This window comes from Prionailurus bengalensis, chromosome X, assembly GCF_016509475.1.
Source record: "Prionailurus bengalensis isolate Pbe53 chromosome X, Fcat_Pben_1.1_paternal_pri, whole genome shotgun sequence".
NCBI lineage: Eukaryota > Metazoa > Chordata > Mammalia > Carnivora > Felidae > Prionailurus > Prionailurus bengalensis.
The window spans coordinates 17638712-18190294 of NC_057361.1; the positions used below are offsets into that span (position 1 = coordinate 17638712).

The 551583-nt window shown below is 37.7% G+C and overlaps 3 protein-coding genes and 2 pseudogenes across 7 annotated transcripts; 2 read left to right on the top strand and 3 right to left on the bottom strand.

The window, feature by feature from the left end:
* The first annotated feature begins 54363 nt into the window (after positions 1–54363).
* CNKSR2 (connector enhancer of kinase suppressor of Ras 2) lies at positions 54364–355726 on the top strand. Of its 4 annotated transcripts, XM_043570940.1 has the most exons (22): positions 54364–54934; positions 127187–127350; positions 146020–146222; positions 160721–160808; positions 188309–188350; positions 206096–206215; positions 214656–214715; positions 217472–217540; positions 232008–232154; positions 242318–242451; positions 247089–247300; positions 264485–264574; positions 266105–266319; positions 290002–290050; positions 290472–290644; positions 293405–293478; positions 293772–293843; positions 301368–301435; positions 308341–308441; positions 310787–311339; positions 350944–351140; positions 354436–355726. In XM_043570940.1, exons 1-22 carry the CDS (start codon positions 54871–54873, stop codon positions 354649–354651), a joined length of 3111 nt encoding a protein of 1036 aa, XP_043426875.1. In that variant the 5' UTR covers positions 54364–54870; the 3' UTR covers positions 354652–355726. The 4 variants fall into 4 exon arrangements, with proteins under 4 accessions (XP_043426875.1, XP_043426876.1, XP_043426878.1 ...); XM_043570941.1 differs by lacking the exon at positions 264485–264574; XM_043570942.1 differs by lacking the exon at positions 232008–232154 and having other exon boundaries at positions 54366–54934.
* On the bottom strand, positions 352649–352759 carry LOC122478055 (annotated as a pseudogene).
* A 1855-nt stretch (positions 355727–357581) lies between the features above and the next one.
* On the bottom strand, positions 357582–361300 carry KLHL34 (kelch like family member 34). The gene has a single exon (XM_043570944.1). It carries the CDS (start codon positions 359950–359952, stop codon positions 358000–358002), a length of 1953 nt encoding a protein of 650 aa, XP_043426879.1. The 5' UTR covers positions 359953–361300; the 3' UTR covers positions 357582–357999.
* A 91420-nt stretch (positions 361301–452720) lies between these two features.
* On the bottom strand, positions 452721–475664 carry SMPX (small muscle protein X-linked). Of its 2 annotated transcripts, none has more exons than XM_043570121.1 (4): positions 475454–475664; positions 471053–471109; positions 459055–459141; positions 452721–452902 (listed from the first exon to the last, which is right to left on the bottom strand). In XM_043570121.1, the coding sequence occupies exons 2-4, from the start codon at positions 471089–471091 to the stop codon at positions 452768–452770; spliced, it is 261 nt and encodes an 86-aa protein (XP_043426056.1). In that variant the 5' UTR covers positions 471092–471109; positions 475454–475664; the 3' UTR covers positions 452721–452767. The 2 variants fall into 2 exon arrangements, with proteins under 2 accessions (XP_043426056.1, XP_043426057.1); XM_043570122.1 differs by lacking the exon at positions 475454–475664 and adding an exon at positions 471458–471523.
* A 62740-nt stretch (positions 475665–538404) lies between these two features.
* On the top strand, positions 538405–539826 carry LOC122477244 (annotated as a pseudogene).
* Positions 539827–551583: the final 11757 nt, after the last annotated feature.

A 551583-nucleotide genomic window follows, 5' to 3' on the forward strand; every position in this document is an offset into this window, starting at 1 on the left:
ATACAAACTTCTTAAATCTTTACAAGAAATTGCTCAAATCTGGAGAAGAATCCACAAGAAAGATGGTAACTCTAAAGAAGTAAAAGTCAACAGAAAACTTAGTGCATCTCCGTAGAAAAAAGAATGCTTCACTTATTCAAGAATATTGTTCTTTTGCTTTATAAAAACATGCTAAGGCCAGAGGAACCTATACTATTTTTAAAAATTAAAATTGACTTAATTATGAGTATCTTAAGCCATGCTAGTATAGAACATACTGTGTAACTTTTGTGTATCTCAGTTTAGTGTTTGTCTTTTCTTTCTGCTACCTATATGGTTGACTACAAAAAAACCTTATAAATTATAAATATACTTTGTTAACGAGGAGACATTAATATTCTTGAAAAAAAATCATTACAGTCTCATATAATAGTGGACCTTACCGACTTTTGTTTGATAGAAACGTGAACAGTTTGATTTGATGAAAGTAGACAAATGAGCATGAAGATAATACTAGAAAAGTAATTTGAAATCAAATTGGAAAAGGCTTGCTGTACAAAGGAATTTGAACTTTACACCGGTTGACAGCAGGAAGCATTGGAATTAGGAGTAGGTTTACAAAGTAAGATGATTAAAGCTGTGGGTTTACAAGGATAACGTGGCTGCAGTGTATGGGGAAATTTATGGGAGAGGTAGGGGATGAAGAGAATGGAAGAAGGATGGACAAAGGGTAGGCTGCTAGGCTACCTTACCTAAAATGTACAGTAATAAGGACCTGAAAGAGGATAACAACAGTGGTAATAGAGATGAGGAAAGAGATGACAATTATATATGCAGTCTTATATCATCATTACATATACCATGAAGTGGGAAAATAACTTTCTTAAATTATTTGATCTCCTCAGACTTGCTGGACATTGTTTTGTCTAAATTCTCCCAATGTTAACTGAATAAATCTTTCCTATAATGGCAAAAATATATGTTCAGTAACATTAAACAGATGAGTAAGATTATTCTTTGTCTCTGAGAAGCTGGTAGTCTAATAAAGAAATGTTCTATATGCAATTGATTAATAAAAAAGAAATGGGAAAAGATGGTATAACAAAATATTTATTCTTTCTGAGGCATATCTTTAAAATTCCATGATGTATTTTTACACTTGTATGCTCATACATGCATTTCTCTAGAAGGAAACAAATAACAAATAATGGGTATTATCCCTAAGGAAGAAAACGGGGTGGCTGGTGAAGGGTTATAGAGAGACCTGCTTTTCAACACATGCTTTTTAGTACTATTTAAATTTTGTACCATCTGAATATATTAGCTTTAATTTTTTTTTAATTTTTAAATAGGCTTTATTTGTAAGTAATCTCTACACCCACTGTGAGGCTCGAACTCATAACCCGAGATCAAGAGTCACATGCTTTACTCACTGAGCCAGGCAAGTGCCACTAAAATATTTTTTAATATATAATTTTCCAAATTCTTTGTTGTAGAAAATTATGAGTACTTGGAAAAACATAACACATTCTATAAATGAGAAGTAGTTATTAAGACAAGTGGTAAGGAGACATAGTTGATTTGGAAGGCAGGTAAGAGAGGAATATGTTATACTCTGATATACTAGCATAGATATTTAGACTTGGATATCAATCAGGGATTTAAATGCTGATTTTTTTCACATAAAAGGTAGGGGAGCTGGTAATTACCAGAATTAAACTTTGTTCCATTTCCTAAAAATGCCATTTTAAAAAGAGATTTCTTAAAAATCTTATGCATAGCATATATAGAAGTAGGATCTTTTAAAAATCTAGTAGTTTAAAATTTTTTTAATTCCAATATAGTGGGCATACAATGTTATATAAGTTTCAGGTGTACAATACAGTGATTCAACACTTCCATACATCACCCTGTGCTCATCACAAGTGTGCTCCTTAATCCCCATCACCTATTTCACCCATCCCCACCTTCCTCCCCTCTGGTAGCCATCACTTTGTTCTCTACAGTTGAGAGTCTGTTTCTTGGTTTGTCTCTCTCTTTTTCCTTTGCTCATTTTGTTTCTTAAATTCCACATATGAGTAAGTCATATGATATATGTCTTTCTTGGGACGCCTGGGTGGCTCAGTCGGTTAAGCGGCCGACTTCGGCTCAGGTCACAATCTCTCGGTCCGTGAGTTCGAGCCCCGCGTCAGGCTCTGTGCTGACAGCTCAGGACCTGGAGCCTGTTTCAGATTCTGTGTCTCCCTCTCTCCAACCCTCCCCTGTTCATGCTCTGTCTCTCACTGTCTCAAAAATAAATAAAATGTTAAAAAAAATTTTAAAAAGAAAGATATATGTCTTTCTCTGATTGACTTATTTTGCTTAGCATTACACTCCATCTCCATCAATGTCATTGGAAATGGCAATATTCCATTACACTTTATGGCTGAATAATATTCCATTGTATATGTATTACCACCTCTATATCCATTCATCTATTGATAGACACTTTGTTTGCTTTCATAATTTGGCTACTGTAAATAATGCTGCTATAAACATAGGGGTGCATGTATCCCTCTGAATTAATATTTTTGTATTCTTTGGGTGAATACCCAATAGTGTAACTGCTGGATCACAGGGTAGTTCTATTTTTAACTTTTTTAAGAAACTCCATACTGTTTTGCACAGTTGCTGCACCAACTCGCATTCCCACCAACAGTGCACAAGTGTTCCTTTTCCTCCGAATCCTCAAGAACACTTGTTTCCTGTGTTTTGATTTTAGCCATTCTGACAGATGTGAGGTGATATCTCATTGTGGTTTTGATTTGTATTTCCCTGATGATGAGTTATGTTGAGAACCTTTTCATGTGATTGTTAGCCATCTGGATGTCTTCTTTGGAGAAATGTCTGTTCATGTCTTCTGCCTATTTTTTAACTGGATTATTTGATTGTTTGGGTGTTAAGTTGTATAATTTATTTATGCACTTTGGATACTAAACTTTATCAGATGTCATTTGCAAATATCTTCTCCCTTCAGTAGTTTGTCTTTTAGTTTTCTTGATCATTTTCTTCACTATGCAGAATCTTCTTATTTCAATATAGTCCCAATAGTTTATTTTTGCTTTTGTTTCCTTGCCTAAGGAGACATATATAGAAAAATGCTGCTATGGTCAATGTCAAGGACATTACCACCTCTGCAGTCTTTTAGGATTTTTATGGTTTCAGGTCTCACATTCAGTTTTTAATTAATGGTGAGTTTATGTTTGTGTATGGTGTGAGAAAGTGGTTCAGTTTCATTCTTTTGCATGTAGCCGTCCAGTTTTCCAAACATCATTTGTTGAAGAGACTCTTTTTCCCATTGGATGTTCTTTTATGGTTTGTAAAAGATTAACTGACCATATAATAGTGGGTTTATTTCCGAGTTTTCTATTTCACTCTATGGATCTATGTGTCTTTTTTTGTGCCAGGACTATACTGCTTTGATTACTACAGTTTTATAATATAACTTGAAGTCTGGAATTGTAATATCTCCAGGTTTGCTATTCTTTTTCAAAACTGCTTTGACTATTAGGGGTCTTTTGCAGTTCCATGTAATTTTCAGGTTTGTCTTAGTTCTATGAAAAATGCTGTTGGTATTTTGATAGATTTTGCAATAAATCTGTAGATTTCTTTGGGTAGTATAGATATTTTGACATTGTTCTTCCAATCTATGAGCATGCAATGTCTTTCCATTTCTTTGTGACATCTTCAATTTCTTTCATCAGTGCTTTATAGTTTTCAGAGTACAGGTCTTTCACCTCTTTGATTAAGTTTATTTGTAGGTATCTAATTATTTTTGTTGCAATTTTAAATGGGATTCTTAATTTCTCTTTCTTCTGCTTCATTATTAGTGTATAGAAATGTAAATACATTATTAGTGTATATATTAGTGTATAGAAATGCAACAGATTTCTGCACATTAATTTTTTATCCTGTGACTTTACTTAATTCATTTATCAGCTCTAATAGTTTTCTTGTAGAGTCTTTCAGGTTTTATATATATTCCACAAATAGTGAAAGTTTTACTTCTTTTTTTTTTTTTTTTTTTACCAATTTGGATGCCTTTTATTTCTTTTTGTTGTCTGATTTCTTCAGCTAGGACATCCAGTACTATGTTAAATAAAAGTGGAGAGAGTAAAATACTGATAATTTTGAGATTAACTTTTTTTAAAACAAAGTCCAAGTTCATTGCTTAATGTCATAAAAAAATCACATAGCAAATCAAATTGCCTGTTTGATGAAGACAGATTTCTTGACTTTGCATAAATGATATTATTTAAAGAAGTACCTTTTAATAGAAAATTGTATGATATACAATAATTTTGTTTTCTTCAAATTAAAACAGAAGAATAGAAATTGAAAAGATTCTGCAATCATTCTGCAAGTTTATTGGCAAAATGAATGAACGTGTGTTTTGGTTGCTCTACAGAGACAACCTGACCTAATTGAAAGTGAAGTATAGGGGCGCCTGGGTGGCGCAGTCGGTTAAGCGTCTGACTTCAGCCAGGTCACGATCTCGCGGTCGGGGAGTTCGAGCCCCGCGTCGGGCTCTGGGCTGATGGCTCAGAGCCTGGAGCCTGTTTCCGATTCTGTGTCTCCCTCTCTCTCTGCCCCTCCCCTGTTCATGCTCTGTCTCTCTCTGTCCCAAAAATAAATAAACGTTGAAAAAAATTAAAAAAAAAAGAAAGTGAAGTATAATGCCTGCTGACAGAACTGAATAATTATCTTTTAGAAAAAAGAGTGGAATAATTATCCATCTTCTATATTTCTTCACATAGAATTTATGATAACTGTTTCAATCCTGGAAAATAATTTATGCCCCATGAAAGTCCAAAGTAGAGACTCATATTAGTAGTTTAATTCAGGACCTTTATTAGTAAAACAAGTACTTCCTTACCACTACAATCATTGATGAATCTGGAACTTTACCTCATCTAGAAAGGTGATATTACTGCCTTACTATCTATAAGACATGGACTCTAAGGTCAGTTTTGGTTTTTGGTTATTTGTTTTCATTTTTGGATTGTGCTTCTAAGTTGTTGTTTTTTTTGTTTCTGTTCTCCCAGTGGCTGTTTAAAATTTTTCTTACCTATGCACAACCCCTGGCTGTTTTCCTCCTGACCAATGAATTGATTTATTACGATGAGATTTCAGCCAGAAACAAATTGATGCTAAAGAGGGATATAAAAAAATCAATCAACTCTTCCTCCTTACCCTATAGCCAAAATAAGACACTGTTCCTGATTATTAGCTCATTTCTCTTTAGTACTCAGGAAAGTTATGAGCTTTGAGAATTAATCTTGTTTATCTTTGTATTCTCAGTTCCTAGATGATGCACTCAATAAATGTTGGTTTGTATAGTGGAAAACTTAAGCTTCACAAAAATGCTATTACAATGGAGCAATATCAGTTATTTGACCAGGCTGCTAAACCAAGCTCATGGAAAAATACAGAAGTTGAAAATACTTTCTTAATTGAGTTCTCACCCTTGTTATCATTTGGAATGACAGTTTTTCACAAGCTTAATTTCAAAACCAGTATGTGATTCTTTATACTCTAATGTCCAAGAAATGAGACCTATGACATAATAATTAAAGTTGTTAAAATGTCAATTATGTTGATGAGTTCAGCTTCACATAAGTAAAACCAACAACCATTCATTCAATTCATTTGATAAATATTTATTGAATTGCAGGTTATATACTAAATGTTGCAGATACAAAGATGAATGAGAGATAAACCCAAGTTTTAAAATATTATACAATCTAGTTGATCAAAGAGATTCCTACAATAAAAGTCTTACACAACAGGGTATTAGGGGATGGCAGAGGGAGGGCACCTATTCCAGATCAGAGGGTTTAGGGAAGGTCTAAGTCTAAGAGAATGAGTAGGGAGTAGTCAGGCAGAAACGATGATTAAAGCAAAAACTTAAAAAACAGAAAGTACACGGGGTGTAGGGAGAAAGATAAACATTTATGTGTCACAGAGGCACAGTGAAGAAAGGCGCGACAAAACATGGCAGAAAAGGCAAGCAGCAGCTGATGTAAAGAACAAAGGCAAAAGGAAGTGTAGAAAAAAATTAAATTTTCTTACAACCTGCACCCCATTGACAAGTACTTAAGTAAAACAGGCAGAGTGACCTTGCTCCAGGAACTCAAAAGCCTCAATATTAATACTAATATTTTGCTAGAGGTGAAGGCAATCTTAGCTTGACGTTAGCCACATCTACATGATCCTGTAAGTCTTATTTAACATATAATAATCCCTTTTGAAACTTCCTTTATCTCCTATCCCTCAAGATATATATTAGTAATCAACTTCCAAACATATGGCCCACTGACAGGCATCTGAAGGGTCTCATGAATACTCTTTTACTAGACAGTAGTAAATAATCTTATCGTAACAGTAGCTAGCGCCTCAAAGTCCTGAAAATCATGCTCCCAAATTCCTTAGAGATTTATGCTATTCCCTAAACTCTTCCCAATTTATAAGTATATAATCAGTCATTCCTCACAACCACAGTGCAGCTATTTCTGCCCACAGGTCCTGTCCCTGTGCTTTAATAAAACCACTTTTTTTTTTGCACTGAAGACGTCTCAAGAATTCTTTCTTCACAGTTTGCTCCCAGATTCCAACATATCACATCAGTAGCTAGATAGCAGAGAGCTGAATTTTCCATATTATGGAAAGTGGAAGTAAATGGAACCCTCAAAAAAATTTAAGCAAAGCAATGTCAGGGTTAGGTTTGTATTTTAGATGGATCATTTGAATTGGGATTAGGATGAAGTTGAAAAGTATACTATTGAAGATAGGGAAAGCAGTATTACAATAATAAAGGTGAAAGATTGTGAGGGCGTAAATTTGGGGGGGAAAAGGGGGATGAGTTCCAGAAATATTTAACAGGGTTTGGTGATTGATGGAATGTGAGCTGTGAGGGAGACTTCCAGGTTTCTAATGGGGGCAAATAAGTGAGTGTACTACTTGCAAAGGAGTTACAGATGAAAAAGGGGGAGATGGTTTGAGAAAAGGATGAGTATAAATATACATGGCGAATTTGAGATAATGCTAGGGCATCTGATTGGAACTGTATATCAGAAAGTTAGATATGTAATTATCACCCCATGATCTTTTGGCAGTTGAAACCATGAAAGTAGAGTTAAGGGTGAGCAGAGAAAGTGTTAAGAGAAGTAGTACCATGGAAGATAACAAGGGAAGAATTTCAAGGAGGAACTTACCCATATGTCAAACACAAAGAGGCCCAAATGGATAGGAACTGAAAATGCTCAGTAATATTTGATAATCACCAGGTTTTCCAGAACATAATGAGAGAATTTTCAGTGGGGATAAAGGCAGAAAACTGACTGCATTAGCTTCATTGAAAAATAATGGGTGAAGAACTAGAGTTGAGTTTAGATTTTTTAGAAGTTTGTATGAGAAAATAAAGAGATAATGGTAGCTCCATTTATTCTTTTATGAATTGTACTTTTGATGTCATATCTAAGAACTCTGCCTAATCAAAGTCACAAAGATTATTTTCTTATGTTTTCTTCTAGAAACTGTATAGCTCTAAGTTTTACCTTTAAGTTGATGATACAATTTGAGTTCATTTTTCCATAAGGTGTGAGATTTAGGTCAAGGTCTATTTTTTATATATAGATGTCCAATTGTCCGAAAACCATTTGTTGAAAGAATAATCCATCCTCAACTGGATGCTTTTACCTTTGTCAAAAATCACTCGGTTGTACCTGTGAGGGTCGAATTCTGAACTCTATTCAGTTCCATTGATTTACGTTTCTTTTTGCCAATATCATACTATCTTGATTAGCTTATAAAAGCTATCTTACTAGAAAGTAAGTCTTGAAATCAGATAGTGGTGAGTCTTCCAACATTTTTTTTTTTTTGCAAAACTGTTTTTGGCTATTCTAGTTACTTTGCCTTTCAATATAAATTTTAGAATCAGCCTGTTGATGTCTGCAAAATAAATGCTGGTGTCTCATGAAGATTTTGTTGAATCTACAGATCAATTGGTAAAGAACTGACAACACTATCAAGTCTTCAAATCAATGAACATATTGTATGTCTCCATTTTTTTAGGTATGATATTGTGATTTCTAATACGGAAAGTATATTTGGTCTTCATTCCCCATTTTTGGCACACACAGAGCTGCTAAAACCTTTGAAATTCCCTAAGTATTGAGAGTACTTAAGGTGTCTTTTGTTATGTTAATGAGGTGGCTTTGGGAAAACCCCCTAGACCAACTAAGGATGGGGGCTAGTCAGCAGTGGAACCAACCAAGTGATTAGAGGGTTGAAACTTTCTGTCCCATCTACAACTCCCAACCCTGGGAGGGGAAAGGGGCTACAGACTGAGCTCAATCATCAACAGCCATTGATTTAATCAATTGCCCACACGTAGCAAAGCCTCCATAAAAACCCAAAAGGCCAGGGTTGAAGAACTTCTAGGTTGGTGACATATGGAGATTTGGGGAGACTGGCATGCTCAGAGAGAGCATGAAAGTTCCATGTCCTGTCCCTATAACCTCCCCTATACATCTCTTCTATCTGGCTATTCTTAAATTATATCCTTTTTTATAATAAAGTGGTAATCTGTTAAGTAAAATGTGTCTCTGAGTTGTGAGGTGTTCTAACAAATTAATTAAATCTAAGGAAGAGGTTGTTGGAACTTAAGATCTATAGCCAAGTGGTTAGAAGCACAGGTTATCACCTGTGCTTGCAACTAGCATTGGAAGTGGGAGAACAGTTCTATGAAACAGAACTCTTAATCTGTGGGATCTTATGTTATCTCTGGGTAGTAGTGTCAGAACTGCACTTAATTATGGAACACCAGCTGGTATCCTGCGAATCTCTTGATGGTGTGAGGAAAAACTCCTGTCCACATATTCGAAATCAGGAGAGAACCCAATTATAAGGTGTCCTTGATTTCTTTCATTAGGCTTTTAGTGTTCACCATACAGATTTTACATAGATTCTGTTAGATTTAAACATAAGTATTTCAATGTTATGATACTGTTCATTCAATTTTGTACTCTAATTGTTCATTGCTAATATATTAAAATATAACTGATTTTTTAATGTTTATTTAGTTTTGAGAGAAGAATAGACAGAGTTGAGCAGGGGAGGGGTAGAGAGAGGGAGACACAGAATCTAAAGCAGGCTACAGGCTCCAAGCTGTCAGCACAGAGCCTGATGTGAGGCTCGAACCCGTGAACCATGAGATCATGACCTGAGCCAAAGTCAGATGCTTTATCAACTGAGCCACCCAGGCGCCCCATAACTGATTTTTTATATTGATCTTGTATCCTTCAACCTTGGTAAAGTCACTTAATAGGTCTTTGAGTGTCTTTGTAAAGTCCTTAAGACTTTCTATATAGACAACATATCATTGGACCATAGTGTTAGCTTTGTTTCTTTCCAGGCTGGAAGTCTTCTTCTTTTTTCTAGACTTACTGTATTGGGTAGGACTTCCAGTATGCTGTTGAATAAGAGTAAGGAGAATAAATGCCTTTGACCTGTTTATTCTTCACCTTATGGAGAAAGATTAGTCTTTCATCATTTAGTATGTTGACTGGGAGTAACAGCCTAAAATATATGAAGTTGACTTTTATTCTCCATCAGCTGAGATTTTTTAAATTATTAATAAACATTAAATTTCATCAAATACTTTTTGCGGATTACTGAGATATGTTACTTTTCTTCTATAGTCTGTTTATATAGTCAATTACGTTGATTTTTTCCAGCTTTATCGAGATATAATTAATATATAACATTAGTAAGGTATACAACATGATTTTAAAAATGTATATACTAAAAAAAGATTACCACAATAAGGTTAGTTAATACATCCATCATCTTACATAGTAACCAGTTTGTTGAAGCACCTGGGTGGCTCAGTTGGTTAAGCATCTGACTTGATTTCGGGTCAGTTTATGATCACAGAGTTATGGGATTGAGCCCCAGGTCAAGCTCACTGCTGGTCAGGGAGTCTGCTTAAGATTTCCTCTCTCTCTATCCTTCTACCCCTCTCCATACTCACTCTCTCTCTTTATAAAATAAAAAAGAAAGAATAAATAAAAAATAAAAACAATCACCATTTTGTGTTGTGGTGGTAGTGGCAAGAACATTTAAGATTTACTCTGACTTATTTATGTCTTTGCTCATATTGTTTGTATCCATACTTCTGACTTTCAATGTTTATTTATTTATTTTGAGAGAGAGAGAGACAGAGAAACAGAGAAAGAGAGAGAGATCACCAGCAGGGGAGGGGCAGAGAGAGAGGGAAAGACAGAATCCCAACCAGGCTCCACACTGTAAGAGCAGAACCCAATGCTGGGTGGGCTCAGTCCCACAAACAGTTAGATAATGACCTGAGCCTAAATGGAGAGTTGGAGCTCAACCGACTGAGCCACACAGGTGCCCCCATACTTTTGACTTTTTGAGAGTGTTTTATACATTCTAGATGTTAGTCTTTTGTCATATATGTGCTTTGCAGATACATTCTCAGAGTCTGTAGCTTTGTCTTTTCATTCTCTTCATATTGTCTTTCACAGATCAGAAGTTTTTAATATTCATGAAATCCAGTTTATCAATTTTACCTTTTATGTATCATACTTTTGGTATCAAATCCAAGAATTCTGTACTTAACCCTGAATCCCAAAGATTTTCTCTGAATTTTTTTTCTAAAAAAAAAAACATTGGGAGGAGTTAAGATTTCAGAGAAGTAGGGGGACAGGCATTTCCCTTATCCCTCAAACACATCTGTACTGAAATCAGATCACTTGGGACACCCACAAAATCAATTTTCAGAGTAGCAGAAGGATCTCCACAGGTGGAGAGAGACAAGTCAGTGGTATCATGGTGCGTGTATGTGAATTGGGGGAGATGAAATGACATAGGCATGGTGGGGAGGGAACCCCTTCTGTAAAGAGACAAAAGGGAAAGACAGAGAGGCTGTGGAATTGCAGTATTGTGTTAGTACAAGAGAAAAATCTCTCTGGATAAGGGACGGGGGAATGAAAAATAGAGAGACTTCCATTTTCTAGTTTGCAAACAGCTTAAAGAGCTGAAGATTGGAATTTTCAAAAGTGGGTGACTTTCTCCAGAACAAAGCCACCGTGTGCACACCTGAGGGGGAAGAGCTGGCCCAGGGGTGTCATAGTGATAGCAGGGGCACAATGGGAGAAAAGAGTCCCCTTCCTCGAATACTGTGGAAAGAGAGTTCATTGCCTTCCCAAGGACAAAAGACTCTGGAGGCACCAAAGGCCTTTTATTGGCAAGGCTGAGTGGTACTGCACCAGAACAGGGTCCACATGGCACAGGATCCTTTAAGACTTCGGGTTTTCAATCCCAGCCAAGTGCTCGGAAGGCTCAGAACTGTGGAGCCGGCCAGGCCGGCCATCCTTGCTATTTTGTGAGGAATGCCTGAACAGCATGGTTTGATAGGATGAGAGACTGGGATGTTGCCATTTTTCTCCCCATAACCAACATGGTGGAGCTTCAAGGAGCAGCACAGCAGCCCCCAGGGGAGGCAAGACCTGCTTACACCAAACCCAGCCCTCTGTGCCTGGCAATGGCTTATCTACTGAAGGAAGACTGACCCAATTCAGATGGGTTCTCCTCCAGATCGGCACAGCCACCTGTCCCAAAAGCCAACAGACAACGATCTTGTGTTTTTATCTGTTAGTCTGTTAGGTTGTTCAACTTTTTCTTTTCTTTTATTTACTTTTGTTCTCTTCTCTTTTTCTTTCAATACTCTTCTTTTTTCTTTTGGAAACAGGCTCATAGTTTCTGATTTGGTTTTTAGTCAATTTTCATTTTATATATATACATATATATATTATATGTGTATATATATTATATATATCAATATATTTCTTTCTTTGTTCAATCATGCATTTTTACTCTATTCTTTTTATACCTTTTCTATATCTCCTTCTTTATTTTCCTTTCTCTCTCTCTGGATTAAGCCTTAAAGTTCTTCTTGATTCCCTACTTGTTCTTTTCTTCACCCCTTTAATTTTTCTCTTTGTATGGGATCAGCCTCTCCCCTCTTTCCTTTTTCCAGGGTTAATTCAACATACAAATCAAAGCATACATGGTGAAAGGTCCACTCTACAACTACAAGCAATGAGAAGCTCTACAAGGGACTAATGAGTAGGATAGAGTAGCCAAAATACAACAGCAAAGTGTACACAACATATACCAGAAATACTTCCTGAAGTGCCAGGCCCTAGAGAGTCTATGATACCTTTTTTAATATAGTGGTACTCTCAGGTACAGGACACATAACAAGTTTTTAAAATGCAAAAGACAGAAACTTAGCCAAAATGACAAAATGGAGGAATTCTCCCAAAAAGAAACTCCAAGAAGAAATGAAAGTCAGACAATTACTCAAAACAGATATAAACAATATATCTGAAAAAGAATTTACAATAACAGTCATAAGACTAATAGTGGGGCTTGAAAAAAGCATAGAAGATAGCAGGGAATCTATTGCTGCAGAGATCAAAGACTTAAGAAATAGTTATGATAAATTAAGAAATGCTACAAATGAGATGAAAAATAAACCAGAATAGGGAGAGAAGGTTTATTTGAACAAATTATAGCTGAGAACCTCCCTAATCTGGGGAAGGAAACAGGTATCCAAGTCCAAGAGCAAAGAGAACCCCCTTCAAAATTAACAAAAAGAGGTCAACACCACGGCATATCATAGTGAAACTGGAAAAATACAAAGGTAAAGAGAGAATTCTGAAGGCAACTAGGAACAAATGGGGGTTAAACTACAGGGGTAGACACATACAGGTAGTAGCAGACCTGTCCATTGAAACTTGGCAGGTCAGAAGGGACTGGCAGGAAATATTCAATGTGCTGAATAGGAAAAATATCAGTCAAGGATCCTTTATCCAGCAAGGGTGTCATTCAGAATAAAAGGAGAGATAAAGGCTTTCCCAGACAAACAAAAACTAAAGGAGTTCATGACTACTAAACCAGCCTAGCAGGAGATCCTAAGGGGGACTCTGTAACTGGAAAGCAGCAAAGACTACAAAGGACCAGAGACATCACCACAAAAATGAAACCTACAGATAACAAATTGTACTAACTCCATATTTTTCAATAATCACTCTGAATGTAAATGGGCTAAATGCCCCAATCAAAAGACATAGGGTATCAGAATGGATTAAAAAACAAGATCTATCTATATGCTGTCTCCAAGAGGCTCGTTTTAGACTTGAGGACACCTTCAGATTGAAAGTGAGAGGGGGATGAGAACCATCTATCATGTTAATGGGTATCAAAAGAAAGCCTGAATACCCAACTTAAATGAGACAAACTAGATTTTAAAACAAGACTATAACAAGAGATGAAGAAGGGCATTATATAAAAATTAAGGGGTATATCCATCAAGAGCTAACTGTAAATATTTATGCCCCAACATGTGGCATAAACATTACACTTAATGAAGCTAGAAATGCAGTAGCAAAGAAAGCCCAAATCCAGCAGAAGAGAAATAATAAAGATTAGAGCAGAAAAAGAAAAAAAAAAACAATATAGAATAAAAAAAAAAAACAGTAGCACAGATCAAGGAATCTAAGAGCTGTTTTTTTGAAACAATACACAAAATTGATAAACCCCTAGCCAGACTTCTCAAAAAGAAAAGAGAGAGGACCCAAATAGATAAAATCACGAATGAAAGAGGAGCAATCATAACCAACACTGCAGAAATACAAACAATTATTAGAGAATACTATGAAAAATTATATGCCAGCAAACTGATCAATCTGAAAGAAATGGACAATGTACTAGACACACAGTACCAACACTCAAACAGGGGGTGCCTGAGTGGCTCAGTTAGTTGAGCATCTGACTTTGGCTCAGGTCATGATCTCGTGTTTGTGGGTTTGAGCCCCGTGTCAGACCTGTGCTGACAGCTTAAAGCCTGGAGACCGCTTCTGATTCTGTGGCACCCTCTCTCTATGCCCCTCCCCTGCTTGTGCTCTGTCTCTCAAAAAATAATATGTTAAAAATTTTAAAAAAAAAACCTCAAACGGGAAGAAATAGAAAATTTGAACAGACCCATAACTAGGAAAGAAATTGTAAGTTATCAAAAAATCTCCCAACGAATAAGAGTCCTGGGCCAAATGGCTTCTTAGGGGAATTCTACTAGAGATTTAAAGCAGATTTAATATCTATTCTTCACAAACTGTTCCAAAAAATAGAAACTTCTAGAAGGAAAGCCTCCAGACTCATTGTATGAAGCCAACATTACCTTGATTCCAAAACCAAACAAAGACCCCACTAAAAAGGAGAATTACAGGACAGTATCCCTGATGAACATGGATATAAAAATTCTCAACAAGATACTGGCAAACCAAATCCAACAATATATCAAAAGAATTATTCAGCACAATCAAATGGGATTTATTCCTGGGCTGCAGGGTTGGTTCAATATTCACAAATCAATAAATGATACATCACATTAATAGAAGAAAAGATAAGAACCATATGATCCTGTCAATAGATGCAGAAAAAGCATCTGACAAAATACAGCATCCATTTTTTAAATTTTTTAATGTTTATTTTTGAGAGATAGAGAGATAGAGTGCAAACAGGGGAGGGGCAGAGAGAGAGAGACACACAGAATTTGAAGCAGGCTCCAGGCTCTGAGCTGTTAGCAGAGAGCCCGACATGGGACTTGAACCCATGAACCGTGAGATCATGACCCGAGCTGAAGTCATACACTTAACCAATTGAGCCATATAGGCGCCCTAAAATACAGCATATTTTCTTAATAAAAACCCTCAGGAAAGTTGGGATAGAAGGAACATACCTTAACATCATAAACACCGTATATGAAAGCCCCAAAGCTAAAATCATCCTCAATGGGGAAAAACTGAGAGCTTTCCCCATGAGATCAGGAACACAACAGGGATGTCCACTCTCACCACTGTTGTTCACCATAGTGTTGGAAGTCCTAGCTACAGCAATCAGAAAACAAAATGAAATAAAAGGCATCCAAATCAAGAAAGAAGTCAAACTTTCACACTTTGCAGATGACATGATATTCTACTTGGAAAACCCAAAAGATTCCACCAAAAAACTGCTAGAGCTGATACAGGAATTCAGCAAAGTTGCAGGATATAATATCAATGTACAGAAATCGGTTGCATTTCCATATACCAATAATGAAGAAACAGAAAGAAATATCAGGGAATCAATCCCATTTATAGTTGCATCAAAAACCATAAAACAGTGGCACCTGGGTGGCTCAGTTGGTTAAGCATCTGATGTCAGCACAGGTAATGATCTCATGATTCATTAGTTCAAGCACTGCATGGGACTCTACGTTGACAGCTTGGAGACTGGAGCCTGCTTCAGATTCTGTGCCTCCCTCTCTCTCTCTCTGCCCCACCACTGCTCGCACTCTGTCTCTCTCACTTTTTCAAAAATAAACATTAAAAATTAAAAAAAAAACATAAAATACCTAGAAATAAACATAACCAAAGAGGTAAAGGATTTGTATGCTGAAAACTATAGAACATTTATGAAAGAAATTGAAGAAGATACACATAAATGGAAAAACATTCCATGCTTACGGATCATAAGAACAAATATTGCTAAAATGTCGATACTATCCAAAGCAATCTACACATTCACTGCAATCCCTATCAAAATAACACCAGCATTTTTCAAAGAGCTAAAAAAACAATCCTAAAATGTTTATGGAACCACAAAAGATCCCAAATAGACAAAGAAATGTTGAAAAAGAAAACCAAAGCTGGAGGCATCACAATCCCAGACTTTAGCCTGTATTAGAAAGCTGTAATCATCAAGACAGTATAGTACTGGCACATAGAAACAGACACATAGATCAATGTAATATAATAGAGAACACCACATATGGACCCACAAATATATGACCAACTAATCGTCAACAAAGCAGGAAAGAGTATCCAATGGAAAAAGACAGTCTCTTTAGCAAATGGTGCTGGGAGAACTGAACAGTGACATGCAGAAGAATGAAACTGGACCACTTTCTTACACCATACATAAAACAAATTCAAAATGGATGCAAGACCTAAATGTGAGACAGGAAACCATCAAAATCCTACAGGAAAAAACAGGCAGCAACCTCTTTGACCTAGCCCACAGGAGCTTCTTAGTTGACATGTCTCTGAAGGCAAGGAAATAAAAGCTAAAATGAGCTATTGGGACCTCATCAAGACAAAAGGCTTTTGCACAAAAAGGAAACAATCAACAAAATAAAAGGTAGCTGACAGAATGGGAGAAGATATTTGCAAATGGCATATTGCATAAAGGGTTAGTATCCAAAATCTATAAAGAACTTTTCAAACACCAAAAAACCAAATAATCCAGTGAAGAAATAAGCAGAAGACATGAATAGACACTTTTCCAAAGAAGACATCCAGATGGAAAAGAGACACATGAAAATAAGCTCAACATCGGTCATCGTCAGGGAAATACAAATCAAAACAACATTGAGATAGCACCTTGCACCAGTCAGAGTGGCTAAAATTAACAACTCAGGAAACAACAGATGTTGGCGAGCATGTGGAGAAAGGGGAACCCTCTTGCAGCGTTGGTGGGAATGCAAACTGGCACAGCCAGTAAAACAAAGTGGAGGTTCCTCAAATAACTGTAAATAGAATTATCCTATGACCCAGCAATTGCACTACTAAGAATTTATCCAAAGGATACAAAAGTGCTGATTCGAAGGGGCAATGCTCCCCATGTTTATAGCAGTGCCATAAACAATAGCCAAATTATAGAAAGAGCCCAAATGTCCATCAATTGATGAATGGATTAAGAAAATGTGGTATATATACACAATGGAATACTACTTGGCAATGAAAATGAATGAAATCTTGCCATTTGCAACAATCCGGATGGAACTAGAGAGTATTATGCTAAGGAAATAAACAAGTCAGAGAAAGATACATGATTTCACTCATATGTGAATTTGAGAAACTTAACAGATGATCATAGGGGAGGGGTAGGAAAAATAAGATAAAAATAGAGAGGGAGGCAAACCATAAGGGACTCTTAAATACAGAGAACAAATTGAGGGTTGATGGGGGTGGGGAAAATGGGTGATGGACATTGAGGAGCACACTTACATTTAAACACATTGTGAAATGATCACCACAATAAGTCTATTTGCCATCTTTTGTATTTGTCATATAAAAGTTAATATAGTATTATTGATTATATTCCCCATACTGTATATTGAATACCCATGACTTACTTATTATATAACTGGAAGTTTGCACTTGAACCCCTTTTTATGCCCCACAAGCCCCACCATCTCCCCAAGAAACCACTGTTCTCTGTATCTATGAGTCTATGCTTTGTTTTGTTTGTTTGTTAATTCCACATATAAGTGAAATCATGTGGTATTTGTCTTTCTCTGTCTGACTTATTTCACTTAGCATAATACCCTCAAGATCCATCCATGTTGTCACAAATGGCAAGATTTCATTCTTTTTTATGGCTGATTAGTATTCCATTTTATACACATACCATATCTTCTTCAACAGTACATCCATTGATGGACGCTTTGTTGTCTCCATACCTTGGTTATTGTGAATAATGCTACAATGAGCACAGGGGTGCTTATATCTTTTTGAATTAGTGATTTCATTTTCATCAAACAGATACCCAGTAGTGGAATTACAGGATCATATGATAATTCTATTTTTAATTTTTGAGGATCCTCCATACATTTTGCCACAGGAGCTGCACCAACAGTGCATTCCCACCAACAGTGCATGATGGTCCCCTTTTCTCCACACACTCACCAACACTTGTTATTTCTTGTCTTTTTACTTACAGCCATTCTGACAGGTGTGAGATGGTAACTCACTGTGGTTTTGATTTGCATTTTCATGATGATTACTGATGTTGAGCATCTTTTCATGTGTCTGTTGGCCATCTGTATGTCTTCTTTGAAAAAATGTCTGTTAAGATCCTCTGCCCATATTTTAATCAAATTGGGGTTTTTTTTTTGTATTTCGTTTTATGGGTTATTTATACATTTTGGATATTCACCCTTTATTGAATATATGATTTGCAAATATCTTCTCCCATTCAGTAGGTTGCCTTTTTGTTTTGATGATGGTTTCCTCCACTGCAAAGAAGCTTTTTATTTTGATGTAGTCCCATTTTTTAATTTTTGCTTTTGTTTCCTTTGCATTTAAAGTCAGATCCAACAAAATCTCTAAGACTTATGTCAAGGAGCTTACTGCTTAAGTTTTCTTTTAGGATGTTCATTGTTTCAGGTATCACAATCAAGTCTTTAACCTTCCTTAATTTTTATATGTGGTATAAGATGTGGTCCAGTTTAATTCTTTTGCATGTAGCTGTCCAGTTTTCTCAAAATCATTTATTAAAGAAACTGTCCTTTCCCTGTTGCATATTCTTGCCTCCTTTGTTGAATATACTATATACACATGGATTTATTTCTGAGCTCTCTGTTTTGATTTATTGATCTATGTGTCTGTTTTTGTGCCACTACCATAATGTTTTGATTATTATAGCTTTGTAGTATAGTTTGAAATCAGAGAGTATGATACTTCTGACTTTGTTCTTCTTTCTCAAGATTGGTTTGGCTAATCTTGTCCTTTTATGCTTCCATATAAATTTTAGAATTATTTGTTCTATTTCTGTGAAAAATGACATTGGATTTGTGATAAGGATTGCACTGAAAATGTAGATTGCTTTGCATAGTATGGACTTCTTAATATTAAGTCTTCCAATCCATGAGCATAAAATATCATTACATTTATGTATGTTTTCTTCAGTTTCTTTTACCAGTGTTACAGTTAGTGTACAAGCCTTGCTTGCTTAAATTTATTCCTAGGTATTCTGTTCTCCTTGATGAGGCTGTAAATGGTATTATTTTTTTATTTATTTCTGGTAATTTGTTACTAGTGTATAGAAATGCAAAATATTTCAGTATATAAATTTTATATCCTGAAATTTTACTTAATTCATTAGTTTTAACAGTTTTTTGTGGTCTTTTTGGTTATATATATATATATATATATATATATATATATAGTATCATGTCATCTACAAATAGTGACAGTTATACTTCTTTCTTTCCAATTTGATTCCCTTTTATTTATTTCTTCCCTACGTTCTGTGGGTAGGACTTCTAATACTATGCTGAATAAAAGTTGAGAGAGTGGACATCCTTGTCTTATTCTTTATCTTAGATGAAAAGCTTTCACCTTTTCACCATTGAGTGTGATAATAGCTTTGAGTTTGTCACATATGGTCTTTGTTATGTTGACATGCATTTGCTCTTATACCAACTTTGTTGAGAGTTTTTATTATAAATGCATGTTGATTCTGCCAAATGCTTTTTAGTTTCAATTGAGATGGTGATATGATTTTTATCTTTCAATTTATTGTGGTATGTCATGTTGATTGATTTGCAGATGTTTAATCATTCCTGCACCCCTGAAATAAATCCCACTTGGTCATGGTGTATGATGCTTTTAATGTATAGTTGAATTCTGTTTGCTAATATTTTGTTGAGGATTTTTGCATCCATATTCATCAGAAACATTAGCCTATAATTTTCTTTTTCTTTCTTTCTTTCTTTCTTTCTTTCTTTCTTTCTTTCTTTCTTTCTTTCTTGTCCTTGTCTGATTTTGTTACCTGGGTAATGCTGGCCCTATAAAATAAGCTGGTATCTTTATATTTAAAATGTGTTTTTTTTGTAGACAACATACTCTGTTCTTGTTTTTTGATCCTCTCTGAGAATCTTTGTCTTTTATTTGGCACAATCAGACCACTGACATTAAAGTGATTGATATAGTTGGAGTAATATCTAGCATATTCATTGTTTTCTGTTTGTTGCCCTTATTCTTTGTTTCTATTTTTGTGTTCCACTTTTTTTCTGCCTTTTGTAGTATAGTTGGGTCTTATTATTTTATTCATTTTGACAGTCTCATCCTTTAAGTTTTAGTGGTTAAAATATACATTTACAGTTAATCCCAGTACACTCTCAAATAACAGTATACACTTCTCAGGTAGTATGAGTGCCTCGGAGTATAGTATTACTAATTTCTCCCTTTTACATCCCTTATAATATTTCACTTATCCACAAGCTATAACCACCCCATATATTCAGTTTTGGAAATTTCTATTGATTCATGTTCAAGCTCACTAACTTCTCAGCTATATTCAGTCTACTAATGAATCCACCAAAGGCATTCTTCATTTTTGTGTTTCTAGAATTCCCATTTGATTCTTTCTTAGTTCCTGTCCATCTATTTAAATTATTTACTTGTTCTTGCATGTACCAACTTTTCTATTACAGCCTTTAGGATATTAATACTTTTCTATCTTAAATTCTCATGTTGATCATTCCAAAATCTCTGCCATATTTGGGTATGGTTTTGAGGCTTGATTACTCAGAATAATTTTTTGGTTTGTTTTTGTTTTTGTTTCATTTTTCCTTTTTGTATGCCTTGGTGTTTTGTTCCTGTTTTTGATGAGACCCAGGCATGATATGTCAGGAAAGGAACTGACGTGAACAGGCTTTTAGTGTGAGGTTTTACACTTATCTGACAAGGAATTAGGCTGTGTTTATTGTGTGCTGTACCTGTAAGTATGAGAAACTAAGATTTCGTCTTGCTTCCTTCTGTCTGTCTTCTCTATTGTCTTTGGATTACCCTAGAAATTCCCTCTTAAATACAGCCTGAGCCTTGTAATTCCTTTAAGTTATAATCCCCTATTATTATAGAAGGGCTATGTTGATATTGTGGAAAGATTCAGGGGAAGGAAAAGCATTATATATCCTTATAAATAGATCATCTTTTCCTTGGCCTTTGCCCCTGGGGTGTAACCTTCATGAGAGCTCTGCAGCTTTTTCCCCTTTAAGTGAAACAGGAAGGCTAGAGGGGGGCTGGAGATGGGTATTTCCCTTCTTCCACACTGGTTAGGCTCTGATAAAATCCATGTGTGTTAGGATCTGGTAAAATAGTTTCTCTTAAGACCAAGTGTTAAAACAGAATGCTCTGGGCATATTTCAAAATAATTACTTTTCCCCTTCTTTTGCCAAAAGAGAGGATTTTTCTCCAATCTTTACCCTGTGAATCTGGTGGTGTTCCTGGAAATCCAATTCACAGAAGTATGGGTGCCTCCCTAAGGATGAGTCCCTAGTAGTTTTTATCTCTCAAAGTAGTCCATTCTTAGTCTCCAGCAATTTGTCAATTACCCTTTATGCGTTCCTACCAGACTCCAATTGCAGCTTCTGATACTGGTAAGCTTTTATTCTCTATATTCTTTTGTCTCTCTAATTTGAGGGCTTATTATTTGCCCTGTGACTTCAATCTTCTGATAGATAGAAGATGTATTGTTGATTCCCAGTCTCTTTAGTATTTTTATTCTAAGGATAGGAATGACAAATTCTAAGATCTATAAGTGTTGGACTTGAAACTGAAAGTGGATTATGGGAATTTTTTAAGCTATTCTGCCGATCTCTTTTAATTGAGGCATATAAACAACTTACATTTAATTATTGATATGTTATAGCTTAAGTTGGCCATTTAATTATTTGTTTTCCGTTTTACATTCCTCTTCTCTTTTCTTACTTCCTAGAGGGGTATTTGAACATTTTGAAGGGTTCTTTCCTGATAAATTTATAGTGTTTTTGAATAGATTTCTCTGTATAGTTTTCTTAGCAGTTGCTCTAGGTATTATAATATATGTACATAACATCACAATGTGCTTGTTTCAACATTTTACCACTTTGAGGTAAGTATAGAAACATGACTTCCATTTAGGTCCCTTTACCCTCACCACTTTAAAAATATATTTGTTTAAAGTATGTCCTGTACATATGCTAAGCATTACAGCAGCTGGTGTCATAATTTTTGCTTCATCCTTCAAATATGATTTAAGAAACTCATGAGAAGTAGGATAATCTGTTATATTAACCCTATTTTTACAAATGCAATTTCTTTCTGTTCTGAAGTCCCAAGCCTTCTTTTATCATTGTCTTTCTGATCAGAGAAGTTACTTTAACCATTCCTTAATGGGAGTTTTGCTACCAAATATTTATCTTACTTTTCCATTGTCCCAGAATGTGTCTGTATTGCCCCTTTACTTCTGAAGGATAATTTTTTCAGATATAACCTTGCTCTTGACAATAATTTTTAATTCAGTGCTTGAAAAATGTGCCACTTACTTCTGATCTCCATAATTTCATACTAGAAATCTGCCGAAATACCAATCACTGCTCCTGTTTAATGAAACATTTCTCTCTTGCTGTTTTCAAGATTTTTTTCTTTGTCTTTAGCATTCAGAAGATTAATTATGATGTGTCATAGCATGAAGTCTTTAGGTTTATTTTATGTGGAACTTGCTCAGCTTCTTGAATCTGTAGGTTTACTTCTTTTGCCAAAGTTGGATTCATTTTCAGCCATTATTCCTTGGAATAATATTTCAGACCAGGTGTCTCTCTCCTCTCTTTTTTCTAAGTTTATTTATTTGAGAGAGAGAGAGAGAGAAAGAATGCATGTATGAGTTGGGGGGGGGCAGAGAGAGGGGGAGAGAGCGAGAATCCCAAGCAGGCTCTGTGCTATCAGCATGGAGCCCAAGGCAGGGCTCGATCCCACAACCCTGGAATCATGACCTGAGCCGAAATCAAGAGTCAGACACTTAACTGACTGAGCCACTGAGGCACACAATCTCCTCTCCTTTGCGAAGTCTGACAATACAAATTCTGTCTTTTGCTATAGCCCCATAGATCCCTGAGACTGTTCGTTTTTTTTTCTATTTTCTATTTTCTCACTGATGTTCAGATTGGGTAAATTCTACTGACCTGTAGCCCATTTATTGTACCTGTTTTCCTTACTCCTGACCCACTTATTTGTACATTTTGATTATTATATTTGTAGTTCTATCATTTCTATTTTTTTCTTACAACTTCTTCTTTGGTCAGCTTGTTTCAGTTTTTTAAGAGAACTCATAATTGCTTGTTAACACATTTTTGTGATGCCTGCTTTTTAAAATGTTGTCAGATAATTTCACCACCTGATCTGATGTGACTGATATACATCTATTTATTTTTTTCCTCATTAATATTTGATTTTCCTGGTTCTTGCAGTGGTGAATGATTTTTTTTTATTATATCCTCAACATATTGAAAATTGTATTATGAGACTATGAACACTATTTAATCTTTATTTTAATCAGGCAGTCCACCTATTGAGATACATCTCCCATACCTGGTGGAGTGTATGTTTTGCTTTCTGCTGGGTCCTGCCAACTCCACCCTGACAAAAGTGGGGCAGTGACTCACACTGCTTCATTGCAGATAAGTGGGGTGTAAGGTCAGCTCCTCCTTCAGTCCTGCTGACACCTTTTCTGTGAAAGTAGGATACTAGAAGGTGGGTGTAGAGGCTCAACTTCCTACTGGCCCCCTTTGGCACTGTTAGTGAGAGAAGAATAGTGCTGACTAGCCTTGCTTAGTACCTTATCATTCAGTCTCTGTGCTACTGGGTGAATTTGAAAGTTCAGTTCTTCACTGGCTTTACTGATAAGAGAGGTAGGTGGAAAGTGCAGTGCTTACTAACCCTGACTTTTACCAACTTATTCAGTCTCACTGATCCCAGATAGGGTAGGGGCTCAGCTTTCCACTGAGCTCTGTAACGTGGAGGAGGTGGTAAACCCTAGTAGTGACAAGCCCCACACCCTGCCACCTCATTAAGCCTCAGGACTGCTAAGTATGACTAGATGATCAGCTCACCTCTGAACCACACTGAAACTAGCCTGTTGGGGAAATGTGAGCACTGCCTGCTCTGCCAGGTGGTAGATGGAAGATTCTCTACTCAGCCCCACGAATAGAATTACAGCACCACTCACTTCCACCAGGCAGGGGATGGAAGATCAACTGCCCAAGTGGGCCAATCATTAGTGTCTCTACAAGAAAATCATGTAACTGCTCCCTGTTTCAAATTCCCACTCAGCTTGTTGACACCACCTAGTGGAGAAATCAGAGCGCCACTTGCACCAAGTGGAATACCACTGAAACCACGGGGGACGAAGCGCACTTTTTCTCTTACTGTTTCTCTGGTATAGAGGGGGTATTGCCCAAAAGGTGTTCTGTTCTTAGGCCATCCTTTTTCTGTACCTTTGGCTAGAGCATAAGAAATGGCTTTTCTTAAATGTTTTGTTTTGTTTTGTTTTGTCTTTGCCTGTTTGGGGAGGTAACAAGGAAACCCAGGGAACTCACCACTGTGTCTTCCCTCAAGTTACAATGTACCTAAGCCATCACCCTTCTTCTTTCTACCCTTCAGTGTCTCTGTGATTGTACTATATCCATGTTTTTTTAGGTTTAAGAGGGAAGAACCAGAAAGAATGGAGCTACATTATCTTGCTAGAACAAGAAGTCTCCCAAAAAGCTATTTTAAGAAGACAATGTTTTCTGTTTGTACCTTACTAGATTTTTTTTATTTAAAAAAAATTTTAATGTATATTTATTTTTGAGAGAGAGAGAGAGAAAGAGCGTGAGCGGGGGAGGGGCAGAGAGAGAGGGAGACACAGAATCTGAAGCAGGCTCCAGGCGCCGAGCTGTCAGCACAGATCCCAATGCAGGGCTCGAACTCATAAACTGTGAGATCATGACCTGAGCCGAAGCCGGATGCCTAACTGACTGAGCCACACAGGCACCCCTAGAGTTTTTTTTAAACAGGGAATCAATATTTAATTTTACCAAATTCTTTTTATATAGAGGTTAATATGTGTTTCGACCTTTGATTTACTAATTAAGGTTAGGATGGATATTTAGAAAACTACGCATGATGGCATGAACTTTTTTTCTATGAAGGAGGTAAGATGGTGTACTGACAACTAATTTTTAAAATCTAAAAATGGATTTTAAGATTCACCACTTTTGTAGAGAACTTGATATAAGTACTAAAGGCTTTAATATTTGATGTTTTTAAGATAAAAAATTGATGGCTAGAAAGTGCTAAAGAATCTATTGAAGCTAGAGTCTACCAGTGAAGCTGGAAACCTCCCAAACAGAAGTATGTACAAGTTAACTGGGAGCCATTTTAATGGCTATATGTGCAGTATATTAGTATGAGAGCAGCTGCTCAGCCAAGTGTCTCCCAAAATTTGTTTCAGTTAACATCAGATGCTCTTCCTCCATATCTCATCTGACAACTGCTTAAAGCTTACTTTATTTCACAATGTTTCAGAAATATATAAAAATTATGATAGAGGCGACACTCAACCGTTAATTGGTTCCTATCAAAAGTCGATCCTAATTTCTTGTATGTACAAAATTACAAAATAGAATTTCATTATTGAATATAAGTTATATACCACAAACAGATTGATATTGATCAGCTAGATAGAGTAAATTAAAACACAAATATATGACCTTAAAATCATGCATTAAATAACTAAAATTAAACACAACGTATAAAACCTTGAGGCATAATATTTCCTCTCAGGGATATTTCAGAAACAAAAAGAAATGGACTACACATCCACATCCCAATATGGACAAACCTCAAAAACATTATACTGAATAAAAGACAAGACACAAAAAAATGCATACTGTATAATTTCACTTCTATGAAATTCTAGAATGGACAAAACTAACTTATGATGATAGAAATCAGATCATGGTTATTCTGAGGGACATTCACTGAGATAGGCATAAAACAACTTTCTATGGTTAGGAGAATGTTCTGGGTCTTAATGATAGTATAGGTTATATAAATTTATGCATTTGTCAAAACTGAACAGTACACACATACTATTTAGCTAATGTATTTAATTGTACTTCAATAAAAAGCAAAGTCAAGATCTATATATAAGACTAAAAGACTTAGAAAGTGTACTGGCTTCATAAGTTTTCTCCTCCTCTCTGTAAAATAAAAGCCTTAAATGTTGCAGGGCAAAGAAGAAAGGAAAATTTGAAGAGCAAAAACAAGACAGCCAGGTGTAGTGGAGGACTGTGTCCTTGCCTCTAAGCGCTAAAAAGAATCCTGCCTTAAGTGTGAATATTTGAGAGAATATAAAGAATACTTGTGTAGGGATGCCTGGGTGGTTCAGTTGGTTAAGCGCCTGATTCTTGATTTCAGGTCAGGTTATGTTCACGATTTTTATATTGATCCCTGCTTCCAGCTCTTGCTGACAGCACAGAGCCTGCTTGGGATTCTTTCTCTCCCTCTCTCTGTGCCCCTCCCCTGGTCAAACATGCACTTGCTCTCTCTCCTTGCTCTTTCATATATTGTTTAAGCTTCCTTCCAGCTTTACATCCATCTTGGAGAGGAGGAGAAGGTGAAACTTGTGAACTTCCTTAAGAAAAATAACAAGAGTAACCAATTTAACCTGCCTGTGACCAAATAAAACTTTCTCAGACATAATTTTTCTGTTACTAGATAAAATTTTCTGGGAACTTCATTTAGAGGTTACATTTAGTTATATAAATAGTAAAGCTTCCCTATTCATATGTATGTTAAACTTACAGAAAATTTGCAAAAGTAGTACAGAGAACTCCTTCATAACCTTTATCCATCAACTTACTCCCCCTATCATTACCATTTTATATAACCATAGTTTGATTATCACAAACAGGAAATTAACATTGGTACAATATTATTAACTAAAGACTTTATCCAAAATTCACCAATTTTTCCACTAATCTTTTTTTCTGTTCCAGGATCCTATCCAGGATCCCAAACTGCTATCACAACTGAGTTTGTAGCCTGAGAAATATATACCCATTATATAACCACAGATATTCTTCATTTCTCCAATATCTTTTTTTTAATATATGAAATTTATTGTCAAATTGGTTTCCATACAACACCCAGTGCTCATCCCAAAAGGTGCCCTCATCAATACCCATCACCCACCCTCCCCTCCCTCCCACCCCCCATCAACCCTCAGTTTGTTCTCACTTTTTAACAGTCTCTTATGCTTTGGCTCTCTCCCACTCTAACCTCTTTTTTTTTTTCCTTCCCCTCCCCCATGGGTTTCTGTTAAGTTTCTCAGGATCCACATAAGAGTGAAAACATATGGTATCTGTCTTTCTCTGTATGGCTTATTTCACTTAGCATCACACTCTCCAGTTCCATCCACGTTGCTACAAAGGGCCATATTTCATTCTTTCTCATTGCCACGTAGTATTCCATTGTGTATATAAACCACAATTTCTTTATCCATTCATCAGTTGATGGAGATTTAGGCTCTTTCCATAATTTGGCTATTGTTGAGAGTGCTGCTATAAACATTGGGGTACAAGTGCCCCTATGCATCAGTACTCCTGTATCCCTTGGATAAATTCCTAGCAGTGCTATTGCTGGGTCATAGGGTAGGTCTATTTTTAATTTTCTGAGGAACCTCCACACTGTTTTCCAGAGTGGCTGCACCAATTTGCATTCCCACCAACACTGCAAGAGGGTTCCCGTTTCTCCACATCCTCTCCAGCATCTATAGTCTCCTGATTTGTTCATTTTGGCCACTCTGACTGGCGTGAGATGATATCAGAGTGTGGTTTTGATTTGTATTTCCCTGATAAGGAGCAACGTTGAACATCTTTTCATGTGCCTGTTGGCCATCCGGATGTCTTCTTTAGAGAAGTGTCTATTCATGTTTTCTGCCCATTTCTTCACTGGGTTATTTGTTTTTCGGGTGTGGCGTTTGGTGAGCTCTTTATAGATTTTGGATACTAGCCCTTTGTCCGATATGTCATTTGCAAATATCTTTTCCCATTCCGTTGGTTGCCTTTTAGTTTTGTTGGTTGTTTCCTTTGCTGTGCAGAAGCTTTGTATCTTCATAAGGTCCCAGTAATTCACTTTTGCTTTTAATTCCCTTGGCTTTGGGGATGTGTCGAGTAAGAGATTGCTACGGCTGAGGTCAGAGAGGTCTTTTCCTGCTTTCTCCTCTAAGGTTTTGATGGTTTCCTGTCTCACATTCAGGTCCTTTATCCATTTTGAGTTTATTTTTGTGAATGGTGTGAGAAAGTGGTCTAGTTTCAACTTTCTGCACGTTGCTGTCCAGTTCCCCCAGCACCATTTGTTAAAGAGGCTGTCTTTTTTCCATTGGATATTCTTTCCTGCTTTGTCAAAGATTAGTTGGCCATACGTTTGTGGGTCTAGTTCTGGGGTTTCTATTCTATTCCATTGGTCTATGTGTCTGTTTTTGTGCCAAAACCATGCTGTCTTGATGATGACAGCTTTGTAGTAGAGGCTAAAGTCTGGGATTGTGATGCCTCCTGCTTTGGTCTTCTTCTTCAAAATTCCTTTGACTATTCGGGGCCTTTTGTGGTTCCATATGAATTTTAGGATTGCTTGTTCTAGTTTTGAGAAGAATGCTGGTGCAATTTTGATTGGGATTGCATTGAATGTGTAGATAGCTTTGGGTAGTATTGATATTTTGACAATATTTATTCTTCCAATCCATGAGCAGGGAATGTCTTTCCATTTCTTTAATTCTTCTTCAATTACCTTCATAAGTTTTCTATAGTTTTCAGCATACAGATCTTTTACATCTTTGGTTAGATTTATTCCTAGATATTTTATGCTTCTTGGTGCAATTGTGAATGGGATCAGTTTCTTTATTTGTCTTTCTGTTGCTTCATTGTTAGTGTATAAGAATGAAACTGATTTCTGTACATTGATTTTGTATCCTGCAACTTTGCTGAATTCATGTATCAGTTCTAGCAGACTTTTAGTGGAGTCTATCGGATTTTCCATGTATAATATCATGTCATCTGCAAAAAGCGAAAGCTTGACTTCATCTTTGCCAATTTTGATGCCTTTGATTTCCTTTTGTTGTCTGATTGCTGATGCTAGAACTTCCAGCACTATGTTAAACAACAGCGGTGAGAGTGGGCATCCCTGTCGTGTTCCTGATCTCAGGGAAAAAGCTCTCAGTTTTTCCCCATTGAGGATGATGTTAGCTGTGGGCTTTTCATAAATGGCTTTTATGATCTTTAAGTATGTTCCTTCTATCCCGACTTTCTCAAGGGTTTTTATTAAGAAAGGGTGCTGGATTTTGTCGAAGGCCTTTTCTGCATCGATTGACAGGATCATATGGTTCTTCTCTTTTTTTTTGTTAATGTGATGTATCACGTTGATTGATTTGCGAATGTTGAACCAGCCCTGCATCCCAGGAATGAATCCCACTTGATCATGGTGAATAATTCTTTTTATATGCCGTTGAATTCGATTTGCTAGTATCTTATTGAGAATTTTTGCATCCATATTCATCAGGGATATTGGCCTGTAGTTCTCTTTTTTTACTGGGTCTCTGTCTGGTTTAGGAATCAAAGTAATACTGGCTTCATAGAATGAGTCTGGAAGTTTTCCTTCCCTTTCTATTTCTTGGAATAGCTTGAGAAGGATAGGTATTATCTCTGCTTTAAATGTCTGGTAGAACTCCCCTGGGAAGCCATCTGGTCCTGGACTCTTATTTGTTGGCAGATTTTTGATAACCGATTCAATTTCTTCGCTGGTTATGGGTCTGTTCAAGCTTTGTATTTCCTCCTGATTGAGTTTTGGAAGCGTGTGGGTGTTCAGGAATTTGTCCATTTCTTCCAGGTTGTCCAATTTGTTGGCATATAATTTTTCATAGTATTCCCTGATAATTGCTTGTATCTCTGAGGGATTGGTTGTAATAATTCCATTTTCATTCATGATTTTATCTATTTGGGTCATCTCCCTTTTCTTTTTGAGAAGCCTGGCTCGAGGTTTGTCAATTTTGTTTATTTTTTCAAAACACCAACTCTTGGTTTCGTTGATCTGCTCTACAGTTTTTTAGATTCTATATTGTTTATTTCTGCTCTGATCTTTATTATTTCTCTTCTTCTGCTGGGCTTAGGCTGCCTTTGCTGTTCTGCTTCTAGTTCCTTTAGGTGTGCTGTTAGATTTTGTATTTGGGATTTTTCTTGTTTCTTGAGATAGGCCTGGATTGCAATGTATTTTCCTCTCAGGACTGCCTTTGCTGCGTCCCAAAGCGTTTGGATTGTTGTATTTTCATTTTCGTTTGTTTCCATGTAGTTTTTAATTTCTTCTCCAATTGCCTGGTTGACCCACTCATTCATTAGTAGGGTGTTCTTTAACCTCCATGCTTTTCTCCAATATCTTTAAACGGAACTGAAAATTTTGGCCAACTATCATAAACACTCTCACTGATTATATAAGTACAAATACCTCAAGTCTTTATATGATAACTATATGGGAAGGAGCAGCTTGCATGGTGATTTCTTCTGTTTCAATGAACCCATGCATATGGTTTGATTGTGCAAACAACTTTCTAGGAGGCTTGCTTTCTACTTCAATGATTCTTATTCGTTCTGGAAAATCTTTTTTTTTAGTTGTTTTAAACATTTATTTTTTTTTTTGAGAGACAGAGAGAGACTGAGCACTAGTGGGGGAGGGGCAGAGAGAGAGGGAGGCAGAGAATCCTAAGCAGGCTCCAGGCTCTGAGCTGTCATGTCAGCATAGAGCCTGACACAGGGCCCGAATTCACAAACTCCGATATCATGACCTGAGCTGAAGTCGGATGCTTAACTGACTAAGCCACCCAGGTGCCCCACATTCTGGAAAAATCTTTTATGTATCTCTATAGGTAGTTAAAAATTTTTGTGGAATGACGATGCTATGACAGCAAGATTTTCTTCTGAAATAATCAAACCTTTTGCTCATGATGCTGATGTGTCTGTACATTAACTCTCAGTTATCTTGAACAGCAAAATGTTTTGGCCACGTTTTTTGCCTGGATTTGAGGCATGCAAATTCACTGCATTTAATCACAGATCTATGCAACCAGAAGTGTCTTTACCTGATAAAGCAGCCCATCCCAATTCAAATGATCACTAATGATATTGGTACTCCTCCCAAATTACTTGATGGTAGAGCTTAGCTGCTATCTATATCTGAGGAAATCTTTAGATATTGGTGAATAGGGAAACAATAGGTTTTGATTACTCATTTGGGAAAACAAAGGTCATTAAAGCAGAATAATCAAAGTCAAATCGTCATAAATATCTTTGCTTGAGAATATTTTTATAATCAGTTTACAGGAAAATTTTTACATAAGTTCTACTCACCTTAAGTTTTTTATTTTCTCTACCAATCTTGATAGATTTCTTCAAAAGCCTTCACTGTAGGAAATATCTAAGGTGATGAAGGGTAGCAAAATATGCCACCTCAAAATATGCTGCTTGGTATATTGATTATTTTTAACCTAAAGTGATTAAAGAGGAAAATGCAGGGAAAGGTTTTCTCTGAACTCCCCTAAATTCCTATGAAGATAAATCCTCCAAAAGGAACTCAATTGTCAAATCCCCTCCCCAGAAGTTTTATCAACCTGATAGGACTGACTCATCATAGGAGAAAAAACTAGAAGTCCACACTACACTCATGCAAACTCTGTCACAAATGATCATACCTCTCAATTATTCTCTTAAGGGCCTACCTTCCCTAAAAATCATTTAGTCGCCCCTAAGAAGCCTATGACCTGCCTCCTCTTTCCCTATTAAGATAGTATTTAGTCCTGAATCCTAGAGCTACCTCTTTTATTAATTTGCCTTTGGCAATAGGGGTCTCAGCTAAGAGCTCAGAAGGGTAGAGGGAAAATTATTTTTCCTCCCCTACAGTGATAATCGCAGCTATATTAAATCTGCAGAAACCAACTTGTAAGAAGCATAACTAAAGTGTTACCAAATGATTTAATTTCTTAATTCAAAGTGAATGCAAAACACAATCGTATAAATGGCAGGTATCAGTTGGAGTCATCTTTGTCAAATGGATACAAGAAATCTTTGTATGAATATTTGCTTTAGTTTGCTTATTCTGTGATTTACAAAACAGGTAAATTAGTGTTAAAAGATTTTCTATTTTTATATGGCTGCTGAACCAAACTTTGGTAAGATTCCATTAGAACCCAAGTATCTTTTTAATACTAAAAATCAGGTACACTGCATGTTATTAGAATACTTTTGATTACACTAAACAGTTTTTGAAAGAGACTTAATGCCTTTCTATTTGTTACATATTTATGTTTCAATGAACAAAGAAAAATTGGGTAATCAATACTATATTAAAAAGCCATGATAAAAGAGAAACATACTGCATATCAGAAAATATCCCTTCCCCCAAAACAAGATCACAATGGGTACCTCATATAATTTCTGAATAGTATTTTTTAAACTAAATATTGGTTTTCATTAATTCCATCATCTTTATAACCTATCTTTCCCTACTAACTACAACTTCATATTCCTGTTCAGGAATATATTTTGTATGTGATCAGTCTTTCTTTTTCCATGAGATTATGCATACCAGAAGCTGTGCCATTAAGAGAGTGAATTTCTACATTTTATAAGCATGGCACAATATTTTTCTGAGAAAATTGTTTACAATAATTCTCTGACTTCTGTCTCCCCATGCCATGTAAGGATTCTGACAATGCTCTGTAGGAACTACAGGTACCTAGGTTGAAATGGGGAAGACTGAACCACAGTTTACTTTCAATCAGCCTGAAGAAAGTGTATTTACATATATGGAAAACAAAAGCAAGGTATACCCTTTTAAGACAATTTTGTTTTATGCTGCTATACATTTGAATATATTCACATTGAATCAGTACTTCAGTAATTCAAACATTTTCCTTCCCACTCTCTTCCTTTCTCTTCAAATCTTTACTCATAATCCTGACAAAAGAAATAGTTTACAGGAGGTGATCAATTATTTACCTTCCTATATACCCACACAGGATAAAATACATAATCACTGAATAATTTATATGTCTCATTTTAAACAAACATAAATTTACTTGATTATTTTGTGCTTTACCTTAAACTTCCATAGAGTAGTATCTTAAACCAAACATGTAGATTTAAGATATCTAAAATTCTACGGAATAATATCTTAAAACAAACTTGTAGATTTAAGATAAAATAACATAGGGGGAGGAGCCAAGACAGAGGAACAGCATGGAAGTTTTGTGTGTGTCTTGTGTCCATGAAATACAGCCAGACCAACACTACACCATCCTACACACCTAGAAAACTGATCTGAGGATAACACAACAATCTGCACAACCTGAACCACAGAATTCAGCATTTATGTGGCGCAGAGAGGTGAACTGGGGGAGAGAGAAGCCAGTGGAGGGCAGGGAGATGCTTTGGCATGCAGAGAGAGGACCAAGACTGGTGGGGGGAAAATAAAGGAAAAGGGGGAGAACCCTATCCATGGGGAGAACCAGTTCCCCTGCTGGGAGGACACCTGGTAGAGGCTGTGTGGATCCCCCAAAGGCAAGGCACCAGTGGACCCAGGAGAACAACCACATTTGCTGGTGCTGAAACAAGGTAGCTAACGGTGAAGCCTGGTACCAGATGTGTGTTGTGATTTTCCATAATCCCTGAAATGCTGCTGGTACATGATCACGTGAACTTTTCCTGGGGCAGGCTGGCACCAGACCACAGTCTCTGGGCATTGGCAGCAGCATGGTCCCACAAAAGTTCCTGGGTATGGCCGGCCATTGCTTGGTGAGACCCTCCCACAGAGATGAAGAATGGGTCAAAGCCGCAGTCCCTTGGAGGTAAGGGGTCAGGAGAAACAGCTGCATCTGAGACAAAACTCAGGAGGGAATTGCTGCCTGGGGATTGGTCACCGACTGTGTGGAAGCGGGGAAGGGACAAAAGCCTAAGACAAAGGATGGGTGTGCGATTGCTGATCAGGGAGAACAGAATTCCAATACTAGAGACTGGGTAGGTGGGTGACGCCATTTTCTCCCCGTGCAAGCACATACGCACCTAAAGCACCACAACAATCCACCCCAATAAACTAAGCAGCGCCATCCAGTGGAGAATGGAGCCATTACACTAAGCCCTGCCAAAATGGGCCAACCTTGCTCTTAAGGAACACAAGGCTTTCCGCCTACCTAGTTTACGGACTATAAAGTGCTTCATAGTTTGATTTCTAGGAGAAAATGAAGTAACTTCAGTCGTATTTCAGTGTGTTAACTGGTCCATCTATTAAATTTTCTTTCTTTTTTTTTTGTTTTTTCTCTTTCGTTTTTTTTTCAATATAGAAAGAGAAAAAAAACATTTTTGTTTTCAATTGTCATTAAAAATATTTTTCTTTAAATTTTTTCTGCTATATTTTTTTACTTTTGTGTAATTTTTTTCAAATTCTATTTTACTCCATCATTTCATTTGGGTCTCCTTCAGTGTATTAATTTTTCAAATTGTCAAACGATTTCCTTTTTTTTATTTTATTCTCTCATTTTTTTCTCTGATCTATAAGCCTCTTTCAACCCCCAGACCAAAAAACACCTAGGATCTAGCATCATTTATTCGATTTTGTGTGCATGTGGGTGTTTAATTTTTTTAATTTTAATATTTTTTAATTTTAATTTTTTTACCTCATTAATACCTTTTCTCCCTTCAAAAAGATGAAACAAAGGAATTCACTTCAACAGAAACAGCAGGAAGAAATGACAGCCAGGGACTTAAACAACACAGATATAAGCAAGATGTCTGAACCAGAATTTAGAATCACAATAATAAGAAAAGTAGCCAGAGTTAAAAATAGATTAGAATCCCTTTCTGCAGAAATAAAAGAAGCAAAAGCTAATCAGGATGAAATAAAAAATGCTATAACTGAGCTGCAATCTCAAATGGATGCCACGGTGGCAAGGATGGATGAGGCAGAACAGAGAATCAGCAATATAGAGGACAAACTTATGGAGAATAATGAAGCAGAAAAAAGATGGAGATTAAGGCAAAGAGCACAATTTAAGAATTAGAGAAATCAGTGACTCATTAAAAAGGAACAACATCAGAATCATAGGGGTCCCTGAAGAGGAACAGAGAGAAATAAGGGTAGAAGGGTTATGTGAGGAAATCATACCAGAAAACTTTCCTAACCTGGAGAAAGACAAAGACATTAAAATTCAGGAAGCACAGAGGACTCCCATTAATACAACAAAAACCGACCATCAACAAGACATATCATAGTCAAATTCACAAAATACTCAGGCAAGGAGAGAATCATGAAAGCAGCAAGGGAAAAAAGGTCCTTAACCTACAAGGGAAGACAGATCAGGTTTGCAGCAGACCTATCCACAGAAACTTGGCAGGCCAGAAAGGAGTGGCAGGATATATTCAATGTGCTGAATCAGAAAAATATGCAGCCAAGAATTCTTTATCCAGCAAGGCTGTCATTCAAAATAGAAGGAGAGATAAAAAGTTTCCTAGACAAACACAAATTAAAGGAGTTTGTGACCACTAAACCAGCCCTGCAAGAAATTTTAAGGGGGACTCTCTGAGGGGAGAAGAGATGAATGCATCAATGAATGAATGAATGAATACATAAACTAAATAAATAACAAAAGCAACAAAGGCTAGAAAGAACCAGAACACCACCAGAAACTCCAACTCTACAAGCAACATAATAATATAACGGCATATCTTTCAGTATTCACTCTAAACTTCAATGGGCTAAATGCTCCAATCAAAAGACAAAGGGTAACAGAATAGATAAGAAAACAAGATCCATCTATATGCTGTTTACAAGAGATGCACTTTAGACCTAAAGACACCTTCAAATTGAAAGTAAGGCGATGGAGAACCATCTACCATACTTATGATCAACAAAAAAGAGCCAGAGTAGCCATTCTTATATCAGACAATCTAGACTTTAAAATAAAGACTGTATTAAGAGATGCAGAAGGGCATTATATCATAAATAAGGAATCTATCCACCAAGAAGACGTAACAATTGTAAACATTTATGTGCCAAATGTGGAAACAACAAATATATAAATCAATTAATCACAAACATAAAGAACCTCATTGATAGTAATACCATAATAGTAGTAGGCTTAAACACCCCACTCACAGCAATGGACAGATCATCTAATCAAAAAATCAACAAGGAAACAATGGCTTTGAATGACACACTGGACCAGAAGGACTTAACAGATATATTCAGAACACTTCATCCTAAAGCAGCAGAATATACATCCTTCTCCAGTGCACGTGGGACATTCTCCAGAACAGACCACATACTGGGACACAAATCAGCCTTCAACAAGTACAAAAAGATCAAGATCATACCGTGCACATTTTCAGACCACAATGCTATGAAACTCGAAATCAACCACAAGAAAAAATTTGGAAAGATAGCAAATACTTAGAGACTAATGAACATCCTACTAAAGAATGAATTGGCTAACCAAGAAATTAAAGAGGGAATTAAAAAGTACATGGAAGCCAATCAAAATGATAACACCACAGCCCAAAACCTTTGGGATGCAGAAAAGGCGGTCATAAGAGGGGAGTCTATAGCAATCAGGCCTTCTTAAAGAAGGAAGAAAGGTCTCAGATACCCAACCTAACCTTACACCTTAAACAGCTGGAAAAAGAACAGCAACTAAAACCCCAAACTAACAGAAGACAGGTAATAATAAAGATTAGAGCAGAAACTAATGCTATCGAAACCAAAAAATAAAAAACAAAAAAACAAAACAGTAGAACAGATCAATGAAACCAGAAGCTGGTTCTTTGAAAGAATTAACAAAAATGATAAATCACCAGGCAGTTTGATCAAAAAGAAAAAGGAAAGCACCCAAATAAATAAAATCAAGAATGAAAGAGGAAAGATCACAACCAACACAGCAGAAATAAAATCAATAATAAAGGAATATTATGAGCAACTGTATGCCAATAAAATGGGCAATCTGGAAGAAATGGACAAATTTCTAGAAACAGATATACTACCAAAACTGAAACAGGAAGAAATAGAAAACTTGAACAGACCATAAACAGTAAGGAAATCGAATTAGTAATCAAAAATCTGCCAAAAAACAAGAGTCCAGTGCCAGATGGCTTTCCAGGGGAATTCTACCAAATATTTAAGGAAGAGTTAACACCTATTCTCTTGAAGCTGTTCCAAAAAAATAGAAATGGAAGGAAAACTTCCAAACTCTTTCTATGAAACCAGCATAACCTTGATTCCAATCCAGAGACCTCACTATAAAGGAGAACTATAGACCAATTTTCCTGAAGAACATGGATGCAAAATTCCTCAGTAAGATATTACCCAACCAGATCTGACAATACATTAAAAAAATTATTCACCATGACCAAGTGGGATTTATACCTGGGATGCAGGGCTGGTTCAGTATCTGCAAAACAATCGATGTGATTCATCACATCAATAAAAGAAAGGACAAGAGCCATATGATCCTCTCAATAGATGCAGACAAAGTATTTGACAAAATACAGCATCCTTTTCTGATAAAAACCCTCAAGAAAGTAGGGTCAGAAGGAGGATACCTCGAGATCATAAGAGCCATATTTGAACAACTCAACGCTAATACCATCCTCAATGGGGAAAAACTGAGAGCTTTCCCCTAAGGTCAGGAACAAGACAGGGATGTCCACTCTCACCACTGTTACTCAACATAGTATTGGAAGTCTTAGCCTCTGCAATCAGACAACACAAAGAAATAAAAGGCATCCAAATCGGCCAGGAGGAAGTCAAACATTCACTCTTTGCAGATGACATGATACACTATATGGAAAACTCAAAAGATTCCACCAAAAAAACTGCTAGAACAGATTCATGAATTCAGCAAAGTTGCAGGATATAAAATCAATGCACAGAAATCGGCTGCATTCGTATATGCCAACAATGAAGCGACAGAAAAGAAATCAAGGAATCGATCCCATTTACAATTGCACCAAAACCCATAAAATACCTACGGATAAATCTAACCAAAGAGGTGAAAAATCTATACACAGAAAACTATAGAAAGCTTATGAAAGAAATTGAAGAAGACACAAAAAAATGGAAAAAGATTCCATGCTCCTGCGTAGGAAGAACAAATATTGTTAAAATGTCGATACTACCCAAAACAATCTACATATTCAATGCAATACTTATCAAAATAACACCAGCACTCTTCACAGAGCTAAAAAAAATAATCCTAAAAATTGTAAATAACCAGAAAAGACCCCGACCCCGAATAGCCAAAACAATCTTGAAAAAGATAACCAAGGCAGGAGGCATCATAGTCCCTGACTTCAAGCTATACTACAAAGCTGTAATCATCAAGACAGTCTGGTACTGGCACAAAAACAGACACTCCAATCAATGGAACAGAATAGAGAACCCAGAAATGGACCCACAAACGTGTGGCCAACTACTCTTTGACAAAGCAGGAAAGAATATCCAATGAAATAAAGACAGTCTCTTCGGCAAGCAGTGCTGGGAAAACAGGATAGCAACATGCAGAAAAATGAACCTGGACCACTTTCTTACACCATACACAAAAATAACCTCAAAATGGATGAAAGACCTAAATGTAAGACAGGAAGCCATCAACATCCTCGAGGAGAAAACAGGCAAAAACCTCTTTGTTCTTGCCCCCAGCAACTTCTAAATACATCTCCGGAGGCAAGGGAAACAAAAGCAAAAATGAACTATTGGGACCTCACCAAAATAAAAAGCTTCTGCACAGCCAAGGAAACACTCAGCGAAACTAAAAGGCCACCAACAGAATGGAAGAAGATATTTGCAAACAACATATCAGATAAAGGACTAGTATCGAAAGTCTATAAAGAACTTATCAAACTCAACACCCAAAAAACAAATAATCCAGTGAAGAAAATGGCAATAGACATGAATAGACACTTCTCCAAAGAAGACATCCAGATGGCCAGCTGACACATGAAAGAATGCTCAACATCACTCATCATCAGGGAAATACAAATCAAAACCACAGTGAGATACCACCTCACACCTGTCAGAATAGCTAACATCAACAACTCAGGCAACAACAGATGTTGGCAAGGATGCAAAGAAAGAGGATCTCTTTTGCACTGCTGGTGAGAACGCAAGCTGGTGCAGCCACTCTGGAAAACAGTATGGAGGTTCCTCAAAAAATTAAAAATAGAACTACCCTATGACCCAGCAGTTGCACTACTAGGTATTTATCCAAGGGATACAGGTGTGCTGTTTCTAAGGGACACATGCACCCCAATGTTTATAGCAACACTATCCACAATAGCCAAAATATGCAATGAGCCCAAATGTCCATTGAGGGATGAATGGATAAAGAAAATGTGGTACATAAACACAATGGAGTATTACTTGGCAATCAAAAAGAAAGAAATCTTGCCATTTACAACTATGTGGATGGAAGTAGAGGGTATTATGCTAAGCGAAATTAGTCACAGAAAGACAAGTATCATATGATGTCACTCATATGAGGACTTTAAGACACAGAACAGATGAGCATAAGGGAAGGGAAGCAAAAATAATTTAAAAACAGGGAGGGGGACAAAACATAAGAGACTCTTAAATATGGAGAACAAACAGAGGGTTATTAGAGGGGTTGTGGAAGGGGAGATAGGCTAAATGGGTAAGGGGCATTACGGAATCTACTCCTGAAATCACTGTTGCACAATATGCTAACTAATTTGGATGTAAATTAAAAAATAAATATTTTTTAAAAAGATAAAATAACATAGGAACTTATATGGAAACATTAGTAAAATGTAGATAAACATATTCCTTTAAGAAACATAACCAAAGAAGTATAACCTATTAGTGTTAAGCCTTGTTATCTTTTGGATGCTAATACAACTCAAAACATTTTGGGAACTTTTAAAAAATTGCCTTCAGTAATTTTATGTGGCATGCTTCTAAAAATGTCAATTTTATAGCTATTTATTTTTTCTTCCTTAACCAAAAATAGTATTAGCTAAGTGCAGCATCAACTTTACTGGGCAGACATGGTTTCACATAAATTTTGATTAGTAAAGTTATCCTTAAAGAAAAAAAAAAGGTTGCCAATTTTGAAGATATTTAGAAGACTGTGCTATGAATTCTATGCAACCTGAAAAAATATTAGCTTATATTTGTATAGTTTATAGTGATTTTGAATATATTTTCTCATTTGAGCCTTATGATAATTCTGAGAGACGGGAATACCCATTTTGCAGATAAAAATACTGAAGGTTAGTAGAGTTATATGATTTGCCCAACATTACAGAGCATTGAACTTGAAGTTTACACAGGAGGTCCAACTCTTCTCACTCCTAATTTAGCTCTCTTTCTAAATGCATCATATTCCTTTGCAATTCTACATATCCTGGGAAGCTTATGACTATTCTCATAATTTTATATGAAATTTATTCTAATATAAGTTGTAATAACATAATTATGCAGCTGCTCTGAGATAATTTTGATGAGAACATATACTTCAATAAAAATTAATGTTTGCTACTGAAAACATACTTAACTTTGCCTTTGAATTCACATATTCAGATTAATACCTAAGCAGATGTAAAACCTCAAATTGTCATTTCCAAATTTCTGGACATCTGGTACTATAAAAGTCATTGTATTAGAATAACCAATCCTTGATACCAATTTAAAATCTGGACGCATTCAAAGGACAATAAACTATAGTTCACTCTTTCTCTTAATGGTTATAATCTACCATGAAATAAACCAAGAACTAAGATTCCTTTGTAGAATATAAAAGTAGCCATTCACCAATGGAAAAAGGCTTGGTAATTATACTGTCATATAGGACTTCTGCTAAAAGTTATTTGCTTGGGAAACAAGAAAGTGCTGTCAGAATCTCATTATCAATTGATTCCAGTTTCTTCTATCACATTCCAAATCCCATGAAAATTGTGTTAACTTATAATAATGACATGGGAAAAAGTTTACCTGCTATAACTAAAAAGATGTGCTGCTTCAGTCAAGCTCAGAAATAATATATTGTTCTAAATATAAGGTTTCTGACTTAGAAGACATATGGTGAATCTTCATGAAGTCAGGGAGAGAGGACGAGTTCTCATGAAATATGCTCCATTAGAATTGCCAGGGGGACAGGCTGTACTTTACTACTAACAAACGTCCCTTTTTAATGTGGTTGTCCCCATATTTTCTTATTACATACACAATTCCTTTACTTTTTCCCTGTGAATATGTGAAATGCTTTCTATTTTGAATTCCCAGAATTTATGTTTCTATTTACTTATTAAAACTCAAAAGGTTGTATACCCCATTGCATACAAAAGTAGAATTAAAAAAAACATGCTGGAAAGGAGATAACAATTCTGTCCCCAGGGATGGAGAGTGGCTGGTTTAGAAAAGGCTCCAAAGAGGAAGTTACATTTCAATAGGGTCTAGATGGGTGAGAAGTGTACTTGAAGAAGAGATAAGACACACAAGACTATTTTTTGATGTGGCTAAAACAAAGTGTTCTAGGAAATGACCAGAAAAACTAAATTGGCTATAAACTATTTCAACCACCATGCATGGAATTTCAGTCTTTATGCTCTAGTCAGTCACAGTAGACACTTCTGGTTTTATTTAAATATTTTTTAAATGCTTGCTACAATAATACATGCAGGAGATTTAACAATCAAGTAGGATAGAAGGATTTAAATGAGAAAGCCATAGTACTTTGCCCCACTCTCCTGTATTCCTATTTTAACGCATTTAAGCTGTTGTTACTATTAATAGATTTGCTAATTTAGGACATTATCCATGGACTTTCTTCCAGGGCAAAACAGGATTTAACTAATCTATACCATACCTATACTGCTGATCCATTCCCTCCAATATGATTATTTTCAGCTCGTGTGTTGCTTACCATTGTAACTTTAAAGAATATATTTACATGTTTATTTTCTTTACCATCTAATATATAAAATATCCCATCACTCTTTCCCATGTAAGATGAATAAACCAGCACCTCTACTTTTCTCCTTTAGTTTTTTTTCCCTCCTTGACATCTACTTTATCTGATATTAATATAGCCACCCCTGCATTTTTTTTAATTAACATTTGTTGAAAATACCTTTTTCCATCCTTTTACTTTTCAACCTGCCTGTATTGTTATCTTTGGAGTTTCTGACAGCATATAGTTGGGTTATGTTTTTTAAATCACTCCACATATCTTTTAATTGGTGTACTTAGACCATTTATATTTAAGGTAATTATTTTGTTGGAACTTAAGTTTGTCATTTTATTTTTTTTTTCTGTTTGTTCTCTCTGTTTTTCATTTGTTCTTTTTCCTATATTCCAGGGGGTTACTTGAATATTTTTTAGAAATTCATTTTATCAATAGTGTTTTTAAGCATATATCTTTTTTTTTTAATTTTTTTTCATGTTTATTTATTCTTGAGGGAGAGACACAGAGTGTGAGTGGGGGAGGGGCAGAGAGAGAGGGAGACACAGAATCCAAAGCAGGCTCCAGGCTCTGAGCTGTCAGCACAGAGCCCCATGCGGGGCTCGAACCCACGGATCATGAGATCATGACCTGAGCTGAAGTTGGACATTTAACTGCCTGAGCCACCCAGGCGCCCCTTAAGGGTATATCTTGTACAACTTTTTAGTGGTTGCTCTAGGTATTATATATACATAACTTATTACAGCATACTAGTATCATCATTTTACCAGTTAAACTGAAGTTTAAAAACCTTACCTCTCTTTGTATGACTTCACTCTCTTTCATTTATACTATAATAATCATATATATATATATATATACACCCTATACACACATTGAGAACTATATTAGACAGTGTAATAATTTTTGCTTCAACCATCAGCCATAATTTAAAAAACAAGAGAAGAAGGAAAGTTTATATTATATTGTATTTACCCATATTTTTGCTTACTGTGTTCTTTCTTCCATCTGGATGTTCCTTCTTTTATCATTTCCTTTCTGTTTAGAGAACTTCCTTTAGTCCTTCTTTTAGGGTGGACTTGCTGGCAAAATTTCTTGTCTTTCATTTGAAGATGTGTTGATTTATCCTTCATTCTTGAAGGATATTTTTGCTGAATACAGAATTCTGAATTTTGAGTTGATGGCTCTTTCAGGATGTGAAAAATGTAACATTTCTTTCTGGACTTTACAGTTTCCTCCTTTTTTTTTTGCCTTTTCTAAGAATTTTTTTATTGTGATAAAATAGACATAATGAAATTTACCATTTAACCATTTTTAAGTGTAAAATTCAGTGGCATTAAGTACCTTCACAATGTTGTATAACCATCACCACTACCCATTTCTAAAACATCCATTAAAAAATCGACCCCTCATACTACCCTCCCCCAGCACCTAGTAACCACTATTCTACTTCCTGTCTCTATAAATTTGCCTATTTTAAGCACCTCAAATAGGTGGAATCATAATAGCAGTCCTTTTGTGTCTGGCTTATTTCACTTAGCATAGTGTTTTCAAGGTTCATCCAAGTTACAGCATGTGTCAGAACTCTAGTCCATTTTTCAAAATATCCTTTTAATTTTTTTAAATTTTTAAATGTTTATTTATATTTAAGAGAGAGGGAGAGACAGAGCATAAATAGCAGAGGGTCAGAGACAGAAGGAGACAGAATCTTAAGTTGGCTCCAGACTCAGAGCTATCAGCACAGAGCCCGACACGGGGCTCAAACTCATGAACAGCAAACAGCGTGATCGTGACCTGAGCCGAAGTTGTATGCTTAACCGACTGAGTCACCCAGGCGCCCCTAAAATATTTTTTTTAATTTTAATTTTTTTAGAAAGAGAGAGAGAGAGAGCAGGAGAGAGGGGCAGAGGGAGAGAGGCAAAATCTCAAGCAGGCTCCGTGCTCAGCACGGAGCCTAATGCGGGGCTCAATCCTACAACCTCGGGATCAATCCCACAACCTGGGGATCAAGACCTGAGCCGAAATCAAGAGTCAGACACTAACCAACTGAGCCACCCAAGCACCCCAGAACTCCAATCATTTTTAAGGTTGAATAACATTCCATTGTATGTATATGCCATATTTTGTTTATATATTCATCTGTTGATGAACATTTGGGTTGTTTCTACCTTTTAACTATTGTGACTAATTTTTCTATGAACATTGGTATACAAGTATCCGATTGAGTCTCTGCTTTAAATTCGTTTGGGTATATACCTAGAAGTAGAATTGCTAAATCATATGACAATTCTATTTTTAATATTTTGAGGAAATGCCAAACCATTTTCCACAGTGGCTGTACCATTTCATATTTGCATCAACAATGCATAAGAGTTTTAATTTCTCCATATCTTCACCAATTCTTTTTTTTTTCGTAGTAGCTCACCTAATGAGTGTAAAGTGGTATCTAATTGTGGTTTTCATGTACATTTCCTTAATAATTAATGATGGTGAGAATTTGTTCACTTTTTTAGATGGGTTTTTTTTTTGCTTGTTTGTTTTTAACTTGTAAGAGTTCTTTTTATATTCTGGATATTTTATTTTTATTTTTTAAGATTTTATTTTTAAGATTTTATATTTTAAGATTTTATTTTTTAATCTCCACAACCAACATGGGGCTTGGACTCACAACTTTAAGATCAAGAGTTCTACCAACCAAGCCAGCTAGGCGCCCCTGGATATTAATTCCTGATCAGATACGTGATTTGTAAACATTTTTCCCATTCTATAGGTTGTCTTCTCACTATTTTTATAATGTCCTTTAGTGCACAAAAGTTCTTAATTTATCTATTTTTTCTTTCATTGCCTGAGCTTTTGTTGTCAGACTTAAAAAATCACTGCCAAATTCAATGTCGTGGTGATTGTCTCCAGTGTTTTCTTCTAGGAGTTTTATAGTTTCAGCTCTTACACTTATATCTTTGATGTATTTTGTGTTAGTTTTTATATATGGTATAAGGTAAGTATCCATATTCATTTTCTTGCATGTGAATTTCCGGGGTTTTTGTTGTTGCTGCTGTTGTTTTTTAATGTTTCTGTGGGGAACAAGAACTTGGAGCTTCCAGGTAGCCATTTGGCTGACATCCTTCTGGATCCTATGGTTTCTGATAAGAAATAAGCTATTAAATCATTTTCCCCCTATGAGTAAGGTACTGTTTCTGTCTGGCTGATTTTTTTCTTTGCCTTTAGTTTTCAGGAATTTGACCATGGCATGTCTTGGTGTGGGTTTGTTTGGGTATCCCGTTTGGAATTCATTCAGCCTCTTGAATTTATAGGTTTATGTCTTTTATTATATTTGGAAAGTTTTTAGCCATTATTTCTTTGAGTCTTTTTTCAACCCTGCCTTCTTTCCCTTCTCCTACAGGACTTCAATGACATGAATTCTGGATCTATTATTTTTGTACCACAAGTCCCTGAGGCTCTATTCTTTTTTTAAAATCTATATCCTCTTTGTTGTTCAGATTTGGTAATTTTTTTAATGTTTATTTTTAAGAAAGAAAGTACGGATGCACATGCACAAGCAGGGGAAGGACGGGGGGGTGGGGCAGAGGATCCCAGGAAGGTTCTGTGCTGACAGCATAGAGTCTGACACGGGGCTTAAAGTCTTGAACTTGAGATCATGCCTTGAGCCAAAGTAGAATGCTTAACCAACTGAGCCACCCAGGTGCCCCTAGATTTGGTAATATCTATTATTTCAAAAAGAGAAGAAAGAAAACCAGCAATGGAACTCATATCCAAGGAATGACATGCTGGTGAGTTCTCTGGGTTTTTACATTTTTGCTCATATATTACAGAGCTGAATAACACAGCACCCTGGAAACCTGGAAGGTGCAAACAAAAAAATCTCAGGAAGAGCCTGCTCTCTAGCTAAGTGACCAGGAAAGGGGCAGCCTAGCAAAGTAGAAAACATTGAAATAATAACCACTCTGCTCCAGCCAAATACAACAGAAAAGATCTGTGACCCTACTCCCACCTATGCCAGCAAAGGCAAAGTAGGGAGCCTACACTTCTACTTTGCTAGGATGTAGCATAGCACTCCAGTGCCCCTGCCATGGTGGTATCAGACAAGGCCAAGTGGGAACTGGAACACTCATCCTTGCCAGGCAGTAATGATCCCCCTTTTACTTCTTTCAAAGTCTTATGTTTGTTTTATACATAATGTCCAGGGGTTTTAGTTGTATTTAGTGGGAATAATAGGGAAAGGTACCTCTACTTGATCCTTCTGGAAAAAGAGGTCCCCCTCAATTTACAAATATAAATCAGACCATGTTTCTGACCTGCTTACAAGTCTTAATGTCTTTTTACTGCACTACAAACTAGTTACCACACACTTACAAGATCCTGTTTTCTCCAACCCCATCCTATTTCTCTAGCCTCCTTTATGCCTTTGCTCATTCACTATGTTTCAGCCACAGTAATTTCCTTTCTGTTCCTCAATCACCTCAAATTCTTTATTGCCACCTGGACTTCACACATGATTTTACTTCCCCCTTGAATGAGCTATTTATGATCTTTGCCTGCTTATATTATTACATCTTAAAACTGTGCCTAAGAAGTCACCTAGTCAGAAAAGTCTTCTCTGATCACCTTTAGGAGTTTCCTCTCTTCCTCATCTCAATAATTCTCTATCACTATACCTTGTACATTTCATATCAGTACTTTCATAATTTGCATTTTGTCTACTTGTATATTGTATATTTCTCACTATGTTACAACTATGTTGTAACTCTTTAGGGTCATGAGCCATATCCATTATATTCACTAGTTTATCCACAAAGCTTAGCCTATTGTACAATGTACAAATTACATTGCCATCTTATAATCTAGAAAGATGCTTATTTATTCATTTGGTATGAATTCATATTTCCATATTATGGAATATACTCAAAATACTTTTGTATGTCTCTGTCATTTTGCTTACTATATTTATCAAAAATATATACTGGTATGCTTTGGTTTATAGGATTTGAGGACAGCAACCATATTTTACTCATTTTTGTAATAATGCTTAGCACAAAATATATACAGAGTAGATGCTCTTGATGAAAAATCAATAAATGGTACCTTGCATTGTGCTACAGAGTATTTCAAACAGTGCTGAAGAGAAACTAAGGAAAATATTTTCATTAATTAGATCACCAAAATCACTAAATTTCCTTTCAAAATCAAGAAAATGTCAAAAGTAGTGACAAACTTACATCTCTCTCTCCTTCAGGATACAGTTCCTGGTCAGTGAAAATAAGTCATTTGTTCCACTTGGTATGAGCATCCTTAATATGCCAATTTTCCTAGAAGTAAATAAGACCCATTTCAGGAAAACAAAGACAAAAATCCATGGAGAAAGAAAGCAATCTTCCTTTCCCACTCCCCACCTTTATGCCTCTGTAGTCTGTCAATTATTAGACAAGGATTAAACAATTTGTCTCCTACCTTAAGTACTTTTTGCATTTAAAAAATATGATCTATAGGGATGTACCATTTACCTTATAAACAGGACCTATGAACTTATCTAGCACCAGTTTTGCCAGTTCACATTTTCCACTAGAAAATAAGACTGATAAATGTTCAGAGGAAAATGGACCTAACATCTTGAATATGAAGGAATTCCCTAAAATCTAGGTGTTTTATAAAAAAATAATGTCAAACCTCAGAAGAAAGTGTTTAGATCACGGTTTTGTTTTTATCATGCAACAGTAATAGAGTTTTTTTAATTAATTATGGGGTTAACTTAGGGAACTCAAATAATTAGGGAAAATGCAGTCTTTCCCAATTTGAAATCAAGTTGCTGCTGCTGCTACTTTACTAGGCCAGGGCTGGACTGCCCTACTTTATTCAGACAGAGGTTCAGCAGAGCTCACTTTTTTGGGGAGTACTTATGGACTTCCTAGATCAGATCTGTGCCAAATGGTCAAGCAATACCTGAGCAACAGAATGGTGGCAGCTGCTAGGCTGGCTTATCACACTTCCATAGATTCACTGGGTAAGGTGAAAACAACCCCACATGGATTTAGAAAATGTATTATTTACACAGACAGCAATGCAAGATCAGCATGTCTCAACTCCAAATGTCCCTAGTCTCAGGATGATACCAAACCAGAGGGGCCAGAGGATACAAGTGATGCATTGCTCTGTCATCAAGGAGCCAACTCTAGGCTATAGCTGAACAGTTCTTTAGTCTGAACTGTTTATACCTGAAGCTGATGCCTCACTGGAACCAGGGTGGCAAATGAGAAATGGACTTGGGATAGCTCTGCACAAGACTCTGTTGCCACGTTCCAAGGAAGATCACAGGGCATTTTGCCAAGAAATGTGTCTTACTGAGGTTGAGTCTTGCCTACATGGCCTATGTAGAGATGTGCAAGATCGCCAGAATGCCATGGCAAACATGTTCTACAGTCTGATGAGGAGAGGAATTCAAACCTCGCCTAGTTTAAAAGATGCTACCATTCTATAAGTGGCAAAAATATAATCAGATAAGAGTAGAGATCATCATTAGTGTCTGGAATTTCATCAGAAAAGAGAAATGTAAGTGGTGGTGGTAAATTGAAGGATCATTAGCATTCATTGTGGAGCCATCTGAATTAGATATACACAGAGGTGGCTATGAGGAAGAAGAAAAATTGACTCAAGAAAAAGTTAATGCCCTATATATACCAACACTCCCCATTTTGACATCCAGTTCTTTTGCAGATCTTAATAAGGCAATGAAGGATATCCAAACTAACAAAACCATCAGATTTTTCTCAGTTCTTACTGGAACAACATCATTTTTGCACTTCCCACAGCTTTCCATGCCTTTCTACCTGAAATTCTCTTCTCACTGGGCTATCATGACATTCAATTCTCTTGGTTCTTCTTATAATTCACTTATTTTCTTTTTTTCTATGGGCTTCCTCCAGGGGCATCTCACACTCTTCCTGTCTCATTCATATTCTTGTTTTAGTAGTGACTCTCAAATCTTTATATTCAGCCCAAACTGAGTTTCACATTCATATATGTGAATGCAGAAAATGCCCACTGGAAATCCCTTCTTGGCTGTCCATAGGAATCTCATGTTTAGAATGTCCAATACAAAACTAATTTCTCAGATTACTTCTGCCTCCCAAATCTTCTGCTTCTATTTTAAGTGGAGAAGGAATAATTTATTCAGTCACCCAGTCTAGAATCCTGGGTATCATTCTTGATACTGCTCTTTTCCTAACCTCTCATTTCTAATCAATCACCAAGTTCTGAATATTTATTAAATCCATCCCTTTCTGTCCATACCCACCTCTACTATTCTATTGCTGACCCAAGACATCTATTCACTGGTCTATTGCCACATCCTCCACATTGACCTCCGTCCTCAGTATTGTCCCTCTCAAATCTATGCTCTCCATAGCTGGCAGTCAATATAAAACATAAGTATATAAATACGAGCACTTCATTGCTTAAAATTCTTAAATGGCTCTATCTTTTTAGGTTATATTTTAGTTTGAGTTTCTTCCCCTGATCTGCTGGTGTTTTACCTCTCCCAGTCCATCTACTCTCACCTCTTTTCAAATTTAGGCTTCCAGGTATCTCTACATAGTGCTCTGTAACTTTGCTCATACTGTCCTGCCTATAAGGTCTTTTCCGCATTATTGTTTGGCTGTTATCCTTTAAGACTTACAATAGTCATTATCTCCTCTATAAAGTCTTCCTCCAAGGAGTTACATACTCCTCAGCACATAGTACTGGGCACATCTATCATTGCACTTATCACATTATCCTATTGAATTAACTGTGAATGTTTCCGTTCCCCTACCAGTCTCTGAGTATATTGGGTTATCTTTGCATGCGCAAAATCAAACTAATTTTTCTGATCAAAAGATACAACTTGGGCCAGCACACTGGTAGTGTTTAAACAATTTTTGTTGAATAATTTTATATGCTCTTAATTAATGGCTGCAAAGTACACTAGAAACTTCCCTGATGGGCTAGGGCTTCGTGTGTTTAAAAACAAAAAAAAAACCAAAAAACAAAACAAAAAAAAAAAACAAAAAAACCTAGGTTTCCTAATCTAGGTGGGCTTTGGGATTTTTATTAGACTATGATTAGTATATCAGGGAATACCTAGAAAGAATCCTTAAAAAACCCTATTGGGATAACCTGAACTCAAGCCATTTTCTCCTTACCTAGAGATGACTGCTGTGAATCTTGGTCTGCAAAGGACAAGGCTTGATTTAATAGTTTACCCTAGTGGCAGAGCAGCAAAGAAAGAATTTTACTAATTTAATTATAGTCTCTGGGTGCTTCTCCCTGATAATCTAAAGGGAGATTTGGACCAGAGCATCAAGTTTATAGCCCCATTTACATTTCAAGGTCTCTTCCTACTTCAATCTCTGACTATTGGAGGCAGGGGAGATTGTTATCTCCTCAGTTATATCAAAGACTAGTTATTAGCTATTCATAGCTGAATTGCACTGCAAGAAAATGAAAACATTGTTCCAAAAATTGTGCTAAGCCTTCTCTAAAGCAAGTTTCATATACTGTTCTTGAAAATAACTTGTATTTTGTTTTATCACTACCAGTCTTACCAGAAGTGCTTAGCTAATTTTTCTGATCAGGGTATACAACTTGTGCCGGCATAGAACACCTGCTTTTGAAATTATAGTAAAGGTCTGGGCAAAACTAAGTGGAAAAAAAGGGCTCCTATCCTTTCCTGTATTTTAGGACATGGACTATCCTCATAGCTGTTCTGTGTTGTGACTTCTCACTCATCATTCAAAAATGAAAGATGTAAGAGAAAAAAATTATAAAATATTACTCATTAAAAAAGAAGTCTAAAAATTAGACAGCTATAGCAAAAACACAACCTAAGCAAACTGGAAAAATCACCAGAAAAGGCTCTACAAGACATTTTCTCTAAATGTTAAATAACTGAAAACATTAAAATATGTCCTGCATGACAAGTCTGAGGTCTAATGCAGAGCTAGCTTCTTAATAAAAGAAATAGGAAATGATTATTAAGGCCATTATAAGATAACCTAGGTTGGAATGTGTGGAGGTTAGAGATATTCAGCTTGCAGTTCCAGAAGAAGCATTCACATTATTTACTTCTGTCTACAGCCGCAAAGAGACAAAGGCTTGAAGATCCTTCCAGTGGAAGACTTCCTCCCTATCTGACCCAAACCCTAAGAGTCACACCCATTAAGCACTTAGATTCCAGTCTGAGAACCTTTGTAAATTTCACATCTGAAGTACTTAGACTTATTATATATACTATAAAATCTTAACTGAAAATATTTTGGTCAAGAGATTTTAATCTTTTATTGACATCTAGAAGGAGAAGAATAAAAAGGCAAAACTAGAACAGCTGGATGAAAAGATTATTTTAAATGATTTGTTTTGATATGGTTGCAAACATCTCACAAGTTTTATGTCTCCAATTAATTTAACTTAGTATATTTACCCTCTGCCTGCTTCCAAAAAGAATCCAAGTTTGTTTCCAAAGAATCAGTTTGGCTTTTATATCTACATTGTTGAAGTGTATGTGATATCATATAATTTGGACCATTATGTTTTGATGTGTATTTTATGACAACATAGCTTTTCCCCTAATCTTTGGGATTGTGTTGTGCATTAAGAGAAGGCAAAGTTAGGCTGCCAAAGTTTGTACATAATCACATTGTATTATACTTACAAACATGGGGCCAGGTATCAACATTTTAAATAATAGGCAAAAAAATATAAAGCCTAGTTTATTTGAAAAGCTGTAGAAAGAAAAGTGAAGGAAAGATTTAGCTGAGTCATTCGGAGTTAGGAATAAAAGAGTGAAAGCAGGGATGACTTAATCCTTTTTCTTCTCCAAATTAAGGATATTTGAGTGAAAAGCCAGTTATGCTCTGAACTAATTCAATGAAATAATTAATGCCTATTATATTGTCAAAATCAAAGGCAATTCTTTTGATTTTTTGAATGTTTTGTAGAAGTCTTGAGGAGGAGAACTTAGAACATGTAAGGCCTTGGTGAACTCTGTAAGATAGTGTAACTCCATACCAACATTTTCGCTCATTCTTAGTTCTTAGAATTATTTATTTCAGGTAATTAGACTAAATAAATTCCTTCCTGTAACATAAATAGGAGAATATGTACAACTTAATTCTGATGTAGGGTCTTCCTTAAAATCCTCTCTCCCTGGAATCTTCAGCACCAATCTTTTCATGAAATACATATTTTTAAATTTTACTGCATCCTGGTCTTTGGCATTTGTTTCGATTGATATTTCATTCATTATGCAAACAATATCTCACTCTAAACTTCTTTGCAATATATAGGCTGGTTGCTTGTTAAGCATACCCAATCAGAATATGCAGTTTGGAGTTTCAGTCAAATTTGGTCACTTCCTACATTCTCACAGTTGCTGGTCAGGAACACTTATGGTGACTGACAGACTCCTTTGTAGTTAACTTTCTGATGAGACATATTCACTTAACATTCAATGGACCTTCTCCTTCCAAAGTACTGTTTCGTCTTATGATACATAAACGTTCTTACTAGTTTTAAAAGCTCATATTCTGGGGCGCCTGGGTGACTCAGTTAAGTGTCTGACTTCAGCTCAGGTCATGATCTCACAGTCTGCTGTCAGCACAGAGCCTGCTTTGGATTCCTGTCTCCCTCTCTCTCTGCCCCTCACCTGTTTGTTTTCTCTCTCTCGCTCTCAAAAATAAATAAACATTTAAAAAAAATTTTAACGTTCATATTCTGGAATCACCTTAACTTGGTATTACAATCATGTATCATGACCTCAAACAAATTACTTACCCTCTTTAAGCCTTATTCATTTTTTTTCAACATGTATTAAACAATGTGTAATAAGCTCTGGGAATAGGAAGTGAATGTGATAGCCAAGATTTTCTCAACTGTAAAATGTGACTAATAACAGAGCTGTTTTGAGGATAAAATGTATGTAACATACTTAGCACACTGCTCAATAAAATGTTGTTATTATTAGCAGTATTACTTTGATGAAATTACTTTTAACGTCTCCCTATGACTGTAACCTCTGATTCATGATGGATTTGTATCCATTCCACTTCTGAACATAAAGCTACTCCATAAATTACTGATGCTAAAAATGATCTTTTCTAGAAAATACTGATGCAATGTTGAAAGTCAATTGGAACATAAGCACTCCAAAATATCTTGCACACCTGATTAGCTAAAAAAAAAATTGTAAATCACAGCTATTATCTGGATTGTGAATGGAAGGTGCTATATCTCTGAACCTAGACTTGTCTAGATAATCTTCTAAATTTCTTCCCATATACTTTTAAGTTTGGATTATTAGAAAAATAAACAAGTGTACAGACAGGCCATCTTAAGTTTTACTTGGTTTATATCATTAGCCTGAAAACATCAAAATATTTTAACTACTGTGGTTTGAGTTCTTTGTGTGTGTGTGTGTGTGTGCAGGGATGGCAACTCAAGTCAGTTGAGAAAAGTGGCAGTTCTGCAGCTCATGCAATAGAACTAGAGAAAATGGGTTACTGCAGGAACTGGCAAAAACAAATGACATTATTGAAATGGTTACAGAAATAAAATGAGTTTCTCTTTTACTCAATGGGGCTATTTAAGAATGACAAAGAGAAAACATCTATAATGGTGGTAGAGAGTGTGCATCTATACTTTCCAGGATTATTTGTCATTTACAGTGGTCTCATTAGACAAACTGTCTTTTACTAAGGGTTCATAGTAGCCTCCAAACATTTCTGAAGAACATGAGTTTCGAAGAATCATGTTTACAATTTGTTACTCATTTAAATACCAGTGTTACCCTTTGGTTCTTACATAAGATTATCTGAAAACAAAAGGACATCCTCTAAAATAGGTACTGAGCACTCTCGGCTTTGAAGGAGTTGGCCAAAAACCCAACACAGCGCCCTTTCAAAAGGCACGTGGAGCCGAACCTGTCTCCGTATCACCACGACCAGCAGTTGCAGGTTCCAGGCTCCACGCCTGACTTCCCAGGCCCGGGGCACCACCAGGGGCGGTCCGACAGCACTGGCCATCCTGCCTCGTCATCGCTGCGTGTCTGGCTGGCGGAGCCGGTCACCGTCCGCAGCATTCCTCGCCTAGGTCTCCGCAGGCGTGCGCGAGGCTCGGGAATCACCTCGGAAGCCCACTCAGCAGTGGGGAGGGCGAGAGCGAGGAAAGCCCGGGCTGTCGTTGTAACCCCCGCGCTTCGGCGGTGTCCCCCACCCCTCGGCAGCGCGGCCACAGGTACCTCCTCAGCCGCCTCAGCCTTCAGCGTTCAACTGGTGGGCGGCCCGTCCCGCAGCCGCCACGTCCGCTCAGAATCCCCTCCGAGCCGCCAGCACCTGACTGACCGACCCAGGGCTGGGACTCGCGCGGACACCGCTGCGCACGCGCTCCTAGCGCGCCTCTGTCCCGGGGCGGCTCGCGGGGCGGGAACACGAAGCTGCTAGCCGCCCGCACCTGCCTGACTGACAGACCCCGGGCTCGGGCCTCGTGCTGGAGCGCGCACGCGCACACGCCTCGCGCGCCTGCCGTCGGCCCCGGGGGCGGGACCGCGCGGCAGCGAGCAGGCGGGGGGCTCGTGGCGCGCGCGCCCCGCACCCGAGGGCTGCGGAGAGATATTTTGGGTGGCAGGAGGCCCCTCGTCATTTCCGCCGGGCAGCTTGTGGTGCTCGGGGCTTCACTCCCGCGCTCGAGGCGAGCGAGCAAGTTGGTTGCGGGCGTGCGGCGGCGGCGGCTCCTTTCCTCACCGTCTCGACCCTCGGCGGTGCAAGGCATGAACTGAAGCCCAGGAAGGACGGAGACCCGAGCGGAGTCGGGGAGCAATAGCAGCAGTCGTCTCTGCGGGGACCAAGCAGAGAGTCTGCACTGAGCCGCGACCCCGGCGCGTTTCTCTCCCCGTCGCCGTTCCCACCGCGCTGTCGGCCGTTTGTTAAGAGACATTGAAGCCGCGATACCCAACACACAAAAGCCGTCTTCTCGCCACCCGCCCAGCGAGGCAACGGCCAGCAAAGGACCCCACCTGAGGGCGGCTCGGGCTGCCGAGTTCGTTTTGTGTCTGATCTCCGCGCCCCGCGCGGTAGCGACCCCGTGCTCATGGCTCTGATCATGGAACCCGTGAGCAAATGGTCTCCGAGTCAAGTAGTGGACTGGATGAAAGGTAATGCCCGCTGTGCGGAGGGCGAGGCGATTCTGGGGTCGGTGGTCCCGGAGCGCCAGAGGGATGGGGCGCAGATCAGGGCCGAGCACGCCATCGGGGCTTCCACTGGCTGATTTGTGGTGCGCCGAGGCGACGGCGGGGTCCTCCAGGGCAGGCGGGGGCTCGGGATCTCGATCTCCTATTGTCTTCAGTGGTGGCTCCCCAGCCACAGAGGGGCGCGGAGAGCGCCGGGGTTGCCGGCGCTACCCGATAGGAGGTTAGAAGGCGGGCCGCGGAATCCCGGTGCATCTCGCCCGCTTCCCGCTCCCCACGTCGCCCATAGGCTGGGAGGACGTGGCCACCCTTGTCTCTTCCCCTCAGGGAGGAGCCCCCAGGGACCAGCTCCTCTGCTCATTCCTTCCCGGGCCCCTTTGTTCCCGGGAAACCTAACGCCCCCTCAGCGACTGCCCCTGCCAGGTGCCTTTTCCAGCGCCAACTCTTCCTCCAACTTTTAAGCCCATATAATGGGGTCAGGACGCGGCTGCCTGGGTTTGGATCCCGGTAGCTTCCCCAGGTTGAGCCGAGGATGCTGGGCGGATGCGCTACTTTGGGGGAGAGGAAAACGTGCTTTCCCCTGGGACAGCATCCGCGGTGGTATCTGTTGGCTCCCTCCTGCGCAAACCCCTGCCCACCCCCGCAAACCCTAGCGTCTTTTGCCGCCGCTTCTTCTGACCCGTTGAGGCTTTGGACCTCATGGCTTTTTTATTGGGGCCTCGACGCCAGGTGTAAAGTGATACGCATTCAAGTGCCCCCCCCCCCATTTCTTCCATCTTGAGGGCTCACCCTTTTTTTTCCCTGGCAATTTCTAATAACCGGTTGTAGACACTCGCCCTCCTAGTCGCAAACGTGGGCTTTTTCTTTAGTCCCTGGGCTTTCCTGCCTCACTATCTCCCTCTGTTGTCTGAGTTAAGGGGCTTGTAGAGGATTGCCCCCTCCCCATGAGCACTTCCTCCCCTCATCACCCAGATTCCTAAATTTTGGGGAATTCTGACGGGGATGGATGGGTTGAAATAAAAGACTCTTGACCACACTTGGGAGATGTTAGAGCTTTGCTCGTGGTTATTCCTAGGCACAAACTCTAGTCAAGGACCAAGGGATTACTATTTGTAAAAATGCACGTTGCAAAGATGAGGGAGCCCCTTCTGAGGGCTTGCTTAGCCGACTGACTTTCTAAGCTCCGGGTACTTTAGAACGAAAGGTAGGGTCATTGGAAGTGATTAAGAACGACAGAGAGAAAGTCTATTTTTTTGCCCCTTTTACGAACCTTTTCAGCCTCTTGCTTATTCTTACGGATTTTCCTTATTACATTTGTTTTCTTTTTATTCCCTTGCTTGCCCCTTTATTCCTCGTTTAGTTTTTTTCTTTTCTAATATGTGAAAGTGCTTCGTAACTGCAAAGCACAGTACACTTGAGAGTCTATTGAATTAAGTGGAATTAATTATCGACTGCCCCCCTGTGTGCGATGCATTGTGCTAAGGTGCCATGGGTGCCATGACTAAGACAAAGTCCTGCAGTGGCTCATCTTTTCTGTTTCTTCTTTTCATATTTGCTATTGAAATTCTGCTTTCCTAGATTTCCACCAACCCCCACCCCCTTTGGATTGTCAGAGACAAACATCTGCCTTCTCTGTTTTTCAGTCATGGGATAAACAGCCAGGCTACACGCAAGAAGCAAGAATGCTTAATTAAAACCTTTTTTTCAATTTGCCTAAAAGGTTACTTTAGTTGGAATCTATACTGAAATACTCAACAAAAAGCTATCTTGGCTCCATGGGAGTCTGATTACCTTCAGAGACTACCTCTCACAAATTCCCATGATGCTTGTAGTGAGTGATGCATACTCCATCTTCTTTGCCTCCACTCTCCCAGTATAATCTTGCAGTTCTTCTTTATCTACAGTTTAGGTCCACTGAAACAAGTAGAACATGTGATATACATATTCTGACACGCGTTATTAGTTTTCCAGAACACTACTCCTTTAAAGATCTCTCCAGCCCTTTAAAAATCTCTCCAGTCTAAAATGAGCATCTTTGAAGTTGGGCTAACATTGTTAGCTGTGATTTTAAATGATTGTCATATGTAAGTTGAATAACTTGTTTTCATACCTGTTGGTGATACATTTTAGAGCTATTTGAAAAGATCAAGCAAGTAGCCAAGATATAATTTGTGTATTTTTGAACACATTAGACTGGAAGAAAAAACCAGTGTCATTATCTGTATATTTCAAGTCCCAAACTGCTTACTGCTGAAATTTCTATAATATTCATATAAATTTGATTTAAGATATTATCATAAAATAAGATTTTGAAAAATAGTTGGATAAAATGAACATTTCCTCAAGTTGTAATTACATTGTTACCTTAATTTTTTCTCCCTACACTTTTCCTCAAATAAGCTTTATAAAACACATTAAAAATATTTTCCCCCTTTTCTCAGATGCAGTAATGTTTAAAACTCAACTAATTTAGGCTGTAGCTTTGGAATGACTAAACTTCATTTGGTGTTGTATAAGATATTGTGTTACAAAAACAGTAACAAAGAATGAATAGGACTTTTAAACAACTGCAACATTGTAGGAGTTCTTCAAAGCATGCTCCTATGTGACAGTTTCATCATCCTTAACATTTAAAATATATGGCATAGGCTCTCAGCTAGTCACAATCATAAATAGTTGTGGTTTTTTTTTAGTAAGGTACATGGTTTATGCTCTTTCTAGGGTATTTTTCTCTTTACTAAACAGGAAAGGAGCCATTGAGCATATAAAAATAGCATGGCCATATATTCATGCTTCTAGACAATTTATACAAATGGTATAGAAACTCAGCAGAGATGGAAATGAAGGGGAAAAAATGAGCTAATGAGATTATTAAGCTTTGGTAGCATATTTTCAAGATTATTCATGAAGGACCATTTCTACATTGCAATTCATTTTGATCTTTTTTATTAAAATATATTTGAGGGAGACAAATATTAAATTTATATATTAATTATGATTAAAGATATAAGGAAACACTTACATTATTTTTTGCTCACCCCCGACTCCACTATTTGTAAAATCCAATACTCATTGAATTTTCTCCTGATAATAAAAATTTGATGTGGCACACTGTCAATGTTAGTTACTGTAAATATATGAACTCCTCATAAGTCAGTAAAATACGCAGTTACATTCCAGAAATCTTGATAGTACTTCAGGGAATTTGGAAATAAATAACCTCAAAATTAATTTTGAAAATTAATTATAGGGGTTCCTGGGTGGCTCAGTCGGTTAAGCACCGACTTCAGCTCGGGTCATGATCTCACAGTCCGTGAGTTTGAGCCCTGCATCAGGCTCTGTGCTGACAGCTCAGAGCCTGGAGCCGGCTTTGGATTCTGTCTCTCTCTCTGCCCCTCCCCTACTCATGCTCTATCTCTCTCTGTCTCTCAAAAATGAATAAATGTTAAAATTTTTTTTAACTCATTTTATAAAAGTATTTTTTGAGAAAATCAAGTGTTCATCATTTAGCATTTGAAACAGCCCTTTTTTTCAATAGGAAATTGCATTCGATCCTCTTATAGTTTTGACAAAATTGTGAAATGTAAACCTTTTTAGAGTAAAGGCCAAGCCTTTATTGGAAGAAGGTATAGGTTAAAAAGTAGGCCAGTAATGGTTTCTAATTTTTGCTCAGTGTTTTACTCTAAAATACATCATATCTCAGTTCTTATCTGTTCACTTGCAGGACCTGTAGAAATACTTCATAATCTGTAGTTGTTTGATTTACTTTTTTGCCAACTGAAATATAGCAAAAATGTTTGAACACTTCAGGCCCCTATTATTAATTTCATTATTAATTTTCCTTGTCCATGTCACACCCAATAATTCAATTTTCTTCTTCTCACACTTTTTCCAACTTTGAAACTCCTTCAAAATATCCATATGACTAAGATATTTTCTGTGACCAGCTCCCTTCATGGCATTTTTTTTTTCCAGTGCTCTTTAATCCCTTTTCTGATCAAACAAAATGCATTATTGTTTTTGGAGTCAATCAACAGGCCCTGCTTTGCTGGTCTCCTCTTATGGTCTCTGTGACTTAACTCTTTCTACTCTTGTAATATGATTCCTAAAATTTTAAATTTTAAGATAGCTTTTTGCAAACCATCCCACAGTTAACTGCTCTGCTCTTTCCTGTTTACTATAAACCATTTTCTTTAAAAACCATTCCCTAACTTCTACTTTCTGTCCTGATGACTCAGCCATCTTGAGGATAGAAAATGAAACACATTATTTTAGGTATAACAAACAAAGATAAAGCCAACACTTTGCATACAACCCTACAAAAGAGGAAAATGCAGTGATAAAGTAAGGCCTATTTATTATTAAAGTTAAATGCTACAAGGAGAATGTATCTGATAAAGAAATTTTGACAGGCACAATGCTCTCGAGTAGTTCCCGCACCATAGGACCTAGAGCTGAGGTTGAAATTTATTTTAATTAGATAAAAAAAAAATGTCAAATTTTTGAGTTAAACTGTCTTGAGAGAAACAGAGGAAAAAAATTTCTGGCAGGAACTTGAGAAGTTCATACTGTGCATACAGTGCATATGTAAGAAGAAAATATGTTAAACTCAAATGATCAAACTGGTCGTATCACTTACTTTTGAAAAATTAGGGTTTTTTTCTCAATTGCAGGATGACTACATAGTCAACAACAATCACCTGCTTTGGATTTGACATTTTTTGAAACTGAATACTTGTCATTTCACACAAAGAAGAAACTTACCTTTTCTGTACATAGAGTTTAGTTCACAGGGAACATCATTTTATTTATACTATCTTTAACATTTGTTCTTTAAGGTAACATTCATGATTTAGTGCAGATTAGGAAAAAAAAGTATATTTATGTAGGTATATTCTGGTGCTTAGAGATTATTTACTCAGTACTTCTGCATGGAAGGGGCTTTAATGGATTGTTTTAAATAAATTATTCTCTGCTTTGGTGAAATTAGTCTCTTGTAAGGGAAGGCAGTGACATTGACAAGCCTAAGCCAAGACAGAGACCGGTGCCAACTACAACATTTGCTAAATTTAAAAAAACATTTGCGGGGCGCCTGGGTGGCGCAGTCGGTTAAGCGTCCGACTTCAGCCAGGCCACGATCTCGCGGTCCGTGAGTTCGAGCCCTGTGTCAGGCTCTGGGCTGATGGCTCAGAGCCTGGAGCCTGTTTCCGATTCTGTGTCTCCCTCTCTCTCTGCCCCTCCCCCGTTCATGCTCTGTCTCTCTCTGTCCCAAAAATAAATAAACGTTTAAAAAACAAAAACAAAAACATTTGCATTATGTATACAAGCACCAATGGAAAGACAGGATGATGCTTTTAGTAAGTCGGAGAAATCCATGGGGAAGGTGGGGTTTTAACAACTTTTTACACAATTTACTTAACTAATTTATATTCTTAGATGGATTTAGTCCATATGCAGAGGCACAGCAGGAGACTCTAGAGTTGAAATGAGGTTATTAACCAGAGGGGTTATGTCTAAGTTTGTCTGGTTGAAGGAGAGAGGTGGGCAGTAGAGGGAAAGTGAGGGTGGAGCCATGAGTAGGTGGCACAAAAGTACAAGAACAAATCTGCATTTTACAAAGACAATAAAACTCTCATCATGTCCTGAGTTTAAATAAATACCACATTATAAAACCTTGGCTGCCAAAAATAAGCCCACAAAGAGTGTGTATTGAATTAGTACAGCTGTTTCAAATCTGTTTCTTAGGAATAATTTGGAAATAATGTTTAAGTGAGTTATTTTGAAAATTAATTACATCATTAACATTATGTTGTTGGATATTTAGAATTTTACTCATCCAAATTCTGATATGAAAAATGAAGATAGACTTAAATATTGCTATTGTTCTTAAAACAATGATAAATTTTCATTTTCATGTATAACAGAGTGATCTCAGATTAGGACTTAAATTTGTTCTTAATAACTTTTAGATTTCTATGTGACTTCACTACAGCCCTCAACACATAAGGTTTATTGTGAAAGATGAAGGATTAGCTTTTATGAAGAGTGCTAGAAGAATAGATCATCTGTAGTAATTTAAGAAAGGGAAGTGAGAGTAAGTAATTTGAAAAAAAATACAGTCTAAAGATTTTAATTTTTTTTATTTTTGTAAATGTTACCCCCTTTTAAAATATTTTATTTCCTTTTGAGAGAGAGAGAGAGAGGGAGAGAGAGACACACAAGTCGGCGAAGGGCCGAGACAGAGAGAGAGAGAGAGAGAGAGAGAGAAAGAGAGAGAGAGAGGGATGGAGAGAGAGGGAGGGAGACAGAGGATCTAAGGCAAGCTCTTTGCTGACAGCAAAGAGCCCAACGTGGGATTCAAATTCACGAACTGTGAGATCATGATGTGAGCTGAAGTCAGACGCTCAACAGACTGCGCCACCCAGGCACCCCAAAAGCTTTTTATTTTTTAAGACTTTGCCATAGTTTAGTGTCCACTAAAGAAAAGCAAATAGTCTTCACTACAGGATCTTTGTGTTGAATAACACTCATTGAGTGAATTCACAGTTTTCATGCATATCATAGCTTTCTGTTCCCCAAAATGGAACATTTCTGTTGTTGTGGGAACTAAATGATCAAAAGAAGACAAGGAGTTGATTTTTGCTAAGTATTTTAAAACATTGTTTTTGTATTAAAACAAACATAGATATTATATTCATGGTGTAGAGGGTGCCTGGGTAGCTCAAGTGGTTGAGCATCTGACTTCTGCTCAGGTGATGATCTCATGGTTGATGAGGTCGAGCCCCGTGTTGGGCTCTGTGCTGACAGCTCAGAGCCTGGAGCCTACTTCAGATTCTGTCTCCCTCTTTCTCTGCCTTTCCCCCACTTATGCTCTGTCTCTCTCTGTCTCAAAAATAAATAAACATTAAAAAATTAAAAATATATATTCATGGTGTAGAAAGCAAAGTTGGCATGATTTTAAAGATGAGACCAGAGGCTTTACAGGAATTTAAGCTTGCAGCAAGCTGTTTCAAACCACATTTCCCAGACCTTCCAGGGTTATGAGTATACTTCATTCAGCAATTATGGATACATCAGTGGAAACGTTTGAGAAACGCTGGTTTGGGTTTAAGAAAGGTAAAATTAATGTCCTTCCTCTTTTTCTCCTATTGCAAGGTACCAAACTCAGTCAAGGTCATGATAATTATAGTATCTTACTTTTTTGTTTGTTTGTGTGTGTGTGTGTGTGTGTGTGTGTGTGTGTGTGTGTGTTTGATCCATAAACTTCTTGGGAATGTTTTCATCTTATCCAATCCTCTCACTTCTCACCCCATCAGCTTAAAAATTTTAATGGCTTCTCCCTGTTTTTAGGATAAAGATCAGAGTCCTTAATATGGCATGTAAGACCATTGAAGGTTGGCTATTGCCTTTGAAGTAAGCCTTATTCCTGGTACTAGTTATACTGGCTTTCAATTTTGTTTGCCTACCACTGAGCCTTTGCACTTAATACAGTATCTCTTGCCTCTTTTCTTCATCCATTTAAATCCTACTCATCCATCAGACACATCTCAAGCCTCCCCTACTACACCACAGAAAAGCTTTCTCCATTGCCACAGTCACATCAAATCCTCAATTGTGTGCTCTCCTGGTACTATTTGTATCTTTGTCCCATATGCCAGTTTTATTTTTACATTAATTTCTATGGTTATTTGTTGAGGGCAGGGACATCATCTTATTTGCATAACAATTCAGAAGAAAGTATCTGGTGAAAAGCAGGCACTCAGGAAATATTTGTTGAGTGAAGAAATACATACGTATTCACAAATTACTGGTCTGAGAGCAAATCTGCTCTCCTAAATGACGATGCATGTAAAGTCCCTTATAATACTCTAATGAATACTTCAGTGCCAAGTTGTATACTGTGTGCCAGAATAGAGTGGAAGGGTTGCTTTAATTCATAGTTGTATCACTCTAGCCAATTCATAGTTTAGATTCATTATGGCCTAAATCATAGTTTAGATTCATTTTGTTAAGAAATGTTAATAATTTCAATGAATCTACGACACTTCTGTTTTTAAGCTGTGAATATTATTTGCTGATGTCACTTAATTGGCCAACACAATAGGCAAACATTGCTTAAAAAATTAAAACATACCCCTTAAGAATTTAAATTTATTTTTTATGCAGATTTTCTAACTGTTTCTTCATTTTGGTGTTTTTAAAAGAACTCTATGCATTTTGGAATGCATGGTAGAGTGAAATTGATAAATGCTTTAAGTTTCTCTTATGAAAAGAAAAAATTCATGTAACAAATTAAAATGTATTTTTCTCTTGTGAGAAGAAAATGTCTTTTATTTGTTAACTTGGAGGATAAAAATGGAAAAATTGCTTTTAATTTAATAAGAAGCATTATGTTTATTACATTTAATGTTGAATTGATATTATTTATTAATAGGAATAAAACTCAGATATTTAAAAATGCATCTTAAATCAGAATTTTTTATATAATTTTCCTTCCCTCCTGATTTTGGTAAATGAATTTTAACTTTTTAAAGTAGGTATAAATTTGGGCTAATTTTTGAACGGCACTTGTTAAGAACCTATGTAGAGTTATTGTGAAGCGTAACTTTTTGAATATATGTGCCTCATTTGGATTTTTTTGTTAATTACATGTTACTGGATAATCAAATAGAAAGTAATAGGAGATTTTTCTAATAAAGCAAGCCCCTACCTACAAATTTACAATGGTTACAGTATAAATCAGAGTAAATGAAAAAATTCTTAAACTTTTTTAACTGTTTATTTATTTTTGAGAAACAGAAAGAGAGAAAAGGAGAGAGAGCACGAGTGGGGGAGGGACAGAGAGAGGGAGACAGAGGATCCTAAGTGGGCTCTGTGATGACAGCAGAAAACCCAATGTGGGACTGGAACTCACTAATCATGAGATCATGACCTGAGCCAAAGTTGGACACTTAACCAACTGAGCCACCCAGGCACTCCAGAATAAGTGAAAATTTTAAGACTTTAACATAGCTTTTTGTATATCTGTTAACTCTTAAGAAACACCACCTTTAGACTTAACCTTTCTAGTTAGTAGTATAAAACAATGTTTTGCAATTGTGCCCTGATTTAAATTGCAAATAATGTACAATACACTAAATACAAATAAATTGCAAATACAAATTACAATATGATAGAATTTTTTAAACTTTAAAGATGTATTTAATTTCTGATTGGTTTTAATTTACATTACAGTCATTAATTTTTTTTTATTTAAACAAATTTTTTTAACCTTTATTATTTTAGAGAGACAGAGAAAGACAAAGTGTGAGTGGGGGAGGGGCCAAGAGAGAAGGAGACACAGAATCCGAAGCAGGTTCCAGGCTCTGAGATCATGACCTGAGACAAAGTCGGACACTCAGTCGACTGAGCCACTCAGGCACCCCCAGTAATTAATTTCTAATAAAAGTTTTCATTAATCTTACTCTTGCAATTTCAGGAAAGAAAGGGTAGTGGGTATTTGCATAAATTTATTGAATTTTAAAATTTACTGAGTACGATAACTGCAATTTTAGTTTTCTGTGTTCATCTACTGAATACTTTGTCACAACATAAAATTGTTTTAAAAACTATTAAATAAGCCAAATTCAAAATGGCATTAAGGTATTATAGTTTGCCAAGATAAAAAGATTGTTATATCCACTACTTTTTATCCAGCGGAAACAAAAATACTTCTTTGAAAAGATATATGCGCCCCAATGTTTTTTGAGCATTATTTACAATAGCCAAGATATGGAAACAACCTAAGTGTCCATCAATAGGTGAATGGATAAAGAAGATGTGATACACACACACACACACACACACACACACACATACACAAACACACAGATGAATATTACTCAGCCTTAAAAAAGAATGAGATCTTGTCATTTATGATAACATGAATGGACCCAGAGGGTATTATGCTAAGTGGAATAAATCACAGAAAGACAAATATCATATGAATTCACTTATATATGGAATCTAGAAAACAAAAGAACTAACAAAAAACACAAACAGACTCATAAATACAGAGAACAAACTGGTAATTGTTGGAGGGGAGAGTTGGGGGATGAGTAAAACAGGTGAAGGGGATTAAGAGGTACAAACTTTCAGTTATAAAATAAGTCATGGAGATGAAAAGTACAGCATAAAGAATAAAGTCAATAATACTGTAATAACATTGTATGGTGACACACAGTGACTATACTTATAGTGGTAAACATTACATAATATACAGAATTGTTGAATAACTATGTTGTACACCTGAAATTAATATAACATGTCAATTATACTTCAATAATAAAAATTTTTAAAACACATAAAAGCATTACATAACTAGTATCAAGTATAACACAATCTCTTTTATATTTACTTGACATTAATGTTCTTGGAAATTAGTTTCATTAGGTGGGTTACAAAGTCTTCTGATAAGGTGATAGATAAGAAGAAACCACATTGTTAGTTGTTTTTAAAGTGTTGCCCAATACCCTTTTTTTGTTTGTTTGGATTTTTTATTTTATGTCAGCTACATCTGCTATTTTTAAAATGGGCTTGCAACATGTTTTCTCAAATAATATTTACAACAAATCAGTTGAAGACTGGCTTTGATCCTGGATTTTACTTTTTTCAACTTGTTCACCAAAAATTATGAAAATCTATTTTCTAGCAAGTCATTAGATTTATAATGTGATTTATTTTTTAAGTTAAAGAGAGAATCTTTTAATGTTTATTTATTTTATTTTTGAGAGAGAGAGAGAGAGAGAGAGAGAATCTGAAGCAGGCTCCAGCTGACAGCTCAGAGCCCGACACAGAACTCGAACCCATGAACTGTGAGATCATGATCTGTGCCAAAGCTGAATGCTTAACTGACAGAACCACCCAGGTGCTCCTATAATGTGATTTATTAATAAAAACTTTTAAAATACTGACCTTAAATAATTACACTGAATGATTAATTTCAACATTAGCTGAATTCTTATTATAATTTTAGTATATACTATATATAGTATAAATTTAGTATGTTATATATATATACATATATATATGAGTTTATTTCATATACTTTTTTTTGCTTTCAACCATCTACATTGTTTTCAAAATGTTTGATAGTCCTGGGATGTTGTGATTTTTTTTCCCTTGGCTGAACAGAAAATTCATACTTTAATTTCATGTAATTCATTTATATATTAACTCTCAAAGCAAACCACTGAGCTGTTAAAAACATATAAAAGAGAAAGTGTTATAGAGTTTTTGTTAATGGTGCTCAAAACAGACATGTAGTTCAGTTGCTGGTTTTCCTTCCCACTTGCCAGAACCTACGTGGATGCTGAGTTCAATGTGGTAAATATCCATTGTGCATGACAGGGCTTAGCCGCTCCTTCCCAGTTTCCCTCCATAGTAGACTCCATGGTGAGTCTGTGGCAGTCTCTGTTGACATCACTGTTGTATTAAATCAGTGGCAGAGGTTTTCTTATCTAAAAGACTGTTCTTTTCCTTCTACCTGTCAGATCCAAGGTTTTCAGTTTGATGTTGAATTGTCACACACAGAGAAGCTTGATCTATTAAATATTTAGGAGTAGATAATTTTTCTTTCTACTCTGTCTCTAGACATAATGCTGTAAGTATATTTATGGTAAAAATATGTTAATTCATATCTCATCTATTTGGGATTTGTGATAATTATAGTAGGTTCTTATTGAAATTTACTCTTAATATGTGAAGGAAGGGTTTGCTGATCAATCCAATAATGCAAACAAGATTAGAAAGAATTTGACCCTGGAGGATACAGTGTTTTCAAGTACTGTACTTTGCCAGGAGCCATTTCCATACTGGAAATCTGCTAACTAGAAGTGAGTTGTATTTTTAATTAGAATTTCTGCATATTTGGAGTCATGATTTTTAATTTTTTTCAGAATATTTTTGTAAACATTCTGTGATACAGCTTGTTTTTTCCTCTCATTCTCCAAAGTTAGGAAGTTTTCATGTCTATTTTTAGTAGTAGTCCTTAAAACAAAGAACCATTATTGACACCTTTTTACAGGTAAGGTACAGAGAAATTAAGGAGCTCAACAGGGATTATACAACCATTCAGTGATGGAATGAGGTTGGACATCAATTTTTTTCCCCCTGTTGGATTGGATTTACACTTTAATAGCTCAAGGACACAATTCAGGTTTGTACATGATTATCTTCATACTTGACTTTTATTTTTTTTAAGTTTTTGTTTAAATTCCAGTTCATTGGGGTGCCTGGGTAGCTTAGTTGGGTCATCATCTGACTTTTGATTTCAGTTCAGGTCATGATCTTGTGCTTCACGAGACTGAGCCCCACGTGGGGCTCTGCACTGACAACATGAAGCCTCCTTGGGTTCTCTCCCTCTCTCTCTGTCCCTCCCCTGCTCTCATGCTCTCTAAAATAAATAAATAAATAAATAAATAAATAAATAAATAAATAAATAAATAAATAAATAAATAAAATTCCAGTTAAAATGCAGTATAATATTAGTTTCAGGTGTACAATATAGTGATTGAACACTTCCATACCAGACTTGATTTCTAAAAAATTTCCTAAATTTTCCACCCTGTAAAAATTGGTACCATATAGTATACAGTAAAGAGCACTTTGGAATCAGATGCCTGGGTTAGATATATCCAGACTCTATTACTTCCTAGCTGTGTGATTTTTGAGGGAGAATTTAATTGCCAGATTTTCTCATTTTTGTAAAATAGGGGTGATAATATTACCTACCTTGTAAGGTTTGTGGTATACTTAAAATAATGCCTGGTACATAGTAAGTTCATGGTAAATGTCAGCTCTTTTTTTTTTTTTGCATTCTGTTGGTAGTCTTCAGAGGCACAACTAATAATAGATAGTATTTATTCAGTACTTACTACATACCATTTACTGTGCTAGATGCTTTCTCTGCATTATTTTATCCCTATTCTAGCCCTGAAAGGTTGGAATTATCCCTGTTTTACAAATGAAGACACTTTAGCTTAGAAACATTGAATGACTTGTTCTATATACTCAATTACTTAGTGTGCACGTGTTCAATAAATATTTTAAAGAATGAATAAATAATAAGTGGAAGAAACAGAATTTGAATTTGAATAGGTTTCTAACTGGTTCCAAAACATATAATATTTCCACCTTGGCTTTCTACCAGAGATAGATGTGAAATGAGAGGACTCCTGGGAATACTTTCAAAGATGTGCATGTCCTCTCCCTCAGACCTACCTTCTATTGTGTGTGGTAAGATAGACTATGGTTCTTGGGTCCTTTTGGCCTCTAGAGGTAGGTGGGTGTGTGTTGAGGTATTTCTGCTTCAAGTAGGACTTTAGCCAGTGACAAAGATAACACATATAATTGTAGTCTTGGTGACATTTTCCTGATTTGACATAAACCTCAGGAGTTTGATTCTCACCTCTGCTTAGTCTAGACCTAGGCAAAATATCTGCTTAAGACCACTGCTACTACCCACCCAGTGCTAGATGCTTTGTTCTATATTGCACTGTTAGGTTATAATATGTAAAGTAATTAAAATTTAAATAAAAAATTAAGGTATTAATAAAAATACATGGTGCCTTATAATAGATGTTCATAACAGCTTTACATTATACCAGAAGTAATGGCTTCTGTTATATTCTTTTGTTCAGCTTTACTTAGCAGTGGTTAGCAATTGCTATCTGCATTTCATTAGTGTGTCTTTGAACAGAAGACTTTAATCAGTGCATTCCTATAGCTTTGAAACCCTTACCTACCTATCAGATAGTAGGTTTTCCCCCCAAATTGTTTTGTTTTGTTTGGAAACTCTTTATCATCAACGAAATTGTGATATGATATGCTAGCATAGTTAATCACAAATTAATTGTAATGGTCAAAAGCTACTGTGAAATCAATGTAAAATATGGAGTGGTCAAGTTGAAGTAGAGATGTTTGATCAGTTGAGTACTTATAAAATGGTAATGAAAGGTAAAATTCCATCTACATTATATTTTAAAATGATACACAGGGGAAACAAAACAGATCAACATATGGGAAGGAAAAACCAAAGAGGGAAGCAAACCATGAGACTCTTAACCATAGAGAACAAACTGAGGGTTGATGGAGGGGAGACAGGTGGGGGATGGGCTAAACAGGTGATGGACATTAAGGAGAGCACTTGTGATGAGTACTGGGTGTTATATGTAAGTGATGAATCACTAAATTCTATTCCTGAAACCAATATTGCACTATATGTTAAGTAGAATTGAAATAAAATTTTGGAAAAAGAAAATAAAATGATACACATGGTTTTGCATGTGTGTGATGTGTGTGTGTGTATATATATATACACATACACCTATATATACACACATATACATATGTATATACACATATATATATACATATGTATATATATATTCATTCTAGTATGTATATAGGAACATAAAGTTGGATTTGTTCAGAGCAAAAACACAAAGATAATATTTCTTATTTTTCTTTGTTTTTCTTTAATGGAATTGAGGTGAGTTTGCTTTAGACTGGAAGTATTAAAATAAGGGAAAACAACTTAAATTGTTCATTGCTTGTGGAGAGAATAATTTAAAGTTTCTCACTTTGAAAGTTATGACAGTACCCAGGACAATAAGCAAAAAAAAGAAAAAAAACTCTGGTAATTACCAGCTGTTTTGAAGTTGCCTTAGTATTTTGTCCATTGGGTATGTAAAGCACCTTTTCTAAAGTGCTCATTATCTTTTAAAATACATACGAATTAAGATTAATTTTCTTTGGGGATGTTTGAGAATTTTATTACTTTCCTTGAAATAATTATTGACATTCCATGTTAATAAGCATTCTGGTAGAGATAGACTTTTAAATATGCTAACACCATGAATCTCCATCTGCATTAATTTTAAGATGTTTCTTATTTAATGTTTAAAGGAAATGGTTTCTAAGTTGGGGATTTTCTTTCACATGAGGCTGCTTTGCCACCTTATTCTTATATTTGTCACCAATACACAAAGAAGTTAAATATATAAGAATAATAGCTATGGATCTAATAACCTTTCTCTCCCGAGTGACACACCAGTAATTAGAAAACAAAAAATTAAAGCTGGTATGTATTTCTAAAAAGTAAGGACTTAAAAATATATGCATCACACCCATTCACCCCTATAACACGATTATCACACCAAAATTTATTTCTTTATATCATTAAATATCTAGTGGTTCAAATTTCTAGTTTCAGCAATGTTATAAACATTTTTACAGTGTTTTTCTTAAATCAGGAAGAAAAGTGTAAACACTGTAGTGTACCTTATTTTTTCCCTACATCAATTCTTTAGGACCCAATTACCTTATGTAATATCTCCTGAAGTAAAACTCATAAATAATATAGCCTAACTATTAGTATAATATTTAAAAATTACTGTAATGACCATATTGTAATAAAAAATAATTTGTAAAAATAAAATAGATTTCTATGTGTAGGTGCTCAATATAACTATATCAGGAGAAATTAATTGATATATTTCCCTACTTATAATGAGCATTTCTGGATTTAAGAGAAGTAGTAAGTTCAGAAGTCATTCCATATAAATACAAGAATATGGAAGAGCAGATGACATGATAGACACTGGACTAAAAGTGATTATTAGGAGAAGTAGTACAAGCTAGGCTTGTTTGATATGTCATCCTAATAATTCCCATTGAGTATTTAAAAGTCATGTGGGAAGGAACCACAGCTTTTGGGAGGAATGGCAGACTCTGGGGTTGGGACAGAATATTTAAGGTGAGCCTGGAGCATCTTTCATTGCCAGAAAGTAAGGAAGTGCTCAAAAACACAATGAGAGCATGTCGAAGACTTGGGATCCATTCTGAAGGAGGTCTCACTGGTTAAAACTGTAACAATGTGAGCAAGAAAGTAGTATTGGATTATAAATCAGTATATAAAACAAATATCCATGAATCCATACTGATGTAAATAAACATCTGAATAAATAAAGAAATGAGGGAAAAGAGAAAAATCTCCCATACAGAGAAATCCTTGGACATAAGAGTGTGCTATTTCTAAACTTGTTAACAAAACCTGATTCCCAATACTCCTTTTAATTGTAGTTTCTGAGTCTTGCAAACACTATCTAGGAATGTTAAACAAGGCATGAAAATTTTTGAGCAAATAAATGTTGTAGGTTATAATAATGGATTTTAAGCTGAATATATAAATGCGAGTGTAAATACATGCACGTATTTACTTAGGGCATATATTTGCCTGGGGCAGATATACTGAAATTGAATATAGCTAAATGACCTTTTCTCACTGCTTTTCTGGAAAGAAGTCAACATTTTTCTTTTTGTCATTAAATATTACACCTTGTTTTCGTTGTATTATGGGATCGTGTAGTGTGTTAGTAGCTAGGCTTGGAAATTAGGGTGGTTATAACTTAAGGCCTCTTTTGGTCACATATCTAAGAAATTATATTTCAAAATAGAACTACTTTAAAATTTATTTTTGCGAAAGGGAGAGAGAACTGAGCAGGGTAGAGACAGGGAGAGAGAGAATCCCAAGCAGGCTCCGAACTCTCAGTGCAGAGCCTGGTGTGGGGCTCCATCCCACGAACGGTGAGATCATGACCTAAGCTGAAATCAAGAGTTGGACACTTAACCGACTGAGCCACCCAGGAGCCCCCCAAAACAGAACTACTTTAATACTTGCACTTTATTCCTGTATCTTTTTGATTAAGCTCTTCCATGTTTCTTAGTTTACTAGTGTGAACATTCTAAAAGGAGCAAGCTCTGGTAATAAGTAGATAAAACTGACCAGGAATTTGATGCATTAACCTGATAACTTTTCTTGCCACAATAATATCGAAATGTTATAGTTATCACAGTTTCAACTTACTTGATTCTTTGTTATTAATCCACATCTGTAAAAACGTGAAGTTTTGCTGATGTTGATGTGAATGTATTAGAATTGTCTTCCTGGATTGCTACTAAATGTCTTCTTCTTTTTCCAACTTTATGCTCTATGATTATGAGCCAAGATAAGCCTTAATGTGTTCTCTGTGAAATGCTTCTGCTTTTTGTACAAAGTGGTGTTTCTTAAGCTACATGCACAGGAATGAAGAGGAGTTTGTTTTGTTTGTCTGCTTTGTTTTAGTAAGGTAAGAATGCTTTGCGTGCAAAAAAAAAAAAAAATCTTAAAAAAAACCAGCCTGTGTAGTTTATACACTAAGTATCAAGGGTTTGAAGCTATCTTTTTTTTCCAGTATATGAAGTTTATTGTCAAATTGGTTTCCATCCAACACCCAGTGCTCATCCCAAAAGGTGCCCTCCTCAATACCCATCACCCACCCTCCCTTCCCTCCCACTCCCCATCAACTCTCAGTTTGTTCTCAGTTTTTAAGACTCTTATGCTTTGACTCTCTTCCACTCTAACCTCTTTTTTTTTCCTTCCCCTCCCCCATGGGTTTCTGTTAAGTTTCTCAGGATCCACATAAGAGTGAAACCATATGGTATCTGTCTTTCTCTGTATGGCTTATTTCACTTAGCATCACACTCTCCAGTTCCATCCATGTTGCTACAAAGGGCCTTATTTCGTTCTTTCTCATTGCCACGTAGTACTCCATTGTGTATATAAACCACAATTTCTTTATCCATTCATCAGTTGATGGACATTTAGGCTCTTTCCATAATTTGGCTATTGTTGAGAGTGCTGCTATAAACATTGGGGTACAAGTGAAGCTATCTTCAAATATGTGACTGGAAAGGATGTTTTAACTTTCCAAGATTCTTCAATATATATTCCAGGATAGAGTCTGTCTCAAGATAGGTGAGCAACATTTGCATTGAAATTATTTTCACAACCTTTCAATGATACTTTTCATAACAAAATGTATAGATTTAGGATGACTACCTATTTCAATAATACAGTCTTATAATAATTAAAACCAATGTTAGAAGCAACTTGTGTCATTTGCATGACTTATGAAATACAGATGGCTTAGAAGTAGACTTGGAAACTTTTTTCAGAGTGCAGATGGATATGAGTTCTTCAGTGAAGTTAATTAAGAATAATCATTGTATAGTAACCATTGTCGTGTAGGTTGCCATGAATTTAGTATTCTATTGTCCCAAATAAAAATGCCAAATGATGCTTTTCAGGGCTGCTGAAAACCTCTTTATCACCTTTATCTTTATCACCTGTACCCATATCAAAAGACTTAGTCTCCTACCTACAATCTTCTCTTCATCTATATTTCATACCCATGGGTAAAAAAAGATTAAAGAGACAAGTATCTAGCAGGAAGCACTTTATGTAAAAGACAATACAAATTGTCTGTAGTATTGAGTTGGAACTGAAAGTCTCTCCAGTTGTAGCCCAGCCTCAGTTCTGTCCTGTATTTGCCTTATGTGTTTTATTCATTTCTTCTCAAGCCCTCAGTTTCCTTATTTAAAAATGGGATAAGGAAAATGTGCTTCATAGAGTATTGTAAAGAGTAGTCAGTCAGGATGCAGTCCACATAGAAATGGAGTTAGCATGTTGATACTGGCAAATAATAGTTTATTAATAACTGAACATGATTTTAAAATGACCTTTCTGTAAAGGTTATTTTAAGAATTAAATTTCAGTTTAGAAATAAATTACTGGATATAGCTCACATGTGTTTGCTTTAAGACATGGCATAACAGGGGCACCTGGGTGGCTCAGTCGGTTAAGCATCTGACTTCAGTTCAGGTCATGATCTTGTGGTTCATGAGTTCAAGCCCCGTGTCGGGCTCTGTGCTGATAGCTCAGAGCCTGGAGCCTGCTTCGGATTCTGTGTCTCCCTCTCTTTCTGCCCCTCCCCCGCTCACTCTCTGTCTCTATCTCTCAAAAATAAATAACAAAAAAAAAAGAAAAAAGTATTAAAAAAATATTTGGCATAACAAAGAAGATTATACTGATTAAAAAATGTATGTGGGGTATGGATTCAGGTAGCTAGTTCTCTAACAGCTTTATTGGAGCATTTCTAACTAGACGAGTTTTTTCTTGAGTCAAATGGTTACTTAAGTAATTCATCCTAATTATTGGAATGGTATATTTCACTATTCCGGGGAGGGAAGGCAGTACGAAGGCCCCCTAAGGTGTTGCTATTGATTACTGCCATTCCTGCCTAAGTCTGAACCGGTGTAAGCCTCATCTCAGTAGTAGGCTCTGCATATCATAGTTCCTCATAGTTCTCAGCATTATTTAATCAGAAGGTTCACGATCATTGAAATCTCATTTCACTGACTTTGTCAGAAGATTGGAATATAAGAGTTTTGTCATCACAGGCATATAAATGGTGATCAGTATTATTAAACACTGACTTGTGCAATGAAAATTAAAGGCACTTCTGAGCACTAGAGCTCCATTTAAGTGATAAGAATACATTGACTTTTCATAGGAGAAACAGTCAATTGTAAGAAACAAATGAACCAATTCATTTGAGCTTGGATCACTGAAAACTAGAGAGAATCACTGGCAAAACAATGCCTTTTCTTATTCATGTGTCACAAGTAGTATTTGGATTGAGGACAATTGAAAAGCATTAAGAGAACAAATTAGTTCCCATGTTGTATAGAATGGTTGTTGGAAAATGTACTTTCCTGAAGCTAGTATGCTGGCTTTTTTTTTTTTTTTTTTCATTACCAGTAGTTTTTTGTTTTTTTTTTTTTTCTCTTGGAAAGACTTGGATAAGTCTTTCTTTGCCTGACTTTGGTAATATTTTTAAAAATATTTCAGTTGGCTCTAAAGTCCTACTATATAAAAATAAAAATATGAATTATAAACGCACTCACAAGAGCAAGGAAAACAGAGTAGTAAATGTAAGTTGTAGAGAATCTGTGAAAAACCAGTGCATTTTGTTCTTGATGTTCATTTTTAAATCATACTTGTAGGACACCTGGGTGGTTCAGCTGGTTGAGAATCCAACATTGGCTCAGGTTGTGATCTCATGGCTTATTAGTTTAAGCCCCATGTTGGGCTCTGCACTGACAGTGAGGCTCCTGCTTGGGATTCTCTCTCTCTCCCTCTTTTTCTGCCCCTCCCCTGCTCATGCTGTCTCTCTCAAAATAAATAAATAAACCTTGAAAAAAATCATACTTGGTAAAATCATGGTTTATGTAATATAACAGTGCTTACAGTTAATTGGCATTGAATTTATAGGATAAAATAAAAGTATACCTTCTAAAAATTCAGAAGGTCCAAGTATCTCTAGGGGTAATTAAAATGGAAATAAAAAAATAAGAAGGCTCATCATTCATTGCTTCTAAAACAAATATGAGAATGCATTAAAAATTTAGAACCACAGAAATGCAAGAGTTTTAAAGGAGAACATATCACCCAACTTTCTTTTATAGTAAAGAAAACCAGATATTCAAATTATTTTCCGTAGGTAACTGATAGAAGTGGAGCTGTCTCATGATACCATTTTTTAAGGCACTCATTTAGTTAAAAACTTACATGGTTTTTTAAAAGTGAGTTATATATAGCTCAGGGCCAACTAAAAACAATCCAAATGATCTTCAAAATTTGAATGAAAGAAAAAATGTGGCATATTGTTGACCCATCATTCAGAAACATGTCAACATCAAAAGGATGGAAGAAGCAATAACAACAAAATCATAGTGAAAGATACTTCTCAAAAGCTTTAAAGTCAAATACTGTTACACTGTTATTCTGATTAACATATATATATATATATATATATATATATATACACACACACACACACATATATATATGTTTGAAAGATCAGGCCATTGAATTATTTTAATATTTGTTCATAGAGCTTGCTTACTATGATATCCTCCTTTGGACTGTTTTAAATATTGCTTTCTTCCTCTGTATAATAGATACTGCATCATTGATGCTGTTCTTTTTTTTTTTTTTATTGATGCTGTTCTTATCTCTTTCCAGCTTTCCTATGTTTCAGAGTTAAAATCTTAACAGTTAGAATCTCTTATTTCAATGAATATTTATTTATTTAAAATCTAGAGTAGGGGCACCTAGGTGGCTTAGGCAGTTAAGCGTTTGACTTCAGCTCAGGTCATGATCTCAAGGTTCATGAGTTCAAGCCCCACATCCTGCTGTGTGCTGACAGCTCAGAGCCTGGAGCCTGCTTTGAATTCTGTGTATCCATCTCTCTCTGCCCCTCCCCTGTGCACACTTTGTCTCTCAAAAATGAATAAACATTAAAAAATAATTTTAATATTAAAAAAATAAAATGTAGAGTATAGCAGTGTGATATAAGCATTTATCAGTGATTTGATATGGTATGTAAATTACATGACCATAGTGAGATTTCTGGTAATTATTTGTTAATAAATATATGGATGTCAAATAGGGAGAGGTGACTAAATAAAAGTATTTAACAAAATGGAAGCAAACATATTAATGGATATTTTAAAAACAGTTTAATGGATTTTTCCAAGTTTAATATGTGTGTGGGTCTTATGTGTGCTGTCAAGTATTCAATAAGTAGATAAAAATGGAAAGTACTTTTCCTTTACTGAAATATCATTGTATATTTTCTATTGTAAATTTCTTTTTTTTAGTGTAAATTTCTTTATAATGGCATTTACTGTCCTTCAGGAATTACTTTCTTTTACATGTTATTTTTTAGGTATTTGTTGAGATTTGTCTCCTTTAAGAAAGGCAAAATTAGGGGCGCCTGGGTGGCGCAGTCGGTTGAGCGTCCGACTTCAGCCAGGTCACGATCTCACGGTCTGTGAGTTCGAGCCCCGCGTCGGGCTCTGGGCTGATGGCTCAGAGCCTGGAGCCTGTTTCCGATTCTGTGTCTCCCTCTCTCTCTGCCCCTCCCCCGTTCATGCTCTGTCTCTCTCTGTCCCAAAAATAAATAAATGTTGAAAAAAAGAAAAAAAAAAAAAGAAAGGCAAAATTATATTACTTAATTACTTGAGAATAAATGTAGCATTATGTACTTTTTCTGATAGCTGCTGTCAAAGATGGAGTAATAATACTTTTCTTGCCACTATAAGAAGTGTGGTCAACTCAGGACAAGCACTGAGTCATACTTCTGGGGTCAGTAGGAAAAGTTTGCTTCATTGGCAGCCACCTGGGATCTTCATGTTCCATGACAAATGGCAAACTGGCACATGGTGTAACTGAAAAGTTTCTCAAATGTCTGATTCCCCCCCAAAAAAAATAATGTTAAGGAGTATAGAAACAGAAGCCTATAACTTACTTTGAACCAGTAGAGTTTAATTCTTAATTTAGGTATGTTAGTTGCAAAAATTTGTAGTTGTGTTTTAACTTAGCTGAATTTATATTATAGCTTGATATGGTAAAACTTAAAGCACCTTGTACAGTAAAAAGCTAAAGAATTGAGTCTTGTTTTTATAGTTTTTAATGTGTTAACCAGTCTTATTTTTTTAATTTTTCACTTTCTAGGGTTTTTTTTTACTAGTCTTAATAACCTAGACAACACTGCACTGTGACACTTAACATTTTTTATATTTTATATCTAGACTGTTAATATAGCCTAGATAATTGCTGGACTTCTGAAGTATTTATACAAGTTTGAAGAATAGTAATACAATATTAGAAAACATAGTTGATTGCCCTGATAAATACCAGTAAAATTTTGAATCACAGAAAGTGTCCACCTCCACCTACTCAAACAACCTTAAAGCGCAAAAGCTATTTTGGAGTATTTTACTAATAAGATTGTCAATATCAGTATGATGAAAATAAGCGCCCTATAAGACCAAACCCTTTAAAGGAATGGCTTCTTTTTGAAGGTGTATCCTCAAGTTTTACTTTGTATTTTTGTTTGTAAAAGTTAATTATATATCCTTCAAATGAAAGGAAATTTGTTTTAGAGACATTTTCCCGTCTATCTTTATAGTCGCACTTGAAACTTGTACTTTGCTAATTGTAACAGGATTCTTTCTGTATGTTTGGGTAATATTTATATTTATATATGGATTGTTTAGTATTTTATAATAAAATATAATGTGTTGCTATATAATTAGGTAGTGTTAAAAAAATGTTTTTGATGTTTATTTTTGAGAGACAGAGACAGAGACAGAGCACCAGCGGGGGAGGAGCAGAGAGAGAGGGAGTGACAAAATCCAAAGCAGGCTCCAGGCTCCGAGCTGTCAGCGCAGAGCCCAAACCGGAGCTCAAACTCAGGAACCATGAGATCATGACCTGAGCCGAAGTTGGACAGTCAACCGCCTGAGCCACCCAGGCATCCCCATAGTTAGGTATTTTTAAAAGTTGCCCTACACATTGGAGCCTACACAACCTTTTGACAGTTTGGTAGGGGCACTTAGCTGACTCAGTCAGTGGAGCATGCAACTCTTGATCTCAAGGTTTTGAGTTTGAGCCTCACTTTAGGTGTGGAGTTTACTTAAAAAAAAGGGATAGTGCAGTTATTCTTTTCTTTAGGTGATCAGAATGTGCATATTCTAATTCTGAACTTTGTGAGAATTTCTATATTGTTTAATCACATCAATTTGAACTCCTGTCAGACCTGAACACCATGACGGTTGTATAACTAACCACCTCTAGTTATCTACTTGAGTGATCATTCTTTTACAGAAACCACTCTGGTAGTCACTACATTACATTGGGGAAAATTTGGGCTTTGAAGCCAAATACACTAGGCCAGCTATACCTAGCTTTAAATTTCAGCTTTGCTGTTTACTTGTTGTATGGATTTGGACATGTAATAACCTCTTGAGTTTCAGTTTTCTCCTTTTTTTTAAAGTTTATTTATTTACTTGTTTACTTATTTATTTATTTATTTTGAGAGAGTGAGTAAGCGAGCATGAACAGGGGAGGAGCAGAGAGAGGAGAGGGAGGATCCCAAACAGGCTCTGTGCTGACAGCACAGGCTCTGACAAGGCAGATGTGGGGCTTGATCCCATGAACCACAAGATCATGACCTGAGCCAAATTCAAGCGTCACTTAGCCCAGGCGCCCCTCCTTTATAAAATGAGTGAATAACAGCACCTACCTCTTAAAGACTGTTGAGGTTTAAATGAAGTGATCTATATAAAAGTCATATACCTCAGTCATTGGTACTTGGTAAATTCTAAATAAACACTGACTATTGTTATTATCACCACCAACAACACCTATAAAAGAGGGTTGTAGTTGGCCTGATAATGTATGCAAAGGTCATAGTAGGTACTGAAAGGTACTGGTTATTATTTGTTACTGCCAGGTGTCATGCCAGTGGCCTACAATTACTGTAATTGATGATAAATGTAAAGAGATTTTTTTGAGCCACTCCAATTTAACTTCATTGAAATTACAGAATGAAACTGGAGAAAAATAAAAGATTACCATAGACCTAAAGATTCCATAAGTACTTTTATGTTGGAGTCAGAATCAAGAGTCTTCAAAGAATGGACCACCAACTCAGCATGACTTCATATAAAAATTTCTCATTAGGTGGCTCATGTCTTGATATATTGGATAACCCTGTTCTAACCACTTAAAAAGCCATACTTCTGAAATGGAGAACTCTACATAATTTCATCTGGCTATAGGAAATATTTTGTTCAGACTTACCAATATCTGAGTTTTAGAAGACTTTAAGAATAGCATCTAGCATATCTGTGTAATAAATACTTGTCAAATGAAGGAGGAATTAATGAAATCAACCTACCTATTATAACCCAATTGAAGATAACGATAATGTCTACTCTTAAATTTCAGTTTCATATGTAAATTTAGGGACAGGACCAGGAATATTTTTTTCGTCTCTTTTTAAGATCTAAGAAAGGGGCACCTGGGTGGCTCTGGAAGTTGAGCGTCTGACTTTGGCTCAGGTCATGATCTCACAGTTCATGAGTTTGAGTCCTGCATGGGGCTCTGTGCTAACAGCTCAGAGCCTAGAGCCTGCTTCAGATACCGTGTCTCCCTCTCTCTGCTCCTCTCCCACTCATGCTCTCTCTCTGTCTCTCAACAATAAATAAATGCTAAAAAATAAAAGATCTAAGAAAGATAGTTTTTTTTTATTTCAAGAGCAAATATTTCCCCTTTTTATGTTTGTGTAGATTAAACGTTTTATTGAGAGCTTTTCTTCTATGAACTAAAAGTTCAAAGTTTGTTGTCTGAATGAAAAATCAGATCAAAATATATAAAGAAAACATTTTTATTTTTTTAAGTTTTATTTAAGTAATCTCTCCACCTGACATGGGGCTTGAACTCACAAACCATGAAATCATGACCTGAGCGGAAGTCAGACACTTAACCGCCTTAGCTACCCAGGCACCCCAGAAAACATTTTTAAATGAATACATTTTCTTAATTAATTTTGGGCAGATACCTAAATTTGGAAAATTCATTATGAAAAGAAAGAGTAGATGAAAGAAACATTTTAAAACTAATATATATTTTATCATTCCTTTCTTCCTTAGGTCTTTACAAGTATTTTGCAGCAGTATAAGAATGCAAATAAGTTTTTAAATCTTTTAGTTCTGCTTTTTAAGAACACCCTAGAATTGAAACGTACAGCTATACCTGTTCAAGCTTGTTCCTTTTGGCAAGATGTATCTTTTATGAGCAGTGATTAGTTAAGTTAGGAATTCCATTACAAGCCTGGATGTTATCAATACTAATAGTATTAGAATGAGTACGTTTGGAAAACTTGGTTAAATGATCAGGAAACAGTCAGAAGGCCAGACAGTCCAGACTAAAAGGATAGTCTTAGAATAGCTGAATTTGTAAAAGCAGATAGTAAGTAACCTTTTGAGGTTCTATGTCTATGGTCAGAAACATAGGGTTTTAAAACTGGAAATAATATATGTTCCTGTTTATTGGTATTTATCTAACTGCAAACATTTCATCAAAATGGTGAGGATATGAGCTCCTAATATCTGGCTCAGACATAATTCATTTTTACTTTTTTCAAAGCCAGACAAATCACTTGTGGGTTCAGAAAGTGTGTTACAGTTAGAAATCTGTATTCGCTCTTCCTTCATTTTAGTACCTAGAGCTCCTAAAACCCTTGTAATTTCCTAAACCATGAGAGTGTTAAAGGTGTCTTGTTATGTTAATGAGCTGAATTGGTCCACACCTAAGGATGGGAGCTGGTTGCCAGTGGACCCCCAACCATGTGATTGGAGAGTCGGAACTTTCAGACCCACCCCCCAACTTATTGGAAGGGGAGAGGGTTTGAGATGAGTTCAACCAATAGTGGCCAGTGTTTTAATCAACCCTGCCTATGTAATGAAGCTTGCATAAAAATCTGAAAGGACAGAGTTTGGAGAACTTTTTTGGGGTTTTAAATTCGTGGAGATTTGGGAAAAGTGGCCAGCTCAGGGATAAGAAGGAAGCTCCATGCCCTTTCCCCATACTCTGTCCTAGGCGTTTTTTCCATCTGGCTTTTCCTGAGTTGTAATAAAGCAGTAATCTAGTAAGTAAAATGTCTCTAGTTCTGTGAACCACTGTAGAAAATTAATCAAACCCAAGGATAATGGGGGTCATGGGAATCTCCAATTTATAGACAGTTGATCAGAAGTAGAGGTAACAACCTGAATTTGGGATTGGCATCCTGATTTGGAGGGGATTTTTGGAACATCCAATTTGTAACTGCTCAGCCAGAAGCACAGCTAACAACAAACTGGGTTTGCAGTTAGCCTCTGAAGTAGAAAGTGGTCTTGTGAGACTAAGCCCTTTACATGTGGAAACTGATGCTATCTCTTACACACTCTGGGTAGTGTCAGAATTGAGTTGAATTCTCTGACACCCTGCTGCATTTGAAGAAGTGCTTTTTTTACTCTGATAAGAGAAAAAAGGCAAACACATGGCTGCTGCATTCAGTTGTGTAGCTTTTTACTATACTGTATATGGTTGTGCAGGTTTTGCACTGCACAACTGTACAACTTGAATGTCTTTGGCTAAGTAAAGGAAACTTCATAAAATTATTGATTTCACTTTTCCAGTAAAATTGAGAAAATACAAATAAATCATTTATATTTTAGAATGATTTTGCATAAGTCCATACTTAAATTAGGTAAATGCTTATGCCAAAGGCTGTATTTGAATTTTTTTTAATTTTTTTTTTAATTTTTTTTTCAACGTTTTTTTTTTTTTTTAATTTATTTTTGGGACAGAGAGAGACAGAGCATGAATGGGGGAGGGGCAGAGAGAGAGGGAGACACAGAATCGGAAACAGGCTCCAGGCTCCGAGCCATCAGCCCAGAGCCCGACGCGGGGCTCGAACTCACGGACCGCGAGATCGTGACCTGGCTGAAGTGGGACGCTTAACCGACTGCGCCACCCAGGCGCCGGCTGTATTTGAATTTTAATGATACTTAACAGATTTAATATTTTTAAAGAAAACAATGTTGGTATAATTTTGTTTTTAATCTAGCAACTAATCTGAAATTTTAATGGAAAATGAACATATAGATTATACTATAACATTTTACAAATAAAAGTACATTTTTTGGTATCCCAGAACATGAAAATAATTGACATTTAGTTAGCTCTTAAATACTAGAAGATCATGCTATTATAGTAGACAGTGAAATTTTCGTATTTATTTAACAATTTAATTTTTTGTGCTTAGTTTATGTTTAGTTTATGATTACGGCATAATTCTTTTTTTTTCTTTTTTTTTAAATGTTTGTTTTTGAGAGAAACAGAGTGTGATCAAGGGAGGGGCAGAGAGAGAAGGAGCACAGAATCAGAAGCAGGTTCCAGGCTCTGAGCTGTCAACACAGATCCCAGGGTAGGGTTCGAACCCACGAACCGTGTGATCATGACCTGAGCCAAAATTGGACACTTAACTGACTGAACCACACAGGCGCCCCTAGGACATAATTCTTAAATTAATCTGTTGAATCCTTAAGCTTATAATTGAGTATGTCAATAATGAAACCTATAAACCTTTCAAACCTATAAAGAAAAAGGAGAGGTAGGAAAACACTGAAAAAGAAAAACTGTGAGGGGATTAGTTTTACCAGACATTAAAACATTATAAAGCTCCTATAATAAAAATAGCAGGGTGCTGCCACATGCATAAACAAATATACCAGTGGAATAGAATGGAAAACCTAAACTAGACCCAAACACACAGAAATTTACTATATGTTAAAGGTAAAATTAGATTCATACCTCATACCATTCACAATAATAACTTCCAAATGAATGAAGAATCTAAATGTAAAAGATGAAAGCACGAAACTACTAGAAAAAAACAAGATTTTACCTCAGTCTTCATTTTTTTTTTTTAATTTTTTTTTCTCAACGTTTATTTACTTTTGGGACAGAGAGAGACAGAGCATGAACGAGGAAGGGGCAGAGAGAGAGGGAGACACAGAATCGGAAACAGGCTCCAGGCTCTGAGCCATCAGCCCAGAGTCCGATGCAGGGCTCGAACTCCCGGACCGCGAGATCGTGACCTGGCTGAAGTCGGACGCTTAACCGACTGCGCCACCCAGGCGCCCCTCCTCAGTCTTCATTTTTAATGAAAATTTCCACATATTAGGAAAATTTTCTCTTAAAATTGGACATTTTCCCCCTCATTTTGCAGATGTCATCCTTGTCAGGTAACAGACATAGTGGAAATCTGTTCTCCTTCAGTATTCTGAATCTTATAACCCAGGGCATGTATTTTATTTTTTTAAACATCACTACCAAAACTGAATTCATACTGGTACTAATTTAAAATTAGACTCACTCCCAATGACCAACATAGGTTTGCATACATTAGCAATTCTACCCTGTTTTTTTTTTTTTACATGAACTTTGGTGTCAGCTTTTCTAAAATTTTTTTGAATGTTTATTCATTTCTGAACAACAGAGAGAGACAGAGCACAAGCAGGGGTGGGGCAGAGAGAGAGGGGGACACAGAATCTGAAGCAGGCTCCAGGCTCTGAGCTATCAGCACAGAGCCCAATGTGGGGCTTGAACTAAGGAACAAGATCATGACCTGAGCTGAAGTGGGACACTTAACCGACTGAGCCACCCAGGCTCCCCTGGTGTTAGCTTTTCTAACAACATAAAACAACAAAGGTAACTCAGAACTCATATTCCATGATGGTGAGACAGGGAATGTATGTTAAATTATGTGACTGTGGCTAATGAGCGTAAAGTTGAATTCTAAAAAGGAGTTAACTGGTGATTGTTCAGTATATAAAGGTTTCAGAAGGAGAAAATCGTAGATAAAATTTAGTTGAAATCTGTGTTGAATTTTAAAATAAAGCAGAAGAAATATTCATTATGCAAATATGTATTAAGTGCCTTCTGTGAGCTAAGTTCTGCTCTAGAAATACAGAAATGGTATATGTAGTCCCATAGCTGGTCTTACTAAATATCTAAAATTAAATGTAGAATCATATCCTAAGTAAGGGTCATTATATTGACTCCAGTATATGACTTTCCATTCTTTATTCTGTAAAGAATAAAGCTGCTTAGCTGCTATATTTTACTTAAACCACATACTGCTTGTCATAACAAAGGTTAAACTGTGGTACATTTTCACTGCATGTAGAAAATAGCATTATGTAACATACTATTCCACATAGGGTCTTTCTTTTTTTTTTTTTTTACACTATTTTTTTAAGTACTCTCTCCACCCAATGTGACACTCAAACTTACAACCCCAAGATTAAGAGTCACTTGCTCCACCAACTGAGCCAGCCAGGCACCCCCCATGTAGGGTCCTTCTTGGTAGCTTCTATATTCATAAATAGAAACATACAGCAACATGTTCGTAAAATCAACTAGATTGCAAGATTAGCTTAATTAGTTAAAGAATCTGTGCACTTAATCACTAACCTTTCACAGAGTCTGCTTTGAAAGAAAAGAAAAAAAAAAGACTGATTCTGGGATCCAAATGCAACATGCAACAGTTCTAAAAGAAACAGTGAGTCGCTAAAGCTTAGCTTCTTAAAGGACTGAAAGGAGAAAGGGAAGATGAGATTTTTGTCCGAAGCTAGGGCTCATGTGTGTAGTTGAAAAAGTCCCCTAAGTATCTTTCATTAGAAAAATACTAAATTTTAACGTAGCTGTATCTGTCATTATTTTCCCCTTTTTATGACAGCTCGGTCTTGTATCTTGCTTAGGAAGACCTTTTCCATTCCACTATTCTTAAATCTTTTTCTATTGTTCCACTACATTCATTTTTTTGAACCTTAATTTAGCTTTTCAATATGAAAAAAAATTTAAAAAGTACAATACATAAAGTAGGGAGTCTGACTTTATATTTTTACCAAATGGATAGCCCTTTGTTCTAACACAACTTGATAGGATAGTCTTTCTTTTCCTCCCATTTATTTTAATTGCCAACTTTATAAGAAATTAAAATGATAAGCCTCAATCATGTAAACTAAAATTCATATGGATAGGTCTGTTTATGGGTTCTCATTTTGTTTCATTTATCTGTTTTCTTTCAGTGCAGTTAATGTTGCTTTATAGAACATTTGCTGTCTGAATGGCAGGCTTCCCCCCAACCCATATTTTGGTTAATTTGGGGAAAATTCATATCCCATTTGCTATTGAATTTTCACATCCAGGAATGTATGTGTTCTCTATTTACCTGGATCTTATTTTATAGTCTTCAGTGAAATTTGATAGCTTTTTAAAAAATAAATGTGTCCTGTGTTGCCTGGGTGTCTCAGTCGATTAAGTGTCAACTGTGGCTCAGGTCATGGCTCAGGTCATCATCTTGCAGTTTGAGCCCCGTATTAGGCTCTCTGCTGTCAGCGCAGAGCCTGCTTCTGGTCCTCTGTCCCCCTCCATCACTGCCCCTCCCTTGCCTGTTCTCTCTCTCTCTCTCTCTCTCTCAAGATAAATAAACTTAGAAAATGTCTTCTACATTTCTTCTTAAGTTTATTCTTATGTAGCTTATTTTTATTTCTATTGTCAATGGAATTTTTTTCATTATATTTTCTAATTGGTTTTGCTGTGGGTTAGGAAAATTATTGTATACTGGTCTTATATTTGGTCACTTTAATTAACTTGTTGATTAGTCTAATAGTTTTGCAGTTGATTTTCTTGAATTTTCTAAGTAGTTGATAGTTTTTTCTCATACTGTCTGTAACTCTTATTTTTTTTCCTTTTTGTGTTTGGCTAGGGCCACTGCTCGATGTTGAATATTCTTGTCCTTAGAATACTTTTTGAGTTTCATTTTTATATTGATCATATGATTCTGAATTGTTCTAATTGTGCCTCTGCATTTGACAAGGTCTGGTTAATTGATACGTTAAATTTAAGTTTATAAGTAAGTTTTCTAATTAAAAAGTATCCCATATATAAATCCTAACAATTGATTTAGAAAAGTTTAAGGAAATGATCATTAATGGTCTCTGACAGTTAAGGAATTTGCTTCCTATCTCCTAGGAAGCAAATTTACGTTGAGGATGATTTATACATATTTTCACTTAGTTTATCAAGTAACTGGCTTTCAGATTTTATGATAAAAATGCAATTTTAGCTGTAAAACAATTCTATTTTGAGTTGATTTCAGTTTATATGTATTGATGGTATCATTAATATTTAAAAATTGAAACATTAGGGCCCCTAACTATGTGCCCCCATTATTATGTGCAAAGTTTCTGAAAACTGTTTTTTGTATTCCTCTGGAAATTCATAAAGCAAGCCTCTGAGAGTAAGGGCAGAATTGAGACCATTGGACCACTCTCTCTATTCTTTTGTTTCAAGGCAAGAAGAAAGAAGACATGGGAGTAGAAGAGTCAGTATTATGTCTTTCTTCAGTTTATAGAATTGGTGATTTCAAGTCCAAGATTGAAGTCCAATCTTCTTGAGGTCTTCTAAATATGTGAGGAATATTAATCTTATTGCTAATGTAAGACCTGCTTTTAAAAAATAAAAGTGAGGGGCACCTGGGTGGCTCAGTCGGTTAAGCATCCGACTTCGGCTCAGATCATGATCTCACAGTTCATGGGTTCAAGCCCCGTATGGGCTCTGTGCTGACAGCTCAGAGCCTGGAACCTGCTTCTGTGTCTCCCTCTCTCTTTGCCCCTGCTCATGCTCTGTGTCTCTGTCTCTCAAAAATAAGTAAACATTAAAAAAGGTTTTAAATAAAAATAAAAAAGAAAAGCGAAGTGTTGTCTGTATTATCCTCCATTTTTTCCCTAATAATCACACTGTGTAAAGAACCATAAATTGAAAAGTGCCATTGCTTCTGCTCCTCATTGTAACCCTTTTAGATTTTGTAACTTTACTAGATCATGGTCATAGAGTAACAGTACTCTTTTTCCATTTGATGGACTCTGGTGAGACTTTTAGTTGTGGAACATGGTTTAGAACTTTATTAATTTCTAAAATAAATTTAAGACTTGTAAGATATTTTGAAACAAATGTAAAATTGTAGTTAACATTGTACTCTTAAAAATGATTAGAAGCTTGAAATGTATGATAAATAAATAAATCTGACTTCAGAAGAAATGCCCCTAATTTAGCACCAATATTTAGGTGTTAGGATCTGCCTAAGTTTGAACTAGTCAACCTCAAGGCTGGAATACAGTGTATGTATTGGAGAAAAGATGGCATAGTAAAGCATTGGAGTAGTTGTGATAGACTCACAGTATAAACCATATTTTGATGCAGAGGACCAATTTCTCCAGATTAGTTCCACTCTGTTTCCTATGGTAGGCTTTTATAATTTTTAGTTTCTTTTTTTCACCACTGCTGTGTTCTTGCAAGATATCACCAACTACATGCCCCTGCTATTCAAGCAGAAATAATTTCGGTTGGTTTTCCTCCTTTTTGACAAAGTTAAAGATTGCCATGAAAAGTAATGAAATCAGCTCTTTTTCTATATAATGCTTTGCTGGGATGACATGACTCAGTTTTGAATAGAAATGCACAGTTTCATTTTGAATTCTTTACCCTTTTTTTGACTTACAGCTCTGGGAGGTCAGGATCAGTGTGCTTTGTTCATAAATAGAGGTGTCCAAAATTTTCACAGGAATTTAAAGTTGTCTTTATCATTATTGAATGAATCACACTCTTCCTAAATGACTTCTAATCTCTGATGCTGTAACTAAAGAGAACATGTTTCCTAGGAGGCTGCTGACAATAAAAATTAATTGTAGGTTTTCTTGCGTTGTTATATATTTTAATATATTTCATATTTTCTTTATTCAAATGTGAAATTCTTATTCACTCTAGGTTCCTTCAAAAAACTTTCCATTTCTGGAAAAATACCTTCAATTCAGTAGCCTACTGTTAAAGGTTATGAATAGTGAACTATTGCCTTTGGGAAAGGAGCAGTTTTGACTCAAGTGTAAAATTAAAATAGACAATATTAATCCTACACACTTAGAAATATCTACCAATATTTTTATATCTTTCACTTGGATTATTTGTAGTGCTTATTACACTTTTACTTTTTATATTTATAACATTTGTGAAACAGTGCAGGAAATAGCTCTTAGTTTGTGGCTACTCTAGATGACTTGGTAAGTGCTTAGCTCCTTTCACAGGTGGACATACAGCTGTTGAGAATATAGGCCTGTGATGCAGTCAATGGTAGTATATTTATATACGTGCAAATCTTGAATCCCTCGGGATCTTTCCATTGAAATTCACGAATGGAGAGACTTGAGACTGAATTGAAATACAAGCTTGATGAAAGATTGTTTGCACAGCTGCTTTCAGGCATAAACCAGAGTCTCATTGGAGTGTGAGTGAATATGCTCTTGTTGGTCCTAGCTCGGAAGTTTTGGGGTAGCACTTTGCATAATATGAAGTCATTACATGTATTGGGTCTTTTGCCCTTGCCCAAACTTCCCCAACCCCCACACTCCTTTTTTCTTTCTTTCTTAGTTGCCTTTCCCTTGTAGAGATAATTGTTTATGCTTTGTGTCATCTGGAGGTAATTTTTTAAAAACTGTCTTCTCCTATCTAGTAATCTTAAATTACATTTCATGTTAGACAGTTTTTAAATTCTCAGAACTGAGTGAAGATGATGTCCATGTATTTCTTTTTTTATAAACCACTGTCTATGAAACTAGGCTTTTGAACAGTAATTTAATGAAGAGAATCACAAGGACATTAAACTCCATTAACTGTTGGATTGACAACAATATGGATCTAGGATTAAATTATGACTTGGAACTTTGCAAATGTCATCTAAAAGTTAATTCTTAAATTCCTGGCAAGCTCTTGCAATCTGCTAAGAAACAGATGTTATGGAGGTTAATTTGTGACTAGAGAAGCAATGTTGTCTCTTCAGTAAGGAGTGAGTGCAAAATTTTTTTAAAAGTGCGCCTGTCAAATGATTTGACACAGTTTTAGTCAAGGCCCTGGAGCCCTCCCTTGCCCACTTTTTTCCTGATTCATATGCGTGTCTTTAGAACTTTTTTCTACTTTCTACTTTTCCAGTACTTCTGATTCTGACCCACACAAAGGAATTTGACATCTGGAGGGAACACAGAGAAAGCAATGCCTGCTGATACCCTTTTCCAGTTTGGTGACAGGAGAAACCCTGCTTCCTAACAGATTGTGATTGCCATAGAATGCTATCATAGTGAAGGAGGATTTTACTGAGCAGAGAGGAATTATGAGCAATATGAGAAGATTCTCCCATTTTAGGAGCTCTTTGAGAAATGCTTAATGATAAGGAACATGAGTTTGTATTGTTTGTGGTTTCTTTTCCTTTATTTTTGAAGTACCTCCACCACACACTCTTTTCTAATTGATAACAGTTGTTATGGATGAGACTAATTGTGCTCTTTTAGGCTGATGAATTTCTCCATGGGCTTCACATTTTGGAAAATTAGGAAGTTTTCTAAATGTATATCCTGAAAACATGCAATTAAGGATTTATTTAAATAAGTATAATTACAGTTAGTTTGGAATAGCCTTTTTTCTTTCCACTTAACATAATATGCCTAGTTTATGGTTTGACAAATTTGTTTTTCTGTGGTTTATAAATTTATAATGAATATTTGTTGATCCTTGGGTATCTTTATAAATGTGTATCCAAATTGGGACTGGTAAGCCCATAATGAATTTGGCTAGATATTTAGCAACATAAACCTACTTGTGTCTATGTGTATTATCAGTCATCATAATTGTTTTGTTTCATCATGACCTCATCACTTGTAGGAAAAAAATCAAGTTTCTTTTTGTTTCTGACAAGCATTGCTCTCTGGTAATGCCCATTGTTACTTGGGAGCTTGTTGGAAACACAAATCTCAGGCCCCATGCCAGACAAACTGAATCAAATCTACACTTTAATCAGATCCTCAGGTGTTTTGTGTGCACATGAAACTTGAGAAGCAGTGGAAAACTGGTGTTGTTTTGAATTATAATTATTAGAATCATTTTGAAAACGTCTTAGGAATTTTGGGGGAAAAGTCAGCCCCTCCATATAGCCTATTTTCCTAGGTCAAATAAAATTTACATCATAGGCTAATAAAAATTATTTGGCTTTTAATATAACTATATGCTATTACATATTGATTCTGACACATGAAGAAAAATGAATATAAAATTCAATATCACCACTTATGTTTTTATTAGACAACCTAGAAATGGCTATGGAATAAATGTAGGATTCCTTTTAACTTGAAAATAAATCCTTACGAAAACATTTTAACTTTGTGTTAGAAGGCCAAAATTCATAGCTTTTAATTTTAATATTAAGTGAAACTAAGTGATACAAAAATATTAGGTGGAAAATACATGTTGACTGAAAATTAAATTGGGCCTAGTATTTTAGAACCAGTTTTAGGAGACATAAAGATTTTAAAACGCCAAAGGTTTCTTTTTTGCTTGATCCTGTGAAATTATTGGTTAGTAATGCTGACATTGTTTTATAGTGGGAAAGTGTGTGTGTGTGTGTGTGTGTGTGTGTGTGTGTGTGTGTGTGTAACAGTAGGCTCCAAACAATGGATATGAAATGCTGAAAAGGATTTGTCTTGTATTAAGGAACAGTCGTAGGAGATGAATTGAAATTAGGTTTAATAGTGGATAGTACCCTTTGTTTTTATAGTCACTTTTATGCTAGTTTTCTTTTGTGGAAGTTATTTCAGTCAGAATTCATGAGTTGCCTGTGTCTGAATTAAAATTATCTAGTGCAGGGGCGCCTGGGTGGCGCATTCGGTTGGGCGTCCGACTTCAGCCAGGTCACGATCTCGCGGTCCGTGAGTTCGAGCCCCGCGTCGGGCTCTGGGCTGATGGCTCAGAGCCTGGAGCCTGTTTCCGATTCTGTGTCTCCCTCTCTCTCTGCCCCTTCCCCGTTCATGCTCTGTCTCTCTCTGTCCCAAAAATAAATAAACGTTGAAAAAAAATTAAAAAATAAAATAAAAAAATAAAATAAAATTATCTAGTGCAACTTCTAAAAGCAGTTTTTAGCTATTGCCATACCGTTTTTCTAAAATCACCAGTTTAAAAGATGTTTCAACCTTCTTATCACATTCTTCTTTTTTTTTTAATTAAAAAAAAATTGTTAGGTCTATTTATTTATTTTGAGAGAGAGAGAGAGAACATGAGCAGGGGAGAGGCAGAGAGAGAGCGAGAGAGAGAGAATCCAAAGTAGACGGTATGGAGCCCGTGCAGAGTTTGAACCCATGAACCTCAAGCTCATTACCTGAGATGAAACCAAAAGTCAGACACTTAACCGACTGAGGCACCCACATGCCCCATCTTCTTACCACATTTTTCTGTTGATTTTGATTTGTTTTTAAGGAGACCATGGATTTAGCTCAACATAACATATGGAATAGGTTCTACTTGTAGGTCTCTTCCTTATCTTCTTTTACCAAGAAAAGAGTAAGAGTGATATAGATTAGCACAGAGGAATAACATGGCCAAAGAAAGGACATGTTTGGGAAATCTTTATGCTTCAGCTCACATAGCTGAAATAACATACAAAGTGAAGATGCTGAGCAGGAAGATGAGTTCTTACCAAGGGTGATCCTTTCTTTTTATTTTATTTTATTATTATTATTTTTTATATAATTCATTGTCAAGTTAGGTAACATAGAGTGTATACAGTGTCCACCTGGCGTCAGGACTACATTCCCATGATTCCTCGCTTACATACAACACCCAGTGCTCATCCCAACAGCTGCCCTTCTCAATGCTCATCACCCATTTTTCCCTCTCCCCCACCCCCCCCCATCAACCTTCAGTTTGTTCTCTGTATTTAAGAGTCTCTTATGGTTTGCCACCCTCTCTGTTTGAAACTGTCTTTCACCTTCCCCCGCCGCGCCATGATGTTCTGTTAAGTTTCTCAAGTTCCACATAAGAGTGAAAACATACGATATCTTTCTTTGACTGACTTATTTCACTTAGCATAATGTATTTTCAACATTACTTTGTTATTCAGGGTCATTTGTGGTTCCATACAAATTTTTTGTTGGAATACAAAACATATAAACAAACAAACAAACATCCATCCAAACAAAATTGTTTGTTCTAGCTCTGTGAAGAATGCAAGTGCGATTTTGATTGGGATTGCATTGAATGTGTAGATTGCCATGAGTAGTATTAACATTTTAACAATATTTTTTCTTCTAGTTGATGAGCATGGAATGTTTTTCCATTTCTTTGTGTCTCCTTCTATTTCTGTCATAAGTTTTCTATAGTTTTCAGCATACAGATCTTTTACATATTTGGTTAGGTTTATTCCTAGGTATTTTATGGTTCTTGGTGCAGTTGTAAATGGTATCGATTTCTTAATTTCTCTTTCTGTTGCTTCATTATTGGTGTATAGAAATGCCACCAATTTCTGTACATTGATTTGTATCCTGAGACTTTGCTGAATTCATTTATCAGTTCTCGCAGCTTTTTGGTGGAGTCTTTCAGGTTTTCCATGTCATGTCTTCTGCAAAAAGTGAAAGTTTGGTTTCTTTTTTCCCAATTTGGATGCATTTTATTTCATTTTGTTGTCTGATTACTGAGGCTAGGATTTCCAACACCATATTAACCAACAATGGTGAGAGCAGACATGCCTGTCATGTTCCTGATGTCAGGGAGAAGGCTCTCAGTTTTTCCCCATTGAGGATGATACTAGCTGTGGGCTTTTCATAAATGGCTTTGAGGATGTTTAAGTATGTTCCTTCTATCCTGACTTTCTTGAGGGTTTTATTAAGAAAGGATGCTGTATTTTGTCAAATGCTTTTTCTGCATCTATTGACAGGATCATATGGTTCTTATCCTTTCTTCTGTTAATGTGATGTATCACACTGATTGATTTGTGAATATTGAACCAGCCCTGCAGCCCAGGAATGAATGCCACTTGGTCGTGCTGAATAATTCTTTTAATATACTGTTAAATTCTATTTTCTAGTATCTTGTTGAGAAATTTATATACATGTTCATCAGGGATATTGGCCTGTAATTCTCCTTTTTGGTGGGGTCTCTGGCTTGGGAATCAAGGTAATGCTGGCTTCATAGAATGAGTCCAGAAGCTTTCCTTATGCTTCTATTTTTTGGAACAGCTTTAAAAGGATACATATTAACTCTGCTTTAAATGTCTGGTAGAATTCCCCTGGGAAGCCATCTGGCCCAGGACTCTTATTTGTTGGGAGACTTTTGATAACTGATTCAATATCTTGGCTGGTTATAGGTCTGTTCAAATTTTCTGTTTCTTCCCATTTGAGTTTTGGTAGTGTGTGGAATCTGTCCATTTCTTCTAGGCTGTCCAGTTTGTTGGCATATCATTTCAAATAGTATTCTCTAATAATTGTTTGTATCTCTGTGGTGTTGGTTGTGATAACTCTTCTTTTATTCATGATTTTATCTCTTTGGGTTCTCTTCTTTTTGAGAAGTCTGGCTAGGGGTTTATCAATTTTGTTTATTTTTTCAAAACACCAGCTCTTAGATTTATTGATCTGTTCTATTTTTTTTAATTCTATATTGTTTATTTATGCTCTAATCTTTATTATTTCTCTTCTGCTGACTTTGTGTTTTCTTTACTGCTCCTAATTCCTTTAGGTGTGCAGTTAGGTTTTGTATTTAGGATTTTTCTTGTTTCTTGAGATAGTCTGGATTGCAATGTATTTTCCTCTTAGGACTGTCTTTGCTGCATCCCAAAGGGTTTGGGCTGTTGTGTTTTTATTTTCATATACTTCCATATATTTTTTAATTTTTTTCTTTAATTGCCTGGTTAACCCATTCTTTCTTTAGTAGGATTCTTTAACCTCCATGCATTTGGAGGCTTCCCAAGTTTTTTCTTGTGGTTGATGTCAAGTTTTATAGTGTTGTGATCTGAAAATATGTATACTATGATCTCAGTTTTTTATGTTTATTGAAGGCTGTTTTGTGACCCACTATGTGATCTATCTTGGAGAATGGTCCATGTACACTCGAGAAGAATGTGTATTCTGCTGCTTTTGGATAAAAAGTTCTGAATATATCTGTCAAGTCCATCTTGTCCAGTATATCATTCAAGGCCATTGTTTGTTTATTGATTTTCTGCCTAGATGATCCATCCATTGTTGTAAGTAGAGTATTAAAGTCCCCTGCAATTACCGTATTCTTATAAGTAAGATGTTTGTGAATAATTGATTTATATATTTGGTTGTTCCAAGTTGGGGTCATAAACATTTACAATTGTTAGCTCTTCTTGATTAATAGACCCCATAATTATGATATAGTGCCCTCCTTCATGTCTTGTTACAGCCTTTAGTTCAAAATCTAGTTTGTCTGATATAAGTATGGCTACTTTTGACTTCCATAACATGATAGATGGTTCTCCATCCCCCCCCCCTCACTTTTAATCTGAAGGTGTCCTCAAGTCTAAAACGAGTCTCTTGTAGACAGCATATAGATGGATCTTGTTTTTTTATACATTCTGATACCCTGTATCTTTTGATTGGGGCATTTAGTCCATTTACATTCAGAGTGATTATTGAAAGATATGGAGTTAGTGTCATTGTATTATCTGTAGGTTTCATTTTTGTGCTGATGCCTCTGGTCCTTTGTAGTCTTTGCAGCATTCCACTCAGAGTGCCCCTTAGGATCTCTTGCAGGGCTGGTTTGGTAGTCATGAACTCCTTTACTTTTTGTTTGCCTGGGAAAGCCTTTATCTCTCCTTCTATTCTGAATGACAGCTTTGCTGGATAAAGGATTCTTGGCTGCATTTTTGTCCTATTCAGCATATTGAATATGTCCTGCCACTCCCTTATGGCCTGCCAAGTTTCAGTGGGCAGGTCTGCTACTACCCTTTGTGTCTCCCCTTGTAGATTAAGGCCCATTTGTCTTTAGCTTACTTCAGAATTCTCTCTTTATCTTTGTATTTTGGCAGTTTCAATATGATATGCTGTGTGAAGATCTATTCTTGTTGAATCTGAAGGGAGTTCTCCGTACCTCCTGGATTTGGATGTCTGCTTCCTTCCCCAGATTATGGAACTTCTCAGCTATAATTTGTTCAAGTAAATCTTCTGCCCCTTTTTCTCTCTCTTCTTCTGGAACTCCTATGATACAGATATTATTACATTCCATTGAATCACTTAGTTCTCTAATTCTCCCCTCGTAGTCTAGTATTTTTACTAAATAAAATACTAAATTCTAGGATTTTCTTATCTCTCTTTTTCTCAGCTTCATCATTTTCCCTAAGTTTATCTTCTCTTTCACTTATTCTCCTGTCTGCTTCCTCCATCCTTGCTGTCACTGCATCTAGTTTATTTTGTACCTCATGTACAACATTTCTTAATTCGTTGTGACTATTTCTTAGTTCCTTTATCTCTGCAGCAATCGTTTCTCTGTCTTCTACGCTTTTTTCAAGCCAGCTATTAATATTGTCTATTATTCTAAATTCTTGACCAGATATATTGTTTATATCTGTTTTGAGCAATTTTCTAGCTGTCATTTCTTCCTGAAATTTCTTTTGAGAATTCTTCCATTCCGTCATTTTGGCTAGTTTTCTGTCCTTTACATGCTTTAATAGCTTGTTAAGTGTCCTGCACCTGTGAGCGCTACTATATTAAAAAGGGATTATAGGGATCATAGGGATCAAAGAGCCAGGGCCTGGCTCTTCAGCATGTGTTTTTGGAGTGTGTTGTGTGCTCTGTTGTGACTCTGGTTGCTTTATCTTCCTACTCATAGTTGTGGTTTGGATCTTCCACCAGGTGTGCTTTGATTTGTTCGTTGGAGTAACACTGGAAAAAATTTAAAAGGTGGTGGTGGTGGTGATGGTGGTGGTGGAAACCTTATCCCATATAAAGACAGAAATGATAGGGACAGGGAAAAAGAAGAGAAAAAAAAATTGGCAGGGCAGAGAATCAGGGAAACTATACGGCTTAATCGAGGAAGTGAGAGGAAAATAAAGAAGGAAATATAAAGAGGTATAAACGAATAGATTAAAAATGTCTGCTTAACCAAACCAACAACCAGAATAGAGAAGGGAAGAAATAAGAGGAAGAAAAGAAATTATATATATATATGTATACATATGTGTGTGTGTGTATATATATATATATATACGTATATACATATATATATTTACTATATATAGTATAGTATATATGTATATTATACTATAGAATTACATATATATGTATACTATAAAATTACATAGTATACATGTAAATGTATACTATGTAAAATGACTTATATGTATAGGTATACTGTGTATAGTATAATATATATGTATACTATATATTATACATATATATATATATATATATATATATATGTGAGAACTGTTCAATAGTAAGAACTGTTCAAGAATCAAATCAGAAAATGCAAAACTGCTGGACCGATATCTGGTGTTGCCTTGGAACTAGTGGCTACACTGGTCTGGGAGAGGGGCCATCTGGTTTGGTCACTGTCAATCTTGCTCTGGTAGATATGCATTTACCAGGCACAGAGGGGTGTGTTTTGGTGTAGGTAGGTCCTGCCTCTACTGTGGGTCTGCTATCCATTCTCTGAAGCCCCGCCTTGTTGGTGATTGGGATAAAAATGGGTCACCCCAGTCCCTCCTTCCTGACCGGGTGTCCCAAACCGCTCTGTTCAGGTCATCCACACAGTGCCTTGGAGGTGCAAGCAGGCTAGTTTGTCCTTTCCACAGTCGCCTGCACCTTCCAGGCACTCAGCTGCGATTCAAACCCTGATGTCTTAAAGGATCTTACTCCACATGCTCCAGATCCGGGATAGAGCCACTCCACCCAGCCGACAGAGAGCCTCTGGCTGGTGGGCATCTGTAGGGATTTTGTCCTTGGAGAGGTTGTATACCTTCTTCCCACAGCACTCAAGGAAGGGGACTGTTCTCTCCAACCTCACCTCTGAGCTCACTACTGAGCTGGGGCTGGCTCCCCCCCCCCCAGGTGCGTGTACAGAGAGGCAGGCCCCAGTTTGGAGAAAGACCTGGGTCTTTCTGGATCGTGTTAGAAATTGGTTCTTTCTTGGGGCGCCTGGGTGGCTCAGTCGGTTGAGTGTGTGATTTTGGCTCAGGTCACAATTTCGCAGTCTGTGGGTTCCAGCCCCGTGTCAGGCTCTGTGCTGACAGCTCAGATCCTGGAGCCTGCTTCAGATTCTGTGTCTCCCTCTCTCTCTGCCCCTTCCCTGCTCAGGCTCTGTCTCTCTGTCAAAAATAAATAAACATTAAAAAAAATTAAAAAAAAAAGAAATTGGTTCTTTCTCCATTTTTTCTGTTTTGTGGTCCATGCTTTTTCTCTTGTCCAAATACAATCCTACACTTCCACAGTCTCTCTTTCTCTTCCTTTTATTTCTCCACAGAAGGGGATCCCTCCCATCTGGGCTTATGCTGCCCTTTTTATCTCTCCCAATTTGCAATCACGCACCTATGGCCCTGTTTACCCCATGGGCTCCTGCAGATGTTTCTGTGACTCTGTAGCCTGGATTCCTGGAATTCCTAGTCTTCTGGCCTCAATGCTTCTGTGTTTGAGAGATGAGGTAACTTTGGATCCCCTTAATTCTCCACCATATTAACTCTTCCTTCAAGGATGATCCTTTCTATGGAAGAAAGCAAACTGGCCACAAGTGACTGTTCTACACATCAAAACCAGAAGGCTTTTTAGAACACATTTCTGAACACAACCTTTAGACTTCCTGGCTTTCTTTCAGTGTCTCACACTCTATCTTGTCTCCTACCCCTGTGTCTTTGCTGTTTCCAGAGTCTAATGCTCTTCCCTCCCTCTTTGCCTTATTGACTCCCTCTTTTCCAGACCTCAGTTCTTGCCATACTTCTCCCAGAACACCTACTCTTAATCTGTCCTATTTGGTCAAATCCTCCCATTACAGGCTTTTGGAGCACTATGCACAGGCATCTTTCCTTCCCTTCAGATTACTTGCTTTGGTTACTTGTGTGATTCTTTACTAATTGTACTTTTTTCCCAGTTAACTACTAGCTCATCGAAGGAGGAGACTACATCTGTTTCTGCTCGCCATTTTATTCATACTTCCTAGAATAATGCTTACCTCATAACTAAGCATTTGATAGATATTTGTTGAATGAATGAATAGAAGTTGGTATCAGGAATTGGAAAATCAGTGGTGTAGATATCTTGAATAGGGGACAGGAAGGGAGGGCTTCTGTAGCTCAGCAAGCTAGCTGGTTAAGACCCAAGTCACATGGAGGTGTGTACTATGGTAAAAGTATAAGGAATGGACAGTTACTGATTTAGGAAGAAATCAAGGGGCACCCAGCTGGCTCAGTTGATGGAGCATGTGACTTGATCTCAGGGTCGTGAGTTCAAACCCCACATTGTGTGTGGAGCCCACTTAATTTTTTTTTAAAAAATTTAAAAATCTGAAGAAATTAAGGGTACTAAGGAACGACAGGGACTGAATAAGCCAGGATTAGATGTGTCTCCAGAAGAAAGGTTGAATCATCAAGTTTTGCTCTTTTCAATTACATGACTCAAGAGTTATCCCCATCACCCAACTCTACCGCCCCTTCTCACTCCCCATGAGAGACAGCGTCCTTCTACCCATGGGCATTTCCTGCCTGGAGGAAGGGACTCTGTCCTAGCATTCAGACAAAGATGACTGATTAATCCTTTGTGCTACTGTTCCTTCACAATTTTTCTAGATGGCATTTGGATACAAAATTTCTTTTTTTTCCCTCTTGGTATATCTGATTTACAGTTTTTTGAAAGTTTTAAAATTCCCACCTTGCTGAAAAGTTTTTGGCATGTCTTAACTTTCAACAGTGTTGTTTAGACATTAAATTAAAAAAATAAAAAAGATGGCAGCTTTATTAATAAGTCCCACTGTGATTAGGCAAAGTATTATTTGTTTTAAGTAGGTTCTATGCCTAATATGGGTCTTGAACTCACTACCTTAAGATCAAGAATTGCATTCTCTACAAACTGAGCCAGACAGACACCCTTAGGCAAATTAGTTTTTTCATGATCAATTCGTTTGGGTGAGATGTCCTATTCATAAGTTCTGTGTAAGATTGGTTTTTTTTGGTTCCATGTAAGATGTACTGAATTTAGTAAATCATTGCCTTTGATGATTTCTTTGTAGTCAGTATAAAGGAAAGTTGTGTTTCTGTCAGAGAAATTTGTTTACCCTTGAACATAGCATTTATAATCATGTATAAAATACTAATTTACATTTGTGATGTTCATATACCCATATACTTCCCCAGATGCCTAAGTCTAAGTAAAATTTGAAAGTAGCAAATTTAGGCTATTAGGTAACTTGTACTTTTCTCATTGTGGTATAATATGTATAATTTACTATTTTTACCATTAAAATTTTAATTATAAAGTACACATAACATCATACTTATTATCAATAATTTTTAAATATACAATTCAATGATGTTTAAGTGTTTTCACATTGCTGTGCTACCATCACCATCATCTATCCACAAAACTCTCTTCATCTTCCAAAACTAAAACTCTTTACCCATTAAACAATACCTCCCCATTCCCCCTCACAACCACCATTCTGCTTTCTGTAGTTGTGAATTCCAGGTACCTCATATAAGGTATTATATAAACTAATTATTATTAGTTTATTTCACTTAGCATAATGACTTCGCAGTTCATCTATGTTATAGCATATGTCAGAATTTCCTAATTTTTTAAGACTGAATAATATTTCATTATATATATCTGTACACACACACATACACACTGTATGTTGTTTGTCCATTCGTCTGTCTGTGGACACTTGGGGTGCTTCTTTTTGGCAGTTGTGAATAATTTTACTGTGAACACAGGTGTGCAGGTATCTTTTCAAGACCTTGCTTTTATTTCTTTTGTATATACATCGAGAAGTGAAATTCGTGGCTCATATGGTCATTCTGTTGCAACTTTTTTGTTTTGAGTAACTACCATACTGTTTACCTGGTGGCTACACCATTTTATATTCCCACTAACACTGTACAAGTGTTCCGTCCAGTCTAGTCACATCTTTGCAAATGCTTGTAATTTTCTGGGTTTGTGTACGTGTGTGTGTTTGCTATTGTTGTTATTGTTTAGATAGTAGCCATCCTAATGGATGTGAAATGGTATCTTATTGTGATTTAGACTTGTATTTCCCTAATGATTGGTGGCTTTGAGCATCTTTTCATGTGCTTATTTGTCATCTGTATCTTCTTTGAAGAAGTAACTATTTAATATTTTTGCCATTTTTAGTTGAGTTTCTTGTTTTCATTGCTATTTAAATGAAATTACATGCATTCTTTGTATTTTCTCAATATTAATACCTTATCAAATTAATGATTTGCACATATTTTCTCCTATTCTGTATATTCCCTTTTTCTCTGTTTATAGTGTCCTTAGCTGGACAAAAGTTTTTAATTTTGATAAAATCCATTTTATCTATTTTTTGTTACCTGTGACTTGTACTTTTTATTTTTTAATTTTTAAAAATTATTTTAATGTTCATTTATTTTAGAGAGAGACAGAGTGCAAATGGGGGAGGGACAGAGAGAGGAAGACACAGAAGCATGCTTAGGTTCTGAGGTGTCAGCACAGATCCCAGTGCGGGTCTCAAACTCACGAACTGTGAGATTGTGACCTGAAGTCAGATGCTTAACCAACTGAGCCACCCAGGCACCCCTAACTTGTACTTTTTAAATTCAAAATCTTTAAACATGCTTTTCAAGATAAGAAGTATGACAATAGGACTCTTTAATTTTATTTTATTATTTTTTTAAGTAGACTTAACACCCATTGTGGGGCTTGAACTGATGACCCTGAAATCAAAAGTCACATGCTTCACTGACCAGGCTAGCTGGGAGCCCCAGGAATATTTCATTTCGAATTGCCATTGTATTAAATAAACATATAGTATGTATCTTCAAAACATTTTAGGCACCTTTTGACAAACTACCAATTTTCCAAAGATGATTCAAATACACTGTGCCTCTTTGTTTCTTACCCTTATAAAAGAGAAACACTGCTAGCTATTTTCTCCATAGAATTATAACCTCTGTTGATAAATTGAAACCTCTTTAAAGCCAGTAAACTGTAAATATTTTTGATGATAATGAGTTGTTATTTGGTATACAATACAATATAATTATTGGATAAAATATTTCAGCATCACTGTAGGAAGTCCAGTATGGGGGGGGGCGGGGTGCCTGGGTGGCTCAGTTGGTTAAACATCAGGTCGTGATCTCATGGTCCTGAGATTGAGCTCTGTGCTGAGTGTGGTGCCTGCTTAAGGTTCTCTCTCTCTGCCCCTCTCCCCTGCTTGTGTGCATTTTCTCTCTTTCTCAAAGAAAAACAGAACAACAACAACAACAAAAAGTAGTCCAATGGGAACATATATTTATTGAAACTGTTTATTATTGAAGGTAGTGTTCGTTATGTTACACAAGAATTTCTTAAGAAATCTTTCTTTCTTTTTTTTGGTTTCAGTATAGGAATGGATGAGTTTCTCTGAGAAACTGGCTTACTTTTATCTAATGAATGTTATTAACTATGTATCTACTGCTGTTTTCCTCTTTATGAGCCTCTAGCTAACTCACAACCAGTGTTCTAGCACTTCCCACACTTTCACAAGTGTAATATTTTTCATTGGTATGAATTTCTTGTATTAGCATTATTTCTGGCTTCCGGTTTATTACTAATTGTATTTTCCTTTAACCATATTTTTCTCATCTACTTTTAATTTGTGTTACCTTGGCGAATAGTGTGTGGGTGTTTGTGTAAACAACATACTTAAATCCATTTTGAAGCAAAGTGTAATTTAAATAAGTGTTTTGTAAAACATTGTATTTAAAGTTGTAAATGGAAAATGAAAACAATATTTTTGGCATAACATCTTTTGGTATGGTACAGATGATTAGTTTAAGAACAATTCTGAGGTTTGGAAACGACCCTTTACACCCTTCACCAACTTCCTCTAATTTAGTGCAGGCTGTAAGGGCAGGGATTTGGAGTCAGAAGGACTTGGGTTGAGACCCTGCCTTACTATTTAATAAGCTGTGGGATTCTGGATATGGTCTCTAAAACTGTAAAATCAAGGTAACAATATGTAATTCATAAGATTGTTCTAAGGATTAAATGAGAATATTTATACAGTGCTTAAAAAGTTTTTGGCACATGGTGAGCCCAAAAAATAAATGAAAGGTATTACTGTTAATCAGCATCAATTCTTCCATTTGGAAATAATGGAAGATTATTGCCAGCTTAACATTTTCTAAAAGAAATTACGACAGAGTAAATGAGAACACGCCCAGAAGAAAATTGTCCTTCTTTTCTCTTATATTTGGTTTTATTGGGCACCCTCATCAAAAAATTCATACACTATTTGTTATAGAGCAACTGTTTGCTTGTAGGAGGTGGGTGATTTGCGTTAAAGAACATGGGAAGATGGAAAGAAGAGTTCTCAAGTCAGCATGTATTTCATCGATTTCAGTGACATCTAAAAACTGTTATGCATTGTTTCTCCTTTCATTCATTTGAATGCAACTTCATATCAGATGTCATCTGGGTATTGTACATTGTGTTCAGTTCATCAGTGTATAGTAGCATGGTTTTCAGTCCTTGGTAGTTTTTTGTTGTTGTTGTTGTTGTTGTTTTGTTCTTTGATTTTGTTTTTATTTTTATGAAATCCAAGTTAGTTAAGATATAGTGTAATAATGGTTTCAGGAGTAGAATTTAGTGATTCTTAACTTACATATAACACCCAGTGCTCATGCCAACAAGTGCCTTCCTTAATGCCCATCAGCATTTAGCCCATCCCCCCACCCACTTGTCTCCAGCAACCTTCAGTTTGTTCTCTGTATTTTGTTTGTTCTCTGTGAGAGTCTCTTATGGTTTGTCTCCTGCTCTATTTTTATCTTATTTTTCCTTCCCTTCCCCTATGTTCATATGTGGTGTTTCTTAAATTCCACATATGAGTGAAATCATATGGTATTTTTCTTTCTCTGACTGACTTATTTCGCTTAGCATAATACATTCTAATTCCATCCATGTTGTTGCAAATGGTGAGATTTGATTCTTTTTGATCACTGAGTAATATTCCATTATGTATGTGTATATATATACAATACATCTTTCTTATCCATTTATCAGCAATGGACTCTGGGGCTCTTTCCATACTTTGGCTATTGTTGAAAGTGCTGCTATAGACATTGGGGTGAATGTGCCCCTTCGAAACAGCACACTCCTTTGGATAAATATCTAGTAGTGGCATTGCTGGGTCATAGAGTAGTTCTATTTTTAATTTTTTGAGGAACCTCCATACTGTTTTCCAGAGCGGCTGTACCAGTTTGCATTCCCACCAACAGTGCAAGAGGGTTCCCCTTTTCCTTCATCCTCACCAACAGCTGTTGTTTCCTGAGTTGTTCATTTTAGCCATTCTGACAAGTGGGAGGTGGTATCTCATGGTGGTTTTGATTTGTATTTGCCTGATGATGAGTTATGTTGAGCATTTTTTCATGGGTCTGATAGCCATCTGGATGTCTTCTTTGGAAAAGTGTTCATATCTTTTGGCAGTTTCTTCACTGGATTATTTTTTTGGGTGTTGAGTTTGATACTTTCTTTATAGATCTGAGATACTAACCTTTTGTCTGACAGTGTCATTTGCAAATACCTTCTCCCATTCCATCGATTGCCTCTTAGTATTGTTGATTGTTTCCTTTACTTTGCAGAAGTTTTTTATCTTGATGAGGTCCCAGCAGTTCCTTTCTGTTTTTATTTCCCTTGCCTCTGGAGACATGTCTACTAAGAAGTTGCTGTAGCCGAGGTCAAAGAGGTTGTCACCTGTTTTCTCCTGTAAGATTTTCATGGTTTCCTGTTTCACATCATTAGGTCTTTAATCCATTTCTTATTTATTTTTTTGTATTGTTTAAAAAAAATGGTACACTTTCATTCTTCTGTATGTCACTGTCCAGTTCTCCCAGCACACTTTGCTAACGAGACTGTCTTTTTTCCATTGGATACTCTTTCCTGTTTTATCACTGATTAGTTGGGCATATGTTTGTGGGTCCATTTCTGGGTTCTCTATTCTGTTCCATTGATCTGTGTTTCTATTTTTGTGCCAATACCATACTGTCTTGATGATTACAGCTTTATAATACAGCTTGAAGTTCCAAACTGATGCCTCCAGCTTTCGTTTTTTTCAACATTACTTTGGCTATTTGGGGTCTTTTCTGGTTCCATACAAATTTTAGAATTGTTTGTACTACCTCTGTGAAAAATGCTGCTGTTATTACGCTAAGCATTGCATTGAATGTGTAGATTGCTTTGGGTACTATCAACATTTTAACATTTGGTCTTCTAATCCATGAGCATGTAATATTTTTCCATTTCTTTGTGTCTTCTTCAGTTTCTTTCATAAGCTTTCTATAGTTTTCAACATACAGACCTTTTACCTTTTGGTTGGGTTTATTCCTAAGTATTTTATGGATTTCTGTGTAATTATAAATGGGATCTATTCCTTGATTTCTTTTTCTGCTGCTTCATTATTGGTGTATAGAAATGCAACCGATTTCTGTATTAATTTTATATTCTGAGACCTTTCTGGGGCGCCTGGGTGGCTCAGTCGGTTGAGCGTCCAACTTCGGCTCAGGTTATGATCTCACTGTCTATGAGTTTGAGCCCCACGTGGGTCTCTGTGCTGACAGCTCAGAGCCTGGAGCCTGCTTCGGATTCTGTGTCTCCCTCTCTCTCTGCCCTTCCCCCGCTCATGCTCTGTCTCTCTCTCTCTCTGTCAAAAATAAATAAACATTAAAAAAAATTCTATTCTGAGACTTTTGTTAATTCATGTGTCAGTTCTAGCAGCTTTTTGGTGGAGTTTCTGGTTTTACACATAGAGTATCTGTCATCTGCAAAGAGTGAAAGTTTCCCTTCTTTCTTGCCATTTTGGATGCCTTTTATTTCTTTTTGTTATCTGATTCCTGAGGCTAGGACTTCATCACTATGTGGAACAACAGTGGTGAGATTGGACATCCCTGTCGTGTTCCTGACCTTAGGAAGAATGCTCTCAGGTTTTCCCCATTGAGGCTGATATTACCGGTGGGCCTTTCATATATGGCCTGTATGATCTTGGGGTATGTTCCTTCTATCCCTACTTTCTTGAGGGTTTTTATCAAGAAAGGATGCTATATTTTGTCAGATGCTTTTTCAGCATCTATTGAGAGGATCATGTGGTTCTTATCCTTTCTTTTATTAATGTGATGTATTACTTTGATGTATCATGATTGATTTGTAGATACTGAACCAGCCCTGCAGCCCAGGAATAAATCCCACTTGATCATGGTGAATAATTCTTGCTATGTATTGTTGGATTCGGTTTGCTAGTATCTTTATGAGAATTTTTGCATACATGTTCATCAGGGAGATTGTAATTCTCCTTTTTTAGTGGGATCTTTATCTGGTTTATGAGGTTATCTGGCCTCATAGAATGAGTTTGGAAGTTTTCTTAATTTCTATTTTTGGAACAGCTTCAAAAGAATAGGTATTAACTCTTCTTTAAATGTTTGGTAGAATTCCCCTTGGAAGTAATCCAGCTGCTGATTCTTCTTTTTGGGAGATTTTTCATTACTGATGCAGTTTCGTTATTGGTTATGGAGCTGTTCAAATTTTCTATTTCTTTTTCTTTCAGTTTTGGTAGTTTATATGTTTCTAGGAATTTATCTTTTCTTTCAGATTGCCCAATTTGTTGCCATATAATTGCTCATAATATTCTCTTATTATTGATTTTATTTCTGTGGTGTTGGTTGTGATCTCTGTTTCATAAGTGATTTTATTTATTTGGGTCCTTTCCTTTTTCTTTTTGGTAAATCTGGCTAGGGGGGTTATCATCAGTTTTGTATATTCTTTCAAAGAACCAGCTCCTGGTTTTGTTGGTCTGTTCCACTGTTTTTTTAATATCATTGATTTCACTCTAATCTTTATTATTTCCCTTCTGCTGGCTTTGGGCTTTATTTGGTGTTCTTTTTCCAGCTCTTTTAGGTGCAAGGTTAGGTTGTGTATTTGTGACTTTCTTCCTTCTTTAGGAATGCGTACCTTGCTATATACTTGCCTCTTACAACTGCCTTTGCTGCATCCAGAGGTTTTGGATTGTCATCTTTTCAGTTTCTTTGGTTCCATGTACTTTCTAATTTCCTATTTAATTTCTTGGTTAACCCATTTATTCTTTAGTAGGCTGTTCTTGAAACTCCAAGTATTTGTTGTCTTTCCAAATTTTTTCTTGTAGTTGATTTCAAGCTTCGTGGTGTTGTAGTCTGAAAATATGCCTGGTATGATCTTGATCATTTGTACCTGTTAAAGGCTGATTTGTGACCCAATATGTGACCTATTCTGGAGAATGTTCCATGTGCACTGGAGAAGAATGTGTATTCTGCTGCTTTAGGATGAAATGTTCTAAATATGTCGGTTAAGTCCATCCGGTCCAGTGTGTCATTCAAAGCCATTGTTTCTTTGTTGATCTTCTGCTTAGATGTTCTCTCCATTGGTATAAGTGGTGTGTTTAACTCCCATACTAATATCTTATTATTATCAATGAGTTTCTTTATGTTTGTGATTAATTGATTTATATATTTTAGTTCTTCCATGTTGGGGGCATAAATATTTACAATTTTTAGGTCTTCTTGGGAGGATAGACCCCTTAATTATGATATGATACCCTTCTTCATCTCTTGTTATATTCTTTGTTTTAAAGTATAGTTGTCTGGGCAGCAAGACGTAATAGTTTTTAGCCAGTAGTGCTACAGCCAGATTTTACTGCAATATCTAAAGAGTCAAGTAGTGATTTTGTACCACTATTATTTCAAATTTGAGTATTCTGCCATGGAACCATCCATACCAGGCTGGAACATGACCTATGAAATCTTCAATATTAAGATTTCTTTCTGCTTGGCAGCTTCTTAGGGGAATAATGACAGTTGCGATTTTGACTCTTGTGTTTTTAGAATTCAAATGGCATATCTTTCTGAAATGAATTTTTCAAGTTTAATAGTTCATAGTAGGAGTTTTATGACTTTAATTTTAGTGTTCTTGTTTTGTAAAAAAAGAAAAAAATATATATCTATCTATATATATATGACTTTATGCCAGTTTCCCAGTAAGGCTCATATTCTTTTATTCACTACTCAATCATAATGTGTTGTTACAAATACTGTCACATGAGTAAATAAAAGTGAATACTTACTTAGAAGATGGAGAATGTTAAATTATATTTGTGTGATAGGAAGCTTATATATATTCTTTTGGTTATTAGCTTCCATTGCCAATTGTATTTCAAATACATAGGGTTTTCTTCCCCCCACTTCCCAAATTAACTTTTTTAGCTAGTTAGCACCTGAGGAAAAAATACACATTTGTACTACTTCACTATTGTAAATAACTTTATAATAATTAAAAAATAAATCCAGTGGCCATATTAGAATATAATTTCAACGTATAGCTTATCTAGATAGCTTCCCAGAGTATTTTGAAATTAGATGTAGCTGGGAGGATAACTTTGCTCAGCACAAAATTGAAACATAACCATTGACACCATGCATTTATTTGAACTTAACTGAGAATCTTTTTTTTTTCTTCTTATGCCTTGTTACTTTAGTGCACTTGAACTTGTGTTAATGCTTTGGGCTATCCAGGCTATCTGATTTCAGTTTGGATCTGATTGCCCATCCTAAATTCAATGTTATTTACCTGGTCTCTTAAAAAATCTTGCTGTTCCTAGTTTGCAAAACAAGATGTAAAAAAAATCTTTATTTTTGCCAAGTTGTCTTTAGCAAAACCTTTCTGAAGTTGTTTTACAACTTATAAAATGTGAAGAAACAACTAATATAGTTGATTTGTATATTAATAGGAAAATTAAAGTATTTTATGGATACTTTTGGGCAGAATGTGAAAAGGAACTTGGCATGGTGGCCTTTTTGGTGAGGCATTCATTTACTGTCTTCTAAAGTGAGTCTGTGCTTAGCTTGTACACAGTTTTTTGAAAGAAATCCCATAATCTTTATTCATTCTCTTACCTTTATATCTCATATGGCACAAGTAAAGGGGGAAGCTAAGGAGGAAGTTTATCACCTTGCTATGCTTGAGTGCCTAAATGTGGTGACCAGCACCTGAAATAACCTTTTGAATTCCTGATGTCATTTTTATCCCCCTTCAACTTGTCAACCAGCAACTTATTTTTCCTTACAGAACCCAGTAATGTTATGATTGTTGAGGGCAAACTTCATTGTTGTTAGTGCAAAGTGTCACTGTGGTGGTGTATATTTATTTTGTCCAAGTTTGAGTACCTGATTGTACAGTGTAATTTAAGCTGGTGGCTGACACATATTGATTTGCTGTGTGCAAACAATAGTACTATTTTCCTGAAAACTATTAAATAAAAATGCAAAAAAAAAAGAGAGAGAGATAGAGAGAGATAGTTGTCTGATATAAGTATGGCTACTCTGGCTTTCTTTTGACATCCATTAGCATGATAGATGGCGCTCCATCTCCTCAGTCTGCAAACCTTCAATCTGCAGGTGTCTTAGGTCTAAAATGAGTGTCTTGTAAGTAGCATATAGATGGGTCTTATTTTTTTTATCCATTCTGATACCTTATGTCTTATGATTGGAGCATTTAGTTCATTTGCATTTAGAGTGATTATTGAAAGATAGAAAGGAATTTAGTGTCATTGTGTTGCCTGTATAGTTGGTGTTTCCTGTGATATTCTGTGGTCTTTCTAGTCTTTGTTGCTTTTGGTCCATTTTGTTTTGTTTTGTTTTGTTTTGTTTTCTCCACTGAAAGAGTCCCCCATAAAATGTCTTGCAGTGCTGGTTTAGTGTTTACAAACTCCTTTAGTTTTTGTTTGTCTGGGAAAGTCTTTCTCTCTCATTCTTATTTGAATGATAGCCTTGCTGGATAAAGAATTCTTGGCTGCATATTTTTCCTATTCAGCACGTTGAATATATCCTACCCCTCCTTTCTGGTCTGCCAAGTTTCTGTGGACAGATCTGCTGTGAACATGATCTGTCTTCCCTTGTATATGAAAGACTTTTTTCCATTGCTGTTTCTATAATTCTTTCCTTACCTTTGTATTTTGTGCATTTGACTATAACAGGTTTTGGTGATGGTTGGTTTTTGTTGAATCCATTGGGAGTTCTCTGTGCTTCTTGTGTTTTGATGTCTTTGTCCTTCCCCAGATTAGGTACGTTTTCAGTCATAATTTGCTCACATAAACTTTCTGCCCCATTTTCTCTCTCTTCATCTTCTGGAACTCCTGTGATTTGAATGTTACTCCTTTTTAATAAGTCACTGAGTTCTCTAAGTCTTTTATAATGATCTTTTGCCTTTGTGTCCCTTTTTTTCTGCTTCATTATTTTCCATAATTTTATCTTCTTTCTCACTAACTTGCTGCTCTGCTTTGTCCACCTTTGCTGTCATGGCATTCGTTCAAGATTGCATCTCAGTTATAACATTTTTTTATTTTGGACTGACTAGACTGTAGTTCTTTTATCTATGCAGAAAGGGATTCTCTGGTGTCTTCTATGCTTTTTTCAACCCCAGTTTGTATCCTTATAATCATTTTAAATTCTAGTTCCAACATCTTAATTATATTTGTGTTGATTAAATTCCTGGCTGTCATTTCTTACTGGCTTTTATTTTGGTGTGAATTCCTCCATCTTTTAATTTTGAAGGAAGAAAAAGATTAATAAAATAAAATATTAAAATTGAAAAATTAAAAACAAAACAAAGTAAAGGAAGCCAGATCCTAGGTGTGTTTCAGTCTACTTGTTGAGAAATGCTTGATAGAATAGAGAAAAAAGAGAAAGGAAAGGAAAAAAAAGGTTAAAAATGTTTTTAATAAAGAATTTTAAATAATAGCATAAAATAAAATATAGTAAAAAAATAAAAATAAGTAAAAAAGAATTTGCTCTTTCTGTATCCAAGAAAGAGAAAGAAAAGAAAGAAAAAGAAAAAAACAACTTAAGCAAAAACAAAAGCAAAGTAAATGAACAAATCAACCAGCAAACAGAATGAAACTCAAATGAAGTGACATCCAGTTTCCCCTCAAACTGAAACTTTGAAGCACTCTATAGTCCATAGACTAATAAGCAGGTGGAAAGGGTTTGTACCCGTCTTCTGGGGGATGTGCCTGGAGGTCACAAGTGGGCAGGGCTTGGCATAACTGCTCCATTCTCCACTTGGTGGCCCTGCTTGGCTTACTGGGTATGATTTCTGTGTGGGGACACATGTGCATGCTACAAGTGAAAATGACTTCACCCTACTTCCTAGTTTTTGGCGCAGGAAGGAACCCTGCACCTTCACAGACCTGCGATCAAGCACCCCTCCCTTGTTTCAGGGGTCATCCACTCCCTGCCTCGACCCTGTCCTTGTCCAAGCTGTCTGCCTTCCAGGTGGCACCTCACTCCAGGGTTTTATCTCAGATGGAACTATATTTCAAAACCCCACACTTCAGAGACCCCTGCAGCTGGGGAAGTGTCTCACCGAGCAATGGCTGGGTGTCAGCTTGTCCCAGAAAACATTTGTGTGATTGCACAGTGGCAGAGGCCCAGAGTTTATGGCAAATCACAACACAGAGCCAGTGTCAAGGTTTGTTGTCCTTTGGCATCATTGTCCCATTATCAGTAAACGTGGCTGCTCTCTGGGGTCTGCTGGGCTTTTGCCCTCAGGGAAGCCGTATGATCTCTACCACATGCACTCTAATCAGGGGATCCACTTCTCCTTGTGTGGCACACAGACCCCTCATACTTCGCTGCCTGCTCTTGGGGATTTGACCTATTTCCTCACCAGAGCACCACTAGACACTGAGCTCCAAACCTTCAGACTCTGCACTCCAGTGTTTATAGAATCCTGGTGGTATTGAAACCCTCTCCTTTCTCCTCATCAATGGTTCTGGGAAATAGATATTTTGTCCAGTCCCCTGCGAGTGTTTTCACTCTTTCTCTCCAGCTACTTTTTTTTTGGGGGGGGTGCTTTTCTTGTGCGATCCTGATGTACTGCATTCTCCCCCTTTCTCTTTTCTTTCTCTGTCCTCTCTCTGCAAAAAATGGCTCCCTACCCTCTACATCTTTTCTCTCCCCAATTCACCTTTCCACACCACATAACTGCCAAGTTCTCTGGCTCCAGTTATACAGATTGTTGCGTCAATCCTCATATCTATTTCTTAGGTGTTCAGAATGGTTTGATGTTGGTCTAGCTGTGTTTCAGGGATGAAACAAGCTCAGGGCCCCCATACTACTCTGCCATCTTAACACCTCAATCCTTGGTAATTTTAAATACTTTTTCTTGTAGGTCTGGAAGATTATGATTTTACTAGCCACTGTCCTGTGTTATCCCTTCTTTGTTTTGATAACTGTATGTTTCAGTCAAGCTCAATTTACTCTTTTTTGAAAGCATATAAATCCACTTGATTGCTAAGATATATTTTTTTTAGTTTTGAAAAAGTCTGATATAGTCAAAACAGATTGGATTTAAGAATCCTCTGGGACTAGGTTTTCGTCCTTGCTCTGCCAGTCAGTTACGTACTGTGTAGATTTAGGGAGCTACTTAATCTCACAAAGGTTTTTTTCCTTCATGTCTCAAATTGTTACAACAATAATCTCTTTGACCCAACATGACACATTTCTATGCACTCTATTTGTGTCATTACAATACTTTCTGGTTAAAGTCACTGATAATCTCCTAATTGTCAAATTCTTGGTAGGCTTTGAATTCTAGTAATCTGACCCATAAGATTTGTTTGTTTTTTTGTTTGTTTGTTTGTTTGTTTGTTGTGTTTTTACCATTGTCCTTTACTGCCAATCTTGAAACATTTTCTTCCGTTGGATTCCATGACACCACTTTTCTTCATGTCTTTTTTTCATTCCTCTCTGGATGCACTTCCTTAGTTTTCTTTGTAGGTTTCTCTGTAACAAGTGTTTCCATTTTGGAGTCTTCTGGTTCAATTCTAAATCCTCTTTTCACTCTATTCCTTTTTCCTATTTAGTCTCAGTAATACTCATGGCTTCCATTTTATACTTGTATACCCATAACTTTTAACTATACTTCTCCAGAGCAGACCTTTATTTTTGACTGACTCCTCAACATTGATACCTGCCTGTCTCAAAAGAACTATAATCCCAAATGTCCAGAAGACAGCCAGCTACCCTAAACTACTTCTGTGGTATTTCCATTGTCTGTGAATAATGTCACCATTAATCCATTTCTGTAATTCAGAAATGTAGGTGTCATCTTCCTTCCCATGGTCTCCCCTCCATCACATCTAATCCAGCACCAATTCCTGCATGATTTTATCTTCTTTCGTCTTCTCTTCCTTTCCTGCCATCATCCTTGGACAAACAACTACTTTTTGATAATTAGATTATTTCAAATGTCACCCAACCTGGGGTGCCTGGATGGCTCAGTCAGTTAAGCCTCTAACTTCAGCTCAGGTCACAATCTCACGGTTTGTGTGTTAAAGCCCTGCATTGGGTTCTGAGCTGACAGTGTGGAGCCTGCTTGGGATTCTCTCTCTCCCTCTTTCCGTGCCCCTCTCCTGCTTGTGTTCTACCTAAGTAAATAAATTAACATTTTTAAAAATTTTAAATTAACAAAAAAATGTCATCCAACCTGCCTCTCTCTCTTGGCAGCCTACAATTCATTTACTATACTACAGCTGGAGTAATGCTCACAAAACACTTTTAATGCTGTCTCGTTCAAATCCTTCAGTGCCTTCTCATTGCTTTTAGGGTCATGGTTAGGATTCTGACCATGGATTACAAGATCCTGCATCATGTTGCCTCTGGCCCATCTCTCTAACCCCCTCTTGCTTCATTGACTTATCTCTGCATTTCAGACACAGAAACTTCTTTCAGTTTTTCAAATGTGTGGTGTTTCTTTTTGTAGCACACAATCTTTGCATATGTTGTTTCTGTTGGTTGAATTTTCTACTCCTCCTCCTTTAACCATTTTTAAGCTTGTGGATCATAATATAGTCATCGATCTCTCAAGTAAGCCTTCCATTCTTGACTTGCCACCTCAGTATATGGTTAAGTCTACTTTTTTGTTTCTCATAGCGCTGTGTATTTTTTTTTCCTTCATGATGATTATCATAGCTTGTGTTTATACATCTATTTTGTCAATCAAATAATTAATGTTTAATGGTCACCTTCAGTATTATATCAACTCCATAAAGTCAATGGCCATGTTAGTTTTTGTTCGGCATTTGATTCCCAGTGCCTAGCACATAGTAATTACCTCTGTAAATATTAATTAAATAAAGGAATGACTGAATATGTATCAGATGCTTGCTCTGCCCATTGCTGTATGGAGGGAGTCAGTGATGCTATCCTTCAGGGTTCTATAATCTGTTGGGGGTAATAAGATACTAATACAAACATTATAACAAACAGCGTGAGTAATAAATAAATGCCATAAGTGTAAAATCCATAGATATAAAGAGAAGAGAGATCCACCTGATTCAGTGATCAAAACCTGGCATGATCTCAACAATTAAGTATGTAGAATATGTAAATATTATTCTGGGTAATAGGAATAATCACATTAAGGAAATAGTTGAGTTGTTGACTTTGGCTGCAGAATAGGATATATGAATGTGTTAGAGATAATGTTATAAAAATAGGTTGGGGCCTGAACTTGGAGGTTCTTGAATGTTAGAATGAAAGATGTAAGGCTTAGATGCCCTTAAGCTTCCTTAAACAAACAAACAAATAAAAAATGATTACCTATTAAGTTGTAAAATGAAAGACTTCACTAATCTCTAGATTTGCAGCTAATTCCTTATGCTTGGTCTACCTTTTTTATTAAAGTCACTTTTCTGTTAATAAATTATTATTAGTAAAGACTGTAAAGACTTGCAAAGAAACAAATAGTTTCAGTGTTAGTTACAACCGTCTCTGTAGTGGACTGTTTTTTTTCTATTTTATTTTAGAGCACAAGCTGGGAACAGGGGCAGAAGGAGAGAGAGAGAGAGAGAGAGAGAGAGAGAGAGAGAGAGAGAGAGAATCTCAAGTAGGCTTGCTCCACATTTAGCACAGAGCCAGACCTAGGGCTCAATTTCATGACCATGGGATCATGACCCGAGCTGAAATCAAGAGTCAGATGCTCAACCAACGGAATCACCTGGGCACCCCTGAAATGGACTATTAATTTGAGGGAGAAAGTGTGATCTTTGAAAAATATTCTATGTGAATTCTTAGGTATCTAATAGCTTTAAGCCTCACTATAAAAGCAGTCTGTCTTTGTTTACTGAACATGTCATTAAAATCATTTTAGACTTTGTTTTTAAAATTAAAATATGAAAGTGCAGAATAATCGTATAAGATTTAGAGTTTATTTTGTGTTTACTTAAAGAGCATTTAAAAGTTTGTTTGCAAGCTGTCCTGAAAATCAGTTTGAGAAAAACTGCTTGTCCAGCTCCTTTACCACGTTTGGGATACACAACTTTAAAAATTACAAAATTGGAGTTGCGGCAAGATGGCAGCTTAGGAGGACGCTGGGCTCACCGCACGTCCTGCTGATCACTTAGATTCCATCTACACCTGCCTAAATAACCCAGAAAACCGCCAGAGGATTAGCAGAACAGAGTCGCCGGAGCCAAACGCAGACGAGAGGCCCACGGAAGAGGGTAGGAAGGGCGGCGAGGCGGTGCGCTCTCCACGGACTGGCGGGAGGGAGCCGGGGCGGAGGGGCGGCTCGCCTGCCAAGCAGAGCCCCCGAGTCGGGCTTGCAAAAGCGGAGGGGCCGGGCGGACTGTGTTCCGACAGCAAGCGCGACTTAGCGTCTGGGAGGTCAGAAATTAACAGCTCTGCTCGGAAAGCGGGAAGGCTGGAGGACAAAGGGAGGGAGAGCTGCTGAGCCCCCTGACAACAGAGCTCAGTTTGGTGGGGAACAAAGGCGCTCGCCAGCGCCATTTCCCCCGCCCATCCCCCAGCCGATATCCCAAAGGGAACCGGTTCCTGCCAGGGAACTTGCTCGCTCCGCGCAAACACCCAACTCTGCGCTTCTGCGGAGCCAAACCTCCGGCAGCGGATCTGACTCCCTCCCGCTGCCACAGGGCCCCTCCTGAAGTGGATCACCTAAGGAGAAGCGATCTAAGCCTGCCCCTCCTGCCCCCGAGCACCTTGCCTACCCACCCCAGCTAAGACGCAGGATCCCCAGCATCACAAGCCTGGCAGGGTGCAAGTAGCCCAGACGAGCCACACCACCCCACAGTGAATCCCGCCCCTAGGAGAGGGGAAGAAAAGGCACACACCAGTCTGACTGTGGCCCCAGCGGTGGGCTGGGGGCAGACATCAGGTCTGACTGCGGCCCCGCCCACCAACTCCAGGTATACACCACAGCACAGGGGAAGTGCCCTGCAGGTCCTCACCACGCCAGGGACTATCCAAAATGACCAAGCGGAAGAACTCCCCTCAGAAGAATCTCCAGGAAATAACAACAGCTAATGAGCTGATCAAAAAGGATTTAAATAATATAACAGAAAGTGAATTTAGAATAATAGTCATAAAATTAATCGCTGGGCTTGAAAACAGTATACAGGACAGCAGAGAATCTCTTGCTACAGAGATCAAGGGACTAAGGAACAGTCACGAGGAGCTGAAAAACGCTTTAAACGAAATGCATAACAAAATGGAAACCACCACAGCTCGGCTTGAAGAGGCAGAGGAGAGAATAGGTGAACTAGAAGATAAAGTTATGGAAAAAGAGGAAGCTGAGAAAAAGAGAGATAAAAAAATCCAGGAGTATGAGGGGAAAATTAGAGAATTAAGTGATACACTAAAAAGAAATAATATACGCATAATTGGTATCCCAGAGGAGGAAGAGAGAGGGAAAGGTGCTGAAGGGGTACTTGAAGAAATCATAGCTGAGAACTTCCCTGAACTGGGGAAGGAAAAAGGCATTGAAATCCAAGAGGCACAGAGAACTCCCTTCAGACGTAACTTGAATCGATCTTCTGCACGACATATCATAGTGAAACTGGCAAAATACAAGGATAAAGAGAAAATTCTGAAAGCAGCAAGGGGTAAACGTGCCCTCACATATAAAGGGAGACCTATAAGACTCGTGACTGATCTCTCTTTTGAAACTTGGCAGGCCAGAAAGAATTGGCAAGAGATTTTCAGGGTGCTAGACAGAAAAAATATGCAGCCAAGAATCCTTTATCCAGCAAGTCTGTCATTTAGAATAGAAGGAGAGATAAAGGTCTTCCCAAACAAACAAAAACTGAAGGAATTTGTCACCACTAAACCAGCCCTACAAGAGATCCTAAGGGGGACCCTGTGAGACAAAGTCCCAGAGACATCACTATAAGCATAAAACATACAGACATCACAATGACTCTAAACCCGTATCTTTCTATAATAACACTGAATGTAAATGGATTAAATGCGCCAACCAAAAGACATAGGGTATCAGAATGGATAAAAAAACAAGACCCATCTATTTGCTGTCTACAAGAGACTCATTTTAGACCTGAGGACACCTTTAGATTGAGAGTGAGGGGATGGAGAACTATTTATCATGCGACTGGAAGCCAAAAGAAAGCTGGAGTAGCCATACTTATATCAGACAAACTAGACTTTAAATTAAAGGCTGTAACAAGAGATGAAGAAGGACATTATATAATAGTTACAGGGTCTATCCATCAGGAAGAGCTAACAATTATCAATGTCTATGCACCGAATACCGGAGCCCCCAAATATATAAAACAATTACTCATAAACATAAGCAACCTTATTGATAAGAATGTGGTAATTGCAGGGGACTTTAACACCCCACTTACAGAAATGGATAGATCATCTAGACACACGGTCAATAAAGAAACAAGGGCCCTGAATGAGACATTGGATCAGATGGACTTGACAGATATATTTAGAACTCTGCATCCCAAAGCAACAGAATATACTTTCTTCTCGAGTGCACATGGAACATTCTCCAAGATAGATCATATACTGGGTCACAAAACAGCCCTTCATAAGTTTACAAGAATTGAAATTATACCATGCTTACTTTCAGACCACAATGCCATGAAGCTTGAAATCAACCACAGGAAAAAGTCTGGAAAACCTCCAAAAGCATGGAGGTTAAAGAACACCCTACTAACGAATGAGTGGGTCAACCAGGCAATTAGAGAAGAAATTAAAAAATATATGGAAACAAACGAAAATGAAAATACAACAATCCAAACGCTTTGGGACGCAGCAAAGGCAGTCCTGAGAGGAAAATACATTGCAATCCAGGCCTATCTCAAGAAACAAGAAAAATCCCAAATACAAAATCTAACAGCACACCTAAAGGAACTAGAAGCAGAACAGCAAAGGCAGCCTAAGCCCAGCAGAAGAAGAGAAATAATAAAGATCAGAGCAGAAATAAACAATATAGAAACTAAAAAAACTGTAGAGCAGATCAACGAAACCAAGAGTTGGTTTTTTGAAAAAATAAACAAAATTGACAAACCTCTAGCCAGGCTTCTCAAAAAGAAAAGGGAGATGACCCAAATAGATAAAATCATGAATGAAAATGGAATTATTACAACCAATCCCTCAGAGATACAAACAATTATCAGGGAATACTATGAAAACTTATATGCCAACAAATTGGACAACCTGGAAGAAATGGACGAATTCCTGAACACCCACACGCTTCCAAAACTCAATCAGGAGGAAATAGAAAGCTTGAACAGACCCATAACCAGCGAAGAAATTGAATCGGTTATCAAAAATCTCCCAACAAATAAGAGTCCAGGACCAGATGGCTTCCCAGGGGAGTTCTACCAGACGTTTAAAGCAGAGATAATACCTATCCTTCTCAAGCTATTCCAAGAAATAGAAAGGGAAGGAAAACTTCCAGACTCATTCTATGAAGCCAGTATTACTTTGATTCCTAAACCAGACAGAGACCCAGTAAAAAAAGAGAACTACAGGCCAATATCCCTGATGAATATGGATGCAAAAATTCTCAATAAGATACTAGCAAATCGAATTCAACGGCATATAAAAAGAATTATTCACCATGATCAAGTGGGATTCATTCCTGGGATGCAGGGCTGGTTCAACATTCGCAAATCAATCAACGTGATACATCACATTAACAAAAAAAGAGAGAAGAACCATATGATCCTGTCAATCGATGCAGAAAAGGCCTTCGACAAAATCCAGCACCCTTTCTTAATAAAAACCCTTGAGAAAGTCGGGATAGAAGGAACATACTTAAAGATCATAAAAGCCATTTATGAAAAGCCCACAGCTAACATCATCCTCAACGGGGAAAAACTGAAAGCTTTTTCCCTGAGATCAGGAACACGACAAGGATGCCCACTCTCACCGCTGCTGTTTAACATAGTGCTGGAAGTTCTAGCATCAGCAATCAGACAACAAAAGGAAATCAAAGGCATCAAAATTGGCAAAGATGAAGTCAAGCTTTCGCTTTTTGCAGATGACATGATATTATACATGGAAAATCCGATAGACTCCACCAAAAGTCTGCTAGAACTGATACAGGAATTCAGCAAAGTTGCAGGATACAAAATCAATGTACAGAAATCAGTTGCATTCTTATACACTAACAATGAAGCAACAGAAAGACAAATAAAGAAACTGATCCCATTCACAATTGCACCAAGAAGCATAAAATACCTAGGAATAAATCTAACCAAAGATGTAAAGGATCTGTATGCTGAAAACTATAGAAAGCTTCTGAAGGAAATTGAAGAAGATTTAAAGAAATGGAAAGACATTCCCTGCTCATGGATTGGAAAAATAAATATTGTCAAAATGTCAATACTACCCAAAGCTATCTACACATTCAATGCAATCCCAATCAAAATTGCACCAGCATTCTTCTCGAAACTAGAACAAGCAATCCTAAAATTCATATGGAACCACAAAAGGCCCCGAATAGCCAAAGGAATTTTGAAGAAGAAGACCAAAGCAGGAGGCATCACAATCCCAGACTTTAGCCTCTACTACAAAGCTGTCATCATCAAGACAGCATGGTATTGGCACCAAAACAGACACATAGACCAATGGAATAGAATAGAAACCCCAGAACTAGACCCACAAACGTATGGCCAACTCATCTTTGACAAAGCAGGAAAGAACATCCAATGGAAAAAAGACAGCCTCTTTAACAAATGGTGCTGGGAGAACTGGACAGCAACATGCAGAAGGTTGAAACTAGACCACTTTCTCACACCATTCACAAAAATAAACTCAAAATGGATAAAGGACCTAAATGTGAGACAGGAAACCATCAAAACCTTAGAGGAGAAAGCAGGAAAAGACCTCTCTGACCTCAGCCGTAGCAATCTCTTACTCGACACATCCCCAAAGGCAAGGGAATTAAAAGCAAAAGTGAATTCCTGGGACCTTATGAAGATAAAAAGCTTCTGCACAGCAAAGGAAACAACCAACAAAACTAAAAGGCAACCAACGGAATGGGAAAAGATATTCGCAAATGACATATCGGACAAAGGGCTAGTATCCAAAATCTATAAAGAGCTCACCAAACTCCACACCCAAAAAACAAATAACCCAGTGAAGAAATGGGCAGAAAACATGAATAGACACTTCTCTAAAGAAGACATCCGGATGGCCAACAGGCACATGAAAAGATGTTCAGCGTCGCTCCTTATCAGGGAAATACAAATCAAAACCACACTCAGGTATCACCTCACGCCAGTCAGAGTGGCCAAAATGAACAAATCAGGAGACTATAGATGCTGGAGAGGATGTGGAGAAACGGGAACCCTCTTGCACTGTTGGTGGGAATGCAAATTGGTGCAGCCGCTCTGGAAAGCAGTGTGGAGGTTCCTCAGAAAATTAAAAATAGACCTACCCTATGACCCAGCAATAGCACTGCTAGGAATTTATCCAAGGGATACAGGAGCACTGATGCATAGGGCCACTTGTACCCCAATGTTCATAGCAGCACTCTCAACAATAGCCAAATTATGGAAAGAGCCTAAATGTCCATCAACTGATGAATGGATAAAGAAATTGTGGTTTATATACACAATGGAATATTACGTGGCAATGAGAAAAAATGAAATATGGCCTTTTGTAGCAACGTGGATGGAACTGGAGAGTGTGATGCTAAGTGAAATAAGCCATACAGAGAAAGACAGATACCATATGGTTTCACTCTTATGTGGATCCTGAGAAACTGAACAGGAACCCATGGGGGAGGGGAAGGAAAAAAAAAAAAAAGAGGTTAGAATGGGAGAGAGCCAAAGCATAAGAGACTGTTAAAAACTGAGAACAAACTGAGGGTTGATGGGGGGTGGGAGGGAGGAGAGGGTGGGTGATGGGTATTGAGGAGGGCACCTTTTGGGATGAGCACTGGGTGTTGTATGGAAACCAATTTGTCAATAAATTTCATAAAAAAAATAAAATAAAATAAAAAATAAAATAAAATAAAATAAAATAAAAATTACAAAATTATAAAACCATTCAGACATTGTTTTGTGTGACACACATTTTCAAGTTGCAATCTCAGATTACCATATATCAGTATTTTAAAACTGAGAAATTTTAAGCAGCTTGATAGTATGTCCATGGGTTACTTTGTCCTCTTTAGTTGGCCTTCATGTAGTGTATCACTGGATATATTTTAAGTACTTTTTTTGTGAATATTCTGATTTGATATGTCATAACAAAAACTTAATTTTTATATAGTCAAACATATCTGTCTTTTTTCTTCACTGTTTCTTGCTCTGGTTTGATACAGAACCTAGATTTCTTCTAGTACCTTTTTTATTTTGTAACATTGCATCTTTAGTCTGTCTTTTAGGTGGTTAGCAATGTCTCCTGGTTTCAGTGCTGATAAAGTTTTCTTCTTTATTTTTGCTTTCTGTTGGTCTTTTCTAAAGAGGGGAATTTTCAACCAGATATTTCTTTGAAATTCATTTTAAAGTTGCCTGGCATTAAAAATCTACTCTGGTTTAAAATGAAGAACCAGAAACAGATTGCAAGGAGGCTGAATTATTTTTGCAAAATGGAACAATTTCATATTGTTTCCCAGTCTTGATTTTTTTAGTTTGTATCTTAAAGACAGCATTATATTGTTAGAGAAAAAAATTAGGTCTGAGAAGAGTAGAAATGGCAATGATCAGCAGAGTGGGGCCTGGCCTTATAAGACGTCTTCAGAGACAACAGGCAGTGATTCGTTTTCTAATGCATTAGTCTGCATACCCTGCCTCATATACAGCTTCTCAGAATTCTGTTTATAGCTTTCAGCTCTGCCAGACAGCAGAGCAAAGCAGTCTTTTCAAAGGTAGTTAAATGCATTAATATACACGACACTAATCTTAGTAGGTGCTTAATATATAGTTGCTGAATACACTGCCAGAAACATTGTTCCCTGGTCTGGGTCTTTTATATCAAATGCCATGATAAAATGCCAGAAGGAAAAATTTTTAACTAAATTTTGAGTTTAATAGTATTTTCCAAATGCTTGATAGCCTGTAATCTATTTGTAATTTAATTTTTTTAATTTACAGAGTAAAATTGAGTTTTTTGGTGTTAGGGTTGTATGAGTTTCAACATATTTATAGAATTATGTAACCAGTACCACAGTCAGGATACAAAACCGTTTCATCACCCCCAAAAAACTCCCTCCTGCTGCTTCATAGTCATAGCCTCTTTACATTCCCAATCCCTGGCAACTACTGATTTCCTTTCTGTTGCTATAGTTTTGCCTTTTTCAGTATGTACTATAAATGAAATCATTGAGTAACTTCTTTCAGATTTGCAATTTTCACTCAGTGAGATCCTTGAGATCCATCCAAGTATATATCATTTTTTTATTGCTGGGTAGTATTTCAAAGTATGGTTGCCCACATTTTGTTATTCTTATTCATGTTGTTTCTCACTTGTTAAAACAGTTACTGCCTTTTTTTATTGGAATTTAGAATTGTTTAGTGGCATAGGTGTTTTTGAGGAAAAATGTTTCTTATTTTCTTTTTGGTTGAACAAAATATAAACTGGAGTATAATTAAAAGAATATCAAGGAGTAAATATACTTCTATTTACTACGTAAGAGTGATGGGCTGCTCATCTCTGAATTAAATCAAGAATCTATAAGGCTGTATCATCCCAGAACTGCATGGGAATTATTAAACAGATTTTTAACTTTATAGGTTCTAAAGAAAATTTTCATTTTTCTAAAATACTTCAGGAATTTGATTTATTAAATATTCTGGGTATCTTTTAAGTAGTTTGTATATTACATACATAGGTTAGTGATTTTTCCAATAATTAGAATACAGTAAAGTCATTTAGTGCCAACATGCTGTTGAATATAATTTCATCCTTTTCAGTTGGTTTAGGGAGTACTACAAGATCTTATTTTTTTAATTTTTAAATTTTTTTTTAGTTTATTTTTGAGAGACACACACACAGAGACAGAGAGACAGAGTACGAGTGGGGGAAGGACAGACAGAGAGGAAAACACAGAATCCCAAGCAGGCTCCAGGCTCTGAGCTGTCAGCACAGAGCCCGATGCGGGGCTCGAACTCATGAACCACGAGATCATGACCTGAGCGAAGTCAGAGCTTGAAGTATCACAAAATCTTAAATGGGAATTGTCTTTTGCTGGATCAATTATCATTATATACTACTTGTGCATAGAAGAAAAACATGGTAATATGAACTTTCTGGCTGTTTATAATGTATAAAACGCTTTTATTGTCTTGTAGTAGTTGCAATTAATAAATGAGTGCTAAGTGATAATGATATCCAAGACCTCTCCCTTAAAAAAGCCTTAAAAATTAAACATTTTTGAATTTTAACCTTTTGGCAGGAAGAGTCCTTGATATTTTTGAATTGGGAAATGGCTTGATCAAAGAGTGTTTTTAGAGATCTGACAGTGATATACTGAACAGACTGGTGCCAGGGGGAGTAGATGGGCATCAGGACAGGCTGTACAGCATGAGTAATCTGATGACAATGAGATCAGAAATGAAAGGGCAGAGCAAGAGCTATTTTGAATGAAGAAATTATGTTTCTCACTAACTGACAAGATAAGAGATTAAATTGGGGAATCTTCTAAGATGGTTCTAAGACTGTAAAAATGGTTGTAGAAATAGATAAATAACTTGCTTATGGAGAATGAGATTGTAAATGAGGCATTTGAGTCTGGTGTGATTTTGGTCATTGGTGATCTTGGGAAAAAAGCAGTGTCAAGTAAAATAAGGGGACTGAAAACTAGACTAAAACTAGATGGATCTTCTGCCTCGAATTATCATTCATGTATTTGAGTAAGCAAAAGGAAATCGGACTGATATGTGTTTGTTTTAATTTCCTAACCTTATTTTGCAGAAGGGACAGAATCCTCACAAATCTTCATATGTCTGTCGATCTTTATTCTTCACAGTAAATAGTGGCAACAGAACTCTAACAAATGAATTTACATTTTTATTTTTTGGTGTAAATATTAGAGAGTGTTCAGTTTATAGATACGAGCACATATATTATGTATAAAATGGTGTATAAAGTAAAATTTCCTGTAGTAGGAATAGAGTCATCCTCTTAATACCATTTTAAATGGGTTTTTAATATTTTGAACACTAAATGTAATAATTTACACCTCCCTTATCTACTTCCACAATATACTGGATTAATTTATTTTACTCAATCTTTTGGAATATCGTTGTTTTAGTGGAAATGTGTACATCCTTAAGACATCTCTCAAATGTCATAATTTTGTAAATGTTTCATTATTTTTGGAACATGTTTCTAGATCCATGATTATGTTCATTCCTCTTCCCTAAAGATGATGGAAAGCAGTGTAATTCATTGAAAAAGTCAGAGACACATGTCATAGTAATGATTTCAAGCATTCTTTTTAATGGTTTTTGGGTGTCGCTTTAGACACAATAATGCATGTAGTTTAATGTTTCAGTTGACAAAAGTGCACAATTTTCTTCACGATACACTTGTGTGGTTTAGAGTATGGATCTAAATTTATTTTCTGTATGTTTTCTTAAAAAGAATAGGAATTTTTAAGTAGAGGTTATAAATTTTACTTATAATTATTTAGAAATATGTCAACAAGAAAGTAAAATTTGATGGAAAGTGAGTAAATAATTCATGCAACATTAGAGCTTTAAAAAAAGGGTAGACAATATTTTTAAAATTTGGTATATATTCTCATTTTATCTAGTGAATAAATATTAGAGTATTGAAGACTAGTCATATGATCCCTAAAGAATTTCTCATTCTTGAAAATGGGACAGTTCCACTTTAAATAAAATTGTGTATGAGTGAGTGAGATTTAATTATTGCATGTATGCTGTATAGATTCTGGAATCATGACATTCAGGCCTATAGCCCAATATTATAATGTATTGATTTTTGTGGTTTTTGTAGATAGCTTTTGGGGCCGTATTTTCTTTCTTTTTTTCACATATTTTTTTTTGTTTTTACTTTTATTTTTATTTTTTTATTTTAATATAATTCATTGTCAAATGGGTTTCCATACAACACCCAGTGCTCATCCTAACAAGTGCCCTCCTCCCTGTTTGGGCCATATTTTATGCATATACAGATTTCAGATGTTGATTTTGGCCTTTCAATCAAAACTCTAAAATTATAAGGTCATTAATTATTTGTAATTCAAGTAAGAAAAAAGTGTACATAAAAGTACCTTTTGGTTTATAAATATGCATATTATCACAAAGTGGGATTACTATAATTGTATTATAATATCCTAGCTGTATATTTGTCATATATTTTACATTTTAAATATGGGAGCCAAAATGCTATATTATGGAGTAGTATGCCTTGATAGTTAACTTAGGCACCAGTTAATGAGATGTAAGATAAGCCTCTCTCCCTTATTTCTACACTGCCACATATTATGTGACTTGGTCTATAACCTTAATGATGATGTTGGTGGCATTGGTGCTCTAGGAGATCTTTTATCATTCCTTTACATAGAAGAATCTAGAAAAATCAACTCAAAATAATAACATTTGTCTCATATTATTCTGCAATGTATCAAGACATGAGTGCCTCAAAATGCCATGTACCAAATGTTCTTTCTCTCCACTCTTGATTTTAGATTTAGCTCTTATTTAAAATGTTCCGGATGGAGGCAAACCATAAGAGACTCTTAAAAACTGAGAGTAAACTGAGGGTTGATGGGGGGGTGGGAGGGAGGGGAAAGTGGGTGATGGGCATTGAGGAGGACACCTGTTGGGATGAGCACTGGGTGTTATATGGAAACCAATTTGGCAATAAATTTCATATTAAAAAAAATAAAATGTTCCTGATTTTCCCCAACCAGGTGATATAGCATAAAATTACACATCTGATTTGTTCATTTTACACTTATTGAGCCCTACTCTGTGTTAGTCACTGTGCTCAGTCCTGGGTTTTCATTTAGAAGATACACTGCCAAACTTCAAGGAATTTCCAGGCTATGTATTGGGCACACAGAGATGAGAACAAAATTTAATACAATGTTGACATTTTTGTAATGGAGATCTGTAGACTGGGAGATTGGGAAGTGTGGAGTCTGTATAGGAAGGCAAGGTCCAGATCAGAAAGGGCCTTGAACACTATATACAGGAGTTCAGATATTATTCCATCATAAATATGAGGAAACTGAAAAGTTTTGAGGAAAAAAATGACAAAAATTTTTAGGGGCACCTGGGTTGCTTAATTGGTTAAGAGTCTGATTCTTGGTTTTAGCTCAGCTCCTGGTTTGTGAATTTGAGCCCTGCTGTTAGCACAGAGCCTGCTTGGTATACTCTCTCTCTCCCTCTTTGTGTGCCCCTCCCCTGCTCACACTTCCTCTCTCTCTCTCTCACTCTTTCTCTCTCTCTCTGTCTCTCAAAATAAATAAATAAACTCAAAATTTTTTTAAAGAATTTTTATGTTGGGGAAGATGAATTGGAGGGGATAGTGAGTGACTCAGCAGAAAAACCATAAAACTGGTTTAATCTAGATGGACGATATTTAATCTAGATGGCCTGATTTAAAATCAAGACCTGTTAGTTTTTGCTAATTGCCTCATTTTCTTGGTATCTCTTACTTAAAAATCTAGAGAGAAGTAATCTTGTTACTCCAGTTCATCATTTGTTCATCATTTATATCATATGTATGAAATTCATAGGCGATTGATGCTGACCCAATCTGTAGCCAAGCTAATCACTTATGAAGTGCCCTGAGTAATCCTGAAAAATGTATCCACTCTGGATTCCACTTTTGGATTTTGATGAAATCCAAATGTTAGTGGATTAGGGAGTTTATTGCAGGTGTAGGGGGGGAGGTAAGGGGCTTGGCTGTGTAGGAAAGAACAAACTAGTGGGGAACACAGGATCAAAAAAAACAAGGAAAAGTTTTTGTTTTGTTTATTTTGTTTTTTAAGATAGCAGAGGTTCGAATATAGGAGTCATTGGCTAGGAAATGGTTGAAATAGAGTGTTTAATTTTTTAATTGTTGAAGTAATGTTAATGTGGCAGAGGATGGGATTCCAGAGCACAGGAAGATCAATAAGTCTTATATAGGAAGAAAGATGCCTCTCCCTCTGCAGTGGAGTTGAAGAAGAAAGGGGGAGTGAGGTGCAGATAAGTTTAGAAGTGGGCACAATCTGCTTACTAACACACTTTATGAAATAAGCAACAAAGAGAGCTGCTTAAGTGACTTAAAGATTTCCAGTAATTACTGAGTAAAATTCAAATAGGAGCCTAACAACTAGGGATATGATGAAGTGGGTTTTTTTTTCCTCCTGCAGCCAAGATGTAGGTTGGAAAAAAGTGGACTGGTCCAGAGTTGAAATGGAGTTAACTTGTGACTTGGTAGGAGTTAATGCTTATTTTATTTTTTCTATTTGTTTGGCTAAACTGTTTCATTCTTGTCTTCCATATTTTTTCTTTTGCAGGTCTTGATGATTGTTTGCAGCAGTATATTAAGAACTTTGAGAGGGAGAAGATCAGTGGAGACCAGCTGCTGCGCATTACACATCAGGAACTAGAAGATCTGGGAGTCAGCCGCATTGGCCATCAGGAATTGATCTTGGAAGCAGTTGATCTTCTGTGTGCACTGGTAAGGACATTAACTGGTGGAAAGTGAAATTTGTTTTATTTCATTTAAAATTTTTTTCCCTTTTTTTGTTTCTTCCCTTCTTTTTTCTTCTCTTTTTAAAATAATTTAATTTTTTAAAAATTTATAACTCTCCTAATTCTCAACTGACTAGAAGTGGTATTTTCCTCCTTCATTAAATTTGATATATTATATAGTGCCAAATTACAAATTAAAGAGGCTTATAACCCAACTAGTGACATTACATTTAGTTACTTCAAAACCATATGTTAGAGCTCACCAAGGAAGTGTTCACAGCATCATTTGGGGTATGCAGGTGAATATGATCAGTTATAAAGTCCATTCCCCTCTGAAAGTTTTGATTTAGTGTCACAAATATTAAGAAATCCTATTAGAAACATCATTGATAAAATAATCAAATTATTTGAATGTTCTAAATGTATACCTCCAATAAAAATTGAATATTATACATTATATGGTCTATTTTGTCAACTTACAAGAGAAATCAATGTCAAAATAATCCTTCAGGAGTCTGATAACACATTATATATTCTGAAAGGAACATTTTTTTTCCATGTTGGGTAAGGTGACACCGGATTAATTTTAAATTTTTGTAGATAGTTGCAAGGGGGCTAGAGCTACAGTGAGAAAGAAAACGTGAGTCTTGTAATATAATCATCTGTGATTGACATTTGGCTCAGTTACTGACACTTGTGGGCAAGTAATTTCATCACAACCTTAGTTTTTTATTTAAAATGTTGATAATAACAACTGCCTTTTGGATGTGTTGTGAAAAGCACATGAGATAGTGTTTATATAGTGCCTAATTCAGTGCCTGGCCCACAGTAGGCATTCAATAAGTAGTTAACTATTAAGATGATAATTAATAAGAAATGAGTAGATAATTCTTAAAAATTCAATTGTCAGTTAATACTCCCAGGACTTGTGTGTCAGATGTAAGTTCCTGCCCTCTTGAAGAGCCTTAGGGGTGGAGAGTAGCACACAAATAATCACAATACTATAGTATAATTACCAAAATAAAAGTATAAGCTAAGTATTATGAGGGCACAGAAGAGAAAATAGCTAGCTTTGACTATGATAGATGGGTTCATATTGCAAAAGCATCCTAGAGTAAGATGAGCATGTGTTTGGAAGAACAAGAACAAAGGGCTTTCCATGTAGGTAAAACAACACCTACACAGGCACACACAATAAAGAGCATACCTGGTAGGTTTGAACTGTGGTTAACTTTTTGAGAGGACAAAAATACATGGGAAACATTGGCAGAAGATTAGGCTATAAAATATAGAATAGGCCCAGACTATAAAGTACCTAAACATCATGGTAAGAGATTTGTACTTCTTTTGTGGATATTGGAAAACCATGTAGGAATGATCGAATACTTATAGTAAAAAGGTAACTGATGGTAGTGAAAAGGATGGGATGGAGTGGGTGTAATCTGAAGACCAGGTGAACTGTTTGGTAATGTGTAACATACTCTACTTAGGCTACCAGTAGGGCTTAAACTAAGGATGTGGAACAGGAATAGAGAAGATGTGTTGAATATGAGGGATGAGATAAAGGGAGTTGAGAAAGATTCCATGCTTTCTAGCTGCAGAGATAGAGTAGATGATTTTGCAATAATGAAGATGGACAGTAGTATCAAGAGTAGATTTAGCTGGGAATATAAATTGAGTTTTAGATTTGTTGAATTTGAGACATCTCTGAGTTATCCATGAAGAAATCCTCATCACATAGTTGAACAAATGAATTTGGAGGTTGAGAAGTGGCTAAAGATAGAGATTTAGGAGTCTCCAGGATATAAGGATTGAATCCATAGAGAAAGAGCAGATCTACCCAAGGAGGGTCTGTAGAATATAATGAACAAAGGACTCAGCTCCACATTTGGGCTGGGAAGGAAGAAGAGGAAGCTGCAGGGGAGGCTTATGGTGTGGTCAGAAAAGCGAGAAGATAACTTCAAAAGAATTGTCAGAAAAGCAATGGGGAGTACTTTTCATTAAGGAACATCAATAATATCAAATTTCACTAAAAGCCATTAGAATAAGCAAGTAAAAACGTGATTGAGGGGTGCCTGGCTGTCTCAGTTGGTAGAGCATGTGACTATTGATCCTGAGGGTCATGAGTTCAAGCCCCACATTGGGTGTGGAGCCTAGTTAAAAAAAAAAAAAAAAGAAAGACCTGACTGAAAACAGTTTCTAAAAAAGATTACAATGTGAAACCAGATTGATTGAATATTACCTTCCACTTAGACATCTCAGTCTTAACCTTAATTGTCATTTCCTCAAAAAGACATTCTAATTATTCTCTCACCATTGACTGTTCTAAAATTAGCCCCTTACCGTTATTCTTTTAACCTTCATCTCATTTTGTAATTCCACATTTGTCAGTTTAATGTCTGTTTCATCTGGTAGATTGTAAGCTTTGTGGCAAAAGTAACTATGCTTATTAAACACCTCGTGTATACCACAGATCCCTGGCAATAGTGGATGCTGAATAAATATTTTTTGAAAGTGGCATTGTAAAAGTCTTGAGACATTTTTCACATGATAGTTTGGGGATCTTATTTTCCTATTGCTGAGATAAGAGAAATCAGTTTAGACTCGAGCATGCACTTGCACTCTATCCCTTATCAGAATCAGATCACAGAAATTATGCTGGATATAAGAGATGGTACTCAGGGTAAGGTAAGAGTCTTCCATGGTTTTGCATACTAGTCTCCAAATATGAGTCAGTGTGGCCATGAAGGTACACTGGAAGTGGCTTGGACATGAGCACACCATCTAGAAGTCCTCTATCTGCCACGTCTTTTATAACAGTAAGTAATTGGGTGTGTCAGAGTTCAGGGTGTTATGTCTCATAAGCAGGACTCCACAGATGAACCACTCATGTGCTGAACTTTACACTGTCAGTTTGAAGAAGGAAATAAGATTGATGATTACAATTCTACCCACAAATAGTCTGAACCTACAGGCTTTGGAGTTTGGGTCATTAACAATCTCTGCTGACCTAAACTTACTTAGAAAGATGACATCAGGGGGCGCCTGGGTGGCGCAGTCGGTTAAGCGTCCGACTTCAGCCAGGTCACGATCTCGCGGTCCGTGAGTTCGAGCCCCGCGTCAGGCTCTGGGCTGATGGCTCAGAGCCTGGAGCCTGTTTCCGATTCTGTGTCTCCCTCTCTCTCTGCCCCTCCCCTGTTCATGCTCTCTCTCTGTCCCAAAAATAAATAAAAACGTTGGAAAAAAAATTTAAAAAAAAATTAAAAAAAAAAGAAAGATGACATCAGAGGGGCACCTAGGTGGCTCAGTCGGTTGGGCATCCGACTTCGGCTCAGGTCATGATCTCACAGTCTGTGAGTTCAAGCCCCACGTCAGGCTCTGTGCTGTCAGTTCAGAGCCTGGAGCCTGCTTCGGATTCTGTGTCTCCCTCTCTCTCTCTCTCTCTGCCCCTCCCCCACTCATGCTCTATCAAAAAATCAATAAACGTTAAAAAAAAATTAAAAAAAAAAGAAAGATGGCATCAGAGATATATGTTTAGACTATTTCAATGTTCTCACCATGGAGCTGTGGTAAATCTCTTCATATGTTGAGTTTTAATTCCTCCACAGTTCTGAGTTTAAGCACTACAGTGTTGCATCATTTTCTTGGGGAAAAAACACATTAAATTCATTCTTTCTGTGTTTATTCAGCAATAAATTGGTTACATTCCCCAAGGAAGTCAAATATCAAACTTCCCTTCTACCACTTCCTAATGACTATACATCAGGAAGTTAGAAGTGCAGATACCTTCTAATTTATGCGAACGGATATTTTCCAGTGAATTTAAAGTAAATTTCTAGGCAGTGAATTCTGATTTACTTCTACATACCATTATAAAATTAGGGGATGAGATCCCTCATCAGCAAGCTGAGTTGACTAGACCAGGAGGTGTGCTGTTGGGAATGGGGTATTGTGAAATATCTCTTTGAAACTTTAATGTCTCTACTGGCTTTCTACTTTTTCCTTACATCTACTGGTTTTATTTATTTTAACAATTATATACTCATGATCAAACAGTGATACCATGGGAATTACAAAGATGAAAAAGGCACAGTCCATGCTCCTAAGATGTATACAGTCCAGTAAATAAGACAGTAGTCATTAAAAGATAATACAGATTTTTTTAAATCCCAGAGGATTGCAGAAGGAAATAATGAATCCAGAGATCCAGGAAATGTAGGTGGGGTTTGCTTTGGGACTTGCAGGATGAGTAGATGTTTGCCAGACAAAAAGTCGGGGAAAAGTTATCTAGGCAGAAGAAATATCATGTAAATACATAAATGTGAAAGAGTATGAAGTATTCAGAGAAAAATGAGAATTTTGATTTGGCTGGTGCAGAGAGGGAAGTGAAAGGAAGAAAGGCAACTTACATTTTGTATCACATTATAATTTTTCCCTTAGATGGGTTATTTTGGTTCTTCAGTATGCTTTCTGCCCGGTGCTTACATGCAGAAGATATTAAATTAATGTTATCTTACTGAATGAAGTTCTCTGCCGTTTTCCAGAGAACTGTAAATTTTTCTCTTGCCTCTGACTCTGAAGTTTCTGTTCCTAATATAAGGAAGACACAAAAAATTCACCAAATTTCTTTGTTTCTTTAGAGCTATGGAATATTTTCATCTGTCTTATTTTAAAGTTAGTACTGATGGGGAATAAATGTTATGGCAGTTGATGAAAATCAAAGATTTCTTTAGTAACATGTTCATTCATGCAACATGTATTTATTTAAACACCAGCTATATTGTTTGTACCATGTTATTCTAGAAAGAAGTAAGCTGTTCATGATTTGGAGGTATGTTAACTCTTTCCTGCTGTTATGCTCTCATTTAGTATGCCTCAATAGAGAGCTTTGTATATTAACTGCAAGAGTAAGCATAAATAAAATATATAGCTTAATGTATAGCCCTTAATTTATGCTCTGACAATACACCTTGTTATTGGGAAGTGTAAGTGGATCATTTATGACAGGATAAGAACAGCTTTCATTTGATTCTTCATTTACTTTTCATATAATAGGTATTTTGCATGAAAATTTAGATGTCTGAAATTGCTAGGATTTGTTTCTTTGCAACATAATTGCTCGGTTCGTTCATCTCAAAATAATTCATTTCTAAAAAATATTCATTAAAGCAATCTTTTTACGACTCACTCATATTTATAAAGCAAAGTATTATAAAACCTAAACACCTGCTATGTGATGCAATCAAATTAAGAGCTCTGAATAAAATAGCATTGACATTGTAAAATGTGTGGTGCCAATATTGAATATTTTGTTAAGTGTTTAGAGAATTTGCTACTAGTGAGGATATAGCAAATGTGATCTTCTAAAATGTTAAATATATCCTTCATTTCTTTCTTTCCTGTGCTTTCACATGCATATAATTAAAAGGAAGAACAGTACGAATAGACTGGCTGTGTTAAATCACTGTAGCCACAATTGTTTCCTGGCAGACTACAAATAAACAAATAGGTAACATATAGGACAAAGAAAATAGCTAACTACATTTCAGGGCTAAGCTTTTGTTTTCGTGATGTAGTCCTTTCTATATCAGTAATAATACATAATTTCCCCATGCATATCCAGTAAAAAGCAAGTCTGTAATGAATAAATCTGCACTTTTTAAAAGTTGAGAGAATAGGCAGGAGAGGAAGATGGTGGCAGAGTAGGAGATCCCTAGCCTTGTCTTGTCCCAAGAACACAACTTGATAACTATTAAATCATCCTAAATACCTCAGAAATTGACCTGAAGATGGACACAACAAACTCCACCACTAAAGGGAGAAAAGAGACTACTACATCAAAGAACATAGGAAGTGTGGAGATGTGGTTTAGGTGAGAAACAAATGGCAGTGCTGTAGAGGGGCAGGAGCCCTGGTCATGGAGAAAGGCTAGAGAGAGAGAAGCACATGGGAACACACAAGAAAAACATTTTCCCACAGGCATTGTCTTGGAAAATAAGAGGGGCTGAATTTCATGACTTCTTGAAAACAGCAGGACTTAAATCCAGGAGTTTTAAAGGTCAGCAGGCTTGGCTGTGATAGGGTCCAGAGGGCACTCTACTGCTCCTGAAGAGAAGGTAGGCAAACAACCCAGGGGTAGACAGCATGGAAACAATGATCTGAGGAACACGTGGGGTAGACAGGGGAGAAAGTATTCACTCAGAGTGTATCCCTGAGAGGCAGCTTTCACAGAGCTGTCTCCCCAGAAACAAAGGAGCTGGCTGCTACCATTTCCCTTGCCCATCCCTCAATATAAACCCAGAATACTTGCAGGAAGTAGTGAAGAATGAACATTGGCTGCCTAACTTGCTTATACCAAGCCCTACCCACCCCCTGCATCCTAGTGGGGCTGCCCTCCTCAGTCAAGCTTGCCTCAGTCCCTACACAGTGGGCTCCTGCCCCAGAAGACCAGCATAAACCCCTGCCCCCACCATGTTGCCCAACCAGAGAGCCTTGCCAGGCCTCAGTTCTGGTGGAGCTAGTGTCAGGTCTCATTTCACAAGCAGACTAGAGCACACCTAGTTAAAATTTGTCACATTCAGGCCAGGGACCAAACACTGCCCACAGTAGGCAAGAAGAGCCTATGCAGATGACTGGCCTGAGGATAGAGCAGCCAAAACACAACAGCAGAGTACATGCACCATACACCAGACACCCCCTGAAGCACCAAGATAAGGACACTACTTGACCTCTTCTTCATAAGGCCATTACTTTCAAGGGCAGGAGACATATTGGCTTTTCTAACACAGAGAAGACAGAGACTGAGACAAAAGGCTAAGATGGAGGAATTGATCCCAAAAGAAAGAACAAGATAAGTCCACTGCCATATATCTAAGTGAAACCAATAAAAGTAACATGCCTGTTGGAGAATTTAAAATAATAATCCTAAGGCGACTCACTGGGCTTGAGAATAGAAGACATCAGTGAGACCCTTACCACAAAGATAAAAGAGTTAAAAAGAATCGGAGATGAAAAAATGCAGTAAACAGGATTGGAAAGAGGCCTGATGAAATGAACAGCAGGCTGGAAGAAGCAGAGGAATGAATTAGTGACCTAGACCACAAAATAATAGGAAAGAATGAAACTGAACAAAAGAGAGAACGATTATGCAACACAAGAATAGATTTAGGGAATCAGTGATTCCATCAAATTTAATAACATTCATATTATAGGAGTCCTAGAAGAAGAAGAGAGAAAAGGGGGCAGAAAACTTACTTGAAGAAATAATAACTGAAAACTTCCCTAATCTGGATAAGGAAATGGACATCCAGATACAGGAGGCACAGAGAACTCTCATCAAGATCAACAAAAGCAGGCCAACACCAAGATGTATTGTAATTAAATTGCAAAATATAGTGATAAAGAAAAAAATCTTAAAAGTAGCAAGTAAGTCCCTAACTTACAAGGAAACACCCATAAAGGTAGCTGGAAATTTCCTAACAGAAACTTAGGAGGTCAGAAGGCAATGGCATGATGTATTCAAAGTGCTGAATAGGAAAAATCTGCAGCCAAGAATACTCTATCCAGCAAGGCTATAAGAGTAGAAAGAAAAATGAAGTTTCCCAGACAAACAAAAACTAAAGGCATTCATGACCACTAAACCAGTCATGCAAGAAATATTAGAGGGGACTCTTTGAGTGAAAAGGAGAGACCAAAAATGACAAAGACAAGAAAGGATCAGAGAAAATCTCCAAAAACAATGAGAAAACAGCTAATAAAATGGAACTAAATAGATTTGTATCTACCGCATATTACTTTGAATGTAAGTGAACTGCTCCAATCAAAAGACATAAGGTGTCAAAATGGATAAAAAAAACAAGACCCATCTATATGCTGCCTACAAGAGACTCATTTTAGACCTAAAGAAACTTGTAAATTGACATTGAGGGGGCAGAGAACAATTTATTGTACAAATGGATCTCAAAAGAAAGCTGGAGTAGCAATACTTCTATTGAACAAACTAGACTTTAAAAAAGAGACAAAGAAGGGCACTATATAGTCCTCAAGGGGACAAGCCAACAAAAAGATATAATAACAATGTGAGTATTTATGCATCCAAATGGGACCACCTACATATATAAAACAATTAATAACAAACATAAAACAACCTAGTAGATGACACACTAATACTAGGTGATGTTAGCAGCCCATTTATACCAATGAAGAGATCATCTGAACAGAAAAACAAGGAAACAGTGGCTTTGAATGGCACACTGGACTACATAGACTTAATATATTCAGAGCATTCCATCTTAAACCAGCAGAATATACATTCATCTTAATTGAATAGGGAACATTCTCCAGAATAGATCACATATAAGATCACAAAATGGATCTCAACAAGTACAAAGAGATTGAAATACCATGCACCTGTTCTGACCACAACACTGTAAAACTAAAAGTCAACTAGAAAAAAATTTGAAAAGACCACAAATACATGCAGGTTAAACAACATGCTACCAAACAGCAAATGGGTTAACCAGAAAACCAAAGAAAAAATTTAAAACTACATGGAAACATGAAAATGAAAACAAAGGAGTCCAACAAAGCAGTCCTAAGAGGGAAGTATATAGCAATACAAGCGTAGCTCAAGAGGCATGAAAAATCTCAAAGAAACAGTCTAACCTTGCACCTAAAGGAGCTAGAAAAAGAACAAAAAATGAAGCCTAAAGCCAGAAGAAGGAAGGAAATCATACAGAATAGAGCCAAAATAAATAACACAGAAACTAAAAAAACAACAGATCAATGAAACCAGGAGCTGGTTCTCTGAAAAACATCAATAAAAATGATAAACCTCTATCCAGACGTATCAAAAAGAAAAAAGACACAAATAAAATAAAAAATGAGGCGAGAAATAACAACCAACACCACAGAAATACAATTATAAGAGAATATGATGAGAAACTATATGCCAACAAATTGGACAACTTGGAACAAATGGAAAAATTCCTGGAAACATATAACTACCAAAACTGAAACAGGAAGAAATAGAAAACTTGAACAGACCGATAACCAGCAAGGACACTGTATCAGCAATCAAGAAACTCCTAACAAACAAAAGTCCAGGGCCCGATGCTTTACATGTGAAATCTATCAAACATTAAAAGAATAGCTAATACCTATTCTTCTCAATTATTCCAAAAGCTAGAAAAGAAGGAAAACTTCCAAATTCATTATATGAGGCCAGTGTTACCCTGATACCAAAACCACACAAAGACTCCACTAAAAAAAGAAACCTATAGGCCAATATCTTTCATGAACATAGTTGCCAAAATTCTCAATAAAATGCTAGCAGATAGAATCCAGCAGTACGATTAAAAAAATCATTCACCATGGTCAAGTGGAATTTATTCTTGGGTTTCTAGGGTGCTTTAATATTTGCAAATCAATCAATCTAATACAGGACATTAATAGAAGAAAGGATAAGAACCCTATGATCATTTCAATAGTTGCAGAAAAAGCATCTGACAAAGTACAACACCCATTCAAGATAAAAATTCAACAGTTTCCCTTAGGTTTCAGTTAAGGAGTTCTCTCAGGGTATCCTTCCAGGTTTTGTCCAGAAGATTTTTTATTCTCTAATTCTTGAGTTGCATTTAAAAAAGTAATTTGAGTATGATCTTAAATTTTGAAGGCTTCAAAGTATTTTTACTTTGCCTTCATATTTTTATTTATAACAACTGTATTATCCTTTTTAAATTATTCTGACCTTTTCTAAAAAAACTATTTGAAATGTATTATATATAAAGAGACAAATTAATGTTTTATAGGTGCTAATGGCTATAGAGTGAATGTTACATTACAGGTTGATTGATTAGGTTCCTCTCTTTTTTTAAAATGGACTCTAACTTTATTTTTTTTGTTTTTTTGTTTTGTTTTTAATTTTAATTTTAATTTTTTTAATATGAAATTTATTCTCAAATTGGTTTCCATACAACACCCAGTGCTCATTCCAACAGGTGCCCTACTCAATACCCATCACCCACTTTCCCTTCCCTCCCACCTCCCATCAACCTTCAGTTTATTCTCAGTTTTTAAGAGTCTTTTATGCTTTGGCTCCCTCCCTCTCAAACTTTTTTTTTTCCTTCCCCTTCCCCATGGTCTTCTGTTAAGTTTCTAGGGTCCACATAAGAGTGAAAACATATAGTCTCTGTCTTTCTCTGTATGACTTATTTCACTTAGCATAACACTCTCCAATTCCATCCACTTTCCTACCGATGGCCAGATTTCATTCTTACTCGTTGCCAAGCACTATTCCATTGTGTATATAAACCACAATTTCTTTATCCATTCATCAGTTGATGGACATTTAAGCTCTTTCCATAATTTGGCTATTGTTGAAAGTGCTGCTATAAACATTGGGGTACAAGTGCCCCTGTGCATCAGCACTCCTGTATCCCTTGGGTAAATTCCTAGCAATGCTATTGCTGGGTCTTAGGGTAGATCTATTTTTAATTTTTTGAGGAACCTCCACAGTGTTTTCCAGAGCAGCTGCACCAGTTTGCATTCCCACCAACAGTGCAAGAGGGTTCCCGTTTCTCCACATCCTCTCCAGCATCTATAGTCTCCTGATTTGTTCATTTTGGCCACTCTGACTGGCGTGAGGTGATATCTGAGTGTGGTTTTGATTTGTATTTCCCTGATGAGGAGCGACATTGAGCATCTTTTCATGTGCCTGTTGGCCATCCGGATGTCTTCTTTAGAGAAGTGTCTATTCATGTTTTCTGCCTATTTCTTCACGGGATTATTTGTTTTTTGGGTGTGGAGTTTGGTGAGTTCTTTATAGATTTTGGATACTAGCCCTTTGTCTGATATGTCATTGGCAAATATCTTTTCCCATTCTGTAGGTTGCCTTTTAGTTTTGTTGATTGTTTCCTTTGCAGTGCAGAAGCTTTTTATCTTGATGAGACCCCCATAGTTCATTTTTTCTTTTAATTCCCTTGCCTTTGGGGATGTGTCAAGTAAGAAATTGCTGTGGCTAGGGTCAGAAAGGTTTTTTTCCTGCTTTCCCCTCTAGGGTTTTGATGGTTTCCTGTCTCACATTCAGATCCTTTATCCATTTTGAGTTTATTTTTGTGAATGGTGTAAGAAAGTGGTCTAGTTTCATTCTTCTGCATGTTGCTGTCCAGTTCTCTCAGCACCATTTGTTAAAGAGACTGTCTTTTTTTTTTCCATTGGATATTCTTTCCTGCTTTGTCAAAGATTAGTTGCCATACTTCTGTGGGTCCAGTTCTCGAGTCTCTATTCTATTCCATTGGTCCATGTGTCTGTTTTTGTGCCAATACCATGCTGTCTTGATGATTACAGCTATGTAGTAGAGGCTAAAGTCTGGGATTGTGATGCCCTCTGCTTTCGTCTTCTTTAATATTACTTTGGCTAGTCAGGGTCTTTTGTGATTCCATACAAATTTTAGGATTGCTTGTTCTAACTTCGAGAAGAATGCTGGTGCAATTTTGATTGGGGTTGCATTGAATGTGCAGATTGCTTTGGGTAGTATTGACATTTTAACAATATTTATTCTTCCAATCCATGAACACGGAATGTTCTTCCATTTCTTTGTATCTTCTTCAATTTCCTTCATAAGCTTTCTATAGTTTTCAGCATACAGATCTTTTACATCTTTGGTTAGATTTATTCCTAGGTATTTTGTGCTTCTTGGTGCAATTGTGAATGGGATCAGTTTCTTTATTTGTCTTTCTGTTGCTTCATTATTAGTGTATAAGAATGCAACTGATATCTGTACGTTAATTTTGTATCATGTGACTTTGCTAAATTGATGTATCAGTTCTAGCAGACTTTTGGTGGAGTCTATCGGGTTTTACATACATAGTATCATCATCTTGAAAAAGTGAAAGCTTGACTTCATCATTGCCAATTTTGATGCCTTTGATTTCCTTTGTTATCTGATTGCTGATACTAGAACTTTCAACACTACATTAAACAACAGCGGTGAGAGTGGACATCCCTGTCGTGTTCCTGATCTCGGGGAAAGCTCTCAGCTTTTCCCCATTGAGGATGATATTTGCTGTGGGCTTTTCATAAATGGCTTTTATGATCTTTAAGTATGTTCCTTCTATCCCGACTTTCTCAAGGGTTTTTATTAAGAAAGGGTGCTGGATTTTGTCGAAGGCCTTTTCTGCATCGATTGACAGGATCATATGGTTCTTCTCTTTGTTTTTGTTAATGTGATGTATCACGTTGATTGATTTGCGAATGTTGAACCAGCCCTGCATCCCAGGAATGAATCCCACTTGATCATGGTGAATAATTCTTTTTATATGCCATTGAATTCGATTTGCTAGTATCTTATTGAGAATTTTTGCATCCATATTCATCAGGGATATTGGCCTGTAGTTCTCTTTTTTTACTGGGTCTCTGTCTGGTTTAGGAATCAAAGTAATACTGGCTTCATAGAATGAGTCTGGAAGTTTTCCTTCCCTTTCTATTTCTTGGAATAGCTTGAGAAGGATAGGTATTATCTCTGCTTTAAATGTCTGGTAGAACTCCCCTGGGAAGCCATCTGGTCCTGGACTCTTATTTGTTGGGAGATTTTTGATAACCGATTCAATTTCTTCGCTGGTTATGGGTCTGTTCAAGCTTTCTATTTCCTCCTGATTGAGTTTTGGAAGAGTGTTCTCAGCTATTCAGGAATTTGTCCATTTCTTCCAGGTTGTCCAATTTGTTGGCATAATTTTTCATAGTATTCCCTGATAATTGTTTGTATCTCTGAGGGATTGGTTGTAATAATTCCATTTTCATTCATGATTTTATCTATTTGGGTCATCTCCCTTTTCTTTTTGAGAAGCCTGGCTAGAGGTTTGTCAATTTTGTTTATTTTTTCAAAAAACCAACTCTTGGTTTCGTTGATCTGCTCTACAGTTTTTTTAGATTCTATATTGTTTATTTCTGCTCTGATCTTTATTATTTCTCTTCTTCTGCTGGGTTTAGGCTGCCTTTGCTGTTCTGCTTCTAGTTCCTTTAGGTGTGCTGTTAGATTTTGTATTTGGGATTTTTCTTGTTTCTTGAGATAGGCCTGGATTGCAATGTATTTTCCTCTCAGGACTGCCTTTGCTGCGTCCCAAAGCGTTTGGATTGTTGTATTTTCATTTTCGTTTGTTTCCATATATTTTTTAATTTCTTCTCTAATTGCCTGGTTGACCCACTCATTCGTTAGTAGGGTGTTCTTTAACCTCCATGCTTTTGGAGGTTTTCCAGACTTTTTCCTGTGGTTGATTTCAAGCTTCATAGCATTGTGGTCTGAAAGTAAGCATGGTATAATTTCAATTCTTGTAAACTTATGAAGGGCTGTTTTGTGACCCAGTATATGATCTATCTTGGAGAATGTTCCATGTTCACTCGAGAAGAAAGTATATTCTGTTGCTTTGGGATGCAGAGTTCTAAATATATCTGTCAAGTCCATCTGATCCAATGTATCATTCAGGGCCCTTATTTTCTTATTGATCCTGTGTCTAGCTGATCCATCCATTGTTGTAAGTGGGGTATTAAAGTCCCCTGCAATTACCACATTATTATCAATAAAGTTGTTTATGTTTGTGACGAATTGTTTTATATATTTGGGGGCTTGCTCCCATATTCAGTGCATAGACATTTATTATTGTTAGCTCTTCCTGATGGACAGACCCTGTAATTATTATATAATGCCCTTCTTCATCTCTTGTTACAGCCTTTAAAATCTAGTTTGTCTGATATAAGTATGGCTACTCCAGCTTCCTTTTGACTTCCAGTAGCATGATAAATAGTTCTGCATCCCCTCACTTTCAATCTGAAGCTGTCCTCAGGTCTAAAATGAGTCTCTTGTAGACAGCAAATAGATGGGTCTTGTTTTTTTTATCCATTCTTATACCCTATGTCTTTTGGTTGGAGCATTTAGTCCATTTACATTCAGTGTTATTATGGGAAGATTTGGGTTTAGAGTCATTGTGATGTCTGTAGGTTTCATGCTTGTAGTGATGTCTCTGGTACTTTCTGGTCCTTACAACATTTCACTCACAGTATCCCCCTTAGGATCTTTTGTAGGGATGGTTTAGAGACGATGAATTCCTTCAGTTTTTGTTTGTTTCAGAAAACCTTTATCTCATGTTGTATTCTGAATGACAGACTTGCTGAATAAAGGATTCTCAGCTGTCTTTTTTTTTCTGTTCGTCACATTGAAGATTTCCTGCCATTCCTTTCTGGCCTCCCAAGTTTCAGTAGATAGGTCTGCTACTATTGTTATGTGTCTACCTTTGTAAGTTAGAGCCTGTTTATCCCTAGCTACTTTCAGAATTCTCTCTTTATCCTTGTATTTTGCCAGTTTCACTATGATGTGTCGTGCAGAAGATCGATTCAAGTTATGTCTGAAGGGAGTTCTCTGTGCCTCTTGGATTTCATTGCCTTATTCTTTCCCCAGATCAGGGAAGTTCTCAACTATGATTTGTTCAAGTACACCTTCAGCCCCTTTCTCTCTCTTCTTCTTCTTCTGGAATTCCTATGATACGGATATTGTTCCATTTGATTGCATGACTTAGTTCTCTAATTCTCCCCTCATACTCCTGGATTTTTTATCTCTCTTTTTCTCAGCTTCCTCTTTTTCCATAATTTTATCTTCTAATTCACCTATTGTCTCTTCTGCCTCTTAAATCTGTGCTATGGCCGCCTCCATTTTATTTTGCCTTTCATTTATAGCATTTTTTAGCTCCTCACGAGTACTTCTTAGTCCCTTGATCTCTGTAGCAATAGATTCTCTGCTGTCCTCTATGCTTTTTTCAAGCCCAGTGATTAATTTTATGACTATTATTCTAAATTCTTGTTCCGTTATATTGCTTAAGTCGTTTTTGATCAATTTGTTAGCTGTCGCTATTTCCTGGAGTTTCTTTTGAGGAGAATTCTTCTGTTTAGTCATTTTGGGTAGTCCCTGTGGTGGCTCCAAACTGCAGGGCACTTCTGTGCTGTCCGGAGTAACTTGTGTTGGTGGGCGGGGCTGCAATCAGACCCAATGTCTGCCCCCAGCCCACCGCTGGGGCCACAGTCAGACTGGTGTGTACCTTATATTCCCCTCTCCCAGGGGCAGGACTCACTGTGGAGTGGTGTGGTCCCTTTCTGGGCTGCTTGCTCACTGCCAGGCTTGTGGTGCTGCTTCCATGGGATCTGGCCAATGGCGTATTAGCTGGAGTGGATAGGCAAGGTGCACAGGGGTGGTCGGGGCTGGTTTAGCTTGCTTTGCCATGGGTGGTCCCCTGTGGGAGGGGCCCTGCAGCACTGAGAGGGAGGCACGCCCATCGGAGGGATGGCTCCACAGAAGCACAGCATTGGGCATTTGCACAGTGTAAGCAAGTTCATTGAAGGGAACTGGTTGCTTTTGGAATTTTGGCTGGGTAATGGGAGGGGGACATGGTGCTTGCCAGCTCCTTTGTTCCCCCGCTGAGCTGAGTTCTGTCTTCTGGGGCTCAACACTCTCCCTCCTGGCATCCTCTCACCTTTCCCACTTTCTGAGAGCAGAGCTATTGACTTTTAACTTTCCAGACGTTAAGCCCTGCTGGCTGTCGGAACTCATGGAGTCCAGCCCCTCTGCTTTTGCAAGCCAGACTTCAGGGGCTCTGCCCTGCCGGGCGGGCTGCCCCTCCACCGCCCCGGCTGGCTCCTGCCAGTCTGTGTAGCACACACCACCACCTCTCTGCCCTTCCTACCCTCTTCCGTGGGCCTCTTGTCTACGCTTGGCTCCCAAGGGTGCATTTTGCTAGTCTTCTGGCATTTTTCTGGGTTATTTAGGCAGATGTGGGTGGAATCTAAGCGATCAGCAGGACGCGGTGAGCCCAGCGTCTTCCTACACCACCATCTTCCCTGGTCTGGACTCTGTGGACCATTGGGAGGTGAACTGAGAGCTTGGAAGACCCCCTACCACAGTCCCTGGAGCACAGGCAGGGCCTGATTAGGTTCCTCTCTAATGAACTATTACTATCATTGAGCTTCTCTAAAAAATTATTATAATGTGTTTGTAAACAAATATTTCTTCATGAAAATCATTAATACACAAAAATTAAAAATGAAAATACTTTTCTACTTCAAGAAAAATGCTTTGATACAGGGGAAAACTTCCAAAAATATGTCAGGAAAGCATTTCAGATATATCATTTAAGTTTAGTTCATATAGTCTCCAAAGGGCAGCTGGGAATGAGCTTTGGAGGGGACCGGCACATGTCCTTCAACTTGCAGAAGGCCTTATCCTTCCTCCAAAGAGTGAGCAATGTGCATATTCAGATGTGATTAAAGATCTTTACAAGGGGAGATTATTTGCGATTATCCCTGTGGGCTCTAAATCCAATCACAAGTGTCCTAATGAGGGAGAGGCAGGGGGATTTGGCCCACACAGAAGAGGTGGCCATGTGATCTCAGGAGCAGAGACAGGAGTTATAATGGCCACAAATCAAGGAATGACAACAACTACCAGATGCTGTCAGAGGCAAGATTAGAGCCTCCGGAAGAAGCATGGACCTGCCAACACTGTGACTTCAGCCCAGTGATAGTGATTTTGGATTTCTGATCTCCAAAGTTCAAGAAAATAAATTTCTGTTGTTTTAAGCCAAATAAGTGAATAAATAATTTGATATAATTATAAGTTGTTGTTATCTAGCCACTAGAGAGTATCCTTAATAACCTTATAAAAAGATTTCCTACTTAATATACTGCCACACTGGACAAAATCTCCCAAATGCTTCACAGATAATCCATACTCAGATGCAAGAGAATCTGAAGAGAATGTTGTTTTATTTGTGCAAACAAAACCTTTTTACTTGAGAGAATATTGCAATTCATATTTAGTAGTGAATGTTGAATAGACTATTTTTTTAAAAAACAAGCCCATGACTCCAAAAGGAATGTTCTTAAATTCTTAGCAAAGAACATTCAGACTTGTATCACTATTAAATCTTCACTGGTAACATACATAACTTGGCATTTAATGTTTAAGTGTGCAAACTCCTCTGATCCCTCCTTTTTCTCCTCTGAGTTACTTTTCTTAAATTACTATAGAAGAAATAAATCGAAATTTCATATCAAGTAGGTACCCAGTGCTTGTTGACTTAATAATACAGCTAAATTTATTCTGCCATTTGCTTCCTTTTTTCATACCCCTAGTATTTTATCTCCCATTTTGCTTATGCATCCCCTCACATATAGCCTGGTGACTTGTAGTTCCATTCTGAACTCTGTCTACTCTAAGCTCTCTAAACACAGGGGAGAATCTCTTTGTGCCACATTGTTCTCAACTGTAAAAGGAGTGTAAGTCAAAATTAGAGTTTATTTGGGCCTCAGAGGCTATCTAAAATTCTTTGGGTCTTATGATTTTCTATAAGGTAATAAATAACATTTTTTATTTATATGTGACAATAATGTACATGCTGCTGAATAGTTTGATCAAGGTCATCCTTTGGGCAGGTTAACAAGCTTTTTTTGGAGATGTTTTACAAGTCACAATTAGCTGTTTTAAAATTTAATTGTAACTGGGGCACCTGGGTGGCTCAGTCAGTTGAGCATCCAACTTTGGCTCAGGTCATGATCTCGCAGTTTGTGGGTTCAAGCCCTGTGTCAGGCTCTGTGCTGACAGCTCGGAGCCTGGAGCCTGCTTCGGATTCTGTGTCTCTGTCTCTCTCTGCCCCTTGCCCACTTGTGCTCTGTCTCTATCAAAAATAAATAAAATGTCAAAAAAAATTTAATTGTAACTTATGAAATCTTTCCCTAAAGTTTATTTGTGGAGGTCTTATAGTATTTCCTATTGAATGCAGTAAAAAGAAAAAAGCTTATTTATAAATATTTATTCATATAACTTCTTTCCACATTAATATATAGGCAATATTTATGGTGAAATAATAAATATTACTAGAAATTCAAAGTGAGACCGAGGAAAGTAAGAAAACATACTTAGCAAAAAATCAGTATAATTGCTTTAGATATGCTTCGTATTTGTGAGCTAATGTAACCATGACAAAAATAAAAATGAGTTTAGTTTCATAATTTCTGTGATAAAAAGGAGAAAGTTTATTGGTTTCACTAAGGAATCATTTTTTTCTTGTACCATATTATAGAAGAAATTTTTTATGTGAGTCATGGAGAGGACACAGAATAAAGCTATATTGGATATGATTTATTTCTTGCTTTTTCATTTTATAGTTGAGTTGTGCTTTCTTTACTCACTTTGAGACTACAGAATTTTTAATAGCATCTACATTCATGACTATGCATGTGCTAATAGAATAGATACTAAAGATAATTATTGATAAAAATGAATTTCACAACTAAATGGACTTGGTTTAAAAGAAAAACATTTATGTGTCTTAGTGATCTTTCTTTCTTGCGTGGCAGAATTCCAAGATATAATGCCCTCATCTTTGCTTGTTCTTATTAGCACCTAACACATTTTATTGTGATTTGTTTATCTGACATTTCCCCAGATCCTCACTTAACTGTGGGTTCTGCTAGGCCAGGAATACTATCTTAGTCATTTGTAATTCTAAATACTAATTTTGTTACCTGTACATAGTAACGTACTCAGTAAATATTTTAGTGAATGAATGTAATACTGAATTTAAGTTTATTTGTTTTCTCTCTTTTTATAATTCAGAATTATGGCTTGGAAACAGAGAATCTAAAAACCCTTTCTCACAAGTTGAATGCATCTGCCAAAAATCTACAGAATTTTATAACAGGGAGGAGAAGGAGTGGCCATTATGATGGGAGAACCAGCCGAAAATTGCCAAATGACTTTTTGACTTCAGTTGTGGACCTGATAGGAGCAGCCAAGAGTCTGCTTGCCTGGTTGGACAGGTAAAATCTTCCACATGTTTCATAAGTAATCCTCCTCAGGTACTAGCTTGAATATAACATTATTTCATGTATTCTTGTGAAAGGATTGGACAGGTAGAGGAATATCAAGTGACAAGTGTCTAATTATGATTCACCACAATATAAGGGTATCATCAAATAGATATTAATTGTTTGTAAAGTTTTATATCTACGTAGCCAATTAATAATTAGTCCCTGACACTTTCAGAATATCTTAACTGCTTTATAAGCAAAGTCATTTTCGCCTGTCATAACAAGATTTATAGAACTGTTTTGTCTCCTAATTTTCTTTATTCTTTGAATTAATTGGTCATATTTAAGGAAGTGACCATTAGGATTCTATTTGCTGTTTTAAGTAAGGTAATTAGACACTGACATTTTCATAGATTGCATTGCATGTTTTCTTACCCTTGCTTTATTCATCCTTTGTTATTACCCACGTTGCACAATCTTAGATATCATAAACATAGTTTTAGGTTTTTTTTCTAGTTTAGTTTTTATTTGTCTTGGAACACATAAAATAACAAAAGTTTTCATGATATAAAATGAAAAAGATTAAAATTGAATATGTGATTAAACATTGTAATGGTAAAACAAATTACAATTTAAAAAATTAAGCTCTTTATTTTCATTTTGAGAATTTTGTTGTAAGAGATATGTACTATGTTATAATGGTTACATAACCAAATTTTAAAAAACATTTTATCTCTCATAAGAAACTCCAGCAATATAAAATTTTACCAGAATTCTTTCTTGAGTAAATGTCAGTAGGATATATATTATATATAACATTTTGGCTTTTTAAAAATATGAGGCCTTATATTATAAATAAAGTATTTGTATTTTTAAAGTAAAAGTTAAGATAATTTAACTTTATTCTATATTATCTAAATTTATATATATTAATAATAACATACAGCATGATGATAATAAATCCAGATCTTAATACTAAGCTCTGTGTTATTAGCTTTTTGACAATTAACTGGTGGACAGCGTGTTTCTTTTCCATTATGACATGATTAAAATTTAATTCTCATCATTGTCTAAACTACATTTATCAACTGATTAAATTGTTTACATTTTAAATATATAAATTCTACAAGTTTCATAATGATCTTTAGGTAAAATATATTTAACATATGGCTTAGTCCCTAAGCAGTGTAATATATTTGTTTCAGAAGGCTTCTCACTAATTAGAAAGTGTAAAGAACACATACTCAATTTTTGTTACATCCTCTTAAACTATCATCTGTTCTATAATTGTGAATTTGCTCGGTCCCAATATTTGTATTTAGTAAATTTCATTATATATATTTTTTACACTGGTACTTGTGAAATATATTAATAAAAAGAATAATTAGAGAATGTTGTTACTTTTTTGTGGCAGATATGGCTGTTTATAAAAACATACAAAAAGCTTCTAGAACACTACAATAGTTTCTCACATTTTATTGTATTACATAATTTTTTATGGTAATGTTATTTTTATCATGTAAGAAGATGCTTTTAGTAAATGCCAGTTAACCTACAAACACATATGAGTGCATACACACATACAAAAAACACATACAAACACATGCATAAAAATCCATCAATGGTGTTTTGAGTTTGTTTCATAGAAAGAGAAAACATGATAAAAAGCCTGAAGGAAATAATTTAAATCATCTGCTTGGCTTTCATTGCTGCAAAGGTTTTCACAATGCTTGTTTTGTATTCCATCATACCACAATGATTGATTAAATCAAAGACCATTTAACATTTTGACCGTAAAAATGAAATATGTACTTGGAAGAAAAAAAAGACAATATTATGATAACTTTAAAATCATCTGCTGAGACTGTAAATTGAAAAAAGAAACTGAAGTTTATATTTTGAAGATCTTTCACAGAAAAGTTCAGGTCCAGGCTGGCTTGACTATAATGATGACTATAATGATGATCCTTTAACAAGCTTAAGTTTTAAAGAGGAAAGAAGGAGAAAAAAATTTTTTTGCCATGCTAAGGCACTTGGACTTATGCTGAAGGCCTTGGGAACCTGTTTAGGGTCATTGTGTTTAGACCTGTGGATTTTGATAATTACTAGAGCTGTAGTTTTAGGAAAAATTAAAGAAGAGTAAGGGTGAAAGAAGGAAAACTAACTTAAGAGGCTATTTTAGGAATTAATCATGCTGCTGCTACATCAGTTAATCATGCTGATGATTCTGATGCTAATACCTCCAGCCACACTCATTTAATCAAAGCAATCCTAGGAGGGTTGTCTTCATTTCATAGATAGGACAACTAGCACTTATAGAGGTTAAATTCAAAACCAAATGGCAAGTAAGTGGTGGAGCCATGATTCAGTCCAGGCATCTGACTACAGGGTTGATCCTGCTCTTTACTGAAGTTTTTAATTAGAGAAACAACAGTGAAGATGGAATAATGTCAGAGATATTTATGCAGACAAATAAGAATCCAGGACAGGTAAGATCTAGAGACTATGGGAGGCATCTAGGTATCTGACTTGGCTGGCCCAGTTGATGTTGATGCCATTATCAATATAGGAGGAACAGGTTATGGTGGAAGATGAATGTTGAATTGAGTGTCAGGCATGATAAATTGTGCAAAGGTCTTTAGAGTATTGCTGCTCAGAAAAGATGTATGATCAATAGAGATTTGGGAATAGTTAAAATAGAGATGATAAAGTCATGGATATATTAATATGGTGGTTTAAGGAGCTTTTTAGAATGGATTCCTTTTATCCTGCTCCATTTGTGTTCCATAACACTTATACCCTTCTAAGACTATATAATTTACTTATATATTATTGTTTCTGTCTGATTATATGATGTATGCTTCAATAGAGCAGGGATATTCATCTGATTTGTTCACTGCTGTCAGAATTATCTAGAAGAGTTCCTGGCCTGTAGTGGGTGCTCAATAAATATTTTGAGTAAAAGAAGAGAACTGGGACAGGGAGTGAGCTTTGTGAACCACCAACAACTGAAGGTTGAGTAGAAATGCTGCTTGTGGAAAAAAATGAGAAGGCATAACCGAAAAGGTAGGAGAGAATTAAATGAGACTGGGGTCATGGAAGCCAAGGGAACAAAGAGGTTTTCTTAAATTTTTGTGGGTTTTTTTTGGAGAATTCAGTATTGGTTTTTTTTTTCCAACTTTATTGAGCTGTAATTGACATATAACTGTGTAAGTTTAAGGTGTACAACATGGTGATTTGATACACATATATATTGTGAAATGATTACTGCAGTAGGATTACTTAATACATCCATCACCTTTTTTTGTGCGAGTAGTGAGAACATTTAAGATGGAAGTAAAGAGTTTTATGGGGAAAAGGAAGAGGTCTGTAAGATCAAATGCTGCTAAGTGATTAGGTAGGGTAAGGACTGAAAGTGTGTGGTGCATGAGGGAATCAGGATATATGTGTTGTCCAGTTTAGTGGTTTTATTTAGAAGTCATGAAAACTGGATGCATGAGTTGGTTATGAGTTAAAAGTGAGAACTCCTCTATGGGGCGCCTGGGTGGGTCAGTTGTTTAAGCTTCAGACTTCAGCTCAAGTCATGATCTCAAGGTTCCTGAGTTTGAGCCCCTCATCAGGCTTTGTGCTGACAGCTCAGAGCCTGCAGCCTGCTTCCGATTCTGTGTCTCCCTGTCTCTGCCCCTTGCTCACTCACATTCTATCTCTCTTTCCAAAATAAATAAACATTAATTTTGTTTTAAAAAAAAGTAAGTGAGATCTCCTCTTTGAAGAAATTTTTCTTTGAAGTGGTGTGTAGTTTGGAATAGTTTTGTGTAATATTAACTTCCCCTTTTCATAAATTCTTAATCCCATAGTGGTGCTAGGAAAGAGGAAAGGTAAATGATGAATGGTTACTTCTTTATTTGGGAGCTTAACTTTGCTTCCTCCTCTACCATGGATTGTATGAATATTTTAACTGTTCCTTGGCTAAATTTCAGAAGGTCCTGAAATCAATTTAAATGTAATAGAACTTTATCTGTAACCATGCCAGGTGAAATGTTTAGGCTGTTTGTTTTCCTGACAAGTAACCCAGACTTTTGTCAGAGATTATTAGTGGGTTTGTATTTAAGTTATATTTTTATTCCTTTCAAAGAAAAAAAATGTTTTCTAGGTAGCAACAAGAACACAAGACAACACTTCACATGTCCTCTTGTTTCATTATGTCCTACAAGCTACACAGGAAACAAAACACATAATCATTGCTAGAATAGCCACAAGAGCAGTGTTCTAAATTACCATTATTTTGAGTCCCAGCCAAAATGCATCATGAAATAGTGCAGAGGAGTAGAAGGCTGAGAAAGAGTTGAATTTCAGCTCTCCCTCTAGTCCTGGGTAATCTTGAACATTAACTTCTGTTTTTATTTTCTTTTTAGAAAAGGATGTAAAACCTGCAGAATTTGAAGTTCTCTTCTAAGCACTAATATTCTATAATTCATTGACCTTGTTCACCAAAGCTATATGAGCAATATATCCAACTTATTTCCTTCTAAATAATATCAAAGAATGAACACTAACAACATTTGTTAATTACTTATAGAATCATGATTTAACTCCCTGTCTCTTCTCTAAATAAATTTAGTTAATATTTTTAAGTTCTAGAACAAAACTAATCTCTTTATGCTTTCTTTATAAAATGTAAGACTGTGCCTTGTTTATTTTTGTTTGCTTTTGAAGAACATAAAACTTAGGTATTTAATTATAAAATTCCATAGAAATGATGTTGACCAAAAATTCTTAATATTTTGATCTGTTGATGTAGATTTATTTTAATTTAAAGAAACAGTGATATATATTTTTTCATCAAAAATTTTTTTGCATTTGGGGAGAACTTGCATGCACAGCAATATGATATGGGTTTATTACAATTTCCTTTGTATCACTTTAAGGGGGAAAAAGGAAAAGAAACAATAGGTGAAAATCTTTAATATATTTGTAGATACTGAACTAGATGCTTTCTATATATCAACTCATTGAATTCTCTTAAGGCAGGTATCATTATCTCCATTTTACATATGAAACAGTAAGTAATTTGCCTAAAGTCATTCATCTAGCATGAAAATTAAAATTTGAATCTATTTTTGTCTGATACCAAAGTGCTTCTTGTTTCTCATTTGTGATTTTCCTTTGTCATGCTACATCTCCTTTCGAATGTTGACTAATTCTCAGAAACTTTGAGGAAGTTATTCTTAGAAATGCTGCATAAATAAACATTTATTTTCATTTTGGTATTGCTCTTCAAGTGCTGAACAAGAGTGCAACTTTTCTCTTTTTTTTTTGCCTGGATACTTAAAAATCACTATATAGAATTTTTATTTGTATAAAGTGTAGTTCACATTCTACTTTGAAGTCCTCAGTGAGATATCTTTTAAATCGTTGAAAACCTTTTGAATGTTTAAGAATTAAAAGTTACAGAAAAAATGTTTGCAGTTCACAAAAACTTCAATTTCAGTGGAGCTTTCATTCAAATAAAATTCATTTTTAAATACCAGCTCCTTACATTTCTTCTTAAAAATTTTTCTTTAATGTTTATTTATTTTTGAGAGATAGAGAGAGAGAGAGAGAGAGAGAGAGCGAGCACAAGTATGAGAGGGGCAGAGAGAGACACACACACACACACACAGAATCCCAAGCAGGCTCCGGGCTCTGAGCTGTCAGCACAGAGCCCAAAGCGGGACTCGAGCTCAGAACCATGAGATCATGACCTGGGCCGAAGTCTGACACTTAACCTACTGAGCCACCCACGCATCCCTACATTTGTTAAATCATATAAAATCAAATGGTGACAAAATTGCTTTTTTTCTCCCATTTTAAATATTAACTTGAATGAAGCAGCAGCCTTTTCCAGAGGAAAAGCTTCAGACATGAATCACATTTGGTAGCTTTACTGTTTATTTTCAATGCATGGTTTACTTGTCTATTTTTAACCTGAATCCCGCTGTTCTTCACACCTCATCTTTCCTACAGTTTTATATGGCTTTGCCAAGTCAATCTATACTTGGGGGTTTATGGATTACTGTATTTATCACGATGTACAGTAACATCATTAACAGTATTCTAAGTATAATTTATAGAAAAAGTTTATTTTGCTATTTATACTGAAAGTTTATTATTTTCTCTCATTTTTAGTATTAATATATAATTCTAATGTTTCTAAAATACCTTTCAAGACCATTCTGTTTTGAAGTGATCAATGAGATATCTTTTTGTGTCATTGAAAACCTTTTAAATGTTTAAAGCATAAGAGTAGGGTGATAAGAAAAAAATATTTTCTTTGAAATCTTTAGCCTTGTCTAAAAAAATGGTTGAAATGATTTCTTTCATGATGGGAAACTATAGGACAAAAATGAATTCTATACCAGGAAAAAAATTATAAAAACCAAACTACCACAAACAGTACCACATACTGTGGCCTATTCTTTGGTCTTCTTTCTTCTCCTGTGCTCACTGCTCTCACTTGGTACTTGTTCCAGAGAGAAGCACTAATGTTAGCACTGCTGCTGTTCATGGACTGCCCCTCAGGCTCAGCAGTGCCAGCCTGAGAAATAGTAAGGCATTCCAGATGTCCTTTTTAACTTCTTAGCTTTTTAACTTTCCTTATTGGCTTCTAATTTGCTTAGCATTTCTGAACCATTAATAACTTTTCCATAAATAATACTTTTGTTTGAAAAGAACATATAAAGAATACTGTCTTAGAGGGTCATCAACATTTGCATTTGCAAGAGGTATAAGCATTGTATTCTCTATATGATGATTTAAGAGGAACAGTTGCTTAACTTTTAAGTTCTAAATAGGATAGTTCCTGTAGTGGCCATTTATTAATGAGCCAAGAATTTCTTTTTAACTTTCTGGCCTCAAGAAGCTTTCCTGCCATGAATTTAATTTCCTTTACTTGGAGTCACTATGTTCTTTTTTTAAGTAGGCTGAGCTCTAGCTTGGTTTTTTTTTTCCAGACTGAAGAATAAATTCCTCTCTTTTTTTTATGTTTTGTTTATGAACTCATCATGCTCATTTACTCTACAAAGATCTGTTTCTGTATCTCAGATGATCTTTAAGTCATGATGGAGTAATCATCTTTGGTAACTCACAAAGATTGGAACTCTGTCATTCTTCATTTATTTATGTATGTGTATAGCCAAAAATCATCATACCAAACATTAATATCTTCACAATAAGAATAGTTCTTTAGTATGGTTGTACATGATTTGCCTTTGAAATAAAAACTTTAGGGGAATTCACTAAAATAGAAAATCAGTGTTTTCTTTGGTTTATGTCTAGTTTTCCCCCAGATTTTTTGACATTTAATTTTGAGCAAGAAGCTTGTGTTACATGAAATGTGAGTGGTCAAGAAAGTGGAAAATGCCTTAGAATTCAGTTTGCTACAGGCATTCTGTCATCAAATAGATTCTTCATTTTATATATTTTGAAGATCAAATTTATGGGAAAAACCATGCTGTATTTCATCTTATCACTTTTGAAGGAAGTTTTGAAATTTTATTAACAGACTTTGACCTTTTCGAACCTAGGAACCCAAACTCTTTGTACTCATGCCGGAGCATTTTGAATTCTTAATTAAAATGCCAATTTGTATGCTTCAGTGCAGTAAAAATGGCCTTTAGTTATTTTTTAATGATTTTGTCTTAGAAGTGTTATATTTTACATATATTTTTTAAAATGGTTTAGTGAGGCCTAATTTACATTCTGTAAAATTCACCTGTTTTAGGTGTACAATTTAATGAGTTGTAGTAAATTTAGATACACCTATGCAGTAAATATCTCTACAATCCATTTTATAAAACTATCATGAGAATAGATTTTTTAAAGTTGTTTCCTCACAAAGAGGTTAATTTTTTTTAACTGAGAACATAGATTAATCAATTACATACATTTTTTTCCAATTGAATTCTTAATGTCTCTTTCTGTTTTAGTAAATTATGATGAAAAATATACTGAGTTTTGGAATATAGATTAGTGGAAGACAGCCCATAATAGGCTGTGCTATATAGAATCATTTAGAAAACAATATGTTAAAACCACTGACAAAAGAAAGACTCATTTAACAAATAGTATTGGGACACTAGGTAAAGTCTTTGGAAAATAATAATAAAACACTACCTTTTGTTTACTAAATCATTTTAAGTATATAATTTATTTAAGTGGAAAACAAATCCATAAGAAAATTATAGAAAATATAGACAAAAAATAATTGCTAGATGTACAAAGACTTAAGTGTTTTAAATATGGAATAAAATACAAATGAACATACTAATTAACTTCTACATAAAACTGAAAAATGTGTCAAAGTATAAGACAGATGACAAACTGGAAAAAATAAATACTTGCAACAAACATATGAAAGAAGCAGAGTATTGATGTGTACTATGTGAATATTACATGCATATTTTTAATATCAAAATGTAAGAGATAACATATAGACATTTGAAAAAAGAGGAAACAAATTGCTAAGATGTATGTACCAAACAATAGAGTTTCAGAGTACATGAAGTAAAAATTGATAGAACAAGAAGAAAAAGGCAAATCCACAGGTATAATCAGATACTTCCTATCCACTCTCTCAAAATTAATAAAACTACCAGACATAAAGTCAGTAAGAATTAAAAGAACTGAATATCACCACCAAACAACATTATATAATTGACATCTTTAGAGTATTTAATCCAACAAGAGCAGAATACAAATTATTTTTACGTGCCCGTTGGCGTATTCTCCAAGATAGACAATATCTGACTCATAAAGCATACTTCAACACAATGCAAGAGAATTAAAATCCAGTTAGAGTGTATTCTATAACTATAATGGAATCAAACTAGAAATCAAACTACACACTTCTAAGTAATCCATGGATAAAAGAGGAAGTCTCAAGGGAAGTAAAAAATATGTTAAACAATGAGAAGAGAACAAATCATAATTTTTGTGGCACACAGATAAAGCAGTGATGAAAGAGATGTGCATAGGACTGAATGCTTATATCAGAAAAGAGATCTCATCAATCAGCTAAGTTTCCATCTTAAGAAAATAGGAAAGTAATTGCTAATCATTGTGTGTAAATTTTCAGTTAAGCAAGATGAAAAAGTCCTAGAGGTCTTCTATAAAATATTACACCTGTAGTTAACCCGTAGTTTTTATTGTACTTGTAGTTAACAATATTTTCTTGTACATTTAAGGTTTTGTAAAGAGGGTAATCTTGTGTTAAGTATTCTTACAATAAAATAAAAGAAAATGGAAAAATAAGAAAAAAAATAAGCCTAAAGCAAGCAGAAGAGGGTAATAATGACAAAAGACCAAAAATCATTGAAACTGAAAACAGAAACACAATGGAGAAGTCAGTCAAAATAAAAGGATCATAAAGGAATACTACAAATAATTCTTTATACATAAATTTGACAGCTTAGATTAAATCGACCAATTACAATTCCTTGAAAAACACCAACTGTCAAAACTTACCTAAGATCAGATAGATACTGTGAATAATCCTGTAAGTATTAAAGACATTGAATTAGACTTAGAAACCTTGTGTAATGGGGTATAAAAGGTCCAGGCCCAGATGATTTCCATGGTGAACTCTATATATTTAAAGAGGAAATAACACCAATTCTACACAGTCTGTTCCAGAAAAAGGATAAGTAGGTAATCTTCCATCTCAATTTATGAGATGATCATGATCCTGATCTCAATACTCGATGAAGACCATAAAAAAAAGAAAACTACAGACCAACATTTCTCATGAATTTACATGTTAACTTGTTAACCTACAAGTTAAAATCCTCCACAAAATATTGGTAAACCAAATCCAACCATATATAAATAAAATTATATACTGTGACAAAGTGGAATTTATTCCAGGTATACAAGGCTCCTTTAACACTTAAAAATAAATCACTATGGGGATGCTTGGTTGGCTCAGGTAAGCATCTGACTCTTGATTTTGGCTCAGGTCATGATCCAAGGGTCGTGGGGTAGAGTCCTGCATTAGAGCCTGCTTAAGATTCTCTCTCTTCTACCTCCCTCGCTCTTTCTCTCTCTAAAAATAAATAAGTACATAAGTGGATTTAAAATTAAATCAGTGTAGTCCACCTCATAAGTGAGTTAAAAAATGAAAATCATATGATCGTAATCGTTAATGTATAAAGAGCATTTGGTAATGGTAATTGGTAATTTGGTAATTGGTAATGAATGCGTATCCTGTACCCATTCTTTAGAAAACTACTCAGAAGTGTAGCAACAGATTGGTAATACCTGAACGTGATATAAAGCATATATAAAAAGGAACAGCTAAACTTCTACTTCCCTTAAGAAAATGAATGGTTTTCTCCTAAGACTGGGAATACAGTAATGCTATGTGCTCTCACCTCTCCTATTTAATAATCTGTTGGAAGTCACATTCAGTGCAGTAGGCAAGAAAAGAAATAGAAGGACTAGAGATTGGAATGAAAAAACAAAACTTCCCCTATTTGCAGATCATATATATCCCTGTGTAGAAAATTCCAAGCTATCTACAAAACATGTTAGAACTAGTAAGTAAATAGCAAGGTTGTAGGATACAAAGTCCGCACACAAAAGTTAATTGTATTCCTACATACTAACAATGAATAACTGGAAACCAAAATTAAAAATGTACAATTTACAGTTGCTCCAAAAGTAGTGAGTTGCCTACATATAAATTTAGCAAAATATCTATGGGATCAGTATGTGAAAACTATAAAACACTGATGTGGAAAATCAAATGACATAAATGAGACACATACTGTATACTGTATTCATAGGTTGGAAGTCTCAGTAAAAATGTCAATTCTCAAGTCTCCCTACATATATAAGGAAATTCATATAGAAATTCCCACAGGGGTTTTTAAAATTTTTTTTCAACGTTTTTTTTTTTTATTTATTTTTGGGACAGAGAGAGACAGAGCATGAACGGGGGAGGGGCAGAGAGAGAGGGAGACACAGAATCGGAAACAGGCTCCAGGCTCCGAGCCATCAGCCCAGAGCCTGACGCGGGGCTCGAACTCACGGTCCGCGAGATCGTGACCTGGCTGAAGTCAGACGCTTAACCGACTGCGCCACCCAGGCGCCCCCCACAGGGGTTTTTTAATAGCCACAGGCTATATGATTCTAAATTTATATTAAAGAGCAAAGAAACAAGAATAGATCATCAATTTTGAAAAATAAATTACTCAATTTTAAGTATTATATAACCATTGTAATCAAAATTGGTATTGGTGACAGGATCAACACCTAGATTTTTGATCGTGGAGAATGGATAGCCTTTCAGCAAATGGTTTTGGAACACTTGGATAGGCATCAGGGCAAAAAGTGAAACTCGAGCCAGACCTCACACATCATATAAAAGTTGACACTAAAATGAATTACAGAGCTAAAGGTGAAACATATAACTATACAAATTTCGTTACAAAATATGACTTTGGGTCACGTGAAGATTTTCTCAGATACAGCCCTAAAGGTCTAATCCAGAAAAATTATCAAGTTTGACCTCAAATTAAAAACCTGGTATGCTAAAGTTCCTGTTAAGGGGTTGGAAAGATAAGCTATGGCTCATTCTAGGGACTGAGAAGAAATATTACAGGTCGCCTATTCAACAAAGAATTTGTATACAAAATGTGTTAGGAACTCTAAATTCCATAGTAAGACTACCAAAAATCCAAATAGAAAATTGGCAAAGGGCTTAAGGAGACATTTCACTAAAGAGTGACATATATATGCATATGAAGATGTTCAGCATCACCGATTAGGAAACCATTCAGGAAATACAGATAACTCTTAGATATAAATATATATAAATATAAATTAGATATAAATATAATATAAATAGATTTCTAAGTAAATATAGAAAAAAACACCTTGGGGGATTAAAGACCTGAATGTAAGACCTGAAACCATGAAAATCCTAGAAAAGAGCACAGGCAGTAATTTCTGTGACATTGGCTGTAGCAAGTTCTTTCTAGCTATGCCCCCTGAGGTAAGGGGAAAAAAAGCAAAAATGAACTATGGGGACTACATCAAAATAAAAAGCTTCTACACAGTGAAGGAAACAACAAAACTAAAAGGCAACCTACTGAATGGGAGAAGATATTTGCCAATGACATATCCAACAAAAGGTTAGTATCCAAAATATATAAAGAACTTATAAAACTCAACACCAAAAAAACAACCAATTAAAAAAAATGAGAAGACATGAACAGACATTTTTCCAAAGATGTCCAGATGGCCAATGATCACATGAAAAGTTGATCATCATCACTTACCATCAAGGAAATGCAAATCAAAATTACAATGAGATATCACCTTACATCTGTCAGAATGGCTAAGATCAACAACAGAAGAAACAAAAGGTGTTGGTGAGGATGTGGGGAAAAAAGGAACACTCCCACACCCTTGGTGGGAATGCAAACTGGTGCAGCCACAGTGGAAAACAGTCTAGAGGTTTCTCAAAAAATTAAAAATACTATTACCATAGGATCCAGTAATTCCACTACTGAGTATTTACACAAAGAATATGAAAACACTAATTCAGAAAGATAAAGGCACCCCTATGTTTATTGCAGCATTATTTACAATAGCTAAAACATGGAAGCAACCCAAGTGTTCATGGATTTATCCATTCATGGATAAATTTATCCATTTATCTAATGGATAAAGAAGTGGTATATATACACAATGGGATATTATTCAGCCATAAAAAAGAATGAAATTTTGTCATTTGCAACAACATGAATAAACCTGGAGGATATAATGCTAAGTGAAATAAGTCAATCAGAGAAAGACAAATACCATATGATTTCACTTGTATGAAATTTAAGAGTCAAAAAGAAATGAGCAAAGGGGGAAAAAAGACAAAGCAAGAAACGGACTCTTTTTTAATATTTTTTAATGTTTATTTTTGAGAGAGAGAGAAGGAGAGAGAAAGAGAGGGAGAGACAGAGGATGAGCGGGGGACGGGGAGGGGCAGAGAGGGAGACACACACACACACAGAATCTGAAGCGGGCTCCAGGCTCTGAGCTGTCAGCACAAAGCCTGATGCAGGGCTCGAATTTACTGCAAGATCATCACCTGAGCCAAAGTCGGTCGCTTAACTGACTGAGCCACCCAGGTACCCCCAGCAGACTCTTAACTATAGAGAACAAACTGATGGTTACCAAAGGGGAGGTAGGTGGGAGGATTAAGGAGTGCACTTGTCATGATGAGTGGGTGATTAAAATAAAACCAGAAAAAAATGTCTTGGGAAAATAATTACATAGCTAATAGAATGGCCAATATGAAAAATACATGAGTGAAATATAAGCTTAAAAATAGCAAATAAAGGACTTCTCTCTTATATGAACCCATGTGAGAGTGGGAGGTGCTTGAGTTATAGTTTCCTAGAAGAAACAAATTGTTTGTAACCAGGAAGTGGTTCCATATAAGCCTTCCCAGTAAATTGCCTGAAGAGATATCAAAGAGTAGGCCTAAAGCACTAAGGATTCAATAATTTTACTAAATTTTCACCTCCATACCTTCTTTTATATTACTGACTTATTTTCTTTTCATTAAACTGGGCCTCCTAAATCCTGTAAGCTTTGGCCTTACAAAACCTCATTGTCATTCACAGATGAGAGAGGTTAAGAAGTAATGGAAAGTCATTGTGAATTCATTTGGTGACAAAACGCTTGCTTGCTTGCTGCTGTTTGTTCATAACAGCCTTGTAAATATAAACCTTATATCAGAATATATTTATTATATATGTACCAAGTTGTTTTAAAAAGGCTATGAAGTGACATAAATGATTGGTTTAGTACAAGATAAAACCTAGGTAAGTCGATAGAGGCAGTATATTAGTGTTTAACTCTGTTGCCTTGTGGGCTCAGACTTCCTTGGTTTGAATAGCAGTTCTACAACTTACTAGTTGTTACCCTTTTTGTCAGCGTTCTCATCTGTAAAATGGGAATAATAATAGTGCCTATTGACATAAGAGTTTTTGTGAAAATAACTTAGTACATGTAAAGCATTCAGAACAGTAACTGGCACATAGGTCTTCAGTGTTGGCTGTCAGTGTTAGCCCTGAATTGTGAGTATTTCAAGAAGGTAATGTATTGAAAATCTTCATTTGAAAATAAACTAAAATGTTGTCTTTGCCTAAAGTACTCCTTTATTTGGTGTTTTATTGTAGACGTAGTGTAGACGCCTTCTACATACCAAAGAACCAATAAATATTAAGAACTAAAAAAAGAAATTTGATAGAAAGCAAACATTATGTTTCTTGAATTTAATTCTGTTCTAAGCCATTTCCTGAATCTTTTTTCTTAAATATGCCCTGAATATTGTTTTTCACTACGTAAACTTCAGAACAACTCATTTCCTATTATTCAAGACCTTAACTTTAGGCATTGCATTTTAGGACTTTTCAAAATCTGTTCCTATTATTCACTATTTTTTTTTCCTTTTCCCTTTATAGGTCACCATTTGCTGCTGTCACAGACTATTCAGTTACAAGGAATAATGTCATACAGCTCTGCTTGGAATTAACAACAATTGTGCAACAGGTATTAGCTGGCAACATTTCCTTCTCTTAATTTATTATCTATTTCATATTCAAACAATGAATAGTATTCCTTTTTACCAAGAGTTTGTAAGATACTGGTTTGGGAGTTTCTACTTAAAGACAAATGGTTCTAAATAAACCAAATATGTGGTTTGGGAAACTATTCATATATCCCAATAAACAAGCATTTTATTTACCAGAAGATGTAAAAATGTAAAAGTATACTGAACTTCCAGAGAAATCATTATAAGATCATAAGTCTGGTAATCTCACATTTTAGTGGGGAGGACTGTACTGCCTTTCACAAAATTAAATTTCCCCATTTAGATAACAGTCTAAGACTTTTGCTCTAAGACACTGTTCTTTATTAGTACAATTATTAGTTTCATTTATATATTGCACATATGAAAAAAATACTCATAATAGCTTTTAACAGTGATCCCTTTATGTGACCTGATTTTATTTTTACTTTGAATATTATCCAAACCAGGGATCCCCAAATCAAATGCCTTCAGGAGTACCGCCACTAATATAAATCAAGCCAGGCATGAGATATGGAGAAATCATAGAGTGATGAATTGACTAGTACATATTTTATAAAATTTAATTAAATCTAATAATGAAACACATCTGAGAAGTCTGAAACCTACAGCCACCATGCTGTGTAAGCCCTGATGGCAGCCTCTTGCTGACGCTGCTTTCTTGGGTGCTGGTATTTGTTAACCTATCCAGTGTTTCAGAAAGAAAGCAGACAATAAAATAAGATGATACAGGAGATTTGGGGGAAAACTGATGATTTAATTTTTTATTCTACTCCCTGTCTTTTATTACCAGGGATAATTATAGGAAGGAGGGTAACTTTGTGACTTTTAATTGTGGAACACATCAGACATTCATCAATGTTATATCATGGCAATGATAAAGTCAACAACTGTTTGTTACTCAGAGACATGCATGGAGAGAGTGAACATTTTTTATGAGCTTTGAGATACCCTAACAGTCTCACTGCATGTCTTTATATTTGATATCAGTAAATGTAATTTCTGAATTTACAAGGTCTCAACTGGATGATGGGGAGAAGAGTGGGGTTTTAGGACAAGACTCAGCAAACATTTTGTAGAAGATAGATATTAAGTATTTAAGGTTTTATAGGCTGTGTAGTGTAGGCAATAAGGGCCTTTTGAAACTACTCAACTCTGCTGTTTTAGTGCAAAAGCAGCGTTAGACAATGTGTAAATGAATGGGTGTGGCTATGTGCCTATAAAACTTGTTTTGCAAAAAAAAAAAAAAAAAGCTGCAGATTGAATTTGCCCCTTGGGCCATCTTTTGCTGACAAGCAAACGTTCAAGGGCATTGTTAGTCCAGTGTGGTCTGTGGACCAGCATTATTATGATCCCAGGGGTAAAAAAGCAATAATATAACCTATGGGTTATTATTCTTACCCATGACATTTTTTTTAAAATGTATTTTTTAAAACTCGATTTCTTTTAAAGGCATTAAACTTAACCAAAGATTTGAGATATGGACAACAGTGTATTAGTTTCTTTCTTTTACTATGAGAGAGAAATTCTCTCTGATTTAGAGATGCATATTACACAGTATTTTTATAGTACTCTTCATACCTTTTAAAAAAATTTTTTTTCAACGTTTATTTATTTTTGGGACAGAGAGACAGAGCATGAACGGGGGAGGGGCAGAGAGAGAGGGAGACACAGAATCGGAAACAGGCTCCAGGCTCTGAGCAATCAGCCCAGAGCCCGATGCGGGGCTCGAACTCACGGACCGCGAGATCGTGACCTGGCTGAAGTCGGACGCTTAACTGACTGCGCCACCCAGGCGCCCCCATACCTTTTAATATAGATAGTGCTCATTAGCAATCTGTATTAAACAATCATAATAATATAAGAATTATTAACTGCTACATGAGAAGATCTGTGATAACTGTATTATGTGTGTTATTTAAGCTTTTTATTTATACATGAGACCCAAAACAATGAACAGATGGTGAAGTTGAATGTGAGAATTAAAAGTTTATTTTTCAAGTTTTTATACATGAGAAACTCCTATTGTCAATTCTATGAGAATGCCATCCATCTGATATCATCTTGCCAAGTAACTTCATTTCCAAGCATAATTATGACAGAAAGTGGGAATTTTTCAGTTCTTGTGTCTCCTCCAAACATCTGGACCTGGATAGCCTATTTAAAAGTTTACTTTTGAGTAATTGGCTGACTCTCTGTTGCCTTAAAAACGAAGACTGCAAATCTAAATGGCAATTATGATGTTTTCTTGAAAATCTTGAAGAAGAGTACTGAGGTGTATTCATTTTCCCTTAATTAATGCATAATGTTTTCTCACATCAAAAAGGGATCAACAAAGTGATCTTGAAAAAAATTACCTTTAAGTGTACAGTGAGATCATATATGGAGAGTTTTCTATGTTTAGAACTCACAGGTTCCAAAACATACCTTTGTCATTCTAACCTTCAGATGTTACATTGAGAAGAATGGCTGAAATGATTTTCAGTGAATTAAGATTTCCTGTAGAGAAATTGTCCAGTGGTGGAAGTGCGATTTCTGTCAGATATGACTAACTCCCACCTATTCTGCTATTTTTAAGAACATACCATCTAAATAACAAGTGATTCAGCTTTTGTTCCAGAATGTATGAATACCTGCTATTGACAACTACTTCATAACAAACATATGCCATTCTGATATTACCCACAAAGGCTTATTTGTGCTGTCAACGCAACCTTTAACAGATGTACTATGTGGCTCAACATTCTCCTTAGGAATTTACTTTAAGACACTAATGGGTTTAAGTTTTGCTGTTTATAGCTCAGGAAACATGGTAGAGTATAGAGACATGCTTTCAGAAGTTGAACTTGATGTACATTCTGTCTTGCCCAAATACAGAATTATTGAAAACACTCCAAATAACTGAAATATTCCAAATATACTCAGATGTAGAAGGACCTTCTGTACTTTCCACCCACTGTACACTCTGGTTTAAAGAGGATGCCTTGCCGTTCTTAGGACATTTTGTTCTAACATTACCTGTTTCTATTTTTTAAAGTTCAGTAGCTCTTTTGCCACAGTTCCTTCTACCTCACTCTCATTTTCCTATCACATGTCCTGTTCCACTCATCAACTTTAAGATGCTTCTGAACAAAAACCTCTATACATAGGTAGTTTTGGTTCTTGCCTTGCCCACTCCTTCCCAACTTGTACCTGACCAGATTACTTAATTCATCTACTTTAACTACATCCTTTCTGTTGTATCTTAAGGGAAATGTTAAGATACCAATTTCTCTTCATAAAATACATCTTCCTGACATCCTGATGTAATTTACTTATAAGTATAGAATTGATCACTTTCAGACTAGTCATCCCAGAGCCCAGCTTTAATTTTGTCACTTTTAGCAATTTTCCTCTAGTTTCCAAATTGATTACAAACTCCTTTCTTTGGAATTCAAGGGCATTCCAAGTATGGTCCTACCATAATTTCAGTTTTACCTTCCAGTACTACCATATATCTTAATTGTAGTCTACTTCATGTGGATGACTTACTGTTAATAAAATAGATTTTGTGTCTCATCTTTTTATGGTGTGTGGTCTCCTCAGAACATGTCCTATATATCTTTCTCTCAGCCTGGTAAAATCATGTTCTATTCTTTCAGGCCTCTAGGAAGTGCCTCATTCATGAAACTTTCACTATATCCCACAGCTCTTTGTACTTTCTTCCTACTTGACCATTTATATTTAATGTAACTATTGATATGGTTGGAATCGTAACTGCCACCTTGCTGTTTGTCTTCTATGTTTACCATATGTTCTTTATTCTTTTTCTTTTTTGTATATGTTTTCATTAATTATTTTTTATGATTCCATTTTGTCCTGTTTGATGACTCATTAGCTATAATTCTTTGTTGTATGTTGTGTGTGTGTGTGTGTGTATATACATGCAATGGAATATTGCTAAGCCATAAAAAAAGAATGAAATCTTGCCATTTGCAACAAATGGATGGATCTACAGGGTATAATGCTAAGTGAAATAAATCAGTCAGAGAAAGACAAATACCGTATGATTTCACTCATATGTGAAATTTAAGAAACAAAATTAACAACAAAAAAAGGGAGACATACACTCTTAAACAGAGAACAAACTGGTGGTTAGCAGAGGGGAGGTGATTGGCAGGGGGAGGGGAGGATGGGTGAAATAGATAATGGGGATTAGAAGTACACTTAGCATGAAAAGAACTGAGTAACATAGAATTGGTCAATCACTGTATTGTACACCTGAAAATAATGTAATGCTGTATGTTAATTATACTGGATTTTTTTAAAGTCCTAATATGAACAACACAATAAAATTTTAAAAACTATGGCATAATACTAAATACTACTTTACATAGCATTTCACATCTTACCTATGAAAGTTATATTCTGCTTTGAATAATAATTATCTAACTTCCATTAGATTATGAACTTCTTAAAGAATGGTGTCTTGCTGATTTTCATATATAGTAGGTGCACATTACATACTTGGTAAAATAAATTGACCTGAGATCCAGTTATCCCCTCTGGTTAGCACATGCTCATTTGTACTCTTCCAAGAAAAATTTGGTATTAGATCCTTGAATTGGTACTCATTTTATTTCATCTCCTGTGTAAAAGCTGTCGTTCTTTCTCTGCTAGTTATGTAAAGAACCCCAGAGAGGGGTGCCTGGGTGACTCAGTCACTTAAGTGTCCAACTCTTGCTTTTGGCTCAGGTCATGATCTCACTGTTCTGAGATCCAGCCCTGCAACCGGCTCTGTGCACTGACAGTGCAGAGCCTGCTAGGGATTCTCTCTCTCCCTCTCTCTCTGCCCCTCCCCTGCTTGTGCTATCTCTCTCAAAATAAATAAACTTAGGGGCGCCTGGAGTGGCTCAGGTGGTTAAAGCGTCCGACTTTAGCTCAGGTTATGATCTTGGAGTTCATGAGTTCAAGCCCACATTGGGTTATGTGCTGACAGCTCAGAGCCTGGAGCCTGCTTTGGATTCTTTGTCTCCCTCTCTCTGTCCCTCCCCTGCTCGCTTGCTCTCTCTCTCTCTCTCTCTCTCAAAAATAAAATAAACATTAAAAAAATAAAAATAAACTTAAAAAATATTTTTAAAAAAGAACCCCAGAGATATCTAAAGATACCCATCACTTTACATCTTAGTTTATTCACTGAGTTAAAATAAGAGTATTGATCCTCATAACTACTTTCCAAGGTAGAATGAAAGCGAACAAGACTTCTGAAACACTATGCAAATATAGAATGCTAACAAAAAATATCTTTTGAGGAAACAGTTACAAGCATGATATATTAGTGTTTGTAAATCATCTCTTAAAATAATCTATTATTTTTCTACTGTTAGGTGATGTCGTATCTTTGGTACCAAGTTTTTCTGGGCTCTAGTCTGTTACTACCTTTCATAGCAATAGGAATGAGGTTGATAAAATAATGAAATAAAATAGCTAAGTTGATAATGAAACTATAAGTGGTTTTATTTCATTTCGACTCTACTTTTCTGTATTTTCCAAATTTTCTAAAATGAATTCAAGTTGTCAGAAGAAAAAAAAATGTTATATAAAGTAATACTGCTTTGTTTGATAAAAGAGCACAACATAGACAAATACTTACATTTTAAATGACATAGTTTACAGTCAGTGTCCATCTAATGGTCTCATTCAGCCATTGTATACACACTAATCACTGCATTCACTTGGAATTGTATGCAGTATCTGAAGATAGGTATTAAACTTAAGCTACCAGTAAAAGAGGCCAATTTGAATAAGCAAAGTGTAGATTTAAAATATATATATATATCTAGGGCATGCATTTATTGCTAGGCTTTCAAGAAATCTCATCTGAACAGTTATGATGATAGTTATGCTTTGAAATATGCTGTACTTCAAATTATTTTTCACTCAACTTTAATTATTTTTATTCCCATTGCAACAAGAGGAGATGATCAATATCTAAAAATAAACTGTCACAAATAGCTTTTTTCCCTTCTTAACACAAAGGGGGTGGTACTATGAAGTAAGTGGAAAGTGCTTCTTGGTATTGGCTACTTATATTTAAAGCGGTACTAACATTAGAGGTGAAAAAAATATAAATTTCTTTTAGCAAGCTCTATTTGGAGTGATTTATTTAATCCTTTATATCTATTTTACTTATTTACAGTTGTGATGGGGTTAGATAGTTATATTTGAAGTCTTTTTAAAGAGATCCCTCCCCTAGTACTTTCCTTTCCACATAAGATTGGTTATCATACCACATTTGAGAAAAAGGGGAAAATAGTTTAAAATCTTAAATAGAAAGAATTCTCAAAGAACTGAATCCTCATTTAGAGCACTGTCAGCAGAAAAATGAGGCAGATACCCACACACTTCATGCCAGTACTGAAATAATTGCCATGATGCCTGCCCTAATGGGTTGCAGCTTGACCTAAAATTATTCTACTATAACGGTTTTTTATTTTCTACCTCAAACACAAAAATGATTAGATTGTCACTAGTAAAGAAACTGACACAAAAGTATCAGTTTGCAAAGTGAAGCTTTGGTGGAATTCAGAATACTTGGGAAAAGAGACAGAGGGTAGGGATAGTGACTATTGGAAGAATTGAGAATTAGGCCCATCGCTTCATGAGCATTTCACCTTGGACAAACCATGTACATTTACTTGTGCCATCTATAAACAGAAATAATTCTATTGTGAGTATCAAATTAGATGTGTTAAAAATTGTTCAAAAATGTGAAGTGCAAAACAAAAGTAATATTTATAAAATTGGTAAGAAATACAGACTTGATAAAAGGAATTTGTTTTAAAAAATGAATATACACAGATATTTTTTCTCATTTTAGTGTTCATTTTCTTCAGCTGCAGTGAAATTCAGTGAAATCTGAATTATATGCTGAGAGAAAATTTTCAACATGATGTGAAACATTTTAGATCAGATTTTGAAATGATAATATACCAGAGTGAAAACTTCCTTTTAAAATTCAAGTTCCAGTAATATACTTTTACCTGAAATGTCTCCTCTAAATTGTATATATTAAAATGTCTTGCTGTTTTCTTATGGGCTTACTCATTTCTTAGCCTTTTTAGATCCATTTTCCCTGTCCTTAGATATCACTGGTTTTTTTTATAGTATTTGAAATGTTACTTTAGCTTACCATTCCCAGCTAAAAGTTGGGTAGAAAAGAGAAAAGATTAGTAGTCTTTCACATGAGATTGTTTAAATTAACTTTTGAAAAGAAATGCAGAGTAGAAGGAAATTTTAGAAAAAGTTCTTAAAACATCCTATTTTAAGTATGTAATTGTTACCTACTGCTTAGTCCACACTTTCCTTCCCCACCCTCTAAAATTTGAAGAAATGTCATGTACTGTTCAAAAAATCTTAACTGAGAGAATCATCACCAAGAACTGAAAGTTTATTTAGATATTGAAAGAGTTTATTGAAAGAGATATTGAAAGAGATTATGATCTTTGCTTCCATTCATTCCACTGATGCTGTATGCCATAAATATAAACGTTTGTATGTAGTATATGCTGCAGTATATTTTTCTACATTTTTTAAAGTAATATCTTCTTCATAGAAAAATTTGGAGTAATGAAAAGAAAAGCATTGCTTTTAATCCTTCCACCCAAAGAAAATCCTGTTATTTTCCCTTTTTATTTCAGCCTGTTTTCATGTATATACACCTATATATTTTGAATATAGTTTTTTTCATTTAGTATTATTCCAGAATTTTTTTTATTTTACTGCATTGTCCATATTAGGACTTTAAAAAAAATCCAGTATAATTAACATACAGCATTACGTTATTTTCAGGTGTACAATGCAGTGATTGACCAATTCTATACGTTACTCAGTTCTTTTCATGCTGAGTGTACTTCTAATCCCCATTATCTATTTCACTCATCCTTCCCTCCCCCTGCCAATCACCTCCCCTCTGGTAACCACCAGTTTGCTCTCTGTTTAAGAGTGTTTGTCTCTCTTTTTTTTGTTGTTGTTAATTTTGTTTCTTAAATTTCACATATGAGTGAAATCATACGGTATTTGTCTTTCTCTGACTGATTTATTTCACTTAGCATTATACCCTGTAGATCCATCCATGTTGTTGCAAATGGCAAGATTTATTCTTTTCTATGGCTTAGCAATATTCCATTGCATGTACACACACACACACACACACACCACCTCCTTATGCATTCATCTATCAGTGGATACTTGGGTTGCTTCCATATCTTGGCTATTGTAAATAAGCTGAAATAAACATAGGGGACATAGGGGCACATATATCTTTTTGAATTCATGTTTTTGTATTCCTTAGAACTTTGTTTTTTAAAAAAGTTTATAACATGACAGTATTCATTAATTTTTAAAAATACAGAAAACCATAAAGAAAAGTGATTCGACATTTCTATACATGATTAAATGAGCTCCATAGTAAGTCTAGTTGGTATCTGTCACCGTGCAAAGTTGTTACAATATTATTGACTGTATTTCCTATGCTATACACTATATCCCCATGACTTACTGATTTTATAACTGGAAGTTTGTACTTCATAATCCACTTCACTTATTTTGCTTGTGTTCCCAACTTTTCCCTGCTCTGGTAACCAACAGTTTGTTTCCTATATCTGTGAGTCTGTTTCTGTTTTGTTTGTTTGCTTCTGTTTTTAGTTTTTATTTTAAGTTTATTTATTTTGAGAGAGAGAGAGAGAGCATATGCGTGTGTGAGAGGGGCACAGAGAGGGAGAGACAGAATCCCAAATAGTCTTGGTGCTGTCAGTGTATAGCTCAGTGCAGGACTTGAACCCATGAACCATGAGATCATGACCCTAGCTGATACCAAGTCGGACACTCAACTGACTGAGCCACCCAGACACCCCTGTTTGTTTGCTTTTTTAGATTCTACGTATAAGAGAAATCATACAGTATTTATCTTTTTCTCTCTGACTTATGTCACTTAACATAATGCCCTCTAGGTCTCTCCATGTTGTTGCAAATGGCAAGATTTCATTCTTTATTATGGCTGAATAATATTTCATTGTATAGATACAAAATCCTTATCCACTCATCCATCAATAGACACTTAGTTTGCTTCCTTATCTTAGCTATTGTAAATAATGCTACAGTGAACATAGGGATACATATATCTCTTTGAATCAGTGTTACCATTTTCTTGGGATAAATACCCAGAAGTGGAATTGCTGGATCATATGGTAGTTCTATTTTTAATTTTTTGAGGAACCTCCATAGAGTTTTCCATAGTGGCTGTACCAATTTACATTCCTACCAAAAGTGTATGAGTGTTCCCTTTTCTTCACATCCTCACCAATACTTGTTACTTTTTGTCTTCTCAGTAATAGCCAAATTGACCAGTGTTATTTTATTTTTAAATCTTTATTGAAGAAAATGGAAAAAAATATTCTTCAAAGATCAATTTTGAAAGTGTTTATTTTTTAATGTTTATTTATCTTGAGAGAGAGAGAGAGAGCGCTAGGGAGAGGCAGAGAGATAGGGAGAGAGAATACCAAGCAGGCTCCATAGTGTCAGTGCAGAGCCCAATGCGGGGCTCAGTCTCAGGAATTGTGAATCATGACCTGAACCAAAATCAAGAGTCAGATGCTTAACCAACTGAGCCAACCAGGTGCCCTGAAACTGTTTTGTTTTGGGTTTTTTTGATGGACAATTCCCTCTAAATTATGTATGTTTGTTTTCTAATCATTTTTCTTACCTGTATACTATTTTATTTTTTTAATGTTCATTTATTTTGAGAGAGAGTACACACATGCAAGCAGGTAGGAGCAGAAAGAGAGGGAAAGAGAGAGTCCCAAGTAGGCTCTGCTCAGCATGGAGCCCAACGCAGGGCTCATTCTCACAAACCTGAGATCATGAACTGAGCCAAAATCAAGAGTTGGATGCTTACCCAACTGACCTACCCAGGCACCCATCCGTTATACTTTTTTCAATACAAATCAATAAAAATAAATTGTTTATGAAGTATTTTCTAAATATACATTTTTAAATAAAAATTTTCATAAGATTGTCTCTCTCTCCCTCTGCTCCTCTCCCCTGCTCATGCTCTCTTTCTCTCAAAAAAAAAATGTATTAATAAGCATATTTTTTTAATATTTACTTTGGGGAGAATGCAAGTAGGGGAGGGGTGGAGAGCGGGGTACAGAGGCTCCGAAACAGGCTCTGCACTGACAGTCTGACAGCAGCAAGACCAGTGTGGGGTTTGAACTCACAAACCACGAGATCATGACCTGAGCTGAAGTTGGATGCTCAGCTGACTGAGCCACCCAGGTGCCCCTGTATAAATAAGCATATTTATATTGAGTGTATTGCCCTTTTTAAAATGTATTACTGCTGTTTAATCCAACCCGTTTTATCTTAATCAGGTTGTTATTTACTCAAGGTAAATGCTTGAGAGAAAAGAAGAGCTTTTCTAGGATTTATTGAATTGATATTTGTGGTTTAAATTCTTAGACCATATTATCTGTGAATACTAAAAAATTAAAAATAAAGATTGCAGAATTTTGTAAAAATAAATATCCTAGAAGTGATTTTTTTTTCTTTTGAGAGGTGGGGAGTGGGAAGGGTCAGAGAGATAGAGAGAATCTTAAGCAGGCTCCACGCCCAGCACAGAGCCTGACATGGGGCTCCAGCTCACAACTGTGAGATCATGACCTGAGCCGAAACCAAGAGTCAGACGCTTAACCAACTGAGCCACTCAAGCACCCCGATAGCCTAGAAGTGATTTTTAAAATTTCATTAAAGAAAGGTGCCTGGCTCAGTCAGTTAAGCATCTGACTCTTACAGCTCAGGTCATGATCTCAAGGTCTATGAGATTGAGCCCTGAATTAGGCTCTGTACTGGCAGTGCAGAGCCTGCTTGGGATTCTCTCTCCCCCCTCTCTCTCTGCCCCTCCTCCCTGTTCACTCTCTCTCTCTCTCTTTCAAAATAAATAAACATTTGGGGCGCCTGGGTGAGTCAGTTGAGCATCTGACTCTTGATTTCAGCTCAGGTCATGATCTCACACTCATGGGATCAAGCCCTGTGTCAGGTTCTGTGCTGACAGTGCAGAGCCTGCCTGAGATTCTCTCTTCCCTCTCTACCCCTTCCCTGCTCATGTTTTTTCTCTCTCAAACTAAATAAATGAAAACTTAAAAAATAAACATTAAAAAATAATAAAATACAATTTCATTAAAGATTTTTTTAATGTTTATTTTTGAGAGAGAGCACGGGCAGGGGAGGGGCAGAGAGAGATGGGGACAGAGTATCTGAAGCAGGCTCTGAGCTGACAACAGCAAGCCCAATGCAGGGCTCAGACTCACGAACAGCAAAGTCATGACCTGAGCTGAAGTCGGACACTTAACCGACCGAGCCACCCAGGCTCCCTTCATTAAGTATTTACGCAAGGAAACGTGCCCTATAAGTTTTCTGACAATAGCTATTATATTTTGCTTCATTACATTTTATATGTGTGAATGGTACATCCTTTACCTTCTTGGTGGACATTTTGTATCATTTACATTTTATGACAAAATAGGGTAGTGGGCTTTGATATAAAGTATATCTGAGTTCATCATCTTGGCTCTGCTTTTTGACAGGCTATATGAACTTGGACAAATTGCTTCACATCTCCGATACTCTTTATATGTAAAAGAGCATCACACCTTGTTGGATCATTTTAGGGTTGCAGTGAATTAGTAGAAGATCTAGCCCATAATCTGGCATTTAGTGGAAACTTAATAAATGGCCATTTTACTTACCCTATATGCAAAAGAGCCTTTGGAAACTCTAAACTTAGCTAGTTTTTGCTCTGCAGACACTTAAAGGAGTGTTGCCATGCTTACTTTGGGTATTGAGTAGCAGTGAAGGAAGACCTATTTCTAGAAGGAGTGCTTTTTTAAAAAGGACTTTGCTTTAATTTAGGATGTTCTTTAGATTTTAATGCAAAATGATTACTGTGCTTCATATTCTGGAAGATATTTTGACGTAAACTGGCACAAATTTTGATCACCTGTGAACCTGCCATCCCTGTCCTACACATTCAAATTACCTAGAGTTGAAAATGGAGAACTCAAAACATACAAAGGTAAAATGCCAGTATGTAATACTCAGTCCTACAGAATGTGTGTTGTAGAAGGGATATTAAGATTCAGGTAGTAAATATATGTAAAGTTCTAAAGTGGGGGGTATAAATTACTGGGGTAGGCACTATATATATATTCTATGGTTCGTATAGTCAGTATTAAAACCTATAAAAGCCCAACTAGGAGAGTCTCTCATTCATCTCAGACACAACTTTAAATAATATATTTGCTATATTAGGGTTAGTGTTTAAGCCTTCCTGAATGAGACATTCTAGGTGACCTGAAAATTGGACTGGGGCTTTTGAGATTAAAACTGGGACATTTCAGATCAAAAACCAGGACAGATTTTATATGTAAATTTTAAACAATATGTATTATATTACTTAGTACACTCGTTGATGGAAACATAAAAGGTGATTCTGTTTTATTTTGTGTTTAAACAGCGTATTTAATTCAGTGTAATTATACTTAATCCTTTGTTTGCTTTCGCTGTTTTAGTTGATCATGAAGAAGCAAAACTAGTGTTTTTTTTTTAAAACTTCTATATATAATCCTAATACAGTGAATCAGAAGTTATAGCTAGAACTATTAGGCATAGTAGCCAGATAACTTGAGGACTTTTATTCTAAAGACAAATACAAAACTAAAAATATATAGAATTTGCAAAGCCGAGATTATATTATATATGTATGCCTGTATCTCTTAAAAGACCTAGAAGGTAGTCTGAAAACAAATATAAACACACACCGAAATCCTCATTCTTGATATAAAATATAAAATGTTTATTGGTAGCTGTAAATTTTCTGAAGGCTCAGAATGAAAAGGTAATTAAGAGTGATGAAATTACCACATGCTAAGACTTTAGCAAAGCACTATTTAGAACATTGGGACATAATCATTTATTATTCTTCCAGCTTTCTGACATTGGCCTGACTTATGAACAAAAACTTCAAATCTTATGTAAATTATATGAAAATTAATTCTGAAATTGACTCTTTTCAAAGCTTTATTTTTTTAAAACACCTAGACTATATTATGTGAGCATCCTGCCAAAACACTTTTAAAGATGTAGACCGTATCACTATCACCAATAACAGAAGACGAACTAGAGGTGTTGTGTACTAATCAAATTCTTTTATATGGCAAATAGCAGGCTACTATTTCTCAGACATCTTTTTTCTTCTGTGTATTATATTTTTAAAGTTTATTTATTCATTCTGAGAGAGAGTGCATGCATGGGAGGAGGGCCAGAGAGAGGGAATTCCAAGCAGACACCATGCTGTGCTGCTAGTGCAGAGCCCAGTGCAGGGCTCCAACCCACAAACCATGAGATCATGATCTGAGCAAAAATCAAGAATCAAATGCTTAACCCATTGAGCCCTCCTCACCCCACTAAATATCTCACTAGGCTTTCTGTTTCTTCACATTTAAACTTTCTGCACAAAGGATTATATTTTTAAATTTATGTAGTATTTTATACATATACAAAAGAATGCATGTCATAGATGTGTGTGTGTGTTTGTGTGTGTTATGAAGCATAACAATGAATACTCATGAATCTGTCATATAATAAATAGGACATTACCAATATTATTTTACTTACATTTGTGCTCCTCCCCAATCTCCTCATGCTGCCTCTTCTCAAAGTGTTTGGTTTTTCTCCTTAAAATAGTTTTATATACTTTTCTAAAACCCTTTTTAATTATACTTGTCTTTGAGTTTGTAAAAATGGTATCACTGTGCATAATTCCTTTTTCACTTGATTTGTGTTTCTGAATTCATTCATGTTTTGCCCAGTTACTGTAGTTCATTCACTTTTACTTCATATAATACTTAATTGTGTCTATATACTCCAATATGTTTATCCCTTTTTGTGACCATGAATATTTGGACATATACCTACTTTTAAGTGTATTACATAGGAGTGTAATTGCTGTGTTGTACAGTATGTACATGCTCATCTTTATAATTGTACCACATCCTGTTCTGAAAGTTTTATTGCTCATTTATGTAATGTACTTTCATTGTCTTTCATTGTCTGAAGTACCGTCTGTTCATCATGCTGTCTTACGATGGAGTTCATCTTTCAAGAGGCTATTAAAATTTTCTCACAAAGACCCTATAAAGATAGAACTTTTACCATTATTGCTATGTTGTGTACATGGAAACATGTAGAAAGGTGGGTTAGGTGATTCTTAACCCTATAGGTGATAAAATAAACTTCAGAAGAGAATCCTGATATGTTACCATTTGTATTGTACTGTGATTATTATCTTTAAAGAATAAAGCCAAAAGTAATACCAATCCATTTAAGAAAATATTTGCTGTGGGAGACTTAGTGAAGGCAGGTATCTGTATCATGCATCTCTGTGTTTCTAGTGCCTCGAAAATAAATGATTGTTGAAATAATTCATTTTCCCCTTAAAATTTCACCAAAAAGGGGCTACATATTTTTGATTTAGCTGCTGTAACTCTCTGTGATACTGGTGAAGATCTAAAGAGAGCTAAACAGAAAAAAGAAATGATCCTTCAAAATTGATGAAATCCAGGTATATTGTAAGTATTACAAATATACAATTAGTGCTTTACATTTTAAGGTTGCTCGTTCCTATTTCTTCTCCTATTAATTCTTACAACTACAGGGAGATGAATGGGGGTGGGAAGGAAGAGTGGTGATAGTATCAGTCTTCTCCATGAGACAGGTAATGCCCTAGTGAATTTGAGGAGGGAGAGGTGGGCTGAGGGGTTACTTTGGAGAGGACCAGAGCCTAGGAGGAAAGGGCTGGTGTTGGAGCTAGAAAAGGGTACCATTACTGTCTAGTCTGCAAACCCTCCCCAAATAAACCCATGTGTGCATTTCTGACTATCATTAAGCATGCTTTTGTAGCTTAAAAATTTCAATTTTGATTTGATACCAAATATGGAAACCTGAGCCGTAAAGGAATATATAATATAATGCTGTGAGACTATGTAATGCTAGAGTGGGAGTTATAAAATACCTAAGCTGGAAAAATCAAAAGGTTCGATTAGATACCTTTATGGGTTCTGGTTCTGTAACTATTTTATGTATCTGGCTCCAATTTAGGTGCCATCCCCAAACTTTTTTAATGCCTTTTTGTCTATAGTTGGGCTATTTAGCAGTTACTAATAATATAACTGTGAATTTTTGTTTTAATGTCTCACTGTTTTCTATAGCCCTCCTTACCCTACTAAATATGTCACTAGGCTTTCTGTTTCTTCACATTTAAACTTTCTACACAAATATTTTACTGCTGTCTCTCCCCACAAGAATTCTGAACAGCCTTTTAGAAATGAAATGTATACTGCCCTGGGCTCTTCTGTTCACCTTTGTAACCCCTCCCTTAAACCATATCATCTAAATGCTATTCCTTATGATGTTTAAAAATTATTAGCAAGAACAAAGGGTCTCTATAAAATTTAATGGGCAGGGAATATTAACATTGATATTTTGAGGTTGGCCAAGTACTTTTACAACATATTATCAGATTTGTTTCTTACAATAATCCAGTGAAGTAGGTAGACCAGATGTCATTATCTCAATTTTGTAAGTGAGTAAATGAAATTTAAGATAGGGAGAGTGACATTAAGTGTCATGGCCAGGACTTAGATCCATGCTTTGACATTGTAATACTTTCTGCTCATTGCTCTTCAAATTGGCTTTACCTTAGAATGAAGTAAGGAGCCTTTTGGGGCACCTGGGTGCTTAGTTGGTTGAGTGTCCAGCTTTGACTCAGGTCACAATCTCGCAGTTCATGAGTTCGGGCCCCACATCGGGCTCTGTGCTGACTGCTCAGAGACCAGAGCCTGCTTCGGATTCTGTGTTTCCTTCTCTCTCGCTCCTCCCCTACTTGTGCTCGGTCTCTCTGTCAAAAATAAACAAACATATAAAAAAAAGAATGAAGTAAGGAGCCTTTTAAACGTACGATATCTGTGCCCCATAAGACCTACTAAATTAGATTCTTGATGGTGGGGCTTGGCATCAGGAGTTTTTAAATGATGGCTCCATTGATTCTAACATGGAGCCACTGTATTCATACTTAACTAGTTTATTATGAGATGAGTATGATGTGAGAAGAAAATGTATGTGTTCAAGAACAGTGTTTTCTCAAAAGCAGGGCCATGGACTATAATTCACCTGGGGAAGCTTTTTAAGATGCAGATTGTTCAGACTCCACCATAGGTTGAATGACTGGGTCCTATGGATCAGCAGGTTCAACTATTTATAGGTGATATCAGCCCAGAGGCCACACATTTACAAAGGAAGCTAGTTAAAGTTTTGAATATGTAACTCTAGTTATCAGTTGTTCATAGTCAATCTGTGCCATAAATGCTTATCCAAAAGGATTAAACGTGTTCTTTAAAACATCAAATGTAAGATATTAATGAAAATGGTCATTGGCCATTTGTCATAAGGGGAGGATTGGAATTAGAAACTAATGTGTTGGGAACTAGGGTTAATAAAATAAGGAGGAATAATAATAACATTTTAGCATGTTATGAATCATTATGCCTTACATGGATTATGTTATCTAATCATCATAAATATAGATTTTCATACTTATAAAAGGTTAAAGCATACCAAAAAAAAATATAGCTACTAGTTGTCGACAGTGATTTTTTAAGGCATTTGTCTCTGCTGACAAAATAGTTCTTTTTTTTTTCAAAGTAGTTTTTAATAACCCAGGCCCCTTGGATTGGGTCAGCATGACCAGCAACATCAGATAGGTAATTCAGATGAAATTAGGCCTTAACACAAATGAAATAATGGATTGAAATTATAACTGGAAGTGGCAGATTGAAGAACTGATCAGAATTAAGTAATTAGGATAAGTGAGCATGAATAAGACTTATAAAATGAGGCAAAAATTATATATAAATTCAAGATGGTAAAAGACTAGATTTGCATGAAGGTGACAGAATATTATCTGAGGCTGACTTGCGAATTATATTGTGTGAGGAGTGACATAGCACCTCTGAAAAGTAGAACATTTCCTGAAATGAAGTACAGGATATAAAATTCATGGATTTGGGGAGGGGCACTCAGTCTAGAGCATGAGACTCTTGATCTCAGGGTCATGAGTTCAAGCCCAACGTTGAGCGTAGAGCTTACATAAAAAAATTTCATGTAATAGTTATTGCATTAAATTCTGCTTTGGTTAGGTCTTCATTTGCATGTGTGTTCTATTTTTGCCCCTTGCATTTAGTGGAAGATTGTATCAGTCAAGTTAAGCTAGATTATGCTGCAATAATCAACAACCTGGAAATATTTGTGCTTTTAGTATCATTCATGACCAGTGCTCATGCTCCATGTCCATTCTGGGTTACTATAGCTCTACTCCACATCCTCTTCACTTCAAAGCCGAGAGTAGCCTCTTCTTGAACACTGCTGGTCATCACAGCAGAAAGGAAAGAGAGCATGGTGAACTATGCACTAGTTCTTAATGTTTCTGCATGCCAATGGGACACATCACTTCTGCTTGCATTTCATTAGACAAAGTAAGTCATATAGCCATGGCTGACTTTGGTGGCTCCAGGATGTTTATTTTTTTCTTTAAAAAAAAATGTAATGTATATTTAGAAATCATAATACAAATCTGACACAGTAATGAATCTATAAAGAATTCCAGGATAGCATTATACTAGAATTTTAAGGTGAGTAATCTTTTTTATGTGAACATAAGGAAAGCACAATAAAATTAAATTATGTGGAAAAAATTTTTAAAGATCCCAAAAAATATCTTAGTAAAGGTTGAGTTTGAAGAGTTTCTTCTCTCCTCAGTGGTGTGGTTATATGCATTGGTTTGTCTCTTAGTAATTTAACTGTATTCTACTGCAATAGTGGTGGGAGGGGAAGACCTTTTGGTTTTCCAAAGCATAAAATTTTCTTTATAAATCATGCAGTGCTACTACCAGGAAACCCTAAATGGATACTGATTATTTATGATAATGACTTTTGAGTATATACAAAACTAAGCCTAGATGTGGGCTGGTACTGTTGCTTGGGCAATTTAGTATTCATTAGGATTTAAATAATTTATTATCCTCAGTGATCTAAAAATATTTATTGAGTGCCTGAGTACAAATGTTATTTTTTCAGATGTTGCATATAATGAAAAGAAATGCTTCCATTTTGTCAAAGTAAATTCAATGTAAATAGATAAAAAGGACAAAAGTATGTAGGCTAAGGAACTTTTAAAATTAATACTTGGAATTTGTTTCAAATATACCATAATTTCCATTTATTTTCTGGCAGCCAGGTGGATGATATTGAACTGATGAATTAACGTTTAATTTATATTTTCATTTATGATGTGGCATGGTATTTATCTTTGCTTGAACTCCTTAGTTGAATTTGTCATGGGGGAAAAATTGTCTCTTGTCATTTAGACCCTATAGATTTTCTTTCCCTTGTGATATATTAGATGGTCATTATAGTAAGTAACTTGAACATCCGGAACCTATTTTAGCTTTTTATTACAACAAAATGTTAGCTTTATTGTATGAATATAAATTCTTGATATCTTTTACATAATATGAGTCTGTATGCAGAGAAAATCTATTTTTGTTGAAAATATCTGCTGAGATCATGCAGATTAATGTTTAAAACTAAACTCATATTTAAAATTATTTTGAAACTGAAACTCAGTCTATTTTTGTACAAAATGAGAGTGTAAAGAAACTAAATGTACTGTGCTAGTTTGGCAATTAGAAACTCTGTTTTTGAAAAAATGGCTTTAAATGTTTCATTTGTGTATTTAATCTGTAGAGCCAATGTGAAATGTGTATTATGGAATGTGAAAATAGATAATCAATGGAATAAAGTATTCATAACTGATAAATTCAGACAATCTTTTTAGAGTGTACAGAACACCTTCAGAAATTAAGGAGACAGTTCCTTTCCTGACAGTCTAATGGGAGAGACTAACAAATAAATAACTGGTGGAAACATTAAAAAATGTACAGTTAGTAGTTATCAGATAGGCCTTTCAAAAATATTTGGGTTGACTCAAGACATGCAGAATAAACAAACTTAGCTCATGATAGGGATTAGCTCACTGCCTTTTCAGGTTGTCAAAACAAAGTGATTAAAGTTACAGGGATCACAGTCTAACCCTAATGAGTTTTCTGGTCATTTATACCTTGACTTGACATTTTTACTTTTTATTCCTTTTGACACTTGAATCTTTGCAAGCCTCGGTGGTTTTTGGATTTGTTAAAGAGCCATTTGGATGCTGCAACAACAGCCTTACTTCTGCCTGCATTTCCAAGTCCCTGAATGCTAAAAGATTAGTTTCTACACCCATTCAACTATTGGGACAGTAGTATTTCATTGTCAAGTGAAAGGCCAGAATAATTAAAGCCAGATGGGGCTTCATTTTAGATGACCTCTTGGGGCAGAACTGGAGCAGAATTTTGAAGGGCACTATGGTGCAAGGTGCAGAAGAATATGGCTATGTTCACTGACAGAAAGACTATAGACAACCTCTAAGGTCATACCCACTCACATTCTCCTCCCATCCCTCATTTATTGCTCTTTTTATGTTACAACTCGATACCTTATTTGACCTAATGAAAATCTTAGCCAATTCTTTTCAAAATGGGTCATTTTAAAATTTCAATAGATACCATCCTTCATGAATTCTCCTCTTCTCATTCCCAAAACAACAGCAAGAAGACTGTTCCAACAAGTTTGTGGTCATTAAGCCAGTAAAATGTTGAAGGGTTTGCCAGGGATGTACTTGTGGGATGATTATGCTTCTGTCTACCTTGTTTGCCAAGGACATTTATAGCTCTGAAATTAAACAGTAGCATTTTGAAAACACATTTAAGAAGACCAGTGACTCTCTATTCACTATGGATATTCTTCTTTTCACTCAGAGCACCCAGTCAGCTTTTGGTCTTTGATGAATCCAAATTTAGTTTGGACTTTGATCTTCCATCCATTGCAAATCTTTTATCCCTAGCACTGCTTCCCTATGTCCACAAAGCTAGGTGATGACTACTTTGAATTCCTTTCAATAGCTCTATTCTGTGTATCATCCTACAAAGAGAATTGCTTTCATGATACTATGCTGCTACTGTAAATGTCACAATAGACTGGAATCTGCTCTTGCAAAAGGGAAAAGAAAGCGAATCATCTGGTCAATAACTGGGAACTAAATTTCTGCATGTTTTTCTTTTCAGATATTGCTTTTATTGTTATTTGATTGAAATTCTTGTTAAATGGCTTCCCAGTTTGTAACTGTTGGATGGACCATAGTATATTTCTCCAGACCTGACCTTCTGACTAGCATGATGACCACTAACTGCATGTGGCAATTGAAATATAAATTAATTAAAACTAAATAAAATTACAAATCCACTTTCTCCTTTGCACATTTTAATTGCTCAGTAGCCGCATATGCCTAGAAACCACTAAATTTTAGGCAGCACAGACATAGAACATAATTAGGATAATTCTATTATCACTGTAAGTTTTAATAAATATGTCTCTGTAACATCACTTTCTCCATTTACTCCTGGCTATGCAACTAACCCTTTCTTATTGCTCCTAAATACTAGCATTGTCTGAGCAGTCTTCAGTTATCATCTCACTATACATTTTCTTTTTTAATGGATTTGTTGTTGTTTTCTTGTACCTTTAACTATCACTTCAGTGTAAATACTCCCAGATCTGACTCTATTTTAGATCCAAATCAGCTTTTTACTTGCTTACTGGACAACTTTGTATAAAATGACCTTTCAGCCACTTCTAATTTCACATGCCCCAAATATAATTATTTTATTCTCCTTAAATTTTCTTCTACCATCTCTACTTGGCCATTCATCCATTTGCTCAGGTTTGAACCCCTGGAGTAATGTTTAACTTTCCTCTCCACATTATTCTCTGTGTCTAATGTATCAGTCACCCAATTCTCATTCCTGGCTACATGTATGACATCCATCTCCTCATCTCCCCTTCCACCATCATAACCTCCATTCAAGCTTTGATTATATATTATATTTTCTATTGAAAGAACATTCCAACTGATCTTGCTGCCTTCAGTTTTTTTTTCCCTTCCAAATCCACAATTTCTTCCCCATTGTTTTCATAAAACATGTATTTGATCACATAGTTCCCATGCTCAGAAGCATGAGCGCTTCCTTGTATCAGAGTAAAGTACATACTCCTCCATCTTCCCTAGAGATGAAATGTCTACTTGGTATATTTAGGAAGATACACAGCTTTGCAGAGATTCGTTATCTGAGACATGACATGAAAGTTTCCTCCACGGGAATGGAAAAAGAACTATTAGAAAATGAATAAGAAGAGATACCTATTAGAGTTGTTAGCTAGACCAGAGAGTTTGGACTTCACTTCTCCACCCCCTACCCTGATACACTCACTCACCATTTTATCATTGCTCTTTAACACCAGCCATGGCACTATGGCTATGAAGTCAGCTACCCTGACTTCAGCCCCTCCCAAAATAAAATCACAAGAAATTATCAGTTGATCAAGTTAAGTGCAATCCTGGTGGAATGGGACTTCAAAATAAATTATTACAGAATAATAAAAATTTTATTCCCTTCAAAACAAAATTTCTCCAGGTTAGCATTGGTAGCTCTCCACAATATGAACTTATGTTATTTTCTAGGCTTTCTTTCCTGTCGCATTCATTCCACATATCTTATGCTATAGCCTGGCATGCTTACTTCTGATTATGCCTTGTTAATCATGTTTGCACAAAGTGAAATGGTCTTTCCCTGTGAACCCCTAATAAATTTACAGATTTAAAAGCTATTTAAAGTCAGTAAAATATCTCCTCTAGAAGGTCATTCCAGAGTGAACAAGTTAGAATTTATCTCCTTTTTTATGGGATCTTCTGTTAGCATTTGTCATGTACCTTATATTATTATTATTTGAATGTTTTCTCCACTAAATAATTAAGTGATGATGGCCAAGGACCAAGTTTATCTTTGATCACCTTAATAGTGCCTGATAGTGAATTGCATTTAGAAGATGTGCAAAAAATACCCTTTTTTAGTGAATGGAATTGTGACTTGAGTAAATGAATGAGTGAATGAATAAAAGTAACAGTAACTCATGAATTAGTTACTTAAGCATTGAAGACATTTTGATAGCTTAGCAGTAGAATATGTGAAGTATTTGGTATGACGGTACCATTATTAAAATTTTGCATAGATGAATCATTTAAATACTACATGCAAGCAAAACAATATTCTTAAATTATTTGTACAAGTATACTATAATATACCAAAAAGAGACATATGAAAATTTATGGCATTTATAGTTCCAAAGTTTTGTGAAATATAATTATATACAGCATTTGAGACATACACTATTTCCCTTCACTCTCTTGCTTTATGTATTCAGTATTAATAACCTGTGAACTGTTCCTATGACTCTAATACACAGTTGATGAGAAATATTACTTTTACTGAACATCTTGACCCCAGGTTGCTTAAAATTGTTGACAAAGTATGGAGTATCAATGATAACATACAGGATAGAAGTGTTTCTTTGTATTTTTCTCAGTATGGCAGTTGCATCACTGTTTCACAAAAACTATAACTGATTATGATCCTGTGTGAGCACATAGCTCATCTGTGGGAGACAGTTTCTGTGCACACTTATACTTTTCAAAAAGAAAAAATGATGAAAACTGAATAAACACTCATTTTTATGAATATTGTCTTGTTAGGAATTTGATGCATTTAAATGTGCATCACATGGTTTGTAGAAGCATTATATATAAAAGGATAAAGAAGAAATTGCAAGTGTCATTTTGCATGCATAGTAAAAGACAGCATGAGCTTCTGAAGAGAATTCCTGGGAGTATATACTGGCATAGCTCTAAATCCAGGTTTGAAAATCTAAATTTAATCCTAACCTAAAAATAAGTAGAACGTCAGAGGTGTACCTTTCCTTAGCATGAATAGGTTGTTAAAAATGTGGATTTCTCCATATTCAGTGCTATTTTCTTTGTAAAACGTGGGGTATGATCTTTTGGGAAAATATTTGGCCCTAAGTGTTAATAAAACCATACTTGAGAAGCAAATATTTTAAATTCACATCTGGATGGAAATAAAATAACTTATTAATAAAATTAATCCCCTAAGGTACCTAGGGCTATTTAAATACTTAGCATGATAAAATGAACTCCTTAACATGATAGCTTAACTAAATAAAACACAGTCATTTAGTTTCTATTCTTCTCCCTAATATAAAATAGCAGGTTAATATATACTTTTTTTGTATTGTTCTGTTTTGTTTTTATTATGCTGTGTCCAGCCTTTGTGAAAGCCTTTGGCTTTCAGTAATGAACAGGCCAGTCTGGCTGAAAGAAGGCAGAGATATAAACAAGTAGAAGCAGTTATTCAGAGTAGTAAGTGATTAAAGAAAGAAATAAGTTTAATAGGAGGGAAAAAAGAGAAACCAACCAATAAATTGGGGGAATGTGTAACAAAAGCACAAAGCTCTGAGGAATTGAAAATTGGAATGAGCCACCAGATACTATTTTTAAATCAGTCTACTGTCTTACAGATTTTATATTTTTGATCATTTTTGGTTTGGCATTCTTCTATCACAGTATTTCCCGTAAAATAGATTGTTTTTCACAGTACCATCTTTATCAAAATCATGCTAGGACCCCCACTCCAGGTCTACCCTATCTGTATATCTGGAGCTGAACCTGGGAATATGCATTTTAACCCACTTTCCAAGTGATTGTTACATGTATACAGAGTAAAATCTGAAAATTACTGCAGTAGTTTAACAGTGTTTGAGTGCAGTTTTATTGCTTTTGCAGTAATGCCTTTATTTTCTTTGCCCAAAAACATACTTTTTCCAAAACCCAATTAAAGCTGTCTTTATTAATTTCTTTTTAAGGCAGAGCTAGTTGTTTTCTCCTCTGCTTGCCCAGCCCTATGATCCTGCCTTTATTATAGTGAGTGTCCCAAATATGTTAGTACAGATTTAAGCTTTAATACGTTCACATGTGTGAATATGCTATAAATGTAACACACACATCCTTTGCAAATTTAATTATTTCAATTTATTTTATAGTCCTTTAGTATTGTTTATTTCAGATAGTTTTTAATTTTAATATTTGTGACAGTTTTTTCGACTGATGTAAAACCTTGGCCACCTCAGTCACTTGATGTATCTCTTTTAGACTTTGTCTTTTGGAGTCATGTCAGAATTATCACGTATGGATCAGTACTTCATTCTTTGAATAATCTTAAAGCTTGGATTATAGATGTATTTCTTTTAGTCACTGAGGAGCAGCAGCTGATGAAAAATTCTACAAAGTTTGAAATTTGACTTGAGCAATGTATAACACAACACAGTGGTCACTTTGCATTTTAATGAGAAATATGTCAATATTTTAAAATTTTAAATAATTGACTTTTCACATGTGGATTTGTATATTTTTGTCGCATTTATACTTATAAAGTTATTGAAACAAACTTCATGAAGACTTTGGAATTCTACATATTTTAACTTACTTATGTGAATGCCTGTCTCTTTAAACTGTGCTTTTCTAAGTCAGGGGACATGTTTTATTTATCTCTGTATCATGAAGACAGTTGATTAATATTTGCCGAAACAAGAGGAAAAGTACATCTATTATGCATTGTCCAATTTGCTTAATATATTCAGTATTACACAAGTATTAGTAAATATATTTGGATGTACTTTATATATTTAATGTTTATTTTTGAGAGAGAGAGAGAGAGAGAGAGAGAGAGAGACACTGAGCGTGAGCAGGGGAGGGGCAGAGAGAGAGGAAGATACAGAATCTGAAGCAGGCTCCAGGCTCTGAGCTGCCAGCAGAGATCCCGACACAGGGCTTGAACCCACAAACCGTGAGATCATGACCTGAGCCAAAGTCAGATGTTTAACCAACCCTTGATTTCGGCTCAGACTATGTTTTCATGGTTAATGGGATCAAGCCCCGCATCAGGCTCTGCACTGACAATACCGAGCCTGCTTAGGATTCTGTCTTCCTCTGTCTCTGCCCCTCCCCTACTTATGCACACACACACACTCTCTCTCTCAAAATAAAATTTAAAAAGGACTTTGTAAAGCTAATAAGTGATTTTTTAATTTAGTATCAAATGTATTAATACATATAAATAAAACTAATATTTAGTTTACTGTTTCCATCTATTGCAACTATTATTTTTTTAGATTCCCAAATTGCTCCATCTTTGGCCAGTGAAAATCTCTTCATGTTGACTTCTGAGTCCTACTGACACAAACAATCCTTGTATAGTTTGATAGCTTCTTTCTATGTGTGTCACAGTATAATCCAGGCTCATCTTATACATTCATATCCCAGATCTGGAATCCACCATTTTCCTTAACCAAAGCCCCAAGAAATAGTATTTGAAAATCACTAACTGTGAGGAGTTTATTTATTACTCAGTTATGTCTTTTCAGTGGGCCTAAGAAATACATACACACGTGTGTACATGATGCATTAAGAGACTCTAGGTTTTACTGACCTTCTTATATATGTATCTGCTTTGTCTCATGCTAAAATTACTTAGGACACCAAAAATGATAGAATGATAGTAGTATCACATAATTGTTCATTTGCTTTATCCTATGGAATGCAGTAGTTTCAGCAAAACAATAACAGACTAGCAATAACTAACCAACAATATGATTGCTGCCAATAGTGTAAGATTTTGTTTAGTAGTTCTCTTGTTATGTCATACTAGGGATATGCAAGTAAAGTATTATATTTTAAAGAACTTGAAATAGTTATTCTCTGTGTAATTATTGCTGTGTGATCACTGGCAGGATATACATTTAGATCATATTTACTTTTTTCCTTGAGGAAAATTCCTTTGAAGTTTGAACATTTAATCATATTCTCTGTTTCTGGGAAGGTAGGTAAATAATCAAACTTGTATCCATTATAGCTGAAGCAAGTTGTAGAGGCAGTTTGGGGAAACTGGGCAACTTTCCAACTTTTCCCAACTCATCTCTTACCAATGTAATTGTGTCTGAAATTAATTCTATAAAATTGCAGTCTTCCAAATTCGGATGTAAGTACGGTGCACTTTTCCAACATAAATGCTTTATCTATACCTTTCTTCCTCTGTACACATAATTCATACTTAATTTGTAAAGACATAGATATGGCTATATTTGTAACAGACTTCTTCTTTGGCACAGAAGCCCTGCAGAATTGCAAGACCCAATCCTTAAGTATTTCATTTAGTCTATGAAATGAATCAGACCTATATTTAACCTTAAAACTTTTACGCCTGATAAGAATATGTACTACTTCTGACAAGGTATTGTGGTGAAATGGCATGATCAAAAACTATGTTCAACAGTATTAATTTTTGTTAAAATTAAATTCAGGGAAAGAGATGAAATGGGCTGTCATTCCTTAAAATATGCAGTACTGTGAAACATGGATATTTTTTCAAAATTAGATAGCCAAATAATAATTAGTTAACTTTCTACTTTGAAGTAAAGGTAATTAGTTTACATTTTAAAAATAAAGACACAGAACAACAGTAATTCATAGTTAAAATGTATTTATCACTGTATGCCAGATACTGTGCTAAGCCATTCATCCATCTTCTCACTTAATCCTCACAACACCCTTATTGTGTTACTACTAATGTCATGCCCATTTTATGAATTTCTTCAGGAAACTAAGCCATAGAAACAGAAGTTTCTAAGCAAAGATCACTTTGCTATATGTTTGCTCATTGTAAGTCTAGCAATTGCAGGTAAAAAAACAATGGTGATTTTTTAAAATAATTTTTTTTACAATTTCAAGGATTCAAATTTATGTTAAGAACTATGAACTTGATATGTACCAATTTTATAATATTAAGGATATTTAATAGCTGGAAATAATTGAAAATATAAAAGCATTTTTGAGATTAAGATATGACTATAGAAGTAAATATTAGTATTTTTCCTAATGTTCCAATTTATAATAAATTAGTATTTGAAATGTTGGAAATATTTCAATGAAATGTATTTATCAGATGTAAAAGTTTAGATAGAAAATGGTTACAATATTTTTTCTGATGTATATTATTCTGTATTGTATTCTGTGTAAAAGTAGAAAATATAGTTAAGCAAATATAAGAATATCTGTGTAACTGACCATCAGAGCTAACCACTATGAAAATTTTGTATATAGCTTTCCAGATTTTATTCACATTCTTATTGCTGGTTTTGCTTGAATTGTCAAGATTTTTTCAAATTGTTGTACATTTCCTAAGAAAGTATTTTAAAAGGAATGCTTGATTTGTTTTGAAAACTAATGTGTATGTTTCTTTTTTTAAAGGATTGTACTGTGTATGAAACAGAAAATAAAATTCTTCATGTGGTAAGTTTATTTGGGTTTATTTTCATCTTCATTAGAAAATGGTTCTTTGTTTAACTAGTAATTAAATAAAAAGCTATAGCCTATAAAAAATGAGACCTGTATATTTTATAGGAAAACTACAAAAGAACATAAAAAGTATAAAAGAACAGGTTATATTAGTTAAAATCATTCTTTTGTATCCTAATAGGAAAATATCATATAATATGATAAAAATTTTTAGATTGTAGTATGTAGAAAGGTTGGAATGAAGAATCTAGAAAAAAAGAGAACTTGAAGTCAGTATTTTTTACCATTCGTTTGAGAAAGATATCAGAGAAAAGTATTTGGTTGTATAATGGGGTAAACAACCTATCATCATTTGGGTGAAATAATTAATAAAATAATCAATTTGCCTTTGATCAGATTCTATACTCCCCAAACCTCCTTCCAAATTTTAATTTGGCAATATTTGTTGAATCAGTTAATCATTTTGTAGATATTACTAGAAACAGGGTATGAATACACTATACTTTTATAGAAAAGTATCTCCTTTTTTGTTAATGAACAGTTTACTGCTTTTCTTTGTAAATCCGTATCTTGGTTGATGCTCATCTGTCCTGATAACTTCTTCACCTCTGTTAGAAATGAGTGACAACATAAGTAACATTAAAGAAGTTTAGAAATGAATGCTATATATTTACTTTGTCAATTTTGCATTCAAGCTAGTGACAATTTAAAGATCCTGTTTGACGATGATTGAGACTGTGGATGGCATTAACCAAATAGTTCAGCTCAGAAAGCACTTGTATTTTCTTTCTTTTTTTTTTTTTACAGTTCTCCTATTCTTTTATTTATTTTTTTTGTTAACATTGTTTTAAGGTTTTTTTTGAATTCCAGTAGTTAACATACAGTGTAGGATTAGTTTCAGGCATTATAAAATAGTGATTCAACACTTCCACACATCACCCGCTGCTCATCACAAGTGCATTTCTTAATCCCCATCACCTATTTCACCCATCCCCCTCACCCCTCCCCTCTGGTAACCATCAGTTTGTTCTGTGTAGTTAAGACTCTGTTTCATGGTTTGCCTCTCTCTCTTCTTTCCCCTTTGCTGTGTGTTTGGTTTCTTAAATTCCACATATGAGTGAAATCACATGGTATTTGTCTCTTTCCACTTCTCCCTTCCCAGCCTTTTAATGTAAAGATGGGCTAGCCTTTAGTAGAAGGTTATATTCTTGTGTGCTACTTTTCTCACAATAAGAATTCTTTTTAAAAAATAATAAAATAGTATACTATACCACTTGGTATATATGATGCTAGAATACTTTCTTGGAAACAAAATATTCATAAAGTATCTTTCCAGATTTCCTGTAATGTAGAGAAAATCATGTTAAGTCTAAAGGACTGTCTGAACCCTAATTCTTTTTTTAAAATTTTTTAATGTTTATTTTTGAGAGAGAGAGAGAAACAGAGTGCAAGTGGAGGAAGGGCAGAGAGAGAGACACACACAGAATCCAAAGCAGGCTCCAGGCTCTGAGCTGTCAGCACAGAGCTGAACATGGAGCTTGAACTCAAGAACTGCGAGATCATGACCTGAGCCACCCAGGCATCCCTGCACCCTAATTCTAACAGTTTGTATCTCAGTGACCTTAGTCAAGTAGTTTGTCTTTGATATTTTTAAGGTAAATTTTAACCATTAAAAAATTTTATTGTTGGGGCGCCTGGGTGGCTCAGTCGGTTAAGCGGCTGACTTCGGCTCAGGTCATGATCTCGCGGTCCGTGAGTTCGAGCCCCGCGTCGGGCTCTGTGCTGACAGCTTGGAGCCTGGAGCCTGTTTCAGATTCTGTGTCTCCCTCTCTCTGACCCTCCCCCGTTCATGCTCTGTCTCTCTCTGTCTCCAAAATAAATAAACGTTAAAAAAAAAATTAAAAAAAAAATTTATTGTTGATTTACACATAACATTATATTAGTTTCAGGTATATAACATAATGATTAGATATTTGTAGGTGACTTTGTTCTTAATATGTAAAATGAGAATATTAATTTCTTCTAAGTACAATTGTTTATAGTCTCATTACCTTCTTTCCAATATTTATTTATGTTTTTTTTTATTTTCCCTTTTTCTTTTTTATGTGTACCAGAAAATAAAAAGCCTGAGTTTTGATATAACTTGTTTAGAATCAAATGGTTACTGACTCTGAATGTTCTCCTTGTTCCTATGAGACTTGAGTCAGAGTGCTCATACAAATGAGTAGAGATTACAGTAACTTGAGATAGGCACTAGAACATCAACTGTCTCAGCCCAGACCCATTCCCTATATCTGTATTTTGTCTGGAGGCTAGGGGAGGCATTTATAAAGAGGAAGGATAACTTATCATTTATGAAAATCTGCTCTATCTTGGGAGTTACATAGGCAACACAAGTATCAGAGTATTCTTCAACAGCTGCGCAAACTAAGATAGTTAGGAAAGTTGTGAGGTGTATCTTTTCCTGAAATAGATCTTTATTTAGGGATGAGTGAAGAAAAAGAATGGGAAGGAGAAGGGGAACTGTCCCTCATATGTCAGAAGAAAATCTTTTTCCATGAAATAAGTTTATTAAGAACATCTATTTAATGATCTCAGTAAGAATCAAAAGAATACTGTTTGCATTAAAATAGAATACCATACTATAAAGAAAGTAAGGCCACTATAAACTGAACACAAAATAAACTTAAAAAAGTCTTTAAAACTGAGAACATGGAAATAGAAATTAAACCATGCTGAAAGCAGTAAAAAGCATATTAATTATTACAGAAAATTGAAACAGTAAGACCAAAATAAACTTTTTTATTGCTCAGATTATTAGTAAATTAATAAAAAGACAAAAAATGAGAGAAGATAATGGCTATAGAGGATAGATTATGGTTAGCCCACCTTCAACTAATTATTAGTTTCTAAAGAAGAAAACAATAGGAAATAATTAAGGATATAATAGAATAATTTAGGAATAAAAATTGGGAAAATTGAATTTCTCAACAAGTTAAGAAAGTGAATTGGAAAGATCACGATTTCAAGATATTTTGTGTTAATATATTACAGTTTCTATGTCAAGAAGCAACTACGTTTAACTAGTAAGAAGAGATACATGAGAAGTTTCACTTCAAAGAAATTAAACTTATGTTATATTCAAATGTCTACTCTGAAACCATAACTTCCAGAAGACAATGAAACAAAATCCACAAATTGTTTTTTTCTGTTTACTTTATATTATTTTTTTATTTAAATCCAAGGTAGTTAACATATAGTATAATAATGGTTTCAGGAGTGGAATTTAGTGATTCATCACTTAATATAACACCTGGTGCTTACCCTAACAAGTGTCCTCTTTAATGCATGTCACCCATTTAGCCCATCCCCCCACCCAACACTCCTCCAGCAACCCTTAGTTTGTTCTCTGTATTTAAGAGTCTCTTATGGTTTGCCTCCATCTCTGTTTGTATCTTAATTTTCCTTCCCTTCCTCTGTGTTCATATGTTTTGTTTCTTAAATTCTACATATGAGTGAAATCATAAATATTTATCTGACTTATTTCACTTAGTGTAATGTATTGTAGTTCCATCCACGATACTGCAAATGATAAGATTTCATTCTTTTTCATCACCAAGTAATATTCCACTGTGTGTGTGTGTGTGTGTGTGTGTGTGTGTGTGTGTGTGTGTGTGTCTGGGTGTGTCTGGGTGTGTCTGGGTGTGTATACACACACACAGAGATACCACATCTTCTTTATCTATTTGTCAGTGGATAGACATTGGGTTCTTTCCATAATCTGGCTATTGTCAATAGTGCTGCTGTAAACACTGGGGTGCATGTGCCCCTTCAAATCAGCATTTTTGTATCCTTTGGGAAAATACCTACTAGTGCAATTGCTGGGTCGTAGGGTAGTTCTATTTTTAATTTTTTGAGGAAACTCCATACTGTTTTCTAGAGTGGCTGTGCCAGTTTGCATTCCCACCAGCAGTGCAAAAGTGTTCCCCTTTCCCCGCATCCTCACCAACATCTGTTGTTTCCTGAGTTTTTAATTTTAGCCGTTCTGACAGGTTTGAGATGGTATCTCCTTGTGGTTTTGATTGTATTTCCCTGATGATGTGTGATGTTGAGCATCTTTTCATGTGTCCATTAACCATCTGGATGTCTTCTTTGGAGAAGTGTCTGTTTATGTCTTTTGCCCATTTCTTCACTGGATTATTTTGTTTTGGGGTGCTGAGATTGATAAGTTCTTTATAGATTTTGGATACTAACCCTTTATCTGATATGTCATTTGCAAATATCATCTCCCATTCTGTTGGTTGCCTTTTAGTTTTGTTGATTGTTTGCTTTGCAGTGCAGAAGCTTTTTATCTTGATGAGGTCCCAAAGGTTTGTGTTTACTTTTGTTTCCCTTGCCTCTGGAGACACATCAAGAAGTTGCTGCAACCTAGGTCAAAGAGTTTACTTCCTGTTTTCTCCTCTAGGATTTTGATCATTTCCTGTCCCACATTCAGGTCTTTCATCCATTTTGAGTTTATTTTTGTGTATGGTGTAAGAAAATGGTCCAGGTTCATTTTTCTGCATGTCGCTGTCCAGTTTTTCCAGCACCGTTTGCTGAAGAGACTGTCTTTATTCCATTGGATATTCTTTCCTGCTTTGTCGAAGATGAGTTAGCCATATGTTTGTGGGTCCATTTCTGGGTTCTGTATTTTGTTCCATTGATCTATATATCTGTTTTTGTGCCAATACCATGCTGTCTTGATGATTACAGCTTTGTAATACAGCTTGAAGTCCCAAACTGTGATGCCTCCAGCTTTAGTTTTCTTTTTCAACATCACTTTGGCTATTTGGGGTCTTTTCTAGTTCCATACAAATTTTAGAACTGTTTGTTCTAGCTCTGTGAAGAATGCTGGTGTTATTTTGATAGGCATTGCGTTGAATGTGTAGATTGCTTTGTGTAGTATCTACATTTTAGCAATATTTGTTCTTCCGATCCATGTGCATGGAATGTTTTTTCCATTTTGTTTGTGTCTTCTTCAATTTCTTTCATAAGCTTGCTATAGTTTTCAGCATACAGATCATTTACCTCTGTGGTTATGTTTATTCCTAGGTATTTTATGGTTTGGGGTCCTATTGTAAATGGGATCAATTCTTTGATCTCTCTTTCTGCTGTTTCATTATTGTTGTATAGAAATGTAACCAGTTTCTGTATGTTGATTTTATACCCTTCTCCTTTGCTGAATTCATGTATCGGTTCTAGCATTTTTGGGGGGAAGTCTTTCGGGTTTTCCCCATAAAGTATCATGTCATCTGAAGAGTGAAAGTTTGACTTCTTCCTTGCTGATTTGGATTCCTTTTTTTTTCTTTTTGTGGTCTGATTGAAAATCCATAAGAAAAGTAATGCCCCAAAATATTTATACCTAAATTATCATTCATGTGTGAGAGCAACAAAAAGATATTTCCAGATCAGCAAGGTCACTAAAGTACCTTGTTGAAAAATGGATTTGAGTAAGTTTACTAAATAAATGAAGCAAAAGTTTCAAATTCTAGAATAGGAAACTTGTGGTAGCAAAGGGCTGGAGACGAAGAACAAAACCAGATGCTATGGTGTCTTAGTCCGTTCACACTACTATAACAAAAATACCTTAGTCTGGGGGGCTTAAACAACACACCTTTCTCACATTTCTGCAGGCTGGGCAGTCCAAGATAAGGGCACCTGCAGATTCGGTGTCTAGTGAGAGCCTGTTTCCTGATTTATAGAGGGTCTTCACATTGATGGAAGGGGTCAGGGAGTCCTCTGGGATCTCTTATAAGGACATTAATCCAATTTAAGAGGGCTCTGCCCTTATGGACCTAGTCACCTCTCAAAAAGGCTCCACTCCAAAAAACCATCACAGTGGGGGTTAGGTTTCAACATAAGAATTTAGGGGGAAGCACAAACATTGAATCTGTCCAGATAGTGAAGAATAAAAAAATATATGAGTGCTGTTTTTTAAATGAGGGTTGTTAAATAAATCAAATAGATAAATATCATTGGAAAATCAGAAAGATAATGCAAATATCATTGCATTTATATATTTCTTAAAGAGACAAGCTCAGCATCCCTAAATTAAATCACAAAGACTACCATTACTTTCCAGTGGCAGTTTCCCTCAGAAAACAAGGAATCCCTGTAACACAGTAATGAAATTCAAACTTTCACCTATCAATTAATAAACACAAATACACACACATACACAAATACAGACTAAAAATAGTCAAATGCTGGCAAAAATCTAATGAAATTGAATGGACGTACCTTACTGCTAAGCATGTGCACTCATTAAACCTTTTTAAGTTTTAGGCAATTTCAAGACTCAAAAACATTAATGCTAATATTTTTGTAGTATTTATAGTATGCTGTAGGTACTATTTCAAGTGCTAAATATAAGCTAATCATTTGGTCCTCATAACAACCTTGGAAAATACGTATTAATACCATCATGTCCATTTTACAGATGAGGAAACTAAAGCATAAAGAGGTTAGTTGACTTTCCCAAAGTGACACAGATGGAAAGGATTTAAGGTAGGATTTAACTCAAGCAGTCTGGCTCTAGAGTCTATATTTCTAAAGTATCTTGGGAATCTGGTCTAAAATAAATTATAAAATACAACAGAAAGTATTTAGAGTAGCATTATGTATAATAGTGAAAAACAGAAAATAATAGGGTGATGCTTCAGTAAATTATGGTGCAATTACAGGATGAAATATTTATTATTCATAGTTACTGTTTCAAATTGTATCTGATTATATAATTTAGGAATAAGTGATATTTATAAATATACATAAAATATGTTCCAAAGTTAAAAGTAAGATTCTAAATAATAATGTTAAGTAAAAACTAGATTAAAAATATTAGGGGCGCCTGGGTGGCGCAGTCGGTTAAGCGTCCAACTTCAGCCAGGTCACGATCTCGCGGTCCGTGAGTTCGAGCCCCGCGTCGGGCTCTGGGCCGATGGCTCAGAACCTGGAGCCTGTTTCCGATTCTGTGTCTCCCTCTCTCTCTGCCCCTCCCCCGTTCATGCTCTGTCTCTCTCTGTCCCAAAAATAAATAAACGTTGAAAAAAAAATTAAAAAAAAAATATTATAAACATAACAAATCATCACTGTTGAAACTTTGAAAAAATATTCTATATGAATATTTATTGTGTTTGCTTGGTAAGGTAACAGCTGATTTTTTTAATTTCAAATATCTTCCCAATTTTCTTCAATTAGTTTGCATTGCTTTTATAGTGGAAAATTATACAAGTATATATTCTATTATATTCATAATTCTGATAGTTTTAAATGGATAATTTTATGATACACCTGCTGGATTTCTTGATGTTCACTGTTTTTATCTTTGAAATAGGATTTTTTTAATGCTTAAAATTCAAAAGCAGTAGACTCTGAAGACCAAAAGACTTGTTAGAAAAAAGTTGGTTGGTTGGTTGGTTGCAGTGGTATATGGAGATGTCTGTTAATATGAAACGTGAGAAGGAGCAAAAGGAAATGACAACTTGGGTTTCCTTTAATTTGTCATTAAGTATAATGGAACTGATGGCACAGTGCAGCCATAAAGGACAGAAAGGAAATGCAGATCATATGTGCACTATGTATCTACGTGATTGTTGTCTAATGATAAGCAGTAAGCTATTTCCCCTCTGTTGATCTGGTATTTCCCTCTCAGTTAGGCCTTGGCCCTGATTACACATTCTCTGATAGGTTACAGCCCATCTCATCTGTTTTTGCTCTGCACAGATGCTTGTTTTGTACACAGTAAATCAGTTATAAGGAATCTGGAGTTCTCTTGAGTTCCGTACCCTACTTTCTCCTCACTCCCACCTTTCACAACAGTCTTTGAATGTGGAGAGAGGAGCACTCCTGGGAAGCTATTTTAGACGCTGTGCTTCAGCAGACTTAAACTGTGCTTGTCATAGCCCTGCTGCTCTCGCTGATGAGCCTGGAACACTTGCCAGCTTTGATAAACTCATGGAAATCTCAGACCAGGCAAGATCATTAAGTTACATTGTTTAAATCAGATTATACTGAGCTCAAATGCACCTTTTACATTGACCAACTGTGTGGTCTTGTGTATGGCACTTGCTTTGTAGTGGCATTTTATCCCCTATTGCTTCCATAAAAATAATGAGAAGAATAAACACAGTGAATGCCTACTTTATTATGTTAGTGTTAAGATTATCTTTTTGTTATACAGTACTTTACAGTTTATAGGAAGGAAATTCTCATAAATGCTCTCTTCTCTCTTTTCTCTTTTCCCTCTAAGCTATTTTTTTTCTTTACTAATTTAGGTTTGATCATGAATTAGGCTGATTTTGGCATGTTAACTAATTGTTTTATTTCATAAACATTCTGTGTAATTTTTTTCTGTCTTTGCATGTATGAGTTCTTCACTCCTAAACTCCATCTGGACTGAAAGTATTATGCCTTCTCTGATATCTAGTCTTGAAATGGCTAAAACTACACAGAAGCAACAGATCCAAGGGAAGAGCTTGGAGGGGAAAATAAAGAGCTCATTTGAGATTCTTCCCCACTATCTATGTCATATCATTTTTGTAAGCATAGCTTTCTTCTGATTGTGTCAAACCTTGAGGATATAGGTACCAGGTAGCAGCATGCCCTATAATAAAATAAAAATGATATTAATATTTTAAATTTAGAGATTTCTTGAAAATAGTGGCACTCAAATGACACCATAAAAATAATTTTACATTGGTTTTCAAAAGGTCCCTAATGCTTTGAAAAGGCAGCTTTGGCAATTATAGCTAGACTCTTCTCTTAAAGCTGTGTTTTGGAGCCATTGCAAATGGAGGGGTTTTTGTTTTGTTTTGTTTTGTTTTGTTGCATGGTTGACATTTTGGTTATAATGGTAGCATTTGGACATGCAAATTTTGAGCCATCTCATTAAAACATGAATTCTAACAGTTTTATAGTGAAAAGAATTAAGATATTTCTTTGTTGTCACAGTTAATGTGACCCTTCTGTCTTGGCCCCCTTCACTGTCATTTTTGTGGTCACCCTGAAGATACATGCTAACACTATTACTGAAATAGGCATTGATTTCTTGAGTGTTCTATTAGATTATCTTCAGGTTTTGACATTTTGATGGTTAATTGCCTTATAAATTATTTTAACTGTAACTTCCACAATCAATGTTTTAAGGAGGAAAGAAGAAATCAGATAGAATATCATGGAGGTAAAAAAAAATCTTTGTCTTTTCTGAAACAAAAAGAAAATATGTGTATACACTAAAGGGAATGTGGCCATACATAACAAATTAAGATAATCTGTTTTTAATATGTTTTATTATGATCTGCATAGACAGTATGTACATCAGTATATTTATATGGTTGTTCTTGCTAACATTACATTTGCTGATCCCATTATACATTATAAAATGCTTATGCAGACTGGGTGTGCAATCCTTGTTCTCCGAGAATATTTGTTTTTGTTGAGGAGTCAAGTGAAACAAGAGTAATGTAGTAGAAAGAGTATCAATTTGAGAGTTAAAGAGATTTGGTGTCCCGACTGACCTCATTCTGGCACTTACTAGCTGTGAAGAAACTAAATTCGCCTTTCTCATTAAGTTGGGTTATAGGAGTAAGATCTAAATGCCATAATTCTTTGGTGATAATTCAGAAAATCAGTAGAAAACAGTATGGTCACATGAAGTGATAAATTGAAGGGCTATCTTCACCTGAGACCATTCTTTTTGTGATCGAAGACACTATGGATGTTTTTGACACTATGAATTTTTTTTAACTACAGTTACAGTCACTGTAAATATCAAGATTTCTTCATCAAGACAATGGGATCAGTCTGGAGGCAGAAATCAAACTATAACTTAAACAACAGAAGCTTAATCTAAATAATTATTAAGTTATCATAGAAAAGTACCTATGTAAAGACACTGTAAAACATTCCCTAGAATGAAGGAGGGTGGTATATACAATGAAGGACAGCTGATAGGCAAACACCCTCCCACCAGGCTGAGGTGGATCAGAACTCATTAGAGCCAGAGGGTTGCCTAAGCCAGAGCTGGTCCACAGTTTCCAGGCAAGCAAGAGACAGCCTTCTAAGATATAGGCAACTGTTGCTGGTAGGAGACTCATAGAGAGAGTAGAGTGCTGCTGTGGGTATGAGGCTGAGAGGGCCCCAGGATGATGGTCACTGAGCCCAGGCTGAGACTTTGAGTTCACTGAGGGACTGCATGATCATGGAACCACTGGGTGTTGTCACACACATCCATCACTGATGGACCATGCAGCAGTAACAAGACCAAGCAAAAATGCAGCACAAGGGAACCTGAAAGAGAAGCCTCGTTCCCCTGGTCACATTTCTTTAGTGCCCTCTACTGATAAAAGCTTAACATAATGCTTGGTGTAAAGCAGAAATTCTTGACAAGTCCCAGCCATTATCACAGAGCAAGCACTGAAGGGTGAATTTGGAACTGAGAGCCAGTAAAGTCATAACTGGCACAGTGCAATTAGTTCTTTCCTCCAAAAAAACCCACATATGGCAATTTTGAATTTCTCAGCTGTAAGTGAAGACATTACCCTCCAGGTCTCTGCTATTTTTCAATATTTGCCCATAAACTAACTCTCTCTCTCTCTCTCTCTCTCTCTGTATGTATGTATATGTGTGTGTATGTATACCTATACCATATGTGTATGTGTGTGTGTGTATGTGTGTGTATATATATATATATATTAAATGAACTGCTGGAAAATCCAGGCACTGTGTGTGTGTGTGTGTATGTGTGTGTGTGTGTGTGTATGTGTGTATAGTGTGTGTGTGTGTGTGTGTGTGTGTGTGTATGTGTGTGTATATATATATACACACACATACACACACACACACACACACACACACATACACACACACACACACAGTGCCTGGATTTTCCAGCAGTTCATTTAATTATAATGAACTCCTTCAGTCTTGCTATTTGACTCTAAAGTAAAAGGGCATCCTCTTCCTAATAACCCACTTCTTAGTTGAGCCACTAGCATGTCCAGACCCTTGTTAATTTTGAGCCTGGAAATTTTCACCCTAATGAGTGTTCTCTCAACTATCTGGGGACCCACTGCAAGCCTGTCTGGCTCTATTTCTCGCCCCTGAGAGAGCAGGCAAATATAATGGAGATTTTCCTAGATTAAATACTGGTTTCCAGCTGACTGTTTTCCTGTCAGAAACCAGAGAGTGGAGCGTCTTGTGTCAACTTTAATTCAGACCAGGATGCTTCAGAGATGCAGTTGGAAATAATTTGGAAGTGTCATGGGTCCACTTCTTGCTCATCAAAGCAGGTACATATTTGGCACTGATGTTCTCTCACTGTTTGGTACTGACCTCATCCTTCATAGCCTCATCATTCGTGAATGATGGTTGTTTTAAAGTGTTATTGCCTCTTTTCCATTATCAGGAACACAAGGACAACATGTTTAATGTAAGTGACATTAAGGACAAAGCCAAATAGATTACCTGAAACACCAGGTTGTGAAATCCTTGAATGTAATAGTGGGCATTTGAATCATTAGCAGATACTCAGTGATTGTTGAATGAATGAATGGCTGTATGAAGAGTGGTGGTGGTTTCTTTTCATTCTGTTAGTTGTTTTGTTGTGTTTTTCTCCCCACCATCAGAATTTGAAACCTAAAGGAATTGCAGAGCTTTCTAGGCCTTGTTGGAACAAAGTTCATAAAACCTTTATTTATTTGCTCCTACAGTTGTATTCTGAAGCTATTTGAAACTCTTAATCTTCACTGTATATAGATATGATTTTTTACATTGGGTTAAAATTGAAATTTCATTCTATTTGTTTTTTAGGGTTAAAAGATTGTTTCTCCTTCAATTCTGTTTACTCATATGAGCAAGAAATTCTTCCTGGGTTGGGGAATATTTACATAGAATAATGCTTTTGAATACCAATTTAAATTCTGTTTGTGGATTTTACTCTTTCAAAGTTACCTCTGATTCTTTACTCCTTGTATCTTATTAGGGAGCCATGATAATTAGAACTACAAAATTGTTAGCTCAACAGAGATATAGGAAGTATTAAGATACTAAGAATACTATATTTCCGAATGAGGCTTATATCATTTAGAGTTCTCACTATTAATATTAGAATAAATGTATACTATTTTGTAAAAACAAAACCTCTCATTCACAAAATACAATGCAGATGTTATCCTAAATTGTCACAGGATTACATGATTTGTAATACTGAATTATACTAATAGACAAACCAAAGTAAAAACGTGTTCTGTCCTCCAGACTATTTTAATTGAAATATCAGTTATATTAATACTTTTACTGTGTACACACTGTCAAAATAAAACTTTTGTTGGGGCACCTGGGTGGCTCAGTCAGTTAAGCATCTGACTTTTAATTTCAGCTCAGGTCATGATCTCATGGTTCCTGAAATTGAGTCCCTCACTGGGCTCAGTGCTAACAGTGTGAAACCTGCTTGGGATTCTCTCTCTTCCTCTCTCTCTGCTCCTCCCCTGCTCGTGGTCTCTCTATGTCTCAAAATAAATAAAATAAAAAGTTCATAAAAAATAAAACTTTTGCTACTATTTTCCATTTTATTGATAATAAACCTGAATCATTTAAGCTATTCTTAAATCGTAGCTTTACATCAATGTTGCTATTTTAAAATGTATATGCATCTGTTTGTTGTTTCCTCATTTTATCTTTGTTTTATATTCTTGTCCCTTGTATATATGTATATACCTGAAGAGTTTCTAGAAATGTCCGTTTGTAAAATCTTTTTTTGGGGGGTGGTAGAATCTCTTGTTCAGCTTATGAGCCTGAAGTTCTTTCTTAATTGAAACGAATTTCTGATTTTTTAACCTAAAGATAGTTCCATTCATTTCCTCCAATACATTCAGAATAACTGATTCCAGCACTTCACTTATCTAGAAAAACAAATAAAAATACTTTAAGTAGCTCAATCATGTCTGAGTATGTTCTGATGGTAACTAATATAGGAAAGATTTCTTTCCTTTCCCTTAGGTTTTCACTATTGTTTGTACTTAGAATACTTTTTGTGTTCCCTTTGTAAAACATAATCACTGAAACTTTACATAGTAATCTAAAAACTATTTGATAAATTCAGTGATAATGAAATAATACTGTTATTATTAGTTAATATGTTAATGTAAGGGTGCTGTTTTTTCAATCTCCACAGTGACTAAAATGTTGCTTTTACAACTATTTTAAAACCATTAATTTTATACTAAACCTGCTGTGTTCAGGTGTTTTTTCCATTTTGAACTTTTAGATTTGGGTGAACCAGATGTGTGTGTGTGTGTGTGTGTGTGTGTGTGTGTGTGTGTGCAAATGTATGTAAAATATAAGATGTATATAGAATGGAATATGAAAACTTCCCATTTCACTCTGAGAACATGCTCTATTAATTCATAGTTGAAATTAATATGAACAGTTGGAGAGAAAAAAGTCACAGTACCATTACTTCTAGCCCATGACCCTCTTTTGTTTTAAAAGGTTCTTAAGTCCTAGCTAGCCCTGTCACCTGCTATTTAGTCACTATTTTTTGTTACCATCATGGGTAGCTCATAACAGAATCCACAAGGTCAGTTATAATATTCATTGCTATCTTAAGTTTTCCTTTAACTTTATTAAAGGCATATTATTTACTAGGTTTAATTTTAGGTTCAAATTTTCTTTCTGTTTTTAGAACTAAAGATAAATAGAATTAAAAATTCTTTGGTATGAATATTGCAGAAATACCAGAAGAATCCCCTTAATAAAGGTGGTTACCAAGTCATCTTCTAGCTAGGATAGAGTTGTCCTGCTGCTGCAAATATGGCTTTACATTTTCCCAGAGAGCTGTGTCTTTCACACTCTCAGATCTACTATTCCTTATCTAAATGGCATTCTAGATTGCAAGAATGTTTGCAGAATTGCCTTGTATTTCATTATAGTATATAGTTTAAACATACTATGTAACATCCATTTCATACAGACATAGGATTAAGCAATATAAAAAGAAACTGATCAAAACAAGTTCCAACTTAGAGATTGAAATGAGAGATGTTAAGCATAACGATGAAGAATTCAAGTCCTTTTTCTTCCAAGGCAATGGACCTTGATCTGTTTATTTAGCCTTGCTTTCTCCTCTGCTATGCTGGCTATAATAATATCTACTTCAGGAAGTTGTTATAAGGATAAATGAGATAATGAATATGAAGTATAATTGACCCTTGAACAATGCACCAAACTGCTATGCAGTTAAAAAAAATCCATGTATAACTTTTGACTCCACAAAACCTTAACTACTTAATAGCCTACTGTTGACCAGAAGCCTTACCTATAAGACAGTTGATTAACACATACTTTGTATGTTTTATGTATTTATAGTATATTCTTATAATAAATTAAGCTAGAGAAAAGAACATGTCATTAAGGAAATCCTAAGGAAGAGAGAATACATTTACAGGACTGTACTATAAAAATTCTGTGTATAAGTGGGCCCACGCAGTTCAAACCCATGTCATTCAAAGGTCATCTATTTAGCATTGTGCCAGATATGCTATAGGTGCTCTGTAATATTGATGTTCACTTATAATAATAGAAGATGTATTTTTCTTGCTATCTTATAATTTTCTTTTTCTAGAAATTAGGTAACAGTAGATAATGCTGTGTTTTAAAATGTTAACAACATAATATCTCGTGATTTTACTGAATGAGCAAATTTGCTTTTTACAAGAATGTGTCAAATAACTTCCCTGGAACTTTGCCTAGTACTTTTAATGTGGTTTCCTGCAGTGGCTTGATGTATGATGCAGTAATGAGTGTAGAATTAGCATATAAAACCAGGCTTTATACCCCTTCTAATTGGCTTATTAAGTCAAGTGCCAAATACTATAATATAAAGGTTCTAGTACATTATCTCTAAAACAGGCAGCAAGGTTCTAGTGGAGTTTCTTTTCTAAGTCTTTTTATTATTTTTTTCAAGATCTTTAATCTGTTAAATCCTGATGGCTTTTCTGGTAAAGTCATTGTTTTACTCATCTTTTGTATTCCAGCAGACCTTGCACATAGCAAGTATTTGGCAAACAAAATTACTCAAGAAGAGGAATCTGAGAAAATGATTTGCAACTTAATACGGTGGATTTAATTGGTATTTTCTTTTTTGTAAACATGTCTACAGTCTAGTATTTCTGCCTTTCCTTCTTCTACCCCACTTCTAAGTGCTTCCAGTGCCTGAATTGGAGAGCTGCTATTGCTCATTACCAGTGTGTCGTATGAGGCCCTGAATGTTGTCATGTACACATGTTGAGCCATTTAAATATGTCCATTGCTTTCCTATTTATTTATGCATTGGACTTTTAAAATAATTCAATTTGTAGAAACGACAAAGGTTTCTTTTTAGTATACTGATTTAGTACTGATTTAGATTATATCTCCTTTAGATTATCATGCAATCCAAGTATCCTATTTAGAAATGCTTAAGAATTAACAATATTATCACCCTCTTGAGATAAAGAGAAAATAAGAATGAAAATGTAGCCATACATGGGAGGAAAGGAATAGCTAAAAGATTTAAATCTGCCCAAAAGTGTTTTCTTTCCTGTAAACATCAACAATTTGAAATGCAGCCAGTTTTTGTATGTTGAGTACTGCCATTCTATCCTTTCCCCCATGGCTGCTGATGAATATTTTCAAGAGGAATTAAAATGCTCGTGCACACACACAACTAGGGTGCCAAGATGTGCTACAAACATGTGAGATCTAGTGCAAAATGAAAATGTTAAATCCCTTGTTCAAGAACAATGGAGAATTCCAAGACCTCAACAGCAGAGCATAATGTTAAGGTACAGCCCCCTATGCAATTGCACAGGTCAAATACATCAGGCCCTGTAGAATTCCCAATTTCTAAGAAGTGGTATTCCTCTTGGCACTATGCTTAGCAGCTTTTCGGGGTAAATACCTTCATTGTATCTGAGCATTGAGATTTGAACATCAGAAATAGTAAAGAGATGTGAACTCTGCCATTATGGCCATGCAGTATGATCACTGGTCATTGTAAAATGGTCAACACGGCCATGTAATGAAGAATAATGAGATTATTCATCTCATGAGTAAAGATTAAGCCCTCTGAGGGTAGAGAAAGCAACAGGGGGAAAATAAGCATTTATATAGTGTCTTGTTTGGATTGGAGCCATATTACGCTCTTTCTTTATACCTTAACCTGATTTGTCATATAGAGCAATTTTTATCACCCCATTTTCTACATGAGGAAATTGAGCCTCAAGGATATAAAATAACTTGCTCACAGTTACACAGCAAGTAACTGGCACTGTGATGATCGCCCACATCTATCTTTATATCAAGCCCATGTTCTTTCCATGGTTATTGGTATCTTACCAGCTAATGTCTCACTTTGGAGGCTGATAGCTGCAATAAAAGTGCAGCCTTGAGAAGTAGATGCAAAAAGGAGTGAAATTACAAGGGAAATTTAGTTTGGCAGTTTTTTTGGTATGAGGAAGCTGAACCCAGTGCAGAATGAGAGGCCACGGGCCATGTACAAAGAGTGTAGCAACTAAGAAGAGAGTCATTATTATCTTGACCAGACAGAGAGAACTGTCTCCCTTACAATTGAGTAATGTAGTGGTCACAGAACAAATGTAACATGTTGGAAATGGACAGAAAATGATACCTTGACTGCTGAAAAATAATAGCTCTTCCTACAATAAAGGTAAATAATAATAATAACAAGAAGAAACCAAATGATGGACACCTGGTTCCAGTAAGCACAGTGAGAGTCTGAAGTTTCTAAGGGCTAGCATATTTGAGGAAAGTATACTCCAAGCGTCATTCACTTATGTTCCACTCTTCATGATTTTACCATGTCTCACTCTAACATATTTATATCTGTTCTATAGCAGCATGAATAGATTTATCCTAACCTAAAGTATTAGCTCTCTGTCCTCAGTCAAGCCACTCTACTAAATGCTAAAGCTCCTTTGTTCCTCAGTTTATTCAGCTCGTATTTACTGAGTACCTTATATGTTGTAAGATCTCTCTACCTGGTGTGGAGGTGTGGGGAAGGGGGAGGAAGAGAAGTCAGAGATGAGTAGGACATGGCTTCTGCCTCAAGGGATTCAGAATGAAGCAATTTTAGAATTTTTGCAATTTTAGACTTCATAGAATGCTGAGAAACCAGTATTGAAGAAGTGGCAAACTTTACCTGAAGGACATAGGAAATTTATAGAAAGGTAACCTTGAACAGTAAAGTATATACAAATAAGTAGGAGAAGTTCACTGAGCAGACTTGGAACATTCATCTTCTTGGTCGTTTACTGGATTGTTTTTAAACTTTTCTGATCATATCATTGGTGGTTTTGAAATTATTGAGTTTAGTTACATCCAGAGGTTGTTACCAAGAAGTTGTGTGGTTATTAAGATTATTTAGGAATAATGATTTGATTTTAGGTCTGATGAATCAAACAAGAGAAACAAAACCATAACTTTCTTGTATTTTGATCTTTAGTTCTTGTATCCATAATTTAGAATATAGGTGTGTTGTGTATGTATTATGTTTTTTTCACCTGAATACCTATTTTATGCAGATTTTATAGAAAAAAAGTCACCTGCTTATGTTTCTTTATTTTTTTCTTGTAAGAAAGTTATAACAAAAAGTGATTCACGTGTTACATACAACATGTGTTCATCCTAATTTTTTTTTTTCAGTGTAAAACTCTTTCTGGAGTCTGTGACCACATCATATCCCTGTCATCAGATCCTCTGGTTTCACAGTCTGCCCACCTAGAAGTGATTCAGCTGGCAAACATCAAACCAAGTGAAGGGCTGGTAAGAGCTACCATGTTTATCAAAGCCACCATCCATCATTGGATGGCTAATGATGTGGGCAAAGTAGCCTCCAAATATGGGAATCCATAAATTCTAACAAACTTAGAATATTTTGGTATTTTTTTTCCAGAGGTAAATTAAAGTAGTGGGAGTTTGTTGTGAAAAGAAGTTTTATGAAGATAAGTGAAAATGAAAAGGAATTTAAAATAGCGATTTCTAAATTATCCTGTGATAAATTAGCTTGTATTACATTCTTTCACCCCCCCTACCAAAGTTCCTTAGGTTTAAAGGAAGTTCAACTGTTTTATACTAAGAACTACATTGTTACCTGCCCATGCCAGTAGGTGTTTTGTTTGTTTTGCTTTGTTTTGTACTGGTTTTAATAGGACTCTTTTCTCTTAGGTTGTATAAGCTAAACAAACCCAATATTGTTTATAACTCACATCCATTCTTTCTTAAAAGAGTGAGTAAGCAGGTGGATTTTGCCAAAACTAGGCTGGCATCTAGAGATATATTTTTTTATTATGTAATAATAATCATCTTCTATATTTTATTCACTTGATTAAAAATTATATTGGTTCTAAATTTAACCCAGAGGTTAAATTTCTTTAATGGGCCTCTAGAAATAAAACATATAAAATTAATATTAATGAGAGAGACAAAAAACAGGAAACTGACTGGAGAACATCTTACCCCCTACACAATTGTAAATTATTAGTTTGGTGCTCCAGTGTTTCTCCTTTCTCCTTGCAGATGAATTTTCATAGGATATAATTATTGATATTTAGAAAATAGAAGTCTTGGAAATAATATAATTCAAGTAATATATTCTTAAAGATCTATAAGCAAGTTTAGCTTTTTATGTGGCTTTTATCCAATGCATAATAGTGATTTTTCACTGTGAAGCCATCTATATTATGAATGACTTTTCTCCTGATATTTGGCAAATTACTTTTTGATAACTATAGTTTCTCCTGCTTTTGTACCTTTTATCAGTGTTTTCCTAGGAAGATGGAAATCAGTATATCAAAAAGCCAGCAAGTATACCATCATCATAGCCTATAAGTATAGTATCTAAATTTAATTAGTTTTAAGAGTTTATTTTTAATATTTATAAATTTATTTGAAGTAATACTTATGATTTTAAATTCTTACTGTTCCCTTTGGCTATCTTTACACAGTCCAGTTTCATTTAAAGCATCTTTCAACCTGTAGTATTGAAGATTTTCCTTTTTATGTTTCCCTTTTTAGTAGTTATATTTCTTTAAGTTTATTTATTTTGAAAGAGAGAGAGAGAGGGGGGAAGGGGCAGCAAGAAAGAATTCCAAGCAGGCTCTGCACTGTCAGCACAGGGCCCGATGTAAGGCTCAAACTCACAAGCTATGAGATCACCACCTGAGCCAAAACCAAGAGTTGGACGCTAAACCAACTGAGCCACCCAGGCACCCCGTTTTTCAGTAGTTATAAAGAAAGGAAGCTCTCTCAGCATGATTTGTGGAGTGGGAGATTAGGAATTAGTATATATTCTTTTAGATTAGGAGTCAGGACACCTAGTAACAAATCACTTACATAAAATATAGCCGTGAGTGTGATCTTGAGGAGTTGGAGGAGTAAATTTAACCTCCTTGGCCTTGCTATTTTCATGCATAGAATGTTGGAGGAAGAAAGGGAGGGTGGACTAGATCATCTTTAAAGCTTCCTCTAACTCTATGAGCCTGTGGTTCTAAGGACAGTATTTGGAGAAAAGAGCCTGATTTTTTCCCCCACCAATTTCCCCTGAAATCATTGGGGAAAGTAACCTTGTGAGGTGAGTCAACACAGTGCTAATTAATGGACATTATGAAATCTTGATTTTTTAAAAATTTTTTAATGTTTATTTTTTTCCGAGAGAGAGAGGGAGCGAGTGAGCGAACAGGTGAGGATCAGAGAGAGAAGGAGACACAGAATCTGAAGCAGGCTCCAGGCTCTGAGCCATCCACACAGAGCCTGATGTGAGGTCAAACTCACTAACCATGAGATCATGACCTGAGCTGAAGTCAGATGCTTAACTGACTGAGCCACCCAGGTGCCCCAAAATCTTGATTTGTTTTAATGGAAAGTATAGCCCTGGACAGGTCTTTTATTTTTTAAATTTGAAAGAGGTAGATATGGGTCTGCTCTTTGGAACAGTCATAAACTTAAAATGCTAACAACCAGATTCAGTTAGTCTGAGAAAGACTGGAAGAGAAAAAAAAGACGAGTGTTTACCATTTGCCAAGTATTTTCTCACAACTCTGTAGAGTAGGTACTTTCTTATTTTCCAAATGAGAAAATGGAATCACAGATCTTCACCAATTTGCCCTATATCACATAGGTAATAGAGCCAGGGTTTAAGTCCAGGTAAATCTCAATGAAGTACACGTTAGCAAAGCTTGTTCCATTATCCCACATTTAAAGCTGGAATTGCTTAACGGAAGTGTGAGAGAATTAGGAGGGTGACTTTATTTTTTTAAGTTTATTTATTTATTTTGAAAGCCAGATGGCAGGGCAAGGGGAGCGCCAGTAGGGGAGGGACAGAGAGAGGGAGAGGGACACACAAACCCTAAGATCATGACCTGAGCCAGAGTCAAGAGTCAGAGTCAGACGCTTAACCAACTGAGCCACCCAGGTGCCCCTCAGAGGGTGATTTTAAAACTGGAACCACCTAGGGAAATCATTATTAAAGGACAATTGGCAGCACTTCATTGGGAAAATATTTCCAAAGGAGGAAAAGAAAAACCCAAAATGTTGAATATTAGTAAAAAGTTAAGTAAAAACTATTTCTTGTGATTCGTATTAAAGAGATGCCTAAATATAAATTTTATATGATTCATTCAAGGTATCATTTTAAAAATCATTCACTGGGGCGCCTGGGTGGCTCAGTAGATTGAGCATCTGACTTTGGCTCAGGTCATGATCTCATGGTTCATGGGTTTGAGCCACGTGTCGGGTTCTGTGCTGACAGCTCAGAGCCTAGAGCCCAGCCCGCTAAAGATTCTGTCTCCCTCTCTCTCTTTGCCCCTCCCCTGCTCGTACTCTCTCTCTCTCTCTCAAAACTAAATAAACATTAAAAATATTTTTTTTAATTTTTAAAAAAATCATTCACCACATAAACAAGTTTAGTCAGTCACATTTGAAATAAATAGATTTAAGAATTTTGGTAACATTTAGCATGTGCTTAGCCATAAGAAATGTCTAAATGGTACTTGAAGGAGAGAAATAGAAAGAGGTAAGAGTATACCAAGATTTAAAGAAGTTTAATTAGCTTACAACATCTGCAGAAGGTCTTCTGCCAGTTTCAAAACAACATCTTTCATAGGCAAAGGGTAACTGGTTGGTTCTTCCACTGATGAACTAGATAAATTGTTCATCAACTTTATACCTGATTAGTCAAATCCCCTAGGATTTCTTAGTTTTGAGAGTCATAAGCATTATAAGGAATGATGGGAAACATACTTAGTTATGATTAAAACATGAAACTAGCTTCTAAAATGTTTTTAAACAACAATGATTAGCAGAAAATTAAAGGAGGCAAAATGAGAACTATTGCAACATATCGAGACTAGATCAGAACCAAGAGATGAGTTGAACAGAGAAGAAAGGGCTTGGGGGAGACATCCTTGGGGAAACCTCTTGGCCTCAGAGTGTCCTTTTGAATTAGACACTTGGATTATCCTCAAATATGCCCACCTCCATTGACTTGACTGTGAGGTTGCTCTGGCTCCCATTAGTTGACATTTGGAGACCAAGTGAAGCAAATGTCACTTTGGCAAGCTAAGCAGGAGAGAGGGAACTGTTCAAGTCAGCTCTGGAATTAATTAATTGGTTTTAAAAAAAGAAAAAAAGAATAAGGAAGAATGAAGGTTTTGATGAAATGGAAGACCAGATTTGTCTCTGTTCCAGAAATAGAGCCATTTGAATTACATGTCCTCCTACTGTTTGACCCTTTCTGAAAGGTGAACAAATGATCAGATGTATTTCTGTGGACTCTTCATTATTTGGAAGATGATTAACTTGAAACTCATCCAAGCAACTTGCTTCTTTTACTTTCTTTGGGCACCTGACTTTTTTGGCCATTTTTCTCATTAATACTACCAAAGGGAGATAAAAACTATGAAGTCTGTTTTTATTATTAAAAGACGTTACAACAAATGGTGTATTAGGTTTGAAATGAAAATATTGCATAACACAATATCTTCATTCTTTGTGGCAGTTTTAAAATGTGCTTTATTTGTATCCTATTGCTTCCATGAAGTTGCTAGAATTAAACTCTGTATACATAACTAGATCCTTCTGTATTTAAGCATTTTAAAAATATTTTGGGGGGCACCTGGGTGGCTCAGTTAGTTAAGCTTCCAGCTTCGGCTCAGGTCATGATCTCATGGTTCATGAGTTCAAACCCCTCACTTGGCTCTCTGCTGTCAACACAGAGCCTGCTTCAGATCCTATGTCCCCCTCTCTCTCTGCCCTTCCCCTGATTGTGTGCATTCTCTTTCTCTCAAAAATAAGGAAACATTGAAAAAATCATTAAAAATGAAAAATATATATTTTTATCCTTCTGAACAAATTAACTTTAATATAAATCGTGTAACAGTTATATATAATTAATGGTGAGATTTTCTTCCTATAAATAACAGATACCTGCTTTAGCTTATAATTGCCAGTCTTGAAGTTCCTAGTTTGTGTAATAATTGCTCAAAATTTTGTTTCCAGAGGCACAACTAGAGTATGTCATGAATTTTTATTATCTGCATGACTGTACTGCCTTTTCTAAACATTTATCTTAGAATATTAGACTTTCTCTATGCCCTAACCATTAATGAAACTATTTAGAGCTCTTGTCGGACACCTTAATTTGTAATCAGTAATGAACAATATTGAAAGAAGTGTAGAGATAAATATAGTCAACTTCTGCTTACCATTTTCAGAAGAAAAGATAAATAAAATAAGTTTGTAAAATGCCCATTAGTCTTTATAACCACATTGCACATTGTGCAGGTGGGCTAAAGAGGTCCTCAGAATATGTGTTAAACAGTCAATGGTTGAATTGAATATCTACAATTGCCAAATATTATGTTATAATAAAAGTGAAGGTGCACAACTCTTCTGTTAATAAATCGGTAAGTCAGGAGCCTACTGGTTGAGAATGTCGTCTGGAGTCAGACTGCCTAGGCTTGAAACCTGGCTTCACCACCTTGGACAGACTCCCTAGCTTCTCTGTACCTCAGTTTCCTTATCTCTAAAACAGAAATAATGATAGTTTATACCACATAGGCTATTGTGAAATGAATAGAAAACAATTAAAACAGTCCCTGGCACATGCTAACAAGTAGGTATTTGTGATGATTGTGATAGAGAATGATAAGTGATGACTGTTGTATGTCCAAGTAATATATATTATTTCTTTCACTGTCTTTTCCCACTTTATTCTATCACAATACTTCTATGTAAAAAACCTAAAACAAAATTTAGTGTTTATCTCTTACAAATATACTTCAGATCCTTTATTAATCTGATGTAATTTTGTTAATGCCTAGAGAAAAATGATGGCAAGGATCTTGTCCTCTTTTAACTTCTATAATAACACCATTAGATTTACCTTCCCATAAATAATGAGATGAATATTAACTTAGAAAGTGAGTATGGTATACACTTGCCACCAGTGTAAGGTTGAATATTACCATATGGTCATAGGCAACAACTACTAGCCAATTTCTTAATTAATTTCTATTTGCACTTCTGTTGAGGTTAGTTAGTTATTTTAGATGAAGTAATGAACTTTCATTTAAGGAACTAGAGTTCACAGGTAAATACATACCTTTTAAATTATATTCATTTTGTTTCACATTAGTGATCCAGGCTCAGCCATTTTTGGAACAGATATCAACATTTTATTTTTTTTATTTGCTCAATGTTTATTTATTTTTGAGGCAGAGAAAGACAGAGTGTGAGCAGGAGAGGGCCAGAGAGAAAGGGAGACACAGAATCTGAAGCAGGCGTCAGGCTCTGTGCTGACAGCTCAGAGCCTGACGCAGGGCTCAAACTTACAAACTGCGAGATCATGACCTGAACTGAAGTTGGACACATAACTGACTGAGCCACCCAGGCGCCCCTCAACATTTTAGGTAGAAGACATTACTGAAATGACTTCTTAATTCAAATCTCAGTGTTTTTTTAATGTTTGTTTATTTTGAGAGAGAGAGAGCACATGGAGGAAAGGGAGAGAGAGAATCCCAAGCAGGCTTCTGCTGTCAGTGCAGAGCCTGACATGGGGCTCAATCTCACAAATTGTGACATCATGACCTGAGCCTAAATCAAGAGTCAGGCGCCTAACCAACTGAGCTACCCAGGCACCCCCAAACCTACCCAGTTTTTACTAGTACTATCCCATGAACTTTTCTTCTTCTTGTTTTTATTTCTTACTTATTTTCAATGGAAATACATGTACATTCAGTTATCTAAATACACAATTAACCTAAAGGTATGAGAAATTAACATATAGTAACCGTCTACATAAGTGCTAGAATAAGTGCTTTTCTGAAAAGATATTGTTGGTTCTTTTTTTTAATGTTTATTTATTTTTGAGAGAGGGAGAGACAGAGTGCAAGCTGGGGAGGGGCAGAGAGAGAGAGGGAGACACAGAATCCAAAGCAGGCTCCAGGTTCTGATCTGTCCACCCAGAGCCCGACGCAGGGCTCGAATTCACGAACCATGAGATCATGACCTGAGCCGAAGTCGGACACTCAACCGACTGAGCCATCCAGGTGCCCCTATTGGTTCTTTTTAAGTCCATTATATTTTATACTTCAAGTTCATTAAAATTCGTATTTTTTTTTATTTTTGAAATCAATATTTTGAAATGCAAAGCACTTGTATTAGTAAAACTTCATGTAATTATTTTCCCAAAGAGAAAAGTAACAGAATCTTCATTAGAGAGGAAAAAAGGCCATAAAATATTAAATATTTTAATATTTAATTTTGTTTTAAGTTTATTTATTTATTTTGAGAGAGAGAGCAGGGGAGGGGCAGAGAGAGAGAGAGGGAGAGAATCCCAAGCAGGCTCTGCACCATCAGCATGGGGCTGGACATGGGGCTCAAACCCACCAACCATGAGATCATGACCCGAGCCAAAACCAAAAGGTGGGCATTTAACTGACTGAGCCACCCAGGTGCCCCCATTTATAATGTGAATATTTTCTTGTGATATTTTTTCCCTTCAAGTTCTATCACTATCCATAATTTAAAGTTTTTGTTTGTTTTTACAGTTTATACAATTTCAAGATACCTAGATAACTTTAAATTGTAATAGAGAGTTTCCATATTTAATGTTTTTTTTTTTTGAGAGAGACAAAGAGAGTGAGAGAGCATGTGCAAATGAGGGGAGGGGCCGAGAGAGAGGAGAGAGAGAATTCCAAGCAGGCTCTACACAGGGCTCAATCCCACCAACCATGAGACCATGACCCAAACCGAAATGAAGAGTTTGACATTTAATTGATTGAGCTACCCAGATATCCCTAAAATGGACTTATTTACATGGAAAATGGAGGGCTGCTTGGGTGGCTCAGTCCCTTAAGCATCTGACTTCGGTTCAGGTCATGATCTCGTGGTTCCTGAGTTCAAGCCCCACATCGGGCTATCAGGCTCTGTGCTGACAGCTCAGATTCTATGTCTCCCTCTCTCTCTGTACCTCCCCACCTCACGCTCTCTCTCTCTCTCTCTCTCTCTCTCTCTCTCTCTCTCAAAAATAAACAAACATTAAAAAAAATTTTAATGGAAAATGTAATCTCACCCTATTTATTTGGAGGAGGATGTGCCACACATTACCTCTTAATTATTGATATAGAAGTGATTGGATATAATTGTTAAAATTTCATCAATAAAAATGAAGGCAGGAAATACAGGGGTCCACAAAAGAGCTGGAGAAAAAAGTTTACATTAACAGTATTCTATTACTCATCTGTCTCTAGTTAGTTGTACTTGAAGTGTCTCTGTAGAAACCTATTTTTTATTGTGTAATTTGTTTCAAGTACAATACGCTAATAACCAGTATTTGAATTTCCCATTATAACTTTTATTTTGCCACAGAACAAATAGTAAGAATCGTTGGGGGAGTGAGCTGTGTTCTTTCTTCAGGATATTGAATTACCATGCTACATTTTATAAATTTTACAGGCAATTTACTTAACAAGTAGTTACTTGATTAAGTTGAGTACAGGCTTCTTCAGCCAAACTTTAAAAACCAGAACATTCAGTTAGGAATTTTTTACTAGTTTAAAGACATCATTATTGAATAAGGATTCATTGGGCCTGTAGCATTTTGATAGGATAAATTTTTTGTGTGTGTAAATGAGGTTATAATATACTTGAATATTCCAATATTCTAGTCACTTCACTTGTTTTTATGATGCTGTCTTTTTCTTAGGGTATGTATATTAAATCAACATATGATGGGCTCCATGTAATTACTGGAACTACAGAAAATGTAAGTATTGTAACATTCCAGATTTTGGTGTGTGTATTTCTTTTTATTGTTAAACAACTTACTTACCACACATAATTGAGGTTGACTTCTGAGGACATGAACAGATTAGGAGAAAAAACTAAATAAGACACATTGAGTTAGTGCTGGTTTGGAAAGAATTTCAGTCATTTCATTTAGTTTAGAATAATTGGTTACTTAGAGTAAATCAGATGTTTTCTGTTTACAGCCAGATATTTGCCTTTTTAAGTATTTCCTGGTTTATGACAAGTTATTGTGACATCTGAAAGAATCCACTTCCATCTGTCAAATAGGTTAGTTATGTTAAAAAAATTTATGTAAGAAAGAAGCATCAGATAATTCAGGCTTTCTGAATACTGCATTATAATTCAGCTTAATTCATTGGAGAGACAGCATGGTATAGCTCACCAGTTTTCACAGTGAGGTCCCTCTCTGGATGAGCAGCATCACGCTCCCTTGGCAACTTGTTAGAGATACAAATTCTCACACCCGACCCTAGAACTACTGAATCACAAATTCTGCAGACCACCCTGTTTCTTATTAAAAGAGAGTATGTTTTAACAGGTGATTCTGAGACATGCTCAAATTTGAGAACCTCTGCAAACCATGGGTCAGAGTCCCTAGACCTAAGTCCCACAATTAGTTCTACATCTTAATGGCAGTGTAATTCTTGGCAAGTCACTTACCCTATCATTGCTTTAGTTTCTTCAGCTGTAAATTGGAAATATTATCTGCACTACATACCTCACTAAGTTGATACGAAAATCAAATAAGCTAATAAATGTGTAAGGCTATGCTGTAAAGAGCTACAGAAATGTGAAATGATCGTGTTGAGCCTGAACACTATCAGTATAATAGATTTGAATAGTGTAATAAATCATTATTCCCATATTTGTTTGTCCCAGATTTCCATCTTACTCTTAAGTAGGTGCTGAGCTATGAATTGTTTTTCTTTTAGAAATTCTCACTAACTGCATATTAATGCTGTGTTCCTTCAAAGACTGAGGCGGAGTTAATCTCTAATTATTATAGATCTCAATATCTTACCAGCATTTTCTTTTTTTAAAAAAATCAACATTCTCTTCATCTAATTCACTTATTAATCATTTATTGTTTTTTTTTCTACTCACTTCTCTTGGTTTCTTGAGAATAGTGAAACACATTATATAGATTGCAGTTGGATTCCTGTACTGGTTTCACATTTGGTATTAAGTATAAATTATATGGGATCAGAAATATCAGTTATATGCTTATTGTCAACCATTTAAAAAATTTAAATGCAGTGATATACTGTAAACTATACTCCTGTCACTGATCATTCTTATTTTTTTGTACATTCCTCTGACCCTTCATTTATTCATTTGTTCTTATAACAAACTTTTGCTTCATGTCTGCTGTGTTCCAAGCAAGGGGCTAAGTATTGAATTTTTAAACTAAACTAGCTTGCTGTTCCTAAAGAATGCAACTAGGGGTTTATGTGTGTAAACAGGTAGTGAAATTTGCATAGACAGACAAAGGAAAGAATCATAAATTCTGCCAAGTAAAACCAGAGAAGGAATCACAGAAATGTTGATGTGGAACTGTATCTTGAAGAAATTGATAGGAATTCATCTCTCTATTGTCTGAAGTCTGTAAAAAAGTTAAACACTATGTACAGCTCATATTAATTACTCAGTAATATTTGATAAATGGGTGAGTGATCACAGAAAGATTGATTTTGTGAGTAGTTCAGATATGAACCATATATTAATGGCTCATCACTTAATTCTTTATTCTTGAAAGTATTTCATACTTTTTGGCATCCTTAGTCATTTATCATTAGGAGATCTGTGTTGAGTCTTAGTAAAGAGCTGCTCACTAAAGTGGTTAAGTTACTTTGCTCTGCTCTGCCCTAGTTTCTTAATTTTCTCATAGGTAAAATGAGAAGCTTGGACAAAATGATCTCTAGAGTCCCATTTAACACTGAAAGTCTATAATTTATATTATTCCCTTTTTTACTTATCTGTGAAAGAGGTTGGTTCAGTTTCTTTCAATTTTATATACCAACTATCATTTTCTTTTTACACCATGACTAGAGCCATTGGCTTGATGTTTTTCTTCTATATTCTCCTTTAAAAAGATCAGTTATGAATCAGATAGCACAGGAACTGAGTATAGTTACAACTCTGTTACAGTAATGATTTACAAACTTGTCAGAATTATTGCATCATACTTGTCTGATTTGGTAATAAGCCTACCTTCTAAAGGTGCTATGAAAAAATACATTTTTTTCTTGTTACAATACCATTCTTAGGGTTGAGTTAATATCCTAGATGAACTACCCTCTTAAGAGTTTACTTGTATTATAACTTGAGTAACTGGATTTGTCTGAGATATCATCTTACCTTGAATTCTGGCCTATGACAGATAATTCTTTTGCGAATTTCAAAATTTGTTGAATTGAGGTTAATATTACTTCAAGACTTCTTTGTTTTGAAATAATTGGAAATTGGAAATGAATAAAAAATAAACTGGATATCACTTTTCAAGTAAATTTTAACTTTCAATTATTTTAGTTATCTATAGAATACAAACAATATATTAAACACTTGTAGTGATTTGTATTAGCTTAATTTTTTAAAGAAGATAATTGAAGTCTTGATCTAATTTAAAGATGTATACTTACTGTAGTATTTTCAGGGAAAGGAAATGACTGATAAAATTTGTGTTTTTTATCATTTCCATTATGTTAAATTTAGTCACCTGCAGATCGGTGCAAGAAAATCCATGCTGGCGATGAAGTGATTCAAGTTAACCATCAGACTGTGGTATGTATAATTACCTTATGAGTCAATGGGAGGAACTAATATAAATATTTGCTAAAGCTTTAAAAGAATAGCAATTGAAATAAAACACCTGTTGTGTACAAAATGACTGAACAGCCTTTCTTAAGATAGCTGAATAAATATTCATATTTGATAGAAGGTAAGGCATAGTTTTTTAAAAAACATGGTTTTAATATAAGGCTTGGAAATATTGGTGTTGACTGAGGTTACATATGCATTTCTACATGGGCAGGTATGGGATAACGTTATACACCCCATGAATTGAGATAATAATTTTGGGATAGAAATTAATGTAAATGCATACAAATTCAACCTTTTCTTGATAAAACTTTTTAAGTTTTACTTTACAAACTATTGAATTACCTAGTAGGTATGTTTTGTAACAGCATACATTCATTCAACTACTTTAACATTGATTTGTTCACTGAAGTGTCTGGTAGAATGGTTTATTTTAAATGTCAATTTTTTTTTTAATTTTAACATTAATAGCTAAATTGGCTCTTCATTTCCCAGAAGGAGACTACAGTTTTTGTTTTAAAACTGTTGCACTTAACTAAATAAGTTCCTAAAATTTTCTTGCTCTGTGAACCTCATGAATCCATTTCTAGGCTAAGATCTTGACAGCGGCACTTTTGTGTAAGTGTTAGACTTTCAAGGGCCTTTTTCTTAATGTTAGGTTTAGAAAATGAACATCGTGATTTTTCACTTTGGTTTGTTTTCTGTCTCAGTTGATTTACTTACTTCTTCTATATCTGCCAAAATAAAGTGTATTGTTTAAAACAAATGAAGTTAAAATAATAATTATTAATACAATAAGCTTCATTTGGAAAAAAATGTGTTTTTTGTGGTAAATATTTACTTATAGCTCACTAATCCTTTAGAATTAATAGTTATTTCTTATTGTACCCTTTAACCAAATTTTTTTGCCTATTCTAGTCATAGAAGAAACTTTTAAAAAGAAAGGCTATATTTTGGGGATAAGAAGACTGGCGTGAAAAACTCCAATCTTTCTAATTGATACTAATGTCGAGGCAGAAGCCATTTCATTTTTGGCTTTGAGTGAACTGAGAACTTTGTGATATTGTAGAGAGGCTCCTGAACACTGATAATCAAACTTATGCTGTTTCTTCAATGAATTCACTAAGTGAATAAAAGTTAATAAAAGTTTAAAAAATTAAACGTATAGGTGTAAGGTTAATACTAATTAATGCAGAATTTTGGTAATCAGCAAACCTTTCCACACTATAACAATTTTGATAATGAGAAAGTTGTCATTACTAGAAACTATACAAAGTGGCCGTCCTAACTAAAGTTTCTTGTCCCCTCGACTGAGGATTTGGGCAGTGGGATAAAGCAGGTACTCCAGTAGACAGGAAACTTCTTCCTCTTATAATGTTCATGCTGCCTCCATTCTTGCAATGTGACCTTAACAAACATGACATCTTTTCAATACTTGGACCAATATCAAGTTGGTCAATCCTAAGAGAGTAGAAATTAGTCTCTGATGAAAAATAAAATTGTTCAAAGGATACTCTTTGTGGAGCAAAGATTCTGATGTTTACAAATGAATATGAAAGTCTTTAAAGGACTACAAGTGAACTAATAAAATCTATATGGATTGGCAATATGTAAATACTGTGAAAATGTATAAATACATCTTTGCATCACAGGTATATTCTAGAATATTGAAAATGACAGAGAATGATGGTTGGGGAAACTTGCTTCTAGTTTTTGCTCTGAAATTGACTTATGGCTTTAAGCAAATCATACTAACTAGTTAAGCATCACCTTACCATTTCATAATAATAATAACCATAGCCAACACTTACTGAGTTCTTACAGAGTACCAAGCATCATGCTAAGTACTTCATGTATTTTATGTCACTTACTACTTAAAATAATTATATGAAGAAGGTATTTGTGGAAATTGAGACTCAGAATGTTTGACTCACCTGCAACTCAAAGCTCTCTGACTCCAGGGCCTTCAATTTTGTTACATTCCCTCCCCAAACTCAAATTATAAAAGTATTAAACAAAGGGGAAGAATTCTAAGGATCATGTAAGTAAAACTCAGGATTCAGTGAGAGATTAAGCAGGGGTGAAAGGTAAGAAATTTAACTTTATTGTTACTTCCTCACTCCTTTCTTTCAGATTGATACGTAAACACGTGTCACAATGCCAGGCACTCATTAAGAACTCAATAAAAATTAACTTTCCGACCTCCCTTCCTCCCTTTTACCTACAACAGCTATTGGACCAATTGGAGTCATATTTCTTGGCAAACTGCTACTAGAGCCTACAAATTGATTCTGGGGAGTAACACAGACATTCCCTGACAGGAGAATACATTGAATTCCCTGAAAGTAGACTTCCTTAATAACGTGATCAATTACCAGATTTTCTTCTTTACATTCAAATGAGAAGCATATTTATGTAAGAATGGTGCATTGTATTAAAGGCAGCCTAGTCTGCCCTCTCTTGCTGTTGCCTCCTTTGTGGTCTATACAATGCTTTTAACTTCTTACTAGATAATATACAGAGGTGATAAAATGGAAGTTATCTTGTTTTTGTTACTATAAAAGGTTTGGTAGGTAGATAAATTAGTTGAAATAGATATAAATTATTTGTAGTCTACAAAGTCCCCTTCTATCCCTACATTAATTAACAGAGATATTCGGGGTTGGTTATGATTTAATAATTATGTTAAGGTATGACCTAAAACATTGGAAATACTTATTTAATATTATTTTTTAATCCAGTGATTAATTGACCAGTATAGTGAGATATTGCCAATATTGTTCAAAAACAATTTAGACCTAATAATGAAGAGTAATGTTCAATCTTATAATTTGAATGTTATTACCTCAGTTAGTATTTTTCTGTAATTCTAAAATTTTCTACTGCTAAAGTTAGTAATGTACAATATAAAATCGGACAACTTTTCTTATTTTAAAACCCATAGAAAAGCAATTTGAAATTTTTCCCTAAGGATATGAGAAAGTTGAATAACTCACAGATGAATTCTAATATTATTTTTTGAAATTGCTAGTATGGTATATCTTCAAGATGTCCAATTAGGTGTATGTGTTTTCTAGTTTGCTCTTTTTTTAAAAAGTATATTTTCTTATTTGAAATGAAACTGGAAGTTTTATGTCCTTTTTCATATTGCTATATTCTTTATTATAAATGGCTTTTAAGCTTTTCAAATCAACACACTTCTGTGGCTGAGAAACTGTGGCTGCCAGGTAGAAAGAAGAAAAAATCATGAACATCCAAGCAAAGCAGACTGAGTCCTATTGCATGTCTTGCCCGCCAGTGAAGATCCAACTCCTCACAGCTGCTGGAATCTCCCAAGATTTTTTCCACTTCATCTGCCACACTACATCCCTCTCTCTGGGAGATACCTCGGCATAGTTTGAACCAGCAACTCTGCCCTCATGATGCACTTTTAACACGTTTTTTTAGCTGATGAGACTATAGTTATTAAATCTATTTGGGCATATTCCTAATGAATCTGTTAAATTTTATGTTAATACTGTTTTTGGTGTGTAAGTGTTTTAAAGATTCTATCCATACTAAAAACAAGTATTTTCTTCTTACAAATATCAGTTAAAAGGAGTGGGGTATGTGGTGGTTGAATCCAACATTTGGAAAATTTCCTTTCATTTTGTGTAAATATTCAAACATATTCACTCTTATTTTGAAAGGTCTTCTGGAACCTGAGTACCTTCTGGCAAGAAATGGTTTAATATATGTGGCTTTTATAATATATGTGGCCTTTATAAGGCTACTGGAATGGAAAATAACTAGGTTGGGATAGTAAAAAAGATAGACATTAATAAATAGCTGGGATGTTGGACACTGATTAGTGAGAAATGGAAGATGAATTCTATGAGCTAGTGGTCTTTGTTACCCCCTAAATGGTAAATAATTGCTCAACAAGATTTGCAGATGGTGGCAGTGGGGGCTGGGGGAAGGAGAACATATTAAAGAACTATTGAATCATCTGGAAAGGTCATTCTAACTTCATTTATATAATTCTCAAAGGTGTCTCCCTTATTCTATCTTATTCTCACCTCTAGTCTCTCCTTTTTGACTCTGTCCTCACCCTTTTGTTCCTTCAACCCCATAACAACAGGAAGAGTATTGTTTAAAAGGGAAGCCAGCATATTCAGAATGGATGCAGTATGTGGTGACCCATTAAAGCCAAGCTTTCCCTTCTCCTCCCTCTCATCCTACCACCCAGTCCCTGGACTTCCACAAGGAGTGGCTTAGTCAGTGAAATCAATACCATGGTATTGACTAACACCACATGTGCTTTTTTTCTCTCTCTCTCTCTGTCTCTCTCTCTCTCTTTTAATTTACCAAATTATTGTCTTTATTTTTTAAGGTTTTTTTTTTCTAATTCTATTTTCTTCTCCTTTCCTTTGCCATCCTCATCACTTCTCACTTGACTGTTTCTCCTCCATTCTTCATTGTTCATTTTTTTTTATTCTTGCCTATTTTATTCTGTTCTTCCTTCTAAGATGAGAAAGTATTTACCTTATAATTCCTTATGCCCAATATATTGAAAACTGAGACCTCAAATGGTAGTATTTCTGGTGCACCTCATGTCTTATCCCTGTAAACACAAGATGTTGCTGGAATACAGACATTGATTATATTAGCATGGTGTTTCACATATTGCTAAATGAATGATTATGATAATACCATAAAATAACTCTGTTAAGATTTTAAGGAATTGGTATTCTAAAACAGGACGTGAATGTTCTCTTTTCTAAGGGAAAAAAAAATCATGAAGAGTCATTTACCAAAAATTAAAGGATCCAGTGCATCATGGATTTTAGTTACTCATAGTAATATTGAATTTCAGATCACCTTATATAATAGGTAGTTTATGAGGTTATAATAGATTTTTTCTTCTTTTTGGCATTAAACATTGTAGATTTGATGAGAATGTGTGGAAACTGGTTTCAAAGTTCCACATATTGATTTAAGCTATGTATTTTATTTTGCCTAGAGAAATTAATTCATTACTTTATTATCCAACATAATACTTTATGTGTTTTCTATTACCAACTGAAATTTATTATATTAAGTTTTATATAAAGGAGATAATTTGTATGATGCCTTAGTAATGATAACTTCCTGTTAACCAATTTATTTTTTCTGCAGATTTCTACATTCTGACATTTTTTTCTTAGCTTCACCAGGAAAACATAATTGCTTTTGAAAATGGTTACTCCAGTTTGTTGTTATTAGTAGTATACATCTTTGGTTTCAACATACAGTTAACATGATCTCATTATTTTTACATGCAATTTTAAGAGATTTTCTTATAAGTGATTATTTTGTGTTTCAAATGTATCTATTGGCTGATGTTCTTACTTACTAAGCTTACTAAGTGTGCAACTCACTTGCAAATTAGTATCAATACCTGCAGCCCTTTTCCTACCCCTAGCAAAAAGGCAAAAGTCAGCCAGTCACAATTGCCTCATTCACTGTCTGTCTATAATAGAGGTGGGCAATTAGTAGATAACATTTAAGTGCCTGATAAAGGAAAAAATTATCGCATGAAAGGGAAACACATTAGAGTATCACAAAATAGGGAATTTAAGAGATAATGATAATAATCTTAAATTCTTTTTTAGGTTACTTAGCCTTAAGATTCAAATGTAGACTTCATCCACTAAATTAATATTCTGGTCAGCCTGGTGGCTGAAATTTTAGGTAATGTAACAACTGATTACTTTTACATTTCACTCATCTTACTATCCTAATACTGGGCAATAAAGAGTTTTTTTTAATTGGAACAAATGGCTTAGAGAGTTCACTCTGGCCCCATTTGGAGCTGACATTGAGTTACCTTTTTTGTCTGAGTTATTAGGTTTCTGACAAAATTATTTCTAAAGATAACTACAGCAGTCAAAGTATTTACAGCCATTATGGAAGTTTTTAAACTATATTTTTTATTAATAAAGATTTAAAATGCTGTTTATTTAGTTATATCTGCATATATACACATGCTTTGGGGTTTTTTGCTACATATAGATAACTATTGCACTGTTTGCTTATATTTTCAAGTAAATGTGTCTTTGTTAAATGTCTAACAGTAAATGATATTATAAACATTATTCATAGCAAAAGTTGTACATTTATAAGCCTGTTATTTTTTGAATAGTAGGGGTTTGGTTACTTTTAATTATATTTTCCATTTGGATTCCTAAATGAAATTTAAGCATGATTTTTCATAAATACACGTGTTTTCTTCATTCCTTCTCAAAATTCTTATAAATAGGAGCTGTAGATTTTTAGATAACAATGCTCTGTTTCATTCCTTAGTTTCCTTGACTAAGACTCTTTGTTTTAAAATGCCTATTTCCAACATCTTTACAATAAGAACAGAAATGGAATATAAGAAGGAATGGCTGATATAATAATTTCTTAATATGTAAACACAAAATTGTTTAAAATTTAACTCATGTAAATATCTTTTAAAATTTTAGTTAAAAACCTATATTATTCTGGTTCTTTTAAAATGTTATTGATTTTGGGGAGAATGAGGTTCTGTGGTATTATTCACCCCCAAAGTGAATGTGATTTGTCTTCTTCCTCCATCTTTCCCTAGCAGAGGCTTTCAGATTCACTCAATTTTATGTTAGAATGAAATAAAAATAACATTGGCTTTTATTGAATTTTCTATAGCATATATGAATGTAAACCATTAATCCCCCAAAATAAACCTTTGGCCTTCAGAAACCACAATATTACCAAACACCATATGGAAGTGGAAAAGGGGAAAGAGAGCTTTATGCTCAAGATGCTAAACTGTACCCACAGTTTTTAAATAAGCCTGCCACAGAAGCAAAGACACCAGTGACAGAAAGGTTGCAGTTAGTATATGTAATAGAAACAGGAAATTATGCAAGTAACAGGATATGTAAATCAGTCACTCTTGGTGAAAACTATGTGGGTGATTCGTAAAACTTACAGGAAAAAAAATGACTTTTCTTCCTCCCACGAGCTTCCCCATGAGCCAACCAAGAAATTCTGATGTAGCCCTCAGAACTTGTTGGTTATGGAGAAAAAGGTTCCAGGAAGGTGGTGTGCAGTAGGTAAAACTACTAGTTTATTGTAGTCCTTAAGTTGGCTTTGTGTCTTGGACTACTTGTTCATTTTGTAGCAGTGAGAAATTGTGTTCTCTGTGCTTTCTCCTTAAATATACTACACACATTGTGTATATGACTATCTGTGAGGTTCACATGAAAATATTAGGTACTAAAACATACATGTAAATCAAATTGTGAGCAACTCAATATGGTCCAAGTTTCACACTAAAATGAAGCCACATAAAAAACAAATGCCTTGACATCATCTTATTTCACTGGATAAGTGACCTGTAAAGTTAAGGAGGACATGAGATGAATCATGGTTCAATGAATAAAGATGTAAAATTGTGGAATTTTTTCCCCTAATAAAAGTCAAACTTTTAATTCCCATATTCCTTCTTTTCAAATGCTTGTTCCCTTTATCTTCTCTCTATATTACCTTTCCTAAACTAATGTTTGTAAAAATAACAATACTAAGGTTTTGTTTAAAGTTACTTCATGGGGCGTCTAGGTGGCTCAGTCGGTTAAGCATCCGACTTCGGCTCAGGTCATGATCTCGCACTTTGTGAGTTCGAGCCCCGCGTTGGACTCTGTGCTGACCGCTCAGAGCCTGGAGCCTGCTTCAGATTTTGTGTCTCCCTCTCTCTCTGCCCCTCCCCTGCTCATGCTCTCCCTCTCTCTCTCCCAAAAATAAACATTAAAAACATTTTTTAAGTTACCTCAGTAACTTTTAGTAATGCAAAGGAATAGAACATTATAATAAATATCTCAGCCAGAAAAGATTTGGTAAAAATTGAGTGTCATCAGTCACAGCATGGTGGATTGTGTATTGAATTAAGTCTATTCAGTGCTTTTAAAAAGAGCAGGACATTTGGGTATAGCATGGCTGATGTCATCAGACATTCATATAGGCACACCTCAAATCTCTTCGAAATATCCCTTGTGAAGAGGTATAATTTATACATTACAACTTGTGAGTAAGAGTGTGTGTATACACAAGAGCATGTGTAAATGTTAATGAATCTATTACTTTGTCTTGTGAAGGATAATAACTTTAAAAATAGTTTAAGAAATGTCCTATCTCCCTGTCTAGGTATAGAGATGCTTTCTTGTAACTTCAAATACAGCTGTGACAAAGGTAAAGAAGTTCTGGGTTGATAGGCCTAAATTATTCCTTTATGCTTATTTTAACTTTGGCTTCTTGGTATAGAGATTATTTTCATGTGTTAGTCAAATAATTCACCAGGTGTTTGGGAATCAGATAGGCTAGGTCATGTACTAAAGGGATCAGAGACTACTTCTTCCCTCTATGTACCAAGAGGAAAGGAAGCCACTCATCTCTTCAGCACCAACCCCAAAACCTCTTATGCACCTAATCTGGGCAACCCATTGTCCAAGGACCTGCCACTTATGGTGCCCTTCACCCAAGGAACCCCTGGTGTCTGCTAAAGCCTGATCAAAGCAATTACAAGCCCCATCTACAAGAAAGCAGAACCTCTGGCTTTTAACACTTGGGATACCTTAAAGACTCTCTTGGGAAATTTTAATCCTGTTTGTGTTGCATGTAAAATACATTTCAGTGTGCAAGTTGGAGAGTACATCTAAACTAGTAAGTGGTAGGACTTGCCATTGCTTAGAGACACTGGCTTGTGCTACCTTGGACAGTCAGGGAAGATAATATTAGTAGTTCAACATGTGAAAAATATACTATCTATAACTTATAATAATACATAATTTGTATAACATGCATATGGTGGTTTTTAAAAGATTCATTCCAGACCATGAAGTTAATATGAATGAAATATTCTAATGTTGAGAAAGAGAAACTTGGACTACTTACAACCACTATAAACATTTTACTGATTAAAAAAAAAACCTTCTTAAAAGTGTTTCTATAATGTGTATGATAAAGCAGAGTCTTTCTATGACAAATACATACTTTATTCACTGTTACATTTCTTGTCATAATCACATCACTATGACTTTAGGTCTGGAGTATCCAAGATGCAAATGCTATTTTTTTTCAAATGTTCATTTATAAGAAAGTTTATTTGGTAATTTGGTGTAAAGAAAGTCTCTTATAACTTAAGTATCATCAAGTATATTCATTTACAGAAAAATTCAATACATCTTGGTTTTACACACAAAACTAAACTCCCATTGGAGTTTCAAAGCACCTTATTGTCTCTGAAACACATTCTCCTGTTACTATATCATGTCACTAGTCGAGTTTTTAACATATATTAAGTGTCTGCCGTTTGTAAAGCACCTTATTGATTGCATGTATATCCAGACAAATAAGACTCTAGTTTTATTTAGAAATGTTTAGAATCCAGGTGATTTTAACACATGATGAAGTCTGAGAACCACATGAAAGGGAAATAATAGACAACTATGGCCATATTGACAAAGGAACTATTTGAGGAGTTGATTCTTTGGTTGGGCCTTCAGAGAAGGGAAGAATACTTTTTCACTGTAGCAGTATTTTGGAGCTGCAAAAGTATAGAGACAGAAAGACCAGTTAGGACCCTATTTTAAGTCTAGCAAGCAAAGCAAACCAGAACTAAGTCAGTAAGAAAAGACATTAGTTGCTATGATCTATTCGTTAGGACACATGGATTAAAAAAGGGGGAAGTGGTCATAGGTAATGCCATACTCCAAATTTGAGAGGATGAGGAGGAACTTGTTATTGATGTTGAATGAGGGCAGGGAGATACTGAGTTTGATTTTCAAAATGTTGCATTCTTGAACTACCAGTGGGATATTTAGGGAGTGGGGCATGCTTGCTCTCATAATACTTTGTGCTTTCGAATCAAACTGACTTGAATATGAATTCGGGCTTTGCCACTTAACCATATTTGTAATAGTAGCTGAGAAAACTTAATCTCTTTTTGCTTCAGATTTTTCACATGTGAAGTAAGTTTAATAGTTCACCTCATAGAGCTGTTAAGAATTAAAATATAAATAAAAGCAATGTAATATAGATATGAAGAATATAGCATAGTGAATTATTGTTGCTTGATTAGTAAGTAGCTATTAGTATGGATGAACTGAACTCTTGCAAGTATGTCACTAGAGTTCTTCGAGGAAGCAGAGATGATTAGATTTGAGAGTCATATACACAAAGTTGTTAAAGGAATCTCTGGGAAGAGAAGAGATCATTGTAAGAAGACAGCATGCAGTATTAGGGGTCTAACAGCCTAGGGTAAATACCTACATTTATTGGTTGTGAGGAGGAAGAAAAGGTGGAGAATGAGCAATCTGAGAATATGCCAGTACCTAATCTGTTGTTTCATTTATTTCCATTTTCCTACCCATTCTGTGCATTAGAGTTGGAATGTATCGTGGCTTTGGAAATCTGTTGTAATCATTTAGCCTCTGCAAGAATATTGAAACATTTCTCGTGGTGTTGAGCTCACTATTTCACGAGTTAGCTGATTCTGTTTTGGATGTCTTTAATTATTAGAATGTTTTTCTTCATATGTATCTTTAGCCCTTTATCTCTTAAAATTTTGTACCTTATTTAATGCCTTTCCATATTAGTGGATTAGTCTCTTGCGTTAGCCACCACTAGGATCCCTTCTTCCTTCTTTCAAAGCTCCATCTCCTGGTACAAAAAGGCTTTCATTGCAGCCAATGTAAAGAATACAATCGTTCTTTAAAATTACTTTTATATCTTTACATGGTTTCTTGGGTCTGTCACATAATATGTTAAAACTATAGCCAGAAACAAATGAGAAAAGGAAAAACTAATCTTGAAAAATGAATAGTTTACTTATTTTCACATGTGTGTACCATTACCTTTAGATCCCAACATGGAGGCTCCAAACTTCTTGAAGTTGTAACTCACATACTTGCCTCTTTTTATCATACCGCCTATAATCTGTCAACCATAAGTATCTCAATAACAGTTAAAGAGAAATAAGTTAATTTCAAGAAATCACTACACTTAATTATATGGCTAAAGATATGTTAGGATATCATAGAACCAAAGATGGGAATCATTTTCCCCAGAACTGTAGTACCATGTCATATTTGCCCTTCAATAGAACATGGTACAATGCAATAAATGGGTACAATTGTTAAGAATTGTATGTAGTAGACAAGATAGAAACTAATGAAGAAATGAACCAAATTAGAGAGTTCCAGATAGGACTAAGGAAAAGGACTATTTGAATGAGAGATGAAAGATCTAGTTGCAACTAGCAAGCACTGGATGGGACTGATACAGCTATAGCCTACCCGTGTTCATAGAAAAAAAATGTCACACATAGGCTGTGAATTACTTAGCCAGCTTCATTCCCATTCAGTAAATAACGTATGAACCTGACTTAACACTTAAGTTTATCTACTGAAATCATTTATTGAATCAAAAATCAACAGATAATATAATTCTTGACTTAGTAAGCACTGCTAATAATCTTTTTTGCTAATCATCTGAAAGGATAATTAACAGCAGACATGATTACCCCATTGCCACCTTTCATTTTTTTAAATAGTGTTGTCTTTCTAGTTCTATACTTTTTGTGGAAATTGTCCCTCCATAACAAACAGTCCTCATTAAGTAATTAATAAAATTCATTATTTTATAACTGGAATATTATATTCATGGGCTAAACCCATTTATTTTGTTGATTTTGTTGTTTATAATGATTTGTGTTTATCACTAAAAGTTCAGAAAATAAAAGTATAAAGAAGAAAATGTATATTTCAGTCCTTACTTCCATTTAGCATAACCACTGTTAGCGCTGTTGTATATCTATGTTTTCTACATTTATATACAATTTTTTTACAAAATAGAGTTGAGTTACATTTGCTATCTTGGAACTTTTTTCCACATAAAAATTTTTATTTCCGTTACTAATGGACATTTACATAATGTACAAATTTTGGTTGGTTTTAACAGTACTGTGACACACATGTTACACATTTATCTCTGCTTTTATTCAAATCATTTCCTTGTGGTAGTGGAAGTAGAATTGGGAGGCCAGAGATACATACTTTAATGAGTCTTCATGGATATTTGTTTACTTTCGTTTAAAGTACTACTAATGTTATGTCAGTGAGAATGGGAAGGCTGATTAAAACATAGAAAATTTGTGTTGTATGTAAGTGATTAATCACTGAATTCTACACCTGAAACTAATATTGCTCTGTATATTAACTAACTGGAATTTAAATAAAAAGTTGGAAAAACACTGAAAAAAATACTAAAATTATGTACTTTTCTGCCATTAAATAACATTCAGCTATAAAATTAAACTCTAACAAAGTTATTACTTTCTCATCAATAAACAATTCCAATTTCTCATGAAAAAGCAATTCCATTTTGGAGAATTTCATATTCAAAAAGAGCATAGAGAAAGTTTAAAAGAACAGGATGAATCAAATTACAGTGAATATTATACAGGAAAACGCCATCTAGCCTTAGAAATTTTCAACTAGTCACCATGATCATATCAGAATAAAATGGAAAGAAATTGGTGGATAGAAATGTGTAATTTGTTGTTGAGAATACATATGCTGAAAGGAAAATATGGCCATCATATTCAATGCTTTAGTATAGTTAGTAATTCTTTGAAAAAAATAAATGATAAAATGTGGTTATTATTAATAATTTGCTCATAAATTCTTTGTATAAACAGTATGTTTTCTCCATCCAAACTTTGAACTCAAAAATCTGTTCACATATTTTTTGACAAGCAAAATGAACACTTGGATTTGAATTCACTTTGCTTTGACTCTTGGCTTATCAAAATGGCTTATAGAGACACTAGTTGGCTATCAGAGAAATCAGATTCAATGTAATATACCTTTGGGCACATAATAATCCTCACTTATATGTAATGGGAGATATTTGACCAGTTTCATTACTTTAGTGATCTGCATTAATGTGATTTTTTAACTGGCAGCCTCTTATTCGTGTTAGGCAAGTATCATAATGATCACTTTGATTCATATCTGAGACCCCTGAGTTTTTAAGCATTGTAACATCTCACCTCTTTTCTGTCCTTTTTCTCTTCACCATCACTCCATTCAGCTGCAAAAGAGGTTATGATTTAAATGAATGCCCACTCATTAGATAAGCCAGAGTCACCCATTATCCTACAGTAGCTGCCATCCAGAGTACCTCTTCATCATAGTCTCAGGATCTGTGGTTCTTTTGGTAGAAGTACTTATTCTTTTCAGCTTGATCATTATCTTCCCAGCAAAAAACATGATGAATAACAGGCAAAGGCACCCATTCCCTTACACTTGGGTGCCTAGGAAAAACTACAGTACTGTTCAGATGATTTGCTAAATCCCACTTGTAATCCAGGATAAATTTTGATCCAATGTATTTATATAACATCCTGGAAATTTCTAATCCATTAAAGTTGGGATAAAAGGTTCTCTCTTTTAAGTGTGAAGTGTGTGTTTTTTTTAATCTTGGAATCATAGCTATTTTTAATATGTTTCTTTAAAGCATAGTTAGAGGATTTCAGTTACCTGATAACTGCATAACTAGTCCATCTTGAAGCAAACTAAAATTATTCTATGTTTAAAAGCTTAAAGGGATGACGAGTGAAGTAATTTAACATGGATAACAGTTGAGCCAGGTTTCAGGACATTTATCAAATACTTCAATTTAATTATACATTATGTTTTGAGGTGATATTCAAGTAGAATGGCTTCATTAAATTCAGCACATTTTAAGTTTATAGGGTTGTTTGGAACACATGTCCAATAGCCGCAGCATGGGAGTAGTGTTACGTTGTCATTTTTTTTTTATCCTTATAGCATGGGAAAGGATTGATTTTACTGATGCTGTCTTCCATGCATCAGAATGTTGCCTTGGTTTGTCAGTACCAGCTAATGGTAGTATAAAGTCACTCTAATTTAGAGACACTTGTACCACAGATCTCTAAAAGATGGTGATGAGAAAGCATGTGGTATAGGTTGTAAGCTCAGGACATTGCCAAGTCCTTGTGGATTTTTAAATTGTACTTGTCAGCAGAGCTTGGATCTAGACCTTGAACAGCATTGATAATGACATAATTTCTTTAAACTCTAAATTACTCCATTGGTAGAATACCGTTTTAGTCTCTCCTTTGACATGGTAAATGTCCATTATGTTATCTCATAATAAATAACATGGACTCTAATGCAATAACATGGTTGGTTAACCAATACAGAGATAAAATTTCTTTTGAGTATATATCTCCTTAAAATTGATAGGATGGTACACCAATTATGTGATTTTCTTTTTTTTTTTTTTACTAATCTTATTAAAGGGGGAGAACATTAAATCTTTGAATACTGTACCTCAATTTTATTGTAATGATTTTGCTGGTTACCAGGTGGGGTGGCAGTTGAAAAATTTGGTGAATGCACTACGAGAGGACCCGAGTGGTGTTATCTTAACTTTGAAAAAGCGACCTCAGAGCATGCTTACCTCAGCACCAGCTTTACTGAAAAATATGAGATGGAAGCCCCTTGCTCTGCAGGTAATGAAGCTTAATCATAAGTCATACACCATCATTTTAGCCATAGATTATCTCCGTAATGCTTCTTTATTGTGCCTCATCTCAGCAGCATATGGATTAATCTTGTATGCTTTTGAAAATTTGTTTGTGAAATTATCTCTTCACAGCTTATCCTAATAGGCTTAATGTGATGAAATCTGTAAGTTACTCTAACTAAAACCCAAATGATAAAGAACTCTGCCTTAATTTGTAAACATTTAAAGCATAATTACAAAAGAACACAAGTTATTTCAAACCAAAATGTGAATAGAGATGAAAAGAGACGTTTCATTTGTAGATGTAATCTTCTATTTCAAAGTTATACTCGTACACTTTGAAGAAACTAGATGACAGTTTGTCGAATTCTTTTAAATCAAGTCATAAGATAGTAATAGTTATTTCTAAACAGTAGGTAAAGAAAGTTTTATTTAGTAATTAAAATGTACCTACTACATTCCTTCTGACTGATCTTTTTTTTTCTTTTCCACCCTGTAGGGTAGCAAAATAGGGAAGTTATTGCTTTAGAATTTCTACATTTTTCTTCAGCATGAAACCACTCTAAAATATTACTCTGAATGTTGGTAAATGACATTCGTTAAGAAGCAGAGTATCTAGGAAGTTATAAAAATATGATTCTGATTAATGAAAGACAAGGAAGTAATACGTTTCCTTCTGTTTCAGTCAATATAATCTTTAAACACATCATAAAAGAAATTGTCTTTCACAAAACATGCATTTTTAAAATAGGAAACTATTAGCTTTCTTAGAAGTCTAATTTTTTAACAACTTAATTGCCTGTTGAACTAGAACATTGCCAATTGTTCAGATTAAAAAGAAAAGCAATATATGTAAGTGCCATTGCTATCACTGCTTTGTAAATTATTTCTAAGTCCTGTATTAGTACCTTATACCATTCTTAGATTTTTTTCCCCTAAAATCCTAAATTCTCCATTACACATGAATGGCCTTATAGATTATAATGATTTCTTATTGTTTAAAACTTTACTACTTATTGGCCTCAGTGTTGCATTATATTTAAATAACATAAAATGTTATTAACATTAAACGTTAAAATGTTCTAACATTAAGGTGTTTAAATTGTTGATGTTAATATTTAATTTTTCAAATAAATACATGTACACTGTATTAATATGTCCAAATATATTTGACTTGCAGTATATGTCTATTATCAAATATTTTTAATGTCATTAAAGTTCAGAGTTTAATGTTTTTTGACTCATTAAATCATAGATAAGCAGAACAGACTTTACCATCATATCATTTTATTTTCTTGCTGTATTATAAGTTGCTTTGTTGTTCCACCTGTAGTTTTCCTATTGACATGTCTTCTTCAAAGATCCTGAGAAGTGGGAACACTGAAGAAGAGTCCCACAATTTCAGCCATTAGGTTTTTTCTCTGTATATGTGTAGTTAAAGTTAACAACTTCTCTCTAATCCCTTCTATTTCACCTTGAACACCAAAAAAGACACTGTTTTCTTGTTGATCCATGGACACTGAGGGACTATCTCTAGGAAACAAATTGATAATTTGGTCCCTTTTTAGATTCTTTTCCACAAACACAAACTGGAGAATTAAGGTAATGACAGTATCCAGTTAGTCACTTTTATATAAAATGCTGAAATAATTGAAAGACCAACATTTCTTTTTTGCTACACATTTGATGTGTATATTCAGTGCTGGAGAACAAAGACTTTAATTTTTTAAATTATCCCACATCATTTTAAAATTATAATTATAATAGGTTACTAGCACACTGTTTCTAGGTCCATTCCTAATTGCCAAGAAATATGCCTCACCAGATCACTAATTATATTTATTCCTCATTGTCTGTTCAGTTACTCTCAGTATAAATTTACTGTTTCAGATTGCTGAAGTCAGAAAAAAAGAAAATCAGCATTTCCATAAGTGCTTATATGTATCAACATTTTTGTAAATTTGTTATTTCAGCTGAACTTAGTTCAACTGAAATGTATTGTCAAAGCTCAACTCCTTAACGATAAACAATGCTGTTGGGAAGGTGGGGGATTTATTTTCTGTTTCTTTACAAATTGCTTCAGTGGTTGACCTTTTACAGAGCAAAAGGAAGAGTATTAGTTTTAAATACTTCGTAGTAGTGGTAACACAACATCTTGGTGTTAAAGAGCAATGGATAAGTCCTCTAACATACTATACCACCACCACCACCACCAAATATCCCTGAAATTTTGAAGACCTGAAATTGTACCAATACAGAGTTGTTTCTTGATCGTACAGCTTTGGCCTACTCTAAAATACTAAGACACTGGAAGCATAATGGGACCTACCTGGTCAGAATTTTTAAACTGTAGATTAACCAAAGATGGACAAAACCGGATGGTACCAGAATCTGTAGATTAAAAGTAAACTGCCTCCAGAGGAGGAAATGTCAAAGAAATCATGAGATAAGAAGGTCTTACAGGCAGTTTGTGATTCCTTTGTGACTTTGCCTGAGGCCACATATTTTTTCCTAGTGGCTGAGAAAGGACCTGAGGTGAAATAAAATGCTTAATGTAGGAATAACCCTCTATGCAGACATAAGTACCAGTCTTACTGTATTCTTGCTTCTGGTATGTGTACAAATACGTTGGTACTAAAATCCCCATTAACTCACTTAAGTATAAATCTTCAGTGTTCACACCTGAAGAATTGGACCTTAGGTTATTTCTTTTTTCATTGGGCATACTAACATTCTACTAAGAATTATTTAGATATTACAAAAAGAAATAATTTATGTACTTTGTTTAATTTGATATGTCTATTTCAACTTTTTCTTCTCTACCAGGCTTACCTACTAGCATTTTCAAATAAAATATGGCAAAGCTTATGTAGTGTGGAAACAGACACTAATACATGTACCTTAAAAAAGAACAACTTGGGGCGCCTGGGTGGCGCAGTCGGTTAAGCGTCCGACTTCAGCCAGGTCACGATCTCGCGGTCCGTGAGTTCGAGCCCCGCGTCGGGCTCTGGGCTGATGGCTCAGAGCCTGGAGCCTGTTTCCGATTCTGTGTCTCCCTCTCTCTCTGCCCCTCCCCCGTTCATGCTCTGTCTCTCTCTGTCTTAAAAATAAATAAACGTTGAAAAAAAAATTAAAAAAAAAAAGAACAACTTTATTCTAATGTAAGGAATAATTATTTTTTAAACTAAGGAAATAATTTGTACCTACACAAAATTTAACCTTATCGACCCTAAGGTAGAAGATTGTTATGGAATACCACATTGTAATGAAAGAAGTTTTATTCCTAAAAAATATTTTGAAAGGATAGTAACTTCTATTAATAATCAACTGCAATGATGAATTTAGATTTGGATTTTCTTTTGAAAATTATTTATGAAATAATAGCAAAATAAACAAATAAAAATAAACAAAAGCATACAACTAAACTTCATGCTCACAGAGCAATTTCATGAGTACATTTCATGAAATTTGGCAGCTCTTCTAAAATTCCTGATTTGTCAAATATTTTACAATGAAATTGAAAGACTTAAAGATACCTTAGTCAAATACTGTGAACAGATTTAATCTGGAGTTGAATTCTGTTGTCATCTGCACCCATTTATAAATAGTAGAGATGTTTTACCTGAGATAAAATCTTTTATTCTATGAGAGCAAATCAGGGATTCCCTGCTTTCCAATAACTTGTTTTTAAAAACATGTTCTTAGTAGCACTTCTCATGTCCTGCATTTTGGTGAGCTTGGTGATTGCTTATGGTCAAGTTCTTAACAATTTAATGAAAAAAAAAATCCCAGGGAACTCTGGATAAATCTCAAGGTATATTTTTGGTGTTTGTGGTTTTACGTTAGTGTGCATAGGTCACAAGCATGTGTAGGTGGTGTCATTTTCTTCTTACAAGAGATGCACGGGAGAATTAACTGGATACTACCAAGAATGTTGATTGAAATCATCACTGAGAATCAGCATTTTTGAAACCATTAAAGAACCCAGCTTTTTTGGTAGGAATGCATCTCAAATGATCACTATAATTAGTGTTGGAATTCAACATACTGATAAAGGTTTCATTAAACACATTTTTATAAGAAATAATATCAAGCTGTATCATTAGAATTATGTTCCTAAACTGCATTCTGATCCATAAATCTCATACATCCATGTGGTAGTTTTCTTGTGTGGTTTTGTGCTTTTCGTTTAAAATTTTATTGCTTAGCATTACCTTGATGCCATTTTTACAGGATATTTAACTTTGAGCAGAAAAAGAAATGGAAAGCAAATAGTCATAACAGTCGATTTTGTCTATCAACTGGTGTAACACCTGAAGAACACTTAATTGATTGTGTTACATTTCAAATACCTACAGATATGAATAGTTAAACTCATTCTGTAAAAACCAAAACATGAGAAATAATAAAATTTATTTTAATATCAAAGTTATGGGTCAGGGTGACTGAAAAATCCATTACTAACAAAATTTATGTTTCTGAGAGTTTTGTTTTAAAAGCATTTTTTGAAGAGGAAGATAACCAATATTAGGTATGACACTAAAGAAAAAAAATAAATCTTAACTGAAAATGTAATTGTGCTGACTGAGAGGCAGAAACAATTATATGTTTTACATGCTCAAATTAGTAAATAGCTGTAAGCAATTGTCACATCAAATTTTTGGTCAGCAGTGTTTAAGCAAATTAATTAAAGTATCTAAATGGCATTTGTGTTTTTCAGCCAAATGCTTTCAAGTGTTACACTGACTACAAATGATCACCTAAAATGCAAAAATTATTTTTTATTTTCTTTATTCTTTACTTTTTTATTCTTTAATTAATATTCTAAAAATTATGTTTACTGTAATTTGAAAAAATTGGAAGTCCAGTTTTAATGTTGCAGTATTAACTATGCCAATAAGTCTGGACAGCACAAGAGTAAATACAGTCGTAGTAGTCTCAGTACAATGTGCAAAATATGATGACTCAGTGGATAAAGCCATTTTGTAGTGTGACTGTGAAGTCTATATTTCTTGTATATCTTGTATTTTTAAACCTATACAGATATGGTTTCCTGATCACATTAATGGTCAGGAAAAAATGTTTGTTTTTTTGGTGGTCTTATAGGAAAGGAAAGATTACGTGTTTATAAAAGAAGACTCAAATCTTTTGTATTTATGAATTTAGATCCTAGAAAAAACTGTGAAAACACAGAGTAGGAGAATTTAAATACATGCATTTCCTTTGCTTAGACTTCCTTCAGATAAGTTACTACTTAAAAAAATTTTCCCAGGGAAAAGTATGCCCCAAATTTTCCAAATTATATCTAGCATTTTTTATATGGTCAAGAAACATGTATGCATTGTCTTGCCTCCCAAAATCCAGCATACATTTTCTCTGGAGTGTTTAGATGATTAAGAACAGAGTTGCTAACATAAACAATATTCTGGTACTTATGTTGGTAATTATAATAAAAATGTGTTTGAACTGAGTAAGGACTTGTGTGAATGTTCTGTGCTAGAATAATGGGGTATTGTGATACCTCTGAGTCTGTGCTTATTCCCAAGAGTGAATAAAATAAATGGCCAGGTTTTATACTTGATGTAATCATGCATATTTCAATGGGTCTGTTCCCCCCGAAAGGCAAAGTAAGCTCTTTGTGATCTTTGCAGTAGTGAATTTTAGACGTAACCACATAATGTGTAACACACTGTTTTAATCTTTAATGCTGGGGCTGTCTTTATGTCACTGGTATCATTCAAGACTTTCTATAGCTCTATGAAAGCCAGGTCACTTACCAGACAGAAGGACAAGTAAATTAAGATAAGCTTGCCACAAGTTGTTAAAATGAAAAATGTTTCAAGTAAAACCTCAATGTAAAATGTAGTTTAAGTATGGAAGTTCTTTTCTCATAATCTTTAAGACCGTAGGGGTTTCAGAGGTATACCTTCCAGATGTGCTCACGTGTTAGAATTGGGGACACAAGGGAAAGACCTGAGCCATCAGAGGATTTAAAATGAGATCTCAGTGATCCCTTACAAAGGCTGAAAACTTTATTTTACATTAATCACAATCTTTCATATGCTTTTTAAACTGGATGAGTAGGGTATTATTACTAAAGTCATCACACATGATTCAGAGGAAGATTTGTGCCGTACCATATTGTAGGATACAATTTGAAAGTATTTTATGTAGTTCAAACTGACAATATGAAAAAATGTACGTATGTCTTACCTAGTAGATTTCTAGTAGTAGTCCTGTTGATGTAGCAAGTTATCAGTAATTGACTTAAGTTTATCAATGTATATTTAAAGAGATGCATATGATCATTTTATTTAGAACCTGGATATTTTAAGAGATGCATGCCTGTGCCCCCACTTATCTATCAGAGCTGTTTTAGCAGAGTAATGACATACATGCAAATGCCTCTTCCCTTATGGAGCCTCACTGGATCTGTGAAAGGAGAGCTTTAGGTCAGTAGGACCATTTATATATGAAAACTAAATATTTTGGCAAGACTCTTCCAGGAAATAAACCTGTTTGCATAGAATCCAAAATGGATCCATATCATACTTGATTACATACTGTAGTCGACCAAGGTATACAGAAGCTTCATGCTTACTTGAGTAACAAGATGCAGCCTTAAAATAACCTTGTATTTAAATGATGATAATTCTTAATTCTCTTTCCATATTTGCCAATATAGACAAAGTAGCAAAGTAGCAAAATGGTAAGATAAAAAATATTACCCTTTATTTCTACTTTTTGCCTTAAATTGGAAATTCTTCTTAGTGCAGTGGTAACTGCTCTTTTACAATGTTATGAACAATTATTGAAAGGAAATTTTGTCAAGATGGGAGAAGCTATCTTTCTGCATTTTCATGCCAACATATTTGGATATTTTTCCTGAAACTAAGAAATATGTATATTAAAATTTGAATTGGATGCCGAGAGAAGTCCTTTTTTGATCTGAGGGAAGCTGTATTTGTCACTTTTTGGGTATTTCCACACACTTAAATTGTTATTGGTGGTGGTTGTAATTTTAATGCCACTTGTTACAACTAGGAATTTCTTGCTGGTGATTTCAGCTAATAGCATCATTTATTCTGCGCTTGATTTAGTCAAATTTTGCCTATCTTTCTAATGCTCTTTAATGCCTTTTTTTCATTCTTTTAATCATTTAATTTTGTATTCTTTCAGTTCTTGTTCAAAGGTAGAAAAATTTTTAAGAGATTATAATTTTAAATTATCACAAAGACGTCCTCTTCCGTTAAGTAGCTATTGCCATTTTCCCATGAAGTTTCTATTTTACCATACTTTATTTTCTCACTGCTTAATGTGTATTTTTTAAAATAAGATTCTCAAAAACAATGTTTACTTTTTTAGTGTGGATTAGCTTGACAGAAGTAACACAATGAATAGACAAAAATATGCCAAATATATTTAATCTTTACTGTGTGTTTCATTTGGTACAAAGCATTCTGATTATCCAGATGATATCTGCATGATAAACCATTTGAAATGTTTTCTATGATTTATCAGTTAATACAATAACTAGCCAATTGAATTGAACAATAGGATTAACTAATTTCCATTTTCTTTGAAAGAATAAGTTGTGTTTTTTTAACCAATTCAATTTATTGAACCAGCTGGCACAATCAAACCTGTTATCCATTTAAACTTATTTAAGAGTCTTTCTTCTGTGTATTTGCTAATTTAGCTAATCATGCTAACTGATGATATTAATAGCAACTCTTTCCTGAAAATAGAAACCTAGAGAAAATAGCAATTTGAAGGAAGCTGACAAGGCTAATATTTAAGTTTACTGGAAGGGGAAAGGCACAAGTACCCTAAATAATCCTGGTAATAATTTGGATAGAATCCTAGTAGTAGTCTAGGCAAAATAAAATATTCTGTTCATATTTACCTCACACTTCACAGCTATTTAAAATACACTTGTAACCACTGTTGTTTCTCCTTTGTTCCTTCCATTTTTCCTTTCTTCCTCTTTGTTTAGGGAAGGCAGAAATAGGTACTAACCAAGAAAGATTATCTTTAGTTCTATTGATGGTAAAATAAAAGGAGAGAGAGGTCTTCAGAATAGAAATAGTGACCCTAAAACAAAAGAAAAAGAATAAAAATTTGTTAGATTATTTTTTAATTGTTTGTGTTTTTAGAACTTGTTTTTAATTTCACTTGCAGTATTAGAATATTTTAAAATAAAAGATACTAGAGCATTTAAAAAGCATACTGAATATACGTTTTTCTCTCACAGTACATCTGTTAGACAGTTTTGGAAAGTAATGCACTGAATAATGGGGTTTTCTTTATATTTCTATAATAATGAAACTTAGTCAGACTTTTTTTATGTCATCTGTATTTAATACCAAGATGTCCTGATGAAAAGCAATTATAGTCATATCACAGTGACTATATATATAGTGTGTCTAAAGACTTATCTAAAGAACCTATCATTAATTCAAAGATCTATTGTAGAGGTATCACTAGAAACAATACAATTCTTCATTTCCTCAGGCTTCATGGTGTTCATCCATACAAATGATTCTTGATTGCCTATATAATCTAATAATTTCCCACTGCCAAGATTTTTGTTTCTAAAAGACACATATAATTTAAGTGGACAGTATTTCAAAATCAGCATAGTTAAACATAAGTCTACTGCATACTTTCATAATATTTCAAAATTCCTAAACATGTAAAATATCTGACTTTTTTTTACATCATAGAAGATAGAATATTGTAGAGTCCCCAGATAAGTTATCAATTTTTTTCCCTTCTCTCTCTCTTTAATTTCTATTTCACATAGATTAAAACTTAACCGTCATTTTGGCAGGATGTGTGATTTCAACCTGTTAAGGTGAGCTGTGTAATAAGGAAGGTCAAAAACTGTGAACTGAATCATAAACTGTGTAGCCTTCCCCAGTGGCCTACATTGTACATTGTATTTATGCTTGGTTTTTTGAACATTTTGCTTATCTGTACAAAAGCATTGTCACAATATTAAATAGTTGTAATATGCCATTTTGTCCAGCAATACATGTTAAAGTAATAGAACTGCGGGTCTATATAGATTTGCTAAAAGTGTTTTCATATTGGCTAAAATGGCAACATCTTGTCATGTGAAGATACAGTTCATTTTGTGATCATTACGTTTGTGTTTGCAATTGCACCAAAATTCTTATTTTTATTGTTATTGTATACATAGCTAATCAGTAAGATCTGTAAGATAAACATGAAAATTTGTGAATTTTAGTCTCACTTTAGAATAATTTTTTGATCCACAAGATCATTTTCAAATGCTGTGAAGCTTAGAATTGGGAGTGGTCTTAAGTTAATGCATCCTGATGTATCACTTTATTCAGTATACATGCTATCTTAATTTTTAAAAGTATTTAATACTTAAGCAGGCATGAAAATGGAATCTATAGATCTGTATCTAAACATTATTTAAACAGTGACAAATGTGTGTACCTCTGAAGGATGAAACGATTGTGTTCCACTAGTCACCATACTTTTGAAGATGTACCATAAATGACCTTGAGAGGACAGTTCATTGTGTTTATATTTAAAAAAACAAAATACAAAAAAAGAAAGTATTTTCTTGTATTGGCCTTTCATCCTCCATTTTTGTAACCTTTTCTGAGAATGTGTGACATTCTGCTAACTAAAGAGTATGGTGTATCTTTTTGGGAAAAAAATGAAACATCTTTCTTGTATATCAGTCAGGATGTGAGTGAGCTAATTCTTTTGAAAGTTCCTCTTTATTATCTTTCTTTCAAAGGTGGGATTCCAACAAAGCAAATTTGATTTAAATAAGTTTCTGACTATAAAACAAATCTTACCATTATGAAACACTGCATGGTGCTTTTACCTTATAAATAGCTTTTACGTTGTTATGCCATAGAATAAGGTGAGTTGAGAACTAAGCGAAGCCTCTAAAATAATAAATTACTTGTTTTTGGACATTCAGAGGAATATCGATGTGCTAAATAACGTGCTTCTTGATTTCAGCCAAGTTCAGAAACTTTGCAGAAATAGATAATTTTAAAATGATAACTATATGTCGTTGTTGTTGTTGTTGTTGTTGTTGTTGTTGTTGTTTTGTGTGTTGTTTGTGTGTGTATGTATTTTCTTTTTCATTTTAACCAGCCTCTTATACCTAGAAGTCCCACAAGCAGCGTTGCCACGCCTTCCAGCACCATCAGTACACCAACTAAAAGAGACAGTTCTGCTCTCCAGGATCTCTACATCCCCCCTCCTCCTGCAGAACCATATATTCCCAGGTACAGTACCAACTATCATGTTGCTGTGAGCAACTTCTATCCAGAGACTAACCTAACCGTATGTAAACTGTGAAGTAAATTCTCAGGGAACACCTTGAATATTTTCTTAGATAGGAATTCTGAACACATTCTGGAAAATTGTTGCATTGTAGAGAATGCGTTTTGGTTAATAATAATAATAACAATAACTAATCTGTATTAAACACTATGCATTAAATATCTCATAAACATGTCATATGATAGAAAACAATAGGAAAGTAATGTTAAATAACAATTAGGATTATTTTAATAAGGAAGGAATAAGCGAGGGTCTTTAGCTAAGAAGCCCCAGGAAATCTCAAGTTACTTTGAAGCATTTCATACATTTTTTTTTCTAAAAGAGAAAGTTACAGATAACTTTTATGCCCTCTTAAATGTATGCAGTGAGGGAACTTTTGGTGGGGGGAGATAGATGATGAGAAGGGAGAATATTGTTTCCCCTAATACTTATGTATCTACAGTTTCTACCTGATCAGTTCATTAATGTTTCTGTCAGGAAGTAGAGACAATTTGCAAGAGAATGAGTTGCCTTTAAAGTCTGTTTTCTAGATTTCTTGAGGCTATATCTCCATTTCATTTCCAGATTTCTATTTGAAATTCCTGGCGGGTGTGAAAGAATACAACTTTGTGCCATAATGCATTCTCTCCAAAAGCATTCTGATACCCAGCCTCATGGAATACAAAAATTATGGAAAGGGGCCCACACTAAATGGGGATAATTAGTACCAATCACAAAGAATTTGGTTCCATTTTTAAATTAGTTGTGCATTCATTCAAAAACAGTAGATTAAGGTCTCTTATTTTCAAGCCACACTTAATATTAAATTTCTTCAGTATATAAAAGAACTGAAATATCTTGTGTTAATTTTCATCATTCTTTAGGGCACCTAATGTTTCATTCTCTAAGATATGATGGCACTGACATTTTATGATTTAAATGCTACATGACATGGTGTGTCTGCAAATACTATATAGTCTGGTAATAAAACTGTAGTCCATTTTATAAACATTTTAGTTTTTAATTTTTAGAATTAAATGTAGCTGTGGGAACATGGTTTATGAGAAGATTTAACTTACTGAGCTGTCATTTCACAAGTCTTTCAAGTATATAATTTATAGTCTTATGTTAAATTTATAATTAGATGTACAGATTCATTTGATATCCTAGTCAAACGCAAGTTGCATTTTAATTCTATTAAGATAGTGTCAGACTTTCTGAATATTCCTGCATGAGGAGCAATAAAAATATGTGTTTTGAATAGTGACTTTTTTGGTTTGTTTTCATTTTAATTGGAAAAATTTTTAATTTCAGTGCAAATGATTATTTAAGAGACCTTATTCCAAGGGCTACATGTACAGATAAACATCAGAAAATTATTTTTATCAAATCTCTGCAGTTTTTTCATGCTTTTTCCTTTTCTTTTGAGTAGGGAGGAACTTATGATAAAGAAAATATTTCCTAGACGTAAAATATTTAAAATACGCTTCAGAAGACAAGAATAAAGTAATTGGGTTCTGTCCTCTCAGTGTGGTGGCCTTATGATTACGGCAATGTATTGAGACCAATGAAAAGTTTGAACATGCTATTTAAAAATACTTAAAAATATAAGAAGTTCAAGTATCAACATGGTGGTATTTGTTTTATCAGTATTGCTTCATACTCTTCAGGAAAATTCATAATTAGAGGTGTTATCTCACTTTAATTGATTCTTAGTCTAGTGTATAATTTAATGGAATATTCTAACTATATTTTGAGTCAAATTATTAGTTATCCAAGTTACACAATAGTTTGATATAGCACAATCGGAACAATGCATGCATCAGAGTCCCTTTTTACACCAGCCTGTATAAATTATCTGCATTTTCTGGTTTGACTTGAAGTTATGGCCATAAAACTGTTGCAGTTGTCATTCTTTCCATAGATACAGCCCCAGAACTTTTGTCCCATTTTCTCATTTTGATGTTTAATGTGGTTCACCTAATGTAACTCATCTGAACATTTGTTTCTTCATATAGTAAAAAATTTTGTTTATGTAGGATAGGCATTTTAGTGTTAATTTAATTGTAAATAATAAAAGCTTTCTCATCTTAAAACCAAAAAATACATAAAAATGTCAGGGCTAGCTGTCAAGTTACATAGAATTTTTTTCATGTAATTACCATTCTTTAAACACATTTATTCCAGAAGAAGTACCTTTTTCTCTGAAAGACACTCATGTATGTAGAGTGAGTGAAAATTCATCAGTTTTCTATTATATGTCTTGTGACTATATGCAGTTTCATTTTCATAGTATATACTGCATTACATACTTAACCAAATTTCTTTTTCTATGATAAAAATCAAGAATTTGTAGGTCTTTGCACAACTCTGAAGTTTAAGCACTAATTTCTCTCATTAATTTTACTCTGAGCCATTAAATGTAAAGAAAGTCCACTAAAGCAGTGTTCTGACTTTTCATCCATTTCCTTAAATCCTTTTCAGAGTAAAAGTGTAGATTTATTACATACATAACATTAAGAAAAGTTTTCCTTCAATCTGTACAGCAGAACGAATTAATACATTGAGTTATTCAGGGACTCACGATGTAAGTACATACATACAAGCACACATACAGAGATACACATGCAAATGGGCACATACTTTATATACGCAATGCATGTATTACTTCATTCTACTGCAAAAATTGTTTTTGGTGCATACATTTCTTAACTCAGCTTTATTTGTATTCGTTTCATATATACATGCTTTAATAAATCTTCCTTGTTGGTATGAGTCCCTCCTTTCATATCATTACAGAGTAAATAATACCAGCCCTTCCAATTTTCTGCCACAGGAATATCCATATAAATAGAGCATGGTGAGTTAACTAGGGCTGAATCACCTTCTGATCTCAGCTGCATTAACATTCACGTAACAGGCCTGATAGAAATGTCTGCCCATTTATAGATAGGCAAAACCTTAATCCAGTGCCACGAGTTCCTTAGGGCTATTTTCAAGCTAATTGCAGTGTCAGTAAAATTCTATCTGCATTTTTTTAATATGCTTTCTTCATGTTGCCTAAGACCTAGCTATCCAGTTACAACTTTGCAATAAGCAATACTTTTATTTTTAAAAGTAGAAGAGTGAATTAGCAATGTAAATGACAATCGCAACTTCAGATGAGTTAAATACATGGGACAGCTTGCTGATTCAGTTAGTCTTGACAATAATATTATTCTACTTTTGATATATTTCAAATACTGGGAATGTAGTTCTCATTTGGAGAGACCTAATCTAGACATTCCCATATACCTACGGAAGTGTACTGTACCATAGTATGAAAGTATGGAAGTATAGTGTTCTTGTTGAAACATAACTCATCTTTTTGAATTGACATTAGATTTATAAGCTCATCACCATTTTATAAGACATAGTGTAAATTAAAATTTTGTTCTTTTTATCTTTCTTGTTATAATTTACTTTATTCTATTGATTTAAGATTTAAGTCTTGGTACTTAACATAAAATTAATTTTTTTTAGCATTCATGGCACTGTTCAGTGTAGAACTGGAAACAATTAAGAAGTGGTAGGAAATAAAATTAATGACCTTCAAGAGAAGAAAATATTGCATTTACATTCATAGCTGTGTTCTAGAAGACAGGCTTTTCTAACAAAGAGTTCATAGCTAGTCAGTGAAACATCATAAAATAAACAGGGTTCAATTTAGCCCATCCTAATGGAGTATTTCTACCAAAATACCACTCATAAGGGGCCCAATTGCCTGGACTGTGTAATACTATATGTCAGTAACAGTTTTAGGGATCCCATAAATTATTGTATTTTTCTATTTTAGAATACTACAGAAAAAAAATCACCTTGCCATCATCTTAAATTCCATATTTTATCAGGTTTCTCTACTCTCTTTTCACAAGAAATGTTGCTGATGTGTAATGAAATTTTGATCTATCCATTTAGAATTAGTTCTGTGAATTTATATTTTTACTATTAAATGAGATGCATAGAGTTTAAATACTCTAAGTAATTCTTTTCAGTAAGGTTTATTTTAAATTAATAACAAGCTGTTTGAAATTCTTACAGTATCAGTTTATATCATGTTAATTTGGTTCTTAAGGCTGCAAATATTGTTACAGAGGTGGTAGTTCTTAAACACATCTTTGTTTTTAAGCAGTGCTAATGTTACTATGAATCAATTAGTTACAGTGGCAGAAGAAAGGTATGTTGTTAGCAATGTTTACCTTATACCTACTGTCTTGAGCCCTAAAAGTAATTTATGTGCCAAGATGATTTTCTTTATATGACATAGTACAGTGAAAATGGACGAGAGCACGAGTTAGAAGATCCATGGCCCATGTCTAGCATTGTCCTTTATTAGCTGTGTGACCTTTAGGCAAGTCATTTAACCTCTCTGATCCTCAGCATTTATTTTCTTGCAATATAGCAATAATTAAAAACTGCCCTAGAAGCCTCAAAGAAAGTTTGAAAAGATTAGAGGACACATTGTATGGAAAGGATATGACTACTTTTTTAGAACCTCTCTGCCATTTTACCACCCTAACACTTCCCTACATTCTTCTCCTTTACATTTCCCTATTTTTAGGGATGAAAAAGGAAACCTTCCTTGTGAAGACCTCAGAGGACATATGGTTGGCAAGCCGGTGCATAAGGGATCTGAATCACCAAATTCATTTCTGGATCAGGAATATCGAAAGAGGTTTAATATTGTTGAGGAAGATACTGTCTTGTATTGCTATGAATATGAAAAAGGAAGATCCAGTAGTCAAGGAAGACGAGAAAGCACCCCGACTTATGGTAAGAGTTCTTTTCTTACACTGACATAAGAACATATGTCTCATATGAGAACTTCTACTTCTTTTCATAGACTTTTGGGTTATGAAAATTACTTGATTTACTTGATAGCTTTTGAATCTTTATAATTGATCTGTGCCTGTCATGTGCTTCTAATGGAATTACATTGATGTGCTTCTAATGCAACAATACGAAGCATGACATTAAACAGTATTCTAAAATTTCCAAAGATAGGTAAGAGCAATAAGTAGCATTTTAGCTCTTTAATGATTTATGGAAACCCTTTTGAATCACATGTAATTTTTATCATGTCAGATTTTGCCAAATTGGAATCATTCAAGGATTAATTTTTTTCGATGAATGCTCCCTACTAACATTACTTATATAATAGCTTGCTATGTGTTCTGCACCTGTGACCACTACTATATTAAAAAGGGGTCACACACTGTCCAGGGCCTGGCCCTTCAGGAGGTGTTTTTGGAATGTGTTGTGTACTCTCTGTTGTGACTCTGGTTGCTTTAGCTCCCTACTTGTAGTGGTGGTTGGGACCTTCCAGGAGGTGTGCTCTGACTTGTTCATTGAAGTAACCCTGGAAAAAATTTTAACATGACTTATATAAAATCAACTCCTTATTCCTCAGGGATTAAAAACTCTTTAGATATACATTCTGGGGAAAATCTCACCTCAATTTTTTTTTTTTCTAAGAAGTTAGAAAATTTGAATGAAGTGGATTCTAACTAGGAAGTACACACCATATTTAAATCAGAGATGGCCTTACAGTTACAACATACCTAGCATTTTTCACCTTTGACTTCTGTTTTCCCATGCATGACCAAGAAAGCAACCTGGTCACACATGCTTTCACTTGATACATTGTATCTGAAAGATTTGCAGATAAGGCTGCCTAAAGTTAAAATAGTAAAGCTATGATCCTATTCCAAGAAAGAATGGACTTATTTGGAACTCTGTGCTCCTCATTTTCTAGTTTTCAAACTAATCATTTTTAGTGAGGAGCATAGAGAAGGGGAAATATAGGATCCTTGATGATTAATACAGATGAATAATGGGAGCTGAGCAGAAGGAAGGTTGTTTTAACTTTTTTTTCCACTGGCCCTCCTTACTTGCCCAGCATGGCCATATGCCTCCCTCCTGTGGTCCCAAATGATTAGTCATCATGTACCTTACTACACATGCCTTATTTCCTTACAGCTCTTTGGTAATAATTATATATGAGAAATTTTACTCAAAATGGTCCTAAAAAATAGGAACCATACTTACTTTACTTTGTGTTATTCTCTGTACATGTGCTTTTTTATCATAATAATACATAATGATATTTTTTAGCATAGCTCCTCAATTATACCACTCTGGTGGCAATTATTTTGAACTGTCATAATTTGAAGGTATTTACACCGTTGCTTTCCTCCCCTATTATACTATAAACGTCTGCAGTAGAGAGCAGTGTAGAGGCCTGACATCTTTGTTATCCCTACCCCTGCTTTATAACATAAGATCTTTATTTTTATTCATTCATTCCACAAATACTTATTGACTGCCTGTTATTGGATAAGCAGTAATGTATATCAGATCTTTTTTTCTGTCTTAGAATTCTCTGGCTATTTTCTGCTTATTTTGAAGTATGATTAGAATTTTAGAGGGGAAATTATAGTCACCAGATGAAGCTGATTACTGATAGCTTTATAAAAAATTGGTTACTTGGTTCTTACTTGAATGGATATGAATTGTTAGTCTCTTCAGGCTACAGTTTAAACCACCTAGTGTCATCATGTTCACAAATCCTCTCTCTCCCAATAAAATAAAATACTGTTTAAATTTTAGAAAATTTAGATATCTTACAGATATTTGATATATTTTTATAAACAACTTAGGAGAAAAGAAATGTATATATGCCCAAAAGATTGATACAAAGTAAAAAAAAAGTCTTTTACTTTTGATCCAGAATTTTTTTTAACTTTTCAACATGAAATATAATCTGAACCTTCAGTGGAGATTCTTACAGATATATTTCAGTGAAGATCTTCTAGCACAGCCTGTAGGTTGCTCCAGATCACTAGCGGTTTAATGTATTAAAACATTTTTAAAATCAGATTGTAAATAATAAATTCTACCTGTCACACACATGAATTTGTGTCCTTAATTTTTCCAAAGATTAAATTTTTTCTTAACTCATTCAGCTAATATTTGTTGTGTACATAAAGTCATCCAGTCACTGGGGATTCAAAGGTGAATAAAACATAAATTTTCCCTGGAAGGCATTCATAACCTAGAGAGAAGAAACAAATAAAGAGATGTGTTGGAATCACTTTAGGAAAGTAGGAAAATGTGAGCAAAGTAATACCTATAGCCCAGGAGCTGAAAAGTGACACGCTGTTTTAAATGATGAATAGTCATCCTCTATGGTTTCTAAATGTTAGTTATCCCCACCAAATACCTGGCAGCTTCTCAAACATAGGTCTGAGATCTGAGGGTTCATATAAATCTCTCAGCCCAGACCCTGATGTTTCCAGTACAAATTACTCCAAAACTTTATAAGCAATTATCAATAACTTCTTTATTTAACCTATAAGGTGGTCCCATTGCATACACTCCCAAGTGTGACAGTATTTCCTTAGATTTAAAAAGTAATGATAATAAAAATACATGATTCTGCTGAGAAGTACATTGCAAAAAAACATAGAGTACAAAAAAGTTCATATTTTATATTTTCTGGAAATGACCGTAATTTCACGTGTTAGCACTTGTATGATACCTTAAAATGTAATTAATAAGTCCTTCAGGCTTACAGTGCTCAACTTAGTTCTTAGTCGCAAATACCCTTATCTTGAAGTATGTGAGCTTAGCCACCATTCTTTCCTATTAACTCCCCAGATTACCTGTTTATTCAAGGAGGTTTAGAGTTAACGTTGTAAGAGTATAGATAGGATTTTGAGAAGCAAAGAAGAAACATGATTCAGTTATTATTATGTGCTTGTGGTTAAATATGTATATACTTGTCATATTCTCTTAGTGCATTCATATTTTAAAGTTAGATATATAAGGGGCGCCTGGGTGGCTCAGGTTGGTTAAGTGTCTGACTCTTGATTTCCACTCAAGTCATGATCTCATATTTTCTGAAATTCGGGCTCCACCTTGGGCTCTGCTTGCTTGCTTGCTCTCTCTCACACACAAAGTAAATAAATAAACTTTAAAAAATAAGTAATAAAGTTAGATACATAAGAAAAAAATATTTAGGGAAACTCTGTTTTTAGACAGTGACAAAGAAAAGATGTAAAGAAAAATGCCTGAAAATATCCTAATTGTGGGCTTTAAAAGACATTTTTAATGAAGGTTCTCATTTTATATTGTAGACCTACTAGTTGTTGCTAAGAGTGAGTTTAAAAAAAGAACAATTATTTGCTCTAAGCTATCAGACAAGTATAATATGGATAGACAGTGGATGGCCCTTCTGGAAATAAGTAAATAATATTTATAAATGCCAGGCACTGTTCTAGACATTTAAAAGGCATTGACCCATTTAATCCTTACAATAACCCAGTGAGGTAGTTGCTAACAGAATCCTTATTTTACTGATGGGTTAAGTAACTTACCTAACTAGTAAGTGGTAGAGCCTGTTATATGTACCCATGGATATTTGTGGACTCTGTTAGTGATACTAGCTAACTAAATGTGATGAAAGTAATTTGCTAAATTATAGAGAAATAATTTTCACAAATTGTATTATTCCTTCCCAATCCAAGCATTTGACTTCAGGCAAGCAAAAGTAGGTCTGATTTTGTATGTGCTGTTTATGCTTGTATATGCTGTTTAATATTTAGTGGCACTAAAGTAAACATGTTTTTACAAAGACATGGCCCTGACAGACCTTAGGAAAAGGTAGCTAAATTGAGGGGAAAAATTAGTAACAATGTATTATGTCCTTTTTAAATCAGAGAAAATAAAATAGGTTTTACTTTGCTAAAAAGATAGATGAGAATAATTTCTGGAAACATGGAGACAGTAGGGGAAGCAGCCTAGATAAGTGGTTACTAGCCTTGGCTGTATCATCAGCCCTACTTGGTAATGCTGTCTTTTATCTAATTACTCTAGTGTGAGCTTGGGGATGTTGGTCTCAATTTTCTCCTTGGTTAAATGAAGATGATAATACCTGCCTCATAGACTTTTTGTGAGAATTTAATGACAGTGCATTGTAAGTTGCCTAGAAAGTGCCTAGCATGTGCTAGGTATTTATTTTCATTGTTGTCACTGTTGCATAGAAGCTTTAATATGGTGAAGAGAATAGATGTTAAGTATTCTCACCCCACACGAAAAAAAAAAGAGTAACTATGTGAAGTGATAGATGTGTTAAAATAGCTTGATTATGGTAATCATTTCAAAATTCTATTTATATTAAATCATCATGTTGTATACCTTAAATATATACTATTTTTATTTGTCAATTATACCTCAATAAAGGTGGAGAAAAAAAAACAAAATAACTTAAAGATCCCAACAAGTAAATAATAATATCAGACATTTGAAATTATTTGAAGAATAAGATGGGGTGAATAAACAGTTCAATTTTAAAAAGAAACTTTAATGAGAAAATTAAAAGAAGGGAAAAGAGGACAGCATTAAATCACTTTAACTGTTTTGTCTCATCTGCTCATGCTTCAAAGGCAAAGGTTCAAATTTGATGAGATCATTTGCTTGGCAACTTTTCAGAATGGTAATAATCCCCATCAGCTTTCCCTTTCACTCTTCAAGACTCTTTGCCCTTGCTATTCCATCATACCACATTCCTATGCATAGAAATCTGCTGAAAGGTAGTCACAGTTGGCTGAGGCTCTTTGTGGCTGTGGCACATTTTATAATATGTGGCATATTTTATAATATGTGCCATATAAAATGTGGCCTATTTTATAATAATAGGAGGAAAACATATTTTTTACAATAATATCACATAATAGTATTGGCTTGAAGGCATCTAGACCTTTTCTGACTTACTGAGAATCCAGGACCTCACTAAAAAAAACACACGAATGAGTGCAAAGCTGTTATTTTAGAAATGCTCCTCATAAATGTTATTTGTACACATTTTGCATTGAGGAAAATTAATTTCTGTTACATACCTGCACGTTTTCCATTCAAGTAGTTGGGACAAGAGAAAACTAACTACCATGTCCCTCTTATCCACATAAATAGCAAATGGCTTGAAATGACTTACTTACAATAGCATTGTGAAGGACCTATGGGCAATAACACTATAAACTATTTTATCAGTGTGAGGAAAAGAAATTATTTGTAGGCCCCAGAGTCTTTTATCATACCTCAACATCATCTTTCTCTTTGTCGTACAACATCATTCCAACTTTTGGCCATTTCAATTATAATTAATAGCACTATTTAAAACATTTCTTGGGTGGCTCAGTCGGTTGAGTGTCTAACTCTTGATTTTAGCTCAGATCATGATCTCACAGTCCTGAAATCGAGCCCTGCATCAGGCTCTGTGCTCAGCATGGAGCCTGCTTGGGATTCTCTCTCTCCCGCTGTCTCTGCCCTTCCCCCACTCACATGCACACGCTCACACAATCTCTCTCTCTCTCTCTCTCTCAAAAATAAACAAATATTAAAAAATAATAATGATAAAATAAATAAAAAATTCCCTAAAGGATCATGTAATACACTGCTTTTTCCTGTGATTCTCAAATGTAAATTGTCTTTCTAATCAGATAAAAGTTCAGCTGTCATTCATCGGCTATGCTAGAAAGAAAAGAAATTGAGATTCTCACCACAGGAAATGTTTGTGTTTAAGTAAAATGTACCACTTCCAAGGCAGAACTAACCATAGAAATAGAAATTAGTGAATCAAAAATGTAGAAATATGAGATGTATACTCTACTCATAGGAATTCTTACTCCTTTGGACTTAATACAATTCATAAAGACTGCATATTGATCAGTTTCACAAAATAATTTTCAGTATCAAGCTGATGGTGATAAAGGACCATGTAATGGATAGAAAAGTAGTTCAGCAGTATTTTGAGAGAAATAGAAAATTTTCTGTTCCTAATGTAAAAATCAGAGTAATCTGCAAGGGAAGGCACTCTTCTTTAATTTGTGTAATTTTACAAATAGAAATACCAGAGCATGAGTTTTGATGTCATATAGATCTGAATTTGGTGGTACAGATTGGCCTTTTAATAACTGATTGACCTTGAACTTGAGTCTTAGCTTCACTATGTTTTTTCTTTACCTGTAAAATGGGATAGCAACACTACCTGTGGTATTTTTATGAGGATTAAATGAGATAATGTATGTCTAGTACTTAGTACTCTTGCTGCCACGTGGAAAATGCTCAAGAAATAGTATTTAATGCCATAATATATTACTCCTGCTCATAAATAAAAGTATACCAAAGATTGTCAAGTGCCTTTGGATCAAATTAGCACTTCTTCTCCCTGTGGAGGGATTTAATAAAGGACAACAGGGCTAGAAGTATTTCCTTGGTTTGGTTCCTCTAGCTACCCAATAACTAGCCACTTAAATCCTAGCAATTAAAAGAAATATGAATATGGGGCACCTGGGTGGCTCATTTGGTTAAGCATACGACTCTTGATTTCAGCCAGGTCATGATTTCACCATTCGTGAATCCAGCCCCACATCAGGCTCTGCACTGACAGCATAGAGCCTGCTTGGGATTCTCTTTCTCCTTTTCTCTCTGCCTCTCCCCTGCTTGTGTGTGCTCTCTCTCTCTCTCTCTCCCTTTCTCTCTCTCTCTCTCTGTCCCGCACACCTCTCGCAAAATAAATAAAACAAACTTTTGAAAATTTTTTTCAAAATAAATATGAAAAGAGTTCATCTGTTTCTTTTGGTTTGGTTTTGAAAAGCAGAAGGAAGAGTGTTCAAATAGGTAATAACACTAGAAACTACCCTGATCCAAGCCTTCTTTTAAGTTCCATTATGGAAACCACTAGCTCATACTCTGGGCAGAAGAGCCTGAATATAACCTTACAGCATCAGAATTCTGAAAACAGTTCTGATGCCATACCTTTTTTTAAAATTTAAGATTAATTGCTAGGGGAAAAAAGGAGAGCAAAAATAATATATAAAATAGTTGGAGACTCTTAAAAAAAATGAAACCAGGCAAGAAAAAAAGAATAGCCTGAACAAATTAAATCACTAGGTAATGGATAAAATAGTAAGATTAAGAAAAAGGAGCTCTTAACCAAGTTCCAGAGTATCAATATGTGGATAAAATGGAAAGATTAACAAACCAAGTCCACAAAGCCGATGCAACAACTATCAGAGGAAAAAAGTAACTCTTCAAATGAATTAATTGACAAAAAGATATGAAGGTGAAATAGTGCATCCCTTAAAGACAAAATGGGAAGCCAAGAATAGGAACCATCTAACTCAGTGATTTTCATCTGGATCAGTATTGCCCTCCAGGGGACATTTGGTAATTTGGGGGGGGGCGTCATTTGTAGTTGTCATAACTGGGTGTGGAAATGCTACTGGCATCTAGTGGGTAGAGGCCCAGGATGCTAGTACACATCCTACAAAGAACAGGACAGCTCTGAACAATAAAGAATGATCCAGTCCACAATGTCAACAGTGATGCTCTTAAGAAACTCTTAGCAAAAAAATAAAATAAAATAAAAAGAAACCCTTAGCTAATTTAAGAATCAACTGTAGAGAGATTTAATACAGAAGCAGGTATATAAGACTAGAAAATCAAAGAGCCCTTGTATGACACAGGGCCAATTGCCTTTTTTTTTTAATTCAAAAAATCAATGAAATTATTGCCCTGGAAAGATAGACCTACATTTATTCACAATTAGCATATTCTCTGGGCAGAAGTAGTATAATGTTGTGAGTGTCTGGGATGACCTACCCTGCTGTACCATAGAAAACCTAATCATGACATTCCCTGGAGCAGGAGGAGTCCTATTGTCCCTAGCTGAAATCAGAATGCATTTTCCCCTATGGAAAAAAAAAATGTAATAAATGGAAGCAAGGTAAAATTTAAATAGAGTGGTTAGTGTTAGCTTTCACATCACAGTGTGGCTTAAGGATCCATCATTTTCCCAAATATGTTCTTTAGATCTCTAGTTCTGAAAGAGGATGTTTGTAAAAGAAAGAGGTTATCTGGTTAAATATAATTGAGAAACTCTGAATATTTTATATCTTTCTTGGCAACTAATAAGTCCACATTAGCATACTAAAGGCTTTGAAGGTCTTCTTGAATTTGGATTAGCTTATTGTTTCCCAAATGTATTTGTACATTGAATCTTTTTTGGTTTGGGTCACAAAATACTCATTAACCTCCCAATGAACTAATGTTTGATAGAGTATATTTTGGAAAATGCTGAAATAGACTTTTATAGCTCCTCTTAAAGACCCATATACTGGGGAACCTGGGTGGCTCAGGCAGTTAGGCGTCTCATGTTATGTTAGGCTCAGGTCATGATCTCCCAGTTTGTGGTTTCAAGCCCGGCATCGGGCTCTGTGCTGACAGCTCAGAGCCTGGAGCGTGCTTCAGGTTCTGTGTCTCCCTCTCTCTCTGCTCCTCCCTCACTTGTGTTCTGTCTCTCTTTCTCTCTTTCTCTCTCTCAAAAATAAACATTAAAAAAAAATTTTTAAGGGGCGCATAGGTGGCTCAGTTGGTTAAGCGTCTGACTTCGGCTCAGGTCACGATCTCATAGTTCATGAGTTCAAGTCCCATATCAGGCTCTGTGCTGACAGCTCAGAGCCTGGAGCCTGCTTCCGATTCTGTGTCTCCCTCTCTCTGTCCCCCTCCCCCGTTCGTGCTCTGTCTCTGTCTCTCAAAAATAAATAAACATTGAAAAACATTAAAAAAAATTTTTTTAAGACCCATACACCAATGATAAAAATCTCTTTGTGTTTTAAGTTCCAAACAGCTGACTTAATAGATAAGCATTTGGAAAAGCCTCTATTCTTCAGTTGAAGCCTACCCCAGCAGACTAATTGTTGAATGTCATCTTCATTTTTATCTTCCAGAAAAGCCATTTTCTAGAGTAAATCTTATTTTTGATAAAAGTCCGAACTCAAGTAATAAATACTAACTAAAAAGATCAGTGCATGGTGTTCTATACTCCAGGCTCCTTGTAGAATTACTGGTATCACTGCAAAACAATTTACCAGAAATCATAGAGGAAATAGATCCTCGAGGGTGGGGGGTGGGGGTAGAAAATGTCAACTGTTACATTGAATCTTCTTAAAAAAGAGATAACTAAAAATTGTACATTGATCAGCTTAATGACTAGAGACATTAGAGCAAATAATTAAGACAATATACAACCACTTATAAGTATACATATGGTAACATAGCATTGTTTTATAAGTCTCTAAGCTTATAAGTTGACACACCTTTTTACAGCAACGTATTTTCCATCTTTGTTTAAGGCAATGGACAGCAAATACAAAGTTACATCCACAGTTTATGTTCTTATCCTCCATTAGCTCTTCACATAGCTTTTAAGAATTTTTTTACAAGACTTACAAACTGGCAGAGAGGACACTTAAACAAAAGCAGTAATCATACATCTCATTAAATTGTTTTTGAAGAAAAATGAATCGGATTTTTGTGTAATGCAATGGTCTTGAATTCATCACCAAGGCAATCTCATGTAGTGAAGAGAACACTGATCGGAAGTTAAAAGTATACTCAGTTAAGCGTCCGACTTCGGCTCAGGTCATGATCTCAGAGCCCCACATCAGGCTCTCTGCGCTGACAGCTCAGAGCCTGGAGCCTGCTTTGGATTCTGTATCTCCCTCTCTCTCTGCACCTCCCCTGCTCAGATTCTCTCTCTCAGTCTCTGTCTCTGTCTCTGTCTCTCTCTCTCTCTCTCTCTCAAATATAATAAACAAAAAAATTTTAAGTATATTCATGGGCTGACTCTAATACAGACTACCAGTGAAATCTAGAGAAATTAACTTCGGTGTGTCTTATGATTTTCATTTTTCCCTTTCTTGCTAGTTTCACTGAGTAATATAATCCCAAAGAGAAATATATTTGAAAGGAATTATAAAGTTATTACAAGATGTCATTCTGGTTTATTTCAAAAGAGAGTCTTCATGTGACAAGTCTTAATCATTGTCTTTTTTACTCTTCATGAAAAAAGTTGACTCTTTTCCGTATGTTGATAAAGATTTTCAAGATACTGCTTTACTAAGATTTTTTTAAGTAGAGTGACTAATATTACACTGTATGTTAACTAACTGGAATTTAAATAGAAACTTGAAACTACAAAAATAAAATAAATGGAATAGTTTTTAATTTGTAGTTGTTTAACTTCAAAATGCATTGTTTTAAACCAAATAATATTTACATACTCATGTAATCTTTCTTATCCACTACTATATTAATTCTGAGCACAGCACAGAGCAAGAAGAGTTTAGCATAGCTCATTTTTTTTACCCACCAGAGCCTTCAGAGGAGGATGCAGAATTCTTTTGCCACTTAAACCAGATTTAAACCATCTGAATCCTTCCTAGTCTTCACATAGCCTTCTACTGTAGAAGAATTGATTCTATGCACAGTGGCAAACATTTCAACTTGGAACAACCTATCTTTCCAAACTCCAATGTGTATTCCACATGTGCTTTCTTGGTAGAATGTTTACAAAAGGTGATTTGGTTCAAAATATAATTAGCCTTGGAATCAAGTGTTAAAAGCTCCATATAATTTTTGAAACACTTCAAAATTTTCTCCTTCAATAGTTTTTATGTTAATCCCCATTTAAAGCCTAGATCACTTTTAGAAAGCAATAGGAAAATTTACAAATAAGATGTAGCTTATTCTTTGAAATGAGATTTTAATTGTTTTTGTCCTCCATTAATGAAACTGAAAAGGCTTGAAGTTAATAATAATTGGGTTTTATTTGATTTAGATTGTTAGAAGGCTTTACAGCCAATACTTAAATCATCACATTGCAATGTTTACAATCCTACTTTTTCTCAAGCTCTTTTATCCAAAAATGAAACTTAAAAAATATGGCCCTAAAGATCAAAGTGCCTGTTTTTACTTATTTTATTAGATCCAGATATATTGCCTTTATTCTTAAAAAATTACTGACTTTCCATTCAATTCCTTTTATTCCTCTTTAAATGTGTGATTATCTACCTTAAATTACCTCGGGATGTTTTCATAGAAATGCAGTCAACCATCTGAAAGTAATTTTTCTGTCTGGTATGTAGGGAGTTTGATGTGTGTATGTGGCATGCTTGTAGCTTAACATTCCTTACTACTCTCATTCTCATCAAAATATTGGCTAAAATAGTCAAAACAGATGTGTTTATGTGTGTATGTATGTATATATATTTTTTCTCCTTAGACTCTAGAGAAAACTTTTTTTGTGAGTGTTAAAGGGTTTTCAGACTTAAGGAGAAATTTCTGTTTAGTCTTTTCTTAAACTCTTTGGTAACTGTTAGAGAGAAGATTGCTTCTAAGGTGCTATTTATCACCCTGAAATTTAATGATTTTAGCATGTTTGAAGAGAGAGTTTAAAAGATAGGGGGATAAATACAATTGAAAAAGGCAGCAATTCAATAGTATTTCAACAGACATCATGGGTAGCCTAAAATGGGAATGTTTCTACATATCCAGAGGCAGGACTTCTCTAGTTCTGACGTGATTACCAAACATCTCTCTAAGGTTTAATATGTTAAAAATGAAGGAGGTTAGTCAGGTTGACATCCCTGGTTAGAAGGAAGCAAGGGAGGGAGGAAGGGGAAAGGAAGGAAAAATGACGGAGGGGAATGGAAAGTTGACAAAGAGGGAGGAGAAGGGAACTATGAAAATAAAAAATTGATGATATAGCTCCCACCCTTTTCAGTCCAGTGTGTGCGGAATGTCCCATTTCCCTTTTAACAAGTTATCAGTCAGTAAATATTGAACAGTTACTATGTTTAAGGCACTGTGCTATGGGCTGGAGATACCACAGTAAACAACAGAGAAATTTTCCTTGTGAAATTTACATTCTAGAAGAGGGGCAGAATTCAAGCAACTGATTTAATAAATACTTATTGGACTATAAATGGCATGCTATGAAGAAAAACTACAACAGAAAATGAGAACAAATACAAAGAAACCCAATCAAGAGTAAAGTCAAGGAAAGTATCCCTGAAGAAATAACATTTTTGCTTAGCTCTGAAGGGTGTGGGTGTGAATTTTTAGCAAGAGGAAAGGAACACCAGAGGAGGACAGAGTCCTGGGTGCCATATGAAGATAATTTTACAAAGAAGGGAGTAGTCCTCTGTGTTAAAGCTAAGATAGATCAGAAAAGTCAAGGGACCTAAGAATTGTCTACTGGATTTTGCAACATGAAGGTGCTAGTGACCTTGACAAAATAGCAGTTTTGGTATAGTTTGGGGGCAAGAGCCTAATCAGAGTAGGTTCAAGAAAGAGAGAGGAGGAAATTCCACATAAAAGTGAGATCCTACACTATTTGTCTTTCTGTGTCTGGCTTATTTCACTTAGCATAATGTCCTTTGGATTCATTCATGTTATCACAGATTGAAGATTTCTATCTTTTTTATGGCTGAATGATACCCTGTTGAATACATATACCACATTTTCTCTATCCATTCATCCATTAATGGACACTTAGATTGTTTCCATATCTTAGCTATTATGAATAATGCTACAATGAATATGGGAGTTGATATATTTCTTCAAGATACTAATTTCATTTCCTTTGAATATATTCCCAGAAGTAGGGTTGCTGGATCACAAGATAGTTCTGTGTTTTTTTGAGGAACCTCAATACTGTTTTCCATTTTAAAGTTGAAATTTGAGAGTAGTCCTCATGTGTTCTCACCACACATATACTACACATATAAATGGTAACCATGCGAGGTGAAGGATGTGTTACCTAGATTTTGGTCATCATTTCATATCATATATGTATATTATATAATCATGTTGCACACCTTAAAAATCATTTTGTATGTATGGCCTTAATATATAACATTTTTATTTGTCAATCATACCTCAATAAAGCTACAGAAGAAAGAAGGAGAGGAATTAGAGACTGAAAATATAAACAAGGCTTTTAGGAGTTTTTTCTGTAAAGGGGAACAGAGAAATGAGGTGGTAGAGTGGTAGTTTGTGGGTGAAGAGAGGTGGCATTTTGGTTTTTCAAAATTGGAGAATTACAGCATGTTTCTTTGCTAATCGGAATCATTGGGTAGAAAGGGAAAAATTGATGCTGCAGGAGAAAGAAACGAACATTGTTCAAGAGATACCTTTGAGTAAATAAGAGAGACTAGGATCCAGTGAACAGCTCAGTAATTTGGAATATCCATAATGTCTAGTATCCTTCCATTCAAGCATTCAAAAAAAAAAAACTTTAATCAGTACCTGCTCTGGGTCAAAGTATTTGCCAGGAGCACTTATAACAAAGATACCTAAGACCTAGTTTCTGCAAAAAAAAGTAGAAAAACCTCTAACAGACAGATATATATATAATACAGTTTAATAATATATAATAATACAAATATACCAAAAGCACTAGGAAGGAGCCCAGGACAGTGGGCAATTAGCTCTGCCAAAGGGCATTGTGGCATTTGCAACTGCACTAAATATGCTTTATTATCTAAGGAAGAAGTTAGTTTATTTTCAAGCAATTCTGTACAGTAGTATTAAAACATAGCAATTCCATTTTAAAACAAGTACTTTAGATCAATATAAAGTACTTCATCCTTGTCAGTGTTCTTAAAATTATATTTAGTGTTCTATTTGTGTTTAATTACAGCTAAATATAGTTCATAATAAAAAAGACTGCTTACCTTTAATTTCAGAATAAAATTCAAACAAAATCTAAAAATAATGATTTTTCAACTCTACTACATTTATTAGAATACAGATACCCAGTGCACAATTCTCACCTGTCTGTAAATCCAAGTTAAAAAGGTCCAGATGTGCAATAGATATGAAAGCCAAGTAACAAAGTAGTTTAACTGTGTGACACTAGCACAGAGATATCACAAGGCTTATGATAGGGTATCAAATGTACTCTACAGTTAATAAATGCTTTGTGCTTAGAGGAGTAAAACAATTATGAGGTAGTGGTCAGCAAAATTCTTAAATGGGCTCTTTTTTTTTTTACTATGTTCTTGGCTATAATTATTAATTTTCATCATTAATTAGTAAATGTAAGTGTCATTACCTAAAGAGATGTCTTAAAAATTTTCAGATTATTTTTAGAGATATTATTAATTTATGTACAGTTACATAAAGAATGAGTCAAATGTGTTTAATAAGCCTTTACAAACCATACAAACCTACAAGTATTTTTACTTTTATTTTATTTAAAAATACTTTTAGGTTTGTATGTATTAAAATACATATATTAATAATAGTGTACATTTGATTTAAATCTAACAATGATGTTTATAGTACCCTTTTATTTTTAGCCAGTAGTACTACAGCAACAAGCCGTAAAGTTGTTTTTCCATTTGAACTTTGCTGTCTTGTGAAATTAAAATACTGCTATACATGCAGTAGCAAACATTTCTAAGCTGCACTCAAAGATCTCTGTATTTGGAATTAGAAATAATTTAAGCTATTGTTTCTTTTTCAACTTGCCAAGGACTGCTATTTATGTAAGAATGTTACCTCATTCTCTTATTAAGTCTGTTTCAATACTGCAGCACAATAAAAAAAATTATAAAAGGAGCAATAGTTATAAGAATATGATTTCTTAATTATTAACTAATACTTCTAAAAATGGTTATTTTTACTTGCATTGCTAAATTCATAGCTTTATAATCAATAAAAGCAAAAGCCTGATGTCTTACAAAAGTACATTTTAATTAAGATTTTGATGTTTTTTATTTAATTCAATATCTTTTTCTCAATTTTATGTTAGCAATATATAGTATACTTCTATTTAAAAATCACCAAAAAGTGTTTAATCTTCTGCAAAATTTCTCCTGTGGTTAATAATAGAACCAGACATATCAAAGGTTTAATTACATACCTCAATGACTTAGCTTATTGAGAATCTTAGAAGATGACCCAAAATACAACAAATACAATTATGTATTTCATATTCTGTGTGTGAAGTATGTTTCTTCTTGTTTTTGTACATATATATTTGACTTTAAACAACCAATCAATTCTTTGAAAAGCATCAAACTACTTTCAAATAAGATATAGAGCACATAAAACAACTGCTTATTTATTGCATTATTCACATTCTGAAAGATTTTCTTGGTGACATGTAGAAACAGTGTTAGACTTGTTAATTGCTTCAGTTTCAGTGCACATGATGAAATTGAGTTTATTTTAAAAACCAAATTCTGAAGAAATAAGTTGTAGTTTTGAAAACACAGAATTCAGAACATTGAAAATCTGCATAACTGAATATGCCAAGCAGTTGAATAGACATGACAAAAGAGACCTTTCCTAAAACCTTTACACCACGCTGGAAGGACAGAATATATCGACCTGCATCAGCTCTCCCTAAGCTTTCCCTTTGTAAACAGATCTACTCCATGAGAATTTTGGAATCTTAGATGACTGTCTATAAATTCATTTGCATACTTTGAAAAGAAGCCATTAAATAAACACTACATTTTTTGGCTCATTTATAATTTTATCATATCTAGTTCATTTTCAGATTTTCCAGGAGCTTAGCAAAATATACTACGTAAACTCTATCATTCATTGTACATAATATAAATCCATAATGTTACATTTTCTGTAGGAACAGAATTAGAAGTCTCCTAATGGAATTTTTTTTAATACATAGACTGATCATAGTAATTGATCATGAAATTTAGCTGGGCAAGGAGGGAAATGAAGAGGATATACAGTGACCCAGAGGTGTCGCAAGGTGAGAAGATCAGTAGACTAAGGGGGAGGATATTTGGACTTGGAGTGCTGTAGGGATGCACTAGAAATACAGAAGGTGGTAGTGAAAAGTGGGATACTTGAAGGGATTACAGCCTTGGGAGAGGACAGGATTAAGCATATGACTACGGGAAAGGGAGAAGGAGAGAACCTCGAGAAACTCAGTGACCAGAGTATTGGAGGGTGAATATTGAAGTCCCCAAGAATCATGGCACAAGTTTCAACCCTGGCAGTACATACTTCCCAACTGTGTGTCCTTGGACCAGTTACATAACTTGTCTCAATTTCTTCATCTGGTAAAATGAGGGTAAGGATAATATATTTCTCATAAGTATGAGGATTAAACAATTTAATATAAAAGCACCTTAGTATTGATATATGAGTTAGTACTGTTGTCATGATCATCAAAATCATTGTTATGATCCAGTCCTGTGTGTGTCTTTGCTTTTCATTTAAAGTGTATTTAGCAATTATTTTATGCCAGGCATTGTGCTCGGTATCCTTTTTAAAGTTTTGTATGATTTTCTTTGGCCCTTTTGTGCTTCAGGAATTTCAAGTTGGTCAAAAATAATACACTGAAGCCTCACCAAAAAGTTATCCTTGAAGTCTGTGCCATGAGTTCTGCTTGCTTAAAGTAAAATGCTGTTTAGTAAGAATATAGACCTAGAGGGGAAGCAGAATAGACCAAAGCAGTGATTACTTGGATCTGGAAACTAGACTTGTTCACAATAGCAAAAGAGATGCTTGGGGAGAGAGCCAGCTATAGGCCATAAAAGGGAATCTAACCATATTGCTGAAGCATGGTGGTATATCCAGAATGTATTGTGACAGGAGTTGGGGGGCAGACAAGATGGGAAGTTAGCATTGTAGTGTTTCAACATGAAACAGTGGATTAATGTCCTTGCAAGCAGGTTAAACGCAAGGGGCTAGTATCTTGGAGATTGGCTATCAAGATGTAGGCACTTGGGCATTGGAGAACAAGACAGAAGATGAAGTAAAATCCCTAAAATAATGTACTCTTTGTAAAGAACCATACACTTAAAGTCAAGGGCTCCTAAGAAAGTAAACCTAGGCTATTCTTAATTATTTATAAAAGAATGCCTTAAGATTGCATTATCATCTGGCCAATTACTACAGGCAGTTTCACCTTCTGGCTCAAAACACACATTTTTCATCTACACAAATGCCAACCATAACGTTGCATATGGGTGAGTGTGTTTTGCAGACTGTAGCTAAAAATCAGTGTTAAGTTTGAGCGGACATGGGGAAGAAAAACAATGTGATGTGAATTTTGTTCTCTGTGTTTAGGCAAGCTACGACCTATATCTATGCCAGTGGAATATAATTGGGTGGGGGACTATGAAGATCCAAATAAGATGAAGAGAGATAGTAGAAGAGGTAAGTGTTCTAGAATTTCAGTGTAGGCTGGGTTGTTGGAACAAAAAGCAAATTTAAATGTTCTTTAAATAGGATGTTATGGCTTCAGTGGAAAACTTCATTCTGTCATTGACTTTATGATACACCCAAACCAACTCAGACCAGCATTTAACTATCTTGATATGGTATTAAATAGATATCTTCTCTGAATGTCTCTTAAGGGATTCAGGGTAGATAAGAACACTGTTAAAAAATAAATATCTGATTGTTATTTGAAAGTTACTATTTGGAAAACAAGGTCAGAAGTGTGAAACTGCATAAAAGAGTTAAGTTCAGTGAATAGGAAGAGATTGTAATCAGTCCCCATTGGTCCGCAATGCAAACTCATTACTTTTGTATTAGTAAAATCTTAAAATGAGCATTGACATACATGAGTAAAGCTAATGGAAACTGGGCCAGTGACTCTAATGAAAACCATATAGAAATGGAAAAAAAAATGCTTTGCTTTTTTTTCTCTTCTGTTTGCTGTTCAGGGTTATCTTCTTACTTGGGGGTGGGCTACACTTGAAGTATCTACCAAAAGTAAGTTTTTATGTTCACTTGTCCTGCTATTGAGGTGAGCCGTAAAGAGAGCTGCTGAAAGTCTCACTACTAAGTGGGATTTGACCAACTGTGGATATGGTAGGCTACTTCTGCTTTCAGAAATAGAGAGCCATAAAGTTGTAGATAAAAAATAAAACAAAGCAAAAAAGTATTCATAGAACCTCAGCTCATTAAGCTTCCTTCATAAATATTGAACCCATTTGCCTGTTATTTCTAGCCACTGTACAGAATTTGCCATACAGGGATAACCAAGCACGAATATTTGCTTTATTAGTTATTCAACACTGGTTTTATGGAGTGAGCGTTTCAGAAAATGTTAGTGAATACAGGAACATTGACAGATTCCTTTACATCTATGTATTCATTCCATTTTCCAAACTTTAGTTTCTAACTTCATTTGTTTTATAGAATTAATCAAGAAAAAATAAAAAGAGAAACGCTTATCATATGCCATTTCTGAGTCACTGTTTTGGGAGTTCATATGATAGTGCTATCTTGGGGGAAAAATGCCTTATGAAGTTCTAAGTGCTGGCTATCAGTGTAAGCATAGATTTTATGAACTGAGTTTCCTGATTCAGAATGTGGGCCTTAAGTTGTCCAAAAATGCTACCTAGTCAGTTAGAAGTCAGTGTTTGTCATCAATTTTAGCAGAATCCCACTGGGGGAACTTGTTAAAAATTGTATGAGCCACACACCCAGAACTACTGATTCAAGCTTCAGTGATTCTCATGTAGTTGGTCCAGAGATAAAATCTGGAGAAATAATCTATAGGCTATTTCTGATTGCCCTATGATCCCAAATAAGGTTCTCTATATTTTCACTACATAGGTATTTTATAAATAATCCAGTTACATTTCTGAAATGACATCTAATAGCACAATTAGGAGAGAATGGTAAATTTGGAATATTTGCATATTTATATTGGTGTATTTATCTGTTTTTATATAGAAAACTCTCTACTCCGATATATGAGCAATGAAAAAATTGCTCAAGAAGAATACATGTTTCAGAGAAACAGCAAGAAGGACACAGGGAAGAAGTCTAAAAAGAAGAGTGATAAGAGTAATAGCCCAACTCACTATTCACTGCTACCTAGTTTGCAAATGGATGCACTGAGACAGGACATCATGGGCACGCCTGTGCCGGAGACCACACTATACCATGTAAGTAAAATTTCAAAGACTCTGTGCTACAGCTTTTATTGGGAGCCTGGCAAATGACTCTTTGGGGGTAAATTCCAGATATTGTATGTTTATCCCTTTGCCAGATTTCGACAAAAGATCCTAAGTTTAGAAAATTTTTAAAAAACCTTGATGGCTTGATTTCTTCTTTAGTTCATCTGTTCAGTGAGTTCATATGTTGTACCAGGTTCAATTTTTTAATGAAATCATAGGCTCAAAGTGACAGAGAATGATAATTAATTAGTTGATTAATCACCTAAAATAATAAATAGTAAATGGATGGCTATCAAGTTCAAATTAAAGATAGGATTTTTAATATATTCATGATTTCATTTAAAAATGAGCATCACGGGGTGCCTGGGTGGCTCAGGCGGTTAAAGCATCGACTTCAGCTTAGGTCATGATCTTGCATTTCATGGGTTCGTGCCCCACATCAGGCTCTGTGCTGACAGCTCAGAGCCTGGAGCCTGCTTCCAATTCTGTGTCTCCCTCTCTCTCTCTGCCCCTCCCCTGCTTGTGCTCTGTCTCTCTCTGTCCCTCAAAAATAAATAAATGTTAAAAAAAATTTTTTTTTAATGAGCATCTCTTGGGGCACCGGGGTGGCTCAGTCAGTTGAGTCCGACTTCAGCTCAGGTTGTGATCTCATGGTTCGTGGGTTTGAGCCCCGTGTCAGGCTCTGTGCTGACAGCTCATACATAGGCTGGAGCCTGCTTGGGATCCTGTGTCTCCCTCTCTCTCTGACCCTCCCCTGCTCATGCTCTCTCTCTGTCTCTCTCTCTCTCTCTCTCTCTCTCTCTCTCTCTCTGTCTCTCTCTCTCTCTCTCTGTCTCTCTCTCTCAAAAATAAATAAACATTTAAAAATTTCAAAAACCAAAAAAATAAAAATGAGCATCTCTTACCTATTAGTCTTGGAGCATGGTGCTCAAGGCAAAACTGAGAACACATAGATAGCGCATTATTATATGGAGAGAAAGAAACACCAAGAGTTCTGATGTAAATTGATTGTTGTAATGGGTGGGTACAAGAAGTGTAGGAGCGTTAGGGGAGGGGGGCAGCCTTAGCTTTCTGGGAAAGTGAGAAAAGATTTAGAATGTGGAGTGTTTGTGTGAAGAGTGAAAGATAAGTAGCAGTAGTATGGGGAGAAGTATATGGAAGTGCACCACATTCTCTTGTGTGAGAATATGGTATGTTCCAGGGACTTCATGATGCTCAGAATTACCAGTTCACTAAAAACAGAGGGAAAGCACATGAGGAGGGGCCAGTAGATGGGCCTAGAGAAGTAGGCAGGGCTTAGATCAGGAATTTCAAGATAAAGTACTTAGGCTCTTTCTTGCAGTGAAAAAAAAATTATTGAAGAATTTTGAACTGGGGACTGAAATGATGAGAGTGGCTTGTTGTATCCCTCTGTTGCATAGCACTAATGAAGAGGTAGGAGGCCAAAGTCAAAGCCATTATACCCAGGCTAGGTGGATGATGAGAAAGTAGGACAGTAGCACTGTGGAGACTGAGAATCTTGTTAGCCAGAACATTCAGTTAACAAAATCAACCCATTGTATGCCATTTTCATTAAAAGGGAATTTGTTGTGCCAATGTAACTGTAGCTTCTTACTAGGAGCCCTTAAAAAACATGGATTACAAGTTTTTAAGTAATTTCAACAACTCTTCTTGGTGATCAGAATATTAAAAATTTTTAATCTGTCACATGGTAGAAGGTATACCATCTAGGTATATAAAGTGTGTAAGATTTAATCATTTATACTTGAATTACTTTTCTCAGCAAATCTTTTAAATCATCTTCTTATTCTATAGCTCTCTCATAAAACTAGAGTGTAGAAAAATATCTTCATTTATTTGGGTTGAAGTAGGAGAGCAGTTAGCACTCCTAGGTATTCATTCTGTACCCTCTCCAAGCGTCTTCCCCTCTAAGAGAATAATGCCTGTCTCAAAACCTGATCCCCTAAGTGACTGACAAATCAAATGATTATATTTGCCACAAACATTCGTAGTCAGTCTGAATCTTAGTTGCGTGAAGGGGACCACTTTCGCTCTCACTGTCAGAAATGCTGTCTGAACACCAGGCTCCCTCTAGAATCTAGTGCTCCAGTCAAAAATCCTAAACATGAGAGACAGCTGATCTATTCAAGAAGGAAGTTGGTAGTGAGAGATGGGACTCAAAAAGGAAGAAGAGGCCACTTCACCCTGAGCATGTAAACTATTGAAGAGGTTGGATTTATCCTAAAAGCAGCAGTAAGCCATTGAAGGCACTTTTAAACACTCCCCCTGTGCCATCCTGTCGTGCACATCTGGACAGTAGTATACTGTGAGGGAAGAAAATAGATGAATGTTGTGGATTGTGGTTTTACCTTATGGAATATAGTAAAAAGTGAATCAAACTGGTAATCAGGAATATCCCTGAGTATTGAGTATTGTAGAGGAATATAAACTGTTACCACTTTTCTGAAGGGCATTATTTAGTTACATGTTATCAAGAGGTAGGTCTAGTAACTTCACTTCTAGAAGATTATTCCAAGAAGGAAATCAGTCTCCTTTTGCCTCCTACTTTTATTAATGTGTCCTGAGTCTGTAAGAAGGTATTTCTAAGACAGGTGATATTTATCCCAACTAACTTTTGACAGAGGGACAGCATGTAAGGAATATTGTTAATTATGTCAGGGGGTGGGGAGCAGGGGAGTCCTGCATTGTAACACTGACCCACTAATCCCGTAGTAGAAGTATTGACACTTTCTAACTCTATTCCTTGTTTTAAAATAATTGCTAGCCCCAAAATGTATGCCTAACCAATGTTCAAATGCCTATAACCAACATTCAAAGGAGAAAACATTTATTAGTGAGGTTTTCACTAGGCTCTGAGTTCCCTTGAGGACAGTTATCAAGGGAGCTTCCACATTTATTGTCTTTCAAACCTCATAACAACCTCATTTGCAAATGACAAAACTCAAACTCAGAAGGATTATATGATTTACCCAAAACTGTGTTGCAAAAAGTGTGAGCGTAAGGACTGGAACCCAGATCACCTACTCCAGTGATCTTTGCACACTCTACCCTGCTTCTCTGTGCATGGTAGGATTCCTTCCACAAATGAATTTATGCTTTAACAACTAATTGAATGAATTTTCAAAAAGTTTAAGAAACATGTGTGTTCATATGTTGATTTTGATAACATTTTCAGTACCTGGATTGATTTGTACCCAGATTTCTCTTTTGCTCTGTGTTCCTATTTTTTATTAAGTTCAGAAAAAACATACAGAGGCACTGCTGTTATAAAGCACAAGTAGTTATTTGGCATGATATATTGCTGAGACTGTGGAAGATTGTAATTAAAATTGCCTGGACCTTGGAGACAAAACAACATACACTTAAATGATTGCTTTTTATATTTTGCAGGAATACTTGGTTGTTTTTGTTTATACACACCTATTTAAAAATTAAAGTATTTTTCCTTATGTTAAATTGTCCTAAAACAGAAGATCAATATCAGTATTTCATCACCTTCATGATGAACCACTCATCTTCATTCTTACAGTTATTCATTTGGATAGCACAGCCATTTTGAATGGAATGGGGCTGAAGTGGAAGTGGACTATGAAACCTGAGTACTGAGTTTCATAGACTGCTATCTCTGTTGTAATATAGTAACTCCCTGTGCTCTGGGTTCAAATTTAGAGAAAATTTAATTGAATTTAATGGCAGGATTATATCAATTTTAAATACCCTTTAAACAATTTACGAAAAGAATGGTGTGTGTGTGTGTGTGTGTGTGTGTGTGTGTGTGTGTGTGTGGCAGAGAGGGAAGACGGGGTTCCCTCTAAGCAGAACCAGATTATAATCCCCAGTGGTCTGTTTTGGAAGGCAGCTCAATAAAAATACACAAAACAAGGCAAATACAATTTGGTTTTACTGTTTGACTCATTGCGCTTTGCAATTATAGCAGAAATGTTTATTTCATAATAGAGAAGATTGAGACATCTGTGGTATTGTAAAATACACAGATTTTTATTAATTACATATATTTGTTATTCCAGTTTATATATTTTTCTTAAAGTTACTTAAAAGGAAATCACTCACTATGCTCTAACCACCCTGATCATCTACTTTTTGACATGCTGTGCCCTATACTGAAACTGTTTTTACCCCTTTTTCCCCTCCTGGCTGACTTCTATCTAAATGTGAAATTACACAGAGGCTTTGCACGATTACTACTACCCTAAACTAAATCAGCTTCTTCTATTACAATCTCTTAGCACTCTCTATATTTTCTTCAAAACCTTTTTTTATGATTTGTAAGTATATGCCTAGTTATGTGATTGTCTGCCAAGTGTCTTTCTCCCTTGTACATAGTAGGGAGGACATGTCCACATGCATGACAGAAAAGGATAGCTTTCCCATTTTGTTCAGCATTATATTTCAACACCTAATATAGGTATAGTAACTTATAAATGCTCAGTAAGCATGTGATGAATAAATGAATGAATGAGTAAATGTGACAATAACTTCATTGCCTGTCTCAGGATATCTCCATTGTTGTCCTCAGCCTGCAAACAGCTACCTCCATGTCGTAGGCCAGCCCTGCTCAGCACAAACAGGCCTTCACTTGGAATGTATGCATAATGGGAATTCCCAGGAACTTATTACCATAGGCTCAGTGTCCCATGTGCCAGAGGAGAGTCCTAGGACTCTGAATATCCTCTCTCATGTTTATCTAGTCCACATTACTAAATTCTGCTTTGGTTCTTGCTTCTTATTCATCACTACCATCTCATTATGGAGGTCGCAATATACCTTTCTGCCAAGCATGTTACTTTTTGAAAAGACTGTAATTTTATTTTACCTACTCACTGATTCTCTGTCTGAAAATGTAGGAGTTGTTAGCTACCAAAGCCCTCATCTGACCTTGAGAGCAAAGGAAGAAAAGCCAGACAGCAGTGTGTGTGTGTGTGTGTGTGTGTGTGTGTGTGTGTGTGAGAGAGAGAGAGAGACAGAGACAGAGAGACAGAGACAGAGACAGAGGGAGTAGGAGAGGGAGAGAGAGGGAGAGAGAGAAATTGAAATGTAGTGATAAGCTGGGAATGCAAATTGGTGCAGCCGCTCTGGAAAGCAGTGTGGAGGTTCCTCAGAAAATTAAAAATAGACCTACCCTATGACCCAGCAATAGCACTGCTAGGAATTTACCCAAGGGATACAGGAGTACTGATGCATAGGGGCACTTGTACCCCAATGTTTATAGCAGCACTCTCAACAATAGCCAAATGATGGAAAGAGCCTAAATGTCCATCAACTGATGAATGGATAAAGAAATTGTGGTTTATATACACAATGGAGTACTACGTGGCAATGAGAGAGAATGAAATATGGCCTTTTGTAGCAACGTGGATGGAACTGGAGAGTGTGATGCTAAGTGAAATAAGCCATAAAGACAAAGACAGATACCATATGGTTTCACTCTTATGTGGATCCTGAGAAACTTAACAGAATCCCATGGGGGAGGGGAAGGAAAAAAAAAAAGAGGTTAGAGTGGGAGAGATCCAAAGCATAAGAGACTCTTAAAAACTGAGAACAAACTGGGGCGCCTGGGTGGCGCAGTCGGTTAAGCGTCCGACTTCAGCCAGGTCACGATCTCACGGTCCGTGAGTTCGAGCCCCGCGTCAAGCTCTGGGCTGATGGCTCGGAGCCTGGAGCCTGTTTCCGATTCTGTGTCTCCCTCTCTCTGCCCCTCCCCCGTTCATGCTCTGTCTCTCTCTGTCCCAAAAATAAATAAAGACGTTGAAAAAAAAAAATTAAAAAAAAAAAACTGAGAACAAACTGAGGGTTGATGGGGGATGGGAGGGAGGGGAGGGTGGGTGATGGGTATTGAGGAGGGCACCTTTTGGGATGAGCACTGGGTGTTGTATGGAAACCAATTTGACAATAAATTTCATTTATTGAAAAAAAAATAAAAATAAAACCCTTTAGATAAAGAATGATTAGATTCAGGTCTTTTTTTTCCTTGATATGATATACATATGACAACTTGCTCTCACATTAAAGCTGCTGTACTAAATCCATAAACAAAATAATAATTTATTTTAAATCTACATGCTGACATGCCAGAACAAGTAAAATTTGATTATGGATCCATACAACATGCAGGTATAGTTTCATAAACTGATTAATTTAAAATAGATTTAGAGTAGGTGTTCAAAAATCTGGATAATCTTTTCATAACATTCCAACATTTATATGGTTTGTCTTAGGATATAACAGCAAACATTCATTTGTTGTTTTACTTCTGATAATTACTTTTATCCATCCTCTTCAACTTGTGAAGGTATTTTTGGTGGAACTCCTGGAGGAAGGAGGTGGAGAACGGTCAAAACACTTTTTTTAACTTAACATTATGAAACAGACACTATTCTAAGTAGTTTATAAATCTTAACTTATTTAATCTTCATAACAGCCTTATGAGGAAGGTGCTGGTGTTATTCTCATTTTACAGATTAGGAAACTGAGGCACATGGATTAAATAAATAGCAAGTGGTACAGCTGGAATTTGAACATTAGCACTGTGCCTCTTACCATTCTATATTGCCCCTCAAAAAAATAAATAACATAATTTAGCAGAAACTCTACAGCAATTCTAGTAGTATCAACCATGTGTAAAGCTCAATCTAAATAGTGTAGAATATATATTAACTAATAATAATGCAACTGCTGCTATTAATGAGGGCTAACATTTATTGATTGCTTTCTCAGTTCCTATCCTAAGAATTTATACACATTATCTCATTGAATCCTCAAATTGACCTTGTGAGGTTGCTACTATTTTTATATCTATTTTGCAGAACTGAAACACAGAGTTTACCTTACTTACAGTCACACAGCTAGAAAGTAGCAGACTTAAGATGTGAGTTCAAGCAGTGTGGCTCCAAATTTCACATTTTTAGGTGAATAACGCCATTTCTACTCATAAGTGTCTTACCATCTATTAGAGAAGACAGACCTATTATCACAATGATGCAAACTATGCTATATTGTCAAGATATAAACATTTATAATGAAATTTATCTGTATTCATAAAGGTTAGTTTGTCTAATCACTACCTGACTTGGCTGCATTGTTTCAGGATCAATGAAACAAATAAATTTTGGTGGCTAAAAGCCATCTCTGACCTAACAGTTGTTTATAACAACCACTTTTTCTGCATTTTTACTTTACTCACTTGGACAGCAGCCATAGTACAGTGTTACATGATGTTTTCTTCACCAGGGTGCATGCAGACATGTTAGATATACATTATAAACATTATTGTATTCCCATTTGTATGTTTTCTTTGATTCCCTATGGATGACTTGATTATTTATAGAGTGTTAATGTCATATTAAGAGTAGTTTAGGGCACCTGGGTGGCTTGGTCGGTTAAGCGTCCGACTTCAGCTCAGGTCATGATCTTACAGCTCCTGGGTTCAAGGTCCTCATCAGGCTCGGTGTTGACAGCTCAGAGCCTGCAGCCTGCTTGGGATGCTGTGTCTCCCTCTCTCTCTTTCCTTCCCGCACTCACGCTCTGTCTCTGTCTCTCAAAATTGAATAAACGTTAAAAAAAATTGATTTTAAAGAGTAGTTTTAGCAAAACCCTGCACAGGAACAACCTGGACTGTGAAAAGCCTTTCCTGTTGGGCCATTTTACCAGAGCAGTGATTCTTCAAGTACAGGCAATCCTTGGCAAAGGGCTCCTACTGGCTGATGCTTGATGCAGTGATTCTTATGGGCAAATAACACATTTCACAGACTTTCATTTTCACTTGTGACTGGATATTGCTTACTAGTAACCTACAATATAATTGTAAAAAGTTACAAGTTAAATAATCTTAAATAATGTATTGATAGAGTTTACCGAATATTCTAACTCACTGTTTCTCCAAGAAGCCTGGTATCCATGCAGCTGAGGGTGTAATTGAGCTATTACTATACAAGCATGAACAAATGTAGACAGTTCAGGTTCCTGCCATTTTCAGGTGGAATGCTATATTGATAATGTCATTAGGATTTGTTTTAAGTTATCTGTAGTTTTTGGTTGCTGTTTCCTTTTCATTATAAACTATGATTAGATTTCATCACTTTTGGTTTTAGTTTGTTTTAGGTTGCTTGCTCTTTTACCTTCTAGCATATGATTCACATTACACATGATTTTCTAAAAAATGATACTATGAATCATCCAGACCACATGGTACTTATACAGTCATAAAGTGGGGACAAATGGACCATCGAGTCTGTTGGTCTGTCTTAGGGGGCCACAGTCAAAAACTGTTAAGACCCACTACTTTAGATGGAAGCCAGTCTTTTCGGTTTCATGTTTGAACAAATGTAGGTTTCCTTCTGCTAGTTCCTGGTTAGATAATGGCTGTCAGGAAGCACAACACCAAATCTGGCTTAATTAGTGAGGCATCATGCAAAACAGGACACAAAACAAATGAATTAGGAATTACTGAGTTGAAATTTATTAAATTTGAATCTTATTACAAGTTCCTTGTTGCCTTTGGAAAAATAAAACCTAAATTCTGAGGCGAGGTCTCTGACTTGTTGTTAAGGTCAATATTTGGAGATATACCTGCCTTGATCAGAGAGGTTAAAGAAGCCCCATTCTCTCATGTTGTAGACCTATGTCGTCCAGCTTTCTAGCCACAGAAAAATTTCCTCAAATTTTGTTGGCAGTAGGCCTTTTTCACTCTGATAATCATCTCACCCACATTACTTCACCACCATAACTCCTTTAATCAAACATGTCAAGTCTAATAAAATGCCAGGTAAAATTATTTTACCCCTAGAACTCTTTAAAGCCTCTCCTGGTTGAAGGACCATAATCTATATCAAATTATTTTCTTCACTCAACTCCTAAAATCTATTACCCCCTTGATGGTTTTAGCATCCTCCAATTCCACAAAACTATATATAGGCCTAGTGATTCGTCATGTATACACAAATCTCATCCAAAGATTCCTCTTTTGTTTTTAAATATGAAATTTATTGTCAAATTGGTTTCCATACAATACCCAGTGCTCATCCCAACAGGTACCCTCCTCAATACCCATCACCCACCCTCCCCTCCATCCCACCCCCATCAACCCTCAAGTTTGTTCTCAGTTTTTAAGAGTCTCTTATGTTTTGGCTCCCTCCCTCTCAAACCTTTCTTTTTTTTTTTTTTCTTCCCCTCCCCCATGGTCTTCTGGTAAGTTTCTCAGGATCCACATAAGAGTGAAAACATATGGTATCTGTCTTTCTCTGTATGAGTTATTTCACTTAGCATCACACTCTCCAGTTCCATCCATGTTGCTACAAAAGGCCATATTTCATTCATTCTCATTGCCACGTAGTACTCCATTGTATATATAAACCACATCTTCTTTATCGATCCATCAATTGATGGACATTTAAGCTCTTTCCATAATTTGGCTATTGTTGAGAGTGCTGCTATAAACATTGGGGTACAAGTGCCCCTATGCATCAGCACTCCTGTATCCCTTGGGTCAGTTCCTAGCAGTGCTATTGCTGGGTCATAAGGTAGATCTATTTTTAATTTTTTGAGGAACCTCCATACTGTTTTCCAGAGCGGCTGCACCAGTTTGTATTCCCGCCGACAGTGCAAGAGGGTTCCCGTTTCTCCACATCCTCGCCAGCATCTATAGTCTCCTGATTTGTTCCTTTTAGCCACTCTGATTGGCATGAGGTGGAATCTGAGTGTGGTTTTGATTTGTATTTCCCTGATGAGGAGTGACATTGAGCATCTTTTCATGTGCCTGTTGGCCATCTGGATGTCTTCTTTAGTGAAGTGTCTATTCATGGCTTCTGCCCATTTCTTCACTGGGTTATTTTTTTCGGGTGTGGCGTTTGGTGAGCTCTTTATACATTTTGGAGACTAGCCCTTTGTCCGATATCCCAGACTACATGTCTGCATCTCTTGGCCCATACCTGGTATGGCAATGAAGTTTAAGGCACAGTTGTTGACTACTGTTCCGTTCTAGTTTCTTGAAGGTAACTTTTTGAAAAACAGTGTTAAATTGTTTGCAGCCTTCATGGACTCTTCATTGGCTTTTGGCTCAGGCAGCAACTGGCAGTGGGCCAAAGGTCACTGACTGAACCTAGAATCTCAGTTGTAAACTATATTGCTAAATCTGTTTTTTAACATCTCTGCAAATATCAGGCTAAGCCAAGAACAGGATCCTAATAGGCTTGAACCCAAAACCATGTTGAGAAATATATCAGTGTTTCAGTTCCTTTTCTTAATGTGAAAATAATTTTAAATTAACTAGATACAAACTTTCCTCCTATAAGAAAGAGTAGATTAAGTTATCTTCTCATATTTCCTTTTATTATAAATTTGGAGTGGCCTCAAGAGAGAGTGGTTCTAGTATTTAACCTCCTCTGGATAAAAGAAGAGAATTGTTTTTTCTGAGATTCAGATGGCCAAGAATAATGCTGTACATATAGAACATGAGCTTAAAGTCAGCTGTATGAACCTAGACACATTTCTGAACCTCAGTTTCTCAGTAAAAAGAGGATAATACTTACCTAACATGACTATTTCACAATTAAATCATATGTTGTGTATAAAGTTTTTTTCACTGCACTGGGTACATAGTAACTACTTTAATGCCATATGGAACAGAAATTAATCTGTATACATTGGAAGGGAATTAACTTCCTGTCGAGAAAATCAGAAAGCTTTCTAGGACTAAAATGTGTGTTTTCTTTGGACATTAATGAGTGTAGCAGTTAGGGTTAAATCAGGGAAAAAGCACTAAGTGACATGGAATAAAGGACTAGATCTTACTCATTTGAGGAGCTGGTTAAGATGCCTCAGCACAGCCAGTGATCATGAAGAAAATCTGGATGTGAAGCCAGGGAGAGCAAGATAAACTAGAACCCATGAGCACAAACTTGAGCCTTGCCTCCAACTTCAACAACAAAGCTGATGCCTTCCACCATGGAGATTCACAGGCTCCCAGTCCAGCACTTCAAGGAGCTGAAGTTGTGGGTTCAACTGCTGACTCATGCATACGAACAAGCAGCTGAACAGTGACAATGTATGTGAGCCACAGCAGTGACTGACATCCTACACCAACCTTCAGAGCATAAGGGCTGCTGCCTCACTTGTGTTCTCCAAAGTTCACACAAATTTATTTGTGGCCAACCCAAACTAGAACCATATAGAGAAGGGAATTCTGAAACACATACTTCCAGCTTTGCTAAAGTGGCACAGGAGGAAGCCAGCACACTGAGGTTTCCTTTTCTGTGGCCACTGTAGGTGCCTACCAGGTTAAATCTTCTTTGAAAATTGTCTAAGGACAGCCCGTATGAACATCAGTGGTAAAGTGAAAAATTCTAAGTTATCATAAATCTGGAATGAACTCAGGGGACAGCCCACCTCTCTGAAGGTATCATCCCTATAGCCCACTGACTTAATCTTCCAAAGCATATACTGGAAAATCCAACTTCAAATTGTCATTTATCTATCTTTAATCAAGAAATTGACTAATAGAAGTAATAATTAGGATAACATGTCTAATCTACCTGAAGGGGTTTGTACTTAATACAATATGTCTAACAGTTCCTTAAAGAATCTCTTTGCATACTCTGAGGAGGAGTACCACAAGGCTGATACCTGGACCACGTTACCTTAGCCACTTGGTGAATCTCCTTCACATAGTTGCATTGCATCCGGTCCTCATTTTGTAATCAGATGACTACCCTAAGAAACAACCATATGAAATCCAATTCTTTGTTTACTATGAAAATATTTTTAAGGATACTGTGTTTTCAACTCCTTTGTGTCCTCCCCCATATATGTTTTTATAATTGGCTAAAAGCATTGGCTCCCTGTGATAACAATGTATGGAAAATATCTGATACAGTATCTGGCACTGCAATAGTACACAAATATTCTAAGTATCTTTCCTTCAACCATACTCCCAAAATGTCCTCACCAGTGGGATGAGAACAAGCCAAACCTAGTCTAGGTACATTTAAGGCAACCAGTCTAGAGAAGTGGCAGCAAACATCAGGCCCTGTAGAAATCTAGTTTTTCATATCTGAGCTTGCATAAATTGCTTTCTTTCTCTTACTCAGTCTTCTCATTTACAAGATGAGTGTAACACTGCAGAGAGGACTCTGGAAAATGCCATCTAAATTGATACCATAATGATGATTTGATTCCTGCTGCAAACACAGAATTAAAAAAAAATTCCCATCAAGTCCTTCTTTCCCTTCTGTTAGATAAAAACAGTTTTGCTTTCTTAGTCTCAAAATTGTGTGCTACTAGATGGCCTACTAGATGGTTCAGTATGGAAGAGAAGGATCATATTATTTACCTTTTCAACTATTTTATTATCATATAGAATGACTTATAAAACTTTCTAAATTTAATTTTTATTTTTACCCAGTATTCTCTTTGAAAGATTTTCTGATACAAAAAAAAAAAAATCTCCAGATCAAGGAAACTGCAGCAAAAGTAGCAGATGTAGAAACATTTGAAGTGGTTGTCTTGGAGAGTTTGTCTAGTCTATAAAAGCAACAATCTCAGAATAAGAGCTCAATAAAAACATACTCTTAGCCATAAAGGTATTTAGATAAAAGCTAGCATTCTTGGAATCCATTACACTGACATGGCAAAATTTTCATGTTGGAAAAATCTTACAATATATCAGAGCAACAAACCTAAAAATAAAAGTATCCAGAAAAAGCTGGTTAGTTTCATATTCTTCTAAGCCAGTAAGTCAGTAGCCAGGAAAATTTTTCAATAATTATGATTCAGTAATATCATTGCTGACATCATTATCATGCCATATACAGTGTCTTCCTTTGGGATTGTTAGGCTTTGTGCATCTTCATAGAGGTGACTATTTTTATATTATTTATTTCTCTTTTCTTTTACATATAATTTATTTCCTTGTCACTAAGTAGTCTTCAGAAGGAAAATCTGGTTCTCTCAGTTTTTTCTGATCATAAAGGTTTCTTTGTCACAAAAGATGGGTGAGCCTACCCTGATTTCTTTGACACCTAGATGTTGACAGTTTGTTAAATGGAAGTGTCAGGAGCAAGAACTGCCCTAACTCTGCTTTTCACCTGTTTAGACTATCTGCCTCCATCTTGTGCAAAATCTGTGTTCATTATACACATTAATCAAGCACCCCAAAATAGCTGTATGTAATATGGCTGGCAAGAAGTTATTTCCATACATAGTGGAGCTTTAGCGTAAACTTAAGCGCCTTTCAATGAATAATCTAGCATTAAGTATTAAGAGTGACACTGATTATGGGTATACATGATTCCTGAAACATCAGTTATTGGATATACATTAGTGACTAAGGAAAAATGGCTATTTTTCCCTTCATTTTAAAGTCAGAATCATGTACAGTTAATGATCTAAGAGATATTCTAAGAGCATTTGGTCCAAATCCCCAACACTGCAGATGAAGAAATAGAGGTCAAGAATAGTTCAGTGACTTGACTGCAATCATAGAGCTGGAATATGGGCTAGAATATGAAGAACTAGAAGTCAGGTCTCCTGATTCCTACCACATTGTTGCTCCAGTGGTACAAAGCATTCCATTCTTGGTGAAATATAAATTTTCCAAGTGTGTCACTCCAGCTGGTGTGTTGAGAATAAACTGAAGGGGCTGAGGCAAGTGTGGGCACAGAGAGTGAAGATGTGATTTGGTTGATTCCAGTGAGAGATGACAGTGGCTTACCCCTGGGCTCTGAAGTCGAAGTGCTGAGAAGAGGTTGCACTCTGGATATGTTTTGAAGGGAGAGTGGACAGAATGTGCTGTCAGATTACATATGAAATGCCATAATGCATAGCCTCAGTGTCCTGCACACATAGGTGACTAGTAACTGTTTGATTTCATGCTTTCAACAGATAATTTTATGTCACGTCCTGTGCTAGGAGCTGAGTATAGCATGGTGAGCTAAAGCAGATGGTTTCTGCCTTCATAGAAACTAATGCAGTAGTTAAAAACCACATCTTGAGAAAGTAAACCAAGTAATTTTTAGGCATTGCATAATAATCAGCAGTGTATCAGGTGAAAAATTGCATAACACAATGAATCAGCTGCAAGAGATTTCTCCTGGGTAAAGAATTAGTGGAGAGGCAGGCTTGCCTTATTTGGATCACTGATTTCCTCATCAGTATTGACATAGGGTTTTTTAATTGCACTGAGCTCAATTAACACTGTTAATAGATTTGAATAAAATGTTATTGCAGTCCCATCCTTGTCTAACTTGGCTGAGCCTTATTACCTTTCTGTACCTTAGTTTCTATCTCGTTTGCAAAATTAAAATGTTAACATGAGCCTTCCTCTCATGAAAATATTTTGATTAATGGTCGCCAGAAAAAAAAGAAAAACCCTGCAAATCTTTATTTTAATCCACAGAGCAATCTAACTTGCTAATTAAAATTGACAAAAGCATGAAAATTAGAAATTGATAAAATGTTTCCAGTTTGAATTATCTCCATTAATTTAAAGGTGTTACCCTTAATATCTTTCTGTTATGTAGAATCCTTTCGTTCACATAGCAGTGTATTTATATCACATGTCACGAGAGGTTTTCTTAAGTGAAAGTCATCGTGTCAGAATCAGTTTTTCTTTACTCTCACATTGTTACTATGACTACAGAATACTTACTTGGGGGAGGCAGTATTGCACAGAGTGCTTAGGAGAATAGGTTTGGGGATAGACAGACCTGGGTTTGAATTTTAACTGCACTATCTCTATGGTCCTGAACTAGTTGTTTACACAATCTGTGTCTCAATTTTCTCTCCTTTAAAATGGGGTTAATGATAACAACTGTAAAGATTTATTGTAAGGATTAAGATCAATAACTGATGTAGAGTCCCTAATACTATGCCTGACATAGAAGCCTTCAGTAAATGATAATTATTGTGATCCAAGAATGACAGTTCCTGTTTCCCAAGGGCGGTGATTCTTGTTACCCTTCTTAGCTCCTCACCATTAATCACTCTTCTTCCCACCTTACCACCCCATAGAAAAAGTGGAATCACCTTATGGGATCCTGTATAAGATCCTGTATAAGACTCCCTTCACAGGCTGATGTATAGTGTATTCTTTTGATGAAACATAGATTCTGCCCAACCTAATGAGTTTGACCTCTAGATTCCCCTTGCCAATTACTGCCTTTTTATTGTTACTTGACTGATAATTTATTAGCATGCTTAATGTTCTTAAAAACACTCTTATTTTTTTGAGTGCATGTGGAATCATTTTGAGTCAACATAAGTCGGGTTGGCTTTATTGACGGAACCGAGAGCAACCTCACCCCACTGTACTCAGAGACCTCGTGTGTGAGCAGTGTCTCTTACCCTTTCTGCTCACTTCACAGTTTCCCTCTCAAGCACCAGAATGTGAGGCTACCACCAACAGGAAACGTGTTCAATTCTATGCTGTTATTTCTTGTAAGTGGAAGATTTCTTGATTTAATATTCAGTCCGATTAAAATCTCACCCCACTTCCTTATATTTAGGTATTTTTTCTGCCAACGGACACTAATGAGAAAGTAAGGCAAAATACTTTTCTTTGTGAAATATTTAATTCTCAAAGGCTTTGTTATTTAAAAATTAAATAGGTGAAAGTAGCTATCATTTATCCCAAGTGTTTCAAATTGCTAAGCACCTTCTTTTCTTATGTATAAGAAAATAAGCTATTGGTTTGACTAGTCACTGCAGAAATGTTGGAACTTTGCAGAAAATTACAGTAAGAGGAAGTTGCTATATTGCAACAAGAGAGTATTTTGATTGCAAATTTTTCCATAAGTGTGGCAATTTGCAACTTGAGAAGAATTTAATAGTAGCTGAGCTTTCAAAATGTAACACAGAAACTGTCATTTTCTTCCACAATTAAAATAAGTGCTTCTGAAAGTTTCAGGATAAGAATGACCCAAATTACCCTCCCCCACATTTCCTCATCCAAAAGAGGGGGGAATGGAGTTTGAACAGAACATCTGTGGACAAAATGAAAGATAAATGGTCTTTTCAGGCAAATGTCTGAAAAAGGGATCTTTTATAGCCAAACAGAATACTATTGCATGCATCGCCATGGTTAAGTAGAGGATCAACAATACTTTCATAATGGCCTTTTATTTTAGCACATTCTATTTTTATGGGTAGAATTATGATTTCAACATGTCCATTCATAATTCATCATATAATTATTCGCATATATATCTTTTGACACAGATTTAATGTCTTTTTGCCAGCCACATCTTGAATTCAAATTTAAACTGTTAAGTGCACTAAGACTGTCTCGGTGCAAGTAATGCTAAAGGAGAGTGGATAAAAAGAATACTTCTTACCTACCAAAAGAAAGCCTAGTAAAGAATAGACCTATACATGGATTACTGGAGAAAGGATACTTAGCTTGTTTATATCCCCTGCTGAAGGACTTCTTCAGGTTAAAACAATCACTTTAAGACTTTAATTAAGACTACATGGGGGCAGAGGGGGCAACTGACTGGCTCAGTCGAGCGTCTGACTTCAGCTCATGTCATGATCTCGTGGTACATGAGTTCGAGCCCCACATGGGCCTGCTTCAGATTCTCTGTCCCTCTCTCTCTCTGTCCCTCCCCTGCTCACGCTCTCTCAAAAATAAATAAGGCTTAAAAAAAAAAGACTACATCCAGGGCACTTGGGTGGCTCAGTTGGTTAAGCATCGGACTCTGGATTTCCACCCAGGTCATGACTCATGGGTTCATGAATTCAAGTCCCGCATTGGGCTTTGCACTGGCAGCACAGAGCCTGCTTGGGATTCTCTCTTTCATTCCCCTGTTTATGGTCTCTCTCTCTCTCTCAAAATAAATAAACTTTAAAATAAATACTACATCCTTGCTCTTTACTGATGGTTTGCACTCAACCAGTATTTATTGAGCACTTTCTCTGTACTAGGCCCTGTCCTAGCCAAAAGATAAACAGTGCATAAAATAGAATTCCTCTTTCATGCCATTTACATTTGGAGGGAAGGCTGAGTAATAAACAAGAAATATAAGTATACTTTATTTTTTTAAGTTTATTCATTTATTTTGAGAGAGAGAGAGAGAACATTAGCACGGGAGGAGCAGAGAGAGAGGGAGAGGAAGAATCCCAAGCAAGCTCCAAGCTGTCAGCAAAGACCCTGATGCAGGGCAGGGCCCAAACTTCTGAAGCAGTGCAGGATCATGACCTGAGCCGAAATCAGGAGTCAGTCGGTTAAGCCACCCAGGTGCCCCTAAGTACTTTAATAATGCTGAGTGCTAAGGAGAAAAATAAAGCAAGGATGGAAAACAGGAAGTATTGAGGGCAATGAGAATAACAATTTTAGATAGGGAAGCATAGGAAGAATTTACTAAAAAGGAAGCTTTTGAGTAATGATTTGAAGAAGTTAAGAGAATAAGCCACAACAACATCTGGGCAAAGAACATCTCAGACAAAGGCAACAAGAGTTAAGGCCCTGAGATGGGATTTTACTTGGCATGCTCTAGGTATGGCAAGTGTGGCTAGAGCAAAGTTAGCAAGAGTAGGGGTAGGAGGCAAAGGGGCCAGGCCATACAGGGTCTTCAAGTTCTTTGCAAGGATTTTGGCATTTGTTCAGAATGGGATGAGAAGCCATTTGAGTTTTGTGTAGAGGAATGACATGACTCAAATCATATTTTAACAGAATCACTCTGGCTCTTTTGTTAAAAATAGAGGGAGAGCAGTAAGGAGATATTTCAATAATCCAGGTAAGGGATGATGGTGGCTTAGACCAGGATGCTACTAGTAGAAGTAGTAAGAAGAAGTCATATTGTAAACACATTTAAGACAGAGTTGATATAGCTTGCTGGTGGATTGGCCATGGGATGTAAGAGTTAAGGTGACTTCAAGATTCTGGATGTCAGCCACCATGAGGGTAGGGGGTATGGAATTGCTGTTTACTAAGGTATAGAAGACTGAGAGAGGAGCAGATTGGTTGACAAATAGTGGATATCATAAACTCCATTTTGTATACATCAAATCTATTGAGTTAGGACACCTGCAGCTCAGCCAAGAAGTCCCAGCTAATGATATGAAGTCATAAATTACTAAAGATCAGAGTTTGTAGACATTCTTAGGGAGAAAGTTCAAAGAACTTTCACCCAGATGCTCACTACAATAAACAGAAAGTATTAGCAAGGGCATTAAAAAGACTGAATGATAATTTAGGAAATAAGATAAAAATACATTTTTAAGGCAAATAATCTTCACATATGCTTACAGAAGGAATCTATTTTTGGTGGTCAATAAGCATTAATGAGTTTATGCTTAAAATACACACACACACACACTGTCACACACTCACCCTACTCCAAGCATAAAAGGATATGATCATGGTCAAAAACAAGAGCTAGTCTCCAAGGACCAGAAAAAAGAACAAAATTTTTCAGTGATAAATGGGAACTAAGGCACATACTTAATAGCCTCTGCATCCTGAAAGAGGTAGAGATGGCTGTGAGTCTACCATAATGGGTAACAGAGAACAAATGAACTACAACTATTTCAGGAAATGGAATTGACTCACTAAGTGAAACCAACTGGAAAAGCAAGCAGAGCTTCCTCACCCATGAGTAAGGAGGTTGAATAAAAAAACAGCCACTGACCAGAGCTATGACGTGTACATGGGTGATACTTTCCTAATTGTATACAAATTATGGAAAATCCACAAAAGCCCTTAAAATAAATTTTGAAATAATAACAGGATGATTAAGAACAGTGGATATTCGGGGGACCTGGGTGACTCAGTGAGTTAACCATCTGACTTCAGCTCAGGTCATGATCTTGTGGTTCATGAATTCGAGCCCCACATCAGGCTCTCTACTGTTGGCATGGAGCCTGTTTCAGATCCTCTGTCCCCCTCTCTCTCTGCCCCTCCTCTGCTTGTTCTCTCCCTCTCAAAATAAATAAAGAAACTTAAAAAAAAAACAGTGGATATTCAAAAGAGCCAAACTGGGGCGTCTTGGTGGCTCAATCTATTAAGCATCCGACTTAGCTCAAGTCATGATCTCACAGTCCATGAGTTCAAGCTCCACGTCGGGCTCTGTGCTGACAGCCTGGAACCTGCTTCAGATTCCATGTCTCCCTCTCTCTCTCTGCTCCTCCCCCTCTCACACTCTGTCTCTCAAAAATGAAAAAAATGTTAAAAAATTTTTTTTTAGAGAGCCAGTACCAACTAGACATCCTGGATGTATAAAATATAGTCCGTAAAATAAACACTCTATAAGTGGAATAAACTTTGAATTGGATACAGTGAGAGAATTAGGAAGTTAGAAGACATCAGAATGAATTTACCTAAAAAGCATTGCATAAATATAAAAGGATAAAAAATATGAAAGATACAAGGATGATAATTGAGAGGTGGCAATATATGTCTTCAGGGGAAAAAAGACTGGTAAAAAAGACCATTTGAAGACCTAAGACATGAGAATTTTGAGAATTAAAGAAATAATATCTTCAAGTACAATACAATGAATGTGAAATAGGATTAATTAAAAGAAATTATAACATATACACTTCATAGTACAATTTCAGATTATCAGGGATAAAGAGAAAAATATTTTAAAAGCTACAGAGAGACTAAAGACAAATTGTAACAAATGAGAGAGTAGCTACAGTTGTCTTAAGAGTAGCAATAAATGCTAAAATAAATCAAATATATTCAAAGTGCTGATGGAAAATTAATTTCAACCCAGTATTCTATGCCCAGCTAAGGTATTATTCAAGAGGGAAGGATTTTTATATTTTCAGACATAAAAATCTCAAAGAGTTTCATACTCACAGTCTGTTATGAAAGAACTTCTAAAGGATATACTTAAGCATGAACCTGGAAGAAGGATGATCTGAAGCTAATAAGAAAAATACAAAAATAAAATATATTATAAATTTTCACTGTCAGGAGAAAAGCATTCATCATCATGAAAGCAAAGATTCCAGGCCTCTCTCACTCTCCCTCTCTTTTTTTAGTTATAGCATCTTATATGATCTGCTGTATTAGGCATTATAGTTATGTGTCTGTTCTTAATGTCATGCTTATTTTAAATTTTTCATGATGTCATTAGAAACAAAAAAAGTGATACCAGTGAAATATTTGTCACTCAGAATGAATATTTCCATCAGTTTTACTAGAAAAGACTACACAAGATTATAAATTTGCACCTCAGGAGTGCTTAATCACACTTGCTGATGATATGATAAAACCTTCACTGTCAGGAACTTATTTATGCATATGAACAATGAACAGTTTTTAATATAAGTTTGTAAAGACTCTTTTGATTATGAGGCTGTTTCAGGGGTCCCCAAGATCACACACATTCACTAGAAAGACTCATGAGAGTCAGCATGTAGTTCTGCTCACAGCGAAGATTTACAGCAGTGACACAGCAAAGATGTATAGTCAGAGCAGCAAAGAAAAAAGACACCTATGAAATCTGGAGAAATCTATGTGCAGGCTTCCTATGCTCTCTCCTTGTGACAGATCATGCAGAGGGCATTCTCACCCAGGCAGCAAAAATGCGGTCACGTGTATAGTGTCTCTGCGAGGGAAGCACATTAAAGACTCAGCACTGAGGGATTGTATTGGGTTGGTCACGTACACATCCTCTGTCTAGCAACTACAAAACTATAGATTCCTGAAAGGAAAACAGGTGCTTAGTTCATGGGTGGGCAAAACCGTCTTATTGCTTAGTGAATCTCATGTCATTTTAGGGAACTGTTTACCAGCCAAGTTCCCAGATGGCACCTGAGGGTCAACCTTGCAAGCAGGCTCTTCTAAGATAGCAGCCTCAAACCTGCTGTATTAACTCTTTTCTGCAGAGACCTATTTCCTTAGCTGTAGTTTTCATTGTTTTTCTTATGACTTCCAAGAGCATATACAGTTGACCCATGAACAACACGTGTTCACTTATATGTGAGCTGCGTGGGTCCACTTATATGTAGATTTTTTTTCAATAAATAGGAAAAAAATTTAGAGATTTGTGACAATTTGAAAAAACTCACAGGCAAACCACATTGCTGAGAAATACTGGAAAAAAATAAGAAAAAGGTATTATTGTAAGAATGCAATATATAATACATATAACATACAAACTATGTGTTATTTGTCTATTCACATTATTGATGAGACTTCTTGTCAAGAGTAGGCTATTAGTTAAGTTTGGGGGGAGCCCATAGTTATAGTGCCCCTAACCCCACATTGTTTAAGGGTCTACTGTACTTCAGTTAATTTTTTTACTTTAGAAAATGTCTAATCACTTGGACAAATAATAAAATCTCTCTTAAGATAATTTCATTGTTATATATATATAGTATATACAAAAGACATCTATGGCTTTGTTTATTTGAATGTTGCATAAATCTATATTGTGTACATATGAGTTCTTGGGTTTCAACAATATGTACACTGTAATCACAATCAGTATGAATATATATTTATGGGAAAAGAAAAGATAATATTATTAAAAAGAAATCCTAGAAAGCATAAAATACGTTTTTGTATAGATTTTAAAATAGACCTCTATGGGGCGCCTGGGTGACTCAGTGGGTTGAGCGTCCAACTTCGGCTCAGGTCATGATCTCAGGGCTCAAGGGTTCAAGCCACGTGTCGGGCATTGTGCTGACAGCTCAGAGCCTGGAGCCTGCTTCCGATTCTGTGTCTCCCTCTCTCTCTGCTCCTCCGCCACTCATGTTCTGTCCTTCTCTCAAAAATAAACAAACATTAAAAAACTAATAATAAAATAAAATAGACCTCCAGGATCTAAGGAATAGCATACAAAAGGCATAGGAGGTACCTTCTATAATTCAGTTCTTTCAAGCTGTCTTTTGTCCATGTAGCTTCCTAAAAACAAACCACCCCATCTTTGTCATTTTTAAAAATTATCAGCCATAAGATTATAATGACTACTTGTGGAAACACAAAAAGAAAATAACCAATCAGTAATTTTACAGCTTAACAATTTAGGGGAAATCACGATATGTAAGTTACCTTTACTTAAGCACACTACCCTGAGTTATTATTTTGGAGCAAAGTGCACTCAGGAAAATCAACACAGCATAATGAGTTTTATCTTTTATGTTTTCTCTGAAAAATTGATTATGAATTTCCATAGCCATGTATCCTGCAAAGTTTTGTAAACACACGCACACACATACCACATGCATACATGTTTCTATTGCTTTGACACTTGGGTGATTATTTCAGGGTTATGCTGTACATCAGCAAATTATATGCTACTTACCTTTAGGACTGGTATCCACCCATAATACCATATTCATGAGAATTAAGTAAACCATATGCAAAACAAGAAAATTGCTACTGTAAGTAGAATGTTATCTTATGGACAAAGATACCAAACAAGAAAGTATGTCACAGAATACAAATGTGTTGTATAAAACCAAGACAAGTGAATTTTATGTAAGCAAAATCCAATTACCCCTTACAGGCATACCTTTGTAAAGAAAAGAAGATTCTAGGTACCTAAAATTCATTTCAAAGGAGTATCTATGAATTGAAATTACACATGTTATCTCTATACTCTGTTAGCTAGCTAATCATATGAACACAATTAACCTTATTATACCAGTGAACAACAATGTAGCTTAGCATCTGACTTAGTATCTGACTGGAACCAGTGATTTATAGTCATTGAAAGCTAGACCAGCCAATACAGCTGTGGGTTTTTCTATTAAGACATTAAGCTTTTCTTGTAGTTAGCATGGAGTAGACAGGCAGGTTTAACTGATTTAACAGGCAGCTAAACTGCCTATTTAGCTAGGCAAGTATGATGGAGAGAGCATGGCTCAAGGGAATGATTATAATGGTATCTCATGATAACTGAGAAGAAAGAAATAATAAAGTCACAAAAGGGTGGCAAGGTTAATGAAATGGATGCCTCAATGAAAATTTGCTAAAAATTACTGGGTTGGAACTATTGGGCTACATAAAATGTAGGTAATAGAAGCAGTGGTTGGAGTCTGCTTAAGATAACAAACATTGTCAGAAGGATGGGTAGCTGAGGAGAGAAGTAAAGATCATTGGAGATGAGGGACTGAGGAGCCAGGGTACTGACATCACTTACATGAAGATTAGTTACCAGTAATAGCGACAGAAGTAGGTGTGAGAAGAAAATATTGATTCAAGTGCTGCAGTATTTAGCAACTGAGGGGGAGTGCCTAGGAGGATCAGTAGGTGCTGGTGGCTTATGGAAGAGAATGAACTTCAAAATAACAAGTGGTAGTCATATTTGCCTGACTATTTCATAAGACTTTCTGAGAATCAATTGAGATGTTGCCTGAGAAAGCACAATAAATCCCTTAAAAAGGGGTAAAAAGTAGTACTGTGTTTATATAAGAGCCCTGAGTTTCACCACTGCTTTATGCCCTGATTTGTCTACCTACAAAAGAAAGACAATGATAATAACCTGTCCTGCTTCATGTGAGATTAGAAAGTTAATTGCCATGATATATATGAATTTGTTTTGAGTCTTTGGAAACAGAAAATGCTTTCTCTGACCTGGGTTCAGAGTCATCGTTCAACTCTTGAGAGTTCTTAGCAGCATGTTAGCACTGTGGATGGCATCCTGAGTATCAAATAACATTCTTCCATATCTTGGATTTCAGACATTTCAGCAGTCCTCTCTGCAGCACAAATCAAAGAAGAAAAACAAAGGTAAGGAAAGGAAGTGAAATGAAATATATAGCTGCTTATTTTGCACCGTGATAGTCACCAGCATACTTTGCCCATCCTCTCTTGCCTGAGCCCATTGTGGTTTGCAAGAGCACAGCTCCCTATTAAGAGCTGCCAAGACCAGCTCCTCCTTCAATTGTGATGCTAGGGGTACCTTTTACAATAAATGGTCTCAACAGGGTTTGACACTGGGATTACACAATTCTGATTACATTGCATGTCACTTATCTGGGGGGAGGAAGGTATTAAAGATTTCCATAGTTTTCTCTTCTGATACAATGTAAAAATAAGAATTTTTAAGGTTGTTAAATACCCAGACTTATTTTAATGAGCTATAGATTAATCTTCTACCTTCACACTTGTATAAAATTAAAAGAGCACTTTTACCTACTATTATTTTTAGGTCCTATAGCTGGCAAGAGCAAAAGACGAATTTCTTGCAAAGATCTTGGACGAGGTGACTGTGAAGGTTGGCTTTGGAAAAAGAAAGATGCAAAGAGTTATTTTTCACAGAAATGGAAGAAATATTGGTTTGTCCTTAAGGATGCATCTCTATATTGGTATATTAATGAGGAGGTAAGATAAAACATATTTTTCTCTGATCCACTTTCTATCTTTAACCCAAAGAATCACCATTTTGAGACTTAGATTTTCAAATCATATAACCACCTTAATGCTAATCCAGGAGAGTGCCACTAGTTATTTTTTAATCTGGCTTCTTAAAATGATTGCATTTTGGGAGTTCTGGAAAGATAGTTGTCTCAATTATTCTAATGTGGCAGCCTATATGAAACAGACAAAATTCTGTGTATCTAATTAGAAATATCAAACTAATTCCAGCAATAGCTTAACTAAAAGGATTATACATGGAAATTTGAAATAGATTTTTAAATGTCTCACTTTTATTCAAAGTTTTCTATTTTTTTCTGTTTGTTTTTGGAAGATGTCCTCTAATAATTTAAGTAAATTAATATTGCATGAACTTATTTGTTTTTCTTAAAGAATATGTGAACTAGAAGACTAGTTTTGAAAATCTGCAAGTATTCATTTGACCCAATTGAGGGATGGGGATGGGGATGGGGAGTATATATAATATATTTAAATTGTTCTTATGAATTCCCGTTTCATTTGTAGTAAACAAATCTTTATTCAGAGTAGTTATATTATAACCTACCACCTATCACAACAGGGGCACAAGAGTATACCTTATTCCTTGATATTTTCTTTGACTCCGCATTCATTTTCACTCTTTTGCCATAGCCATCTGTCAGTTCACCTTATTAAGGTTTTTTTAACAATAATTTCTATTGTTAACTTGTTTTCTCAAAAAATGTACATAGTTTAATATAGTGTGCTGACTAGTCTTACAGAAATACTATTATGTTAAGGTATTCATCAGTTTGCATTTGAATATTAATTTTTGAAATATAATTTAACAATATAATTATGCTTACGATTATAACATAAAATATGTAGAGGAGTTATGTTTGTTATGGTTTAGAGAATAGAATTAACCCACCTGAATTACTATGCATCAATTTCCTCATTTGCAAAGAGGGAGAGTAATAATGGAGCCGAGCTCACTGGGCTATCATATGGATGAAAAGAATCAATTCATGTAAAGCCCACTTAGAACAATGCTTGGCATACATTCAATACTCACTAAACATATGCTATTAGTAATACTTTTCAAATTGACCTCTAATTTCATTTGTAAAATCTCAAATTAATCTTCCGCTGTTTAATACAAATGCCTATATTATATAAAAGGATTTGGTTATTTTTTGCACTTTTGATATTATTTGTGCCAATCACATAATTACCTAAAAAATCTTCTATTTCACTAAGTCTATCTTATTTTAGATATAGAAAACAATTTTACCAACATTTTCATTTAACATATATCAAATACTTTTTATATGCCAATCAAGTATTATCCAAATATAGCCTCTGTTTCCCTTTATTTTAAGGTCACTTATAGATTTCTCTGCTGTATGCTATATCATATTCTTTCAAAGTTCAAGTGATTAAAAACTGAGGCCCTTTTTTATTGAACAGTTGCTAACTTTCGATCAGAGGTATTACTGTGTTAGCCTTGTGAGAAGTGAGTGAATAATTCCCTAGTATACACTGTAAGAATAAGTTAGTGTGATTTTTTAGGAGAAATCTCTCATCACATCATTATGGGAAGATTGTATCTATCCCCCGAAATATTTTAAATTGTTTGAAATATAGAATTTTTAAGTTAAAAGACATCAAGTTTGACATAACAGAAATCAAAGTTGAAAGAGATTTGAGACTATTGTGTTTATTTACCAAGATTGGAAGAAAAAAATACTCAAATACTAAAAAAATATTGAAACAGTTATAATACTCTCTTTTTTATGACACATTTCAGTCACTATCAGTAATATCATATTTTTATTAAGTTTTACATTTATGCATACACGCACACTAAAAGAATGAGAATCTGTTTTTTTTTTTTATTTAAGGTTAGCAGATGGGGGTGTAACCTCACTTGAACTTGTTATATAAGGAGCCATTAACTGATACAGCACAGATCAAAAAGTTTTGGAGAATAAAAGTCTGAGGAGTTTGGTCATGAGCATGAAAAGGACAACAATGAAAGGATTTAGCCAAGGGTAGTCTTAGCCTACTTGGAATAATTTGTATCTAACATAAGATTTTGGATAATTCTCCTATCTTGTTTTTCCATCCCACGTTAGAGAGAGGAAGATTTTAAGGATTTCATTCAATTTTCCAAGTGGAAAATGATCTTTATATAATAGCATGTATACCAAGCTAGATATTTGAAGATAAAATCAGCTTATTTCATTTATAAAATCTGGACTATACAACATATTTAATTCAGGTTTGATAAAAGATTTTTTTGGAGACAGAAAAGGAATTGAATTAGTAAACATCCATATATTTTACATATGAACATTAAAAGTGACAGAAAATTGTGAATGGTGAATGTGGACTGAAGTTATTTTTATACGTTATAAAAGTGTATATACATTCTGGTGAGAAAATTACTCATAAATCATGTTTCATTTTGAGAATTTAAATAGTTTTCTATCTTCATTCTAATATAAAAAGGATTTTTCAGAATTTCTGTGTGTATCTTAATTTGTACTATTCTAAATTTTCAAAATATATCTTCAGTTTAATGGAATATAACAAGTAAGAGTGGAACTCTAATCTCTAAAATGTCAAATTTAAGACATTAAGTAAAAAAATTTATTAGTTTATATTTTTAAGGTATAGGTCTATAGTATTATCAGCTTCAAACCTATGTGTATAACACCCTGAACAAGATTGTTGCCTCTTTAGGATGAAAAAGCAGAAGGATTCATCAGTCTGCCCGAATTTAAAATTGACAGAGCCAGTGAATGCCGCAAGAAATAGTAAGTTGATTTATTTGGGGAGAGGGAGAGAAGGGAAGGGTGTTTGTTGTTTTTTTTTTATTTCTAGCTTTTAAATCATAGGTCACTTCTCTAATGCTTTCAAACTGAGGTAAAAACAAAGCAGTTTTATGAGCAGAAAATTGAATTTTTTACTGATTTCTGTCATCATGGCATAAGCATTATATATGTGAATTCAGGTTAGATGTTGAGGTAATTTTATCTATAAAAATTATTTGGTTCTAACTTATTTTCCAATTTGAAATAAAATAAATATACTTTGTTTCCTTTTGCAGTGCATTCAAAGCCTGTCATCCTAAAATCAAAAGCTTTTATTTTGCTGCTGAACATCTTGATGATATGAACAGGTAAAGTGTTACTAAAATTTCAAAGTACTTAGAAAGTCAGTTAGGCTTAGAATTCTAAGTTTTCCATATTAATGCTTAGAGAATAATGTCACTGTGGTACATCAGTTTAAAATAAAATGGACTCAGGCATTGCTGCATGTAGCCATACCTAACTTCAGAGAACAGCATTTTAAAAGTCAAAATAAACTTGTTGACTGTTTACCAGGTTTACCAAAAATATGCCTGAATCCATATATAGACCAAAAAAATCCACTGTAAAAAATAAAAGATTTTTTTAGAAGTCCACTTCAAGATATGTCTTCAGGGGCGCCTGGGTGGCTCAGTCAGTTGAGCATCCGGCTTCAGCCTAGGTCATGATCTCACAGTTTTTGAGTTCCAGCCCCATGTTGGGCTCTGTGCTGACAGCTTAGAGCCTGGAGCTTGCTTCAAATTCTGTGTCTCCCTCTCTCTCTGCTCCTCTCCCGCTCATGCTCTGTCTCTCTCTCTCCTTCAAAATTAAATAAAAACATTAAAAAAAATTTTTTAAAGATATGTCTTAAAATGTGTTCCCAGGTGGAGGGAAAAAAAAGATACTCACCAAAAAACCTGACTCTTCGAAGTGCTGGGTATTCATGACATAACATCCATCTCAATTATTTAGTCCTAAACAAAGTTAATATTTCTTTCTGTAACCTTTCTTCTATCACTGAACAAGGTTATACAGCCAAGTGATTAGATGGCTGCATGGTTGGGGCGCCTGAGTGTCTCAGTCGGTTAAGTGTCGAACTCTTGATTTCAGCTCAGGTGATGCATGATCTCATGGTTTGTAGGTTCATGCCCTGTGTCAGGCTCCGCACCAGCAGCACAGAGCCTACTTGGGATTCTCTCTCTTTCAAAATGAATGAATAAACTTTAGATGGTTGGCTACATGGTCATTCGGACCTGTGGGGGGAAAAATATATGTATGTGTATATATAAATTTCCATCATCTACAACATTCTGCTTCAGATTTCCCACTTTAGCATTTATGAATTTGATTCTTCATTTTCCTTCCTTTCCCCTCTCTCTTTTCTAGATTTATAGAAATTAGGTTTAAGATTCAGATGTTTCCTTTTTACAGGTCTTTAGCAGGCAGTACATATTACATACATAACTTGCCAACAGTTAGGGAGAGGCAGCACAGCATAGTGATTTAGAGAATAGACTTTGGAACCAGACTGTCCAAATCCCAGATCTCACACTTACTAGCTGTGTGATCCTGGATATATAACTGGACCTCTTTATGCCAGGTATTGACCCCTTGAAAAATGGACATAATAATAATCTCTACCCAAACGACTTTTGTCGGGAGCAAATGAGCACACATAAAGGGCTTACAACAGTCCCTGCTCAATTATAAGTGCTATGTAAATGTTTGCTAGCAATGTATATCCCTTTCATATATTTTGGGCTTTTGCCCCCATTTACCTTTCTTTATGTGTCTCAAAAAAATTAGTATCCAGATATTTTTAAGCACAAAATTGAGCAACTTTATAAATGTACTTGAGCACACTAAATGAACACTTAATATGCTTTTATAAATGATCTTGGTGTTTTGACACTTGGGAATACAGGCATGGTTTGTCCTAAAGCAAGGATATGAATACAAGGAAATGGCAAACAAAAGTGTTGAGAACACTTGATAAAATGTTTTATTATTAATAAGGGAACTGAGTCTTTCTTGTACTTCCCAAAATCTTTTTTTGATGTACATTACCATTCTTGACATTTCACACTAGGCAATTGGAATTTGGAGAGCTTTTTCTCCTTAATTTGTTCTCAAAATGAAAATGTTTATTCACATGTTCATGGGGTAAGGAAAAGTTGTGATACTCTATTTTTTGTTTTAATAATTTTATAATTCTACTGTTCTAGTTATTCACTATTTATTTTATCACATGTTGAGCACAGTGCCTTTGGGATGAATATGATGGGTTTACATCATGACCAAACAGAAAATAAGTGGTAAAAATGAGCATTATCCTATTTTACAAGATGGATACACTGGAATACAACCATCTCTAAGAATTAACATGATTTAATTATTCATGAAACATGCTAATCATGGTCTTTTTATGAAGTACGAAACCATGCCTGGTCTCTACCTGCCCTGTGTTAGCAATAACTTCAAAAGTGTGTCATGGGGGCGCCTGGGTGGCGCAGTCGGTTAAGCGTCCGACTTCAGCCAGGTCATGATCTCGCGGTCCGTGAGTTCGAGCCCCGCGTCAGGCTCTGGGCTGATGGCTCAGAGCCTGGAGCCTGTTTCAGATTCTGTGTCTCCCTCTCTCTCTGCCCCTCCCCCGTTCATGCTCTGTCTCTCTCTGTCCCAAAAATAAATAAACGTTGAAAAAAAAATTAAAAAAAAAAAAGTGTGTCATGTCACTGCTCTTCCCTAATAATCCTATAGTTGTATCTGATTCAGGATATCATAGAAGCTAAAGCAAACCCATTTTGTTGTTTTTGTTGTTTTTGTTGTTTTTTCTAAGCAATGAGTCAAAGTGAAAATGTGAAACTGATCAAATATGTCATCTCCACATCATACATTTAAAAGTGCTGTTTTGGGGCGCCTGGGTGGCGCAGTTGGTTAAGCGGCCGACTTCAGCCAGGTCACGATCTCGCGGTCCGGGAGTTCGAGCCCCGCGTCAGGCTCTGGGCTGATGGCTCAGAGCCTGGAGCCTGTTTCCGATTCTGTGTCTCCCTCTCTCTCTGTCCCTCCCCCGTTCATGCTCTGTCTCTCTCTGTCCCAAAAATAAATAAACGTTGAAAAAAAAATTAAAAAAAAAAAAAGTGCTGTTTTATGTAAGCCTTGCTATGGTGCACTAGAAACTTCAGAATTAAATTGTCCTGAAATACTGAATTTTTTTAAAACTTTAAGTATAATGGACTTTTATATTTTTATTTTTCTTTTTTTTTTTATAATCATATTCCCAATGTCTACTTTCAATAGGCAAGTTCTTAAAAATTACTTGTTAATAGACGGGAGGGACTCAGTGCTGTAAATAAATAGAGGATTAGAGGTTGGGAGAGATCCCCTCCAAAGATTTTGTTCAGGAACCTGATTGTTACTTAACAGCAAGATAATCTGGGTGTTGGTTCATGCTATATATAATCTTTTAAAGGAATGTACCTAAGTCTTCAGAGATTTTATATTTATGATATTATAATTATGCTAATCATAGCTATAAGCTTTATCTGGTTATTTCTTAATTTCCAAAAAACTATCATATACATTTTAAAAATATAGTGCAAGTTTTGACAAGAGATATAAAGTAAATTTAATTACATGTACCTGTATATACCCAAATATATGTATGTATATACATATACCCAGATATATGCATATATATATACATATATATGTATACATATACACAAGCGTGAAATATTTAAATCTCACCTTCTATTTTTTGACCAATTGTAAGTTTGATTGTGAGGTAATTTGCAAAAATACTTTGGAGGCTCCCCCCACCATCCATCTGTTTCCTCCTCAGAAATGAGCATTAAAACATGAAAAAAAAATTTTTGCCAGTCTTTGTGAAATCTGTGGGAAGAAAACAAAATATCATGTTTCTCAAGTATTCTGAGACTTATTTACTGAATTCATTTGGCCTATATATTCCTTATTATTTCAGCACTTAGGTCTTTATAATTGTGAGGATTCACTCATTTCTATTTGGTAATTACTCTTTGGACATTTTTCCCATAGTTTGTACTCATTTTTTTCCTCTCAATACATTATTCTTTGTTAGTTATTGATAGCTTCATGGAAAGGCTCAATATCCCCTTACCTATATTGTCTTGTTTTAAAGCATCAGTGACAGGATAAGGTGCTGAATGTGGACCTCATATCAAAGCCCTTCCCCATCACTGAATTCAGTGCTTGTATCCTTAACCACCTTTTCTTAAATTAACCACCCCCCCATCCTTAGCACCTTTGACTTTCTAATTTTTTACGTTGCTATTTTTGTAAATGGCACTTGACACTACTTGACATATGTTTATTTGTATCCCTGTTTATTATCTGTTGCCCTCACTAAGATGTAGTCTCCTGAGAAGGCAGGCACTTTGTTTGGTTTCTCTCTATCCTTGGAGCTTAGAATAACAGTACCTTGTAGTCATAGGTTCTCAATAAATATTACCTGACTCAGTTAATGCATATGTATCTGCTGTTTATAATGGCCTATAAATACCAAATTATACTGCAGCAAGTATATAGGTAAGCCTCTTCTAGTTGAGGCCTTGAGGACAAGTTTACCGAAGACAGCACCAACGACTGTGTAGTGTTCAGCCTTTTGTGCCTATGCACACTGACCTGAGTTTATCCACATACTTTCTGCAGAGTTTTTATCATGAACAGAATTGTTCTTCCTAAAAGTAGGCTAATTTTTCAATTGTTTTATGACATTTAGCAATTCTGGAACTCATTGAAGGCAGGAATTATGTCTTATTCATTTTTGTGCCCCCAAAACATAGCTCATTGTTCAGCATATAGCAGGCACTTAGTAAATTTGTTGAACTGAAAAATCAAAGAAGCCTTTTTCTTAGTTTCCTAATTCATCTCATAAAGACCTCATTGTTCTTTAAACTTCTGACAAAATGAAATTTCAGTGATATTTTTTATAATAGTCAATATGAGGGGTTCTCATCGTTAAGCATTTGCCTTCGGCTCACAGTTGGTGAGTTCAAGTCCCACATTGGGTGAGCTTGAGCTCCGCTTCAGGTGAGCATGATCCCCGCTTCAGGTGAACACGAGCCCCACTTCAGGTGAGCATGATCCCCGCTTCATGTGAGCTCATGCCCCGTTTCAGATGAGCTCCAGTCCCGCTTAGGGTAAAAAAAAAAAAAAAAGACAAAAAACAAAAAAACACAAGCCCCAGGTGAGTCCCACTTCTCTGTCTCTCTGTCTCTCTCTCTCTCTCTCTGCCCCTTGCACAGGTGCGCTCTCTCTCTCTCTCTATTTCTCTCTCTCTCAGAAAAAAGGAGGGGGGGGCACCTGAGTGGCTCAGTCAGTTAAGCATCAGACTCTTGATCTCAGCTCAGGTCATGATCTCACAGTTACTGGGATTGAGGCCCACATCCTGCTTTGTGCTGACAGTGCAGAGCCTGCTTGGAATTCTCTCCCTCTCTTTCTGCCCTTCTCCCCTGCTCACGCTTTCTTTCTCTTTCAAAATAAATGAATCAACATTAAAAAAAAGAAGCACTGGGTGTTGTATGTAAGCCAATTTGACAATAAATTATAATAAAAAATAAATAAAACAATGTCTAGGTTTATCTATATTAAAAAATAATAGTCAATTTGAGGTACTTCATTAAAATTCATTAATATATGTTCCTGTAGTACTGTTATCATCATTTTCACCCCAAAAGCGCCAGGCACATCTTTCCTAAGAGTGCTAAGATTTGTCTTGTAGTACAAATTCAACCCCATTCTCACTACAAATGACCTATAGACTAAATTTCAATTTTGACCTTTTTACTAAGAATAGAGTCATTTTTTAAAGGTTACTCATCATGAAGTTGACTTATTAACTTATAATTTGTAATTTTTTGGAGTGGCTGTATACTATGCTACTGAATTTATTTGTTCAATCTTTATTTTATTTCCTTTATGTTCCACTCCCTTCTTCACTTCCCCAAAATACTTGAGGTGATAATTACATTGTAGGCTTTCTCAAAATAAAGTTGGGTTTTAGGTGACTTACTCTTAACATTGAAGTTTAAATTTCCATGGATATGATTTTGTCAATTAGAGACACAACTTTCCTCCCTTTTTTTCCAAGATATTCTAACTATCTGTTGCACAGTTAATACTACTGGGCATAAATGATGAAATATATGAGTCACTGAAAAAAGCATCATCTTTCATTTGACACAGTAGATAAGCTCTTGGGAGAAAAAGTTCTCAAACAATTTTTTCTTAAAAATACATCTTGATCAGATTATTCCACAGTTTAATGATGTTAACTATAGTATTGATTCCAAACGAGGTAGTTTGGAAGAGGAGTTTTTCCTCAATTTCTGATTTAGGAAATTATATATGGATCATACCTCAGAATAGGCTAATGGGAAATTGTCAGGTTAATTTAAAGATTTTGTGATTTGATCATCTGGTACAGTATAAAGAGCTGGAATAACTAACACAGGGGGAGACCTGGTGGAACAAAAGATAGAGATTAAAACACTGGAAATATGGGGCGCCTGGGTGGCGCAGTCGGTTAAGCGTCCGACTTCAGCCAGGTCACGATCTCACGGTCCGTGAGTTCGAGCCCCGCGTCGGGCTCTGGGCTGATGGCTCAGAGCCTGGAGCCTGTTTCCGGTTCTGTGTCTCCCTCTCTCTCTGCCCCTCCCCTGTTCATGCTCTGTCTCTCTCTGTCCCAAAAATAAATAAAAAACGTTGAAAAAAAAAATTTAAAAAAAAAAACAACACTGGAAATAGCATCACTACTGAGAGAGGAAAGAACTAAGATTTATTTTTAAGTTACTATTGTTCATGGAAATAAGTTTTTAAGATCTAAATAGAGGTTAAAATTGTATTTGCTCATTTGGTCTTTAGAAAACAAATTGTATTTAGAGACAAATTTCCAAAGTATTCCCAAGATGTGTTTCCCCCTGGAACATTAAACTTAAATAACTTTCATCAAAACTAATACTTCATAGTGAAATTTATTTTGACCGGCGAGGTCCATAACTTTTTTTCTCATCAGTATATATTATATTAAAAGAGCATTTGTTCTGAAGAAACAAACAGCAGAACTATTTGGACTGCTTCTAAATTTGGAGCAACAGAATTGATAGGGCTCCGATCATCTTAAAACCCTCTATATTACATATATTTACAGGTTTGCTTAAGACTTTTCTATCGAAATATCATCTGTAGTGTGGCAGCAATTTATACCACAGCAAATTATACAGCTCATTGAAAGCTCGATGTGTCAAGAATAGCAAAGAACACATCTTTTATGTAGAATTATCTCATATATTCTTAAACATTTTAAAATAAACATTTTTATTAAGTTTTAAATTTTAATTCCAGGATAGTTAGCATACAGTGTTACTTTCAGGCATACAGTATAGTCATTCAACAATTCGGCACATTACTCAGGAATCGTCACAACAAGTGCCCTCCTTAATCCCTATTACCTATTTTACCCATCCTCCCACTCACCTCCCCTTTGGTAACCATCAGTTTGTTCTCTACAGTTAAGAGTCTGTTCCTTGGTTTGTCTCTCTTTTTACCCACTTCATTCCTTTTGTTTCTTCAATTCCACATAGGAGTGAAATTATATGGTATTTGTCTTTCTCTGACTAACTTACTTCATTTAGCATAATATACTTTAGTTCCATCCATGCCGTTGCACATAGCAAGATTTCATTCTTTTTTATAGCCAAATAATATTCCATTGTATATATACCACATCTTCTTTACCCTTAAAATAAATATTTTTTAAAAGTAAAATATACGAAATTCAATTGCAGTGTTACTGATTTTAATAGTTGTTTTTTCAGGTGGCTTAACAGAATCAACATGCTGACTGCAGGATATGCAGAAAGAGAGAGGATTAAGCAAGAACAAGGTAAAGGAATTTTTTTTTTTACAGTTCTGGGGTTTTTGTTTTGTTTTGTTCTGCTGTTATCCTATACAGTGATTCACTACTATCAGTTGTGAAAATGCATATATCAGGCTGTAGTTATTTTTCTTTTTTGCACTTTGAATCCAAACCATACCATCTTAAAGGTGAGGTTTAGTAAATTAAACAGAGGGGGAATAAATTCTAAAATTTTTGGAGCAGCTGATGTGGAGTTTGTTGCTGTCTCTCTCAGTCTGTTTCCAATGGAGGACAAAAATCTTACAAATTTAAAAATCTGTAATTGGTCCTAAATATCGACTAGAGTCCAGGTCCTTGTTGGTGAGGTTTTTTTTTCTGTTTAGTGGTGTCATAGACATTTAAGTGGACTTTATGCAAAGAGCTCAGATGGATGATTCCTCCTTCCATAAATTATCTCAATTGGTTATGTTCTTCAGTTCTGTTACTCTGTAATTCTGTGATCTTATGGATCTTGCCTCAGTATTGACCTCAGATATACAAAACACAATGTCATTATACAGATTTAAATTTTAATGAAAGCTGTGGTCACCATTCTGAAGTTGCTTTACATTTCCAAAAAGTGTTTATTGTATATCCCTTGGAAGCATCAACAGTTTTTGGAAATCTTTTGAGGCTTCCTAAAGCTAAAAGAATTCTACAGATTGATATATATATATATATATATATATATATATATATATATATATATACACAAACTTATTTCTAGTTGTGTCTCCAGTGGGCATAGACTATTTGTTTATGTGGAAATTCTAAAAACCTTGTGTTCCCTCTCAAAGTAAAACCTCAGCCAAAACTTTTCTAAACATCTAAAAGCTGAAGGTTAGAGATATCTAAAGTAGATATCCAGATCCCAAAACCAATCTGTCAGCAAATGTTTAGGGCAGGGGTTGGGAAACTTTCTGTGAAAAGCCAAATAGTTAATATTTTAGGCTTTGCAGGCCCATAAGATTTCTGTCTAAACTACTCAACTCTGCTGTTATAGTATGAAAGCAGCTGTACACACATGAGGATTCTGACTGGGCTATAATAAAGCTTTAGTTATGGACAGTGAAATGAAATTTCATATCATTTTTTACATTTCAAAAAATTATTCTTCCTTTGATTTTTTTACCATTTAAAAATGTAAAAACTGTTCTTGATCTACAGACCATATAAAAATAGGCAGAGAGCCTCATTTGGCCTGCAGGCCACAGTTTACCAACCCCTGGTTTAGAGCCATGGGTGAGGGAATGGGGATGAGTAAGGCAGTGAAGGGTGAGGACTTAGGGCAGGAAGAGTTCAAAGAAATAGCAAAACATGGTTCCTGCCAATAGGAATATATCATCTTGTTGAGGATATCAAAGATACACACTTGAGGGGCACCTGGGTGCCTCAGTCGGTTGAGCCTCCAACTCTTGATTTCGGCTTAAGTCATGTTCTCGTGTTCGTGGGTTCTCACCTGGCATCCGGCTCTGTGCTGACAGTTCAGAGCCTGCTTGGGATTGTCCCTCTCCCTCTCTGCTCCTCCCCATTCAAGCGCTCTTGTGCACACATGCTCTCTGAAAATAAATGGGTAAACATTTAAAAAAAGATACACACTTGAAATTGCTTAAGAAAAATTGAAGAGCAGCAGAAAAAAAATTAAAGAACAACATAAAGTCAATCAGTACTAATGGTTGCACAATGTGAAACTGATTTTTTAAAAATTTGCTAAGTGGATGCAAAATTTTTTTAAAAAACTGGTAAAGAGGCAGAATTAATGAGGAAATAACTTGCTAGAGAAGTTGATCAGTGAGGCTGATGTAAAGTCAGCAGTAGAGAGAAAGAGAAGATATTTTATTAAGTATGAAGTGTTTCTGTGTAAGGCCTTCAACTAGCACGCTGATTGACTTAAGGTGAAATAGGCGCCCATCCTGCCTGAAATTACACTGAATTCTAGTAGAAAAGATCCTCTTAATATAATAAAGAAAATGAAATGTAAGAAAGTACAAATCAAGTTCTGTGGAAATTAAGCTGGAGAGATTGCTTCCAGGAAGGGAGTGGGAAAGGCTTTATGTTGACTCCATTATTTGAACCTATTCTCACAGGATGAGAATGAAGTAGATAGGAAGTAACAAAAAGGGGCGCCTGGGTGGCTCAGTTGGTTAAGCATCTGACTTCGTCTCAGGTCATGATCTCGCAATTCATGGTTCAAGCTCTGCATCAAACCATGAACTCTGCTGTCAACAGAGCCTGGAGCCTGCTTTGGATTCTGCGTGTCCTCTCTCTGCCCCTCCCCTGCTCGTACTCTCTTTCTGTGTTTCAAAAATAATAATAAATGTCTAAAAAATGGAAAGTGACAAAACATTCCTGGGAGTGGAAGCAGCATGGATACTTCCACAAATAATGAGGAAACAATCTCCATCAAATCAGGGTGCACAGGTGAATCCCAGCCAGGACTATGGGGTGTCAGGCCAGTTATTAAGCCACATTTGTTCATTGTTAAAAGTTTACTTAAGTTTATTTAAACTTTTCATACTTCAACTTAATTTATAGGCCTAAAATTGTGTTAAGACTACTAAAAAATCTGTTAGCCTTCCTTCTCACATTTTTTAAAGGCATAAAAAAACTGTATTTTATAGGTGCATATAGGTTTGTTTCTGATTTTTTTAAGATGCAAAAATTAAAAGTATAGACAGTATACTGATAGGAAATGAATCTTTGAAAAACTTGGTTTGCATAAAGAAGGAATCTTGAATTCTCAAGCTTAACTTTCTTATTTTGAAGTTTAGCATGGTCTTTATTTTAGTTAATTTTCTTTGTATGTGGTATTATATAGCCATATATCATTATGGATTAAGGAACTGGTAAGTTATACCGTACATACAGGTTCCAATAAGTATTCAATGCATGGATTCATGATGCACTGGTCTGGCATGTGAGTGCATATTTTAGTACCTTCTGCAGTAGTAGACCATCACTGGCAGAAGCTTATAATAGTTAACAAGTCACGTCTCCCTTGCTAGCACAATGCAACCAGAATATCTGAAATAATTTGGTTTTCCACATAGAGTGTATATTTCTCAGGCACTCTAACATAGGTCAGAAACGTAATAGACTTCCTACCTTCTGCATTAGGTCTCATGGTATTCTATATAGAAAACAACTGTATGCATGTGTCTACTCCACACTTCTGTAGAATTATTTGACATCTTCCGAGTACTGTTCTCAGTACTGAAGTTAAGCTTCATACAAAATATAGGTGGTTGAGGGTTGGGAATATTTCACAAACATGCAAAGGAGTAACTCCAAAACACTTTTTATTTAAATATCCATTGCAGCTTCAAAGTGACTTTTTCATTGATTTAAATAAAAGTTTAATGAATTAGTATCTTTAGCTCCAGAAGTGTAAAGGATGTGGGCTTCTCTTTCATTATTTGTTGTTGTACTTAGAGAAAACAGGGTTACACTAAATTACATGAAGATCAAAATTTGGCTAATTGCCTATTAATAATTTTTCTATATTTTTCCACGTGCAAGTCAGACATTCATGACACATTATTTTCAGTCACACAATGTCTTCCTAAAGCTTTAATCACATAAAAATGAATGAAATATATTGTATTTTTTGGTAGTTCTAGATGAAAAAGTCATTTTTCTCAAATTATCCTTTTGTTTTTAGTATGAAATTTATTGTCAAATTGGTTTCCATACAACACCCACTGCTCATCCCAAGAGGTGCCCTGCTCAATACCCATCACCCACCCTCCCCTCCCTCTCACCCCCCATCAACCCTCAGTTTGTTCTCAGTTTTTAAGAGTCTCTTATGTTTTGGCTCCCTCCCTCTCTAACCTCTTTTTTTCTTCCCCTCCCGCATGGTCTTCTGTTAAGTTTCTCAAATTATCCTTTTGTATCAACCTGAGAATAAAGTGGAAATCTTCCTGTTCTACTGATGGCACTATTTATTCATGATTAGTTACATATAATATTGAATATCACTGCAAGACATTAAAAGTATCCATTTATTTTTGCTAAATGGAAAGCTAAGAAAAAGAAATTAATTTGCTCATAGAATGAAAATCAAACTCATTTCAGCCTCTTGAGCAAACAATGTGCTTGTAATTTTCCACACAACCCCAAAAGAAGACTGACTGAGTTTTCTATGTAGGTTCTTCTCTGTCACTGCTCTCTCAAAGACCTACAACTTACTGTGAGAAATGAAGTTAATTTACAAAGGGGAATTTCAGTCTTTTATTCGGCAACCCAAATAAGCTATAGATTGATGGTGCTTTTTAGTAAACCAAAAATTACATTAAGTAGTGGACTAGAATTCTCCCTAATTTAGCTGAGGTGGGAAAGCAGAGAGAATCTCCCACATCTGTCACTTGTAGTGATAGCTATAGAGATCTTGATAAAATGGTGACCATCTCCTTCTCAGCATGCTGTTCAGGGCCCCTTGAGGTTCTAATTCCTTGAGACCCCCAAGGTATCAGTACAGAGGTCAAGGAGAAATTCAACACAGGAAATAGTGGGAAAGGTAAGAGCAAAGTGATATTGGCAAACCACTGCTTAGGGTTGGGATGGGGTGGTGCTTATTCCATTCACCTCCAGCAATGACTTCCTTATAGTATTTCAAACTCCCACAAAACTGCCTAACCCAGATCCCAGAGCTACAGAATTCACTTTTCATTGCTGGAACTTGCTACGAGAAAAAAAAAAAAAAGCTGATGTCCAAGAAGATAAACACAAGGCATTTACCTCCTCTGTGATCTGGGTCAGACTGTCCTAGAATGCTACCTATAAATCCACCAAATAAAATCAGGGGTCCTAATATCGAGTGCTTTCAAGGTGCAAAGCACTTGAATATGTATTACCTTATTTAGTACCCACCCACACACACACATATACACGACTCTGAAAGTCAGTTATTATTAGCCCCCTTTTACAGATGACAAAACAGACTCTGGTTTAGTAACCATCACAAGAGCACAGAGATGGTAAGTGGTACAACCAAGAATTGAACCTCCATCTGCCCAGGTATATAGTTCATGCTTTTCCCACCATTGTTTGTTGTGTACATCGCTGGGCAACTATATCAATTCATATTTGAGAGGAAGCTTAGTATACTAGCTGTCACCAGCATGATCCATTATAAATACCAGACACAAATTTAGATTAAGTAGTTTCTGCTTACGTTTTAGTCAAAGGGAATAATTAAAATAGGAATAGCATTTTCAAAGTTTTTGTATTTTGAGGCCTGAATGTAATAATCTCCACTGCTAAAGAATTTCTTTTCATGATAGCCAGGGTTACAGAACAGCAGGAGGAGGAGGGCTCAAAGCATCATGAATATATGTCAAATTAAACTCTCCCAGTGTGTCATTCAAGAGTCCCAGTGATAGCCCTCCAAGGTTTAGGGCAAGGCTATTTCTTAGCTCAAATCCCAGCTCTACTACTTTCTATTCAGCATATAGTAAGTACTCAATAAATATTAGCTATACTTATTCATAAACACCACAAGGAAAATATATATAAATATTATATAATTTTTATATATAAGAATATATATAATTCCTGGGTGGAGAGAGGTTCCTATAAAAGTATGTGCAGCATATAGTAAGTACTCAATAAATATTCATAAACACCACAAGGAAAATATATATAAATACTACAGTAAAAGATTCCTGGGTGGAAAGAGGTTCCTGTAAAAGTATGTGCCATAGTTTTTTCACCTAAATCTGATTATCAGTTAAGCCTAATGATGATTCTTTTGATTTAGATTTTTTAAGAATAAAAATGGGTAATACTTACAGGTTTTTCCTCGTAAATCTTATAAGGAATTAACCTAAGAATGGTTGCGTTATTAGTGGAACGGGTTCTGATTATTGGTCTTTGTGCTGTATTTTACTTACTCAACTAATTTATGTCTCAAAATTTTTTCCTTTCCCTCTTGCCTGAGCTCTGCCAAGTCTAGCGGCTTACATTTTCTACCCTTTTAAGTAGTTCTAGAAGTTTGGAACTTGCAGCCCACATCAGCAAATTTGCCCTTTTGCATTTGGCAAGAATCAAGGTTTGCCATGTGTTTCCAAGTAGAGGTGGGAGTATCGTGTTATAGAGAGTCATGTCAGCATGACTCTGGAAACAGTGATTGTTAGATAACCAGTGAATTGGAGCCAGAAAAGAGAATTGAGAACATTATTTTTGGAGCTGTTTATATCTGTAGAGATCTACAGTTGTATATATATTGCTTTTCTTTGAGTGTTCATCTTTAGGGTAAAATGATACACCTTTAAGAGGCATCATGTGTTATTATTCACTAATTCAAGCATCAGAATAACTTGGCCTGGAATCTAAAGCACCCTAAACCTGATTTGACTTCTGCAGTGTCTTTTTCTTAACTCCTTAAAATTATAGCTATGTATAATTGCATGCTTTATTGGAATTAAGTGATTGCACTCTTCCTTCTTCTTGAACACCCAGCTGAAAATAAAAGTTTGTGGGCCTGGAGTAGTGGGTGCTGTGGAGCAGGGTATAGGAGTGGAATTTAAATGTCTTTGTGTTAGCTGGTAGTGTGTGTTCTTGAAAATATGGCTAGAGGGGCACCTGGGTGGTGCAGTCGGTTAAGCGTCCGACTTCAGCCAGGTCACGATCTCGCGGTCCGTGAGTTCGAGCCCCGCGTCAGGCTCTGGGCTGATGGCTTGGAGCCTGGAGCCTGTTTCCGATTCTGTGTCTCCCTCTGCCTCTGCCCCCCCCCCCCCCGTTCATGCTCTGTCTCTCTCTGTCCCAAAAATAAATAAACGTTGAAAAAAAAATTTTTTTTAAAAAAAGAAAATATGGCTAGAAATATTTAATAGAATGAAAATATGGCTAGAAATATTTAATAGAATGTTGTATCTGTGTGTGTGAATTTACAGATTACTGGAGTGAGAGTGACAAGGAAGAAGCAGATACTCCATCAACACCCAAACAGGACAGCCCTCCGCCCCCTTACGACACATACCCACGACCTCCCTCTGTAAGTTGCCAACAGGAATGGACATTATTTAGCATCAGATTCTTTGACCCAAAATATCCCCATGTAGTGAATTGCACGTCAGACCTCAGGTTCCCTAAGAGGAAAGAACATAAGGAGTCTAAAAACAATAAGGGGAAAAAATTTAGTATGCAAAGACTATTTAATCAGGAGAAACAGTCACCACAGATTCCAGGCATAATATCTGCCCAGTTTTATTTTAAAAAATCCTGTTTGTGTCAGAGTAGCCTTCCTGGAAATATCAGCAACAAAAATAAGTTTTCTTAGAAAAAGATATATAAATGGGCTTTATGTATCCCACACTAATAAAGTTCATTCCTATATCCTTCAGAAATGACTCATAAAAATTAATATTATATCTATATTAAACATATTTTGACAGATAGCTCTTCAGATAGTCATGGGGTCTGGTTTAATGTATGTGTTTATATGGTGCTCCAGACTTCTTAAACCTGTGTAAATGATTCTGTGTATAGCCTGTAGTTTATAATCTTTTAATGGGGTAAACAACTGCCCTAGTTTGCTTGAGACTATCCCACTTTATGCCCGTGGCCCATCAGAACTACTAACAGCATCTCAGTAGTCTCCCAGTTTTGACAATACATTGCATGGTTACAGCGTCATAAGACTTAATTCTGGCTATCTTGGGACTGAGTCTTCCACATAGGAAATGGAAGCTGAATTTAGGTGCCAACAGCACTCAACCTAATTACACCTCCATATTACTCTAGAGGATTTTAAATAAGACGCTACACAAGATGTTGATAAAATTCTAGGCCATTTCTCAACCTTGGCTGTGCATAAGAATCACTTCTGTAACATTTTAGAAATGCAGATGTTCAGACCTTATCCAGACATTAAATCAGAATATCTGAGACTACAAACAGCTCACTAGACTAGACTGTGGGCCTGCTGTATTCATCTACACATCCCCATGGCTTAGCACAGCACTGGCACTTATTTATTAAGTGCTTAATAAATATTTCTGAAATGCATAAATAAATATTTCTGAAATAAATGAATGGGTCCTTTTGACTAATAACTAAAAGGGAAGCCACATTTTTAATAACAGTGTTTGATGTCAATGTCTCTTAGCTAAGAATTGTTCCTAATATGTATGCACATTTCTTTAATAAATGCTGAGTGTAACAGAATGCAAGGATGAGCTATAGAAATGAAATCATGAAGTCAGTGACAAGATACAGTTTATATCATATTTTCCCTCTTTGACTAAAACATTAGGGCCTGAATAATTCCTTTTAAATATTTATAAAAGAGGAAGAAAGGGAAACTGCAGCTTCAGGGAACAGCTCTTTAATCATAGCAACTTGTGAATTTCAAGAAGGAAGCTATTTACATTGTTATTAACATGTGGGAAGATAAACTGCCCCCAGAAGATGCCATTTAACTTCTCCTTTACCCAGAGGGGCAGCGTGTGCTTTTGCCTCAGCCAGGCTTGTCCTGGCCACCACCTGAGCCCCATTTGCCTTGATCACATTTGACAAATTCAACTCCTCCTGCCAGAAAGGAGCCAGAACTGATCTGTTAGCCCCGAGAGCTAGAGTAAGCCTTGTCCCCAGTAGGAGCACCTGCAAGTCTTTTACAGCATTCACTTGATGCCAGTCCATTTTCTTGGTTGTACTTTGTACTGTAATATATACTCCCAAACTTTAAATTCCAAGAATAGAAATATTCCATTTTTCTTTTGTGTTTATGTACCCTGAGGTGCCCATGCCCAAGGCAGATGCTCATCCCCATCAGAGTATAATCTCACCTTGCCTGTATGTTTAACTCTACAAAGTGCCACAAATTGAAAGGACCACAAGAACACCTTTCATTGGGGCCCATAGGAGGATTCATTCACCTATGAAGAAGGGGAGGGGTTCTGTCCGATTATAGGCACCTTCTTTTCACATCCAAAAGCCTCTCTCCTTGCTCTCACCCCCAAACTCCACAAAATCCAGAAATATGAATTTGGCAGCAATTATTCAGGGTTTTAAATTCCTAGAGATTTTTTAAACTTCAGATTTTTCTTAGTTGCTGAATATTTCTTACATAAGCACTCAAATTTTCTTATGCTTCACTGTTGTGCAACTTTGCATGTTAATATGTCAGACTTTTCATGAGAGTCTGGTATAGGAGAATTTCAACACCCCACATCTCAGTCTCTTAAAATATCAGCTGAGCCTAACTTTGAGATGTCTGTAAACTTGACTAGTCATTAACTTGACTGGTAAATGTTAACTGTTAGAAATCTAATGTGTTCCTTGGTAACAGAAGTAGTCTGTTATTTTCTGTAGAGACTGATCAGAGGCTCCTTTCCACAGATGAGTTGTGCCAGTCCTTACGTGGAAGCAAAACACAGCCGGCTCTCTTCCACAGAGACCTCTCAGTCACAGTCCTCCCATGAAGAGTTTCGCCAGGAAGTGACTGGGAGCAGTGCTGTGTCCCCCATTCGCAAGACAGCCAGTCAGCGCCGCTCCTGGCAGGATTTAATCGAGACGCCCCTGACAAGCTCAGGATTACACTATCTTCAGACTCTGCCCCTGGAGGATTCTGTCTTCTCTGACTCCACGGCCATCTCCCCAGAGCACAGGCGGCAGTCCACCCTTCCAACTCAGAAGTGCCACCTACAGGATCACTATGGGCCGTACCCCTTGGCTGAGAGTGAGAGGATGCAAGTGTTAAATGGAAATGGGGGCAAACCTCGAAGTTTTACTCTGCCTCGAGATAGCGGGTTCAACCACTGCTGTCTGAACGCACCCGTTAGTGCCTGTGACCCGCAGGATGACGTGCAGCCCACAGAGGTGGAGGAAGAGGAGGAGGAGGAGGAGGAGGAGGAGGAAGGGGAGGCAGCAGGGGAAAACATAGGAGACAAAAGTAAGTATGTTGGAGATCCTTAGCCTGTGTACACAGAGTCCTAACCTTTTCAAACTTCTTATTTTAAGAAAATAGAATTTTGTTTCCCTTTTTTCTTAAAATAATAGTCTTGCTGCACAGGACGTTAGGTATCCTTTGCTGTTTTACTTTCAGAAATTGATTAACATGGCGGGGAGAAAGGTGGATAATGAAGCCTATATCCCCGGACACCCAAAGCTAGAGCAAATGCTTTTCCCCAGTTACCCATTTTCCTTGTAAGGTTAATGATAGTCATTTCTTTTTCTCCTACCTCTTATCCACTTTCTTCTCCCTTGTATATATCATCCCTTTGGTCCACAGTCATTGCCCCCTGAGTTTGGGTTAAGAAACTAAATGCTTCAAGCACAGTGTTAGCAGAACCTTGGTTGAATACGTAAGTGAACACAGAAACACATACATACGCACACATACATATACAACTTCCCTTTTCACTATTAAAAGATTTAAAGGAAAAATTCAAAGGAGTTTTCCAAGAAGAAATTTCAAATAGCATTTCTGTCAACTCCAAATGGCCAAAATTGTTTCTAGAAACCAGTTTGCCAAAAGCATTTATTTATTTTCTTGGTATATATGTTAATTACAAAACTCAATTTATGTGAATCAACTTTGAAGAGAGACAAAGTCAATTAAATAATCCTCTGACTTTTTGGCATTAAGAATATGTTTACTAATTCTCAAGTTCTTTATCCAACATGCCTTACCAAGCATCTGTTTATAATTAATGTGATACACCAGTCCAGAAACCCAGGCTAGTTTAAGGGAAAGGCTAGAACTCAGTTACCTTACTTAGAAAGAAAATCTAGGTTTGGCTGTAAGTCCTAAATGTAAAAATTCCCTCCCCCCCCCCAATAAAGAAGTACAGTATTAAAGAAGTAGTATAAAACTGTTTGCATGTCTTTATTCAAAATGAAGTTTGGGCCAGTTAGTGCAGCTGACCCAAGCTAGTGTTGATGAAACCACAGTTTCTGATTTGTTCCCACCAGGGCATTAGACTTCCCTTTTTAAAGGATATAAGCAGACTATAGCCATCCACCCATTTTGTAAGTATACGAGACTTTGATTATGGGATATATTACTGCAAGTTCTTCTTCACAATTGGAAAAACAGTTCAAAGCTCACAGAGGGCCAGCAGATCAGTATCCTCATGCCCATGTTAAACTTGGCTCATTTAAAATGAGAGTCACTTTGGAGATTATTAGCAAGAAAATACAGTAGAATTTCTTTTATGGTCTTCATTGCCTTATTTAAGGAGAATTCTATCTTATACCATGAAAATATGAGTTGCTGGTAATAAAAATCATATGTTAAAGCAGTTTCCATGTGAAGTGTATGTTGGCCATAATCTCCATAAGGAGCATTACAAAAGGTATACTGTTGGTGCAGGAAAAGGTAATTACCATCTACTACCTGCCAAGCCCTCCCAACATTCACATTTATCAGAGATTATGGAAGAGACTGGTGAAGAAATATCTAGGAGCCATGTGAGGTCTCTGTAGGACTTCTGGCAAGCATGATACATTTTTTAGTGTTATGATGATTACCAAAATCAGGATACTGTTTTCTAAAATTTAACTAAAGATGAGTTAGAAACTTCATTTTGACTGTCATCTATGTGCTGCACAACTGCTGTAACTAAGTATGTGAAGTTTGTTCAGTATTCTACAAACATATTGGGGAAAATACTTTAACTCTGCCATTTTAAGATAAATTGTGTTGAAATTTGCACAGCCCTCTGAAATAGAGAATTCTGTTCAGAAAACATATCATCATGGCCACAGGTAGAAGTCATCGATGATATCTTTTTCGCTTAAGCCAGTTACTTCCCAGTTCCCTCTGGCCATCGCAGGAGGGAGTCCTGGAAAGGAGAAGGCGCATCCTAGGGCCTGAAAGGAAAACCCGGGCCCACAGAGCATCTATAGTTAGATGGCTTTCGAGTTTGTTCTTCTAGTGTCTCTTTGCTGTTTTCTTGATTGAATTTATTTTTACCTTGTACATGCACTACTAAATTGGTGAGGTTTTCCTTCAGGTTCCCAAATGAGTCAAGTGGGCAATTTTTCGGTACTTTCCATCTCTTTCAGTGTCTCTTTTTTTGTGGAATAACTGTGATAAGGCAGAACAGTCTTAGCAAGTGTGTCTATAAATCTAATATTGCACATTTTGTCTTCACAGTTCAATATTTTGGGGCATTTCATGCTATTTCAGTCAGATCTGCTTCACTAAATGTGGCCATGCACTATAATTCAGGGCCCCATTTCTTTCTGGGCATTTTTCCCCAGATCTTTCGCTTGATGTGTCAATGTTCATCAAACCATTCTCAGCAGAACATGTGTTTCATGGTTGTCTACTAGAAGATGCTTTGTATTTAATAGAATGTCTGTCTGCCTTCCTAATGATGGTTTTTCTGCATTACTGTTTTTAATATTTAGGAGTGTACGATTTGATAAACACTTCACTTGAGAAACACCAGCTTTAAAATCCATGTTTTCAAAAGAATCTTTAAGGTCTAGTTAAGGGGTGTCGTGTTCATGGCTGCCCTGGGTTGGCCATTAGGACCTAGTATTCCAGGCTTATTATTCAAATCAAGCTGCTGGGTATTATGTCAACAGAGCAAAAATTATATACACAAAAGAAGCTGTGGCCATCCCACCAGTCTCAGGCTTAGGACATGCCTTCCAGCGCAGAGCATTCACTATGCTGCCCACAGGTTGGCAGGCACCTGTGCTTGTTAGAGTCAAGCAGGGATGTATTACTAACTGTCATGCTCGAGGCCAGCGTTTGCTTTGACCTACTATAGTGAATTTGCACTTATCCAGCACAGACCTGCAGAGGACATAAGTTTTGTGTCTCTAGATACACACATTTTTTCTCAGCTTACCAAGAAATTAAAGCTAGAAAGTATCAGGCAAGTGGGCAGAAGGAGTAATGGAAGAAAATGTGAAAATATAGCCTATCTTCTGCTTTAAGGATGAAGAATTATGTCATCACCCAAACCCCTGTCTTATCATTTATGTTTACCTTAACTTTATATAATGTGATCTATATTATACAGTGCTTACAAGTTTACAAAGCAATCTAAAAAACAAAATGTACCTAAATCGGTGATCTAGATGTGTTTTTTTTTTCAATTTCCCTGCTTATGAGGTATAAATGTAGCCTTCTTTAGAGAAGTCTTCAATCTGTGTCTTCTCATGGTTGGACTACTTTTTCTCTTATTTTGAAATTCATGTATTTAACTGAATCATACTATGATTTTTCACAGGCAGAACTCATTTTGGTGTAAAATGGATGGTATTAAAAGTACACACATGAGACCTGTCTTGTTTTCCTTTGACTTAAAAGCCAGCTTACATATTAATTATCCTGACCTACTTCACTGGCATTTGGGAGAAGACAAGTAATTTCCTATTATCCCAATTAGCAGTTTCGAAGCTTACTGAGATGTGGGCCTTATAATACCTCAGTTATATTAAATTATAAATTATGTCAGCCTGTGCAACTTCCAAGGAGTATAAATCATTAAAGTGTGGGACAAAATATAAAGATATACTTCATTCTGAAATCAACTGCTGTAACACTAAAATACTGTTTTGGTTAATACAGCTTGAAGTCTACTTGGGATAGATCTCTTTTCTTTGCCATACTAGGCAGTTTAGATGAGGTTTTCAAAAGCTTTATCTTTTAATCCTGCTGATGTCCCTCTTGGCAGTTGTAAGAATACTCTTTACTAGCTATACATTCTTGGTGCCTCCATGTACTCAATGAAGTTATAATGTGCTCTTTTTCATTGTCTTAGAGATAACTTACCAGTATTCTCCCTTAATTTACACATGTATTAGCTTGGTCTTAGGAATGTATAGCAAAACCTACAGCTGTGGGGGATGGGGTTTGTGGGGGTGGAGGTGGAGGGTGGATAAAACCTTGTAGCTACATTGCCCATCAGGTTATCTGGCCAAGATACTTACTGATGCTCTCAAAATGAGATTTGCTGAGAAATGGTTTTTAAAGTTATTTTTTTAAATCTAACCTCCTTTGCATAGCATTGGTAAGTTAAGAGTTGTGCAAAGTCTGCAGCTCAGTGGCCTAATATCTTAAATTATCTAGGCAGAGAGGATAGATAATGACTGCCAATATAGTGTAGAAGAATATAGATTAATCCTCTTCAATCATTTTAAGGGTCCTAGAGTAATTTCCTGAAGAGTTTCTAAAAGCTATGACTTTTATTTTTTTAAGAACATTCAGGTACAAAGTATGTGGGCAAGGCGAAAATATTCCTAGAATATGAAGTTGTGTTAAAGGATAAAAAGGAACAAGTTGAAAATAAAGAAAAGTGTTACAGCACTTTTTACTATTTTATTGATTGTCAAGATAAATTATGCACAAAGAATTTAGAAGGGCATAATCATCAATATTATCCTAAATTATAGTTCAGGCCTAAAAGAACAGATGTAAAAGATATATAAGCAATGTGAATAAAAAATATGCATTAAAGTCAGAAAAAATAGCAGAGAACCTTAACTTTGTCACTTTTGTGAAGTTTAAGGGCATTATTCTTGGCTGGTTATGTAACAAGTATATATAGAGAACACAAAAAATTCTAGAAAGTAGTAAACAAATGTTCTCTTAATACCATATTTTCTGATTTTGAAGAAATACTATTACAGAGACATAAAACCCTAAAGACTAGATAGAAAGTAGGGTCTAGCTATAATGCTGATACTGATTATAGGTTGGATTTGTAATCATACCTCCCTCAGTTTTGGCTTAGATGATGAGGAAAAATTATTACCTTAACTTACAGGATGTTCAGAGGTGGGGTTGTTCCAGAGTGAATTTTGTGGCTCTGCAATGTAAGACTGTCACTTAACTTTTCTGTAATGCCAATAGCTCTAATCATCTCTTCTTATAAGACAGCATCCAGAGAGCCAAAGACCAATATCTAAAGAACCCTACCTGTAGTCCTTTTTCTGTAAGAACAAGGAAAGCCTTTCCTAGATCCTTCCAGCAGACTTAGCTCCATATTTCATTGTCCAAGGTTTCATCATATGCCCAAGTAGCAAGTGAAATGATTATGAATAGTTGAGACTAACCTTGATTTAAGATCATAAAGAAAAAACTGTACCAAACTGCTTATCGTTACTATCCACATGAGCCTGTCCACTATTATGTATGTTATATCCTCAAATATATTTGTTCAAGCAGTGTGGCACTCTTTTAATATATATGTATATATGCAAACATATACCCCATATCACATCACATCATTTAAGTCTTGGCACTAACGAAATGTTAGATCTATAAAAGGGGATAAATACTATGTAACCCTTGCGGTGCCTGGGTGACTCAGTAGGTTAAGCATCTCTTTTTTTAAATTTTTTAATGTTTATTTATTTTTGAGAGAAAGAGAGCATGAGCAGGTGAGAGGCAGAGAGAGAGGGAAACACAGAATCCGAAACAGGCTCCAGGCTCTGAGCTGTCAGCACAGAGCCCGACGCTGGGCTCAAACTCACAAACTGTGAGATCATGACCCAAACCGAAGTCACACGCTTAACTGACTGAACCACCCAGGTGCCCTGTAAGTGTCTGACTCCTGATTTCAGCTCAGGTCATGATCTCTCAGTTCATGAGATCAAGCCCCTGCATCGGGCTCTGTGCTGACAGTGAAGAACCTCCCTGGGATTCTTCTCTTCCTCTCTCTCTGCCCCTCTTCCACTCATGTTCACTCTCTCATGCTCACTTGCTCTCTCTCTCTCTCTCTCAAAATAAATAAACATTAAAAAAATAATAAAATAAATATTATGTAGCCCTGAAAATATAGCAAGTTAGATATAATAATTATTGTCATTTGAAATGAATAAGCATATTTTCCTCTAAACACTAAGTGATCGGAACTTAGAATATATTCTCTGGAGATATTCCTCCTCAGTTTAAATCCTTGCTTTGTGACTCTACCACTTGCAAGTGACATGATTTTTTTTTTGCTTCTTTTCTTTTTTTTTCTTTTTTTTTTAATATGAAATTTTTTGTCAAATTGGTTTCCATACAACACCCAGTGCTCATCCCAACAGGTGCCCTCCTCAATGCCCATCACCCACTTTCCCCTCCCCCCCAACCCCCATCAACCCTCAGTTTGTACTCACTATTTAAGAGTCCCTTACGGTTTGCCTCCTTCCCTCTCTGTAACTTTTTTTCCCCTTCCCCTCCCCCCTGGTCTTCTGTTGAGTTTCTCAGGATCCACATATGAGTGAAAACATATGGTATCTGTCTTCTGTTGAGTTTCTCAGGATCCACATATGAGTGAAAACATATGGTATCTGTCTTTCTCTGCCTGACTTATTTCACTTAGCATAACACTCTCCAGTTCCATCCACGTTGCTACAAATGGCCAGATTTCATTCTTTCTCATTGCCAAGTAGTATTCCATTGGCAAGCGGTATGATTGATGAAGCTATTTAACACCTCTGGTCCTCAATGTCTTCATTGTTACATCAGGTGATAGCAGTACTTGAAGTTAGGTAAGAGTCAAATGAGGTAATACCAGAAAGCACTTAGTTTCCATATCTGACACACTGTAGGTCTTCCAATAAATTTTTTATAACTATATAATTTATGTAGGTTTTATGCATATTTGGATTTGGGCAGTGAGAGCAATTATAATACTTAAATAGTGAATTAATCCTGGCAAACCTCAATAAATAACATTTACCTGACTACATGCCCTAACTTTGTTCAGTTCTAGCTATTGAGTTGAATCATATGAATTGCTGTTTTTATAGGTCAAAATGATGAAATAGCAGCAATTTTGTACATTTCAACATAATATATTAACTGTATCCTAGGAGCTAAAATAGAAATGTCCCTCACTTTACATTCTTATCACTCACTCACTACTCCTTTCATTTTTGACTTTGGACATTTGAGAATTCCATATAGCAACAGCCTTCTATATGTTTACTGAAATATGTATTTATACACCTTGCCAATAAGGTCTCATTTCAAATATTTTCCCCTCAGAGCCCTCCCCTGACAACCCAGTCTGACCCAGATGCCGCTTCACTACCATAGCCACCACCATTCTTTCTCTGCTATGTTACCCCATTTTATATTCTTCACAGCTTTATCACTATGAGTACAATACCAAATATTGTTCACTGATTTATTTTCCATCTCTGCCTAGCAGAATATAAGTTTGTGAAGAGCAGGGATTTTATTCCTGTTTTGTACACCCAGTGCCTAAAATGATATATGGCCATGGTAGGCTAGACAATATTGGATGAGTGAATGAATAAGTGAATGAATAAATAATAGCTAACCCCTTTTGTCACCAATGCCTTTCCATTTTAGTATATAACGGTTAAAGCTAAAGTTAATGTTCTATCCATCATGTGACTTAAGACATGAATAAAACCATTGTAAAATTCATTTGGGTATTTTATAGAGAAGGACAAGACTGCATGTTCAGAATACTGTCTTCATGCTGGACATCACAAAGCTGGGATGCAAATAACTGTAATTACTGCTCTTTTTAGTATGGCTCATTTATAGTCACCTTCTCTCCTACTGAAACCATACTCTTCCTGATTTAGTTGCATTTCAAAGACGAAAGCCATGAGAAAATGACATAAGAGATAACCCGTTCATTGTTGGAAACCAGATCTTCCAGCACCCCTAAGCAATTGTTTTTCCTACCAAAATCTGCTGTCTGTGGAAAGAAGGCTGGCCCCCTTGGTAGATGAAGCCGCCTAGCTTCATCCTGATTCATTTGTAAAATGTGTTGAAATTGCAACTTGTACTTGAATGAATAACCAATAGCCCTGCATTGGCCAGGAAAATAAACTCAGGAATGTTAATAAGCAATGAAGCCAGATTTAAATGGCAAAAGAATGAATTCTAGATACTACAGAGTCACACCAGTAGAAGATGTGGCCAGATAAGAGTTGAAGTTCACATAAAAGGATGACGAGCCCTCACCAGTATAGTTAGGACAAGTTATGATGTACACTTTGTTTTACCAAGAAACTTGATTAGGTTCAGCCACTGTTTTACTTGCTAATATTTTCACATATCAGAAAAGCAAACCACGTTTCTTCAGGTCATTATTAGCCTATTGTCAGTTTCTCAGTAGAATAATTTTCTGTTTTATTTCATGAGAACCTGTCCTAAGTTCAGTCTCCTTTTACCTTGCCAGAGAAAGCTGAAGATCATCAATGCTTCCCCTTTTTCCTCTCTACATATGAAATCTACCTCATATGGTCACCAACTACTAGAAGATGGTAGATTAATACATAACAGGATTGTTCCATAAAACATAGCTTGGAAGTTTTTAAATTTCCCCATGTTTTTCTTTTATTGTTTTAATTGAAAACTAATAACTTTCTTATTGCTAAATAAATAAAACAATGGTTGGGGCGCCTGGGTGGCGCAGTCGGTTAAGCGTCCGACTTCAGCCAGGTCACGATCTCACGGTCCGTGAGTTCGAGCCCCGCGTCGGGCTCTGGGCTGACTGCTCAGAGCCTGGAGCCTGTTTCCGATTCTGTGTCTCCCTCTCTCTCTGACCCTCCCCCGTTCATGCTCTGTCTCTCTCTGTCCCAAAAATAAATAAACGTTGAAAAAAAAAATTTAAAAAAAAAAAATAAATAAATAAAACAATGGTGAAAGCAAAAAGCTACCCTCTCTCCTTATTCTACAGAATTTCTGTTCAAAGTTAAGGTTTTAAAAATTAATTCTCATATGACTTTGTTTTCTTCATGTATCTTTTTCCTGTCACTCAGTGTGAGTAGGGAGGTAAGGTATGGTTTAGTTGGTTTTCAGTTTTTCCTCAGAATTTTTTTTGATATGATCATAGTTTATAATATAAGCAACAGTCTTGTGAGATAACTTACCACCTGAGAACCCAGCCCCAACCCCAGCATATATCACCCTAGAAAATTCAGCAATTACCTGTTGACCTTTTCAAAAACAATAGGAGGAGAAGTGTGAGAAGCAAGAAATGATAGTGCCTGTTCATGCACAATTACACCCTCTTATACACACCCGCACACTCACTGATCAGAAGCTCCTTGCCTACCTGCCTCATGTCTTGGTGCCATGTGACTTTTGCCCACCCTTCTTTATGAAGGTCTTCCAATAATGTCATCTTATCCCAAAGCTCTGTGCTGAAAACAGCTAAGCGAGAGACAGCTAGCTAAAAATCGTAGCAAGTCTAGCCTCTAAGAGCTAGAATGTAGAACTCAGAGATTGGCTTCAGAACCACTGTGTCTGATGGTCAGAGTTTACCTGTAGCTTTTGGCTTTAAGTTATAAAACGTTAACCCTTCTACTAAACTATCTTCCTTATTTTTTCCAGTGTTCTCATTAGCTGCATTCTTCTGGTGTTTCTTATGTTAGGACATAGGCACATGTTAGTTGGGCTTTAATATCTCAATCTATTTTATTCTAAAACTTTTCCTTTAATGGAAGAATACTCTTATTGTGTCATTCATAAGAAAACAGTGCTTATTACTATGTATTTTAAGTGCAAAAGTGACACCTTGTCATAAAAAAGTATTTTAATATTTAAAACTCATACTTGTGGACTCCTAAAAGGTTCTTACCTCAGGAATGTAATATGACAATTTTATATGCATGTGTTTCTATTACAAGCACAAAGTATGCCAATAAAATGAACCTTCTGAGTTATTTCACAGAATTTCTGAGAAATTGCAGAATACTTGAAAGTAAGGATGACAGTTATTAAACTCGTGGATTAAGTTCAGAGCTACAAATCCTTTAACTTTCTTAGTCATGGATTCTCTAACATTTCAATATCTATATGTAGCTTACTAAAATGTAAACTAAACCTTTATACTGTACTTTTGGTTTGCTGTATCAATGTATAGTCTAATTAGTTCTCAGCATGTATTCATTTATTCATATTCATGTATTTGACAGACATTTTTTATTGTTTATTTAATATATACCAGATACTATGTTAAGAGTCTTTCTTCTATAGCTCTTCCATAAGTCTACTTACAACAAAAATTTATAAATTCTCTTAAAGAAATAAGAAAGATATTCCTTTCTGATAACATGGAATAGAACAAAGAATTTAAAGTATGCAGCATCATTGTTATCTTGTACCAGTCATTTTCCCAAGTAACCAATTAATAATATTATAAAAATGATTCTTTGAGAGATGGCACATCATATTCTGTGTTCATTTTAAGGTACTTATCACTTATGCAAAAGTGATAAAACTGGTTAGAATAGATAAAACAGATCACTTTTAGAGCTATTTCTGCTTTGGCTCATTCCTTGAACATTACGGTTGGGGGAAAATGTATTCTGGTTACTCAGCTACTAATAATCAATTTGTACTATCATCAAAGCAATATTAATCTATGGTCAGTATTATACTATACTGGCCCTAATACTATACTGGCATAGTATTATACTGACCATAGATTAATATGTATTTGATAATTGATAAGATCCTTCCTAATTTTACAGCAAACTAACATGGAGTTTAATTTTCGGAAAAATCTAATATTAGCAGAGTGCCTAATACAGAAAATTATGTTGTACTTCTATTGTCTGTTTTAGGGAAATATCAACCTTAGCTTTTTAAACAGTTTTTCACTTAATTCCACATTTATAATCCCTAATCTTCCGTGATGTTGAATCTGATATTTTTATTGTGCTGTTTTCTTGTTTGGTAAATCATTCATAGAATATATTGACTTAATGCCTAAGATCTATTCAATGACCTCCAAACTTTCTCACCCATGAGTTTAATGGCTTCTTTAGCTATATTTTTTTCCTTAAATTATTGTTGTGGTTGTTCTTGGCCTAATTTAGAGTCTATTCTAACATTATAAAATGGGTATTTTAAAGCAGTCATTCACTTCAGGATTCTCAGTGACAGAAAATAGCCCACAACTTGCTATCCCTGAACTTAAACTTCATATCTTTTTCCTTGAGCATCTCTGCTGTTTTTTCCTTGTTTTTTAACAATGCCAACACACAGGGGTTTTTTCATGCCTTTTCTAAAAAGAACAGGGAGGAGAGCAACTTGGAATCAGTGGGGCTTTAATACAACCCTCTGCCAACTCTGACAGTAAGTCCCACCCCTCACTTTGTACTCTATTGTCTTCTTACACCACATGGAGTTGCTGGGAGCCATCTCTTGATTTAGCATCCTGGGTTCTAAGACTCTTTTATTGACCTAATTAGAAGGATTTTTGCCCCAGCACTGGAGGTAGGAAAGATGTTTACCATTCCAAAAATAATTCTATACAAATACTAAATATATTTGCTGAATAATTAAGTGAAAAGTTAGGCTTTACTTTGAATGCTTCTTTAAATGTGTAACACCTTTTCTGGGTGGTTGTTGTTTTCTTTTTATTTTTGGTATATACTACAGCGAACAGTATCTCTCTGGTTAATACTGTAGAACCCATTTTAAATGCTTTATATTAAGGTAAATAATTCATTTAATGGAGTTTTTTTTTACTGGCATAGGCATATAATATGTGCCATGCTGTATGTAAATATGCATAATAATTAGCCATCTCACCCTAGAACTTAGAGTTTTAAATATTCATTTTCCCACCCAATAGAGAAATACTCTTTATACACTTGAAAAATTATTATTGAGACTCTGCTTGCATATTTTAGGCACTCAGAGCCTACTGCCCCCAGGCAGGGCAATTCATGTTGAACAGTTCTAGTTAAAAATTCTCCCTTGTACTGACACAAAAGCTGACTTCCTGTAAGTTTTCCACTCTTGGACCTTGACATTGCAATTTAGAAAACTACACAAGTATTTGAATGGCTGATATGTGGAAGAGGGCTAAGATAGTCTTTGAAGTTTCAGAGGACATAATAGGTGGAAGCTACGGGCGGGGGGGGGCTTTTTGATTGATATGAGGTGGAAATTTTCCAATGGTTGCATTTGCCCATGAATGGAATATCTCTTCTAGTCAGTTTAGTGGGTTCCCCATTACTCATTGCTTAAGAGAAGGCTGAGTAACCAGCTACCAGTCAGGGCTTCCCAAGCTAGTTGGACACTTGAACCTGATGGCTTCTTCCATCTCTAAAGTTTTATGGTTCTCTTCAACATACTGGCCTTGCTTTTACTCTCACTCTAGTGCTGTGTACATTGTACATGTCCAAAACTATACAGTGGAATTTTGTTATCTAGCATAGTTTGTGTGTCTCATCTCTGAACTGAATGCACATAATCACCTTAACTTTCTGACATGAGTTCTAGATAACTCACTATTCTGGTTACCTTCATCTGTATACCTTGTTTCCTTTTAGTGTCCCCTTGCCAAGTGTATGGGAACTAGTACAGTACTTTATTCAAAAAGATATCATACAAAATTTCATCATATGCAAGACATGCTGCTCTTGGCTTTCCTCTTATCTCCCAAACTAGAGATACTGTCCAGAAAGAAAAGGCCAGCTTAAAATGCTTCATTTTTATTGAATCCATGTTGGTCCTTCTGTTGAAATTAAAAAATGAAACTCCTCCCAATAATACTCTATTCTAGAACTTTTCTGTGTGTCTATAACAGATTTATCATTTTGTTCTCTTAGAACCCATGCGGAGTATTGTTTGTTTGGATAAGAGACCTCTCTTCAAGCCATAAGTCTTGAGGGATTCTGACAGTGACCCTAAGATAATTTCCAGAAAGTTTGTTCAGTTCCTAAAATCATTCTGCTCAAAGAGACCACAAGGTGGGTCTTAGTCATCCTTTATGTCAAGAAACACTTCTTTTTAAATTTCCCAGTTTGAAGACTTACTCCATACAGGAAAAACCTAAAATATTTTTGAAGCTGTATGTTTCTACTTTCTTATGTTATTTTTTTTTAAAGAAGCTCTGTCTTCAGGTTTTTCATAAGCCTTAACGGAACATTTGCCTTCCTGACACTCTTTTTATAAGGAATTAGATTATTTTCTGTTTGTTCATTTCTAGTAGCCTCTTCTTCCATCTTTTATAGAAATCCTCCTTCAACTAAAGCTTAGAAAAATCTCCTTGTAACTATCTTGACTTCAGCTGCATCTCCTTTCCCTGTCTTATAGGGACAATTTACATTTGTAGTACTGGAATTTAATTTTTTTAAACTACTGACCATCAAAAACTAGTATTTGTCTGAAGTTTTAAAATAGTATTTCTTATCATCTAGGATTCATATTTGAATGTGTGTTTTCTCTCTTCACCACTAGAAAAACAAAAAGAAAACCCAAACTGATAGGGCTTTTTCTAGTCCCCTTCACATCTAGAGTGATGCTTACTTCTTCCCTGTGGTTCAGTGTTAGATCCCAAATAGATTTTACTAGTGTCTTTATATTTTTGATTCATGAAATTATCAGAATTTTAATGCATGCAGCAATTACTTACATTTATTAATCTCATTTTTAATACAGTACTCTTGTACTTAGTATATTGGTGACAAGCAAAAAAATATTAGAGCTTAAATTATATCATTTTTTATTTTGTCATCTTTGGAAGGTTTCATAGATACTGATCCACCAGTTTTTATTCTGCAAATAAAGGGGAAAGTGGATATAAAAATCAGGTGACTTAATTATGACATTTTGCAAGATTTTTAATCCTTTTTTCTTACATCCCTCAATCAGTACCAGAATGTGTCAAGATAGAGTGTTAAAATCATACAGACCCTGGCTGTCTACAAAAGTCAGTAGGAATAAGGAAAGAAGAATGGAGATTTCTACTAACTTATTATTTTAGATCAGTGTCCTGTCCCTGGTGAGCCATAGTTCTTGGTCAATTGCATTCACTGTTTCCTAAGAATTACCATTTCTATACATAACCCAACTCACATCCATTATGAGTTATAGCCTCAAATTAAAGAAACAAGTTGCATTCACACCTCTTCATCTTAAGCCCTTTTTATAAAATAATAATGGTGGTAAAAATCTATACTATCAGTTTCTGCTCTAAAAAGCCTATGGGGTAAAATTTGAATATTTTTGTTTATTAGGTTACTTGCTATAATGTATCCAGTGCTAGATATTTGCTGCCTATATATAAAGGATAAGGCTATTTCTTGAAGGTGATCTCTTTTATTACAGTTTTTAGGGAATACATGGTAAGATTTTATAACATATGATTTAATGAAAAGTAATGTTGAGTTCCACTGTCCATGTTCCTTGAGCTTTTCACAAAAGCCAGTGATATACCTCTCCCAAATGAAGAATTAATATAGCTCATGATAAAAATAAAAATAAGCAAACAAACTAGATTTGGCCCTTCAAAAACTGCATGCCTATAGTTCATTGAGCATGCGTGTATTAAACAAGGTTTATAGCCTGTACCTCATTGTCATGGAACCAAGACTAAACAAATGCTGATTAAAACTATTTGGGGGATTTATGGCTTACAAAATACTGTATACTGTTGGAGGAAGAAAGACATGGGTGTCCAAAAATTGATTTCTGATCAACTATAATGAGGAGAATGAAAAAGAGAATGGAATAACTATTCTTCTATAATTCCAGCCAAAATTTAGTAATTCCATCTATTCATTTGAGCTGTGAGTTTATAAATCACTTTCAGGTTTTTAGAGTTTTTTTAAAGAAAGTTTTATTTTTCAAAGGTTTAATTATTTTGAGAGAGAGAGAGAAAGTGAATGCAAGCACGGGAGGGGCAGAGAGACAAGGAGACAGAGGATCCAAAGCAGGCTTTGTGCAGACAGCAGAGAGCCCGATGCAGGGCTTGAACTCAGGAGCCATTAGATCATGACCTGAACTGAAGTCTGTCGCTTAACCAACTGAGCCACCCGGCACCCCAGGTTTTTAGAGTTTAATAAATACACTCCAGCAGTGATAATGAGACAGGCAAATAACATGAGTGACGCACTATTTAAACATCAGTAATATTTCCGCTGGTGACATCATATCACAGTCTTCAACTTGTGAAATGTGTGAGGAAGTTCTACGCATTACTGATATTCAGAAATATCTTTTTAGTATACTGAGATGATTAACACCAAACCAGGAGCTTTAAGCCAGTTACACTATTTTTACAAAATGCAAAGCACTTCTATTTTACTCTGTGTCTTAAGTTTAAAAAAGAAAAAGAAAAAAAAAGAAGGAAAAAAGACAATGCAGTTTGTTTTACAGTCAGTCATCAAAAGCCTAATAAAGAGGGCTTGGTTAATATCCCAAAGGTGAATCATAAAAGCAGTCATAAACCAGATGTTTTTAACACATCATATATCTGGCCAATGAGTAAAAACTCAAGAACACTTTATTATATTTGCAGTTGACTTTCACAGAGTTAAAATGATGAGTATTGTGCCTATAAAGTTATAATTCTTAAGGATAAAGAATGGGAGCAATCTGGAAAAGGATTCATATCAGAAAAGGAATAGGTTGCCCTTGAGTTTGCAATCGTGACTTGTTCCATTGGTTTCCAACTTAAGTACAATTATGATGTATTAATTTATTTGCCTAACCAAGCTTTTATTCTATCCATTGCTCAATTTCTAAAGTCAGAGGTTGTTTGTATCTGACATGCTTGGATATTACCCCCAATAGCTCATAATTCAGGTAGTTATTGCCCAATTAAATGAAAGTGTGAATGATATAAGCCATTAGGTTTGTGAAACTATGTTATAATTATCTCTAATAAGTGACTGAATCTTTAGAAAAGCCTCTTGAGTGATCCAGTGATATAAGAAATCAGATATTTTTAGTGATTGGAGAATGCTTATTTAGAATTAAGATGATCTCAATCCAGTTTTCAAAGATTATTAAAATAAAAGTACATTATATTCTAAAAGTTAAAAAGGAATGAACAAATGGGTAAATCACTCAAATCTTTGGGTAAATTTTGGCTACTCTTTTTCTGTTAAATTCTCAATATTTTATGGAAATACTGAGATGAATAGATGTATAATATGGCATTTTAAAATAGTAACTAATGGTTATGTCATAATTGTATCTATTGTACCTGATCCATGTGGTACCGAAACCTAGTCATTCAAAAAATCTTCTTAAAGAGTAAATTTTAGACATGGCAATAAACCCTTATCAGGCAGTTTGGCTGCAAGCCCTTGTAATATCTCTTTAGTGTAGCAAAGTGATAAGACTTTTTTTGGCAGTAGTTCCTTCTAATCAGCCTCTGTCAACAGAGGACCTTTAGAGAGTGTAGTGGTAGCTATATTTATAATTAAAAATTCATCCTCAGTGAGATTCTGACTCACCTCATCTACTTCTAGTATGAATGACATGTGAATAACTTGACAATCTAGGTCATTCAAAGAAAACACCCTTTGGCAGTGGTTAGACTATCACTTCATATAAGGTCTAGATCATTCTTTCTTGACATAACAGTGCCATAAATAGCAGTCTTTAACCTCAGTGACCTATCTTCCTAAGGTTCTCTCCTCTGCCACATAGTTCACATCAAAGACTTGATGTAGATCTTCTTACTAGAATTGAAAATCTAGTGAGGTAAAGCTTCTTACCAAGTTGTTCAATACAGCTCTTTATTTAGTGTTCAGCTTACATTTCATATTCTTAGACACTAAATTAAAATGTATTTTAATTATTTAATTCAATTCAAGTGATATATATGGAGCAGCCACAATGTTTTGAGTACCCACTCTGCTAAGTGCTGGAAAAACAAAGATTTTTTTGAAATCACATAAACAATGTTTGTCATCTAATGGGAGAGAAAAACATCTAGATGTAACAGTATAGCATATTAAGTGTTTTCAAAGATAAACATGTTAAGTTCCACAAAAGCCCTTAAGAAGTCTTGATTATTTCTATCTTGTGAAATCAGACAAAGCTTCAAGGAGGATATAACATCTGAGCTGGATCAGTAAAATTTAACCAAGAGGGAAAAAAAGGGAGGGGTGCATTCTATGTGGTAAAAAAACAAAACAAAACAAAACAAAACAAAACAAAACAAAACATCAACAAGGGCAGAAATGGAAAAAAAGAATAATTTATTTTTTTGAATTCATTTATTTTGAGAGAGATAGAGAGCATAAGCGGGGGAAGGCAGACAGAGAGGGAGAGGGGGAAAAAAGTAATTTAGAGAATATGTTTCTCAAAAAAACATGATGGAGAGCCTGTGGAGATCTCCTTAGGAAGATGACAAAATCAGATACCAGTTTCAGCAAGGTCACTCTGATGGCAGTGTGGAAGATGTATTGATGTGAGAGAATGCAAGTGATAGGGAGACCAGTTAGAAAATTATTTCATCAGTTCAGATGAGAGAGACAAATGTGGAGGCAAAAAGGTATCTGCTACTGGAAGATCAACAGGTAGACAGTAAGGTTTGAAGAGTCTAATGGAAGTTTGGAGCACCCCCAATGGGGAATTGGAAATTGAGCTAACCAACCACTAACAACTGGTCTGCCAAGTAGTCCTGAATGACCAAAAGTCAGAAATCAAATTTAGAATGGTGCCAGTCAGCTTGGATATACTGTTTTCTCTAGCATTGTTTAGTGGCCAGGCAGGAATAAGAAAGAAGATGGTTGATTTCTGGAAAGTGTATGTATAGTACATTTTCAAGAGGATGAGGAAATTGAAGGGTCTAGTCAGAGCGGTCCAGATTGGATAAGGAAGTGAATTCAGGAGAGGGCTGTGTTCTTGAGATCAAAGATTAGACATAATAGAAAAGATAGAAGGAGAGGAAACTGGAATCAAGAAAAACTGTAATACTTTAGAGGTGACGTGATTCACCATGATGACAAGTTGAAATGTGTAGTGTTTTAGGATTTTACAGCAAGAACCAACAAAGAGGGCACTTATTTCAAAACAGTCTTCAATATCTCACTTTTATGTTTGCATCTTGAAGAAAAAAAATACTTAGAATACTTTGCCACATTAGTATCTAAAGTAAGCTATCTAATTGCAAGAGGAAAATACCCGTTGATATAGGAAATAAATCCCATTTATATTATTATGATTCATTATGTATTTCAGTTGTTAAGTGAAATATATTCGATGAACATAACTTCTATTATAAGGAAGTGAAAATTGAAGATGTTTTAACTTGCTACCTCAGCTCTAAAGTAAGTCTTGAATTAACCTGCTTCATTCAGGTTTACAGCATCATTAACCGATCAGTCTTTGAAGAAAATAATTTTAAAGATGATATCAGGGGCACTCTGAATGGAATGACTGATTACATATATTTGCCCTCTACTTTCAATGGTGTCTCAGGAAAACTCTTTTTTCCTTCGTGTGAACTATACTTGTCTGTTGAATGAAAGACATTTTAGGGATTTATCTTTTCTATAAAGGTATGCTACATAGTCTGGACTTGAAATGCAATCTGCAAAGCTAGGCTTGCTCATAAATCTGAATATTTCATCATTTTCCCATGTAGAGAGAGAAGATATCTTTCCACATGGAAGAAACACTAAAATACAATTGCCTTCCCTGAGGTAAAGCCAATACATCTATAGTGTGGTGCATTTTGTTTAAATCTCCTATGTTTAGTGAACAGTAATCTATCCAAATAATAGCTGATTTAAATGAGAGCTAACTAGTAGCTGATGTCCTTATATAATATAGCTCGTTTAATCCTCACAACAACCCTAAGAAGTAAATATTGTCACTGTCCTCATCTTCTAGATGAGGAAACAGTTTAAAGAACATGATCCAGGACTCCCAGCTAGTTAATAGCAGATCTGAGATTCGACTAAGACATCCTGACAGTAGAGTGAATGCTCTCAACCACTTATTGCCTCCTCAGATTTATCACTTTAATTCAGGTTAAAACTTAGCAAAATGTGTCATGTTTGATCTATATAAAAGAAACTAAAATTTTTACATTTTATTACAGCAGGTCAAAATCATTATTAATATGCTCTATCAAGTAAGGCAAAACCTGTGTACCACTTTACCTTTTATTACTAAAAATTGTAATTAGTGTACTTTCTATTTTTAACTTATGAGTATCCCAAAATCATGTACCATGACATATGTAATCAGTGAAACAACTTGAGTCCACCACTTGAGTCAAAACTCTTTTTTCATATATTCAAGTTTGACAGGATTCCTTTTACAGCTAATTTGTGCCAAGTTAATATTGGGATATTAGAAAAAAATTGCTACTTGTGAAGAATTAAGTCTTGAGACCAATTTGAAAAGTATTTCACATGGTAGCCAAAGTTTTTATTGCAGTTTTTCCTTCCAGGTTCCTCTTTATCCATCTTCCTTTAAACAATCCAAATATTTCTGCCTTTTTTTAAATCAGCTCATGGATCTTTTTATTTATTTTTGAATCTTTTGGTGGAAGTAGGGAGTGGAAGGAAAGCCACAGATTCGGGGGTACAGTCAGGAGATGCCACTGATTTTCCTAGTTCCTCTTCACAGATGCCAAGTCTGAGGATTTGTGGGTTACTTGGTCTTCTCTTGTGATAAAACATTACTTCCTATTTGCTTACGAATCCAGAAAGTCAGTCAAGGAACTATTAACACATGCAATATTCACACTTAACATATGTTTCCAACTTCTAATTTCTCACTTTTCCTATACAGTAAGTAGTATCAAATTACCAAATTACCAAATTTGGAAATTACCAAAGTGAACTCTAGTGAAAATCTCACAGTTTCTGCATTTTCTTTTACAATATTGTATGTAGAAGCACTTTACGAAGTGAAAAGCAAACCAGAAATGTGTTAGTATCACAATCCTTGTTATTACTAAGCTAACAAGCTAAATTGATTTGCCTTCAGAATGTTTACACTAAACTGAAGAAGAGTAAAAGTTGTTCAGGGATATTTCTTAGAATTTTTTAAAAAGGAGTTCTAATTAGATTATATGACTTTTTTAAAAACAACAAGGTCTCTATCAAACTCCTAGATGCTATTTAAGAAAACCAAATTCAGAAACTAATGAATAAATTACTACTTGAGAACTGGCTTTTGATTTGACATTTCAGTAGTAACTGATGTGGGTATCTGTAACCCACCTTCCTTAGAAGATTGCCATGGCAACTCCTGAGGTACAGTACCAGTACACTGAAGCTTCAAGCTTTGTCAGTGCTAAATACAGAAGCTGCATTTGATTTCAGCTTGTCTGTTTCTATGGGGAGCAATGTACCACAGTTCTTTACACTTCCCAGGTTTACTTTTTCATTACCATGGAGACCAGATCTGCCCACACAACTAAGATCTGAAACCATTCCTAGTATGGCTAAAACTAAGGCCTTGGAAACCAAGGCCTTCTACAATTAAAGTGCATTGTTTTGTTGAAGAAGAGTTCCTGCTTCTGCCTTTGAAGTATATTGATTTTCCACAAAGAGAAAACAGGCCTTCTAGTCCTGTGCTGAAGATTTACAATAAAGAGAAAGAAAATGTCATCATGACACTTTCCTTGGTCAAGTTCTGGTTTTGTGTTTATTTATGGTATATTCTGCATAGTCAATTACTAGAGAGTAATGTTTCATTTCAAATTATGTGACAGTTTTACCTAATAGTAGACACACTTAATGTATACTTTTATGGTCGTCTTAAAATGCTGCTTTTAATTTGAGTGTGGGATTGTGCAAATTTGTTTCTAAATCCAGTGTTGGTGTCTTTTAAATTAGTTTTTCACTTGCTCACAATAAAATATGTGTGAGAAGTCATTCTAGAAATTTGATCATAACTATACATGGATTTAACAAGAAAGGATTGGTGTCATTTATCACTATAAATCCAGTATAACACAGCCAGATAGAGCTGGTGAATTATTTCTGGCAGATCATATACACCAGTACAACTGTATTGTAATGTATCCTTTTTTTCAATTTTTCAATTTTGTCTTATTGTGGTAGTAATGTGGTCCTGTGTGTGTGTGTGTGTGTGTGTGTGTGTGTGTGTGTGTGTGTGTTATACACACCAGTATCACGAAAAGGGCCAAAGTTCTACAGAGTTTTTTGATAATCATATTTGTTAAGGAGATTCTAATTACACCATAGCTGCTCCATGCCCTCCACCCAGTGGCACCAGTCAAAAGAGATGGTAAGGGAATCTTAAGTGGAACTTGAGAATCCCAAATTCACCCCTTGACTTGCACATCCTTACAAATTCTTATCCTTTGTTTGATTTTTTTTTTTACCCTAGAGAAGGTAGCATGGTCCTTGTTTTCATGTAAATATACTAAATAGGAATTTTTTTAAAGCCTGGCTTCAGTGAAATATGGAATTGTCCTTAATTTTTTAAGGATATTATAAATAAGCTAACATCACAAGGTTGCTATGAATTCATTAATTTATAAATGGAAAACAAATGTATTAGTATAATTAGATTTTTTGTTTTGTTCACTAGCAGGAAGTTAGCAATTTATTCCTGTATTTGAATACAAATTAAGTTGTATGATACAGAGAACCTTCTGACATTTCAAACATTTGTATCTTGCAAAATGAACTATCATCCTAATGAAGTCCCTGTATGATTCTAGTTTTCTGTAATTACACTGATGAGTGTGGAATTCAACATGAGATGCTAAATGTTAAACACAGATATAGCTGGAAACCTTTTGCAGTAACTATAAAGTCATTTGTATTTGTCCATAAGAACGCTGAGAGTCAGCATATCTCTAACTCTTTAGTAAAACTTACTTTCTTTAAAAGTAAAGTGCTATACAATTTTTTCAGGAGGGAAAAAAATGAAATTCCTATATAATAGGGAATTTTCAGTTTTTTTTTTTGAAAGAGAGAGAGAGAGAGAGAGAGAATGAGCAGGGGAGGGGCAGAAAGAGAGGGGGACAGAGAATCCGAAGCAGGCTCTGTGCTAACAGCAGAGAGCCTGATGTGGGGCTCAAACTCATGGTTGTAAAATCATGACCTGAACCAAAGTCGGATGCTTAACCTACTGAGCCACCCAGGTGTTTGCTTCTTTAAGTTTTGTTTTGTTTTGTTTTGTTTTTTGAGAGAGAGAGAGAGAACATAATAGGACATTTTTGAAAAGTATTCTTCATATGTTCTTAGATTCTATAGTTTTCCATCCCAAATGCACGATGAGTTTGCTGATGCAAAATAATTTCAAGACAACTAAGGTTGAGTTTGAATACTCATTCTAACTTCTGATTTTTTTGCTAAGATGGATGTTTGTGCTTATTTATTTACATCCATGCTATATTTCTTTTTTTTTTATTATTTTTTTAACACTTTTTTTGAGAGACAGGAAAAGAGCATGAGTGGGGAAGGGGCAGAGAAAGGAGACACAGAATCCGAAGCAGGCTCCAGGCTCTGAGCTATCAGCACAGAGCCCGATGTGGGGCTCGAACCCACAAACCGTGAGATCATGACCTGAGCCAAAGTCGGACGCTTAACCAGGAGTCACCCCCACGCCCCTATCCATGCTATATTTCTAAGAAACATGATTTGATAGTGATTTTTACCAAAATAATGTTTCTTCTTACCATTTATGCTGTACATTTTGAGTACTTAAATGTCATAATTTCAATATCATAATATGCAGAAGACTTTAACAATGGGGATTTATGATAATAGTTTATGGTATAATAACTATGGAATGAAAAATAAGAGAGAATATGAAACTATTATTGATTAAGGTGGGAAATTAGATTTGTGATAGATTTGAGGTAAAGAAAAATAGGAATTATGATAAGTAACTGTTAAGATACAATTTTTTTAATGTTTTTTAATGTTTATTTTTGAGAGGGGGTTGGTAGGGGCAGAGAGAGAGGGAGACACAGAATCCGAACCAGGCTCCAGACTCTGAGCTTTCAGCACAGAGCCCAATGCGGGGCTCAAACCCACAAGCTGTGAGATCATGACGTGAGCTGAAGTCAGACACTTAACCGACTGAGCCACCCAGGCACCCCAAGATACAATTTTCGGTTCTTATCTACGTCTCTTGAATTTTCTCTTTGACCTTTTTTGTCACTTGTTTTTGTGGGAAAGGTATTTTTGGTTATCGTTATTGCTACAAAATTTAGTTGGCAAGGCCCCTAGAGCAGTTTCTTCTTGCCAGTGTTGTTAATGAGGAAATAATCCCAAGTATCAGGTTGGTATGCCAAGGAGGTCAGTAACAAGCCATTTTGAAGTTATTAAAGAGGGAAAGTGAATATTGTAAATCTTGTAATATTGTAAGCTCACCCAGAAAAAGTAAGTAGAAGTCTATTTCAAGCTTCTACAATCATAAACAATGTTATAGCATGAAAGGAGATAAGGTCTTTAAATATTTTTAAATGTTTTTTAATGTTTATTTATTTTTGAGAGAGAGAGAGAGAGAGAGAGACAGAGCGTGAGAGGCGGAAGGGCAGAGAGAGAAGGAGTCACAGAATCCGGGTTATTTAGGCAGGTGTGGGTGGAATCTAAGTGTTCCACAGGTGGCGGTGAGCCCAGCGTCCTCCTACGCCGCCATCTTCCTCCCTAGAATCCAGGAGTCACAGAATCGGAAGCAGGCTCCAGGCTCTGAGCTGTCAGCACAGAGCCCCACGCGGGGCTTGAACTCACCGACTGTGAGATCATGACCTGAGCTGAAGTAGGACGCTTAACTGACTGAGCCACCCAGGCGCCCCAGGTCTTTAAATTTTTAACATAAGAATTACTCTTTTTCTTCCTCTACTCCAAAACGTGCACACAGGCGCCCCCACAGCTCTACTCATGCTTTGATGTACTCTGGTTGAAAAGAATTTATTTTTTTAATGATTATTTATAATTGAGAGAGAGAGAGACTGTGAGCACACAAGCTGGAGGGGGCAGTGGGGGGGGCGGGTGGCGGTGGACAGAGAACCTGGTGCGTGGCTCAAACACATGAACCGTGAGATCACGACCTGAGCCAAAGTTGGAAGCTTAACCGAATAAGCCACCCAGGTTACCCCCCCCCCCAAATTAATATTTTACTCACCTTGGCAGATCAGTACCTCTTTTTCCCCTCACTTAGTCTCAAGGGATGTCATGATACTGGAACTGATAATGATATTTTTTTAATAGAAGTAATCCCACCAATATCAAGATGGCAGTACTTTGGGGCACCTGAGTGGCTCAGTCACTTGAGTATCCCACTCTTGATTTCGGCTCAGGTCATGATCCCAAAGTGGTGGGATGGAGCCCCACGTTGAACTCTGCACTGAGCAAGGAGCATGCTTGGGATTCTCTCTCTTTCTCCTTCTACCCCTCTCCCCTGCTCACGTTCTGTCTCTCTAAAATAAAACAAAGTAAGATAAGATAAAATGAAATATTTTTTAAAACATGGCAACACTTTGAGGATAGTAAATTAGTTTAGTATTAGAATAAGAATAGGGCAGACTCGGGGCGCCTGGGTGGCGCAGTCGGTTAGGCGTCCGACTTCAGCCAGGTCACGATCTCGCGGTCTGTGAGTTCCAGCCCCGCGTCGGGCTCTGGGCTGATGGCTCAGAGCCTGGAGCCTGTTTCCGATTCTGTGTCTCCCTCTCTCTCTGCCCCTCGCCCGTTCATGCTCTGTCTCTCTCTGTCCCAAAAAATAAATAAACGTTGAAAAAAAAAATTAAAAAAAAAAAAAAGAATAGGGCAGACTCCATAAAGCAAAACTTCACAAAGATCTTTGTTACTACTAATTTAAAAATATATATGTCTTCATTTATTTTGGATCAAATCTTTAAGAATAAAGTTCTGCCATTGATTGCCTACTTACTAAAGAAGCTTAGGCAATAGTACAATTTGCATAGCATCAAAATTTATCTATCACAATCATGTTTGCTGATCAGAAACTTGGCAGAAGCCATAGAGCAAAGTCCTTTGTTTACTTTGATTAGATTCTGATGGAGTGAACATGCTAAATGTATCTTTATAACCCCCACTCCCCAGGTACAGATACCCTTAATACCCTTACCTTTTATTCCAAAGTGTCCAATTTGGAACATTCAAGTCAAATGTGATGGGCAAATCAAATAGGTTGGGTCACAGAAGTATAACCAGTGTTCTGAAGACATTTTTTACTATCCAGTCACATAAGTGGTTCAGGTTTAGATAAGATTGGAACTGCTTTTTAGAGTGTTTATCAGGTAGCAAAGAGAATTTCCTAAAAGGGTTATAAGTACTACAGAAAACCCACTGAAAGAAATAGACAAGAAACCAATTGAGATATAGTTGGCCCCAGTTTGCCTTTTCATTTTGGCAGACCAGATATAGTAACAGATGAAGTGTTGTCAGTATCATTTACCTGTTCACCCCATTGGCAGTTCTTACCACTGAGCTATTTCATACCAGTTATCATCCGGAGTGAATATGACCTATTTAATTATATCCTTTTACTATAATCATATAAGGTGGTAGTAGAGGTTGAAAATTCTCATAAATTGGGGCACCTGCCTGGCTCAGTCAGAAGAGCATACGACTCTTGATCTCTGGGTTGTTGAGTTCAGTCCCCACATTGGATGTAGAGCTTACTGAAATAAATAAACCATTAAAAAAATTCTCAAATTAAAAATATTTAGTAGGGGCGCCTGGGTGGCGCAGTCGGTTAAGCGTCCGACTTCAGCCAGGTCACGATCTCGCGGTCCGTGAGTTCGAGCCCCGCGTCAGGCTCTGGGCTGATGGCTCGGAGCCTGGAGCCTGCTTCCGATTCTGTGTCTCCCTCTCTCTCTGCCCCTCCCCTGTTCATGCTCTGTCTCTCTCTGTCCCAAAAATAAATAAATGTTGAAAAAAAAAAAAATTAAAAAAAAAAAAAATATTTAGTATAAAAAAGTCTATTTCCTATAGTGGGTTCATGTCTCAGATTTCAACTATGTTACCTCTGTAGCTATTACATCTGGAAATGAGAATTTTAGAGATTATTCTAAAATAAATAATTATTTGTTTTTTTTTTTTGATGTTTATTTATTTTTGAGACAGAGCATGAATTGGGGGAAGGTCAGAGAGAGAGGGAGACACAGAATCCGGGCTCCAGGCTCTGAGCTGTCAGCACAGAGCCCGACGCGGGGCTCAAACTCCGTGAGATTGTGACCTGAGCCGAAGTTGGACTCTTAACCGACTGAGCCACCCATGAGTCCCAAAAATAAATAATTATTAATCATAAAATAGGTTGCAATAGCAACCCATTCTGCCAATAAGCTGCTGTCCACCCACGTTGCTGTAAAGAAAAATTTGCTAGGAATGGGTGTCTTTTTATTAAGGTTATCTCATTGGAGTTCAACATGATTTTTAAATAATCTCAAAATAATTTTATCTATGAAATATTTTAAAATATGGGTGAATTAGTATAGAATGGTTAAAGAATGACCTCAATATTTTATAGAGTAGGAAAAAAACTTTTCCTCCTCTGTCCTGTTAGATTTTTTTGCCTGGGACCTGCAAATTAAACTGACTAATGACAGATTAACAGAAGAAAATATACATTTTATTCTATGTTAGCATTTTAATTTTTATCTGCACAGAGGCCTTCAAAGAAAAGAAATGAAGACAAGACCCAAAGAGGTAGTTAGACGTGGAAGCTTATATACCATTTTAACAAAGGACAGTAAATTGTAGAGAAGTGACAAGATAAAGGAAAGGGGTTGGGGCTTCTAGGCTGTGAATTGTGGAAAAGTAAACATATGGGGGAAAATAATGGAAGATAAAGGTTATTTTAGTAAGGTGTGTTTGTGCAAACCATCTTAATGTCAGTTTTCTTTTTTCTCCAATGATAAGGGTGTTCTTCTCCTGGTATGGAAGAGGAGATGAAGAACACCTTTACAAAGGGAAGTTTATGTCCTGCTTTTTGGCAGATCAGGGAACAGCCAAAGGTCTTTCTATGTTTACTCCTTCTTAATTACCTTCAGCTCAAAATAATCCTTATGCCAAAGTGGCATATTTTGGGTTGGCATTTTATGATCCCCTTCAGTTTTGAAGTCTATTGTAAGCATCAGAACTCAGCACATACATATATACAGTTATGTTTTATTTGTCTTCTTTAAATGTGCCCTAAATTTTGAGTATTTTTACTTTCTATGTATTCCAATTGTATTTATCAATTAAAATTAATATATCCATACAATGTTATTAATGTAATTATATATATTATGATTACATATAATATACATTATTAGGACAATTGTATAATTATAGTCATATAATTGAGTCTGTATACATGTATGTGTGTGTATATATATATATATAACATATATGTGTATATATATATATATAATAAAGTAGAACTTTATTTTATTGATAATTCTTAACTATAAAATTTTAAGACAAATGGATAAAGGTCATACAACTACACCATGAACTTTTTGAAATCAGACTCTCATGTTTGTTTATTTATCCCTAACATTTGATAGAGTATACATACCCATAGGCATCCATTAAATCCTCATTAAATAATCCGTATCTATAAAAATGAATTCCTCCCATTTTCTATTTTAAAGTCTGATTGGTGATATTTAGGACGACAATATAATGTGGTAAAATTCCAGAGTACATTCTTCTGAACTATCTATGGACACTTCATTGAAAATAAACTGGTGGCAAACTAAATTAACATATTAGGTACTTTTGTGACTATTAAATATAAAAGACCTTTCAGTGATTGCTAATATATGTTACATTTAAAGGGTAGTTTAGATGTGCCTCTATTTCAGATAGTGGTTTTTAATGCAGGTAGAAAAAGCCAAAATAAGTGGTATACTCATAATAACTAATTAAGCCTAAGTGCACTCTAATGTCATAGTATAGCAATAGGTACATTACAATGAAATACTACTTTCATAAGGAAATACTGTCTCCGATGAATTATACACAGAGAGAACTGTGATTTGGCAATTTAGAGGAACATTCTAATTATATGGAAACAGTATTTCCTTATCTGTTTTGCCTGTGGCTAGGTTTATCAAGTATTTTATTTTACCTGGAATTGCTATTTAAAGATCTCCATAAGTGCTTTAAGTATAAAAACAAACTGTATTACATTTTACTACTTATCACTTTATTTTTTAAAAAAAGAATACTTTGTTGTGAAAATTTTACTTCTCAATCATAAAATAAAAATAAAGACTTTCCAGTTCCTTTCCCCTATGGTATTAAATAAAAAATAAGCAAAGAAATTTTTTTAAAAATCTGATATCCTGTCTTTTTGAACTTAAACCTTTACAAGAAAATAGGCTCTCAAAATTTGGACAGATACTACTTACTCAAGCCACAATGAACAAGTCTCTTGGTTCGAACATTCTGAACCAAGGTGTCAGCCCATTCTTTCCAATACTGACACTGAGAAAAGTATCACTGATTATCAATTCATGGTGTTAGATATTCCTGTTTTTCAAAAAGAAAAACCTAAATCTGAACACACATTTAAAAGGTGAGGCTCCAGATAATAATGTTAAACAATTTTTTTTAAAGCACACAAACCGGTTCTACTCTCCTGAGAACTCTACAATGTTGTTTGGATGTCTGCACTTGGTGACCTTTGTTATCTGCTAGCAGTTTAAGACCAGTAGTCAGTAGCTTTGCCCTTAAATTTCCCCTCAATCTCAATGATAATGGAATAGATAGAACCAAATTTTCCTGTAGAACCCAGAAGTAGAAAAGTACTGGGAAGCTGGGAAGCTTAAGCACTTCTTATTTCCATTTTCACATATTTTCTTCTCTTTCATTCATTAAGGAAAAGATTTTTGTCACCTATTTTGAATTCAAACTTAATCATTCTCTCGCAAATGTTTGTGCCTATGTCCTTACCATATAATCTAACTCTCAGGCATTTGATTCAAGGATCATCAGCTATTCCTACCAGGTACACTATTAGAAGCCTGATTACATTTCTGAAACTTATGTTTCTAGAATCTCTATTTCTGCTAATTATCTGGATAATCCTTAGGAGATTTTTAAATTTATGAAACAAAAAGGAAAGGAAATATCCTCCTCAGTAATTGCTACATAAATACAATCTGTGAAGAGCTTTGCATAGGAGGTGGATCCAGACTGGAATAAGTCATTTTATACATGACTCAACATGGTATCGCATCTGGGTTCACCTTTCTGATCTCTCAAGGGGTTTAGTAACAGTAAAACAGAATCTGTTTCTTTTTATACAGCTAGGCTGGTGGCCTCACAATTGAAGGTTTCAGTGATGAGTGGAAGTTCAATAAATATTTGTTAAGTAATATATCAAAAAGAAATATTACTGATGTGCTTGAAGCAGCATAGATGCAGGTGTGTTGCTGTTGTTTCAAAGTATAATTGTTTAAAAACTTGCTAAATAGTGAAGTTTATTTTAAGAGCAGGAAGTAGGGAATATTTTTTAAATTTGTCTAATGTTTATTCATTTTTTGTGTGTGACAGAGAGAGAGAGAGAATGCGAGCAGGAGAGGGGCAGAGAGAGAGGGAGACACAGAATCTGAAGCAGGCTCCAGGCTCAGAGCTATCAGCACAGAGCCTTACCCGGGGCTCAAACCCATAGACCGCGAGAGCATGACCTGAGCCGAAGTTAGACACTTAACTGGCTGAGCCCTCCCAAGAGCCCTGGGGATATTTTTATAGTTAGGGTACCGGCCAAAAACAAACAAACAAACAAACAAACAAACAAACACCAATCAAGAACCATGTAATTTAAGGTTTTTTTTTTTTTACAAGAACATGTAATTTCCACCTACTCTTTAAAAAACAAGAATAAAAATAGTCTCATTATAGTAAATTAGTTTTAACTGGTTTGAATATTTTGACTATTTGGGGATAAATGAAGTTGTCAGCTGCAAAGAAGAGTAGAAATAGGGAGAGAGAGAAAGCCCCACAAAAGTACAAAGGGAAAGAAAAGGAAATACTGTTGAGAATCAGAAAAGGACTTGAAAAAGTTAAAGTATGAGATTTACAGAAGTCCAAGATAGGCCTATGTGGAGCAGTATCATTTATGAAGTGGGTTCATTTTGTATTTTAGAGATTTCATGTAGATTAACCATGTACTAGTCCATCATAACTGATCTGCCTGCCGTTGCTTCTTATACTGGAGATTCAGAATGCACAGATGTACAGTTCATTCAGTGGGCTGGAGTCTGGAAGTATCTTTATAGTTGTTCTGTTTGCCTCAAAAATTAAAATAAGCTATTTGACACTACATAAAATTTAAGTTTTAAAGAATTTATTCAAGCCGTTTTCCAAATCTTCCTGTATTCTCTGTAGACCAAGACATTTGCATCCAGTTCCTCAGCAAAAACCTTAAAGTTGTTTGAGCTTTGATACACAGTGTTATAGTTGTAGAACTTATGACTTACAGACTACTTGTATATGCAGTACAAAATTGCCATTACTCAAACAGCCCTACCAACAGTATAGCCCATCCCTCTGTGCCTGTCCTGAAGCAGGAGGTCACAAACTACACTGGGTACAAGAATCACCAGGGTTGCTTCCTTAAAACACAGATTCTTGAGTTCCATAGTTCCATACCCAGAAATTCTGATACAGTAGATTAGGGGTAGGGCCCAGAAATCTGTGTTTAATAAGCAAATCTCCACCCCTAAGATTTGGTAGCCAATGGTCCTGACCACGGCTAGTTGAATAAACATCTTGCCCTAAGGAGTTATCTTTTATGCTAATGTATACTGACTGGGAACTAGCTGTAGCCATTTGTTTTTGTTTCATTTTGTTTTGTTTTGTTTTGTTTTGTTTTGTTTTGTTTTGTTTTGTTTTAGAGAGGGGAGGGCAGAAGGAAAGAAAGAGAGAAAGAATCCCAAGCCAAGCCCAACATGGGGGCTTGATCCCGACCGTGGGATCATGACTTGAGCCAAAATCAACCGAGTCAGCCAGGTGGTCCTATAACCATTTGAAGTAGCCATCCTTCTTCCCCCACCATCCTGCACTGTGGCAAGGTGCTCCCATGAGGTGTTTCCAGTATCTGGGAGTAGATTTCAGCAATCCTATAGAAACAATGTCACAAATGTAACCAAATGTGACTTAATTACCAGGACTCTGGTTCAGGTTTAGTGTGAACTAAATTTAACTATTAGTTAGGTGCACAAGGAAATTGAACCTGTCATGTAACACTGTTTCTGAGGGGGAAAGAAGGATGTGTTCAAAACAACAACTTGGAAACTGTTTGAATTGCATAGACAAATTAAGAACAGTTTAAATTTGGAAATGACCTTGTGCTCAAGGTTAGATTGCCTCTGATTTTGCTGTTTGCAATTCCATGACCTAACATAATAAAGTGAAACAAGCCAAAGTTAGTGTTCCAGTACTATAATTTCTACAAATTGTAGTATTGTCTTTTCTTTCATTTGATCTACATGATTACTTACTTCCAAGGCCCTTTTCTGCAAAAGAAGGGTATGATATGATAAAATAAAAATTAGTTCTTCTGGGGCGCCTGGGTGGCTCAGTCAGTTAAGCATCTGACTCTTGATCTCAGCTCACGTCTTGACCTCAGAGTCATGAGTTCAGGCTCATGCTGGGTGTGAAGCCTACTTAAAAAAAATAGCTGTATTCTGTTATCTAGATACTGTGCTATGGGCAACATGTGCCCTTCCCATTCTAAGGGAGGTAATAATGAGCAACATGCTTTATCTGTTCCCTCTCCCACTTTGTTCCTTCTTCTTAATATAACTCAAAAAAGGATGCTATAGGATTCTGGAGATAAAAATCTGCCTCAGGCTAGAAAGAAAAAATATGGCTGATTTGTGCCTGATGATAATATTTGGATTCCCCAAAACCCAAAACAAAATGAACTAAAAAAGACTACAGTTTATGTTATCCTTATTGTTCTTAGTTTCCCAGGTCACTCAGAAATTTTGGTCTTTTGTTGTTTCTTAATTCCTTGGCATGTGGCTAATGCTCAGGTGTAAAGTCACCATTTCATCGTGTTTACCCTGTTAGAGCTTTTCATTTCTCTCCACTTTGTATTGGTCAGCATGCAGCCTCCTCATTGGAGCCATACTGATGAACACATGTAGCATATATATTAGGGCAGTTAGGTAGAAGGCAGACCAGAAAATTTTTCCTCATGCTTCTTGATTGGATGAATTCGAGGAAAGATCTCATATAGAAATACAGTTGAATTTTCTTGAAAGACTGATCATTTTAAATGTGTATGGAGCATACTTTTACCCTAAACTTTTCTGATTACAATTATATATGTGCATATACAAGTATAGAAGTGGGAAAAGATGTATCTGCGCTGTGTATTATTTTGTATACATAAGATTGGCATTTCCAAATAACCAAGCGTAAAAACAAAAATTGTCCCATTTATGGCCAAGTAGACTTGCATGCCAACAGAAAGACATGATAGTATTAAAACCATATGCAATTCTAGCCATTTTTTTCTCTTTTCTCTTCATGGGTATTGCATGATGGTATTTCTAATACAAATACTAATGTGCTTTGGAAATAATAATGGCACTCGCAGGTCTTTCATCATATTGTATCACTGCTTTATCATATTAGGCTAATACACTGCGAGAGTTGGTAGAACCTCTCCATGCCAAATCGGATCCACTTCTGTTGGCACTCAACCCATTGGACTCACAGATTGATAAGCTAATGTTTAGAGAATTTAGATCGGAGAGAGTCGGCACGGCGCAGACTCAACATCAACCTCTTGCAAGCAACTAAAATGGCCTCGTCCTTGCTGTTTATAACAGAAAAATGACTTTTAAAAAAGGTTAGATCATCAAGTGTTTTGGATTGGGGGCCTCCCTAAAGGGATATTAAGAGGGGCAGGCCACTCTTAAGAAGAATGCAAGCTTCCTACACTGGGACTAGCGTAAGATCAAAGCCTATCAAGATGGAGCACAGTGACAGAAAACTGCCGTTTCTATGGGAGAACAGAAGGGGAAGGGTACTGACCGGGGAAGGGCTGTGTGTCGTGACACCTCAGTTGTGTTCTCCTGACACCAGGAAAGGAGAGGGATCAGCTCCGATAACTAGACAACCCTGGCTATTTAACGGACTCTTTGGTGGCCTCTTTAAGACAAAGCGAGGAAGCAAATTCTGTGTATTAAGTGTATTTTGCATTTTTAAAACTTGACGTGCTGTATTGTACTAAATTAAGTGTAATCTATTAAGGCAAGGTATACACAACCTGCTCTGAAATTTACTATGTTTATTCTATTATAAAGTGTATTCAGGTGCAACACAGAGACTGCTTTCGGTGACACTAATGAAGAAAATTCCTCATGCCAGGCTTTATTAGATTCCTCAGCTAAAATCCTAACTTTCTCCTTATTTCTTGGCACTTGTATACAAATGGTGTTGCCTCATAGGACAGGCATGAGCTATTCTTTTTCTGTAAAATTTTCCAAATCTATAGGCTGTGGTTCTCACTTTTGAAAAAGTATTTTGTCTGGATGTCTTTCGAATTAGCTGCAGATATTATTTAATACTATGTAACTGGGTCCCTATGGCTCAATAATGTTTATTTTTCTTCTGTAGTGGATGTGAAATTTCCTTAATTTAGTTGGATTAAGACACTCTGTAATAATTTCAATGCTAATTAATGGATATTTCATACTGTGCAATGAACAAATAATTTAACATTGTATTTGGAAATGTTTTTTTTCCTTCCTGTCACCGCAGTGTGTGGTATTGCATAATGTGAATACCTGTAAACATATAAATTACTTAAAAATAAAAATATGACCAATTGGTATCAAATCTTTTTAGATAGCTAAATAATTTGCTAAGTATGCTTGATAGTAAATATCTTTCCAAAGAGGAGAAATCTATGCTTCTTTCCCACAAATGGAATTTGTGTTGTGAATAAAATCACATTGATCTGCCTTACACTTGCCTCTGTGCTCTAACCATTTTAATGTGTTTTTTAAGTATATGTAAAAATGATGGTTGTGGTATGAAGAAATCCATTGAAAAGCTTTTTGTTGGCATCTAATATTAGTGGGATTTTCTTAGGTCATTCTCTCTGTTTAAGTCATGGTAAATTGTTATGATAAGAAAAATTTTAGTTTTTTCTCGTTAAGGAATATGGTGACTCCACATTGATTTTTTAATATAATCATCTCTTAGCTTTGGTTTTAAACTGTCCCCTTTATGAATTCCCATCTGAGAGTAAGGTACTTTGACCTACATGTCTCTACTAGTTAAATTTTCTATATCCTATGGGCAAATCTATAATCTGTCATTTATGTTTGTGATTGTCCTTCAAAGAACCTTCCTTTTGGATCAATATATCAATACCAAGGACACCAAGATTTTGCCATCTGTACTATTCGTCATAAAAACTACTGTAGTGCCCTGAAAATTTGACCACTGTCATATTTGTGGCAGTAAACCACACAATTTGGCAGAAATTACATGCTTAGAGAATGAAGTGTAGAATAAACTTCAGTTCTGTCTCTTTTGTCACATCTTTTAGGAAGTAAGCTTTCATGTTGTGCAGAAGGGATTGACTGACACTAATATGGGCTATACTTAATTCTGATGAAGCACAAGGTCATTCTTGCAGGAATAGGCTTCACATGTTCTTTAAAAAGAGGATTCACTCGAGCTGTTCTTTTAAAAGAAAGTTTTTCTCACTTGAAATCATTTTTTTCATCATTATTATTGTGCCTAAAAGAATATAAATTACTTCTAATTATGAAAAGGATGGTGGGGTACAGAGCAACAAGTAAAAGCCAGCTTTTAATATCTTCTGCCTTTTTTTTTTCTGATATAACAAACTGCCCTCCCTCCAGTTTTACAATGCTAGACATAACTAGTGGACTTATATAAAAACATGAATTAAGAGATCTAATATTTAATTATAAGACAATTCAAATTACAGTGCAAACTCCTGAATACATAATCATCTTTAGCATAAAACCTGGAAGCATTAAACCTGTCTACATTGAACCCATTAAACGTTTAATTGTCACCTACATATAAAGAAGTTGTTTATTATGGCGTGGTAGTAAATTAGTATTCACAGAAAATACTCCCGAGTCTCAATGCAAATGTTAATTGCCCTTCATGACAAGAATAGTACTCCACATACGTGACGCCCTCAGCCTGGAAGCCTCAGAGCACTCTGCGGCTGTACAAGAACGAATGCCTCTCACATCTGACTGGTGACTAATGCTGCTATGTCCAGCCTTCTCTCTCACTTGTGACTTAGCTTTTCCCAGCTTTCTGCATTACCCCGCTGTGTTGCGGAAGGAACAACTGTTTCCACGAAAACATCATTGTCCAATTTTAAAAGAGCACGGTTCCCTTCCAAAACATGTACCAGAACTGATTATCTGTTGTTGGCTTGGTTCTTCAAGAGCCCAGTTAGTATATGCATTTCGTTTTGTTTTATTTTTATTTTTTACTCTCTTACAACATTGCCATTGCACGGTCAGGGAAACGGTAAGGACACCAGCATGAAATTTTAGGTCTCCAAGTCTATATTATGCTCTCCTTAACGTTCACCAAAGAAACATGAAGGAAATTATACAATAGACTGTCAGAAAAATTACACAGTCACCTGATAGGGAGCCCTCTTTGGAGTGCTTCACTTTAAACGTTGGGTGCAAAAGGCACTGTGCCAGGTAGAAGAATGGGGAACGCAAATGAGAGGGAGGTGTATTCTGCTCCGGGAAAGTCACAGTCTGTCTCTGAAGGAGAGTACATGCAGTGCCATTAAGGTTCAGGAAGAAAAAACATTGGAATTTCTCCTCAGGTTTTATAATTCGTCCTTTCGAATTTATTTTCTGTGTCTTTTTTATAACATGCATATCTATTAATATACAGTAATACATATATGTAGGTTATCAACAATAGAAGTGTTTTAACTGGTAAAGATGCACAATGAAAAAAGTTTGGAAACCACTGAGCATGAATGTAGGGAAATACGTCGACCCAAATACCTTTCAGTGTATGAGAAATGCATTATCATCTGCTAATAAGCCACTTGCAAGAAAGTTCCAACAACGTATTATTTTGCGTTAGCTAATATTTTTCCTTGAACTTTTCTTTATCACCACCTGGAAGTCACATGCCACCTGAGACCGCCGGACAGTGAGCTGTTGTGATACCACATTCCTAGAGTCACCATATTTCATAGTGTAGTTAGAGTATAAATGAGACAATAGGGGGTCTTCTTTCAACCCTACCAAGTAGGACACAGCCAGAAATGACCCCCCCAAACACAGAATACAAGTTTAATCCATCAGTGACTTTATTGTGATCCTCAAATCTATCAATGAAATTTTATATCGGAAAGAGGAAATTTATATGTTCACTTTGCTTTTAATAAAAGTGGAAGAGTATGTCATCTGACACAGGATCAATTTGCATATTGTAAAATAACCACAAATAAAATTTGGGAGGGAATTTATTCCTGCCGTAGACCCAGAATTCCTGAGTAAATTGGATACAAATTAAAATTCCATTGTAGCAGCTGATACACTTCCTCATTAGGAATTGCAGAAGGTTCCTATGCGCATCCTGTGGTTTGCATGAGGTCTTCTGCACTCTGCCAACTTTCAGAAAACATTCTGTCAAATTGCAAAAGAGCTGGTTTTCCGCCAGTGCTCCAAATGGCTGAACTGATACACTGAAGGCAAGTCCATTGGGAAGCCGAAGTCAACAACTTCTTGCCTCATCTTCAAAAGCAAGCCTCTTCTAGAATAAGAAAAGCCAAAGTTGAAAAAAGAGAAACCAGAAGAGAAGTGAGGAGATGAAGAGGGCAAAACGAGAAGAAAATAAAGGTGCTTTCATATTTTCAGCTGCAACAGTAGCTCCAATTGACTTAATTGCTATTCATCTGAGAAAAAAAAATCAAGGAAACCAATTGAAAATTATAAAAGAAAATAAAGGTCTGTTTTTGTCTTGAATGTTGAGTTCTGTGTTGTTTTGACTGTTGAGCACAGTGAATCAGATTTATAATGTGACTTTGCTCCTCACCCCCGTCCTTTAACAATAAAAGGACTCTTTGTCTGGTCTTAAAATGTTAAGTAATTGGTGGCATTTTGTGGTAGCCTGGCATCTCAATCCCTCATCCTTTCTCATCCCACTGCTCTGTCTTGTGGTGTTGCATATGTGTATGACGTGTATGGACTGGGGGGAGGGGAGCCTTACTTATCTCTAATAGGAGCCGCACTATTCCCTTAATATACTTGGAAATGTTTCTGTGTTCCGTCTCATTGTGATTCCTTGTTCAAATGTGCTGCCCAAAGATAAATCTATATTCAATTCTTCTTAACAGCTGTCAAACCAGATTCTTCGCAAAATTATGTTGTCCTTTGCTTAAATGCTTTTTCCCCCTTAACAGCAAGAAGGGGGAAAAAAACTTTCCATTTTTATTTATTTAATAGCTGTGTTTGTCACTTTTTAATATGAAATCTTTATTTACCCTTCTTAAAGTAAAACCACATTGAAATTTTACCAAAAAAAATCAGTTCCCTAGCCCAGTATTCCACAAACTTTAAGAACTGGGGAGAAAGAATACTGGGTAAGAATGTTGTTAAAGAAAATATATATGTGCTATAGTATTAGCTACTATGGAAGGTTATTGTATAATAAAAATTTACTCTATAAAATGTGAAAATACTTCTTCCTCCCTTAAATCCTGAAACTCTCATCTGAATCCCTTTTTTTCTTCATATTCTTTCAAAAACTGAAAAACTAATAATACAGTAGGCCACCTGATACATTGACTACTGTAATTCACATAAGTCAGGCCTTCCATCCCCCCTCACCCCAGCTGTACGAAATTACATCTGGCTTTAGATGCAGTCTTGCCCTGAGGCAAAAAGAATGAGGACTACTAACTAATTCCTTGGGGTCCTTTCCTGGCCTGTGATTTTATGAAATGGAATTATGCTGTTCAAATATATCCTTGTTTTTACAACTCCCATTTAGTTACTCTGAATGACCTTATGATTTTGTGCCTTCCTGGCTCCAAACCATTCTCAGTCATAATTCCCCATATTACTTTCATCTTGTTCTTAACCCACAAAGCAATTCCCTCCTTTTCGCAGTCCTCCACTCACCCATCCCTCGAAATCCTCTAGGTGTTGCAGACATTCAAGGATGAGCCAACAGAGAATTAAAAAGCTGTTGTTTAAAGGGGCTTTTGTATTTTCATAGTTTTAATTTAGGTACATGATTAGGAAGTTAAAAATTCGTTATAGAGGAATTAATGATAGCATGTGCTGATGATAACAAGGAACTTTCTAATGGAAAGACTCAATAACCATACCTACCATTAGTTACTAACCTCAGCAGTAGAGCCAAAATTTCAGTATGAAACTGAAATGAAGCTATTTTTTAACCCTAAAGGTGATCCTTTCAAGTTAAGGTACTGTGTTTATGGACTTTGGGGGCACTTTAGGTACACTCTCAAACATTTTTTTAGAATGCTCCTTTTTAAGGAATCCTCACAAATTCATCAACACCTACTGTTAAATACACAGTTGAAATGAACACTGGCAAAATTGGCAGTGTAGAATTCTTGTTAAAATCATGGATTCTGGAGCCAGACTACCCAGTTGCAATTCTGGCTCCACCATTTACACGTCCTAAGTATGTCCTTGAGCAAGGTGCTTCCCTGCTGTAAAATGAAAACCAAATACATCTACTCTCAGTATTGTGAAAATTAAAAGAGATCATGAATGTTAATCATTTACCCTTCTGCCCAGCACATACAAGTGTTAACTAGTATTGTTATCAATTAGCAATTAGAGAGTCCATTTTTTTTAACTAGGTCAGCAAACCTAAAATATTCATATGGACCATGGTAGAATGAACAACATTCCATATTTACTCCTTGAGCCAATATAATTAGTATTCCTCAAATAGGATTCTTTGGCTCTCTATTAAAGGATATGTGATATAGCCCTAATCCTGTCTACCACTCAAAGCAAAATCCAAGTTTATCTTTATCATTGTTGAGAAAGATATGACATCAATATTCAGGCAATTAAAGAAGAAGATGGGAGTTTGATTTATTCAGATAGATCTAGTTCCTTTCCTGAACCAGTCTCTAATTTTTTTTCTCAAAAATATTTAATTGCAGTATTTTCCTCCCAGATATTACAAATGCTACGTAGCTTCTCTTAGTATGTGCCAGATTTTTCCTTACATTTGCACATAAACATATTCTCATATTTCATTTTAATTAAAGCAATATTTTTAATGGTAATATATGATAATTTACTGTATTTACAATGTGGCAGGCATTACTATGGCAGTCACATGAAACCTAATGATCTTCTATGGTACACTATTGGAAGATTTTTATAATCAAATATACTCCAGTGAATGCCATTCCATCTTATGCAGTCTGGAAAAATGTAAAAACCAGCTCATTCAGTATTGCTAAACCAGGAGAGCTCTATTAATCAGCACTTCTGTGCTTCTCAGTATAATGATAAGGGATATTCACTAATGTGTCAAAATATTAAATTATGTGCAGGATTGTTTCTGTGTTGTGTACCTTTTGTACTCTATCTTTGAACTTAATGGACTCAAGATATGTATGGTGATTTGCTATTAAGAGATATTTTGTTAATCAAACATCTTATTATTTGACCATTTTAAAAATTTTACCCACTATAACTAGCAGCTGTGGGGTTTTTTTTTAATGTAATAGAGTGTTTTCCCAATCATTCATTATTCTGTTTCTCAAATGGTTTGGATTTTTTTTTAGTAGATTTTTGGAGTATCCGATAAGTGTTCATTACACCAGATTCATTTCTCTCTTTTTTCGCACATTGCAGGTGAAAGTAGGGAAGAAAAGTTAGGAGATTCATTGCAAGATTTATACAGGGCATTGGAGCAAGCCAGTCTGTCACCACTGGGAGAACATCGCATTTCAACCAAGATGGAATACAAGCTATCATTTATAAAGAGATGTAATGACCCTGTGATGAATGAAAAACTACACAGGCTGAGAATTCTCAAAAGCACTTTAAAGGTAAGATATGAAATGGAAAGAGAAATTCCTTTCAAGATATTCATTCTTGAAGTCAGTGGATTACCAGATACTCTAAATGAAGAAATACTAAATGGGGAGGTGGAGTGGACAGCAAGTAAACAGGAAGAACCTGAAACTGAGCTGTTCCTATAGGGTAGTAAGTGCATAAAGAGAAAGTAACCTTAACTTTTCATTATATCAAAGCATTGGCTAAATGTTATTTGACTTAATTCTCAGAGAAAACAGGATGTAATTAAATTTTTTTCAAAAATGTGAGGCTGGTGTTATTCCTCGGTCTTTCATTTTCCTAAGATAAATTTGCCATGTAGTTATTAATATAGTTATTAAAAGAACACAGCATGCATGCAGAATGCAATAGTGGGCACTAAAAGGCTTTGAGATATTTGGTGCCTATCTCCTGCAGCACATTTGGAGTGAAGCCACAGTGATTCATGTTCCATATAGAAATTTTATAATTGTTCTGTTTACGCTATCAGTTCCCAGCTCACATGTTACTTTCTTATTCTGCATTTCCGTAAGTGCTTACATTATCTCCAGTCTCTTTATTATCCCACCCCCATAGTGGGGAGGAGGTAGTGGAGAGAGAGGAGCAGAGAGGCAGGAAATTGAAGGAGGCAGAAAACAGAGCCCCCTCACTGTGAGTGTATATGAGGGGACAGGGCCTGCTGTACAAAAACTCTCCATAAGCAGGCCTTGTGCCCTTGAAAAATAAAAAACAGAAAAGAACTACCATACAGAGTATGTAGTACAGTAATCTCAGGAAACAAAAGGTCAGAGGGCTCCTTTGGGAAATATTTCAGATCCATAGTATACTGCTGAGGTTTTGTGATTTTAAAGCATAGATGAGTACGAAAGAGAGAAACAAAATAGAAAATGCATGATTTGAAAAAGTTTCCAGAAGCAAGCAGCCAAGTTTTCAGAGTAAATTAGCTTTCAGTTGGTATTCATGCAAACACTACTGGAAATCCGTGGGACAACTTAATAGCCTTTTGGTAACTAAGAGCAGAATTTTAAAAAGAGCTATAATATTCATAAGAATAATTCTGCTAACCAGCCCTACTCCAAAGATAACCCCACCCTCCCACCTTATAGAGCACCCCACCCCATTCAGATCCAAACTGTCTAGTTGCGAAAGCAGACAGGCATTTTGAAGCAGTTCGAGCTTACATATTTTAAAGACCTGCTTCTGTCTTTCTTTCTAAGCACCTCACCCCTGTCTTTTACGCTCTGGATTCCCTAAAAATATTTACTTCCAGTAGCAAAGAGTTTGAGCTCCTGCCAGTGTTCAGTTCATTGAGTATTGGTGCATCACTAGGTATGTGACGCTGTGCTCCACTCTCTGGGGTAAAGATGATGAAAAGTCGGTGTAAAAAAATGCCCCTCATTGATAAAACCAAACTAAGAAGCCCTATACTTTTCAGTGTGGGAAATTAACAGAGAATGCAAATCTCCCATTAGGGAAGGATAACTGCCCAAGCAACCTTGGATGTGTGTAGTCCCTAGAATTGTCTCCCATCCAACTACTAACCAGGCCCGACCCTGCTTAGCTTCCGAGATCAGACGAGATCGGGCGCGTTCAGGGTGGTATGGCCATAGACTGTGTAGTCCCTGGAATTGTAACAGACCTGCCTCCCCAAGCACAGGACGACTCCCAACATCCTTGGCTGCAGCCCCATTGTCCCCACCTGGAACTGGAACAACTGCTTAGGCACCTTGCTATCTTTCCTTCCCAGCTCTCCCTACCCACCTCCTGAAGAACATTCCCTAGACTTCCCTATCTCTTCTTTGAGCCCTTAAAAGACAGGCCTTAAGGGGTGCCTGGGGGACTCAGTCGGTTGAGCTTCTGACTTCGGCTCAAATCATGATCTCATGGTTTGTGGGATAGAGCCCCCGGTCCCGCTTTGTGCTGACAGCGTGGAGCCTGCTTCAGATTCTCTGTCCCCCTCTCTCTCTGTCCCTACCCTGCTTGTGCTCTCTCCCTCTCTAAAATAAACATTTTCCACTATATGTCAAACTAGAATGTAAATTTTAAAAATAAATAAAATTTAAAACAAATTAGAAAAATATAAATAAAAATAAACATTTTATTTTAAATTTTTTAATGTTTATTTTTGAGAAAGAGAGTTGGGGGGAGCAGAGAGAGAGGGAGACACAGAATCTGAAGCAGCCTCCAGGCTCTGAGCTGTCAGTACAGAGTCCAACCCGGGGCTCGAACTCACTAACCTCAAGATCATGACCTGAGCTGAAGTCCAACGCTTTAACCAACTGAGCCACCCAGGTGTTCCAATAAATGCTTGAAAAAAAAATTTTTTAAAGACAAGCCTCAGCTTCTCAGACTGTCTCACTCCCTCATCTTCCATCCCCCTTCCCACCCGGAAGACTCACTTCTCCCACAGGTGATAGCTGTGCTGTACTGAGTTCTCTCATAATGGAGCTCATTCTTCAGCTGAGAACCAGCCCCAGCTGAGAAGGGAGGGCTACTTTGCATCTCAGACCCCCATTGCTACAGGAAAGCAGTCATGATGTTCATACAACAAGAATTATGTATTTGTAGTGACAGAAGGGCCATGCCTTCTCTCATGCAAGGATGAGGAGCTAACCATCTGGCAGGAGAGACAGAACAGTGCAAGACTAACTCAAGACAGAATGTGAGAGAAGTCCACTCAGTGGCACTGATAAAGTGTCAGGAGGACATAAATGAGGGATAAAACCTTTTTTTTTCCCATTGTTGAAGGAAAGCTTTAAGAAATGAGAGGCATTTGAACCGGCTCTCAAAGAATGAGGAAGGTTTCCATAGGCAGAGACAGGAAACAAGACTGGCCAAGATTAAAAATTTAACCACACACAGTGGGCAATACAGGCATACCTTGGGTGTAGAAAAAAGTACACTAGGACTTGATTATAAATAGCTGGGTTTGGGGCGCCTGGGTGGCGCAGTCGGTTAAGCGGCCGACTTCAGCCAGGTCACGATCTCGCAGCCCGTGAGTTCGAGCCCCGCGTCAGGCTCTGGGCTGATGGCTCAGAGCCTGGAGCCTGTTTCCGATTCTGTGTCTCCCTCTCTCTCTGCCCCTCCCCCGTTCATGCTCTGTCTCTCTCTGTCCCAAAAATAAATAAATGTTGAAAAAAAAAATTAAAAAAAAAAAATAAATAGCTGGGTTTGAGCAAACCATAACTGTGTCATATGGGCTTCTTAATATTTACATATTAACTTTTTATGTTAAACTTGAACAAAAGTCTGTACCCAACTTAACTGTTGAATCCTTTTGCTTTTCAGGCCAGAGAAGGGGAAGTAGCCATTATTGATAAAGTCCTAGACAATCCAGACTTGACATCTAAAGAATTCCAACAATGGAAGCAGATGTACCTCGATCTTTTCTTGGATATCTGTCAAAACACCACCTCAAATGACCCATTAAGTATTTCTTCTGAAGTAGATGTAATCACTTCCTCTCTCGCACACACTCACTCATACATTGAAACTCATGTGTAAGTGTATTCTGCCCTCTGGCCATCTGTTACCTTTTGGTACTTTGAATAAGTATATGAGGTAGTTTTATATCAGTGTGTGGGACACTTGACAAGCTATACTTTAATGTTACCAAACTACACGAAACAAACCATATATGGTCATTATACCACTGTCTTTAATGAGCATTTGTATATTTTATATGCAATTAGTGCTCAGCTTATGTTTACCATGTGCAAAATCAACTGTCTTCAATGACTTAAAATTAACTTTTGCAAATAACTCTGAAGACAGGTGGTCTTCAAGTAGTAAAACCACAAAAAGGCAGTTTTCTATATAAGGTCATCTTTTCTCCCTTTAAGTTAATTTTATATAAACAAGACTTCAAAAGTAAATCACACTTTTTCAGGTGCAGACATCCTTGTGGGTGGGAAAGAATTTAAACCTTTTTTATATTTATTAAAATGTTCTAAGAATTTTCTTAAACATTGCACAAAGTTTAATGCTGTAGTTTTATTTTTGTGAAATGTAGATGTGCATACAAGAGTTAAGCAAAATAGAAGAGCATCAACATAAGAAAAGTTCAGGTATCTAATATTCGTCTTAATAGTCTATTAACTTGTGAAAGCTGGTTAATGGAAGTATTATTCCAAATCTATGGGGACACTTAATGGTGTATCAGGGCAAAGCTTTGTAAGATGTTTTTGTAACTAAGACCAAAATTGAAGATAGAGCTGCTTTATTTTCTTGGTTTAAATCTTCCTTTATTTTTGTAGTGATGAAATGCTGATTGTGTACAGAGGAATTTGAGAGTGGATTTTTTTAAAACACAGCTAATTCACCCAGAAAGGCAGCTAAGATATATATATATATATATATATATATATATATATATACATATATACATATATATATGTATGTATATATAATTTTAGCCCAAACTCATGTTTTTAAACTCCAGCTCCTAAAAAACAAGGTATAAACTGAAATGACTCAACTTTCCAGTTATTTTTCCAATTTTCCCCCAGTCCATTAATTAAGCTTACATAATTATACTTCAAGCAGGGGAGTAAAATATGTTTAGTTACAGGCTGGTGTGTGTTCTAATATGAAAACAATGTTGAAAAATAAAAATGTGCCTCTCTCCTGAGGAGCAAGAGGATGATGGTCATTCAGAGATATATTACAATGAACTACATGAGAGAAAGAATTTATAGAGGTTCTTCCTAGCTTCATGAATTGTTCTGTAGAGTGGATGAAGTCTACGAAAAAGTACTCTTCACATATTTCCATTTATAAGTATCTCATTTTTGAAAGTGATCACAGCATGATAATGACTGTGCTGCTTTTTAGTGTCTGGCTGCATAACGTACAAGTCACAATTTGCTGTTTTTTTAGGAGGAGGAAGGGGCCCTCCTTTACTATTCTATATCCTAAATCTACTTCTAATCAGCTTTATACTGTTGCCTGTACAGCTCAGTGAATGTACTTTCATCTCTAAGAGTTCAGATATATGCCAGTGAATATTTTTTGCTGTAGGGGAGGAAGTAAAAACTCCACAGCAGGGATCATTTTCTTTGCTTTTGAAATCAACATTGAATCACTATCGTTTTGCAGACTTTGCACACTGTACAGGAGAGTGGCCTTTCTACAGCACATTTTCAGTAATCCTATATTTAGTCAAAATGGATGAGAAATCATGTATTAATGTTTGTATGGAATTTGGGGTCTAGTGTAATATTTTTATCATTTAAAAAAACTATTTGTAAAAACATTTATTTACTGCATGGATATTGACGTACATTAAATTTGTGGAATTTTGTATATGTAAAAAAACAAAAACCTCTTGTCCTAAAATGAAGTGTGCTTGTTACAGGTGTTTAGACTTGTTGATGTTTACTAGACCAAATGTGTACATTCACTTAAAAATATCTGTACCTGATGGATGTGTCATGGATACAGCAGCAAGGTTGTACCCTGTAAACAACGAGCAGTTGATGGAAAGACTAGTTGTGTTGCTACTAAGCAGCTTTTACCTTTGTAAAGTCAGCTCTGTTGTTTTAAATGGTAAAAATTAAACTAATGAATTTTAAAAGACTCGTGACTAGCTTAGCATGAAAGAGACCTTTTAACACTATATTTATCTGTACATTTTATTGCATTAGTTTCAAATCTAGGAGAGAGGCAGCACTGTAAACTGAAGTGAAATAAATTTAGCTCTTAATGAATCCTTACAAAGCACCTACTTTATTCATGCAGAGTTCCTCACCACATTTCTTTGAGACCTAATCACAGAGCCATCTTCCCCCTACCCCCTTCCCTAGTTACCAGTTCTAACTTTGCCATTCCACTGGTGGTATAAGCCAGAAGCAGCAGCTGTTCAGTGTATGCAAGTATGTTTTCTGAGACCCTGCAAAATCAAGCTGGTTTCCCACTTAACTGCCACAAACTTGAAAATTTCACATACTCCTCTTTCCTTCCTCTGTTGATTCTTGGGAAGTTGGGGGGGGGGGTGCACCACCAAAAATAAGTTATTGTTTTTGGGGGTTGTTGTTTTTTTTTTTACAAATATAACCTATGGCATGTCTGCAGAATGAATATTTAAAGATGAAAGAAACAGGTTTGGGTTTTGCTAGATGTGCTGCTTAACCAAAAAAGCCTGATTATTATGGCTAAGGACTGCTGAAATAAAACCAATGAATGGCCTAAAGCCAAGGCAAAAGCAGGCTAGGGATTAAGGATGAGGGACACAAAAACTTAACCTAGTATACTTTTTCCAAAAACAAGTGCTTTCCTAGAGATTTTTTTTTTCTTTCTCAGTTCTACATTTATATTAAACCAACAAAACAGAACTATAAACATGGTTCTGGATCATAAAATCATAGCTCTCCTTACAGTGATTTCATGCTATTTAATGAAGGCACTTTCCCTTCACTATTTATTCAGATAATGCCATATTTTCGGACTATTTATTACAGCTTTTATAGCTAACAATTTTCTGGGTTTTGTATATAATTTCTTGTACATTTTTGGCCTTGTTTGGCACAAGTAACCAGTCTAGCACCTAAGGAAACACTTTAAGAGGGAAAACAGTGTCATATCTTCTTTGCAAAAGTCCATCTCTAGTCCAGCGTGAGTCTTCCTAGACTTCCAGCTCACTGAAGCAGATACATATATCCTTCTGTTTTGACTCATCCTGTCTCCCATTCTCAGCTTAAGGGGAAATGTTCCTGTTGGGCCAAGCCCTTATTTGCATATTTAAACTTCAGAAGCCGCCCTGCTCCCAGAGTCCCATTCTTAGGAAAAGCCCACGTATTACTCTGTAAACCTGCTCAAGCGCGACTTTTTCTCCCCCGTCGCCCGGAGACTGCACTAACCCATTAAGCCCAGCATTAAATCTAGCGTTTCTCCGAACCCTCCCTCCCTCTCCTCATCCCCACCCTCAGCCAGCTGCAGCACTGCACACTGGAGGCCGTTCCAGGCCCAGGGTAGCGCGCAGCCAATGTCCTCCCAGCGGTCCAGGTCGAGGTCGTAGCCCACCACGTTGCGGGTAGACACCTGCCGCGAATCCCGCCACTTGAGGCCGCCCAGCAGCAGCGCCGTCTCCTCCACAACGGCCAGCCCATAGCAGAAGCGATCATAAGGTAGCGGCCGCAGTCGAGTCCACTGGTCCGTGCCGGGCTCGTAGCGTTCGATCTCAGAGAAGGGCTCATAGCGCCCCAGAAAGGCGAACACCGCGCCTCGCAGCACAGCCATGTGGTGCCCGAAGCGGGCAGTGCTCATGGGCGCCCTCTTGCTCCACGCTCGCTCCCCAGGGCCCAAGGTGTACATGTCCCGGAGGCTGCTCGAGCTGCCCTCGCCTCTCCCCGCCTTACCCCCAGAGATGTACACGATGCCGCGGTCCCCGATGGCCCCCGCGTGGCCATACAACGCCCGCGGCAGCGCCCCGGCAGCCGTCCAGCGGTCCCGGCGCAGGTCGTACATCTCTACCGACGCCAGCGCCTCGCCGTCGGCGCCCAGACCCCCGACGGCCAGGAGCGCCTCGCCCACCGCGCCGCACCAGAAGTGGGCCCGCGCTTCTCGCATAGCGGGCACCGCCGTCCAAGCGTGGAAGCGCGGGTCATAACGGTGCACTTGGGCCGTGACGGCCCGCTGTCCGCCTGCCAGGGGTGAAGAAGCGCCGTCCGAAGGGCTCTCCCCGCCCAGGACGAACAGGAAATTGCCTGCGGTGCACACGCTGTGCCCCAGTAGCGGTGCAGGCAGCCGCGTGAGACTGCGCCAGCGGTGGTTGTACACGTCGAAAGCCACCACGTCTTGGGTGAGCTCCCAATCCTCCTCCTCCTCTTCCAACTCACCTTCCTCCTCCTCCCCCTCCTCCTCCTCGGGCTCCACCATGGCGCCCCTGCCCCTGGCTACTGGCGGTGGGGCCGCGACCTCCTCGGTCACCGCCTCCCGCGCCCTGCGCCCTCCGACCAACAAGATGCGAGTTTGGGGGCTCCGGACGCTGGTCTGCTCGCCCTGCACGAGAGGCTGGCGGGAGGGCGCAGTGTGGTAGTTGAGGGCCTGGATAATGAGACCCTTAACCCGGGCGGGCAGCACGAGGCCAGAGCCCGAGTACACGCGCCGCAGCACGTCTGCAGGTACTAGGCCGAAGCGAACGCGCTCAAGCAGCGAGGTGCAGTGGGCCAGGCGTTCGGCCTCAGGCTCCTGCCGCAGCCAGGCCAACGCCAGACCCAGCAGCCAGGTCTCAGGCACCCGCGCCACGTCGGGGGCACCCAACACAGCCTTCAGCGACGTGGGGTTCAGCTCCAGCAGCCCCGCGCGTCCCGCGCCCCGCACCAGCAGCTCCCGCAGGTGGCGCACGATGCAGCGCTCGGCCTCGCCTAACGTGTGCGCCAGGCCGAAGCGCGCCGCCACGTTGGCGGCGAAGCAAGAGTTCTCTGGAGCCAGCTGGCGTTCCAGGTAGCGACCGCACAGCCCCAGTGCTTCGGTGACTTGCAGATAGCTGGCGGCCTCGAGCGTGTCCTCCACCGTGTCCATGGAGAGCGGCAGCCAGGCGGTGTAGATGAAGTCCAGCAGGCGCTGCAGGCCGGCCGCCGACGGCACGTGCAGGTGGATCACGCGCGCCCTGGATTCCCGGGTGTGGCTCTTGAACAGGGCCCTGAAGTAGTCGCTGGAACACGCGAGAAGCGACCTATGGGCCGGGAACTCGCTGCCCTCGGCCTCCAGCGTCACATCGCACAGGAAGCCCTCCGCGCGCAGGGCCTGGTAGCCGGTGAGCAGTGCACCGCCATGAGCTTTACAGTAAGATAGAAAGTAACTCATGATGTCCAGGGTGGAAAGCGGCCTGGCCGGGGCTGGGGGCCGCCGGGCACGGCCAGAGTCATCTCGGGGCACCGCGCCCCTGGGTCCCCCACGCGAGCCGCAGAGCCCCTAGCAGGGGCCCATTTTTGCCTGCTCAGCTTAAAGCCCAGGGCTCCTTCATCCAGGCCTGCAGATAGCCCTGTATCCCTCTCAGAGCAAACCCGGTCGGGGAACGGTTTCCATAAGCTCCTAGTAGCAAAGGGCACGGAGTTTGGATTCTTCCGGAGGGTGCAGGATTTGGTTCCGGCGTCTGCCGAGGCTGCCAGCACGTTGCCCAAAGCCCCCTCCCCGGCCCAGTTTGGGAAGCCCACACCTGCGCGCCAGGGGCCGCAGTGGCCACACACCATCACCTGGAAGGGCCGAGCTGAGGGTGGACTGACTCGGGGTGGGGGTTGCTGGATCTCCGACGGCGCAGATGCAAGGATGTGGCCCGCCTCGGGCGTCCCGGGAGTGCGGAAGGAGGGCTCTGGCCTCCCGGGGGTGGACGAGGAGGACGGATTCTGCGGGCACCCGCGAGGGCCGGGGACAACTGGGTACGGGGCGGAGAGGGGGGTGAACTTGTTCCGCGCGGAGGATCAAATCAAAGCCTGGGGGATTAAGAAGGGGGGGCGCAGGTCAGCGCGGCGCGTCGGAGGCATGATTGGGCGCCGTACATAACATGCCGGTAGCTCACAGCGACAGGAATAGCGCGCGGCCTCGGCCTCCCCGGCGTGCCCCGCCCCGCGCCCCGGGCTGCTGGCGGCGAACCCAGGGCCGGGGCGCTGGAGGAAGCGCCCCGGGCCTGGGACTTGACTCCGGTGACCCGACCAGCCGCCGGTCACCAGGGGGTCTCGGGAACTCGGCTAGGGCTGTGGGAAGCGTTCACTGGAGGTGCGCCAGTCTCCCGGGACGCTGTACCTGGTGGTGTCTGGGGGAGAGGCGGCTGGCTGGGTCGGAGGAATGTCGACCCCCTGGTGCCCTTGCGCCTGGGAAAGAAGCCCCCTGGCTCGAAACTTTCTGCTTTGGGAAGGCCCTAATTAATCTGGCGGGGGCGGGGATTAAGCGGCGATTTTGCGCGCTGACACCCAGGAGGCCGCTGAGTTGAGAGCTACTAGCGGGAACCACGCCCGGGGGAATCTGGGGCTCCCTGCCAGGGGCGCTTCGTTACACGCCCCTCACCTGGACTCACCCTTTCGAGATGCTGGGCCTACTCTGCGCCCTTCCCGAGGCGGCCCGCGTCTCCCGGGCTGGCTCGTCTCACATTCTGCGTTGCGGAATTTGCTCCTACCCCCGCTCCCTGACTCCAGCTGAGTTCTCCCTTCCTGTTCTTGGACCCAACCCAACCCATCCCTTGGCAAAGTGGACAAGAAGATTGCAGGTGACTTGGATTTTCTGCCTTTGAATGACCACTTCCTTTAAGAAAGTAATTCATTCCAGTTTCTCTCCCTGACTTTCCAGACTCTGATCTGATTACTGCCTGCTACATCTTCAACGCTGTGACGAGATAATGGGCAGTAAGGAAGGTCACAAAGTTCCGTAGAGGCTAGAGTTTCATAGGGCCCCATTTCATGAAGTTATTTATAAGATGCACCCAGCACAGAAATGGTGACTAAAACCACCCAATCTTGAGACATTAGGAAGCATTTCTCCATCTCCTCCATCCTCCTCTTAAATAACTAAATGATTAATATAACTATTCTTTCTTGCCAATTTGGAGCTTCTGTGTTTTGCTTTCATCTAGAATTGATTTTTCTGTTTTCTAATGCAACCCCTCTGGCAATCTGTTCTAAGTGAACCTTTTGAGAGCATCTGAAATAACTTGCATTTCTGACAGTTGGGATTGTGTTTCATAAAAAAGAAGAAAAAATGTCGAATGAAGGATTAAAATGAATCATTTTCTTCCTCTTATGCCATTGTACTTACAACGTTTCCAATTAGAATTCTTGAAGTGCAAAAAAATATTAGTAAAATGATCCTGCTTTCTTTGTCAGAGATGGAACTGCATTATGACTTAAATTAGCCAAATTATAAAATGCAGGCAGAGGCTCAAGTTAAGGGCTTACTTAAACTCCAGAGGCTAAAAATACTCCAATTTGAATTCCTAATGTTAAAACTACAGATGGATTCAGGCGGGGTGCTGGGTGTTTTGGGGTTTTTTTTTAAGTACTAAAATTTCTTAGTTCAAAAATAAGATACCAGTTTGGTTCAGTGTGCACAAATCTGAATGGTGAAATTAAACGGACTTAATAGAAATTTGGTAGAAGGGATATTATAGATCATTTAACCAAACTCTCCTTTTCCTCTGCAACTTCTTGTTTTTCTTTTCAAACAAATGTAGCAAATGAGCCCCAGAGAGAGTACAGTTTGTCTGGGTGACTAGGATATTGAGTTACGGAGTCTGGACGAGAATCCAGGGCTCTCTCCCCACTATATTATGTGACCTCTGTATGATAAAAATAAAATAGTGCAACACAAAGATTACTGAAACCAAATTTCAGAATAGTAAAGTTTAAATACAATTTTTAAACACGTTTTTTTTACCCCAGAATCAATCACATCTTGTCAGATCTATCCATCATCATGCATTTAGATTGAATCCAAAATGTCACACTTACTTGAAAATAGAGATGCTGTGGAAGACTCTACATCTTGACATCAAAAAGTCAATTGTGCACGATAAGCTTGTGTTCATTGCCGGCCCAATATGCCAACTTAATGTGTTTTGACATTGGGGATATAAATGAATTGTGTTAATTGAGGAAATTTTCATATTGGGTGTGTTTCCTAGGTTTTCTCTAGAAAATATAACTATCAGTCCATCCAAGAACATTTTTGTCCTTTGAGTAATGTTTGCAGAAAGGGTCAAAATTTTAATTTTTGTGCAATATTAAGTATACTAAAAAACATTTCAGTGTGCTTTTTTTAGTTGTGTTAGATGTGTGTCTTAAGTTGGGTCCCCTAGAAGCAGGCTCTGCAACCCAACCTGAATGCTTGGTGATGAGCACATGTGATAGGATATTATCATCATGTTAAAAATGATCTGCTATGAGTGGCCTTCCCCATTTAGACTATAAGCTCCTTGGGGGCAAGGACCGTTTCTTGGTCTTTTTATTTCTAGCCCCTGTCACAGTCTTTGGCATAATTAATGTTGGGTTGAACAGATCTAGGTACCTGGTGGTACCATCAGTGGGAGGAGCAACAGGTTATTAAGAGGAACTTGACAAGAACAATTAGTTCCTTCTCTCTGGCTCTCTTTCTTGCATTCACACAGCTAGGGTTGAAGACACATCCTGGTCAGGCTGTGAGCTAACAACACTAAGAATCAAATGGGTAACCATGGGTGGCCCCTGACTAGACCCGACTCTTCAGAAAAGGCCAGACCACCTCATCCAGCCCCCACTGCAAGCCAGCACTGCCCTGCAGCCTGACTCCTTTACCTAGATCAGTCCCACATGACTCTTGGCATCTAGTCAGACATGCTGCTGCTACTCCTCCCTGGAGGAGGGGCCCCAAGTGCCCCAGTAGCTCCTCTGGGTCCCAGTTCACCTGGCTGGGCTTCTACTGAAGGCCCAGATATGCACTCCAGCATGCCTGATGGGATCCTGCAATTTTCTCTGAACCCTTCACCCCTTGTCAGAACTGTGACCTCCTGTCAGCATTCCCTTCCATACACCTGAACCTCCTGTGAGAGAACCTAGAACCGCAGTCCTCCATGCATACACCTTACTTGCCACGTCAGGGTGGCACTGCTGTCAGCCTTGGAGCCCCACTTGGCCTGAATCAGTCTTGTCTAGCTCAACCTACATTTCATAGTCCTCGTTTCTAAAAGAATTGTGTATGTTTTAAAAAACATCAAAAATTGCAAATATCCACGTATAACAGACACAGCATTTCTTTGCAAATGTAATGTGCTTTCTTTGGTAACAGCTTTATTGAGATATGATCCACATACCATATAACTCACTAATTTAAAGTGTACAGTTAGGTGGTTCTTAGCATATTTACAGTTAGGCAACAACACTGGAGTCTAATTTGGGGGCATTTTCATCCCCTCATACAGAAACCCTGTACCCTTTCTGCTGGTAGGAATGCAAACTGGTGCAGCCACTCTGGAAAACAGTATGTAGGTTCCTCAAAAATCAAAACTAGAGCTACTGTACAGCCCAGCAATTGCACTACTAGGTATTTGTCCAAAGGATACAGGAGTCCTGTTTGAAAGGGGCACATGCACCCCAATGTTTATAGCAGCTCTTATCGACAGTGGCCTAAGTATGGAAAGAGCCCAAATGTCCATCGACAGATGAATGGATAAAGAATATGTGGTATTTATATATAATAGAGTATTGCTTGCCAATCAGAAAGAATGAAATCTTGCCATTTGCAACAATGTGGATGGAACTAGGGTGTATTATGCTAAGTGAAATTAGTCAGAGAAGGACAAATATATGACTTCACTCATATGTGGAGTTTAAGATACAAAACAGATGTACATAAGGGAAGGGAAGCAAAAATAATATGAAAACAAGGAGGGGGACAAAACAGAAGAGACTCTTTTTTTATTTTTTTAATGTTTTTATTTATTTTTGAGAGAGAAACAGAGTGCCAGCAGGGGAGGGGCAGAGAGAGGGAAACACAGAATGGGAAGCAGGCTCCAGGCTCTGAGGTGCCAGCATAGAGCTCAACACAAACGATGACATCATGACCTGAGTCCAAGTCGTATTGCTTAACCGACTGAGCCACCCAGGTGCCTCAGAGACTCTTAAATACAGAGAACAAACTGAGAGTTGCTAGAGGGGTTATAGGTGGGGGAATGGGCTAAATGGGCAAGGGGCATTAAGGAGGACACTTGTTGGGATGAGCACTAGGTGTCATACATAGGGGATGAAGCACTGGATTCTACTCCTGAAATCATTATTGCGCTATATGCTAACGAACTTGGATGTAAATTTTTAAAAAAATGAAAGGAGGGAAAGAGGAAGGAAGGAAGGAAGGAAGGAAGGAAGGAAGGAAGGAAGGAAGGAAGGACCAACCCCTGTGCCCTTTAAACTATCACTTCTCTATGCCACCAAGCAGCCCTGGCCTCAGCCCGAGGGAACCACTTATCTACTTTCTATCTCTGGATATTTCATATAAATGCAGTCATACAACACCTGATCTTTTGTGACCCACTTCTGTGACTTACCATGTTTTCAAGCTTCATCCGTTGTAGTGCACTTTTGAGGAAGAAAACGATTATGTATAGTAATAACATTGGGAACCTTTTCTCAAAACCACAAAACTCTAAACTGTGCTCGTTTGGTATTTAGGATACTGTTTTTGGCAGGTTAACTCTTTATCATCTATCTTCAGTTCTCCTTTAAGTCCCAATATACTTCCTTCTTATGTAGGGCTTCTGGCAGCCTCCATAGAGAGCCTGTTACTAGAAATAGGCACATTTAAGTTAGCTATCTGTGAAAACATGATCACAAACAATAAAGACATACAGTAGAAAAACACTCCCGTGTCATCTTCCCCCTGTTCCAAGACCACTTTTTGTGCACAGGAAATGTATTTTATCTTTGTGACATGCAGTTCAAGCAAAAGAATTTCAAGGGACGGGGTGTGTGTGTTAATCACATGTGATTTTGGCATTCTGGCCCAGCTGACAGTTTAAGAAGCAGCCTGGCAATGGGGAAGGACTGGGCTTTGGGGTCAGACAGACCTGGGCTTCATTTCCAGATCTGCCCCATGTGACTTTCAGCAAGTGACTTAAATTCTATGAGTGTTGTTTTATTGTTTTTAGAAAGAGGATGATAACTGTACACTCACAGATCTGTTAAAATTAGATTATGACTGCTCATGATGTAAGTACACACAATAAATGTGCTTTTTTCCTTCTTTTTTCTTCCTTGACTAAAGCTTTCTGAAAACTCCTAATACCAGAGTCTAAGCACACTGGAAGTGTAACTGAGTAGTGGTTCTCAGTGATCTTCCTGCAGTATCACCTAGAAACCTATTAAGAAGTGTAAATTCTCACCCCCCCAAACCTACTGCATCAGAAGCTCCACTAGTGGGGAGCCCAGTAATATGCTTCTCCAAACCCTTCTTCAAAAAGTGTGAGAAGCACTGGAATCGAGCATTGTTCTGCTACATCCTGAATTCACCATACTCCGTAACAACTTGTTCTGGGTATGATGTCAGCGTTTTCCAAAGAAGAGAGGAGGCACTAGCTCCCAAAGGTCAGAGGTCAGAGACCCAGATGGGAAAAATTAGTGGCCCCGTGTCATATGACTGGTCATATTAACAAAAATAGATTGTGGACTTATTTGCCTTTCATACTTTACATGATGATAACATTAACAGCAGATCACTGAAGCATGAGATGATGACTTGGTAAGCAATCCAGTTTCTCAAACTCTTGACTGAATACTCAAATGAGAAGCCCTGAGTTCCCATCTGGAGCCACATTTTAAGATGCCTCAGATGAATCAGGTAATGTCCAAAGAGGCCAGCTAGAAGGAGGGGAGGGTCTGGAAACATTCTTTCTCTCAAACAGGGATCAGGTAAAGGAGGTGAAGATTTTAGGCTAAAACAAAAGAATCTTTTAGAGGTTAAATGATCTTTGTTGTCAACTTTCTCAAAGGCAGGAGGGACATAGGTGGTGGTCTTGTGGCTACAGACCTAGGACCAGTAAGTAGAAGTTACAAAGAGATATTTGGCCACAGCATAAATGGGAACCTTCTAGCAATTTAGAACTTTGAAAGAAAATGTAGAAGTAGAAGTAGAACATACCAGGCCATTAGAAGAGTTACCTGAACCTTGGAGAAGATAGGGAACTCGTCCAAAGTGACACAGCAGACCTTGTCAGAGCCCCACCCATGCACATCTATCCCAGTCACTTTTACTACCCAGCAACCAGCACCTGGGTCCCTTGGTGGACAGCACCCCAACCCCAGGCTGCTGGAGCCCACCTTGCCACTGCACCTGAACAAAAGAAAAAGTACCGGAAAATTTACACCTCCTGAGGGCCACCCTTGACAGCTCCCTTTCCAGGTGTGACCCACAGTTTCTAGAGATCCCGCATGGGATTGAGCCAAAGCCACCTTCTGTCAGATCCTGTGTGGTGACTTCCTTCTCTTCCCAGTCTCGCCTGCCTACCTATTTTTTCCAGGAATACCTCCTAATAAATGACTTTCACAGGAGTCCTCATCTCAGAACGAACCCCTGCCTCTGGGAAACCCAATGCAAGATATATAAGTGGGAAATTTCTCAGAAGGTGGTGGCACATATTATATCCACAAAGAGCCATCTGTCATCCGCTTGCAGCCATGTACGGAGCACGACAGATGTGCTGTGTGAATAGATGTGTGTCCGGTGGCACAGAAGGCCTGGGAGTCAGGACAGCCTGATGCTGGGGCTGGGCACCTCCACCTCTACCCAGGTGGGCTTTCAGGGATCTTGTGGGGAACTGAGTGAACTCCAGGGTCCTTTCAAAGCCAGCACACCACACTTCGGAATCACTGGGCCCTGAAGTCTCATCTGCAGGTGCCATTTAAATGTGAGCTTTACCTGACATCTTTATTCTGTAGGATTGATTCGGTTCTTCCGTATCATGCCCCCCCTCCTCAGGCCAGCTGCTGCCTATGAGCCTCACCACCTCCAGCTTCCATCTGCATCGCATGTACCTTAGAACTATGCCCAGCTTTTTCCTTCTAATACTTCTCTCTCTCCTTCCTACATGGGATGGCCTCATGTCTATTCTTTCACTCTACAACAGCTCACACCTGAGGTCCCACTTTCATCCATGTTCGTGCATGTGGCTTGCCACACTTGGCTGCCACTGAGCTTTGCAACCGACTTGGTTTCCAAAGGGGCAGTTGATGACTCTGGTAACTTTCTCAGTAAGAGAGATACAAACCATCCGCGGTTCTGACCATGTGGTTGCAGACCATCAGAACCTCAGAGCTTGTTAAAATGCAGGCTTCTGGACTACATGCCAGACCAACTGGATCATAATCCCCAGGCACAGAGCAAGGGTGTCAGCCTTGTAATAAGCTTCCTGGGTGTTTCTCACACACTCTGAGGCAGCACTACTCACAGTGTGGTCAGCCAACCCGCAGCACAGCCTCACCTGGAAACCTGTCAAAGATGCATATTCTCAGGCCTTGTCCCAGACCCCCAGAATCAGAAACTTGGGAGGTGGAGTCCAGCCATCTGTGTTTTATCAAGACCTCCAGGACATTCCAGTGTACACTAAGACTTGAGAAACATTGCTCTCAAGTTCAAGAACCATGTAGAATTTTCAATTCGTTCATTCAAAGATGTCGGGGCACCTGAGTGGCTCAGTGGGGTAAGCGTCCGACTCTTGATTTAGGCTCAGGTCATGATCTCATGGTCATGAGATCAAGCCCCACGATGGGCTCCACACTGAGAGGGATCCTGCTTAAGATTCTCTCCTTCCCACTGTGGGGCACCTGGGTGGCTCAGTCAGTTAAGCATCTGACTTCAGCTCAGGTCATGATCTCCCAGTTCACGAGCTCGAACCCCACATCCGGCTGTGTGCTGACAGCTCAGAGCTTGGAGTCTGCTTCAGGTTTTATCTCTCTCTCTCTCTCTCTCTCTCTCTCTCTCTCTCTCTTCCTCCCCTGCTCGTGCTCTCTCTCTGTCTCTCAAAGATAAACATTAAAAAAATTATTTAAAAAAAGATTCCCTTCTTCCCTTTCCCTTTATTCCTCCCTTGCTTGTGCTCTCTTTCTCTCTCTCAAAAAATAAAAATAAATTCAAAAAAAAGAAAACATTTAAAAAATATCTATTATGTTCCAGATATGTTAGGCACTGATGGCACAATGATGAGAGAATGAGTCAGAAGTCCTGCCCTAGAAAAACTTAAGCCTTAATGGATTCCATGTCATGTTGGTGCTTCAGTATGTCTTCTAGATTGCCAAGAAAATTCAGCCTTCTTTGTCCCTTTCACTAGGTCTTTGCCTGTCCTACTTCATTTGGCAATAAGCCATCTAAGTAGGAGAATCTAGTGCCAGCTCCCAAATGACTGTTGCTGAGGTGCAGACTTGCGCTGGCTGAGGGGTTTCCCAGAAGAAGATGGAACATCCTGTGTCAGCTGATCACACCCTGCACCAGGTCTGCAATCGGCCCACAATGAAGTGGGTTGGCTTTTAGCATCTGATCCCAGAGAGCCAGCTGTCAACCACTTATAGCTGTGTACAGATACCCAAGCCCATGACTTTTGATGGTTGGACCTTCTTCAGAAAGATGAAACAACATTCTTTTTTTGTTTGTTTGTTTTTTAATATTTTTGAGAGAGCACAAGTGGGGTAGGGATGGAGAAAAGGGGACAGAGGATTTGAAGCAGGTTCTGCACTGACAGTAGCGAGCCTGACATGGGGCTTGAACTCACAAACCGAGAAATCGTGACCTGAGCCCACAAACCGAGAAATCCTGACCTGAGCTCAACCGACTGAGCCACCTAGGTACCCCTAAACCACATTTTGACATTAACATCAGGGTCTCTTATGCATTTTTCAAAATGGCTGCATGGTTCAAGGCGCCTAGGTGGCCCAGTTGGTTAAGCGTCCAACTTCTGTTCAGGTCTTGATCCCACAGCTCGTGAGTTCAAGCCCTGCATCAGTCTCTGTGTTGACAGCTCAGAGCCTGGAGCCTGCTTCAGATTCTGTCTTGCTCTCTCTCTGCCCCTCTCCCATTCATGCTCTGTCTCTCTCTGTCTCTCAACAATAAATAAACATTAACAAAAATTTTTAAATGGCTGCAGAGTACAAACCAAGTCATATAATGGAAAGTGGCTCAGATATGTCATTTGAGCATAACCAGAAATAAAATCATGGAATACCTTTGGGGTGTTAGTAAGTTTCTCCAATCACCCATGCCTGTTAAAGGAGTTGCAAAGCTTAGAACATCAGATGCTTTTTTGTTAACTAACACTCCTCTATAGAGGTATTGTACTCTTTCCTGAACTTTTCCTGTATCTGACACATGGCCAACATGTCAGCTGCACCAATTACTTCTGCTATTTTCAGAACCTTTTTCTAATGATGCTGGTCAGTGACTAATATAGAAAAATTCTGCACAATATCTCGCCAACAGGAGGGAGCTTACCAGATAGTTTGCTCTCAAGTGCTTATAAACTTCTTAAAGGTATTCATAATCTTAACAGCCTCAAAATCTTGTGGCATTTGTCCATTTGTTAAGGAAAATTTAGGGGGCGCCTGGGTGGCTCGGTTGGTTAAGCGGCCGACTTCAGCTCCGGTCATGATCTTGCAATTCGTGGGTTTGAGCCCCCTGTAGGGCTCTGTGTTGACAGCTCGGAGCCTGGAGCCTGCTTCAGATTCTGTGCCTCCTTCTCTCTCTGCCCCTCCCCTACTCATTCTCATTCTCTCTCTCTCTCTCTCTCTCTCTCTCTCTCTCTCTCTCTCTCAAAAATAAATAAAAACACTTTTTAAATTTTTGAAAAAAGAAAAATTCTGCAAAAGTATCTACTAAGATTTACCTATACAATCATGGGCATTAAACAGTAACTAAACAAGTGACTGTTCTCTGAGCAATGTTCAATTCTTTCACTCACGAAGTTTCAGTTTGAATTCCAAGCAGGAGACATTTCCCACTAGAGCAATCAGATCTGCCCTGCCCTCTCACCCTAGAAAGGGCATATTACCATCAGAATTATGAGGGCACAGGGTAAGAGCAGTGTTTCCAGAACCTGCCCACTGTAGGAGGTCCATGCACCACCATATGCAACTAATGTAACCCTGGCCTCAGCCTCCTTCAGGAGTTCAGTAAAAATGGCACCAGCCCTCTCCCTGCAAATGGCAGAAAACCCAGTATTGCCCCCAGTAATTCTGAAGAAACTCAAAGGACTTACATCTCTCCTAGTAACTCTTTGCTCCAATTCCTGCTTCTGCTGATGCCTTCATATCATTCATGTTTTGCCTCTTGGGGTTGTTCCCTGTTCTCTACTCTGTGCTCACCCACCAATGGAACACAGTCACTAAGCCTTTATTCTCCCCCTTTACTTCTCATACAACCTGTGAGAGTCTATAAAAACTTTTACTGAAGACTTGAGTATGATAGGCACAGAGAAACAGCAAAGCATAGAGTAGCAGATAAAATCCATACCTAGTCCAGTTTTTAAAATTTCCCACCTGTCAGTTCATTCTCTCCAGGGGCCATTACGCTGTGTAGGGCCCGGTCTCCTTCCCTTCTCCTCTTCTTCCCTGCCCCCACCACACCCCTGTCTCCCAGACTTGTTTTAGAAATCCAAAATGCGTGTCATTTCATTGTTGAGGACACTTCAGATTTCTGTTTTCTCTAGGCACTTTGTCCTGGCCAGACCTGATTATGGTGTGTGTGTGTGTCTGTGTGTGTGTGTGTGTGTGTGTGTGTCTGTGTGTGTGTGTGTGTGTGTGTGTGTGTGTGTGTGTGTGTTTATTAAAGTATACATAATGCAAAATTTACCATTTTAGCCATTTTTAAATATACAGTTCAGTGGCATTAAGTACATTCACATTGTTGTGCAATTATCACCACTGTCCATCTCCAGAACTTTTTCATCATGTCACACAAACTCTGTATACATTAAACACTGACTCCCCAATTGCCTTTCCCCATACCCCTTCCAACCACTATTCTACCTTCTATCTCTACAAGGGTGACTATTCCAGGTACCTCATATAAGCAGAGTCATAAAATATTTGGACTTTTATGTCTGACTTAGGATAATGTCATCAAGGTTCATCAATTGTGTAGAGTGTGTCAGAATTCCTTTCTTTTGTATGGATGAGTAGTTTTCTACTGTAGGTATAGAGCACATTTTGTTTGTCCGTTCATCTGTCGATGGACATTTGGGTTGTTTCCCCCTTTTGGCTTTTGTGAATATGCTGCTGTAAACACAGGTGTACAAATATCTCTTACAGTCTCTGCTTTTAATTCTTTTGTGTATATATCCAGAAGAGGGATTGCTGGATCATATGGTTATTCTGTTTAATTTTTTAAGGAACTGCCATACTGTTTTCCACAGCAACTAGCAACTAGCAGTGCATGAGTTTCCACCAGCAGTGCATGAGTTTCTCCACATGCTTGCCAACACTTGTTTTTTTGTTTTTTGTTTTTGTTTTTGTTTTTGTTTTTGTTTTTCTAGCCACCATCCTAATGGGTGTGAGGCAGTATCTCATTGTAGTTTTGATTTGCATTTTTCTAATGATTAGTGTTGTTGAGCATCTTTTCACATGCTTATTGGGCCTCTGCATATCTTCTTTGGAGAGATGTCTTTTCAAGTCCTTTGCCTATTTTTGAATTGGTTTATTTGGGTTTTTGTTGTTAAATTGTAGGAGCTATTTAAATTTTCTAGATATTAATCCCTCTTCAGATAAATTATTAGCAAATATTCCCTTCCATTCTGTGGGTTGCTTTTTCACTCTGTTAACAGTGTCCTTTGATGCATACAAGTTTTCAATTTTGATGAAATCCAGTTTATTTTTTCTTCTGTTGCTTGTGCTTTTGGTGTCATATCCAAGAAATCACTGCCAAATCTAAATTCATTAAGACTTTCTCCTATGTTTTATTCTAAGAGTTTTATAGTTTTAGCTCTTACCTTTAGGTCTTTGATCTATTTTGAGTTAATTTTTATATATAAGGTAAGAGTCCAACTTCATTCTTTTGCATGTGCACATCCAGCTTTCCCAGAACCATGTGTTGGAAATACTGTATTCTCCATTGGATGGTTTTGGCACCCTTGTCAAAAATAATTTGACCATATATACATGCAAGGGTGTATTTCTGGGCTCTCTATTCTATTCTGATTGTCTATATGACTGTTTTATGTTTTTATTACCAGTACGTTTTAGAGTCAAGAATTGCAAGTTGTCCCAACTTTGTTCTTTTTCAAGATTATTTTAGCTACTTGGGGTCCCTTGAAATTTTATGTGAATAATAGGATGAAGTTTTCTGTGTCTACAAGAAACATCATTGGGATTTTGGTAGGGATTGCACTGAATCTGTAGATGGCTTTGGGTAGTATAGCCATTTTAACAACATTAAGTCTTCTAATCCATGAACACGGTATGTCTTTCCATATACTTGTGTCTTCTTTAAATTCCTTTGGCACTGTTTTCTAGTTTTTTCAGTGTACATGTCTTTCTCCATCTTGGTTAAGTTAGTTCCTAAGTATTTTATTATATGTGAGGCTATTGTAAATGAAAATGCTTTTTTAACTCCCTTTTTTTGGACTGTTTGTTGTTAGTGTATAGAAAAGCAACTGATTTTGGCCTGTTAATTTTGTATTCTAAAACTTTGCTGTACGCATTTATTGGTTCTGTGTGTGTGTGTGTGTGTGTGTGTGCGTGTGTGTGTAATCTTTGGACTTTTCACGCATAAGATCATGTCATCTTTGAACAGAGACAATTTTGCTTCATTTTCTTTTTCTTGCCTAATTGCTCTGACTAGAACTTCCAATTTCATGTTGAATAGTGAATTCAGGAGTCCCTGTTTTGTTCCATGACTATGTCTTCAGCCTTCCCTTTCATATGCAGAGAAACCTTTAAGGCATTTTTATACACATGTCCCTGACTGACAGAACCTGCACTGTGCAGAGGAGATGTGACAGTCTGGCAGAAAGTAAACACCAGGGAAATTTTGGAAATGGTCTAAATTTTGAATACACTCCTGTGCTTAGAAGTGATTTTGTAGGAAGTGTGCCCAGAAAAAATTACTAAAGTAGAGGTGAAGAGGGCCTGGGAATGGAAGGACGCCAAACAAGGATGCAGCAGCCAGCAAATCCCTCAAAGGATAACTTGGGTTTGGTCCTGAGGAATCCCTGGGACAATAGAGGTCATACCTCAGAATTGTCCCCATTGGGAGCACAGGGACTGGAGTGTTGATACTTCTGGATATCAGTCATTGGTCAAGGACCAAGTGCTCCTGGGGACACTTCCAGCTCTCTCTTTACACAGGCAAAGCAAGGGCCAGCAGCCAAAGACAGTCCTCCAGCAAGGAGATGCAGTTGCTACTGTTGGGAATGAAACACAAAAATGGTGAAGGAAGGCAAGTGATATGCGTGGAGCACTGACTGCATCTACTATGCCCATGTTAAACTAACAGGTCAGCAACATCTACTAATATATAGGGAGGCTCTGAGAACTCAGCATTCCCACCCCAGGAGAACACTGGATGGGTGGTGTATCCATGGTCCCAGCAATACCAGCTATTGATGACATTGTGAGGATCAGACACACCTTACCCAGATAATGCTTAATGTCAAATACTGGGAAGACTGGTTGCCCATTAAGCAATGAACAGATTTGTCCTCAGGGGCTGCATGGCTAAGCACTGGTGACCCAAAGACACTGCTTGATGCCCAAAGATCAGTAAAGCGACACATCACAGGCCCAAATTGACAGGTGTTGTGAGGGAGGTTGGAACACACTCACTTTTGCTCCCTCTCTGTCCACCTACTAGTGCAGTGGTCAGCCAGCATCCCCCATCCCCTACTCTTCAGGAGGACATTATAGAGCAATGTTACTGAAGGATGATGGCAAACTCTTGGCACACTCCTCTCCAAATAAGATTTCTGAGGGTGACTGCGTAAATCTGCCCTTCTCCTTTTGTCTCACCCCCATCTGTCCCTATTTCCCTCATTGGTATTTCTTATTCCTCTGAGTCTGGCAACTAGTTGTGACTCCATAGGCAACTCACCTCTCTGTGCTTTTTTACCTACAAATAGAGACGTTTAATGTAGTGTTAAAAGGGTGCTCTGGAGCCATTGTGCCCAGGTTCAAATCGTGGCTCTACCATTCTCAAGTCATTTAGTATGAGACAATTTATGAGGCTTCCCAGTTTCAGCTTTCTCATTCTGGAAGTGTGGAAGTACACAGAACAGGGATAAGGAGTGTGTTAATTCATAGCAGCACTTGGTACATTATAAATAATAAACATAGATACTCTCCCTAAATACATTACGGAAATACACATAGCTCTAGAAAAATGACTTTCACTCAGGAGTTTTCATATATATTGTTCATGCAACCTCGGTGTAAATATACAAACATCTTACCGAAAAGCATAGAGTGACTCTTGAACTAAGGTATTTAATAGCCAGGATTGATGGTACAATATATTAACTTACTAAGCAACCATTCATTAGTAATATATGCTTCTGTAGGAAGGAAAATTCACTAAATGGGAGGGATCAGTAAGTTCATGTCCTGTAATGAGATTTTGCCCAGGATCCCTCCATAACACTCCAAGGCACTCAAGCTTACACAGGCACAGAGTCAGACCTGGAACCCAGGTTTCCAGAGCCCCCTAGAATAAGATTCTGCAATGTGATGGGAAGTGCTGCAACACAAAAACAGCAGCATGTGAGGTCTTCCTTGTAGTCATGTTCTCAGATCAAACTAAACAGCATGAAGGGATTTCACAAAATATTTCTTTCAGCTGCAAACCTCAAAGGAATGAGCTTGTGTGACATAGATGTTTAATAGTAAATAAATATTGAATAGTTTCACAAATTGACATTGTAAACAGAGTACATCATATAAGCCTGTGACCGTTAATTGGAGGGTGCACCCCAAGCCATGGTGGCCTGGTAACGACACTCTGAGTCAGTGTTCAGATTAAGGGTTGTGCATATCAGCCATCTTCCTATGCTTAAGGTTATGGAACCACGTGTCTTAAAATTGACCCATTGCATAATAATATAAATACTGTTAGCATTTTTCTAACTTACACACATTTTCCCCTTAAATAAACTATGTTGTTAATTTTCCCCATCTCTGTTCAAAGATATAGAAATTTCAAATTTTTTGCCAAAACGAAGGAAGCAAAAGTACCTCAAGTCCTTCCATTCAGTAACAACCACTGCTGTCATTGGGGATTATTACTGAATGGAACATATTCATATTCATGTAGACTTAGGATAAATAATTTTGCATGAGTGAGATCACACCATGTGCTATTTTGAGGCCAGCTTTTTCACTTAATTGTACGTTGTGGGGATATTCTCAAGCAAATGTATATGGGTCTACATACACTTTCTAATATTTGTGTAGTATTGTTTATATGAATGTAGCAGTTTAACAAATTCTCTTCTAATAGATATTTACGTTACTTCCTTGTTTTCATTCTTATAAACTAAGCTGTAAGGAACGTCCTTATACAAAACTCTTTGAATTGCTGTGTGATTAGTTCCTTGGGATAAAGTCCACAAATGTAATTCCTAGATTAGAAAGAATGCATTTTTTTTAAATACAATTTATTATCAAGTTCACTAAAATATAGTCTATACAGTGTGATCTTCTTGGTTTGGGGGGTAGATTCCGATGATTCATCGCTTACATACAACACCCAGTGCTCATCCCAGAAAGTGCCCTACTCAGTGCCCATCACCCATTTTGCCTTCTCTCCCGCCCCCCCCAATCAACCTTCAGTTTGTTCTCTATATTTAAGAGTCTCTTATGGTTTGCTTCCCTCCCTCTCTATTTATAACTATTTTTCCCCTTCCCTTCCCCCATGGTCTTCTGTTAAGTTTCTCAAGTTCCACATATGAGTGAACATATATGATATCTGTCTTTCTCTGACTGACTTATTTCACTTAGCATAATACCCTCCAGTTCTATCCACGTTGCTGCAAATGGCAGGATTTCAAAAGAATGCATTTTTTAAAGGGAGGCATGTATATAAGTACTTGCATATGCAAATATAAGTCTGGGAGGGTATGAGCCAGAATACGATCAGTAATCATAACTGAGTGAACTAGGTAATTTTGTTCTCATCTATATATTTAATTTTATAAGGCTATAGATATTTTTTCTCCTGTTTTTAATATTCATAGAGCTGTCAGCTAAAACCTAGGTAAGGCTATAGAGAAGTACTTGGGATAATCACAGGAATATAGATGATATATGGATAGATGGATAGATAGATCACAGGAATATGGATGACATATGGATGGATGGATGGATGGATGGATGGATGGATAAATAGATAGATAGATGTAGAAGACAGGTAATGATGAGCCAACATAAGAATAATTGATGTTCTAGAAATAGAGAAGCCTGCTAATGAAAGAAGGTATGCTCATCAGTATTATACAAGAAAATCTCCATAAAATAAAGAAATAAATGAACTTGCTGATTGAAAGGTAACATTTCATTCCAGCGAAATGTGTTGCAGAACATTCAACAATAAGACATTTCCTTTTTAAGCTTTTGAACTTTGAAATTAAAAAAAAATTCAAGTGTCCAGGAAGAAAATGAAAATAGCTACAAGGGTTAAATAATAATCAGGCTGCCTCAGACTTACTCATACCCACTACTCAATAATTCTATATCTAGGAACTTACTCTAAGGAAGTAATTAGATGAGTTTCAAGATCTATGGGGTGCCTGGGTGGCTCAGTCAGTTAAGCATCCGACTTTGGCTAGGGTGATGATCTCATGGTTCATGAGTTGGAGCCCCGTGTTGGGCTCTGTGCTGACAGCTCAGAGCCTGAGGCCTGCTTTGGATTCTGTGTCTCCCTCTCTCTCTCTGCCCCTCCCCACTCACACTCTGTCTCTCTTTCTCTCAAAAATAAACATTTAAAAGAAATTCAAGATCTACATAAAAGGATATTTAATACATTATTTATAAACTTTTTTTTCAAATATATGAAATTCAAGAAAGATTTAAATGCTAGAATACTAGGCAACCTTTAAAGACTACTTAATGACATGGGGAAATGCCTGTAATATGATTGTCAAGTGAAAGAATCATGTTACAAAAAAGTAATCACAGTATTACTCTAACTAAATCTGTGCACATGTGGAGGGAAAAAAAAAAGGCTGGAAGGATGTACATGAAAACGAGAAGAGCAGTTATATCTAGCAGAGTATTACAGGGATATTTTTTCTCTTTGTCCTTTTCTACATTTACGAAGTTCCCAACAGTGACAAGTATTGCTTTTATATTGGGGAGAAAATGATAAATTTTATTTAATCAATTATACAAAAGATGTTACTGGTAACAAATCAGCAAGATTTATAATGTAGTATAGAGTTATAAGATTTGGGGTCAGTTTCTCTGACTAGACTTTTGGAAAACTCAGCCAATCCTATTCGTGAGCAATTAGCCTGAGGATGGGTTCATAAAAGAAATAAAGTTTTGAACACTTCAACTCCTAAACCTGCTCATGATCACCATTAACCATCTTGACTTGGATTACAAATCAGATGAAATGTCAGTCGGGCTATAAATTTAAGCAGGCTACATTAGATGGGAACATAGAGCATCTCTGTATGCTTGGATAGGCACCATTTGCTTCATGGTATGAATAAATGTATCTGTAAAATGGGCCTCTGAAAAAAATCTAGTATCTGACTGTTGTCAGAACACACATCAATGGTGACACATGGTGTGCATTAAAAAAAAGCATTTATTGAGGGACAATGTATAAAAGAGTAGAAAGCATGTGCAGTCCTCCCAAAGTGGCATTATCCCACTGCTACCATGGCCAACGTTCCAATAGAGAGGGCCCTCCTCTCCCTGTGATGCTCTACATACTGTAGTTCCAGGGTCAGGAACTGTGTAACATCGTGAACATTTCCTGTGGCCTTGGTAGAAAAAGGAAGCCTCCAGACCCAGTAGCTGGTAGCAGCCTGTCCTTTCCTTGAGCTCACTAGACCTGCTGAGCCAGATTGTCCCTCAACTCCCATTAGTAGGGAGGAAATTAGGCCCCAGAGCCACCCAGATGAGTCTTACATCACTGCTGTTTGATGCATTTAGAGCTAAGACCAAGTTCCTCAAAACTGCTAGATACCTGGATTGCCACAACAAATTTCCTCCACCAAATAGGAAATAAGAGCTATTCCTCTATTTGGACACTCGTCATCCATCACGTGGAAACCCAATATTTCTGACAAGGCCTTGCCCAAATGACAGCCTGTCCAAAGTCCACCCTTCTATTCACAGCTGGAAATGATTTTTTTGTCCCAACATGCTGGTTGGATGACACCAGTGATGACTTCTGAGACTCGTTACAGCTCCTTGGTGGCCTCTCCTGGTGATATTTTAAATTTCAGAACAGTTTTAGTCATTTAGTCAGTCCTTGGTCTGTTATGAATCTACTGTTTCTTTTATTTGAGTCTTAGGAATTTCTTCCATAGTGCAGCAACATGTTAAACTGGAAGTATGCAAAAGGGGCTCTCTCTCTCAACATTGTTATGCCCTAAAAGCTATTGAAGACAAAAGCCCTCCCTCAGCTCTTAGTGACCTTCCAAAAATACTGCAGAGTTGGGTTTTTTCTTCTCACAAATTTCCTTTTATGATAAGCTTAACATTTCTGCAAAGAAAATGTTACAATACCAGAAATTTGTAAGTTGACATTTACTTAGTTTTTACAAGAGGAATATTTAAAATTTACACAAGGCTTACATCTGAACATCTTCAAGTTTTGTATGTATAAATCTCAAAGGGTAACTCTAAAACAAAACTTAAGGCCACTGCATTTGCACAGGTAAACAGAAACGTATCCACATGACTGTTTCTACATCATTATGCTTAAATCCTTGGAACTTTGCTGGATTATGACCCCAGGTAGCCACCTGCTTGCTAGGGGAAGCCTATAGAGTGAGCTATGTACTCAGATTCACCGATGAGAAGCAACACGTATGAGCAGTTAATTATTTATATCCCCATGCCATAAAACATACCCATAGACTCCCTCTGGAATTTCGCATGAATACTTTAAAGGAGGCTGAACTATGGATTCCTTCCCAGCCTTTCATTATGAGGATCATTTTGCAAAGTAACAACATTTTACAACCCCTCAGTTAATAGTGGCCCAGCTCTTCACAGTGTCCTTTGGGAGAAAAAGAGACCAAAAGCTCCCCTGTTCTCAGCCAAAAACAACTGTTTTTGAAAATCTAAAAACAGAATGAGAAAGTATAAAGGAGAAAATTGTTCACATTTACACATCCACAATAAAATGTTAGTATCGTGGCATGTTTGGCTTCCAGAGTTTCCTCCTCTCTTACCTCCCGCCATAACCTTCCTTCTGTCTTATTTTCTCTTTTTTAAAGAAAAACCAGCCTTTTTTAAATTAAAATATTTTTTTAACATTTCTTAATTTTTTTGAGAGAGAGACACACACACACAGAGTATGAGCGGGAGAGGGGCAGAGAGAGAGGGAGGCACAGAATCCGAAGCAGGCTCCGAGCTGTCAGCACAGAGCCTGACGTGGGGCTCAAACACATGAACCGTGAGATCATGACCTGAGCCGAAGTCAGATGTTTAACCAACTGAGCCACCCAGGTGCCCCAAAAAACTAGCCTTCTTTTGTCAACACGAAACATACTTATTTTGAGGTTGACAGTCCCCCACAAAACACCATCCAAAAGTAGTTATCACTGATACTAAGAAGGTTCCAGGTGACTACCTAGCCTCATGCAAAAAGATGGATAAGTAGATAGACAGACGCAGAGAGCCTTTTTTTAATTTTACTTTTTTTTACTTTTTATTTTTTAAAATTTGCATCCAAATTAGCATATAGTGAAACAATGATTTCAGGAGTAGATTACTTAATGCCCCTTACCCATTTAGCCTATCCCCCCTCCCACAACCCCTCCAGCAACCCTCAGTTTGTTCTCCATATTTATGGGTCTCTTCTGTTTTGTCCCCTCCCTATTTTTATATTATTTTTGTTTCCCTTCCCTTATGTTCATCTGTTTTGTCTCTTAAAGTCCTCATATGATTTTTGTCTTTCTCTGACTAATTTCACTTAGCATAATACCCTCCAGTTCCATCCACATAGTTGCAAATGGCAAGATTTCATTCTTTTTGATTGCTGAGTAATACTCCATAGTATAGGTATACCACATCTTTGTTATCCAGTCATCCATCAGTGGACATTTGGGCTCTTTCCATACTTGGGCTATTGTGGATAGTGCTGCTATAAACATGGGGGTGCATGGGGGTGCCTGGGTGGCGCAGTTGGTTAAGCGTCCGACTTCAGCCAGGTCACGATCTCGCGGTCCGTGAGTTCAAGCCCCGCGTCGGACTCTGGGCTGATGGCTCAGAGCCTGGAGCCTGTTTCCGATTCTGTGTCTCCCTCTCTCTCTTCCCCTCCCCCGTTCATGCTCTGTCTCTCTCTGTCCCAAAAATAAATAAACGTTGAAAAAAAATTAAAAAAAAAATAAACATGGGGGTGCATGTATCCCTTGGAAACAGCACACCTGTATAATGCCTAGTAGTGCAATTGCTGGGTTGTAGGGTAGTTCTATTTTTAGTTTTTTGAGGAACCTCCCATACTGTTTTCCAGAGTGGCTGCACCAGCTTGCACTGCCACCAACAATGCAAAAGAGATCCTCTTTCTCTGCATCCTTGCCAACATCTGTTTTTGCCTGAGTTGTTAATGTTAACCATTCTGACAGGTGTAAGGTGGTATCTCATTGTGGTTTTGATTTCTATTTCCCTGATGATGAGTGATGTTGAGCATTTTTTCATGTGTCGGTTAGCCATCTGGATGTCTTCCTTGGAGAAGTGTCTATTCATGTCTTTCACCCATTTCTTCACTGGATTATTTGTTTTTTGGGTGTTGAGTTTGATAAGTTCTTTATAAATTTTGGATACTAACCCTTTATCTGATATGTCATTTGCAGATATCTCCTCCCATTCTGTCAGTTGCCTTTTTGCTGATTGTTTCGTTCCTGTGCAGAAGATTTTGATTTTGATGAGGTCCCAGTAGTTCATTTTTGCTTTTGTTTCCCTTGCCTCTGGAGACGTGTTGAGTAAGAAGTTGCTGCAGGCAAGATCAAAGAGGTTTTTGCCTGATTTCTCCTCGAGGATGTTGATGGCTTTCTGTCTTACATTGAGGTCTTTCATCCATTTCGAGTTTATTTTTGTGTATGGTGTAAGAAAGTGGTCCAGGTTCATTCTTCTGCATGTCGCTGTCCAGTTTTCCCAGCAACACTTGCTGAAAAGGCTGTCTTTATTCCATTGGATATTCTTTCCTGCTTTGTCAAAGATTAGTTGCCCATACGTTTGTGGGTCCATTTCTGGGTTCTCTATTCTGTTCCATTGATCTGAGTGTCTGTTCTTGTGCCAGCACCATACTGTCTTGATGATTACAGCTTTGTAGTATAGCTTGAAGTCTGGGATTGTGATGCCTCCTGCTTTGGTTTTCTTTCTCAAGATTGCTTTGGCTATTCGGGATCTTTTCTGGTTCCATACAAATTTTAGGATTATTTGTTCTAGCTCTGTGAAGAATGCTGGTGTTACTTTGATAGGGATTACATTGAATATGTAGATTGCTTTGGGTAGTATCGACATTTTAACATTTGTTCTTCCTATCTAGGAGCATGGAATCTTTTTCCATTTTTTTGTGTCTTCTTCAATTTCTTTCATAATCTTTCTGTAGTTTTCAGTGTATAGATTTTTCACCTCTTTGGTTAGATTTATTCCTAGGTATTTTATGGGTTTTGGTGCAACTGTAAATGGGATCGATTCCTTGATTTCTCTTTCTGTTGCTTCATTGTTGGTGTATAGGAATGCAACTGATTTCTGTGCATTGATTTTTATATCCTGAAACTTTGCTGAATTCATGAATCAGTTCTAGCAGTTTTTTGGTGGACTCTTTTGGGTTTTCCATATAGAGTACCATGTCATCTGTGAAGAGTGAAAGTTTGACCTCCTCCTGGCCGATTTGGATACCTTTTATTTCTTTGTGTTGTCTGATTGCAGAGGCTAAGACTTCCAATACTGTGTTGAATAACAGTGGCGAGAGTGGACATCCCTGTCTTGTTCCTGACCTTAGGGGGAAACTTCTCAGTTTTTCCCCATTGAGGATGATATTAGCGTTGGGTCATTCATATATGGCTTTTATTATCTCAAGGTATGATCCTTCTATCCCTACTTTCCTGAGGGTTTATATCAAGAAAGGATGCTGTTATTTTGTCAAATGCTTTCTCTGCATCTATTGAGAGGATCATGTGGTTCTTGTCCTTTCTTTTACTGATGTGATGAATCACGTTAATTGTTTTGCGGATATTGAACCAGCCCTGCATCCCAGGTATAAATCCCACTTGGTCGTGGTGAATATTTTTTTTAATGTGTTGTTGGATCCGGTTGGCTAATATCTTGTTGAGGATTTTTGCATCTATGTTCATCAGGGAAATTGGTCTATAGTTCTACTTTTTAGTGGGGTCTCTGTCTGGTTTTGGAATCAAGGTAATGCTGGCTTCATAGAAAGAGTTTAGAAGTTTTCCTTCCATTTCTATTTTTTGGAACAGTTTCAAGAGAACAGGTGTTAACTCTTCCTTAAATGTTTGGTAGAATTCCCCTGGAAAGCTATCTGGCCCTGGACTCTTGTTTTTTGGCATATTTTTTATTACAAATTCGATTTCCTTACTGGTTATGGGTCTGTTCAAATTTTCCATTTCTTCCTGTTTCAGTTTTGGTAGTGTATATGTTTCTAGGAATTTGTCCATTTCTTCCAGATTACCCATTTTATTGGTATATAATTGCTCATAATATTCTCTTATTATTGTTTGTATTTCTGCAGTGTTGGTTGTGATCTCTCCTCTTTCATTCTTGATTTTATTTATTTGGGTCCTTTCCTTTTTCTTCTTGATCAAACTGGCTGGTGGTTTATCAATTTTATTAATTCTTTCAAAGAACCAGCTTCTGGTTTCATTGATCTGTTCTGCTGTTTTTTTTTTTTTTTTGTTTCGACAGCATTAATTTCTGCTCTAATCTTTATTATTTCCTGTCTTCTGCTGGTTTGGGGTTTTATTTGCTGTTCTTTTTCCAGCTCCTTAAGGTGTAAGGTTAGGTTGTGTATCTGAGATCTTTCTTCCTTCTTCAGGAAGGCCTGGATTGCTATATACTTTCCTCTTTTGACCACCTTTGCTGCGTCCCAGAGGTTTTGGGTTGTGGTGCTTTCATGTTCATTGACTTCCATATACTTTTTAATTTCCTCTTTAACTGCTTGGTTAGCCCATTCATTCCTTAGTAGGATGTTCTTCAGTCTCCAAGTATTTGTTACCTTTCCAAATTTTTTCTTGTGGTTGATTTCGAGTTTCATAGCATTGTGGTCTGAAAATATGCACGGTATGATCTCGATCTTTTTGTACTTAGGGCTGAATTGTGTCCCAGTATATGGTCTATTCTTGAGAACTTTCCATGTGCACTGGAGAAGAATGTATATTCTGCTGCTTTAGGATAAAATGTTCTGAACATATCTGTTAAGTCCATCTGGTCCAGTGTGTCATTCAGAGCCATTGTTTCTGACACAGAGGCTTTTTAAGAGAATGCTTTTATTTAAAATAAGAATAAAATAGTTAAATGCTATTTTAATTTCTTATTTTTTTTCTTTTTGTTAAAGAAAAACTAGCTTTCTTTTGTGAACACAATACATACTTAGCTTGAAGAATCCAAACAGTTTAGGAAAACACATTCCATCATATAATGGCATATGCACACAAAACATTAGGTAGTCAATGTTTTAAATGTTTAAAGGTTCTAACATTTACATCGTTGGTCCATGGTTCCAGAGAGCTTTAAGAGTGTTCCGGTGATATTTGAGAAAATTGGTTGCAGCTTTTGGATGGGCTGTGAATACATTGTTCTTGCCATTTAAAATAATAGAGTATAAGCTTCCTTTATCTGAACATTTGCTATCCCACGTGTTTTCAGGAATGGATTAGATGCAGATAGCAAGGGAGGTCTGCATTCACAAAATTAATGTAGAGAGACTGAGAGGCATCTGCCAAGAATTCCTTCACAGCATTAAAGAGCCTGTCTGGTTGAAAAACTGCCCCTTTCTTGCCTCATTTGTAACTGCCTCATGACAGAACATGTACATGAGCCAAAGGAGGAAAATCGTGGGGTGGTGGTACGAAATACTTTGGGAAATACGTGAAGATTTTTTAGGATTATAAGAAAAAAACAGTTCAAGGAAACCCCAAGGGAAAACTCAAGGCTGTATGGAATAGCAGCTCAGATTCTCACTCTAAAAAATAACAATGCAGAGAGAATGACAGTCTGCAACCAGAACTGATGTGAACCAGATTCTTCAAATAACCTATTTTTGCAGGTTACCATCAGCCACAGCCAGTTAAGGACAGGTCTAAAGAAAACTCCTGTCCTAGTGGAGCACCACTTGGCTTCGTTCAAGTGAAGACTCCATTAACCAAGTCTGTACTCAAGCCTTGACATTTCTCACAACAGTCATGAAGAATTCCACTGATTATGTAAAGTTCAAAAGGAGTCAAACAGCGTAGAGTGATCCAAGAGAAAATTTCTTGTGGAGATAGGTGATCCAGAAAATCAGCTTTACCCTTCTGCTTCAAATATAAACATAGGTCAAAACACACACATTTTCCTTAACTCTGAGAAAATCTCTGTAAGAATAACTTACAAATGCCTATCCAGTACAGGTAAATTACATCTGGCTTGAAATACTCACAAAAGGACCCCAGGCATGTAACACCAAACAGAAGCAAACAAAGAATTTCAGCAAGAATAATGCTTTTGATTAGGCATTTATATACCATGGTCAGGGCATTTATTCCGTGACCACATTTGTAAGCCTAAATGATTTCAGAATTCACTCAGCATGTATTGAGTTACTAGAGGGAATCAGTGGTAACTTTAAAGTGGAAATTATACTGTTCAGCAAACCTTGATTGCATCGATAGCTATAAGGAATGAGGTAATATGATGCAATACTTGTTTTATCTCTGCTTGAAAAGTTTGTCTGTTCTAGGAATTCTGGAAGTGGGCCAAGATTAGTCCTGTTGTAACAATTGAGGCCATATGTTTTCATATTGACAGATTGCTATATTTTCACTAGATATCTACAATGGAAGCACTTGATTCTGTAAAATTAACATGTGAAAGTATATATTCTATAAAGCAACTTCTCATTTCTTGATACAGTATGCAATCACCATTTGTTCTATTTAAATAAACCTAACTCTATTCATAGGCACAGAATTTTTCTGTCTGCAGACTTATCCCTCCAATTATTTACTTTATGTAGAATATCTTCTATTTTGGGGGCACCTGGGTAGCTCAGGTTAAGCGTCCAACTTTGGCTCAGGTCATGATACCACAGTTTGTGAGTTCGAACCCCGCATTGGGCTCTCTGCTGTCAACACAGAGCTGCTTCAGATCCTCTGTCCCCCCTCTTTCTCTTCCCCTCCCCCACTCACACAAGTGCTCTATCTCCAGAAAAATAAATAAAACATTTTAAGAAAAGAATATGTTCTATTTTTTTTTTCTTTTGAAAACAGGTATATCTCTTTCAAGTCCTTTTAAGTTTTATATCTTAAAACCTTCCCACACTAAAGTTAGCTCTCCTGGTTTGTTGACAAATACTTACTGAGCTCTCACCATGTGGTAGACACTGAGTTGTTCTCCCGGATGGGCCAGAAAATCCCAAGATTGGCTAGATCAGAGGGAGAGAGATAGTTTAGCAAGCAAGAGCCACAGAATGTAATGGTCCCCAGATCTAAGCAGCATAGGGTCTCTGCAAGCCCTTGCAAAAGGCACTTATCTCTGTAAAGTCCAGGATTTTTTTCTGATGTCCCAGAGTGTTACTAGTATGCTTTTTTTTTTTTTTGATAGAGAACACACAAGTGAGCACAAGCAGGGGAGAGGGGGCAAAGGAAGAGAGAGAGAAGTGAAAATCTTAAGCAGTCTCCACACTCAGCACTGAGTCTCACGCAGAGCTTGATCCCACAACCCTGGGATTGTGATCTGAGCCAAAATCAAGACTCAGATGCTAAACTGACTGGGCTACCCAGGAACCCCACTAGTATCCATTCTAAAGACAAGACATCGAATACCCAACGTTCTGAGGTCAAGGAATTTTCACAGGTTAGGGAAAGCCATCTTAGGGCTTGCCAATGGGGAATTAGTTCAGACCCATCCTATCCCCCAAGTCTGCATAATTCTACCAAGAGTGGAACATGTTGAAGGCCTTTGGGTTAGTGCAGCATTCCATAAAAGAGGCTATTTTCTCTTCTCTGAATCTGTTGAAGCAAAAAGAATCACTAGTACACAAGTGTTGGCAGGAAAGGTCAACTGACATTTCATCTCCAATTGGATACTGGCTTAGCCATTGGACTTGTCATTTAGTCCCTGGCTTCCTTGAACAATGGCAAAGAGAACAGGCAAAAGGTGACAGGGCTAAGAAAGGAGCTGGCAACATACTTGCTTGCCTGCCCACCATTTCAGAAGGGGAGGATTTGGGAGCTTCCTATGGATTTAGTGGACACCTTGCAAGGTATCTGGGCTTGAGCAGTGTTGCTGGTCTCTTCCACCAAAGGGGTATGCTGCAGAAAGAGGTCAAAGGGTAGACTGTCTTTGTTGTGGTAAAGGGTGGGAATCAAAGTGGTCCTGGTGAAAGCTGGTCTCCCAGGACAGGAAAGAATGCAGTGAGGAAGACTTACCCAGGTGTTGTGAAGGAGCCATGTATGTGCTCCATGAGACTCAGGTAGCAAGGAGCCTGCTGAAACAGGTGTCTATTGTTGTGTGTTAGTGTTGGTCAGAGGAGGGGAGAAAAACAAAGAAGAGTAGTGTCAACTTAATCAGTACAGAAAGGGACATTAGCTCTTTTCTTTTGCCTTTCCTCTGCCCTAACGCATGCAGAAGTTAGTCTTTGTAACAGGGAGGAAAGGAATGTACGTAAACAGACCATGCATCATCCCCCACTTCAAGCCTGACCTACGGGTAGAAGAATCAGATGAATGTTCAGTTGACCTTGAGATTGAAATTTCAGAGTGAAGAGGACTGAATATTTGAGCTGAATGGGAATTGTTCCAATAAGCAAAAGTGACTGGTCAAGATGTTTTCAAGGACCTGCTACCTGGTGGAGAAGGGGGAGGTAGTAATTGGACAAAAACCAAGCACACAGACTGAGAGTCCTCAACAAACCAGTTGCATCTGTTTACAGGGCAAGGGAAGGCTTATCAGTGGAAGTGGTACCTTGTGATAAATGTTAGTGCTGCTTATGGATAATGACGCTTTTCATCATTCGTGGCACCTGGAAAGATTTTACATATCTGTCCCCTTAATTTGGACTCAGGTCATGACCTGAGGCATGGCCTTGGCTTTGTGACTGTTCTGCCAGTGGGTTGTTAATGCAAGTGACATGTGTCACTTCTAGGCCAGAGAAATCCTTGGTTGGTGTGAGACCAGCTCTTCTTTCTCCCTGTAATGGTGAGTGTGGAAACCTATGCTGATATGAGGGTACAGTCCTCAGCCAGCCTGAGGAGGAAAGCTGTCCTGGAGAGGGGGCTAGGCCTGCAAAGGACCTTGTGTGAGAGAAAAACAAACACTTTTTATCTTAAGCAACTGAGATTGAGTGTTTCTCACTGTGGCACAAGATAGCCTATCCTGGCCAATACACAAGTTAACTGAGACCTAACAGACAAAAAGTAGTCAGCCATTGGAAGGAGGACGTGGCAAAATGTTGCCAGCAGTGAGAATAGTATGTGTTAAGTCTAGGAAGGGAGAGAAACAATGGTGTATTTTGTGACCTGAAGGAAGTACAGAGAGGTAACGGATGGTGGGATGAGTAGTTTGGAGAGATGAGGTGCCAGGAACCGGATTGTGAAGGACCTTGTCAGGCATATGTAAGAGTTTGTGCAATTTTAAGATCATGATTTCTGTAAGGACCAGGCTATAATCTATCTTCTCCAATGAACCCACTGTGGAGTTAAGTGTGGGATAGCAGGCAGCAAATGCTATAGAAGGCTTTGCTTCCAAATTGAATCCCAACTTTCAGTTCTTTCCTAGATGAAATTTTACTCCCCTTAGAAGTAAAATTTTCTTTAGGGTTCAGGAAGGGTATCAGATATTTGCAAACTGGACATTAATTTGAAAAATAAAGTGGTTGGCCTACACAGGGACTTTTTTTTAGTTTATTATTTATTTTGAGAGAGAGAGAGTGCAAGCAGGGGAGGGGCAGAGAGAGAGGGAGAGAGAGAAAATCCCAAGCAGGCTTCATATTGTTAGCAGTGCAGGTCATGACCTGAGTCCAAATCAAGAGTCAGATGTTTAAATGACTGAGCCACCCAGGTGCCCCAGGCCTACTTAGAGACTTTATGAACATTTATCAAATGAATGAAAGCACGAATAAATAGAAGGCTGTTTTGATACAGCCACTAAATTCAATGCATCTCTTGGTTTCACAAATATAAGTAGAGAAATCTCCATTATTTTGATATTGATTAATGCCTCCAGCAGTGTGCTTATTAAAACATGGCCCACATGCTATATACATGCTCCAATAATTCATGCAGTTTATAAAAGATTAATAAAGTCTATCATATCAATGTACCCATAATTTTGCATAATTCTGTTGAGTCATGCTTCTCACAAGAGTTGATATTCATAGTTTCATCAAATTCTATACACTGTTGGTCTTCATAGCTTGGTTTGTGAAATTGCCTCATCTTCTAAACAGATATCAATGAGCAATCTTTATCCCTTGACCTTGGAAGTACTGCTCAAACCCACAAAAGTTAAAAGTAGAGAACTGGCCTTTTAAGTACCACAAGCACCAGATGCAGGGGGAAAAACATTAGGCCCATGGCGGAGAAATTTTGTATACATTTAAAACTAAAAACTGGAAAGGATAAAATGTCAAAAGAGTGATTATTATGCAAAGTTCTACTATGCAAGTTATTTATGGTGTTTTTTCTAAAACTCCTGACCCTGGAATCAATTTGTAAATCAGTTGGAAACCAAGTTTATCCTGAATGCAACCCATATATTCTCATTCAGAGCCAGCTGGGACTTTTCCATTGTTGTACAGTCATCCTCCCATAGGTTTCTTATCTGGGTGTGGAAAAGGGAAGAAGGGAATTGTTCCTTCTCATTTGCCTCCTGCCCAGGACAGATTTGAAGAGACATTATCTCCATGGTTCAAACCAGTTAGTTATCCATACCAATTTGTTGTGCTTTTTAAAAAATTATTATAGAAGAATTTAAACTATGTACCAGAGAGAATAAAGTAATAAACACCCATGTACCCAACCACCTTAGCTTCACTCATTACCAAATCATGGCTGATCTTGTCTCATCTGTATACCCATTCAGATCTTCTTTCCCATAAAATTTTGAACTTCCACTTTGTAAGTATTTCAGAAAGGTAAGATCTTATCTTTGGATAAGAAATCACTACTCTTCCTCCCAGTTCTCTCAGATGGTCACAACAGAAAGTTACCCAATGGAGCTACCTAGAGTCCACTCTTTTCTTGCTGCCCCGAGGCATATATCTTGTCATACTGCCCATGTATCCCATCTCAGGAACTCTCCTCTTACTGGCAGGCAGGAAAATGATAGCCCACATGCATCATTCAGCCAGCCACAGCTCTTTTTGGGTCCGTGGCAGAATCATCAGGGACCCAAATGCTTTTCATAAACTGGAAGTTTTTGCTTATTTCTTTCCCTAAGTATATTTCTTTTATTGATTTCTGGTTTAATCCACTTTGGTTTGAGAGCTTACTTTATACAATTTCAGTCTTTGACTTAATTGAGACTCATTTATGCTCCAGAACGTTGGTCTGTTTTGGTTAATGTTTCATGAGATTTCTGCAGGCATGCTACAAATGTCAATTAGATCATGGGGGTTGATAGTATGTTTAAATTTTTTATGTCTCTACTGATTTTTTTTTCCTACTTGTTCTAGCAATTAATGAGAAAGTTTAAGTTCATACAAATAATATTGTTGATCTGGGTGTACTTTTAGTTCTGTGAAGTTTTTCATTTTATATTTTGGAACTATGTTATTAGAAGTACATTCACATTTAGGATCACTGTGCCTTCCTGTTGAGCTGACTCTTTTTCATTATGGTCATCCTCTTTATCTAGTAATACTTCTTTCCCTAAAGTCTACTTCAGCATTAATATAGTTACAGAGTTTTCTTTTCAGTATATCTTTCCCATATTTTATTTTTATTTTTTCTGTTCCCTGATATTTTGTTTGTCTTTGTCTTGTCATTAAAATGTTTATTCCATTTACATTTAATATAATTATGATATAGTTCGGTTTAAGTCTACCAAGTTGCCTCTATTCCCAACCTCTCTCATTGCCCCAGATCTTGGCAAAAGGCCTATTGGAGAAAACTATCTAGATGTTTGGGGCTTCTCTTGATTTCAGTCAGTTGTGCCAGCCCACACAACTGTTAGAAATGTCCCTGGTTTCTTTTTACCCCTATGATGTCTCTCTGCATATGGTAAGCTTGTTCCTCAGTACTTGCCCACATTTGGTAAATGGCTCTGGAGGGGATGGCAGTTGCATTTATCTGCTTACTTAGGAATGGTTCTTCCCTCTTTGGAAATTTATTTAATGAAAAAACAAAAGGAACAGAGAATAAGTGAAATGTGAGGCCCTGTAAAGTAGTCCAAAATTCCATATATCTATAGTCACAAATTGTTTAAAATCTTGCCACATTTGCTTAATCTTTTTCCAGAACACTCAAGTAATTGAAGATATCATAGTATGTTACCTTTAAATGTTTCAGCATTCATCTACTAAATACATTCTCCTGCATAATGACAACACAATTGTCACATCGAAGAAATGTAATGTTGCTACTATAATATTATCTAGTATACATTTCATAACTTCTCCAATTGTCTCCAAAATATTATTTGTACTTTTTTTTTCAGACTGTGTGTGTGGGTGCATGCACAAGCAGGGGAGGGGCAGAAAGAGAGGGGGAGAGAGAGAATCTTAAGCAGGCACCATACCCAGTGAGGAGCCCAATGCGGAGCTCAGTCTCACAACCATGAGATCATGACGTGAACTGAAATCAAGAGTCAGACACTTAACCAACTAAGCCACCCAGGTGCTCCATTTGTATTTTTTTTAATAAAAAAATTGTATATGGCTGTTATACATGTGGCTGTTGTGGATTTTTTTAGTCTCTTTTAATCCAGAACAGTCTCTCCATGTTTATTTATCTTTCATGACTACTGACATTCTGGATTTGTCTAATTATTTTCTCACTCTTAGGTATAGATCATGTTTTTGGTCAGAATACTATGTAAGTGATACTGTGTCCTTCCCACTGCATCATATCAGGAGGGACATGGTATCAGTTTGTCCCATTACTGGAGGTGCTAGATTTGATCATTTGTTTAAGGTGGGGTCTACCAGATCTCTCAACTGTAAAGATATCTTTTGTACCTTTGAAATTAATCAGTAATCTGTAAGGTGACATTTTGAGATTATATGAATATCTTGTTATCCAACAGCATTTCACTCATTGGTTTTAGTATCCACTGATGATTTTCATAAATCAATAACTACATTGTTGATTGTGAAATTGAGATTTTTGAATTCTATCATTTCTTCTACATGTCTAAGCTGACATTCTCTTGAAGAGCTATTCCTCCTCCCACCTTTTATATATAGTATTACTGCAGAATCATTGATTTCCTTGTTATAATCCATTACTATCATTAGTCTTTGTGGTCCTTAAATTATCCCAAATTTGGCTTTCCAGCCAATGCCTGTGCCCCTTTGATGCATCCCCACTGTTCCTTGAGCACTTCCTTGCTTTCTGCACCACAGGATGCTCCAGGCTCACATTGTACCTTCCCTGCCCCATGCCTGGAATCAGCCATTTCTCCAAGGAGGGTAGTGGTCTTCATGTGGTGTCCAACAGTCAGTGATACATAGGATGTCCAAATGCAGTGGCAGTTCTAATGATGTTTATGTGGTTTCAGTACTGGGGTGTGATTTGTGCATCTTTCTTGGCTGCATAGCCTCCTAAGCCTTATTTTCTGGCCCTACTGAGGATGTTATGAGCCACTTGATACCATTTTATCATTCCTTGTTCATTTAAATGAGCCAGAGTGTCTGTTGCTTATAGCCAAGAACCTTGATTGATACAAGCACCAAATGATTCACATAATAAGACTGAATTCCCTGTTCTCTGGGTGGCAGTAGATAATCCGGAGCCTGTGAAAAAGTGTGATGTTGTAAGGGCTCATAAGAGTAGATTGGATGAAAATGAATTTAATAGCACTTTTCAGTTCCATAGCACTTTAAGCATCATCTTTAATACCCTTGACATGTTTGAGAGCTGTATTATTTTCCTCATTTGAAAGATGGGAATTTGAAGTAAATGTTGTAAGAACATGTATTAAAACTGAACTGTTTGAAGATAAAAGGTGTGCTGAAAACTCAAGCAAAAAAAAAATAGAAAAATATACCCAAATATGGGGGTTTTTTTGGTAGTCACTTCAAGAAGCCAAATCAACAAAAGCATACAAATGCTACTATCTAAAGCTAGGATCTCTTAATTGTCCCTGAGGGGCCATTTATCTGCAAAGAATTTTATATTAAATTCATGAAGATATACCAGTAATCATTAAAAGGGACTATACTGAGAATACAGTAAGACCCTGGAATAAAAAGAAATGGGATGTAAATTACTGAGATAGAACATGAATTTTAAATGGTGGTTGTTTTTCACAGCCAATTGAATTAAAAATCTTATCTACATTAACTTCACTCTCTCTTTGTAAATCCCCCATAACTACTCTTGACATCCTCATATGCTTTTTTTTGACTCAGTGATTCTCCATGAGGGTGAACTGACTGGAGGAAGCATGTAGTAGTATATACTATTCCAGGTGTATTGGTTATTGCTTGCTGTGTAGCAAATTACCCCATGTCTTGGTGTCTTAAAAACAATACATGTTTATAAAGTCTCAGTTTCTGTAAATCAGGAATCTAAGCATGGTTTAGTTGGGTCCTTTGCTTCATGGTCTGTGATGAGGCTTTGATCAAGGTGTTGGCCAAGGGTCCTCAGTCTCATCCGAATTTTCACCCTCTTTACAAGCTCTTCATGTGGTGTCCAACAGTCAGTGATACATTCTGTTAGCAATATTCTGTTATCTGCTGGCTATTGGATGAGGCTTCTCTCAGCTTCTCCCACATGACCACTTACTTCATCAAAACATATAAACTGAGAAGTCAGTAGACAGAGTCTGTTGCACAATCATTTGTAACCTAATCATGGAAGAGACATGCTATCACCTTTGCCATATTTTTTTGGTAAAAGCAGGTAACAGGTCCCATCCTCACTCATGGAGAGAGAATTGCACAAAGGAGGGCGGGGATCATTGGGGGCCATCGTAGAAGGCAGACTCCCACACCAGGGACACTGTTCTGAATGTAGTATTGGGGCAGCCCTTCAAAAATGGCCATTCCCAGTGAGATGGAAAACAAATCTTGGGCTTACTATGATCCATGGTATCCCTGAGCCATTCTTTCCTGACTTTCTAAAACATAAGCACTTTGGGGAAACTGTGATTGCTAAACATTCTTGTTTATTTTTGAGCATAGATAGTTCTTAAAACATACATTTGAACAAGTTAATCATCATTTAACAAAGACTTTAGGGACTAAATTTTATTCAACCCAAGACCATATGTGCAGGGAGGCAGGGGAAGGATAGAGGGATGCCCTGTATTTTTGCTGCATGTAAATATAAAATACTCATCAGTGTAAAAATATTGTTACTCATCCTGCTTGGATTCCTTCCCACTATCCCACCACCCCTGCTGTGCTTTCTACTTACATATTTTCTTGTTACCTAGCACTTGCCTATAATTTCCTCTGATGAAGGGCTTTGTACCTCACTCGTCAGGAATCTCCTTTGTTAAGCGAATTGCTTGCTTTTACCCTTTGAAATATTCCACACACTTTTCCTAAGCTGTATTTTTCTTCTTATGATCCTATTTTTCCTTAAAAAGATAAGCCCCACAGCTGTGAGTAATGGAAGGTGCCAGAAGAAAAGGATGCTGGGACCTCCAAAATCTGGAAGGATGCTTTATCTGGTTGGTTGAGAAACATAAGATACAGGAGAGAATTGGAAGGGGAATAAGTTTCCCTTCATCCTAAGGAAATTGTCCCCACTCGACCACCAGCTTATGAGGGGCTAGTGGTAGTGGTGCTGAGGTGGCTGATACTGGTGGCTTTAGTGACACATTGAAGATGTAGGAAGCACAGGACTTGGTGCAGGAGCACCAGGAACATCGAAAACCCTCAAAGGAGGAGTTTGGGAAGGGTCAGGTGCAGGACTTCCCAACTATTCAGCCATGACAGGGTAGGATGTGAAGGCTCTAAACTGCCAATGAGAAAATAATACTATACCTGCTTTTGTACCACGAATGAAGCCATCAGCAAAATGAAAAGGCAACCTGCTGAATGGGAGAAGATGCTTGCAAACAGTATGTCCAATAAGGGATTGATATCCAAAATATATAAAGAATTCATACAACTCAATTAAAAAAAACCCTAAACAGCCTGTTTTAAAAATGGGCAAAGAGGGGCACCTGGGTGGCTCAGTCGGTTGGGTGGCCGACTTCGGCTCAGGTCATGATCTCGCGGTCCATGAGTTCGAGCCCCGTGTCGGGCTCTGTGCTGACAGCTCAGAGCCTGGAGCCTGTTTCGGATTCTGTGTCTCCCTCTCTCTGACCCTCCCGCGTTCATGCTCTGTCTCTCTCTGTCTCAAAAATAAATAAACGTTAAAAAAATTAAAAAAAATAAATAAAAACGGGCAAAGGACCTGAACAGATATTTTTCCAAAGAAGTCATAGAGATGGCCAACAGACACATGAAAAAGATGCTCAACATCACTAATCACCAGGGAAATGCAAATCAAAACCACAATGAGATACCACCTCACACCCATCATATGGCTTTTATCAAAATGAAAAGAAATAAGTGTTGGTGAGGATGTAGGCAAAAGGGTATCCTTGTGCACTGTTGGTAGGAACGTAAATTGGTGTAACCACCATGGAAAACAGTATGGAAGTTTCTCAAAAAATTAAAAATAGAACCTCCATACAATCCAGTAATACCACTACTTGGTATGTATCTAAAGGAAATGAAAACACCATTCTGGAGAGATATATGCACCCCTATGTTTATTGCAGCATTATTCACAATAGCTAAGACATGGAAGCAACCTAAGCATACATCAAAAATGAATGGATACAGAAGTTGTGATACATATATTCAATGGAATATTAGCCATAAAAAAGAATAAGATCTTGCCATTGGTGACAACATGGATGGACCTAGAGGATACAGTTGAGTATCTGTAGCTAGAGGATACAGCTGAGTGAAATAAGTCAGAGAAAGACAGATACCATATGATTTCACTTACATGTAGAACCTAAAAAAACAAAACAAATGAACAAACAAAACAGATCCAGACTCAGATACAGAGAACAAACTGGCAGTTGCTAGAGGGGAAGGTGGTGGCAGGACTGATGAAATAGGTGAAGGGAATTAAAAGGTACAAACTTCCAGTTACAGAATAAGTCAAGGGGATGTAGTGTACAGCATAGGGAATATACTCAATACTGTATTCCAAAGTATTGGAATAACTTTGGTAATAGTAACTATTAACTATTGATGTGATCATTTTGTGATGTATAAAAATTTTGAATCAATATATTGTATACCTGAAACTAATATATGCTTGGCCCTTGAACAACGTGGGTATGAACTGCATGGGTCCACTTATATACAGATTTTTTTGATAAAGGGTAGTACTGTAAATGTATTGTCTCTTACTTTGTCATAAAAATACAGTGTATAATGCATATAACATAAAAATATGCATTAATCAACTGTTAGTCTTTTCACTAAGACTTCCAGTCAGTTGTAGGCTATTGGTAGTTAGGTTTTGGGGAGTGAAAAGTTATATGCAGATTTTCAACTGCACAAGGGTCAGCACCCTTGCATTGTTCAAGGATCAACTATATATTGTATGTCAATTATAATTCAGTTTAAAAATGTTTTTAAGGGACACCTGGGTGGCTCAGTCAGTTAAGCATCTGACTCTTGATCTCAGCTTAGGTCTTGATCTCAGAGTCATGAGTTCAAGCCCCACATTGGGCTCTATGCTGGGCATGAAGACTACTTAAAACAAAATAAAATAAATGTTTTTTAAAAAGAATACAATGTCCAAACACTGGAAAGTGGGGGGAGAGAGGTGTGAGGTGGTGTGAAAACATGAGCATCCTCATTGTTCATAGCAGGAAGTCTAAAATTGGAACAGGTAGTTAAAAATTTACAACTTCAGGGGCACCTGGGTGGCTCAGTCGGTTAAGCATCTGACTTCAGCTCAAGTCATGATCTCGTGATTCATGAGTTCGAGCCCCTCATCAGGCTCTGTGCTGACAGCTCAGAGCCCAGAGCCTGCTTTGAATTGTGTCTCCTCTCTCTGCCCCTCCCCCACTCGCACTGTGTCTCTCAAAAATAAATAAACCTTAAAAAAATTCCAGGTTCAACCACTTAATATTTTAGAATCTTCTTTCTTAAATTCAGGAGTCTGTTAGGAAATAATATCTGGTGGGGAAGAGATATTGATTAGGAATTCTTTAGTTTCGCTTCAGTTGCTTTTTTTCTGTGATATTCAAGTAAAATTAAAAGTAACATTTTAATTAAAATACGATTTAATTCTTATTTTAATTAAGAAATAGCATCCTCTTTAAAGCCTCCGTGTCTGTGTCTATCTATATACTTCTGTATCTTTTTTGCATGAGACTAAGCACTTATCTGGAATCTTCCTAATATCAGTGATAATTGGTTTTGGATTGTGTTTTGTGGGAACTCTCAACTTCCCTAACTTTGTGCTTTTCTAAACTTTTTGAATTCTCTAAGCATGTATTGGGGCACCTGGGTAGCTCAGTTGGTTAAGCATCCAACTTTAGCTCAGGTCATGATTTCATGGTCCGTAAGTTTGGGCCTCACATCGGGCTCTGTGCTGACAGTTCAGAGCGTGGGGCCTGCTTGGTATTCTGTGTTTCCTTCTCTCTCTGACCCTCCTCCACTTGTTCTCTCTCTCTCTCTCTCTCTCTCTCTCTCTCTCTCTCTCTCAAAAATAAATAAACATTAAAAAATAATAAATGACAAATAAATAAAATAAGCACATATTGTGTTGACAAAAGAAGGCTAGTTTTTCTTTTGAAAAAAGAAAAAATAGGGGTGCCTGGGTATTTCAGTTGGTTAAGCATCCCACTTCGACTCAGGTCATGATTTCACAGTTCGTGGGTTTGAGCCCCATGCCGGGCTCTGTGCTGACAGCTTGGAGTCTAGAGCTTGCTTTGGATTGTGTGTCTCCCTCTCTCTCTACCCCTCCCCCACTTGTGCTCCGTCTGTCTCTCAAAGGTGAATAAATGTTAAAAAAAATTTACAGAAAAACTAAGGACAGAAAGAGGGTAGGAAGGAAGAGGCAGAGAGAGAAGAGAGAGGGGAGGAAATTCTGAGAGCAAACATGCCAAGATATTAGCAGTATATTCTGGATGCGTAAATGTGGACATTTTTTATTTTCTCTGTTATGCTTTCTGGTTGTTTTTTTTTTTTTTACATTTTCTCATAATTGACATACAGTATTACTGTTGAACAACATGGGGATTACAGGCGCTGACCCCTTGCACAAAAATCCTCATATAGCGTTTGGCTCCCCAAAAACCTTACTGATAGCCTCCTATTGACTGGAACCCTTACCAATCACATAAATAGTTTATCACATATTTTGCATGTCATATATATTATATCCTGTATTCTAACAACAAAGTAAGGTAGAGGAAAAAATGCATTTTTCATTTGATTTTCAAACAAAACAAATGAACAGAAGGACAGAAACAGGCTCACATTTTTTCAACTTTTGGTGTATGTCAGAATCATCTGGGGAGTTTGCTGAAGCACACAATCGTGTGACCCAGAATTTCAGATTCAGGAGACTGAGTTGGGACCCAAGAATTATCACTTGTAACAAGATTTCTGGTGATACTGTTGCAGCCTGCATGTAGAGTATATATGAATTTCATCCTTCTTCCACATTCAGTGAACATTGCTGAAATATAGATAACCAGGGTGGAAATAATATCTTTAAGATGCTTTAAATAACGAATGAAAATTACACTTAGTAAAATGAAATAAAAGGGCAATTTTTCTAATGATGGTTATTGGCCAATGGAAGAGTTGCCTCAGCAGAGTCTGGTGGCCAGAAGAAGGAGATGGACGCTTCAGTCAGGTTGGCATTTGGGGGTTAGTAAAAGAGTCAGTGGAGCTGTAGAGGCCTCACATCTTAGAAGTCCAAATACAAGGAACTCAGGGTTAGCTTTCTCTGGCATGTGAGACTCCTGAAGTGGGTGTGACTTTGAGCCATAGTCTGAAGCTGTAGATGTAACAACATGAAGGGAACAAAAGTTCTCCAAGTGGCCATCTGTTCATATTCTCTTTGCTTAAGGTTATGTAGCTCTAGACAACATGAGACGGGCCTCTCATCGCATTTTTGGAGCACGGTGCTTACTTTGGTATCATGCACACACTCACTGCAGCATTGGTTTTGTGGATGTGAGCTACAATTTCTTTTGAAGATTCAGCATTTGGATGCTCTTTTTCCCTTTCCTCTGATTGCTGATGAACATGAAGCTGAATGAATACTACTTTGTGAGAAAACATTTTTCATTTAATGATTGGGAACACTGACCCTCTGGATGTTGATGGTACACATTTAAACAACATCTATCAGGCAGTGGCCGAGATAGGACTGCAACACATTCTGCAGCCTCTTACCTGGACTCACTTGCAATGTAAACAGGCTTTCTGGAACTTGCTTACTGATTTGCAATAGCAAGTTTTTGATTCAGACAATAAATCTGGCATAAACATTTTTGTAAGTCATTTTAGTGAGTAGTTGGATAGTGAGAGTTCAGATAATGAGGGATACCTGGGTGAATCAAACCTTTACATATGGCAGGCATAGGCCTGGGTGCTGGGTATATAGTAATCAACACAATAAATATGGTACTGCCCTCGTGGCCTTATAGCTAGTGAGAGAGCGAGACAATAAAGCAGCAAAGGAATAAAATGTATACCCCTGCAAAGCGTGATAAAGACCGAGAGGAAAATAACAGGATGCTATTAGAGATAATAATGTAGGGATGGGGAAGGGGTAGGGAGCCCTTCTGAGAAGGTAATATTTTATTTTTTGTTTTGTTTTTATGGAACATTTTGTTTTGAGTTTTCTATGGAAATGTTTAAAGTGCAAAAAAGTACCAAGAAGAAAATAACAGCCACCCACATTTCCACCATCCAGAAATAACCTCGTAGAACTTCAGCATTGTTACTTGCAATTAAAGCTTGTGAAAGATCTCCTTTGCTGCTGGGGGGAGAGCAGGGGATTCAGTGGAGAACTCGGGGTGGCCTGGCTTGAGCTCCTGACTGTGGCTAAGGAGAAAGGGGGCTTGGGGATGAATGAGTAAGTGGCTGAGGAGGATGGAAGCAAATAGGATGGACCTCACGTGTTTGGTGTAGTCAAATGGGCGATAATGACGTCATGAAGGAGCCAGGAATAGGGTGTGTGAAATAGGCTGGAGATGGGTAAAGGAGACCAAAAATGCAGTAATTTTGAAGTTTCACATGAAACACCTAAATGGAGCTGTCAAGTAGGCCACTGGAGAAAAGATTCTGGGGCACAGAAGAGAGAAGATATTTATTAGAGATGTTGTATACAGATGCTATTTAAAGCAGTGGGGATGGAAGAGATCACCTGGGAAGAAAGTTTAGAGAGAAAAGAAACAGGGTCAGGACTGAACCTCAAGAAAAACCACATGAAGATGGAAGCAAGGAATAGCAACTGGGCTAAAAGAATGAAAATGACTAACCACGAGGGTAGGAGGAAAACCTGATGAGTTCTATGGTAGGTAGAACAGTGGCCACAAAACATCCATGTCCTAACCCCTGCAGCCTGTGAAGCTTTACCTCAAATCACCAAAGGGACTTTGAAGATGGAATTAAGGTTCTGGACCTTAGATGGGAGCACATCCTGGATTCCCAGTGTCATCACACAGGTCCTTGAAGTGGAAGAGGGAGATGATGGTGGAGGAAGAGGCTAGAGACAGTCAAAGTGTAGAGAGACTTGATCCACCATAGCTGGCTGGGAAGATGGAGGAAGGGGCCATGAGCCAAGGTACTTGGGCAGCCTCTAGAAGCTGGCAGCTGCTCTCAGCTGACAGCCCATGAGGATGTGGCACCCTTGGTCCTATAGCCACCGGAACTGAATTCTTCAGATTCTTCCCCAGAGCTTCTGGAAAGGAACCAAGCCAACACCTCAGTTTTAGCCTGAAGGAACCTGTGCCAGACTCCTGACCTCCAAAACTGTAAGATAATACATTGTGTTGTTTTAAGCCTCTAAGTTTGTGGTAAATTGTTACAGCACTTCGTGCTCAAACAGTATTAGCTATTATTATTATACTCTTTGAGAATGTCTTTTTAACTCATGAAAGTAGTGATTCTATTTCAGTAGGAGTGGGTAAGGTGAGAATTGCTTCTCTCATCTGTGGCCTGGGGGAGCCCTTAGAAAGTTCACCAAAGTATCCATACCAGAGGGCATCAGAGGCAGTGGCTGGTGAGTCTCCCATTAGGTCAGCCTGTCTTAATTGGTCTCTCAGTTCCCAGCCAATGGCACAGGGATCCCACGTGCACACTGTACAAGGTATGATGGTGTCTCACTCCCTCAGTTCTATTCAGGCCATCTGTAGTTTGCCATCAGAGTCCCTACCCTGTGCCCCCACTAATGCTGCCTCCTCAGAGAAGCAGAGACGACTTGCATACAAAGTAACACAAGTGTCAAGACACTTTGTGCTCCCTGCCTAAATGTCAGGCTTTGAGAACTGTGCCTTCCCTATTCTCCCAATGTGGGTAATGTCCTATTTCCTGACAACTGGAATCTGCTCATCTGTTACAGCCACCCAGGGACAACCTGCAGCCCGCTGTCTTAGAGCAGTGTTTCTCAACGTTGGCTGCACATTAAAAGCAGCTAGGAAGTTTTTTTTTTTTTTTTCAACGTTTATTTATTTTTGGGACAGAGAGAGACAGAGCATGAACGGGGGAGGGGCAGAGAGAGAGGGAGACACAGAATCGGAAACAGGCTCCAGGCTCTGAGCCATCAGCCCAGAGCCTGACGCGGGGCTCGAACTCCCGGACCGCGAGATCGTGATCTGGCTGAAGTCGGACGCTTAACCGACTGCGCCACCCAGGCGCCCCGGAAGTTTTTTGAAAATACTAATTTTTGGGCCCTGTTCCTTTTTTTTTAAATGTTTTTTTTGTTTGTTTGTTTTGAGAAAGAGAGACATTGTATACCTAAGCAGGGTAGGTGCAGAGAGAGGAGGACAGAGGACCAGAAGTGGGCTCTGTGCTGATAGCAATAAGCCTGATGGGGGGCTCCAACTCACAAACTGCAAGATCATGACCTGAGCCGAAGTTGGATGTTCAACCGACTGAGCCAGGTGTTGGGCCCCATTCTAAATCAAGTGAACCAGGATCTTTGGGTGTGGTGCCTGGGCATAGGTACTTTTTGAAAGCTCTCTGGGTGATTCCAAAGCCAAGTGCTGTTGGAGAAGCACTGCCGTATAGCATTTCCCTTTGGCATCTGTTAAAGTCTGAGGTCCGCAGAGCTAATGGACAGAGTACCCACATTGCAGAGATCTTCCACAGAAGCCAGGAAGAGACATTCAAAGACAGACATCTCCAAGTCAGAGTGGAGAACTCAGCTACAGCTACCTTGACTGGTGATACTGTGCTCTGGCTCATCTGGGAGATTGGAAGGGGCTAAGGCTTGAGAGACAAAGATATTTCATTCTTTTTCATAAGCTTTATTCAGGATGCTCATTTTTTTTTTTTTTTTGGCTAAGCCATAAAATTTCCATCAGTTCTAGTTTCACAGTGTGGCAGACAAAATGATCTCCATAGGTCTTAGTCAGCTTGGGCTGCTGTAACAAAACACCACAGACTGGACGGCTTAAACAACAGACATTTATTTCTCATAGTTCTGGAGGTTGGGGAGCCCAAGATCGAGGTGCCAGCCAATTTAGTCCCTGGTGAGAACTCTCTTCCAAGCTTACAGATGGCTGTGTTTTTGCTGTGTCCTCATATGACCAAGAGAGTAAGCTCTGGGGCCTCCTCTCCATCTGTGAGCACTAATCCCATCATGGGGGCTCCACCCTCATGACCTCATCTCAACCTATTTACCTCCCAAAAGCCTCCCTTCCTAATACTGTTACAGTGGGCCTTAAGGGCTTGAACACATTAACTCTGAGGGAACACATTCAGTCCATAGCACCATATTTCCATACAATTTCTTGACAGTCTATAAATTAAAATGATCAGTGTCCTGTAGATATTTCTAGCAATCCAAGTAGCCAGAGCTTAATAAAAGTGGTAGGAAGCTGTATCTTTAGAATCTTTGGCTAAGACTGACAGAGGATTGCTGTGGTAGGCAGAATGACTCACCCCTCCCAAAGATGTCCATGCCCTCATCTCTGGAAGCCATGACTACCATCACCTTATCTGGCAAAAGGGGCTTTACAAGTGTAGTTGAGGCTACAGGCCTTAAAATAGATTATCCTGGGTTATTGAGGCAGTTCCAATCTCATCACATAAATCCTTAAAAGCAGAGAACCTTCTCTGGCTGGTGGCAGAAAAGACACTGCAAGAGGGGAAGTAGGAAAGACCTGAAGCAGGAGAGAGACTCTGTGCCCCATCAACACAATGAAAATGGAAGAGGCAACATGATAAGGATGTGATGGCCTACAGGAGCTAAGAGAGGTTCTCAGGTGACAGCCAGCAAGGGCATGGAGACCTCAATACTCTAACTACAAGGAACTGAATTCTGCCAACAGCATATTCTTCTCCAGAACTTCCAAAAAAGAGCTCAGGCTACCTGGCCCTTTGACCTCAGCCTTGACACCTAGAACAGGGGAAGCAGGGGAGCCCACCCAGATTTCTGACCTACAGAATTATGAGGTGATAAATTCATATGGTTTCAAACTGCTAATTTGAAGTGATTCTTTAAAAAGCAACAACAGAAACCTAATGTAACTGCAAGACACATTTTGAACTATTGCCCTGCCGATAAACAACCTAAGTGACTGTGCAGCACAAACTGCACGCTGACAGATGCAAAACTGGGCAAGCTTTGGTGGTCAATTTACCCCTTGAACATTTAGCCTGACTGTTGACTGGCCAAACATGAGTTGTGATGATGACAACTTGGATGAGGTTCCTCTCTACAAAGTCCTCGGAACATAGTAAAGGGAAATTCTGATAGGTGTTGGAACTTATTATGCCCAGCCAGGCCTCTTGTGAAAATAAGATGCAGAGGTGTGAAGATTGCAAAAAAAAAAAATGTTCAAAATGCATGATTTGGAAAAGAGGTTTGACTATCGTCAAGACAATTTTCCTCTGTAATAGACCTAGGAGAACGGTAGGGACTTCTGAGCAATCTATCTTGGTCATTTCCCATGGATGTTATGTTAAGCAGCCAAATGCACCTGCAGCCTTTATGTTTTTCTCAATTTCCCAGCAACAGATTTCTAGCACCTAGCCAAGGGTGTCATTAGGAAATGCCTGCATTTTAGGATCATAGCATGATCCTTTAAAAGGCTTCCTTCTGGGCATATTTTATTAACTCCAACAACAAAAACCAACTCTACTTACCTTAAGCAGAAAATTAATTTATTGCAGTAATTTATTGAATAGCTCACAGAATTAACAGGAAGGTTGGAGAATTGGCTCTGAAAATGGGCCGGAAACAAAGGAAGCTAGGCAGTTGGATCCACTGCTAAAATTATATCATGGCAAGAGTGGATTAACAAAACCACCTCTGAGCCACCAATGCTGTTACCCCTGACTCTGTCACCTCTGGATACTGACGACTGTGACTGTAGCTGCTAAGAATTCTAAACTGTTCCCTGTTTCTGCTTCCATATCTGAAATCCCAAGTGGAAGGATTTAATTTTTCTCAGCTTAGATAATAGGCAAAAATAAAACTTTCCAGCTACCAAAGGTCAGTACAAGCACATATTTTAGTTTCCTTAGTAGGAGGCAGGACTGTTCTTCCCTCTAAAATTTAGACTGTGTGCCATTCCTCACCCATAAAAAAGGAGCAAAGTGGAGACTCATCTACACATTTGTCTAAAAAATACACACACACACACACACACACACACACACACACACACACTCCCCCTTCAAATAATGCAAGCTACTCTATTCCCAAAGAATTTCCCAGTATTTCCTCGGTTACTTCTTCTGTACCCCTGCCCATAGCATCCAAGGGATATCTATTTCTGATATAATCCCTTGTCAGCCACCAGCCCACTCTATGTGCAGTAGCAGAGCAAAGGAAGAGGAAAGAAAGTGCAGTCACTTAAAATGTGTAAATATATACTTGGCGCAGTGATGAAAAGAATCTGGAAGAGGCTCTTGTCCTTGTTTCTGATCCTGAGGTATTTAGGTATTTAGGACTTCCCTCCTCCATTACTCCCTCATATTCCCATAACCCTCAACCCCACTACAGCTGACTGCAGCAGTATGCTGGTAAGCGTTTAACAATCAGCTCTCCATTATAAATTGTACTGACACAAAGGATGTTTAGCACAATAATAAGTAAAATAATAATAAAATACACAATGATCTTTATTGAAAATTCCATATTGGCAGTTGATTGTCAAAGCTTAGGTTTTTTGGAATGTCTCATTGGGGTTCTTTTGCCAACCTGTGGTTGTAGTTCAACCATGATTAGACAAAACTAGACTACAAATAAAGGCATGATGACTACTCCAACTCGTCCAAGAAGTTGCTCAAGTCATTAATAAGTGTATTTCTAACATGGATATTGGTTGATAATTCTGTTTGCATTAACAAGGAAGATGGCAGGGAAAAAATAAAGATATATGACAGAATTGTATTTGTTCATCAGTGACGTGAGCAACTGCTTTACTGAATCAAGTAACTTTTGAAATATTAGATGACTGTTTCCTCAGATTTTTGTGATATGATATATATCAGTCATCAGGGATTTTAAATTCTGTTTCTAAGAGTTAAAAAATAATTTTTAGATTGGGGCACCTGGGTGGCTCAATCGGTTAAGCGTCTGACTTCAGCTCAGCTCATGATCTCACGGTTCATGGGTTCGAGCCCCGCGTCTGGCTCTGTGCTGTCAGAGTCTGGAGTCTGCTTTGATTCTGTCTCTCCCCCCTCTCTGCTCCTCCCCTGCTCACATTCTGCTCTCTCTCAAAAATAAATAAACATAAAAAAATTTTAAATGTTTTTTAGATTAAGTTATCATTAGTTATTTGTACACAATTGATCAAAATGACATAAATATAAATATTGATAATCATAAAACACAAAAAAGCAAATTTTAATGGAAATTGCATTTCTCAGTAATATGGAAGGGGATGATTTTTAGAAACTAGTTCATGTATCTGTGGATAAATATGAATGAGGCAGGGCTCGGCAGCAATTAAACAGTTTATTTCTGTTTTTTCATTGTTAGAGATGTAAGTCCTGAGAAGTCTTGCTCATATAAATAAGTATACAGGAATGGAATAGTTTTGCCCCTCAATTTGTTGAACTCTTTCCAAGTATGTGCTAAAGTGACATAGTAATCTTACAATAAATGTTATTTTCAGTGAGGTATCAGCTCCTAGCTCGTAGGTTTTTCAGTTTTGTTGAAAGCAAAGAATTAGAACTGTATGATTTAGGAAATAAATTGTCATCTACTCTTTGCATCATTTACATTCTCCATTTCAGAGAGTATACTAAAAAGACATTACTGTGACTTACAACACAACTCTTAACATTACTTGTTGCCCTTTCTCCAACAGTCATCTTGTTTAGCCTTTATACTCAGAAAAGCTTAGCAAATCCTTTTAGCTATTTGTTGTTACAATATTATTTATAAAATATTTTTATATTGCCACGTGCCTTATTTTATTTCTTAATATATTTTTTTCATTTTCTTAATTAATTTTTTAAATATTTACATCCAAGTTAGTTAGCATACAGTGCAATAATGATTTCAGGAGTAGATTCCAGTGATTCATCACCTATGTATAACCCCCAGTGCTCATCCCAACAAGTATCCTCCTTAATGCCTGTTGTCCAATTAGCCCATCCTCCCACCCACAACCCCTCCAGCAACCCTGTTTTCTGTATTTAAGAGTCTCTTATGCTTGTCCCCCTCCCTGTTTTTGTATTAGTTTTGCTTCCCCTCCCTTATGTTCATCTGTTTTGTATCTTAAATTCCACATATGAGTGAAGTCATATGATATTTCTCTTTCTCTGATTTTGCCTAGCATATTATACTCTGGTTTGAGCCACATTGTTGGAAATGGCAAGACTTTGTTCTTTTTGATTCCCAAGTAATATTCCATTGTATAAATATATCACATCTTCTTTTTCCATTCATCAGTAGATGGACATTTGGACTCTTTCCATACTTTAGCTATTGTCAATAACACTGCTATAAACATTGGGGTGCACGTGCCCCTTCAAAACAGCACTCTTGTATCCTTTGGATAAATACCTACTAGGGCAATTGTTGGGTCACAGGGTAGTTCTTTTTTTAATTTTTTGAGGAACTACCATACTGTTTTCCAGAGTGGCTGTACCAGTTTGCATTCCCACCAGCAGTGCAGAAGGCTTCCTCTTTTGCTGCATCCTCGCCAACATCTGTTGTTGCCTGAGTTGTCTGTTTTAGCCATTCTAACAGGTGTGCGGTGGTATCTCATTGTGGTTTTGATTTCTATTTCCCTGATGATGAGTGATGTTGAGCATTTTTTCATGTCTCTGTTAGCATCTGGAAGTTTTCTTTGGATAATTGTCTATTCATGTCTTTTGCCCATTTCTTCACTGGATTATTTGGTTTTTGGGTGTTGAGTTTGGTAAGTTCTTTATAGATTTTGGGTACTAACTCTTTATCTGATATGTCATTTGCAAATGTCTTCTCCCACTCCGTTGGTTGCCTTTTAGTTTTGCTGATTGTTTTCTTTGCTGTGCAAAAGCTTTTTATTTTGATGAGGTCCCAGTAGTTCATTTATGCTTTTATTTCCTTTCCTCTCCAGAGACATATCAAGTAAGAAGTTGCTGTGGCCAAGGTCAAAAATATTTTTGCCTGCTTTCTCCTCTAGGATTTTAATGGTTCCCTGTCTTATATTTAGGTCTTTCATCCATTTTGAGCTTATTTTTGTGTATGGTGTAAGAAAGTGGTACAGGTTCATTTTTCTGCATGTCACTGTCCAGTTTTCCCAACACCATTTGTTGAAGAGACTGTCTTTTTTCCATTAGATATTCCTTCCTGCTTTGTCAAAGATTAGTTGGCCATACATTTGTGGGTCTGTTTCTAGATTCTCTATTCTGTTCCATTGATCTATTTGTCTGTTTTTGTGCCAGTACCATACTGTCTTAATCATTACAACTTTGAATACAGCTTGAAGTCCAAAATTGTGATGTATATTGCCACGTGCTTTAATTATATTTTCATTCAGGGACGCCTGGGTGGCTCAGCCGGTTAAGTGTCCGACTTCGGCTCAGGTCATGAGCTCACGGTTTGTTAGTTCAAGTCCCACATAGGGCTCTGTACTGACATCTCAGAGCCTGGAACCTGCTTCAGATCTGTGTCTCCCTCTCTACCCCTCCCCTGCTCATGCTCTGTCTTGGTGTCTCTCTCTCTCTCTCTCTCTCTCTCTCTCTCTCTCTCTCTCTCAAAAATATATAAACATTAAATTTTTTTAAAAAACTATATTTTCATCCAAAGCTTGGAACCACAGCTTTAGATTGAATCATTCAAGGTTTGGAAAATGTCTTCCATTTCATCTGTATGGGAAAGCCCATTTTCATTGTCAGATCAGTTCATCAAGTCATATTTGCCTCTTTTTCCATGTGACATCTCACACTGACTTTGGCTTCTCACAGTGTGGTGGTCTCAAGGTAGTTGGTCTTCTTCCAGGGAGGCTGTCTTCCGAGAAGTGGGAAGCAGGAAGTGCGCAGCCAGTTAAGGGTTACACATAAGACTGGTATGGCATCACTTCTGCCCTGTTCTATTGATCATAACAGCCTCAGACCCCACCCAGATTCAAGAGGGTAGAGAAATAGACTCTACCTCTCATTGGGGAAGTATCAAGGCCACATTTCAGAAGACTGTTGGATGGGAGATTCTGTATCCATCCTTGGAAAAAACAGTCTGCCACAGCCTGTTTCTGAGAATGTATTTCATCCATACTTAGGAACTGAGGAAACAACCTGGGGATGGATTCCTATAGGCATTACCATGAGGTGGACTCCTGTCCAACATCCATTTATTTTCTGACTATTCTGACTAATGGGCCACAGTAACTTCCAGGGTCCTCAGGAATTAGGGCTGTCTTAGAGCCAATGTCCAATAATCCATTAGACATATGTGTTTCCCTTTTTCCAGTGCACATTTACTATGGTAAACAATACAGTTTCTCTGATGAGGGCCAGAAGAAAGACCCAAGAGGTTCTGGGGAGGTCTCTGCAGGTTCCTTGCTTCATTCAAGGAGCTCTATTCTGGGAGTTGAGTGGCTCAAGTTTTAGAATTAGATGAGAGGGAGCACCTGGGTGGCTCAGTCAGGTTGGTGTCCACCTCTTGATATTGGTTCAGGTCATGATCTCAGGGTTCCTGAGTTCGAGCCCCATGTCAGGCTCTGTGCTGACAGTGTGGAACCTGCTTGGGATTCTCTCTCCTCTCTCTCTGCCCCTCCCCTGCTGTCTCTCTCACTCTCTCTCAAAATAAATAAATAAGCATTTAAAAAAAGAATTGGATGAGAGGCCTCAACCAGATATTTTTTAGTTTTTGGCACATGCTTAACTCCTTATCTGGTTTTGTTGTTGTTTTAAAAGTTAAATAGGGCTTTAGTAGACTACCCAGGATCTTCATATCTGGAAATCCCATGATCAGTCCTTTACTGCCAAAGATCCTTGTGGCTCAGAATCTTCTGCTTCCCACTCTGGTAGCCATGATCATCTTGATTCTGGTGGTGAAGAAGTGTCCCCTGGCCTTTGTTACTCTGATGTATTTCTAACACATTGATATCAGGAAGCCCATTTCTACATTATCATATCCTGTCAGTAATTCTGGCCTATAGAGAAGAAGCTCTACCATCACAAATTTATTTCTTAAAGCCATGGGGGGGGCATCTTCTGGGGGTTCTCAAGTGACATCATTAGTGGAAGCACATAAATGAATCAATGTAAACATTACTATGTCTGTAAGTCTTTAGAATCCTTGCAAATGAATTTCTTGGATCTGTATCATTTAAGGTAAGCCACAACTGACTACAGGTTTCAGTGAAGCAGCCAAGTCAACTCTTAGAAATATTTTCAGCCTCTCAAGCTAGCCTACTAGATCCAAAATCTCTGGGAAGTGGACCCATGTTGATTAATTCAGCCCAGTATAAAGTTGTGCTTTTCCATTTTTGGTCTAATACCCTCATTTCTACATTTTCCCCAGATTTTTGCTGATTATAAGTGAACATCCTGCAATTATTTTGGTGTATAACCCTTCTTATTCTGGAGTGACTTGACGATTGGCTACCAGAACATGCTGGTCTGACTCTAGTGGTGGGGGGCATAGAGAGTAAGAATTGGCTTTCTATTGAATTGCTTCCTTTAGGAAGTTAGGAGACAGATACCACATAGTAATTTGGGGGAAAGTTTAAAGGATTACTAACTAGTAACAGGAGATTAGGTACTAAATACTTTGGACAACTGTAAAGAATACAGGAATAGTTGATATAGGGAGCAGCCACTACGTCTAGGCTAAGGCAGAACACCTAAGGAAGGAACAAATATGAAAGAAGCCTTATCAACCAAGGCTGAGATTCAGACCTTGGTAGAGAGAGTAAGGCAGTAGTCCTGGAATGCAGATGAGTTTGCTGTGGCGCCACAGAATAGCTATGGCAAGCTGGAAACCAACTCCTGGAGTATCAGTGAAACTCATCAGGAAGCTCCCTGTTGAGATGCTGGTAGCACTTGCCGGGGAAACCGCCAGTGGGGGTGCACAGACGCTTACTGGATGGCAAGTCCCCCTGTGCATCTTGCACCTCCCTGGTTGCCACATGCTGAAGATGCAAGGGAAAGCACACCAGCATCAGGAGAGTCCCCTTCCTTCTGCTGTGCCCTTGTAGGTCATGTCTACTGCCAACACTTAACATCATGCAAGAGGGCAAAGGAGAAATGTCTCCCAGGTCTGGCTCTGGTAGGCAATGAGTGGATAAATGGATAGCTGGCATAGGAATGACCTCACCAAACAAAGGACTGCCCTCAACAATCCCTTGATGTTCACTGGACCTACAGCCAATGATCCTGCCATCTTTCATATTTTCATATTTTCCCTTCTGATCCTCATTGCACCCCCCCCTTTTTTAGCTTTATTTCTTTGGTCAACCATTTCATTTCCCTGCCCTGGTTAAACCCAACTCTATGAAAGATGGAAGTAAAAATAAAAACAGCCACCATTTGTGAGGGATGAACAGGAAGTAATGTCCTCTGAATAAAGGCAGGTTTTCCTTACAACATGCCCAGTGCTCTGGGTTTGTTCAGAGAAGAGATTGAAGACAGAGTGGCTTTTGATGATTACCAGCTAGGGGTTGCAGAGAGCACTTTAAAGGAGGTAGGGAGGGCTGGGAGGTGGAAACTGAATGGGGATATACAGAGCCCTGTGGGACTCTAGCAGAGAATAGGAGGGTGACATGTTAGTCTGGGTTTCTTGTAATGAAGGAAGGGAATTTAGGACACAATGAGACTAGTCCTGGTGGTCTTAAGGAGGCTGATGGTGAAGGGGTGAGTATTAAGGGAAGGTGGGAGAGATGAGAACCTACAGCTGCTTGCCTCTTCTCTCCTGCCAGGAGGAAAACGATCCCACCTCTTGGGCGAGGGCTTCACTTGTGATGCTGCCAGTGGTGATGTGGCTGTTCAAGGGGGAATGAGTCTTCAATGAAGACATTATTCCAAGTGACCATACATGTGTAATTTGCTGGTTTTCCAGTGGCTGCCACATGCCTACCCCTTAACACTGTCTTTAGAGCCAACTAGGACGAATAACTCATTCCCAATAGCTTCTGTTTCTCTAAGGCTATTTGTCACATCTCATGCCCAGATAGAAATTTCTGTATGAGTCAAGGTTTATGACTGCACATAGTAGATGCTGACCCATCACTGGCAGCATATTGGATAATTCACATATTCAGTGGGAGTGCTGGAGAAACTTTATTGGAAGGAGAATAGGAGAGAAAGGAGTGAGTGTGTCACCAAATTATGCCACAGAAAAGTTTGGTTAGGACACCAGTGTACCTTACTGAGCCATGCCTCAGGCACTGCTGCCATCAGACTGGGGAGGCCACTTCCATCAATCTGGAATGAAATCTAAATAAATTCTGAACTGTCCACTGTTCCTTTTGCCATTCTCAAATGGCCTGCTTACCTTAATGCATGTGCCCAAGCTCTGGCTCTCCATGGAGACAAGTATCTGTCCTTTCTGTACAGGCAGGTAGGGTAAGATACAGAATGACAGAACCTCTGAATGTTAAGAAGTGAGCACATTGGCTGGTCAAACAGGAAATCTACTCCAGCAAATAACTCACAGGTTCCCATATTCATCTACATGGAAGAATCATCATTATGCTTGTCAAAATAAGGTTCAACGCGAGTAACAAAAAGCTCAAAGTACAAGTAAGTGGTTCTGTTTCTTTCCCTCAGAAATGGAGGCAGTCCAAGAGGAGTGTGGTGGTTCTATGGGCCCCTGCCCACACAGCTTCCAGCACCTAGCCCGGGAGAGCTGCTTCCACTCCCACCATTACATATGCATCTCAGCTACAAGGAAGGAGGAGCAGGGAAGAAAGAAGTAGCTGACCTCTCCCTTCAGGGATACTTAAGGGAAGAAAGAAGTAGCTGACCTCTCCCTTCAGGGATACTTACGAGGAATTATAAACACTGCTTTTGCTTAATGACCCTTAGCCAGAATTTCACCTCGGGGCTCCTTTGAGCTGCAAAAGGGGTGGCTGTGCAGGTGAAGTTCAGAGGTTTTATTGCTGAGGAAGACAGGGAAGAATGAATCTTGAGGGACACCTACCGCTCTCAGCCACTCAAGGCATTTTTACATTAGGCAGCTGGGAAACTGCCCTCTTGCTCTTCTGGACTCCCATCACCCTGACTCACCGTGGCATGGAAGCCACTGGGTGGAAAGGACTTGCTTGCCACCCTTCAACCTCAAGGCTTTTCAGAACCTCGTCTGATCTGCTCAGCCACATTTCCACCACCAGTGCTTTCACTTACTATTCCTCCTGGATGCTGTTATCTCATTTGCCATTTTCACTGCAAAGCCTAGCAGCCCACTAGATCATCAATACCGATTACACATTATGTTCAAGTCATCTTTCTCTCTCTAGCTCTTTTTATTACTTTATTCAAGGGTGCTTTCTTATTGAACTGACACTTAAGCCCCAAGTCGTGTACAGTTTTGCAATGACACATAAACAAGAATGATGAAAAGTCAAGGGTGCTTTGGGGCCATGGGGTTTAACCATGAGGATATTTTTTTGCAGCTTTCAAAAAATTCTAGGAGATGAAACTGTTTTTACAGAAAAGAGAAATCTGGGTCTGATTAACTATTTTTCTAGGGACACATCTATCTATTTTAAAAAACATGCCTTCACAGTTATAGTAATTTTGTATGTTAATTGTATATGGAGAGCAAATAAGATTAATTATATAGTAATTATCTATATTTATATAGATATACTTACTTACATATGTATTTATATAGATATATGCCTTCCTGGCTTTATCTCTAGATCCTTATGATGAAAATGTAGTTTGACAAATATGCAGGAGCGGGGAGGGGGATAGTTGTGAAATTGAGATAAGATGTCCTATAGAATTTCTATTTTTAAAATTATTTGCATCATCAATACTGTTTCAAAATGGTTACCCTTGTAGGAAAAAAAAAAAGAAAAGGATCCCTATGCATGTGTTTGACCCTTCACTCATCTGTAGTGGGAAAATAGCAGGAATGATTCACTTTCTGAATTAAAGTAATGTTGTATATTTTAGCCAGTCACATCTTCAGTAGAAAATGTGTCTGTGATCTTCAATAATATTTTTAAAAATTTTTTCCGTTTGTACGTAGAAGTTGTAACTGGCCCTGTGCCTCACTCACCTCTTGGCGTGTACATTTTAGCACACATGACTCAGCTTCCAACCTGCCAATCACCGCATTCCTTTGTCTGGGGCTTTCCTTGACCTGCAGCATGCGCTTTGCCTGCTGGTGCGGCAGGCAGCCCTCAATTAACAATGGATGGGGGTTGGTGCATAAATACCCCAGCTCCCTCATTTGAACTGGAGCGAATATTCTCTTCAGACTTCCAGAGCTTCCCCTGTAGAATTAGGCTTCAGTTACCCATAGTTATAACTGCCTTCCCAGCCTCCCTCTTGAGCTGCCTTCCCGGCCTTATCTCACCTCACCAGAGCGCTATTGGCATCCCCTTCCCTATCGAAACAAGTTACCTTCACTTGAATCCTTGTCTCAGAGTCTGCTACTAAGGAAAGAAACAAAGAGCAAACCAAAAAAAAAAAATGCTTATTTATGTGCTTACTACCCTGAACATTTGCCTAAATCATAACTTCTGATTTAGGTAAAGGAGTCTGGATTATGGGGGGTTTAAATTAAATCCAAATGTTTGGATCATGACTTAAATCACTAGTTATATAGATTCATCTTAAATCATTGTTGGTAATTTCTCCCTGTAATTTAGCTCTCCATATGCTCATCAGATACGGCCCTCACTGTCACCCTCAGAGTCTTTGCAACTCTTCTTTGTAAGTGTCTGGGTGAGGGACTCCACAATACAGCGTTCTTTCCTCCAGTAGGGCCTGGCTCTGTGCTGGATAAAGACACATTGCCTATTGATTTGGCCATAGTTTTAGTTTTGAAAACACATGCAGCATTGTAAGTGACCGTTACCCTAATAGAGCAGCCAGGATTTCAGTGCAAATCGATACGAGTTCAGAGACCACGCTCCTGTGTGCAGAACTGTGGAGCTGGTCCCGGAAAGCAGGAGTGCTGCTCAGAGCTGCTCTGTGGGCTGTGGCTGTGTTAATCTCACTGGAGGAAGGAGAGCAAATAAGGGATTAAGAAAGGGCCAGTGCCTGAGTCACCCCAGGGCAGTTCCAGGTCACATGTACAAGATTATGTGACATTTAGATGTCTCGGGTCACCTCAAGCCAGATTATCTTTTAGTCCTTGCTTGGCTTCCCACACACACTTGGAAGCTCTCATGCATCCTCCTTGCCCTTCAGAAAAAAAAAAATAGATGATGAGTGTTCGATTGTGCACAAAACAGATAGGCTTCCCCAGCTCAGCCAGACCCCTGGGAAGCCACAGAATCTTCTTCAGTGACCTGACTACCAGGCTCTAGAAGCAAATGCTCTCTCTCTTGGTCTCTCATGTCCTTTTTCTCATTCTCTGTCTCTCCCTCCTTCCCTCCTACACACCTTTCTCTTTACTACTTCTTAAGCAGCAAGAAAGCTCTGAGGTTTAAAAGCACATCCTTTGGACATGTCTTTGGGTAAAGTCATGTGACTCCAGGCTGCCCCTCAGACATTCTTTGCAGCTCCCAGCTCTCTCACCCACCCTCCTTGCATCTGGGTCTCTTAGTACATCAGTTATCAGGTTGAATGGGTCAAGTCTCCTGAGGAAGAATCAGTTGTCCTAAAAATCTGATTCCCAGAACCATAGCAAGTGATTTCAGCTTATTTACTGGGATGAAAAGTTGGCAAATAACCATGATGTCTGAGGACAAGAGACTGTTACATAATCATCCTTTGGCAGAGACAATGAGGTCACATGTTTGCCCGTCTAATCACTGATCAGGGACATGTTTGATTGCAGATAATGTGCTCGCTGGCCCACAACTTAATTATGAGTGTCTGAATCAACTAAGCTTTCAGATGTAGGTCTTGCCTAATGGTGCATCTGTTAGAGATCATTGCCTTTGCTCAGCCTCTAAACAAAAGTTCTGGGGGATACAATGGGTCATTGCCAGCACTGTTCTCGATGACCTCTCATTGAAAAGCATGCCAGTTCCCACAGTTTATTTTCCAAGCCAGCAATAGGCATTATTGTTTATACCCAGGGCCAAATGGAAGGAATGACTCCGGGGTGGCAGATATTGGTAAAGCCTCTGGTGGAAGCACACTCTCCAAGGAAATTAATGCCACAGTCATTTCAGTATATCTGCAGGCAGAGTCCACTTATCCAGATGGGAAGGTTCCAGAGCACAGAGAGGAGAGAGTTCCTTTCCCAGCTGGTAAAGAAAATATAATGGGAAAAGTCTAGGGAAATAAGCAATAAGCAAAGTAGGGCCAAAATGTTTACTCTGTGGTTTGGTGTTCCAGCACTTGACCAGGATCTAACTGCAGAGTTTGGAGACCAGTGGGTCTCACTAAGGGACATCCCTCCTGGCTTTTTCCTTCTTCTAGATTTCCCACTCCATGTGTGTAGGGTTTACCTAGATTACAAATGGCACCCCCCTCCCCCCCCTTGGCCATCATTATCATAACCACAATGCCTGGCAATGACTTAAAGATTTGGAAAAAAATAAATTTGGGGTGGGGGGTTTTTGGTGTTTTTTGTTTGTTTGCAATTTAAGGAGTCTTGGTCTGTGCACAATTATGTAATCACTAGGCCCGTTTCCTTGCCTGCAAATGTAAGTAAATGCAGCATGCCATGTTAAAGAGATTATAATAAAGTTGGATTCACTCAGATTTTAGAATGCCAACCAAACGCCTAATTGCCAATACTGAGCAGAAATATCCATGCCCTCATGGGTGTTGAGGCCCCTAGGAGTTGAGATATTTTCTTTAGTTTTTTCAAATGTTTATCACCTCCCATTTAATTCAGGAAAGCTCATCTCAGGCTGGGTGAGGAGGGTGAGGATTGCCTGAACCCAGGAATCTTTCTCTGTGTGGTCAGAGCCAGAAGGCACAGTATAAAATAAAAAAAAAAAAAAACAAAAAAAGAAAAAAATGGGGCACCTGGGTGGCTCAGTTCGTTAAGCGTCTGACTTGGGCTCAGGACATGATCTCATGGTAGGTTTGAGCCCCGTGTCCAGCTCTGTGCTGAGAGCTCAGACCCAGGAGCCTGCTTCGGATTCTGTGTCTCCCCCTCTCTCTGCCCCTCCCTGACTCATGCTCTCTCTCTCTCTCTCAAAAATAAATAAAAAGATTAAAAAAAATTTTAAACCCCTGTAAGTACAAAACCTCCCCTGCCTTTTTAAAAATGTTTTAATGTTTATTTATGAGAGACAGAGACATAGCACAAGTGGGAGAGAGGCAGAGAGAGACACAGAATCCGAAGCAGGCTCCAGGCTCTGAGCTGTCAGTGCAGAGTCTGACGTGGGGTTCGAACTCATAAGCAGAGTGATCATGACCTGAGCCAAAGTTGGATGCTTAACTGACTGAGCCACCCAGGCACCCCTTTTTTTCCACTTGACTAAAGCCTGCCATGACCTGTAAGGCAGCGTGGCTTGTGTGAGTGCATGGATTGAACTGTGTGTTTCAGAATGTTTCTGAACAAATTCCTCCAGGACCCTGTTTTGTCTAGTGCACCATAGATGCATGAGCAATATTTAAAAGGAGGAATAGTTTCTAGAGAAGCCTAGAATTCTCATTTTGTATGTCTAGAGACTGTAAGCAACCCATACTGGGATAAATTCCTGCCTGCATATCCCCCTTCACCCCAGGCATCATTGTTCCACCCAACTCAAGATCACATATGAAAATTAGATTTTAGAGTGCAGACCTTCTTTTGCTTTGCAGCTCATCTGCAGGCATCTGAAGCCCAAGAGGAAAGCCCCTTACCCTGTGGAATCCATGTCTTGAATGTATCCTCACCGAACCAGGGAAAGAGCTGGTCATAAAAAAGAGCCTTGCTATCTGATGGTGCAGTCTCTCCTAGTCAAGGGTGGGACTGAATTATTTTGCACAGAAGTCAAATGTTATGAGAGTGATTTTTCTCCTTTAATAAACAAGTATGGGGTTGAGGGATATGAGGCCAAGTGCGTCCCAGAATCTGAAAATGATTACTTAATTGAGGTTGTTTTTCTTTCTCTGAAGAACACCTTTAGGTGATTGTGTTGTTACCACTGTAATCTTATTTTACAGCTGAATTCCCTCTTTTATAATCAGTGTATATATATTTTTTGACAGTGTGATTTGCCTTCAGTGCAGAATCTAAGCAGATTTGGTCATTTGCTTTGAGAAGAAAATAAACTCAGTGCATTAACTTGAAGGGTTTTGTTCACCTAGCAACATGCTGGTAGGTCATGTTCTCCCCAAGTGGTTGTTCTGTGTGGGGCTTGTTGACTGAATACACAGTTGTGTCTGAATGGGATGATAATATATCCTCTCCTTTAGAGAAATTTCATTAATGGTATATGAGGCAAGGAACTAGCTGTGGACCACATCGATGCCTACATTCAGAGAGAGGTTAAAATCCCAAAGGAACATCAATTACCAGGTTAAATGCAGTTTCTATCTCAAGTTGATTACAAAGCCCTGGGATAATGCCACACACCCTCCAGGGGAACCCGTTGTAATTGATCAACCTGTGGTCCTTGAATCCAGATGAGCCCTCTTCTCATTCCTCATGAACCTTCCCATGTCTTATCTCAGAGCGGGGAGCCCTGATTCTAGGTCAGCCCAAGAATGTAAGTGTGGTAGCTTCATGGGATGGTACATGCAGATTAGTACTGTTCCTTATCAAAAATGAGAGGCTTTTTGTAAATCCTCTGTTCTAGTTAGAAATAAGGGATTCATTTGAGTCATTATCATCCCCCATACCCTGGGCCTAACTTTTAAAATTCTACTACTGTCATTCATCTACTCAGGAAGTAACCTTGGAAGCAAAGCTAATTACCTTCCAATCTGTGCTCTTAAAATATAAAGATCCTAAAAAATGATTGGTTGAGAGGATTTTGGAGAGCCTTGCGTGTCCCAGATGGCTTCTGCTCCAAAAGAGATGCTTTTCAGGTGTCTCACACAGCCCTGAACCCCGTGGGGTCTTCTCTTTCATCACTCAAACGCAGTATTGAAGTATCAGAAAATCCCATATGGGGATGGAGCGGGGAGAAGGGATGTGAAAGAGGGTTTCTAGCAAGGTGATATTCTGGGAGAATGTGCACTCCTCCCAGCACTTAGCTTAGAGCCTGCCACCAAGAGTAGGCAGCCAGGCAGTGTGGGCAGGGCTACTGAGATCACAATGGGGCATCCTCACCTATTAGGAGAACACCTAACATTTGTACCATGTAGAGTGCTGGCACTGAAAATGCTATTCTACCTTATGCTTTACTTTAATTGCTCAAACTGATGTCATGTCTGGTTTTGTTCTCTCTCCTAATGAACCTTCAACTACTTGTATCTTGTTTCTTCCGCATGGAAAAGTTGCATAATAATTGGTTGTTTACAAACAAGTAAGATAAATAAGGCTTTTCCAAATATTAATTGTTAAAGAGCCATTTAGCATGAGGCTTGTGAATATTTTTAAATACCTTCATTGAAAGTAAATGCTGTCTTTTCTTATATGTGCTGTCCAATGAATGATAGAATGTGGAACTTGCTAGATCCCAAATACAGTGAATTTGAGCCTTAACAAAATAAAACACATAGTAAATTAAAAGCTGTCAACGAATCCATTGAATTTGATGACTCTGGTCTGTATTATGGTACACATTTGACTTGGGAGACTGCAGGAAAGTATGAAGACAATTTTTATAACATACAACCAGAATGTAATTTTGAAATGAACATGGATCATTTATATATAAACAAAGGGAATACTGAGGTTAAACAAAAACAAAAAACAAAAAACAAAAAACCTTCCCAACTACCCTAATTAGGAAGGAGTGGAATTGCCCAAGGCAACACAATGCCACATTATTTAGGACCTGTTCTGCTAACAGGATTAAGCTGGCAGGTTTTGTTCTGACTGATAGTCTCCTCCCATGCATCTATATTAGACTTAGATCACCAGGCTAAACCACAGCCCAGAGACGGGTGCCCTTTCAGGAAAACCTAAACTCATCAGGCCCTCCTGAATCTATAGCCAGTCACGTGTTTGTGCACAATTATCCTGCTTTTAGAAACTGATCTCTAAGAAACAGGAAAGCTAAAGACTAATTTTTGCTTGGGATGTTTAGAAGAACGTCTGATTTTTTTTTTTTTAATGGGAGGCACTGAAGCAAGGAAAATTTCATGATGCTGGGGTCTCTGTATACCTGGTAGGTGACACACTTGCCTTTAAAACATTGTGGTTTCCAGAACCTGTTTCCTCAAACCTTTACACTGTGATGTTGCCCCGGTATCTGTGAAGATCAGAAGGCTCTGGAGGGACATGAGTAACTCTTTGGTTTATGATGGTGTTGACCACTGATTAAGTTTCATAGGGACTCTCTATCTTAGCAGCAGGAGATAGGTTTCGTCTTTCTTTGGACAACTAAGATATGACCTGCCCCTCTCTTTTGTTCTGATCCTTCTGCTTTATTTTGTTGTGCCTTTTAATGAACTCTTTCCCTCCTGAACAAAGGGAATTTCTGAGCCTCTATGGAAGTAAAATGCATTCAACATAAAGGTCATCCTTGGAGGAGGAATATCAACAATGCCCAGTTCTTAGGGCAATATTTAACTTCATTTGCAGTGATCAGTCAGCCATAATTTTACCCATGGTAGCTGGTTACTCAAAAGAAGAAACCCCCACTTAAGCAATGTGGGATTTGGTTGGTTCTTATATCTCATTTCTCTCCATGTGGCAGAATATGTAGCTATCTGAAAGTATGAAAATTAATTTAGTCTAGATTCACATTTTACATTTACTCAAGTATTTGAACTCATAAAAAGTTTATTGATATAATTGAGGACGTGAAGAACTAAAATACATTCCCCAAACTGACCAAAATAGTGTGTGAAGTAGTTTAGAGAACTTCCAATGGAAATCATTGTTATTCGTATTGCCCTATCCCTCTCAGTAAATCCTGCTCTTCCTCAAAACCACACCATCCAGTTGTGAATTCTTGAGCTGATTTGTTCTGCAAGGTGCCAAACATGAAGATAAAGTAAGAAGTGCAGCCAACTAGAAGGAAGAGATATAAATGTACAAAGAAGACGTTTCTGCTAGAGTCTCAGGCATTCAGGAGGTTCATAATCTTCATACAAATATATAAAATCTTTTCATGAGCTATTTTCATTTGAATCCATTCTCTTTCTCTTCAATTCTTCACATCAAACCTGCAAAATAAAAACCAAAGGAAGAGTTAGTTTTGTTTTCATGGTTTTATTTAGGGATAACTTGAAAATCAATATGTTAGGTACAAGTCAAGATTGAAGACCTTATTTTCACTTGGAAACTTCATTTCTTGATTCCATGAATGTAAAATGAACTATGAGTAGAAGCTGTGACCATCAACTTCAGCTCTAGTGATTTAAGTAATTCCAAACTAAATTAGGATGGCTTACCTCTGAAATGATTAGAATATAAGGCTAACCTTACATTTATGACTTGAAGACCTTTGGTCTCTGTGGTAAATTTGCAATCATGGATCCAATTTTACACCCCTGCCTATTTCCATTGCCATGTAACTTTTTTGTTTCCTACTATTGTGGGTGGGGTATAATTCCTCATGTCTGAGTTTGGCTGTGAGACTTGCTTCAGCCAACAGAATGAGGCAGAATGATCTGCCAGTTATGACCCTGGGCCTCAAGAGGTATCACATGTTTTTTGTTAACTCTCTTGTATGTCTGCCATTGGCCTGCCTACTTATCCCAGGAAAAGGATAAGAAACATGTGCAGTTGAGCCACCCCAGCTAACATGCCCCAACAAAGCCCCATCTAGCACAGAGCCCCAGCTAATAGAGGTGCATAAGTGATCCCAACCTAAATGAGCCACAAACATATGAGCCAGTATAATGAATGATTTTGTTCTAACCCATTGGATTTTGGTGGGTGCAGCAATAGATCATGGATGTGGTGCCATTTATTTTAAAATCTCTTGTATGTAGAGATCTTTGGACATTATTTACACATTTGTTTTTCATTATTCCTGGGTGTCATACCTTGTGATTTTATGTGAATAGGTTGCATCTTTTTTAACAAATAAAATGCTACATTTTTTTTTTAATTGTCAATGGCTGGAGAAGGAAAACTCCACAAACAAAGCTCTGCCACTGCTGTGACAGACACTATGGCTTGGTGCTCTCTCTCTCTCTCTCTCTTTCTCTTTCTCTTTTTTTTTAATTTTTAAAAATGTTTTATTTATCTTTGAGAGAGTGTGTTTGAGCAGGGGAGGGAAAGAAAGAGGTGGGGACCGAGGATCTGAAGGAGGCCCTGTGCTGACAGCAGAGAACCCGATACTGGGCTCAGACTCACAAACTATGAGATCATGACCTGAGTCAAAGTCAAAAGCTCAACCAACTGAGCCACCCAGTCACCCACCGGCTTGTCTCTCTCTGTATCCATTCTCAACTACCTTCACCCTTGTTTTTTCTCTACTACAAAGGCTGATAGGCAAATACTCTACCTCCCAGTGTCTCTTAAAACTAGAGGCAGCTGTGGGATCCAGTCATGGCCAGTGAGCCCTGAGGAGAATTCTATAGCAGAGGTCTTTTTATTCTTTTCAAATTTTTATTTAAATTCTAGTTAGCTAACATACAGTGGAATGGATTCAATGATGAATTCAATGATTCATCACTTACATACAATACCCAGTGTTCATCACAAGTGCCCTCCTTAGTATGCATCACCCATATAACCCATCTCCCCGCCCCAACCTCTCTCCATCAACCCTCAATTTGTTCTCTATCATTAAGAGACTCTAGGGTTTGTTTCCCTCCATCTTTCCCCCCCCCATACATTCATCTGTTTTGTTTCTTAAATTCCACATATGAGTGAAATCATATGTATTTGTCTTTCTCTGGCTGACTTATTTTGCTTAGCATAATATTCTCTAGCTCCATCCATGTCGTTGCAAATGGCAGGATTTCATTGTTTTTAATGGCTGAGTAATATTCCATGAGATATATATATATATATATATATATGTATATATGTATACATATACATATATATATACACACATATATATATACACGCACGTACACACACACCCCACACATCTTCTTTATCCATTCATCGTCAGTGGACATTTGGGCTTTCTGCACAGTTCGGCTATTGTTGAAAATGCTGCTATAAACATCAGGGTTCATGTACCCCTTCGAATCTGTAGTTTTGTATCCTTTGGATAAATATCTAGTAGTGCAATTGCTGGATTGTAGGGTAGATCTACTTTAACTTTTTGAGGACCCTCCATACTGTTCTCCAGAGTGGCTGTACCAGTTTGCATTCCCACCAGCAGTGCAAGAGGGTATCTCTCCTGTAGCAGAGGCCTTTTAGAAAGCTTTGCTTTCTGGTGTTTTTTTCTTAGAGCCTGTCATGTCATTTAACGCTTATAGCATCGCCGTGATGCACTCTCTGTTTACATGGGCACCCCTTGTTCTATTGTGCTTCACTTTATTGCACTTTGCTGATACTACATTGTTTACAAATTGAAGGTTTGTGGCAACCCTACGCTGAGCAGGTCTATCGGCACCATTTTTCCAACAGTGTTTGCTCACTTCGTGTCTCTGTCTCACTTTGGTAATTCTCACAATACTTCAGGTTTTTTCATTATTATATTTGTTACGGTGATCTGTGACCAATCACCTTTGATGATACTATTGTAATTGCTTTGGGGTGCCACATACTGTTCCCATGTAGGATGGCAAACTTAATGTTGGGTGTGTTCTGATTGCTGCACTGACTGGTTGTCCCCCCATCTCTCTCCTCGGGCCTCCCTATTCCCTGAGACATGGCAATATTGAAATTAGGCCAGTTAATAACCCTACAGTGGCCTCTAACTGTTAAAGGGAAGGGAAGAGTCATGTGATGCAGCAGGCTTCACTGTTGTCTTACTTTAAGAAATTGCCACAGCCACCCCAACCTTCGGTAGCCCTGCCCTGATCTGTCAGCAGCCCTCAACATGGAGGCAAGACCAGCAAAAAGATGGTGACGCTGAAAGCTCAGATGATGGTTAGCAGTTTTTTAGTAATAATGTCTTTTATTTAAGGCAGGTATGTCATTATATATATATATATATATATATATATATATATATATATAAAACATTGCTCACTTAATAGACTACAGAATAGTGTAAACATGACTTTTATAAGCACTGGGAAACCAAAAAATTCATTTCAGTTGCTTTATTGCAGTGGTCTGGAACCAAAGCCACAGTGTCTCCAAGGTATGCCTATACTCGTTGTCCAGATGAAATACAGAGAGGTCAGAAGTCAAAAATAGCTCAAAGTCTCATAGCTTGTGAATAGAGAATCTGGGATTCGAACTCAGGTGTTTTGACTCCAGAGCTTTTTCCACTCCACTAACAGGGAAGGTTTGGATAATTCTCAAACCAGAGGGAAAGATGGGAAAAGATGAATAATTATAAAACAGAAAACATTATCAATAGCAGTTGGCATAGGCTCTCATATTTCTTTAGCATTTTTTTTAGAAACTCCTGTTTTCTGTCCAAGCCAGTCACCAAGAGGAAGCAAGATACCAACCCCTTCCCAGCCCAGGAGTTCTGGATGAAATTCATTTTGTTGGCCAGCAAAACTCCCAGCCTCATCTGGGCCTTCCAGCCAGTCTGTATCTAACCACTTTCCCTCACACACCCCACACTCTGAGTTTGCTGGACCCTCACTGCTTCTGTAATGTGAGAAGAGCTGTCAGGCCTCGCCCTCTGTGCTTATAACTTTTGAGTAAAGTCCCTCCCCGTGACTCTCCGCATTAACACGCTGCACTGTAATTATCTGTTATATGTGCCCTCTCTCCTCTCATGTCGTTCCCACATAGCTGTCCTGCCACTAGGCTGTGACCTCTAGGAGCGTATGAACATGTCCTATTCATTTTTACATCCTACTGCCTATCACAGCCCCTGACACAGAGCAGGGGCCTGCTGACTGACCAGTGGGACCACTGGGGAAGTAAGAACAGGAAGAGAACTGGAGTTGGAGTTACAGCCAAAGCCACCTTCTTCAGTGCGAGGCAGCAGGAAAGAGTGAGGGGGGACACACTAAACCAGAAGTGTTGATTTGATGTGCTACATCCCCATGGTGCTGTCACATCTGCCCTCAGCCCTAATGTGGTACACTCAAGCCATGTGATTACTGTGGTGACCGTGCTGGGTGACATATGGCCAGTCTTTCTGGCTAAGTGAGAGGCCCATGACAATCTGCCCTTGAAGCTGAGACATTCCTCCAGCTTCTCTGAGCAGCGTGGGAGGGGTGATGAGTCATAGCAAATTGTCACTGAAGCATGTTCCATGAGGTGTGATTTCTCTCCAAGAAGTGTCCAGACCGTGAAGTGCCATCTGCAACCCAGAAATGGGAACCATTTCTGTAACAGGCTCAATATGGACTTTGACCATCACATACACATCCCAGGTGCCTGAAATTATGGCTGTACTTCTCAGTATAGGATGATCCATTTGCAATGATCCTTCAGTGAGTATTTAAAAGCCCTAAGGCAAAGCAGTGTGGAGGTTCTTCAGAAAATTAAAAATAGACCTACCCTATGACCCAGCAATAGCACTGCTAGGAATTTATCCAAGGGATACAGGAGCACTGATGCATAGGGCCACTTGTACCCCAATGTTCATAGCAGCACTCTCAACAATAGCCAAATTATGGAAAGAGCCTAAATGTCCATCAACTGATGAATGGATAAAGAAATTGTGGTTTATATACACAATGGAATATTACATGGCAATGAGAAAAAATGAAATCTGGCCTTTTGTAGCAACGTGGATGGAACTGGAGAGTGTGATGCTAAGTGAAATAAGCCATACAGAGAAAGACAGATACCATATGGTTTCACTCTTATGTGGATCCTGAGAAACTTAACAGGAACCCATGGGGGAGGGGAAGGAAAAAAAAAAAGAGGTTAGAATGGGAGAGAGCCAAAGCATAAGAGACTGTTAAAAACTGAGAACAAACTGAGGGTTGATGGGGGGTGGGAGGGAGGAGAGGGTGGGTGATGGGTATTGAGGAGGGCACCTTTTGGGATGAGCACTGGGTGTTGTATGGAAACCAATTTGTCAATAAATTTCATAAAAAAAAATTTAAAAAAAATAAAAATAAAATAAAAGCCCTAAGGCACTCCTCATGACTGGGTTCAGACGGTAGACCTCTATCTTTGGGACAGCTTTGGAAACATAGGGAAATGTTGACCCAGCTTTCCTAGATAACGCTTGGCCCTGTAAGATGGCCATATGATATAGAGAAACAAATGTCTGGAGTTCTTTATGCAACACTATTCCTGGGTGAACTGTGCTCTTCCCCTTCACTTAGTGTGCCTGCAAGCCATGGGAAGCCTGGGGAACCTGGTGAAAGAAGGGCCCCTGTGCCCAAACCATCGGCCTGTGCTTCATAGGGGAATGGAGAAGGAGCTGATGGTGGTGGTGTCCTTTTTGACCTCCTATTATGTGCCACTTTACACAATTACTTCATTTAATCTACAGTGTGAACTTGATTATTCCTTGTAGAAGGAGCCAGGCAGGAGGCAGCAGATAGAGCAGAGAGGAGTTATGGCAGCTGTCCTTCTGCAGACCACCCTGTCCTCTCCCACCCCCCAGCTTTCCCTCTCTCCCAGGTCCCAGTGGAATCCAAGAGGACCCAGCAATCCTGGACACAGGACACTGCTGATAGCTGAGGTCACATATGGTTCTGCCAGCACTGCAAAGCCTCCAAAGGACCAGAGTCTCCATCCTTAGCCTTCTGGGCCTCAGTGTGTTCTTGGGGTACCTGTAGGTTACCAGAATACAAGAATGCAGGAATTCAGAGACCTGGGGTCAGGGCTCAATTTTAGAAATGGGAACAATGGGAAAGGATCCAGAGCTAAAATTGCCCATGCCGCAAAGCACACTTGTTTGTCGAGTTGTTGGAATGCAAGTGTGTTGGGCGGTATCCCGGGCCACACTGCTTTGCTGCCTAGACAACAGCTGTCAGCTATTCTCCTGTGTCCTGTTCTCCTATAGGGGACACTTGTGAGAACGATGGGGAACATGAGGCATTCTGCTGAACAGTCACTCGCCAGGTATCCCACACTCCTTTTGTACTTAAATCAAAAAGACACAGAGTCACCACTTCTAGTTTATATTTGGGAAAGACACACCTTGGCTGGTACAGGGGTGCTACACCAAATACCTCCCTTGTGTCACCTTAAGTCTGGGCTGAGGAGCATGTGATGTTTACACATTGCCATGATCCATTTATAGCTCTGTTAGTCATAGTGGCTGTGGCCCCTCATACATCATTTATGAAACGGAGTCCACTCAACACTTGTCTGCATTTAGTCCTTTAACCAGACACTCAGGGACTGTGCAATGATTACTTCCTCCTGCGTGGTGCTAAATCATAGAGCCATAAACACAGTGACACTCAAAAGTAGTCAAGAGAAAGGTGTATCTCACATTCTGTCTGGTTCCATGTGCAGGGGGTAGCCATGCACCCAGAGAAAACTAGCTGAAGCTTTGGAATTGGTCAGAGGGCATTGTCAGGGCCCTCCAGAGTTAATGAAGCACATTCACACACACTGTATTGTGTAAATGACAGCACGGAGAGGAGGCAGTGCAAGCTATAATCATGGCTCCTACAGAACCTCCCACACCAGGGTCAGGGAAACAAGAGGAAGTGCACAGCCTGGAATTGCACTCAGGTGAACTCCAAACCCACAGTTCTCATTAAAAGAAACAAAACTCTAAATAAAAACTTTAAAATCTTTTTCTTAAACCATGAAACATCCACCCAAATTGGCTTTTGTGCATCATGAAGCTTTTGGTGGATAAAGTGAAAATTTAAATCTTTCTACCAATAGCTATTAGAAGCAGGGAATATGAGAAAAAGCACAAAGAGTAGGACATTTTTTTAAAATTCTGCACCTAAAATCCAGATTCAAATAGTGTTCTGTGCTTGACGTGGAAAGTTTGAGTAAGGAAAAGGCAAATTGCATGTCCAGGTCAAATCTCATTAAAACAAGCTCAGAAGGTTTTATTTTAATCCTATTGTACTGAGAATTTGTTGTATTAGGTAATCACGCCAGAGTCAAGGGCCTGGGACAGCAGCTGAGACAACAATGAATTTGGGGAGATCTTAGTGGAGAAAAGGGCATCATCCAAGACTAGTCACCACTGACAGCTCCTGGTTTTGTGGTCAATTTCTCTCCATCTACCAGAGCACAGACCTCCCTATTTCAAAAGGAGCCAGTGACTTCACTGGAGAAAGCTGACCCAAGACTTCCCACACAAAACAGAACTCACAAACATCAAAGGTAGACAAAGTGATAAAACAAAATGGAGTAGACTACTGTCTCATCCAAGAGATTCTCCAAGTTTCCAAAGATGGCGAAACCCTTCTGTGTTGTTCAGGCCTAAGCATTCAAGGCCTATAGACAATGGTGCTTACATCAGAAATATCCAGCATCCTCTTAGAAGTATCTGGCAACTGTCTGTAGCAGTCACAGGTTCTGGAACATCCAAATGGTAAACCAATTTCTTGACATAAAGTTAACAGAATCTGTAAAATAAATATAGGCCTCTCTGTCTCTCACCCATAAGGCATCCTGGAAAACACATTGCCATTGAGATCACCTTAGAGCTGACTGACTTTGTTTGTTTTTACAGTAACAATGATGGTACCAAGAGGTCCAAAGATTCAGTATTCAAATAAAAATATGGCTTTTGATGTACCATCAGGCAAAGATAGAACTACAAAGCTTTAAAACTATTTTTGAAGATTAACAGAACTAGAATTTTAGTATTGCTTCTCATTTTAGAAATTAGGAAGTTAAAATCCAGATACATTGCCTTGCTTGTCTAAGGTCACACAACTAGTTAATGGCCAGTCCATGATTTAAAACCTTTCTGGAGCTCTTTCCCCTATGCTAACCCCTTTTTCAAAACCTATATAAAATGGCCACAAGTAATCTGTACATATTGACAGTATCAGAGTCACCTTGCCTGTCTGTGGTGTATCAATAATTTGACTTAAACATTCTTGTACTTGTTCTAATGTACACCAAAATTTAACTTAAAAATATTTCTTGCCTTCTCAGAATTTAGCAGGATTTCTTTCTAATATTTTTTGTAGAGTAAACGCACAAATCTTAAGTGAACAACTTGATGAATTTTTTAATTTATGTACATAGCATGTATGGCTTTTATTTTTACATAGATTTTATTTTTTTAATTTAAATTTAAGTTAATAATATATAGTATATATAGCTTTTAAATACTACTGTATATGCTAGCATATCCTCAAGGGTTGGTTGGTTGGTTGGTTGGTTGGTGGGTTTGAGAAATAGTAGCTCCAAGAGACAATAAAGTTTCACTTTTGAAAGAAAAGGAGGGGAGGGAAAAAAAAAAGAAACTTTCCATGGTCAGATAAATGGAGAAATACTGGGTTAAACAAAGATAAACCATTTTCTAAGTTTTAGGGCTCCTTGGAGCTTTATTTTTTTAATGTTTGTTTATCGCTGAGACAGAGAGAGACAGAGCACGAACGGGGGAGGGGCATAGAGAGAGGGATACACAGAATCAGAAGCAGGGTCCGGCTCTGAGCTGTCAGCACAGAGCCCGACATGGAGCTTGAACCCACAAACAGTGAGATTATGACCTGAGCCAAAATCAAAGGCTTAATCACCTGAGCCACCCAGGCACCCCTAGGGCTCCTCAGAGCTCTAAATATACAGATGCATATTGTGTGTTTTGGATTGTGGGGATGACACCATGTAGCATTTTCAAAATTTACCTTATTACTGAACCATTTTTCCAGTTTTCTACTATTTGTATTCTTTTTTCATTAATTATTCATTATATAACAAATAGTGTCTGTAGTATTTCATCAGGTGGATTCACCAAAGTTTACTTAATCATAATCCTGTTAATGGGCATTTGTGTTTTTAATCAATTTTGCTATTGTAAATGAATAAAACTTTTCCCACATGAACATCTTCTTTAGGATGCCTTCCATCAAGGCCCAACTGGGTTGGGGGAGATAGAAATTCAGTGGCTGGAACTTTTCCATTTAGTAAGCCCCACACCCTGTGTAGGCTAGCGGAGTGCCTACTCTACAGAAGACACTCACTATCTATTGAGGGAATGAGCAAGGGCCTGTTCCATGATCATTTTCCCATTCATCTTTGTGAATATTGTAAAAAGAAAATTGGTAACTCTTTCCATTGAGCATCCCTTTGATTACTAGTCAGGCTGCACATTTTCTCATGCTTCTCTAATTATACATCTACTTTTGTGAATTGTGAGTTCATTTCCTTTATTTATCTATTAAGGTGTTAGTGTTTTTGCTTCCCAATTTTCACAGGCTCTTTATATTATTGCACATTTCATGCAAAACAATTTTCCTGATAGAGTTTGCTGTTTAATGTTTGGAATTTTTTCAAGTACAGACATTTTTTTTAAATTAGCAAGAGTTTGAGATATGATTCTGATGGCTCTTCTTTTTTTAATTAAAGGGGTTTAAAAAATTTTTTTAGTATACTTGACATGCAATGTTACAGTAGCCTCAGGTGTACAACATGTGATTTGATAAGTTTACACATTATGCTGTGCTCACCGCAAGTGTACCTGCCATCTGTCACCATACAATACCATTACAATATCACTGACTATATGGCTTTTATGTCTTTAAAAAGCTATCTGGGGAAGCTTAAGCCAATGACTTCATTTTTCTTCCAAATCTTTCCAACCATGATTTCAAGTTAGTTATGGCCAAATCCTACATTTTTAATGTTTATTTTTGAGAGAGAGAGACAGACAGACAGACAAAGCGTGAGCAGGTCAGGGGCAGAAAGAGAGGGAGACACAGAATCGGAAGCAGACTCCAGGCTCTGAGCTGTCAGCACAGAGCCCAATATGGGGCTCGAATCCACGAACCACGAGATCATGACCTGAGCTGAAGTTGGACGCTTAACCGACAGAGCCACCCAGATGCTGCAAATTTACCTTTCAAAGCTATCATCAAAGGACCTTCATTTTATCATCTGAAAAGTGATAATAAGTCAAAAGAGAAGGATGTTCATGGAAAGGAAAGAAGCATCACTCTGGAGATGTGAGGTCTTGCTTACAGGCTTTTGGAAATTACTCCCAAAGTTGTAGGACAGGTTGTTCTTAAACTATCCACAACAAGAAACATAAACTTGGCTGCACATTACAATCACCTGGAGAGTTTTAAAAAAATCCCAAGGCCCAGGCTGCCCCAGACCAATGACTTCAGAGTCTCTGGGGGTGAGATCAGTATTTTTTAAAGCTCCCCAAGGCCTCTTATGTGCAGGTAGGGTTGACAACCACTGGTCTAGAAGGGCTTCTCAGACTTTAATGCCCATAGGAAGCACCTAGGGATCTTGTTAAACTGCAGATTCTGACTCAGGAGCTCTGGGGTAGAGCCTAGGTTGTGCATTTCTAGCAACCTTCCAAGAGATGCTATTGCATTTGGTCCGTGGACCACACTTTAAGAATCAAGGGCCTAGAGGAGTCATTCGCAGTGTGTGGGGTGGTATTTTGCTCCTCCCCACCATGGACATTTGGCAATATTTAGAGACATTTTGGTTATTACAACCAGGAGGAGGGGATGCCACTGGTATCTGGTGGGTAGAGGCCAGGGATGCTGTAAGCATCCTATAGGGCCTGGGACAGCCCACACCCCCAAAGAATTATCCAGCCCAAATGTGAATATTGCTGAGGTTGAGAAATGCTTCTGTGAAAGAAAATGATCCCAAACCTGAGCTGGGACAGCTGTGTGCTCTAGTGTGATGAACAGTCCCTTCTGGGGCATTTGTGATAAAACATATGAATGATTTTCTGATCAACTTTGATTAGATTAATGGCCCCTTCTTGGAAATTAGATTTACCTGCCTCACTAAATTAGCCTTGTAGCAGAGTTTAATGACAACATCTACCTTGTCTAACAATGTTACCTAACCACATTTTTTTCCTATTCCAAGTTTTTGAACTCACTTTTTGAAGCCTCTTTTAGCAACTTTTTGTTTGTTTTATTGAATCATAGTTGACACCAGCGTTACATTAGTTTCAGGTGTTCAACATAGTGATTCAGCAAGTCTGTATGATATGCTGTGCTCACAAGTATAGCTACTGTCTTTCACCACGTATTACTATTACAGTACCATTGAATGTGTTCCCTTGTGCTGCACCTTTCATCTCCATGACTTATACATTCCATAATTGGAAGCCTGTATCTCTCATTCCCCCTTTTTAAAAGCAACTTTGAAATAAAGCGTTCACGTATACTTGCAATCAATTCACCAGAGAAAATGCTTTAAAAGCCTTTGCCTTGCCAGCCTCCAAACTGGTTCCCAGGTGGGACCCTTGTCTATATGTTCAACTAATGTTTACTGAACGCCTAGTGTGGAAACATTTTAACGCAGACTCTGCCTTCAGATCCCGGCTCTCCTGCTTCCCAGCTGTGCTACCTTGGGCAAGTGTTCTTTTGAAGTACAGGAAACTAATAGTATGAAGCTTGTAGGGTTGTTGGGCGCATTACTTAATAAAGCATTTAGCAGAGTGCCTCCCATATAGCAAAAACAAAAAAACAAAAAACAAGTCCCACAAAAAGCTTATAAGTCAACACATCCCTTCCTCCACCTCTGCCTTCCAAGCAAGATTCAGTCGTTGTCATCTTGGCTTGAAGCTGTTTGTGGTGTTGACAGCTGGTGGAGGTCTAAAGGGCTGGAGTGTAGAATTGAAAGGAGTAAACTGACTCAAAATTATACGAAAAAAAGAAGGGCTGGGGCAACCAGTGGATAGCTGGGTTTTAGGTAAATAATGAGATATTTGGGGTAAGAAATCGTGGGTGAAGGAATCGTGGGCTGATAATGAATCAAGAGACTTTTGGGGTAGTGTTACTATGTGTTTTACAATGTAAATCTTTCTTAGATGAAGATTTGCATTCATTTTTGAGGCCGTTTTTGGAAATCAATTTAGGTTTCTTTTGGATGTGGCTTGGTGGTTAAATGGTCTTAAATGCCTGGCTTAAATTTGGTTACATCATATGTCAGAAAATGTATTAGGCACTGTGGGCACAATAGGGGACAAGTGACAAGTTACCCCCTTCAAGGAATTGAACATCTAGAACGAAAGTAAGACAATAAAATAAATGACAGCTGCTGTGGGTGCTGTTGTCGGTGCTATCCCGTTAAAAGGCCATGGGCTTTCCAGAAAGTGTATTTAAACTGAGACTGCATGAGGGGTGGGAGTGAACCAGCTAATGGGTAGGGGAGGAGAGAAAGACTTGCAAAGAAAATTCTCAGCATGTGTAAAGACCTCGTGTCAGCGTGGCACCTCCATGGACTGGGAGAAGTTCACTAGGGTTAGAGAAGGAATGCCCTGAAGGGGCAGAAATGCAAGATGGGGAAAAATTGGTGAGTGTGAGCCAGTTAATGCAGGCTCCTGGGGTAATGGGGAGCCACTGAAGGATGTTCAGCAGGGCAGTGACATTATCACTTTTGTTTTTGAAAGGTCTTGACTGCAGGGCTCTGGCAACTACAAACAAGTGAGAAAAGGCTTTGAGAAGGGAAGTGCACAGGTCACTTTGACAGCTGTGGGCCATTAATGCTCCAATTGTTCAGTGAGGTCACCTGTGTGACAGCAACAAGAATGGTGGATGAATGGCGTTTGCATACCTTCTTTCAAGGTGAAGAGAGGGATCAAATATATCAGAACCTCCTACCAATTGTCCAAGGGCTCTCGCCTGAGGATTGAGAAAGGAGGTCCTTCAGTATGCACAAATGCCCAAGAGCTCCTCAGTAAAGCACTTCAGCTCCAGATATCAGACTTCCATCAAGGGCTTAGGAAAATTCCCATGGGCCACACAAGCATTTCTTAGAGAACTAAATAGGAAACAAATAGCAAGTGACCACAGACTGCTGGGCGGGCAGTGGGAACTCATACTGAGCTCTCACCTGTCGGTTCGCAGTATTTTGTGGGCAAGGAAGAATCTGAACTTAAATAGAGCAGAAATGGACAGTCTCTCCAATCCCATGGCTTAATTTATTGAATAGGGGAAATAAGCCTTGGGAGGGAGACAGATCCACTTCTAACGATTTAACCATTAATACACCCTGCTATAAATGAAACTCAGGAGAGAAGGTAGCATGGCAGAGGACAAACGAGTGGGCCCCATTAGACAAAATAGGTCAAGCAGGGAGAAAGCCGTCGTGTCTCCTGACAATTACATTGATCAGAGATGACAGGCCTTGTCGGTTTTTAACTGACTGAAAAGGGATAGAGAATAAGGAAGAGGTTTCTTTCTTATTGCTGCCTTTCTTAGGAGATGGCTATTTCAAAGAGGATCCTGAAGAGAAAAGAACTGATAATATTGATCAGTTCTGAGTCTTGCGGTTAAAAATCTTTGTGTGCGTATGTGTGTTTTCAGAAACATAAGTTTTTACAGAAAAAAATTCTGTGATTTTCCTAGGGAGTCCTTGTGGCCAGATCACTGTCTTTTATCTGGGATTAGTGAAACCCAAACTCCTAAGGAGGGTGGCCTTGCCAATGCTTTGATTTTTGGTGATACTCTGATTTTTTTTTCTTATTTATTGTCTTCTTTTTTCTTGTTTTCACCCTCAGAAATCAAAAGAAAGAGCAGGAAAACCATCACAATATGGGAACAAGCTGAGGAGAGAGAAGAGCATGCAAAAAAGGTAAAATTTATCCCTCAAACACTGGATTCTCTTCTGTATTTGTCTTCCCTTAGAGGTTCTGCTTTTTTCTCCCTCCTTCTGTAGCACTTCCTCCCTAATGACCCAAGGAAATGAAGAAAAACCTTTCCTGAGTGCTCAGAGTATGCACTTTGCTTACACATTGTCTGGTTTCTGAAGGCTTCTTCTGTTAAAAAAACATCAGGGAAACTGGCTTCACATTTGGAAATAATCTTTCTAATCTTCCCAAAGATAAACAACATTTGGTGTTTTAAATAAATACAAGAAAGTGTGGGTGGTGAGGATCACTGGGGTTGAAAGAAAAACAAATATTGAAATGTTAAGGCTATGTGACTTTGGGCAAACCTCACTTCTCTGGACCTCAGTGTTCTCACTGTTTTTTTTTTTTTTAAGGTGATATTGTAGGCATCCTCCCAGATGGCTCCCAGTGAGTCTTGCCTTCTGGTATTCATACCCGTGTATAGTCCCCTTCACACCAAATAGGGCTAACTTGGGTAATCAGGGGAACATTACAGAAATTACAGAATGTAACTTCTAAGGCTAGCTCATAAAAGCCACTGCATGTTGTACTTTTGCTCCCTCTTGGATCACTTGCTCTGGGAGAAGCCAGCCACCATATTGTGAGGGCACCCAAGTAGCCTAGTGGTGAGGTTCACATGGGAAGGCACCAAGGCCTCCTGATAACAGTCAGCACCCATTAACCAGTGGCATGAATGCACGGTCTTGAAAGTGGATCTTTCAGCCTTAGTCAAGGCTTTAGATGACTGTAGTCTCAGCTGATGTCTTGACTGCAACCGCACAAGGGACCCCAGGCTGGAACCACCCAGCTCAGTCACTGCTGATTTCTTGACCCACAGAAACTCTGAGATAATATTTATTATTGTTTTAAGCTGCTGGGTTTGGGGAAATTTGTTACACAGCAATAGGTAAGACAGTTGTTCAACAGCCAAATGATGGAAAGAGCCAAAATGTCCATCAACTGATGAATGGATAAAGAAGATGTGGTATATAGATACAATAGAATCTTACTTGGCTATAAAAAAGGAATGAGATCTTGCCATTTGCAATGATGTGGGTGGAACTAGAGAGGATTATGCTAGGTGAAAAAAGCCAGAAAAAGACAAATACCATATGGTTTCACTCATATGTGGGATTTAAGAAACAAGACAAACAAACATGGGAAAAAAGAGAGGCAAACCAAGAAATACTCTCTTAATTATAAGGAACAAACTGATGGCTACCAGAGGGGAGTTGGGAGGGGGATGGGTGAAATAGGTGATGTGGATTAAGGAGGGCACTTGTCGAGATGAGCGCTGGATGTTGTATATAAGTGTTTAATCACTAAATTCTACACCTGAAACTATTACACTGTATGTTCATGAACTGGAATTTAAATAAAAACTTTATATATATATATGTGTGTGTGTGTGTGTATATATATATACACACACACACACACACGTATATATATACGTGTATATATATACACGTATATATATACACACATATGTACATATACACACACACATATATACATATATGTATATATATACGCATATATGTATGTGTGTGTATATATGTATATATGTGTGTATATATATGTGTGTGTGTATATATATATATATGTATGTGTGTGTATATATATATATATATATATATATATATATATTTTACAACTGCTGTAAGCCAAGCCCAGCTCTTATATTTTATGTGTCAATAAATAGGTGTTACTGGTAGGAATCATGAAAAAAATGGCATTTATGTCAAAAACCAGTTCCTTAGCCACAGGGTAGGAACATATTGCTTTGGGCATTTCTGAAATGGTGGATAGCCAGACATTAGAGATCTGGCATCCTGAGAACTCATGGATTCAACTTTGCAGGAGCAGGCCAACATAGCTGACTGATCTTGAACCAAAGCTTACAGTGCAACACTTCAGCACTCAGCAGTTAGTACTTTGCATATCACACTAAAAATATAACCCACTTGTATTATGTTTATACCCAAAGGTAGAACTAGTTAAAAGAAACTCCAATGGAATGGGACTTACTTGGACTCTCAATGAGTCACTCCAAAGGGTGCGACTGGGATTATTTGGAGGGGACAGCAGCCCTGACAGTTTTTAGAGTGAGGTGGATTGGGATAGAGATAAAAAGTTGCTGAGTTCATTGTTAAACCCAAGTCACTCTCCAGGGTAGGGGACATATCTGGAAAACAGGGAGTATAGAGAGGACCTACTGGACTGGGTTGGACTAAGTGACACGGATGGTCCCCTGACCTATTAGAGTATGACTTTACGTATTGCTGGCTAAATACATCACAACACTGACAAGGCACAGCATACTCACTAGTGGGGACCAGAGTGTCTTCAGCCCCTACTAAGCTCAATATGACTATTGTTCTGGACTCCTCTGGCATTCTGGATAACAATATCTCTTCCCTATGTGCTATCCCAAACAGAGGCTGTGGCTCACTATTGGACCACCCTATGAATAAGTGTATATTTATGCTACATGGCTTTTCAAGAATGCTTAGCTATTTCCCACATTTAGGGACTTTCATACCAGCAACCTTGACATTCAACCAAAGGAACACTTTTCTAAGCAAGAAACATTTCAGTTTGGTTTGTCCTGGGAGGAACTGAGAAACCTTCTCTAACTCAGTCCTTCTGACCCAAACTGCGTGTTATACTCACCTTAGGATCTTGTGAAACATACCCCTCCCTCAAAGAATTAATTGGTCAGAGGTGGGTCTCAGGCAAGTCCTGGTGATCCGAGTGTGCAGTCTGCACCTACAACCACAGGTCTAGCTGTATCCAGCAATTCACTGCTGCCTGACTCCAAGACTACGATAACTAGAATAAAAACAAAGTGATTCCCACTGAAAGCCCAAGGCTGGACAACTCCGTTGTTCAGAAACTGGCTTCAGTTCTTATGCCACAATATTTGGGAAAAGCTATGCAACTGCCAATCAATCAGCCAAGTAGCTGTGATCCCGGTCCTGTCTTGTATTGGACTTGAAAAATGTTCAAATTTAGAACCTCTTTTGTGTTTTCCTTCCAATCCCTAGATATCCATAACAGTATGCTTGAATAAAGAGTGTCAAATCCAGCTTTTTTGTCTCTGCATATATTTGAAACATGGCAAGGCCTTCCTGAGAAATATTTCTACAGAGATTAGAAAAATGATTTTTCTTCTTTCTTCCAAATCATTGCATCCAGGGATCTCTTTGTGTATTTCTTACAACTGCATGTGAATCTAGAATTATTTCAAAATAAAAAGTTTAAAAAGAAAACCAGGTGGTAAACTGTATTTGGCCTATGGGCCCTAGTTTGCCAACCCTTGGATTGTAACAGTGTCAGAACTTAATAAACAATTACATAAATTAATGTCGAATCAGTGAGGTTAAGTGACTAGCAGGTATAAGTTGATGCCACTGGCAGAATTCCTCATCTGTTATATTAGGAAGGTCCTTCTTAAGTTACACAGCACATTTCACCTCTATGGAGCTTACCCTATCTGCCACATGGAGTTAGCATGGGGTAATGGGTTGAGATTCAGACATCCTGGGGTGCCTGGGTGGCTCAGTTGGTTAAGCCTCCAACTTCGGCTCAGGTCATGATTTCACTGTTTGTGGGTTCAAGCCCCATGTTGGGCTCTGTGCGGACAGCTCAGAGCCTGGAGCCTGCTTCGGAATCTGTGTCTCCCTCTCTCTCTCTACTACTCCCCTGTTCGCACTCTCTCTCTCAAAACTAAATTTAAAAAAAATTAAAAAAAAAAGTCAGACGACCTGGATTTGAATCCTGTATGCCCCATTGTGTAGTTGTGCCACCTTGGGGGAAGTCACATAACCTGTCTGTGCCTCAGGTTTGTCACCTGTAAAATGGAGCTCTTATGTGTACTAACTCATACAAGAATCACAAGGTAAAATACTTGGCACAGTGACTGACCCTTGGAAGCACTTTTCTAAGCATGAATGACTGCTGCTTCATTGATGCTTTGTGTATCTGAATTTCGGCAAGGGCGTTTAACCAAGTTGCTCACTATACGTTTGGATACTAGCTATAAAACTGTGGACCAGATGATAGGTTAGTTAGGGGATTTTGAATGTCCAGACCTAAACAATCTAGATTGATGCCTCTACGTCAGTGGTTCACAAAGTATGGTCCCCAAACCAGCAGCAGCAGCCCTTGGAAACTTGTCAGAAATGCAGATTCTCGTGCCTACCCTAGAGCTACTGAATCAGAAACACTGGGGGTGTGGCCCAGCCATCTAAGTTTCAGGAAGCCCTCCACCTGATGCCGATGTGCGAGAAAGTTTGAGAACCACTGCTATAGGGCAATCTGAATGGTTTCTATTGCCACAGTCCACAGGATGCTGTCCTTGGTGCTGCCTCGTCCCCACTCTCCTCAGGATCTCAGTTAAAGATAGGGACAGGCTTGCCTCTGCAGTTGGCACATCAGACATGCGAAACCAGCCTGGAGGAATAGCTGCACTCAGGCTGCTAGAATATGGACCTGAAATGACGTCATTCATCTGGCAGTGTCAGCCAAAATTCACAAAGTTGTTTTGATTTTTAACAGAGATAGCTTTATTTTTACCTGACCCAAGTTTCTAACTCAAGTTTCTTGGCATTTTAACTCCTTCATGTTCAATGAAGTTGCCAGTGGATGTGGGTATCCAGGCACTGTGTTTCTTGTTAGCACTGTGGCCAGGGCTGCAAGACTATAGCAGGCTGACCCTGGGTACAAGAGCAAAGTCCCACCTGCCACCTCTTGACATGTCATAATTTGATCACCTCATTAGAAAGGGTGTCGCCCAGGAGGGAAAAGTGAGTCTGAAGTCAGTTGTGAAAGAATGGTAGTGAGATGGTGAGGAGGTTCAGGGGTCATACTATAATGCAGTTGCGTTTCCCATCTGTGCTGGTCTCCAAACACTGTCTCAGCTATTTTGTCTTATCTGGGCCATGATCTCTCCTACCCCTGTACAGGGAGTCCCTGCCAGCCAGGGGCTCTGAAACCAGCTGGGTTGGTGGTATGGCCCATTCCTGGCAATGGAAGCAGGTCTATAATTGGCCCATAATTGAATTGGATTTGGCTCAGAATGACTCCCAGGCTTTCTCCCCTGACAGATAGCCAGCAGTAAACTTCTTCTGTGATTCTACAGGGAATCCAGTATGCCGTTTCTTGGCTGTTGGTGACAATGAAGAGGTTTCTAGGAGAGTTTACCTTCAGGGTGATGATTTGGGGGTTTCTTAAAGGGAGGTCTTTCCCTGGGGCATTTGTTTGCCACCCGGTCTTCCTGAAATGAAGACATTTCAACCCAATTTTCAAATCTGGGATCGTGTGTGTGTGTGTGTGTGTGTGTGTGTGTGTGCTGTATGTTTATATGTGTATAAAGGATACAATTTGGGGTGCCTGGCTGGCTCAGTCAGTAGAGCATGTGACTCTTGATTTCAGGGTCGTGAGTTCAAGTCCCACACTGGGCATGCAGCCTACTTAAAATAAATAAAATAAAGGATTAAAATACGATTTTCTAAAATTAGGCAGCAATAAAACAGTAAATACAGATGAAAGTTGAGATAGTACATTTCCTTTGACATATAGCTATAGATAGAAGTGGGTAGATTAATCCTGGCTTTCTTTTTGTGTCAGTGAGAAAAATCCTCCTGTTCAGTTGTGGCCCATGCATGGGTCTTTGGTGCCTGCTACAGACTATGTCATGATCCTACTTTTCTGATTAAAAGAGGTCACACCCATTTTCTACAGATGCACTTATCTAGGCTTAATTTAATAATTAGTCTTAAAATGAACTTTCTCTGGAAGGAGATGATGATATATTCCACAATCTTCTATGCTGTGTGAAGTTGGAAGTCACATAAGAATGAACTGCAATTTTGGGGCACCTGGGGGCTCAGTCAGCTAAGTGTCTGACTCTTGATTTTGCTTTAGGTCATGACCTCACAGTTCATGAGTTCGAGCCCCACATCAGGCTCTGTGCTGAGAGTGCGGAGACTGCTTGGGATTCTCTCTCTGTGCCCTGACCCTGCGCATGCTCTCACTCTCACTGTCTCTCTATTTCTATCTCTCATAATAAATAAATAAACTAAAAAAAAATGAACTGCAAATTCAATGCCCTGCCTGTCTTATGGAACTGTTGTGGGCCTCAGAAGACAACATAGAAGTAATTTGGAATTCTTAAAATCAGATGCAAGGGCTTGTTAATATTATTGCTACTATTAGCCTCTCGTTAAAAGATGTGAGTTAGTTTTTGTCTTAAAACTCCAAATAAGCCTCTGTTTCCTCATTGTCTGGCTCATGATACCCCCTTAAGCGTCCGATCACAGTGTCTAAGCTGCCATGTTGTTTGGTGCCTATGTGTATTAATGACTGCCTACCTGTTTCACTCTTATTGCAAAGTAGATGTAACTTAATGATCAAGTTAAGTAACATCAGAAAGAGGGAGAGAACACTCCTGGAGAGTAATAATAGGTGTAAGCTGGATATGAATGGGGCATGAGCCAGGACAGGATGTCATAGAGAAGACACCTCTGGATATTCAGATTGACATGGATCTTGTTTTAGTTTCTAGACCAGACTCCAATAGTACATAGTCTGTGCACAGAAGATTACTAAAAAGATGATATGCCTCTTTTTGCCATCAAGCCCATTCTAAATGCTCAGTAAAATGGTGTCTCAAATGCATTGTTTCACTTTTCCTTGATAGTAGTGTGGCAGCTTGACCTTCGAAATATTTCTTAAACTGATTGCCTTCAGAGAAAAGTCTGAAATTACAAACCGGATGTATCTGCTACTTAAAAATGGTCAGGGGTGGAAATCCCTTGAAGTCTCCATAACAAAATGAAAGTGCTCAAATGAAATGTTTGTAATGTTGCTGTCGAGACAAGGGCTCTGGATACTGGAGCGACTGCCAGTTTTGAAAAACGGGGCCGCAGTGCCTCCTCCAGGAGAACGAGCATACTTACACCTTAGAAATCAGCTCACGAACTGGCTCAAGCTCAAATGATGTAAGGTGGGTGGCAACTGAGAAAGAGATCCTTTCCGATGCTTACAAGTGCTGCAGTGAGCTCATCTTAGTCACAGACAGTTAATTGGGTTTCATTTTCAGTGAGATTTTTCGTATTCCCCAGGCAAAAGATGCAGAGCTATTCTTTAGAGATTATTTCATTTAAAAACCAACCAACTGACCCCTGCCTTTGGTAGAAAGGGTCAGAGGATGGAGGGCATAAGCAAGACGTGGAGACCACAAAGGGAATGAACACTTTCTGGATGCTGTTTCATGCCAGGTCACCACCTGAGTCAATTCAGTGTCTTTATGGTTCCCTCTCAAGATAGGTATTACCACTCCTATTTATAGATGTGGCTCACAGTAACCAGAAACTTGCCCAAAGTAACAGAATTACTATGCGATATGGCTGGAAGCGGAGCGCAGATGTACCTACTCTAGTACAGCCAGTGCCTTCAATTAAGTTCCTTCTGATGCTAACATGCTATCATCAGTAATAATAGCTACCACTATGCTGAGGACTGTATACACACTGTGGAGTTCAGTGTTTCTCAGCCTCGGCATTAATGACATTTCCTGTGGGGAGCTGTCCTATGCACTGTGACAAATTCAGTGGCATCACTGGCCTCTACCCACTAGATGCCAACAGTATCTACCCTGAGGGGTAACAACCAAAAATTTCTCCAAACATTGCTAAATATCCCGTAGGGTAGGGAGCAAAATCGCCCCTCTGAGCTAGGTATTTTTGTCATTTTTCAGAAAAAGAAACAGAGCAATTATGCCAAATCACAGACCAAGGGAATTGCAAAGCCAGGGCATGAACCTACACCTGAATCACCTCTAAAGTGTACGCCCTTCCACCTTCTTTCAGTAGAATATCTGTTTTCCAGCATCCTGTCTAGAATCTTCGTCACCTATATTCAAAGGCTGTGTCTTGTCTCGTCCTTCCTGCTGTAGCCATTATGTGCTAATGTCGCCTCTCACATCCTAACCTGACTGGACTGGGAGTGCCTGGAGGGGCACCTTCCTGTATCGTCTGCCTCTAACATAGTGCCCAGCATGTAGTAGGTGTGCAGATGTTCACTAACTCACTGAGTAAATTATTCCAGTGCTTTAATCCTTCTCATTCAAATCCAGTTGATGCTATTACCTTGCATTATGAAGAAAAAGGTTCATTCAGCTGAATCAAATTCCAGGTAGCTCATGTACAAAATGATTAGAAGATGAAAAATAATGGAGTCTGAATAAATGGATGTGTGAACACTCAGAATTTAAGAAACCTGTTTGGTAAGTTCACAGGAATTAATCACTGCATCTGAACCTCGAAGGCAGTTGTGATACCTGTCATCTGTGTCCAAAATTGAGGGTGAAGCAAGAGCTAGGCAGTGCAACATGTGTATTACTTGTTAAGGATTAGGCCGTGCCTCCTATGTGTCAGGGCAGGTCTTCTGGGATGGCAGGAAGTGCCACTGTCCTTTCTACAGAAGGCATCCAATGACTTTTGGGCAAGAGGACATGCTTGCTTTCTGCTATTTTTCCAGCAGTCGAGATGAATTATTCTGAGCACCCTTTCTGCCACCTGCCTGGACAAAAGCAACTCCAATCTGTTGACTGCTTAATAGAAATCTCCCTCAGTGAGAAGCTAGTTGACCGACCCTGCCTGGGATTAAAGCAGCGACCACCTGCCATCTGCATAAAGCCCTAAACCAGAGAGTGTGGAATGATCCACAGGGAGCGGTGGCAAGGGACTATGAGCTCAATGTGCAAGTCTTGATTCACTCCTCATGATTCCTTCTCCTTCTCAAATGCCACAATGTGTGGAGGGAGTTAAAATGAGCAGTGTTGTCACAATGCAGCCAAGCCCAATTAGACAGCCTGGAATTCATTTCCCCAGTTTTCTGTGTGGGCTGCACACAGCATGAGAGGAAACGAGAGAAAAGACTTCACGGGTAGGAGCCGGCTGCCTCATGATGACACGGAGATGCCTGCCAAGCCCTCTCTCATCTCCGTGGCAAAGGCGTCCTCTGCAGAGGCCTCGTGCTCCTTCTTCTGGTGCAGCTTTGTCAGCACTGAGCCCTGTCCACATTGTCCCCAGCCGCTATCAACTGCTCGTCCACCCCCTTCTTTCCTTCCTTCCCTTCTCTTCCTTTGCCTTTCTTTCAGTCCTTTTCTCTGTTATGCTCTCTCTGATATTTACCCTTCCTCTTTTTCAAGACCTTTAAAAAGAGCCAATTATTTGTGCTTCATGCATTGTTCTCCCATTCAACTGAACCCATCTAGACACTGATTCGTGTTGGTGTCTACAACACTGATATCCTCAGCACCAGGCACATGCTTGATGCTTAATGAATGCACACATGAAGGAAGTAAGGAATTAGCAAATGAAAGAATGAATGAACAAACCAACATGTCACAATTATAGTGTCACCTCTTTGTGAAGGTGACAGTTTCTGCAGTCTCTTTAGCCTTTGCTTGTTTTACTCCAAACTAACACAGTGAAAGATTTGCAAAGCCTGGAAGATAGGACTAAGAACATTTTAAAACAATGCAGTGGGTGATAGTGATTAGAAGGAGTGGCTGTGAGTATGGCAGATAACAGTTTACATCTCACCTCTGTGACTTACAACCAGGGTGACCCTGGTCAAATTTGTAAAGTCTCTTAGCCTTCTTTCCCCCATAAGGGAACGGTCATGATAGTATATACCCCATGTAGTCAGCACGAGGAGTGAATGAAATATGTGAAGCATAAGACATGCCATTGGGCATCTCCTGAACACATACTAAATGGTAGTGCTAACAAGGACAATACAAATGATGACATTGATGTTGGTGCTGACGATTGCAAATGCTTAACATTAATATTTTAAAAGACTTGATGAACTGCTAAGATAACCTACTGCTTTCTGATACATTTGAGATAAAAACCTACAAAAAGTAGTTGTGTTTAAGGCCCAATATTATAACTCAGGGATATTCCATATATACCATATATCATAAATATATTTAGTGTAGCAGCTGACAAAATAATCCTAATTAAGAGGGTTTTATCCCTAAGTCTCTGATTAATGTAAAGAGATTATAAATATTAGGCAATTAATTATTTTTATTAATGTTTTAATTTCTTTAAAATACAATGCACTGATTGTTCGAAAGGTAAGTTTGCAAAAAGTTGGTCCTGGCATCAACCTTTAAACTAGGTAAATCAGGGTTATTACTCTCAGCACTCCTAACATTTGGGACTAGATAATTCTTTGTTTTGTAGGGGGAGGGCTGTCCTTGACCTTATGGGACATTTCCTAGCATCCCTGGGGTCTTCCCACTAGATGACAGTACCAGCCATACATACCTCCCTCCAGTTGTGGCAACTCAAGCTGTCTGCAGACCCTGCTGCCCTGCACCAGTCCCCAAACTACTGAGACCGGGTAATGAGTTCCATTGTGTTGCAAACAGGGCAAGTGGTGTCAGTTGTAACTGTCCTTTATCCCATGGAAATCTACATGCCAGTGTCCAGGGTTCTACAGATCTGGGTCCTGAGTCACCTCCATCTTCTACCAAGCTGGCTGGAGCATTTGCGCTTCTTTGGTCTCAGGTCTAGTCCCTGAACACTCTATCGCCAGTTCCAACTCCCTCCCACCAGCTCACCTGCTCAGCCCTCCAGATCTCTGTTTTAATAGAAACCATCCAGGGGTGCCTGGGTGGCTCAGTCGGCTAAGCGTCCGACTTCAGCTCAGTTCACGATCTTGCAGTTCGTGGGTTTGAGCCCCGCGTCGGGCTCTGTGCTGACAGCTCGGAGCCTGGAGCCTGTTTCAGATTCTGTGTCTCCCTCTCTCTCTGACCCTCCCCCGTTCATGCTCTATCTCTCTCTGTCTCAAAAATAAATAAACGTTAAAAAAATTTTATATAAAAAAATAGAAACCGTCCAGATAGCTTCTGTGTGTTTGCTATGGAGAGGCTCTTAAAGCAACTGACACAATCAGCTCAAAGGCTCCTTACTTTCACCCTCAAGAGCACTTTACACCCACACAGGTTGTACCAGGGCCTAGAACAATAGCTCTGCTGGTCAGGAAAACAAATGAATAAAACCTTGAGGCAGTTCAGAACCATGGCAAAACTCATCTTTATCCTAACCAAGTGGGGAGAAAAAAAAGAGCATCACAAATCAAAAGAAATATGACTTCACTGGGGAGTGAAAAATCTCAGGATAAAGCCATTTTCTTAAAAAAAAAAGTGATAGAGCTTCTGTAACTGAGTTGAAGTGGGGAACATTTTAAAATTGACGACAAAAATTTCTGGCAAACAACAGAAAAGATATTTGGAGAAGTCTTTTTTCTTTTTTTAAATTTAGTTATCTGGAAAACAATAAACCAATCCTTTGTCTTCTGGAAAAGGGAAAAGGCTATGAATCATGATAAGCCAAACAGTGTGAGAAATAAATCATCTTAATTCTGAAGGCCACAAAGCAACATAAAGAATGCTCTTCCAAGAAAATGTAGAGTGGAAAAAGTAAAAGGAGAACCAGTTGTATTGTATTGTATCCAATATGTAAACTCAGAGGAAAAGACTGGAAGGGTAGCTATCCAAATGAGTGTTATGGTAAAATGGTGATCTTATGAGTGATTATTTTTTATTTCCCACCTTCTATTTTGTTGTTATGGTATCTATACAAATTTATTTTTAACACTTACAATTACATCTTACCATTTGAAAGGAAGGATATTTCCATTTACATATCAGTTTAATCATCTGCAATGATTGATATCAATTAAGTTTAAGAGAATAAAGGGCATATTTCCCAAATATGGAACTGCTAATATTGATTTGATTGGTTGCCAAGTGATTTAAGATCTTCTTTAATGTGTTTACAACTATAAATTTCCCTCTAAGCACTGCTTTTCCTGCATCCCACAAGTTTGGTTTATTGTATTTTTTGTTTGTTTTTCTCCAAGTATTTTCTAATTTCCCTTGTGATTTCTTCTTTGACTCATTGGTTATTCAGGAGTGCTTATTTAAGTTCCACACATATTAATTTCCCAAACTTCTTCTGTTGCCAATTTCTAATTTCATCCCATTTCTAATTTCAACATACTTGACACGATTTCAATCCTTTTAAACTTATTGAGACTTGCTTTATGGCCTAACCTGTGGCCAGTCCTAGACAATGTGCCATGTGCACTGGAGAAGAATGTATTTTTCTGTTGTTGGGTGGGAGTGTTCTATAGATGTCAATTAGATCTAGTTGGTTATAGTATCATTCAAGTCTTCTATTTCTGCTGTTTGGAGGTAGGGCCTTTGAGAGGTGAGTAGGTCATGAGGGCAGTGGAGCCCTCTTGAATGAGATTAGTGCCTTTATAAAAGAGACCCCAGAGAGCTCCCTGATCCCTTCCACTATGCAAGGATACAGTGAGAAAATAGCCATCTATAAACCAGGAAGCAGGGTCTCACCCGACAATGAATCTGTCGCCATCTCAATCTTAGACTTCCCCACCTCCAGAGCTCTGAAAAATAAATCCCTGTTTATGAGCGCGCCCCCCCCCCCAGTCTATGGTATTCTGTTACAGCAGCCCCAGAAGACTAAAACAATTTCCTTGTTATTTTTGTCTCTTTCTTCCATCCATTGTTGAAAATAGGGTCTTGGTCTCCTTTTATTATTGTTGAATTATCCATTTCTCCCTTCAATTTTGTCAGTTTTTGTGCCATGTATTTTGGGGGTCTAGTGCTAAATGTACTCTTCATCAAATGTCTGGATACGTCAATTTGCCCTCCTGCCAGCAGTCTCAAAATTAGCCCTTGAATCAGCATGAACAACGGTGATGCATAATACTTAACATTTAAGAGTAATGAACACCTTATGCTCTCTTCTAGCAGAAATGGCATCTCATAAATATGTCTTATCTGGACCTAGATAGTCTTAGAAAAGTAAAACTAAATAACTATTGATAATTAAATGATTTTCTTCTGGTTTTACAAGGTTTTCTCCCCTTTGAAGACTATGAACCAAAACTGATGTCTTCCTTCATTTTTCGGTTTCCCAGAGGAATAATGTTATAATCTGAATTAAAGTCAAATTTCTGAGCCCTTAAGTGATCGTGGTCAACACTGTTACTTTCAGACCTTGGAAGGAAGGCTAGTCTTACTTTTAAGTAGTAATCTCCCTGATAATAAAAGGACGTGGGAAGTTTACAAGAACGCATTTCTAGGGACCCGCAGACTTGCTATGGTCAGAGCACCTGTGACATTCTACAGACATGCCTTGTGTGTGCATAATCTATCAGGTGCCTCCTAGCCTTTGAGAAGCTATAAACAAGAAAACCAATACATCACTTTGGTAACTATTGTGACCACATAAACAGAAGATGCCGGGGGTGGAACAGAGTGCTGGAAGAAGGCACATCTCCTCTATCAGGCATCATAATAGTTCTTTTCACATACACAAAATCCAGAAGCAAGGCTGGTTGACTGATGTGGGGTATGGGATTGAGGCTAACTTGAGATCATGGTGGTGTATATGGCTACGTAGGCATTGCAGATCATTTGAACTCACTCTCACAGCCCTACCACAGTGTTTCTCAGAGTATGGTCCAGTGCCCACTGGTTGACCTCAGAAGTCTTCCTGATGCAAAAGCACAAGTGCTTTCCTCAGTCCTTAACAGCAAATGGGGATTTTCACTTATATGCATGTCCAAAAGCTATTAAGTGGGTTATTAAGAATCACTAAAATGTTGCCTCTTTCTGAAACCCTGGTTTAGTACCTAATCATGAAGTCTGCTGCCACACAACATGTGGCCATGCTGCACTGTCCAACACAGAGAAGAATTCCTGCAGCTTTTTCAGAACGACAGTTTCTTTCTAGTGCTTCATCGGTCCCAGTACTTTCAATTGCTGCCCTTTGTGTTCATTAACATAATTGTAGACCTAAGGCTTTACCTTTATTAATCATTTTTATTTGATATTTATTTTGTTCCTCTCCAATTCTTTGTTATCACTGAGTTCTTTTATTGCTGGAAAAAGAGAAGAGATGGTATGGGCTGGTTGTGGGATCTTATTTTGCTCTGCTCCAGAAGTTTAAGAATATTGCCCTAGAGGAACTGTTTGCTTTCACTAGACTTATCTATTAATGGTGTTCTGGGCATTCCATATGTCCAGAGGCTAATTATAAGCCTCTGTTAAACTATTCCACTTTCAGCACCTCCTTCAAATTGTCCCTGACCCAAAATCATCATGAGTTCTCCCTCTCATAAATCATAACATAACTGCCTACTTAGGGGGTCATAAACAGCTGTTGGATATCTTGAATCACTGAACTGTTGTCTAATTCTTTAATTGCTGCCTTTTACCTTTTAGAGTATTTTATTTTATCTTTCCACCAAGACTGAAGTATCCTGAGAGCAGACAAAGGTTGCTATCTATATATCTTAGCACAGAATGAAGAAAATGGCCATGGTACAGAGGTTCTTTACTGAGCATCTGTGGTCTGATCTGAGGATTGAGAGGGAGCAGAAATGGACACAGAGTGTTGGACACCAGCCCTAAGCCATCCTCCAGGTGGTGGCTTCTGACTATGGACATGGGGGATTCCTGATCAAGCAGCAAACAACAAGCATGGGAGTATTGGAGGGCTCTTGGTTTTCAGACATTGCCACTGGTCCTGTCTCTTCCTCTGGCTCCTGGGCTTGCTTAAATTACCATCTGGCCACCTTAACTCACAGCCAGGAGAATCTTGAGAGGTACATGACTGAACACCCTACCCTGCCCCGTGCCCCATGACTATACCAACCTGGATTGGGGTCCCATTTGGGACAGTACTGTGTCTCTTGGTCTTGACTCAGTACATACTGTCCCTGTGTTGCCTGGCTCTGGTTCCTGATTGGGTCCAGGCCCTAAGTCCTTTGCCAAAAGCCATTCCTGGTCCTCAACTGGCTAGTTACCGGCCTTTCTGGTTCCTATCCTGTAATGTTTTTAACCAATTTCTGTGAAAAATTCTAGCCATGGCATAGGACATGGAAAGAATCTGAAATCCTACTTAAAAGGAGGCATTGATCTCAGCTGGAAGGAGATGCCGGTCTATCTTACATGTCTAAAATATTGTAATAGTTATAACCTGGACTTTGAGCCTTGAGTCTCGTGGTGTTCACAGTGTTTGATGCTATGGACTTATTCACTCAAACTTCAAACAACAATCTGTTTGATCGAATCATTGAATTGGACATGGTGAGGATAGGTAACAAAATGGTAGCCCAAGAAGGAGGAAATCAATCCAACCAGTGAGGGGCTAAATGATGGCTGGTCCAGGATATTTACTCCTTATAAGTCCACTGAATCAATCAGTATTAAAAATAAAATGCTCTCCCTCTGTGACCACAAACCTTGACCATGGAAGTCTCAAAATCTGACGTATTTGCAGGAGAAGAATTGATAAGTCAAAAGCAAACCAACTTAATACCTCTCCTACAAGAAATAAAGATCATTCCTTGGCAATGTCCTCATTTAGAATTCAGATCAATTATTCTGACAATGTAGGTTCTCACATTCTTGTAAGAATAAGGAAAAATAGGCCTCTCTGAGTGGTTTTGCATTATTGGAATTGCTTCGTGAGAGAATAATCATTAAAGTCTTCTCTAGGAAAAATGAAGTAACAAAAATTTGTCCTGGATGTTTGGGTAACTTTTTAATATTTTATTGAGTTGATATTGTTCCCCATTACAGTACCCACAGATGCAAGGCTGCAGAATCATTGCCAGATAATAGTACAAGATCCTCTCTGAGCTAATTTTATTTTATGTTATTTTTATTTCTAATTTTTTAAATATTTATTTATTTTTGAGAGAGAGAGAGAGTGCAAGTGGGGGAGGGTCAGAGAGAGAGGGAGACACAGAATCCGAAGCAGGCTCCAGGCCCTGAGCTGTCAGCACAGAGCCTGGTGTGGGGCTCAAACTCATGAACCATGCGATCACGACCTGAGCCGAAGTTGGACACTCAACCGACTCAGCCACCCAGGCGCCCCTTCTCTGAGCTAATTTTAAAACAGCATTCCTTTGAATCTTCGAAACCAGGTTCTTCTGAAACTGTAACTGGGGTTAAATTTAGGTCTACATGGATTTCATAAAACCAAACCCTTTAAAGTTTACATTAAAGATTCATGTATGTAACTGGCCTTGGTTGGATGATGATGATGATAAATATTACAAAACATTAGTTTCCCTTCCCCAGGCTTTCTTACAAGAATGTCCTGCAGCTTTGTCCCAAGCATATTGGAGTATTTCATCTCCGCCTGGCTATATAAGCAGGACTGAGTGTAATGATGTTCGCCATCAACTTGTGTCATTCTGTCATAAATAATGACAAGTGTGTGTAGCCACACTTTGGGTCAAATCTGCTCATGTAACTTTGTTCCCAACCAGGTTCCTGGGATTCATTCTAGAGTCATAGAGTCCACTGTATTTTATTTTTACTCCTTTGTTCTTTTATGTAAGCATGCTGAAAACACTAGATACTGTTCTTTTATTTTAACTCAAAACAACTCCTCCTTCTCTGTACTATAAAGTAATCGTTTCCCCAGAACTAACTTTCAAATGTCATTGTAAGTCAGCATAAACATGACACAAGTAACATTGCCATTACACATGGGATTACCCCAGAGAACATTCTGTCCTCTGTTATGTCTACAGGAGAAGACACAGCAGGGCCCCAGTGCTGTGCCTGTACCTACATGGTCAGAGGACCTCACCCTGACACCCACAGGGAGTATGCCATTCTTCATAAGGTGCAGTGGGAGGAAGAGGTGAGGCAGGATAACAAGTAAGTGACAGCACTAACATTGAAGTCACACCTCTTCTTTAGGGTGCATGAAAGATGGGGAAAATCAGTCTTTCTAGAAGATCCATCTCAAGAATGAGGGCAGTAAGTGGGTATCAATAAGGCTCAACAGAAACAATGGATATGATGCTCTTCACACAGTAAATGGCACATGGTATGTGATTAATAAATGTTTCTAGTGCTCAGGACATGATAGCTGCTCAGTAAATATTGGTTGAATAAATGAGTGACTTGATGAACAAACAAACGAATGAATGGGCAGTCAGCCAGAAAAATACCTGTTTTATCATACCTGAAACTAATACAACATGGTATATTAATTATACTTGAATTAGAAAAAATAAAATAAAAATAAATTTCTCTGTAGAAGTAAAAAAAAAATACCTGTTTTATGTTATCAATATAGATTCCTCTCTTCTAAACTTAAACTTCTGCTTAAGGAATGGAACAAACTGTGCACGGCGGGATTCAGTAATGTTAGACATAGTAGATTTGCTCTCAGGCTTTCACAGGAGAGTTGGAAAGGAAGGCCAGGCCAGTTCCATACGCCCCCTGGTGGCAGAATTCGCAGGCGGGTCCGCATGTGTCGGGTCTGCAGATGGAGGGCAGGGCGGAGCCCTCACCAAAGGGTCATCATTGAGCAGATCCAGTTAAAATGAAAATAAGGTCACAGGCCCTGCCTGCACTGCCTCTTTGGGAGGATGGCAGGTACAGTTTTGTGCCTACCCTTCCCTCATGCACATTTTGAGTCATCACTGGGTCCTCTTGGTCCGCTTTGCACACATCTGGGTTACTGGTTTCAAGGCCTAAACTGGTCCCTGCCCCCTTTACACTTCCAGACCTCCTCAGCACCTTGCTCTTCTTATCCCGTCCTCAGGACTTGCTCATCACTCTTTGTGGCATCTGGGTGGGGAAACTGAGGCATGGAATGAGGGAGGGCTCCCTGGACTCCACAATCAAAAGCTCCTCAAGGCCTCCTCCCAAGCATCTCCCCTCCCCCAACCTTGTCCTCCCCCAACTAAGAAAGGGGTTGGCAGGCAGACATCCTCAATGGCCACAAAGCTTTGCTTTCCCAGAAAACCTCTGCACGATAAAAACCACTCTAAACTGAAGGACCTGGCGCTTAATCAGTGCTTCTGGAATTCCAGACTCCTGTGGAAAACTTCCTTCATCCATTTTACAGTGGTCTTTTTAAGAGGAAGGAAATAATTTTTCACTCACCTTCTTTCAACTACTGCTCAGCTTTGGGGACATACTTCAGTTCACTTTTAATATTCTGGATCTCTGATAGGTTGACCGCAGGTCCTGGAAATTTCTTCACTCCTGGAATTGGCTTCTTCTCCTCATCCGAGGTGGGAGGAGCACCCTGAAGAGAAAAAAGAGAAAGAGATCAGCTCACTGAAAAAGGCATTTGGTCTCTCTGTCAAAGGATAATTCTAGCCGCATTCCTGTGCTGTTGAGACACCCTCAGAGTCCCAAGAAGATCGCCTGAAGTCTGTGGAGGAATATGGAATAAAGTTGGAAGAAGAAAACAAGTAACTTCCACATGACTTAGAAAACACAAGAGTACTGTTCAATGTCTGATAACTAACAAAAATTATGACTAGTTAGGATTTGTGTTTCCAAGAGAAGCACCTTACGAGATCAAATTTAATTTCGTATCTTAGGATCCTAATATGCCTGAACAGCAGAGATTTGTAGAATGTTTGTGCATGGTTGGCTCTAGCAATGACTTCGTCCAGGAGTTTAACATTTTTTTTGTTTGGGGTGCAGTAGCTGTCAGCCTTTGTTCCAACAACGTCTCCTAGAAGCATAAACAAACTGACACTGACATAAGCAAAACCTTCTCGAATGTGGGTGGGAGAGTATGGGGCAAGAGGAGGCCCACTTCTCTCTTCCTGCTTTGGGAACTATTTTAAATTCCTTATTATTTAATGTTTTTATATTGTTGCAGCTTTAAGGCAGGACCACATTCTATACTTTTCTTTGTGGCTCCTCCAGAGCCTGGTATAGATGACATGCTTGCCGATTTTTGTTTAGTTCGTTAATCCCAAGAATGTACCATAATGACAAATATATGCCTCTGTGTACATACACCAAACATACATATTAACAGTGACTAAAACAATAAGATCAGTTGCTGTGTGTGGCTCCTAGAACTCCAAAGTCATTACTGCAGAAGAAATTGCTTGTTAGCTAAACGCCTATGCTAGACATGGGGAGCATATTCTCCAGCCCTGGAAGGAAGGTGTTGGAGGAACATTTGATCACTGTGGCAGCCATCAGAGCACGCCTGTCGGATCAGCTTTCTGCCAGGAGGGTAATTCAATAACAGTCCCAGCTGCCTCACCCTGCAACCCACCTGCCGCACCACGCTGAGGTCACACTTCCCACGGCTGCTCGTGGCCAATGACTGAGTGCCACAGGATCCTAAGGCCAGCCCATTCCTGGGAGACAAGACTCTTGAGGAGGAACTGCGGCTATAGAATTGTCCTTAGAACAGCAGTGAGATCTAAGAGGTTTCGCTCCAACTCTCTGTCCCACTCTTCTTCACCCACATCATGGTCTAACCACCTTGCCATTTTTCCTTACAAATGGTTTCCCCAGTAAATATTTTCCACATCTCAGCCCACCGTTGTCTGCTCCTTGGAGGAACCACTGTTACATGGTCACAATGTGGGACTGGCAGGGCTTCATCTGCTCAGCCAACAACTGAATGAATGATACAGTTCTAGGGAAAAGGAGTAAAACAATGCACATTTGCCTCTGGTTCAAGCCCTAAGCCCATACTTGTTGCCAACCTAATCAGGCAGCGATGTGACTTGGGTATTAAAGCTAATGCTGTTCTTTGCCCCCATCTGGCTCCTACGTCTAGTTCTCAAATTGTCTAGAACCTAAAGGGAAAGGGAAGAGACTGTTCAAGATTCCCAACCTCAAACCAATTATTTTGTAGGCATATCCTTTATAGAATTGCCTATTTGAGGGGTAAGTACAAATATAAAACATTGTACATCTACTGTTCTTCTATGAAGGGCTGATAGTTTTTTCCTATAGTCATTTTCTTTGAACCTTGGCACAGTACTGATGAAATAGCTAAGATGTAACCCACACAAAATGATAAAGTAATTCAGTGTAGACTGTGCCTGTTGTAAATATCTGGCAAATAGTTTTTCCTCAGGCTGATGTACACAGTCATAGAATCAGCTTCCTTTTGTCATGTGCACACATTCACCATTTATAAATGGCGATTTAGAAGCAATAATCAAAACTATTAAACATCCACCTGGAGGACCATGTATTCCAAAATGTTCTTTCCTAGACTTTTGGAAAGAGATTTTAAACAAGGCTATAAAATGGGGTTTTTTAATATGTGCAGCAGTGAAATGAAAAATGTTTCCTCACTTATGAATGTTCTGATGATGGTTGGGTGGGTAGATCTTAATGAAGAAGCATGAAGAAGAAAAATGTTTCCAATTCTTTCTGTTAAGTTCCTGGGTATGTCACCTTCACTGTGTTTGTAATATCAAAATGCGCTCTGTTGCCACATTTAATATGTAAAGCCAATGTGTATAGTTATGTCTATGTGCAAAGACTTATGTGAACATACACAGAAAAAAGGATGATAATATTTAATATTAGTCACTTTCAAGTTATTAAAACCTCAGTGCACTGTGTTTTTTTAATAAGGTAAGACTTTCAGCACTTGATTTGGTATGGTCACATATAATAGAAATTATAGTGGATATATTCAATAAGTAGATATGACATTGACTCAGGAAGGGGTTAATGGTGGTACATATTCTTAACTGAATCTTCTCTCATCTTTTAAAAAATTGGGAATCGATTCCATTTCTTCTATAAATTTATTGTAAGAATTATAATAAATAAAGACATGAACAAGCAAGGTTCCAGATGGCTCCATCTGGCTAATATGTGGTACTTTTTTTTCTTTTGTACGTAGATATTTGAACTGAGAAGGGACATGAAAGATATTCTTTTATTGAGATAAAGAGAGCTTGAGAGAAGGTTTATCAGCCCCTGCACCTTTACCAGTGTCAGGAATGGCTGTTGTCAAGGGAAATGTTCCCCTGGGGTGGGGGTGGGGGTGGGGTTATAGAGTATTTGTAAAATTTGGCAAAATGGTGAACCATTTTCCAGCTATCTTGCCTTCATTTCCCTCTTTACTACCACTCTATTGAGTTTTCCCCTAACCTCATCTCTGTGGGGCAATACAGTCTGATGTGCTCATTCATGCTTAGACACTGAGGACTTACTAATAACAGCAAACACAATGCTAGCTATTCTAAGTTACATATGCTAACTCATTTAATCCTCACACCAACCCTATACATTTGCTATTACTATTATCCCTGTTTTATAGTTGAGGAAACTGAGGCCTAAGGCAGGGAGGGAAGGAGTAAGAAAATTGCCCATAGTCTCATGGCTAGGAAGTGTGAGACCAGAATTAAGTAGTGTGTTTGCATCTTGTAAAGGGACAAGGTGGAGGGGGAAATAATTAACAGAAAGTGCCAACATGCTATTTTCTGGCTTAATAATGATGGAATTACAGTCAAAAGAGAGATTTGGGAAGCAGAGTGGAGCCTTGTCAGTACCCTTCAAATCGCTTTAAACAAGCAGCTGCCTTGTCTTATCCAAAAGATTGGCCTTATTTATTAGGATTTGGCTACAAGGCCTCTGTGTCAGGCACATGCCAAACTCTGGTTGGGCTGGGCAGACGGAGGGTGTACTCCAGCTCTGTGAGCAAAGCAAAGGGCTCCCAGAGACCATAGGTGGGCTGGAGACCCAGCCAGCACTCGCAGGCCTTGTCAGAGGGCCAAAGGCTGGTCCTGGCTTCCTACTGGGATACAACCTCTTCACGCATGAGATGGGGGAGCTACTGGCTGTGATAGAGGTGGCCTGTTGTGTTCAGGGATGGTATGTTATGATCTCCATTTTATACAGTGCTTATCTTAATGCAAGGCTAGGCAACAAATCCCAAAACTAGGTAAGTAAGCATTTCCAGGTTTGCAAATTAGGTAATTTTTTAAAAGTGTGGTTGTATGAGTTATTTATTTATTTATCTATTTATCTGTGTATTTATTTATTTATTTATTTATTTATTTATTTATTTATTAAGAGAGAGAGAACACATGTGTATGCACAGGGCAGTTAGAGAATCCCAAGCAGGCTCCATGCTGTCAGCGTGGAGCGTAACTCGGGATTCCATCCCATGAACCATGAGATCGTGACCTGAGCTGAAATCAAGAGTGGGACACTCAACCAACTGAACCACCAGGCACCCCTGTATAGGTTATTTTTAATTCAGATTCCATTTTTGCCTTCAAACTATACGACAAAAGGTAGCAAACCCACAAAATCCTACTTAACTCACCTTGTAGCCAAGCCAAGCTGCCTAACTGCTCCCCTTGCAATGTTGTTTCCATGAGAAACTTACTCTAAGGTCCAGCCCAGGCCTTGAGTCATCAGATCCTCCCCCTACCTAAGATCCCACAAGTACTGAGAGCTCATTTCTGCTCATACAGTAATGGAATACCATTCTCAACTCCACCCTCCCAGCCCATGAGCTGGGATTATAGCCCATGAGAAAGATATACCTCAGTTCCAGAAACACTTCTGGGGTCTCTGGATCTCTGTGGATACCTGACTCCCTCCATCCTGTGAAGAATATTGATTAGACATTTGTACATGTGGCTGGTCATAAAGTAAGTGTTCACAAACAGGCTGTATAAGTTCTTGTCTATTTTAGAATGTGCTGGAACCATCAGACTGGGGACAAGAGTGAGAGCAAAATGTTTTCCCAAACCCCTAACTGGGACACTTGTGAGGAGGAAAGTACCAGTTGTACAGAGAACTGAAGGTCATCTGTACCATAGGGGAAGATGAGATGCAAACCTCCAAAACCACTGTTACATACATCAGTTCAGTGAGGAAAAGGGTCAAGTCACCTTTTGAATGACTGCCATGGTAGTGACAGACACGGTTTAGGGAAACACAGGAAGAAAACCTAATTACAGATACATGCAAGTGTGGGAAGAGTTCCACTGCCCTCTCTTCAACCTCTCCATGCCTTTTTCTTACAATATGCAAAATAATAGGCCTAGGAGTCCTTCAGGAAAATTGGATAATTAGATCAAATTATGAACAATCATTTATTGAATGGTTGGTAGGCTGTGCTGTGTCCATTATGTCACCGACTCCTCTCAGCAACCTTCTGAGGAAAAGAGTGGATCGTATTTGGCAGACATAGGCTCAGAAATACTTGACCAAAGTCCCAGAGGGAGAGCCCATGATTATGAGTTAACTGGATAGCCAAGTCAGTAGCATCAGAGTTTGAGATTATGTACCATAAGAACAGGGTAGTGCTGGGTTTTTTTCAACTTGTAGTTCAAACTTTTTATTCATCAAAGGTGACCTAGTGGCTGAAATTCCAGAACTTGGTGATATCACTCAAATACTCCCATCTCCTTCTTTGAAAACTTACCTTTCTAATGATAGGAGGCTGGAACTACTAACTCGGGACCATATCAGGAATTATTTACGGGGGGCGGGGGGAGGGGGAGGAGAAAGGTTAGATGAGGGACAACCAAAGTTTTATTAGGAAACTTTGAAATGGTGATAGGTGTTCTTTGGGGGCAAATACCAAAAAGGTCACCTACAAAAGTTCAAAAATAGGTCTTTTTAGAAAGATAAAATACAGTTGGCTATGCCCTATGGCTTTGTTGAATTCCACTTTCCTTGTCTTCTGCTAATGACATGCTCCAAAACCTGCATTTTTTTTTTCAGAATTAGACCTTCCAAATTTCATCAGAAAAGTCACAGTTGGAGAAGAAATACAGACCTTGAGGAAGGTACCCTTCTCTATTTAATGCACTTGTTATGAATTTTAGCCTTCATTTCAGCCAAGTGGGCATCTGAATTCAGAGGAAAGGTAAAGAATTAGAGGGAGGAAAAAAAGACAGAAATTTATAGACTCCCTTGCAAAGTGCTCTTTTCAAAGGAAATACACAGAGATTGGGGCTTTTTGTTTGAATCACAAGTAATTTAATGTGCTTATTACCTATGCTCCCACTGGGGTTTGTCACTCATCAGAAGCTGTACTAAATACATCTTGCTCAGTTCAGAATAAGTTCCAAGTGAGACCTTACCGAGCTAGTGACTGTTGCCAGACCAAAAGCATGTGAGAGGCTATGCTCCCCCCACCACACACACACACACACACACACACACACTATCAACAAACAACATGTTAAACTCAGCATCTTCAAGTAACTGTGCCAAGCCCTTAAAGGGCTAAAGAGAAGTAAGGAGCAGTGTGTTCCATGGTAAGTGAGCAAGAGGCTCAAAGAAATGTATGTACTTTGTGATGACTCCTTGACCCACATCCATTCATGCCTCCCTTGTCCTGGAGAGCTGACACTCGCCTTGGCTTTGCCCCACTCTAGTCAGGAGTCTGGAGGAGAAAGACAGGGCTGAGCTCTGCCACTAAGTTTTCCTCACCTCCTCCGTTTCTGGAGTACACTCTTTTCTTCTGGGGGGTTGCCCAGCTCCCGGCCGAAAGGCTCCCATGGGGATGTTGATATTTGCCTAAAAGAAAAAAGCAGGGAAGATTTAACTCAAAAAAAAAAAAAGTAGGAACTTGCATTGACACTCGGAGACCGTAATCACTGTGATAAAAAACGCATCCAAAAAGTACATCTTTAAATCTTTTTTCCTCAAGAAAATTGCAATAATGACAGTACAAAAATATGCAAAGGGAAATTTGACTTCCATTTATTACAGATTTCTGGTACTCATCTTTAGGTCTGTGCAGTGATTTCACGATTCCCTAATGGATAGAAGAATTTCAAGACAGTTTGTTCTAGCTGTTGCCCTCCTGTGGCACTTTACATTTTCCTCTCCCTCATATGAAAAAGGAACACATAATGATAGGAAAGGAGGAAACAGCATTCTCAGAAGCCATCCCACCTTAGCCCCTCCTTCGGGTTCCTTCAGATTCACCCTAGGAGGGGTGCACTCACACCTCCTGAACCCCTTCCTCCTTTCTGTAATGTCCTATGGCTGTCCTGGCACTTCTGTGGTCTCTGTGATTGACACTCCTCTACCTTCTCCCCAGCACACCACTGTGTGGGTCAGCACATAAGGAGAGTGCTGGAAAGCCAAGTTCCCTGGTATCACACTTCAGAGATTCTTGTCCTTCATTAAGATAACACGCTAATCTCCATCCCCAGTAAACATAAAACATCTTCTAGTAAACATGAAATAGGCTAAATGTTAAATTATGTGAGGAATATATACTGACACAGTAATTTGAATCTGGGGGAAAGAATTTGTAAATTTTAATTTTATCCATATTTCATCTGATATCAAAAGGCAAGAATGTTTAATGCAGACCAACCAGGAGCATCACTCACATAAAACAAGCATTAAAACTTCTTTTTTAAGATAGAACCTAATTTTTTCCACTTAAGATAAAGTGTTGCCTTATGAATAAATGGATACGTGGACTTGAAAAGTTGAAATTGCACTTTGATGTTATGCATCAAAGTGATGCCTGAGCGAAGGAAACAAAATATTTTACTACCTTATGATACAGTTTGGACAATTTGGGTACCACATCCAACAAAATTACTAGAAAGTGTGGTAAGGTCCATTTGGAAATGCCTGATGTGAGCTCTGTTACTAGGGGAATGTTCAACTCAAGACACAGGAAATATACAGGGTCCATGTTCAGGGAACATGGCAGATCTGTGTTCTCCCAAGAGAAGGAAGTGACGTTTTCCCCCTAGGGTCTTTAAAACTTCCTTTTGTACTAGAATAATGCTGATCCCACAGAAAGGAAACAGATCCAAAGGTTTGTGGCGGGTATCAAGAGAGGTAAATCACCATTCCTAGGGCCACCAAGCCAAGAAGTATTTTTGATCAGTGTGTACTATATATGTCAAAATATAAATGCAACACAATCTTAGAGAAAGCCATTTCCTCTAAAAGCCTAAGGCTGAACCTTCTATGCTATTCCTCTGTTTATTGGAAATATCAGTGGCCTAGAGTGGGAGGAGGGAGGAGCATATGACAAGGGGGAAAATATGTCTTATGCAGTGGCAAATGTGGTAGCATACTTCATGAATTCCAAGATGCACCTCTTTTAATACCCCCAAAATCAAAATGTGTCTTATAACCAATGGTTTCTTAAATATTTCATTGGCACATTTGTTTTCTTTTTTAGCAGGACATAAAATAATGGTATTTTACAATTGATAGTGTCTTAGATATGATGAAATATCATTAGGGTCCTGAAATAAGATCTAAACAATTTAAGACCTGAAGAAGTTTATCCACATTGAACCAATATCTATCTCCATTTCTACAGTTTGAATGAAAAAAGGGAAAAGTCAATATAGGGACTTTTGGGGAGAAGGTTAACCGGTTAAAAGTTTTATTATATCATCACTACCCTGACCCATTTATTGAGTATCTACAGAGAGTGTCTTCCTAATAGTGAGTTGAAGTTAACATAGTTTCTGAAAGACTTGATTGCTGAACTAACCTATTTAATGAAGTGTGTATACTCTACAGTAGGTTGTAGTTTTCAGTAAAGGAACACATAAAGGTCATCCAGGGTAATGTATTTGGTAAAGCACATGCTATGGGAAACCACCTTTTCCTGCTTAGAGTTTAATTTTAGCAACGCATGTAGCCTCTCCATGGTAAACAGGTGGCTTATGCTAGTGAAAAGAGCCCACTGCAAGGAGTTGTTACAGATTCTCTGTACTTGAAAAAGTGACAACTGTTCTGGGTCTCATCTTTCCCATTTGCAATATGAACATTAGGCTTCATCAGTGGTTTTCAAACCTTTCAGCTATGGAACCCTTCCTTAAGTAAAGTATTGTGAGAACATCTAAAATGCAAACTAGGTGGAGGTAGAGCTGCTCTGGCTAAGGTAGTAGGGATCCCAGAACCCTATCTGATTCCCCCAAACCCTGGGCCATGACAGGTTCTTTCAAACGTGTTGGGCCCAATCTGACAACCCTTGATAGAGATCATCCCTAAGTGGATGAGTACTGACATGTATTTCAAACGTTTGCTCTTCCCATTGTTAAGTCATCTGTCATTTACTTTAAACTAGCATAGACCATGTGATATTTTATATGTTCAGTTTGGTTTAAACTACAGCTCTAGAGAATTCTATTGCTCTGAGAGTTCATCCTCATAGGGTGGTGGTTGGATGGTAGAATATCACTAAGACCACATTCCCATGATTGCTACCCCAAGTCTTTCTGTTAGTCATATGTCCACCAACACTGAGGTTTTGATGTTTGAAGAAATGTCAGAAATAAGAGGCATGAGCTTTACAAATGGCTCTTACTGATGAAATTAGAGGTTAGGGTATGTAGATTGGTTAAAATATTTTAGAGACAATCCCCACCCTGCTGAACAGAATGTAAGAACCTGATAGCCTGTAGATTGCATCTTTAGAGACAGAGCTCAACAAGTGATCCCTAAATGGCCTGTCTCAAGCCATCAATAATGAGGATTTCCAACACGAGTCTTTTATGTGAGGTGACAGTCACTTGGAGTACGTAAAGAGAAAAGAGCTAAGGCTTCGTGGAGCTCACAGACAGCCTGCCTGGATGGTTTCATGCCTGCTTGCTAACAAATGTGTGTTTAACAAATGCCCATACGTGTGGCAGAGTTGGGCCTGAGACTGGCCTTCATCTTAACCTGGTGTGATGTTGGGGACAGTAACCCCTCCCTGCACGCACCGTTCACTACACGCTATTTTAGCCACCCCCAAGCCCCGATTCAGCCTAGGTCCTACATCCTCACAACAAACTTCTGAGGTTCAGACTATCACTGATAAGTTTCACTGATGAAGAAACTTAGCCTCAAAGAAGTTAGAGGATTTGCTCAAGGTCACACAAACAGTCTGAGGAAAAGCCAGGATTCCAAATCAGAGCCACCTCACCTTAGGGACAGTTTCACTCTCTCAAGCCCTGTCCAAAGAGCTCTTTTTACTTGGCCATAATGAGCTCTAACCACTCTAAAATTCTCTAAACTGGTACAAAAATTGCAGGCTTCCACTTTGAAAATGGCCATGGAAAATGGGCGTGCAAAGTGGATAATTCAAAAATAGGTGTCAAAGAAAGGCCACATTGAAAAATGAGCCATTAACTTGCTGACTTGATGCTTTTTAATCTTTAAGGCATCACTCAAAAACCAGGAACCTAAATGGGTTTTTTGACAGCAGATATAGACAGCATCCAAAGCAGCCCAAGAATGCGTCAATTATCCAGTCATGAACATACACCTGAAGGGAGTGTCAGAAGAGTGCTTTGTAAATGATTAGAGATGTTTCATTAATGTAATTGTAGGGTGGTGATATTTGAGTGACAAATTATACACTGAATTATAGCCATAAGAAAAATTCCTTGTAACTTGAATTTGATAGAAATATGTAGACCTTAGCTGTCTTTTTCATTTCATCAGCCAGAGAATTGTGTCATATTCTTGTTTTTCACCGACTCATTCTGTTTCAACACAAATAAAATACTTTCTCAATGATTAATTTTTCCATCTGCAAGTTGGGTATGGTATTTGCTATTCAAAATGGATTTCTAGTATGAGGTACATTTTTGTGAAAGCAAATGGAGTCTGTCCAAGTCACTGATGTTAGACTTTCTGTATGTTGAGTTGACTCCATATCATTGATGTTATTAGACTTTGTTTATTCGATAAGGGTTGGACTTCCTTCTCTCTACAGATTCTGTATAAATGCAAAGGAAGCAGGCTTTTGTTTTTTCCTTTTGTAACACATTCTCTTGCATTTCTTTTCCCTCACTGACATTTATTCATCCTACACATTTTTAAATATGCCCCCCGATACAGCAAGCCTAGCGCATCGCTTTCCCAAACTATACATAATTTGTTACATCCTTGAAGTTTGGAATGGAAAAAAATCTACTAGATCATCTCTTGCCAGAACAGGATACAGTTCCCTGATAATAGACCTATCTGATGTGAAATGAATACTACACTTGATCTCACCAGGTGAAGAAAAGTAGAAAGAATTCCCTGTAAGTTAATTCCACTACTCCCTTAATTATTTGTACTGTTTTCCTGCTTGGCTCCAGGTTTTGAGCCTGAGGATTCTGGAAACAGTATTCCCTCCACAGCCACTCATATGTGACTTACAATGGAGTGACATCTTCTTTCCTCAGAGGGTTGGATTTTGATAGCTGCCTGACACTGGGTACTGACAATCCCTATCCACTTTGCTTTCCATAGCCATTGTTCTGCTATCTACCCCTCTCTGTTGGTCCCCACTCTGTTTCTCCTTTTAGTGCTGAAGCTTTTGGAGTTTCCTCTCACTGCATATTTGTTTCAGATGACCACTACTGATTCTATCTTTAGTTTTCAAAGGTCTCTAGCCACTCCTGCCAGAATCTATAGCCACCCCACCACGTCATCCTCCCAGGGGACAGGCAGAGGAAACCCCACAGGGCTGCATTTTGCAGTATTTCTTTCTGCACTTTCCTATTCTTAGTGTCCTGGGCCTCTCTGAATGGAGCAGGATATGACATTTTGAGATTTCTAGCATGTTCATGGAATCAAAAAGAATGAAATCTTGCCATTTGCAGCTATGTGGATGGAACTGGAGGGTATTATGCTAAATGAAATGAGTCAATCAGAGAAAGACAAAAATCATATGACTTCACTCATATGAAGACTTTAAGAGACAAAACAGATGGACATAAGGGAAGGAAAACAAAAATAATATAAAAACAGGGAGGGGGAGGGGCACCTGGGTGGCGCAGTCGGTTAAGCGTCCGACTTCAGCCAGGTCACGATCTCGCGGTCCGGGAGTTCGAGCCCCGCGTCAGGCTCTGGGCTGATGGCTCAGAGCCTGGAGCCTGTTTCTGATTCTGTGTCTCCCTCTCTCTCTGCCCCTCCCCCGTTCATGCTCTGTCTCTCTCTGTCCCAAAAATAAATAAACGTTGAAAAAAAAATTAAAAAAAAAAAACAAAACAGGGAGGGGGGACAAAACAGAAGAGACTCATAAATATGGAGAACAAACAGAGGGTTACTGGAGGGGGTGTGGGAGGGGGGATGGGCTAAATGGGTAAGGGGCATTAAGGAATCTACTCCTGAAATCAATGTTGCACTATATGCTAGCTAATTTGGATATAAATTTTAAAAAATAAAATTAAAAAAATAATAAAATTTAAAAAATAAAAGCAAAAAAAAAGAAGAAATAGTAGATCCATGATCAAAGAAAAGGCCTTGATTATACATTAAAACAAGTGGCAAATGAAGGTTCATTTTTACTTTTAAATTTAAATAAAATATTAAAGGAAGATATGTATCATATTATTTGTAGCTTTAACCACTGTATTTGGTTAATGGACAAAATATGGGTGGTTATAGTTTACTCCCTTGTGCCAAGGACTGTCATGTACCTGTAATACTTTTTAAACTAGAAATCCTAGGGGTGCCTGGGTGGCGCAGTCGGTTAAGCGTCCGACTTCAGCCAGGTCACGATCTCGCGGTCTGTGAGTTTGAGCCCCGCGTCAGGCTCTGGTCTGATGGCTCAGAGCCTGGAGCCTGTTTCTGATTCTGTGTCTCCCTCTCTCTCTGCCCCTCCCCCGTTCATGCTCTGTCTCTCTCTGTCCCAAAAATAAAATAAACGTTGAAAAAAAATTAAAAAAAAAAATAAACTAGAAATCCTAGTCAGGAAACAGAGTCCCTGACGCCTGTCTGTAAAGACTTTTGTTGGGTTGTTTTTTTCTTCCATGAAGCCTTTATTCCCTGGGAGATGAGGAGTGAAAGAGCAATGATAACCAGTGGTGAAGGTAAAAAAATATTAAGGCTTGGGGCATCATGATATTCTGTTCTACACATGGGTTGGGTAGCAACAGACAAGTTCCCATAAGAAGCCACACACTCACTAATGATGCAGCATTCATATAATCATTCCTTTAAAATATATAATAAAAGAGTTAGGTTTTGTTTTACAAGCAGCTTAGTTAAGTCAATTAAGCAGAGAGGTGGTAATGCAGTGGCCATGGCTGTTTGTACTTTGAGACCATGTGTGTCACTGAGTCACTTTGTACTTTTCACTCCTAGCCAACTAATGTTTAAGATGACTTTAATCAGGGTATGCTATTAGCTTCTTCCCTAAAATGCTGAAACTATTTCTGAATGTCACTTGAGCTCTTTAAAAGGCAGGACCTGGCATCCATAAAATGGCAATTGTCCCCTGAGGTAGCCTTGGTACTTATGATTACCCTTTAGATGGTCCCACCCACCCCTCCATTCTCACTCTCTGTGCCAGGGTTGGGCTGGTAAGTAATGAGACAAAAGCATGTTGCAGAGAGCTTCCACACATGGGCTTTGGGATCACATGACTTGAGTTCAGGTCCTGACTCTCCTACTTACAAGCTGCGTGATCCTGTGTGAGTTCTTTCACTTCTCTAAACCTTCCATCATAATCCATGGGGATCTCACTGTACTATGCCAAGTATATAGTAAACCCTTAATAAACTGTGACTATTATTATCATCCTAATAAGAAACCTTAGAAGTTATTCTCAGGAAGTTCATAGACTATTAGAAGCTGCACAGAGGCTGGGAGCCCATATAATGCAACACCCTCCTTTTGCATAGCATGAGGACCGGGGGGGGGGGGCGGTGAAGTCACAGAGCAGAGCTACGAGTAGGGCACAGGACTCTTTTCCATTCAACCATGAAGCTCTCTGATCTCATGAGAAAGGACACATAAAACTCAGCTCACTTTGATCAATGGTGGAGATAAAAGCCAGTGACGACCCAGAGAACATTGGCTCTGGGTGAGCTGAGGCCCATGGTGATTTCCAAAGGGAGTGTGTTCAGAAGGAAGGGGAAGGACAGGCAGGTGCTGCCAGTGGCCAGTGTCACTTGGTCTCATTAGATTTGCTGAGCAGATCACCGATAGGACTGGATTTCCCACCAGCTCTAGCTTTCCCCACCTGTCATCTCAAATTCTTTCATCTGAAGGGACCAGACCCACTATGCTGAGTGTGCTGATGTTACCTTGGTTGCAACTCCATCCCCGTCAACAATGGGGTTTAACAAGCAGCCTGGAGAGTACAGAACCAAGGTCAGCAAACTATGGCCCATGGACCAAATACAACCTGCCACCTGTTTTTATAAATAAAGTTGCATTGGCACACAGCCACACTCAATTCATTTATGTAATGCCTATATCTGCTTTTGTGCTATAATGGCAAAGTTGGGTAGTCAGAATAGAGACCCTATGATGTGCAAATCCTGAAGTATTTATTATTTTGCCCTTTATAGAAAACATTTGCCAACATCTGGGATACAGCCTTATAGCTGCTTAGGAGACAGAGGCCCTGTCCAGGCAAGGAAAGGATCAACTGACTCCTGCAGGATATTTTTATGTCCCTGGCATAAATGTGATTGCATTAATACAACTGAAAAGTAATGCAGACTTATATAGAATCCCCTTATAATTCAAAGCCACCTTTTCAATGTGGATATGAAAGACAACTGTCCATGTCCTCAGAGGTTAGGCCTAATTCTGGCCTCCCTTATTAATCTGGGGCATGGGGGAGATGGAACCAGCTGAAAAGAAACCAAGGCCATTCCATGTACTACCTGGAGAGTTAAAAGAGACTTCTCTTGGGGCACCTGGGTAGCTCCATCGGTTGAGCATCCAACTTCAGCTCAGGTCCTGATTTCATGGTTCATGGGTTCAAGCCCCACATTGGGCTTTGCACTGACAATGCAGAGCCTGCTTCAGATTCTCTGTCTCCCTTGCTCTCTGACCCTCCCCACCTCTCAAAAATAAACATTAAAAAAAATTAAAAGGAGAGAGATCTTTTAAGGAATTGTGTGCTATAAACCAGGGCCTTGCTATTCATTATTTTATTCATTATAACAATCCTTAACATGTCTGATGCACACAGATGCAATAGTTCAACTATCTAAATGCCCACCTGTTGTAAGTATAGCTGACAGTGGCTTAAGTTGCTCAATCCAGACAAAATGGAGATCTAAGACATTATTTTTTAGAAGTTTGTGCTGCAAAATACTATCCTGCAAAATACTCATTTAAAAGGTCCAGTATATTTAGGGATTCCTGGGTGGCTCAGTTGGTTGAGCATCGGACTCTTGATTTTGGCTCAGGTCATGATTTCATGGTTCATGAGATTGAGCCCCACATTAGGCTTTGCACTAACAGCATGGAGCCTGCTTGGGATTCTCTCTCTCCCTCTCTCTCTGCCTCTCCCCCACTCATGCTTTTTCTCTAAATAAATAAACAAACATTTTAAAAATATAATAAAAAATTAAAGGTCCAATATGTATAAAACTTTGCATACATCATCATTTTCTTGGAAATACATGAAGCCATTACCAAGTTACGGACTCTGAAAAATTATGCAGTAAAGATCCTATTCAACTTTGCTTAATGTAGTATTTCCCAAACATTTTATCATGGAATCCTTTAATTAACAAAAAGCTTCCATAAAACTAGTATTCTAAGAGACAGACTTTGGGAACTGTTGAACTAGATGATGGTGGTGATATGATGATGATGATAATGATGATGATGATGATTGATGATAATGGCTAATATTGATTAAGCAATTATAATAAGCCAGATACTGGCCTGAGTATTTACATGTATTAATTCACTTAACTCTCTGAGCAAACCTATGAGAACAGTACTGTTATTAATTCCCCACTTGATAGATAAGGAAACCAAGGCACAAAGAGGATGAACAACTTGCCCAAAGTCACACAGCTAGTAAGGCCTGGAGATTATGAGCTCCTCAAAGAGAGGAATCAGATATCAGTTCATCTCTGCATGGCCTGCACTTTGCACAGTTCCTGTCACAAATTGTATACCCAGGAAATGACAGTTGAATTGGAAATAAGATCCTGATAAAAAGGAGAAGCAGAGCACCTGGGTGGCTCAGTCGGTTGAGTGTCTTACTCTTGATTTCAATTCAGTTCATGATCCCAGGGTTGTAGGATCAAGCCCCACATTGGGCTCCACACTGAGCATGGAGCCTGCTTAAGATTCTCTCTCTCTCTCTCTCTCTCTCTCTCTCTCTCTCTCTCTCTGCCTCTCTCCCCCACTCGCACTGTCTCTCCCTCTAAAATTAAAAAAAAAACTTCAAGCGGTGCCTGGGTGCCTCAGTTGGTTAAGTATCCAACTTCAGCTCGGTCATGATCTTGAGGTTTGTGAGTTCAAGCCCTACATCAGGCTTTGCACTGACAGCTCAGAGCCAGGAGCCTTCTTCGCATTCTGTGTCTCCCTCTCTCTCTCTGCCCCTCCTCTGCTCGCACTCTCTTTCTGTCTCTCAAAAATAATAAATAAATGTTAAATTTTTTTTTAATTTAAAATAAAAAAGAAGAAGCAACTAGAATGTGTTGAATAGAACATTTAAGATCTTTAAGTGGTATTTAAACAATAAAAGCATTCCCTCATCATTTGGGGTTTCTATTTGTTCCAGACAGGACTGTACCCTAAATAATGTTACTATAAACCGTTTTACATAGTGTAACCATTTTCATATTTTATTTAATAGACCCTACTTTAGGTTAATGCAGAAATTATAGAAAAGTATCAGATAGTGCAGATCCTATTTAGCCACAAGAAATAATATTTCATTTGAAGGTGCCTTAAATTAGGCTTTTTGAGTGGCATAAAGTATATTGAAAGAGGCAATACCACATCCATAAGAAATCACTCTACTGCCTTTGTTGGTAGAGTGGATGGAATTTTTTAAATGCAGTAAAATAACAGCTACTGAGAATAGTCAATAGCAGCTTTTTAAATATTACAGACCTAAAAATATATCAAGGTCAAAATTAGTAGATAAAATACTGGTGAATTTTCAGTGTAGATGTGAGGGAAGCTAGAAAGCGCTAAGGAAGAAAAATGAACACACTTTTAGCTTTAAAATGAAAAGAAGCAAAGACAGCCTGAGAGAAGACTATGTTTTTCTGTCCTGCAAAATAAAAAGGAAATTTTCTGTTTAGCACTTTGAGAGCTTTAAATGCAGTGGTTAAATGATATTATTTCTCTTCACGTTAACATAGAGCATTCCTGAATGATAATTATTATGATAATTGTCATTTAATGAGGGCTTACTATGCTGTTTAAACAACTTGTATGTGTAGCTCTAGGACATGAGGACATGATAATAACAATTATCCCCATTTTACAGATGTAGAAACAAAGGCAGAGAGATGAAGTCATTTTCCCATGATTCCACACTGGTATGGATTAAGGATTCAAACTCATGTAAAGAAGATTCAAAGGCTCAAGGATGCCCACAGATCTGGGAGGCAAAATAAATTCAAGGTATGTCAGACACTCACTAGGTGGACACAACAGGGCTAAATGTGGCAATGCGGAGTTGGATCCTTGCCAATAGGCTCTTTCTTGGTAGTCTGTTCTATGACTGGTTTCCAGAGGTTGTAATACATCTTTCCACTTAAGAAGCCCATCCACTTAAGACTGTGCATTAGTCATGACAGGTGAAGATTTGTCCCCCCACCCACCTCGTGTACCACCAGTGTGTGCTAGGATTTCTAACCCCACAATCTGGCCACATGCACACCCTTCCACAATATGGTCAATCGCTTATGTTTATGCTGTGACAGTGCATCAGACCCCAAATATTCAGGAACTATGCCTCATGTCCTGTGGGATTCAGAAAAGTCCAGGAAAAAAAAAAAGTTTAAAAGCTCCTTTAGAGAAAGCACAGATGACTCCATGTTGATGGAAGAGAAAGATGGAAATTTATACTAAAGCAGTGTGCCCAGCATCACAGTGTGGGAGCCATTTGAGAGTTAAACCCAGAAACCTCAAAAAAATAAAAAATTAAGTATTGAGTAAAAACAATATTGAAAGTTACCTTCATAATTGTATTTGTGTTCCAAAATGCCTGTTTCCCCCTCCCCTTTTTGGGGTGACTCTTAAGTCAGTGGAAACAACCAAAGAATTTGTTTGCTGGGAAGACAGGAGGAGACATAATAGCATGCAGACTTTACAAGATAAATACCCAAACCTTGGGAATAACACTTGACAGGAAAGGATGTATTCTAAACACATGGGTCAGCAAATTTAATTGGATATAAAAATGGAAATTGATTTTTGTTAATGGCTATTATGAGCATGTCAAAAACATATAGATTGAAAAACGTCCAAAAAATAAACACTGCATTTTTTGGTAGGCAATCATTTGATTCTTAGTTATAACTTTGATTGTCTTACAATTGAGCACAATTGAGCAAAAATAGCTTCTCCCTCCTCAGTCGTACCTTACCAGCCTTATATCCTGTCTCATTTGTCCCCTATGAGTCACGCTTTTCTTGAAGTTAATTACCAAGTTAGGGGTGAACAATCACAAAAGGTCTGAGTTATTAAGCAAACAGGCTAGGCGTCACAGAGCTGATGTTAAAACAGAAATATGCCTACTTACCTGGATGGCTCTGACATTGGAAACCGGCTGTTTCGACATATTCACGGGGTCTTATCCCTAAAAAAACAAGTGAGAAACTGTTAAAGGTGGCGGCATTGAGATTCTCAGTCTTGATAAATTAGAACTTAACTCATGATTCAACTGGGCAGTCACCCCTTTCACTGGCCATATATTCTTTCCGTCTCAGTTTCCGAAGTTATTGAGAGACTGTCCTTCCTAATGCCTTGGGGAGAGGGAACACTAGAGCGCCCGGATAAATCATTCAGGAGGAGAAATGCTGAGACGCCTTGCCCCTGATCGAATGATAGGCAATCAGAAACTTGAAAGGCTCTATCATCTCCTTCCCTGCCCTCCTGCCCCCACTGCCAAGAGCAGCAAAGCAAAGAGGTTGTGGGAAAAAAACACCTTTGTTTGGGGCCTCAGAAGCTCTCCGCCTGAAACTGAACTTGTCATCTGCATGAGCTGTTGCCGGGGCTGTGTGTCAGTCCACTGGGAGCTCCTCCTCTCCACGAACACCCAAATAGAAATGGCCTCAACTACGTTCTCACTCCTGTGACGCCCTCGGCTCACTGTGCACATTGTCTGTGTTCACTGTGCACAGCCCTGGGAGACGCTGTGAGGATGGGGCCACCTCTCCCCACACAGTATGCAGACCCCAGGCTCTGTAAACACAGGCAGCCATAAGCCTCACCTGTCTTCTTTTTTTTTTTTAATGTTTTTTCATGTTAATTTACTTATATTGGGGGGGGGGCGGGGAGAGAGAGAGAGCACGAGCAGAGTAGGGGAAGAGAGAGAGGGAGAGAGAGGATCCCAAGCAGACTCCGCACTGACAGGGCAGAGCCCGATGGAGGGCTCAGTCCCATGAACCTCAAGATCATGACCAATGCCGAAATCAAGAGTCAGACTGAGCCACCCAGGTGGCCGTGTCGTCTCTTCTCTTAACAAAATAGCCTCAGAAAGCAAATAGGACTTACATGACTATATCATTTCCCCAAGATGTAGCAGTGCTTCCTTCCCAAAGGACTTGTGCTTTCTTTCAGATCAGGAGACCTGGCTTAGAGCACAGTGACTAGTGGCCAAGGTTTTCCTGGCGCTAGGGGGACAGGGAACAGCCCAGCTCTAGCATGTTATCGCAAGTCTAAGTAGTGTCATAGCTAGGTCTATTAAATGTTGACAGGCCCAGTGGAAAAAGGTGAAAATTGAGTGAATGAAAAACATACTGCTACTTAAATCCAAAGTATAAAATGGGTTGAGTGACATTCCTCTACTGACTGGTGTAAATGCATGTGCTAACCTGTGAATAAATGAACACAGACAGCAGCGTGGGCATTTCCTACAAGTTGTGTGCAACCTGGCCTGTGTCACTCAACATTTATAGGCCCCTATCCTCTTCCTCAAATTTTACCTGATTCACAGGCTGTGGTGAGAATCAAAATGACATAATGTTCCCCAAACTACCTTGTGAACACTTAAGCTTGATGCAAATATTTATTGTTTTATTGCCACTGTCCACAGCTAGTGACTTTTCTGTACTTTCCTGATCTACAGCTTCAAGTATGGAGAAAGAATTGGTGGGGGTGCCTTGGCAGCTCAGTCGGTTGAGTGTTCGACTCTTGATCTCAGTTCAGGTCCTGATCTCACGGTTGGTGAGATTGAGCCCCATGTCGGGCTCTGCGCTGACAGTGTGGAGCCTGTTTGGGATTCTCTCTCCTCTCTGTCTGCCCCTCCTCCACTCATGCTCTCTCTCTCCCTCTCAAAATAAGTACACATTTTAAAAAAAGAATTGATGTGGGGTGCCTGGGTGGCTCAGTCGGTTGAGCATCCAACTTCGGCTCAGGTCATGATCTCACACTCCATGAGTTTGAGCCCCACATTGGGCTCTGTGCTGACAGCTCAGAGCCTGCAGCCTGCCTCAGATTCTGTGTCCCTCTCTGTCTTTGCCCCTCCCCCACTCATGCTCTCTCTCTGTCTCAAAAATAAATAATAAAAACATTTTTTAAAAATTTTAAAAAAAGGAATTGATGTAGTGACGCCGCCACCACTTATAAAGAAAAAAGAGCTGAGAACTCTGAAAAACATGTTCTTTTAGATTTTCAAAGTCTTAGGTTCTATTATATGAAGTCAAACAATTACATAATTTTTTAAATCTCTAATCCAAATATAAGTCTTTGGAGTCACATACATGAAAACAATGAGATTTTTTAAAGTTTCACCTGAATGTTTTGGTAATACATAGATACATGGACTCCATCCGGAAGAGTCTAGTTAGAATTATTTTCATTTTGGTTAAAAAATTAAAAAGCAACAAGAAATTGAACAATTAGGAATGCATTTTTCTCTATGACATGTTTCATGTAGATTTCTGTCTTTCCTACAGTGTCAAAGATTCAATGAAGGCTTTTTAATTTTTGGATCTAGGATACATAGTTCAATTTCAAAAGGAAAAGCTTAGTAGTTTAATATTTAATGTCTCTATTCCTCAAAAGCTATTAGAAGTCATGCAAAGCAATAGTTCTCACAGGACTTTAAACATCTCCGCATATAGTTTTCTCTGTGTGTACAGCTACAGTCTAACCAATATCACTTGAAAATTTTAAAAAGTTACTGTACATTGATTTGAAACATGAGAAGTAGGAAATTTCTTTTGTTATTACAATAGCATGTTGAAATGTAAAAAAAAAATTAGGCAATGAATGATTGTATTATTTATATGACATTTATTTTTTTTTAATTAGGCTGATTTTGTTTTTTTTTTCACTAAACTATCGGATTGCTTTGTTTCTTGTGGACCTCTGAGACTAAAAGATAGATCTACCTTGGGCCTTGTCTCCTATATAGCCTCTGTATAATCTCATTTACATATGAATTCCTTCTTAACATATATGTCAATCTGCAATAGAAACATCTTTAGAAAATTGGTCAGATCCCAGCTCTCAGTCCTTGAAAACAGGCTATATAACATTTGTGTAAATCAGTCCTGCAAGCCGTTCCCGCTGTCCTCATTATTTGCAGAGAAATCAGGGCAAAGCACGCTGATGAATAAAAATAGACAGTGTTCCCTGGCTGTTTCCCTGGCCCTGCATTCACCTCCGTTAGGGATGCAGTGTAGAATGCACCTTCCTTCTTTATCTGCACGCCTCGTCTCACCAACAAAAAAGAAAGCTATGCCTTAGACGTACAAGTCTACTCACAGCTGGCCCCAGCTTTTCATCTAAAGAGGTACTCTTTAAAGCACTCTATTACTGTGTCTCCTGGTTCTGGCTAAAATTTGGGAACACGGAAAGTTTGACAAGACATATTGACTTTTACAAAGCCTATACTATAATGGAAATGCTTGCCAGCTTAGCACAGTTGGGTTTTCCTGGAAGATCTGCAAGTCAGTGGGGGAACTTTAATGGTCTGTATGCTGAGTCATATACAATATACCTCTGCTGATGTTTTGATTGGGCAGCACCTAATATCTGACTTCTAAATAAGACTCTTACACTTACTAAAAATTTGTCAACATTAATATCACTAATTTAATAAGAAGGGATTCAGAGTAAAATAAATCAATATCTGGATAGAAGGGGCTTTGTTTGTTCTTTTTCAAGGTCTGCTAAATGGCTGAAGCTCACTCTCACAGGGAATTATCTTCTGTCCCGCAGCTAAAAATAATCCCTGAGAAGAGTGTAGAAAGATGTTCAGCTGTCTGAACTGACTAACTCCTTATTCACTTTGCCTGAAATATGCCGAGAGGCAAGAGACACTCTCATCATTGCCATGTCTCAGAACCTGGTGCCCACAGAGACAGACAAGTGCTGCCCTCCACCCTGCTGGGCACCGGGAACACCTGACCAAAGTGGAGCTTTCAAAAAGATGCCTTTGGAATGTTAATCGATCCGTATGTTGATAGAACTTTATCATTGGGGCCAAGCCCGGTGCTTAGGGAAAGGGGCAAAGCATTTTAAACTTGTACTGTGCAACAACTCCGGCAATCGTTTGCATTTAGGTAAATCAGAGAGCTAGCATTACAGGTTTCCTCTGCTGCAAATTCTTCTGATTATTTCTAGGCTTACAGCCTGAATCACTCTGCAGATGACTGACTGTAATCCTGGCCATAAGAATGAAAATGACATGATGTTCAGGATCACAGTCATCCTATCTGGACTGTGGAAATTTTTGTAATGGCACCATCGGTAAAAACTAGTTTTAGTTCAATATTCTTTCAAATAGCTCCCTCCCACACACACACACAACTTATAAAACAGGATCAGCAACAATACCACTGAACAGTGAATTTACACGGAAGCTACATCCACTAGTCACAAGCCTACAAAGTTCTAAGTAGTCACTTCAAGTTAGGTATCAAGGAAATCTCCTTCAGATCCCCAGCTCCCTGAGCTGGGTCCTCTTGCTTACCTGCTTTATGTATTTGTTTACTGCCTAAGGAAAGTCCCAAGCAGCGAGATGCAAGAATACAAGGCTCCTCAGAAGGTGGAAGGGACGCCTGGTGTCCTCTGAGCTGTGATCTCAATTCCGATGCTTTGCATGTGGCTGAAATAGCTCAAGTGTTCGGTGCCTCACTCAGTACTGAGAGCTGCTCTCCGCTCGGGGCTAGAGGGAAACTCGGTTTCAGGCTAAGTGTTAAAGAGAATTCCTGTCATAGCTCACAGTTGTTCTTCCTAAATATAGAGTTTGATACAAACCATATACTGGCTTCCTCCAAAAGGCTTGACCGTGCTGAAAGCAGGGCTCAAATGTCAGCCGGAAGGTGGCTACGGAATCTTACTGCCCTCCTAATCTTCCAGAAGATGCTGGCAGCACTTTCTCACATGTTCTGAGGGGACACAGTGAAGTTCAAAAAGTAGGAAAAGTTTCTATCTTTAGCATTATCACCCAGAGGCCAGAAGATGAGGGGTGTTCAATAAAAATAAAAATTAGAGAGAAGCAGCATGGCACCAAGCTGCCTATCAGGGGCACAGACATGCAGCAGTGTTTAAGTCCTGGCTTGGTCACTGAGGAGCTGTTAAATTTCTTTCATGATCAGTACTCAATAAATGGCCACTAAATGATGATAATTATAATATTATGTTGAACTATAAGACATCACCCTTTCTGGGGTGCCTGGGTGGCTCAGTCGGTTAAGCATCCAACTTTGGCTCAGGTCATGATCTCACAATCTGTGAGTTCGAGCCCTGCGTCAGGCTCTGTGCTGACAGCTCGGAGCCTGGAACCTACTTTAAATTCTGTGTCTTCCTGTCTGCCCCTCCCCTGCTCATGTTCTCTCTCTCTCTCTCTCCCTCTCCCTCTCTCTAAAACATAAATAAACATTAAAAATTTAAAAAAAAGACATCACCCTTTCTGTAGGTCATAAACGGTCCCAGATCAATCAACTCAGATTTGGTGCCAAGGCTAAGTCCTTGCCTTCTGTGCTCTACAGCCTCTACTGGTGACAATGACTTTGATCACAGACCATACGAGACAACAGCACAAAACAAAACAAAGAGGAAATATCTGTTTTAAGTATGACAGGGGACAGGACCAGGTAGGAGGCAAAACACATTTTAAACAGAACACTACCAAATCTAAGACACATGCTCATTATTTTCGTTTTGTATGGTTTTGGGGGTTGAGGGGGATTGGATTTTCTTTCTCGTGCTCATCATTTTAACGTTTTTTTTCATTTTTAAATGTTTTTTATTTATTTTTGGAGAGGGACTAAGCAGGGGAGGGGAAGAGAGAGAGAGGAGGACAGAGGATCCGAAGCAGTCTCCTCGCCAACAGGCTGACAGCAGGGATCCCAATGCAGGGCTCGAACCCACGAACCACAAGACCATGACCTGAGCCAAAGTCTGCAGTTCAACTGACTGAGCCACTCAGGCGCCCCAACACTACTTTTATTAATCCGTTGATTTACTTTGTTTCTTCGGTCTCTGGAACTTTACACAGAGGCTCCCTTCAGTAGAAGGATCAAACAGAGCAAGCACACATAATTCATCCACTATATGAAGGTATGAGTCCCTGGCAGTGTAGTCAGCCAATGAGCTACCGCCAGCCACCATCCCCGCCCAGTTCTCTCATTACGTGAGGAAAAGAAGGTCCTGTTCATATGAGCCCCTGAAGTCACATTTCTGTTCCCTGCAGCTGAATGCATTCCACACAGAAGCAACTAGCTTGTTTTCAGGTTGGTAAAAAGAAAACAAACTTTCTGTAGCTAGAAGGCCAGCAGATAATTGCAGTTCATCTCAGTTTGCAGCTCACCTTTCCATTCCATTCATGTGCTGTTTAAAAGAATCTTTAAACTTCAGTTTAAGCATCATGCTTTGAGAATATGTGGCACAAAAAGTGAGTTATTTATCACTGGAAAACAAAATACACTCAGCACCTTACTATTTCTCTACATGTTTGGCTACTCTTATGTGTCTAGAGCTCTTCACCAAACAGTAGGTTGCATCACTCCTTGGACAAATAAAACAGTGAGCCATTCTTGACCCCTTGCCCTGCAGTTGGTACATCAATTCTGCCACAGTCCTTTTGCCTTCAGTGACCCCTCAGTAGCCAGTGGTGTTATATATGTCAAGGAAAGTGCTCCCAGCAGCAGTGTCTTGTACACAGGCCTGGCCCGACTTGGGCATGGCTGCTTCTGTGGAAGAACTGAAGCGAGCTGCATTATCAGGACTCCTTTGGTCATAAGTGACAGAAACCCAAAGTGAACCAGTTTCAGCCAAGAGGGGGTGTGGCAGATACTGTTGATGCCTTTCTCAATATCACCTGTGCCCTCCTGAGCTTCCCTGCAGCTGTAGACATTTCCCAGTACGCTGTCAGCCTCACACCTCAAAAGCCTGAATCTCTCTGCCTCTCTGCTTTAGAGCTCTCTCTGTCTCCAAGACAGGTTTCCTGGGTGTGCTGCAGGCATGACCTATAGTGCCAGGGAGCAGACACCCTAGGGACAAACCTCAAGTAATGGGGATGGTGGTAAATGCTCCACCTCCCTGTCTTCCGGTGGAATGATTCCTCAGTGTGATCTACAGTTTCCCAGAGGTCCCCAGCAGAATTACCCATACTTAAAGACTGTTTCTTTTCCCTCTCCTTTCATTTGTATCCTCCCAGTAAGAAATAGACTCATGTTGTGCCCATCCACTTGGTAATTGTCACTCACCAATCCAGTTACGTGTTACTGTGTGCCTGGGGCTTCTTCTGTTATATAGGTTCCTTAAACTGACAAAGTGACAACAGTAGTAGAAATTTCAAGGGGCTGTGGTAAGAGGTCAAAGATAAGTATTTGGCTTCTTGGTGCTTCTGGGAGACCACACCTGGGAGGGCTCTTCAGCTCACTGCTATACCCCCCTCGGGAAAGAACCTCATCCACAGGTGTGAACCCCAATGATAGATGACCTTGCCCCTGGCCAGAAGTTGAGTGACGGACTCAGGGTGGGGGCAATTAGAACCCTGGGATTTTAAAGGTTTTTTTAATGCTTATTTATTTTTGAAAGAGAATGCAATCAGGGGAGGTGCAGAGAAAGAAGGAGACAGAGTATCTGAAGCAGACTCAGATACTGACAGCAGGGAGTCTAACATGGGGCTCGAACCCATGAAGTGTGACATCATGACCTGAGCTGAAGTTAGACACTCAACTGATTGAGCCCCCCAGGAACCCCAGAACGCTGACATTTTAAAAACTAGAGTTGGAGAAATAGATTTGGCACTCTCTAAGGAGGTCTGAATTCTTGGTTCTGGTTATTTCTGAGGGTCCCCTCCGCCCCTGCCACAATATGAAACTCCAGTGAACCTCTTTGTCATGATTTGGATTGTCTCAAATCCAGACACAGAGACAAGGCTGCAAGTAATGGAATACCTGAGTAGCAGTGGTTCAATCAGTATTTAGTCATCTCACAAGTCTAGAAACCTGAAGGGAGGTAGTTCCAGATTGGTTCAGAAATTTTATGAAGTTTAAAAACCCCAGGCAATTTCTAGTTCTTTAATCTGCCACTCTCAACAAGTCAGCTTTTCATCTTCATGCTTCTTACCTCATGTTCTCAAAATGGCTGCCACAGCTCCAAGAATCAGGATCTTCCACTAACATCCAAACAAGAAGGAAAAGCAGGGATGGTGGGAAAAAGAGCTTTCCTCTTCTCAAGAAAGAAACTCTCCCAGAAGCCCCAGCAGATTTCCCCTTACATTTTGTTAGCTGTAATTATATCTCATGGTTGCAAAGGAGAAATAAGAAAATCTCTATTTTATAAATGACACCTTTATAAAAAACACCTTGAAAAAGGTAAAGTCATATGACTAAGAAGTGTCTGAGTCAGAACCGTAATCTAGGTCTTCAGCCTCCAAATTCCAGAGGTTTTTTCATGTTCCACTATGCAAGCCAACAGAAAGAGCCAGGCTGCTCATACCATTGCCCCACCCCTGAATGTCCTCATGGATAAGACTCTTATCATGTGCCCCAAACTACAGGCTTCTTTCGGGGTCCTCTTTCCTCAGTTCTGCTCTATTGTAGGTCTGCCTACAGTTTGGGCAAAGAGTAAAATAAATCATATTATGAAATTTTTAAATAAGTTAGTTAATAAATATTTGTACCATTATGTATAAAGATGTGACCCAAAAAAACTTTGTATGCTGACAGAAAGAAGAAAAATTGATAAATGAAAAATGATTAACTGGGAAGAATTATGAAAAAGAAAGTAGCTGTGATCTATGAAAACACTTTATTTTCCCATAACATTTACTTCTATGTTAAATTTTAATTTTTGACACTATAACTATGAACAAAGCAATGCTTGGCTTTTAAAATATTTATTTATTTATTTATTTATTCATTCATTCATTCATTTATTCATTTATTTATTTTGAGTGAGAGAGAGATAGAGCGAGCAGGGGAGGGCCAGAAAGAGAGGGAGACAGAGGATCCCAAGCAGGCTCCACACTGTTAGCAAAGAGCCTCCTATGCGGCTCGAACTCACAATCCGTGAGATCATGACCTAAGCCTAAACCAAGAGTCGGATGCTTAACTGACTGAGCCACCCAGGCGCCCCTCGATGCTTGTTTTTAATCCAGGAGAGTAGGTGACAAGGTTTGTCCCCTGGGGTGCATACTATGTGATAACTTCTTCCCTCTATGATTTCTTGAGGTCTCCTTAACCCCGGTCCTTCACAGTGACACAGCAGCCATGTTTATGACTCTTCCCTTGGAATGTAGCTTACTTCCGTGAGTAGCCACAGAGAGGAAAAACAGTTTTTCCAAAAAGAAGTAATGTGCAGAGTTATAACTCTACCCACATGAAAAAATCTTTTACATAATTATGCAGAACACTTTAGCATCTCCTTGTCTGCAAATTCCTCATTTCAAAAAGGGACCTTCATTTCATCTTTGTATATCTCAACAGCTTTTTCCCCCAAAAGTATTTTCCTTGCAGATATAAAAGAGCTATCTAGCCTTGGAAGTGAAATTCAGACCCCCATCTCCAAAAACATGGTGCCTGTTTCTCTGTCCTCAGAGAAAATGCTGGCATCCACCTCTCAGTCACTCCCAGCTGGGAGAATAAGATTTCATTCATTTATTCATACATTCATCCATCACTTATTTTATTAAGTGCTTACTATGATTAGGGCACTGTGCTAGATGTTGAGGGTTTAAAAATGAGTAAGATATAGTTCTGTTCACTATGGTCTGGTGGAGGAGACAATAAATAACAAGGTGGTTATTGGATTTATGTGCTGTATTCAAACTGCTATGGGAATTCACAGGACGGTGCCCCTAACTCTCCCATGGTGCTGAGGGCTTCACAGAGAAGGATATGTTTCAGCCCAATGTCCTGAGCTTATACTAAATGCCAGCACCATTCTTTCCCCACTGTCACTGGGGAGAAAAGAGTGAATAAGCCTATGTTCCTGCCATCAGTACTTACACTGGGGAAAAGAGGGTACAGACCAAGCTAAGTAAACAACTAACAAAGTAATTATATATCCTATTAAGTGATATGAAGACAGACAAAAGGCTGAGTTAGAGAATAAGTTGGGGGAGGTGTGGCAGGAGCAGCATCTCTCCAAGAAGTCAGATTGATAGAGCAAGAAAAGAACATTTCAGACAGAGGGAACTGCATGTGCAAAGGCCCTGGGATGGGAAAGGACATTCTCAGGACTCAAAACAAAAACAAAAACAAAACAAAAACAAAAACAAAAACAAAAACAATGCAGTCCCAACACAGTGAAGAAAAGCATCAGACAAGGTGAGAAAGAGAGGCAGAAGCTAGCAGGGACTTCATCGGCTGTTTTGGCAAGAAATGCTGATTTTCTTCTAAATGTAGTAGGAACGCTTAGAAGGTTTTAAGCAGTGGAGTTGCCTGATTTCAGCTTTGATGCACTCCCTCTCACTGTCATGTGGAAAGTGGACCGTACTAGAACGAGCAGAGAAGAAGGGAGAACCATTAAAAGGCTAGAGATGATGGTGCTTGAACAAAGGCATTGACAGTGAAGATAAAGACCAGAAGAGAGGTTTGAAATGTATTTTACTAATAGAGTCAAAAGTAATCTTGCTAACTGATTGGATGTGGGAGGACAAAAAAGCGAAATGTGGTGCTTTGGGGTGGGAGTGAAGTAATGAGACACATCTTAAGTGCTGGACGTAGAGTCTGACACATAGTAAGCTCTTAGATGGGCCATGAAGAATTACAAATCCAGTGGTGGCATCAGAGGGAAGCATTTCCACAGACCGTGGGGGCTGGTTCCAAACCCAGATCACTGCAGGTTGTGGCACCAATGAACAGTTGAGGCTGCGAGTGGACACATCTCTTCTAGACCTGTGACTAAGAATGGAGGAAAAGGATCGTAGTTGGGTTTGGAGATTTCCAATATGGAGAGAATTTGAGGGAGCCTGTATCTTATAACATTCAGAACAACATTTAAACATATTTAGAAGCCAGAGTGACAGGGATGATAAAGGTCAAAAGGAGGTCACTGATGAGCAAAGTCCAGAGGAGAAGATGAAATCTTGCCCATAGAGGCAGGAACACATGTTCTTTCCTCTGAGGAGGAAATAAGCTGATCCCAAAAAAGGTTGTAAGAGGGTCTGTGGGGTTGGGAAGGAGGGGAACGGGGAAAACAGAGGCCACCTGACAGCCTGCCTCACCTTTCTAAAAGTCTTGAACAAGAAACCAGTGATAGAGAACAGGGAAGAGCTGAAAGTAGCACCCAGCAGTGTTGAGGATCCAGCCGAGGTTGGAAATCTTGCTGCCTTGGACATGGCTACTTTGTCAACAAGGTGACTGCTCTGCGGGGGTATTAGTTCTAAAGGACACATGTCTTCAGTTGGGTTTCTCCAGAAGCAAATCTGGATGTGAGGATTTGTGTACAAGTGATTAATGAAGAAAATGTTTCCAGGAAAAACTGGGGAACAAAGATGAGATCTCAGGTCCCATAGAAGGTATCGTCCTTTTGATCTGGAGTGTAAGAACTTATGCCATAGAGTTGTTCTAACCCAGGCAAAGGAGTGGGGCTGTCATACTCCTGTACCTGTCTGTCATTGCTTCAGGGCTGCCCAGGGGAACAAATTTCCAGGGCTTTTGGCTCTCCTTACCAGCTGTAGAGGCCTGCTCCATAGGCCGGAGGGCAGGCCTCAAAAAGAGCATTGAGGTGTTGGAAGCAAATGCCTGGTGAAGCCAAGAGCAGACAACAAATGGGGAAACAGGATCTGAGGGGGTCTGGGCTGGGTTCCATCATTATCTGCCCACACAGCTGTCCTTTATGGCACATAGGCCTCAGCAAAGTTGAGCAAAGTCTAACTACATTGGCATCTTGTATCTAAAAAGCCAAGTTTATTTAAAACAATCTTACAGGGGCGCCTGGGTGACTGAGTCAGTTGAGCGTCCGACACTTGATTTCAGCTCAGGTCATGATCTCACAGTTTGTGTGATCAGGCCCCATGTCAGGCTCTGTGCTGATGGCGTGAGCATTCTTGGGATTCTGTCTCTCCCTCTCTGTCCCTCCCCTGCTTGTGTTCTCTCTCTCAAAATAAATAAAAACTTTAAAAGAAACCATCGTACAAAGTTATATTATTGCAATTTTGAACACTTCTGTTTCTTAGTGGTCATTTTCTATGAGTGTTAAAAGAGACTATTTTTGCAGAGCTTTGGCTGCCTATAAATGTATTTAGAATTACTTTTTCTAGAATTGTCATATGAGACCTCTATAACCTAGCTCTTTTTCAAATATGAGGTAACTCTACTCCCTTTGGTGTTACATGGTAGATGGGGGAGAGTCCTCCTCCAGGGTCTGAGGCAGTAACAGTAGTCACCTGACACAGTACCAGAGATCTGGAATGTAACAGAAACTTCACTGCAGCCTGTGTGCCCTTGAACAAAATTTTTATCCAACTGGAATTGCACCCAAGGTCAGGACCTTTAAAACTGGGGAGAATCACAGTTGCACCATATACTGTTCAGGGCAGTTTCCCAGTCTCCTTTCCTTCCTGTCCTACAAAACTGGGGTTTTCTAACCTAGATCTTGGAACATAAATAAGACAATATACTTGTAAACAACTGGGTCCTCCTAGAGAGAAAAAGGAGTAAACCCCTGACTTGCAGCATGTTGCAGAGGCAGTGCTGTGAATTCAGCACTCTGTCTTCTCTTCCCGGCACATAGGACACTATATTTTCCAGGCTCACTCATTTGGATGGGGCCATGTAACTGAGTTCTGGCCAATACGATGTGGGCCCAATTACTGCAAGCCACAGTACTCAATGGTCTGTGCACCAGTGCCCATTTGCAGATTGTTGCCAGTTTGCAATAAGCTAATACAGAAATTTTAAAGTAAGTAATTAGGGACTTTTATAGCAATTTGACATTACCACTATATCTGATCAGCATTTCTTTTTCCTAGTAATTCATTTTTGTTGCATTTTTATAAAAGTATTGGTCTGTGATTGATTTAAAAATTTCATCCTGAGAAGGTTTAAGAATCACTGCTCTAAGCCATTCCAAGCCTGGCCTTTATTTTTTTTTTATTTTTTAACATTTATTTATTATTGAGAGACAGAGAGACACAGAGTGTGAGCAGGGGAGGGGTAGAGAGAGGGGGAGACACAGAATCTGAAGCAGGCTGTCAGCACAGAACCCGATGTGGGGCTCGAACCCACAAGCCGTGAGATCATGACCTGAACCAAAGTCTGTTGCTCAACCAACTGAGCCACCCAGGCGCCCCCCAAGCCTGGCCTTTAAAAGCATCTTATGCAAACCAGACCTGTCTCCCCAATCTGTAGCAATCTTAGAAGCCACTGCTCCTGGATGTCATAGCTGCAAACTGCAGAAGGATCACTAGACCCACATAGGACTCTGACATGAATGACAAATGAATGTTCACCATGTAAGTCTACAGACATTCGGGCTTGTAACTGGCATGGCCTAGGGTCATTTAACTTATACAAGGGATTATTGTCATCTTTCTGGGAGTTGGACCAGCTTGAGCTGGAGGTCCTATTTCCAGAATGGGTGTTTGGCTCCCATGTCTGGTGCCCTTCGGCAGGGATGGCTAGAAGGTAAGTCGGTTGGGGCTGACACCCAGAATGCCTACATGTGGCCTCTCTAGGATGGTGCCTACGTCTTGCCTTGGAAGTCACATAGCATCACTCCTGCTGTATTCTGTGGCCAAAGTAGTCACAAGCCTGCACAGATTCAAGGGAAGAGGACATGGACCTCCCTTGCTATGGGAGGAATGCCGTAAAATTTCTGGCCATATTTTAGTTATTTTTTTAAGGCTGAAATCCTTTTATTTTTTTTAAATATAATTTATTGTCAAGTTAGCTAATATACAATGTATACAGTGTGCTCTTAGCTTCAGGAGTAGATTCCCATGATTCATCGCTTATATACAACACCCACTGCTCATCCCAACAAGTGCCCCTGTCAGTATCCATCTGGCCATCTTTTAAAACCACCTCACCAGGATTATGATTTGTGGTTCTGGTTCCATATTATCTTATATTCCTTTCAAGCCATCTGATCCAGAGCCTTACCCATAGCAGGCATCCACTAGGTGTATATTGATGATAGGAGAGGGGGAAGCCAGGAGTATTGCTCCTGTTTTGAGGATAACTGAGTATGTGGTTGTGGGAATTTGAGTTTGCAATAATTCACGGATTCAAAGAGTCACATTTTTTACATTTTAACATCTCTAAAATCGACACTTGTTACAATTTATGACATCTTAAAATAATTTTTAGCACTGCTTTTTCTTTCTTAGGGTACATTAGATGACTGTGTACCATCCACCCAGTAGCTTATCAGTTGAAATACAATAAATGCCAGGGACTCAATATCTACAAGATGGAGCCTTAGCTAATAAGAAGCAATAAAAGGAAAGTAAATGATGGGAAAATGCTTGCTGCCGCTGAGCTAAAACTGATAAGCCGACAAAAAAGGCCTGATGGACAGCTTGCGGTCAGTGCAGTAAGACATTCCTAACATAGTAAGGAACCCAGAAGGACATCATGTCCAAACTCTTGCCCAATAGCTGCCCCCCCACCACAGTTGCTCCAAATGTCCTCAGTGTCTAGACATCCCCCCACACACACATATCCTATGCCATAACAGAAAATGCCATAAGCCTTGGAAAGGGTCAGTTGAAGTTCATATCTGGGCTCTGCCATTTCCTCTCTCTGAATTCCTATTTCTTAATCTGAAAAATGGGTAGCAATAATAACACCTACCACCAAGAGAGCCAGTAGGAATAAAGCACAGGGCCAGGCACATAGTACGTGACCCATCAATGTTATTTTCCTTCTCTTTTCCTTCACTAAACTCTCCCATTGTTTCAAACTTGTCTATTTTCTTGAAGCCTTGAGATAATCCTCTTTGTTACTTGGTAGGCCTTGAGTCTCTGCTTTGTTAAACAAAATTATTGAGAATGTTCTCAGACTATTTCATATTCCAAGGTCCTAATCCCAAATCTGAAGAATCTGACACAATGGCCCCATTTTAACCTTAGGAATATTGCCATCAAGTCACCCATGGCTTGACCTCCCACTCTTTCTGAAGGTTTTCCCAGCTGTTTCACTAAGCCATTCAAACCAGGGGTAAGAAGGCACATGGGTGGCTCAGTTGGTTAAGCATCCAACTTCAGCTCAGGTCATAATCTCACAGTTCATGAGTTCAAGCCCCACATCAGGCTCTGTGCTGACAGCTCAGGGCCTGGAGCCTGCTTCACATTCTGTGTCTCCCTGTCTCTCTGCTCCTCCCCATCTCTCTCTCTCTCTCTTTCTCTCTCTCTCACTCACTTACTCTCGCTTTCAAAAATAAATAAACATTTTTAAAAAAGCAGGGGGGAAAGAACATATCAAAGAGGCTCCCAATTCAGAGGAAGAAAACAGCCTAAATTCACTCATTTGTTCATTCAGTCATTCAACAAATATCTTTTGAGCATCTACCATGTGCCATAAACTGCACTAAGCCATGAAAATAAAGCACTGAACAAGACAGGCATCCTTATAGTGTTCACAGTCTATGAAAAAGACAATAAATACAAAGTCACTACGAAGAGGGGTGGCTTCACTCAAGGCAGAGAAACCTAATCTAACTGGAGAATCAGAAAAGGAATCTGTATTAAAAGCAGACCCTGGGAGAAATTGGGTGCAGGTAGTTGCTTTGGGAAGCTATCCCTAGGAACAGGAACAAGGGAGCAGGGAGAATGAGATGAAAAGATTTTTGTAAAATCCAATGAAAGGTACCATAGTGAGCAACTTGCCTTTGTGGGCAACTGAGGCTCAGTCCTGGTGGGGACCCTTTAAGAAACCCGTGGGGAACACACCTCAGGGTTACCCCACTAGAGGACAGGAAGCCACAGGTATTTACCCACTGTGGAAGGTATTTACTTCCATTCCTTGAGGGCTGCCCCCAGGAGCATTAATGCACATACTTCTGAGTTGTATCAACATCAGTGTTTCTTGGCCAGGCACTACTGACATTTGTCCTTTGTTGTGTGTGCAGGGGGTAGGTCCTAGACATTATAGGTTGTTCAGCAGCATCCCTGGCCTCTACCCACTGGATGCCAGTAGCATTCACACACACACACCAAAGTGTGACAACCAAAAATCTCTCCAGATACTGCCAAGTGTCCCCTTGTCTACATGCAGCTGAGCGAAGCTCCAGTGCCAGAACATTCCCTTAGTTCGAGGAAGAAAAGGATGCTGGAGATGAGGGGTAAGCTGTGGGGACATGGGGCTGAGTATCAACAGTAGCCACTGCAACTCCCCCCAGGAAGTGACAGTGGTTAAGCTGTGACTTGAAGAATGAGTAGGAATTCCCCTTCAAAACTGGAAAACAAGACTGGAAGCACACTTGTTTTGTTGATGATGGAACCCCCAGTGACATGTAGTAGGAGCTCAATTCAAACTTAGGCTGCTTCACATCAAAAGAAATGTGAAGAAACATAACCTAGGTGAGCAAAGGGACAGAGTTCCATGAAAACCTTCTGTCTTAAATATACCACCCTCACTCGCAGAGGGCACAGCCGCATAGGCACAGGGCTTAGCAAATGGAATATGCTTGGCTGACTTTCAGTTCCACTTGCCCCCTTGTTTACCCCCATGTATATCCAGGAGCCCTGCCATAGGCCCCACCCTGCACCCACCCCTCCTTCCTTCATACCTCCAAATCAGCATGTACAAAAGTCTGTGGTGTGTGGGGAAGAGGCTGTAGTGTATAATGGAGGAGGGTTGTCACAACACACAGCTTAATAAACAACTTTAAGCTATTGTCCTGATTTCTTTGGCTCCTCCTGCTGTGAGCACCACTAACTACCTTTCTCCCCAGACCTGCATTCTGCCATGTTGCTCTTTCTGACCTGCTCTCAAGTCTCTTTGTAGTTGTCTCTACCTGTGGTTCTGTCTGCACTTGTCTCTCTTCGCTTTTTGTCTCTCAGTCAGTCTCTGTCTCCCCCTCCCCAACTTTTGATCATTCCTTCCAATTTTTTGTCTCCCACTTTATTATGTTCTCCCTCCATCATGGCATCCCACCCAGGGCCATTTGTCCTGCATTAAAAGGTTTGGAGGGGGGCGCCTGGGTGGCTCAGTTGGTTAAGCATTGGACTTCAGCTCAGGTCATGATCTCATGGTTCATGAGTTTGAGCCCCCTGTTGAGCCCCGCGTTGGGCTCCACACTGGCAGTGCAGAGCCTGCTTGGGATTCTCACGCTCTCCTCTCTCACTGCCCTTCCTCTCCTCATGTTTTCTCTCTCCCTCTGAAAATAAATAACCTTTTAAAAATATATTTTTTAAAAGGGTTGGGTTAGAGGGGTGCCTGGGTGGCTCAGTCAGTTGAGCGTCTGACTCGGTTTCGGCTCAGGTCATGATCTCATGGTTTTGTAGGTTCAAGCCCCACATCAGGCTCTGTGCTAGCAGTGTGGAGCTTGCTTGGGATTCTCTCTCTCCCCCTTCTCTCTCTGCCCCTCCCCCACTTGTGCTATCTCTGTCTCTCTCAACATAAATAAACTTTAAGTTTTAAAGGTTTGGAGAGGCAACTCTAATCCCTGAAACAAACATGCTCATTTGCTGGGTCCCTCTCACCCCATTTCCTACTCCACAGGTGGAAAGGTGTGGCCTTCTGCATTTAGAAGGGCCAAGAGTCAATGTAGGTTTAGGGTTTGAAAAGAAGGCTGGCTTTTTAGGTGAACCTGGATGAGGTGAAGGAAGTTTCTGTGATGTCCATGAGTTGGCAGTTTGGTTGGAAGCCACAACTCCGTTATGTAATAGAGCCTAGTTTGCCTCCTGTGTGCATCTGTTTCCTTGAGGACCATATCAGGAGGTAGGGTGGGGGAGATAACGACTATTAAAAGATTAATTTGGATATTCCTAAGTCCGTGTAAGAACTTTCTTTTAAGTTTGTATTTTTAAAATCACCTCAGAACTAGGCAGAAGAAGAATAACTGTAAAGTTTCTAAGGGAGGCATCTGCCTGTCATGCTAAACCAAATGGCTTTAGAGCAGTAAGCCAGAGGGTTAGAAAAAAACATCCACAGTTAGATCATGTCAAGCCTTAGAGAATCTGCTATGCACCAAATACAATTCTAGGTGCTGTAGGTACCTCAGTAGACAAAACAGGAATCCCTGCCCTCTTGGATCTTATATTCTAGGAAGAACCTCCAGCTCCAAGCCTGGGCAAGTAAGTGAGTGATGAGGTAGGGAATTCTGGGTTGGGGCCACTATGGAAAAAGCATGTTTGGGGGCAGAAAACAAAGTTTGGCTTGGACAATGTTAAGTTTGTGACGCCTATTAAATCTCTAAATGGAGATATAAAAGAAGTTGGACATCCAAATACAGAGTTCAGGAAAGAAGTCCAGGCTGTGATCCAAATCTGGGGATCACCATTGCAGAGGTAGTATTTAACACCAGGTGGTTAGATGAGATTTCCCAGAGAAGGAGTGTAACTAGAGCAGAGATAGGGTCAAAGTGCTGAACCCTGGAGCATGACAACATTTAGAAGTGCAGGGGAGACTGAGGATTGGGGAAAGGATGGGGGCTAGTGTTTCATAGGCCCAGCACTTCCATTTTGCAAGGTGGAAAGAGTTCTGTGGATGGAGGGAAGTGATGGCAGCACAAAAATGTGAATGTACTAAATGCTACTGAGGTATAGCCTTAACAATGGTTAATATGGGGGGGCATGTGACTGACTCAGTCAGTGGAGCATCTGACTCATGATCCCAAGGTCATGAGATCAAGCCCCACGTTAGGTGTAGAGATCACTTAAATAAATTTTTAAAAAGTTTTGAAAACTTTAAAAAATGGTTAATGTGGTAACTTTTATGTCATATCTATTTTACTACAACTTTTAAAAAAGGAAGAGAGAGAGAGAGAAACGGGTACAAAAGCCCAAATGAAAGAAGTGTTTCCAGAAGGCAGGAGGAGTCAATCAAGTCAAATACTGCTGAGAAATCAACAAAGAGTTAACCCTTGGTTTTGACAATGTGGAGAGTGGCAGTGACTTTGAGAACAAAGCAGGTGGAGGTAAATGCTTGCTTGAAGTAGGCTCAAAGACATCAGGAGGATGAGTTAGGCAACATGGAGAAGGTGGCTAACTCCTCAGGCAGCAGAAAAATGGGGACAGGGGCCATAGAAGGAAGCTTATTTTAACACAAAAGATAACACATCAGAGTTCAAGGCTGAGGTTGAAATGGTCCCACAGAGAGAGAAAGACTGATGAAACAGGAAAAGTGACACTTTTTGCAGTGGGGCTAAGCCATGAGCAGCTCCAAACGGTGGGGACCTGATTTACAAGGTGGCGGCGCTGGCCTCTGTAGGCGCAAAGACAGCTGACTGGTGTGACAAGAGGGGATGAGGCATGGGATTCGGAGGCAAGCAGGTTGCTTTGCTTGCCAGGGGGATGTGCTTTTCTGATGGAGAATAACTTTGCACTGAAATAAGAAACAGGTTGGCAGCTAAGAGTGAGGACTAAGGAAGAAGTATGGGAATTTCAAGAAGGTTTAAAATAGCCCTCTTAGAGAGAGAGAGGGAATTGCCCTGGAAAACATAGTTGGGCTGTGAGGTAGTTCTTGGGGCCCAATTAAGGTCATAAATTTCAAGTGAGACCAGGATCACTTTTCATCTGAAGATATATTATTTTTATAAATATTTTCTTACTAGTGTGTAATTTCAGTTTTGATTTCCTCTTTTATTCATGTATTATATACATGAATTTTAAATTTTTTTAATGTTTATTCACTTTTGAGGGAGAGAGAGAGCATAAGCAGGGGAGAGGCAGAGAGAGAGAGAGAGAGAGAGAGAGAGAGAGAAAGAGAGAGAGAGAGAGAAAGAGAGAGAGAAACATAGAATGTGAAGCAGGCTCCAGGCTCTGAGCTGTCAGCACAGAGCCCAGTGTGGGGCTGGAAGTCATGAACCACAAGATATGACCTGAGCCAAAGTAGACGCTTAACCGACTGAGCTACCCAGGTGCCCCTATACACGTGCATTTTTTACATATTTCTAAGAAGTTAGGAGTATTTTTAATACAAATATAAGCCACTAAAGTATATCAATCATGAATCTGTAAGTACTGACAACATTTTATCAAAATATAGAAAGCAGAGACTATTTTCAATACACAAAAGTTCTGACAAAACACCTCTTTGGAATTGGAGAAAATGTTAAAATGGATTAAAAAAGACTTTAAAAATGTTAAAAATGGATACAAAAGACTGTAGTATTACAGTTATTAAACCCAACTGTCTATATATCTATACTATACTATATCTATATCTATACTATATAAACTACATATACTATATCTATGTATCTATACTATATATAGTATAGATATGTAGACAGACTAGAGAGCGACATACATGATTATACATGTTACACACACACATAAATTTTTTTAAAATTTTTTAATGTTTATTTATTTTTGAGAGACAGAGTGATCGGGGAGGGGCAGAGAGAGAGGGAGACGCAGAATCTGAAGCAGGGTCTAGGCTCCAAGCTGTCAGCACAGAGCCCGCTGCAGGGCCCAAACCCACGAACTGCGAGATCATGACCTGAGGCAAAGTTGGATGCTTAACCAACTGAGCCACCCAGGTGCCCTCACACACACAAATTTTTGTAAATTCTATATTCATTTCTTACTGCAATGAAATATTTTAAAAAGTGTTAAGGTACACGAGACCAATAAAACCTGAAATCCCCACATTTAGTACTTGCATATTCCAAGTATGACCCAGATGCTAAAAAAACAGAAGTTAACAACAACAAGAAAACACTAAAACTATTAGGAAAACTCTGAAATACTCTGCAAATAACTCAGGGGCTGAAGAATAAATGAAAATTACAAGTACAACCCATTTATAAATTAACCACATTGAAAGCAATGCACATTCACAGGAAAATTCATAGCCCTAAAGCTCTGCTTCTTTTTTTTTTTAATTTTTTTTCAACGTTTATTTATTTTTGGGACAGAGAGAGACAGAGCATGAACGGGGGAGGGGCAGAGAGAGAGGGAGACACAGAATCGGAAACAGGCTCCAGGCTCTGAGCCATCAGCCCAGAGCCTGATGCGGGGCTCGAACTCACGGACCGCGAGATCATGACCTGGCTGAAGTCGGACGCTTAACCGACTGCGCCACCCAGGTGCCCCTAAAGCTCTGCTTCTTGATGCAAGAAGCTACAAAATAATGTGGCTGTATTTTTCAATCACCATGAAGGCAAAAAATAATAAGGCTTACTGAGGTAATGAGGAAACTTCTGCAGGGTATATCTTCTTATTTGGATGATACTTTTTTTTTAATTTTTTTTAACGTTTATTTATTTTTGAGACAGAGAGAGACAGAGCATGAATGGGGGAAGGTCAGAGAGAGGGAGACACAGAATCCGAAACAGGCTCCAGGCTCCGAGCTGTCAGCACAGAGCCTGATGCGGGGCTCGAACTCACGGACCGCGAGATCGTGACCTGAGCCGAAGTCGGCTGCTCAACCGACTGAGCCACCCAGGCGCCCCTGGATGATACTTTTGAGAGCCAATTTAGTAAGTTCAAATACTTCTTGCTTAGGAACAAATGACTCAAAGTGGAGACCAGTAGCAGTCAACACTTGGTCCAAAACCATCACCATAACATCTCATCCTGTCCAGTCTCTTGTATCTCAAGGACATGGCCAGACTAAGAGAGCATCTTGCCTTGTTTCCAAGGTCTGGAGAATAACAAAATAAGGGATTCTGTCTTTCCCTTCTTTGTCTATGCCCATATGAATAGTCCTTCTTTCATTTTTAAGTGTCTAGTGATGGATGCTCAATTAGGCTCATCCACACAGGCAGGTTAGATATGAGGAAGAAAAGCCTCTGACTCCACCCTAATTCTTTGGATCAACTGAAATATCTTTAGGAATACAAACAGCATAAATATGGAAGATTGCAAATGTACAAGAGTCACAGGAACAGTTGCCTTGAAGGGTAAAATGCATCACTGAGTCAGAGAAAATGAAGTAAGTAGAGAAGTACAATACGTGCATTGAGTTCACAGGAAATGCACTGAGTTGATTCAACACATACTGCCAGGAACTGGAGAACAAGATCTGACACCTGTCTTCAAGGATCTCACAGCTGATAGAGGCTCTCATACAATGTTGATCAAAGCTGTCCTCCTTAGTGGTGATAAAAGAATTGAAATCTAGAGTGATCTAGTGAAAAATGTATGTGGAATTATTTGAAAAGTTATAAAGCACCAAATTCTATAGTATTATTTCTACTATTTATTACTTAATCATAATGGTCTCCTTAATAGATAAATAGAAGTTGGCAAAGTAAGTCCTGCTGGCTGTGTTTGTAAACAAAGGTTTAGTGGACCAAAGCCACACCCATTCATTTACATACTGTCTATGGATGCTTTCCCCTACAAAGGCAGAGTAGAGTAGTTGTAACAGAAATGACATGGACCAACAGGAGCCCCAATGTTTACAGCAGTAATATCATTGCTACTCAGCAATGAAAAAAGAATGAAATCTTGCATTTGCAACAATGTGGATGGAACTAGAGGGTATTATGCTAAGCAAAATAAGTCAGAGAAACTCAAATATATTATTTCATTCATAGGTGGAATTTGAGAAACTCAACAGATGAACCTAAGGGAAGTGAAGGAAAAATAAGATAAAAACAGAGAGGGAGGCAAACCATAAGAAACTATTCTGATACAGAGAACAAACTGAGGGACGCTGGAGGGGAGGTAGTTGGGGGCATGGGTTAAATGGGTGATGGGCATTAAGGAGGACATTTTTGGGGATGAGCACTGGGTGTCATATATAAGAGATGAATTACTGGGTTCTACTCCTAAAGCCAAGACTACACTGTATGTTAACTAACTTGAATTTAAATTAAAAAAATGGTGCAGCCCACAAAGCCTAAAATATTTACTATCTGCCTTTTACAGCAAAAGTTTGCTGACTTCTGATACATAGTGTCATTTAGATTTCTTCTAAATCTTCTTTCTTTTCCCTGTGGGGAATAACTGTATTTGCTTTCTTATGTGAAAATGACCACCTTCATTCATACAAATCCTTTATAATCATGTGAAAAACATGGGATGGTATGTTCTCAACTGTTCCAAAAATACATAGAATTATATTTATGTAGTAATACATTTAACACAGAATTATAATTATTGTTTGTTTCTATCTTACTGAATTATTAGAAATAAAATTTTGCTTTTACAAATGAAAAAATGTATTCTACAATGTGGTAACTTGCTTTTTTCTGGTTTTTTTAAACGAGAGCTCTTTTCCCCCTTAAATTGTGACAGTCTGTCTTGTAGAAGAAATAATTGCTTTGTGTTAAGGTGACTTGCTTTATTCTGTTTTATTATTGCCAAGCAACCTCATCTTAAATCCCAAAGTTCTAACTTCTTTTAATAGACATAGAGGTATTATCTGAGTTCCAAGAATTTATATTAAGCTCTTACAAAGCGTATTATGAATGTAGCCCACACGAACACTGAAATATAACTCTGGGACAGCTGCATTAACCCAAGGTTGGTTTCAGTTACCACTTAATCTTTGAATATAGAAAATATCCAGCAGTGAAAAACTCTTTGAGAAACTAACATATCAGGAGAGCCTGGGTGGCTTAGTCAGCTGAGCGTCCGATTCTTGGTTTCAGCCCAGGTCATGATCTTGTGGTTTGTGAGATCAAGGCCTGTGTTGGACTCCTTGCTAGTGGTGTGGAGCCTGCTTGGGATTCTTCCTCTCCCTCTCTCTCTGCCCCTCCCCTGCTCATGCTTAGTCAGTCTCTCTCTCTCTCTCTCTCTCTCTCTCTCTCTCTCTCTCTCAGAATAGGTAAATAAACTTTAAAAAAAAAAGAAACTAACATATCAGTTGGCATTGGATTAGTCCCAGATAGGCCTTGGTGATCATCAAAACCCTGCAGCCACAGCCATGTGACCTAACGAAGAGAGCATCATGAACTTTCTTCTTCCCTGCCGAGTAGTACTTTTTATGTATTCTAAAAACTATTACTCCACCTAGAATCAACAGGTTTTCTGTCCCTTGACATTTGAAGTAGTTTTAGGAAAAAACCTTCAGCTTATTTTTGAACTAGAACTTAGGCCCTGAAAAAAGTAAGAACTAGGCAAATTTTAGCTTTGAAAACCTCAACGATAGTGATACTTAATATTCACAGTCCTCTTCATTACTGCCATTTGGACATATCACTCCTGTAGTCTGTGACTCCTCTTCGAATAGTTTGTTCTACTCACCATCCATTGAGTGTTTTGGGGAGTGTTAGATCACCTGCTGCCATGGCTGATATTGTCCCAAAATAGAAGCGAAAAGCAGCGTAGGCCAAGCAAGGCCTTAGACAGAAACATATGCATTAACATGAGAATATTTTGGAAAGAAGATAAGGGGAATGTCCTCAGGATAAAGGAAGTAAGAATCCTGCTTATTTAGAGAAAGATGCTAGAAATATTCTTGCTAATTTTGAATATATTTTATGTCCACACTTTCTTTATCTGAAGAGTTTAGCCATTAGCAATCTACTTCTAGGGCATAGCCAAGCTTTAAAACCATGATTGGTGCTTTTCCCATTAATAGATGTTATGCATTGATTTGTGTCCCCTCAAAATTCATATGTTGAACTATTAACTCAGAATGTGACTTTATTTAGAAAGAGAATCATTGAAAATGTAATCAGTTAAGATGAGGTCTTACTACAAGAGTATGGTGAGCCCCGAATCCAATATGACTGGTGTCCTTATTAAAAGGAGAGATTTAGGGGCGCCTGGGTGGTGCAGTCGGTTAAGCGTCCGACTTCAGCCAGGTCACGATCTCGCGGTCCGTGAGTTCGAGCCCCGCGTCAGGCTCTGGGCTGATGGCTCATAGCCTGGAGCCTGTTTCCGATTCTGTGTCTCCCTCTCTCTCTGCCCCTCCCCCGTTCATGCTCTGTCTCTCTCTGTCCCAAAAATAAATAAAAAAACGTTGAAAAAAAAAAGGAGAGATTTGGACACAAACACACACACAGGGAGAACGCCATGTGAAAATGAAGGCAGAGATCTGGGTAATGTATCTACCAGCCAAAAAAACCCCACAAAGGTTGCCATCCAACCAGCAGAAGCTAGAGGAGAGGCACAGTACAGAGTCTCCCTCACAGCCCTCAGAAGGAACCACCCTGCCAACACCTTGATCTCCAACTTCTAGCCTCCAGAACTAGAAGACAATAAATCCCTGTTGTTTAAGCTCCCAGGTTTGTGTACATTGTTCTGGCAGCTCTAGCAAATGAACAGAGTCCCCATCAGATTCAGAGCCATGCTGTTACAGATACGTAGAATCTGATGGGGAATCCTCACAAAAGCATAATAGTCAACTTTGTAAGAAAAAATGGTTTGCAGACTTCAGCTATGATCAAGTCCGTAAGACATGAATAAAGTGGAAAAGAATGTACACATAATAAGGCTAAAACATATCTAATGTTTCTATATTGAATGTGGTTAAGTGTTTTATTCCACTGCATAATCTTTAAGGTAGGTAGTACTGTTATTTTTCCCATTTTAGAATTGTAGAAACTGAGATACCAAGAAATTAAGTTAATTGCCTGAGCTAGCCTGGTGGTGCAGCGGTGATGCTCTGGCAGCCTGACTCCCCAGTGCACACACCAACCTCTCTGTGACACAGCCTCCCAACATTCTGGCACATACACGTTTATATTTTGTCTCTCTGTTTCTGCATGTGGGAAGTTGGAGGCAATATTTGTTTCCAAGACAAAAGCCTGTAGTCATTTAAAGACACTGGGGGTCCAGAATTGGGGGAATTGATTTTTAATGCTCTTAGAAGCAATTAATTATCATATGTTCTAATTGTAGGTACACGACCTTTTTAAATTCTTGCTATAATTCTGAGAGGTAGGAGTTATTTGCTTTTTAAAAAAAGACGAGGAATCCATAAGGAAAGATTTTGTACATACATCACATTAATAAGATCAGGTACCAAGGTAATCTATGGCATAAGTAGGAGAGACTCATTGCTTTTCAAAGCAACTGATAAGCTTTTAGGCAAAGACACTGATTATATAAAAATAGAGTAATCCTTGTCCCAAATCCGAGGCAAAATTATGAAGCCCGTGAAACTGAGGTTCTGTGTCCTGATGCCTCTTGTTTTTTGTTCCTGTGTTCAATAAAACTAGCCTTAGGAAGGAAGAGAGGGAGGGAGGGGGAGAAGACGAATCCAGGTCTTAATTTGTGTTCCCTGGAGGCAGAGCCTGCGATGGGACTCCTGGTCTCATGGTTGTGGTGGGGGTGCTGTGGGGAGAAGGGCTGGGAGGGAAACAGGATAGGAAAGGTAGATGTTTTGCAAGAATGTGGTCTCAGCTGGAGACCAACTTTAGCCTGATGCAGTAAAGGGCTGTGGAGCTAAAAATGGCAAAACAGCAATAAGGGACAGCATTGGCACCCCCATGTCTTTCCTGGGGGATTTGAGATAGGAGAATCTACATTGAACCAAGGGCAACTCTGGAGAAGGAGCACCCAAACTCACAGGAGCTGGAGGGCTAATGCACTGACTAGTAAAAGAGATCTGGGTAGAACACCAACAGCATTCACTAGACTTAAAGAACTTGTCCTCCAAGTTCCTTTTCAGATGTCATTTCCACCAAGAAGCCACCCTGAACCTCCAGTGTGGGTCTGAGAGAATACTCCATTTTTTAAGTCTGCCTTCATACAGCAAGACCAGACTTTCATGCATTTTCCTTGGACTCTAGCAAGCCAACAGGCTTGTCATAATAAAAGTACTGGATTTCTACAACTACAGCCAAATAACATGGGGGTTAAGGGCACCTGCCCCTCACGCAGTCAAAACTCCAAGTATAACTTTTGACTCCTCAAAGACGTAACTACTAGGAGTGTACCGTTCACCAAAAGCCTTACTGATAATATAAACAGTCAATTAACACATATTTTGTTATATGTAGTATATACTGTATTCTTACATTACAGTAAGCAAGAGAGAAGAAAATGTTAAAATCATAAGGAAGAGAAAATACATTTACAGTAGTGTACTGTAAAAAAATTCACATATAAGTGGGCCCACGGAGTTCAAATCCATGTTGTTCAAGGGTCAACTGTAATACAAAATCGGAAGGAGGTCTAGCTGTATCTGGTACATCAAAGATATCCTCCCCAGTGGCATGAAGATTTGCTTCCCTATCTTTCCCCTATCTTTTGTTAGTCTGCTTTCTACAGTGGCCTTCCTCAACCTCCATTACTTTTTTCTCTTCTTCTGTTCTTTATTGCCTTCTGTGACTCCACCCAAGAGTATAGAGTATATCATGGACTTCATTTTCTGACATTGTGCAGGGCCAACTTCAAAATGACAGACCACAAGATGGGGCTGTGGGCTAAGGGTCCCACCTCAAACAAGGCAGCCATGCTTTGATCTACTGTATATAATTGGCCTTCCACATGAGCTATTGTTCGAAGATAGGGCTTAATAACTTTACAGAGATTCAAAACCACTGGTCTACACCACAGCTGGAATTTATAGCGTTTCATTTGCGCAAGTTGAATCCTTCTGGAGACCCTGGATTCTTACTTTTCTGCCATGGACCCTTGTGTGTCTAGTAAAGCCTACGGGTCCCTTCTCAGAATAATGCTTTTAATGCATAAAATAAAACACATAATACTACAAACCTAATCAATTATATCAAAATATTAAAGATAAATCTGTGATATACATGCTGATTTATTAATGCATTCACTGATAAAATCTAGAGGTAGTCCCATTAACTATCATAATTTCCAATTGATGAGCATAAAGTGTTTCAACAACTGCAATAATTATAATGTCCTTGGAAAATACCTGTTCCACTGGTGATAAAGTTACAGATCAATGCCTAATATTGCTGCGGTTCATTGCCTATATTCATAATAGAGATAAATACTAAATTTCAGTTAGAAGATCATGAAAAGAAAGAAGTCCTTAAGCCCCTAAATTAACTCCAGGTTAAGAAGCGCTGGCATAGGTAGAATTTAGAAGATGAGTATCATGTCAGTCTTACAAACTGCTATGTAGCTTGTACAAACAAACACACATATACACAGAACGTAAGAGACATTTCTGTGCTGCATTTCGTCAAGTTGAATGCCATAACTAGTGACTTGGCTCCCAGGAAGCCCCAAGGTTATCTTTCAGGGTCTAGTTCACCTTACAGCCCCTGGAAACAAGGTCAGACACTAGACAGATGCCCAGAATGTCCTTGAAAATTAAAAGTAAAGCATTTTCAGGAACATGTACATTTATAAAATCCCCCAAAATTTGGAATATGAAAATTGAGTGATAGAAAATCACTTGCCAACACAGTGTGAACTACGTGGTTTGCGAGATGTTAATTGCAATTGGCACTTTGGGGCCTGGTGTAAGATGTGTTGTTCTTTATCTCCAGAGTTGTTTCTGACCTGCTTTCTCCCTGACCACCCCACAAGAAAAAAAGGAGGAAAAAAACTTTGAATTTGTTCTAAGTGTTTTCCTGAGTACTTTTAATTAAACCATTTTGAAAGATAATGTGCTTTCATAAAAATTGTAATGGCACTTTATGTCAGCAAGCAATTATGACCTAGATTGAACAAATTTGGACTTGACTCATTTTTCTATTAATATAGTAATAATCCCTCATGAATATTCATAATTTCTTCATTCTTACTGTTTTTACACATCTCCCTTAGATGAAATAGCTTAAAATTTGCACTTTATCATGGAGAAAATAAGCATAGTTAATTTCAAACAGGTAATGTAAATTTTTAACAAACTTGGGTTAGTTTTCTTCATTGATTTTTGTGTAAACATATTTTATTCTCAAATTAACCTCAAGTCAAACAAGTCTCAATTTTTTTTATTTTTAGGGTTTTTTTAAGTTTATTTTTTTATTTATTTTGAGATAGAGAGAGAGAAAGAGCAGGGGAGGGACAGAGAAAGAGAGAGAGAGAGAGAGAGAGAGAGAGAGAGAGAGAGAGAGAGAAAGAGAGAGAGAGAATCCCAAGCAGGCTCCACACTCTTAGTGCAGAGCCCAGTGCAGGGCTCAAACCCACAAACCGCGAGATCATGACCTGAGCCAAAATCAAGAGTCAGACACTTAACTGACTGAGCCACTCAAGCACCCCAAACGAGTCTTAATTCTTGAAGACTATCTAACACATCATGTTCTTTTTTCCCACTCCCATACGATCTCTCTTCTCTAATAAAAGAATTGTTTATTCATTCCTTAGCTACTCATATGTTCTAAACTTCAATTTATTTGTTCAACAAATATTTACTGAGATTCTCCTCTCTGACAGGCAGTGAATTAGACCTGGGAATGCAACAATAAATCAGACATGTTCTGATCCCTGAGGGTTTCACAGTGAGAAAGACAGACCTAACCAGACAGACCTAACCAGACCAGTTAGAAAGACCTAACCAGACTGCTGGTACAATAGAAACAGGAGCTGAATGCTGTGGAAGTACTGAGGAACTCACCATTGATCTGCATAAGGGATTAAGGTAAGACTTCAAAGAGGTAATGATTTTTGGATTGGGTTCTGAAGAATGAGTAGGAGTTTTCCAGGTGGAGAAGCCTGGAAAAAGACTCTCCAGTTCTGAGATATAGAATGTTTAGAAAACAAAATTTTGTTAAAAATTTAAAAAGCAAACCTAAATATATCAAACCAAAAATTGAATGATAAGCATACATATGAACTGCATGAAAACAGTTGACTCTAGGAATGGGAGAAAAAAAAATGGGGAAAGAGATTTCAAGTTTAGCTATAATACCTCTTCTATATAAAACCTAAATTTGGGGCACCTGGGTGGGTCAGTCAGTTAAGCCTCCAACTCATGATTTCAGCTCAGGTCATGATTTCACAGTTGTGAGATAGAGCCTCACAACAGGTTCCGTGCTGGGCATGGAGCCTGCTTAAGATTCTCTCTCTCTCCCTCCCTCTGCTCCTCCCCTGCTCACACACAAATGCTGTCTCTCTCTTTCTCTCAAATTAATTAATTAATTAATTTGATGAGATGTTAGTAATTAGCAAATTTTTGTTTGTGGGTACAAAAGTATTCATTATATTGGTCTCCATACTCTTCCATATTTCTAAAAAACTGTCAAAATTAAAAATAAGTAAATAATGAAAAAATACAAAAGACATTAATTTAAAGTGGAGAAGGTTAAGGTAGCTAATAAATTCAAATAGAAGAAAGACAGAGATAATCTTTTATACATTCCTTATAAGGAAATATTCCCCAACTCATAAATTGCAGATCTGCCAGGAGTTCCTAACATTTTACTTGGTCCACCTCCAAACCATTTGCCAACACAATGCCTCCCCTCTTTGAACCCCCACCCCTACACCTCCAATTTCCACCTCCTGAATCAAGAATGTTAAAATTAAAATGTATAAAAATAGATACCAATGTAAATACAATGACATATCAGGGAGGTAAAGTATTATATTAAGTTGCTAATGAGCTGGTGATTAAATCAGGGAGGTCATATTACACAGGTAAAATTACAGAACAAGACTGAAATGAAAATAATTTCATTTCAGTGGAAATCTGATTCAAATTCTTTTCTGGCGTTCTTTTATGCCATTCTTTCAGTAAAAGACTGCCCGAGACTTCTCTCCATCATCTCTAACTTGTGCTGTAGAAAGCTATTATGACTCATATACCCGGTGATACTTCATGTACCTTTGACTGATATTCTGTTTTTATCATGCAAGTAAGAGTTCACCCTTACAACGATTCAAACACAATGAATATTCTCATAATTTGTCCTCCAGGGTGTAGTTTGGCTATAAATAATTGTATTTCCTCAAATTCCAGTCACTTCCTAACTTTTATTGTCACTCTCCCAGTGTCAGAACAACTCCCAAACTCATTTTTGATGAAAGTTTCTCTGGATAGATCCATTAGGTATGTCTTCCATGAATGTGTTTGTTATATACCTGTAAAACAATGTTCATATTTCAAAACCAATTTCAAATCAATATGAATTTGGTATAAACCTATAAACATTTTTCAAACACATAATTTTACAGAACACTCCACCTGTGGAAGGAATACGAAGAGAAATAACTTCTGTCCTCCTAAAAATCATGTTCCATATGAGGAAACCAACATGTAAATAAATACTTAGGATGTTTTGGGATGAGCACTATACTGTTACGGAGGTTTACACAAAGCATTGTGACAGCACTGAGGAAAGGGGGATTAATTTGGCTCTGCAAGGTGTCTTTACAGAGAAGGTGATATTTGAGCTAGGTATTGAAGGAAAGTCAGCCACATGTAAAATATGATAAAGGTATGAGGAGAATAAAGGCTAGAGCTTGAGGACAAACAGTTGGGAAAGTGACATGATCAAGTATGTGTTTTACAAACACACTAGTGTTTAGACCACCAGTATGTCCTTCAGATTTGCCCAGGAGGGAGACTCTCATCACCTTAAATGTCAAATGAGAATTCCAGAGAGAAAAGAAGAAATATGAGGAAAGAGAAAATATGAGGTATCCTGGTATGAAGTAAGACATTGAGAAAAAAAAAAAGAGAATAAAGCTGAGAAAGAACAGACTAGATGCAGACACTAAAGAAGTTGTAAACGTGCTGAACCTGAAGCTGATTACCAGTGGTTGTGAGCAAGAGTATGGTGTGGCTTAACTCTGCTATGTACTAGCCAGATTTCCAACTCTCAGTACCTGTAGTCCTTGGCTACAGAGACTTGTCTGGTTACTACTGCCCATTTTGCCTAGAGGCTAGAAGTGGCAGGGAACTAAGACCCCCCTGGGAGAAGTCCTCAACCAAAGATTGGCAATAATTGGTAGATACAGTCGCTAGCTCCCCTCCTCCATGGATGGCATAACTCTGAGGTATGTGTTTACCTTTTTAACCAAATGAAGCTCTAGTTGCCCAGAGCTGACACCCTTGATAATGCATCCTTTATTGTCTGCCTTCCCCATTCCCAAAGTGAAATTTCCTAGGATCACCTCCCAAAGAAATGACTTGTATTTTAATTGTCATTCCATATGTTGATTAGAAATAAAGTACATGTGAGAGCACAAATGAGAATGGAAAAGTGAAAGGTTGAAAAGTGAACATGAAAAATAAAATAAAAGGAAGGAAAGACAAAAAGGAAACTTGTTAAGTCCTAGAATAGATGAAACAGAAGAATCCAACCACAGATCCCTTAAAATCAGAGGATTTAAAATTTGGCTGCATGTTAAAATAACCTGAGATCAAAAACAAAGAAACCATTCTTTTTTATGGCTGAGTAATATTCCATTGTGTATATATACCACATCTGTTTCCATTCATCTATTCATGGACACTTAGGTTGTTTCCATTCCTTGACAATTGTAAATAATGCTGTACTAAACAGAGGGGTGTGTATATCTTTTCAAATTAGTGTTTTCATTTTCTTTGGGTAAATATTCAGAAGTGGAATTATTATATTGTATGGTACTTCTATTTTTCATTTTTTGAGGAACCTCCATATTATTTTCCATAGTAGCTGTATCAATTAACATTGTCACCAACAGTCACAAGGTTTCCCTTTTCTCCACATCTTTGCCAACACCTGTTGTTTCTTGTGTCATTAATTTTAGCCATTCTGACCAGTGTGAAATGATACCTCATTGTAGTTTTGATTTGTATTTCCCTATGATTAGTGAGGTAGAGCATCTTTTCATGTGCCTGTTGGTCATCTGGATGTCTTCTTTGGAAAAATGTCTGTTCAGCTCCTCTGCCCATCTTTTAATCAAATTATTTTGGTTTTTGTTTGGTGTTGTATCAGTTCTTTATATATTTTGAATATTAACCCCTTATCAGATACATAATTTGTAAATATTTTCCCCCATTTAGTATGTTGTCTTGTTTTTTTGATTGTTTCCTTTGCTGTGTCAAAGCTTTTTAGTTTGAAGTAGTACCAATTGTTTATTTTTGGTTTTGTTTCTTTTGCCTGATACAGAATCATACAGCTGAGGTTGATGTATAAGAGATTACTGCCTATGTTTTCTTTTAGGAGTTTTATGGTTCAGGTCTTTCATTTAGGTCTTTAATCCATTTTGAGTTTATTTTTGTGTATGATATAAGAAAGTGGTCCTCTTTTATGCTTTTTTGTGTACCTGTCTAGTTTTCCCAGAACCATTTATTGAAGACAGTCTTTTCCCCATTGTATATTCTTGCCTCTTTTGCCATAGACTGATTGACCATATAAGCATATGTTTATGTCTGGGCTCTCTATTCTGTTCCATTGTTCCATATTTCTGGGGTTTTTTGTTTTGTTTTGTTTTTTTGGTGTTTTTTTTTTTTTGCCAGTACCATATTGTTTTGATTACTACAGCTTTGTAGTATGTCCTGAAATCTCGGGTTGTGATACTTCCAGCTTTGCCATTTGCCACAATATGAATGGACCTAGAGAGTAGTATGCTAAGTGAAATAAGCCAGACAAAGACAAATACCATATGATTTCACTTATATGTGGAATCTAAAGAGCAAAACAAACAACAACAACAAAAGAGAGAGAAACAGACTCATAAATATAGAGAACTAACTGGTGGTTGCCAAAGGATGGGAGGGGGGATGGGCCAAATGGGTGAAGGGGATTAAGAGGTTCAAACTTCATTGTAAAATAAATAAGTCACAGGGATGAAAAGTACAGCATAAGGAATATAGTCGATAATACTGTAATATACTTACCGTGGTGAGCATTTCTTAATGTGTATAATTGTTGAATCACTATTTGTACACCTGAAACTAGTCTAATATGCTTAAATTATGCTTCAATTGCTTCAATTAATATGCTTCAACTATGCTTCAATTTAAAATTAAAAAAAAAAAACAGTACCGAGTTTCCACACAGAAATTCTGATTTAACTGATCTGGATTTGGTTTGAGGTATCTGATTTTTATAAAAATTTCCCATATGGGGGCGCCTGGGTGGCGCAGTCGGTTAAGCGTCCGACTTCAGCCAGGTCACGATCTCGCGGTCCGTGAGTTCGAGCCCCGCGTCATGCTCTGGGCTGATGGCTCAGAGCCTGGAGCCTGTTTCCGATTCTGTGTCTCCCTCTCTCTCTGCCCCTCCCCCGTTCATGCTCTGTCTCTCTCTGTCCCAAAAATAAATAAAAAACGTTGAAAAAAAATTTTTTTTTAAATTTCCCATGTGATTCAAATGTGCAGTAGGCTGAGAAAGACCACCTTGAAGGGACAAAGACACTGTTGAAGAGGTAATAGGGACACAATCATTGTAAATATACAAAGTCAATCTCCTGACTCTTATGCCCCTCCAACCCCTACTTTGTGCTGCTCTGATAATTGGTATCCTTGTGATCAGGGGAATAGGTAGAAATGCATACTTGTAAGAGCAAGTGACTGACAATGAATGGAAAAGGAGGGAGAAACAAAAGGAAATCTAGCTGAGTACTGAATAAAGATCTGCAGGGGTACCTGGCTGGCTCAGTCGGTTAAGTGTCTGACTTTGGCTCAGGTCATGATCTCACTGTTCATGAGTTCAAGCTCCATGTCCAGCTCTGTGCTGATGACTCGGAGCCTGGACTTGCTTCAGATTCTGTGCCTCCCTGTCTCTCTGTCCCTCCCCCACTCGTGCTCTCTCTCTCTCTCTCTCTCTCTCTCACACACACACACACACACACACATAAATAAATAAACATTTAAAAAAATTTAATAGGGGCGCCTGGGTGGCGCAGTCGGTTAAGCGACCGACTTCAGCCAGGTCACGATCTCGCGGTCCGTGAGTTCGAGCCCCGTGTCGGGCTCTGGGCTGATGGCTCGGAGCCTGGAGCCTGTTTCGGATTCTGTGTCTCCCTCTCTCTCTGCCCCTCCCCCGTTCATGCTCTGTCTCTCTCTGTCCCAAAAGTAAATAAACGTTGAAAAAAAATTTTTTTTTTAAATGTAATAAAAAAATGTAAAAAAAAAGATCTGAATTGCTCTTGAAGGCTTTGGAATTAGACTCAACAATTTTTTAATGAGCATTTGGTCGATAAGGTCTGCAAGAGGAAGGAACAGAACAAATGTGCCTAAGAGAGAACATATGGCTGGATGTGGGAATTCCTTTTACCTCATTGGGGATAAACCCAACAGACTAGATGACACTTATTCATGATCTCTATTTCCATGACTTGGGGTGGAATATAATTTCCTATTTGATTTTGGACAAGCTCTTAAGGAAAATAATGACACTGCTCCATGTTTGTTGAGGACTGGGTTGGCATGGAGACTCAGTATGGGAATAGATTGAGGATCCACTCCAAGAATCATCATTGAGTGAGCCAAAGGTTCTTACTTCAATGAATGGGATGAAAATAAACACTGCAATAAATGGAAGTCCCCTAAATTTCATCTTCTCAAGGAAAACAAAAATTAGTGGTATAGACGACATATTAGCAACCCCCCCAAAGAAACCTATAGCAAATTTAGAACTAGAAGAAATATTAAGTTTACCTTCATTCATCAGCTGTTCTTCATTTATATCATTTAATTACCATTTTAAAAAATAACTGGTCGTGAATGACACTGTATGGTGCAATGGTAAGAGTTGGACTTTGAAGTCAAACACACCTGCATATAAATTTCAGGTTACTAGGTGTGTATTCTGATGTTGACTTAATTGGGTTGTTGCCAGGATTAAATGAGATAAAGATATACAGAGATTGTGCCTGGTGCATAGCTAGTGCTCAATAAAATTAATCAGCAGTTACAGTAGTAGCACTAGTAATAGAAGTATTAATACTAATTAATAATCTTTATGAACATTACTTTCTTCATCTGTAAAGTGAGAAAAAAAAAGACTCACCTTGTAAGGGTTTTGAAAATAAACATGCAAATGAAATAATTTATTTAAAATACCCAGGCCAGCATCTGGCTCAAAGTAGATATTCAATTAATATTGTCATTGGTGAGCTATTCTTTGCCCAAGACTTCATGATGTTCCCTTACTGATCCCTGCCTCCACTCATTGGACATGTCCTCAAAATCTCTGCATGTCAGATATTTGACCAATGGGCCATAGTTATTTTTCTACCATGCGGCATGTGACATGCAATTAGAAATGTATATCATCCTAATAATACAGCAGATAAGAAAGTCAGTTTGGTTTGGTCTGCACTCTGAGTTCTCGGTCCCTGATTCCTTTGGTACTCTTCCCCTCACTGGCACTCTTTAGCTGTTGCCAACCCCCTTTAAGTCACTGCTTAAACATGAGTATTTTTATCTGAGGAAAGGAAGCAGGATTATTTCTTAAGACAAAGTCCCCAGCAAAATACAGCACCATTTCTTAATAAAAACCCTCAGGAAAGTTGTGATAGAAGGAACATACCTTAACATCATAAAAGCCATATATGAAAAGCCCACAGCTAATATCACCCTCAATGGGGAAAAACTGAGAGCTTTTCCCCTGAGATCAGGAACATGACAGGGATGTCCACTCTCACCACTGTTGTTTAACATAGTGTTGGAAGTGCTAACATCAGCAATCAGACAACAAAAGGAAATCAAAGGCACCAAAATTGGCAAAGATGAAGTCAAGCTTTCACTTTTTGCAGATGACATGAGATTATACAGGGAAAACCTAATAGGCTCCACCAAAAGTCTACTAAAACTGATACATGAATTCAGCAAATCTCAGGATATAAAATCAATATACAGAAATCAGTTGCATTTCTATACACCAATAATGAAGCAACAGAAAGAGAAATCAAGAAATCGATCCCATTTACGATTGCACCAAGAACCATAAAATACCTAGGAATAAACCTAACCAAGATGTAATAGATCTGTATGCTGAAAACTATAGAAAACTTATGAAAGAAGTTGAATAAGACACAAAGAAATGGAAATACACTCCATGCTCATGGATTGGAAGAATAAATATTGCTAAAATGTCAATACTATCCAAAGCAATCTACACATTCAATGCAATCCCAATCAAAATTGTACCAGCATTCTTCTCAGAGCTAGAACAAACAATCATAAAATTTGAATGGAACCACAAAAGACCCTGAATAGCCAAAGTGATGCTGAAAAAGAAAACCAAAGCGGGAGGCATCACAATCCCGGACTTTAGCCTCTACTATAAAGCTGTAATCAGCAAGACAGTATGGTATTGGCACAAAAACAGGCCAATGGAATAAAATAGACCAATTGGAATTGGACCAATGGAATAAAATAGAGAACCCAGAATTGGACCCACAAATGTATGGCCAACTAATCTTTGACATAGCAGGAAAGAGTATCCAATGGAAAAAAGACAGTATCTTTAACAAATGGTGCTGGGAGAACTGGACAGCAACATGCAGAAGAATGAACCTGGGCCACTTTTTTACACTGTACACAAAAATAAACTCAAAATGGATGAAAGACCTAAACGTGAGACAGGAAACCATCAAAACCCTAGAGGAGAAAACAGGCAACAACCTCTTTGACCTGAGCTGCAGCAACCTCTTACTTGCCACATGTCTGAAGGCAAAGGAAATAAAAGCAAAAATGAAATATTGGGACCTCATCAAGACAAAAGTTTCTGCACTGCAAAGGAAACAATCAACAAACTGAAAGGCAACTGATGGAATGGGAGAATATATTTACAAATGACAGATTAGATAAAGGGTTAGTATCCAAAATCTATAAAGAAGTTACCAAACTCCACACCCAAAAAACAAATAATCCTGTAAAGAGATGGGCAGAAGACATGAGTAGACACTCTGCCACAGAAGACATCCAGATGGCCAACAGACATATGAAAAGATGCTCAGCATCACTCACATCATCAGGGAAATACAAATTAAAACCACATTGAGGTACCATCTCACACCAGTCAGAGTGGGTAAAATTAACAACTCAGGAAACAACAGATGTTGGTGAGGATATGGAGAAATGGGAACCCTCCTGCACTGTTGGTGGGAAAGCAAACTGGTGCAGCCACTCTAGAAAACAGTGTGGAGGTTCCTCAAAAAACTAAAAATAGAATTATCCTATGACACAGCAATAGCACTACTAGGAATTTATCAAAAGGACACAGGAGTGCTGATTCATAGGGGCACATGTATCCCAATGTCCATAGTAGCACCATCATGGAAAGATTCACTAATTATGGAAAGAGCCCAAATGTTCGTCAACTGATGAATGGATAAAGAAGATGTGGTTTATATATACAATAGAATACTACTTGGCAATGAAAAAGAATGAAATCTTGCCATTTGCAACAATGTGGATGGAACTGGAGGGTATTATGCTAAGTGAAATAAGTCAGGCAAAGAAAGATATCATATGTTTTCACTCATATGTGGAATTTGAGAAACTTAACAGAAGACCATGGGGGAAGGAAACAGGGAAAAATAGTTTCAAACAGAGAGGAAGGCAAACCGTAAGAGACTCTTAAATACAGAGAACACACTGATGGTTGATTGGATGGGAGAGAGAGGAAAATGGGTGATGAGCATTGAGGAGGGCACTTGTTGGGATGAGTACTGGGTGTTGTATGTAAGCGATAAATCCTGGGGATCTACTCCTGAACCCAAGAGCACACTGTATACACTGTATGTTAGCTAACTTGACAAAAAATTATATGTAATAAATAAATACATAAATAAATTAAAAAAGACAAAATCCTTAGGGCAGTCACATTAGGAGACCTAGTTAGTCTTTTTGCTTGGACATGGAAGTAACAGCCCAAAAAACAGGTACAACAGGGAAGAACCAAACTCCTGGTCCCCTGAAACACAGGATGAGCCACATGCTATCAGGCAGCTGGTGAAAAATGGAGACCGCTTCTTGTTTTGTAGCTTATTTATAAAGCCCAAGTAACCTCCATCTTGTTGAAGGGGACCTTGAATCTTTGTAATAGAACTGATCCCAGCTTTGATTAAATACCTTTACTGTGAATTTATAAAGCACCTGAATTTATAAAATGTGGCTGTTGCAAAGCCAAATTGTGCAGAGAAATCTGACTCATGATGACAAACCCAACCAAGCACGGAAGAAACAATTATTTCCTATTCCACTCAGGTTGCTGAGGTTGCTATCTTTTTCATTTATCTTAAGTTTCTTTTGGTCTTAATGCTAATTGTTTCAAATAAGGAGTGAATATAGAATAAACATGGCCTAACTTTTTTTAAATTAGCTATTAAATCCTGTAGGACTAACGTTTCCATTTTCCATTGCCTGTCTTCTGTCCCAGTTAAACACAATTATGAAATGATGTACAGCTTGATTCAATCAGCTGACTCAAAAGATATATATATATATTTTTTTTTCTGGATAGTAAACTAAAATATATTCATTGTAAAGGAAATGTAGAAACTCCACAAAGGCCAAAGAAGAAAGAAAAATCTCTCACTGCCCCACCAGAGAAATAAACAGTATTAATATGTTGGTGAAGACTACTCCTACACTTTCATATGCATTTGTATGTTTTATCCAATCAGGATGATAATATACATATTGCTTTTATGATCACACTGTAAAGTCATTCAATTTCTTTCTCCATATGATTTTTAATGACTGTATAGTTTTTGCCAAATGGTTAATTTAGATATACAATCTCTAATTGTTGACCATTTGGGTTGTTTTGAGGTATTTTCACTATTTTAACACTTCAGGGAACATTCCTGTACAGACATTTGGGCACAACTATGATTATTTCTCAAGGATAAATTCCTAAGAGGAAAGTTTCGGTACAAATGGCATGTTTATTTTAAAAGGTATTTTTTTTTACTTTGTAGAACCATCACAACTACAACAAAATGACGATTCTTATAATTATTTTCCAAATGACTGATTTGCTTTGTCTCTCTCTATCTCAAAAATAAAATATAAAAATTTTTTAAAATGTTGTTGGAAAAACTGGATGGCAAAATGCAGTAGAATGAAACTGGACCACTTTCTTACACCATACACAAAAATAAATTCAAAATGGATGAAATACCTAGATGTGAGACAGGAAGCCATCAAATCCTAGAGGAGAACACAGGCAGCAACCTCTTTGACCTTGGCCATAGCAACTTCTTACTAGACACATTGCCAAAGGCAAGAGAAACAAAAGCAAATATGAACCGTTGGGACTTCATGAAGATAAAAAACTTCTGCACAGTGAAAGAAACAATCAACAAAACTAAAAGGTAGCCTACAGAGTGAGAGAAGACACCTACAAATGATATATCTGATAAAGAGCTAGTATTCAAAATCTATAAAGAACTGATCAAACTCAACACCCAAATAACAAATAATCCAGTAGAGAGGGGCAGAAAACATGAATAGACATTTTTACAAAGAAGACATTCACATAGCTAATGGACACATTAAAGGTGCTCAACATCACTCATCATCAGGGAAATATAAATCAAAACCACAGTGAGATACCACCTCACACCTGTCAGAATGACTAAAATTAACACAAGAAACAACAGGTGTTGGTGAGGATGCGGAGAAAGCATCTGTTGGTGGGAATGCAAAGTGGTGCAGCCAATCTGTAGAACAGTTTGGAGGTTCCTCGAAAAGCTAAAAATAAAACTACCTTACAATCCAGAAACTGTACCACTAGGTATTTACCCAAAGGAAACAAAAATACAGATTTGAAGGGACACATGCACCTCGATGTTTACAGCAGCATTATCAACAATAGACATGGAAAGAGCCCAAATGTCCATCGATTGATGAATGGATAAACAATATGTGGTGTGTGTGTGTGTATAATATATATGTGTGTATAATACACACACACACAATGGCATATTACTTAGCTATCAAAAAAATGAAATCTTGCCACTTTCAACGACGTGGATAGAGCTAGAGTGTATTATGCTAAGCAAAATAAGATAAATACCACATGATTTCACTCATATGTAGAATTTAAGAAACAAAACAGACGAACATATGGGAAGGGAAAAAAAAGAGAGAGGGAAACAAACCATAAGAGACTCTTAATGATAGAGAACAAACTGAGGGTTGATGGAGGGATGTGGGAGGAGGGGGATAGGCTGGATGGGTGATGGATATTAAGGAGGGCACTTGTGATGAGCACTGGGTGCTGTAGGTAAGTGATGAATCACTGCTGAATTCTACTCCTGAAACCAACATTGCACCATATGTTAACTAACTAGAATTTAAATAAAAATTCGAAAAGAAAAAAAAAGCTAGCTCTACCACTTACCAGCTGTGTGGCTTTGGGCATATAACTAAACCTGTCCTTTTTTAAAGCTTTTTTTAATGTTAATTTATTTTTGAGAGAGAGAGAGAGCTAACACAAGTCGGGGAGGGGCAGAAAGAGGGAGACAGAGGATCTGAAGCAGGCCCCACGCTGTGAGCAGAGAGCCCCATGCGGGGCTCGAACCCACAAACTGTGAGATCATGAACTGAGCTGAAACCAAGAGTTGGATGCTTAACTAAGACACCCAGGTGCCCATAAACCTCTCTGATATCAATCTCCTTCTCCTTGATTATAAAATAAGAGAACAAAATGACAATTCATAGAAAATGCTCAGCACAGTATCTAGTGCATAGTAGAAGCTCAAAAATATTAACCTTAAAATAAATATTTAACTGAATTGAACTGTCACGAGATTGTAGTTGAATCTACAGTATGAACAACTGTACTTCTCTGAGTAATCTGAACCTAAAGTCTGTGTGGGTTTAGAAGAAAATATTTGCCCGCAGAGTATCCACCATAGCTGAAATGGATAATGTATTATTAAGGGGAGGGAAACTTCTTTTACTTCAGACTCGGCCTCTGTGGGGAGAGGAGATGTAAAGTGTCCCTTCCACTGGAGCAATATGGGTGGGCCAGAAGGAGGGGGACAAAGAGCTGTCCTTTCCATCCCCTCCTTGTGGATACAGGCAAACTACTGGAGGCTAGTGTGTGGCACTGGGCCCACTGAGGGGTATTGATTTGTTCTTTCCAGGAAGAAATGCACATTAGTCATTTTTTAATAGGCTGTCTTGTTCTGGAAGGCAACTCCTGTGACTTTGAAATAATGCACTTGTGTGGTTTAGGTATTGCTTGCTTTGGAGGGAAGGTATGCTGTTTTGATTAAGTGGGTACACAGGAGACCTCTGTTCTCGGTCCCATGATTAATGGAGGAAATGTCCTTAGTCCTGTTCTCTGCCCGTTCCTCGCTTGACTCTTATGTATACCATCTCCCCAGAGCTCGCTATGACAAATAACTTGTTCTATGGTGCTCTCTTCTTCCATTCAGTCAAGTGTGTCATTCTACACGGGGAGTTGAAAAGTTCCTAGTCCAGTATCACTTGCCTGGCACTGGTCACTTTCCTAAACACTTCTGCATCACCATATTATTTTGTCCTCACGACAAAAACCCAGTGAGGTCACATACTGACCTGTTCCACTGCCAAGGGAAGTAAGGCACAGGCAGCAGAAAATGGAGGACAGAAAGAATGAGAGATAGCCACCCTGAAGAAGGAGGAGCCACGGAGGCATTTAGGACCTAATTGATCATTTATTACATAGTCATACTGTATAGCAGATGGTGCTTTTTCTACTAAGAAAAATAGATATATTGAACACTAGGAATGTCAGATACTTAAAAACACTTTTCCCAAAATGCGCTGGCACAACTTTATAGAATAGGGATTCCAAAAAATTGTACTAAATATAATTTCCTATATCTGTGAGTTTATTCATTAATTATCTCTATAAATACCTACTTCATGCTTCTTCAGTATAAGACACACTGGAGAAATTGACAAATGAAGAAAACCATGTGACCTCAAGAAGATTATCATACACAGTAGAGGAGATTTTAAGGTACATAAATAAAACTGAGTATGGCAACTGACTTTAGGTTTTCAGAGGAGGGAGAGGCCTATGAAAGTAGCAAGCAGTCCTGGGGAGCTTTTCATAAAAGGCAGTGTGAGCCTTTATGAAAGGCTGTGAGGAGTTCAGAATTGCATGCAGGAAGAGGGTATGAGAGCCCACCAGAGAAAGGAGCTGCCATAAATGAACGCATCAGAAGCCGGAAAGCACAGGCCTTTCTCCAAGTGTCAGAATGACTACAGCTGGGCCTGTTACTAGTGAGGCCTATTTTAGAATGCTTCAGAGAAGGAACATGAAGTAACTTCTCTCATAATGTGGGTTCTGCCCACTTGGTTTATGCGTTGTGCAAATTCAGAGCAGCGTTTGTGTGCTTTCTGAAAGCACTGGTGCAATTCTCTGCAGCAGGGATGTGGCAGAGGAAACTCTCCTATTCATATATGGATGCTAGTTTTAGTATAAATTAGTCCCAGTGAAGCTCACAAATAGGGCCTGATTGGACTTTGCACCTTCTGACTCCAGAAATTATTTGGTCTAGAAGGCTGCTTTGAAAACCACCTGGGGTTTCCAGCCAAGCAGGTTTTGTACCCTCCAAGATGTGTGTTGCCTTGTTTGGTGAGCCTGAATGTGGATAGCTGTACAGTTCTGGGCTGATAGCTCACCTACTCTGGATTTGTCCCAGGCAGCTGTTCTCCTGGCTGTCTTTGCTAGATAACCTTTTCTATTGTTGCTTCTACTCGAAGGATAAACCTGGAAATGAGGTGCAAACTCCCTTCCCAGCAGGCTGTAGGACCGGAGGTTTAGGATGCCACCTGGTCTATGCCCTCACAGAATTACTGACCTCAGTGGCCTGGAATGACCTCTGCAGTTATTTTTAAGCCAAGTAGTTGAAAATTAGTCATCACCTAGAATTTAGTATGTGTTTCTTGGCTTCCTAACAGAACACTGTGCTCAGTACATATGTAATATATTTACCCTTGGATGCAACATATAATAAAATAGTGCTGTTTTGTAATAGTTACTCATATTATAGTCCAGGATGATGGATCATCTTGAGATTTAGATGCTCACTTTGGTCTCAAAAGGAAATTGCTTCAAAGATCTTTTCCCACAGGTGTGCTTGGGTCAGGATGGGCCCTTATCTAGATGCCCTCCCTCACAAACCAAGATCCAACAGGGTTTTATCCTATATCAGCAAGAGGGATACAAGAGGTCTTCTATCTTAGGGGGAGTGTCCACAGGATCAAGACTTGTTAATTTCCAGGTCCTATATTGCCTTCAGGATGACTAGTTTGGCCCCCGACCCCTACTCTGCCCAGCTACTTGGCTCCTGTGGATTCTTTGGTTCTTTACTACAAAGTCACTATTTGACACTCTGTCTCTTGCCTTCCTGGCTAGTCAGTCTCTCTGGTTGTCAGCTCTGTTATACCTTCCCTGGAGCTCCTACAGTCTTTCAACAAAGGGACCATTTACCCAGCTCCTGACCCCTGGTTCTGTCTTCACCATGGACCTAACTAAATCTCAGCATCTTATAGGAGAACCACATGGCCCATTTCTTCCCAACCTTTTTTTCTCTTTCATATGGTTCTGATCCTTGCCTCAGCCCTGTAGACATGGCTACATGTCTTATCTTTGCAAACCTCCACTGCCTGGGTTGGTATAATGACACCATGTCTACATGTAAAATCTTTATGACTCAGCATCCCCACTCGTAGGTATCTATCTAAAAGAACTGATGGGGGGTGGCACCTGGGTGGCTCAGTCAGTTAAGTGTCCAACTCTTGATTTGAGCTTGGGTCATGATCTCATGGATCATGAGTTCAAGCCCTACATTGGGCTCTACACTAACAGCATAGAACTTGCTTGGGATTCTCTGTCTCCCTCTCTCTCTCTGCCCCTCTTTCTCTCTCTCTCTCTCTCTCTCTCTCTCTCTCTCTCTCTCTCTCTGTGTCTCTCAAAAATAAATAAAAACATTTTATAAAAATAATAAATAAATACATACATACATAAATACATAAATATATAAATAACTGATGGGGCGCCTGGTGACTCAGTCAGTTAAGCATCCGAGTCTTGATTTCAGCTCAGGTCATGATCTTGCATGCAGTTCATGTGTTCCAGCCCTGCATCGGGCTCTGCTCTGACAGCATGGAGCCTACTTGGGATTCCCTGCCTCCCTCTCTCTTTGCACCTCCCCCACTTGTGCACATTCATGTATGCATGTACACATACTCTCTCTCTCAAAATAAATAAACATTAAAAAAATCAAAAAATAGAAGAACTGAAAGTAGGGACTTCAACAGATTTCTATACGTGAATGATCATAGCAGCACTATTCACAACAACCAAAAAGTAGGAACAACTCAAGTGTCCATGGACAGATGAAATAAACAAAATGTAGTCTATGCATACAATGTAATATTATTCACCCATAAAAAAGAAGTTCTGACATGTGTTATAACATGGATGAACTTTGAAAACACTATGGTGAGTGAAAGAAGCCAGACACAAAGGACATATATTGTATGATCGCACCTATATGAAATATCTAGAATAGGCATATTCATAGATATAGGAAGCAGAGGGCTGCCTGGGTGTAGTTCAGTCAGTTAAACATCCAACTCTTGATCTCGGTTCAGGTCATGATCTCATGGTTTGTGAGTTCAAGCCCTATGTCAGCCTCTGCACTAATAGTGTGGAACCTGCTTGGGATTCTATCTCTCCCTCTCTCTACCCCTCCTCTGCTAACTCACACACACACGTTTTCTCTCTCTCTCTCTCTCTCTCTCTCTCTCTCTCTCTCTCTCTGTCAAATAAATAAACTTTAAAAAAAAAAGAAAGAAAAAGCGGGGCACCCAGGTGTTGGGTTAAGCACCTGACTTCGGCTCAGGTCATGATCTCATGGTTCATGACTTCAAGCCCCACATCAGGCTCCATGCTGTTAGCACAGACCCCACATTGGATCCTCCATCCTCCCCTCTCTCTTTGTCCATCTCTCTCTCTCTCTCTCTCTGTCTCTCAAAAATAAATAAATAAATAAATAAACTTTAAAAATAAAAGAAAAAAGAAAAAGAAATAGGAAGCAGAATAGAGGTTACCAGGGTTGGGGGAAGAGGGAATGAGGAGCTGTTGTTTAATGGGTATAGTTTATACTGGGGATGATGAAAAGTTTTGGTGATGGGTACACAGGATTGTGAATGTTATTAATGCCAATGAAATGTACAATTACAAATGATTAACATGACAAATACTATGCACATTTTACCACAACTTTAAAAACTATTTTTAAAAAAGTCTCTATTAGCAGCCCAGTATGAGTTACCCCAAAAGGGCTTTCGTCTTTTGGTGCCCTGCACCCACTTTGCCTCTCAGTACATTTGTGGAGAGTAGTTGGCACATAGAAGTGCACAGATATGAAAAACAGATGAGCTTAACTAAGGATAGAATTGACCATGCACTAAAGGCCTCGCCATTTCCAGCAGAGTTTATTCAGCAGGACTGCCACAGCCTTGCAGAGTTACAAAGACAAATGTACTCATAAGGGAAAGAGTCAAGGCCTACATCTCTTAAGAGAGCAGAGAAGAGCGGCAGAGTAAATTTAAAAGGAGAGGAGGTACCTTGCATATGCCAGAAAGCAGGAACACAGAGCTCACGGCCCCACTCTCATTCTTCAAGCTTCCTTCTGTATCAGCACAATCATAGGAGAAACCTTGTCCCTGAACAACCATTCTGTCCCTGGCACCGTTGCTTCCCCAAGAGGGCAGTGTCTCTGGAATTTGTCCAAGAGCAAAATGGATTTTTAGGGATCAAAGACTTAATTCACATAAAAAGCAAGGTTTACAGCTGGGAAGAATTACTATGTAGTGCTTTTTTCCTCTCCTTTCTGTAATTTATTTCTGGCGTGTTAGAAAGCCCTAGGGGAAAATTAATGTGATTTGTTCAAAATTAAGACTGGCTGCAGTGAAATTTTCATTATACTCCCCAAACCTCAAAATTAAAAAGACACCATGAGTACTTATAGGAATGTCCCTCAGTGCTCTAAATAATTTCTTTAAGGTGTACTCTGTAATTTTTATTGTGTCCCTGAGTTTAAAATTCACTTCCTAAAATATGTGAATGGCAGTATCAGGCAAAGGATGGACACTCCATTTTGTACACAGAAAACAGAAACCTAGGAAGGAACAGTAGCAGCCTGCTTTGATTTGTTTGTGGGAGAGGCAGGACTGGAGCCAAAACCTCCTAATTCTTAAAATCCAGGCCTCTTTTCAGAAATACTGTTCTGAACAGATACAATGCAGGGATTAAGATCAGGTTTCTTGGCTAAGGTCAAAATGACAAGTCAGCAGCATGAAAAATTCTGAGGAGTGAGGGATAAAGCACCCTGAACTCAAAATCTTCAGGATGGAGAGGAGCAGTTTCTAGACCTTAACTTTCCAAGCTGTGTGGGTCCCAGCCAGTGTGGGCCTAGCTACAAGACATGATGGGATGTTGCCTCAGCCAAAGGCCTATCAGGGAAGCATGAGTAAGGCAGAACTGGGCAGGACTGGGACTAAGGGATCTGACCTTGCCTTGGGTGGCCTGTAGTTTAAATCAAAATGTTCTAAATAATAGGGAAGCCTTAGGTCTAGAAGGACATCAACACAGTGAATGGGACACCATGGCAGGAATATCTGAGTAGATTCTGCATGTGAGAACAGGTAAGCAGGGCATCCTTGGGTCTCAGCCAGTGGCTGAAGATAGTCAACTCCAGCACCTTGGAGAGAGAGAGAAATGTAAAAGCTGGTAAAGCTATCAAAGCCTGGTCAAACAAGGGCCTGCCTCCTGGCCAAAGGGTACACAAATCAGGAGAAAAGACAGCAGTTCAGATACACAAACTAGACACACAGGGTGAGAGTTAAAGCATAATTTGGAAATACTTCTGGCTATAAGTAACAGAAAAACAGCTAACGTTGGCTTAAACCTTAAGAGCATTTATTGTTTAAGCAGTCCCAAGATTCGTTCAGGAGCTCAACAAGGACATAGAGATTTCAGGTTTTTTCCATCCTTCCCTTCTACCATTCCTCAGCAGATTGGCCTTTCTGCCCTTGGCCTTGCTACCCAATGGTCACAAAATGGTTGCCACAGCTATAAGCATTATATCCTCAAATAACTGTCCCCAAAGGCAGAAAGTAGGGGAAAAATATTTCTCAGAAGAGTTCTCCTTATGTCTCATTGGCCAGACCTGTATCACATGACTACCTACAAAACCATGTAGTATTTGAGTATGCACTTCTACAGTGTGAGGTAGGAAAAGGAAAAAGAGGAACAGTTATAGGATAACCAGCTAACAGTACCTGCCACAGTGTGGCAGAGAGGCTTCAGGTTGATGGGATATGCTGGGGCCCAGGGTCTCCCCACCAAGCATCCCAGACACCAGATTTGGGCAACCAGACCAATTCCAGACCCCCATTTCCTAGTAAGGATGGGACTACTAATATTCTTGTTCAGATGGCACAGGGCCTGTATGAGACTAAATCTTTGGTTCAAGGTCTTTAGCACAGACATATGTTTTGGAACAATCCTCTTAACCTAAAACTGTGTGTGTAAAATACCCTCTTCATATAAGACATAATGGCAAAGTCCATCATTTATGCCCTTCCAGGAGCCTGGCTGCTGCCATCAATTCTCTGTCCATCTTTACACCCATGTCAAGAACTGCCAAGCCTGCCCTGCCCCCACCCGGTGACAAAGTGTAGTGAAACTGCCCCCTAAGACTCTGGCCTCCTTGGGTGGCCTTTGGGAAGCCAGGACCTCAAATTAGTGCCTGTAATAGGCTTTCTAGATGTCTTGGCAACTGAGTGTTCTTTTATTTATTTTTATTTATTTATTTTTAATATATGACATTTATGTCAAATTGGTTTCCATACAACACCCAGTGCTCATCCCAAAAGATGCCCTCTTCAATACCCATCACCCACCCTCCCCTCCCTCCCACCCCCCATCAACCCTCGGCAACTGAGTGTTCTGATAAACCAGATGGACCCTCTCCTGACAGATGTAATTCCAAATCACAGCAACTGTAACCAGAGGCAATGATGGCTAATTAGTGACAGCTAACACTTATGTAGCATTTACTATGAGCCAGGAACAGTATGTTCTATCCCCTTTATATGCCCAAACTCATTTAACCCTCATAACAACCTGTGACTAGGTAGTTATCATCATACCCATTTTATACATGAGGAAACTGAGGCACAGAGAGATTAAGGAACTCACTCAAGGTCACACAGTTAATAAATGGCAGAGCCAGGAGTTGAAGTAGCACAGTCTAGCCCCAGAATCCATGCTCTTAACCACTACACCGCCTCTTATCCAAGTAAACTTTGCAGTGCTTTGAACCAAACATTGCAAAAATGCAGCTCACAGAGACAGTAGGAAGCATATGGATGAAGAAAGAATACTGGGCACTGTCATTCATTCATTCATTTTCCCCCAGGGTCTGGTGCCTTTACCCAGTACTATTATGGTAGGTTGTGGTGGCACCCAGTGGGCAGTGAGGGCCACTCCATCTCGACATTGGCACACTGTGTTAGTGAGAAACCTAAGTGGGGGTGCCTGGGTGGCTCAGTTTAAGCGTCCAGCTCTTGATTTTGGCTCAGGTCATGATCTCACAGTTTGTGAATTCGAGCCCTGTGTCGGGCTCTGTGCTGACAGCATGGAGCCTGCTTGGGATTCTCCCTCTCTCCCTCTCTCTGCCCCTCTCCTGCTCGTGCACTGTCTCTCAAAATAAATAAATAAATAAACTTAAAAAAGAAAACAAGAAACCTAAATGGAGAGTATCTAATCCAAATATTTGTGTAAAGAGCAGTCTCTGTAGCTAGGCTACTCTGGGCCAGACAAGATCAGACACAGCCTCTGTTAGAATGTAGTTGTCACTTGAGTTATACTTAACATTCCCACATAATAGAGTCTTTGTGAACTTTTTATGATACATAAACAAAACATCTTGTTTCTCATGCAGTTACTTCAAAGAGATTTTATGGCTGCCTGCCTAATGCTGGCATGAAATTGCTTTTGTCTTAACTCCCAGAGACATGAGGTAACAATATTTGAAACACAAAGCTTGCTCCTGTTTTAATTGCTTTGTGACTTTTTTTATCCATGAAGTACTAAATGTAAAATTCATTTTAAAAAGGTTTGTTTATATATACAGATTTCCTCCATGGCTCCTTTTTAAAGGGCACTCACAACTTTATAAAATATATAAAATTTGAGTTAAAATATGCAGACTGTTTCATGACCTTGGGTTTGGGGGTTGCAATTATGAAAGTCAATCACCCTCTGACTTTGGCAGAACCTTTAGGTAACTCGGACTCTGTTGAAGGGAATACCAAAATTCTAAACGCTCAAAAATAATATTTCACCTAAATCGGGTGTTTGGGATTTGCTTCTAGATATTGTGTTAATTATAGGGCAAGAATATAATATTTTCAGCCAAAGGGTGACTCCCTAATGACATCATCTACTTCTGGAGCTACCATTACCTCACCTTAAGCTGATTCACTTTAATTACACGATGGGTGACATTAATGACATAATGTGAGAAATAATCACCAATGAATACCCTAATTCAACCTCTTTGATCATTTAAACCTTGGTTTTGAAAAAATAAGCTATATAGAATGAGGACTTTGTTTTGCACTGCTAAAGTGGAAACTGAAATTTAATATTTAGGATACAGTCCAAAAGCCACCATCTTAAAAGTTCCTTCTGCCTCTGATTAGGGATCTTCTTGTGAGAGGGTTGGCCACATGGAATGGTACCAAGTAAGAACCTTCTAAGGGTCAGTTACAGAGCTAACTCTTAGGATTGGTCCTAAGCAAATGTATGAAGGTCAGGAAATTTTGCCTGTCTGCAGCCCCTTTTCTTGGCTTGGCCCCCTTCCCCTCACTCTCCCACATCTCTCTCTTGTTTTCTCTCTAGTGGAGGAAGGGATAATCAGGGAAGGCCTCAACATCACTGTCTTGACTAAACTCTTGGCTCTTATGTTCCAGTTATCCAGGTTGATTAGATCTATTCAGATACTACTCAGGCAACCCAGACTCAGAGGAAACAAATTTGTAGCAGCATTCTAAATTAATAGCTTTCAGGAGAAAGGCAGTTTTCAGGCTGACCAGTGGATAATACATTCCCTCACTTGCAAGACAGCCTGCTTACAAGGCAGAAGAAAACTGCAATAGTCAGAATAGCTAAGTTAGCCTGTGGTAACAAACAGCTCCAAAACTCAGTGGCTTACAACCAGCAAAAAATATTGCTCACTCACACCAGATGTCTAGCACAGCTCTGCTCCTTGCCATATTCACGCAGACTGTTGAGGCAGAAGGAAAAGAGAAATCATGAGCCACAGGGAAGGGGTACTGAAGAGAAAGAAAAAAAGGGACTATTTGGGGGAACAGTAATACAATCTGCCACAAGTACATGAAATATCTCAGAAGACCCCTAAGCTTAGAGTCAAAAAACGGGGTTCCCCTTCCAGCTCTGCTGCCTAACAAACTCTTGACCTTGGACAAGTCACTTCACCCCTCTGAGCTTCATTTTACAATTAGTAAAATAAGGGGACTGAATTCCATAACTCTCAAGGCCCAAGGTAGCTTCCAGCTTGGAGACCTGAGGTTCCTGATTGCTAAAATAGGGATCCTTTTACCAACCAGAGCCTTCAGTACTCTGCCAGAGTTTTTCTCTAAAAACTCTAAACTTTTCTGACTCTATCAGAAGGTACCTTATTTGGACTATAAAAAGCCTGATTTCCCAACTGGGAGTCCATTTCTGAACCCCAGAACACAGAAAATGATTCATGTGATCTGTTCTCAATTCTCCCAAGGAGAACTAAGAACAAATACCATTCTAGATGTACACGAAAGAAGTTAATTCATTACATACAATGGATGCAAATGTGCACCAGGGTCTAATTCCCTCTTGGAACTCTCTTCTGATTATCACCTGGGTCTGTTCTTTGGATTTGAAGGAGCTCAGCTCAAGCTCCCCCAAATCTTGTGCGAAATTCAATGCTGTCCCCAAATGTCTGCAAATAGCTAGAAGCTCATGACTTCCTGACTTCTTCTTAGTAGAAAGTCCAGGTCTTGCGGAGTCTCACTCATACATTTCTCCCTATTCTGTCATCTCATCTCTGTCCAGGTGAGAAAGGCCTTTTCCTTCATCTAGTTGAGGGAAATTAGCTACCCCCAAAGCAAAAGAGCTCTATGTTACATGTCCCAACAGTTAAAAACCCAACAAACAAAATAGATCCTTAATGCTTCATTCCCTCAACGTTAAATCTCTTGGCTCTTAGTGAATACTGCAGTTCTCTTTTTTTTAAAGATTTTATATTTTGAGCAATCTCTATGCCCCAATGTGGGGCTCGAACTAATAACCCCAGATCAAGAGTCACATGCTCTATCAACAGAGCCAAAAAGACATCGCTGCAATTCTCTTTCTTTTTTAAGTAGTCACCTGAATCTTTTCCCCAGTGAACGCTCATTCTGTTTACTTTGACTCCCTTTTCAAAATGTGTACTTGAATTGCTTTTCAAAATTGCATAAATTTTTTTATGAATACAAGAGTCTCCATTCCCTGTGGATCCCAACACAGTTGCTGGAAGGGTAGGGGCATTGTCTTGGACCACACACATAAATAAGAGAAGTGGTAGAGCTGATGTATTGAGAACCGAGGCAAAGTGACACGTGACTCTGGCTTGTAGGTGCTCTCCTCCTTTCTCCTTACATGAATATTTTTAGTAAATGTCAGGTGTTGCTATTTCAAAAACTTTTTAGACTGTGGTCTCATTTCCACATCAGTTTCAACAGAAAACATTCCAAAAACGCCTAAGTTTATAGTAAATACTGACTACTGGATGACCTTGTTCTCAAAGTTATCCACCTGTTCACTGCCAGGAACTTCTCATGAACTCAGCCTACGGCCCAATGCCCAATGCCTTGCCCACTCTTGCTCTCTGCTTCATGTCCACCCTGGGCCTTGCTTCCTCACTCACTCTGTATTTCTTCTTCTCCTTTCTCCTGTCTTCACTCACTCCAGGAATTCTCATCCATCCTTCTGTAGGCAATTTTGCCAGTACCTGTGTTGTCTCCTTTTGCTCTGTCCATGTGCTTCGTCTTCCATCCCCCAAGCAGCCTCTCAAAGGATTTGAGACCCTTCCCTAAATTCTGGTAGCAGCTGATATAATCAAATGTTCACCCTGCTGTGCTGCCTTAATACTGCAGGTTGGGTTTGATCAACCTTAGTAACTATGTCTCTAGGTTTCCTATCAGTGATCTTAGCCTCCTAGTATCTGGGAACTGGGCTTCCTGTCTATTTTGGTTCTCTCTTGTTGCATACAACATACTCCATAAACCTAGGGGCTTAAACAACCATTTCCTTCTTTTTCACCAGTCCCTTGATTGACTGAGCTCAGCTGGGTGGTTCTCCTACTCCACATGATATCAGCTAGGATTGCAGTCATCTGGGGCCTAGCTGAACTGGAACATTCAGGATGGCATACTCACATGGCTGGCAGCAAATTCTGGTTGTTTGCAGGGATGTCAACTGGGGCTATTGACCACTGTACCTCAGTTCTCCTTTATGTGGCCTTGCCATGTGGCTCGAGCTTCTCATACCATGGTGACTGGGTTATGGGAGGAACTGTGTCAGGAATGCACAATGCAAGAGGAAGAAGCATAAGCTGGTAGTTCTATGAATGACTAGGCTCAGAATTCCCAGAATGTCAGCATGAAGCCCGTCTCAAGGCAAGCCCAAATTCACAGGGAGGGAAAAGAAGCTGTACCCTGATGTAGAGAGTGGCATGTGTGTAAAGGTGGGGGGGGGTAAGATATTATCGGGGCCATCTTTGGAGACTAGCTAGCACACTGTCTACTACTCCTAGGCACTCAGTGCCCGCTTCCCCAATATATGCTGTCAGATCATTGTGATAACTAGATTTTGTAAAATCTTCTACTTATCTGATATAGGCCTACCATACTGACATTTCAGATCTTGGGCTATCCAAAGATAGTCATATTCTATTAGTCCTTTCCTTGTAAACCTTTTGGTTTGAAATTTTCTTTGCAAAACTCCTAGAATTTTTTTGCTGCTCCTGCTCTTATATTTAGACCCTTGACTATATCATTTAGGATCCAATCTGGAAAGCAGAACCCAAACTAGTTATTTTATAGAGTAATTTAATACAGGAATTTAGTAAAGCAGGTTACTGGAGACCTGGAAACATAAAATGGGAACAATGAGGTAACACAAACACAGTAACTGCAAGAAATAGTCGGCTGAAGAAACAAAGGGAAGAAGTCAGTTCCCAGAGTCTAGCGGCCAAGAGGAGGGGTCCCACGGAGCTGGGACTCAGACCAGAGGGGTGGAGGGTGCTGGGATGGCTGGTTCCTCAGAAGCATGGGAAGATGCCACTGTTGACAAAGTGTGGAGTGTAGTTGCTCGCTCATGCTGGCCACAGGAAGGAGCAGTCTCTCTCCAGCGCCCCTACAGCAGAGCCTAGCAGGGACAGCTGGCAAAACAAATGTTTGCAGAGTCCCCCACCCCAGCATCACAAAGAGCATGGAATTGAGGAACAATGGCTTAATAACCTGCACTCTGCTTTACTGTGAGTGGCAGGGGTTTTATTGAGTTATTTTATTTCCATGAATGATGTTTATAATATCATTTATGGAGATTAGTGGCAGGGGGGGTGGAGCACAGGAATTGCTACAGGAATGAAAATGTACTTTAATCTACACCCCAGGGGCAGTTAGTGAACCCTGAAGGGCTGTCATCAGTGAACCACATTCCAGGGTAGCTATGTGAATCTGAATCTTCCCTAGGGCTTTTATATTAACTCAACGGATGTTAGAAATAATTGCTCATTGCTGAAATGAGTGGTGTTGGAGGTATATGAGGGGTCAGAAAGACTATATGAGCCTCATGACTCTTACATAAATAAGAAAATAAGAATCTACTAAACCAAGCCCCCTAACGTGTACGTACACCATTCTATTTGATCTGGTGTCCGCTCCTTTCAAAAAGGACAGTGGGGCCTGATCTCATTAAAAGGCCTGGTCATCTGTCTTCAGAACAGTGCTGGGTCTGCCTTGGGTTAAACATTTGGGACCAGGTGCTTATCAGAATGCCTAAGGAACCGACAGTGAGGTCACTGAACTCACAGTAACAGTTTGTCTGTTTGGTGACTGTTCACTCTAAGTACTTGTATGTTTAGCAAAATTAGGTTTGCTTTTACAGTGATATTCACCTGGTTGTGGGGGAGGAGATCTATAACTCTCATCTGTCTCTGATCATTAAGTATTTCTTTATAGTAACCAAAAACCCTGATGATGACTGAACAGTCACACTGGTTCGGGTTCCTTTACAAGAACTCTAACAGTTCTTGGTAGTGGTAGCAGCAATACCCATGAGAGAACCCCAAGGAGGTCAGATTTAGGTGAGTCAGAGAACCATGGTCAGCAGATCATCCATCTGTGAAAGTTCTCCCGGGGCCTCTTCCTGGAACCCTGGAAATGTGTACATTGAGAAGCCATTTCTTCACCTTGTAATCCACAATCCTCCGGTCCTCCAGATCCAGGAACAGCCCCTCCCTCTAGCCTCAGCCGTTTCTCCCTCACTTCCACTCCTCACCCAGGCCCTATCCTGCTGGGCTCCTCTCTCTGGCCACTGAAACAATTCCCACCTGCACTTTGAGAGGTTCACTGTCCTGTGAATAATGAACTGGGAAGAGGGGAAGTCTCCAAGGCCACTGTGAAGTTCAAGCAGCTGCCCTGAGAATTTCATGACAACTTTTGAAATAATTGGAAGATAAAGTGTCACAAGACAAAGGATGGGAGATGTTTTGGAAGAGATTAATCATACAATCTAGAGTTCTCCACATCCCTGCTTGGACATGTGAAGTGTTTCAACAGTCTCTTTATAACCACCTCCTACTGCTCCCAAACACACACGAACCCACTCTTCCAAAGAGATTACTGATCTCATCTGGGAAACAATTCAGTGTTGCCAGTCATACCCTTAAACTAGCTAAGAAAAAAAATCATGCTACATTTTTAAAGGACCAAGCTTTATATAAGAAGAAATTCAGAAAATAGAAAAAATAAATAAATGCATGGGTCTGTACTGTAACCTAGGATGATTTGGGCCCTTTGGGGGAAACTATTTGGGAGCTTTGGTTATGATTTCTGTTCTACTGTTTGGCCAGGATGGGATTTTTCAAGACATTCATGCAGCTCATTAAATATGTTATTATGTTGGCTTATGTATCTCTTTCAATTTAAGAACTCAGCCCTTAGAAAACATTTGCCTGAAATGAGTCCAAGTAGTTTAAACCTCAGAAGCAAATCCATTTTGACTAATAAAAGACTAATTCTCTAAATAAGCAAGATGGTTTTTCTTAAATGAGAATCTAATTGTGAAATCCTATATCCTTAAATTTAGCAAATTACTAACATAGACATTTCTAAGCCTATGCGACTTGGATCAGATTTCTCATCATCAGAAAAAGGAATAATTTTCTCTATCATCAGAATTTGAAATGAGCTACAAGAACACAGACCTCAGCTGGCAATCACCTCTCGAAGTAAACAAACCCATATGCTGGGACCTGGAAGATTTGGGTCTTCCATGACTTCCACCATCCTCCCTATGTACACCCAACACCCACCAGCCAATCACTTTCAGATCCTTAATTGGCCTCTTTGCCCTTTATTTGGGACTAGGAATAGCTCCTGTCCTTAATGAAATTTTCTTCCTCCAATTCCAGAGACAAAACATTAGTGCACATATTTTCATGTAGAGCAGGTAGTCAGGTGTGACTGATCTACTCTCCCAGCCCTCAAGCCAGAATTGCATAAATTGACACACTCTAAAAGAGAAAATTAGCATATAACATCTGGGTCTCTTCACTCAGAAATGCATCAATTAAGAATTAGTCTTCTGGCTCTAAACAAATAACTTAGAGCAGTGTATCTTACAAAGGCAGATCCCACCATTCCCTCCTAGGGAAGATGCTTTGTCCCTTGGCATACAGTCGGCCACAAGAGCTGATCAATATTCTGGCTGCATCCTTTGAACTGTTGCAAACATTATCAGCCCAGTTCTGTCTTTTTATTACAGCCACAGGACAAAGTCTTTCTTCAAACTTGTAGAGTCACCTATAGGCTACCTTGCAATTTAGTATGTAGATGACAATAGTCTAACAAAGGGGAGATTTGTGTAATGAAAATAAGCAGCAGAGACCAGAGACGAATTTGAAAAAATGAAAAGGCCATATACACATTTCATTACCTTGAGTCTTTTGGACAATACATATACCTTAGACTTTTCAGAATAAATTACTTTGAGCAGACCCTCAAGCCAAATTGTATTCTCAGTTCTTTGTTCTCACTTAGGTATACATTCGTTGACTAAAAACAAAATGAGTACTTACTATATGCAAGGCACTAAGTGTATTAGGTGCTGGGGACAGTTTCATGATATAGTTACAGTTACAGACCTCGTGAAGGTCCTAGTCAATCACGGGATACAGTCAATTACATAAGAAAAAGCAATGTCTTGTGGTAAGGGTTCTGATAAAATCAAGTGCTGGAGCTTTGGCAATGCAGGCAAGGAGTAACTAGTTCATTCCTACAGGAGGTACCATTTACACTGGCAGCCAGGAGAGGTGAATCCCCTGTGGTGAGTGGGAGCAGGAAGGTAGGGGTGAGAAAGAGAGACAGAAGAGTGCATCAGGAGAAGGCAGTAGCATGGATGAAGCCTTGCAAGTGAGATACATCATGCCCTATTATTGCACCTGATCATCCCCTGATCATCAAAAGACTGAGGAGAATGCAGTGAGAGAAGTGGAGAAGCTGCAAGAGAAGAAGATGGAAAAGTAAGAAAACAGATTGTGAAGCATTTACAACTGGACCCAAAAGTCAAAGGAAAGTGAGGTTGATTGGATTGTTGCTCCCAGTTCTTCACTTCCTTCATGTTATAGAGAAAGGACTCAAAAAAAAAAATCACAAATGAGAGAGGAAAGATCACAACCAACAGCACAGAATTACAAACAATTATAAGAGAATTTTATGAAAAGTTATTTGCCAATAAACTGGGCAATCTGGAAGAAATGGACAAATTCCTAGAAACATATAAACTACCCACACTGAAACAGGAATAGAAAATTTTAACAGAACCATAATCAGCAAAGAAGTTGAATCAGTAATCAAAAATCTCCCAACAAACAAAAGTCTAGGACCAGATGGCTTCCCAAGGGAATTCTACTAACATTTAAAGAAGAATTGAGGGGCACCTGGGTGGCTCAGGAGGTTAAGCCTCCGACTTTGGCTCAGGTCATGATCTCTTGGTTTGTGGGTTCGAGCCCTTCATCAGGCTTTATGCTGACAGCTCAGAGCCTGGAGCCTGCTTCAGATTCTGTGACTCCCTCTCTCTCTGCCCCTTACCGCTAGTGCTCTGTTTCTCTCTGCCTCTCAATAAAAGATGAAAATGTTAAAAAAAGATTAAGAAGAGGGGCACCTGGGTGGCTCAGTCGGTTAGGTGTCTGACTTCGCCTCAGGTCATGATCTCACGGCTCGTGAGTTTGAGCCCCACATCAGGCTCTGTACTTACAGCTCGGAGCTCAGAGCCTGCTTCTGATTCCATGTCTCCCTCTCTCTGCCCCTCCCCTGCTCACACTCTGTCTCTTTCTCAAAAATAAACATTTTTTAAAAAATAAGAACTGATAACCAGGACACCTGGGTGCCTCGGTCAGTTAAGCGTCTCTTTTTTTTTTTTTTTTAAGATCGATTGACTGATTGATTGAAAGGGAGTGCAAACGAGGAAGGAACAGAGAGAGAAGGAAAGAGAGAATTCCAAACAGACTCCACATGGTCAGTATGGAGCCCAATGTGAGGTTCGAACCCACAAACCAAACCGTGAGATCATGACCTAAGCCAAAATCAAGTGTTGGATGCTCAACTGCCTGAGCCACTCTGGCACCCCTAGCAAACAACACTTGATTTTGGCTCAAGTCATGATCTCACTGTTAGTGATATTGAGCCACATTGGACTGTACACTGACAGAGCGGAGCCTGCTTAGGATTCTCTCTCTCTCCCTCTCTCTCTCTGCTCCTCCCCCATTCAGGCACATGCATGCACACACACGCATGCAGGCTATCTCTCTCTCAAAATACATAAACTTTTTTTAAAAAAAAGAAGAGTTAATATCTGTTCTTCTCCAACTGTACCAAAAAAAAAAAAAAAAAAAAAAGAAAAGAAATGGAAGGAAAACTTCCAAACCCTTTCTATGAGGCCAGCATTACTATGACTCCAAAACCAGACAAAGACCTCACTTAAAAAAGGAGAATTACAGGCCAATCTCCCTGGTGAACATGGGAGGCAGAAATTCTCAACAAGAGACTAGCAAATCCAACCCAACAATACATTAAAAGAATTATTTACCATGATCAAGTGGGACTTATTCCTGGGCTGCAAGAGTGGTTCAGTATTTACAAATCAATCAACGTGATACACCACATGAATAAAAGAAAGGATAAAACCATATAATCCTCTCAATAGATGCAGAAAAAGCATTTGAAAAAGTACAGCATCCATTCTTGATAAAAACCGTCAACAAAGTAGGGATAAAGGCCATATACACAAGACCCACAGCTAGCATCATCCTCAATGGGGAAAAACTGAGAGCTTTTCCTCTACAGTCAGGAACAAGACAGGGATGACCACTCTCAGTGTTGTTATTTAATATAGAATTGGAAGTCTTAGCCTCAGCAATCAGATGACAAAAAGAAATAAAAGGCATTCAAACCAGCAAGGAAGAAATAAAACTTTCAGTATTCAAAGAAGACATGGTAGTCTATATAGAAAACCCAAAAGACTCACCAAAAAAAATGCTAGAACTGATACACAAATTCAGCAAAGTCACAGGATACAAAATCAATGTACAGAAATCTCTTGCATTTCTATACACCAATAATGAAGCAGCAGAAAGAGAAATCAAGGAATTAATCCCATTTACAATTGCACCAAAAAACATAGGATCCCTAGGAATAAACCTAACCAAAAAGGCAGAAGATCTGTACTCTGAAAACTCTAGAACACGTAAGAAAGAAATTAAGGAGGGCACAAAGAAATGGAAATACATTCCATTCTCATGGATTGGAAGAACAAACATTGTTAAAATATCTATACTACCCAAAGCAATCTACACATACAATGCAATCCCTATCAAAATACCACCAGCATTTTTCACAGAGCTAGAACAAACAATCCTAAAGTTGGTATGGAACCACAAAAGACCCCAAATAGCCAAAGAAATCCTGAAAAAGAAAAGCAAAGCTGGAGGCATCACAATTCCAGACTTCAAGCTATATTATAAAGCTATAGTCATCAAGACAGTATGGTCCTGGCACAAAAACAGGCACATAGATCAATGGAACAGAACAGAAAACCCAGAAATGACCCAAACTATATGGCCAACTCATCTTTGACAAAGCAGAAAAGGATATCCAATGGAAAAAAAAACAGTCACTTCAACAAATGGTGTTGGGAAAACTAGATGGCAACATGCAGAAGAATGAAACTGGATCACTTTCTTACACCATACACAAAAATAAATTCAAAATGGATGAAATACCTACATGTGAGACAGGAAACCATCAAAATCCTAGAGAAGAAAGAACATAGGCAGCAACTTCTTACTAGACACATCACTGGAAACAATCACTCTTTATCCCTTCATTAGTTGATGGACATTTGGGCTCTTTCCATAGGTTGGCTATTGTTGACAATGCTGCTATGAACACTGAGGTGCATGTACCCCTTTAAATCTGTATTTTTGTATCCTTTGGGTAAATACCTCCTAGTGCAATTGCTGGATCATAGGATAGTTCCATTTTTAACTTTTCGAGGAATCTCCATACTGTTTTCTACAGTGGTTGCACCAGTTTGCATTCCCACCAACAGTACAAAAGGGTTCCAGTTTCTCCACATCCTCACCAACACCTGTTGTTTCTTATGTTGTTAATTTTAGCCATTCTGACAGGTGTGAGGTGGTATCTCATCATGGTTTTGACTTGTATTTCCCTGATGATGAGTGATGTTGAGTATCTTTTCAAGTGTCTATTGGCCATCTGGATGTCATCTTTGGAAAAATGTCTGTTCAGGTCCTCCATTTTTAATCACATTGTTTGGTTGTGTGGTTTTGGTTTGTTTGTTTGTTTCTGGTTTGAGTTATATAAATTCCTTATATATTTTGGATATTAAACCCTTATCAGATATATCATTTGGAAATATCTCCTCCCATTCAGTACGTTGCTTTTTTGTTTTGTTGATGGTTTCCTTTACTGTGCAAAAGCTTTTTAATGCTTTTTATTTTGATGTAGTCCCAGTAATTTATTTTTGCTTTTATTTCTCTTACCTTAGGAGACATATCTAGAAAAATGTTGCTATGGCCGATGTCAAAGAAATTACTACCTGTGTTTTCTTTTCTTTTTTTTTTTTTAAAGATTTTAAAAAGGGTCACCTCAATGGCTTGGTCAGTTGGGTGTCCTGCTCTAGTTTTCAGCTCAGGTCCTGATCTCACAGTTCGTGGGTTTGAGCCCTGTGTTAGGCTCTGTGCTGACAGTGTGGAGCCTGCTTGGAATTCTCTCTCTCCCTCTCTCTCTGCCCCTCCCCCTGCTCACATGCACACTCTCTCTCTCAAAATAAATAAAACATATTTTTAAATATTTAAAGACTAAAAATGTAAGTAATCTCTGCACTCACCATGGGGCTCAAACTCACAACCCCAAGATTAAGAGTCATATGCTTTACTAACTTAGCCAGACAGGTGTCCCCTTCCTGTGTTTTCTTCTAGGATTTATATGGTTTCAGGTCTCACATTTAGGTCTTAATTTTGAGCTTATTTTTGTGTGTGGTTTTAATAAGTGATCTAGTTTCATTCTTTTACATGTAGCCACCCAGTTTTCCCAGCACCCTTTAGTGAAGAGACTATCTTTTCCCCACAATGAAATCAGGTTTTATTAGCCTGACATAATTTCAGCATTTGAGGTATCAGGCATTTTGGATATTTGTTGACACCTCTCTCCCTACGACAGTGCACAGAAAGGCACTACCCATGTTTACCTAGCGCACTATGCTTTTTTCTATGGCTCCATTACTCACCAATTCTTGTTTTTGATTGACACTTGGGTTTCCACAAAGCTTTTCAAGACAATTCCCTACCTCAAAGCCATGTAGCTCTCCCACGTGGAATGTTTGAATCCAGAAAGGTTAAATAGGCCAATCCAGTTTTTAAAAACAATCTGCAAGTGAAGTAAATAATGCTAAATAAATTAAAATTTGGATGGCTCTTCTTATAAAGCCAATTGAAGTACTACAATGCTGACACACTGATTTTCATTTGGGGTTTTACCTCCATGACAAAGCATTAGGGAAAATTTCACAGCCGTCTGTTTGAACAATCTTTAGTCTTCCAAATGAACCACAAATTAATAAATAATTCTGTTAGTGATGTATTCACCTTTACATCTCCTCCAACTTACCCCTAATTGACTAAGCAGTTTCAAGATAAAATTGCATGGTACTGAATAAAATGTAAGCATAAGCATGTAAATAATATTACCATAGATCACCATTCTTGTCAAACTTAGCCTGTCTACATTTACCCATGCATTTACTGCTCTACAGTTTACTGGAACAGAGTAGCAGCTTTCAATAGGCAGTTGCTTTAGAATCTCCTGATAGGGTGGGAATGGCAGTATCTTGCAACTTTCTACATTCTAACTGGAACGGGAAGTCCTTTCATATTTATTTAAAACCCTTGATTGGCTTATTAGTATTTCTGCTACAATTGGTACATGATTTCCAGCATAAATTGTTGCTTCCCTTTTGAGGTATCTGTACTCCTTAGATGTCTGGTTATTTTGGCCTATGAACTCATATTCCCATGGAGGTACTGGCTGCTTGACCTCATATCTACAGGTAATGGCTGAAGGCCAGCCCCTAATCTGGGTCAACTCCAGAGTTCAAGGGAAGCAGCAAGAGGGAGTACTCCCTATATGCAATTTCTTACACAAGGTTCTAACTATATTATATGCTAGGGATAGGGTGGCAAAAGAGTTACCTGTTCACTCTCACCCTATTGAGCAAATTCTCAGACTAGGGGTACACCTTTGAACCCTTAGAGTAGTGGCACTTGGAGAAGGCAGTCACTATGCAGAGAGCAGGGTGATTGCCCAAGGTTAGACAGTCCATCTTGTCTCAGCCATTCAGCACCCCAGGAACACCTGGTCTCTGCTTAACTTACTTCCACAGTCCCCTACAATCATGGTTTTGTCTCACTTGATTGTGCCCCTCATGAGAAGTCCTGCATTTGCTATTTCCAAGAGCCCTGAAAATGTTCCAGTCTGCAACTATTTCTTAAACTAATTTCCTAGTTTGGGGCTGTCAGACCATAGAATATAAATTCAGACTGAAAACTACCCTGAGGAAAGTTGATGATTATTTATTCCCATGGATATATTTGTAAGTACGTATGTGTGTGCGTGGGGGTTGGGGTATGTGTATTCTCCACCCCCACCCCCACTCAAAGCTCAGACAAGGGTAGACAAGCTTCTTTGTTTTCTACCTCAGCTGATGGATGGCTTTGCTTTCTACTCCACTGTGGCCCTCTCAGAGTCCCAAGTTTATACAAGGTTCTTAGTTCTAGTTCCCCATTTTGTCTGGTCCCAGACCCTTTTCTCTGGACCTGAAAAGTTGTTAAAACCAACTTGGTTGCAAAGGTAGGAGTTCTCTCTTCCTCTTCTGGGGGAAACAGTGTCAGCAGCTGCTTACCATGTGAAACTATAGGTCTAGCTCTGATTTTGGCCTTGAAGTATTTTCCTTACTATGCATTTAAAATGATACTTGCCTTCTACAGGTGCTTGGGTGACTCAGTTGGTTAAGTGTCTGACTCTTGGTTTTGGCTCAGGTCATGATCTCACAGTTCATGAGATCGACCCCCATGTCAGGCTCCACATTGCACTTAGTATTCTCTCTCCCCCTATCTGCCCCTCCCCTGCTCTTGCTCTCTCTCTCAAAATAAATAAACATTAAAAAATAAAAATGGTTAAAAAATGATACTTGCCTTCTAAAAAATAATAGACTTTAAAAAGGGGAGGCACGGGGCACCTGGGTGGTTCAGTCAGTTAAGCATCCAGCTTTGGCTAAGGTCATGATCTCACAGTTCATGAGTTCAAGCCCCACGTCAGGCTCTGTGCTGACAGTGCAAAGCCTGCTTGGGATTCTCTCTCCCACTCTCTCTGCTCTTTCCCCATTTGCACGCTCTCTCGCTCTCTCTCTCTCTCTCTCTCACACACACACACACACACACACACACACTCTCTCTCAAAGTAAATAAACTTTAAAAAATAATATAAAATAAAATAAAATAAAATAAAATAAAATAAAATAAAATAAAATGGCGGGGCTGGCTGGCTTAGTCAGAAGAGCATGTGATTCTTGATCTCAGAGTTATGAGTTTGAGCCCCACGTTGGGTGTAGTAGAGATTACTGAAAAAATAAACTTTTTAAAAATGTTTACTTATTTATTTTGAGAGAGAGAGAAAGAGAGGGAAAAAGAGAATCCCAAGCAGGTTCTGCGCTGTCAGTGCAGAGCCTGATGCAGGGCTCAATCTCATGAATTGTGAGATCATGACCTGAGGAGAAATCAAGAGTTGGACACTTAACCGACTGAGCCACCCAGGTGCCCCCCAAAAATAAATAAACTTAAAAAAAAAGATACTTGCCTTATTTTATCCAGCACTTCTAGGTGTTCTATAGAAGAAGGGCTTTCAGATTATCCAAACTGCCACATGACCCAAAAGGGAGGTCCTATGGGAGGCTAAAAAACATATAAACACAAACATGTCCATGCTTCAGCCTCAGAGAGTCCCAGCCTTGCATCCAGCCAGGGCCCAGGACCAGGAGTATTCTGTTTTTTGTTTGTTTGGTCTTAAATTTTTTTTAATGTTTATTTATTTTTGAAAGAGAGAGAGACAGAGACAGAGCATGAGTGGGGGAGGGGCAGAAACAGAGACTGAATCTGAAACAGGCTCCAGGCTCTGAGCTGTCAGCACAGAGCCCAATGCAGGGCTCAAACTCGGGAATGGTGAGATCATGACCTGAGCCGAAGTCGTACACTAACTGACTGAGCCACCCAGGCGGCCCAGGACCAGGGGTATTTTGAAGATGCACCATCCTCCAAGTGATTCTGATAGGTGTCTCCCCTTAAAAACCACTGAAACAGAAAATAATAAGCCTGTATCATTATAGCATGTAAGGAGACTGTTAACATTTTGCTGGAAAATAATCTCTGCCTATTTTTCAAAGGAAATGAAACCTTTATTGCATCTACAAAGATAAAATGCTTTTGCTACAGATGACTGCCTTTTGATGGTCAGTTCATTTTATAACTAATGGGATGCAGAAGAGTTTGCTGGAATTATGTATTATTATATAGTGGACAATTCCATTTTCTGAAGGGATAATAAAAAATAGATGCTTGCATAATGTTTCCTGCATGAAAACTTTGCTTGGCCAAAATTTTGCTGAGTTCTGAAAACATTTTAAAATTTTTGCATCATTTGCTTTGGCCTGTCCATATGCTGAAAACCAGTATCAGAGATTTTGACCTTTGGCAGTTTTGTAGTTGAATAGATAATAATTCAGCAATTTTTAATTGTGTCACTGATAAGATAACTGAATAATGAAGAATTTTCAGTGCCAAGTACAACTATCTAGTTTGCAGTTCTCACCAAAACCCATTAAATCCAAATGGATAAAATTTCCATTGTGAATACTGTACACATTATACAAGATTTGTCCAGAACGTACAAGCTAAATTTTTTAAGTCACCTATCAGAATTATAATTACTATTGACACAACATTTGCTTTGTGTAAAGGCGATAAAAATAGAAAGTTTTAAAATTAGCTTTCTGCAAATTTCTCAGTTATCAAAAAAATATTAGAAAATAAATGGAGGGGCACCTGGTTGGCTCAGTTGGTAGAGCATATGGCTCTTGATCTTGGGGTTGTGAGTTTGAGCTCCACCTTAGGTGTAGAGATTACTTTAAAAAAAAATAAAATCTTGGGCTGCCTGGGTGGCTCAGTTAGTTAAGCGTCCAACTTCGGATCAGGTTATGATCTCAAAGTTCGTGGGTTTGAGCCCCACATCAGCTCTGTGCTGACAGCTCAGAGCCTGGAGCCTGCTTCAGATTCTGTGTCTCCCTCTCTCTCTGCCCCTGCCCCACTCATGCTCTGTGTCCCTCCTGCCCTTCCTCCCTCCCTCTCTCCCTCTCTCCCTCTCAAAAATAAACATTAAAAAAGCAATAAATTAATATAATCTTTTTTTAATTTTATTTTTTTTAATTTATATCCAAATTAGTTATCATATAGTGAAACAATGATTTCAGGAGTAGATCCCTTAATGCCCCTTACCCATTTATCCCATCTCCCTCCCACAACCCCTCCAGTAACCCTCAGTTTGTTCTCCATATTTATGAGTCTCTTCTGTTTTGTCCCCCTCCCTGTTTTTATATTATTTTTGTCTTCCTTCCCTTATGTTCATCTGTTTTGTCTCTTAAAGTCCTCATATGAGTGAAGTCATATGATTTTTGTCTTTCTCTAACTGACTAATTTCACTTAGCATAATATCCTCCAGTTCCATCCACATAGTTGCAAATGACAAGATTTCATTCTTTTTGATTGCTGTGTAATACTCCATTGTGTGTGTGTGTGTGTGTGTGTGTGTATACATATATATATATATATATATATATATGTATATACACACACACCACATGTTCTTTATCCATTCATCCATCGATGGACATTTGGGCTTTTTCCATACTTTGGCTATTGTGGATAGTGCTGCTATAAACATGGGGGTGCATGTGTCCCTTTGAAACAGCACACCTGTATCCCATGGATAAATGCTTAGTAGTGCAATTGCTAGGTCGTAGGGTAGTTCTATTTTTAGTTTTTTGAGGAACCTCCACACTGTTTTCCCAAGTGGCTGCACCAGCTTGCATTCCCATAAAATCTTTTTTGAAAACGAAAAAAAGAATTTTCTTCTCAGTTATTTTTACAACCCTCATTATAATATCTAAGTGTCTCCTTGCCCACTTGAAGCAATCAAAAGTCCATATTCTGTATACCATGATAGTTTTTTTTTAAGATTTTATTTTTAAGTAATCTCTATACCCAACGTGGGGCTCAAACTCACACCACCAAAATCAAGAGTCACACACTCTACTGACTGAGCCAGGCAGGCACCTCCTGATAAGTTTTATATGAGGTATCTCATTTATTTCTTGCAAAAAACCCCTGCTCATACTATCCACATTTTATAAATGAGAAATGAAGTAATGTGTAAGATTGCACAATTGATAGGTGGTAGAGTATTGATTTGAACCTAGAGCTTGTATGTTTAAGAAAACTGCACTGTCTCTCAAAGTAAAAAAACTAAAAAGCGTCCACATAGAAGCAGCATCTTGTGTCCTTCTCGAACCTCTGTCACGTACAGCCTAATCGCCTCCAGTCCAGCCTCCACCATGTCCATCAGAATGACCCAGACCTCTGACAAGGTGTCCACCTCCAGCCCCCGGGGCCGTCAGCAGCCACTCATACATGAGTGCACCTGGTGCCTGCATCAACTCTTCAGCCTTCTCCTATATGAGCAGCAATAGCAGCTTCTGGGGTGGCCTGGGTGCCAGCATGAGTATGGTCAGGGGCTACAGCAGGGCCAGGGTTATGGGGCACATCATGCTTGTCTCCGTGAACCAGAGCCTACTGAGCCTCCTTAAGCTGGAGGTAGACCCCAACATCCAGGCTGTCAGCACCCAGGAGAAGGAGCAGAACGAGACCCTCAACAAAAAGTTTGCCTCCTTCATCGGCAAGGTGAGGCACTTGGAGCAGAGCAAAATTCCGGAGACCAAGTGGAGCCTCCTGCAGCAGCAGAAAACAGCTCAGGGCAACATGGACAACATGTTCAAGAGCGACATCAACAACCCTGGGCGGCAACTGGACACATTGGGCCAGGAGAAGCTGAAGCCAGAGGTAAAGCTTGGCAACATGCAGGGACTGGTGGAGGACTTCAAGAATAAGTACAAGGAGATCAAAGAGTGTGCAGACATGGAAAATGAATTTGTCCTAATCAAGAAGGATGCAGACAAAGCTTACACGAACAAGGTAGACCTGGAGTCTCACCTGGAAGGGCTCACCAACAAGATTACTTTCTTAAGGCAGCTGTATGAAGAGGAGATTCGTGAGCTACAGTTTCAGATCTCAGACACGTCCATGGTCCTGTCCACAGACAATAGCTGTTCCCTGAAACTGGAAAGCATTATCGCCACGGTCAAGGTTCAATATGAGGACATCGCCAACTGCAGACAAGCTGAGGCCTAGACCACATATCAGATCAAGTATGAGGAGCTGCATATATTGGCTGAGAAGCACAGGGATGACTGCTATCATACAAAGATGGAGATTCTGAGATTGGGGGCCTCAAAGGCCAGAGGGCTTCCCTGGAGGCCTCCATTGCTGATGCAGAGCAGTGTGGGGAGCTGGTGGTTAAGGACACTAATGCCAAGCTGGCCAAGCTGGAGGCTCCCCTGCAGCAAGGCAAGCAGGATATGGTGTGGCAGCTGTGGGAGTACCACAAGCCCATGAATGTTAAGTGGGCCCTGGAGATCGGGATCGCCACCTATACTGCAAGCTGCTGGAGGGCGAGGAGAGCCAGCTGGAGTGTGGGATGCAGAACATAACTACTCAGGTGGGCTGAGCTCAGCCTATGGGGGCCTTAGAAGCCCTGGCCTCAACTACAGCCTGGGCTCTTTCCAGTCCAGCTTCAGATGTGGAAGGGCTCCAGTTTCTTCATCCGAGTCAGCTCCTCCAAGGCCGTGGTTGTGAAGATCAAGACCCATGATGGGAAGCTGATGTACAAATCATCTGATGTCCTGTCCAAATGAACAGTCACTGTAGTCCCTCTCACCCACCCACCCCACTCCTGAGGCTGCCATAGAGCCTTTGGGGGAAGAAGCTGTGCATGGGGAGCATCAGGAATAGGAGACCCACTAAGGCTCACCCTGGCCCTCAGCCTACCCTTGGGGTAGTCTGCTGCCCTGGGTACCCCCTCTTGCCCATGCCCCCAGCTAAAAGCCAATCCCAAATAAAGCCTCAGATGGCTCTTCCAACCCCCCTAAATTTTTTTTAAATAAATTAATACATAAAATAAAAACCTAAAAAGCAAAAACACACAAATGGGAAACAAACTTAAAGAACAACCTAGGATCACAATGTTTAACATCAAGTTTCATTGGTTTGACCCTTCCAAATATATCCTAAATCCAACAACCTCTCACCCCCACTGCCTCTCACTGGGACACTGCAATCAGGGACCTCAGTGGTTCACAGAGCACAGTGTGGTCTTGGGATCAGCAGCATGAGCATCACCTGGGAACTGGTTAGAAATGCAGATTCTCTACCCCCTCTGCCACCCGAGACCTGATTACTCAGAAACTCTGGGGGATGGGAGTGGTGAGCTGTGTTTTAACAAGTTCTCCAGAGGCCTCTAGTACAGAGTCAAGTTTAACAACTGGCCTAACAAAAAGATGCAGTAGTCTGTTCTTCCGACAGTTTTGCCAACTTTAGCCAGTCTTTATTGAAACATCCGTCTTTTAAGAGCTACTCTTCTGTCTTTACTGAATAAAAATTTACCTTCAAGACCACAGTGATCTTCTTCAGTTCTTCTCAAGTATGTGCTTACTTCAACAGCTGAACTAAATCTGCACAAATCCAAAACCTCAGATCTCCTGTGACCCTGAGAATTTCCAAGGCTTCATGTACCAGTCTATGTACAGAATTCTTTTTTCTTAAGTTTATTTACTTACTTAGAGAGAGAGACAGAAACAGAGAGAGCGCATGCACATGCGCACAAGTTGGGGAGGGGCAGAGAGAAAGGGAGAGAGAAAATCTGAATCAGGCTCCATGCTGTCAGCACAGAGCCCAACATGGGGCTCGATCTTAACAAACTGTGAGATCATGACTTGGGCCAAAATCAAGAGTGAGATGCTTAACTGACTGAGCCACCCAAGTGCCCCTGCACAGAATTCTTTATAGTGAAGCAGAGTTTAACAATGAAAATAGTTAAAAAGGACTTCTATTCTCTGCTTGTGCCTCTCAATGAACATTAAAGGTGACTACAATTAAAGGACCAAAACTTTCAACTCCTTGTATGTCAATAATATCTCAACACAGCTTGAAGAGATGTTTTAAATATCAAGTCTGGCAAGGATATGGAGCAACTAGAACTCTCTCACATTGCTGGTAGGAATGTACATTGGTACATCCACCTTGGAAAAATATTTAACAACAAAGACTAAAGATACAGGTATGCCCATTCTATGACCCAGTAATTCCATACCTGGATATACACCCAACATAAGTGAGTGATTATATCTACCAGCACATACATATATACAAGAATTGTCATAGCATTTATAATAGACAAACACTGGAAACACTCAAATATCTGTCAAGTATACAACAGATAAATAATTTGTGGAATACTGCAAATAACCTGATTTTAATAAAAAAAAATGAGGGGTGCCTGGGTGGCTCAGTTGGTTAAGCGGCCAACTTCAGCTCAGGTCATGTTCTCATGGTTTGTGAGTTAGAGCCCAGCATAGGGCTCTGGGCTGACATCTCAGAGCCTGGAGCCTGCTTCGGATTCTGTGCCTCCATCTCTCTCTGTTCCTCCCCCACTCGCACTCTGTCTATCTCTCTCAAAAATAAATAAAGACTTAAAAAATTAAAAAAATAATAAAAATTAAGAAATAACCTGCTTTTGTCACTTGCAACAATATTGATGTCTTAAAGATGTAATGTTGAGTGAAATAAAGCATACAAGAAAGAGTATATATGATTCCATTTTTATGAAGTTAAGAAAACACACAAAAACTAATGTGTGGTGATAGAAGAAACTTAGAAGAGTGATAACTTCTTAGGGAGTGGACTGGGAAGGGGATGAGGAAGACATGTGGGATGTGGGATGTTTTTTATCTTGAGCTTCATGATAGTAGACATATGTAAAAAGTCATCAAGCTCGATCCTTAAGATTTGTGCACTTGACTATACATGAGTAACATCTCAAAATAAAGGAAAAACATGAAATTAAAGAAGAATATTAAAGGAGATCTGAATCATAACTATAGAAACAGCGCTAAGAGTCAGCTTTCCTCTGCTCTCCAGTTCACTAACCAGACTCCCAAACTCTCTCTGCCATCCAGCACATAGTTTTTCCTTTCTGTCTCCCTTCTTTCAACCTTAATCCCAGGTTTAACTTGGCTTTTCACTAAATCTTTTCTTCTTGCTCAGCACCACCTCTCAGGTCCATCTCTTTCTAAGTCTATCTTGCTCTCCCAATTCTGCATCCTGAAAGATCTCAAACAGGAGAGCAAAGATAAAATTCTCTTTGCTAGATAGCTATGGAGAGAGAAGTAAAGAATGCTCAGCCAGTCATGTATCTCATCTTCTCACACACTCTTAGTTATGAAGTTAATTAAACTTTCCTAGGGAAATGGTACCACTGAGTAATTATTACTCTTTAATGAGAGTGGATACCCATACAAATAACAGACTCTTCACTTAAAATGCAGTAAGCTTTGACCTTGCTCTTAGCAGTATCTACTAGCCTATACAAGGAATTCCATGCAGCATGTTTTTGGCTGAAGATTATAAAGCTGAAATTGGGAAACAGCAGGGCTTCTGGAGAATGGCAGAAAAGCTAAATTGCAAATTCCTAAAATATGAATATTGGCAGCACATGTCAACTTTAAAAGGAACTGGTCATGGGCACAGAGGACAGAAATAATCAATAGCACTTCCCTGGTGTAACTCGCCAATGTTAAATTTATAGTCTCTGACCATTTTTTTTTATCAACATAGGATCTGAGAATACCTGAGGTTCAGCAGATATATTCTTAAAGATCTGCAGTAACTTATCCCTTTAGAAAAGGCCCATAGGAGGCTACCAGGGGCTGAGAGGAGTGGAGAATAAGAAGCTATTATTTAATGGTTTCAGAGTTTCTGTTTGGGATGATGAAAAAGTTCTAGAAATAGTGATGATGGTTATATACCATTGTGACTACAATTAATGCCACTGAATTGTACACTTTAAAGTGCTTGAAACAGGGATGCCTGGGTGACTCAGTCAGTTAAGTGGCCGACTCTTGTTTTCAGTTCAGGTCATGGTCTCACAGTTCATTAGTTCGACCCCCACATCAGGCTCTGTGTTGACATTGTGGCACCTGCTTGGATGCTGTCTCTCTCAAAATAAATAAAATTTTTAAAAAAGAATTTAAAATGGCTGACACTGTAATTTTTATGTTATGTATATTTTGCCACAGTTTTTAAAAAGGTCTATAGGGACTTCCAATTCCGGTAATATGGCATATTAGCTATCCTGAAAATGTTCCTAGGACAAAAATACATGAAAGGTTAGAAAAGTCTTTTAAATATTTCATAAATGCATGATTGAGGTAGTGGAAAGTAAGTGAAATCCTCAGAGGTTTAAAAAAAATTCAAGATGAGGGGCACCTGGCTGGCTCAGTCAGAAGAGCATGCAACTCTTGATCTAGGGGTCTTGAGTTCAAGCCCCACGTTGGACATAGAGATTACTTCAAAATAAAATCTTTTAAAAAAATTCAGGATGATAAAAGGTAAATTCAGTGAGGGGGCTAAGCTCTAAAACTGGCAGCTGCCCTGATGTCATCTGCTGACCTTAGCTATTTTAATGGACCTTCAGTAGAGACAGAAGATAACGCCCAGAGATGTGGAAACTGGGCCTCAGTGAGTGAACTAGACATGACCAATCATCCCCAGAGTGTTACCTTGAAGAAGAAACTTCGGCCTTCGCTATAGATTGAGGAGAAAAAAAAATCTCTCGTGAAATTTTTTTTTCTTAAATTTTTTAATGTTTATTCTTGAGAGAGAGAGACAGAGCATGAATAGGGGAGGAGCAGAGAGAGAGGGAGACACAGAATCCAAAGCAGGCTCCAGGCTCTGAGCTGTCAGCACAGAGCCTGATGGGGGGCTCAAACCCATGAATGATGAGATCATGACCTGATCCAAAGTCGGATGGTTAACCAACTGAGCCACCCAGGCACCCCTCTCATGAAATTTTCTGATTACAAACTGGCCTCCAAGCTTTGGAGCCTATAAGTCTTGATAATTCCTATTGCTCCTAGATTAGACTTCTTTTCCACCATCTTTTTTTAAAATGTGAAAAATCATAATAGATAAATTTTTTAGGTACAACTTCCCTAATTCATTCACCTGTTGTTCATATAACATATTTTCCAGACACATTTTCCAACAGTCTTCCTTTAGGTACTTTCTGGTGTGTTCCAGTATCCTCTTAAGGAATCATGGCCATGATGGGAAATAGTTACACAGATTTGGCTCAACCTGTACAGAGTAGAGTAGGACTATTACTGCTTGTGATTGGTGTAATACTTATCTACTACTGGATAACAAATAACTCTAAAATTTAGTGGCCTGAAACAACATTTATGATCTCACAGTTTCTGTGGGTCAGGAATCTGGGTGCAACTTAGCTGGGTCCTCTTGCTCAGGGTCTCTCACAAGAAGGCAGTCAAGTCATCAGGTGAATGGCAGTCATCTCAAGGCTCAGCAGGGGAAGAATCTGCTTCCAAACTCACTCATGCACTTGTGGATAATATTCAGTTTCTTCAGGCTGTTGGTCTAAAGGCCTCAGTTCCTCACTAGCTGTTGACCAGAAGCTGCCCCCAGTTCCTTGCCTCTCAACAGGATAGCCTGTAACACAATAGCTTGCCTCATTAGAATAAGCAAGTGAGAAGAACCTGAGAGAGAGGGGGGGGGAGAGAGAATAAGGAAGATGGAAGTCATGGTCTTTTATGACCCCTCATTTTTGCAGTCTTCTATCTATCAGAAGCATATCACTAGTCCTAGCCCACACACAAAGGGAGGATTACACAAGGCATGATTACCAAGAGGCAATGATCATTGGGAGCCATTTCAGAAGCAGCCTACCACAACTGGACATCACACTTCTAATCCACCTAACTGGGACGTTAAAAAGCTGTACCTTAATGATTTGGATTTAAGTAAACCATCAGGTTAGTGGGGCTCTTAGGTACTTGGCAAAAGTAAATGTCAATCCCCTCTGGAGGAACTTACGTTAAGCTCAGGCATTAATTACTTCCACCAGATAGAATTACAACAAATAGGAGTTTGCAATAAAAAAGGAGAAAAAAAAACACTACCATGAGCAATAATCAGCAGACACAAACGATCAGAACTGCCAATGTTATAGCTACTGGAATCATCAGATACACAATATATAATAAACATGTTTAATATGTAGAATTGAAAATATAGCTAAGGAAGAGAAAGTTAAAAAAGCAAGCCAGATTTGAAACAAAAACAAATACAATTTCTAGAAATTAAAAATAAAATAATTAAAATTATAAAATCAATAGACTGGTCATAACAACAGATTAAACACAACTGAAGTAAGAAATAATGAACTGAGGGGCATCTGGGTGGCTCGGTCAGTTGAGCGTCCGACTCTTGACTTCAGCTCAGGTCATGATCTCACGGTTCATGGGTTCTAGTGCCATGTCAGGCTCTGGGCTGACAGCATGGAGCCTGCTTGGGATTCTCAATCTCTCCCTCTCTCTCTCTGCCCCTCCCCTGTTGGAGTACATTTTCTCTCTCTCAAAATAAATAAATAAACTTTTTTAAAAAATGAACTGCAAGATGGATTTCAAGAAACTACTCAGAATGCAGGAAGATAAAGACGTGGGAAATATTAGAGAGGGGAAAAGACATGGAGGATAAAAAGCAATTACATCTAATGGGACTTTCAACATGGGGGGGGGAAAGCAAGGTAAAAAGAATATTCAAAGTAAGAATGGCTAAGAATTTGCCATGTTTGATAAAGATGACAAATCCTAAAATTCAACAAGCTGAATAGTGCTGGGTACCTACCTAGCCTTCAGCTCCACATTCATCTTTCTATCCCTAGCAAAGTAGCACTGGGATTGGGTGTTTGTAAAATGCTTTTCCAGGCTCCTTTAGCAGGTGGCTTCCTCCTGGATTCTACCAATAAGAGGCACTGGTACCTAATCATAAGTAGGAAGAGGGTAATAGCAGAAGTTTTTCTCATACTTGCTCTCTTCCTTTTTCTCCTTCTGGCCACAAGCCCTTAGCCATATTTCCTCCAACCATCCAGCCCAACCATTCATGGGATGGTGGCCCCCTCCCCCACCCCCCAAGGTTCTGGTAGCATAACCTCCTCCCTTTGGTGCCTTGAACCCTAGGGATAGGCTAGCTACTTTATGCTTTCTAATCTCCCAGCTACTTCACCTTTGTTCCGCTTTTAACCTTCCACTATATGTGTAGCCAATTCCCTTATAAAATCCTCTCTGTTTTGAAGTACCTAGGATGGTTTCTGTTTTCTTGCCTGGACTCTGACCGATATGCTAACAAATTGCAAGCAAGTTAAATAAAAAGGAAATGCACATCTAGACACGCCAAAGTGGAACACTAGAAGGAAGACAGACTACCTAAAACAAGAGACAGTTAAACTGATGCCAGACTTCTCAACAGCAACAATGGAAACCAGAAAATAAGTAACATTCTCAAAATGCTGAATGAAAACAAGTTTGAAACTAGAATTATATGCCCTATGAAACTATAATCTAAAATAAGAGGGAAATCAAGATATTTTCAGACAAGCAGTAAGAGATTACTCTTAAAGCCTGCTGCGTTAAATAACAGGGACGCACTGAAGTTTGTTTAAACTTTGAAACTTGGGGTTTGGGATGTTGTTTCCCCCTGGGCCTTGCCTTTAGAAGTCCAAAAGGCTGAAGTTCAGCAAAAGATAACACTCCAGAATATACTTCTTCAGCATATTGATTATTTTAAACTATTTTTTAAGAAGCAGCAGATACAGGAGAAGCTCTGAAACTGAACAGAAGTTACCCTTTGAAAGAAACAGTTACAAGGCAAATCTCCATTTGTAGGGTTGTCTCCCTCTCTGTACCAGGAAGAGGAGAATGATTCTCAATCTCTAGAAACTCTTATCAGTGCAGAAGGCAACAACTTAAATCTGCTTAACAACCTTACCCTTGTTTATTGTGCTTTTCCTGGTAACCTCCCATAACTGGCTCCCCCCACCAACATCTTTTATCTTTAGCTGAATATGATATTTAAAATGGTAGCCTGGTTCAGCTGCAGACTAGCCAAGGCCACCAGCATCATTTCAAACAACTTCTGACTGGAGAGGATCGCGGGTGTGAGATGTTTGTCATAAAGAAATAACAAAAATAGCAAAAAATAAAAATAAATAAAGTGATAGCCTGGGCCATTTCAAGAAGTTACTCAGTTTTCCTGGATCTTTCCCATGTATATAGGAGGTATACACATTATTAAACTTCTGTTTGCTTTTCTCCTGTTAATGTTTTATTGGGGGGGGGGGGCGGGGCTCTTAGCCAAGCACCTAGAAGGGTAGGGAAAATTATTTTTCCTCCCCTATATGGCCAAATGCCTACTTCAACATCATTTCTGGAATCTCTAAAAATTTGCACAACCAGTGATCATATGATGGAGTAGGTATCATCATATATAATTTGTTAAACAATGTCAATAATATGAATAAGGTGTGTCACTTGCATGTATTGAAAATATTCACTTTCTTTTTTATGTATTTAAACAAAATTTTTTAACGTTTATTTTTGAGAGACAAAGCGTGAATGGGGCAGGGGCAGAGAGAGAGGGAGACACAGAATCCAAAGTAGGCTCCGGGCTCTGAGCTCTCAGCACAGAGCCTGATGCGGGGCTTGAACCCACGAACTATGAGATCATGACCTGAACCAAAGCCGGACACTTAACCAACTTAGCCACCCAGGCACCCCAATATTCACTTTCAAACATACACAGATTCTAAAATAACTTGAGGTGAAAAGATTTTTTATGTATTTTCTAAGGTTAAATCCATCACTTGATTAGCAAATGTATACCCATTACTGAAGAGTAAAATGCTGTGATCATTATAATTTTTAAAACTATTAAGCTTATGTAGAAAACCAGTTAAGAATCTACATTGCTTGGCTTTTGCTAGGTTATGCTGTGGCAACAAACTCTAAAACTCTAACAACTGTATTTAATTTTTTGTTCTTCACTTCCACTTACATTACAAGCCTTACAAGAAAAAAGTGTCACTAAGGAATTCTTCACATCTTGCAGGAAATCAGTTTGCCACTTCAAAATTTCACAAGTAGGAAAAATTCCAAAGTCCTGTTCAACAGCATCCTTGATAAATCATCTTCAATTTATATATATAAATAATATAAAGTTTATGAAGAATAAAGAAAGTATTAAAGCAAAATGAGATCTCAAAACCACATTTTATTGCCACTTATTAAATTTCAAAATAATAGGCTTCTTGAGAAAGCTTTAGGAAGAGAATTCCTTATAGTTCTATGCCTAGGGAAGCTAAAAGTAAAAGAAAAATCTTATTGACAATATTACTATAGACCATAGGTCAGCATGCTTTTTCTTTTAAGGACCAGATAACATTTTAAGCTTTGCAGGCCATTAGGTGTCTGTCACAACTATTCAACTCTGTTGTGGTGCAAAACTACCAGGGATAATACACAAACAGAGGAGGATGGCTGTGTTCCAATAAAACTTTATTTACAAAACTGGCAGTGGGCTAGATTTGAGCCTTAGGCCATAATTTGACATCTCCTACTAGATACTATAAACTATTTTCAGTAGTTGAAGATGAAGGATGGCTAATAAGCAGAAGGATAGTGAGCCACTTCCTCATACTTCAGTCAAAGACAAAAGTACACGATGTCCAAAGACTTTGGAATTGCCTTGTCATACATTTGACAAGATGTTGAAACAACATGGAATAGCAGCCACTACATGTTTAAAAGCCATCCTAAACAAAACCAAACTAATATGCTTTTTAGATGGAAACAATATATCTTATTAAAACTGTTTGCAGAGAAAGTACTTTGCTTGCTGGAACCTGAGGAAGAAGTAACCAAACTGATGCTTTCAGAGTACAAGTACTTCTTACATGATAGCTGCTGAAAAGATTCTCTTCTCACTCCAGAAAGATTCAGACATTCATGTACATGAAATGAAAATGAAATGCAGATGGAAAAACCTAGATGACTGGTTTCTTGAAAGCCAATTATATTGCTCTATTTGCACATTTTTAGAGCCAAGGTTTATAAGGACAAACATTATTTACATGAATGTAAAGCAGCAATTGCTGGCAAAAAATCTACATATATTAGGATTAAAACATAAGTGAAGGCAGCACTTTCAGAATAGATTCATAAAATATTTTCTTCAACTGGTACTAGAAACTTCCATTTGTGGGACTGCTTCAACCAAACTGCACCACCTTCAGGAACCATACCAGGACTAAGATTTAAAATGAGGACGTCTTTGCCTTGGTTGGTTCCTATTAAAGAGAAAGGGAAGGCTTAATAAATTGTGTGGCCGCATCAATACTAGCAGTACCCCATAATGGCAGCACTAAGCAAACATTATGTGCGATTATACCCTCCATAGGTGAAAGTGAATATCTACTTCCATGGTAGATAATGCTACTGTTTATTTCCAGGTATTCTTCTCTCCTTCCAGGTGATTACACTCCCTCTGCCCTTTACATTAAGCACAACTATTTGACTACTTTTGGCTAATGAAACATGAGTGGAAGTAATGTGTGCACCTCTGGGCTGTAGCACTTCACTGCCAGGGGTAGCTACTCTAGTCTTCTCTTTCTCTGTTGTAGTGAACTCTGAAGCTCATTGTGAGATGTAAGCATGATAAAATGATGGACTATCCACCAGCGTGCCAGCCCATGATGGATACATAGTAGAAACAAAAAATAATTCTTTGTTGTTTTTAGCCCCTGGGATTTGGAATTTGTTACCCAAGCATGATAACCTAGCTCATTCTGACTAGTATAATTTAGTGTCATAAATGCACAGTGTAATGACCTGAGAAGCAAACTATCAGCTCACACTGATAAGAAATAAATATTCCATTGGGGCGCCTGGGTGGCTCAAGTCATGATCTCACAGCTCCTGAGTTTGAGCCCCACATCGGGCTCTGTGCTGACAGCTCAGAGCCTGGAGTCTGCTTTGGATTCTGTGTCTCCCTCTCTTTCTACCCCTGCTCTGCTCATGCTCTGTCTCTGTCTCAAAAATAAATAAACATTAAAAAAAATTTTAATAAATAAATAAGTATTCCAGGGGTGCCTGGGTGGCTCAGTCGGTTAAGAGTCCGACTTCGGCTCAGGTCATGATCTCACGGTCCATGGGTTCCAGCCCCGCATCAGGCTCTGTGCTGGCAGCTCAGAGCTTGCAGCTGCATCGGATTCTGTGTCTCCCTTTCCCTGTCCCTCCCTGCTCATGCTCGCTCTCTCTCTCTCTCTCTCTCTCAAAAATAAATAGGCATTAAAAATTTTTTTTAATTCCAGCATAAAACATCAAACTTTATTTTAAAATCTGAATACTAATGTTTTTAATAATAAATTAATAATAATATTTTAAAATTAATATCTAATGCTATATTTCATGATGATTCTGGTATCTCAGAAGTTCATTATATGATTATATATTTTGCTTCAGCCAAATATTGATTTTTAATTTGAGGCTATTTTGCATTCAGCCAAAATAAAAATCTAGTGCCCCCTCTAAAAATAATACAATAAATTAAAATTGTATGAATAAAAGTTTGTCTCTGTGTCCTTTATTTAAAATTGTTACCTGACAGGGGCCTCTGGCTGGCTCAGTTAGTAGAGCATGTGACTCGATATTGGAGTTGTGAGCCCAAACAACACATTAGCTGTAGAGCTTCCTTAAATACATACATACATACATAACTGAAAGAAACCCGAAATGATCTGTAAATTACGTCACAAATTTATTTGAAGGAAAAAAATACCTCGATCTTATGGAATTCAGGCAGTTTTTAGCCTCCATCTTGCATCCTCTAACTGGTCTCTTCAGCTGCCACCAGCTGGCTTCCACTACTGATAAGTTCCAGAAACCAGAAGGATTCAATTCAATGTTTTGTTTTGACTGCTGGGTCCCTGTTGAGAACACCAAGTCAGCTGAATAAGTAAATTTTTAGGGTGGGAACAGAAAAACACAATCAACTCATTTCCAACATATTTTGGGTAATCAGATGGCCACACAGTAGCTGGTACTTGTCCCAGCAAGGAGCCTAGACAAGGCTTCAGCCTAACAAAAAGATCTTAAGTTAATATTCTCTTCCAAGGGAAGAACAGTGTTAAAAACTACAGTCATTATGTAAGAATGAACAAAGGTCAGTTCAAACACAACAGCCTACCTACAGTCTTTGTGTAGTTTTAAGCATTAATAGCTTCAGAATTACTAATTCTACAAACTTAAAACATCATTTGAAAGTAAAAATACCTAAATTTCTTTCATGCTTTAGTCTTGGGAATTTTTGAAGAATAAATGTATTTCAATTTTTTGTTTCAATGTTTGTTATCTTCAGTTGATAGACTAAAGAACTTGAAATTTAAAGTTATTCAAAATTCACAAAATGAAATAAATGTAAAAGAAATTTAAATAAACTTTCAAGTGATGGTTTTTACAAGTTTACAGCAATTATACTTCTGAAAT

Coding starts and splice junctions, on each gene's coding strand:
- CNKSR2 (XM_043570940.1), top strand. CDS start 54,871: ATGGCTCTGATCATGGAACCCGTGAGCAAATGGTCTCCGAGTCAAGTA. Junction 146,223..160,720: donor CTGCTTGCCTGGTTGGACAG/GTAAAATCTTCC, acceptor TTCCCTTTATAG/GTCACCATTTGCTGCTGTCA. Junction 266,320..290,001: donor CGGAGACCACACTATACCAT/GTAAGTAAAATT, acceptor CTTGGATTTCAG/ACATTTCAGCAGTCCTCTCT.
- KLHL34 (XM_043570944.1), bottom strand. CDS start 359,952: ATGAGTTACTTTCTATCTTACTGTAAAGCTCATGGCGGTGCACTGCTC.
- SMPX (XM_043570121.1), bottom strand. CDS start 471,091: ATGTCGAAACAGCCGGTTTCCAATGTCAGAGCCATCCAG. Junction 459,142..471,052: donor CCAATGTCAGAGCCATCCAG/GTAAGTAGGCAT, acceptor TTTTTCTTTTAG/GCAAATATCAACATCCCCAT. Junction 452,903..459,054: donor GTACTCCAGAAACGGAGGAG/GTGAGGAAAACT, acceptor TTTTCTCTTCAG/GGTGCTCCTCCCACCTCGGA.